The sequence below is a fragment of the Homo sapiens genome, chromosome 11, assembly GCF_000001405.40.
Source record: "Homo sapiens chromosome 11, GRCh38.p14 Primary Assembly".
Taxonomy (NCBI): Eukaryota; Metazoa; Chordata; class Mammalia; order Primates; family Hominidae; genus Homo; species Homo sapiens.
In genome coordinates this window covers 112891535-113387545 of record NC_000011.10, presented here as the reverse complement: position 1 = coordinate 113387545, position 496011 = coordinate 112891535, and the positions used below count along the sequence as shown (strand labels likewise).

The 496011-nt window shown below is 42.0% G+C and overlaps 2 protein-coding genes, 3 long non-coding RNA genes and 1 pseudogene across 47 annotated transcripts, besides 8 other annotated features; 3 read left to right on the top strand and 3 right to left on the bottom strand.

Annotated features, from left to right (window-relative positions):
* Window positions 13185–13479: an enhancer, noted in NCBI's record as "tiled region #12815; HepG2 Activating non-DNase unmatched - State 23:Low". NCBI's record gives its function as "activates a minimal TATA promoter and a strong SV40 promoter by Sharpr-MPRA in HepG2 cells {active_cell/tissue: HepG2}" and the evidence as "EXISTENCE:reporter gene assay evidence [ECO:0000049][PMID:27701403]".
* TTC12 (tetratricopeptide repeat domain 12) lies at window positions 14249–72963 on the bottom strand. 9 transcript variants are annotated; one of them, NR_165392.1, is made up of 24 exons: window positions 72619–72963; window positions 72346–72553; window positions 71231–71303; window positions 64095–64258; window positions 63531–63552; window positions 62864–62941; window positions 61901–62022; window positions 57738–57904; window positions 57567–57626; window positions 52509–52580; window positions 48712–48772; window positions 48072–48260; window positions 46813–46882; window positions 45621–45709; window positions 43106–43274; window positions 37381–37473; window positions 36247–36307; window positions 35339–35476; window positions 28085–28183; window positions 27538–27606; window positions 25044–25145; window positions 23619–23718; window positions 22486–22711; window positions 21159–21321 (listed from the first exon to the last, which is right to left on the bottom strand). NR_165392.1 is itself a non-coding variant. In NM_001378064.1 (22 exons), exons 2-22 carry the CDS (start codon window positions 71286–71288, stop codon window positions 21246–21248), a joined length of 2118 nt encoding a protein of 705 aa, NP_001364993.1. In that variant the 5' UTR covers window positions 71289–71303; window positions 71848–72963; the 3' UTR covers window positions 21159–21245. The 9 variants fall into 9 exon arrangements, 6 of the variants coding, with proteins under 6 accessions (NP_001364993.1, NP_001364994.1, NP_001305462.1 ...); NR_147891.2 differs by lacking the exons at window positions 21159–21321; window positions 57738–57904; window positions 72346–72553 and adding exons at window positions 14249–14422; window positions 19083–19359 and having other exon boundaries at window positions 72928–72963; NM_001378064.1 differs by lacking the exon at window positions 57738–57904 and having other exon boundaries at window positions 71848–72963.
* Window positions 42376–43575: an enhancer, noted in NCBI's record as "MED14-independent group 3 enhancer chr11:113214693-113215892 (GRCh37/hg19 assembly coordinates)". NCBI's record gives its function as "activates an origin of replication core promoter dependent on BRD2, BRD4, P300/CBP and CDK7 cofactors, and independent of MED14, by STARR-seq in HCT116 cells {active_cell/tissue: HCT116}" and the evidence as "EXISTENCE:reporter gene assay evidence [ECO:0000049][PMID:35650434]".
* Window positions 54765–55964: an enhancer, noted in NCBI's record as "BRD4-independent group 4 enhancer chr11:113202304-113203503 (GRCh37/hg19 assembly coordinates)". NCBI's record gives its function as "activates an origin of replication core promoter dependent on BRD2, P300/CBP, MED14 and CDK7 cofactors, and independent of BRD4, by STARR-seq in HCT116 cells {active_cell/tissue: HCT116}" and the evidence as "EXISTENCE:reporter gene assay evidence [ECO:0000049][PMID:35650434]".
* Window positions 72585–72879: a silencer, noted in NCBI's record as "tiled region #9915; HepG2 Repressive DNase matched - State 1:Tss, and K562 Repressive non-DNase unmatched - State 1:Tss". NCBI's record gives its function as "represses a minimal TATA promoter and a strong SV40 promoter by Sharpr-MPRA in HepG2 and K562 cells {active_cell/tissue: HepG2 | K562}" and the evidence as "EXISTENCE:reporter gene assay evidence [ECO:0000049][PMID:27701403]".
* Window positions 72593–72692: a silencer, noted in NCBI's record as "silent region_3909". NCBI's record gives its function as "represses an Ori minimal core promoter by ATAC-STARR-seq in GM12878 lymphoblastoid cells {active_cell/tissue: GM12878}" and the evidence as "EXISTENCE:reporter gene assay evidence [ECO:0000049][PMID:35858748]".
* Window positions 72903–73152: a silencer, noted in NCBI's record as "silent region_3908". NCBI's record gives its function as "represses an Ori minimal core promoter by ATAC-STARR-seq in GM12878 lymphoblastoid cells {active_cell/tissue: GM12878}" and the evidence as "EXISTENCE:reporter gene assay evidence [ECO:0000049][PMID:35858748]".
* Window positions 73090–109109, top strand: TTC12-DT (TTC12 divergent transcript). Of its 5 annotated transcripts, none has more exons than NR_186361.1 (5): window positions 73090–73216; window positions 102956–103689; window positions 106914–107055; window positions 107897–108056; window positions 108803–109109. It is a non-coding gene; the product is annotated as a TTC12 divergent transcript (long non-coding RNA). The 5 variants fall into 5 exon arrangements; NR_199709.1 differs by having other exon boundaries at window positions 102956–105509; NR_186360.1 differs by lacking the exon at window positions 102956–103689.
* On the bottom strand, window positions 109110–426126 carry NCAM1 (neural cell adhesion molecule 1). Of its 31 annotated transcripts, NM_001400621.1 has the most exons (22): window positions 425882–426126; window positions 185093–185167; window positions 183042–183260; window positions 181880–182023; window positions 181366–181503; window positions 180168–180285; window positions 179544–179713; window positions 173035–173177; window positions 166221–166250; window positions 155751–155901; window positions 155192–155376; window positions 154732–154828; window positions 154229–154399; window positions 152382–152513; window positions 151231–151245; window positions 146713–146760; window positions 144700–144741; window positions 131545–131669; window positions 127223–127400; window positions 117151–117358; window positions 115670–115786; window positions 109110–112279 (listed from the first exon to the last, which is right to left on the bottom strand). In NM_001400621.1, exons 1-22 carry the CDS (start codon window positions 425931–425933, stop codon window positions 112159–112161), a joined length of 2679 nt encoding a protein of 892 aa, NP_001387550.1. In that variant the 5' UTR covers window positions 425934–426126; the 3' UTR covers window positions 109110–112158. The 31 variants fall into 31 exon arrangements, with proteins under 31 accessions (NP_001387550.1, NP_001229536.1, NP_001387552.1 ...); NM_001242607.2 differs by lacking the exons at window positions 144700–144741; window positions 146713–146760; window positions 151231–151245 and adding exons at window positions 141176–141178; window positions 156273–156350; NM_001400623.1 differs by lacking the exon at window positions 166221–166250.
* Window positions 113645–118014, top strand: NCAM1-AS1 (NCAM1 antisense RNA 1). The gene is made up of 3 exons (NR_034101.1): window positions 113645–113922; window positions 117025–117342; window positions 117898–118014. It is a non-coding gene; the product is annotated as an NCAM1 antisense RNA 1 (long non-coding RNA).
* Window positions 239771–240289: an enhancer, noted in NCBI's record as "OCT4-NANOG hESC enhancer chr11:113017979-113018497 (GRCh37/hg19 assembly coordinates)". NCBI's record gives its function as "activates a minimal SCP1, AML or CMV promoter by ChIP-STARR-seq in primed H9 embryonic stem cells {active_cell/tissue: H9 hESC(primed)}" and the evidence as "EXISTENCE:reporter gene assay evidence [ECO:0000049][PMID:30033119]".
* RNU7-187P (RNA, U7 small nuclear 187 pseudogene) lies at window positions 410126–410193 on the bottom strand (annotated as a pseudogene).
* Window positions 424086–428267, top strand: NCAM1-AS2 (NCAM1 antisense RNA 2). Its single transcript, NR_120563.1, has 3 exons — window positions 424086–424336; window positions 426070–426179; window positions 426695–428267. It is a non-coding gene; the product is annotated as an NCAM1 antisense RNA 2 (long non-coding RNA).
* Window positions 425406–426183: an enhancer, noted in NCBI's record as "H3K4me1 hESC enhancer chr11:112832085-112832862 (GRCh37/hg19 assembly coordinates)". NCBI's record gives its function as "activates a minimal SCP1, AML or CMV promoter by ChIP-STARR-seq in primed H9 embryonic stem cells {active_cell/tissue: H9 hESC(primed)}" and the evidence as "EXISTENCE:reporter gene assay evidence [ECO:0000049][PMID:30033119]".

The window sequence follows — 496011 nt, the reverse complement described above, 5'->3', positions numbered from 1 at the left end:
GAAGTCCAGCCTGAGAAGTTGGATCCAGTTTATTTAGGCCCAGCGCTAAGTGAAATCGGTTTATGCATTCCTTCAGTGCATTCAAGGTTTTATGGTTTATGAAGGATTCAGGCCTGGACCCCTGCCCCTATCCAGCAAGTATGGGGCTCAAACAATTTTAATGGGGATTTTCTGGTCTGAATCTGTTGGTCTGACTGGTTTCATGTTTCCTTTGTTCTTGTTGGGGTTTTGTTTGTTTGTTTGTTAGCCAGCCTTGGTGTGCTATAGGTTACCAAGGAGGGGTCAGCAGGGACAGAGTTGCGGGGGAGGCTGGGCTCCTGTCTGCAGGGGACTCCCTTCCTGGGCTGCGCTCTATCCAACCTCAGAGGGATGGACCCCAGCCTCGGGGTGGCCACGGGGGAGGTGGCCTCCTTGGCGCAGTTACTAGGGGCAGTTTGTTGCCAGGGATGAGAGGAGGCTCTAGCTGGAGCCTGACCAGTGCTGAGCTTGGAGGTTCCCCTGGGTCCTGGGTCCATGGGATTGCCCTCTCACCTTGGAGACCCTCAGAGCAGGGAAAATGACAAGTGCTTGAACAGACAGGTCTCCCCAGGGGCACTGACCAAGTGGGCCATTGCCCAGAGACAGGCATACCTGGAGGAACTGTGGCCACGGAGTGCAGAGTCAGCCACTATTTGCCTACAGCTGAGTAAGTCCACAAGGAGCCCTCAGAGTGATCACTGTTAGGTTTGAGGAGCCTACCTACCAGACAAGGAAGTGCCTTGCCTTCAGCCCAAACCTGCAGAGCCCCTCGTCCATGCCACAAGCCCACCAGACTCCCAGGGAACAGTGTAGGCATGATAGGCAAACAGAGACTCCCTGTGGAAGCTGGAGAACTTGCTCCCTCTGTAACAACTTACCTGCAACTTCCAGGATGAATTCTGGCAAGCAGATTAAGGATCAAAGATTGGGCCTGGAGACAGTTGTCATAGAAACTAGTGATAGCCACTACTAATTGAACACTCACTTTGTTCCAGGATCAGTGACTATTTCAGTTACTGCATTGCTTTACATATATTATCCTGTTTATCTTGCAACAATGTTATGAGGTCAACATCTTCTATTCACAGATGAGGAAACTGGCTTCAAGACAATAAGTAATCAATGGACACATAGCTAGTAAGTGGTAGTTGATATTCAAACTCAAGTCTCTTAGTTTCTATGGAAATGGTTGGCCAGGGGAGGATCAGGGAGTAGCCTTTTATGAATACAAAAAAGGAAGAGAGAGAGTCATGCTCCCTGGAAGAGGGTGGAGATGATGGAAACTGCATCAGGAGCAGGACGTATCCCCCAAACATATGTCAGAGGGAGGCCCCCAGCTTGCTTTGGCTGGAGCAAGACAGGGCATAACAGAACCCATTGTCTCTGGAGTAGCCCTGCCTGCCCAAGTTTAAAGCCTCTGCCAGAGAAGTTTGGAAGGTGATAAAGGACATTGTCATCAGGGAGACCAGGAGGTCAAGAGGATGTTTCATACCTTCTACTGGGAGGGTGAACATGGAGACTGGGAAGGTGACCAGCCACCCAGCTCTGCGGAAGTTTGACTGAGGCCCGATCTTTGACATTCAGCGAGACCTATCTCAGCTCCTGGAGGAAATACCAAGGGTGAATGGCCTGAGTCATTTCAGCAGTTCCCCTTGATCCACTTATACCTGAAGTGGCTCTCCAGGGAGAGGAAGTAACCAGAAGCTGCCATTGTCTGCCTGCAGAGACTGTCACAGGAATACTGAAGAAAGCATCATTCCTAGAAGAGGGGACACCCAGGGCTCAAGGCATGTTGCCAGAATCCCGAACAAAATACCTCTGAATTTCTCACAGGGGTGGAGGTGGAGGAACTGCAGGGTCAGGGCGTATTACTGCTGACCCACCTGTTGAAACTCTCTGCTGTGGGTTCAAGCACCCCTGAGGCTTCTGAGGAGTCAGTCAAAATAGATACATTCATTGACCCAGAGGGACTGGATCATTTGACTGGGCTTGTCCTGCTCCTTACAGCTGTCTAACATGGGCTAGGGCAAAGGCCTAGTAGTCTTTGGATAAGCTCTGGGAGAAGTTGTAAGTGGAGGGACCCTTTCTGAGTATAAGGTCACAGAGGCAAAGAACTCCTGGATCTCTCATTAAAAGTGGGGTGAGGTATAGGGATTTGCAAAAGAGTAAAGTCAACTCAGAGGCTGCTGGTTTCTTTCCAGTGGTCTGAGTGCAGAAGTCCCTAGGTCCTGGCTGGTTGGGAAGTCAGCAGCCAGTGTGTGGAGGGGAGAGAGCTGGGGGGTTGGGAGGGAAACTCTACCTTTACCCATATCTACCTACAAATGGGAATGGATAATGAAGTGGTTATAGTCCAATTATGACCCCCACCCACCAGAAGGGGCAAGGAACAGGTTCTAGCTATAGAAGTTTTACCCCAAAATGCTCTGAGTCCTTCCAACTAACCTCTATCAGTGCATTTTGTTTGGGCAGATTGAAGATGGAAGTGTTCTGGATTTGGAGTTATTAAATGAATTTTGTGTGTATGTGTGATTGTCTTTGGGGAACCTAAGATTTTTAGCCTGCTCCTCCCAGACAAGTGAGCTGGTACAGGAGCTCTGCAATACTTTAGAAGATGCTGAAATCTGATGTGAGCCTTTCCCCAAACCGGAATGACAAGCTATTTGCATATAGGGAAGTTTCCCAGTCTGCCCCTGTTCTCCACCCTGCAAACATGTCACGGAGAACCCTGGACAGGTTCTGGCAGGCCCCAGCCTCTGGTAGCTTGTGTACTGAGGTTGGTCAGGATAAAGGAATGTATGCAGGAAAGTGGAACATCTGTTCAGGAAGCAGGACTCCCAGAGTGAAAGGGATTGAATGAGGCAATAGGAACAGGGTTTAAATGTGGGAGTGAGTCAGTCAGTCAGACCCGCATTTAAACCCTGGCTTCTTTCTATCACTTAGCATTTGTTTAACCTTGGTCACATTATCAAATCTTTCTGGGTTTCTCCATCTGTAAAATAGATGATAATCATAATAACCATTCCAAAACATTGCTATAAGAATTATAACCTTTAAAAATATACCTAGTATATTAGTATAATATTATACTAATATAACATAAAAATACAATATAATATCATATTAGTTTAATATACCTAGGATATTTTTAAAGGTTATAATTCTTACAGCAACCTTTTGGAATGGTTATTATGATTATCATCCATAAAATATATCTAAATACTAGGTATATTTTTAAAGGTTACATTCCTTAGGTATATACTAGGAATACTCCTAGGCAAAAAATATGAACCAGCTGATACTTCACACCTGAAAAATTAACTCAAAATGAATCATGGACTTAAATATTAAATGTAAACTTATAAAAATTTTAGGAAAAAAAAAGGAGAAAATATTCTGGACCTAGGATTAGATGAAAAGTTCTTAGGCCGAATCCCACAGGCACAATCCATAAAAGGGAAAATTGATAAACTGAACCTCATCAAAATGAAAAACTCTCACTCAGTGAAAGACCTGGTGAAGGTGAAGAGAAGAGTGCAGATGGGGAGAAAATGTTTGTAAAGCACATATTTGACAAAGTGCTGGTTCATAGAGTATATAAGGAGGTCTTCAAACTCAATGCTAAAAAAGCATCAAATTAGAAAATGGGAAAATACATTTCTCTGAAGAGAATATACAGATGACAAATAAGTTCTTGAAAAAATGTTTAATATCATGAGCCACTAAGCAATGCAAGTAAGATATCACTAACTACCTATCAGAATGGCTAAAAATAAAACTGAAAAGATAGTGGCAACGCCAAATGCTGATGAGGATGTAGAGTAATGGGATCACTCATACGCTGGTGGAAATGTAAAATGGTATGGCAATTCTAGAAAAGAATTTGGCCATTTCTTATAAGACTAAACATATGATTACCATACAACCCAGCAATTGCACTCTTGGGAATCTATCCCAGAGAAATGAAAACAGTGTTCACACAAAAATCTGTATATGAATGCTCATTGCAGCTTTATTTGCAATAGCTAAAATCTGGAAACCGCTCAGATGTCCTTCAACCAATGAATGGCTAAACACACCATAGTGCTGTATTATGGAATAGGACTCAGCAACTACTGATATACACAGCCACTTGGATGAGGCCCCAGAGAATTCTATTGAGTGAACAAAGCCAATCATAAAAGGTTACATACTGTATGACTCCATTTATATTGCATTCTTAAAATGACAAAATTATAGAGATGGAGAACAGATTAGTGGTTGTCAGAGGTGAGATTGGGGGAGAGGCAGGTGGGTGTAGCTGTAAAAGGTTAGTGCAAAGGAACCTTGTGATGAAACTATTCTGTATCTTAACTGTGGTGGTGGCCACATGAATCAATGCATGTGACAAAATTCCATCAAATTAAATGCACACACAGATGCACACACACACACAAATGAGTGCATGTAAAACTGACGGCACCTGTGTAAGGACTATGGATTGTATCACTGATTTCCTGGTTGTAATGTTGTGCTATAGTGACATAAGATGTTACCTTTGGGGGAAACTGGGTGAGGGTATCTCTGCATAAGTTCTTAAAATTGTGTGCTTATCTGTAATTATCTCCAAGCAGAACATTTAAAAAATACAAATAAAGCCCCCTTCTTCTCTTCTTCCTCCTCCTCCTTTTCCTCCTCCTCCTTTTCCTCCTCCTACTTCTCCTTCCCCCTTCTATTTCTCGTTCTTGTCCTTATTACTAGGTAATGTTATATTCTTGGAAGGAAAATATTCCCATAATAGGAGAAAGGCAGTAATCTAACATTTACCACAGAATGCCTTAAGGAACACAGCTGGCCCCCTGTGGACACGTAGAAACCCCAAGGAGAAAGAGAAAGGCCACTGTGTTAAATGTCTGAGGCTGGAGACGATGGAGAGAGGGAGCGAACTAGTTCCTTCTAAGACTCAATTTCTGGAGTTGGCAGAGTATAGATTTTCCTTCCTAATAAGGAAACCAGTCTCTCTTTTGAAGGGCTTTTTGATGAAAAACTACCTTGAGTGTCAAGAAGCCAAAAATGGAAGCCCTGAGTTTCATGAACCATGGTTCTCATTGTCAAAATCATGGCCACAGGTTCTTTATGGTCTTGGGTGATTGTGATTCTGGGCTGGGTCCATATAAAAATAACAAACAGATGTCTCAAGCATCCTGCCATCTCAAGCAGTTTAGAAGAAATGCTTGGCTGTGGCCAGGGCTTCAGAGAAACATCATTCCAACATGGGGCCTTAACAGCCTCAGAGCATGCCCAAGATGTCATGGTCAATACCTTCTCTGGCAGTGTCCAAGAGACTAGGAATGCTAAACTTAACCCTTTTTAATTTAACAAAGAGTCAGTCCAGGGAGATTGAGTCCCTATTACCAGGACTCTAAAGGGAAAATGCCCTCCTTATGTCAACCTTGGTGATCTGGCCATAAATCTATCCTTCTGCTCTCCTCTGGGCCCTTCCTGGATAGGGGGGAGTGAAGGAAAGCTAGGACTAGGGAAGGACTTAAACACTAAAAGGTGGTTTTCTTGGGAACTCTGAAAGCTTGCTGGCTCTGCAGGTAAAGAAAGGGACTTCTAAAATGTGACTAGTGTCATGCTTCTTATAACTTCTTTTTTTTTTTTCTATTTTCCTTACTATTCATGTAGAGTAAGTTTCCTTCCTTCCTTCCTTCCTTCCTTCCTTCCTTCCTTCCTTCTTTCCTTCCTTTCCTTCCTCCCTCCCTCCTTCCCTCCCTCCCTTCCTTCCTCCTTTTCTCTTTTAGGGATGAAGAGTTAGCCAGACCACTTTGGGTACACTAAAAGAAACCAAGAAAAGATTTTGCATGGGAATTATTTAAGTGCCTTGTGGATTCTGGATATTAGACTTTTGCTGGATGCCTAGTTTGCAAATATTTTCTCTTATTCCAAGGTTGTCTGTTTACTCTGTTGATAGTTTCTTTTGCTATGCAAAAGCACTTCAGTTTGATTGGGTCCCACTTGTCAACTTTTGGTTTTTTTTGCAATTGTTTTTGTTTTGTTGGGGGACTTAGTCATAAAGTCTCTGCCAAGGCCAATGTCCAGAATGGTATTTTCCTAGGTTTTCTATGATATTTATAGTTTTAGGTCTTACATTTAAATCTTTAATCCATTTTAAGTTAATTTTTATATATTGAGATAGGTAGGGGTCCAGTTTCATTCTCCTACATATGGATAGCTAGTTATCCCATTTATTGAATAGGGAGTCCTTTCCCCATTGCTTGTGATTGTTGACTGTCAAAGATCAGATGGTTGTTAGGTGTGCAGCTTTATTTTGGGTTTGCTATCCTTTTCCATTGGTCTATGTGACTGTTTTTGTGCTAGTACCATGCTGTTTTGGTTACTGCAGGCTTGTAGTATAGTCGGAAGTCAGGTAGTACGATGCCTTCAAATAACTCCATTAAAAAGTGGGCAAAGGAGGCCGGCATGGTGGCTCACGCCTGTAATTCCAGTACTTTGGGAGGCTAAGGCGGGTGGATCATGAGGTCAGGAGTTCAAGACCAGCCTGGCCAACATAATGAAACCCTGTCTCTCCTAAAAATACAAAAATTAGCTGTGCATAGTGGTGCGCACCTGTAGTCCCAGCTACTTGGGAGGCTGAGGCAGGAGAATTGCTTGAACCTGGCAGATGGAGGTTGCAGTGAGCCGAGATTGTACCACTGCACTCCAGCTTGGGCAACAGAGCGAGAGTTCGTCTCAAAAAAAAAAAAAAAAAAGTGGGCAAAGGTCAACAAACATATGAAAAAATGCTCAACATCACTCAGGGAAATGCAAATCAAACCCATACCACCTTACTCCTGCAAGAATGGCCATAATCAAAAACCAAAAAACAGTAGATGTTGGTGTGGATGCAGTGATCAGGTGTGGATGCAGGAACACTTCTACACTGCTGGTGGGAATGTAAACTATATGGCCACTATGGAAAACAGTGTGGAGATTCCTTAAAGAACTAAAAGTAGAACTACCATTTGATCAAGCAATCCCACTACTAGGTATCTACCCAGAGGAAAAGAAGTCATTATATGAAAAAGATACTTGCACACACATTTACAGCAGTACAATTCTCAATTGCAAAATTGTGGAACCAACCAAAATGCCTATCAATCAACTAGTGGAAAAGGAAACTGTGAGATATACATATATATGATGGAATACTACTCAGCCATAAAAAGGAATGAATTAACAGCATTTTCATGGACCTGGATGAGATTGGAGACTACTATTCTAAGTGAAGTATCTCAGTAATGGAAAACTAAATGTTGTTTGTTATCACTGATATGTGGGAGCTAAGCTATGAGGACACAAAGGCATAAGAACCATACCATGGACTTTGGGGACTTGGGGGGAAGGGTGGGAGGAGGACAAGGGATAAGAGATTACAAATAGGGGGCAGTATATACTGCTCAGGTGATGGGTGCACCAAAATCTCACAAATCACTACCAAAGAACTTACTTATGTAACCAAATGCTACCTGTACCCCAATAACCTATGGAAACATAAAATAAAAAATAAAAAGTGGGCAAAGGACATGAACAGAACATCTCAAAAGAGGACATACCTGCGGCCAACACATATATGAAAAAGTGCTCAACATCAGTAATCATTAGAGAAATGCAAATCAAAATCACAATGAGTTACTGTTTTGCAGCAACCATTTTAATAATGGCTATTATTTAAAAAAAAAACAAAAAATAACAAATGCTGGTGAGGCTGTGGAGAAAAGGGAACACTTATACACTGTTTGTGGTAGTGCAAATTAGTTCAGTCACTGTGAAAGCAAGCTGAATATTTCCCAAAAAACTTAGAATTAACATTCAACCCAGCAATCCTATTACTAGGCATAAAATAAATCTTGCTACCAAAAAGACATGTGCATTCATATGTTCATCACAGCACTGTTCACAATGGCAAAGACATGGAATCAACCTAGGAGCCCATCAATGGTGGATTGGATAAAGAAAATGTGGTACATATACACCATGGACTACTATGCAGCCATAAAAAAGAATGAAATCATGTCCTTTGCAACAACACAGATGCAGCTGGAGGCCATTATCCTAAGTGGTGAATTAACACAGAAACAGAAAACCAAATACCACATGTTCTCACTTGTAAGTGGAAGCCAAACCTTAGGTATACATAGACAGAAAGATGGGAATAACAGACACTGGGAACTACTGGGGGTGGAGAAGGGAGGGGGCAAGGGTTGAAAAACTACCTGTCGGGTGCTATGCTTGTTTGCTTGCTCCCTGGGTGATAGGATCATTCATACCCCAAACCTCAGCATCACACAATATACCCATGCAACAAACCTGCACATGCACCCACTGAATCTAAAATACAAGTTGAAAAAGAAGAAAATATTTTGTTTGTTTGTTTCACTATGTGGTATAGGTGGTTGTGAAGAATACAATTCTTAAAAGTCAAAGAAACTTAAATAGACCAATAGAATATGGGCTCCTGGACAGGAATCTTGTTCTCTGCTCTATCCTCAGTACTTGGCCATGTAGGAGGGAGCTCATTTAACATTTGATGAATGAATGAATGAATGAATGAATGAATGAATGAATGAATGAATGGATGAATGAACAGGAAGGTGAATCTCCCGGGGTGAAGGTTGATTTCTAGCCTTTTTTCAGAGACTTCTCTAGTCTGAGTAGGTTCTGAGTCATTTTGTAGCAGACCAGGCTTTTCCTTTACAGTTTTCTCCAACCTGCCTCCCCAGGGTCAGGCCACTAAAACCCCTAGGCAGATTCTCCTGGGAGAGATCCTTAGAGATTCCCATCATTGCTACCTTCCCCCGGTCGGTTTCCTTATGATCATTTACGATGCTTCATATTTTTATAAGTATGGTTTTCCAAGCAAAGGGCTGTTCTGATGAATGAGAGAACAAATTGATGGCGAGGCTTCAGGGGCCAAAGCAATAATCAGATGGTCATTTAGCCAGCCTTTGCTTCAAACCAGACACTCCATCCCAAGTGCTCAACTTGCATTATCTCATTTAATTTTCTTGACAACCCTCTGAGTTTGGTACTATTATTATTTCCATTTTTGCAGGTTTAGAGGAGCCTTGGGTCACGCAGTTGGCAATTCAGTGGCCCAGGACTTAAACCTGGCTTGCTTCCTGCCAAGGTACATTGCTCTTAACATATGGCCAGAATAGCCTTGATCAAATCAAATACAGGACTCTGAGCCTGAGGCTTATCCATTGCTGGCGGTGGGGTGGGGTGTCACGTGCTCCCCAGGCCAGGCCTGAACAATAGGACCTCCTGGGGGGAGAAAAATCAGCTGTGGAAATTTAGAGACACTCCCTGTTCTCCTTCAACCTGAAAGGAAGAGAAAAGAGAGGGTGGGTGTGCTGGTACTGAAGAGGTGGAGCTTTGACTAATATGCTCATCAGGACTTTGCCTGCAGCAAAAAGATATCTTTGGAAGCTGTGCCTGTGGAAAGGTCAGTATTAGCTCAATCAAATTTGGCTTATGGAGAAACTTCGGGATTACTTAGTTGCAGTGGAAATGTGTCTTTGTCTCTACAGTTTTGGTTGGAAAGAAAGCAATGTGTCCCTGGGACTGTCAAAACGCTTTTTAACCAGTAACAGGAAAACTATGTATGTGCTGGTAAATTTGCATTGAATATGGAAACTTGGCACATAGAGTGTCAAGCAGATGGAGTTTCAGACTGGGAAAAGAATGCCTTTCAGATTCCATCCAGCTCTGAGCTATCCTCTCTCTCCTGGGGGAATTACTCAGGATGATCTAGAAGAGAAAGGAACCGATAGTTGGCCCCGGGAGCACGAATCAGGAGCAATTGGGAGTGGAGAAGGCAAGTGACTGAAGATGAGAGCTGAAGCAATGCCCCTTTCCAGGTATACAGTGGTGGCAGGCACCTGGTGCTAGCCACAGGTGCAAGGGCTGGCTTTTCATAGAAACAAAGACTGGTCTAGACACAAGCCTACAGGTATTTCCAGATGATGGCATCAAGTGATGTGAGAACAGATAACCAAAGAAGGCCTGCTAAGAGTCTTTTTGCCTTGAAATTCAAAGGAGCAGAGGACCTTATCTACTTGGGTAGGTGAATGAGAGTGTGTTTTGGTGGCAGAGAGTGGATAAAGGAATTTGTGGGGATGTCTTCGGTCAGCTCAGATAAGGAAAGTGAGGGTGAGAATCACAGCAAATTTTCCTGCCCCAGCCTTTGATATAGTCTCAGTTTCATTCATTTCTCCTCATCCTCTCTCCCTACCCACAACCCACACTCGTATTTGCCATGTCTTTCTTCCAATGTAGGAAAGGGACAGCTCAGACATCACCTCTTCCAGGAAGATTTCTACCCCAGTGCCTCATGCTGGGCCAGATGTCCTAGCTTTGTATCACAAACATTCACTAAGCCCAAGGGTATGTGACCCTCTAGTGTGTTGTCCTTTGGCTCCCTTTTGACTGGGAGTTCCTCGAGAGAAGAGAAGGTCCTATCCCTCTGTGTGTGCCCAGCACTTATCCCAATGCCTGGTACATAGTGGAAACTAGTAAACAGAAGCTAGTGTTTACTGTAGTATTTTAGCTTAAACCATTATCACCAGTAGGGGCTGGGGAGCTGTGGAGAGTCTAAAGTTAGAGTAACCAGGCTTCACCCCAGGCTGGCCCTAGTGAAAGTCCCCTAATGCCTTCTCCTGCTAAATTTCATCATTCAGGCAACAAATATTTATTGAGCACCTATTATGTATCAGCACTTTTCTAGGTATTTGGACACATCAGGGATCAGAACCAACAAAAATTACGAAGTTCACATTCTAGTGGGAAAAGGGAGCAGAATGCAAACAATAAATCATATATCATGAGAAGCAAGTTAAACAGTATGTCAGAATAATATGTATCTATTAAGGTATTATGTTGGGGAAAGAAAGGAGATGGGGGAAATAGGGCAGGAGCACTTAACATTTTAACTGATACCTTAAGGTGTCAGCCTAAAAAAAAAAAAGACATCAGAGAAATATATCTCCTAATTTAATGATCTTATTTGTGAGTAAGCAAAAGGATTATAATCTAGGATGCACAGCTATAGCAAGCAACAGATGCACCCGAAGAGGGGAGGGTGAGGGGAAGCTTTTATTGGCAAAAGGAGAAGTTCACATAAGCTGCTTAGAAACAGAGTTCATTGGCTCTGGAGACTCAAAGCCAGAATTGGCGTCAGTTCATTGGTGGAGATGCTGTTACTAGGCAAGTAGTCTTTTGAGAGTATCTTTTCTGAATTGCTGTAGTCCTAAAGAATGTCTAGTGATAAACCTGGTCCTAGAAATATGTGCCTATGTATAAAATATAGATCACGAAAAGCATGAGATGTGTGAAGGACGTGAAGGAATTTCTTAGGGGCTTATTTTAGAAAGTCCTTGAAACACTCTTATCTCAAGCAAGCGTGGGTCCTTCTCCTTCCTGCTTTCCCACCTCCAATTTGGTTCTGACAAAAGTGATTTTGTCCTGGTATCTGCAACTTTCACAACGGGTGAATAGAACTTAGGCAAGATAAAAGGGACGAGGGGAATCACGCAGAGGGGGTATTGATAAGGGATCTTTTGGTAATGGTGACAACTCAAAGTAGCTTAAGCAAGAAGGGAATTTACTATCTCACATAACTAAAAAGCCCAGTGACAGCCCAGGCATAGCGGGATCTGAGGGCCCCAGCAGTGATGTCAGGGCTCTCCTCAACTTCATCTCTTGGTCCTGCCTTCCTCTTGTGTTGACTCCATTCTCAGTGAATGGCCTCTCGAGGATGGTATATCATCACTGCAGCTCCAAATGCTCACCCTATCTTCTGAGCAGACTCAGTAAGAAAGAGTTCCTTTCTCCTTTAAGCCTGCAAAACTCTCAGCTGACCTCTGATTGGTACTTTTCCGGTCACATGACCATCTCTGACCCAATCAGTGTAATGAGAGAGATGTGCAATGGTGTAATTGGCTGAGTCCGAATCCCTGTGCACCCCTGGAAGCAGGGCTAGCTAGCATCGGGTCCACTTAAATCATGTGGTCTAAGCCTGGGGTGAGGTGGTTCCTAAGAAAAATCGGGAGAGTGGGCAATGGGCAAGCAAATACCCATTGTCTTATCTACAAGGAAAGAACAAGTCGAAGGCCCAGAACCAAAGAAGTGAGCTGATTGTCTGAGGTCACACCCCTGGCAAGGCCAAAGCTGGAAGCCCCACTCTTAGTTCACACTGCTTCTGAGTGCCCTCAGAAAAAAACCCACTGGGGGCCTTCTGGCCTTCCACTTGTGATTTTCTTTTTTCAATGACTTCGGTTACAGCAGCAAACAGCTTCACTATTTGGAATGTCCTCATTTCAAAAACAGCACACCTACTTTAATTCCTGACGTGAATTTTGTATGATTCCACTAGTTCTAATGAATAAACAAACAAACAAACAAAAAGCACGTATTTCTTTGTTGTTCTTTTAGTGATCCAGAGCCTCAGAGGTGTGGTTCAGCCAGAACTAGGGATCCCAAACGGATTGCGGTTTCGTGGAGAAGGGTGAGCACAGAGAACATCTAAGGGAAAGATGAGGCCAGGTCCATCTAGCCCTAGTTGTCAGAGGTTGTTCGCTGGTGCTCAGAGGGGGTCGCTCCGCCTCCTGATGGGGTAAATAGGGCAGACCAAATTTATCCTGATGTACTTCCAACCTGCCCCTGAAGAGCAAGTCGCAGCTGGGTCTAATGGAAAGAAAGACCACATAGGAGCGAATTTGCTTTAATCAGCCCAGATCCCTTCATTTATAAATGACCGAGAGCAGACCGACAGAAGTCTGAACTTTGAACCTCTGAACTTTGGAGTGATAACTCCTGTTATCCAAGGGTTAAGACGTGGAGATTCTTCCAGGCCAGCCAGGCCCTTCCCTCTATTCTCAGTGGCTATTTCTGTGATACCTGCTATGGGGTGCATGGTTCAGGTTCTAAGGCCCTGACAGCACTAAGGGGAGTTTTTGTATGTGTCTGAGTTATTTTCACCTTGACAATGCCCTGCTAGAATAATAATACATGTGGATGAGAAAAATAGGACTCATTTTTCCCAATGTCATTTTGTACTTTCTAGCACAATACTTGGCACATAGTAGGTGCCTGACAAATATATATTGAATGAATGAGTGAGTGAGGAGCTTTTCAGGAACACGCTGTCATTCAAGTAACTTCACGGAGGAGCTGCTTGATGTACAGGCAGATGCTGGGCTCCTAGCCCATCTGGGGGAGGACAGCAGATCCGGAAGTTTGAATATCTCCATTTTTGCAGAGAAAGCGCCGTGGCCTCCACACGCTCATGCCCACCCCACGCCTCCTCTAATGTGTTGTGCCTGATCAGATGGGAAGGTAATCCTTTGCAGTGGAGAGATTTAAGCTGTTATCTAACAGACTGCGGGTGGATTAACGAGGCTTTCTGATAAAACCTTAAATGGGTTAGTTTCATTTTCCCCTTCGCACTCAGGGAGCAGGTGAAAAGAACTAGCTAGTTGACTGTGTTGCAGTTTGGACCAGAAAATTAATGAAAGGAGAGACAGGGCCAGGCAGCGGGCAGAGAGGTTCAAGGTAAAGGCTGGATTTTGGCACTGGCTCAGCCTTAGGAAATTCTGGACAAGATATTGGATCTCCGGGCCTGTCTTCCCTTAGCTTCAAATGGGAAATAATAATACCTACCTCACAGGGATGTTGTGCAGATGAAATGAAATCTCTGACATGAAAGGCCTTTGAAGAAGATAAAAGCACTTCCCTGTGTGAGGCTATTATTATCATGGACAAGAGACACACTGCAGGGCTGAGGCTTGGCCTAAAACACCAGGATTCTCTGAGACCTTTGAAGGATGGTCTTTCGGCCTACATTTGCCCATGTGGAGAGGGAGAATTGTGGTGGCAGCCACATACTTCCCTGAGGAATGGGAGAGCCAAGTTGTGTCTGGCCATGAGTTTGGAAATAATGCCACGACAGAATGGGAAGTCATGTTCACTACTAGTGACTCACCCACATACTCTCGAAGACAGAGCCAAGCCCAAATTCAAGGTCCTGTCCTCCATAATGACACATGCTCAGAGAAGGGTGATTACAACCCTTCTGTCTATGCCTAATTCTCTTTTTCTTGTCTATAAGACTTCTCACAGGAGAATGAATCTTCTAAATCCTTAATGAATTTAAATTCTAGTTGGAGAGAAAAAATAAAGACACAGAAAAGAATTTCATAACAATGAAGTCATTATGTTATGAATTTAAAAGGCAGCACCACACAAGCCTTCAGGGAAAGGATGAATCGCATGGGTTGGGGACAGTTGCATGTGGAGTGGGGTGGTTGAGTACCTGGTCTAGATCTTGGACCAGTTGCTTAACTGCTTTGCACCTCAGTTTCCTCATCTGTAAAGGGAGAATAATGATAGAACCCGTTTCATTAGACAGATCTGAAACCAGTCAAGTATTTAACAGGAGATACCTATCATTTTTATTATGTTGGGGCTTTGTGGATGTGTAAGATTGGAAGAGAGGAAAGGAGAAGGTCTTTGAAACAGAGGATATAGGAGTGAGTGGAATGCCTGCAGACACCCATTGGGAAGCTGGCCTAAGAGGAGAGATGGTATGGTGGGGAGCTGCCCTTCAACAAACATTGCTCAGGCTTCCCTGAGATGCTGGAACACCATAGTGAGCAATGACACCCAGGGTTGATGCCCAACATTGGCTGGCCTAACTGGGAACAAGAACATGACCCTAAAACCAAGCCTACTTTAAGGCTTGCTCAGATTACGTTGGATGGTTTATGTGCAAAGGCCATGTAGAATTTTATCACTATTATTTATAAAGAAAAATAATTTGAGGGATAATAATAGATATGCTTATTTTAAATTATACCTAAAACTTATGAATCATAGCTCTTACTCATATGCAGTATACGGAATGCATCTATAGCCTACAATAGTTAAAGTACAATAATGTGAGTGCTTTATCAGTAAAACTTCAGAGAATTTAAAAAGCTCTGTGGTCTTACTCCCCCTACAGACACGCATGCACGTATGCACACACACTAAGCAAATGAGTTTGCCCTTTATCTTGTAGACAGTTGTGAGAAGGTGCCTGGGAAGGCGTACAGCATAATGAAAGTGATGTTTCAGAGGATTCTCCTGGCTGCAGTGTGCATGATGGCTTAGAAGGTGGAGTGAGATGGGGAGATCAGCAAGGAGGCTATGGCAATAAGTCAAGTTAACTAAATCCAGCACCTGTCTTTTTCTTATTTTCCCCTGATGTTGATGATACAGTGCAGAATTCAGCAATGCCTAATACCACAGAATGTACATTTCAATCCTTCATGCTCTTCCTGTGCCTGCCCTGTGTTCCATCTAGATTCTCTCGGCCCTCCTTGCCAGCTCAGCCTGCCATTTGGAGGCCTACTTCTTTATCCCCCACCTTTAGGGTAGAGTCACATAGAAACCCTTCCAACCCTGATAAAAATCCTCACATTTAAGAACCCCAGAAAAGAGCATATAGGGATGGCCGGGTGGGGCCATCTATGGAAGTATGCTCAACCAACATGACCACAACAGGAGTGCCCATCTCCTCAGGGCTTCCATGTGCCAAGTACGGTGATGAGAGCTTTATAGAAATCATCTCATTTAATCCCCACAACAAACCTAAGAAGTGGGTATCATATCTCCCCTATTGCCTTTTACAGACAAGGCAATCGAGGGGCTAAGCCACTCACTAAGGTTATGAAACTTAAAACTTAAAGCGAGGTTATGAAATTTAAAGCAAGGTGGAGGAGGACTTTGAGCCTGCACTCCCACCACTGAGCTTCCTGCCTCTCCGGGTCTTGTTGGAGTCCCTACCCCACTCTGGACCATTAGTTCAGAGGGTTCTTGAACAAAGGTAAGAACATTGAAGATACTTCACTTGGCCTTTCTGAGTCTCAGATTCCTTATTTATAAAATAAGGGGGCATGGACTAGCCATTTTGGAGCAATTAATTGTATTTAGACAATGAATCAGATGGACTCCAACAAAGCAGATACAGTCAGCCCTCTGTACCCTCGGGTTCCAAATTTGCAGATTCAACCAACTGCAGATCAAAAATATTTGGGGAAAAAACAATAAAAATAACACTCCAACAATAAAAAATAATACAAATTTTAAGAAATACAGTATATCCACTATTTACATAGAATTTACATTGTGTTAGGTATTATAAGCAATCTAGAGATGATTTAAAGTATATGAGAATGTATGTAGGTTATATGCAAATATGATGCATTTCATATAGGGGACCTGAGCATCCCAGGGCTTTGGTATCTGTGGTATCAATCCCTGGTGGATACAAAGGGATGACTGTAGAGGATTAGATGATCCCTGAATACTTTTCAGCTTGGACATTCTAGGAGCCTTTTCTTCAGCCTCTTGTTCCAATAATTCTCACTATCTTGCTGTGCCTTTGATCTAGTGTAAATCACCTTGCACGTTAACTCACCTATTTTAATGTGCAAATTCATCTCCCAGCAGCAGCGAGATGAATTCCGTGTGTGTGGGGGTGTGTGTATGTGTGTGCTTGTTGCCCGAGGGGAGTTGAGGGATCTAAATGAGCATCCAGAGCTGCTGAAGATAAGAAGCCCAAACATAAAGTTGGGGACAGATGTGACAATGGAGTGATGCTCAGGCTGAGCTGAATCAGCACATCTGGCAGGCAGCCACCCTCATTTAAAGCAGTTCCTTCCAACCCGCTGGTGACAGGAGCCCTGCTCCAGAACTGGGGAGATCTGAGGCTGGGGTGGCTGGCAGAGGTAATCGGCAGCCCACTGTTCCCTGCTTTGCCAGCACCCTAAGGCTCCCTCCTACCTAAGCCAGGGCTGAGCCTCAGAGCAGCCAAGAAAGCCTGATCCAGCCCCAGGGCAAAATCAGACCACAGGGCAGAATGTCTCCAGGGAGAACTCCTTCATCATTTTGCCTTTTTGAAATTGAGATCAAATTAGGAGTCTTATTAAAAGGAAATAAGTCATCCAGCAGCTTCAGGTCACAGAAGCCCAGTGCTTGGCTGGCATGTGGCCACCCACAGGGCCGGGAGCTGCTGGAGGAGGTGGTGGGCAACTGGATGTCCCGCTGGGCTAGCACTCCTCTTTCTAGGGCATCAGGGAGGGTAGGGGGATGCAGCTCTGGGGCTTTAGGAGAAAAGAACTAATGACATCCTGATGAATATATGATTGGAGCTACAGTCATTGCAATCAACAGGTTTTCCTGATTATAAACTGAGGACAAACTGCAAGTAACAGAGGAGTATCTGTTTGCAAAGAGGATTTTAGAGCATTGATCCTAGCACCTTCCACTTCACACTGGGTCCTGTTGATGCCCATGCACCCCTGGCCCCAGGCCCTGACAAGGAGCGCTGCTACCCTATCCCTGAGCCCTGAGTTGCTCTGAACCCCATCCCACCCAAGACCAGTGCTCTCAGGCCCTGCTGCCATGGGGTCATGTAAGAAGGCAGGCTTCTGGCTGGCAGCTGGCTCTTGGGGGATCTTCATGTTTGCCACCAGTCACAGGAGAGAGGGAAAGGTAAACAGAGCCAAATACATGCTTGCCTTCAGTGAGACGGAGGACCAAGGAAGATAAGCAGATCCGTGAGGGTGGGAGGGGGCAGATAATGGGCTCATGGTCATTTCTGTTCTCAAAAAGAGTCGCCATTAAGTAAATACTTTCTATCTGTCAGTCACCTATGCTAGGTACTTCATGTATATTATATCCAAACCACAGAAGGAGAGGTAGGTGTTGATGCTCCCATTTTATAGAGAGGAAACTGGGGCTCTGAGAAATGTGGTGACTTTTCTGCAGGTCACACTTAGTAAGGAGAGGAATGTTTTACATGCAGGAAGAGTTAAGAACACAGCTTGGGGTCAAATTCTGACTCCCCTGCTTCCTGGCTATGTGATCCTGGGTGGGAAAGTACTATTCTGTTTTTATCTTATTTACCTGTAAAGTGGAGATAATACCCACCTCACAGTCGTTATGAGGCTTATGTTAGGGCAGGATCTTCAAGTTTTGATAGGGTGCCTAGTGCAGAGCAAAGGCACAATGCACGGGGGGTGGGGGGGCGGGCATGGTGGCTCGCATCTGTAATCCCAGCACTTTGGGAGGCTGAGGCAGGTGGATCACTTGAGGTCAGGAGTTCGAGACCAGCCTGGTCAACATGGTGAAACACCATATTTCATAAAAATATGAAAATTTGGGATACGGACGCATGCCTGTAATCCCAGCTATGGGAAGCTGAGACATGAGAATCACTTGAACCTGGGAGGCAGAGGTTGCAGTGAGCTGAGATCACACCACTGCACTCCAGCCTGGCCGATAAAGTGAGGCTCTGTTTCAAAACAAACAAACAAACAAACAAACAATGCACAGGCAGGCTTTATTCTTTCTCTCTGCGTGTCTGCAGGATGCCAGTCTATGAGGACCAAAAGCTCATTCCCTGGGAAAGGGAGTCAGCTCTAAATGGGTTTTCTTCACCTCTGATTATTCTCTCCTGTAACGGAACCCTTGGAGAGCCTCTATTTTCAAGTTATTTAGAAAATGAGACCTCTTACTTAAAAAAAGTCATGTGGTATTAAATGTCTTCTTGTCCTCAGAATATTAGGTTAGTGCAAAAGAAATTGCAGTTTTTGTCATTACTTTTAATGGCAAAAACTGCAATTAGTTTTGCACCAACCTAATACTTCTTAGTCATACTTCCCCTCAGTTCTCCAAGCCAAGAAGCTCTTATTTGAACCTATCCTTAAAAAAGTGTTTACAATAGCAGCCCGTGACCTGTTGCAGCATCTCAGCCCCTTCCTATTGTTTCCTCTCAACTCTGAACCTCAGTCCCACCTTGCGGCGCACTGGAACCACCGTCCTCACGTCATGTATGAAGACAGTGAGCAGCTCTGGACTGTCTGTTACCTGCCACCTCTGCTGTGGCTTCAGGATGGTGATGGAGTTCCATCCCGGCCACATCCTCTTTAGGATGGAAAATCCCAGCTCCTCTGCTTGTTGAACCAGAAGACTCTGATTACCTGGAACAAGCCGTGTCTCCAAGGGTGGTGTCGGGGCTCCTGGCAAGTGGAGATGAGGCCTTCTGAAAGATGGCGCTGGTATTTTCCATGCTGCCTGGAAGGTCTGCATGGTAGCATGTGTTAGGGGTAACAAGTTTGGGGCGGTGGCGGGGGTGGATCCACACTGGAGAGGGAGAATACTAGCATGTGAAACATCTCTTCCCACCTGCGAGGAGACAGAGCTTCAGGTGCAGCAGACTCTCTTCCAAATTGGAGATGACTGCTCTCGGCAGGCACTCTGGAACAATAAACATAATAACGTAATTTGACATTCCCCACTCTTTGGGGAAGAGAATACACCTATCATAGCCATTTTCAAGAGCCAAGAAGGAGGGCAGCCATAGCAGGGGAAGGCGGGGCCTGAACTTCAAAGGAGACAGGGCTGGTGGTTATGAACACAAACAGCCTTTCCGTTTTCAAAGCTCCACGGAATTCTGTGAAAACAGCAACTTTTGCACCCTCTAATTTTCTTCTTTGTGCTCTGATTAGCATCGAGCCGTTCTCCCTTTGCAATTCAGTAGCCTCTTGAAGGGTGTTTGTTTGCATGATAGGACTGATGGGCAGGTCCTGGCTAGTGGCCTGTCACTTGCTTGCCACCCAGGGCGCCACCACAGAGTGCCCCAGTGAGCTCCCTCCAGCCATGCGCAGTACATCAATCTGAATGAGGGGCTCAGGCCATTGATTTTCTTCCACCGCCCACCCCCGTCACCAAATGCCAATTATTTATCTCCGTTTCAGAAACGAAGTTCTTAATTTAAGCCAACAGCTGCCTTACCTGTGAAGAACACTTTCTTTGGGTGTGTTGAATAACATCTCCCTGGAGGAGGAGGATTTCCTTTCCTACATGCTTCAGAGAATGGCCAGCTTGATTCCTTAAAGGACATGAGCTTCATCCTTTCCCAGACCCTTCAAACTTAACCCAAATGACGTCATAGTTGACACCCTCAATCTCAAGATAGAGTCTGGTAATCTCTTATATTTGCGTAGTACTTTATAATTCCCAAAGTGCCTTCACCTCCAAAACTTCATTTAACCTTTACAACAATGGAGGAGGTAGGTTGGGCAGGTATTAGTGTTTCCAGAAGCAGTAGCCAAAGCTCAGAGAGGTTAAGCAACTTGCCCAAAGTCACATGGCTGGCAGGGCAGGTAGCAGGGTACGACCAAAAGTCTTTGGAACTTTGGTCTGGGACTCCTGACATTCACTGTACCATGAAGACCCTGCCTCCTACTCTAAAATGATTCTGTGATTGTAAGGAGCCAGAGATAATGCCACTTATTGGACTTCTCACTTAGGGACTTGCAGTCCACAGGTGACCCTGGTTTAGAGTGACCCTGGGGCAACTGGAAGGGAGCGTTGCCTCTGGGGATGGGGTGAGAGTACAAGGTGGGTTAGGGAAATCAACACATTTGCATCAGTCAGGGTTCACTGTAGAAAGAGAAGCCTGTGCTTTGGCACCTTTAGCAGAGAACAATCTAACCCATGGAACAGGGTGCCTATAGCACCACCAGATGGGCTGGAGGAGGGTGCCAGAGGGACCCCCAGGAATGATTCCCAGAATGATTCACGCAGAGTTCTCCTAACAGGGGAGACACCACCTACCACTCACCCCACTGAATTTAACGGCACATGCAGTGGCTGCAGGCCAGGAGTCAGCTGCAGGCCACCAATGATGCCAATGCAACTCTCTCTCAGCACTCCACAGCTGGAAAAACGGAGCTGAAATGCTGCTACCAACAAATCTGATGTTTCTAGCATATTGCCAGCAGAAAATAGCAAAAGGGGTAGGAAGTGGCATTAGATTGGCCACTAGTTCCCATCTAGAATCGTTGCTACAAGGGAGTCTGGGCAATGTGGCTTTTTGTGAGATGGTTTCTAGCTTCTACAGAACAGGAAAGAACATTCAAAGGAGGGTACAATGGAAGTCGAGTAAGCCAGTGCACAGAGCCCACCACAGCAGCCAGCCTAATGCCCACTCTCTTGTTACCCGTGAAAACCTGAAATGCAAACACTCTAAAAATGAGTACTTGATTCTGAAGTGGATACATCAAAGGTCTTTATTAGCATAGGAACAACACACGGTGTGCATCTGTGTGTTCCCCAAATGCACACAAACCCTGTCTCTCTCAAGAATCACTGATGTATTTCATCGTAGAGTTGAGAATTTCTAGGCCATGAAGCTTTCTCAGTTGAGCAGCAAATCTGTCACAATCAAAACAAACAACCCAGGGCATAAGTGCCACGGTTCAGGCTTCTGGAGCCCAGAGCCAACACCCTCTCAGATGGAAGCTGGCTGAGAACGTCAGTCCTATCACTCTGGGTGGAAACAGGAAGTGGCTGTGGCATTGGGGTACCCTAAAGATCACAGGGGTAAGTAAGACCCTCAGGGAGGCCCACAAAGCACTGAAAACACTCGCTGCAGGTGGCAGGTGTGTCAGGCTGATCAGACAGGACCTTGCTCTCGAGAACTCCCCCATAGGTTGCCACTTTGAAGTCATCCTAGCTAATGTGCTTTCTTTCTATAGAAGAAAGATTTTAACTATTCCTTCCATTTGAACAACCAGACAGAACTTGAAAGGACCTTAGATATTATCAAGGCCAACCCCCTCAATCTACAGAGGAGGAATTAAAGGCATGTGGATGTAAGGGAAGGAGCCTCTCTCACTCAGCTCCCGGGGTTACCCTTGCTCTATGCCAGGGCTCCTTTGCTCAGCCACAGGTGGACACCTCCCAAAAGCACGTGCAATGAGATGCGTCTGCACATCAGAAGAGGAGCAGAGCAGAGTGGAGGTCTGAGCTAACAGAGAAGCCATGGGCACAGTTACAGCCCACATCTCTTGCCCTCGCTCACTGGGGACCTCGGCATGCTGTTCTGCGTCTCTCCTTCTCCACTGTTTTCTCCTGCATGAACATGTGACCCTTGCTGGCCGTTCCTCCATTTGTTTAGGCTGAGGCAAAGAACATGAAGTGGGGGGTCTGTTTCTGGAAAAGTGGAGAAGAGAGAAAAGAGGGAAGAGAAGGGGAGGTGGAGTGGGAGGGAGGGGAAGAAGGAGGATAAAGAGACAGGGAGAGGGATGCAAAACAGTGGAGAATGGAATGGAGAGAAGGCAACGGCAGCAAGTGGGAGCAGCACGTCCCTGTCAGACAAGCCGATTCCCTCTCTGGTTGGAGACCGAGAGCTCCCCAGTTTCCTCTAGAAAGGCTTTCTTCAGAGAAGCAGCTACTGGGCTTAACCTAGGTCTGCACAGAAAGCATGAGGGCTTCCCACACTGTTCTGTGTGGCATGCAGTCCCAGCCAAAACTCAGCACCTCAGCTCAGCTGCTCTTTCTGCAATAGGTCAGCCTGGCTCCGTGTCCACAGCATACCTGGGCTCAGCTGTGCACAGCTTCCCCAGAGCAATGCCTGCGTTCACCTGCACGGCCGTCTTCTGTGTGTCACTGCCTGCAAGCTTTAACAAGACCTGCAAAAGGTCCGTCTTTAGCAGGGAAGACGCAACGTTGGGCACCTCCATGCAGTTACCAAGGCAGAGGGCAGCGTTGCCCACCAGAACCTCATCCTCCGAGCTGAGCAGCTTCATCATAACGCTCAACTCTGCAGGGAAAGAAGAGAACAAGCAACAGCTCCTTTTAATCCCAAAATAGGAGGCTGGCAACAGGACATGAGGGGTGCAGGGAGATGTCAGCGGACACCGAGCTTCCCCAGTAACTCTGCAGCAGAACTTGTTCACTTACTCATCAGCAAACATTCACTGAATGCATATGAACCTCCTCAACTCCTTGCTGAACCTCTGAAGTATCTCCGCTTCCTAGAACAGTGCCCAGCACAACACAGTTGTTAGATGAATGAATGCTGTGTGTCAGACAGGTCTGTCTTCTTGAAAGCCTATTCTTAACCTCTCACTGCGCCAGGGTGAGAGGTCTTATCTGACAGCCCCCAGGTGGAGGCAATGTGCCAGCAACCTACACCTGCAGGGTATGCAACAGGATCCAGGAGAAAGGCTTGCCGCTTCCATGGTGGAGCCTCCTTCAGTTCACCTTCTGTGCATTCCAGGGAGTTGGTAAGAAGAACATTAGCAGGCTGCCTCTCCTGGGAAGCCTGCTGTGAATAACTACAGCCGGTTTAAGTTACTGGACTAAACCTAGGCTCAGACTCTGATATTTCCCTTGTTCACTAAACGTTGACGGTGTTTCCCCCTCTCCTTCTGTGAAGGCAGAGAACTGAACTTGGTGAGAGGAGGGAGTTTCCTAGCTTTGACCCTGTTATCTTTGAGCCATCTGTCAGCTGGGTCTCCAGCCTGGGCATTCTACCTGTGTGCATCCAAAAGGTTAATTAAATGCTTTCAGATCTGGATGTGAAACATCTTCTGTAAACATTGCTGAAGTCTGGGAGAGGTTAACAGCATTGCTGCTAAGTTCCTCCTCGACCACAGTTCCCTTTGCAGCTTCAAGGGTGGATGAACCTCTGGGACAAGGGCTCCCTTAAGGAAATCATCACTTACTTTTATCCAGTCTTATTACTTCTTCCCGAGCTTCATGATAACTATTCGTGCAGATAGCTAGTATCTTTATAGCATAACGTGATGCAGTCTCACCTCCTGTCTAGATTTCAGAATGAAATTAGAAAAATAAAATCAGTGCTATGATTGCTCTTGACCACAAACCACAGCAAGCAGTTATTATAGCGCTAGTGGCTTCCTAAACTCTGAAAAGAGAATTCTACTGAGAACGGCATGTGCTTCCTGGTGGGCAGGCATGGTCCCTGCTGGAACAGAGTGTCACCCGCATCCTCTCTAACCCAGCCCACACCCCTGACAGGAATGTAGGCCTGTCATGTACACCTGAGTAATTGCCTCCGGAAGGCTTTATGAGCAAGTGGCTGAGAAGAGAATGATGCTGATGAATGGCAGATCTACCAAAAAGGGAGGAAAAGGCCCTCCCATGTCATTTTCCCATTTGAGAACGAGGACTGACTTGCTAAGGCTGTCAGGCTGACAGTCCTGCATGAGGAACTTCAGGAACCTACATCATTTTAAGAGATGACAACTGTCAAACACAGCCCTTGCAATCACCCATGTGGGGTCTTTAAAAGGCATGTGTGCACGTATGCACGTGTGATGCATGGGTATGCATGCCATCAGGAGCTTTTGGTGGGTTTGCAAAAGTTATAATGAATGACAGTCATTGTTCAAGTGGCAATCTAAACTCAGACCCCCTGTGCTGCCCCCTCAGTGTCACCCCTGCCCTAGCAGCAGCCCGCAGAGCATGCTTCCCTGCGCCACTCAGCCTGATGCTTTATGAATAAAAGCCATGTGTCACCACACTAACATGGGTGTATGGACCTCATGGGCACACACATCATAGGTGGGATTCTGAGATGGCAGCCTAGTGTATTAATCCCCTTCGCCCTTGCAGGTGAATCCAGATAACTGCTCTACTGGCTTGCTTAGATTCACCACACTCATCTCACAGGGAAATCCCAACATCCTTTGGTCACATGGTAATTCTGCAGGCTACATGTCTCATAGATGGAGTTCCATCCAACACTCTCCAGATAACTGTATAAAGCATCATGAGTAGCAAAACCTGAGCAGAACAATGTGCCTGAGAAACGTTACAGAAAGCCACTCAGATCATTTTTATCAAGAACAGTGGCCATATATTTTTAAGTCAGGCTTGAGGGGTAAGCAGGTTTTATAGATGTATCTAATGAACAATTTTCTTATTTATTCAACAATCTGTTGTTGATGTTCAGAGTATGGTCTGGGTAGACAGGCAGAAGCAAATCCCTATCCAAGAAGTTTAAAATCTAGCAAGGAAGAAATGGCAGCACATTAACCAAACAAAGCCCACCTTAATTCTGTTCCCCGAATAAAATAGGAGACTTCTGTACATTTCAGGGGTTGTAACCAATAAAGTGATCTTACCTTCAGGAATTTCATCATTTTCTTTACCACTCCTGCTCGCAAGGCCTCCTCAACAATTTTCAGAGAGGAAGAAAGGGTCCGGCTCAGAACACCAGCAGCTCTCTGAGTACAGCAGAAAGAGGATAATTAAATGTCCTTTTCAGAAATGCTGACAACCTTTAAAAGCTAACGGGGAGTTTGGTGAGGCAAAAGCAATCATTATATTGGAAGCAAAATATAAAAAATATGATGGCCAAATAATAGAAAGCACTGTTCTTTTTAATAAAGCTGTCAAGGAGCTGTAATCATAGCCCCTTGCCACCCAGAGGCCCATATTATTTCAGCTTCACACAGGATCAACCAGTTCCACTCTGAGAAAGGAAGTTCTCCCTTGTGATTCCTCCCAGAGCTCTGATATCAGCAGGCCCTTTATAAGGAGATGTTTGATTTCCTGGATTGGTCTTCTGTGTCATTTATCTTTATCTTTTCGAATCTTTGTCTTTTGTTCTAGTTTCTGGGATAGTTCATTTACTTTATTTCCCGGCTCTTCTTTCTTTTTTTTTTTTTTTAAATAAATGCCAAGCTGTTACTCTTTTATGGATATAACTATCTTAAATCTTTCTCAGGATACAAATGATAGTTACTATTTTTTTCTTCTGTTTCCTATATCATCTCTATTTCTTTTGGATCAATTTTTATGTTTATCTTGGTTTTCCTATTTATGTGTGTAGCTTTCCTGCAATGTCTGGTTGACCCTTTACCTGCCCAATCACATGTATGAAAAAAGCAAGAAAATATGTTTGGGCATGCTATGTTTATGGGAAGTTTATCAGAAGTATGGAAAGATATAGAGGTGGCACCCCCGTATACTAGAAAGAAAAATGTTTTCTCCAGTTTTTCAGTTCTTTAGAGATAAAAGTGTTCTGATTTTATGCCTGGAGGATAGATGCCTGCCAGCAAACGCAGCTCCACTGCCTTGTACTTCTGCTCTCTGTTGTATCGGGAGTTTTGAAATCTTCATCCTCTCCAGGGTATTATAAGGCAAACCTGCTACTGCCCAGCTACGTGTTCCTCCATTTGTACTCCATACAAAGGTTTCCTCAGCCCTGCCTCATTAATTACCACCCTTGCAGCTGTTCTCCATCTTCAGGAAACTTGTTAAAATTACTTACCTATTGGTAACCATTGCCTGTTCACTGTCAACGTAGGTCTCTACTTTTTTTGTTCCCCCCCAATGGCTTTAATCTCATTTTAATGAGGTCTCCAGAGGGAGAAAAGATAAACTTGTGTATTATCAATCTTGTTTCCCTAATCTGCTTCCTAAAGATCCTAGAATTTTGCTATAGTTGACACCACGGATCCCCTTTCAGGCCCAAGACAGTGGAGACTGTGCTAGACAAGGACCAGATGCCCATGGTGAAGCTGCTGCTCTGCTCAGCAAGCTGGGAAGCACCCAACGTGGCACACAAGGAATGCTGGGGAAATCTGGCCCAAGAGCTCTCCTAAAGGTTTACTCAGGCACTAGTGTAGGCTCACCTTTAGGTCTGGACCATCCGGAAACGGTGGTGCTTACCACTTTGGGGGTCATAGACCTCTTTTGAGGATCTGATGAAAGCTACGATGCCCCGTCTGTGAAAATGCACACGCACAAAACCTTTGCCCTATCCTGTCTGAATTGACTTTGGGGACGTTTAAAGAGTGCTACCCCCAAACAGGGTATGTTGGATCTACTCAGAACATTTTTTAAACTGTGGAGGCAGTCCTCAGTCTGCAACCCTTGAAAGGCTGGTTTCCCAGACCCACCCTAGATGTGGCCCTAATTGCTTCCCTAGCCATTAGGGTCCTGCCCTGACAGGGAGAAAAACGGGTGATCACTTAATGTGAGTGAAGAATACGTTCTAGGGTGATGGCAAATAGCCTCTTGAATCATACTAATATTCTTCTCCTGATGCACTGTGCTAACATATAGGCCTTTCTCAGTTTTCTTATTCAAATGTCAGACACAGAATTGAGAAAGCCATTTCAGCATATATTTTAAAAAGAGGGTAAAACTATTATGCACAAACAACCTCTAGGATCACTGGCTTAAAATATGGGCTTGGCTTTTTTTTTTTCTTATGGAAAAAAGGGATTCTAAATAAGTTGGACACTTGATCTGTCCAATTTGCACAGGATATTTTGAAATAGGACAGATCGGATCGATTATATCATCTAAGCTGGTTAAATTTCAGACCATACGGAAGGGGGATTCTTAAGTTGGGTTCCTGGACTCTAGGGGATCCACAGATGACGGACACAGCAAGGAGGTCACCAAATCTCTGAAACTGTAGACAAAACCTGGTATTTATGTGCTTGTGTACATTATTCTGAATAGTATATCCACACCATATCTCAGAGTCAGCAGATTCTCAAAGGTGGCAACTTCAAAAAGATTACACTGATAATAAAACAAAACAAAACAAAACAAAACAAGAACAATGGAAGCTGCTTCTGGATTTCCCTGGGAGAAACTTACTGTCAGGATTCCTCCATCCTGGCTGTTTAGTAAAGACAGGCACCTTCTGCTCACCTCCACAGCCCAAACCTACAACAATGGGGAGAGGCCAGCAGGAGATTTTAATTTTCTGACAATCTGAATTCTCAGCGGAGCTTCTTCTGAGCACCGTCTCCTTTTTAGCACCACCACACTATGCCCAGGTTCCCTCACAACACCATCTTTTACTGCTTTTATTCCTCCCCATGTCTGTCTCCCCTAACTCCAGGGCATTACCCTGATAGCAGGAACCGCCTTTTATTTGACTTTGTAAATGCAGCACCTCATACTCTGCTCAGCACACCTTGGATACCCAGTCTGTTTTCTGAGTGAATACATGACTGAGTGGTGATCCATCCATCCCTCAGCAGAGCAAAGGGAGAGCGCATCCCTCCAGCCTTTTCCCATTCCACGGCCAGTGTGTGAGTGTACATGCTTCTGTCTCTTCGTGAACATGAGAATGGTTTTATGCCACAGAATGTGTACAGGTTGTCCCAGGGCTCCAGGCAGGGAGACAAGAATGCCATACCTCAGAGACAAAGGGAGCCTGAAGACACAGGTTCATCATGAGTCCCAGGAGTGTGTAGATAACCTCTCTGAACAGGTCCACATCCTCCTCACACCTGGCCTTGGGAAACAAAACAAGGTAACCAATGACCTTTTTGCCTTACAGCTTTTTATGGTCATCTTTTCCCTTGGACAAGGGTCTCAGAGTTCCCCACACTCCCTAAATTGCCAATGTCATGAACCTAAATGATGGTGGAGGATCAGAGACCAGTTCTATGAGTTAGTGTTGGTCCAGGAGACTTGGAAGGAGTCTCTGGTGCCTCTGCCATGGGACTATGGCTGAGGTTGGTCCTGGGTTTAAAGTGAAGAGTCAGCTGCTGAGACGGGTGATCATTCAACTCCACCAGAAAAATCCTTCAAATCAGGATCAGGCAAGATGGCTAACTAGATACAGCCAGGTGGAACAGCTCCCACTGAGGGACAGAGATGACTGACATGCTCCTAATAGATCTTCAAAGGGAAGGCACTGAGAGTAGATGAAGGGAAGATGCAGAAGCAGGGCAGAAAGGGAGTAACTGGGAATGCTGCATGCAAGCCTATGTACCAAGGCTTGTTCTTGGTCCCCAAAGGCTCTTGGGGAATGGGTGAGTTGAACTGGCAAAGAGCAACCTGATCTCATCATAGGCCTCTGGAACCCTGGCAGGAGAAATCCCCTTGACCAGCACAGACACTCATCGAGTTGTCAGGGAGAGCTGCTTAGAGAAGTGGTAGGGGTGGCAAGCCAGTTGATGTGGAGCCCAGAGGGTTGGGCGTAGAAGTGTCTGTAGTGGAGAATGGCCAGGGACAGCCATCCCCACTAGGCTCAACTTGCTCCCACAGGAGACTTTAGCCCTCGGGGAATCATCAGACCTGAACTCTGCAGGGTGGTCTTGCCCATCAAACAGGGCCAGTCCAACTTGAGGACCCCTTGCTCTGCTGGCCTCTCCTGGGGCCCCAGCCAGGCCACACCTGCTTGCTGAGCAGTCTTGGGGGCTCTGGGGGCCCACACCATAGCTTCTGCACTGGCAGACCATGCCTGACCAGTGGAGAGCACCAGCAGAGTACCCCATCACCATGCACCAGCCCACATGCTCCCTCCCCACACTGCAGCTTCCCCTGGGCCCAGGGCAACTCCCCACATCACTTTGCTGGTGAGTGTCTGATCAGGCAGGTTTTGCTTTCCTTGCCCTGCCAGAGCACGGGAGTGCAGTCCTGCCCCTCCTCTTCCCACTGATCACCATTGCAGATGGAGTCTTGATGGGCACAGCTAGCCCCACCCCTACCAGCACCTTCCCCTTGCCCTTGTGCTAGCATGGCATAGAGTATAGCAGATCCTTCTCCCCCTAGGAGCAACCTCCTCTGCTTGTGAGGCACAGAGAAGGCACAATCTTCAGCATGACCACACACACAGTCATCAGCAGGGACCCTCTCCCCCAGCTGCGTTGCCTCTGCCATTGTGGCAAACACCCGCAGGGAGGCAGGCACCCTGACACCTGCTAGCACTCTGCCACAGGTCTTCTGCTGCTGTTGGCATGAGTGAACAAGTTAAGGTCCCATTGTCACCACATTATGAAATTCTTGGGCTAACAACACCCATTGGAGTGTAGTGACCAGAGGTTCGGGATCACCTTGGCTCCCCCAGTAAAGTGTATTCTTAACCTAGAGAAGCCAGAAAACAAAGTTGAGGCCCAATACAAGTCCCTCAGAGTTAGAGCATCCAGTCCAGAAGTTGGGAGCTGAATATTGACCTCCTAAAATCTTCTAGAAATAAAGCCAGTCAGCTGAAGCCACCTTATACCACAATAAAACCCTCAAGGTCGTCAAATAAGATAAAAGAAAAAAAATTTATCCAAAGGTCAGCAATCTCAAAGATTGACAGTAGAGAAATCAACAAAGATAAGAAAGAATCCACATGATAAACCTGATAATTCAAAAAGCCAGAATGCCTTCTTTCCTCCAAACAACCATAACACCCCTCCAGAAAGGGGTCTAAACCAGGCTGACATGGCTGAAATGACACAAATAGAATTCAGAATATGAATAGGAATGAAGTTCATTGAGCTACAGGAGTACGTTGAAACCCACACCAAGAAAGCCAAAAATCATAATGAAACAATGAAGGAGCTGACAGAGAAAATGGTCAGTACAGAAAAGAACATAACCAACCTGATAGAGCTGAAAAACCACACTACAAGAATTTCATAATGTAATCACAAGTGTTAATACCAGAATAGACCCATCAGAGGAAATAATCTCAGAGCTTGAACACAGGCTTTCTGAAATAAGACAGTCAGACAAGAATAGATAAAAAAAGAATAAAAAGGAATGAGAAAAACCTCTGAGGAATATAGAATTATGTAAAGAGCCCCAATCTACATCTAATCGGTGTCCCTGAAAGAGATGAGGAGAATGGAACCAATTTGGAAAACATATTTCAGGATATCATCCATGAGAACTTCCCCAACCTAGCTAGAGAGGCCAACATTCAAATTCAGGAAATGCAGAGAACCCCAGTAAGATACTTCATAAGATCACCCCCAAGACACATAATCATCAAATTCTCCAAGGTCAAAATGAAAGAAAAAATATTAAAGGCAACTAGAGAGAAAGGTCAGGTCACTTACAAAGGAAAGCCCATCAGACTAACAGCAGACCTCTCAGCAGAAACTCTACAACCCAGAAGAGACTGGAGGCCAATATTCAACATCATTATAGAAAATAAATTCCAACCCAGAATTTCATTTCTGGCCAAATTAAACTTCATAAGTAAAGGAGAAATAAGCAAATGGTGAGGAAATTCATTATCACCAGACCTGTCATACCAGAGCTCCTGAAGAAAGCACTAAATATGGAAAGGAAAGACCATTACCAGCTTCTACAAACACACACTGAAGTACACAGACCAGCATTACTATAAAGCAACCACATAAATAAGTCAGCAAAATAACCATCTAATATCACGATGATGGGATCAAATCCACACATAGCAATACTAACCTTGAATGTAAATGAGCCAAATTGAGCCAAATGTCCCAAGACACAGAGTGGCAAGCTGGACAAAGAACCACGATCCACTGGTATGCTGTCTTCAAGAGACCCATCCAACAAGCAATGACACACATAGGCAAAATAACAGGATGGAGAAAAATCTACTAAGCAAATGGAAAACAGAAAAAAAGCAGGCGTTGCAATCCTAGTTTTAGATGAAACAGGCTTTAAACCAACAAAGACCAAAAAAGACAAAGAAGGGATTACACATATTGGTAAAGGGTTCAGTTCAACAAGAAGATCTAACTATCCTAAATATTTATGCACCAAACACAGAAACATCCAGATTCATAAAGCAAGTTCTTAGAGACCTTCAAAGAGACTTAGTCTGACACACAATAATAGCAGGAGACTTTATCACCCCACTGACAATATCAGATCACTGAGATAGAAAATCAACAAAGATACTCAGGACCTGAACTTAGCACTGGATCAAATGGGCCTGATGTACATACACAGATTTCTCCAAATGAAAACAACAGAACATACATTTTTCTCATCGCCACATAGTGCATACTCTAAAATCAATCATATTTGGAAGTAAAATAGTCCTTAGCAAATGCAAAATAACTGAAATCTTAACACTCAATTTGGAAATTAAGACTAAGAAATGAACTCAAAACTATATAATTAAATGGAAATTGAATAACTTGATCCAGAATCACTTTAGGGCAAATAAACCAATTAAGGCAGAAATCAAGAAGTTCTTTAAAACTAATGTGAACAAAGATACAACATACCAGAATCTCTGGGACATAGGTAAGGTAGTGTTAAGAGGGAAATCTATAGCACTAAATGCCCTAACAGATATTTCTAACTAAAAAGTTAGAAATATCTCATGTTAACAACCTACCACCACAACTAAAGCAACTAGAGAACTAAGAGCAAACAAATCCCAAAGCTAGCAGAAGACAAGAAATAACCAAAATCAGAGCTGAACTGAAGGAGACTGAGACATAAAAACCTATTCAAAAGATCAATAAATCCTAAAGCTGGTTTCTTGAAAAATTAATAAAATAGACCATTAGTTAGACTAAAAAAGAAGGAAAGAGAGAATATGCAAATAGACACAATCAGAAACAACAGGGGGGATATCACCACTGACCCCACAGAAATACAAACAACCATCAGAGAATATTATGAACACCTCTATGCACATAAACTAGAAAATCTAGAAGAAATGAATAAATTTCTGGACACATACACCATCCAAAGGCTGAACCAGGAAAAAAATTGAATCCCTGAACAAACCAATAATGAGCTCTGAAATTAAGTCAGTAATAAAGAGCCTACCAATCAAAAAAAGCCCAGGACCAGCTAGATTCACAGCTGATTTCTACCAGATGTACAAAGAAGAAGTGGTACTATTCCTGCTAAAACTATTCCAAAATATCAAGGAAGAGGGACTCCTTCCTAACTCATTCTGTGAGACCAGCATCATCCTGATTCCCAAACCTGGCAGAGACACACACAAAACAGAAAACTTCAGGCCAGTATCCTTGATTAAGATTCATGCAAATATCCTCAACAAAATACTGGCAAACTGAATCTAGCAGCACATCAAAAAGCTCATCCATCACAATGATGTAGACTATCTCTGGGATGCAAGGTTGGTTCAACATACACAAATAGATAAATGTGATTCATCACAAATAGAACTAAGAACAAAAACCATGTGATTATCTCAATAGATACAGAAAAGGCTTTTGATAAAATTCAACACCTCTTCATGTTAAAAACTCTCAATAAACTACATACTAAAGGAATATACCTCAAAGTAATAAGAGCCATCTATGACAGACCCATGGCCAACATCATACTAAATGGGCAAAAGCTGGAAGCACTCCCCTTGAAAACCAGCACAAGATAAGGATGCCCTCTCCCACCACTCCTATTCAACATAGCATTAGAAGTCCTGGCCATGGCAATCAGGCAAGAGAGAAAATAAAGGGCATCTATATAGGAAGAGAAAAAGTCAAACTACCTCTGTTTGTAGACGACATGATCCTGTATCTAGAAAAAATCACAGTCTTGGCCCAAAAGCTCCTGAAGCTAATTAACAACTTCAGCAATGTCTCAGGATACAAAATCAACATATAAAAGTCACTAGCATTCTTATACACCAACATCAGTCAAACCAAGAGCCAAATGAGAAACGCAATCTCATTTATAATTGCCACCAAAAGAAAATACTTAGGAATAGAGCTAACCAGGAAAGTGAAAGAGATCTCCACAAGAAGAACTACAAAACACAGTTCAAAGAAATCAGAGATAACACAAACAAATGGAAAAACATTCTGTGCTCATGGACAGGAAGAATCAATATTGTTAAAATGGCCATACTGCCTAAAGTAATATATAGATTCAATGCAATTCCTACTAAACTACCATTGACATTCTTCACAGAACTAGAAAAAACTATTTTAAAATTCGTATGGAACCAAAAAGAAGCCTGAATAGCCAAGGCAATCCTAAGCAAAAAGAACAAAGCTGGAGGCATCACGTTACCTGACTTCAAACTATACTACAGGGCTACAGTAACCAAAACACATGGTACTGGTATAAAAACAGACACATGGACCAATGGAACAGAATAAAGAACGCAGAAATAAGACCGCATACCTAAAACTATCTGATCTTCAATAAACCTGATAAAAACAAGCAATGGGGAAAGGATTCCCTATTCAATAAATGATGCTGGGGAAACTGGCTAGTCATATGCAGAAGATTGAAACTGGACCCCTTCCTTTCACAATATACAAATATTAACTCAAGATGGAATAAAGACTTAAATGTAAAATCCAAAACTATAAAAACCCTGGAAGATAACCTAGGCAATACCATTCTACACACAGGAACGAGCAAAGATTTCATGACAAAGACACCAAAAGCAATCGCAACCAAAGCAAAAACTGACAAATGAGATCTAATTAAAGAGCTTCTGCACAGCAAAGGAAATTATCAACAGAGTGAACAGACAACCTATAGAATGGGAGAAAGTTTTTGCAAACTATGCATCTGACAAGGGTCTAATATCCAGCATCTATAAAGAACTTAAAAAAATTTACAAGAGAAAAATAAACTACCCCATTAAAAAGTGGGCAAAGGACATGAAGAGACACTTTTCAAAAGACATACATATGGCCAATAAGCACATGAAAAAAAGCTCAATATCACTGATATCATTAGTGAAATGCAAATCAAAACCACAAGATACCATCTCACACAAGTCAGAATGGCAATTATTAAAAAGTCAAAAAATAACAGATGCTGGCAAGGCTGTAGAGAAAAAGGTACACTTATACACTGTTGGTCGGAGTGTGAAGTAGTTCAACCATTGTGGAAGACAGTGTGGCTATTCCTCAAAGACCTAAAACAGAGATACCATTTGACACAGAGATACCATTTGACCCAGCAATCCCATTAATGGGTATATACCCAAAGGAATAGAAATCTTTTTATTATAAGGACACATGCACATATATGTTCACTGCAGCACTATTCACAATAGCAAAGACATGGAATCAACCTAAATGCCCATCAATGATAGACTGGATAAAGAAAATGTGGTACATATACACCACGGAATACCACAGAGCCATAAAAAAGAAAGAGATTATGTCCTTTGCAGAAACATGGGTGGAGCTAGAGGCTATTATCCTTTGCAGATTAATGCAGGAACAGAACACTAAGTGCCACATGTTCTTCCTTGTAAGTGGGAGCTAAAAGATGAGAACACGTGGTCATATAGAGGGGAACAACACACACTGGGGCCTGCCAGAAGGGAGGAAGGGGGAGAGGATGAGGAAAAATAAATAATAGGTACTAGGCTTAATACCTGGGTAACGAAATAATCTGTACAACAAACCCCCATGACACAAGTTTACTTATATAAGAAACCTAGACATGTACCCCTGAATTTAAAAGTTAAATAATAAATAAATAAATAAATAAATAATTTTTAAAAATTAAAAAAAATCCTTCAAATCTCCCCAGGGCAAATGAGACTTGATCTGCAGGGCTCTTTAAGGCCAGCAGTGCATAAAATCCGTGGTTACAGAAGGGATAAGCCAACTGGCGCCATCCAACACCCACAGAAACAGAATTTTTGGAAAAGTCAGATAACTAAGAAGACGCTAATGCCCCCAAAGAGGATAAAGACCAATTTTGAATAGAAAAGCTAACATACCAGGAGGCTCAAGCAGCCATCCCCAAATTCCTCACAGGCCGCCATGTGTCTTCGGGTAGTGGGCTCAGCACTGAGGTTTCCCATGATGGCAATGCACTGGCACAGAGCCGAGGAGCTGCTTACCTTGGGATCTGTCTTCTAAATGAGAATTGAGAGAAGGCAGAGCCTCAGAGAGCAGGCAAAGGATGCCGCATGATCTCTAGGTGCATCCCTCACTCACCAAAAGGCCCACGAACCAACCAGATAGCTTCATGTCACACAGGGGCATCCCTGGGGTCTCACTGGCAACGGATGGAGGCACATAGAGGGGTAAACCCAAAAGGGTCTTGGCCTAGGGCTTAATCCCAGCTCCTCCACCAACCAGCTGGAGGGACCTGGGCAAATCCCTTCCCTTCTCAGAGGCTCCATTTCCATAGCTGTGACATACTGAGGTGTGGTTATGCTCTCTAAGGGCCCCTGAAACTTCTAAGGTTCATAAGGGATAGGCTCCAGTTGCAACACACTCTCCAAGGAGAAGCCCTGCCCCCCACACTATTCACTGCCTTATCAGCTCAAATTGCTACACTGGTCTTCCTGACAGGATGACTTCCATCTGGGAATAGGGTTGCACGTCGTACTTAGTGTCAGCAGGGGACTGATGGAGACTGACGAACTCTATCCACCTTCACTTAAGATGCCACCCATATCCAGCTTTTCCTCCCCTGTAACCAGCGCCATCCATATGCCACCTCCACCTGTCCCTCCTGTAGCTGTTTCAATAACTGAGAATTGTGTAAATTCCAGCTGTGAATAAATGACTAATCAACCGAGAGACAATAGTTGTTCTGGATTGTAAATTGTGTTTAAACAGCCCCATTCACGCTCCTGAGAGTGTCTGTTACAGAGGATGAAAATGACAGTTTGCTCACCAGAACGCCTGTGAGTGCAGGGAGAACACCTGGAAGGTTGGCCTGGAACCAGACTTGGAATCTGTTGAGAAACCATCAGCCAGGATTTATTTTTACATTGCATAAACTATAACATAAATACAGTGTCTCAGATAGTTAATGTTGCAAACTCTAGGTCCATATGATTTAGAGTGTGCATGGACAATTCAGAACCAAAAAAAGAAAAAAGCATGTCACTGTGTATGTAATGTGGCTCTAATTTTTCTGAGTCTGGAGAATTGCCTTTGATGTTAAACAACAGATCTCAGATGGTGGCTCCCTTAAGCAGGAGCTACTGGAATCTCTAGGCTTCTGCCAAGCTGACTTACCCCCAACCCCTGCTCTGAGTCTACAGCGTGTGTGTGCGGTGCGGAAGGCAAATACCATGCAAGCATGTTTACCCATCGGAGCCACTGGGAGGGCCTGGATGCATGCGCATCTCCACACTCTATGGCCACTGTTCCATACCCCGGCCCGTGCCAGCTGGCTGGCCTGCCTGTGAGCTCTCTCATCCTATTATCATCTCTAAGCAAGGTGTCCTAAAATTTGTGAGGAAATTTAAAACACAAGATGCACTTTAAAAAAAAGCAACTGAAAAATTATGAAAACTAAGACCCTTACTATCATCCCCAGCAGCTAGACAAAACAAAACAAAACAACACAAAGCCATGGGGCAGAAGGAGGTCATTACTCATAATGTCACTGGCAACCCCAGAGGAGGCTGCAGTTGACTGTTCATTCTTGCTTGCTGGCTCGCTGGCTCGCTCAGGTTCATTCAACGCAAATTTGCTGGGCAGCTCCTATGTACCAGGCACTGATTAGGAGGGAGGAAGGTTCCTGACACTTGGGAGGCTTGCCTACTGTGAGAGGCACTGCTTTAAGTATGCTGCTGCTTCCAAACCCATGGAGGCCCGGGTCAGCCTCTATGCAGAGTGACTAGAATGGGAGTGGGTGGCTGCAGCCCCCTGGGAGGCATCAGCCCTCCTACTCAGTGAATCTTGCAATACTCACTTGGAGACTTGGCCTAGCCTCTCTGAATACAGCACATTTTTAAAGATCAGACAGTTCAACAAAGACTGAAGAAGAAATGTCAATTTCTATAAATAAAAAAATTACCTTTCTTCCAGAGCCAAGTCTGTGAACAGTCCCATAGCAGTGTTGGCCTCCTTATCCGAGAAATCAAGAAATGACACCAGCGCTTCCAATAATCTGCAAAAAACCATAATAACCTCAGAGGTAGCTGTCCTCCAACTAACAACATCCCAACAGGGTAACCTTGCAAGGAAACCAAAAAAGGAGTCAGCATCCGGGTGAAATAAGCAGAAAGGGTGCCTTGTCATGCCCTCCTAGGAAGCCTAGCTCCTTGCCCACCCAGAGACAGATACTCTTAAGTGGTTGGCTCCACCACTTAATGTGAATCCCCAGAATGCTGAATACTTTTAACCAAAGTTTATTGATTATCGGACGCCAGCTCAGAAGGAGTTTCTGTGACTCTGCCATGTGACTCTGGCTCAGTCAGGTTCATTAACTTAGATGACATCTAAATGGCATGCTTACTAATCTGCTGATGACTAAAGTGGGAGGGCCCCCTAATAAGGTGGGTGACGGAATAAAGATTTAACAAGATTGTGACAGGCTGCTGAATATATTAGATTAAATTTAATAGGGTTAAGCTCAAAGTCCTCCACTTAGAGCTGGAAATTCTGCTTAAGTAACAGAATTGTGAGACCTGGTTTATAACTGGTTCCTATGAGAAAGATTTAAGGATTTTTAGCCACTTACAAACACAAAATGAGCAAACAGTCTAACACAGATGCCAAAAAACACCTGATGAAATCTCAGGCTGCCCAAACGGACTTACTGGCACCATGACAATGGAAGTAAGAGTAATTTGTTCATCCAGCAAACTTGCATTAAGCATCTATAAGGTGCTAAGTATACTGTGCTCAGTACTGAGCTCCTGGTCTCCTACAGTGATACACATGTAAATAAATAAGATAAACTGTCTTAGGTGATATGTCAGAGACAGACACATGTTGAGGGGACCAGAGTCTCACTGGTGGAAGGTGTGGGCATGGAAGTGAAGAAGCCTTCAATAGATGACACTTCAGTGTCTCTTGAAGTGTAGTGTTAGCTATTCATTCGTTTATCCATTTGACCAATCACAATGAACAAGCACTGACTGTGTACCAGGCAATGTGGTCAGTTCTGAGGTCATAATGATGAAACAAGACAATGTCCTGGCTCCAGGCAGCTTGCAGGCCAGTGTCGGGCCCACAGGGATGGGTACAGAGGCATGTCAGGCAAAGCAGCCTGTAGTCACAGACTATGTGGGCATAGAATTGCAGGAGCACATTTGGGGACTGCTGGCATGCAGTTAATGCTTAGGATGTGAGGGGAGAACAGGGGATGGTAGAGAGCTGGACAGAGCCCAGATCCTGGGGGCCTTCTAGGGCCTGCTGGAAAGTCTGTACTTTGCCCTGTTGGCCCCTGTTCTCCAATGTGTGGTTGGTGGTGGGGGTCTCTGGGACAGATTCCTCAGTTACTCTGAGTGGGAGGAAGCTCCAGGAGGCTGCTTTTTTATAAAGTCCTCATGTGATTCCTAGCCATTATATTTCTCAGTAATTGGAGAACCAGCCTTACAAGGAATAGTCATTTCAGTGTGTTAAGTAGGAAAATAGCAGAACAGATGTGCATTTTAGAAAAATCCCTTCAGTGTATGGTGGAGGCTGGATTGGAGCAGGTAGTACAAGAGGCAGGAATTCAACCAGGGGAGAACTGTGATTGTCCAGATAATAAAGGCTAAGGGACCAGACTGAGGCAGCAGCAGAGTAAGAGGTACAGTAAAAACACAAAGAGACACTCATGAAGACCTGGAAGAAATGATTGGAGACAGTAGAGGAGAACTAGAAGAAAATGAATTCAGGAGATGCTAAGGAGAAAGAGCTGGCAGCATACTATCTTATGGATGTGGTGAGGGAGAGCCAGGTCACTTCCAGGACATTGGCTTAGGCGACTGGATAGGTGGAGATACCCTCTGTGAAGACAGGAAATTCAGGTAGATGAACTGGTGTGAAGACCCAATTTTGATTTATTAAGTCGATGATACTTGTGGATGTTGTGATAGAGATGTCCAGTGGCAGAAGGGCGTTTTCATCTCACACTCAACAGAGTGAGACTTACACCCTTTGCCTCTTGACGAAAGCCATGGATGGGAAGAGGGCCAAGGGTAGGATCCTGGGGTCCCTGACTTGGAAGGGTGATAGCATAGGGGGGCTTGCAAAGGAAACCACAAAGGAATAGCCAGGAGGTAGGAGAGGGGCCAGGAAGGATGGTGTCCTGACAATCACTGTGATGGAGTTTCCAGAAGAGTAGTGATCAATAGGACCAAATGCCACAGGGCAGAGAAGGGCAGGGACTTTGACCTTGACATCTTTAAGAAAGACAGATGACAGGCCATCAGATTGGGCTTTTGGGAATATGAATTCCAGTCACCCACATCTATGGTGCTGGATCTATTTAGCCACTTATTCTAGGAGTGGTCTGGAGGCCAAATCATCAAAGGAATGATGGAGGTAACAAGGATGCTTAACCTGGAATATATCAGTATTTTCAGATATCTAAAGTACTGGAAAGCTGGGAGGAGTCTGGGCCTGGGCCTCAGTGTATGGAGGCAGAATCAGCCCCAGAATAGTACGGGGCAGGCAACTTGTGCACAGTGTAAGGAGATAATTTATCTCAATCAGAACTGTCTTGAAATGGACAGTTGGCTACCTTGGGAGGTGAGATCCACAGCCTCTCGCTAATTGGGGAAAGACTTCCTCCACTCAGTCTATTAGCTGCGTTAGTGCCCATCCCGAATCAAATGGAGATTAAAAATAATGAAAACTGCTGGCATCTCCCCTGGAGGGCACCATGCACAGGCTGTATGGGGGTACGCAGAGGACATCTATGCTGAGTGGGGCTTGACTGGATGGTTTCTAAGGGCCCAGGTGACGCCAAGCTTCTGCAAATCCCTAACATCTTCAGGAATGGATTCCAGTGCTCCTGCTGTCAAAAATAATTTATTTGTTTTACAGTTAGTTCAGATTCATCCTTCACCAATTTAAACCTATTTTCTTCGGTCTTGAAGATGACTGCTAATGAACCTGAATAGCACAGATGAGACAACAGTCTAAGACCATCTTGGCTTTGTCCTGGCAGACATAAGCAGCTAGGCCCCCTCACTATGTGACAATGCACACATCCTAACTGGACTCAGCACCTAGAGAGGACGGTGTGTCCCTTTCTATTTCCTCACATACCCTCTTTTTTGGTGGCAGATTTTCTGCTCTGCTGATAAGCAGCTGTCTCTGTGAGTGAACCACAGGTGAGAAAATGCTTTCATGTAACTAATAAATGCAAGGTTACTTCAGTTTAGGACCCTAAACAATATACCCTAAGAGAAAATGATTATAAAAATATTATTGAGCCCTTATCATACCATGTGTCAGGCTTAATTGATGTTAGTTGCTTTTTTTTTTTTTTTTTCTGTAGCAGATGCTGTTTGCTGGCTAACCTCACAGATATTCTCCATTCCCTTCTATTCTTCCTAACTCTACTACAGAAGAAGTTGGGACCATTTTTTTTCCACTAGGGGTAGCATGTGACACAATTCTGTCCAAAGAGAAATAGGCAGTAGGTTTTCTTGATAAAAGGGACCGATCCAGCTGGTATTGACCTGTCTTAAAGAAGGATGTGAAGCTTGGAGTTGCAGCAAGAGGGAAGGTATGACCATGTGAGGAAGGTCAAGAGAAGGGCAGAGACTTGGACCTCGACGTCTTTAAGCCACCGCACCAATAGCTGCTATCTTTAGTCTCATTTTATTAGGTGACAAAACAAGCCAGGCTTTATTTTGCTTAAGCTCCTTTTGCTCAAGTATTCTGCACAATGCAGCAGAAAAAATTCAACTGCATCACCCCCCGTGTCATCATAAGTGAGTGATGCAGATGAGATGCCGGGGCCTGTCCATGCTAAATAACTTTCCTGGGTCACACAAGCAGAGACATGCAGGGAATTGAAACTCAGTACGCTTAAGACTAAAACCCAGCACTTTTTACAAAATGACACTGGCCCTTGGCCAGCACACATTCATGCCTTCAACCTCTTCTCTGAGGATAAACATTGTGGGAGGAATGTGATACGTGTGCTGCCGTGACGGTCAAGGGGCTATGTGCAGCAGCCCTGTCTTGCTTCAAACTGCCTCGTTTCATCACAGAGAACCCATTCTGTCTGGTTCAACTGGAGATGAACGTTAAGGAGGCTAGTGGGCATAAAAGTAAAAAGCTGAGGTTTCTCTGACTATCTTAGAGAGAGTAGGCAGGACCACCCGAGGTGATCATGAACGCCACTCTCCGAGACACTGGAAAAATGCACATTGAAGCTCAAGCAATTCAAAGATAGCTTGAGGGGAAAAGCTCATGATAGCTATAGCTACATTTACTCAAAGAGACAAAAACAATATTAAAAAAATACGATGAAGGTATCGAGGAAATGACTGCAGAGTCATTTGAAATGTGAAATGTGCTTTTGGGGAATTGAACTCCACTAACAATCTGCATCTGCCGTGCAGGCTGAGCTTCAGTGGGTTGCCAAAGCCTTTCCTGGGAGCCACTGAGGCTGCGACTGGGCCTGGAAGGGGAGCCGTAGGCAAGGCTTAATAACCATCCTGTCACGGCACACATGGACCTACATACCAAATTGGACAGTGTGGGAGGGCTCAGCAGGGTCCCAAAAAGATCTGGAAGGAACAGGAGCCAGTTGTAGCAGGTTTGGCTCCTTTTCCCACTGGGAACACAGAGCGGAGCTGGGTCCTCAGAACAGTACCTGGGGGCCAGCCTAGTTGGGTGAGATTCCCTTGGTTCCTTGCTGCAGTTCTTCCTGCCCCATGAGTGACATGAGGTAATAAAGCTTACCTTGCCTACCCCGCAGGATGAGGGGAGATAAAACAAAATAGCAGTGAATGAAAAAACTCAGAAGGGTCATCTCCTGTTTTTAGATTGTGTGAGAAACATTTATAAAGCAAGCTACAATAATTGCCACTATTTCTGTTAGATTGAACCACATAAAATGGCTGGCATGCAACCTTTTAGATCTAATAAGTGGCAATTTCATATGTTCAAACTAATCATGTAAAGATAAATAAACTGAAAACTTAGTAAGATAAAAGTAAATAAATACGTAAAACAAGTGAGCAAAATAACAAATAAATAAATGATTTAAAAAATAAACTAATAAATTATAAAGGACGGGGCAGAATCACTGTGGTTCAGTAATCTTTCTAGAAAGTCTACTTAGGGTACACACATTCTATGCCCATAGTCTTACACTTTGGAAAGACCTCCATGCAACAGTATTTGAAATGTTTTATTTATTCATACTCCATCTTGTTCCACAAAGGGTTTAAGGACACGTAGAATAAGACAGGATTACCTCAAATAAGAATGAAAGAAGAAAACGAATGGCAGGAACAGGGTAGAGATAGGACCGAGGCCAAAGACGGAGAAGCAAGTGACCTATTTTAAGGTGGGGCTCCTGATCTGGCTACGGAAGCACTGCCATTTGCACCATTTGTGGGATGGGGACGAGCCAGTTGCTCAGGAGAAGTGAAACCATCCATGGTACCAAGTTCGGACAGGAGTCTGTCCCAGAGGTCCTCATGACAGAGCACTCTTGTCAAAGGCTCTTTCTGTTATTGATCCTTCAAGTCACACAACAGAGATAGGAGGGGAGACAGGCATGCCTGAACTTGTCAAGTGATGACATGAGATGTCCCAGGAAGATCCTGCCAGCAGAGGCTTACCTGGTCAGGTCAAGGTGGTTGATGATCAGGCTCCGTCCGCTCTCAGTCTGGGCGAGATGCAGCAGCAGGGCAAAGCTCTGCTGCCGGATGGCCAGGACCTTGGAGGACAAGAGGGCGGCCAACAGCCTGGCCCTGTCATGGTGTATCACTAGCACACGCTGGTTTTCCTCTGCAAAACACAGAGGTTGTGTGTCTTGTGCATGCCATCATGGCAATTAAACTAGCTCTGTCACCCTCTATCCTAATGGGAAACTCAACTGGTGCCCACTCATTTGAAGGCAGAATAATGAAGTGTAAGAGTGTGGATTCTAGAACCAGACTGCTGGGTCCGAATGCCCAGGGGAGCGACCTTACCAATGAACTCTTGTGCTCCTCGGTCTCCTCATCAGTAAAATGAGGATTACGTTCCTACCTACAGGGACATCATGAGGATTAAATAAGTTAGTACATGACTGTGCCAGACAGGGACTGGCACCCATAAATCAACTGTGTCATTATTGTCAAACTTCCTTGGTGTGTGGTATCTGGAAACACTAGCAAAGGGAAATAAATCAGTTTAATTGTGGAACGTCTTTAGGCCATCAATATTCATACAACGGCTAGAGTAGTCATCTGAGGAAATGTTATCCAGAAAACTAGAATATCACATGAGAGCACTAACGAATAAAGTGTGCCCTCCTTCCTAGAACATAAGCTCTTCCAGGGTGGTGGCAGTCTGGTTCATTTTCTGACCAGGTACATGAATTTGTTTGAAACTGCAGGGTACAGACTGCAGTATGAGGCTAAGCTAGGAAACAGAGCAAACTGGATCTCAAAGGGGTGGGCCCCATCACTTGGACCTCATCACCCTTGGCTTTCTTCCCTCCTGTACTGATTACCCATTTACACACAGCACACGGCATCCAGTAGAAGACACACACCAGGTCTCTTCTAGCCCTGAAAGAGCCAGAGTAACAGGACTACAGGATCCTATGTGTAGCCCACATATCAAACCATGTTTTCGTTGCAAACATTACATCTCAATCCTATACTTCACCTATAATTACTCTTGTCCACGTAAGATAGGATCTACTGATTTCTGAAATGGAAAGGTCCTTGTTGATTATATATTTTGTTCTTATACTAGAAAAGTACCTTGATATAAATAATTCAAACAACACAGAGTTAGTTGATACCCCCTCCGGGTAAGCCCATTCCCCAAAGGAGCTATTATTCACCCCTCATATAAATAATGTGTAAAATATTATACATCCTACCCTGTAATTGGCTTCTCTTCTCAACTCCACAATAGATGACTGACATATTTTCATGTCCTTACTTTTAAGCATTCCCTTGCCCTTCTGAAAAACTGCTTTGCATTTATTGAGTTAGATATATCAAGATTTTATTGACCTGTGATACAGCATTTACATCACAGGTATCTGAAAATATTTTTCAGATGATAAAAAAATGTAACTTTAAGGTTCACAGAAACGATAAATAGGTTCACAGAAAGAGTAAACAGATTGTTATGTCAGATTCACACTGAGTAGACATACCATTGCCAAGTCCTGCCTTCCTCGCCCTCCTGTAGGGGAGTTTGCAAAAACACTGCCCTAAGCTGGTGCAGGGTCTTACACAGAGTAGAAAGGCACCTTGATGATGACAGTAGTCTGGGCATAACTCCCCTTAATTCTTGTCAGGAAATAGGCCCCCTGATTTTGTATTGTCTAGATTTTCAAGAGCTTAATTTCTTAAGTTCTTGATTCCTCTACTCTACTAAAGAAGAAAAAAAAAGGTATTATCTCCTACTTAACATCTCAGAGTATGCAAACTGCATTCACAAGCTCTATTGCTGGCTCCCCACAGTAGCCCTGTGAAAAGGAGACATAGCTATCATTATCCCCATTTTCAGTGTTTCTGTCCAGGGTCAAACTTTTTCCTATGAAACACACTTTTTAAAAATGACAGAAGTAAGTAAAATTTGTATTTATGTTGAAGTTACAAAAGTGATTAAGAAAGATTATACAAAAACGTAATGAACTCTGGAAGATGCAAATATTTGAAAAGCCTAAGAGTTAGCACAGTAAATAAAATGCCCATGGCATTCTACTGTCTCAATACTAGATGCTAATCAGTGTCTGAAGATATTGGCAGGGATGACTGTAAATCTCAGGATGCTGGAAAGGTACTGTGGTTAGCAAAAAGGAACAATATTTTAGGCTGACAAGAAAAGAAAAACTCCATCTACCTCATTGCCAGTGCATGAACAGAAGTCATGAGTCTGCAAAGAGCAGGAGGAGAGGAGAGAGGAGACCACTCATTATGCTGACAACCTCCTCCCTTCACCCCAACCTTGCTCCTCATCTGTCTACCTTGCTTTTGATCCATAAGCTTTCCTGGAGGGAGTGGGTGTGTGCGGAAGTCTAGACATCAGCTTTCCAGGGCCTGGCCTTTGGGGAGGACAGTCCACCCAACAGCGTAGTTCCTGCACGCAGCGCATTAATGGTGATCAACGGTGATTACCCAGGCTTACCGTTCCTGCTGCACACTGCTTGCCAGAGCTTGAGAACAGACACACAGACCATTTCTTCAACTGCATCATTTCCTGCTGTGGAAAAACACCTAGAATGGACAAAGGAGAGCTATCTTAAAAGTCTGAAAATCAGTCTTGATTTTCTTTTCCATTTGGTTTTATTTCACCCCTAGATTCACCAAATACAGGTTTGAGAAAGTATAGTTTTATAATCCAGAGCCATGGGTCACCAGGATCAATCACGGAACCATGAGTCCCAGGCCACGGATGCAGACTGAGGAAGCCAGGGCTGCACAGAGGCTGGGCAGTGAGCCAGGGCCATGGGCGATGGCTGCACTGGGACCAATGAACTGTGGCTGAGCACACAGACATGTACTGGTGACTCCAACCCACACGGGTATCCTAAGCCTCAGGAAGCACACCAGAACAACTGAAATGAAAATACAGTCACTTTAGCAAACTGCATCCTACCATACAGGTCTTTCTTCAGATGAAATTATAAATGGGATTGGCCCATTTATATTTATATCACTTCTTGATATGATCAGCAAATTCCAAAAGAAGAAATGAACAAATGACAACCTGGCAAAAACTGGTGGGAAAGCAGCAAGAATGATCATTTCTCTGACTTTGAAGAGCTTAGAGGAGCCCTGGGAAGTGCTGCTGTTCCTCTCTCTTCAATTGTTTCCTTTTTTTGAGACTGAATCTGGTTGTATCGCCTAGGCTGGAGTACAGTGGCGTGATCTCGGCTCACTGCAACCTCCGCCTCTCAGATTCAAGCGATTCTCGTGCCTCAGCCTCCTGAGCAGCTGGGATTACAGGTGCCTGCCACCATGCCCAGCTAATTTTTGTATTTTTAGTGGAGTCGGGGTTTCACCATGTTGGCCAGGCTGGTCTCAAACTCCTGACCTCAAGTGATCCGCCCGCCTTGACCTCCCAAAATGCTGGGATTACTGGCATGAGCCACCGCGCCCAGCCTCAATTGTTAGCTGCAGTGTAACTCCAATGTCTTGAGGGAAAGCACTCAAAGATGTTCGTGGAGTAGCTTTGCACTCCTGGAGAGCCCCCCACTACTGACTGAAGGGGGGTAATGTTCAGAAACGTGACTGTCTATGTGCCTCGTGTCTGATTTCATAAGCAGTGGTTATCTTCCCTTGCTTTGCTGCTGGGCTGTCTCTATGAACATCCCTACCTTCTTATGACCTCGTTGTCACTGATGATACTAAATCCATTGTGCATTCTGAATAAAGTTTGTTCTGTGCCTGAAACAGATACAAAGAAAACCACTTCAGACTCCCAAACTGGCTGGCTGGTGTCTCGCTGCAACACAGCCACCTGCTAATGAGAAACCTAATATGGAATGCCACGGTACCCACGTGAATGGTTTGGCAGGAACAAATGAACTTTACATTTTGAAACATACAATGGTCAGCAGCCTCTCAGCGTCAGAGGCCTCAGTGCCTCTCAGGCGGAGGGACTGTTTAGAGAAGGAGAGCAGAGCTGGGGTGGCCCCGAGGGCTATCTGCACAGCTCATCATTCTGTAATCTTCAGAGAGCCTCCCAGAGCTGCTTAACCTATGGGAAGTACCAGCATATCCATCTGTTCTTAAATATTTATTTCAAAGCTATTTCCAAGCTCCAGAGAGGAATTTATAATCTCCAAGAAACTGCTGAAGGGGATATTTGTGTGCCCTCCATTGTACACTAAAGAGAAGTCAGACACTCCATCTATTTGTACAAACAACATGCTGTCACTGAGTATAGAGATTATTTAAGCCTTGGTAACAATGTTTACAAGAGCTAGTAAAAGAGAACAGTATGGCCCTCATTAGTAGGAGAGCTGATGTTTGCTCTGAAACCATTTTCACATCCTATGCAGCCATTAACTGTAACTGGGTGAACCTTACAGTTTAACCTACAAAATTCTGTCTTCCATTCCTCCACAGTGGAGGGAAGGTGTACGAGGTGGTATGGGATGCTTGAGGTGTCTGTGGGGGTATGTGTGGAGTACACGCAGGATGTGCATGGGGTGTGTGGTGAAAATGTGAGGGTGGAGTGTGCGCAGGATATGTGGACTGACATGAGTACTTATGGTGTGAGTGTGCTGTGTGTGGTATGTGGTGTGTGTGTAATACAAGGATATATTCAAGTGAGTGAAAGCTGAGTGCATGTGTGGTGTATGTAAGTATATATCGAGTGTGTGCCACGTGTACGTGTTGTGTTGTGTATGTTTATTGCATGTGTGCTGAGTGTACGCATGCTCTGTAGAGAGGATGGAGCAGAAGTCGGAGGACATTTCTTGTGCACCCCTTTTAGCAGCTACATTAGCGTATATCTTTAATCAATATTTGTGGAAGGAAGGGAGGGATTCTTGGCCTGGTAAAGGCAGACCTCTGAATGTGTCCCTTCACACTGACAGCACTCATGAGATCACACACATCTCTGGCTTACACTCATTTATCATTTCAGTCAGGATCTCAATCCCCCCAGCATAGAACAAGGGGATCTGGTCAGGCTTGGAAAGGGTCTCCAGGAGGTTCTTGGTGGTCACGGCTGTGTTCTTTCCTGAATCCAGCAGTTCGTGGGCTTCCTTTTCTTGAAGGTCTGCTTTTTCCTGAAGATCTACTTGATTCAGGTAACCTAGAAAAACAAGAAAGGAAAGCAAAACAAAACCCTAACAATCAACAATACCACACAAGAAGCAACCTTTTTTTTTCCTTTCTTTTGAGGATGGGAGTTTGAGAAGCATAAAGCATTAAAATAATTAAAACTCTTCGTTAGCAAGGAAAATTTTAGAAACAGTCTAAATCTACAACCAGAATCTTAAACCTTGTTGGGGATTCAAGGGAGTCTAAAAGTGTCTAAGGGAGGATGGTGTAGAAAATGAAGAAGGAAAATATTACTATTTGCAAGGGAGCACAGCAAACAGAGGAGCAGAGTGGGCTGGTTAACACAGAGGACCCAACTGTGCAGGAAAGAGGATCCGCCGCTGCCTAGTGGCCAAGGGCAGTGAAAGCACGGAAGGCATTCTAAGGCAGGGGGCAGAGGGAGGTGGAGTTCAGATGAAGGACCTCAGCAGGAACGTGCTCACCTTTCACCTGGGTTTGCAGCTTGGGGTTTATTTCTAAGATCTTCTTATAACACTCTCTAGACTGGAAAAAAGAAACAAGACCTTGAAGAGTGGTTGGGGTAAAGGTGATTATGAGAAAGACACTGGGTGTCATTGGGCTTGGCTGCTTCATTATTTTCTCCTCACCTCCTCCTGCTCCCAGTGCAGGAGACAGGCATAGGAACACAATGTGCATTTGACATTTTTGTTCAGGCGTCTCCAGTTCTAGGGGGCAACAGGAATTATTTCAAAATTAGTTTTAAAGAATTTTAGATGCTCATGATGAAAAATATCCAGTCCTAAATTCTTGTGGATCATGTCTGTCTGGGATAGAAATAATCATAAAGTAAACGCAAAACTTAGATATGATATTTGCACTGAGAAAGGAGGCTGTCAAATATGTCCATATGGAGTTAGGAAATAAATGAAGCTAGAGGCAATGTTGACAGAGACTTGGGAACAGGAAAAGAGAACTGCCTAGTTAAATGTACAAGCTGCGAAGAGAACCGGTAAGGGATCCATTTATTGGCCACATAAGAGTCAGCTGGAAAACTCAAGAGTGAGGGCTTCTCATTGAGGAAACTGCTAGATAGAAAGTTACCAGAAAAAGGAAGATTCTAGTTCATAGGATTCCTGGGCTTAGGGCAGTATTTCTCACAAGAATATAAGAACTGCCCAGAGTATAATCTAACTAGTCACCTAGAGAAAACGCTCAGAAAACAACAACAACAACAACAACAACAACAAAACAGTTCTGAGATAATCTTGAAGGTTCAAGGTTCATCTAGAAGACTAGAGTTAAGAAACAAACTGAAGGAAAACAATAACACATTAAAGTAGAGAACAGTGTCGCAGGAACAGAAGTCTATATATCAGAGTGACCCTGTATCCAACTTCTCTTCAACCCTAGATCTAATCTAGCAACAATTTTTGTTGGCTTCACTGTCAGTAAATATCCCAAATCCCACCACTTCTTACCACCTCCATCACCACCAACCTGGTCCCCATCACCACCTCTTGCTTGGATATTTATTGCAATAGCCTTATCACTCATTCTCTGTTCTTATCTTACCATGCCAAAACACATGCTCGGCATGGCAGTCAGAGTAATCCTTTAAAATATGTCAGATCATTTAATTCCTTTACTCAAAATCCTTCAATAAAGCTTGAAGATCACTCAAAGTAAAAGCCAAAGTCCTTTGAAAAGCCTGTAGGGCCCTATAGGATCAGCCCCTTCTCTACCCTTATCACCTGTTTGACCTCATCTCCTGTTGCTCTCCTCTTGCTGGCTGCATTCTAGCTATCCCTCCACCAGGAACTTATTCCCTTATATATCCACATGGTTTGCTCACGTCACTCCCTCCATTCCTTTAGAAAGCCTTTTCTTACCCCTCTATATAAAACCAGTCTCATCTTTACTGCTTCCTGATTTTTCTCAATGCTACTTACCACTACCTAACATAGTACATGTAACACACTACACATCTATTTGATTGTTTTTTGTCTCCTGGTCACCCTTACCCCAAGAACATGAGTTCCATGAAGCCAAGGACTTTGTCTAGTTTCACTGATGTATTCTTTATTGCCTGTATTAACAGTGTCTGACACATAGAAAGCATGCAATAAATATCTGCTGAATGAATGAATTGAATGAGTAAATAAAAATTGGTGGACAGGGAAAGATTAACATTTTCTTTATTCACATTTCTTTTATTTGGCTTTATTACAATAAGCCTGTATTACATTTACAATTAAAGTCCAACAAACTTTTAAAAAATGTACAATATGAAGCAATTTATTTTAAAGACATATCTTATAAATGGGAAGACATCCTATGTTCATGGATAGGAGGACTTAATATTGTTTAGATAGCAGTACTTGCCAAATTGATTTATGAATTCATGTAATACCCATCAAAATTCCACCTGGTTTCTTTGCAAAAATCGACACGATAATCTTGAAGTTCATATAGAAATTTGAGAGCACCAGAATAGTTAAAACAATCTTGAAAAAGTAGAGGAACAAAGTTGAAGGCTCTCACTTCTCAACTTAATACAAAGCTACAAAAATGAAGACACTGTGGTACTGGCACAAGGACAGACATGTAGATCAATGGAATAAAACTGTAAGTCCAAAAATAAACCCATATATTTATGGTCAATTGATTTTTGACAAGGGTGCCAAAATCACTCAATGGTAATGGGACAAGTAGACATCTACAGGCAAAAGAATGAAGTTGAACCCTTACCTCACATCATACAAAAAATGAACTCAAAATGGATTGGAGATAGCTAAATTTAAGAGCTAAAGCCATAAAACTTTTAGAAGAAAATATAGGTATACATCTTCCTGACCTTGGATTAGATGATCTTTTCTTAGATATAACACCAAAATCACAAGCAACCAAAGAAAAATAGGTAATTGAGGCTTTATCAAACTTAAACATTTTTGTGCCGCAAAGAACATCATCAAGAAAATGAAAAGGCAATACAAGGAGTGGAAGAAAATATTTGGAAATCATGTATCTGATAAGAAACTTGTATTCAGAATATATAAATAACATTTACACCTCATTATAAAAGAAGATATTTCTCCAGAGAAAATATATAAATGGCCAACAAGTACATGAAAAGATCCTCAACATCATTAGTCACCAAAAAAATGCAGATCAAATACCACAATGACATATCACTTCACACCCACTAGAATAGCTATAATAAAAAAATAAGTAACAAGTATTGAAGAGGATGTGGAAAAACTGGAACCCTCATACACTACTGGTAGGAATGTAAAATTCTGCAGCCATTTTCAAAAACAGTTTGGTAGTTCCTCAAAAGGTTAAACATAGAGTTACCATACGGCCCTGCTATTCCACTTCTAGATATATACCCAAGAGGACTGTAAACATAAAAAAGAAAACCCTGCACATGAATGTTCATAGCAGTGTTATTCATAGCAGGCAAAAAGTGGAAACAACCCAAATGTCCATTAACTGATGAATAAATAAATAAAATATGGTATCAAACAATGGAATATTATTCAGCAATAAAAAGGAATGAAGAACTGATACACACTACAACAAAAATGTACCAGGCAAACATTATACTAAGTGAACAACCTCAGTTACAAAAGACCACAGATCGTATGACTCTATATGGAATCTACAGAACGGGCAAATGTATAGAGACAGAAAGACTGATGGTTGCCTAACGTTGAGATGGGGTTGGGGGAAGGGGACTGACTACTAATGGGTATGGGGTTTTCCTAGGAAGGGATGAAAATTTTTTAAAATTGATTGTGGTGATGGCTGCCTGACTCTGTGAATATACTAAAAACTATTGAATCATATAGTTTTTAGTATATTCTACAGATGAATTGTGTGGTATGTGAATTATATCTCAATAAAGCTACTTTTAACGATATATAATATCTTAGCATGGATAAATAGGTAGATAGACAGGTTGACTGATCTGCATGGTTACTTTTGGGTGATGAGGTTACAGCAAATTTTGTTTTCTCTTTTTGCTCAGGTCTTTTCTCTCCACAGACTGAACAAACACTGGTAGAGGATGTTGCAGAAGAGAGTCCTACAGCTGGTGGAGTTGAACTAACTGACACCCAAAATTCTTCCCAACTTTAAGATCTTGAGCTTTACCTTGGAAAATACTAAAGGATGGATTAATACCTAATCAGCTTGGAGAATCATGGTTCTCCTCTAGCACAACTGGGAGCATCAGTCTGTGATCAAACATGTCAATTACATTCCTCTAAGAACTTACCACACTGTAGTTCTTCAGGGCCAGGTTGGCTTTTCCCATGTGAAAATATGCTTTTGTGCATTTTTCATCACACTGCATAAAAGAGAATGACTGATCAGAAGTTTTAGAAGATGTGAAGTCATTAGCCACTCCCCTCACTATACAGCTAAAAGAGTTAAGGCGAAACTTTGATTCTCAGGGCAACTACCAGAGTTGACAAAACTTTTTTATGCATTTGTGACCAAACTAATTGATGCCTGCAAGGAGCCTGGATGCAGCAGCAAGCTCTTCACCAAATTAATTAATGATACCTGCCAGTTTTCATTTCCATTTAATGAGATGCAATCAGGAAGCAAACCCTCAGTTTAGAAGAGCTCTTAACACTGGCAGAACATTAGAATCATCTAGGATGCTTGTAAAAATCCTGCCGGCCCTGCACCCCATGTCAATTACATTATACTCTGGGATAAGACCCAGGCATCAATAATTTTTTAAGCTCTCTAGGTGAGGTAAATGTGCAGGCAAGTTTGAGAGTCACTGGTTTACTAGAAGAGAAGAGAACTTACTCTAAGAAAACAGCTGAGGTTACCATTATATCTTAGTGGACCTGGGAAGTCCCTCCTCCCAAATAAACCACAACATGTGTACTGGGACCTTCTGTTCATATTACTTAAGATCAGTAGGGATGCCCCCTTCAAAAGGCAGGATTGAAACTTATGGCTGAAACTAGACCATTTACACAGGAGGCCCTGCACCTGCCTGCCCCTAGTTGTTCTAACTCCACAGGGAATGATTTGACAGAGACATACGCTAAATCTAAGACATCCAGTTGATGAACATTTATTGAACTTCTTTTATATGCAAGACATTGTGCCAAATCAGATGCCCTTCAAAGGTTTAGATATGAAGAGGTTAAGAGTTCAAGCTCGGGAGTCTAAAATGTCCCGGGGTGGATCCTTGTTCTGCTACTCAGCAGAAGTGGCGTGTTGTTGGCCAGGCCGCCTAACTTTTCTGACACTCATTTTCCTGACCTAGAAAATGAAGACAATAATAGTATCTCTCTCAGGTTGTTGTGAGAAAGAAATTATGTAAAACACTTGGTGTGGCTCTGGGTAACAGAGTATTAGCTGCTATTGCTGCAGTTATATCAGCAGCAATTCATTTCGGAGCAAAAGAGAAAATCTAAATTTAATAAAAGAGCAATAATAATAAAAGAGAGAAGAATAACAACAATAATAAAAGAGAGAACAATAATTGTTGGAGAAGCTTTTAGAGATACACTTTTGTGTATATCATTTCTCAATTCACTGCTAAGTGAATGGAAGTCATAATAAAAATAAATGTGCATGATTGTTCAGCCCAAACCATGTGCCAGGCACTGAGCTTTATGGTTCATATGGATGATCTCACAGAAGCTTTATAACAACTCTATGAAGCAGATACAGTTATTATCCCTATCTTATAGATGTGAAAACTAGGGGTTGGAGAGGCCCAAGGTCACACAGATAACAAGCGGAAGAGCTGGAATTTGAAATCTGGCCATTAAACTCTCAAGGGTTTAAAAATGACACCAAATCTCCTTCAGAAAGGTGCTACAGAAAAAAGCATATAAATGCTACAGAAAATGCTACTGAAAAAAATCAATGGAAGAAAATATTCTCTAAAATGCAGTCTTTAAAAGGGCATGCAAAGGAGGGATCTGGGCTGAGTCTTAGTGACACAGAGAGGTGAAGAGAGGAGGATGGAGGGAGAGTGGGCTGGGCAAGAACCTGAGTGAGGAGAGTATAGGGGGCTCCGGGGACGGTCCAGCTGGGATCGAGGGGCAGGTGCAGGGTGGAGAGCAGACCCCATCTTGAGCTAAATGGCAACACCATATGGTAGCCTTGCATGCCACACTGGAGGAGGGTGAGTCACCAATGGCAGTGTGGAGGTAAGCTGGTAGGAAGGTGGCACGCAGACATGATCAGAGGAGGGAATGGCTGAACAAGAGGTATGGTGGGCTGAACAATGAGAGATGAGTAAGGAGACCAGAACAATCACTTAGAACAAGGGCTAATATCTGAAGTCCTGGTGAGAGTGGGAGGGAAAGGATGCCAGAGCTATGTCAAAGAAAGATCTGACCAGCATCAACTAACTATCAATGATAAGGGATATGGAGGATGTGAAGTCAAAACCACGGGCCTAGATACCTGAAAGACATGGTGTGTCATTAACGGAAAGAGGTCAGCTAGGGCAGGGAGTGGGAAAGTCTGAGTGAGAAGATGAAGAGTTGGCTTCTAGACATACTGAGTTTCAGATGACATCAAGACTATCAAAAGGCACCTGCAGGAGGCAGCTGACATGCAGCCCTGGAGCTGGGGAAGGGGAGACTGGGGAAGTAGGTCTGAGAGCCTTTTGCAGAGATGAGAGTTGAGCCCATGAGAGGAGAAGAGAGCTGTAAGGGAGTAACTGTAGAGAGACGAAAGACGGGGAGCAGAGGGGTGACCCCTCATGAATTCACAAAGGATAAAATTGAGGAAGCAGGAAAGGAATGGTCAAAGGGAAAAGAGGAAACTCTAGCACTTCAGCTCATGAAAGCCAAATATTCACAGTGCATTCACTGGCAGAGCACCGGGGTTACAGCAGGCGGGGGAAACCGAGCCCCAAGCATTAAAGCCTTGTCCCCCAGCCTATCGTGTGTCACCGTGAAGTGCAGATAGTTGTGACTTTGCCTTCCTCAGACAATGACGCAAAAGGCTACTAATGGATTTTTCTCACGAATAGGCCCACTCTCCTTTGATCATGTGTCGACCCTCACGAGAATTTTCTTGGGTGAACCCCAGCTTCCCTTTAAAGGAATCCTGCCTTCAGAGGAAGATGTATTTCATTGTGCAAGAAGTGTTCTGCTGAGAAAGAAATGATTCTGGTCCTAATTGAAACCAGCTTTGCTGCCTTATCTTCCTTGACAAGAAACATCAGTCTTGAAATATCATCACATAAGCTTGTCTCTACCAATTTAAAAGTGTCCAAAAAGATTAAATTGGCATGAAAGTACTAATACTATTAGTAATGGAGTGCCAGTGACATTCACTATTGATACATTAATTTTAAAGAGAGCAAAAGCTTTTCTTTTAATTCACAGCTGCAACATAAAACAAATCATTATTAGTTTTTAGAACTCTTTGTACATTTTTTTTTCTCATTTCTCCAAGTGTTTACCCAATCTCTTCAACTGGGAGCCTCGCTGGGCATTTAACAAGATTGGCTGCTGAGTGTCAGTGTTTTTTAATGTCAGCTCCATTGGGCCTGCTTGGCCTCGGTTTCACCGTTAATTACATTGTACTTCAATTAACATTTGGGAACAGGCCAGCCTGTTATCCTGAATCAGCATGATGGTATGTCTGCCCCTTTGGCCTTTTTCAGATCAGAAAAGATACTCTTGGTGAACCTGTGAGGAGATCGTGTTTCTTCCATAGAAGGGAATGACATCCACACCCAGGGATTACGGGGTTTAAAGTTGCAGTGGAGAGGCCCTTTATAGAGGTTTAAGAGCAAGGGCTTAGAGTTAGACAGACACTAGCTTCATGATCCTGCACAAGTTACTTAATCAATCACTGAGGCTTGATTTCCTTGTCAGAAAAATAGAGAAAATAGTGACACTGAACAGAACAGAATAGAATTTCGTGAGCATGCAGCAAATGATGTTGTTTGCTGTTATTACTGGAAAAACCAAGGAAAACATCCTTGCCTCTCTCTTCTCCTGCAGAATAATGGTAGAAAAATAAACCATTATCAAGCAAGGCGACAAAGCAGGTTAGTGGATCTATGATGGAGCTGTGAGGAGCTTGACGTCATCAGCTTTGGGCAACTCTTATAACTTAAAGACTATACCTGTGCAATGGGACAAAATTTGCCACACATTTTATCTTCTAAGGGATAAAGAAATTGGATACTCCAGATGTCAGTGTTAGAGGATCCCTAGTGTTTTATGAATGATTATAAGCAGAGGTGACTTTCTCATTCATCTCTGTTTCCTTTGCTTACCCTCTCAATAAGAAATAAAGCAGATATGGCCAGTATGCTGCTAGGGAAGTGTCCTCTTGTTTTGGGACATACTCATTAGGCTAGGGTAGGTGTGCTGTACCCAAGAATTGAAGCCACAGGATAAACCTGGCACATTCTCCTGGTACCTCAATTTTACTTGATTCTAAGTTATTGAAAATCATGCTGTTATATCAAAACAAAGATAAGTTTTATGAAGTGCTGTGCAAAATTAACAAGGTTTTTCAGGTAAAACACACATCTTAAAAGAAATTTCATGCTTTCTGCTTCTAGTCCCTCTCGAGGGGCTCATGTTCATTCTCCTCTGCTGTTAGCAGCATAGTGCAGAAGTCTGAGAAGCACTAGTTTTGGTTACTTAGTTAAAACCCCCGTGACAGAGTACTTTAGGGGAATGTGGATTAAGGGTTACTTAAATATTTGGTCATGTCCCTAAAAAGTGATCGTATTATTTCTCTTTTAGTAACTCTTAACATTTCCACCAATAGTCTTTATGTCTATGCATCCTTGACCATCTATTTTGGCAGATTTCAGAGGAAATGCCATGTGTAGAATTATTTTATCTGCTCAAGGCCTGACTAAAGTTGAAAAATAGGAATTCTTTCTTCTGATTATTCCTCTACAAATAGAGGATGTTATATTTCCAAATTACTAGGGCTGGAGGGAAAAAACACAAACTGACAAGGAAGAACAGCATTGCAGAAATAAGCTCCAATGGCTGGCTCTAGAAGACAGAAGGAGGCATTTCCACTACCACATAGAACCAAGTGTCTGATAACACAATAGTAAAGAAGGAGCTGAAGTAAAATAAGACATTGAAACTTCAATAGCAGCAGCTCCCTGGATTGCTTTCTAGGAACTAGGCACTTTCTGTGCATTGTCGTGACCCTCCTAACAATTCTATTCTATCCCATTCTACAGATGAGGAAACTGAAGCTCTGGCTACAGAGGCTATACCCTTTCCTATCTTGATACACTGGCAGCTGCCTTCTATCTACTTCAGCCCAACACTATCATGTGGGAAAAGAAATACCCTCTTACCTTGAGAGCCCACTCACAATCCACCAGTGCCTTCTCATAGTCCTCAAGTTTCATATAAGCCTGTAATGAAACCAACAGCTGATATTCACACACAATTCTGCATCAGGCAGTTTTCAGTTCACACAGAAAGAACATTCGAACAGTAGAATGTCAGCGAGAACTATCCCCTACCTGGATCAGTCATGGTCCTGCCAGGAAACAGATGGCACACTTGCACTGGGCAACTGAGGAGAGTTGAATACAGGGACCTCTTCCACGGTGAAGGCAGGGCTTAGGGAACCTGACAAGGGATGCTACAGAATCGCAGGGCTAGCAACAGTGGACAGCCATTACCACTGCTGTAATGGAAGGGGCAGAAGGAGGGAGCAATGAACAAAATGTGGGAGGACAGCTCTGCGAAAAGAACTGCCTGACATGAGCTGAGGCCTTCACCAGAGCCGAAGGCCAGGAGAATAAATACCCCAATCTCACTTTTCCTCCTTCCTTCTCATTTTATTGGCTGAATGCAAATGGAAGCTAGAGGGCTAGGAAGCCAAGGAGCCAGTCCACACAGGTCAGCCCTCCAGGGCACAAAGCAGGGAAGGATCTAGAGGGACAGAGAAAATACCCAGCTCACTAGCCACATCCAAGAAGGAAGAGCTGGATTCTGGAGTCTACCCTGCTGTGAATGTTCCAGAAAAACACCAAATGATAAAGGGGATAAAAAAGACAGATAATTAGAGCTCTCATACACTGCTGGTGGGCATTAAAATGGCACAGCCCATCTGGAAGATAGCCTGGAAGTTCTTCAGAAGGTTAAATATGTTACCATATGACCCAGTAATTTTACTCCTAGGTATATACCAAAGAAGAATATAAATATACATCCATACAAATGCTTACACATGAATGTTCATAGCAGAATTATTCATGATAGTCAAAAGGCAACAATCCAAATGTCCATCAGTGATGAAGGGATACATAAAATATGGTATATCCACACAATGGAAAATTATTCAGCAATAAAAAGAAATGAAGAGGAGTTGATACATACTATAACATGGATGAATCTTAAAAGCATTACGATAAATGAAAGAAGCCAGTCATAAAAGGACAAATGTATGATTTCATTTATATAAAATGTCCAGAACAGACAAAGGTATAGAGACAAAAAGTAGATTGGTGATTATCTTGGGCTGGGAGTAGTAATGGGAGGATTGGGGGAGTTGACAGTTGAAGATGGAGCTTTTTTGGGGGATGATGATGAAATGTTCAAAAATTGATTGTGATGGTTGCACAACTCTGTGATTATACTAAAATTCCATTAAATTGTGTACTATAAAAGGGTGAACTGTATGGTATGTGAATTATATCTCAATAACGCTGTTATCAAAAGATAATAAAGCTCTGCTTCTGTCCTCCCGAGCACAGCAGAAAAAAAAAATGAAAGAAGTAGAGTGACATATGAGAGTCAGAGCATCACCATGAAGCCTTAGTATCAAATGCCTGGGGCACTCTTTTAGAATCCCCTAGAATTGGGGAAAATCTTGAAAATCAAGAATTGACTCAGAATTCCGTGATCCATTCAAACTGAACTGATTGAGAACTTAGTTCAATGTTTCTAAGGACTAGAGGAATATAAACAAATGAAAGACTATAAACAAGCACAATGGCTACTATAACCTCTCTATTAATTACTGGACACAGTAAGTGGTCAATAAAGTCTTATCAAATTGCACTAAGTAACTCTGAAGCACTCTTCTTCTGGAAAGCTCCCTGAGAGGCAGCATCGATCATCCCATTTGTACGAAAGGATAGCCAAGCACCAGGAGTGGTGGCTTTTCCAGGGTTCCATCAGCAACCAATAATAAAGCCAGTACTACACATAGGATTGTCCATGATCAAAACTGTACCAGGGCACTGCAACACAATCTTAACAACGAACCTCATGAGATACTTACATGGACAAGCCAATTGTGGGGTCAATGTTGCAACTCACAGGGAATCCAAGTATCCAACCCAAGTGAGGAGGGAGTAGGCAACAGCCAGCAAATGAATTGAAATCATGCCGCTCTTGGCTCCCATAGCAAGGAAGCTGCGAGTGGTGCTTTCATTAACTCATGTTCTGTACTAATTAGAGAAGACGACTCTTTGAGCTATCTGTTCTGTAAAGCATCATCCTTTTCTCCAGGGTCTCAGGTTTCATTTGAAAATTAGAGGATGTGAAGAGGAAGCTGGCATCATTCTAGACAGCTGTGGCCATGATTTCATGGCACTATTATTTAGGATACATGCAGACTCTGAAGAAGTCTTTATGGGTTCCAACAATTTCTCTACACAGCCTTTTACTTTTTTTTTTCTTTCTCTCTTAAGGCTTGGATTAAACACCCTATAACTTCCTCAATCTCTTTTGCTTTTGCACATTTTAAAAAGGAACTACTTTTTCCAAACAGCAATTAAACTCCAGATTTATCTAAATTATACCGGCAATCTATTGATCATAACATTAACTCCAGGGGAAAAACAAAGCAATGAAAGGTTAGGTTTTCTCTCTAGCAAGCAACACTCAATTTACAGGGTCCTTATTAAGTGTTTTCTGACACTGCATGCATACAGGGGAAGCATTTTAAAAATAGTCAATGGTTCAAACGGTTTGTAACACCAGGGAGCACATTGTCCATTATTTTGTCTCTGCATAAGCTTTCTCCTTGGGAAAGCTGAGAGGAATCACTCCCTCAAACCTTTTCATTACATTTCCTTATATTTATCCACATTCATTCTTAATGTGATTCTTCAGAACTAATCAAAGTGCTGCTTAAAAATGAGTGCAGTGAAAATATAATTTAGATGAATCAGAGTATAGACAGTCTGAATTAGATATGTCTGAAATTATATAACTTTTTTAAAGCAATTCAATTTTGTTGCTTTCAAATAATTTCAGAGTAACACAACTGAATAAGCATCAGTAGGCAGATGTTTTTAGAGACCAAATTTGGTAATAAATAAGAAGGAACTATAATTATTCTATTAATTGCTTGCATTTAAGTGATGCCTCTGAATTGTCAACAGAAACTTAACTCCCTTAATTGGACTTATTGTGCTTTTAACGTTATGTAACTAAAAAAGGATTTATTGAACATCTGCTATAAATAAAGCATTAGGGGAAAAAGTATATGGCAGTTTTTGCCCTCAAAAAGTTTATAATCTTGTTCGGGTAATGCAATGTACTGCTAAATCAACCTCTGGCCATCTTTTTTACCGATTCACTTCCTTATAACAAGTTTTCTCCAAAATTGGGATAGTTTAAATGACACTTCAACTCTAGTCTAACATATCCAAATTGCTAAACTAGTGAGATTATACTGCTTGGATTTATTTATCATTAAGTCACTGTCACTCCCCATATGTTTCGGCTTCCGAATGTCCTGTTTCTTGCTTCCAGTCCTCTTCCTCAACATCCCAGAGCCAGACATTCTTAAACTCGAGTTAGGGAAATTAGAGCTGATGAGGACTCTGCTGAGCCTCTCCCTCTTGCAAATGACAGGGCATCAAGTCCACCTCACACAGGTCCTGCTGACATATTCTGACCATGGGGTAATCATGTCCATGAATCTGCCAATTTTTCAGGCCTGTCCAGCAGAGAACTCTACCACACAAAAACTAAACTACTTTTCAAAGATAAGGTCACAGGTGATGGTTTTGTTTCAGTTGAGAGCTATCAGCCTATCCCTTCATTAAGTAGTAAATAAACATCTGGGTGGTTTTTACCTGGTGTTCCAGGAAATTGAGCTCATTTGTGACATATACTAATGCATAAAAACCTTCAGAAACCCAAAATTTCCAAGAAATTGGCTCCAGGACCATTGGCTATCCACTTTATCCCTGTCGCAGAATCTTAAAGAGAGACTGATACAATGAATGAGAAACTAACAGGTGGGCATCCGCTAGGAGTTAAGACTAGTACCAAAAAAGGAGGCTGAAGAAATATGTTGGTAGCAGAATTCTAAGGTCCCATAGGTCATTTCATTCCACTAGTTTTCTCCTTTATCCACAGGGACAAGTGCATGGTCACCATCAGTGATATGATGGAGCTGACTTATACTATGGAGAGAGCTGATAATGGACAGCTCTTCCCAAGTCCTCCTGCAGTGATTCCAAATTAGATCATGGTGAGAATATTTGCATCATGGAAACTGGTAAATGCTGTGTATAAGTCAGCTCCTCCCACACTTAAAACAAGAGCCAGTTCTTATAAACATTTCCCAGCCCAACATCTAGCCTCATCTTTGTTTTCCCAAGTTTAGTGGCAACTATTCCCTGAGAAAGCCCCATGGATACATCCCTGCCTCACTGACCTGGGCTCGGTTGGTGTACAGCACTTTCATGTCCTTCAGCTTCTCCAAACCCTCACTGTAGCGCAGGATAGCTGTTTCATAATTGCCTTCAGCAAATGCTTCATTCCCTTTTTCTTTTAGGGCTATGGGAATATAAGTTACACAGGTGAGCTCTCACCACACATCAGAAAATCTCTCAGACTTTATTCCCCCGATTTTCCAATTCTATTTCGAAGGTCTTCACTTCTATCGATCCTAAAGGGACTTGACACTTGTTTTTTTCTGCAGATACTTCAGGACCAGCTTCTTCAAGTATTTTTTTTCCTCCAAATCCACCCATGTCTTCTAAGTAGATTCTCAGAAAAAGTAAATGTTTCTGCATTGAGGCTGAGAACCATACTAAGCTTGCCACAGAGACCAAATCTGTGCATTCGGTGTCTCATAAAGAGGGTCAAATAATTAATTTTCCCAACAAATATGGAATCATTCAGACCTGCAGCACACACAGCCCTGGGTGGTATAAAATAAAAGTGAAAACATTCTTCTATCATATGTATCTCCCTGCAACATACACAATCCCATCCCTTCCTTTTCCTTGATGTCTCCTCTCCTATCTCACAGCTGTTTTATTTTTCTTTTCCACTTCTTCATCTATGCCTTAGGCTAGCCAGTGGCAGCTCACTCTCACCCCCCACTACTTCCTGAGCATTGTTTAGTACAATTCACTTTGCTCTGCTAAGTGCACAGGGAAGCTTCAGAAAGAGGTTTCACTGGAGGTAGGTGTATCCTACCCTCTGCTTGTTGCAGCAGGAACAGAGAACAGACCATCAATGATTTCCTTCTGGCCAGGTCCCACTGCCTCAAGCCCATCACAAACCTCACCACTGGGAATCTAGATGTCCTCAAATGTCAGCATACAGGCCTTCGTGTGCTCTTTCTAGCACAAATCATCCCAGCCATTGAAAAGTAAGGACTGACAATTACCATCCGCCAAGACTTTGTTTTCCCTTCTTCTCTTGGCTCGTTCCTTTGCATCCTTCTCCACAGATGCCAAGAAGGCCTCTGACAGCAGGGTAATTTCAGATATTAAAAAGAAAAATCCAAATACTATAATCAGTTCTTTAGCTCAAATTCGAAGTGTTACTTTAGAGCCACACGTATGCATATGCACACAGGCACACACACGCACACACACCATTCTGAGGCAACTAAAATGACATTTTCTTCATTTGACATTAAATGGTAATCTGTGTGATGCATTATTACACATGATGGCTATGACTGTGCTTCAAATTTGAATTATGTCTTTTAAAAGAGTTTTTCTTTGAAGAGAGATTTTTTTGTTCCGTTTAGCATAATGAGCTTCTGAGCTGAGCAACAGAGAAACTATCTGGATCCCTTGAACAGGGTAAATTGGATGATACAGAATAACTGAATTGAGTTTACAAAAGGTTGACCAAGAGAAAATAAAGAAAAACCTCTCAGGGACATTCCCGCTGATCACTAGTAACAGAATGGGATGATCAGTAGGTTTTTGTTCACAGGTTGTTTGTAAGCTCAAAGGCAATAATTTAAGGGTCTGGGAGCTACAATCAATCAAAACTGGTCCTATATAAAGAATGAAAATTGGGAAGAGAGATGCTGTCCTTACCTGAGTTTATTTCTTCTGCACTCTGTAGACGTAGGTTACCATAAAAACAAAGAAACAAATTTCAAAAACCACTCTAATTTATATGTATATAAACCAAGAAGGCAAATCAATTACAAACAAGAGGTCATTTCTTTTAACCATCAAAACTGAAGGGCTCAGAATTCATGGGGCTTGCTTTAAATCAGGAGATCTGAGTATGGGCACAATTGCTATGGGACCGAGTCTGCAAAACAAGGCTGCCCAGGTCAAGGGACCTCAGCTGTGGCTTATGAGTTGGAAATGAGTTAGAATACATTACCTTAAAGGTACAGCTTAAATATATCACACAAGCTCAGGGGGTGGAGAGGGGAAATTTCCATTAAAATAGATCCAAAGGGTTGTTTAAAGATAACCCAGAAAGATCAAAGGAAAAAAAAAATCAAATTTTATACTTTCTTATAAAAAATAAATCTAAGAAACAAAAGACCATTTCAGCCTTGCTGGACAGTTTGAGATTAAACTACTGCCTAGGTGTAGGTCTTCTCACTGTAAGTACTTATATAACTTCTCAATAGAAAAAGAAACCTTCATAGCAGTTTGTGGAGGACTGATCATAGTCTTGTTCAAGGTGGTCCTGCATTCATCCTCCTCCTGGTCTTCCTCCATAAGCAGTAGTCTCTTTTCTGTCTCCAGGACAGCTTTCTGTTGCACAACTGGGTCATCAGAATTCATCTCCTGAATTAAATTGGCTAGAGAAGAAATCAGGTGTGACTTAATCAAACAAGATATTCAAAAGACTCTATTCACTAGAAAGGATGGTGCATAAAATGCATGGGAAAGATCTTAAAGAAAAAAATAGAGCAATAGAAAGCAAAATAGAGCAAGCAGAACCAATGAGAAAAAATTAACAACAGGTTTTTTTTTTTTTTTTTTTGCCTAGAAAAAGTTGCAGGTGAGTATAGCTATTAGCTTTAAGGAACAGAGTTTTAAGCCATTATTCAATTCAACAATAATTTATGGAGAGCTCATTATGAGTTAGATATTATGCTGATGCTATAGATAACAATGATGAATAAAAAAAGATCCTTTTTTGAAGAGTTTATGAACTTGTGTGGGAGACAAACATGTAAGTACAGGCAGCTCAAAATCGCAAAACAGCAGCCCTTAACCCTATCCTCACCTGTCTTCACTTTACTGCTTATCCAGCTTAGATTCCATGGTCAATCACTCAGCAGCCATCCTGCCCATATACTCAACTCCCTTGCCCTGCTATCTCACCTAACAGACAAAATTCCAGCTCTACATAATTCCAATTACCCAATTCTACCAGTCTGCATTAGGAATGCTATGTACTGAGGGAGACAGATAGATGCCTGGGGGACTGGTCCAAACTCAAACTCAACTGGACCTTCAGTGATGCCCAGCAATCCTTGTTATCCTGGGCAAGATATCCTGTCACTCCCCCAATGACTTTTAACAGTTTGCAATCTAAACCTGACCATCTCAAAAAGATGCCCTTATTTATCAATTCAGAGAGGAAAGAGATGCCATCGACTTCCTGCTATTAAAACTACAAAACTGCCTATACCTACATCCATCCTTCCTTACTACCAGGAAAAGGTGCCCATTCTTCTGTAAGGTTAGTCCCTCATCCTGGGCCCAGGATTCCATTGTCATATTTTGCATAATCAGGAACGCTGCATCACCAATTAATAATCCTATTGCGCAATATTTTCAACCTATTCCATTCGACCAGCTTCCTTCTAAATTATGTACTTTAAATCTCTCCTAATGCTCTGTCTCCTCCCCTTCACAATTAAACTTCTTAATTCATTTTCCTGTTCTAATTTCTTCATTTCCCACTGAGTCTTCAAGGAAATTATAAATTTTTAATTGTACAATATTTCAAGCATACCGAAAGTAATATAATATTTTTGTTTCTATGCCATTTATAAGTTGATGGTATCTTTTCTCCAGCATGCTTTAATACTTAGTATTTGTATCATTTAGATTTTGCTGCATCACACACCACATCAAAACTTAGTGGTTTGAAACAAACCACCATTTTTGTGGCTTAGTTTACAATTATCTATGTCAACAATTTGAGCTGAATTCAGCTGGCCAGTTCTGGTTTCAGCTGGACTCACACATATATCCATGGTCAACTGTCAGTCATCTAAGTGGCTCTGCTTTAGAAAGTCTGCTGGCTGTTGGCTTGAGAAATGCAAGCAACCCGGGTAAGTGTGTCTTACTTTCTCATGAGTGGTATGAGTGCAAGCCCTAATTCAAATGCACTTTTCAAGCCTCTGCTTGTGTCATGTTTGCAAACATCCTTTTGGCCAAAGCAACACACATGGCCAACCCAGATTCAAGTGGCAGAGAAATAGGCTCCACTCTTGATGGGAAGAAAGGAATTTGTAACCATTCTTGCAATCTACCAGAATATTTGTGTATGTAATATTTAAACAATTTTTTAAAATAGTTGTATAAAATGTGCATTCATTTGCAACCTACTTTTTTCTCTTAAGATGCTTTAGAGATGTGTTCTTGATACACATGGTTCCAGTTGATTCATTTAAACCATTATATATACCATAGTTAATCCATTCTCTTATTGATAGCCAGGTGGTTTTTCAGTTTTTTCTAAAGTAAATAAATGCTGAATTGAATACCTGTATGTACATATTTCCTTGTGCACATGTTACATATCCTTCAGGATATGGCTGTACCAATTTTTACTCCTACAAAAGAGTACAAGAGGAAGTTCCCATTCTTCTACATTCTTATCATCACTTGCTGGGTTAAACTTTTTAATTGTTGTCAATGTAATGGATGGGAATGGTATCTCATTGTTTTAATTTGCATTTCGCTGAATTTGATTGGAATTGAGCATCTTCTTATTGATTTGCACCCATTTGGATTTCTACGAAGAGCCTACTCCTATCCTTGGCCAATTTTCTATTGGGTCATTGTCTCTTTCTTATTAGTTAATATAATTTCTTTTTTAAAAAATTCTTTTTTTTTTAAGAGATGGTCTTGCTATGTTGTCCAGGCTCGATTTGAACCCCTGGGCTCAAGCGATCCTCCTGCTTCAGCCTCCTGAGTAGCAAAGACTACAGGCACACACCACCATGCCTGGTTGATTTGATTGTGAAACAGGGGAGTTCTCTGATCCCCCTCGCAGGACATGCGACAGGGGTGTGGCTTGCCTGTTTAGTCACCACCACTGCTCAAACCCCTGAGGGGAGGGGGAGAACGCAGACGGACAAGTGCAGGAGCCCAGTTGGGCACGTGTTACAGCGTGTCCTTTTAGCCCTGCCATCTGCGGACGACTTGATTGTTAACCAGCTTGACGGACATCTGCCTTTTCACAAGGGCAGAGGGAAGTGACAGCTTTTTGTATCCCGAGCTCTTGCCCAGCATCCCCGGAAGAATCAGGTCACACACAGGACTAAAGGATGAATGTGGGGTTTTACTGAGTGGTGGAGGTGGCTTTCAGTGGGATGGATGGGGAGCTGGAAGGGGGAATGGAGGGGAAAGATGATCTTCCCCTGGAGCCTGGCCATCCAGTGGCCCAACTCCCCTCTGGCTGCTCCCAGCCAAACTCCTCTCGGCGTTCAGACATTCCTCCTCTTTTCTCTACTGTGTCGTTCTGCCATTTGTCTGCTTGTGTCCTCATCTCACCTGCTCGTCTGCTTCTGGAGCCTGGGGTTCAGAGTTTACATGGGCACAGGATAGGGGAGCATGGCAGGCCAAAAGGCAACTTTTTGGGCACGAAAACAGAAATGCCTGTTTCCACTTAGCGCTGCAGATCTCCCGGCTTGAGGGTGGGGTCTTTGCCAGGGAACCACCCTCTTCTATCCACTATTCCCATCTCCTACCCGTATCAGTTGTATATATTCTGGACTGGTTACATGTATTTCCAAACATCTTCCCCTTGGGTATTCTTTGTCTTTTCATTTGTTTTTATGGAATATGTTGTTGAAGAGATTTTCTTTTTAATTTTAGTGTGTTAAATATACCATCTTTTCCTTTACAATTTAGGTCTTTTGTGTCAGTAAGGTTATAAATATACTCTCTTATGGTGTCTTATAAAAGTTTTAAAGTTTTTTTCTTACTAAGGTATGTAATTCACCTAGAGTTGACTTTCACGTAGGGCAGGAGCATTATTTGTTGAGAAGTCCCTGCCAGCAATGTGTCTCATCATCCCTGTTATGTGTGCAAATCTTCTCCAGGCTCTTCATTCCTTTCCCCTGATTGTCCTTTCCAGCACGAAAACCTCCATGCATTGATTACTATGGCTTTATAATAAATCTTGAATGTCAGGTAGGGAAAGTTGTCCTGCTTTTTTTTTTTTTCCTGCAGAGTTTTCTTGGCTCTTCTTGGTCCTTTGCTCTTCCACGTAAACTTTGGAATCAGCTTGCTGAATTTTAGTACATACTACTTTGCGGGTTTTGATCTAAATTGTATTTACTGCATAGAATATTTTAAAAATTGACATTTTTACCAAATAAGTCTTCCTAGGATTAAATACGTCTCCATTTATTTAGCTCTTCTTTCATGTCTTTTAATTAACTTTTTTTTAAATTAACTCAACTGCACACTTTATTCTAATTTCATTGTTTTTTCTCCCTAATGCCCTTTTCCTATTCCAGGATCCCATCCAGAACACTACACGACATTTAGTCATGTCTCCTTAGGCTTCTCTAGGCTGCGACAATTTCTCACCCTTTCCTTATTTTGATGACCTTGACAGTTTTGATGACCTTGACATTCTATGAGTTTGCATAGAATACCTTGCAATTTGGGTTTATCTGGTATTTTTCTCACGGTTAGACTGGAGTTACAGGATTTGGGGAAAAAGACCATGGCACATTATGGCGTATCAGGGATGCATGCCATCAGTGTGATTTATCAGGAGGTTAACCTTGATCATCTATCTGAAATTGTGTTTGCCAACCTTTTCCACTGTAAAGTTACTTTCTTCCCTCCCTTTCCATACTGTACTCTTTGGAAGCAAGTCACTAAATGTATCTCACATTTAAGGGGTAGAGATGCTCCACCTCCTTGGGGGAAGAGTCATTACATAAATTAGATGGAATTGATTTACTGCTCTCGGTAAACACAAATTCCTTACCATGGTTTCCAAGGTCTTTCCTAATCTGGCCCCTCCATATTCAGATGGGACTCTTCTCTCCTTGATCTCTTCTTTCCAGACATTTGGGGCTTTTTATTCTTTTAGTTCCTCAAAAGCACCACACTCTTTCTTCACTCTTAGCTTTCCTACCTCCTTACTTCCCACCCAGGACACTCCCCTGTCATTTTCCCAGTGACCAACTCCGACTCACTCTTCACATTTTGCCTAAATCTCACTTCTTCTGGAAAACTTTATTTAATTTCTGTTATGGACTAAATTGCATCCCCCCCAAAAATTCACATGTTGAAGCTATAACTCCTGGTATGACTGTATTTGTAGATAGGGCCTTTAAAGAAGTAACTAATCATTGCCCTAATCCAATATGACTAGTGTCCTTGTAAGAAGAGAAACACCAAATATATGCACGTACAGAGAGATGACCATGTGAGGGCACAGCGGGAAGGTGCCCATCTGCAAGCCAAGGAGAGAGGCCTCAGAAGAAACCAAACCTGCTCACACCCTGGTCTTAGATTTCTAAACTCCAGAACTCTAAGAAAATAAAGTTTTGTCATTTAAGCCAGCCAGTCTATTTTGTTACAGCAGCCCTAGCCGACTAATACAACCTCCCAAAGCTGGGTTAGATCCCTACACTTTGTAATTCTCTGTGTCTCATATTGCATACTTGAAATTACTGTTTAATATCTGTTTTCTCCACTGGACTATTAATACCATGAAAAGAATAATTCTTTGACTGTATTCTCTAGGCCTTACCAACACTCAACACATAGCAAGAGCCCAAGAAGTAAATGTACAGAATCTATACACATGTGGCTACATAAATTTAAATTAATTGAAACAAGCCGCATTTCAAACCTGGGCTGCAGCCACAAACACACAGAACCCTAAGCACTAGACCACAGGGTGGAGTTATAAGCCATATTTCAAATGCTCAATAATCATGTGGCTAGTTGCTACCATAGTGGACAGTGAGGATTATGGAACATTTTCATCATCACAGAAAGCTCTATTGGACAGCACTGGTATACATGATACCTGAATGAACTTTGAGTATGCATAAGTTAGCCAGGTTAAAAAAAAAGATGAAGAGGCAGTGGGAATGGCAAAGATCCAGTGCAGAGTGTGAAACACAGAGTATGTGTGGCGAAGTATCAGCAGTTTATTGCTGCTCAAGCGTGAGGTAGGGAGATATGAGAGAGGTAAGGACAAGGTCATGGGAGGACTTAAGTCCTGATGAGAGCTTGGGATTTATTATGACTGCAAAAGGAATCCAAGCAGAGAAGTGTCTGGGTCAGATTTGCATTTTAGATACATTACTCTGTGGGAAGTATAAGCCTGGAGACAGGAAAAACAATCAGGGGGTTGTTGACATAGTCTGGGTGAGAAGAACCAGAACAAAGGGAGGGCTGGAGAGGATGGCTCTCCAACCAAACTAGATGGCTAATTGGATGCAGGGTTATGAGTTGGGAGGAGTCCCAGATGACCTGTAAATTTCTGGATGGTGGTGTCACCAACTGAGACCAGGATGAAGGTGAGGGTAGGAGAAGCAGGTTTTATTTGGGAGGGGGAGGGCAAAGGGGAGGGAAAGAGATGATGCCTCAATTTTGGACACATTTAAGTTTATTTGTGGGATACAGTAGGTATGACAGTACCATAGAGGCAGAGGCTCAGAAAAGAAGGCTAAGTGTCCATGTAGATGTGGGGGTCATGAACAAACAGGTGGCAGGTAAAGCTACATGTTTAGACCAGCTGAAGAGAAAGGTGGCAGTGGGCCAAGGCCAGAGCTCCATGGAACAGCATTCAGGGATAAGCATTATTCATGTATCATTTACGATGTCACCCAAGCTAGCTTTAAAACCACTTTATTCCTTGAACCCATACAATCTGCTACAAGCAGCAATTTCAGCATATTGCCTGTATTTACTATGTAAGGTCTGTTTGCTTGTTGGTTTGTTTGTTTCTATACTCAAGCAAGCTCCCTGAACAGGGACTGACAGGTTTGGAAATTCCTGAATGTGATCTGTGGGATCAGAGTACATTTCTTTGAGATCCAACCTGCCTGAACTTGGGAAAGGACTTTCTTGTCTAGAGAGAGAGAAGGGAATGATGATCATAAACCATCCATGTAATTTGATGGATCCTAAAGGAAAGCCATTTGATTTTGCCTCTGCAGCTCTAAAACAGAAATGGCTCTACTCTAAAACGGGAGGAATCTCACACTGATCAATGAGGTTCTTGACCCTTGAAGGGAACAGCTGGGTTCATTGTCAATGGGGAAACAGCAGCTGGTTTTGACTGGATTCCACATAGAAGGATACAAAATATGGAAGAAAACCGTCAGCCTGAATTCCTATCAGAATGTTAACAGTTTCTCTGATACCAATTAACAGCCAGAAAATACAGCCCTGAGGCTATAACTTGTTTCTCAATACCCTTCTCTTTAATTTCAATTACATTTTTTTCCTAAGAGTTATAAACCTGTCAAGCCACCCAGGAACTTAGAGCAATCATTTATCTACTCCACTTCTCTAAAGCAGAAATTAATTTATGATTTACTAGTACTTACAGATTTCATCCACATTTTTAAGAAATTTCTGCAAATCTTTCTCTTTATCAGCATCCATTGTGAACCGGAATCCCTAAGGGATGCAGCATAATGGTGAAATTAATAATAATAAAGCACTAAACAGAACGGTCAGGCTTATTAGCCTTCTAAAACTAAGAGCCAAGTGATTATTTTTATGACAGTTTTGTTTATGTCAATGAATAACAGCAGGGTGATCCCTTTCATTCCAACTGCTGTTTTAGGCCAAGAGGCACTCATTTACGTGCGGCAATGCTTCCAGAAAGCTTCCAGCCCTCCTTCCAGTGCAGAAAACGCTCTGCAAATAGTTCTTCCAAAGCCAACATCAACCCCGGCGATTTAGGGACCTGGCATGGAGATGAGAAGAGAGCAGATGACAGGTTGCCAAGGATAGAGAAATACACTAACACCTGACTTTGATCATGACAGGCTGGTCTAGTCAGAAGCTTAAATGTGGATGTGTGACAGGTAACAAACTTGGGGCAATTTGCATCTAAATGTCCATACTTGTTTAAAATCTGCCTTTGGCTTGTTTCTGAAGAGTGAAGAAAGGGTACAAATTGACTGAAGGGATTAGAACATAATGTTACCATGCTCACCAGCGTCTCTTCTGCTCTAGGTACCTCAGATATTATTTTACAGTTGTTTTTGTGCGAGAAGGCCCCGTGGTGTACCCAGCAGTACTCAGTGGTTCATCCACAGATCATAAAAATCATCGGGAAGATTGTTAAATATACAGCTTCCTCAGCCGTAGCCCGAGATTTCAAGTCAGTAAACCCGGGACATTGCCCAGACACGAATATAGATTTTAAACACTTTCCAGGTGATTCTCATTTATGGCCAGGTTTCATAGTAGTGTAACACGCTTCTAACACGTAATCTGCCACGAACAAACTACGAGTGATTTAATCGAGTCTCAGTGTCCTCATCTCCACCAGTTACAAGCTGTGTGATTCTGGCTAAATTCACAACCTCTCCGAGCCTCAGAGTCCTCACCCATACTATGGGAACAGTAAGAGAGAAACTACGAGGACTATTCTGGGGACTGATGTAAAGCACCAGGCACGCGACGAGTCCTCACCGTGAAGCACCCTTACCTATATAAAACAGGGGGTGGGGTTGCGGCTTAACTGAATAATCGCTAGGGTTTCTTCCAGGTCAAATCTTTTCAACTCCCACGGAACAGAGGCCTAGTCCAGTGAATTAATCTGCCCAACGGTATGAAGGTTAGAAGGCAGGCGCGCGGGTGCATGGACAGGAGACAACCTCTGTCTCCCAGGGCATGGATCTCAGGGTCCTCACTGCCTGGCCAGTGCCCCCCTACGCTAGGGTGAGAGGGCCAGAGCCAGGTGATGGCGAAGCGGCGCCGCGCTCAGTGCTTCACTCGGTAGGGCTGCGGCAGCGGGGACCTGTGCCCGAGCCCCGCGCGGAGCCTGCCCCAGACGCGCGCTGCCCGCCGGGCGCAAAGAGGCCAGGCCGCACGCACTGTTGCCCAGCAACCGCTCCCAGGCGTCCGCAAGTCCCGGGCCCTCCATGCAGGTCCCAGACCGCAGCCGTCCCAGACCGCAGCCAAGACCTTCCCATGCTCTGGGGCCCAAAGCAGCGTCCTCTGCTCGGCTCTGAAGGCCAGTGCAGGACCAGCTCCCAGGGGGGATTCCGGGGTACCCCGCGGCACCGACCTGATTCGCCCAGCTTTGGACAGGAAATGGCGCAGTGACCTGCCTGGGCTGGGGCGGGGCCAGGAGCCAGGGGCCCGGGGCGGGACCAAGGGCGGGGCCAGGAGCCAGGGCCCGGGGCGGGACCAAGGACGGGGTCAAAAGCCAGGAGGCGGGACAGGGGGCGGGCATGGACACGCGATCAGATTCGCTACCGCAGAGCTCTAGCTCCGGAGCGCGCCAAGTTGAAGGCCAAAGTCGAGGTTGGGATGCCCGATGCCTGGCGCGGGGAGACGGAGGAAGCAAAGTGCTGGTAACTAAAGCAGCGCCTGCTGCTCGCCTTTTTTCTACTGAAGAAGGGTTGTCTCACTCCCGTTAGCTTAATATCCTTGCCCAAAATGTAAAGTCTCCAGTGTACTTGTGAATCCGGTTTTGTTCATTGATAAATGTGTGAGTTAGAAGACTCACACATTTATCCTTAGGAAAGTTATTTGAGTAACCTTTTTAATCCTCAGTTTTCTCACCTGTGAAATGGAGAAATGGCACTTTCTCATAAGGTTTATGGTTAAAGTGCTGTAACCGCCCAATAGGTTCACCTTGCTCACTGCCTAAACAGAGTCGATTTATCAAGACAGGGGAATTGCAATAGAGAAAGAGTAATTCACACAAAGCTGGCTGTGAGGGAGACCGGAGTTTTATTATTACTCAAATCAGTCTCCCTAGCTTTCAGGGATCAGAGTTTTTAAGGATAATTTGGTGGGTAGGGGTCAGTGAGTCGGGAGTGCTGATTGGTAGGCTAGGAGATGAACTCACAGGGAGTCAAAGCTGTCCTCTTGTGCTGAGTCAGTTGCCAGGTGGGGGTCATAAGACCAGATGAGCCAGTTTATTCATCTGGGTGGTGCCAGCTGATCCATCGAGTGCAGTGTCTGTGAAATATCTTAAGCACTGATCTTAGGTTTTACAATAGTTGATGTTATCCCCAGGAGCAATTTGAGGTTTAGAATCTTGCAGCCTCTAGCTGCATGACTCCTAAACCATAATTTCTAATTTTGTGGCTAATTTGTTAGTCCTGAAAAGGCAGTCTAGTTCCTGGGCAAGAAGGGGGTTTGTTTGGGAAAGGGCTGGTATTGTCTTTGTTTCAAAGCTACACTATAAACTAAGTTCCCCCCAAAGTTAGTTTGGCCTATGCCTAGGAATGAACAAAGACAGCTTGGAGATGAGAAGCAAGATGGAGTCGGTTAGGTCAGATCCCTTTCACCATCTCAGTTATAATTTTGCAATGGTGGTTTCAGTGCCTGGTACCTAGTCAGTAGGAACAGGTGGCACGTGACATCCGGGGAATCATAGGGTTTAGAACAGAATGAGCTAATAGGCACATTCATTCATGCCCCAAATACATGCACACAGCCCTAAAGAAATTTCAGTCTGTTTTTCTAAACAAAATCTCAGAGTATTATGTGCAGGGTTACCAATGGAAAAAAAGCAGGTTTAGGGGAAACTTGAGCTTAAGTTCACGGTCAGAAACACCCGGAACTTCTTGGCAAATGAGTGCTTTATGGAAACCTGTTTGGCAGGGAACAAGGAGCCCCTAGAGATGGAATTCGCCAGAGGGGAGAGGGATCCAGGCATGGCCAGCTAGCTCTAGTGTTGATTCCAAGTACAGCCTGTTGACTCTCTTGTGGCCTAGGCCCCATAGGATGCATGCCTGTGTCCTGTAGAGAACAGAAGAGCTGTTTGGCTGAAGTCTCTATGATGCATTGGTACACATACCATCCTGCTTGGGTACCCCTCTAATGCAGTATAACACAAAGGGGCCACGGATGTTCTGCTCCTCTTGGCAGCTGAATGGGTACAGCATCAGCAGAGTGAGTCTTTTGGCTCATCAACTGCAGCAGGAGACCTGGGGATCCCAGCAGGACATGGTCACAGTGGCTGTCCCAAGGGAATGAGGTGCCTCAGGAGAAGTAGCAGACAGTGTAGGTGCCTGGCAGGAGCAAGGACGTTGATGAGCACAGGCTAGGCACACCATAGGGATCCTCAGAAAGATATAGGGTACTTCACAGTGACCTTCCAGCCTGTGGGAATTGATGGAGACAAGAACCAGTGATGTTTTGGTTATCACCATTAGTATCACCCCATTTTCCTCTTAGGCCTGTGAGGCCTTGAATACATGAAGGCTATATGCCTATGGTCCCCAACCTCAGGGTGTTTCTTATCACATTGAGGCCAATAGTTCCAAATCACTTACTTCCTATCCTACTACTCTTTTCACTAAACTCCTTTCCTAGGTTCCAGAGGTATCTGCCCACAACTGACTGTACCACCTAACCATTCACTCACACATTTGTTCAGCTAGTGTGAGTGGCCTGTAGTGTGCTAGATGCAGCGGAAGGCCCCTGGGGTGCACTTGACAAATAGTCATCACATGCTAAGTGGTTAAGAGCTGGGGCTCTGGAGCCATTTTGCTGGGTTCAAATCTCACATCTCCACCTATTAGCATTCATTAAAATGTCTTGAAGCACCTACTATGCACCTTCTATTGTGCTATGTACTGGGGATCATATTCCTCCTTTTTTATTACTAACACTACTGAAACCTTCCTTACAAACTTTATAAAATTAATCAGGGAAGCAGGGAAGGGGAGAAATAAAATAAGCCCAGCTTGCAGCACATTCAGCATGAACCATGAGGTCAGCTTGTTCTCTGGCCTGCTTCTTCATAATTATTTAGTGTCTGTTATCTCAGAATCACGTAGACCCAGTTACAATATTATAGTTCCCCTTAACTGCTCTATAGTTAACAACTTGAACATAAAACATTGTGTTTTCCACTTGGAGTATTCTTTCAGGTCCTGCATACCAGTGAAATTACTAATGTCAGCTGTTCTGAAGGACCCATTGACACCAGCTGGTCTGAGGGCCCCACTATGACCCTGTCCTGCTGCCCCCCCAGGTCTCCTACTGTAGCTGACCAGAAGTTGACTCACCAAAGAATGCAGTTCCCAAATCCTGATACTTTCATCCCCCTTATCCCACCAATGGACAACCCCAGTTATCTAGCCCCTCACCTCCATGATCTCCTTAAAAACCCCAGCCCAGCACTCCACTGGGAGATAGATTTGAGGGACTCCTCCTCACTGCAGCTCTCCTCCCCCTCACTTGGTGCCCTGTGATCTGATTCTTTCTGTGCTGCACATCCTTGTATCTCAATGTAACTAGTCTCTTATACACAGTAGGCATACAGTCTGTTGGTTCTATGCATCTGCTACTGCTACTGCTAGATGTGTGACCTTAAGCAAGTTACTTAATCCCTGTGGGCCTTAGTTTCATCATCTGTAAAACTGGGTTGTTAAATGATTCTCTATCCCATAGGGTTTCTGTGAGAGGTACATGAGTTAATACAGGCCATGTGCTTAGAACAATGCCTGGAGCATTATCAATACCTAGTAAGTATTATTAACTATTACTACTACTATGATTCGTATGTGTTAGACCAGGTCCTCTAAACCTTGATTGTGTGTAGAAATTGCCTGGTGATCTTGTTTAAACAGGATAGGGGCTGAGATCTGCAGTGACATCCCTTTATGGACTGTGGCCACACTGAGTAGAAAAGTGCAGACACTTCATTAAATGCTGGGATGCAGCAGAGCACCAGTGGTACCTAGTCACCAGACTCAAGGAGCTTATCACCCAAGGGGAATAAGGGTCAATAAACAAAATCATCATGTAAATTCTCATTGTGATAAGTGCCATAAGAAGTAAAGGGTGAAAAGCAAAGGTAGCACAGGGTGCCATGGAAGTCTAGTCTCAAACACTGGAAGTCTTCCCTGATGATGTGGTGTTTAAGAAGAGACTTGGGGGGTGAGTGGGCATTGGACAGTTAAAGAGGGAGGTGGAGAAAGAGCGAATGGCATGGGCAGTCAGGAAGGAGCCTGGTATGGAGGAGGAACCAGCAGAACACCAAGTTTGTCTGCTGCATGGAGAACAAAAGGTAAGCAGTGCAAGATGAAGCAAGGGCCAGATCACATTAGGCCTTTGAAAGCCATGTAAAGGTTTTTGGTCTTTATCCTAAGCATCATAGGCAGCCTTCCAGGGGTTTTAGCAGAAAAGTGACATGCTCAGATTTTTATTTTTTCTTAGAAAGTTATTCTGGCTGCAATGCAGAGAATGATCTGGAAAGAGGTGAGAGGGACACTGGTTAGGAGTTTGTTGTGGGTACTGGCAGTAGGAATAGAGATGAATTTGAGATGTATTTTCGAGGGAGGATTGACAGCAGGAAAGTATCAATAATGACATTAGGTTTCCAGCTTGACCAGATTAAGGTTCTCCATTGGCTGAGCTAGAGAATATTAGAGAATAATGTTTGGAGAAAAGATGAGGTCAGATTTGTGATATCCAGTCCAAAATGCCCATGAGTTATCCAAGTATAGATGTGGAGTAAATTGATAATTGTCCCTTAATATTTGTTCTCCTCTTCTTCAGATCTACCAATTTTTAGCAAGGCCCAAGACACCTAGAGTAGACTGTGTTTCCCAGCTTTCCTTGTGTAATACACGATCAAGTTCTGACCAATTAGATATAAGCAGAGGTGGTGGTGCTACTTCTGGGAAGTGTCCCCAAAAGGATGCCCTTTTCCTTGCTGATTGGAATGGGGACCCAATGGCTGGAGCTGGGCCAGCCATTTTGGACCATGATATAGAAGCATTGTGTTGAGGATCTAGAAGGAGGTCGGGTCCTGAGATCATGGAGCTGCCTCAAGGGCTTTGGACTGCCCGACTTCATATTTCTATATGAGCAAGATATTGAACGCCAACAGGAGATACTTCAGTTGCTGGAAATATAATGACTTTTATTGAAGATTCTGCTATCTTGGGTTTTCTGTCACTCCCAGTCAAACCTAATGTTAACTGATAAGGAAAGCACTCTTCGTTTATTCATTCATTCAACTAACACTCTCTTAATGTTTATATCTAATTTTTCATCATAAGTCCCTACAGTAATATTATACTAGCACAATAGAAATGTTAATACTTTAAAATGAAGCACAATAATGTTATACTAGCATAATAGAAATGTTGATATTTTAAAATGAAACACATGTTAATTTTTAAATGCATCTCATCCAATAAACTTTACACATTGGAGCAATTTGATACTGAGATCGTGAAATTAAGAAGGTTATGTTATTCTTTTTTCTCCTTGAAGTCATTTTTCCATTTTATATCTCCCCATACACACTTGGAATACTATCCTATTATGGAATTTTTTTTCTGTTTTTTGAGATGGAGTCTTGCTCTGTCACCCAGGCTGAAGTGCAGTGGCATGATCTTGGCTCACTGCAACCTCCACCTCCTGGGTTCAAGCAATTCTCCTGCCTTAGCCTCCTGACTAGCTGGGATTACAGGTGTCTGCCACTGTGCCCAGCTAATTTTTGCATTTTTAGTAGAGACGGGGTTTCACCACATTGGTCATGGTTGGCCAGGCTGGTCTTGGACCTCTGACCTCAGGTGATCCATCTGCCTCAGCCTCCCAGGGTGCTGGGATTACAGACGTGAGCCACTGCACCCAACCTTATGGGATATATTTTCATGCTTGCATCTCTTTTATTGATAATCTCATCATACTTCACTGCCACAGAAATATCAACAAAAGTTGTTGGAGTGTTTGCTGTGACCAATTATCATACTATGAGCCAGGGGCACAGCCTCTGTCCTCAAGGATCCCACAGTCTAATGAGTAAGACAGATGCATAAACAGATTATTACATTAATAGAACAGTATGATAAGGGCAGTGAAGGTCTAGTGCCTAAGGAAGAGGGAGGGAGAAGGAAATGCTGTCAGGCAAGTCCCCACAAGAATAGGGATTTCCCTGGTTAATGTGCAGGCTGGGAGTGTGTAGACGGCTCCAGGCAGAGGGGACAGGACTGGCAAAAGTTTAGAGGCAAGAAACATTGTGAAAGGCAAGAGTGGTGCAAGATGAGCCCAGAGATGTGGGTAGGGGCAGCTATATCCCGGATGGAAGCCATAGGAAGGGTGTGGAACAGGGACACAACAAGGCAAGAGCCCAGGGATGGAATGATAAGAGTTTATTGGGCAGGAGGGATGCAAAAGACGGGGGCAGCATGTTTGCTCCTGGTTGAGCTGGAAGTCACAGACATTCGTGGCTTCTTCAGAAGTCACTTCCATCTTGATGACTCCCACATACATCTCTGCGAACCCAAACTTTACTCCAAGTCCCAACTCTCTAAATCCAACAGGGTAACTAGACAATGCCTTTCCTGGGAGTAGGGATTTTGCTTTATTTTATCTTTGTATCCCCAGCCCCTGGTGCTTAGTTGGAGCTAAATAAAGATTTGTTGAATAAGTGAGTTTTTCTCTTGCTCTGCTTAGAGGAAGGTTCAAATATGTTATTCTAGATGGAAAAGGAATAAGGGTGTTTATAGTTTCTCTGCCTCAACCTTCCCAGAGTGGTCCATCCTGGAGGATAAGCACTGTTACAGTCACAAAATACTTTTCAGGATAAATCTTGCACTTGACAGATTGACCACTTTAACATGTCAAAAGTCCTGGTAAACCCCGGATAGCCACTGGGCTGTCCAGGAAGATTCCAATTTCCCCACTTCCAGGTGCATCGTAGGATCTCACTTCTCTATGGCCTGGTGATTTGCTTTGGCCAATGCAGTGTTGGGAGAAGTGAAATGGGCAGAAGCCTTTAAGCGCCAGTTTGACTCCCCATACATGTCCTTTCCCCCGACCCAGCAACCAGATGGTGTCCCTGAGTGAGTTCATGGAGGACAGGTATCTGTCTACCTTTGATGGATATGTAGAATGAGTGAGCAACAGACCTTTCTTGTTATAATCCATAAAACCTTGGGGCTTGTTTGTTAACGCAGCATAATGTAGCCCATCATGTCTAATACGGCCACTCGGAACACTTCTTCTTCACTTGTTACAATGGCAAAGTCTAGGGACCTCGCATATGAGTATATGTAAATAACAATGGTTATGATTTACATTTTAAGTGTCAATGTCTATGTATTTTCATATATATTCAAATGCACAGAGGGAAACAGACTTTTAAATTGTTGCTGACTTGCGTTTCAAATATATTTCTCCTAGAGAACCTTTATGAATCATATTTTCACAACGACTACTTCCACCTGATCCAAATCCCTTGTGTGATACTTCAGTTTTACTTTTGTTTTATGTTCTCAATAAAAATGGGAGAACATTTGTTCACGGTAAGTCTGAGACTTGGAGATTGTACAGTAAATCTGAGACTTGGAGATTGTATAAGTGGTCTCCCCTCTCTTTTACTCTGCTCTCTCTTTAGTGTAAACAATTGTCTTTGTTGTCTTTGTCTCTCTTTGTCTTTTCTCATCAACCATACTTTAAAAACTTAGGTGCAGCCAGGTGCGGAGGTTCACTCCTGTAATCCCAGCACTTTGGGAGGCTGACACGGATGGATTGCCTGAGCCCAGGAGTTCGAGACCAGCCTGGGCAACATGGTGAAACCCCGTTTCTACTAAAATACAAAACAATTAGCCAGGCACACCTGTAGTCCCAGCTACTTAGGAGGCTGAGCTTGAACCCAAGAGGTGGAGGTTGCAGTGAGCCGAGATTGCGCCACGGCACTCCAGCGTGGGCGACAGAGCAAGACTCCATCACTAAAAAACAAAAATAAATAAAAGTTTAGGAGAGATATTTTTTTTTCTCCTGAGGACATGAGGAATAAAGAGATCTCACCTTTGCCTGCTAAGAGTGATTGGTGTTGACAAAGTCAACCTGAATCCAGGAACCAAACTACAAACATGGCCCATTAGACAAAGACCCCTCACCATGGATGCTGGAGCTGCAATTGATTTGATAACTTTGGCTTCAAAATTTAGAGAAGGAGGAAGCTGAAGGAATGTAACACTGTCTTTTTCCTCCCTAAAGAGAATTCAAAAGTCACATTTGATTTTTTTTCCAAACCTATGTCCTTTTGAAAGAAAAAAACTAAAAACAAACAAACAAAAAACAGCATTCTACCATAGACGTAGAAATAATTTCAGGATCCAGTTAGACTTAGTCTGTGTGACCACAGGGGCCAAGAGTCTTCCTTGAGATTTCTATACTTAATGAAATGACACTACGGTTATTAACAACAACAACAGTAATGATAGTAACTAGCCCTTAATGAGCTGCTATGTTCCAGGCATTGTGCTCAGTCCTTTACATGCATTATTTAATTTAAAGCTCTTGATAGCCTTACAAGGTCTTATTCCTATTTCAAAGACAAGAAAATGCAGTGAGAGAGGTAAAGTGATTTGTCAGAGGCTGAGCCAAGATGTGAGCCCTGGTCTGTGTCCCACCAGAGCTCAGGCTACCCCACCGCACCACACTGCCTCAGATGTACTTTCTTGAGAGAGCCCTGTTTTAAACTCCTGCCATCAGTGACCACTCCAGGAGCCTCTGGGCCTCGCTGGGCCTCGCTGCGCCTCGTGAACGTAGAAGCCTCCTTACAGACTGCTCCCTCCACTTCACAGGCTGGCCCACCCCTGCAAAGGTGAAAGATACATCTTAACTATAGCCAGAGGGGCATGCCCCCCACTCCATTAAGAAAGGCAGCGTGTCTCCATCAATGTCATCTTTGGATCCTTTCTGGGGATCGTAGGACTTCTCTGCCTGAAAAAGAAAAGCACTGGGCATTCAGTGCCAGGTGGAACCGGTGCCACCAAGCCTGCCTAGTGTGGAACAGCACTGCCACCGTGTGGCAGACTGGCTGCACCTGGACAACCACTGTGGCAGAGAAAGGCTGGGACCCACGAGCAGTCAGCCATTCATGCATTTATTTAATGTTTGCTGAGCACCTACTATGTGTCTCGTACCTGGCTAGCTGCCTCTGACTGCTACTGCTGCTGTGATCACTTCTCTGGATAGTGAATTAAATGATGTCAACAATTTAGGCTCCAGAGAATGTTTAACACTTATTCATCATTTATTTAGGGTACTTGGTCATTCATTTAGGGGTGATTCATACCACTCAGAAATTATAAAGACAGAGCCAGGCACAGTGGGTCATGCTTGTAATCCCAGAACTTTGGGAGGCTGAGGCAGGAGGATCACTTGAAGCTAGGAGGTCTAGACCAGCCTGGGCAACAAAGCAAGATTCCATCTCTGAAAAGAGTGAAAAAAAAAAATTAGTCAGGCATGGTGACATGTGCCTGTAGTTTCAGCTAATCAAGAGGATCACTTGTGCCCAGGAGTTTGAGGCTGCAGTGAGCCAAGATCATGCTACTGCACTCCTGCCTGGACGACAGATTGAGACCCCATCTCGGAAGGAAGGAAGGAAGGAAGGGAGGGAGGAAGGAAGGAAGGAAGGGAGGGAGGGAGGGAGGAAGGGAGGGAGGGAGGGAGGGAGGAAAACAGAAGAGAAGAAGAGGGAAAGGAAAGGAAGGGAAGGGAAAGGAAGGGAAGGGGAAGGAAGGGGAAGGAAGGGAAAGGAAAGGATAGGAAAGGAAAGGAAAGGAAAGGAAACAATTGTGTGATGCACAGCTTTGTGCAGTGAGGTTTTTTTTGCCTCCAAGGTTTTGGGGACAAGAAGGCACACAGAGAATTAAAGGAGTCCAGAGTTACTTGCTGTCCTGATATAGATCCCATCTCAATTGCTATAAAAGGTTGAGATATGTATTTCTAGAACACATCTTTGCTTCTTTTATATCAACAGTTTAAGAGCATATTTAAAGTATATAATTAAAACTTAGAATATAGAGAAAGACAGAAAATTTTCATGACCTCTTACCCCAACAGTACTATTAACATTTTGATGTATTTCCTTTCAGTCTTTCTTCTACATATTTTTGCAATGATGTAACCAGGATTACATACGATTTTGTTTTACTTTATTGGCATAGCATAATGTCATCATAATCATAATAGCTGACACATTCTGAGCACCCTTGATGTCTCAGGCTCTTTATAGGAGCTTTAAACATTATCCCATGAAACCAAGTTACAACCTTAGGAGATAGTGTTATTATCTTCCTTTTAGTAGACAAGGCAATCAAGGCTCAGAGAGGATACATATTTGTCTTGTCTCTAGTTAAAGTCTATACCAGGTAATTGCATTGTTTTCATTACTGATATTTAATATTCACATTGCATTCCATTTATTCATTTCTCTACTTCACTTGACTACTTGCTATCATTTTAGAGCTTTAGTTGTTTCTAATATGTTTTGCTCATGTAAATATTGCTGCAACAAACATCTCTAAGTAAAACTTCTTATGTATCTCAGATTATTTTCTCTGGGTAGCTTCTCATAAATGGGTTTCTCAATCAAGATTTCAAACTTTTATGGTTGTTAATATTCCCAAATAGATTCTCAATGGATTTGTACAAATTTGTACCATTTGCCAACTATGACCAGCAATGCTTGAGAGTGCTAGTTTCACAGTATCCTCATCAGCACGCTTAATTTTTTTCTGATCTAAAAGATGAGAAATAATCTGACAAATGAATCAGTGATAAATGGACTGTTTTTGTGTATTTTATTATTGGAGAGCCTGGAACCCCTTTCACTTTTCATCACTTACACTGGTGCTTTCCAGCTTCCAGAACCACAGTGAAGAACAGTCTATGTTATCTCACCTGGCTTTTCCTTCCTCAAATTGCATATCCTTTTGGACAGCCCTAGAATGTCTCTGCCATCTTGTATCCTTTAAACTAAGAGTTCTTAACTTAGGGTCCAGGGACCCCCTCCCAAGGGTCCATGGATAGAATTCAGGGTGTCTCTGAACTTGATTGGGAACAAAATTGTATTTTTATTGTTACCAATCTGTCACTGGAATTTAGCATTGGTTTCATTGTTTTTTTTTTCCAGCTTTTTATTTTATTAAAAAACCTTTTTTAAATTTCAATAATTTTTGGAGAACAGGTAGTGTTTGGTTGCATGGAAAAGTTCTTTAGTGGTGATTTCTGAGATTTTGGTGCATATGTCACCTGAGCAGCATACACTGTACCCAATGTGTAGTTTTTATCCCTCACGCCCCTCCCAACCTTCCCTCACAAGTCACCAAAGCCCATTATATCATTCTCTTTTTTTTTGAGACGGAGTCTCGTTCTGTCACCCAGTCTGGATGCAGTGGCACAATCTTGGCTCACTGCAACCTCTGCATCCCAAGTTCAAGCAATTCTCCTGCCTCAGCCTCCTGAGTAGCTGCAACTTCAGGCACCTGCCACCATGCCTGGCTAATTTTTGTTATTTTTTAGTAGAAACAGGGTTTCACCATATTGGCCAGGGTGGTCTCAAACTCCTGACCTCAAGTGATTCTCCCTCCTCGGCCTTCCAAAGTGCTGGGACTACAGGCGTGAGCCGCCATGTCTGGCCCATTATATCATTCTTATGCCTTTGCGTCCTCATAGCTTAGCTGGCACTTATAAGTGAGAACATACAATATTTGGTTTTCCATTCCTGAGTTACTTCACTTAGAATAATGGTCTCTAACCCCATTCGGGTTGCTGCAAATGCCATTAGTTTATTCCTTTTTTGTGGCTGAATAGTATTCTATGGCATATATATATATATATATATAGCTTTTATTCACTCATTGGTTAATGTGCATTTAGGCTGATTCCATATTTTTGCAATTGCGAATTATGGTGCTGTAAACATGCATCTGCAAGTATCTTTTTCATATAATTACTTCTTTTCCTCTAGGTAGATACCCAGTAGTGGAGTTACTGGATCAAATGTTAGTTATGCTTTTAGTTTTTAAAGGAATCTCCATACTTTTTTCCATAATGGTTGTACTAGTTTAGATTCCCACCAGCAGTGTAAATGTGTTCACTTTTTACCACATCCATGCCAACATCTATTTTTTTTTTTATTGTTTAATTATGGTCATTCTTGCAGGAGTAAGGTGGTATCTCATTGTGGTTTTTTTTTTTTTTTTTTTTGCACTTCCCTGATAAAGGTAGTGATGCTGAGTATATTTTCTTATGTTTGTTGGCCATTTGTATATCTTCTTTTGAGAATTGTGTATTCATGTTCTTTGCCCACTTTTCAATGAGATTATTTGTGTTTTTTTGCTGATTTATTTGAGTTCCTTGTAGGTTCTGGATCTTAGTTCTTTGTCAGATGCATAGTTTGTGAATATTTTTTCCCACTGTGTGGGTTATTTATTTTGCTGTGCAGAAGCTTTTTAGTTTATTAAGTCCCATCTATCTATCTTTGTTTTTGTTGCATTTGCTTTGGGTTCTTGCTCATGAACTCTTTGCCTAAGCCAATGTGTAGAATAGTTTTTTCAGTGATATCTTCTATAATTTTTATGGTTTCAGATCTTAGATTTAAGTCTTTGATCCATCTTGAGTTGATTTTTTTTTTTTTTTTTTTTTTTAGATGGAGTCTTGCTCTGTCACCAGGTTGGAGTGCAGTGGCGCAATCTCGGCTCACTGCAACCTCCGCCTCCTTGGTTCAAGTGAGTCTCCTGCCTCAGCCTCCCAAGTAGCTGGGACTACAGGTGCATGCCACCACACCCAGTTAATTTTTGTATTTTTAGTAGAGACAGGTTTTCACCATGTTGGCCAGGATGGTCTCAATTTCCTGACCTTGTGATCCATTCACCTCGGCCTCCCAAAGTCCTGGGATTACAGGCATGAGCCACCCTGCCCGGCCGAGTTGATTTTTGTATAAGGGGAGAGAGGAGGATCCAGCTTCATTCTTTCACATGTGGCTAGCCAATTATCGAAGCACCATTTCTTGCATAGGGTGTCCTTTTCCCACTTCATGTTTTTGTTTGCTTTGTCAAAGATCGGTTGGCTACAACTATTTGGCTTTATTTCTGAGTTCTATATTCTGTTCCATTGGTCTGCATGCCTATTTTTATACCAGTACCATGCTGTTTTGGTGACTATGACCTTATAGGTTGAAATCGGGTAATACGATGCCTCCAGATTTGTTCTTGTTAATTAGTCTTGCTTTGGGTATGTGTGCTCTTTTTGGATTTCATATGAATTGTAGGATTGTTTTTTCTAGTTATGTGAAGAATGTTGATGGTATTTCGACGGAGATTGCATTGAATCTACAGATTGCTTTTGGCAGTATGGTCATTTTCACAATATGGATTCTATCCACCCACGGGCATAGGATGTGATTCCATTTGTGCCATCTATGACTTCTTTCAGTGTTTTATAGTTTTCTTTGTAGAGATCTTTCACCTCCTTGGTTAAATATATTCCTAATTATTTTAAGTTTTTTGTTGTTGTTGTTTTGCAGCTATTATAAAAGGGGTTGAGTTCTTGATTTGATTATCATCTTGGTCATTGTTGGTGTATAGCAGTGCTACTAATTTGTATACATTCATTTTGTATTCTAAAACTTTACTGAATTCATTGATCAGATCTAGGAGCTTTTGGAATGAGTCTTTAGGGTTTTCTAGGTATATGATCATATAATTGGTGAACAGCAAGTTTGACTTCCTCTTTATCGATTTGGTTGCCCTTTATTTCTTTCTCTTGTCTGACTGCTTCGGCTAGGACTTCCAGTACAATGTTGAATAGAAGTGGTGAAAGTGGGTGTCATTGTTTTGTTCCAGTTCTCAGGCAGAATGTGTTCAACTTTTTCCTGTTTGGTATATAGGCTGTGTGTTTGTCATAGATGGCTTTTATTACCTTGAGGTAAGTCCCTTCTGTGCCAATTTTGCTGAGAGTTTTAATCATAAAGGGATGCTGGATTTTGTCAGTGCTTTTTCTGCATCTATTGACATGATCATATGATTTTTGTTTTTAATTCTATTTCTATGATGCATCACATTTATTGACTTGTATATGTTAAACCATCCCTGCATCCCTGGTATGAAATCCCCCCCACTTGATCATGGTGGATTATCTTTCTGATATGTTGTTTGAGTCAGTTAGCTATTAATAGTATTTTGTTGAGGATTTTTGCATCTACGTTTATCAGGGATACTGATCTGTAGTTTTCTTTTTTTGTTATGTCCTTTCCTGGCTTTGGTATTAGGGTGATGCTGCCTTCCTAGAATGATTTAGGGAGGATTCCCTCTTTATCTTTTGGAATAGTTTCAGTAAGATTTGTATCAATTCTTCTTTGAATGCCTTATAGAATCAGCTGTGAATCCATCTGATCCTGGACTTTTTTTGTTGGCAATCTTTAAGTTACTGTTTAAATCTTGCTACTTGTTATTGGTCTCTTCAGAGTTTCTACTTCTTTCTGATTTAATCTAGGAGGGTCGTATATTTCCAGGAATTTATCCATCTCCTCTAGATTTTCTAGTTTCTGTGTGTAAAGGTGTTCATAGTAGCCTTGAATGATCTTTGTGTTTCTCTGGTATTGGTTTTAAGATCTCCCATTTCATTTCTAATTGAGCTTATTTAGATTTTCTCTCTTATTTTCTTGCTTAATCTCACTAATGGTCTATCAATTTCGTTTATCTTTTCGAAGAATCAGCTTTTTATTTCATTTATCTTTTGGATTTTTGGTTTCAATTTCATTTAATCCTGCTTTGATCTTGGTTATTTCTTTTCTTCTGCTAAGTTTGGGTTTGGTTTGTTCTTGTTTCTCTAATTCCTTGAGGCATGAGCTTAGATTGTCTATTTGTGCTCTTTCAGACTTTTGGATGTAGGAATTTAATGCTATGAACTTTCATCTTAGCACTGCTTTTGCTGTATTCCAGAAGTTCTTATATATTGTGTTACTATTATCTTTCAGTTCAAAACATTTTTTAATTTCTATCTTGATTTCATTGTTGACCCAAGGATCGTTCAGGAGCAGATTTTTAAATTTCCCTGTATTTGTATAGTTTTGAGGGTTTCTTTTGGAGTTAATGTCTAGTTTTATTCCTCTGTGGTCTGAGAGATAGTTGATATATTTTTGATTTTCTTAAGTTTATTGAGACTTTTTTTTGTGGCCTATCATATGGTCTGTCTTGGAGAATGTTCCATATGCTGTTGCAAATAATGTATATTCTGCAGTTGTTGAGTAGAATGTTCTGTAAATATCTGTTAAGTCCATTTGTTCTAGGGTATAGCTTAAGTCCCTTGTTTCTTTGTTGAGTTTCTGTCTCAATGACTTGTCTAGTGCTGTCAGTGGAGTATTGAAGTCCCTTTCTAGTATTGTGTTGTCATCTATCTCATTTCTTAGGTCTAGTAATAATTGTCTTATAAATTTGGGAGCTCCAGTGTTAGGTGCATGCATATTTAGGACTGTGATATTTTGTTTGTTGGACTCATCCTTTAATCATTATTTAATATCCCTCTTTGTTGTTTTTTTTTTAACTGTTGTTGCTTTGAAGTCTCTTTGGTATGATACAAGAATAGCTACTCCTGCTTGCGTTTGGTTTCCATTTGCATGTAATATCTTTTCCACCCCTTTACCTAAAGTTTATGGGAGTCCAGCATTAGGTGAGTCTTTTGAAGACAGCAGATATGTGGTTGGTAGGTTTTTATGCATTCTGCCATTCCTTAGCTTTTAAGTGGAGCATTTAAACCACTCACATTCAATGTTAGTATTGAGATGTGAGGTACTGTTTTATTCATCATGTTAGTTGTTCCCTGAATACCGTTTTTTTCCCTGTTGCATTATTGTTTTTTAGATCCTGTGAGATTTATGCTTAAAGGAAGTCCTATTTTGGCATAATTTGAAGTTTTGTTTCAAGATTTAGAACTCCTTTTAGCATTTCTTGTAGCTCTCACCTGGTAGTGGCTAATTCTCTTAGCATTGTTTCTCTGAAAAAGACTTTATCTCTCCTTCATTTATGAAACTTAGTTTTGCTGGAAACAAAATTCTTGGCTGGCAATTATTTTGTTTCAGGTGGCTAAAGATAGGACCCGAATCTCTTCTGGCTTGTAGGGTTTCTGCTGAGAAGTCTGCTGTTAATCTGATAGGTTATCCTTTATAGGTTACCTAATGTTTTTGACTCACAGCTCTTGAGATTCTTTCCTTAGTCTTGACTTTAGATAACCTGGTGACTAAGTGCTTAGGTGATTATCTTTTTGCAATGAATTTCCCAGGTGTTCTTTGAGCTTCTTATGTTTGGATGTCTAGATCTCTAGCAAGACCGGGGAAGTTTTCCTCGATTATTCCCTCAAATAAGTTTTCCAAACTTTTAGATTTCTCTTCTTCCTTAGGAACACCAATTATTCTTAGGTTTGGCCATTTAACATAATCCCAAATTTCTTGGAGGCTTTGTTCATTTTTTAATTTTTTTTTTTTTTTTTGAGACAGAGTCTTGCTCTGTCACCCAGGCTGGAGGTCAGTGGTGTGATCTTAGCTCACTGCAATCTCCACCTCCGGAGTTCAAGCAATTCTCCTGCCTCAGCCTCCTAAATAGCTGGGATTACAGGCTTGCACCATCATGCCCAGGTAATTTTTGTATTTTTAGTGTAGATGGGGTTTCACCATGTTGTCCAGGCTGGTCTTGAACTCCTGACCTCAGATGATCCACCCGTCTTGGCCTCCCAAAGTGCTGGGATTACAGGCATGAGCCACCATGCCCTGACTAAATATTTTTTCTTTGTCTTTGTCTGATTGAGTTAATTCAAAAGCCTTGTCTTCAAGCTCTGAAGTTCTTTATTCTACTTGTTCTAGTCTATTGTTGACACTTTCCAGTGCCTTTTGTATTTCTCTAAGTGTGTCTTTTATTTCCAGAAGTTGTGATTGTGTTTTCTTTATGATATCTATTTCTCTGGAGAATTTCTCATCCATATCCTGCATTACAAAAAAAATTTCTTTAAGTTGTTTTTCACCTTTCTCTGGCATCTCCTGGAGTAGCTTAACAATCAACCTTCTGAATTCTTTTTCTGGCAATTCAGAGAATTCTTCTTGATTTGGATCCATTGCTGGAAAGCTATTGTGGTCTTTTTGGGGTGTTATAGAACCTTGTTTTGTCATATTTCCAGAATGACTTTTCTGATTCCTTCTCATTCGGATAGACTATTTCAGTGGAAAAATCTGGAACTCAAGGGCTGTTGTTCAGATTGTTTTGTCCCATGGGGTGATGCCTTGATGTGGCGTGCTCCCCCTTTCGCTAGGGGTGGGGCTTCCTGGGAGATGGACTGCAGCAATTGTTATTACTCTTCTTGGTCCAGCCACCCAGCAGGGCTACCAGGCTCTGGGCTGGTGCTGGGGAATGTCTGCAAAGAGCCCTGCAATGTGATCCATCTTCAGGTCTCCCAGCTGGGGATACCAGGACCTGCTCTGGTGGAGGTGGTAGGGGAGTGAAATAGACTCTGTGAGAGTCCGTGGTTGTAGATGTGTTTAGTGTGTTGGCTTTCTCAAATGCTGCTGACGCTAGCAGTGAAGTTGCCACAGGGACAAACTCAGGACCACTGGTTAGTCAGCATGTTGCAGGCAGTGGAATTAGCTGTTGTTTTCTCTTTCCTTGGAGCTGGGTTATTCTGTCATGAGTTGCTGTGATGTCCTGAGTTGGTTGACCTCCAGCCAGGAGGTGGTGCTTTTAAGAGAGCACCAGCTGAGATAGTAGAAGGGGGATATAAGCTTGCCCTACCTTAGCCAGGGTAAGTATTTGGGTTTCTCAGGTGATGGGCAGGGCCATAAAGCTTCCAAGAGTTTATGTCTTTTGTGATTGGCTACCGGGGTGGTAGAGAAATACCAACAGGTGGGGGCAGGGTTAGGCCTATCTGAGCTCAGACTCTCCTTGTGCAGGGCTTGCCCAGGCTACTGTGAGAAATGGTGGTGGAGTGGTTCTTAGGTCAATGGGGTTATGTTCCAGAAGGGATTATGGCTGCCTCTGTCACTAGGGAAGTGGGGGAAAGCCAGTAGGGATAGGGCTCACCCAGCTCCCAGGCAGTTGCCTGGTGAGGCCGGTCTCTCTCCTGCTGTACTCCACTAGTAGCACTGAGTTTATCTTCAGGCAGCCTGCAGGCAGAACCCAGATCTTGCCCCAGGCTATAAGCTTCCCTGCTGAGAAAACCAGCAAGACTTTGAAGCCACACCCCTCCCCATCTGCCCACACTGTCATTCACCCCTGGATTCTGCTCAAGAGAGTTTGTGCACAGTTGAAATTATTACAAAGTTCAGTTGGAAACTTCTTTCACCCTGTGACCCCTCCCAAATTCTGCTGGCTGCCTTCCCCAAGGGCTCCTATGAGATATAGTCAGGGATGGCCTCCCTGGGATTGAGCTGGAGAGGAAGAGTGCCTGCAAGCCTCTTCCTGTTGCTGCTTCTACTTTTATATTTCGCACTAAGTCCATTTCAGCTCTAGGTAAGGTTAAATCCTTCTGTAATCTGGATTTTCAGGTTCCCCAGTGAGGATGTGTGTTCGGAGGCCAGTTTTCCCCCTCTCACACTTTGGGAACTCACCGTTTTTTGCCTGTCTCACAGAATTTGCAGTGGCAATGCCGCTTCTTTCAAAAGATCTGTGAATATTTTTGCTTCACTTTCTAGTTTCACTGTTAATATAGGCAACAACCCACTGTGGTATTAGCATCAGCTGTGATGTCACTTATGCTGAGCAACACTTTGAAATCACAGTCGAAGCTTCCAACTGAAGCATCTTACACATGCTACCAGACCTTGTGTTTTGAAGAACTGATAAATAAGCACATGTATTACTGATGCGGTGTCATTGTCTGGGGTAAATACTCGGGGTTCGTCATCTCATGCCAAGAAAAGTTAGGACACAGGCACACACAAGGAGTTTAGGAGCAGAGGTTTCATAGGCAAAAGGAAGAGAAAGGAGAACAGCTCTCTCTCTCTCTAGTGAGAGAGAGGGGCTTCCAAAAGGAAGGACGAGCTGGCGGTGGAGTTTTCTGGATTTTATAGGCAGACTTGAGGAAGTGGTGTCTGATTTATGTAGAGCCCACAGATTGGTTCGATCAGGTGTGACGTTTACATAGTATGTGGGGAAGGCTGGCCACCCCACTCTAATCTTATTATGCAAATGGGCTTTTCACTTGACCAGAAAGCCCTTACTGTACACTTGGCTGTTAAAGAGAAGGGAAGATGGAGCCGCCATTTTGAACATGTCTAGTCTCAGGTAGCTTTTTCCTGCTGGCATTCACTGGTGCAAGCCTCTAGCTTGTTTGTCTATGTCTGCATCTGGATTTTACAGGCTGCTCTTTGTTAGAAAATGATTTGGGGGCTGCTTTTCATTAAAAAGGAAAATCTTACTGAGAACTCCTGTACCTTCACTATCTGCCTTAGTAATTTCTTCTTAATTCCTATGCCACAAATTTTTTTAAAAAATAGTTTAATAATCGTATATCAATGCAACTGTTTTCCTTTATAATCCCATGTATTTCATTTCAAAAAATCAATACATTAAAATTTAAAATATTCTGAGACTAGGTCCATAGGCTTCACTTGACTACCTGGATTATAGCAAAAATAAATATCCCCAACAGAAGAATTCCAGGTAATAATTGTAGGTACTCCCATTTCTAAGGGGTGGAGCTCAGTTCCTTTCCCCTTGAGTGTTCATTGGATTTAGTGATTCACTTCTAAAGAACAGAGTATGGAAGGGGAAAGTAGTAACCTTTTACGTTGATGTCATAATCCCTGAAGTCATGCAATGAGAAAAGGACCTCACCTCTGACATTCTTCCCCCAGAATCTATAACCCTATTCTAATCGTGAGGGAAATCATTACAAACCCAAATGGAGGGACATTCTGTGAAATACCTGACCAGTACTCTTCAAAAGTGTCAAGGTCATGACAGACAAGGAAAGTACTGCAGTCTGGAGAATATTAAGGAGAAGACTAAGCAGAAACCTAGGCTCCTGAGAACTAGGTACAACGTGGTTCCCTGGATGAGATCCTGGCACAGAAAAAGGACATTGGCAGAGAACTGGTGAAATCTAAATAAAATTTTTAGTTTAGGTAGTATCACTCTACTAATGCTAATTCTTTAGTTGGTAAGACTTCTCTGGCTATATCAGATATAACCAAAGGGGAGTAACATTAGAAGAACCTGGGTTAAGTGTATGCAGGAACTCCTCATACTATCTTTGCAACTCTTCTGTAAATCTAATATTTTTCCACATTAAAAGTTTAAAGAAAATCCCCTACAACTTCTTGTCCTAAACCACTCTCTCCTCCCAACTTCTAGTTCATGAATTCATTTGTTTATCCATTCAACAAATGTACTGAGCAACAACTTAGTGGCATGGGGATGGAGCAGGGGCATGAAGACAATGACAAGACAATGTGAAGACAGTGGCCTCAAGGAGCTTATGGTCTTTCCTGCAAATCTGCAAGACCTGCAGACAGTTATGATGCGATGGCATGAATGCTTCAGTGGAGAATTGTGCAGTGTGTGACACAAGCATAGGAGAAGGAAGAGAAGTAGGACTTTGCCAGGTGAGCAAGGCACTGTGGGCACAGTGACGAGCAGGTGTGCAGGCACACAGGTGAGAGAACACAGTGTCATCAGGAAACTATCAGTAATTCCATCTTATAGGAGTGAGTAATACAAGGGGAAGTTGCACTCAGTGAGGCACAGAGGGAGACAGGGGGGATATTCCAAGGATTGAGATTTTGTCCTGCAGGTGAAGGTAAACAACTGATGTGTTCTAAGCAAGTGAGTCACAGATTTGCACTACAGAAAGATAAGAAACCGGACAAGGTGGAGGCTCTCCGGCTACGGACAGAGGAATGACCCCAGGCTCTGTGCCTTGCCTTCTGCTTTGAGTCCTTCCTCTATTACGTCTCCCTGGACTGGTCCTCACTGCCTGAACACCCCCATCCTTTTTCTCTGCCTCCCTGCCTTAGAGCATCGATGTAGCCTTGGATTGTGCCATTCCTTGTTGAGACAGCTCCACAGACTATACATGTATGTCCTTTACTCACCTCTCACTTGCTGACTTCTTAGTGTTGTGGCTGGTGCTCAGCCACCAGGACTTTGCCTATGGGCAAGGAAGTGCATACAATTGCAAAGCACAGATGGGAGGCGTTGAGAGACCAAGTCAGCAGTTGCCGGGTTGGAGAGGAGGAGATGAATACAAGAGATGTTCAGTAGAGAAAATCAATAGAAAACATTGACAAATTGGAAATGGGGAGAGAGAAAGGAAGGATTCTGATGACAATGCCAGCTATTCAGCTTACAGAAGCGAATGGATGGCTCTGCCCTTCTCTGTGATAGGCAACAGAGGAAGGCGGGGGAGGGGAGGAGTTGGAGGAGGAGGGATGAAGAAAGGGATAATGAGAAGCTTTGGTGGGTTGAATTCATTGTGCTGGGGAAACAGTTGTCCATCCAGACTTTGGAAGAACCATTTAGGAAGAGGATAAAGATGTGAGGTTATCCACATATTTCTAGTATCCTGTGACAATAGGGTACATGTATGTATCCATACACATATGTGTCTCTTCCTCTTAAGCCAGTTTTCACTGAGAAAAATAAAGAGCTCTGAGCATAGAGTAAAATAAGTCTTGATTCAGGTTCTAGTTCTGCCATGTCCCATTTGTATCAAGGCTCTCCAGAGAAAACCAATGTGTCCACTGAGAAGTCCTGGGAGCAATGAGTACACTACACCAGCATCTCTTGAAACTTAGGTTTCCTGAAGAAATGGCTGCTTCCAGGACTGAAGAAGAGAAAGGACGAGATGAGAATGTAACATCCTGTTGTGTCAGGAAGTAATGAAGTGCTCAAAGAATGATTAGGTCATGTAAAAACCAGAAACCAGATGGAATGGGCTCCCACTGAGTGACCGGATCAGGGACAATCTGCACATCAAAATAAATAATGAAGCTAACAGAATTCACTGAAAACTAGACAATCACTAGTCTAGTCTAGTGGTTTTCTGATAGTGTTTATCTGATAGATAAACAATCAATTGAAAGTTTGATGGGGCACGGGATATTTACAAAGTTTTAAAGTCCCTCTACACATAGCATGCCCTCAATTAATGTTAATACTACCACAATGAACAAATGCTTTTTAACTACAAAGAGGGGAAAAGAGTGACTTCACAGCAAAAAAGCCTGGCAGACACCACCTTAATCAAGTGATCCAAGTGGGCATCGTCAGACACAGGAGGATGGAGATCACGTGCCACTTGGTAAGATGAAGCCAGAGTGAGAGGACCAGCTCCATGGCATTCCTGTGAAAGAGCAGCACCTGAATTTCGTTGTGAGAAAATGTTGGACAAGCTAAAATTGAGGGTCATTCTACAAAACCAATGGCCTGAACTCTTCGAAAATGTCAAGATCGTGACAAACAAAACAGAACTCATCTTCCAGATTGATGGAGACTAGAGAGGCATGAAACTAAAAAAAATGGTGTGTTCCTGGAGTGAATGTTGAACACACAAAGATTATTTTTCTTTTGTTTAAGGATCATCAGAGGAACAACTGGAGAAATTTGAATAAGGACTGCAGGTTAAAAAATAGTATTGTATCCATGTTAATTTTTTTTGAGACGGAGTCTGTCTGTGGCCCAGGCTGGAGTGCAGTGGTGGTGCGATCTTGCCTCACTGCAAGCTCCGCCTCCCGGGTTCACGCCATTCTCCTGCCTCAGCCTCCCGAGTAGCTGGGACTACAGGCGCCTGCCACCATGCCTGGCTAATTTTTTTTGTATTTTTAGTAGAGACGGGGTTTCACCATGTTAGCCAGGATGGTCTCGATCTCCTGACCTCGTGATCTGACTGCCTCGGCCTCCCAAAGTGCTGGGATTACAGAGGTGAGCCACTGCACCTGGCCCCATGCTAATTTCTTGACATTGATTTTGATCTTGATTATGTAGGGGAGAGAAGGTCCTTGCTTATAAGAAATAGTACAATATTCACAGGTGCTGGAGCATCTGGCCAGAAATTTACTTTCAAGTGTTCAAGAAAAAGAAACATCTTTGCATTGCATTTGCATTTTTAATGTAAGTTTATGATTATGATTGGGAGTTGCTGAAGACATTTGTGTATGTGTGTGTGTGACCAGTTTTTCCCTAATCTACCACAATATTGTCCTTTTTTTCAACCTACCACAATGGCCAAAGAAGAACTCTTATTTCCAATCCTAGATAGGCTCCTTATCTCAATAAATGGCCTGAAACATTTGCTTTCTTGCTTAAGACAAAGCCTAGGAGACATCCTGACCCCCTTTTAAGCCACATCTTCCATCCAACCTACCAGCAAGTCCTGCCAAGCCTACTTCCAACACAGATCTTGAACTTGTTCTCTTTCCATGGCTGCTGCTTCCTCCCTCACATGAGCCACCCCATGTGCGTGTGAAGGGGAATTTCATAAACAGGTCCATAGGAGGCTATGATCTCTCTGTGTCCCGTGGCCACATGTCTGGCAGTAGACCTGAGGTTGAGCTTGGTCAGAAGGATGCTGACGGTCAGCTGAACTTGCGTGGAGGAGAGCAAAGGTGTGCAGGACTCATGAGCACCTCCACATTTCTCTGTCACTGCAGGAGACTATAAGTCCTTAAGAGCATGATGGACACCACGTCCTTCTGCCTTCAAATCACACATGAGTTCTTCCTTTGTCTAATTCTAACTGGAACCATACAAACAAGGGGGTCTAGGAAATGTGACTGCTAGCAAACATGTCGATGAGCGCATTCCCATTGCATCGGCCCCTGCCCATGCAACCTCAAGAAGCCATGTGACCTCACTCTATCCCATCATTCTGCTCAGGCCTCTGCAGAGCTGCTGCATTCTCAGTGGTTTACGGTGGCATTCTCCGCCAGGAAGTTAACTCGGGAGCATGGATCACATCCATTTTGGTGCCTACTGAATCTCTAGCACTAGAGCAGTGCCTTAGTCCATTCAGGCTAAAATCCACAGACTGGGTGGCTTATTAACAACGGAAATGTATTTCTTACAGTTGGGAAGGCTGGAAGTCCAAGATCAAGGCACTAGTAAATGGTGTCTGGTGAGGTCCCACTTCCTGGGTCATAGACCTTCTTCTCACTGTGTCCTCACATGGTGGAATGGGTGAGGGAGCTCTCTGGGGTCTCTTTCATCAGGGCATTAAACAAGGGATCCACCCTCATGATCTAGTCACCTCCCAAAATCCCTTAGGGGTTAGGATTGGGGGTTAGGAGTTCGACAAATGAACTGTAAATAACAACATTCAGTTTATAGCAAACAGGGAGTGGCACATGGTAATGAATAAATGCCCCCCCCCCCACTCACCTTGACATATGATTCTCTATTTTTGGATCTGCTACTTACAACAGCTTACTTCCACATGCTAATTTTTTAAATTACATAGCAATTATTAGTACTTTTTTATTTTAAGTTAAAAAAAAATCCCACACAAATTGACTTCAGTAAAGGGAATATATTGGTTCAGGGAATTGAAAAACCCAGGCATTTTTCAGGCACGTCTGGTCCATGGGACTCCAATGCCTCTGAGATCTGTTCTGCTTCCTGTGTGTTGGTTTCAATCTCAGGCAGGCTTTCCCTTGGGGTGGCACCTGGAAGCTCAAGACTTCTCTTCCTATGAGTTCCAACAGAGCTTCTTTCTTGCTAGTCATTTCCACAAAGTCCTAGGAGTGGAAGGAACATTCCCAGAGAAAAATCGAAGTACTGTTAAGAGAAGGAAGGAAAATGGATGTCCGCTGGATAAATGCATTTGTTTGCTACAGATTTGTTGTAAGGATTAAGAGATGATATTTTAAAGTTTCTGGCATGTAGCAAGCCCTCAATTAATGCAAGTTGCTGCAACAATACTTAATATTATCATGTAATTATTCTTACTGTATGAATCATTTTATAAGCTGTAGGATAGCAAATCAATGCTAGATTTCATTATCTCCTTTGGAGTTCAGCAGATGTGGACAGCTCAATTCAGGAGCAGAGGGGAGGAGAAGCCTCCATTTTCAGGCCCAAGGGGCAGGCAGCAGCTTTCCATTTGGGTGGCCAGGTTGGGGGAAAAGCCTGGTTTCCTGTGGTTCTTGGCACGGCCACTTGGTGGCAGTCTTAGCCCACTGTGCCCTTCCCAGCCAGGCCCAGCTGCTCATCTGGGTTTCCCCTGAGAGCCTCAGGGACTCTACCCCTCTGCATACCACAGCTCTGTCCCTTACGCTAGGTATGGGGGCACTCACACGTGGGTAGATGCATATAAAGGATTTCAGTGCTGTGCCAGGGTCACAAGGAGGGGGAAGAGAGGCTTTTGGCCAGTCTGGGCATCTCCACCAAGCGTTTGCAGGACTGGTGAGCAGGTGGGGCCAGGGACTCCAGTGAACATTTGTCATGTTGCGTAGCGCTTGTCCAGTATCGTTGCTGTACTGGAGGATGTTCTGGCTTTCGGAGTCCCACCTCCCCATAGTTGATGCTGAGACCTCCATTCCCCAGGCTTCTTTACATCACCGGCATCGGTGAGACCCAGGCAACGCAACAGACTCACTGATGTGAGTCTTCAGTCCAGAGGTGAGACTGAAGGAGGAGAGAGGTTCTTTCCTGTACCCATTTTGCTGGCAAAGATGGTTGCGGAGGCATCTGGCTTTCTCTAGTGGGGTAGGGGTGGGGAGGGGAAGTTGGTTGTAGCAGTTGAAAGGTCAAGCTCTCAATCCAGAGGTGATATTGAAGGGGGACATGGATGGCAGTGGTGTTCCAATAAGACTGATTGCTCAGCATTGTAACGGACATGACTTTTGAAAGCTTGGTCTTAACGCTTGTTCTCCCGGCCTCCCACAATGGTGTGAATCACTCAATATCCTTTCAATGTACTCCTTGTTTTGTTTAATCAGCCAGAATTGCTTGGGGTGCTTGCAGCTAAGAACCCTGGCTAATATGAATACTAATGCTGATGTTTCACATGCCAAGGATAGGGCCTCTTTAAAATTCAAACACTTCTGTGAGGTCTCATTTTAGAGATGAAGCAAGTATACTCAGAGACTTTAAGTACTTTGCCTATGGTCACACAACTTGGAAGCACCAGAGCTTAGATTCCAAAGCAAGATATGTTGCTTTTTGGAGCCTATGATCTTTCCAATGTGCTGGACCTTGAGTTCCATCAGGACAGGGATGTTGTCTATCGTATTCATCACTGCACCTCCATTACTCAGCGCATATGTGCCGACATAGTAGGTGCTCAGTAAACATTTCACCTCAGTAAATACTGAACTAATGAGTAACTAAAAATGCCACAATCTCTTATCTTGGAGTGTGTTTGGACTTGGGTCTTCCCTGGGGGCAAGATGGGGGTAAAGGGCAGGTAGGCTTTGCCACTTGAAAGTCTCCCCTCCCTCTTGAGGCCCCCCTGCTCCTTGGTACACCATGTCCTGCACGCTCCAGCACTTCTGTGCATTCTGACCTTTGCCAGCTCAGCTCACTGCCCGTACTTGGAAGGTGACCTGGAACAATGGCTGTGATTGTGTTGGCTGTTTGCTTCCTCTGCCTTCAGTGGTCCAGGTCTCGGTGGGAGATCAGGGCTGTTGCTATCAAAGCCATCTAGAATCTGAACAGGGTCGTCTGTGCATTGATGCCTCAGTCTCCTCTCCCCAGGCCTGAAGAGCGGCTGCCTGGCCTCTGCTTAAGGGCACTGACTGTCCACTTTTAGAGCCACTCCAAGAAACAGAATGGTCTGTTTTTCGTGTGTATAAAACAGACTTCCCTACAATGTTTGTTCTACTTGAGCCCTCAGGAGTATTAAATATTAAGTCCACCCTCTTTTCTAAACAACAGTCTTTGTATACATGAAGACAGCTGTTCAAAGTGTATGTTTTTCCTCCCACCCTCCCATCTGCTTTCACGGTTTCTTCCCCAAGCTCAACATACTCAACTCCTCTACATGCTCCTCATCAGACATGGCTATGAGTTCCTTCAGCCTCCAGTGCTTCTGCCCTGGACGGGCCCCCTGGCCATCACTTCTCCTTGGGTATAGCATGGGACCTGGAGGCTACACCACAGCAGGGCAGAGCACCACAGCAGGGCTACACCACACCAATGCTGGCTTATACATTGCTCCCTATGGAGACTTCATGACTGGGTTCTAATCCTGTCTCTGCCTCTTCCTAGCTGTGTGACTCTCAGCAAATGATCGAACCTCTCTTGCCACGGTTTCTTCATCTGTAAGATGGGGTTAATAATAGTATCTACTCAGAATTGTTCTAAGTGCTAAATGAATAAATATTTGTGGAGTGCTTAAAGCATGGCCAGACGTAGTGTTATAGAAGTGTTACACATAAATAAATCAAACTGTCAGTTTCAGTATCACAAGTATTTTTGACCATCTGCAATGCATCATCTCTCATATTGAGTTTATAGTCCATTTAGACCCCAGTCTTTTATTTTTCTATTTCAAATATTCTCTGTTGCTGAGCCCCATTGTCTTCAGCGTGCACTTTTCGTGGTTGGATTTTTTGAGAGTGTGCAGGAGTTTCCATCTGTCCCTGTGGCATTACATCATCTCAGCTGCTGTTTCCCCACACAGCTGAGCTGAGCTCCTTTGGGGTGCTAACTGCCGTCCAGCATGTGTGGTGAAGTGTGCTGGGTTTTGGGAATTGTCTTGCCAACATCCAGACACATGGCTGTGTCTACAGCATTTCCTGTCTGTCTACATGGAACCGCAGAAACTCCTGAAAGAGTTTCCCCAGCCTCAGTTGGATGGTGCTAGGACCTCAGGCCAGGCGTTTCATGGTGGAGATGTTCCCCAGCCGCACACCTGCCAGTTTCTCTATGTGCGGTCTAAGGACCACATGCAATGGAATCTTCCTGCCCCAGACCCAAGTCATCACACTTGTGGTATGGCTTCCAGGTCCCATGCCATAGCCAAGGTATGGATCTCTGGGGCTGGAGTCCATGAATGTGCAGTTTAAACAGTGCCTCGGGAGACTCAGAAGGGTGATGTAGGGGATGATGGAGGAGCTTGGCCAAGTGTGGTGGGGAGGAGAGTTGCTGCTGCATCCCAGCCTGGGTCTGCCCATGACAGACCCTCTCCATGTCTCAGAGGACGGGCTTTCTTTCCTCCTTCAGCATCAGGACATGGACTACAGCAGGGCTTGTGGGCTAGATTCCTGCGCTCCAAACTGAGGCTCCCTAGGGAAGATCCAACACCTGTTGGTGTGAGCGATCTTCCAAGCCTACTTCCTCATGCTCACAGCCACCTTTCCAACAGCCTGTGTATGACCATCCCCATGGGAAGCACTCTAAACAGACCCCTGTGGGTTATCATGTTTTGAGCTGGGGTTGGAAGCTCAGTTTCAGGAAGGAGAAACAGCACAATGCTCTCCCTGGTCACTGACACCTAGACCTGGGGACCAGTAGACCCTTCCCAGATCACACTTGGCCTCCTCTTTGCTCTTTCTCAGTCTCTCAACCCAGAGGTTTTCCCCCTTAGGGAGGAGACTCCAAGCAAGGAGGCTCCAAGGCTTTGCATGGTCAGCCTTGGGCCTCAGATAACCACAGCTTTGGGACACGCAGGTAGACCCAATAACAATAATCCTGCCTTTCAAGGTCCTCTAACTCAAGTCTTCCCAGCTCTTCCCCATCGTGAAGGTGCTGCTCACTGACTGGACATTGCCACCAGCCTGGAGGAAGGAGGAGGTGGTGACCCATGACCAGGGGCTGGGCAGGCAGAGCAGAGAACCTCTCTAGGCACATGTGAGCCTTGTGGGTAGAGGTGTGGACTTCCTCCAGGGTACTGGACAGTGGGCACTGCTGTGTGGCTGTCAAAGGCATCTTCTTGGCCAGCTGTAGGCCCTGTTTGCGCACACACAGATGAACATGGGCAGGTAACCATGGCTGGTATGCACGTGTAATCATTTCACTCATGCACTCATTCACTCTGTCATTCATGAGACTGACAAATATCAAGTTCTGGCTTTGTAGCAGGTGCTGTATGTGGTGCCGGGATAAAGTAGTAATGAAGACAGACACAGAACTTGCCCTGGAGGAGTTCAGAGATCAGTGAGAAAGAGAAACAAATCAGAGACTAAACAAAGCATGAGGTCTTAGGATATGTTAAAAATATTTACAGACTCTATTCTGTGAACACCAGCCATAGTGTTGGAGCAAAGCCCTGGAGATCCTCTCTGGGCCAGGTAGAGCCACCTACAAATTCCTTTGTGAGGGGCTGGGGTGACAGCAGCTACTTTTAACAGCAAAGAAGCATTGCAATATTTTAATAACCTGATATGACCAAACCAGCACGGGCCAGCTGTATAATTGGCCCTCAACAGAACATAAAACAGCAGAATGCAAGCTGGATCAGGTGTCAGGAAAGGCATACCTGAGCCTTTGAACTCAGATATCTGAACTAAGACCTAACGATGGAGTAAAAGTCAAGGATTCGTTGCAGGCATTGGCGGGTGCTAGAGAGACTTCCAGAGAAAACAAGAAGTGTTTGCACCTGTGGAAACACAGAGATGAGAAAGCACATGGCATAGCCAAGAAAATACCATCATTTCACTATATATGGCATGTAGCATGTGAAGAGAGAATAGTGTGAGATGGGCTTGGAGAGGTCATTAAGGCATCTCATCGGCAACATTAAGAGGGTTGAGGATGAGATAGACCCTAATTTGATGGAGATTAAATTTCTACCACTGCATAGAATGACAGATTGAAGGAGAAGTTAAGTTCAATAGTAGAAAAAGCATGCACTTCATATTTATTGAGAGTCTTACCTACCACACGTTTGAAGAGAAGTAGCCAGCAGAGAAGGTCTTTAAGTACTTGGAACACAAGCTCCCTCATGATCTTAGGTCTTGGCTTAAATGCCACCTCCTCAGAGAAGTCTTCCCTAATTGTCCCATGTAAAATGGCAGCTCCTCCTCATGAGTTACCTCTTTGCCTCATATGTGCCTGTCTCTTTGCAGCACTTGTCATCATTGGCTTATTGTATATAGTTATTTAGAACGTAGGATCTATGAGGGTGATCTTTCTTTCCTCAGCACCTAGAACAGCTTTGGCCTTGGCAGGTGCTCAATAAACATTGGAAGGGATATTGAATGGATGAGAAAGACCCCATTGAAGTAGAACACAAAGGCCAGGGCCCAGGGAAAGGGATTGCTGTAGAAAGGGAGAGATACTGCTTCTGTTATAACAGGGGCAGAGGAGGAAGGGGCGACCTGAACGCAGGTAGGTGTGTAGATTTGGTGTTGGGAATGGAGGTCGTTCCTTTCTGATGGCTCCTCTTTTCTTTTACAGGAAGGAAGCAAGACTGGTAGCTGAGATGAAAGAGGTGGTGGAGGAATGAATTGGTTTGGAAAAGTGAAGACATTTTTGTAGAGGAGAACTGAATGAGTTGCTGACAAATGTCAGTAGGACTGCCAGGCAGTGCTGAGGACCTTGTTGAGAGTGACCTTCAATATTGCTAATAATGAGCCTGGTCATGTGGTTTTTCTCAAATAGCATCCAGCTGACCAGGTGTAACTAAAGAGGTGGCAGCCAGGAGATTTTCCAGGGCTAGAGTTCTACAAGACAGAGGCAATGTGAGAGCATCAAGGCAAGGAAGTTTCTGATATCATTGACTGTGTGGCTGCCATGCTAGACCTGGGAATTGAGGCTGGATATGGACGGAGGTGAAGGGAGGATGTGGCAAATAGAGGAAAATCTAGGAGTCAATAACTAGGCAATGACAAAGAACTGATGTATGAAACTAGTTGGGTGAGTGAGCTAGATGGATCCAAGGGAGTGTTGGAGAGTGGGGAATCTGGACTCTGGACTCTGACTTAGGTGAATGGCATGATCAGCCCAGAGTTTGACCAAGAGCAAAAGTGGCTTACGTGGAGTGAAGAGGAAGGTCATTGGAGATGAGGAGGTCAAACTGAGGGGCCTTTGTGTTGGAGGAATTGCCCATATAATGTACTGAAGTCACTGAGGATGATGGTGGACCTTCAGGAGAGAGGAGGATCATGGGCTAAAGATTAAAGTCTTCACGAGTAAGTGCATATTCAGGATTCTGCACTTGGCATTGGCAGCCTAGGGGACTCAATGGCATGATCCTTGGTGGAACATCGGCCTGACAACAAAGTGAGGGAATGATAGTCTGGAGGTGACAATAAGGGGCAAGTAAGACACAGCCCCTGTGCCCAGATCCTAGGGCACTCAGGGTGCAGAATAAGTAGCAGTGTCCAGGAATCAGTGTCTGGAGAAGAGGAGAACCAAGTAAGGAAAGGTGATGCAAACACATTGACAGGGAAGGTGAAAGCATAGAGAAGTTTGTTGATCGTCTTATGGGAATCCCAGAACCTGGCAGAATAATTTAGGAGGGAGGAGAGGAATGGAACTGAGCTTTCTCTGCCTGGATGTACCTCTACCAGTTTTCCATCCCTCAGAATCTTTTATTACATGACCACATCTAATAGGGAAAGCAGCCATGTTCTCACCCTACCTTTCTTTCCTTAGCATTATTTGAGAACAAGTCATATTGGTAGGGAGATGGCAAAAATAAATAAACCCTAATGCTTAGTTCTGCATAGAAGCTACTCCATGGTGATTGCCTAGCACAGAGGTGCATGCTGCCACACTCCACGGAGCTTCTACAAGCTTCCAGGAATATTCAGTGAATCAACAGCATCATGCAAAGTACTGGACATGTGTTGCCCTGCCTGGGAGAACATTTTCCTGAATAGCATGCCAAGCTCTAGCCTTGTCTCCCTAAGAATCTCTGCTGCCACCACTACTGGTCCCACATCCCACGACCATCATCCTGCTCCTCTCAAGACCATGTGACCCCATTCCCAAGAGTTCCAGTGCTCAGCCAGCAACCCCTGACTTACCCTCTGAGATGACAGCACATATAGCTCCACGAAAATGTGTCAGGAACATGAGAGGCCCCATCCCTCCCTGGGTCTCTGGTCAGAGGAAATGCCTGTGCTTCATTTACCATGATCTAGCCTGGACCCAGGCAACTGAGCTCTGCTTAGAGAATGCCATTAAAGCTACTGTAAATGGTGTTCATCTTTAAAATATAGCCAAACATGTTTAACAATTCCAGGCATGGAAGCAAAATGAAACATAATTCGCGTGAGCTCAGGGAGGTGGGAGAGAATGTGGATCATTTTAGTACCCACAAGTAGTTCAGCAGGGCTGGAGCATATGTAGAAGTTTTAGGAGTGCTAGAACTGGGGCTGGAGGAGTAAGCAAGACCTGACCAAGATGGGTTGTGTTAGTCTTGATAAAAAGCTTGCATTCTCTCCTGAGGGTCTTTAGAAGCCATTGAAGATCTTAATGGGGGCAGCCAGAGATGGGATGAGATGCCCATTCTGCACAGGTCATTCTGTCCAGAGTGAGGGCAGTGGATTGGAGGCCATCAGGTACAATCTAATGCAGCCTCCCTTCATCTAGCTTCTACCATCCAAGCTCAGCTTATATGAGACCTTCACCTGGAGGGATGCGTAGGTGTCTTGCTTTCACTGGTAATGTTAGCGTGACTCTCCACCCCAACACTCAGAGGCACCCTACTCTGTCTGCCCCAGTAGCACCAGGGTTAAATCAGATGAAGGGGGTATGAGGGTCTGGAAAGCAATGGGGGACACTCGACAGAGTCGCGGTGATCATGGAAACACCCAGGGCAACAAGGATCCCAGGAAATCTTTTTCTAGCTACAAGACAAATTTATTTTCTAGACTCCAGAGTATACCCATGCCTTCCAGGCAACAGGACAGGTAGACACAAGTTCTCTTAAGGGATTGGGAAGAGGAGGCCACCCTGGAAAGGAGATACCAAGTCACTGCCTCTCCTGACCTTGTCCTCCAAGGTGAGGCTGCAAATGGTGTAGTAGGAATTTCTGACAATTCTCCTTGAGACGGAGCTGCCTGTGCATTTTCCTTCCCAGGTCCCCTGCTTAGTTCTTTTCTCTCTTTAATATATATACTTGGAGATATCACATGGTGATCACCAAGTCCCAGAGTTTGAAGTACAAGCACTATGTGGACAGCTCCTACGTGAATCTCCAGTCTGGACCTCTCAAACTTTAGCCTACGCAAAATCTCTGCTCAGGTGTTCACAGGCATCCCAGACTTCAAGTATCCTGAGACTAATGTTCCATCGTCCAAATAATCTGCTTCTCCTGCACTCCTTTTCCAAAGTAAATGGCAACTCCATCCTTTCAAATGTGTAGATTCAAAATCTGAAAGTCATCAGTGATTCCTCTCTCAAACCACACATCCAATCTATTATCCAATCTTGCTGGCTTTACCTTTAGTACATGTCCAGAGCTGGCCACTGCTCAGCCTTCCACCAGCCGCAGCTTGCTGCAAGCACATCATCCTGTCCCCTCTGGATCATCGCCTCCTCACTGGTATCCTTACATTTGCTCTTGCCCTCCTGTGATCTGTTATCCACCCAGCAGCCAGAGTGCTCATTTTAATACTCAAGTCATGTCAGGCTTCTGGCAAAAACATCCCTTGGCTTTCCATCCCACTTGAAGAAAAGGCAAAATTCTAACAACAGTCTACAGATCCTGTGCAATCTAGCTCATAGATACTTCTGAGTCATTTCCTATCTCTTTACTCTCTGCCCCACCCCATCATTTGCTTTCTGTTCCAGCCACACTGGCCTCTTGCTCTTCTTCAAAGATGCTAGCCAAGTCCCTACCTCAGGACCTTTGCACATGTTGTTCTCTCTGCCTGAAATATCTTCCTTCAGATATTTGCACAGTTCAGTTCCTTACTTCTTTCAGGTCACTGCTCAAATGTCACCTTTTCAGAGAGTACTACTCTGACTGCCCTGTATAAAATAATACTCCATAACCCCTTTACCTAGATGCATTGTTCCGCTCTGCACTTACCATTCCCTGAGTTAGCCATGATAGGCTACATAATGGTAAGGTTACAAATCCCAAATTTAAATGGTTTGTAATATAAAGGGTTTTCCAGTGATATGCTAGAACCAGCTTGTACTGGCTCCAGAGAGCCAATTGCTAACTTTTCAGGAAATTTGTGAGCCAGGTGTTATGCAAACATATATAATTTATAAAAAGTTAAATTACATAAAGTTATAATTAACTAAATTATATTAAAACCAAAGGCAATAAATACTCAAAATGCATCCCTTCTTAATTATATTACTACTTATTTTACTACTGTTATTAATATGTTAAAAATTTTATTATTACTACATACTACTATTACCTATGCACTTGATGTTATTTCTCTTGTAGCTGCCTGGTGGAAATACAGTATTATATAATGACATGCTACTATGCATCTCTACCTAACTCCTCGTCTGGTGATGCCATATTGAAATCAGCCATACTGAGAGTATTTACACACTGCTGAAGTCAGTAAATGCTACAAATCAAGGTTTGATTTATTTTTTTTAGTGCTTGTCTAGATTTATGAAAGTAATGGGGAAATATTTTATGATGCAGATTAAACTTACAAGTGTGCCATGTCTGCAGCTGTTACACTGTGAACGAATGGCACAAAAAATTGAGGCAGTATTTCTCTAGTATTCAAAAACTTATCCCCAATTCAACAAAGAAGTCACTCACACCATAGATGGATGAGTGAAGTTCTAACATATGTCTTTATTGTTTTATCTTATTTGTTAACATAAATGAACATATCAGCCAACATGCAGGTTGGAATTACAGTCCTTTGTAAATGGGAACCATAAACTGATTATGGATACAATACTTCAGCAAAAAATGAACCAAAGCATTCTGTGGGTATCAGTTGGATAGATGCAATTTCAATGTAGAATACTGTGTATTTTATTATTTGTCAATGGCATCCTTTATAAGTGAAACACATACATGTGTGCACACACACATGTTGCCCTTCTCCTTTGGAGAGTTGGCCATTAAACATTTACTAACAACTATTGGCTCATCCCTCTCACACACTCCATGTCCATCATGGAGCACCTGTTCACATCCCTTACTCTGAGCCCAGGTGATGGCACTTCCACCACCTGAAGCATTGCTGATTGCTGCAGGGGGTGTGGGGGAAAGGGGCATGACAAAGGCTCTGCCTGGAGGTGACACATGCTACTTCTGTTCATATTCCATTTACTGAAGCAAGTCATCTGGCCACGCTACCTTTAAATGAGGGGAATCCCACAATGTGTCTGGAAGGAAGGAAGGGAGAACCGCCACAGCACACTGGATGTTTACATGTCTATTGTCTGCCCCACTCCCAGGCTTGAATGTAACCTACATGAGAAAGAGTTGCCTTGCTCACTGCCGTATCCCAGTATCCCAAGAACCTTGGAGATGCTCTATGAATACTGAATGAATCTGAGAGGAAACTAGCCCGAAGGGGGAAGGCTCTGGAAGCAAGCCCTCATGGACCAACGGAGAGTGAGTGTCATCATTTTATGTTTTCTCCAAATCTTGTAAACAATGTGTTTTAGTCTTAGCCTGTCATATGCAGCTGAAATCTGGGGCAAATAAAATCACATAGATGCATGTGGCTCTGTGTTATTATTACAGGCAAGCGAGGTAAAATTGAAGGATGCAAACTTGAAGGGCGTATCACTCTCAGATTCATGTAAGTGCAGGGTCAGCCCCGAGAGTGGGCACCTCCTTACATTTTGTGCCCTGGGATTCTCCCTTGCTTTACCTTAGCCTTGATTCTACAGCAGGTCTCTTCCAGGAACTCCCAATTCCACAGCCTAATGGACATCTCCAACTCTAGCAGCTGCTTCTTTCAGACACAGCCAGAGAGCAGCATATACAAGAGAATGCTTAGCTGAGGCAAAGTTTTATTCACTCTGTCTAGCTTAGAGACATAATAAACTCCAGGGGCTGAATGACGGCTCTAAATGCTGAGAGATAGGCCAAAGCAGTAAGAAGGAGGCATTACTTATTTTAGAATAAGCGCCATGTCATTACCTTATTGCTGAAATCTTGAAGCTCAGGTGTTGACTATTACTACGATTAGGTCTGATGGTATCGCACACCCAGGATGCCAACAGCGCCAACTCCCGCTGATTGAGTTCCCACTGTGTGCCAAGAAAGAAGACACTAGGCCTTCATGTACATTGTTTCATTCATCAACCAGCACCCTAACTAACTCTCTTTTCTTGGTATTTCCTGTATGTCAGAAAAGGAAACTGAATCTTGGGGAGATTAAGCAACTCTTTCAAGGTCAACCGGGGAGCGGCAGAACCAGAGTTCGAAGGAAACCTTTCTGAATCTGACGTCTGCCCCTTCTAAATTAGGACTCTCATCTATCAGCCTGTGAGAAAAAATACAGAAAGCATCATTCAGGCAACACATGAACTCAAGACACTGAGACTTCGCTAACCTTCCTCGCACACAAGGTCCTAAAGGAACTACCACACGCATGTCCACATTTGATGCACATAACAGACTCTCACCGCATTGAAATAAACCCCAGTATGATCATAATAGCTTTTTTCTTTCAATTTTTATTGAACACAAGTATTCCGACAGAATGCAAAGTCAAAATTCTCAGTTAGTACTCAGTATTTACACCAGTGAGAATGGAAACAAAGGTGGTATCGATGTTTCACTTGGTAAAAAGTTTTATAACAAGAGAGAAGGCCCCCGAAGTACAGAATGCTGGGTAGGGATGTTAATGGAGGTCTGAAAACCGCCATCCAGACAGACAGCCTCAAGTGAAAACCTGGGACTCGGAAGGCTCCATAGAAAAGTGTGAAAATAGAGTTCCACCTCCAAAGCTGCACTATATACACCACAGCCCTGCAGGGTCCAGTGGCCCTGCTCGTCACACTTGAGTGCTCCTCCAGCAGAACTTGGCCATGCCGGTCTTCATGTGAATACATATGTATGGCACATACACACATAGACACATAGACATTGGAAACTGGAGTTGATCCCTCCTTCAAAAATTAAAAAAGAAAATTATAAGCTTTGATCTCTTAACATAAAAGATAAAACATCTTGGAATAAAATGACTCCCTCTTTGATTTTAGAGAAAGCATTGCTTTTTTTTTTTTTTTTTTTTTTTTTTTAAAGGAAAAACTCTTGCATGCTGAGACAAACCTATGTGTAATGGGAGAGAACAGACCAAAATGTGGGCAGAGTCTTAGGTCCTAGCTAATGGCAGAGCCAGGGTTCTAGGGGGTCAGCTGTCCCGGGCCAGGTGATCTGAGGGCTGACCTGTTTCTTCCTAACCATCAGAACCAAAACCAGTTTGACCTAACCACAACCACTTTGACAGTCTTGACAAGGTATGGCATGGGCTTGGCCTGGTGTGGCAAAGCCATCGACATTACAAGATGAAGAACTGAGTCCACTGAACAGCCTGGTGACCAGAAGAGCCTGCCCCTCACTGCTGGGCCCTCCCGGTCTCAGACACCCAGGCTCTCACATTCTACTGTGTGCTCTAAGATCTCTCTTCATGTTCCTCTATTCTGAGGGCCTGTGCATTTGAACCAGAGATCTGTGCAGGCCCTAGAATCAAAGGGGCCAGGGCTGTGTGTTCTGGGATCCTCCATTTCCATCCCCAGGAGCTGAGAAAATGCAACATAACCCCACATTGAGCAAATGACAAGACCATTATTCTTCACAGTTTGAAATTATAATCTAGCATCGCCACTGATCAGACTGCAGAAGTGTCAGAACGTTGGGGAGAGTGGCCCACAGAATGGACCCAGAGGCAGCCTTGCCACCCTAACCTCTTGCTGCTTTGTACCTTAGGAGAGGAGCGCATGCGGAGTACTGATTTCTGTTTACTTAGCATCATCTTCATCATCATCATCATCATCTGTATTTCATTTTCTTTGTTAAAAGGCTTCGATTCCGTTTGAGTGATTTTTGTTTCCTGAATATTTTTTCTGAACTATCTGCTATACCTTCCACAACCAAACTATGTTGAAGTTTTATTTCAATACTATGACAAAAACACGTTTCACACTAAAATATTCACGCATCCACAGTGCACAAGCTTGCAGTTCTAAAGTAGAATGAGGGAAAAAAAAGCAAAATTTCTATACAAAGGGCTGGCTTTTCCCTTCTCCCCCCCCTCCCATCCCCCTTAAAGTTTCTGTATTTTTTCCCCCACTTGGTTTCCAATCCAGGAAAGTTGTGTTATGACTCCAGACAGTAGGTTGTTTCTTTCTTCTTTTGTTTCTATAAATGCTGCCTAAGTGAACAGAAGGCCGATGTTACTTTACTTCAACAGATTTCCAAAAAAAGACACTAATTCCCTGAAGCACACATGCTCTTCCGCTCAAATCTAGATTCTGGGCTCAAAAGGAAATGGTATGTATAGATTTTATTTGGCTTTCTACACAAAGGGGATGTGTGGGGTAATAATGTGTGTTCACCAAGACCAGCCCCAACTATACAATCTTCTCTGCTTCATTCAACAAAGCCTAAGGAGTCCTTCAAAAGAAGGGTGAGAACGCCTGGGAGCAGATCCCTTTTCACAGATGCAGGCAGGTGGCGGCTAATCAGAAAGTGGTCTAACCCCCAAAGAAACACAAAAATAACCAAAAATTCAAAAGCAAAACCATTCCAGAATGAGATGGATTTTCACCTGAGTGGGACCCAGGCAAAAACTGCAGATCAGAAAAGAGGGGAAGAGCAGCTGTAAACAATCATGTTTTGTAAAGTTGTCCTGTGCTAAAGCAAGCGTGGGATGATCCTACCTACCTCTAGGTGGTATTTGTTACCTTAAAAAATAAAAGGCAGCTATTTTACACGGACATTTAAACACAACCAAAGTCAAACATTTGTCACCTTGTAAACACTGGAAAACAAAGTTGGCAGAAAGAAAGAAAGAAAAAAGAATGTAAAAGAAAGAAAAAGAAGTCTGAATACTGCAAATTGAGATCTACCCCCAGAAGCTGCAATTTGGCATTCGTCCTATAAAATAAGAGTCTACGTGGGAATTGAATTCAGCTAGAAAGGGTGACACACTTTGCATACTGAACAAATACAAAGTGAACAGAAATTATAACTTATTTATGAGGTTTTACAGAGTTCAAACTTGACTGAAAGTATAAAAATAAACTGTGGACTTTGTTCATTCGATTAGTCTTAGTGCCTGAAAGTATTTCTCTGAAACTGGTCTGTGCCAATCGGGTAACACCAAGTGTGGTCTTCCTGAACCTAGATTTCGTTTCTGAGCTTCCTAGATTCTTAATTTGGGGTCCTTTTGTTTGATTTTTTAACGGTTTCAGGGAACGGAGTGTCCTAGTTTGGCTGTGGGTTTAACCTTTTTGTCTCATTTTCTTACAAGTGAGTGTGCAACAAAGGGACCCTTTCTATAAACCTACAAAAAGGAGATTCCCATGTTTTATCTGTTTAGTTTTTTTTAAAGGCAAAAGACACTAGAGAAATGAGATGTGTGTGTGTGCATGTGTGTTTGTGTGTGTGCGTGCGTGTGTGTGTCTGTGGTGTTGGAAATGCTCTGGTGAAGCTGCTGTGTCACTTTTTATTTTGATCTTTGCTCGGTTCTCTTCACCCATCATGCTTTGCTCTCGTTCTCCTTTGTCTGTGTGGCGTCATTGGGGACCGTCTTGACTTCGGCTGGCGCTGGCTTCGTTTCTGTCTCCTGGCACTCTGGCTTTGCTTCTACGGGGCCCTTCCTGCAGAGAATCAGGAAAACAGAACCACTGAGACCACGGTCTGCAGACATCTCGCCCCTGCATCCAGGCCTTGGGGACAGCAGGGAGGAGGAGGGGTTCTCCAGTGACAGCACCCGGCTCCAACCTCTGCCCGTCAAATCACCTGGGAGCACTAAAAATCACCCAAGCCCGAGCTGTGTTCGCGGAAATCCTGATTTAATTGGTCCGGACACAGTGACTTTTAAAAGCACCCAAGTGACTCTAATGTGCAGCCATAGTTGAGAAGCACTGAGTCAGAAGAACGAGTCCTTTCCTCTTCCAGCCCTAAGTTGATGCCAGAGGCTGTGTTTTTACCTGGGGTGGTGGAAGGGGGCAGCAGAGGCAGCTCCTCCTCACCCTGACCAGCTGCAGTGGCAACAGCTCAGCTGGATGTAAATGCAGCCTGCTGGGCTGGGCTGGGCTCCCAGCACTGATTTCAGGGGCCCCTTTGCAACCCACTCTTGCCTGTCCCTTCCCCACCCCACCCTGTGCTGTTGCAGGATGATGCCTCTAGGGCCTGCCTGGGTAGGGTGAGAAAACACTGATGGAGGCAGCTTTTCATGGCAGCCTGGTGGGGTACTAGAGTGGGCCTGGTGGCTATGCGAGAGTTGAGGGCAGCTGAGTGGGCAGGGCTATCAGAGTCCTTTTCCCTCCCGATGCTGAGATTCAGGGCTCCTGGCGAGAGCCCCTTGCAGCCCATGGTGGCAGCATGGCAGCTTATCTGGGGAGCAGCCATAGGAGCCTCTATAAAAATCTAGGTCTGACTCTGCCTCCATCAGTTCCAGGAAAGGGAGTCGGGTCTGAGGATGCATGGGGACAGGCACAGACCCCAGCCTCAGCTGGTGCCACTGAATTTTGGCAAGACACTTACAAACCTGAAAGGTTAAGGCCTTTCTCTTGAACTTTGAGACCCAGCAGCCATTTGATGCTGGGGAGCCCCGAGTCTTCCCAGCCACTCTAAGAGCAGGAGAAGCAAGAGTGGGCTGGGGGCCGGGGTTGGGAGGGGAGGGTGAGCATCTGAGCCACAGTGTGAGGGGACCTCTGAACTGCACCCTCCCCTGCCACGGGCCTGGGGCCTACCTCTTTTCTTCCTGCACATCAGTGCCTTTCTGGTAGGGACTCAGCCTGGCACTGAATAACACACCGACTGGGGGCCCCAGGGTGGCTGATAAGGGCACCTTGGCCTTCTTAGCCTGCTTCCCAAGCTATTCTCATCAGTGGCCTGACTGCAAGGGCTCCCCCAGGGAAAACAGAAGCCGCTGCTAGGATGATAAGGATAAAACATAATTAACATGGCCTAATTAGCCAGCAGGCGGCTGCTCCTGGGGCCCAGCTGCCTGTCCTGCTCTCTCTGCCTTATCCCAGCCCCTTGGTTGACGGTCGCCTCAGAGAAGCCCTGGATGAGGCTGAAGACACATCTAACAAGGAGGACACAGCACAGCACAAATGCACACCACCACAGGACACAACCCGATGACAGCAGACAAAGAGAGGCCGTACTCGGTCTTTGCTGGCGCAGGCGAAACAGAGCTGTCTGCAGTGGAAGGAGCAAGCTCAGGGGCTTGTCCACTGGCCCCAGCGGCGGGAGCAGGAGAGCCCAGGGCTGCAAAAACATCCTTTGCAAGGTCAATATCTGGGGTCTTGAAGTTCCCTTCGTCCATTTTAAAGTCCTCGCCCTGGGAAGGGTTTGTGGTGCTGACGGAGGCAGCCTCGCTCTTCGGGCTAGCAAGGGCTGTGGCTGCCTCGGCCGGGCTCTTCGCGGCTCCGGGCTGGGTGGGCTCCGGGTCCGGGCCTTTGGTGCTGGGAGCCTCCTGCTTGGCCTGAGGGGCTTCTGTGGCAGGGGCAGCCGCTGCTGCTAGAGGACTGGCTGCCCCAGTCGGGGTGGGGACTGGTGCAGGGGTGGGCTTGCTGGCCGGAGGAGCCTTAGAGGCCTCCCCGACACCAGCAGGGGCGCTTGGGCTGAGGACAGCCCCTTGGTTAGCCAGGACACTAGAAGACAAATTGCTAGCGGCAGGGGTTGAGGTCGGGGTGTCGCTCAGGTCAACGAGGGGGGCGACCTTGGGGGCTGAAGCTGGGGCCGGGGAGGGGGCAGAGGCGCTGGGCCCCTTGGAAGGGGTGGCCTGGCCAGCCGGTACAGAGTTTGAGTCAGGCGTGGCCGTGGCCGGCGGGGCAATACTGGAGGTCAGGGTGGTGGTCTCACTGGTGGGGCTGTTCTGAGCAGTGGCAAAGGTTTCGGTGATAGTGTCAGAGTTAGTGGTGACGGTGGTGACAGAAGGCAGCATGTCCTCGACAGTGGCCGTAGTGTCGGCAGGCAGCCTGTGGGAGGACAGGAAGTAGAAGAGAATAGACAATGAAGCTGAGACGTGACAGAGAAGCGAGGAGGAGGGCTGAAGCCCAGGACAGGGACCATGGGGGTGGGGGCATGCAGTTAGGCACAGGCACGGACACAGGCCCACAGAGAGAGAAGGATGCTGAGAGGAAGCACACGCCCAGGTGGGCAGAAGAGGACACAGGAGACGACAGAGAACGTGGCGGTCTCAAAAGGGACCTGCTAGCCCTTCCCTGCTGATGTCTCTCCAGCTCTCTGCATAGAGCTCCCTTTCCCTGAAGTCCTTGCAGACCTGCCTAGGGCTTCCTGATCCCTGCCCTGGATCTCCATTCAAGGAGGGGCAGGCTTCTGTTCAGCATCCACCTGCTCTAGGCTTCCCAGGTCCCAGAGGAACTGGGCCCAGCTGTCCTGCAGGGCTCCCCAGGGCACCGATGGGAAAAGTCACGAATAAGGCAGATCACGAGTACTCAGAATGGCTCATAGGAGCTGTGGGTTCTTCCAGTCACAGATTTTGTGGTTCCCTGAAACTCCATTCCCTTTAAGCCCATAAGATCCTTGACAGCTAGGCAGGCATTACAACCACAACTGGTCTGGGGCTCCGTGGGTCCCCGAGGTTTCTGAACAGAGGAGGGGCAGAGAACTTTACCAGGTCCCCAGCTTCCCTTATCCTTTCAGGGGGAAAACACAAAACCCTAGAATTTCAAGAAATCCTAAGCAGACTCTGCTAAGCCTTTCAGTGAGATTTTGCCACCTTAAGCCATTTCCAGAATATGTGTATAACTTGAGAACAGGGGCTAGGGATCCAGGGATCCCTACTTATACAGGAGCCTTCTAAGGGTACCCACAGCCACCGAAATAGAACCAGAAATGCCTGAGGTCAGGCATTTCTCAGCCAAGCAGGTCTTGTGGCCAAGGGTTTGGAATCCTGGCCTGAACTGTTTGGCCGGGAGCTGTGGGTAGGGGCACGGGAGGTGGGGGTAGGGTGGGGAGGTGGGTGTGGGGGTCTCTACGGAGCAGGTGCCAGCCCCTCCCAGCCCACGTACTCGGGCTCCGTCAGTGGCGTGGTCTCGTTGGGCTCTGTGTGTTTCCCTCCATCATGGTTTGGGGTCCTCTCCTCCTCCGTTCGAACCTCCACGATGGGCTCCTTGGACTCATCTTTCCTGTGGAGACAGTACTGCTGGTTAGACCCTAGGGCAGCTGCAGGGAGGGGCTCCCACGGAAGAGCAGCTATGACTCAACCCAAGGCTGGCACGGTGGGCATCCAGAGCCAACAGATTCAAATGTATAAGTCTCAGCCCAACCCTTGCTAGCTGTGTGACCTTGAGCTTCAGATTTAATCACCCTGCCTCAGTCCCTTCATCTGTAAAATGAGGCAAAAACACTGTTACTTTGCCTAGTTATGAGAATTCAATGAAAGGATGCATGGGAAGTGCTAAACACAGTGCCTGACACAGATCATTGCTCAAATACATACATCTGTCTCTGTACACAGGTATACATACATTTCTTTTCCTTTCCTTTTCTTTTTTTTTTTTTTTTTTTTTTTTTTTGAGACAGAGTCTCTCTATGTCGCCCAGGCTGGAGTGCAGTGGCGTGATCTTGGTTCGTTGCAACCTCCGCCTCCTGGGTTCAAGCGATTCTCCAGCCTCAGCCTCCTGAATAGCTGGGATTACAGGAGCATGCCACCACGCCTGGCTAATTTTTGTATTTTTAGTAGAGGCGGGGCTTCGCCATGTTAGCCAGGCTGGTCTCCAACTCCTGACCTCAAATGATCCATCCATCTCGGCCTCCCAAAGTGCTGGGATTACAGGCGTGAGTCACCCCTATACATACATTTCTAAGTACATGCACATACATGTATATGCATATACAGTGCCTGGCATGTGGTGGTGCTAAACAACTTATTTCCTTGCTCAGTCCCTTTCTGGCTTGCTCCAGCTCTGCTCCACCCAGTGACAGTCTTCGAAGGCTCTTGCTAACTGGCTTAGGATCTGTTTCTCCAAGATGCTGTTGGAGGGACAGTATCTGGATCATCAGCTCCATAAGGACAAGAATTTCTATCTGTTTGTTCCCTGTTGTACCTATGTGCCTGGGAACAGTGCCTTGCCTGCAGCAGCTGCTTGATAAATATTTGTTGAGTGATGGATGAATGAATGAATAAACAATGTACGAAAGCAAGGTAAGTGTGTCCCTCTAATGCTGCCCTACCCCATGGCAGCTCCTCCCCAGGTTTAGTTCTGACAATTTCCCTCATTTTGACCTACACAGGGATTTTCACACTCTGGGGAGATTCTAATACAAGAGATCTGGGATTGGGCTCAAGAGTCTACATTTCAAACAGGTAACCCCCAAAGACCATGCTTTGAGAAACTTTTCTCTAATGTTTTTCCCCCATCAGGGTTCCAAATGGAGAACGTGCAATGAAAGGAAAGGCACCAGCTGATGGCGCAGGGTGGTGCAGCTGCTGGGTCCCTGGGCTGGAGCAGAGCCCAAACCTCAGCAAGGTGGACAGGTCTGCACTCACGAGAAGGCGGCCTTGCCCTCCTCCATGTCCTTGCCCTTGGCCCCGGGCCCGGCTTTTCCACACAGGTTGACCGCAATGCACATGAACAGGCCACACTTGTTCAGGAAGTAGCAGGTGATGTCCACAACCACCAGGAGCAGGACGAAGATGACGATGAGGATGCCCACGATGGCCCCGGTGCTCAGGCCTGAGGTGGGGCTGCCGTTGGCTTGAGTGGGAGAGAGATGGCTGGTGGTTAACAGACTGAGATGCGAGACCTCCAGACCCTGCCAGCAAAAGCCCCTGCGGGTGGGGAGGGCCCAGAGGACAGAGTCATGGCATTCATGCCCAGAGTGACACCTTCCTGGGGACCTTCTATGCCCCAGAATTGAGAAAACAGGGTCTTTCTATACCTTCCAGAGGGAGGGATGACAACATCATCTCACAGATTGGGGAACAGGGGTGAGCCTGGTCAGCTGGCCTCCCGTGAGTCCTGGGAGCAGACTGAGCCCCGCCTGTCTGAGAACACCGGATAATGAGGCAGTTGGAGGGCGCTGCTGTGTTTCCCCTGGACCAGGGCAAAAGGCTTTGCAGCACAGGCAGGCAGTGATCACTGATTTCAGGCGGGGCTGTGGCTCCTCAAGTGCTCAGGGATAGGGGCCCAAAATGGGGTGGTGGAGGGTTCCTGGGGCTTTCTTGGGGCTTGTTGGGTTGTCCATCACAATAGCATCCCCATTATACTTCTCCACTTCCTCTTTCCCTCTTTAGGAATGACCCCAAAGGAGCCCTGCATTAGAGCACACTGGGTTCATAGTTTACCCTCCTCACTGCACCCCAGGAAGACAAGTGAAGCCTGGGTGACTCCAGAGACATGGAGGCCTCCCCAGGCCATGGGCAAGGTGAAAGGTCTGGGAATACTCACCATCTAGGAGCTCAGGCCTGCTTGGACCAGACTTCAGGAAAACCTGAAGTGAGTGCAGACTCACTCAGAGGTGCACACACACACAGGCACACTCACACGCAGGATAAATGCCCATGCAGACAGGCATGCACTCTCACATTCTAGCACCTGGCACCCTGGTTCTGGCTGGACTCACTGTGAAAGACTCAGCCTGTGTCTTACTTCCCTGGTGCCCATCTGCAATCCCCCCAGGGTCTTTGGCTATTGATGGTTTCACAGAGAGACCTGGACTCAGCTCTCTGGGGCCCCTGGGAGATCAACCCATGGTTACGATTGACACTAGTTGCCTGGGATGGACCAATTGACCTCTTGGTGGTTCCCATCAGTGTCTGGGAGACAGTGGTCATGATGCAGGAAGCAAGGACCCATGTGGAGCTCTGCCATTAAGTCGATGTGGGAACAATCACCCTCGACTGAAATATGGGCACTTCTAATTCATCTTTCCTCCAGAACAACCTGCTTCCATAACTGGCAGCCCTGCCCCACCAGTAGACTATGTCTAAAGCTTCCTGTGCTCTCAGGGCCAACTGAAGCCACCCAGGACTGCAGACTGAAGATGGGAACTGTAGCCAGCACTACCTGGGGCTCACCCCACCAGCCACCCCACTCCCAACCCAGCTCGCTAGGCTTTGCCAAGCACCAGGCCAGGCTCAGCAGCTTGCGAGCCATGTAACATGCCAGATAGATAGTGGAGGGAACATGTAACTGAGTAACCAGCACCAGAGCTGGGCCACACATTTTTTGTTTTTCATGCAGCCTGTATTTGCGGGAGGGTGGTGGTATTGATGGCTCTGTGTGCCCCAGGGGTCTCTGTCCAGGCACTCTAGTGCTTCTCTGGTGGCTGTCCCTCTCCACTGGTCCATATTTCAAACTTCAGTTTGGGGAATGGGCCATCAGCCTAGCATGCCAGAGAGGATCCCTCACAAATGACTCCTGAGACCCCTGGGTGCAGCTCGTACATGTTTTTAGTCCCTTTGGGACCTTGGCTTGCCTCCCAGCCCTTCCTCCTCAGGCTCTCTGGCTGGTCCCTGCTGACCTCGCACTGAAGATCCTAGCGCATTCCCCCAGGAAGGCTTGAGATGGCGAAGAACTCTGCTTGGAGAACCCAGCTCTGGACACCTGTCTCTGGGCTTTGGCAGCAGGAAGCTGGCCACTGGCCTTAGCCGTCAGCTAGAATGGGTCATTTTCTTAGCAGCCATGAATGCAGAGGTATTTCTGGTTAGTCTCATAAGAACAAAACCATCCACTTCCCCAGAGTCCTCACACATTCCACCCAAAAAGCAAAGGAGACACAGGCCTTCTTGGTCTTCAGGATCCCATAGCTGTTTCCCTGAACAGGGAAGAAACTTTAGCCTTGGGTTTTCTCTCCATTCCATGACACAGGGCTCCAGGCCACTGCAGCTTCCGGACATCAGTACCCGATAGGTGTAAAGTGCCTACTCCCTGAAGAAAGATCTGAAAGTATTTTTTTGATGACAGTGGGGAATATGTCTGGATTTTTGGACTCAATGGCACTAATTATATCTTCTGAGGTTTATGTGTAAATATGATTTTGTGAAACTAATCATATCTCTAAAGAGGAAAAATAAACTCCTGCAAAGCTGCTCTATGTGCTTGAGAGGACAGCAGCTGGGACAACTGCTCTGTGCTCATCAGACCCAGCTGGAGGGCGGCACTGGCACTGCGCACATCCAGGGGAGGGCCAGGCAGGGAAAAGGCTTCTGAACTGTGGCATAAACAAGTAGGGCAGCGGCCTCCCCTTTCATTTGAATATAAAATTCAAAGTCTTTCTCCCGGCCTAAAAGGCCCACCATCTGCTGCAGACTCTGCCCACTCCTCTGTTGGGCCTCATGGCGTGAACCGGCAGCCTCCCTTCTGCCTGCTGAACACATCCAGCTCAACCCGCTTTAGGGCCTTGATGATTCTGTGCCTGGAACACTCCCTCCAGGGTGGCTCTCTGTTGTCCTGCAGGCCTCAGTCCCAGTGTCACCTTCTCAGAGAAGCCTTATCTGATCTCTTATCTAGTGTGGCACCTCCAGCCAATACCTACCATGCTGCTAGCCTGTTTTATTCTCTTCTAACTACTATCTGCCACTTTCTGTTCATTTACATGCTTATGATCTAGCCATCCCCCCTAGGACATCCCAGCAGGTACCCTGCCTGTCTCTCTTGTATCTCCCCAGCATCTAGGACAATCCTGATTCACAGAAAATGTTCAAAGAATACTTGTTGCACAAATGGATGAGTGTTTAGTCTGGAGACGAGAATACTATTTCCAAATATTTAAAGGTGTTATAACCAGAAGGAAGAAGTAGTCTTACTGTATATGGCACCAATGTGTGGAAATTATGGTGGTGGCAGATTTTAGCTCCATCTGAGAAAGGACTAATAAACAGGGCGAATCCAACATAGTGTGGGCTGCTCTGAGAGGTGAGTTCCTTGATGCTGAAGGCACTCGAGCAGAGGCCAGAAGACCCCTTGGCAGGGACGCTGTAAGGCTGTGGATGAGGCTCCCACACTGGGCAGGAGCATGGGTGGAGAGTGTCTCTTCAACCACAAGAGCCTGTCATTCCAAGTCATACATTCTACACTGCCTGGCACACGGTACAGGTTCCCTAATGCCAGTCTCCAGAGTGTGGACTGAGAAAGACTTTTTCCTGGAAGACCAAAATGCTCGGTAGGTCCCATATTTAATCACTGATCCTTGTGATTTTATTTTTGCATGACAAATACCTTTAAACTCAATATATCTCCACCTGTAGCAAATTCCTAGGGTGTTTGTTAACAATTCAGAATCTGGGGCTCCCCACTTTTATGGGATCTGAATCACTGGGTATGAGGCTCAGGAAACAGGAGTTGAACAAGCAGCCCAGGTGATTCTTATGAGGACCACGCTCCTAGGTCTTCCCTCCCCTGCATTACAAAGAGGAGCACGTGATCCCATGATTTGCCACCCCAGGGTGCACTGTGCTGTCTCACCCAGTGACCCTGAAAACAAACTTGACCTAAGGTATTGAGTGGATCAAGAGAAAACAAAGAGTATGCCCCAAAGGAAAAGCGACCATACTGTATGCCAACACTGAGTCTAAACTCCTCAAGCAGGTGAGATGCTCTTTAAGCTAGGAAGAGAATGTTTGTGGCTTTTACAAAAAAGAGGCTGTGAAGAAGGGACAGGCTGTGAAATGGGCAGCAGGGTATTGAAGGCGAAAGCCAACACCCATTCCCTCTCAGTGGCTATCACAGAATTGTTTAGTCCAAGATAACTAGAAGAACAAAGGCCATCTCCTGCCTCTTGTGTAATATTTCATAAAAGGAAAAATATAAACCTCCATGGGTCTGTCTTTGCTATGGTCTTCCCTCAGCCCTCCCTTGACTAACTCACCTGTGCACCTTGGATGCAAAGAAGGCTTCTGGGGAAGAGTTTCCCCATAACCTCGAGGTCAGAGCTGCCCAGGACAGGGAGATTATGAAGGTGGAGCTGTCCATCTTCTGTGATTCCTGGCTTGGGAGGGGTTGGCACTAAAGAGGGAACTGGCTTGCTCCAAGAATGAGACCCACAGATGCCTATTTTTGTATGCCTTAATATAGGAACATGGGTCTCACATTTTATAAATATCCAGATGGGCCTGAGTCCTTGTGCCATGAGACCCTGGTGCAGCAGAAATGCCCTTTTCACCCCCAAGACTCCCAGAAGATGGTCAGACTCTTGGAACTGTTGAGCTGGGGTTCTGGTTCACTCATAAGCCCTTTACATGTCTGCTTGCTCCTTCGAATCAGCTAAACAGATGGCTGGTCTCAGGGGCTTGCAGGATGCGTCTGAGTTAAGTGTGATTATGAATAGAATACAGTTTGCAAAGAGAATCTTCTCTCAGATTCCCTCTCCACAAGCTCACTCTGTGCAGCCTCTGTTAGGGATAGTATAAAGGCTGCTGTGTCATCAGGTGACCTTGCCACAGAGTTGTGCATCTGTTGGCTCAGAGTGTGGCCCCATCCCCATAGTGACCACCTCCCCAGTTCTGCAAAGGCATTTTCCCCTCCCACTGCCTGCTGGGGACTCCAAGGCAGCAATGCCTCTTAACAGCTCTTAGGATGCCTGGGAAAAAGAGATTGCTCCCCGTTAGGAAGAAAAAGTATTTCATTCACCAGGCTACTATTTCTCTAGGTAATAGTCTATCCAGGTACATGAGAGGCGGAGGGAAAGGGTCTTTGCTGCTTTGTCAGACACAACTATTGAATAAAATCAAGCCACGCTGGTGAGTTCACATGAACTGTTATTTCCTTTAATAATGCAAAGGTGTAAACTTCATAAAGCCCTCACTGATTATCTACACAACAATGTTAGCATTCTTATTAGTAGAAAAACATGATCCAAACCTGCTGTATAAATAGTCCAAAAATGAGCAAAGGGGCCCCATGGTGTGTGGAGCATGGGCAGCACAACTACAGGGCACAGGGGAGTGGGGTGTGGCTGAGCAAGGTGGGGTGCACTCACTCCTGCAGGGTCTCTGAGGGCTGCTGTCTCCAGGACTCCTGGCGGGGCTGGGGCTGCAGCTGTCACCAGGAACTCAGTGTCCGTGGGGAGTGGGTATGCGCTAGTGCTGCCTCCTGAGGAGCGCACTGTTACAAGCCGTGGGTCTGTCTAAATGGGACCCTTGAGGACCCTGACATTGTTTCAGCTGAGGCCTGCCTGACCCTGGGATGTGTTGAGATGACAGGGCCACGTCAGTCCTCTCCACACTTAGGACGAGATCTCCAAAGGGTCCCTTCAGAAAGATGGACACTGCCCCTCTCCTGTGGGTGGTCCTGGGATCAGGGGGAGGCAGACTCCCAAGCTGGGCCCTCCTAGGATGAAGCCGTGTGACTTCTGCCCAAGGTGATCCTAAGAGCCAGTAGCTCTCCCACACTGACCTGGGATCCTTATGCTCTGCCCTGTGCCCAAAAACCATGCCTGCCTCCACTGCCCTGGTGTGAAGCGCCATCTGGGACTCCAGCGGGGAGAGTTTTGTGGCTGGGTTGAGAGGCACTACCCTGCCTGAGCTACTGTGCAGCATGGAGCCTCTGATGTCTGCACGTGAGCCTCTAAACTGAGCGCTGGGGATTAATGGCGAGCGCCAACATAGGTGGCTTTGCCCCTCAGACCACAGCATGGGATCATTTGGAATCCCAAAGGGAAAGGCTAGTCTTTGAACATTAAAAAATAATAACAACAGAAAAAAATACATAAAGAAACCAAAAAGAACAAAAATCAAGCTTCCATGGAGATGCTCAGAGATGAGATATGTAGAATGATATGTGACCACAATGGGGGGAGGGAGGGAGTTTTTATTCAGTAGAAGGTCCATCCCCAAGCACACACACTGATATTACCAAGCAGGATTCAGCCCTGAGTCTCCACAAGGGACCTTAACAAAACACACCCATTTCCTCTCCTGGGTGAACTCCCAAGCAGCAGGGAGGAGCAGCTGGATTTTCAGGAGAGTTTAGAAAATGTCACTGAACCAACGCACCAATACAGAGGCTGGGGCATTCAGGAAGCACTGACAGGTTGGCTCGGCCCCAATTTATTAACCCTCCTGGGCTGGGCAGTCTGGGAGTGGCCTGTCCCTCTCCTTCTCTACTGAGCACACACAGGCCAGGTAGGGGACTAATGCCTGGTTCACAGTGGATGCTTCCAACCTGTCCTGTAGACTGATGCTCAAAGCCATTCTGTGGGTCACTGCTGAACCACGGCCCCACTCTGTGCTGATCTGCGACATGCTGCCAGGCAGCAGGGGAGTCACCCCGATTGGGAGACAAACACCTTTCAAAGCTGACACTTGTTGGCACATCATGGCTTGGCCCCGTTCACAGAGACAGTGTAAGGTGCTGGCCGTAATACGAGGACTGAAAGCACATCCCAGAACGTTCATCAGCCCCAGAAAATATCCAACAAATTCAACTTTTTTTCCAGTGCATGGGCAACAGGGGTGACTTCAGTTGCCCATCATGTCAGCAAAACGCTCATGTGAATCAGTGCGGTCTGGCTCTTTTAACATGGGCACTTAAATGCTTAATTGCAAGCAAAGCCAATTATTATTGAAGGGAGGACAAGGAGCACAGAGTTAGAATGAGGGGAATGTGTGGTGATTTTAACAATCTGACACAAGCTTTAGAAGGTACTTAGAATTCTTCCTCTGCTACATCATATTTAGGTTTGAACCCAAAATGCAACAAGTAGCAGATATGCAGAAACTTCTCTGTAAATCTAGCATGATGGTTTTTAAAAATAGCATTTAAAGAAAGAGCTCTCAAATTCTTTTTACTGCCATTAAAAAGGGGGCAAACTCCTTATGAAGTGGCACAAAAGTATCTGTGAGTGGTGACATGTCTGGAGGTAAAGCTTTTTCCAATCACAAAACCTTCTCTTCCACACAGAATGGTTGCTCAGCAGCTGTGGCCATGGTGGTCCTGCCAGGTTCTTCCAAAGGGGGCACTGATCTTTTTCATAGGAACTGGGCTTTTAAGCAAATTTAATTTTTGTGTTCAAGTTCCTAACAGAGCAAAAGAAGAGTCACTGCAGAGAAAAGCAATGAGACAAAGGTGTAGGATGCAGAATTGCCTCCCAAGGTTGCTGCAGGTGTCAAGCAATGGGTCCCCAGAGATAATGTGGTTGTTTAAAAACAAATGTGGCAGTGGGGATGTCCCAGTGACGTCCAAGGTGACAAGTGTGACGACAGACACAGGAAGGGGAGGGGGACAGAAGGAAAGGGAAGGTAGAGACAGAAACAGAGAAAAAAATAGATAAAAAGAAAAAAAATTAGGTCAACTATAGAAAACACAGAATCAAAGGTTAATTCAACTTAGTAAATTAAATTGACAAAGGTTAGAGAGGGTTCAGTGCAGTATCAATACCATAAGGCCAGTTCAGAAGCTCAGCAATGCCAGAAGCAGCACAGCAGGGTTAATTTGGGGGCTAGGGATCAGCGAGCAAATGAAATTAAAGTGAGAGAACAGAAGCCTCCACGCTAAAATACAAGAGTTTGATTAGGAGAGTGTTACCTTTCACTAAGGTGAAGCCTCTTAGATACAGCCAGCAAGTGTATTGTCTTCTAGTGTCTAGCGTGTTTTACCCATAGTGGTGGAGATGCATTGGATCGCTGCACTATGAGTCAGCACACTGTGCTTAGGGATTGGGGATGGCCTTGTCAGAGATGAAGCAGGCTTTTCTTCCTATGGCACAAGTCCCACACCACAGTGCTGTTAAAGGAAGTCTCATTCTGTACCCCGCTTCACCTTCTACCCTGCTTGCTGACCACAGAATTCAACCACAAATGTCCAACTTGTAATTCAGAGAGGTTTTATTCTCGGATCCCAATTCAATGGCCAGGAAAGTCTAACCGAGAACACAGCCACCACCTTCTCAGATCTGTGCAGGAGAGCCACAGAGCCGTCACCGGTGAGGTGAGCAATCCCCCAGCCCTCTCTGGCTTAAGTGGGCACCTGGGCGATTCACAAGAAGGATTCTGATATCTCCAGCAGGCACAACTCTGGAGGACAAGGTCTACCCAGAATTTCGGTCTCTGACACAAAAACCACAGAAGCCAGTGCTGCTAGGAGTACCCAGCATGTGAACACAGCAGGTCCAAACAGCCTACCCAGTGAGTCTCACCCCAGGGAGCAATTGCCATAAGGAATCTGTCTTGCTGCAAAGGGCTTACTCAAGCCTCACCTGATCTCACCTCCTAAGTGTCCCATGAAGGCCAGACAGATCTGGACATTCACTCCAAGCTGTCGATTGTAAAGGAATGGACCAAAGAATGGAGAGAAAGAAGGGGCAGAGGAAAAGCAAGGAGAACCTCCATTTGAACATCCTGTTAAGGTATAATGAGGACATTTCCTGCAGCCTTGCCCACGTGCCTTGCCTTCTGCACCGACCATCTGACCAGCGACTGTGGAGAAACACCCACCCCAGCAAGCACTGGGGAGCCTTCCTGTCAATGCAGGGTGGACCAATTGATGCTTCTGACCTACAGTGTAAAACTCACCTGCCAACTCACTGGAGGTCCAGCACACGTCTCCCAGACACACACATCCATGTACAAACAACCACTGGGAACCACACACTGATCCCGTTTTGTTGCTGCTCTCCTAGCCCATTTTTGCACATACATCCCTGCATCATAGGCAGGCCACAGCCCTCTGGCCTGTCTCCTCCTGGGAGGAGGAATCATGACCACCGAGCCAAGAGCCGGGCAAGCACTGAAGACAGGGCAGGCATGAGGGGGGCTGCCCAAGGCCGTCTTCCCACCACACTTGAACATGGCAGGGTCTATGGGGCCCCCCAACAGGCTGCAGCTGTATGTTCTATGCCCACCTCTCCTGCCTGGGGTTGGCATTTGGCTGGTCTGGAAAAGCAGAGTGATCAGTTGAAGAGCTCCTTCTTCTCTGAGGGATTTGGCCAAAAAGGAGACCAGCAAGGTTAGGTCTTGGATCCCTGGAGACAGATCTGTATCTCCTAGGAGAACTGCTGCCATCACAGTCTCTAGCAGACCGGATTGCTTTCATTGATGGTGCTTTCCAGCATCTATTTTCTCCACTTGTTCTATTACAAGTGGTTCAATTTAATCTGTTTCCATTGAGAGGCCTTTGGTAGATAGGGTTTGTAAGTAAATGGGCATCATCTCTTCCTTCTCTTAGGGTCACCACAGAGAAGAGATTTGGACCATGGCTGTGCTCATAAAGCAAGCATCAGATAGGAAGTGCTTAGAAACAGTTATGTGGTCCAAGTATGATGTGGCAGATGGCAGATAAGGTCTCAAAAAAGGATCCTTACTCAACCAACTTCCAAGGCTAGGCTGGAGCTGGGGCATTTCCCATCTGAGGGGTCCAATGGACTGATTGGCATCAGTCCTTCAAGGCCAAATGGGACAGGACCTTTTCTCCAGGATGCTTGGCCAAGCCTTCCTGGGGGTCCAGTACATCTCACCCCACTGCACAGATAGGTACAAGGCAAAACTAAGCTTTGCATGGGCAACCAATCATGAGGATGGCTGTAAGCAAGCAAGTTGTCAGGGTTGTTCAGGCGCATTAGGAGGTGCAGCACTTGTGCATTAATTCAAAGCGGAAACAAACAGAAAGCAGAGGCAGCCATACCTGGGATGGCTGTGGGCTGGGCCGAGGTCCTGAACACAAAATGAGCCGCCTTGGATTTTCCTTGCTGGTTCTCAGCCACCACGTAGACCTCATACTCAGCATTCCAGTCCAGGGACTTCAGCATGACGTGGTCACTGCCAGACGGGAGCCTGATCTCTGGTTTCCACTCGGAGGAGAGCTTCTGGGAGAAACCGGCAAGAAGGATACAAGAGACCAAAAAAGCTTTAGATAAAAGTACTGGTAAGACCAGACAATAGGCAAAACTTACGGGACTCAATAACTTTTGGCATGAAATCATGAAAATAAGAAGCAATGATGGGGGTGGGCGCGGTGGCTCATGCCTATAATCCTAGCCACCTTGGGAGGCCGAGGCGGGTGGATCACTTGAGGTCAGGAGTTCAAGACCAGCCTGGCCACCATAGTGAAAACCCGTCTGTACTAAAAATACAAAAATTAGCTGGGCGTGGTGCCACACACCTGTAGTCCCAGCTACTCTGGAGGCTGAGGCAAGAGAATGGCTTGAACCCAGGAGGTGGAGGTTGCAGTGAGCCGAGATAATGCCACTGCACTCCAGCCTGGGTGACAGAGCAAGACTCTGTCTCCAAAAAAAAAAAAAAAAAAAAGCAATGATGGGACATGGTCTTTATTCTTTACCAGCCTGAAAAATTGCACAGGTCAGGAGGTCAACTTTGCATGCTGGCAAACACAAGCAACAGCAGATGCCAGTGTGGCATTGGGCCAACACCGTCAAGGTCCCATCACCTTCAGGGCATGCAGAGACTCAAGCACCACTCCTGTCTCCCAGGCTACACTCTGGTGCTGGGGACATATGCATAAGGATGTCCTAGAAGAGTAATAAAACAAGTACATTTCTTGTCATATTTCAGGATGCTGCTTAAGTTAAAGTGGCTGACTCACCTTCCTGATGTGTGAATACTGTGTAGATTCCAGTTTCGTTAAAAATGAAAACTATGGCCGGGCGCGGTGGCTCACGCCTGTAATCCCAGCACTTTGGGAGGCCGAGGCGGGCGGATCACGAGGTCAGGAGATCGAGACCATCCCGGCTAAAACGGTGAAACCCCGTCTCTACTAAAAATACAAAAAATTAGCCGGGCGTAGTGGCGGGCGCCTGTAGTCCCAGCTACTTGGGAGGCTGAGGCAGGAGAATGGCGTGAACCCGGGAGGCAGAGCTTGCAGCGAGCCGAGATCCCGCCACTGCACTCCAGCCTGGGCGACAGAGCGAGACTCCGTCTCAAAAAAAAAAAAAAAAAAATGAAAACTATTTTTGTTGAGCCCTTACTAAGAGCTAGGCACTACAAAAGCTTTACACACATTTTCTTGTTGTATTCCTACAACATGCCTGTGGGGTTTTGTCAGGCTCTTACTAAACCCAGTGATGGGGAAGTGAGAGAGAAGTAAGGTGACTAACGTAAAATCACACCTGCAGTCAAGGCTGGAGCTAAGTTCGTTTGGGCCCAAAACTATGATCTTTCCTTTTTTTTGTTTTTCTTAATTGTGTTCTTGAAAATAACAGTTTTAATTGATACAAAATAGCTATACAGATTTTCAGGGTACATGTGATAATTTAATACATTCACTTAATTTGTAAAGATCAAGTCAGTATAATTGAAATATCCATCACCTTAAATATTTTTCTCTGGGCTAGAAACATTTGAGTTATTTTCTTCTAGCTAGTTTGAAATATACAATAGGTAATTGTGAACTACAGTCACCCTACTGATCTATCAAACACTTGGCCGTATTTCTCCTATCAAACTGTATTTGTTTCCATCAATCAATCTCTCTTTGTCTTCTCCTCCTCTCATGATCTTTCCCTTCTATAGTAGGGAGCTCAGCAAACATCTGTTGGACTGAATAAGGTTTTTCTATTCCATGCAGTGTGACCTGGTCTCTACAACGGCAGCAAATAGATGGAGGTACCTCGGGACTAAGTTCTGCTGTCAAGTCCAACAGTGGGCTGCTCAAAGGGCCCACAAAGAACAATAATTAGGTAACCACCTCCCTCACCAAACAGTTTGTGGAAGAAGGCCTGAGAAGTCTTCAGATGGTTTCACCATTGCACAGCCCATCTCTTTGCAATCTTTGGCCTTTTCACAAGGCAGGTGCCCTGGGATATCTGCTGGGCACACAAGAAGTCTTGATAGATGTTTATTGCATGACAGGCTGCTCCTTGGAAGGGCAGAACACAATAGCACTGTCACCTGGACAGTGGTCTAGTAACTGTTGTAGGCCCATGGCTAAGGCTGGATGAGGAGTTATCTTACAGCAAAGCAGTCCTCCCAGGCAAAAGGGTTTGCACTAGCCAAAGAGATGCCTTTAGGAATGTGACAGTGCTCATGCTGCATGGGCAAATGCCAGTGGTGCTGGAAGGGGAATTCTAGTTTCCTTAGAGTCTAACCAGTCTGGCTATGCTGTAAGCTAGGATGTGTATATATCACTATGTGGCCCCACTTTCATTTAAAAGAAAGCAATTCCGGTATCTTTCCTCTTCATTTCTCTGTCTTCCTTGGCAAACATCATTATACAAGAGACAACCAGAATCTAGAGAAAATGTTATATTATACTTATTCATAATATAAAATTATAATATTTAGCAAACATGAATGAGGTTTTGAAGTGAGAGAGGGTGGTTACGGTTGTTGAAATCTAACATATTTCAGCGTTGTGCCCAGCTGTGTCTTTCTAATGCAGAGCTGCCTGCTGCAGCCACAGTGGCTCCTCAGACAAACTGACATCCGACATGGTTGGAGATGTCATACGGGAGATGGTTCCAGCCTGAGCCTGCCTCTTAGCAGTAACCATAGTGACCATTTATAAAGGTTTCCAAGTGTCAGGTGCATTTCAGGTTCTTTGCATATATTATAATGCATCTTTATAACAACTCAATAAGCTATTTTATCCCCATTTTACAGATGGAGAAATTGAAGTTCTGAAAGATTAGGTGACCTATTCTTCCAGAATAAGTAGTAAAGCTAGAATTGGATGCCATGTCTGTCTGGCTCTAAAACCTATGTTCTGTCCATGGGGCCACATCAGGATAACCATTGGAAAGGCATCCCAGCCTACCACATCTCTGCTTCCAGGGGTATATTGGGGGCCACCTGCCCAATCCTTGCACCCTACTTGGCAGTGAGGAAGCCATGGGGACCTCTCATTCACTGGGATCTCTGGACTGGGCCTCAGGGCAGTGACAGGCCTTTCCTACTATTTCAGCTCACATCTGCTTACAAATTAAGTGGGAACAAGGCCTCTGCAGCTGAGAAGTATGCCTGCGGGGCTCTGTGCTGAACTGACTTGCCAGAAGACTAGCTAGTTAAAGACCTATCACTTCCACAGGAGCTGATCACAAGGCAGAGAGGAAGTAACTCAGCTTCCCAGAAAAAGTCTTCCTTGGGGCTATGTGAAGAAAGGAAACTGCTCCCTGGTTCATTCTTTTCTCTACTACGAAACCCCAGCAAGAGGTTATTCTCAGTGCTCAGATGTGGCCTCTAAATCTCTCAGCCATTGGTTATAGTTGAAGATGACCAAGTGTCATTCTAAAACCAAAATGGAAAGGGTGATTTTCAGTGTGGGGGTTGTGATAAAAGGTGGAATGAGGGGAATCTTAAGTGGGTGGTGAGCAAACCAGGAGAAGGTGGCTTAGAGCCAACTTGCTGTTAGCAGGATTAGGACAGCTCAGGTGGCCAAGTGAAGGGCTGGTGAGGGAACTGGCATTGTTTGAGGACCTTAGGCAGCCTTGGGCAGTGGGGAGAGCCCAGCCTCTCAGTCAGGCTTGGATTCAAACTGCCTCACCCAGCTGCGTGAGATCCAGCAGTTATTGACTGCTGTACACCCACTTACTTCATCTGTAAAGAGGGGATAATGGTAAGACCTACTGTACAGGGTTCTTGTGCAGAGAAAATGCATGTGATCACAGTGAGGTGCAGGTGCCTGGCCTACAATACACATGTTATCCAAGGTAGGGATTCTTATATATTAGTATGGCATTTACAAGAAGTACTAGATAATGGCAAAATAACTTTGTAGAAAAGTTCAAGACACAGAAAAATCAACCATGGTATGGGTTTGTCACCACCACAGTCATCTATGAGGTTTCCAAATGGACCCAGTGTGAACATGACCTAATAGCTGTAGGGCTGTCTTGGGATTTTAAGCCATGGCCAGGGCCCATGGGCCACCTGCCAGACACAGAATAAGACCCCATCCCACCCCTGCCCCGTGGGCTGCCCCTGTTGTTTCCCTAGCAAGCTGGGTGCCAGGGTTGCAGGGTTCTGGTGAAGTCTGAGAAGGAGGCCACTCACCGCTCGGTACCTGACCAGATAGTGTCTGATGGGGGAGCCGCCGTCATCCTGCTTGATCAGGTTCACTTTAATAGAGTTTCCATCCTCTCCCATCTGCCCTTCGAGCTTAGGTGCACTGGGTTCCCCTGAAACAGCCAGTTAATTCACATGAAATTCTCATCCACAGAATGAAAATCCAACCCATCTGAATGGGATGGAGTGACAGGGTGGGGCTGGACACTTTTCTTGCTTTCTCAGAAATTCAAATGGTTAAAAAGCAATAAATATAAAACTGAATTCCAGGTAGATGCCTCAGACTGAGCCCAAACTGAGAGTGCCTCTTGGGAATGTTCTGGTAAATAGCCTTCCTGTGAGCAGGGTCCTTTCACCATTTTAGGAATAGGCTTTTTTTTTTTTTTTTTTTTCCCCTGTCTCACTGGTACTTATGTTTCCTTTTAGCTGGTCTTACAACTGAAGATTTAATTTTTATAAGCCTGACACATCTTGAGGAACAGCCTGAAATAGGAGAAAATAGAAGTGTTTGAGTAGGAAACTCCCACCTATAAAATTATTTTGTAAAACAGCCCAGTTTCTTGCCGGGACACATCACTCACCCCTGGGACTGGGAGGCCTGATCTCTAGTGGGAGTAAATAATGCTGCATTCTTGGGACTGGCTTTTCATGAACGACATTTTATTACTTAGATTCGTTTAAAAAATAAGAAGTTTCCGGTTGTGATTAAATAAATCACAACTTGCCCCAGGCAAGTTTTTTGTAAGTATCCTTATGGCTCTTATGCAAGTTTCCTGTAAGTATCCACTAATGGTTCAAATGAGTGAGTGCTAATTCTCAAGACTTTAATGTGTTAAAGTAACAATCAGTGCAGTCTTTTTCTTTGTGAGAGGAGAGAGAGAAAAATGTCTTTAGCATTTCTCAACAGAAAAACAGTTGTTTCTTGATTTGCAGTATACACTCAGCTTGTAGCACTGTGAATCCAAGGTCGAGAAGGAAGATGAACTTGCATGTGACAAACTGCTAGGGCTAGGATGGTTCTCCAGTGAGTAAGGCACTCATTTACTTTAAAAGAAACAATTGCATTAATATATGCTGAAAGTAATAAGGTGAGAGGACGTCTCATATACAAAGTTAAAATTAAGATTTAACACACTGGGGAATCCTGCACTTCTGTGAGGAGCTATCTCTGCATCTATTTCATAACCTCAGAGAGAAAACTTGGAGAGGCTACAAAACAGTTACCTTCTGGGTGGGTCACTCTGGCTTGCTCTCTGGAAAACAGAATCACAGACGTGTGACAGAAGAGCCACAAAATGGCTTGTCACCAGGGATTGGATCTAAGCACCTAAAACTACACCATTGGCCATTTATGAGACGGCTGCAGGCACAGCGAGAGTCACGCCTCACTTCTCATTCAGCTACTCTGGGAACCACCTTCCTTTGATACGAGGAGGAACCAGAGAGAAGGCTAAGGAAGAGCCCACTACTTATCATCATAGGGCCAGCAGCATGCTGATCACCTGGGCGCTTTTTAGACCTGTAACAAGATCCTTCCAGTGATCTCTGTGCACATTTAGGTTAGAGAAGTAGCAGTAACAGGCATAGATTAAAAGCTGCAACAAGGAGGATGCACAATGTCTGGAGGATATTTAGGAAAAGTTGTGCTTATTATTTGTTTTCTTAGATCAATAATTAAGGACAAATAAAAACAGGAATAAAAAGATGAATGGACTTCAGGCAAAGACCTGTCCTGTTTTAAAGCCACTATCTAGCCCCAGGCCACAACTATTCAGTGGAAAATAGGTAGAAATTTGGTTTAGACACGTCAAGGTATTTAGGCTTTCCAAATTCCTTCGGACTGTCCCAAGTCCTAGATAATACATCAGTTATGGCTATGTCATTATAGATATCCAGTGCTAAAAAGTGACTCAAAGTGGCATAGATTTTAGATCAAGGCAGGAGCTCTGTGTAGATTCAGAAATGCTGAACAAATAGAAGGAGACACAGGAGAACTTTACAAATTGTATTCTCTGATTAAATTGGGGTGACCAACTCATCCCGGTTAGTCTGGAAGATTCCAGGTTTTAGCACTGCAAGTTCAACATCCTGGGAAACCCTTCAGTCCCAGGCAAACTGGAATGGTTGATGACCCTAGACCTACTGCAAATGAACAAATTATTTTAACTTTGTTCACTTAGAATCATGACACTGACTCTGTGCTGAATGGTCTACCTGCCCTAGCCTGGAGGGGATTTTTATAGGCAGCATCAGTGGCCCTTCCAACATGCCCACTAGTCGAGGACTGTGTCCTTCTCCCAAGGCCCCCTTTTAGGGATCAGTCCACTGGGGCCTCCCTGGCTGCACGTTCCTAATTAGTTCCTCTTGAAATTGAGCTGTGTGAGTTTTCAAGGCTGAATCAATCCTGCAAAACACTGTCTCTGAACTCCGCATCATGGGGGGTCTGTTGCCTCGATCAAGTTTCATTCCACATTTACAAAATATGGGCCCTGAATTGGATGCTATTTAGGGCTCCTTCCAGCTCTGTTGTCATGTGAAACAGTGACAGCCACTGCACTAGCACGGACTACCAACTACACCTGGGCTGTTTCTCATGACATTGTGGGAAACAGAACACAAAATTCACGACTTTCAGCCAATTTTAGGGAGATGCACTCCAAGGTCAACAATTTCACATCTCTAAGGCAGAAAGTTGTCAACTTTTTGCTTTAAAATGTTGAAAAAGTTATCTCAAAAGTTTTGTCTTTGAAAAGAGACCCCCAAGTCTCTTCAAAGACCTAAGAATAAAAATCTCTCTAGGGAATCCTGCAGAAACCAACTTCCCTGATGAAAGTACTCTCTTATCTTTAGATTTGTTTCAGAAAAAATGTAATTTGAATCGGAGAAAAGCCATCAAAATCTATACCATAGTTAGAACACATTTGACATAGTTAGAACACTATAATTTGTATCATTTTATCTGAGTCTATCACAGTACTCTGATATGTGTGTATTATTTTCTCTTAGAATTTAGAGCATTTTATATTAAATAATAATATTGGCTGGTCACAGTGGCTCACACCTGTAACCCTAGGACTTCGGGAGGCTGAGGCAGGTGGATCACTTGTGGTTAGGATTTTGTGACCAGCCTGGCCAACATAGTGAAACTCTGTCTCTACCAAAAAAAAAAAAAAAAAAAAAAAAAAAAAAAGCTGGGCATAGTGGCATGTGCCTGTAATCCCAGCTACTGAAGAGGCTGAGGCACGAGAACCACTTGAACCCCGGAGGCAGAGGTTGCAGTGAGCCAAGATCATGCCACTGCACTCCAGCCTGGGTGACAGAGTGAGACCTTGTCTCAAAAATAAAATGAAATAATATTTAGGTTTATTATTTAGAGTGCTTTACCTACGATTTATTCAACAGATGTGTACTGAGTATCTACTAGGTCCCAGGTAGTCTATTAGGCACTGAAGTCTCAAAGGTAAATAAGACACCATTTTGTTTGCCAAATGAAAAAACTAAGTTATGATTAATTCTTTTAAAAGATGATGAGGTTCTTGGACGGATACATAATGCTTCCTATGACTTTTTTTTTTTTTTTTTTTGAGACAGGGTCTTGCTCTGTCACCCAAGCTGAAGTGCAGTGGCACAATCATAGCTCACTGCAGTCTTAATCTCCATGACTCAAGCGATTCACTCACCACAGCCTCCGGAGTAGCTAGGACCACAGGCACATGCCACCACACTCGGCTAATTTTTTGTAGAGATGGGGTCTCACTGTGTTACTGAGGCTGGTCTTGAACTTCTAGGCTCAAGCTATCCTCTCACCTTGGCCTCCCAAAGTACTGGGATTACAGGTGTGAGCCCCTGCACCCAGCCTATGACAGTATTTCTACAGGAAGCTCATATTCAACTAATATCACAGAGATTTTGACCGACTTGGTGGCTCTGTAACTTGCTGTGAGTACATGAAAATATGGAAAGAGCAATTGTTTCATCAAGTGTCTTATCTTCCAGTGTTCACTGTCAGCAAATTCTCTTAAAGATTAGAAATGGGGTTAGAGAAACTTTCTTAGGCTTTCTACACAAAGCCTGATGAGGGAGGGGCTGTGGTGGGAGAAAAGGGACCTTGCCATTCAGGAGGCTGACTGCTTTATCGAGCACATTAGCAGAAGAAATGCCTGAGAGAGTCCTGATGTGCACTGTGTTCTGAGATGGCTGCCCTGATTGAAATCATTATGAGTAAGTTCAGTAAAACCATTATTGTAATTATTTGTAAATGTTGGTTTGCGATTCAGCAGCAATCGGCAGGTTGCTCCCAGAAGACCCCTGGGGTTAATTATACCCTTGGAGTTTCGCTTTAGCCATGAGTCAAATGTTCCCCCCAAAATGTATTATGTAAAGACTACACCAACGGAACATTAAAAAGAAACTTTGCCAATAACAAATATAAAGTATTGTGCAGTTCTGGTATTTTCTAGCAGGATGTGAATCATGAACCCAAGAAAGAAAGAACGTACCATAGAGGCCACATATAGTCAGATATATCATAGGCAGGTCCTATGAAATTCTCCCTTAGAAACCATAATTGAAATGTATATTTCTGGCCATGCCGATTGCAGGTTCTCTGTTTGTAATTACTCTGCTACTGTACCCTTAAATCTGAATCAGCTTCATGCCCTTCCTCTCATCAGCAGAAGCCCCAGGAGTTAGAAAACTCCACTGGATATCTGAATTCCACAACAAAAATTATAGCAAATCCAGGGTACTTGGACAGCATTGGTGAATTTTAGCAGGAAAACAATATTCTATTTCTCACTCAAAGGAGCCCGAGCACCAAGAGTTAGCTGTGTCTTCTGAATGAAAGGCTGGGGTGCCAAACAGGCATCCTCAAGAAAGCCTCTATCTGGGGCTGGGCACAATGGCTCACGCCTGTAATCCCAGCACTTTGGGAGGCTGAGGTGGGTGGATCACCTGAGGTCAGGAGTTCAAGACCAGCCTGGCCTACATGGTGAAACCCCATCTCTACTAAAAAAATAAAAAAAATTATCTGGGCATGGTGGCATGCGTCTGTAATCCCAGCTACGCAGGAGGCTGAGGCAGGAGAATTGCTTGAGCATGGGAGGTGGAGGTTGCAGTGAGCAGAGATCGCACCACTGCACTCCAGCCTGGGTGACAGCGAGACTCAGCCTCAAAAGAAACAAAACAAAACAAAAAGCCCTCCATCTGTGTTCTCTATTCATCTACTTTGTTTTCTCCCTCATAGAGATCTGCACAAAGTTTCAGGTGTCTGAGCGTAAACCTGTGATAAATGTGGGGCTTGCATTACAATCTTTTACTTTTCCTATCAAATAAGACTGTCTAGTTTTAAAAATACTGTTCATTTTGTTTATCATAACTCCTGTCTCCTTTGGTTGATTATTTCTTCCAAGCAATTTGAAACTTGTGTTATATATACCTTTTTACACTTAGTTTTTGAAAAGTCCAAAATGTATGATTTAGCTATTCAAATATGAAGCCTATTTACTTTTTCCAAGTCAGAAACATTACAATTACATCCAGAGGTTAGAAATGTGGCTGGTCCTTAGGGGATCAGCAAATTATCTGAGGGAATCAGGATTTAGCGTTATTAGACCACTGATTCTCTTTCCTGAAACAAAGCGCTTAGCCCTCGACGACAAACAAAAGAATCGGATGTGATCTATGTTGCATACATTCTTGGATCCTCATGTCTCTCCCTGGCGCCTCTTTTGGTAACCTACCTGGCTATTCTAGGGATGCCGAGTGACTTTCGGACAGTCCCGAAGAACAGCCGGGCAGTGTAAGAGTGGGTATTAATTTGTCTTAGGCATTGTTCCTGCTGGATCAAGCTTTTGGGGTAAAGTTTTGTTTGTTTTTCCCTGAACCCTTTTCTCTTCAGCTTTAAGGCCTTGCTTGTGCCTGAGTGACCAGAATCTTTGCCATCCTAGTTCCTAGCTCCAGGGAGCCTCGGGATACACAATGAGTGAGTGTGGGCACGGCCGGTTCCCAGCTTGCAGAGCAAGGATGCTGAGCTCCCCGCAGCCACACTCACTAAGGCATCTGGTCTGTAAATCCTTTCCAGCACCAGTTTCCTGAGGAATTTATGAATGTGAGAGTATGTGTTGGGGTACGGTGGCAAATGGCAGCACAAGGTACAAATTAAACAGCAACCAACGAGCTCTGACAGACTGAACCACAAAAATACCAGTTCCCTTCTCGCAGGTGTCATGAAAACACCAACAGATTAATTGATCAATTATCTTTGTTTCATCATCCTAAAAAGAAAATATGACCAGGAAGGTATGGCTTGTGGTTATGGGGCTGATCCAGGCTGAGGAAGTTATGACAGAAATAACTGCTATCATCAACAGTTAACTCGGCTCCTGCCTCCAAGGCCACAAGGGGGCTCGTGCCCATCTTCAACTCTATTTCATGGACATTAGATTGGTTATGAAGAAGAATGTGGCTCCTGGGGAGTTTCAGCCCCCATACTGGTGACCCTAAGGGAACTGGCAGTTTCCAAGGCCAGCAGCAGCCCACAGTCCCTGCCCACAGTCCCTGCCCACAGGATTCGGGCTGACACACCTCACTGCCTTTTTCTTCAGCCCCTTCCCACTGACTCTCTACCCTAGGAACCTCCAGTGCAGGGAATCCTTAGAGATAAAGGCAATTAGAGCAGAAACCCTGGTGAAAAGTCTGTGTCGACCTGCCAGAGATCGTGGCAATCCAGACACACAGCTGTGAAAAAATAAAGGAGGGAGTGGAAGGGGTGGTTAGTGATGTTTTCAATCTAAGAAGGAAGAGTGGGTGTTAAAGAGCTTAGCTCATCAGAATCAGCGTTTCCTAGTACGAGTCAGTGTCAGTAGCTAAAGAAAAAAAATATCATTATGAATGGCTGGGGAGGGCGCCATGCTCAGACATGCAGCACATGGACAGAGGGGTGCAGGGGGCTTCTCATCTCACACATGCTGCTGGTGGGGAGTCCCATTTACACAGAGTCCTCAGTAGCTGGTGGACAAAGCCACGGCTCCGTGGAGTCATTGGAGGAAGCCCTGCAGTGACATGATGCCATGACCTTAGAATCAAAGTTTGCATCCTCACTTCTTCTTTTCTGGGACAGGTGTCTAAGCTTATCTGTCACAATCCTCTACAGGCCAAGCCCTGTAGGCTCAGGAGCCAAGTAACCATAAAGGATAGGGCTCAATCCCTGTTATAACCTCCCTTCTCCTTCTGAGTCGCCACACTTCACGCAGTGCTGCTGGATTCTGTAAACGCTGTCCCACTGAACTCAGGGTAGATGGAGCATCCAGCTTAGGTTATGCATATCCCAGGCAGTTTTCTTTTTTTGAGGGGGTACAAGGTGGACAGGGAACATCAGATGTCACCAGTTGTTGGGTGTACAACCCACTGACAGCAGAAAGCTCCCCCCTCACCCCCCAGCTTACTCTCACTTTTCTCATTGAGGCCCAATTCAGCTTAAATCTTTGCTAATACCCAGGGAGAGGAGGTGATAACTGTCCTTAACTAAGCTTTGTTGCTCTCCTCCATGGATTTTATTGGCCCTGACCTCTTCATTCTCTTAAATTTTATTGTTAAAGGACAATTCCTGCTGCGTGCGGGGCTCACCTGAATAAGTCTTCAGCTTGCCCCCTTGCAGATGGCAGGAGAGGGTCTGTCATGGATGAGGACATGGTTCCAGGAGGGCGTAATCATAGCTTTGTAATTCTCTAAGGCTGTCAGCGATTTTTTTTTTTTTTTTTTGGTACCGGCCACATTTTTTACCAACAGCCAAGATGACTGCTAAGGAGTGTTTCTACGGCAACTGCAGAAAACATCTTTAAACATTTCTTGCCCTGGCTTAAAATGTCTGGAAGAGATCTCTCTTCAGAGGAATGAATTAGTGTCTACCTTATTAACATTGTGCTTTGTTTCGTTCCGAATTATAGCATTGCACAGAAATGACCAAGCTTGTTTTAAAAAAAGAAATGAATAGGTTTCAAATTCAACATCCAGTAACTGCTCACATTTAAGATTTCATGGTGAAGGCCCAGATCTTTTTCCAGAACATCAGCTACTGAACAGTCATCTTAAGTCTGAAAAATATCCAGTCTTGCTGATGGTCAACCTTTGGGAAATCATGAAAATACCGTATTTTGGGTGGGACTTGTAGTTTAGAAAATCTTAAGCTGTCTATATTCTCTGCCCTAAGACCTGCATATTCAGATGATTTTTAAAGGTAAGCCCAATTTATTGGCGTGGACTGCATCAGATGTCCTTCTGCTTCTGGGACATTCCCACTTTATTTCATGCAATGTACATACCCAATATCGCCTTTTTGGAAATGAAGATGGCTCATAGGCAAGTCCAGGAGTCTGGCTGTAAATGGGACTACATTGGGGCCAAGCTGACATCCCTATAAAGCTGAGGGGCTCAGAGATGGGAAATGTGGAGGGTGAACGAGAGGGAAGGTACACAGGGCTAACACACAGGAGGAGAACGAAACACAAGAGCAGACCGGGAACAAAGGACATGCGAGACCAGCTGTTGACGGTTTGTCTGTGTGGATGTCGCCCAATCAGTTCTCAGAGAAGTGAGGTCAAACAGGGACCCCTTGCATGCACGGGCACACCAGGGGGTTATTGGAGTTAGTTTTGCTTTCGTGATCCATGTAGCCAATGTCTCAGGCTGTGATTGGAAGCAAAACATTCCAGTTAGGAGAAAACTGAATGCATATGACTCAAAGGGCAGGTTCTGAATAGGTGTTTGATTTGAGTGAGGGAAGCTGTGAGCAGAGGCTTCCTTCTCTCCTTCTGGTAAGCGAGAAATGTTTTAACAAGGTTGTGACAGTCACAATATTAACTAATTATTTTGTCACCGCTATGCACTTAATTAGGCTATAATTTTATTTCCTTTGCTGCAAGGGTCAATCATGTGTTTCTTGATTACACGGAGATCTCCATTCATGGTAATTGCCAAGTGACTTTTGCTTTGATTTTCTCCCCCTCCCTGGGGGAGGGCCACTCTTAAAAAGTGACACCTCAGTAATCACAGCCAAACTGCTCTAATCCAAATTCTTAAATCTCTTATTTCAGAAAGTCCTCAATGTGCATGAATTTTATGAAGCACTCTCACTGGGTTTTGAACAAATACAACCTTTGCAATTGATATATTTCACTCTGTAGCATTTCAAGGTTGTAAACATTTTCACAGGAATGTGACTCATTTTAGAACAACTATGGTGTTTAGAACTACTGGATGAAGTTAAATAACAATGCTATCAAGCTAATTTGCCAAACACCTTTCTAGGAAATAATTTTTATGAACCATCTGGTAAAAATTCAAGTTTGCAAACTGTGCTGTGGCTAATGTGGGTTGACTGTAGAGAACAGTTTGTGTGACCAAATTTCTTGAAGCAAAATACCAAACCAAAGGTTGTCATGATACCAAATCGTCATGTCAAGTTTGCAAGGAATGATGAATTCTGGATGTGAATTGAGAACAAGAGGAAATCTCTCAAATGGCTTTGCTTAGGAAATCTGAGACAGGAAGAAATGAGTGTGCCCTATGTGCCAGGCTGTGGTCCCAGATTTATTTCACTAATCAGAACAAAGAGTTTTACCTTCTGTTCACCAGCGTGGACGACATCATCAGCACCATGCAAGCCACATGACAAAGTCACATGATACGCACGCACATGATATTGGTTGAAAGGAAAGTGGAGGAGGTCACATGGAAAATACAAAAAAATTAAAAACTGATGTAAACAATGGGCAGGGAGAAAAATCAACAACAAAATCACAGACTAAATAAAAGGAGAAATCAAATTAAATTAGCAGCATATATAGGAAACATTGGGAGGGCAGTGAAACTGCCCAGAAATAGAAGAATAATAAATCATAAAGAGCATTTGGTTAACAACACCAATAAGCATTAGCTACGGCTGCAACACTACATATTAATACCACATCAGGAGCATGTAAACTTGTTTTGAAATGGGGAGGTGTTGCTGTCAGGACCCAGATGTCAAAGTCAATCCAGGAGACTGTTAAAGGAAAAGAAAAAAGCAAGTTATTATCCACAGATTCCAGAAATGTCTCAGCATCCTTGGGAAACAAGGGCAATGAAACAGAATATGGGTCATCAAGGAAAAGTCCCGAGAGTCTTAAGGTGAAGACTGTGTGCCCTAGAAGAACAAAAGATTGTATTAAATTAAGAAGAGTCATTTCATGTTTCCTATGGCATAAGGAGGAGGGGAGTATGGGCTGAATGAGGCTGGGTGGATGCATGCCAGAGATGGTGGCTTTGAGGATCTTATCTCACTTCTTTCTCCACAAACCCATGTTATTCCTGAGACCTCGGTGAGCCTCCCTGAAGTCAAGACCCATATAAAGGAAGAGGCCAGTGCAGACTAGGGAATGGGTTTCCTTCTGATGGTTGAGACAATGGCTGTGTTGACACTAAACAGCAGAAACTGTACCTTTGGCCCAACGTGCTGAGAGTTTGACATTAAGCAAATGTTTGGGCCATTTGTGGTTAAAGTTTTTTGTTTTGAAACGGTCTCGTTTCATCACCCAGGCTGCAGTGCAGTGGCATGAAGATAGCTCACTCCAGCCTTGACCTCCCGGGCTCAAGCAATCTTTCTGCCTCAGCCTCCTGAATGGCTGGGACTGCAGGCGTCTGCTACTATACCCAGCTAATTTTTCTATTTTTTGTAGAGATGGGGGTTTCGCCCTGTTGGCCCCGCTGGGCTCAAGTGATCCTTCCACCTCAGCCTCCCAAAGTGCTGGGATTATAGGCTTGAGCCACGGCACCCAACCTGTTGTGGTTAAAGTTATATCTTTAGAATCGTGGTTGCACTGATAAGTCATAAATTTGAGATTTACAATGAAAAAAAAAAAACACTTTTCTTAAGCATTCCTTTTGGTCCTATGTTGTGACTGAGTGATCTCGACTTGTTAAAAGGTATTTTGGGTTTCTGACCTTAAATTTAAGAGGCCAGGGAAAGTTTTGGCCATTGCCAATTGAGGCTGAGGGAGAAGGGCAAAGAAGGGAGATGAAGACACCTTTCTGTGTAAAGAACACCGCTGGTTAAAAATAACCTGAGAGAAATGCTTTAACCAGGCTACCTCTTCCCTTGCCACCGTGAGCTGACAGAATGTGTGCTTCTTTCTTATTGTCTGGCATTACACAGATTCAGGCACCTTCCTACCAAAGGGGCCTTGCAGGGATTATATACAACTAAGCAATTGCTCCTTTGGTTTTATTTAGAATACCTTTATTCCCTCATAATTATAAATGGGTCCACACACACACACACACACACACACACACACACGCACACACACAGAAGCAAAACTGGGAGATATGTATTTTCAACCCCACTGATGGATTGATGATCGATGGATATTCACATGCTGATAGCTACTCTGCTATTAGTTCCACTGCAATTCACATGTGCCACATTTCATCTTACTAGTGAGAAATATGTTCATGCTAAACTCAGGCTGCTGCCCAATTGTGAGCATCTTTCCTTTATCTCAGTATCCACTGGGACCTACAATTTGGGTCAGTAGTCAAGTGGTTCAAAATAAAATGACTCAAACTTTCTTCCCTTTGGATGTCACAACTAAGCATTTTGTCTGTGGGCAGAAATGTCTGATGTTTAAAAATTAAAGACATGTCAGGGGAGAGACACCTAATTCCTTCTTCAGGCAAAATCTGGAACCAAGATTGTGTTTCACTAACAGAGAAGACCAACCTACAGTGAGCCACCTGAAATATGACACAGTTGTACAAATACATTATGTAGCTTTCTCCTACTGTGCCTGGACACACATTGCACCAGGTTGAAAAAGGACAGGAGTGACACTGTAGAATAAGAAAAGGGGCTGTCAGCTGCATTCCTTTTCCAAATGTAAAAAAAAACCCCTCATAATCTGAATTAAACCCATGCGAGCACAGCCTGTTGTCACCGGCTCTGCTCTGCTGACAAAATGAAACCTCAAAAGCATCAGGAATTAAAATTCATCGCAGCACACACACGGAGGGAACACCAAGAAAGCAGACCCTTAGCTGTGTTCTGCAGTAGAAAAAAAAGAACCATTTCATGCAACACACAGAACCAGGAAACTCTTTTCTTCTCTGTTCAATTATGTATTGGAAAGCTTGGCCCGGGGAGCTGGAGTTATACTTTGCATACCTGCTTTCTGCCTTCTTGTTCTGCTTGATGGGATGTATGCCATTTTTTTTCTGTGCAAGCAGAAATATTATAAAATCTAAAACTCCCACACAGCTTTGATGCTTGAACACTATGAACATGCACGCATACTCATATGGATTCTTCAGGAGATTCAGGTCCTCCACACACATCTTACTTCATTAGAGCATTATGAAGACCAGCTTGGAACATGTTACAGCAGTGATTCTGTGCAATGTTTTCTACGATGAAAAAAGAGGATACAATCTGGCTCTTGACTCTATTGTCAAGAGATAAATTCCAGCACTTTCATCTGGACTCTCAACCCAAGGGGAGCCTGGATTAGGCTTTTTCTGCCCATCATTTTTCTAGCACTGAGGCGGGAGCCTGAAAGGAGACAGCAGGAAGGAGCTCTCTCCTTCCCCTGTGCTCTGCGTACGCGGAGACAAAGCCGGGCATGCTGTCAGGAAGCAGCGGCTCCTTCCTTCTCGGCATCACCCTCTCCCTTTCCTCAAGCAGCCATTTTCTCCTATTCCTTCCCTCGCTCTCAGTCTTTTTGCTACTGCTAAATTAACACGCGCATGAGCGTGTGTATTTCAGAAGGAGGGACAGCAAAGCGAAAGCCGGGAAGGAGATGCTGTTCTTTTGTGTCCTCAGGGTTTGCCTAATCCTTGGCTATTTTTAACTAGAGAGTCGATTTGGAAAAGCCTCCTCATGCACGGAGTATTCTTCCAATAATCAACCCCGTTCTTTTGCTGATGCTTGGTTTGCTCTCTTGGCCAAGCAGACGGCATGCTTAGGAAACCACACCAGGCTAGGAGCCTTCATGCATTCACAACTGTTGCTTTTAATAAAAGGGAAAACAACAGGCAGCGCTGTAATCTAGAAGTCGGCTCTACAACAAGCGATCAGAGGTCTGGCCGAGAGCAACTCAGCCCTGTACTCACTAGCTGGTTCTGTGGTTGCAAGGGCAGGAAGAGGCCAAGTTGCTATGGAAACACGACAGACAGAAAAGGCAAAGAAAGGTGAAGGAGAGAATGGAGATAAATTAAACTCATAGCTATATATGTATACATACATGGGTGAGTATATATTATACATATGTAGGCATCATTATAAAGATGGTGAAGGAGGTATTCTCTCTCTTCTCTATCAATATTAATATACATATTATTTATTATTTTGAGATGGAGTCTTGCTCTGTCACTCAGGCTAGAGTGCAATGGTGCGATCTTGTCTCATTACAACCTCCATCTCCTGGGTTCAAACAATTCTCCTGCCTCAGCCTCCCAAGTAACTGGGATTACAGGCACATGCCACCACGCCTGGCTAATTTTTGTATTTTTAGTAGAGACAAGGTTGCCCAGACCGGTCTTGAACTCCTGGCCTCAAGCAATCCACCCGCCTGGCCCTCTCAAAGTGCTGGGATTACAGGCCTGAGCCACCATGCTGGGCCTTAATATACATATTTAAAAGACTCTTAATATACATATTTAAAAGAGATGATCAGAGATTTTGCTGACAAATGACTTTCATGCAGCAAGAGATAACATAACTCTCATTTATTCTTACTATTAATTCCAGCTGCTAAATGCTGAGCAGTATGTTTTGTGTTCTTCACATTTAATCTTTAATTTTCACAAACACTGAAAAGGTAAGTGGAATCCATCCTTCACCTTAGAGGTAAGAAATCTGAGACTTGGGGAGGCTTAGCGACTTATCCTAGGTTATGGAGCTTCAGGCGGAAGAAGCGGAGCTGTGATTTGAACCCAGGTCTGTCTACTTCCAAAGCCTGAACTCCGTCTGCTACAGGACAGTGCCTGGAAAAGCACTGCATGGGATGGTGGGCATGCTTCTGAGTCAACAGATGGTGACAGAGGGCTTCTGAGCTTGAGGCTTGAGTCACCTCCTGAGTCTGAGTCCAAACCACAGGGGCTTCTGATATATCAAGGAGAATAAAGCCAGCCAGGCGGCACCACCCTGCCTGCCCATTTGCTGCTGTCTGCCACTCTGGGCAGATGCTGGCATTACATCCTGTGTCTTACTGAGCTGTGGTCTTACTTTGCTATTCCTCCCTGGAAAGCTAGGTTCAAAACTCCAAACAGTGGCAGGCCTGGAGCCCCTTCTACTCCTGCACATTCAGGCACACAAAAGGACAGGATAGCAACATTAATTAGATCAGAAATGAGCAAGGCTTAGCCAGGATGATGAAATCTGAGAGCGACCAGCTGACATTACTGCTGGCTTGGTGGTAATGATCCCATGTGGGTAAAGCAGAGCATGATAAACATGAAAATGTTTGTGATTTTCTTTAGGGTGGCGGGACGTGGGTGACTACTCATCCTATTTTACAGAGGAGATAAACAAGGCTCACTTGTGAAGGGTTAAACGATTTGCCTAAGCGCCTACTGCCAGGCACATCTGCCAGACACTGCCAGACACTGTTTATTTTCCCACAAATATTTACAAGAAAAGTATGCATTTATGGATAAAGCGAAAGCTACAGGCCTCCCTATCTAATTTCAATGTCTGTATCCAACTGTGCCAATTAAAATGAAGGGTAAAAACAAAACACTCCAACACATTTTCTATGACCCTGCAGAGGAGACATTTTTCTTGGTCAATTCCTTTGGCTTCTCCAAATACGAGCTTTGATCCAGCCCACTCAGAATCCTGAGGACAGGGCTGGCCCCAGGGCGGCAGCCTTGGGGATCCTGCCTGCAGGGTTTTCTATCCAGAACAATGCTTTTCCCTCGCCTCTCCTTCAGGGAAGGCTGCCCCTCATGGATCTGAGAAGCCCTATGCCTGTTTCTCTTCTCAACTGCTCCTCTAAAACCCGACGCTGCTTTCCACCAACTGAGTTGAATTATCACCTGGTGAAGGAGATAACATTAGGCAAAACAAACTGTGGCTGGTGGAAAGTGACCTGCAGAGAGATGGATGAAGAAAATGATACTCACTATCTGGTGGAGACAATGGAACAGGGGTAGACGAGCTAGCAGATGCCGCTGAAGAAAGAAAAATGAAGGTGGGGAAAAAAGATCATTGAGGCACACAGATACTGAATGAAAAAAAAATGGAAGCAACAACCCTGGGGCATCAGTATGAGGAGCTGAAGTGAGTTAAAGTGGGAAGAACAACACCGTGTGTGAACAGCTGGCCAGGGCACTAGCGAGGAGCAGGGCTCTCTCTAACGTCAAACCTTGAGACTGTGCACCTGCCAAACCCTGCAGTTCAGGTAAAGTCTGGGCCAGGAACAGCTGCACAAGCCTCAAACCTTGACTGAAAACAAATATCCAGTTCAGCAGGACCAGCTGTCTCCATAGGACGAGAGGTATAGGAGGAAAAGGAATCTGGACCTCAGTTTAAGGTGAACCAGTGAAGGAGAAAATAGACATTGGCTTTTCATGTTACACATCTATATATGTGTTTCTATATAGGTATATATTTCCACATATGACTTTATTTATAGCAAAACCTATATGCCTCACTCATTTCAACATCTGAATGAATGAGACAGAAATGGCTCTCCTACCTAATGTGTACTAGTGTATGAAGTTCATGATCCTGTATCATACAGATGATGCTGCAACCACTGCTGCCTTCCAAAACTCCCCTACAGAATGTGGTTATTTGGAGGCTGCTACGTAAGAGCCATGCAAATAATGTTCAGGATTATTCTCACTCCTCCAGGGAATAGAAATGATGAAGAGACTGGGACTGAAATTCTAGCCATTCTTCTGTGTAGAGGATGGTTAGTTGTGCATCTGAGATACTGGGACACTGAATGGATCTTTGGTTTTTCATTGGCAAATATTTGGAAGTAGTCCCATCAGCAGTCACAAAACAAAGTCTCCTTCGAGAGCTAGATGAAAATTTGGAAAAACCTCAGTGTATCTCCGCCACTGCCTTAATATCTAATACTCATGGTTTTGTCTTCCTTTACCTTCCACATGAGGGCATCTCATTAAACCATGAGTACAGTGTCACTGGAATCAAAGCAACAAAGAATCATAACTCATCATTATTGGATGGTCTGGTTAATTCAGGTCTCCTTCCCTCTCTTTTCTTTGTTTAGCTTGAATTGTTTGCATAGTTATACTTGCAATGTGCCACCTGGGGGACAACATATGAAAACAAAAATCTCAAGATGCCTCTTTTAAAAAGTAGAGACTCAGGAGTATGGCGTGAACCCGGGAGGCGGAGCTTGCAGTGAGCCGAGATCCCGCCACTGCACTCCAGCCTGGGCGACAGAGCGAGACTCCGTCTCAAAAAAAAAAAAAAAAAAAAAAAAGTAGAGACTCATTCATAATCTCTATATTCAAAAAGAAATAATCTATTTTGCTTCATGGTACAGAAGCAAATTAAGAGGTAATGTTTGGGCAATGAAATTATGAAGGTGGGTAGCTCAGTCATGGAGGGGAAGATTCCTAGCTAGTTGTAAGGAGTCTGACACAAGCAGCCCGTCTCAAGGCAAACAGAGGTTTTGAGCTTTCCTCCTGAGTGTCTTGATGGCATGCAGACATTTGGCTTAAAAAATACATGAAATAGGCACATTCTCACAGGTTAGAGTTTTATTTGTTGGTCTGGGGTCACAGCTTCCTCATTACCTTCATGCACATTCATGAACTACACACAAAGGAACCTCCAAACAGGTAAGCCATGCTTACTAACTGGCAGCTTGAAAACAAGAGTCCATTAAGTGTTTGTGGCTTTTACTAGCTCCCCCTGCTCATCCCTGCTCTGATATATCCATGTCCCTAAACATGGAAAGGTCTATTAAAGAACCAAGAAAGCAACCCCATTATTGAGACATCTCAACGAACTTCAAGCGATGAGTCAGTGCCAAATGCGCTGGTCTCACCTGACACCTGGCAGCCCAGGAGTCCGGCAGCAACACCTGCCTGTGCAGCACACTGGCCTCTGCTGACTCTGTGCCTTCTCTTCCTTGGGGCTTGGGGTATAACCAGAGCACAACTCCAGTGGTAGGAGATCCTGCTGTGCATCTGCATCCCAACAGTATTACAGGACAGGGGTGCAGTGTCAGTGGTGCCGTAAGCTGGCATCAGAAACCAATGCCACTGGTTCTTGGGCTCAGTGCAAGCACACAGCTAAACTGGTGGTTGGTTCTGTCTACCTAAGTTCAGACAATCTTTGTGTCTTCCAAGAAATGAGAGTAAGAATTCAGAGAAGGTCCTTCCTAAGGCTCGTCCTCAGTTCCTAGCAGCAAAAGGGTGGGTTTGTCATAGCAGTTGTAACTGCTGGCAGCATCCTCCCAATGATATCTGTTTTCAGGATGGGTCTAGGGGCAGCAGGATACTCCGTGGGCTAAGTCCTCACTTCAGCAACTCTGGGAAGGTTATCAGGGCACAAAGAAAGACCATAATAAGTTATCTTTGGTGATAATATGATGTTCCCATATGTTCACCGCCTCATCCTGCTAAAATTCTTGCAAAAGGCGTGCTCAACTCTAAGAATATGCCATGGTTCTACTTATCTAAAAGAAGTTTGCCTTTTGATTCTTCAGACCTTAACTTTATTAAATGATTGAGAAAAACTGACTTTCTGTACCACTAACAATGCCTGTTGTTGTACCATTCATGACCTACTTGGAATGCAGAGATGACACCATCCTTTTCCAAAGGGCTTCTTGGAGTCGTGGTTACTTATCCATTTTGATACTATCAGACAATAAACAACAAGGTCTGGAGACCTCTTTTTTGTAGTTAAAAATCTAAATTTTAATTTAAAATTAAAATTTCATTAAAAATTTCATTTTTAACATTGACTTTAAAAATATAGCTTCTGAGATATATATCTATATCTATCTATCTATCTATATATCTATATATATATCTATATATCTATATCTATATATCTATATATATCTATATATCTATATCTATATATCTATATATATCTATATATCTATATATATGGTCTCACCTTTGCAAGAACTGAGCTGGCAATGAATGAAAACCACTGCGGCCTTTGAAGTCCAAGACCCAGTTACTCTGATTCAGTACTCAAACTCCAGTTACTGGTTAGAAACTCAGAGGGGGGCCTCATCCCAGCCTTCCTCTCTTTAATGTAACTAAGCCAGCATTCATTTACTGATCAAATCCAGACCAGAGGAAACCTGGAGACTCAGTTGAACCACAAGTTAAAGATCAGGGGAAGATCCAGAAGGAAGGTTCCCTCATGCCCAGAGTGGCTCCTCTCGAACTTGCTTAGGGCATAGCTGCAGGCCCAGAGCAGGTACCTGTCAGTCCGGCCTGAAGGCTCCATCCCCCAACTCTGATGCCTTCGAGAGCTGGTTCATCCCGGCACCAACTCTGCTGAGGTAGGACATTTGGCACTTGCTCAAAATCTCAGAATACCTACATGTAGCTACTTAGTTTTTGCTGTTGCTGCAATATTTCTGAATAATGTTAAAAAGATAAGCTTCCTTGGGTACCTTTCAGGAGCTGGGAGCCTTTTTATGAAAAGACTGTACAGCTTCCTGAATACCTTTTTTTCTGTGTCTGCCTGGGTAACACCTCCCTCCGCTATTCTGGTTCAGCCTAGGAAGAACCAAATCTCAGGAGAAGGGAAGTTTAGGGGCATTTCTGCAGGCTAATGGGGTCAAACCACAGTTCATCTCTCTGTTACCCTTGTTCCCTGTGTCCTCTATGTACAGCTTACATGATGAAGGGTGTCCTTCCAGTGGGGAATCTCCCCTTCCCTAGCATGCATGGCAGAAGAGTTCCTACATTAGCTGGTTAGTCTTCCCCAAACGAGGAGATGCACACTGCAAGTAACTACATGCTAAAGAACAGAGCTGACCGGAACTAGAGATTTAACTCTGCAACAGCTACCTGTGGGACATGCCCATGGCTCGGAACCAAAGTTCATGCTACGTTTTGACTATGGCAGCTGCTGCAGGAGCCTCCCTGGCCAGTCCTCCTATTCCCCTCCAGCTACCAAGCTGACAGACAAGAAGCAAGGAAGCAACTGAGCTCAATTCCTTTATCTCCTAAAAGCAAATATGAAAATCCTTTCAGGTTCTTTTTCCTTTCAAGGTGTTTTGAATAGTGGCCTGGTGGGGCTGTGGTCACTTTCCCGGCATCCTGGCTGAAGGTGAGGCGGGGCTATAGCGTGTTATTCAGGGCCCATCTGCAGACTTCCACCATGCTTGGCTCAGCAAACACCATCTTTGCCGTGGGGTAATCATCACACACAAAAATTAATAAATAAGCACAATTTCCAAAGACACAGAAGTTGCATGCTCTAAAACAGGAAGAGTGTTAGCCTCTTGGAGTAACCTACAGACGTTAACAACAGCACAACTAGACTAAGGTCAGTGTGGTTAGGGCCCAGACAATATCATCTACTTCAGCCTCTAGGGGACAAAAAAGGGACCAGAACTAAATTACGAACTAGAACTAGCAGATGTTAACGCTATGGAAACAGGTAATGAGGTATGAAGAGGCACTTACGTGGAGGAGGGCTATCTGCATTTCCCATGGATGGAACACAGACGAAAAGAAAAAACAAGAGACAGACCCAAGAAAAAAAAAATAAGATGTAAAAGAAATGAATAGAATCCGCAGAGCACATGGAGCTGGAAACTCAAATTATCAAATTACTTCAAATCCAGAGAAAGAAGCCACTCCTGTAGAAGGAAGATGAGACAGGCTTTCCTATTTCTGGGAAGAGGTAAGGGCAGTGGGTCCCTTTGCAGGCCCCTGGCTTCAAAAAGAAGGAAGCAAAGGATTCTCCCAGGTGCATTTTAAATCCAGGGGTCAGAGAGCCCAGGGAACTCTGTGAACACTCAGAAATTTAGTTCTACGGTATCTTCTTTAGCTGGGTGGACTCAGGAGCTTCCCAGGGTAGTATCTCTGTCTGCAAAGGGGTATGACAGGAGCAGGGCTTGCCCACAGCCTGGCTGCTGGTGGGAAGGGAGGGCAAAGTGGGATAGGCGTAGTTAAAAGAAAGAGGGAATGGCCGAGGAAAACCTAGAGATACATCCCTGAGTGGAATCAGGGGGAAGCAATTCTCTTGAAAGAGGCCGTGAGGAATGCTCTTGCTATGGGAGGGAGAGGAGCAGAAAAGGCCAAGGCCAGGGCTACCTCTTCCCCTTGGCTTTGCTGGGTTTCTGCTGCTGCTCACATATTCTATAGCAGTTTCCATTTGTCTCTGACTTAATATCTCTGCTGCATCAAAGATCCCGCAATGCATTATGTGAACTGTCACCATCTTTACCCTCTTCCTGCAAGTCACAGGGTGCTTAGGGCTTCTGTGGCCTGTCGAAAAGCAACTTTCCCAGATCCTTTGACAACTCACTCCTGGTTTTCTCCCCACTTCCTTTAATAATGTGTTGGTGCCTTCCCCTTCACTGTTATTCTAACAAGCTGGACCGGCTACTAGGACAGTGTCCCCAACCCCTTGGAGAAAGAGAGAATGAAGGGACTGTGTGTTAGCTGTCACTGAGAACCAGAGAACTAGGAGGTGGGGCCTCCAGGAGCAGAGGGATCTGAAAGACAAAAAGCTGTGGTCTGAACAATGACATGGGCCAGCTCAGGGTTCCCCACTGCCCCCAGGGAGAAGAAGGTGGGCTGGGAAAAGGGGGGCAGCTGGCTTTACTTACGGACTGGCTGCGTCTTGAACTCGGAGGCCGCGCTGATCTCACCCAGCCCTTTGCCATTGAGCGCCGCCAGCCTTACGGCGTACGTTGTTTCGGGCTTCAGGCCCACGATGGTGACGATGCCCTCCATGCTGGCTGTTATAATATGGGAAGGATGACAAAAGAGTCTATTGTTAAAATGGTGCAGCCGCTCTGAAAAACAGTAGGGAGGGTCCTGAAAAAATTAACTGTAGATTTATCATTTGGTCCAGCAATTCTATTTCTGGGCATATGCATAGAATTGAAAGTCGGGACCAAACAGATACAGATACCTGGCTGTCCATGTTCACAGCAGTATCATTCACAATAGCCGAAAGGCAGACCCAAATGACAGATACAGATGGCAGACCAAACAGATACAGATACCTGGGCTACCCATGTTCACAGCAGCATCATTCACAATAGCCGAAAGGCAACCCAAATGACCACTGACTGATGAATGGATACATGAAATGTGGCATAGACATACAATGGAATGTTATTCCACCTTAAACAGGAAGGAAATTCTGACACATGCTACAACATGGATGAACCTTGAAGATATTATGCTAAGTGAAATAAAATAAGCTAGCCACAAAAGGACAAATGCCATATGAGTCCACTTATGTGAGGTACTTAGAATAGCCAACTACATAGAGACAGAAAGCATGGTGGTTGCCAGGGGCTGGGAGGAGGTAGTGAATGAAGAGCTAGTGTTTAATGGGTACAGAGTTTCAGTTTGGGATGATAAAAAGTTCTGGAGATGGATGGTGGTGATGGTTACAACTTAATGCCACTGAATTTTACACTTAAAAATGATGGAACGTAAAATGTATGTTATGTATATTTTATAATAAAAATAACTAGAATTGATCTTTAAAAAAAAAAAAAAGTCGGGTGGACAGATAGTGACATGAGATCAACCTGCCACAAAATTGGTATGAGATTTCAGAGGGAAGTTAGGAAGGCAAAGTGATTGCTTTCTTCTGGCTCCAATCCTGATTACCCAGCAGCTCCTCTCGGCCCCCTGGCTCCCCCGAGAAGCTGAAGAAGTGATGGAAACTTTCTGGCAGAACTAATTCTGAGTGAAACTGCACTGGACTATGTCTCTGAATGGCTGTGATACTGATATCCCAGCCTACTTCCAATTCCACTCGAATTACCACATACGAGACCAGGATTAAAAATTTGTACAGAAACAAAACATACTTCACTGAGTTATTCCAATTAAACCCAAAAAGGGGAGTCCAACATAAGCACACATTATCCTCAGATGATCTGGGCTCAGAATCTTCACACTGCAGTAATCCAAGGGTCAGTCTTTTAATCTTTAGCTTGGAAAGCTAGCACAGGACTGATTTAAGGGCAGACTTGTCCTGCTGGCTGTGCTTATTTGGTTACTATCACAATTACAAGACAGCCAGTCCCTGAGTACAGATATCCAAGCAGGACTGGCCGGGTGTCGGCAGAGAACCTGCAGCACAGGTAACTCAAACGTGCAGAGTAGGATGGATTAGACTCATCTGGCCATGCTCAGAACCTATGGGCTGGACTCATCTGGCTGCGCTCAGAACCTACACAAGGTTCCTGCCTGGAATGTGGTACAGATGCCTTCATCCATACTGGAAGGGTCATGAGAACCAGGCTCTGAAGCACAGAGCATGGGTTGGGGTGGCAATAGGGGCAACAACTCTACAGGCAGATATGACTTTGACCTAATTCTGGAGGTGCAGTTCCTGATTCTGTAGGAACATGCCCAGGATGGCAGGTGGGGACATCTGAGTACTGAGGCACTCATGATCCCAATGGAAACACCAACTCGCCCAACTCACCTTCCTTGGCATCATACCACTTGGAATGCCATACTTCTTCACCAACTGCTCTCCACTCAGCTTTGTATTTGAGGATGGGCACCCCACCTGTGGCCTCTGGTTCATCAAACTGCACCTGGGCTGTGCTGGAGTATGGCTCCACCTGGTCGATGGATGGTGAAGAGGGGGTGTCTGTGGGGAAGACACATATGGAGACTCAGGTGAGCCCAGTTTGGCCCAAGACCATTAACTCTCAGTCACAAGGCACATCTCTGTCATTTCTGCTCACTCTTGGGAATCCTGTCACTGTATCCTGTCCTCCTGGCCCATCTCACCAGATGCTTCTCCCCCAACATGCCCCATGCGCTGATCCAATGGCTCCCAGCTTCCCAACTCTCTGGCTTTGCTGACCCTGGCCCTTTCTTCTTCCCAATATCCTGGAATCACTCAAGTACACAAATTGGGCTGGCAGGGTTAGGTGGGGGGTTGTGGCAGCTGCTCTCAGGTGAGTAAGGGACACTCACCTGCTTGAACAAGGATGAATTCCAAGGACTCCTGCCCAATGCGGTTCACTGCAGTACAGTTGTAGTTCCCAAAATCATTCTCAGAGTCTGGGGTCACCTTTAGAAGGAAGAAGCTATTGGGTTACAAGTGTCCTATGGGATGGTCACAGACTCAGATCTTTATTTACTGAATTAAGTTAGTAAAAAACAGAACTAGTAAAGTATAAATCATTAGCTCCAGCCCAGCCTTAAACAAGAGAAAAGAATAGCAGAGGGGCTCATGGGAGAGGCACATTCAGGGAGGGGACTGGTAGAGTGGGCGAAGGGGAGCTGAAAAGAGGCTCAGTGTCTTCTCTAGCCCATGCCTTCCCTGCTCAGGATGTGCCAGAGAAGCAGGAGAGAGGACTTGAGCTGCATTTTGGAGCCCACCTAGAGTCAAACTGTGCTTTCTCTGCTCTGTCCCACCCCCATCCTGACTCACCTCCAGATAGCTGGCAGAGGGGGTGTTGTAGATCTTGATATTGCTGTAATTGGAGCTTGGCAGCAGCTGGCCATCCCGAAACCATGAGATCGTGGCACTGGGATAGGCAAATACCTCGCAGGTGATGTTCACCTGGTTCCCCTCCCAAGTGTACACAGCCACAGGGCCCTGTAGCTTTGGGGCATCTGCAATAAATAACAATGACTGTCAGGATGACTGCCATGATTATGAAGCCCCCATATCCTGTCTCCTGGCACTGGGAAGGCAGGTGTGCTCCAAAGCAGAGCCAGCGCCTGGTATAGTAGAGGTCAGGGCCATTCTAGAATTCCTGTGCACAGCATGGGAAGAAGACTCAAGGGCACAGCAGGCTTGTAAGAAGCCTGGAGATGGTGTGTAGGGGGTGGCTTGGGAACAGAGCTCTGAAATAGCCCAGGGTCAGCTGCAGGGAACGTAAGCAGAACACACAGGGTGCACATAGGTCCTTGCTGATGTTTTCCTCTCTCATCCTGACCCTGCCTTGCCCCTCCCTCCCCCAGGTCCTTCCCCATTTATTCCTTACATTGCACTTCAAGGTACATGGACTGGGAGTCCTGGCCGATGGTGTTGCTGGCGGTGCAGATGTACTCTCCGGCATCAGTGTACTGGATGCTCTTCAGGGTCAGCGACGACACACGGGCATGGCTACGCACCACCATGTGCCCATCCAGAGTCTGCCGGGGGTGGGGGGGAAGGGAGCATGTCAGAGCCCAAGGCAGGGTGAAGGGCAACAGTGCTATGGCAGGATGGGGGCTGGGAGACTAGGCCATCACTTGTCTGTGACCCGTCTCACTTCCTCTCTCCTCTCTGTGTCAATGGCTTTCTTACTTTAGGTACCATCTAATGGGGGAGGCACTGGGAAGCAGCATGAGAACCTGGGAGTATCCGAAACAGAAAATGAGACTCAGTTATGTCAGGCAGCCTGATCTAAGTACCAAGATTGGTTTGGGGCTAGGTCCCCCAAGATGACTTTGTTTGGGATGTCTAAAATGGAAGCAAAGCCTCCGGCCAGCAGATATTGCAGCAGCAGCAGCAGCAGCCCTACCTCATGAGATCCTGGGAAACCTGCACTGCCAGCCTGTCCTTTCTGTCTGCCCACTTGCCAGTTCCATGGTGCATGTACCTGTGGCAGGACATTCCAAGTGCCCAACATAAGAAATTATTAAAGAAATCCTTATTTCTGCAGATGCCTCTTTCCTGGATGTTTAAAAGTGAAATAATCACATGTAAAAACAAGCCAAACAACTCAAAGATCAGGAGCCACTGCACTGGAAGTGAGAGTAACTGGGTTCTCTCTCCAGGGACAATGGCACAGAGAGTCCTAGGCAGGTCTGGGATCCTTGACACCTTGGCCACCACCATTTTATAGTCCTTGATACAGCAATGGGCTTCCTAAATCTCTGGAATTATAATGATTGGTCAAAAAGAGAATAAGCACATAGTCCTTAGGCAATGGGTACTGGAGTATTTCCAAGGGGATTTCCCCTTGACATTCTAAGTAAAATGGTTGCTGGCCCAGGAAGAGTCTAGGCATGTGGCTTAACTTCAGATCCTCAAGAAAGTTAGTGATCTGGAGAAAGGGTCTTGTTCTGGGTAGGCTGGGCCCTCTTGTCTCCAGTATATGATGTTCTGTAGGGATGGACAGGAGGTTATATTCTGCACCTGGCATCTGCCATCCCATGCGTTGGGTCTTTAAAGAATGACAGAACAATTGGCTTCAGGTTCTTTGGATATGCTGGTTTGGGGCCCTGAAGCCCAGAATTGCAATGTCATACAGCAGCCAGATTAGGAAGCTCACAAGCAAGGCATCACTAGCCTTGTTCAGCAGTCTCAGCAGATTTACCAATGAAAAGTCCCTTGGACCATCACTGACAGATCTAGCCTATTCCGGTCATCTGAGCCCCAATGCATTTCATGTCTGGAAGCTAAAAAACAACTCTAGCAAGAAGACAGAAGAGTCAAGCAAAGTCATGGCTGCCCATTTCTGCAAGTGCCATTCCTCCCTGGGATGAGTTCTCTGATCCTCTGCTTTGACCTATAAATCTGGGATGCTGGTTGGTTGAAAGATGCATCCCAGGAGATGCCACACATTAATGAGAGATGACAACAAACAGGTGTGGAACACTTCACTAGAAAGCCTTGTGACACCCAGTTTGTTGGAGATACTGGATTTTTGAGGGCTGACAGTGCTGATACATTCCAGGGCTATTTTCTTTTCTTTTTCTTTTTTTTTTTAATTATACTTTAAGTTTTAGGGTACATGTGCACAACGTGCAGGTTTGTTACATACGTATACATGTGCCATGTTGGTGTGCTGCACCCATTAACTCGTCATTTACATTAGGTATATCTGCTAATGCTATCCCTCCCCGCTCCCCCCACCCCACAACAGGCCCCAGTGTGTGATGTTCCCGTTTCTGTGTCCAAGTGTTCTCATTGTTCAATTCCCACCTATGAGTGAGAACATGCAGTGTTTGGTTTTTTGTCCTTGGGATACTTTGCTGAGAACGATGGTTTCCAGCTTCATCCATGTCCCTACAAAGGACATAAACTCATCCTTTTATATGGCTGCATAGTATTCCATGGTGTATATGTGCCACATTTTCTTAATCCAGTCTGTCATTGATGGACATTTGGGTTGGTTCCAAGTCTTTGCTATTGTGAGCACTGCTGTAATAAACATACGTGTGCATGTGTCTTTATAGCAGAATGATTTGTAATCCTTTGGGTATATACCCAGTAATGGGATGGCTGGGTCAAATGGTATTTCTAGTTCTAGATCCCTGAGGAATCGCCACACTGACTTCCACAATGGTTGAACTAGTTTACAGTCCCACCAACAGTGTAAAAGTGTTCCTATTTCTCCACATCCTCTCCAGCACCTGTTGTTTCCTGACTTTTTAATGATCGCCATTCTAACTGGTATGAGATAGTATGGCATTGTGGTTTTGATTTGCATTTCTCTGATGGCCAGTGATGATGAGCCTTTTTTCATGTGTCTTTTGGCTGCATAAATATCTTCTTTTGAGAAGTGTCGTTCATATCCTTTGCCCACTTTTTGATGGGGTTGTTTGATTTTTTCTTGTAAATTTGTTTGAGTTCATTGTAGATTCTGGATATTAGCCCTTTGTCAGATGAGTAGATTGCAAAAATTTTCTCCCATTCTGTAGGTTGCCTGTTCACTCTGATGGTAGTTTCTTTGGCTGTGCAGAAGCTCTTTAGTTTAATTATATCCCATTTGTCAATTTTGGCTTTTGTTGCCATTGCTTTTGGTGTTTTAGACGTGAAGTCCTTGTCCATGCCTATGTCCTGAATGGTATTGCCTAGGTTTTCTTCTAGGGTTTTTATGGTTTTAGGTCTAACATTTAAGTCTTTAATCCATCTTGAATTAATTTTTGTATAAGGTGTAAGGAAGGGGTCCAGTTTCAGCTTTCTACATATGGCTAGCCAGTTTTCCCAGCACCATTTATTAAATAGGGAATCCTTTCCCCATTGCTTGTTTTTGTCAGGTTTGTCAAAGATCAGATAGTTGTAGATGTGTGGCATTATTTCTGAGGGCTCTGTTCTGTTCCATTGGTCTGTATCTCTGTTTTGGTACCAGTACCATGCTGCTTTGGTTACTGTAGTCTTGTAGTATAGTTTGAAGTCAGGTAGCATGATGCCTCCAGCTTTGTTCTTTTGGCTTAGGATTGACTTGGTGATGCGGGCTCTTTTTTGGTTCCATATGAACTTTAAAGTAGCTTTTTTCCAATTCTGTGAAGAAAGTCATTGGTAGCTTGATGGGGATGGCATTGAATCTATAAATTACCTTGGGCAGTATGGCCATTTTCACTATATTGATTCTTCCTACCCATGAGCATGGAATGTTCTTCCATTTGTTTGTATCCTCTTATTTCCTTGAGCAGTGGTTTGTAGTTTTCCTTGAAGAGGTCCTTCACATCCCTTGTAAGTTGGATTCCCAGGTATTTTATTCTCTTTGAAGCAATTGTGAATGGGAGTTCACTCATGATTTGGCTCTCTGTTTGTCTGTTATTGGTGTATAAGAATGCTTGTGATTTTTGCACATTGATTTTGTATCCTGAGACTTTGCTGAAGTTGCTTATCAGCTTAAGGAGATTTGGGGCTGAGATGATGGGGTCTTCTAGATACACAATCATGTCATCTGCAAACAGGGACAATTTGACTTCCTCTTTTCCTACTTGAATAACCTTTATTTCCTTCTCTTGCCTGATTGCCCTGGCCAGAACTTCCAACACTATGTTGAATAGGAGTAGTGAGAGAGGGCATCCCTGTCTTATGCCAGTTTTCAAAGGGAATGCTTCCAGTTTTTGCCCATTCAGTATGATATTGGCTGTGGGTTTGTCATAAATAGCTCCCATTATTTTGAGATATGTCCCATCAGTACCAATTTATTGAGAGTTTTTAGCATGAAGGGTTGTTGGATTTTATCAAAGGCCTTTTCTGCATCTGTTGAGATAATCATGTGGTTTTTGTCTTTGGTTCTGTTTATATGCTGGATTATGTTTATTGATTTGCATATGTTGAACCAGCCTTGCATCCCAGGGATGAAGCCCACTTGATCATGGTGGATAAGCTTTTTGATGTGTTTGCTGGATTCGGTTTGCCAGTATTTTATTGATGATTTTTGCATCGATGTTCATCAGGGATATTGGTCTAAAATTCTCTTTTTCTGTTGTGTCTCTGCCAGGCTTTGGTATCAGGATGATGCTGGCCTCATAAAATGAGTTAGAGAAGATTCCCTCTTTTTCTATTGATTGGAATAGTTTCAGAAGGAATGGTACCAGCTCCTCCTTGTACCTCTGGTAGAATTTGGCTGTGAATCTGTCTGGTCCTGGACTTTTTTTGGTTGGTAAGCTATTAATTATTGCCTCAATTTCAGAGCCTGTTATTGGTCTATTCAGAGATTCAACTTCTTCCTGGTTTAGTCTTGGGAGGGTGTATGTGTCCAGGAATTTATCCATTTCTTCTAGATTTTCTAGTTTATTTGCATAGAGGTGTTTATAGTATTCTCTGATGGTAGTTTGTATTTCTGTGGGATCAGTGGTGATATCCCCTTTATCATTTTTTATTGCATCTATTTGATTCTTCTCTCTTTTCTTCTTTATTAGTCTTGCTAGTGGTCTGTCAATGTTGTTGATCTTTTAAAAAAAACCAGCTCCTGGATTCATTGATTTTTTGAAGGGTTTTTTGTGTCTCTGTCTCCTTCAGTTCTGCTCTGATCTTAGTTATTTCTTGCCTTCTGCTAGCTTTTGAATGTGTTTGCTCTTGCTTCTCTAGTTCTTTTAATTGTGGTGTTAGGGTGTCAATTTTAGATCTTTCCTGCTTTCTCTTGTGGGCATTTAGTGCTATAAATTTCCCTCTACACACTGCTTTAAATGTCTCCCAGAGATTCTGGTATGTTGTATCTTTGTTCTCATTGGTTTCAAAGAACTTCTTTATTTCTGCCTTCATTTCGTTATGTACCCAGTAGTCATTCAGGAGCAGGTTGTTCAGTTTCCATGTAGTTGAGCGGTTTTGAGTGAGTTTCTTAATCTTGAGTTCTAGTTTGATCGCACTGTGGTCTGAGAGACAGTTTGTTATCATTTCTGTTCTTTTACATTTGCTGAGGAGTGCTTTACTTCCAACTATGTGGTCAATTTTGGAACAAGTGCGGTGTGGTGCTGAGAAGAATGTATATTTTGTTGAATTGGGGTGGAGAGTTCTGTAGATGTCTATTAGCTCCACTTGGTGCAGGGCTGAGTTCAATTCCTAGATATCTTTGTTAACTTTCTGTCTTGTGGATCTGTCTAATGTTGACAGTGGGTGTTAAAGTCTCCCATTATTATTGTGTGGGAGTCTAAGCCTCTTCGTAGGCCTCTAAGGACTTCCTTTATGAATCCGGGTGCTCCTGTACTGGGTGCATATATATTTAGGTTAGTTAGCTCTTCTTGTTGAATTGATCCCTTTACCATTATGTAATGGCCTTCTTTGTCTCTTTTGATCTTTGTTGGTTTAAAGTCTGTTTTATCAGAGACTAGGGTTGCAACCCCTGCCTTGTTTTGTTTTCCATTTGCTTGGTAGATCTTCCTCCATCCCTTTATTTTGAGCCTGTGTGTCTCTGCACGTGAGAAGGGTTTCCTGAATACAGCACACTGATGGGTCTTGACTCTTTATCCAACTTGCCAGTCTGTGTCTTTTAATTGGAGTATTTAGCCCATTTACATTTAAGGTTTATATTGTTATGTGTGAATTTGATCCTGTCATTGAGATGTTAGCTGGTTATTTTGCTCGTTAGTTGATGCAGTTTCTTCCTAACCTTGATGGTCTTTACGATTTGGCATGTTTTTGCAGTGGCTGGTACCAGTTGTTCCTTTCCATGTTTAGTGCTTCCTTCAGGAGCTCTTGTAGGGCAGGCCTGGTGGTGACAAAATCTCTCAGCATTTGCTTGTCTGTAAAGGATTTTATTTCTCCTTCACTTATGAGGCTTAGTTTGGCTGGATATGAAATTCTGTGTTGAAAATTCTTTTCTTTAAGAATGTTGAATATTGGCCCCCACTCTCTTCTGGCTTGTAGAATTTCTGCCGAGCGATCAGCTATTAGTCTGATGGGCTTCCCTTTGTGGGTAACCCGACCTTTGTCTCTGGCTGCCCTTAACATTTTTTCCTTCATTTCCACTTTGGTGAATCTGACAATTAAGTGTCTTGGAGTTGTCCTTCTCAAGGAGTATCTTTGTGGACTTCTCTGTATTTCCTGAATTTGAATGTTAGCCTGCCTTGCTGGATTGGGGAAGTTCTCCTGCATAATTTCCTGCAGAGTGTTTTCCAACTTGGTTCCATTCTCCCCGTCACTTTCAGGTACACCAATCAGATGTAGATTTGGTCTTTTCACATAGTCCCATATTTCTTGGAGGGTTTGTTTGTTTCTTTTTATTCTTTTTTCTCTAAACTTCTCTTCTCACTTCATTTCATTCATTTGATCTTCCATCAAGATACCCTTTCTTCCAGTTGATCGAATTGGTTAGTGAGGCTTGTGCATTCATCATGTAGTTCTCGTGCCGTGGTTTTCAGCTCCATCAGGTCCTTTAAGGACTTCTGTGTATTAGTTATTCTAGTTAGCCATTTGTCTAATCTTTTTTCAAGGTTTTTGACTTCTTTGCCATGGGTTCGAACTTCCTCCTTTAGCTCGGAGAAGTTTGATCGTCTGAAGCCTTCTTCTCTCAACTCATCAAAGTCATTCTCCATCCAGCTTTGTTCCGCTGCTGGTGAGGAGCTGCGTTCCTTTGGAGAAGAAGAGGTTCTCTGATTTTTAGAATTTTCAGTTTTTCTGTTCTGTTTTTTCCCCATCTTTGTGGTTTTATCTACCTTTGGTCTTTGATGATGGTGACATGCAGATGGGGTTTTGGTGTGGATGTTCTTTCTGTTTGTTAGTTTTCCTTCTAACAGTCAGGACCCTCAGCTGCAGGTCTGTCGGAGTTTGCCAGAGCTCAACTCCAGACCCTGTTTGCCTGGGTATCAGCAGCGGAGGCTGCAGAACAGCGAATATTGGTGAACAGCAAATGCTGCTGTCTGATCGTTCCTCTGGAAATTTTGTCTCAGAGGGGTACCTGGCCGTGTGAGGTGTCAGTCTGCCCCTACTGGGGGGTGCCTCCCAGTTAGGCTACTCGGGGGTCAGGGACCCACTTGAGGAGGCAGTCTGTCCGTTCTCGGATCTCAAGCTGCATGCTGGGAGAACCACTGCTGTCTTCCAATCTGTCAGACAGGGACATTTAAGTCTGCAGAGGTTTCTGCTGCCTTTTGTTTGGCTATGCCCTGCTGCCAGAGGTGGAGTCTACAAGAGGCAGGCAGGCCTCCTTGAGCTGTGGTGGGCTCCACCCAGTTCGAGCTTCCTGGCTGCTTTGTTTACCTACTGAAGTCTCAGCAATGGCGGGCGCCCCTCCCCCAGCCTTGCTGCCGCCTTGCAGTTTGATCTCAGACTGCTGTGCTAGCAATGAGCGAGGCTCCGTGGGCGTAGGACCCTCTGAGCCATGCGCGGGATATAATCTCCTGGTGTGCCGTTTGCTAAGACCATCGGAAAAGTGTAGTATTAGGGTGGGAATGACCCAATTTTTCAGATGCTGTCTGTCACCCCTTTCCTTGGCTAGAAAAGGGAATTCCCTGACCCCTTGTGCTTCCCAGGTGAGGTGATGCCTCGCCCTGCTTCGGCTCACGCTCGGTGCGCTGCACCCACTGTCCTGAACCCACTGTCCGACAGTCCCCAGTGAGATGAACCCGGTACCTCAGTTGGAAATGCAGAAATCATCCGTCTTCTGCGTCGCTCATGCTGGGAGCTGTGGACTGGAGCTGTTCTTATTCGGCCATCTTGGAACCGCCCCTACCTCCAGGGCTATTTTCATACATCATACACAAGTCTTTACCCGTGAGTCTAGACTAGTGGCCTCAAGAGCATGGGGCCATCCCTGCAGGTATCTCTAAAGGGCTGTGCTGACCTGCTTGTCACTCCTACTTGTCCAAAACAAAGCAGGACTGCAGGCAGAGGGAACTTAAGGACAACCCCTGGCCTTTCTGGTGATCTCTGTGATATCAACCAGCAACTGAACTAAAATTCTTTGTGACACAGACCAGACTTGTCCTGGGGCCACCACACACAAACTTGGAAATTGAACAATACTCTTCTGGAAGTCAAGAGAACATTTCCATAAGGAAGAGATGTTGTAACAAAAGAGGCAGAGAAATGAATGTACGCAAGAACAGGACCTTAACGACAACAAAGCAGGGGATATTCCAAGTCTTTACTCAGAATAGTCTAGAAATGGTTGAAGGGAAGCTTAGAAAACAGTTGCGTGAACAGCCATACTTTTTTTTTTTAATTCCTATCTAGTTTCTTTCAGGAAATTTCTCCATGTGGAAATTTCTCCTGTTTAATGATGTCCACAGACCAGCCTTCTAAAGAGAATTCTTATTTTGCAGTAGGCTCACTACAGATTTGATGATGGAATTATCTGCCAGATGCCCAGTTCTCCCTTTGAGGATACACAGATAGACTCCAGTGTCATTAGACTATCTTCCCCTGAAATGCTTTTACTATGGCTCCTGCACAACTTCAGGGTGTGCCACCTACCAGCCATCCAGACAAAAAGTCATGCTGACCACCCAGGCTGCAGCAGAAGGAGGAGATGAGCTCTGGGCAAGTATGAAAAGATATTGATGGCAAGAAAACTCCTTTTTTCCCCAAAAATATGAAGGTTAATGATAATTATTCTTCTCATCAAAATGTTTTTGTCTCCCTCCTTCCAGGTAAAAGTGCTAATGCTTTTAGAACTTACAAAATGAAACTGGCCATAACCTGAGCCTTCTTTTGCACTCATCTGGACTTATGGTCTTCATCTCCAAATGAGACAAACAGGAGAGAATGGAACTTCTGAGCCCTAGGGGCAGCATTCACTTGAAAGTCAATTACGTCCAAAGTAAGACACTCATGATAAGGACACTTCTGAAAAACAGAGTGAGGTGTCTGCTTTCATGGGAGTAAACCTATTACTTCCACTTACAATAATAATTCTCTTAACATCTCCTTAATGCTCCCTGATAAATCTCAGCTCCTCCTCAACCAGCTCTAAATGAGAATGACAAGGAAAGTTGTATGAGGCCAAGCAGAATGAGATCTGTAGCTGCTTAAGAGTGGCTGATAATTAACCCTTCTCTCTCTTCCCCAATCCCAGTGGGTCCATGACTTTTGGACAATAAAGCACCCAACCTGTGACAGCACTAAGTGATTCCTGTGCCACAGGCGGGAAGCCTCTCAGTGAGGCTGTGCACTTAACAGTCATCCCAATGACAGGGAGGACAGTCTTATACACAGGAAGTTTATAATGAACTGAATTTGACAATGGCAGCCTGTTCATGTGCAGAAACTAAGATCAGTGCCTGGGGACAGGCAGTCAACTTTTAAATATTAAACAGCATATAAATATGTATAGCCTTGACCTGAACACTTGAGTTATACGTTCTGAATAATTATCATTTCTGAAAGACTAAGGGATAGATTTACCAAATTAAAATACAGAATCTATAGGATCATGATGTTCTGCATTTATAGCATTACACGATCAAAGCCCCATCTGGATAAAAGGCAAAGGCAACTTTAAAAAAGTCCTTAGAGATTAGATCCTTGAATCTCATCTGAAGTCCACTGGTTTCATTTTCACTATATGTTACTTCATATAAATCGGGTAAAAAATTATAGTCATGATCATAAGTAGGGTCTTGAGATGTGGCAATCAAAGCCTAAAGATTAATACTTAACTTCAGTTTTCAAACTAAGTCCCACATTATCCAAACTGAAGCAATGAGTCAGAGAAATTTCAAAGGTTAAATGCTACTGACTTTAAAAAACATAAAACCATTTGTACCACATCATTCTAATCTCATAAATTTAATGCTCTATAAAAGTAACAGAGATACGTTTAGCAATTTGGGAAAACCAACGAGAGATGTCATTTGCATTGCTTTTGAGATGAAACGTGATGTGATAATTTACCAAGACTGATCATTATAAAATAAGTGAGCAACAAGATGAGTTGAGCTGGAAAGGAAAGGGAGGAGTGGGTTTTTAGATCACTAACTCTGTGACTTTATGGTCCAGAGCCACATCAACCATGTGAGTCAAAAAACTTTCACCATTTCAAAATGCCTGGCCTGGGAATTGGGGGCAATTTATTTCTATTGGTGTAATTACCTGGATGTGATTTTACCAGCACCAGCAAGAGAATAAGATCCAGTTTTAGGAAATAATATGGATTTGTTCATCCACTCCCAACACAGCTTGCTTGCTCATCCTAAAATGATACTATTGCTAAGTAATGTCTACCACTATCGACCTATTCTTTAGCTAAATTACTAATTAGTTTAGCATGTCTGGTTATTAAACTGCAATGGTGAGTTAAACTGTAATGCTTTCAAAACTAAAGACTGGCTAGTGGTCAGGTAAGCTATACCTCTTGCTTCTCTGGTCGAGTCCACGAAGCCTGGAGAAAACAAGATATAAAACACAACAAGAAAGCAGTAAAATTTTACAACATGTTGCTTTAGAGAATGTATCACACTGCATTCCGTGCACATGCAGCTTTTCTTTAATTCAGAACTTTTTCCAAGGCCCACTTTCAATGGTGTGTTTATTACACAATTTAATTTAGGATTTAGCTTATGTCCAGCTTTTTTTCCCCCTTAGGCACATTAAAATGTATAATTCAAAAGGTTCAGGTTTTCCTAATCTTTGGTATACCTAGATATGAATACCAGTAGGACCAGACTGCTCTTGTTCCAAAATACCTTAAATATTGCTCATAGTATTTGGTGACATGACTAGTTCTAACCACATTATCTAGAGACACTTAAGAGAGTAGGTCTCCTCTGGCCGGGTGCGGTTGCTCATGCCTGTAATCCCAGCACTTTGGGAGGCCGAGGCAGGCAGATCACGAGGTCAGGAGATTGAGACCATGCTGGCCAACACGGTGAAACCCCATCTCTACTAAAAAAAATACACAAAATTAGCTGGGCGTGGTGGCAGGCGCCTGTAGTCCCAGCTATTCGGGAGGCTGGGGCAGGAGAATGGCGTGAACCCGGAAGGCAGAGCTTGCAGTGAGCGAGATCGCACCACTGCACTCCAGCCTGGGCAACAGAGTGAGACTCTGTCTCAAAAAAAAAAAAAAAAAAAAAAAGAGAGAGAGAGAGAGAGAATAGGTCTCCTTCTTTGGATTTTATAAGGCAGCTTATCATAGATATACTAATGCCATTTAATGCTCATGCATTTTACAACTCTTTGCATGCATTCTGTTAAAATCAAATTTTTATTGCCAAAAAGGAACAAAGCAAGGAGCAGAGAGGTACACTAGGAATGAGAAGTATGAAGTCCTTGAGACCAGGAGTCAGGAAGCTTTGAGGATACCAAATGGAAGTGGTTGAGGGAGGGCTCCAGTCCTTAACAGCAGAGAATGCACAGATGGTATGTGGACTCCAGCATGTACCATCTCCATCAAACATGGCATTCCATTCACAAGTTGGCATTTGCAAGCCAACCCAGGGACACAGAGGTTAGAGGGATTTTCCACCCACATCTAGATTTTTTTATTTCTCCAGCACTTGGGAATCTATTCTCCTTACAGTTTATCTGTTTTTCATACTAGGATTCAAAGACATGATAGCTGCATTGTTCTTTTTATTACCTGGCAAGACTGCCCGATTGTCTCTGATGTTCAGATGGAAAAAGGATAGAAAAGATGCCAGAATCATAGCAACGCAACCCAGGGAATGCAAATAAGTTAGCAAACATTTAGTAAGAGTCCACTAAATGCAAGGAACTTTTGTGAGAAATGAGATGGAAATATCGAGTTATGTCACATGATGTGGGAATGAAGAAGAAGGTGAGAACAGAGGAACATGCAGAGACCAAAGTAACGGTGGGCCAACACGTCAAATGTGCTTGCCAATTCCACATCACTTAGAAGCTTGTCGGTTACATGCCAGGGCTGCAGGAATCAAGATCTTTCTTTTGAGAGACTCTATCACATTGAGTTGTATGTTTTTTCAAATCTGATTATCCTTGTGTCTCTCCCAAATCACTATGGTTCTGTGGCTTTTAGAATAAGTAGTTGCTAGTAACACAAAGCTTCCAGTAACATAACCTTCTACTTTTGTGCCTGGTGGAAAGATAGGAAATATCTCGGCCCTAACAATTTGGTGAATGTGTGACCCACATTAGGACAACCTGATATGCAAATGTACACACTTATGAAATAAATCAGAGTGTGATTAGTAATCCTCCAAAAATTGTTCTAGGTTGTTTTGATATTCATATTTTATTGTCTTACACACAAGTCTGCAGGAACACATATATAAAATAAAGTGAAGCATTTCTATAGTTTTCTTAGGTATTCCATTATTCATGTGCCCACACGCTGGATAAACCAGACTGATTGCTTAATGCAGTCATCTTTTCCAGTGTTTAAAAGCGGGCCCTGGGTTTGTACTGAATGAGGAATTTTTTTCTCGTGAAAAGGAAACTCCAGCTTCCAAAGAATCCAGAACTTCAAAAGTTCTCTCTTACTTGTGGGATATTCTGTCAGCCTAAGATTCAAGGTTCACAGAATGCTTTTCATTTTTCCTATCTCTTCTGATCTCAATTCTTCACTGCTCTCCTTTCCTTAATAAGGCTTCATAGGCCTTTGTCAGTCATTTCAAAGGCATAGAGATGTTCAAAGAGGCATATGATGGATTTTTTCTGCCAGGGATAGAGTACGTAAATCATCATCCACGGGTCTCAGTCAGTAAGTAAATGAAACCTGGAATTTAGCACCACTCACTCAAACACCTGGCAATATTTAAAAGGAATCTGGGCAGGATGAGTAGTGAAATAACATGGAAGCAGAAGCTTTCTGAGGTATCACAATGACTTTCATACAGATGATCAAATTGACCCATTATGATGGTCAATTTTTTTGGTCAATGTAATAGTAACTACTAGGAAATGCATCAACTTTTGGACAGCTGATCTACCTTAATGATCTCGATGATCCAAACAATTAGGTACCCTAGCTATTATCAGTTGTCGAGCTAAACCAACTCAACTAGCTGAAGCTTAACAGATTGGTAATGGTCATTCTCAAATGAGTAACTAGACTCAATACAGAGACATGATCAAAGGTAGAGTGTGACATTCACGCTCATTGTACTTGTTTTTGCTTATCTCCCCCCTTCTTTTATAATGAACAAGAACATTGGTATTCCATTAGAAAGTTAGTAACTATATGTCTATGGTTGAATGCCTTTTTTCCACCTCTTCCCTTAAGAAGACTAATACTAGACTAAACTCAGCAGTGAAGCAAAACACAAAACTGCTTTAACTTGCTAATATTGTAACTAACTTTGTTAAAGGAATCATTGAACCTTCCACTAAAGTCATACAAACCATGAGAGAGCACTGTGGCACCGTGGCATCAAGTGGCCTACCTTCTGAGCCACCGAGCCAGAAGGAAGCCATTGTGGCAGTCTAAGGGCTTTGTACTTGACCTTGTTCTAGTCAACATTTCTATCAGTGACTTGGACAAAGATATTGCAAATAAGTGTTCATACAAGGTTGGAAGCAACAGCTAATACAAATGTTAGATGACGACTGCATTGGGAAGGCTACTGGACTGCCTGCTCTTGGGCTCTATGCTTAGGCTGGGATCTCCACTGACTACTCTACTACTTTACTTTTAATATACACATGGGTTGAAGTGCCCTGGACACATAGACTTCTAAGGTGAATTTCTAATGAAAGTCAGTCCTGACTGGTTAGAAAGATGGACTCAAACAGTCATTCTCAAGCCACAGGGTGTTTGTATGTGTCATATTTTTAGTAACAATTAGAGGTGGCTACTGGCATTTAACAGGAAGGGGACTAGAGATGATAAGTTTCTTGCAATGCATAGTACAGTCCCAGTGAAGGAAGCCTCTTCCCAAATTGCCACCATGACCCTGTTGAGAAGCACTGAGCTGCAACAAACAAAATGCAATTTTTAACATAAATAAATATAAAATTCTGCAATATCGGTTAACCAATCAATTGCATAAGAACAGGATAGGGGATATGTGGCTTAAATGGGGATCATGTAAAAAAGACCTGAGCATTTTAGTTGACCACAAGCTCAATATGAGGCAACAGAATAAGGAGACTGCTAAGAGCTAATGTGCCTTTTTCTGCATGATGGCATCCAGATCAAAGAGGCAGTAGCCCTCCTGAAGTCTGCATTAATTACACTGAGCACAGCAAAATTTTAGGGGAGCACTAGTGAACTGAAACTATCTCGTATAAGACAACCAGAAAGATAAAAGGTATGGAAACTATGCCATATGAGAAATAGTGAAAATAACTGGTATGTTCAAGGTAAGAGGAGTGGACTGGAGGAAAGTCGGAGAGTTTTTAATGTCTCTCATGCAAAGGACTGAGTGGCAGAGGCTAGGAGGACTGAGTAGAGGAAGGGGCAAGGAAGTAGCTCTTTCTGCTCTTCAGCATTGGCCAACTCCCCTGCAGAGGACTGACACCATCATGCTTCAGACAGGGACGGACTGGCTTCCTGGCAAGGATGCTAGGCCAGGGTGCCAGGTGAGACTGGATGACCTCAAAAGGTGCCTTCCGAACATCTATGATTTTAGCATTTTATGTGATCTAAATCTCAGGAGGATTCTTTACCTGACCAATTAGATACAATCATCTATTCTTGTTTGCTTAGCATATCACCCTGATTTTAAAAAGAAAATGGTTGTTTTCCACTCCTACAATTACAGTGATGCTAGTAATCTTGATTCCTAATTATATAGAAGCAACTTCGGATGGAGGAGAACATGAGGAGAGGCTGCCAAAGTAAAAGTGAAATTTATTTTCTGTACTCCAACCAGTTCATGAACAGCCTATATTTGTTTTCTTAATTATTAGCTATCCACAGTGTAAGATGGACAATACGCCTCTTTGACGTCAATATATAATTAACAGAAATGGCAAATTTTCTTATATAGGGTTTCACTTAGGCAAATATGTCAGTCTGGTGTCACATCACCAGCTGATTTGGAGGACTTGTTTTAATACCGATTCACTCATGTTCCAATAAAGTGAACTTGAAGGCAAGTAAAAGAAATACAATACAACCAATGTAGCTGGGCTGAAATAATGATCTAAGATTAAGACAAATGATCTATAGTGATAGCAGAATTATATAAAAAGTAGTCACTACTAGGCTTGAGACAGTCTCTGCTGGACACCTGTCTCCATATTTAGCAAGTATGAATGTGTTTTAGTTCCTGGCTATTATTCTCATTCTATAAAAATGAAATCGGCCGGGCGCGGTGGCTCACGCCTGTAATCCCAGCACTTTGGGAGGCCGAGGCGGGCGGATCACGAGGTCAGGAGATCGAGACCATCCTGGCTAACACGGTGAAACCCCGTCTCTACTAAAAATACAAAAAAAAATTAGCCGGGCGAGGTGGCGGGCGCCTGTAGTCCCAGCTACTCGGGAGGCTGAGGCAGGAGAATGGCGGGAACCCCAGGGGGCGGAGCCTGCAGTGAGCCGAGATCGCGCCACTGCACTCCAGCCTGGGCGACAGCGAGACTCCGTCTCAAAAAAAAAAAAAAAAAAAAAATGAAATCATAGCTACAAGCCAGAAGTGCCAACCTATTAAAGAACCTCAGTAGGCACAAATCTTAATAACCTTTCTGGTCTAGCTTGGCTGTTGAGCTATTCCTAGAAAAGATATAGAATTCAAAAGCATCATTCATCTGAGATAGATATTATTTCTGTCCTTCACTGTAGGTCAAAGATATACACTGGGTCACTCTGGACAAAAATCTACTTTTAAGCTGATGTAGAAAGATCTGCCAAGCAGCAGCCTTGTGGTTTAAGCCCTGAAATGTACATTAAATCCACATAACACACATGAGTGGGGCTGAAATCTTAGCTAAGGGTTTAATTCTAATGTTGATAAAGAAAGTATCCAAGTAAACACCACATCTCTTAATCTAGCTGGTTTTCACAGTTTCAAACAGCATATGTGGGTTTCAAAAATATTTAGCAGTTCCTCAGTTGACTTTTTGTTAAGGTGAATTTAACTCTGCAGGTAAAAGTTGCAAAAAATAATAGGTTATTTGGAAGAGCAATTTCTGTTCCATTTGATGCAGTTTTGTTTTCTATTAGTGGGACAGAAATCAGCTCCTCAAATGCAAATCCCAAATTTAACTCTGGAATTTCACACTATCCTTTCGGGCTTTATTTGAGTTTACTCTCTCTAGAGATTTCCTTTAGGCAGGCAGAAGAGTGAAAATCTATCATTTTTGACATTCTGATCAATAAGCAATCCATTACAAATGTTCCATAAGGCTAAGGCCATTATTCCTGACTAGGTGACAAAACTTGGGCTAACTAAAACAAAGCCCATTACTACAGGATATACGAGATGAGATTGGAGAAGTACCATAAGACGGTTTAAGTTGCATTAAAATGAAGCTTTTTCCTCCTACTTTTGGCCCACTCAATAATCAAGGGCTGTATGATGTGGGGTCACCTCAGTTTTTATATATTGTCAACAATAAAGATAGCTTTCTGGTGGCCTACAAATCCACGGACTTTAAAGCTCAATCTTTCCCGCCATTTTAATTTGCCAGGAAGGTTGCTACAATGTTCTTAAACCCTCCATGAATATATTGAAAAACCAGGATGTAATCCTCATTTAGAAACTGCTAAATATTTTTGCCTTTAGAACAAAATGGTATCCAAATGTGACCAAGAATACAGGCAGACACAATGGCAACCAGGCATTTGTGCATAAGTGCATATATAGCATGAGTATACAAACACAAGAAAAAGAATTAATAGGTTCATTTTGAGCCTGGTTATTTCTGGGAGATCTTTCCTAGGGTGCCCTTGATATGATGACAATGTCACCTGGTGGACCAGGATATTGCCTTCTCTTTGTTCCCTCACAGCTCCATAACTCTGGGATTGACAATCACCATTGCCTCCTCCCCAGAACATCTAACTTGAGCATGCCCATACATCACGCCCCCACCAACCTATCCAAGGAATTGTGCCTATTCCATTACAAGGGGATGATGAGCAGGCCATGTCCTGCAGGGTTGGGGAGGGAGGCCCCGGGATCTGGCTGTGGCCTCTGGTGACCATAACCCATCTCCCAGCTCCCCAAAGAGAACTGGGCATGAGCAGACTCAATCTGCTTTGAGTCTGCATTCCAAGGCCCTGAAACTCCTGGGGAGCATGATACCTTTTCTTCGCTGCTGATGTTCCGGGTAGAAGTCCTCCAGGTGATGGAGGGAATGGGGTCTCCGGAGGCTTCACAGGTAAGAGTGACCTGCTCCTCTAATTCCATGGCAGTCTGGTTCTCTACATATGTGATTTTGGGTTTTGCTGAAAAGACAAAACATTTCTCTGAGTTTATCTAATTATTGAGCTTTCTGGGTTTAAATGATGGCATGCACCTATCCAACAAAGGTTAGCTGTCTGCTAAGTACAAGACCCTAGTCTAGGTGTTTTAGGAGATGCAGACCTGACTCTCCAAGGCTTACAATGATGTAGGCATGTGACAACACGGAAACCATAATAATCAGAAATATCCTATAGAGTAAAAGTGATAAGGGCAAGGAATGCAGGAGGCAGGACATGGCGGAAGATCGCTCCCTGGATGGAGCCTTCGAGAGGAAACGGCTTTGGGGCTGGACCATGAGATTTTCAGGAGGTGGAACTCTAGGGTGGAGATGGAGTCATTTGAAGTGTAGGAAACTGACTGAATAAAAGCAAAGAAGCAAAAACATATGAAGAGATGGCTGGGAAGAGAACAGTGTGGCATGAGGCACAGGAAGGTGAGGCTGGATGGCTGGAATTTTACCTGGTGCCTGGTGGAGGCCCACAGACAGCATTTAGTCAGGGGCACAAAAGCATTTGTATTTCAAGAAGGTTAATCTAGGGACATTTCAGGAAGCATTGGACTAGAGAACACTTTGAAGTGGGAAAACCAGTTTGGAAGCCCTGGCAATGACCCAGATGTGCGGTAATGTTGGATTCTGAACAAGGTTGTTTGAGGGGAAACAGCAAAGAGAAGCTTTGAGACAGATGCTGGAGGAAGGTTCAATAAGTGGCAACTGAACAGAGGGCAAGGAGGGGTGAGAAGAACCAAAAGAAGCAATAAGAAGGAGTCCAGGTGACTTGGAGTCTCAACGACTGGGAGAAGGGTGTTAGCATTAACTCAAATGAAGAAATCAGGCAAGGAACTGGATGGGGGCTCTGGGGTGGGCTCAGGATGGGAAGGAGATGAGTTGAGATGAGTTCATTTTCCAAATGTTTTGGGTAATGCAAGAAAACACAAGCATTCCAAAGCTAAGTTAAATGTTAAAACATTAGAGAAAATTGAATTTTCCCAATTTAAAACAATTATGCTCTGAAATTGCTGAACTTTGTGTGGAAGAGAAAAGATAACACTGCACAAATGTGACTTATTTCATGAATATAGGAAAAGGTCAGGCTAGGGAAACAAACAAATGAACCAAAAAACCCCAAGAGAATGATAGCTAGTTTTTGAAAGACTACATGTGCTTTATATTCAAATTCATACAGTAACCCTAAGTAGGCAAATAAACAACTGCCTATATATCTTCTCCATGTTGAGGTCTTTGATGCTGTTTTAATAAACAGAAAACAATAATAGAACTATATACTTTTGTTACAAATGCCTGCTTCTACATAAAATCATCCATATAGTTCAAATATTTGCCTAAAGGTAATGCATACTGACAGCCTGTTTAGCAAATCCTTTTTTGATGGATAGCACATAGGCACATCTCAATCCAATCTGGCCAAATGTTCATAGATTTCAGTTGATGGAGTCCACATGAATGAGGTTAAACCTCATAGGTTTCCCTATTGTGTTTTCCTTAATAAGTACGATTTTTGAGAATATTACAACTCGTATTGGAAGGAATATGTGCCAAGTGCCATTGAAAGGGAAGTTTTAGAGGGCAAAGTAAAATAAAGGTAAAATAAACATGAAAAACAAAAAGGTTAATAAAATAAAAGAAAGGTAAAGTAAGAGCTGAATCTCTATATTGTAAAAGTCACAGAATAAAAAATTTAAAAAAAATGTGGCCATACAACTGAATTCGCTAAACTCAACAGTTGTTTTGAGGTCTGGAGACAATCCCAGGAAGGCTGAATTTGGGGCCCCTTAAAATCTTGTCAGACTCTGAGATCTGGACAGCGTTTTGCTGACCTTCTCCTGACCTGCGGTACTTTGTCATGGCAGCCGAAGGTTAACAGAAGACAGGCAAGGGTCAGTTGCCATCTATTAATATTTGGCCTTGGAGGCTCCATTTCCCAGATGGCTACAGAAGGTGCATTGTGTGACTCCTTAGAAAAAAGGCAAACCATATTCTTATTAAAACATGATTATGGCTAATTTTGTATAGTCTACAGAGTGCTGTGGGAAGGAAGGGAAGCTTCCCACTGATAATTTAATTCTCTATTACTCTAGAAGCAGTACGGTCAGAACTAACTCAGAAAGCTCAGATGCCACCTTAGAACAAGACAGTGATATGCATAATTTATTGTCTAAATTGGGACTCTCTTGAGAGTGACATGAGAGGCTCTAAATAATTACACCAGGACAAAGGGCATTAGTAGGCAAACAGGGACAGATGCTGGGTCACCCTACTGAAAAGATTCCCTCCCTCTGCCTTCCAGCATCTAGAGGGATCTCTCTGGGTTTCATCTTCCTACACCCCCTGCCCTCTATTAATTAACCTCTCTTATGAGTTCTTGGCTTTTGGATCCCTGTTCTATTCTCCACCTGCCTCCATGGGCCTTAGTGCCTCAGACTGTTCCACTGCACCTTTCCCCATATTTCCTCCTGTGAGTTTTCCAAGAATGCTTGCCACTAAGAGGCAGCCTTGTCTACTCCAACTCCAGTCCATGCTCCTACAACCCTAGCCAAAGAAGAGCCCCGAGGCCCCTGCATCCCTGAACAAAGAGGTTGGACACTATGCTATGGGGCATGACCAGATGCACCTTCTTTCAGGCCACTGCTTGTCCTTAGCTGTAACCCTCAGGGGCTGCTTGAGACACAGGGCTCCTGGCCACTGGAGAACTTTCCTCAGCCACAGCAGCATGAGACCTCAAGAGCATGTACATGAGCATCACAAGAATCAATAGAGACAAAACTTCTTCAGGGGCACGTGTAGGGACAACAGTAATGAGAATTCACTGCCAAATTTAAAGGATGATAGGATGCATCTACTTAGTAAAAGGAGCATCTAGCTAATAACTAAGGCAACATGTGCTAGAACATGTCTTTTTCTGAGGAAAGAATGATGCCACTTAGATACAAATGATGTCATAAAGTCTCTAATTGAGATATGTCCCATACATACTGATGGACATTCCTTCTTGAGGCCACAGGACTTCTGGGCTTTTCTTTACTATCTAAGCTACAGGTTTCCTCCCTTTTCTACCTCACTGCTGTAGACTCTACTCCCACTTGCAGAACCTGTCCCATTTCTCCCCCAGTGATGGGCCACAATGGCAAGTTGGAAGGGGCTGGAAAGGAAATAAAAGAGTGGAAGGAGAAGGAGCCCTAATCAGCTGGTCCCTCCCCAGGTGGCTCCCTAACCCTATATCAGTTTCCTCAACCAATGGGAAGGCCAGTGGAGGAGGAGAGAAAGGAGGATGAGAAGGGAAGATGGATGGGAAAAGGTGGTGGAGAAGAGGCACCAGGTTCCTTCAGGGAGGCTGCATGAACGCTCCGCAGACTATGACAGGGGAGGATTCCCATTCTGTGTGGACTCAGTCTCTACAAATCTATGATTCCTGCCCTGTCTCTTCAGGAGCCTGGCCACCTCTTCTCTGTTTGCCCCACTATGCTCCCTATTCTTCCAGCTGCAGTTTCGGGAAAGAAATTGTGAAATATGTGTGTGTGTGTGTGTGTGTGTGTGTGTGTGTGTGTGTGTGTGTGTTTGTGATGAAGAGGGGTGTATGTGTCCAAGGTGTGGGTGGGAAGACAAATCTTGTCTTGGCAGTTTCTGCCTTTTGACCTCCTCCCGTCGACCTGACCCACTCTCTTCCCTCTACCACGGTCCCACATGGCCCTGCACTCACTACTCCGGGGCAGCCATCACCACCAGAGAGGTCTGGAAGAGAAGCCGAGATCTGTTCATGCCCAGCCAAGTCAGGGCTGAGTTGCTTTTCAGAGAAACCATGAGCTACCTGGTGATGCAGGCAGAGTGCACTGATTCTAGTATTGCCAGACACTCCCACATAATTCAGATACAATTTGTGTCCTGTTGGGTTTCCTGGAATTAACAACCATCATTGTTAGATTAGAGAAGGGACTTAGGAGCCACCTGCCTCGGTTTGAATCCAGAGGCACCTCATCCCTCTGTGATCAGGTTCCTCCTTTGTAAAATGGGGATAATAATAAAATCTACATCATAGGGGCGTGATGAGGATTAAAAGAGTTAACTTACAGATAGCACTTCACAGAATGCTTGGCACATTATAGGTGTTCTGCTTGTGTTTGATATTATTATTATTACTACTTTATGGAGTTAAAGTCTAAAATAATTTCCTAGAGACAGGTGATGATCGTGTTTCCAGGCTTATCTCCCTGCCACATATGTATGTTTGCTTCATCATATAGAACTAATGACAGTTCCTTCATTTATTCAATCTAGTGCCTAATGCATGTGGGTGCTGGGGATCTATCTGTGAGTAAAACAGACACAGCCCCTGTCCACAAGAAGCTCCCATTCAGCATAGCCTGTGCTTTTCCTGCCTCTGTGCCTGTGCCCAGGCTGCCTAAAATTCTCATCCACTCCTTCAGCTGGGTAATTCCTACTTATGAAATAGTACATTTTAATGACTTCTCTAACTTACATCACACAGGACCAGAGAACTTGTTTCCTATAAAACACTGTGCATATTGCTATTTTGCAGCCATAATAATGTGTTGTCATTTCAAATTCCAGCGTTGACTATCTACATTAGCTTGTGAATCTACTGATGAGAACAGAGTCCATGTTATTCATCTTGTAAACTTGGCAATGACTGAGTCCACAGCAGTCACTCAAATGTTGCTGACTGACACTATTATAACATTTATGTTTATCCATTTATCTCCCTCTTTGTGCTTCCCAGGGTCAAGGGATCATATCCTATTCATCTCTGTAGCCCCTCTGTCCAGCAACAATGGTGATCCATACGTATTTATTAAATGAAGGGATTAATTAACAAATGCATCTATCTTTTTCTACAATATGGAAAAACTTACTAAAACCATAGTGATTGGGGAAGATCAGTCTGAATTCAAGAAAAGACTTTCAAGAATATTTTTCATGAAGTTTAGCTTTCTCTCTCAAATACGTACGGTTAACTTGAACCTAACTGATAGCCTGTTTCTAAACCCAGCTGTTTACTACTGAATAACTAGCAGGACATTTGCATATAAAGTCTTGATTTTCAAAGGTCTGTGTTTATGAACAGTTCTCCTTATCAGGCTGGATAAGCAGGTCCCAACCCTGATTCCCAGGTGCACATTTTAATGACCTGGGGGCTCCATGCACCAGAGCTGCGCCTCAGACTGGCACTTCCCCAGTGCTGTCTACAGTAGACCAGTTTATCTGTGTTTTCTAAACAGACACGCGGAGAGACTTGAGGGCCATTAGGTTAAACGTTTCTCTGCAACCAATTCTTTTTTCAAGATCAGGTCAAAATGCTTTTCAGTTCTGAAATGAATGGAAGTTTCCTGAGTTTATGAAGATGAAGTGAGCAGGGATGTGGGGGCTCTTCCATGACACTGTTTTGCACAGGTCAGGGAAGGAGGCAAACAAGGCAAAGCAGCCAGCCCATCGACCACTAAAGTTACCAAGGGCCTATGCCAAGTCTGGCACTGTTTGGAGTCACAGGGATAACGCCGTGTATGACAGCCAGGGTTATGCTATCTTGAAGTTTACACACTAGTAGAGGTAGGAGACAGACAATCCCCAAAACAAATATGCAAATGACATCTGTTCAGGTACTGTTAAGTACAGCAAAGAAGATACAGTAAGAGTCACGAGAGAGAGATGAGTGGAGGTGGGTGGGGGTGGTCGCAGTGCAGAGGGAGTTGAATTAGCCAGGGCAGTGAAGGAAGGCGCCGCTGAGAAGGTGAGTTTGAGTTAAGATCTGAATGGTGGATCAGAAGAAGGCAGCTCAGAGTGGATCAGAGGGAAAGATATTCCAAGCAGAAGAGAAACCTAGGGCAGTGATCCTGAGATGAAGAACAAGCTTGGTATGTCTGAGGGACATGAAGAAGGCCTGTGTGGTTGGAGAACTTTGCATGTGCAGCAAAGCGAAAGAAAGATGAGGCTGGAGAAGAAGGCAGGAGCTAGTTCATCTCTGGTCTTGTAGGCCATTGCAGGGAGTCTGAATTTTATTCTGGTTGCCATAGGGAGCCACTGGAGGCTTTCAAACAGATGAGTGGTACTTAGGTCATTCTGACTACTGTGAGCAGAAGTGAATGAAGTGGACCAATAGGGAGAGTCGGGGAGGCCAGCTATGAGACCGTCCCACTGCTCAGGTGAGGATGATGGTGGCTTGGACTAGGGCTTGGACTAGGTGGTGGAACTGGCAAGAAATGGTTGCATTGGGTTATGTTCTGAGGGACAGTGGCCAGGGTCTTACTGATGGACTGAATGTGCAGAGGAAGGGGAATTGTGGCAGAGCAGTGACCTGGGCCCCCACTGCCCCTACCAAAGACTTTGAGGTGGATGGTCGCATCCTGCTCGCCAGCCTTGTTCTCAGCAATGCAGATGTACTCAGCCTCGTCGTTCTTATCCACCTTTTTGATGGTCAGCTGGGAACTATCGTCGCTGAAGATGTACTTCTCATCGTCTTCCTCTTGCTCTATCTGTTCCCCATCCCTAGAGCATGTAGAAATGCAAAGTAGCATGATTTCGACCACAGAAATAAGACGTTTATTTTTAATTAGGTTCCATAGAATGCAGACTGAGTCAATGGGAAAGACTCCTCAGTCTTCACAAAAAGTTAAGGCACCAAGTTGAACGTCCACATACACCTCTTATTCCTCTATTCCATCCTCTGACTATCCAAGGGCTGCAACTGTACCCACAAATGTTTCAAAGTGGGCTCCCAAGACCACACCCTCTGGCTCTGACTCTGCCCCCACAAGGCTGAAATTGAAGGAATAATCAATGCACAAGCAAGAGAATCTTATAGAAAAGAGTCCATTCTTCTCCTGGGGTTAATATTCCTAAGAAGCCCACATCCATTCCACGCAGACACTAACATGGAGCAGACTTTGTGATGCCCCATTCTCCTCTAGTCCATGATAAAAGGTATGAGCCAGTTTCTTACTTTGTCCAGCTCATGGTGGGCTCTGGGAAGCCTTCGGCATCGCACACCAGGGTGACGGACTGGCCGAGGTTGGCGGTGGCATTCACAATATTCTGCCTGGCCTGGATGGTAGGTGGCACTGAAGGAAAAAAGGGTGTCATGGGGTGGTTGTGAAAATTTGGAAGAACCCAATGGCCTGGAGAAGAGACACCACTCCAGGTCAGGAGTTCTCAGCCTGTGGGACAAACGTCGTGTGCAGCTACAGAGTTAGTGTCAGGAATTGAAATTCATGTATGTACTAAATAACTTCTGCAAACTGAATAGACAGTTCTACAAACATGCATTTTTGTTTTTCATTAATTGAGAAGCTATAGTAATACATTTTATGCATGTTAAGATGGTATTCAATTTATAGTCACTATTCTTCATTATGTATTTTCTCAGTCAATGCATACTAAACTTAATAACTACCAGGTTCAGTGAAACTTGATGTTAAAAAGGAGCTCTTTGTACTGGAAAAAGTTGGACATTACTGCTCCCAGTGGTTAAATGGTTAACACCAATTCGAATGCATCAGCTATAACAAAGAGTGCCATTTCTCTGGGACTGTGATAAACAACCTTGTACAAAACTGTTTTTTACCAAAGGAATGAGATGGGGAGAGTTTGGCAAAAAAAATATGTGTCAATAGTCAAAACAATTCAACCCTGATTTACTTATTTTCTTAGTACTGACATTATAATTTCCTGTAAACATCTTGTAAATGTCAGATCAATTCCATGGGTGTGTTTATTTGACACTGCAAGTTAAGATTAACAAGCCTATGGACCATGATTCTGACTATTCTGAGGCCTGAGTTGACTTAATACTTTCTTTGAACATTTAAGCAGCGGAATAACTTCACAATTATGGTAACATCAAGGACAATGAGGATTAATAGGTAAGCAGGGGGAAAGTTTTTAGTGCTGCAGAACGGTGAAGGACATTCAGTTGCTGCACTAAAATCCCTCGTAGTTGAAGGAAGATCCAACAGGCAAGTATATTAAAAAAAAAAAAAAAAAGAAATCTAGATGTTACGGTGGGGAGGGGATTTAGCTCAGACGGATGATTGAGTCAGGACAGGATTTAATTTACAGACCCAAGAGGAAGTTAAAGAGAATGATTTTGGAGAACCAAGGTTGTAGCAATGCAGAGATCAGGAAGAACGGACTCTCCTCACCATTCACAATGACCTGAATGTCCTTGAAGTTGATCTCCCCCCGTGCCAGGATTCTGCCCTCACAGCGATAAGTGCCCTCATCTGTTTTCTTGATGCCCCGGATCTGCAGGTAGTTGTTGGACAGGACTATGAATCGGACTAGAAGAGATAAGAGGCAGGTTCATCCAAGAATCAGTCAGAGAGCATCTGCAGGCAGGTGGCTGAGTCTCTTTCCTTTTTCCTAACTTCAGTATCATAGGGTGGGGTTTTAAGCCCAAATAAGAAAATGCGTCCCTGGCTTTGAAATACAGCCAAGAGTAAATGTCTATTAGAAATTTGTCTTTCGTACTGGAGAGAAAATCAGGTACCTAAGTATACCAACTTCAGATATGCATCTATTCAGGACCCAGAAACCACATGAGGGTTCGGGCACACATGAATTGGAGTTTGGACTGGAATGCCTCAGTACAGGTGAAAAAGCTAGGGAACTTGGTGGCCTGGGGAAAAGGCAGATGCCAGGAAATTCAGGTCTCACCATCTTTTTTCAGGATGACATCTCGGCCTTTGTGTTTCCAGATGATGGTTGGTGGGAGGGAGCTGACCACATCACACACAATCACGGCATCTTCCCCCTCCCGGAACTCCTGTGGGGTTGGCGCATTCTTGAACATGAGCTTCTCTGGAAGATGAACAGAAGAGTGAGGGAAAACAGCTGCTTCTCTCACAAAGAACCCCTTTCACTAGAGCCATGGTACCTGGACTTGAGTCCTGGGCAAGTCTCGATCCTGATGTACAGTTGTATAAGAGGGGCACCCTCAGAGACGTCAGGCAGAGCAGCTGGCCCAAGCATAGGTTACCAATGCTTGGCAACCAATATCTGCTCATTGAGTGCTAAATTTATCACATTTTGTGCAGAAAAGGGTCTACAGAATGAAAGGAATATCTTCACCAAGGGTTCCTTGTCATGCAGGATGATGCCAGTGAAGCACAGGTTATAGGTAGAATGAACTGGTGGAACATCCATTCCACAACGAATAGTAAGAATCATCAGTCCTTTTCTTGTCTCCCACTCGAACTGCTACTCCCAGTCCCACCCCAACTTTCCTACGGCAGACAGAATGCTGATGAAAAGAACAGGAAAAAAGCACATTTAATGGCAATAAATACCGTGCAATCAATACTGTTCCATTAGCTGTCACCCACCATTACTCCAACCACTGGGATGGATGCATGATATAAATAACAAGGTAACGAGATGCCACCTACAGATGGGGTTTCAGAGGCAATAGGAACTGCCTGCTCTGAGTGGCAGAGAGTGTTCAGATAATGATCCCCCACCCCACTGAGCCCTGGGCTCCATTACCAGCAGGGGAGAGGGAAATAAGAAGGGAGAGGAGCCCAAATTGCAGAACAGTCAGCCAACATTTGGGGAAGGGATAGAGAAACCCGTAATAGCCCTCTGGGAACTATGTAATTTGAATTTTGAGAATGAACGCCTGTGGGGGAGTAGCTGTGACCAGTGTGAACCAGGGTTGTGAGTTCTGGGTTGGCCAAGGTCAGAAAAGACTTAGGGAGAGAGAATGGGACTGGTTAGGCCCTCAGCTGGTCCTTCTGTCATCATTTCCACCTTTCCACTACCCACATGTCTCCTTGGCAAGGAGAGGCCAGAGAATGCAGAAGAAGAAGGAGGCTCTTACGAAAGATCTTCACGTTGACGGTGGCCTCTGACTCACTGCCATCCTCGCCTGTAACCACACACTTGTAAATGCCGGCGTCGTCGATGTTGGCGTTATAGATGGTGAGGGTGGAGGAGGAATCATCATTCCACACCACTGAGATCCGCTGCTGGTTTGGGGTGAGCTTTTCTCCATTGGGGGAGAACCAGGAGATGTCTTTATCTTTGGCATCTCCTGCCACTAAAGAGGAAGAGATTATTTTTAAGCTACTGAAGTCGAAAAGACTAATAAGTCCCCTCCAGACTGACAGTGGCTGATCAGTAAGAGTTACTGAACAACAGATCAGTCAAGGCTTGAACATCAGGGAGGGGTGAGTATGGCTGCTGGAATGACATGCAGCCCTTCTTTGGCCTCTGCATTTAACTATTATATACTTAACACCTCTTACAATATTTGGAAAGAACTCAACAACCACTTGTACTAGTTGTTATCATGGTCCTATCCCTAATGATGGAAGAGAAGAGATACTTGTTGAGAACATACTGTGTGCTGGGCACTAAGCTAGGAACACACATGCCTCACACAACGGGTAACCAAGGGAATTAGTGTATTTAGGATTCGGGCGCCAGAGCCTAACTGGTCTGAGTCTACTGATCAGCTTGTTTTTGAAGCCTTGGATAATGGGTCTCCTGAGATGAAGGCGAGAAATACTGGCTAGTATAGGAGTGCAGATTCCAACCACTTTTTATTTCATTTTTTCCAGCCACATTTATTCTAGCATCTGCCTGCACAAACTGGCATGACTGTCATTTCGTCACTCCCTGCTCAGACAAATTCATTTCCTTGCATGCTGCAAAGAAGGTAGCCAGAACCACCCATTCTTCCTTTCCCCAGGCAGCAATGAGGAGGAACAGACTGTGGTGGCTGAGCTGCCCCCGGCACTGAGCTGGAACAGGGCTCTGACACTGAAACTGCCCAGGACACTGAGCTGGAAGGGCGCTCAGATCCGGCGGATGTGGCGGCGCCCTGCCTGTTTGCATGGGCCCCTGCCTCTTCGCGTGGCGCCCTTCTCAGCCTGCACCACCCAGCCCTGCACAGATGCTTAGTATGGAAATGAAGCAGTCTTCCTTTCAGGGCCCATCATGTTTTCAATAAATATCGCTATTTGCAAGATGTGCTGTGGGCTCCACGGCTGCGTCTCCAGATCATTGAAATTGCTGTAATGAAGGCAAAGCTGGAGTGAACACATCCGACGGCCACAAGCCACCTCGTCCACGCAAATCATGACAGCATTTAAAGGCCCCTCCCTGCCAAAAGCTGCTTGCTAAATGTCACCATTTACACCTAGCTCAGCTCTTTCCTGGTTCTTCCATGTTCTGAATCCCAGTCATGTCATATACAGAGAATCTGAGGCTTAATTTGAAACCTTTTCCTCCACAGGACATTTTCTGGCAATTATCTGGGCTGTGGAAATGGGGCATGTTTTCTAAATGTAAAACAAGGTCACCAGGTCTGGCATATCTCAGAGCTCTGGTGGGGACCATGGCACAGAATATCGATATTCACAATAGACCTGGTAAACCCAGGATATATGTCCTCACAACAAAAGCCATACCAGTATTCTATTTACCTACAGGCAAGTTTTAGACTTAGATTTTCAAGCTCTGGGGAATTCTAAGAAATAAGCCTTAAACAGATCCACCGAAGTATTGTTTCTGAGCCAGTGCTGTTCTCCATTGTCATTTACAGAACTCTGAATGTATACAGAATAGGAGATGGGGGATGATTCACTATTCTGGAAGTTGTGCTGATTTTTCTAAGAAAACTCCTAGACTTCCTCTGTAGTCAAGGTGAAGTCTAGATGACAGATTTGCTATGTTGAGGCAGATTTTTGCAAAAGGAAGGAAGAGGCCCTGGCTCTTAAATGGCCATACTATTGACCCTGTAATAGAGCAATGCCAAGAATTCTAGGTGTGGCTTGACCAGCCAGCTCACATGGCCTGAGGGCTCCTGCTCTACCCAGTGAGTTTCTGAAGCAAGTTCTAAAATGCAGCTGAGCACTAGGCACTTGCCTTGGCATAAGAAGAATTTGGACTCTCCAACGCTGATCTCCCCCTGGCTGGGAACAATATCCACCTGCAGAGAAACTGAAAAAACAAAACAAAACAAAACAAAACAAAAAACAAAAAAAAACCCACAAAGTTCAGTTCAAACGTACATTCCAATGTTCAAGAATGAAACCCAGATCTTCCATTCAAAAATAGGCTTCCCAACTGACTTTAAGAAAGAGTGAAGGGAGGAGGTTGTGTGGAGTTTGAGAACTTGTGCCACCAACAGCCAGGGCCATGTGCAGCCAGAGAGAGACACGGCCCAGACCATTCTCCTATGGAATAGCTATTTCCCCTCAGAGAGTGCAAGGTGCCCTGGGAGATTCTGGGTGATCTCTGCACTAAATGTTTCCAACCCCTTGAGAAGACTTATGATCCTGCTCCAAAACAGCAACATCCTGGGATTCACAGAAATGGTGACCCAACCAGTTCCTTCTGGATGTCATCTGAAGTGTCTCCACAGCTGTGTCAAGTGCAGTAAGGCTGCACTCCAGAATCAAGCTCAGGGGTCTCCTGCCAGTTCCCCAGGCTGTCCGGACACAATCACTAGGAGGGCTCACACTGATTTTGAAGTGGGGATGGTAAGGGTAAACCCTCACCTTCCCTCACGACTACAGGACCAACACACCTTTTTCCATAACAGGAGCCAACATCACATATCACCACCCCAATTAGTCAGACACCCTTTGGAAATTCTGTAGCCCGTGCCCTGTGGAATTCCCTGGGTCCCTTGGCTACTTTCCCTGAATATTTATTTGAACATCCATATGCTCTGTCATTCCACTGCACCGATAAGACAAAATACACTGCGCCAGATCTCACAGATCCCTGTGTTCATCTGCTCCTCGTTTATCTGCTGGGAGCAGACAACCATTCCTCATGAAAATAGAGTTTCGAGGTGGAAAAATGCTTTATTCCTTTGAATTCAACTTCTTTCTGCCTTTCCTTCTCTTAAGTAAACCCCAAATCTAAAGGCAAACAGGTATTTGGTTCAGTGCATGGGGCTTCTTCTGGCCAACAGGAGGGACAGGCTTGAACAAAACAGCCTGGGGAATGGAGATTCAGTGAGCCCTTCCTTCCAACAGCCATTTTCTTTTCACAGTAGAATGGAGGTGATGCTCGTTGCCATGGTGACCGGCTCGCAGGCAGAGCTGCTGCAGGTCTTGGTCTATGCTTATTTGATGGAGAGACTACAGTTGTCCTCAGCCGACTGCAGGGATTAGAGGGCCTGCTTGGGGCTGGGAAGGGGGTGCGGCCTTCCTAACCATGCCAGCAACAGACAAGGCAGGTCACGGAGAAAGCCAGCAGAGGCTTCAGAGAGAAAGAGGTGATGTGGTGGAGACAGGGATGGAAAAGGGAAGGAGGAGGGCATAAGGGGAGAAATGGGGCCCTGGGCAGAGGCAGGGGGAAGATGCTGACGCTGTCATCTGTGAAAATCAGAGGGGAAAACCCAGACTTCCAAAAACTGGTTTGGAAGAAATAGAGTAATCTAGGGCAGCTAGTTTCTCCCCTGCTCAGACCACCACTGCCGGCTCCCTGAGGCTCAGGACTGAATTCTTGCCTGAGAGCAATAAAAAGTCTTCCCCTGCCTCTCCTGAATGTGGTCGCAGCACACAGAGCTGTGCTGGAATACTATGCCGCGGGGTCACTGCCCGCAGTGCAAGTGTGATTATCTGTGGGTGCTTTCTCCTGTCATTCTCCTCAGGATGGAGTTCAGGTGCCACTTGATTCTACACTGTGAGAGCCCAAAGGGGTCTCAGACATCACCACATCCTGCCTCCTCATTTTCCAGATGAGGAAAAGGTGGAGTGACTTTCCTATGGTCACTTCTAGTTAGGGCTAGCGTGGCCCCAGAGCCCAGGCCTCCTGGCTCCGGGTAGGTGATCTTTCCATGATGCAATGCTGCCCCTGCACAGAGGGCAAAACGTTTCCATTCACTAGAACACACCATCTGGGAACCCCAAGTAACAACCCTTGGATTCACTATCCCTTAACAGAACACAGAGAGCCCATGAATTGATAAGGGCCCATCGTATCTTGGGGAGCATGGAGCCTTACAAAGAGAGCTGCAGGCCAGTGCTATCCATGCTAAGGCCAGCCAGGACCTTCCCTGTCACTTCCCGTGGCTCTCATTCTCTGGGAACTACAGGCTTATGAAGCCCAGAAGCTGTGTCTATGCCACGGTCACCTAAGTCCTGATCTTTTCTGGAGTTCACTGGAGCATTCCTTAAAGAATGAGAAGCTGAGTCCCCCCAAGAAAGTTTGCTGGACCATATGCTGAGTATTAGCAGCCAGCTTCAACATATGGATCCTGTTACCCTCGTTCAGCCCTTACTGCTTTGAGAAGGATATTCTTATCCCAAGTGAAAAAACAGCCTTCATTTGTTCAGCTCTTTTCAAACAGAACACAACTCTCAAGGGGCAGGAGAACACGGCAAGGCTGAGGAGTTTTCATATCCAAATGCGGCCAGGATCTATCTCTGGGCCATGGAGAGAAAAGGGAAACAAGGCTTTCAAAGGAATTCCCTGCTTAACAGGATCCCACGCACACATTTATCATCACAGAAGTTTTTTTTTTTTTTTTTTTTAAGGGTGTTTCTTTTACTTTATTTGCAAAATATTCTTTTTTTTATTATTATACTTTAAGTTTTAGGGTACATGTGCACAATGTGCAGGTTAGTTACATATGTATAAATGTGCCATGCTGGTGTGCTACACCCATTAACTCGTCATTTAGCATTAGGTATATCTCCTAATGCTATCCCTCCCCCGTCCCCCCACCCCACAACAGTCCCCAGAGCGTGATGTTCCCCTTCCCATCACAGAAGTTTTTAAAGGAAGAGTTATCCATTTAGACGCCTGGCCTTTTGCACAGATGGAAAAGCTAGTGATTCCTCCCTCAAAACACCAGAGACAAAGCTGGCCCAGAGGAACCCCAGGTTCTCTGGAAATCAATGCTTGGATGTTTTCCACTGCAGCACAATGGCTGATTATTCTTCCCCAAACACGAAGCACTGAAATACTAGGTTTAATGATAGTAAGTGGAAATCCTGCTTTGATCTCAAAACTCCTTCCCTCCATTGCTTGCTGCCTGGTCCTTTCCTACTCTGTTACTATTTTCATTGTTCCCAATACAAATTCCTACCTCAACTTTCACCTTTTTTTCAGTTGCATATGTAAGTGGAATTTCGTCACTGGGCATAACTCCCACCTTAAAAGGCACTTATGTAAACATTTCTCACAGACGAAGTATCCCATCTCTTGCTTTCCATAAACACTCCTTGCGTAAATACTGCATCATCTTAGCTGGATTCAAAGACACGTGCTTATGAACCTAGGTATTGGGCTGGGCAGGACCCAGGGGCAGGGACAAGAGGCGCTTCCAACAGTGCTTCCCACGCCTCCAAGAAGCACTCATCCCCCAAGCCCTCTTTTGTGGACAGTTCACACTTTCCAGTTTACAAAACACACTTCATTATTTCATCAAACAGTTCTGAGTGATAAAAAGGCCAATATTATTGTCTCCACTGTATGAACGTGGAAATTGGGGCTCAGAGAAATAAAATAACTTGCTCAGGGTCCCTTAGTTAATGAGCACTAAAACCAAGATTAAAAATCATCTACTTCTAAGGCTTGAACTCTTCCCCTAAACCCCTCAACTACTATAACCTTCTGTCCATCTCCAAATAGGTTTATTATAACCTATTAGTTACCATTTACACTCTTTCCAAATCATAGGCTAGAAAGAGCACAGTCTTTGTACAAAGATCTAACATCAGCCGGGCGCAGTGGCTCACGCCTGTAATCCTAGCACTTTGGGAGGCTGAAGCAGGCGGATCACAAGGTCAGGAGACCCGTCTCTACTAAAAGTACAAAAAATTAGCTGGATGTGGTGGCACACACCTGTAGTCCCAGCTACTCGGGAGACTGAGGCAGGAGAATTGCTTGAACCCGGGAGGTGGAGGTTGCAGTGAGCCGAGATCATGCCACTGCACTCCAGCCTGGGCGACAGAGCAAGACTCCATCTCAAAAAAAAAAAAAAAATTCTAATATCAAGTTGCTGCCATCATTTCTCTCCTGGTTAACTATAACTGGCCTCTTTGCTCATAGATAATCACAGCATTATAGCCTCTATTTTACATATGGGTAAGGGACGCTCAGAGCCATAAGTGATGATAATGATAGGGTCAAGATTCAAGACTGGGTTGCAGTTCCAAGTCCAGCCATTTCTCCCACACTATTCTATCCCTTGTTCACAGACAGAAAAAAAGTTCTGTCTTTTGAGAACCAAACAATCTCCCTCTCCCCACCTCAGTTGAGTAAAATAGCCCCATGGGAGACTGATAGATTTTGAAATGTGTTTTCTGTTTAAATGTCTTTTTTTTTAAACTGATGATATGTTCTGAAAGGAATGCCAACTCTTTTAGCAAATGGCTTCAGGTGTAGATAGATGTTTTGTAACTCCCAACTCCCTAGCAGAAGTAGGCTATAAAGTCTTAGCTGCTGAAGAAAAGTGAATTAAAATTTCAGTTCCTAAAAGATGCTCAGGTGCTTATCAGAAGAGGTGGGCAAAGCAACAGAGAATAATTTGTTCTGATTTCAAAAAAGAGTTCACATGAATCAGCAACTTCTTGCAGTAGTTTTATTTTATCGGTTTTCTTTTCAGATTCCAATGGGCTTGAGGAGGGAGGAGCTGACAGCAGACAGGGAACCAAAGTCTCTCCCGTGGCTAATTGAAAATACTTCCTTGTCAAGATGTTATAAAGTCACTGGAGGCTGAGGAAGACATTACAGATGTTCAGGGCCCAAGGCCAATGTAGACACACCCAAGCAAGATGCTCTGATCACCAATTTAAAGGACGGGTGAAACAAACAGGATAAATATCATCAGTGACTATGATGAGATAAGGGAGTTTTCTATAATCTATTTAATAATGACCATGGACTTTTGAAAAAGGCATTAAATTACAGCTATATGTTTGTCTTGTTGGCTATCATTCTAGAAATGAGCCTTAAGTATTGCTAAACATAACCACTGTAATGGAGAATTGTTTTTGTATTTTTCAAAGTATAACTGAATGCTAAGGTCTCTTTCATTTGGCTATACCTGTGGGAAATCCAGATACTGAGACCAGGAGCATAAGAATGGAAGCAGTGCCACTTGCCTGGGATGGTGAGATAGTTTGGCTCTGTGTCCCCACCCAAATCTCATCACGAATTGTAATTCCCATAATCCCCACATGTCAAGCACGGGACCTGGTGGGAGGTGACTGGGTCATGGGGGCAGTTTCCCCCATGCTGTTCTCATGATAGTGAGTGAGTTCTCAGAGATCTGGTGGTTTTATAAGGGGCTCCTCCTGCTTTGCTCATTCACCCTTCTCTTTCCTGCTGCCACGTGAAGAAGGTCTGTGCTGCTTTCCCTTCCACCATGATTGTAAGTTTCCCAAGGCTTCCCCAGCCATGCAGAACTGTGAGTCAATTAAACCTCTTCCCTTTATAAATTACCCAGTCTCAGGCATTTCTTTACAGCATTATAATAACAGACTAATACAGATGGCTTGCTCTCATTATCAGCAAACTACTGGAGGGAAAATAAAGGGTCTCTTCACCACCAAACCTACAAAATCAGTGAAAGTGAATAGGAAACGAATGTGGTCACATTGCAGGGTGGTTAAGACCAAGGACACCAGCCCAGACTACCTGAGTTTGAATCTCAGCTCTGCCACCTATTAGCTTTGTAATCTTGGCCAAGTTATTTAACCTCTCAGTGTCTCATCTGTAAAACAGGGAAAAACAGAACCATCCTCATGGGGCTTTGAAAAGATGAAATGAACCAACATATGTAAAGCAGATAATAAGCATTTAATACCTGTTGTGCATTATTATTCTTAATTAACCTCTAGTAACAACGCTTCCCAAAGAAATTATTTCGGTTACTATTTCTGAGGGGAGCAATGTCTTCCCTTTATGGTTTAAGATAAAGCAACTTTCCCGAATAATCTAGTTTGTGGTCAGGTGGCCCAGTTCTACTCTCTACATTAAAATAAGGCATTTGAATTGCTGGTCAGAACATCTCAGATATAAAAGACTGAATTTAACCACAGCCAAAAACATCATAACATGGGGGGCTCCAGACAAGTAATTTCACCTTGGTCTCAGTTTTCTTGTCTGTAAAAACCGAACAAATGCGATTGGATTGTCACAAGAATTAAATAGGGAGGAGACAGTTGTGATTAAGAACTCAGGATCTGGAGTCAGGGAGATCTGAGTTCAAATTCCAGCTCTGACAGTTAGTAAACTAAGTGAGTTCTCAGATGAATCTCAGAGTCTGTATTCCTCATCTGTAAGTGAATATATTGATCCTACTCATCTCAAAGGGATATCGAAATTGTTTAGAAAGGTAATGTACATAAAGTACCAAACACAAGGTCATGCTGTGTGTTTTTAAATGACAGTACATATGACAGTACTTTGAACTTACACACACACACACACACACACACACACCCTGCAAACAAACAAAATTCCCAATGACACATGTAATGAGAATGAGATAACAGGGGCCTCTTATATACTATTGAATTCAGCCTGTCTAAAAATCTACTAAGGGGTGGCCAGGCGCGGTGGCTCACACCTGTAGTTCCAGCACTTTGGGAGGCAGAGGCAGGTGGATCACAAGGTCAGGAGATCGAGACCATCCTGGCTAACACAGTGAAACCCCGTCTCTACTAAAAAAAATACAAACAAATTAGCTGGGTGTGGTGGTGGGCGCCTGTGGTCCCAGCTACTCAGGAGGCTGAGGCAGGAGAATGGCGTGAACCCAGGAGGCAGAGCTTGCAGTGAGCCGAGATCGCGCCACTGCACTCCAGTCTGGGCGACAAAGCGAGACTCTGTCTCAAAAAAAAAAAAAAAAAAAAAAAAATCTACTAAGGGGTGTGTTTGTGTGTGTGTGTGTGTGTGTGGTGTGTATTTACATTTTTGTGTATGTGTGGATACATCCATTGAGAGCCCATAAAAATATGTGTGTGTATTAATAGAATAATGGAACTTGTCAGGTTGATATTGTTGCAAGAAATAGCTGGACATAAGTAAATGTATCTCGTTTTGGCAGAGAAGAACCAATACATTATTAGGGATGACAGAGCAGTCTTGTCTATACTTGACATGTGAGTCCTACAGTTCCAGCTTAAGCTACTGTTGATAGTAACTGGGTGGAAGAAGAAAATAAGGTAGACTGTTTAACTTTCAAATATTAATCCAAAAGCTAGATGCCATTTTAAAGAGACTATAAAATATGTGTTTGTACAGATTTTGGCTTCTGTTTCAGTATAATGGCTTCATAATGGCAGGCCATACATTAATTGCCACTGGAAGTATCCTCATGGCTTAAAGCTGGCTCACAACAGCAACTGAAATCACCTAGAAGTCATACTTAGTACTGCCAGTCCTTCCATCAGCGTAGTTGGGGTCCTCTTACATAAATCCCAAGAATTCTATCTCATTCCTATTTAAACCTAAACATCTAGAAGTGATCTGCTAGGTTTCCAAATCAACTAAGTTTATAACGAAGCCCTTGGGAAATGCTGTCTAAAGTCGCCACAGGCCCCTGGGCTCCTGGGTTTCCCCTGAGGCGTAAAGCAGCCTAGAGAATGAAGGAAACCCCTCTTGAAAGCTGCAGTCTTTTCTGGCTAGGAACATTAGTGCATAGCAGAGGCGTGAAAGCAGAATTTGAGACAAAAGGCGGAGGGAAAGATGACTCTTGGTAGGTTCATTTTTTTATGCCACAGGATAAAGAAAACGGAGCTTCCTGGTATAAAGACAAGCCATACAGACAACTTTCAGATAACATATAGACATCTCTAAACCAAATGCACTTGAAGGAGACCCTTGGGCTCTTTACACTCATAGAGCAAGCAGGTTTCCAAAATCTATCATTTTTCATAAAGCTACCTGGACTGGGTATTGAGTCATACACAAAAACCATGCAGCAAGCAGTCCTGGTAAGAATTCTCCTTAACCCCTGCCCCCAAATCCTATGACTCTTCCAAACAGAGTGAAGGGGGAAAGGATGGAGAAGGTGAATATGGCTTTAGAATTCTTCAGCATTCTGTCTAATATGACATCATAATTGATTGTCTAATATTACAGTCAGGAAGAAAAGATATTGAATATCCCTTCACAACCGAGCCCTGGATGATTATCCGATATTTTATTACCATAAATACTCTATCCTACGCAACTCTAGTAACCAAACAACAGAAACCAACTAGCCAGAAGCAGGAGGCTCTATTTCTTAGCATAATAAATTATATGAGCTGCTGGGAATCCGGCATAATTGGGGACTGGCTCTGTTCCATGGGGGCTGGCTTCAAATCAGAACACAGAGCCAAGCCAGATAACAGCTTCAGTTCTCTTGGCCTCCTGAGTTCCCTGGGTCAAATTAGCATTTCATTAGGTCCGATTTAGTTTTATAGAAAGAAGTGAGTGGTTTCAAACCATGGTTGCTGCCCCTACAAACCACCTAGCTGCTAGAAAACGTGACTAATTTCATGTCACAGCATCCTGTGCTTCTGGTTATAGGGCAAGAAAGTCTACACATTGGTTGATCTCCTCAGAAGTAATAGAATTATGTGGTTCCCAGGCTCTCACTCCCACCACCAATTCCCAGTCCCCAAAAGGCACCCAGTTCTCTTTTCTCATTTCTTTTCCTTTCCCTTTCTCTTTCTCTCTTTCTCTGTTTCTCTCTTTCTTTTTTTCTTTTTCTTCCTTTCTTTTTTTGACACAGAATTTTGCTCTTCTTGCCCAGGCTGGATCTCGCTTCACTGCAACCTCTGCCTCCCAGGTTCAAGCGATTCTCCCACCTCATCCTCCCAAGTAGCTGAGATTACAGGCCCACATCACCAATTAGCATGCCCTGCTAATTTCTGTATTATTTGTAGAGATGGGGTTTCACCATGTTCACCAGGCTGGTCTCGAACTCCTGACCTCAGATGATCCAACCGCCTCGGCCTCTCGAAGTGCTGGGCTCTCCAGGCTGGCATAAGCCACTGTGCCTGGAGCCCGCTGGAGCATCTTAATGGGCAGTCAGAAGAAATGACTCAAAGGGAGCATAAGCAAGAGCAGGAGACAGACATGTCCTAGACCAAAGCCGTGGATCAAGCACATAGCCAGGAGAGACTCCCGCCTAACTTGATGATACACGCCTGCTTGTTTGTTTTCTAGTTTTAACAGAGTCTCATAGAAGACGAGAATGCTTTCCAGATGTTATTGCTTCCTACCAAAGCAGCAAAAAAAATCAGAAGTATCTCCATAGAGCTCCAAAAGGGCCAGATTCCAGGCCAGGAGTGAAATCCTTTTCAAGTGGACATCAGCCCAGTCTTATATAGAACACAACAGGTGAAGGCAGGAATGTCCTGCAGCCTCATGCACTGAGGAGCAGATAGCCAAGGGTGTGGGGGGTCTGCCAAGAAGGGGTGAAACTGGCCTAATGATAAGCACAACTTTTCCATCTTCTACTATGTTGGAGTCATGGCCAGGATTGCAGAGCCATTTACTAACAAAGGAGGTTAGAGCTGGAAAGGACCTGACGCTTATCTCCAACCCGTTCATTTTATAGGTAGGAAAACACCAGGAACAGAAATCTGGGATGCCTGCAGCAAAGTCTGAAAGCCACAGGGTTGGCCGTTGTCCTGACACTTGACCCAGGGCTTTCTATTGCTTCTGTGTCTCATTTTCTTTTTGTGTCCTCAGTAGTTATTTCTTCAACTGTTTCCTCTTTGCCTGCTCTGTCCCGGTCTCACCTGCATCCCAATAGAGCCATTCTCTCATTAAAGGGAGAGAATAGCTCTATTAAGCACAGCTAAATAAGCTGGACAAATGGTGTGTGCTCTGCTAGTCCTGTGGCAAGCTGATTAATCCATCCAGTGCCTCCCACCAACCCCAGGGGCACTTTTTAACAGAAGCTCAGGTTTCTTGCTCCCTTTTCAGGCCACCTTTCCTGTTCTTTCCCTTGTCTAAGCAGACCCTTATTGCGGGCCAGCACTTTGCATGAAACTGAATTACTAAAATGTAGAGCAAGGATGCAAATTGATGTTTGGAACTCAGCTAAGCTTCTCCAGATAAACAAAGCACAATCCATCAATCTGCCCTGATAAGATAGGCCTTCTTAGTAAATGGCTGTACACTATCTGATTGCTTCCAGGAGGCTCCAGACGATGTTTTCTTTGGTCTGCTCTCCTGAAACCTTGACAAAATGACTCGTCGATGTTCTTTTCTTCCAGCTATAAAAAGGTACTGATACAAGGCGAAGCATTTCCCTCTCTCTCAACTGCTTTTGCCAACATGGCAAGAAGTTGGAATTATATCTTTCAATATTTGTCCAGCTGTTGTTTGCAGATGTTTTATTCTTTACATTCAGAAAATAGAAATTCAGAGAATGCTAGCATGCAACTTCATCCTGAGAATTTTAGATCCTGCCCGTGCCTTTCAATAATGTCCTTATGTGTTCATTGCTTTAAGCACATCTGGGCTATTGAAGATACAAAGGCTTACAATGTCTCCAACAACCAGTGCAAAGAATTGTTAAATTTGGTTTATATCAAGTGGAAAATTCCACATTCATATACATATATATATATATATATACACACACACACACACACATATACACACATACATGTGTGTATATCTATGTATGTACATGTGTATCTATCTATCTCTATCTATCTTCTGTGCCACTGTACCAAGCACTTCACTTAATCCACACAACAATCCTATAAGATAGGTATTGCTATTATCCTATTTGACAAACAAACAAACTGAGGAATGGAGAGGTTAAATAACCAGCCCAAGGCCACAAGGCTGGTAAGCAGTAAAGCCAAGATGTGAACCCAGGGAGATCCAGCTCCACAGCCCTTGCTCTTAAGTATATATTTCTATAAAGTCAATCTCAAAATTAACTCTGATGAAAAAGAAGTTGATTTTCTACTGGGTGAACTGGCAGGCAGGCATGTAAGAAAAGAAAAACACTGTCTCCTAGGAGCTATATGATTCAGGCCCAGGGATATACTAAGTTTAAACAGGGAATGGAAACAGGTTGCTGGAATTCCTGAGCCCACCTGGCTACACTCTTCTCCCTGCCGTAGACTTTCCTTCCTCTCTGAACCGAATTCCCTCCAACCCTGCTCCTCACCACCAGTGGGTCCAGCCTCAATGTCCACCTGCAGCCCTTCCCTTCTGTCTCTATAGCTCAGTTCTCAGCATTGGTGGTGGATGCCAACAGGGATGGGGTCGGGGGCTGCTAGTTGGATTTTCATTTTCCCATCTATGGATTACTACTGATCCCCCAATTTGGGTTCTGGATAAGCCATACCTTTCCTTATTAAAACGTTGATAATAAAATTATCCTTTGATGATCCATAAATTGTGACTGGTTCTGCCCCCACTCCCTGCAGAGTGTGCATTTGAAACAGATTATTCATATAGCCACTCAACTTGTGCTGTCTCCAAGCAGCCATTCTCCTTAAGGGGTCATCTGTAGAGTGTCCATGTTAAAGGGATTCCTGTTGGAGGTCACACTCTTCTACTGGATGGAGAGTCCATTCCCCACCCCCACAACCACTGTCACACCAGATCAGATGGTGCCTGACCTGCTAGATAATACATAAACTAAGTTATACAAAATTTTGAAGGAGGTAGAGCAGAAGAAAATCCAGCCATTTGAATAATAACTTGCCAAACAGAATACCCTGGGACATCGTTGTTTCGCTTTCTTGAGTTAGGGAACAAATGAGAAGCTGTCCCTGGAACCCACAGCTTTTCACCACTCATCAGGGTAGGAAATGCCACGTCATCATGACCATGGCTTATCAGGAACTCAGAACCCAGAGTAGCCCAACCTAGGGCTGGGTGTGGAGAGGGGAGAGGAGAAGGGGCAGCAGCAGATGGTGGCCGTGGGGCGGTGCTGGCACATCCAAAATACATTCTTCTTCTGTGAGTCTGCAGTATTACATCTGGCAACATTATGATGCATCCATCCACAGAATTACCCATAGCATTACTTTCTCCTTCTCAGTTAGTTAACAGTCCTCAGGCTATGTGGATGGCCTCCTCCTGTCTTCACACGCTGTAATTTCAGAGATCCAGAAAAGTCCCAAAATCCTTCCCCAACCCCCAGGCTGGTTACTGACATTCTGTCTTCATTCTTCGTACTTCTACCTTGTGATTTATGTGTCTAAGAACAGCAAGGGCCTCTGGCTGCTCTCAAGGTTGCTATCCATTTTTTCTGACTTATAATAAATCAAAGATTTAGGTGGAGTCAGTTGGGAGGGCTGGGGAAATGGTTCACTGGTAGGAGTAGTGAGGTTGGGGGAACACGACCAAACACACAAACTTGGTCACTGGGACCTCCCCCATGTGCTAATTATGCTCCTGTCTTCCTGCCCAGAATAATGCTACATCCAAAAAGAACTGCTAATAAGTCATACAAATTGAATATGGAATGAGATCCTTTTATCCAGCATAGTTTTTTTTTTTTTCCTTGTTTGTTTGGGTTTTGTTTTTATGGTAGCATTTTTATTTTTTATTTAAGCAATCAGTACTAAGTTCTTTCACGATTTTCTTAAGACTTTCCTCCTCCCTCAATCCAAACCCAACTGTCCTTGACAAACTCGCTTTGCTTCATCCAACAGGCAAGAGAGCCTTTGAATCCCAGTCTGTGAAATCAAAGACAGAAACATTAAAGACAGCCCCTCACCCCCAAGGCACAATGTCATAATGTGCTTTGATGTTCAAGGACTAAAATCAGAATGGAGTCCCAAGGAACCAATTCAAAGGTCAGGGACAAGTAACGAGGCTCACCCATGAGAAACAAACACAAACCAAGTTAATCAGATGGCAGCTAAGTCTCCTTCTAGGAAGAATTTCACAAAGGCTATGCTTCTTTTCTTTTCTTTTTTTTTTTTTTTTTTGAGACAGAATCTCGCTCTGTCACCCAGGCCAGACTGCAGTGGCATGATCTCGGCTCACTGCAACCTCTGCCTCCTGGGTTCAAGTGATTCTCTGGCCTCAGCCTCCTAAGTAGCTGGGACTACAAGCACACGCCACCATGCCTGGCTAATTTTTGCATTTTTAGTACAGACGGGGTTTCACCATATTGGCCAGGCTGGTCTCAAATTCCTGACCTTGTGATCTGCCTGCCTCAGTCTCCCAAAGTGCTGGGATTACAGGTGTGAGCCACCGTGCCCGGCCGAGGCTATGCTTCTTAACTTCCCTACCAAGGTGACAAATTCTAGTTATTTATAACTTTAAAACCAAGTAACTAAGCTTCCTTATTCCTGGATCACTGGTATTGCTGTCTAAATGAAAGGGAAAAGCCTACGGAGAGGACAAACTCTTTTCAGGGGAGGTCTGCAGAAAACTTCCTTCCATCTTCAGGAGAACAAATGCCTTTTCTGGAGGTGGAAGTTTACAGTGACCACGGTGACTCTGCCTGGCATCCCAGCACCAACTCTAAATAAGAGATGTGAGTGGGACAATGGGAAGAAACCACATACATACACACAGGGAGACACACACACACACACTCACACTCACACACACACACACCACCTTCCTCACCCTGTCTCCCTGGACAGTGAATTCCCCCTGGGAATGTTAGTGACCAAAAGTCACTGGTTTGTGTCAAGTCACAGTGACCAGGCAAAACTGGGTTCCTTAAAAAGAACCCAGGTCACCAGTCACTGAAATTTTCTTCTTTAAAAATAGAATCAACCTCAACAGTAGCTAAATATGGGGTGCAATAACTAGTTTCTATTCCAAATTGGACTGACAGCTCTAAAACTGAGAAGCCCTCAGACTAGTATCAATCTGAACAGATTTAAATAAGGAGTTCATGCAGGATGTTTTGAAATATAATGCTGAGAGATTCAAGTTTCAGTTCTCTTCTATTCCTATAAGAAACTTCCCCAAACAAACTCCATGCTGAATGGCTCTAATGCTTCAGACAGCCAAGGCTGTAATTTCTGCTGCTGTAGAAACAGTAACACATCTGTCTGCTCTTAGATAGATGTGGAGTCCTGGGGGTGACTGAGGAGCCCCTTTGAGGTTCTCAGGGTCTCATCATAGAGGATGAGGTGTGGCTTTCAGGCTTTCATCCACAGACGATGGTGATAAAATGGGCTGCTGGTTTCACAAGGGCTGGGATCTCCCCGACATGCCCGTCTTTTGTCTAACAGCATCCCTACCTTCATTCCCCTTTGGCTCTCTCTCTCCTCACACCCTCAAATTCCCAGGGTGAGCTTTCTGAATATGTTACAGGACTGGCAAACAGACAGAAGTCCTCCACACCCAACAGCAGCAACAGTAGCAACAAACTTTGGTCAAAAAGAAAAGGCACTGATCTATATGAATACATACTCCTGCTCATGCAATGTACCTTATTTTATAACAAGGCAAGCTGCCTTTATTTCTATAAAGTCATAGCTGTCAGCAACACTATTTGGCCTTTAAAGATGCCAGTATCTTATAGAAAGCTATTAAATGGTAATAACCTGACAACCAAGTCTGCTAAAGGGCCAGAGTTGCCAGAATAAATGGCCCGAGAAAAAAGAGCACACAATTCCAGTGGCGGTCCTCAAACTCCCTCTGGTACAACGAATCTGTTGCTGAGTTTCTTTCTGCTCTCTGGAGGTATAAGTGACTACTGTCTACTCCTCTTTTCCAGTGTGGGGTCTACACATAGCTTCACATTTCATGGAGCGTTCCTCACTGAGTCCATTTAAGCAAGTTTGACACATTTGGAATAGCTTATGCAGATCTTAATGCCAAAACACACACACACACACACACACACACAGAAACACACACACACACACACAGATCCTCAGTGTACACAATATCAGACTCAAAACTCACTGGACTGTGAGTTATTTGCCTGTTTTCTAGCTGAGGAGAGGTGATGATAAACTCAAATTTTTCTCCAAAACTTCTAGGTAAGTTATAAGGCTAAAAAATCAAACAAACAAAAATAACCACCACATCAAAGACTGCTTACCCTCTGTGTCCTGTACCTTCCCTGAACCCTTGGGGAAAGGCCATCAAATGCCCAAAATGAATTCAATTCTAGGGTTGGCTCTTGTCTTGGACCAAGATCCTTTTGTAATGTCACGAGGAAGACTGACCCAGAGACCAAAGCCTGAAGTCAAGAAGGTCGGGTCTAGTTTCCTCACAGAGCAAAAATCTGCTGCAGTCAAACACGAATTTGGCTTATTTTTGCATCTTAGCAAAAAGCCTTGCTATTCAGCTCAGATATGAGGCTTCTCCTTACCTGGGGAACTCCCTTAGATACCAGTTGCAAGAGGCAAACCTGCAAAGGTGAGAATTAGTCAAGAAAGGGAGCTAAGAACTTCAGTTGAGAAGGAAAGTACCATTATGGCAACAAAAAGAGATGGAACTAACTGGAGGACACATTAGTGAGTGTCACTCATGTCCCCTAAGGAGCCTGAGCAAGAAGCCACCCTCTATGCTAATTCTGTTGCTTCTCACAGCCTTCCAGAAACACCAGCTGGGACACTGGCTTCGCACCTCTGCTGTGTGTGAATATCCTGTTGCATGCTCTGAACTCAGAGGCTATTGCTAGGACACTCCATGAGACCCTGATCAGCTGCCAGAGGGCTGGGACACACTAGACTGAACAGAATAGAGGGCGACCCTTTGTAAGCTTCAAAATGTGACACTTCTGGATTCTTTCTCCCATGAAACACCAACCCAGGCCCCCAGAGTGCCGATGCGGGGCCATCTCCTGATCTTAACTGTCAAAATCTGACCAAGTGTTCTCCAAGAATGTGGAATGAAGGTAAAGAGGTAGAAAGGTCAATTCTTCCTTTGTGATCCTATAGCAATTAGCTTGTGCCTTAATCAAACCTCTTACTGTGTTATAATGTAATGCATTATCATCTGTCTAAATCAGCAGTCCCCAAGTTTTTGGCACCAGGGACAAGTTTCATGGAAGACAATTTTTCCATGGACCGGCAGAGGGTTGGGAGGTGGTTTTGGGCTGAAACTGTTTCAGCTGTGATCATCAGGCATTAGATTTTCATAAGCAGCATACAACCTAGAACCCTCGCACGCACTTCTATGAGAATCTAATGCTGCTGCTGAACTGACAGGAGGCAGAGCTCAGGCAGTAATGCTCACTGGCCCACTGCTCACCTCCTGCCGTGCAGCCCGGTTTCTAACAGGCCATGGCCTGGTACCAATCTGCAGCCCAGGGCTGGGGACCCCTGGCCTAAATGACTGAACTTTGTAAGGACTGTTTGCATTCCCAATACCCAGCATAGTGCCTGGCCATGCCTTAAAAGATAGTTGCTGAAATAACCTGAAAATCATATTATGACCGTTGTTTTCTGAGATTCACACCAGTCTAATGGTCCCCAAATGCAGCGGGGGCAGGCTCTGGACCAGGGGCAGGTTATCTGGTTAAGAATCACCTCCAGAACTTGTTAAAAATAGATTTCCTTGCTACAGCCTGAAAATCTTGAATCAGTACCTCCGGGGTAGGGCCACTGTGGTTCTAGTTTTAAAGAGCTCCTCAAGTGATTTTTACATACAGCCAGGTGAGGGGGGTCACTGGCTTAGTCAATAACCTACCTGGGATAACTGACGAATTGCAAATACTATTAAACTCAGTTAAACTCTTCAAGCCCCTTCCTGGAATTGCTTATTTTTACAATCATTCTAATGTTGTTCTGCCTACTTGGCCATGTATTACGTTAAGCAGTGTGACATAGCGCTGCAGAAACTCCCATTTCATGCATTTGTTTTCACGTTTGTCCCTGTAACACTTTAGGAAGTACAATGCTACACTAAAACTGATTGTGATGGTTAATTTTATGCATCAATTTTCCTGAGCCATAAGGTGCCCAGATATTTGGTCAAACATTGTTCTGATTGTGTCTGTGAGGGTGTTTCTGAATGAGATTAACATTGAAATTGGGTAGACTGAGTAAAGCAGACTGACTTTCCCAATGTGGGTGTGCCTCATCCAGTCAGTTGAAGGTCTCAATAAAATAAAAGACTGATTAATAAATAGTTCTTTCTTTCGGCTTGACTATCTTTGAGCTGGGACATTGGTTTTCTTCTGCCTTCAGACTTGGACTCGGACTGGATCTTACACCATCTGCTCTCTTGGTTCTTGGACTCAGATTGAAACTAGACTATAAGCTCTCTTGGGTCTTCAGCTTTCTAACTGCACATCTTGGATATCTCAGCCTCCATAACTGTGTAAGCCAATTCCTTATAATAAATCTCTCTCTCTCTCTCTCTCTCTCTCTCTCTCTCTATATATATATAAATATAAATGCACACACATACACATATATATAATGTATATATACACACACACTTATATGCATGTGTGTGTATGTATCTCCTATTGGTTCTCTTTCTCTGGAGAACCCAGACTAGTACATCAATATACATGAAAACATCATATTTTTCTAAAAGTAGATATGACTTGCAATCAAAATGGATATAATATAAAAGACAGGACGTTACGACTGGACACCACTGCCCTTAGCACACAGTTTGACATCCTTGGTCCACCTAGCCCAGGATGACAACTCACACACCACAAGTGGAAGGTCTCCATAAGTGTCAGCTGATCAGTTGGGCAATCTTTCTATTGATTTGCTAAGCAGGTCGGCCTGACATATTCCCTGTGTGAGTCATGTCCAAAGCTCCCACAGACGAATGTGCTAGTCACTAGGAGGATATAGTGTGAGAAGCATTCTAGAGGCTCAGAGCGGATTCTTGTTAAGCATAAGAAAAAGAAAGGTGTGGGTATGTATGAGGCATCAGACACTGCCTTCCTAAAATGAGACTTTGGGGTTCTGAAATAAAAAGTCTTTAGAAATTCTGAGTTAGCTATAAATCATAAAACAAGATGAATTACTGCTATTGTATCTTCAAAATGGTAGTTAAAAGGATAGCTGGCACTAAATGGCAGACTTTGAGCATAGAAAGCTTTCTGTTCCATGGTATAAGGAACTACCTGCCTCTTATCTTTATTCTGTTATATTGATGAATTTTAAACCTCTACAGGTGCATTAACTAGGACTCTCAATCCCCTGCTGAACCCAACAAGAGAAAAATTTCAATTGTTTCCCTCAGTTCCTAGCTGAATTCATCTTGCCTTCAAAGCTATGGAGTCCCAAGGACAGATGCTCTTTTTATATGTAAAAGATTATTATTTATTCCTGGTATCTCTATGCTTGTTGATTGATTTTTTCCCCTCCTCTCTACAACATTTGCTTCACTTTAAAGAAAAAGCCATTCAGTGATTTGTTAGCTCTTCCTTGAATTTGGGAATTCATAGCCACTGCACAAGTGCAGATGCCCTTTCCATTGGAATGATAGATCTTTCTGAGCATTCAGCATGGACCTCTACAGCTTACATACTCCCTAGACATTGCCTACATGTAGAAAATATAGAAGAAAATATATAAGGACATTTTCCTATACAATCTTTTTGTTTCCCTATTTTAAACGATCAAGAGAAAGTCAAATGACACAGAAGTGTCATACCCCAGCTCACTCTCCTGAGGACACTGACCCACAAGATTCAAAGCAGCCTCCTGGTCCCAAGGTTGAGGAGGTCATTTGCTTTCCAAGTGGTTGGTATTATGAACACGAATAAGTCCCTGGACATGCGAGTTCTAGCTGGTTAAATAATTTGCTGCTGAAAGTTTCTTGGTCTTCAAATTAGAAATTGATAACAATATTTTCGAGATGCCTCAAGCAGTTAATTGGAGAAAAAGAGGGGATAAAAAAAATCACACCAAGAAGCCAGACTATAATTTACCTAGAGTGAGGTCAGGTCATTTCTGTAATTTCAAAGTGCCTTGTAGTTGGTTTTATACCCAGCAGGTTCTAATAAATGCTCTCCACTACCTGACAGCAAACCCTCTTTCATTTGCGTGTATTTCCTAAGGTGAATATTGTTTCTTAAATTACTGGGTAAAAAATGCATTTTGAAATTGTTTTCAATGGCAATGCCTGGTCAATCTGGAGGAGCGGGACAGACAGATCCCACAGAAAGAGGCCTGCTGTGCACACGTGGCAGGGCATCCGGATTCTGGTTTCTAACGTCCTCCTGGGTTCTGTGGCACTGGTGCCCCAGCTGTAGAATTAGTATAAAAGAGGCAGAGGGTGGCAAAGTGGGAAAAGCAGTTGAAAAGGAACCAGAAAACCAGGGGTTTTGTTCTGGTCTTGCCCCTACAAACACCCACAGGATTTGAGGCAAGTTACTGTATCTTGCCAGGAAGGTCTCAGCTCGCTCATTTAGAAAGGAAGGGGTTGGACTAACTGATTTTGAACACTCATTTCACCTCTATAGTCAAACAACTGGGGCCCAACTGACAATTTGTCAAGGAGTTTCCCAATTTTCTCATTTTTCTTCCAGGGCTGGCTCACCCCAGTCCTGCCAAGTGGGGCTCCAATCTGCGGCCCAGGCCCACCCAGTTCTGAGCCAATCTTCACTGATGGTGGCAGCACATCAGAGGTCCCAAGCCACCTGGGCAAAGCGAGGGCTGCCGCTGTAAGCCTGAGGTCCTGGAATATCTGGGAGGTGCTGACCTCTTGCAGCCCCGCTCCCCAGTCGGGGGCTCTGCTCGCTCGACTCTCCACTGCTGGCTGAAGTTCTAGTCCAAACCAGACAGTCCACCCAGAACACAGCACCGCCCCTAACTCTGGGGGGATTCTGCTGCCACTCTGAGCTCCTGCTGCTGCTGCTCTGGAGGAACCAGCTACTCCCAGCTTTTCTTCTTTGGTGAAACAGAGATGGCAGCACTGTCTGCATCATAGAGTGGCAATGAAGAGCAAGCAAAATGACACATGGAGTGCCTAGTACGTGGGAGGCACTCTGCAAAGGGGAATAATTATAACCATAATACAAGGCATAAAAAGGCACGTTCTAGACAGCTGTTAATTACGTCACATTCAGGGCCCAGAAGAGAAGCATCAGGGCCAGGATGACAGAGGACAGTGAAGGAAGGAACAGATCCACGCTCCACACCTCCTGCTTGACCGGCAGGAAGAACTCTACAAGCTGGCCCTGGTGTGCTTTTGTAATGCATTACCAGTCGTCCCTGGACATATTGCCATCTGGTAGGAGAGTGAGCTTGGAGAAATAGAGAACGAGACAGACTATTCTTCTATCAAGGCTTTTACTTCTCTTGGGGTACAGTCAAAAAGCTTGATGTTTCTTCAAGTGTTAAGCAATCCCTATGGACTGATGGGAAGAGATATGAATACCTCTGAGGACAGTAAGTTGTGTTTTACCAAATAACATCATTCCAACCAGGGCTATAATAAAACCAAGGAGCTAGAGAAAAAAATCACTGTATTGATTTGTGTTTTTCTTCTTTCCTTTGGGTATATGCAGCAGTAAGCTACTTAGACATGTGTATTCCGAATGTACCCCTAGGGCTAATTTCAAAAAATACTTTTTGAAGCTAAAGTGGCTAAGTGGTCTCATTCAATTTTTAAACTCTGGAGGCTTGTATGTCAAAAATAGCGTGGGGTTCCTTAATCTAATCCTGAGTGGCTATCTGTCAATCAAAGAGATGGGACCAGGACCCCTGGTTGCTTCTGAGGTCCAGTCCTCTTTCGGAAGAGGGGAGAGAAGATCATCTGGATTACAACCACATAGTAACCACCCCCTCTTTTTTTTCTTAAATATTTATTTTAAGTTCCAGGGTACACGTGCAGGACGTGCAGGTTTGTTGCATAGGTAAACATGCGCCATGGTGGTTTGCTGCACAGATCAATCCATTACTTAGGTATTAAGCCCAGCATCCATTAGCTATTCTTCCTGATGCTCTCCGTCCCCCAGTCCTCCACTCCGACAGGCCCCAGTGTGTGTTGTTCCGCATCCCATGTGTCCACGTGTTCTCACTGTTCAGCTCCCACTTATAAGTAGAACAAGCGGTGTTTGGTAAACCCCTTTCTTAAGAAAAGTCTGGCCATCATTTGTTAGCCTACTGACACTCAAAGCAGGTATTTAGACCTCAGAACCTGCACCTGTCAAGGCCAAACAGCCGGCATCCTACCAAACAAAGCTCAGGAGGCCAAGCTGACTTGGGCAGCTTGAGAGTGGGCAGCTTGGAACCACAGGGCTGGCAGGGCCCGAGAGGCTGCCCAGGGCTCTCCCACACCACAGCTGCAGACCAGATCTCAGAGCCCTCTTAAAATCAGTAGCAAATTACTCTAAGTGGATTCTCCCAGCCTAGGCTGTAGGAACTCATCTTTACAGTTTAGTGAAACTGAGAACATGATAAAGAAGCCCCAGCAGTAGAGTCAGCATTGCTATTTCAGATCAGGGATATTTTTATTCTTGCTTGATACTGTACCAAAAACTGCAATATGAATGAGGTCCTCATCCCAGACGCAAGACTCCCATCAACACCGAAGCGTTTAACTGTGGGCCACATGCTTTACAAACATCATCTCTGGGACGCAGCATGGTCTCTGCATACTCATTGACTGAGTGGTTGAACCTCACATCCACCCACCCATTATACAGACGAAGAGCTGGAGGCTTAGAGAGGTTAAGTAAATTGCTCAATATTACACAGCTAGCAGCTGGGGAGCTGGATTTATTCTGCTCCAAAGTCCATTTCCTTTCTCTTGTACTATGCCATCCCCAATAACGCAGTGAGGCCTCAGAGGAGATATTTCTTCTACTTTTTCTACTCTAAGTACAAGTCCTTGCTGTTTTTGCTTCAGAGTAGAGTGGAAGAAAAACTTAGTGCTACAGGAAGACGGCCTCCTGCACATCACACAGAGATTCGGGGTTTCCCTTATGTGGGCTCTGCCCAGGGATAGGGGCTCCTACATCAGGCTTTATGAAGGATCATTCCAGAGAATGCCTTATAATTCTTTTAGTATCAAGTGTCATGCTAAGAAAAACTTCACATTATAGTTTTTACCTCTAAAAGTTTGTTTTTATCCTGCAGCTAATGCTTCCCAAGAAGGAATCTTGGAGATACCTATAAGCCCAATCAAATGTACTTTCTCCTGCCTTTCAATACCCCTGTAGCGCTAAACTCACTCTTTATTTGGGTAGTCCATATCCAATAAGCAGGATAATACTATAAGCCTCTTCCAGACAGGGGCTATATCTCACTGTTCTCTGCAACCTCTGAGTGCTCAGTCATACCTGTGCCCAGCAGCTGTTCAATGCCTATGAGATGAAGTGAGAAGCCAGGAGAATGCTCAGCACAGAGCCTGCCAGTCAGTCGTCCACAAATCACAGGAGTGAGAAAAGAAGGAGCAGCAGCTGCAGCAGTGGTGGCAGATGTTGCTGCTGTTCCTGGGTTGCCCAGGAATCTGGGGTCTTGTTCTGTGTGCCCATCTTAGGAAAGTCATATAACCTCAGGGTCCCCAGTTTCTACATTAACAAAATCATAGAGATTGAGTGTGAATATTCTTTGACTCTAGAATATTAATGAGTTGAATCCTTCCCCATCCACTGTCTCTTATTAACCAAGATGCCTCTTAAAGATACTGTCACAAAAGCCAAGTGTCTCCATATTTTAAGACATGCATCCTAAAAGCAAAAGAAATCTTGGTATTTCATGCTAAGGAGGTTTCAGACATCCTCTTATCTCTAGCAATTTCCATGTGTTTGCTGGAAATGCTTTCCAAAATCTTTTGGTGATTGTCTATACTTTATCCTGCCTTCGGGGGATGAGAGAGAAGAAATGACCCAAGCGTTGATAGAAAAGGCACACAAAGACAGTCTGGCAGTGTTCACTTATTAAGCAGAGCAGACAGAGCAAGAGATGGCTTAATCACATACCTGCCTCTCCCTCACCACTGTGCTGCCACACAATAGGCCTCTGGAAGCAGCCAGCTTGTCAGCATAATTCCCTGCACAGTGGGTGAGCTGAGGCAAAGATAATTTTCCAGGCTGTTTGGCTATCAACAGACACCAAATTGCTTAGCTGAGCAGACATGATTTCCTTCAACTTGTTGCAAAATTCTTAAACAAACCCTGAAAATGGAAATGTGCTCTTATTTTGCTCCATAGCAAAAGGAGAGCAAATTCTTTACTTAGGAATCAACAAGTTGGGGGTACACACATAATCATACACTCTCACAGAAAACAAGGCTAGGCTTCAAAATTGTTAAAATGTATAATTAAAAAGTATATGACAGTTTCTTCATCTCTCTCTCCTGCCCAGTGGCATGCTGGTGAATATTTATCAAAAGGCTTTTGGTGGTGGGGGAGTCCTGATTTGTAGCATTCACCCATATCTGTGGTGTAAATCCTCCCACCGTGAAATTTCAAGCTACCAACATGGTATTACCAAATGCAGAGCTGGGAAGAGATGCGTATGGTTGATTCTCACAAACCAGTGGAGCAGCTCTGGCATAATACTGTCCTGCCTGACATTCAAGTCCTAGTCCTGGGCTCTGAAATAAAAGTGGGTCACCAAGAGCCTGCTTCTTCCAGCCTGGTGTTAGCAGCAGGTGAGTGAGCTGATGCAAATGAGACTAAAGCACCCGGACTCTTCGAATGTTGGCCTTCGAATGCTGTAATCTGCCATGTGTCATCACTCCCTGAACTCTAGTCCCAGGTTCTTCACTCTTCAGAAACCCAGCAAACATTTTCTGTCCTGACATCAACCAGGGAGCTTATGTGCCATTTACTCAGGGAGAAATTCATCTTCTTTCTTTTTGCAATGAGCTTTTCCTCCTAACCCCAGCAAGCAGGCTTGCTTTGGTTACCCTCCATCTGCCAGAAACCAGGCTGTTTGTCAGAAACTTGCAAAAAAGCAGAGCATTCAACAGTTTGCTAATTGGCCTCCCGGATGAAGGAGCTTCATCAGAGTCCACGGATATGAGGCGAGACCAGCCTGGATGCACTGTCACACTTCCAGACGGTTGGCATGTGCCACCACGTTTCATCAATCTGCTAATGAAATACACATCGGAACTCCAAATCATCTCTCAGGGCAGAAAGGTAGACCTTGTGCAGGGAGATGAGCCCCTGCAGCCTTTTTTAAGTCAACACATTAATGCATCAGGGATGTGGTGTAACGTGAGAGTGTCCCCATCCTTAGTTATTTTACTCTTCTCCGATGTCTTTCTCTCCCATTTGGCCCCCATTTTTCTGTCTCCCTGCCTCTCTTCTGCTCTCAGGTTCACTTTTTGTCTCTCCTTCTTCATTTTTCTCTTCTAAAATGGAAGCACCCGGAGAATGGGGCAAAGAAGAAAGTAGGAAATTTGTAATGTTGGGACCGTATTTGCATTTATTTCATCTGTATGGTCTATCTCATGTTCGTTTCTTGGATGTTAAATCCCACACAGTCTTTAAGGAAGTTTTTTTTAGAGCTTGACTATCCATTTATTTAGTTACTTTTCTAAAATAGCATTCCTCCCACCCACTCTCCTCTAGTGAATCCCTCTTTCACTGCTGCTGTAGGCATTCCTTTTGAGGGAGTGAAGGGAGAGGCCATGGGAAAATGTGACGGTAACAAGCAAGAGCGACAAAGAGGAAAGAGAGAAAGCAGAAACGGAGTGCTGGGAGAGACAGTCCCACCTCAGCGGCTCCAGGCTCTATTGAAATCTGACCCTGCCCATGACAGGGGCTACAAACTGTAGGAAAGACATGATGCTCTCTGCCAGGTGCGGTGCCTCATGCCTGTAATCCCAGCACTTTGGGAGGCTGAGCCAGGGGGGATCACCTGAGGTCGGGAGTTTGAGACCAGCCTGACCAACATGATGAAACCCCATCTCTACTAAAAATACAAAATTAGCTGGGTGTGGTGGTACACGCCTGTAGTCCCAGCTACTCAGGAGGCTGAGGCAGGAGAATCACTTGAACCCGGGAGGCAGAGGTTGCAGTGAGCTGAGGTCGTGCCACTGCACTCCAGCCTGATGACAGAGCGAGACTCCAGCAACAACAACAACAACAACAACAAGACATAATACGTAATGCTGTCTTTCCTAGGTAACTTTTAATAGTGGTTTTTTTTGGCGAAAACAAATCCCATCTTATTTTCTGGTGGAATTTCAGCCCACATAAGGTAGGATGGCAGCAGCAGCATCCTAGCATGATTGGGGAAGATAGAGGCTGGAAGAGCTGATGTTCTTCAAGCCACTCATGTGGTCAGCAGCTTACACCAGGATCTACTCTGTGCATAAGTGTGGTCAACACCAGCACTGAGAACATTCTAACCAGGGGTATGTTAAAATATGCAATGTGTGACTCATAGGCAGCCAGAAAAAACACATCCCAGGATATGCCTGAGATAACATTTTGTGATCTTGCCAATGACCCCTGCCACATTGTCAGGCAAGAAAGTCTATGGAGGAGTTTGGAGAAGATGAAGCAGGTTATAAATTGCAACCTTGCAAAGTCAAGTTTATAATTCCTGGTAAACCCAGTGTAGCATATCACTCTCATATGCCCTTCTGCATGTTAATTTTTCATAAAGGATGCAGTCCTCATAAGAAGTTGATGGGCCAGCTTTTCTCAACAGGCTGGGAAACAAGTGGTGTATTTTTTTATGGTACAGTGGAAACATTTGGAAAGCATTTCTTGTATTTGCCTTTAGGAATTTGTTAAGCTAAATTTGGCTCCATCCCATAGCCATAGAGAAAAAAAAACCACATAAATTAAACACACAGAAAAAAACAAACAATGAGAGGATTTACAGATGTCTCATATCTTAGGATGTAACTAAGAAAGAAACCTTTGCAAAAACCCATAACACCTCCTTTGAAAACCATGGAGTGTTTTGTGTTTATTCTTCCCAGGCTAGTGGGTGTTCTCTGAGGTGGGGATGTGACCTCAGAGTAGACCAGATGGTTTTTCAAAATGTCTAAAAATTGGATGATAGTCAAGTGGACCTTCACCTAATCTCTTATAGAATACAATTCAATCAACTGTGGATGACACAATGTTGATGGGCTCTAGAATACCTAGCATCCCTTCTGACCTTGGGACCCTTCCTTATATTCATGCTTCACCACAATCAAAGCAGAATCTAATTTAGAGTAACATAAGCCATCTTTACCATACACCTTTGCTTTTAAAAGGCGACAGAGAACTCCTCCTAAATCTATTAGCCTCCAAGAGGCCATGCTTGTCCTTGTTCTGTGCATCCCTAGGACCAGCCCCATTCCTGGCATAGATCAGGGGGTTCGTGCAGTTGGTGAAGGGACCTGAATGAACACACTCTAATCTCTGGATTCCCAGCTTGGTGTTCTCAACAGTAGAGTCTCTGATGATTAAACCCTGTTCCCCTAAGACACATTAAATTGTATCAAAACACCAGCATCTGGTGGTTGTTTGACCAACTACCCACATTCTTTATTTTATACTAGTTATGTATTATTGATATATAATATGTATACATATTTTGGGAGTACATGCGATGATTTCATACATTCACATAATCAAATCAGGGTAACTGCCACCCACATTCTTACCGTGATTTCTTCTTCTACCCTCTCATCAACTTCTTGCTTCCATTTAATTTTAGTAGTATTCCCATTTTCATTATTTTTGCTTTTTTCTCCTCTCTTGTATTTTTATATATGCATAATTATACATGTGCATAAATATGTTGGGATTATAAATATAGGGACACAGTATTAAATATGTTCAGATACGTGGGGAGTATGATTGATGTTTTTCCACAATGGTGAATGGTATGAAAAACAGGAAAACAAAGATGTCTTACTATTTCTCCATGTGAAGAAAAGAAGCAAAGCTCAAAGATTCATTCTTCTCAGTATCATAACAGCCTTACTAGCAATACCCTGGAAGCTTAGGCTAGGCCTTGATCTAAAACCAAATATACACATAAGGCATATTGAAATATACCACACCTCTTATTGAGGAATGAGGGCTGATGTGCAAAACTCCTAAACTAAGAGGGCTTTCTACAAAGGCAAATAAGTGGTGAATAAATCAATGACATATATGTAACCAACAGGGCAAAGTTTCCCAACTAGGGTGGATGTACCCAATTCAACTGCTTTCCAAATTGTTACAAAATGCACGATTCACATTCTACCCCTTGCCACCTTCATTCAAACAGTACACACAGCCGCCATCTCTTGGGCCAAGGGTTATTGTGGTGCTGTCATTCACAAATCAGCAAAACTGGTAAACTCTATTAAGCTTCCATCAACTCCTCGTGTTGCATTAGAGACCTCAGTCAACCTTTTGACAACAACTGTAAAATGTCTCCAGATGGTTAACATAACACATCAAAGTTAGTATTCAAAGGCTTCAGTTAATCTAAGAAATACAGATCTCCCACAAGGGCATGACATCACCCAGCAACCTCAGTTGCCAAGGCACCTCTGGAGTCTTATTTTGTAGGAGTTCCATGGAGGAAGCCTTTTGGCTCCTAGCTGGTGTACAAATTCCACACATATATACAACCTTCTCCAGCAGATATAAAGGACTATTCCCTGAGGATGGAGATACAGTTGTTGGTGGGCCTGGAGTGAGAGTGTCAGCATAATACTTGTACTCCCCAAAAGTCTCCTCTGGGATGCACACAGAGGGTTTTGGCAGGAGTCCCTCCTACCCTAAGCCATCTTCCATGTTGCTTCCTGCTCTTCACCACCACTTGCTCTTTCTTAGCCTCAGGGATAATCCTAATGAAGCCTGATTTCTTGATGCCACTTGCAAGTGGAAAAAATACTAAGCATACTATATATGAATTTTTCACATTCCTGAATTTGCAATAAGGTTAAAGTCTATACTAGCCATGGGTGGTCAGATGAGCCAGGTAGGGACATTCCATGTCTCTGGCTCAGGAGGAGCCAGGGGACCAACGTGCAAAATGACTAGTTCATGTGCACATAAGACCCCTATTCCAGGAGTCACAGCCATATCTGCTGACAATATTTACTGGAGCAAATCACTGTTGCAGATTTTTTTCTTTTTTCACTAAAACCTCGCCAATTTATTTTGCCATATACAAAGAAACTTGTGCCTGTGCACTTTTGCACCAACATTACTAAATGAAATTGAGGTTGCTTAGAAATACCTGGTGTTTGTCGGGGAAATGGAGTCTTATCTCTGAAAGAGAAATGTCAATAAGGGCTGAAACCCCAGCAATCACTCAGGAAGTGTTGAGGGGCTATGAGTCTGCAGATTCGAGGAACTAAGTCCTATGTGGGTCTTTTCTGTAGCTCTGTTAAAAAGAACAGGATTGCCAGGAAATCTTCAGGAGGGGATATATATTTATATTTGCATATATTTAGGATTTTCCACTTCTAATCTCCTAGATGAAGGCAGACTATGGTAACAAATCTATTGTCTAGTTAAAGCTTTCATTCTGCTGCACTGGACACACAGCATTTATTCTAAATACACAATGACAAAGGTAACATGCCATGGAGATTTTTTTTTTTAACATCAAGCACATTCATTAGGGCTAAGGGATGATTTGGAACAGGTGGCCTCTGGCATTGAGCTAGCTAGAAGCAACAACAATCCAAGTCCACCATCTTTACTCATAAAGCACAGTAACCTGCTGCCCGAGGCCACCAGCCCTGCCGTGCTGACTCCTGCTGCTGGTACGGTTTTACTATGAGCCTCGCACATCTTATTTTTCCCTATTCTAGAGATAAAGATATTGAAGCTCTGCAGGTTAAGCCCAAGAACACAAGCCTTGAACTAGGCAAGAATGAACCTGGACAGGGATTTTCTGACTCTCCCAATCCCCATGGTTTTTCAGACATACCCTGCACCCTCTAAAATATATATATATATATATATATATATATATATATATCAGGTAACATGCTAATATTAGTCATATGTTTTCCACTCCCATAATGAAGTGCTCACAAGCCTGAAAAACATCTCTGGATAAACTGCTGCTATTAAAACAGCAGAGACCACGCACATAGCTGCTTCCCTGTCCAGACCCCCATTCTAGCCCAGTGTGTGGGTAATCTGCCCTATCGCACAGCTCCCCCGCCACTTTCTGTACCATTAGGGCTGAGGTCCAGGGAAGTAATTCAAATTAGACCCCAGGTTTACGGAGATTCTTAACATATCTATAAATATTCAAATCAGGGCTAGATCTTGGCAGAATTTTTCTAATTAAAATTTCATTCAAATTAAATCAGCCACATTTTGACAGACATGAGAGACAAAAAGCTTTGTGGTTTTGTGAGGCCTTCTTTTTTCCCCTCAACTAATCAAAAACATGGCTAATGTAATAAGAGCAGAGAAGGGATTCTTTCTCAGCCCCACGGCAGTTGTGCAGGCATTGTGTAGGGAGGGTACAACGAGAAGCCATTGCTTTTCTGAGGGAACATCAGTATAAAATTGCCTATTACTTAAAAATCTAAAACTCAGTAGACCCTGTGTGGAGGCTGGAGCTGCCACGAGCAGTATTTTTGAAAAGTAAAACTTGACAACATCATGGGAAAAACTATTCGACATCATTTGCATCTCAGTTCGATCCCAGATTAAGCCTTCAAAACACAGCTGCCAGGCTCAAATTTGCAAATACAGATACAAATTTCCTTTTTATAACAGTCAGACTTGTAAAAGGCAAACGAAATAGACAATGCAGCACTTAGAACATTTCCAGCTAAGAAGGAAAAAAAATAAAAAAAGACCCATTCTAAGATCCAAGGCAAAATACCGACTTTTCATGGTAAAACAGCTTTATTCATTTCTACTTCCTTTACCGAACACAATTTAAACTCCACATAATTTTTGCTATCAACCCCTCTCCCACAGACTGTAACAGCTAAAATGCCAGTCTGTCTCCAACATAATTAAACAAAATGTGCAATCTTCTAAAATCTGTGAATGAACAATATAAGGCAAAATAAAAGACCCAGACAAAAGAACATACCAAGATCAATCCTCAAGCTATAATATCCTGACATCCAGCCAAGGAGTACTTACGGAATCCACTGTGGCACAGAAAATAATAATTCCAGAACACAATGAGGATCAGTTGGAGGGGAGGGGGACTGCTGGGAATACAGGTGAGGACGGCTATTTGGAATGTAGAGGGGATGAGCTTCATGCAATACACGAGACAAAATGGTTTTGATGGCAGCTCCTGGAACCTGCTAAAAGTATGTGAACAGACAGCTTGGAAGAAGTACCACCACCCAGCCTGGGCTGACGGGACAAAACTAAGGACCTAATGGGAATAAGAGATGAGATGTACTATGTTAGTTTTCTAGGGCTGGCTGAAACAAACTGGTCTAAACTGAGCAGGGTAAAGAGAAATTCCTTGTCTCAGAGCTCTGAAGGTTAGAAATCCAAGATCAAAGTGTCCCCAGGGTTATGCTCCCTCAGAAGGTACTATGGTACTGTCCAGGTAACTGTCCCAGGCTTCTCTTCTAGTTTCTGGGAGTTCCTTAACTCGTGGTAGCATAACTCTGATCTCCAAGTGTGTCTGTCTCCAAATTTTCCCTTTTCATAAGAATGCCGGTCATGCTGGATAGGGCCGATCCTATTCCAGTAGAACTTCACCTTAACTAATTATATCAGCAATGACCCTGTTACCAAGTAAGGTCACATTCTGAGGTACTAGGGATTAGGACTTCAACATAGGAATTTGGGGCGGACAGAATTCAACCCATATTTCGTAGGAAAGCAATGAATTACCCAATTGGACAGTGAGTGATCAGAAAATCTAATTCATTGTTAGCTTCAAGAGGGCAATAAGTTATCTCTTCTCTTTATTTATTTATTTATTTATTTATTTATTTATTTATTGAGACAAAGTCTCACTCTGTCGCCTAGGCTGCAGTGCAGTGGCATGATCTCGGCTCACCACAACCTCCGCCTCCCAGGTTCAAGCAATTCTGCCTGCCTCAGCCTCCTGAGTAGCTGGGATTACAGGCATGTGCCACCAAGCCTGGCTAATTTTTTGTATTTTTAGTAGAAACGGGGTTTCGCCATCTTGGCCAGACTTGTCTCGAACTCTTGATCTCTGGTGATCTACCCGCGTCGGCCTCCCAAAGTGCTGGGATTACAGGTGTGAGCCACCATGCCCAGGAAAGTTATCCCTTCTCATGAGCATTTCAAGCCACATGCCTCCCCAAACTATCCTTTGGGAAACAATATGGGGGAATAGATCAGAGAGATCTGGGTTCAAATTCTGGCTCTGCCACTTACTTAAGAGCTGTATGCTTTGGCACAAATTGTTTAATGTCTCTGAACACCTGTTTCCATCTTTGCAAAATGAAGATAATAACATCCACCTGAGAGTTTTGTAGTGGCGATTACATGAGATAACATGAATAAATAAGGTCACAGCCTCTGGCACACAGAGGAAACCAGCACTCATTAATCCACTTTCTCTGTCTGTCTCCTGCTCCCTCTTGAACCCTGCACTTCCCACAGAAAGCAAGACCCCTAAAGATCAAGTCACTGTATTTTACTTTTAATTATACTACTGAAGATTTCTAAACACAAATACAATGCAACACCAACATCGGCTCAGATTACCTGGCCCTTACTTACAGCATAAATAATTATTTTAATGCAATTAGCTTTTAGCGGTATTGGAAGACAACCTTAATGATTTTTCATTTTCCACCAAAGAGAATTCTAATTCATGACTCCCAATGTCTATTCCATGTAGTATGAAAGAGAAACACCTTTTTGCCCTTAGTTTTTTTAGGCCCACTGTTTAATAACCAACTAGGCCAGGGAGACATAAAAATGAAACCTAAACAAGCAGCCCCGAGATGAAAAGAAAAAACAAAGCAAGACACATAACAACAACAAAAATCACTCTCTTCTTCCTTCACTTCCCTCCCTTCCCTCCCAAAGACCAATTCCTCAACACAATTCTCCATAGCCTTTTGATCTTTTCAAATAGTGAGGACATAAGCCTGCATTTTTTCATATCTTCTTAACATCTAGCCAGTGCATTTCTATTTTCCCTTGTTTTTTTGCTCTTTGTCAGGTATTTGTCACTTTCACCGCACACTGCCTTTACAGAAAACCAAAGAGGACTGGCTATGACCAAAGGACAGCGATCCTATTTTAAGAGTGGGTAGAATTTTTTAATGGTGGGAAGAAATTGTTTGCTAAAAATCAAATCAAGAGCAAAGTGCTGTGACCCTTATTGGGAAGAGGTCTATTGACTTGGTATGAGGCCTGGAACCCTCTCCCTCTATTAGCCATGGAGTGCTGGGCACATTCTCTGATCTCTGCTTGCTCTTCCATGAAAGGACAATCCTAGCAATCTGCCTTCTTTGGTTTCAGGCTGCTATGAGTTCTCAATAATCTGGCAATTGTCAAACGATTTGAAAAGCACCACAGAAATATAAATATAATTTGCAAGAAAAGGTAGCTTTGATCTACAAAAGAGTTGTAGGAATCGAGACACTTGAAAATGAAGATGCCTGGAAATCATAGAAAGGTTCTGGATGTGTTATTTCATGTCTCCTGAAAAAAAGAATCAGTCAAACAAACAAATGAAACACAGCTGTAAAAAATATCTCTCCACTTTGGGAGGCTGAGGCGGGAGGATCACTTGAGGTCAGGAGTTTGAGACCAGCCTGACCAACATGGCGAAACCCCGTCTTTACTAAAAGTACAAAAATTAGGCGGACATGTGGCAGGCACCTATCATCCCAGCTACTCTGTAGGCTGAGGCAGGAGAATCGCTTGAACCCGGAAGGCCGAGGTTGCAGTGAGCCGAGATCGCAACACTGCACTCCAGCCTGGGTGACAGAGCAAGACCCTATCTCCAAAAAAAAAAAAAAACTCCCATCCAACTCTGAAAAGTCTCCCATCCCACACTGAAAAAGCAATGCAAGCTTACCAGGACCCATGTGTTCATAGAACCAACTGTCATCTTACACTCAAGAGCCTAAACAATAATCAGGGAATTGATGACAAGTGATAATATGTATTATCTCTTCCCCTATGTGAGGTACAGCTTGAACTATATTTTTGAGGAGCTGCCACAGGGTCAGGAGAAGGCAAATCACAGTTCATGTTCTAGCTTTTTCTAAGCAAACATCTTTTCTCTCTGCATTATTAATGTGGAGCCAATCTGCAGTACTGATTTTACATTGGGGAGAGTTCAACCCTAATTGTTCCACCAATAAAGGCAAGTTGAAATGATCTGCTAGCCTCATAACGTGGGCAAACACGTCTGTCTAGCTGCCCATTAAACCACATAAACAATTGTCCCAGGTTTCTGTTTTTGGGATATGGTTGCTATCAGCTAGGTCAATCTTGTCCTGGGTTTCCCAAGCTGGCTGTTACTTCTACAAAGCAATTTGGAGATGTGCAAAAAACAAAGACACACACACACAGACACACACACACACACACACACACACACACACACAGAAAGAGGAAGAGAGAGGATCTTCTCTCTCCTCTTTAATACGCACACAAGCACATTTACATCCTGCCTCCACGTTCATGCAATAAAGACCTCTTTAGTCCTGTAATAACTCCATTAGAAAGCTTATGCTTAATCACACAGTTAACGTTTTTCTATAGAATTGGTTGCCTGGCCTCCCCCACATCTGGATTCCCAGCTCCCCAACCCCACACAAGCTAAACATTTCCCATTGATTAAAAAATGCTGTTAGTGCAACTTTACTATCATCCGTGGTTAAATATAATTAGCTCAGCGTTTCAACAAAAGAAACTGGATCAAATTGCTCTGCAATTTTTGGTAAGAAACAGAATTTCTTCCTACTGTGTACAGATTAAACCAGGAGCAGCAGGACAGATCTGAGAAGTTAATAACACATCTCAAACAGAAGTGGAAGATAGTACATTAATTACTAGGTAATGGATATCAACACTGCAACGAACTACAATTACACATGCCTAAGTGATGCAGGGTGTAAACCAATCTGGGAGGACACACGCTGCCCTTCTTTTGTCATAAGGCACATTAGGTGGAAATGTGTTGAACTTCAGAACTGAGCTAGTCACGACCGTGCAAGCTAGCAGGGAGGCTGCCACGACCAGACATCGACCATCTAGCATCTCCCTTGGAATAACAGATGTGAGCTGGAATTCCAAAGCCGTGTTCACAAAAGCAGTAAAAGTGAATTGGGCAAAAAAACAAAAACAAAACAAACAAACAAAAACAAGACACCAAATACAAATAGGACCGAGACCACAAGATTTTAGTTCTCAGAATACAGACAGATAACGCATTCACTGTGTATATAGCACCTTTCCACAAGGCAACATTTTTCAAGGAACATCCTTCAAATGGATTTGAATTAACTCGATTATCCAGCCTAACCCGGAAGAGGCCTTACTTGTCCGATTCAATTCTAAATGCTATTCGGAATTCAATTCCAATTCCTTTCAGATGTGGAAAAATGTGTACTGTGAAATTCTGGCTTCAGAATCCAGTCACACCCTAACATACATACAGTTTCCAAAGAAGTTATAGAACAGGTATGTAAAGATGTGGATCAACTTTTTGGGGAGAGAAGAGAAAACCAAGCTGTCGGACAAAAACAACAACAACAGTAATACACCCTGCCCAACCGCCATCTCGCTTGCTATTATGAAGCCACAGCAAACTGGTCACACTGGATCCATTCTAGAAAAGTCCGCCTGCCAACCTGGCAGAGTGCCAGGAATTAAGTGCCGCTCACATTTTGAGCTGAGTTATGTGAACCACATGATGAGAATGCATAGAACACGGGCTCCAGGCTGGAGTGGGACCTCACTTCTCCCCACAGGGAGCCTTCTGCAGACTTCTGCACACCACTAACTCAACCCCAACAGGCCCACATGCAAAATTTGGAATTGAAGTTTTTGAGTGACTGCTGAATGCTAAGTAAGAGTTTGGTGATTTTTTTTTTTTAATTAAAAAAAAAAAAAACACGTTTCTGCCATTCAGAAACAGCGGCCAACTGCCCCTATAGCAAATGACACCCACCTTCACAGGAAGGCCTGTGGAGAAGTGGCCTGAGCCACTGTGGGTGACCCAAGTCAGCACCATATCAGGAGGCTTTGGGCAGCAGACTCTGGAAGGTGGTTCCCTCATGGCACCCCAGACTGGAAGGCTCTATAACACTGCTCGTAAACCATTTAGAAACAATGGTATTTTTTCCAAGTGTGGGAGTGATGAAGCTTAGAAAGATATATATACATACAAAGGACATTTGAGTCTTTTCCAGAAATGAGGCAAATTGAAGGCCAGTGATGAAGAGTAAAAGCTTCAGGGTTCTGGATTCTTCACACTGGCAGATCGGTGTTGCTTGACAGCTCCTCTGATTATGGAAGGACCCAGACTGCGTACTTTCTAGTCAGTGTAGTGAGAGTGGCATATCCTGTGTGTTTGTCAACACGTTTATCAATACAGCAGCCCTCTTTAAATGCAAGGGAAAATTCATTACACCAAATCCCAAAGAGCCAGAAATCAAATTTTTGCTGACTTAATGAAGGAGTGAACGAGTGAGTGATTCTATAAGAAGTTAGTTTTGAATCTGAAATTTGACTTAACCCAGCTGAATTTGTGATTACTAAAAAGTGCTTAAAATGATTATATTTGTATTTCATTTTTCTTGGCTATGTAGAGATATGCACTATGAAGTTGACATACAGTAGGTAGAATAGAGCCAGTGTTTTTTTTTGTGTGTGTGTGTCGCAGTGACAACTATACTTGCCTGACAGAGAGCTCCAGACTTCCTTCTATGACAAGTTACCTGTCGTGAACTGAGGATCTGAAAGGCTTCCCCATGATCTAACAAAGTCATTATTTGTTATCATCACTCAGCAAGGTATGGGCATAATAACATCTCCCACCAATATTTTATTATTCCTTGTACTTTGCCATGTCCTCTCATATTCATATCACATCAATCTTTAAACAATCTGTGCTTTAAGTAAAATGCACCTATTTTACAGGTGAGGAAGTTGAGGCTGAGAAAGGTTAAAATGACTTGCCCAAGGTCAAACAGCTATTCCACTGGATTTGTAATGGTAGAGGAGTGCCTCTGGCTGGCTCACTGACGTGGAGACAGGTAGCACCCATTGGTGCGTTATTACTGTGTTTTCCTACGATTTTCAGAGTCCCTCATCTGCAAATCCCTTTCACAGATCTTGACCCTAGCAACTATGCTGGAAGGCAGCTAGGACCATGGTTGAGATCCAGCCCTATGCCCCTCCACTGTCTTCCTGCTGTTGCCTTTTTGCTATTTTTCTGATCATTATCACATTTCCCAGGGAGAAGGCGGGAAATATAAACAGGCGTGGAAAGAAATCAGTCAATTTTGCCCGGGCGCGGTGGCTCACGCCTGTAATCCCAGCACTTTGGGAGGCCGAGGCAGGCAGATCACGAGGTCAGGAGATCGGGACCACCCTGGCTAACACGGTGAAACCCCGTCTCTACTAAAAATAAGTAAAAATAAAAAAAAAATTAGCCGGGCATGGTGGTAGGCGCCTGTAGTCCCAGCTACTTGGGAGGCTGAGGCAGGAGAAAGGAGAATGGCATGAACCCGGGAGGCAGAGCTTGCAGTGAGCCGAGATCACGCCACTGCACTCCAGCCTGGGTGACAGAGCGAGACTCCATTTCAAAAAAAAAAAAATCAGTCGGTTTTGCTATTTAGGAGCAAGAGAAACCGGACCAGGCGAGAAGCCAGGAGAGAGCCAGTGGTGGTCTTCTCTACACTGGGGCTGAGCTACCACAGAGGAGTACAGACAGCCAGAGCCTTCCCCAACCAGAGAAACCAGAGGTTTCTTCACTCAGGCATGGACAATAGGGTCGTAAGGGTGCAGGAAAACATTCTACTCTCATAATGGTCCCATCGGGGGTGGGGGAAGCAAAGGCTATATAGATCCCAGCTACGACCAGATGTCTCAAAGGTTTAAACTGCAAGTCTTGAACCTGCTTTTAAAATGAACTACAGGCCCTGACTTAGTCTGAGAAGTGGAGATTCTTAGTACTTCCCATTCTCTGCTTGTAAGACAAGCAGAAGGCCTGAGGCTGAATCAAAACAGACTAAGTGAGTCTACTCGGAGCCCAGAGACCACAGTGGAGATTCTGGATCTTAGCTCTAAAGAGGACTTAGAAATTATCTTTTTGAACAGGTGCATCAGAAAGCGATTGGCCTTTTCCAAATTCATCTAAGTGGATGGGGTGGTTTTACTTAAATTTCCTTTTCTTTCTAAGTGACTTTCTAAGTCACTTTCTACCTTGTGGAGGGTCCTGAATAATGGAAAGGTGGGTTCCACAATGCCACAGGCTACTTCACAGCCACCTTTTTCTAACTTCTGTTCTCCCCACAGACACGTTTCCATTGTCATGCTGGGTGCTTGCTGCCAATGAGCAGACAGTGGGTCCCTGTGATATCGTGACAAAATTAGAAACATATATTTTGTCTTTGACCCCTGTTGCCAACATACAGCTCCTACTCTCTTAGAATTTCCTGGGTGATATAGGAGAGTCTTTTGTTCAAATTAGTTGACTTTCGGTGGGCTCCTGGCTGGGGTTGGTCATCAGGAAGACCAAATCATGATTAGAAGGTTGGAGCATTCAGCCCTGCTCTACAGCCTTTGAGAAGGGTGGAAGGATTGGAGATTGAATTAATAATGGATCCTGCCTACGTGATGAAGCCTCCATAAAAATCTCTGAAGTGCAGGGTTCAGAGGGTTTCTGGGCTGCTGACCAGGCAAAGGTTCTGGGAGGATGGTGCACCCAGAGAAGGCATGGAAGCTCTGAACCTCTTTCCACACACCTTGCCCTGAGTACCTTTTCATCTGGCTGTTCAACTATATCCTCTGTAATATCCTTATCCTTTATCATGAATCAGTAAATGTAAATATGTGTTTCCCTGAGTTCTGTGAGCCATCCTAGCAATCATGGAACCTAAGGAGGGGGTTGTGGGAACCCTGATTAATGGCTGGAGGGTCAGAAGCAAAGGTCACAACCTGGGACTTGCGACTGAAATGTGATGTGAGGGCAGTCTCGTGGGACTGAGCCTTTAGCCTGTGGGATCTGACTCTAACTCCAGGTAGACAGTGTCAGAAATGATTTAAATTATAGGACACCTTGTTGGTGTTCACTGGAGAATTGCTTGGTGTGTGGGAATGCCCCTGCCCCAACATCTCATGTCAGAAGTGAAGTATTAGAAGTGAGTATGGGTATTGTAGGAGAAAACAAGTCAGTTTGTGTTTCTTACCATGGAGTCCTCTTCTCCACTCTTAGTTCAGAGTGCAGTGCTAAGTGCAGACTGCAGAGCATGTACCCCCATGGAGTCCTCTTCTCCACCCTTAGTTCAGAGTACAGCGCTAAATGCAGACTGCAGAGCATGTACCCAGAGGCATCTGGTCTACCTGCAGTGATATCTGCACAAGGGGAGGGAGGATGCTCCATCCAACCTTGCAAGATAATGTGGTGTTCGGCAATCCCATTCAGTGGCCATCTGGGAACATGCCAGTGGGTAGGGTCCTACAGTTGTCTCTTCTCATGGCACCCAGCACCTCCCTTGTGAAATTCCTCCCAATACTTGCTCACTCCCTCTCTTCTCCCCTTCACTGCATACTCTAGGGTGTTGAGACCAGCTCTCATTTGCACAGCCCGGCACCCGCAGCACTGGGCATACTGCCTGGACACTTACGTCTTCAGGGCAGTTGAACCCTGACACTTTCTTCTTTCGATCTTAGCCAGGTCTGAGCAAAACTTTTCTTTAACTCCATTCTAGATGTTCACTTCTTATCCAACAAGCAGAACGCTCCTCAACATACGGTTTTCCCTCTTGGCAGACAGCAAAGGGCACTCCCTACTGGCCTCTCTGAGACAAGGCTGGACACATCTCTTCCTTTCAGAGTATTACCATTCACCAGAGAGATGTCTCATCCCTAACAAATTGCTTTCCATAACACTCTTGACAATTCCCAGGAGAAGAACCTCAGAACCTCAGACCTAGCTCTGAACTCTCTGGCTTTGAGGACCAGGTCAATAGCGAAACCACAGAGGTCAAAACTGTGACATCCTATTCCCCTGGGTGAAGAAAAAGGTTCTTATTATAACAAAGGCATTAAATCTGCCTGGCTGACCCGGCTGCTGAGCCAATACTGATGCAAAACAGCAGCATGGGTGGTTTTTTTTCCAGACTTTTTCAGCACTTTTGCGGTATTTATTTTACAGACAGAAAAAGATATGCCACAGCCTAAGAAAATTACAACCCTGACTCCAATTCCCAAAGGTCTTCTCTGCCTTTCTTCTGGAGGGCAAGAAGACATCTTCTCTTGAGCAGAAGGAGGTCAGCAGAGTTTGAGGTTGCCAGATGAGGCTGCACTTGGATTTGCCCAAACTTGCTTTCCTCTAAGACAGTGGTTCTTCACCCTGGCTGCACGGAGAGCTTGAAAAATACTTAAGTCTGAGCCCTACCTGTGACTAGGGGAATTTGAGTGTGAAGGGATGGAGAGGGCGTTAGTAATTGTTAAGAGTCCAGGTGATTTTCCCATGCAACCCAAGCTGAGAGCCTCTTTCCCAGAGAGCCAAAGCAATGAACTGAACGTCCATTTCGAATTTCCATGCGGAATATGTGCTCGGGTGGCCACTAGGGTGGCGTGTTGAATCGTTAATGAGATCGCGTCTCCACTGCCTGTGTCTTGTGGTCTGCCCACTGAGAATATGCCCCGTGACCGTAACTAACAAAGGAAGAACAAACAGGGCAGAATCCAATAACATTCCTGGTGGAGACAAACATTTAGACAGTCCCACATTCATTTTTTTCTTTTTCCATTACATCACTGCTATCCCTCCACAGCAATTCATATTTATCTCAAAAATCCATTAAAACAATTTTTTTAAATGTTATTTGTTCTAGAAGAGTGACATCATGGGCTGGCTTTCCATGTAATTTAGAAAAGAAAAATGGATTCTTCCATTTTCACCTCCAGTAGTTATTAGGCCAGAAGCAAGCACTGCAAAAACAATCTCTAAGATAACAGCAGGCGCCTTGGTCTCCTGACTTCTATGTTAGCAGCCAGCAAGGGCAGCTTCATTATGCACAGGGCCCTGCTCCTACACTGCAGCAGGCACCTGGAGCCTGAGATGGGATTTTTTTTTCATTTTTTTAAACAAATAAATGACAAGACAAAAAACATGCTTCTAATGACTGGAAACCAAAAAGACAAAGGGGTTGCTATAATATCATGTTTTGATATTTTTAGCTTTGTTTGCAAAGGCTAAATTACAGTAGGCCCCTGGCCTTGTTCCTGTAGCAATTGCCTGGTAACACACCATAACCATCTCAGGCTGCTCCTCCCCCCAAGGAACTACAACTCAAAATTACAGATTATACAGAAATAAAACCCCATAATTGCTTGTTTGTTTGTTTTACTTAAATGATCCTGACTTCCTAGCATAACACCCTTGAATTCTGAAAATATCTCGAACAGCAGTTCACCTGGCACACATGCAAGATTTCACGTTGTTTGCAGGAAGCGATCCAAGCCAAGGTTTCAGGGGAAAAAAAATCAGTTCAGGGGATGGACAAAAATGACCAGCTGCTCCCTGGCATAGAAGGCTCTGCAGAAGCCCAGCCTACTCTATGGAGCTCAACCACAGTGCTTCTCCACCTTCTCTTCTCCCTCAGTTCTGCTGCAAGCCACTAGAAACCTACACACTCCAGGTTCTGCTGAATGATGGGCAAAGGGGGTGGGCGGGAAGCCAAATCAACAAGAGTTTCTTTTACTACATCCTCATGCTTAAGAGGAAACAAGGTGACTTTCTTTACTAGCATGACATACTGACCATACTCAACAGGCAGGGGGATTTTATGTGGTTTATCTATGATAAAAGCACTAAATGTTTTTTATAAGAGGTTTAACCTGATTACAAGATTGATCAGTCTCAGGAATAAACTGTCCAAAAATGAGAACAGAATCAGGATAAGGGAGCCCATGTATTTTTGATAACTCAGTAATTGCACATTTGACAGGAAGAATACACTCCAGCAGCCTCTTATGAACACCTGGAACTCTTTCGGGGGCACAGGGTTTGGCAATAACAAGAAAAAAAAGAAAAGAATTCCAAGTCCAAGGTATGACATGCACCAATTTTAAAATACTATGTAGATGTAAGGAGCAGAAATGAAACGTTCTGAAGAAAGAAGTAAAACGTTCTGAAATAAGATTTTTTTAATCTACAAAGAAACTCCCTGTAGTTTATAATTTTCATTTTATAAGATGAAAGTAATCATCTCTTGGGGGGCTCTTTTGATTCCCTACTCTCTTTTCTCCTAGGTGGCAGAGATTTTCAATTTTTTTCTAAAACGGATGGTCTGTGTAGATCACGATCATGTGTAATTCAGTACTGTCCCTCAACTCTCTTCTCTTGTGAGATGGCAGTGAAGACAGAACCCAACTTCCCACGTATTCTTGTGACGGAGCTTGCACAAACACATCCATAGGGAGTGGGAGTTGTGCATCTCAATGGACAAGAAGATAGTTTAATTTAAACTCTCGAAAAAGCCCTAGAGGAACTATCAGGGAACAGACAAGGCCCAGACAGAATTTATGGCTGACTTAACCTTGTAAAAATTCCCTGGGCCAGCAGAGTCCAGCGAGCTTGGGCTTCATTGTACAATCTGTGGTGAATTCCTTCCAGAAACTGCACTCTATAAGCAGAGCCCTCAGTGACCCTCTTTGTTTGGAACCGGTACAGCCATCTGCAACTGCAAAAGCAATCATTTTAAGTGCTCATGATGAACACCTAGGGCAACCACTGGCACAATAACACAGGCAGTTTCTGATGCAAAAGTGCCGAATGCCAAGTGGGTTTGAGGCTTTGTATTGGCTGCTGTTGACAAAAAGTAAAATCAGTTCAGGGGAAGAAATGCTCTGGAGTTTCTCTTTATTGAAGATCAGTAACATGGGTTGTGTCTGATTCTTTCATAATCCCTGCAAAACTCTGCAGTTCCAAGTTCACTCCCACTGCACATGATTTGGGATTTTGTACCAGTGCCAGGAAAATTGGGCAACATAAAAGGGGCCCTCGGACTTCATGTCTTGCTATTAGAACAGTCCCATGGAAACTGGGGCAGTTGGTAACCTGGAGCGAAGCAGAACTAAAGAGGAGGTACAATCTCATTCTCTGAAACACCATTTAGCTCCATGATTGCATTCATGCTGTCAACTCCAATGTGGTGAGAGATTGTCCAAAGCTGCGTTCCTAAGCTTGGTGTTCAAAGACTGCCCTAGGAAGCTCAGCAGGGCCTGCCCTATGTGTGACCTCAGGCGCTGATAGGAATAACATCAGCTGCAAACCAGCCTTCTTGCTGGCCACAGTCTCTCCAGGCATGGGGCACACATGGTTCTGTCTACATGGTATTAGCAGGTACACGTGAAACCTAGTTTCAGGCACAGTGGGAAGGAAGGAGCTACATACAGTAATGAACACTGAGTAATGAATACATATAGTAATGAACACTGAGTAATGATATGTTACAAATCACATTGCTAAAAGCTACAACTACATTCTCACTTTTGGGGTGTGTGTAATAACATCACACACCAGGGCCTGTTGTGGGGTGGGGGGAGGGGGGAGGGATAGCATTAGGAGATATACCTAATGTTAAATGACGAGTTAATAGGTGCAGCACACCAACATGGCACACGTATACATATGTAACTAACCTGCACGTTGTGCACATGTACCCTAAAACTTAAAGTATAATAAAAAAAACAAAAAAAGAATCACTGTAGATGAACCACCCCTTTTGCTTTGACTATAAAGAAAACGATAAAAGGAAAAAAAAATAAAATGCATGTAATAGAAATAATTCTCTAATACATGTTTATATATGCAGAAAAAGTCTGAAAGGATAGTTTAATTCTCAGCTGTAAGGGCTACACCACAGACTTCATTTTCTTCACAATATCTAGTAAGTTTCACCCAGCTATGCAGTGGATTCTCAGAGTGGCAGTTCTGAGGGAGACAGGTGAACTGAAAATGGAGACTTACTTGCCACTGTAAACATTTCTGCAATTCTGGATATTGCCTAATTATCTAGTATTATTTTATTTCCAACAGGTGCTTACACACAAAAAAGTGAATTATTAGAATACATAAACATCTCACTTAAGAAATATATACAATTTAAATATATGAAACACAGAATGTAACTCCTAATTATCAACTACGATATTTATGACTATCAAATTTGAGAAAACAGATGAATGTAAGTTTTTTTTAAATTATCTTGTTACCTTTTACAAATAAGCTGCAACAAGCTATCGATGATATTAGATGATTAATCTTGTGGAAATCTCACAGGCATCAGTATGTAATTTAGAAAGATTAAATCACTACTCTATAAAGGTCTACACTGTATCTAAAAACCCTCATCTTGCATCAAAGGAGATGCTGAGCTTTACGTTTTACTTGGTAGCACTGGTCTCTAGAGATAACTATTGTTAGAAATAGTGTGGTGTTATTTATTACTAAAGAAATATGTCTGAAACACAAAACTTGATGTTTTAGATAAACACAGTTATTAAGCTGTCTGCTGTTATTGGGTGATGTTGTTTGTCTTAATAATTCAATTGAGCAAAAATATACCCTCAACAACCCTACTTAACCCAATAAATAGGAGAGGCTCTCATCCACCTCATTCATCCAATGTTCACTGGACAGCTATGTACAGCATGTCTACTACACATCTCAGCAAAACATGTTAATTAATGAGAAGGAATGATATCTGAGCTGTGCCCCTGGGTGAACTCTATAATTTGGCTTGCAAAACCACAACTTAAGGAGATAGTTTTAAAAAGCAACCAGGACATTGTACAATGCACAGGGATTGGCTTATTACAGGAGCAACAAAGATGGAGGGACAAGGGGAGAGAAGAAGAGAAAGGTGGGAGCATGTCATGAGAACATACACATCTTCTTAAAATTCTGTGTGACCAAAGGGGAAGGGAGAATAGAGCACTTCTGCTGTGCACTGAAGTACAATAGTCTCCAGGGGAAAAACATTCATGCAACTGAGTAGTGAGCTCAACTAGCCACGTTTTTCATGGATTCACATTTTTTCATGAAATAACTACTGACAGAGAAACAAAGTTATCCAGACTTGGGTCTCTGGAAGACATTTTCCCAACAATGAATGAAGTAAGCCTGTCATTTTAAGGAAACAACTTGGTAGTATTTGTGGCTAACAATAAAATTCAAGCTTTCAAGTGAAGAATTGCTTTTTGGAAACTCATATCTACCAACATAAGCTTAACAATTTTCCAATACTTAAAGACTTGTCTGATGAACTTGTGGTGATACCAATGTATACAATTTTTAGATATTATATATATTATTATTGTCAACACTGTATAATTCAGTGAACCAATATTTTCTAAATGACCAATAGATGATTTCAGATTCCACATTGCAACCAAATTTTAATGAACTTCTGCTTGTCAAATGTTGGTGTAGTATTAAAGAATGCCCACAATTACCTTTGACGGCTATTAAAATATTCCTCCCTACATATCTGTGTGAGGCTGGATTTTCTTCATACATTTCTATTGAAGGGTATTCAGTAGATCGAATGCAGAAGTAGATAGGAGAATCGGTTGTCTTTTATTAAGGCAGATATTAAAATAATTTGCAAAAATAAAAAAGCGCCTCTTGATACTTTTTGTTTTGAAAAATTTATTGGTTTTTCATAAAATATATTATTTTTGATAACATATGTATTACTGCTATTTTAAGTGAGTTAATAAATAAATATTTAAGTTTTTCAGTTTTTCCATAATTATAATCATCGATTCAGAAAGCCGACAGAATAAAAGATCTTTGGGGTCCTCAGTAATGTGTAGGAGTATAGAGAAGCCTGAACCAAAAATACTTAGAGTTAATGATATAGAGGGTGATTTTAAAAAAGTTACAACTTCCAAATAACCTAATGCCACTGTCTGACTAGTATGTGTATTATGTACCAAGAAAGTAGGAAAAAAGAGGACAGAAGAATGCATTGACAATTGCTCCAAATAGAACCAATACAAAGAAAAAGTTGTTGTTTATTTGGTTTGTTTGATGTGGGAATAAACCTTGAACATTTTCAACTTGGATGTGTGCATCTGCTCAACAGTGAAGTTCTAATGAACTAAATTTCAAATGTCCTAGGTGCTCTCTCTAGACTTTTGAGCCATTCATTTCTCTGTTGGACCCAACAGTGCAAACGACATGCTGTGTGCCTCAGCTTTTTAAGCAGAACATGCCAGGGTTCTTACTCTGTGTGTGTGTGTGTGTGTGTGTGTGTGTCTCAGGGAAACACCTTTTGTCTTTAAGTCTTCATTGCTTCTCTCTAGGGTGACCTTGCAATATATATTCCAAACTGAGTGACAAGAGGTACAATTAAAATAATTATGCTGGAACAACATGTGTAAACCATGACTGTCCTGGGCAACCCAGGACATCCAATCACCCAATTTCTTCCCAGGCCATCACCTACAGGTCTAACGAGTACCTTTTCCATTCCCTAAAGCATCTACTCCAAGCCTTCCATGTGGAGATGCCTACCTTCTCCTTTAACAAGAATGTTGAAGACCACCAGCCTGCCATGTTTCTCCATCTCAACATTTCCCTCTTTGCCCATATGTTCCTCCTTCTCTACCACCTCAGAGGAATAGGGTACACAGCTGTGGTCTTCCTTGATTACAGCTTAATCCAACAAGTAGCTCTTTGCTTGTATTCTCTCCCTTATTTTCTCCTTCCCCTGAGCCATAAAAATTCTCGTCTTTCTACTAAGTCTTCCCTAGACCTCAAGATTATTGCTTTCTCTTTTCTTTTCACTATCTCTACTTGCTTCTTGCCCACGTCATGACAAATCTGTATTTCTGAGAGCCTTTCTCATGCCACCCCTTTAATATAGCTGTCTCTGGGGTTCTCTACTTGGCTCTCCTATCATCTCTTCCTACTAGTTCTCAATTGGCATTATCTTCCTCTGCTCTAGTGTGTCATTCGCACAACTAACTTAGGGTCATTAACCCCCAATATATATTTCTAGTACTCACCTTGCTGTCTTTGGGTCACCATTTCAATTTTCATCTATGTTTTGTACATCTTATCTCAATGGGCTGCTACTACCTGAAACTCAACATGCCCCACACAGAACCCAATATCTCCCTTGATCCTCACACCCAAGCCTCTGTCCTCTCATGTTCTCTCTTTCTGTTAATGTCTTCCTCTTAGTAAGTCTCAACATTTTAGTCATCTTTTGTCCTTCTGTTTCCATTTCCCCATATACATGTTTCTCCCCGTTGTCAAGTCCTGCTGACTTCCATTATCAACTCAAAATATGTTCCACATCCATCTCTATTCTCTTTCCCAGAGCCACTTTCCAATTCCAGGCTTGTGTGCCATTTGCTCAGACTCCAGAACCAGTGTTGTAACTGGTCTGCTTGCCTCCTCTTTCCCTCCACCAATCTTTTGTGCACACCTTTGTCACAGTGTGACTCTGATCATGAATGTGGAGACAGAAGAGTCTTCAGAGAACGTCTCCATCAGCAAGTTGAGGGCTGAGAGGAGGAGAGTGGAGGAATGGGGAGGAGAGTGGAGGAATGGGAAGGAGAGGAGAACCCAGAGTACATACATGTGCCAGACACTCAAGGAGCAGAGGGCATGAAGAAGGAGTTGGTCAACAGGAAAGGACTCTAAGACAAGTCAAAAATTTTGAGAATGAAGAAAAGGACATATAACTGGGCAACTAAAGACCACTGGGACCTTGCAGAAAGAAGATTCAGTTCACTAGTGTGGGTGGAGGGTGCAGGAGCAGCCTCAAAGCTCCTCAATTTCCTATGGCTATCACTTGCACTCTACCTTAGCAACTCCTTACCTAGGAGGCATTCTAAGACTATTTTTTTTGTTTTTTGTTTTTTGTTTTTTTTTTTAAGATGGAGCCTCACTCTGTCATCCAGGCTGGAGTGCAATGGCATGATCTTGGCTCACTGCAACCTCCGCCTCCTGGGTTCAAGTGATTCTCCTGTCTCAGCCTCCTGAGTAGCTGGGATTACAGGTACCCACCACCACACCCAGCTAACTTTTGTATTTTTAATACAGACGGGGTTTCACTATGTTGGTCTTGAACTCATGACCTCAAGTGATCCACCCGCCTCGGCCTCCCAAAGTGCTGGGATTACAGGTGTGAGCCACCATGCCCGGCCAAGCCATTCCCTTTTTAAAAATTGAAATTCCAATATACAACCCTCTAATGACCATTTTCAATTCTTCCAGTTCCTCTCCTTCCTCACTGCCCAGGCACTTGCTCCTGGATGTTATGGAGCCATCTAATGTCATCCTCCCTGGGATCTCCTCGGGTGCATCTTTTCGTTCTATGCACTCAAACCCTGTAGTCCACCACTTCATTTCCTGTACTGAGCATCCTTTGCTCTCTCACCTGCTTTTTGTTACACCACAGCTTCCCAGCCAACCCCAAAGGTTCTGAGGGAAATGGGGCTTGCTGCAGGAAATCCCCAGCCCTAAGTGTCTATAACATATGATATATGTTATATCTCCAATCTCCAGCAGACCCCCAGTGTCATTCAGGGGTTCTCCCCTAGGTGCACCTTCTTCTTTGTGTCATTCCTTAAGAGGCCAGCTTAAGCCATCACTCTTATCCTCATGACCTTACAATTCTGTCCCATCTCTCAGCAGATGCCTTCTTCCTTTATCAAGAAAGTAAGGTGACCAGGTATGAACTTCAGCTTTCCTCCTTCAGTCTCAACTAAAACGTTTAACTCTATGTGTTCATGTGTGGCGGGTGTGTGTAGCTATAGACACTAGTACACGGATATGAATATGGATATGTGTGTATCCATGCTCACAGCCAAAATCAACACAATTTTAAAGTACCTCAAATGCCATTCATTGCATTTTGTAATGCACTATCTCATTTAATCCCTTTCACATGCTTCTTTTACTATTTCAGAAAAAGGGGCTTTTCTTTGCATCTGCTTATTTCCCAAAAGACCTCTCTGCTTCTTTCTTCTAACTTCATCCTCTCCACTAGCTCCTGTCCCTCAGCATGTCGACATGCTCAAGACTCACATCTTGAAAAACCCCACATCTGTCCTCAACCACTAGTCTTCTCCATATAGCCCTCAAAATTCTTATTTCTCTTAACTGCCAAACTTTTGAACTAGTAATCATTATTCGTTATTGCCAATTTCTCATCTCTCATTTGTTCCTCAACCCACCAGAAACCGGAGTCTATCTGCATCATTCCATTAAGGTTATAACTTTGGCTGGAAATGTCTGAGGGCCTATTCTGTATACTACAATTGTGGCAAGTGTCCTACATTTATTCTCTTATGCAATTCTTCCTGTTATTTTCCCTTACAGTAATTGTCAAGGCTGAAAGCCAACTCAGAGCATGGACTATGTCTGTTCTGTTCAGATATGCATTGCCAGATCCAAGCACATGGTAGAAGCTCAATAAATATTTGTTCAATTAATGACTGAATAAATAAACAAACAATGCCTTAAGGTCAATCCTTCCATCCCCATTTAATAAATGAGAAACTAGGGCTCATTGTGGTTACAGAACTTTCTCAATGTGTCACACAGGAAGCACAGTTACAGAGCCAGGATTCAAATCCAGAAACAATGATCAAACCTGTGAGCTTCCCACTTTCTGTGATCCTTTTCCTTCCATTACCCTCACTGCCACCTGTACACACAAAACACACTCCCAGATTTACATATCTAACCCAGGCCTTTCTTCCTAACCTCAGATTCAGACATACAACTGCTCACTTTAAGTTTCTACCTGAAAGTTTATCTCTAACAAAACTCACTATTTTTGCACTAAAACCAGTTCTTTCATTCATATTCTTAAAAGTGTCACCATCTATCCACACAGCCAAGCCAGAATCATGACAAACATCTTATCCATCACGTTTGCCACATACACACACACACACACTCTCTCTCTCTCTCTCTCTCTCACTCTCTGTCTCTGTGCCCCCCCTCCCCACTGCCAAATCCCAGTAACAACTTTCTGTCAATTCTCTCTAAATATCTCCTCTAACTATCCTTTCCTTTAAATCACAGACATTGCTGCTGACCGTGGTGGCTCACGCCTGTAATCCCAACACTTTGGGAGGCTGAGGCGGGTGGATCACGAGGTCAGGAGTCTGAGACCAGCCTGGCCAACATAGTGAAAACTCATCTCTACTTAAAATACTAAAATTAGCTGGGCGTGGTGGCGGGTGCCTGTAGTGCCAGCTACTCAGGAGGCTGAGGCAGGAGAATCACTTGAACCCGGGAGGCGGAGGTTGCAGTGAACCAAGAATGCACCACTGCACTCCAGCCTAGGTGACAGAGCGAGATTCTGTCTCAAAAAAAAAAAAAATTATAGACATTGCTGCAGTTTAGGCTCATATAAACCTCACCTGAACTACCAGCAATTGAATCTGTCTGGCTCGACCCTCTATAATTCATTCTTCTCTTATACCAGAGTCATCTTTATAAAGCCTAAAGATGAGGATGATGTCACTGCCTTTCTTAACACTTTGCAATGGCTTGCTATCCCAGCCAATGAGATAACTGAGTAAATGCTCTTAATACAGCATGCAAAGACCTCTAGAATTTCATTCTGCCTATGGTGCCAAATATTTGTGTACTTGCTTGTTTCCTTTCATGATCCTTGAAGGAAGGACCAAATTTTTAATCTTTTTATATTCAGCACCTAGAACAATGGACAGCAATGAATGTTGAATATAGTTTTGTTGATTAAATGAATAAGTAACAGTTACAAATGCTCCATGTTCCTATATCTGAGCCAATTTCATAAAGAGCATGAATAAAAGTAAAATCAACCTGGCTAAGGATGGGCCTAGTCCATAAAGAGCAAAAGCATGTAAAGGTAGTGCTTACCTGCCAAGGCAAAGTGCTCTGAAGGAGAACATGTTGGAAATACGCATTTTTAAAGCATCACATGGATATTTTTAGAGCATATTACACTGATTTGTTTCATATATTGGCTTGGAAAAGAGAAGTTGCCAAGGGGATTGTGGCAGTTGTAGTTGCCACTTGTTAAAAGAAATGGAAACCATAATGCCCAAAGCAGAAATGCACAGATGCAGTATGGTGGAAACACAGCCCATCCACAGCAAGACTTCTGCAGCCTTTACACCTGGGTTTTGTTTGCAAAGGCAGGGCCTGTGATGCCCCACACATGGGGTACATCAAAGAAGTAAGACCAGAGCTGTGATGCTGAAGTTCCAACAGCAACTTTGCAGCACCCCAGGCTCCCATGAGAGATGCCTTCCTGAAACTCATTAGAAAGGATTCTTAAATTTTTGGATGCTTTCAACCATTTCTTATATTTTTCTGGAACCCACTGCAAATGTACACTTAAATGACCCATTCTAGGTGTGTCACAGGCAAGTTTTATGCACTTAGAGATGATCAAATGCCCAGTGTGCCTCCTCCATCCCCTTCCCCTCCCACCCCCAAGCTTGCAGCTCTGCTGGGGATCTTTCTGTTCTGTGGTTCACTCCTACATCCATTTTCCATCCTTCCCAAGTCAGCTTCTCAGCCCAGTGGATTGGTAAGCTGATGGGATTTAGAACTTGCTACACTGGGGATAAGAACAGACCACTATAACCGATGAGTAACAAAGCTCAGAAAACTGAAAGCTAAGAGCTGCTGGTATGGGCCTGGCTCTGCTAGCAAAACCTTGCCCCTGCATTAAAAGCTTTCCACGAAAACTGACGACAGAAGCGGAAGAGCAGGAAAAAAGAGACAGCTGCAGATTCCTTTTTTCCTATCATTTCAACTTCATGCAATAGTGAGTGGAATGCTGGGCTCTCAGAATGTGTGCACCAATCAGGAAGTTCTATGGCTTTTTCTACACAATGGCAAACCTGCCTTAAAAGTGAAAAATTCATTGAATTTCTCAAGTAGGGGAATGTCTCCTGACCATATCTAATTGACTAGTCATTTTCAGCCTCCCCAGGAGTGAGTATATTTTCACTTACAGGCAATGCTTTCAGGATCACGAAGATGGTCAATTCAATGTGGCCATATTTTCTCTCTTGAGCTCCGATATGTGCTGCCTGACTGGGTTGTGGCTTTTGAAAATTGACAAGGGTCCCACAGCTTCATTCTCTCTTTTGCAAGAGATTTTCTATCTGGACTTTACACTTCTTTCCATTTGGTTGCAGCTGGCATTTTTCAAGTTAGGGCCATTCCCCTTGTACATTTAGGATTCAGGTCATTAAGAGCCAGAGGACTGACAGATTCATTATTCTTAGGCTTGTCATCTCAGAATGTCAACGTGGCTCATGAGGTCCCACTGAGGAGCACAAGCACCATTACCTGGCTTTGCACAGTTTTGTGCTCAATACTGCTTTGTCTCACTGGCCATATCCTGCTCCTACTACTTATTAGACCAAGGTCACATAAATTAGCCAGGCATTCGAGGTCTTCACACTTTAACTGACCACACCTCAACTATCTGGGCTTCCTCTCCCATAATTCCTGATGTGGACAATCAGGATGAGGCTTTGATCATCCCTTCCTCCTTGCCCAGCTCATCTTTCCCCTTCTTCCTAGTCTGATGATATTCTATCCTGAATCCACTCAAACTCTTCCCAAATCCCTCTTCCTTCACAAGGTCTCCTGATACTGCTTCAGTTTCCAGAGCATGCTCTCTCTCTCTCATTCTCTCTTTCTTTCCATGTCCCTGCAATAAAAACTGCCCAACAGTTTGGGAACAGAAAGAAGATACTCCACCTTTTATGAACTCTAACTGGCTGATGTCGGTTTGTCTTGCCTCCCCAAATGAGTTACAAATTTCTTAATGGCAGGGAAAGGGTCCTATGCTGTTGACTCCTCCCAGCGCCTATATTGGTGCTAGCATATGAATGAAAGATGCTTAATAAAGCCTTGTGGAGTTGAATTAAATATAGCAACTTGGAAGTAAAAGTATACTCTCAACAGGAAATCCCAAGTGAGCAGGCTGATGTCACAGCTCAGAGAGGCATGCATACGAACCCGAGGGACTCATGCAGTTTCCATATAGACAGGGCCACCACCAGCCCTTTGCCACAAACCATTCCTTTGCCTCAGACAAATAAATTAATCATAAATCATTTTAAACTAGAATGATGGCCCAATCCATTTTTTTCAAAAAGAACATTTACATTGCTTGATATATTAATTAATATTCTTTACAACTCACAGATAAATTCACCAAAATTGGTCTTTCCTAAAAGAGAGATTTACCTTTATTTTTCGCAATTGACTTTTACCTTAGAAATGTTTATTTATTTTTTTATTTTAAATAAAGCAGACTTTGTATTCATTTTCCTTTCAGTTCTAAACTAGCTGGACAAATGGAGTACACTGCTGCCTTGATTTTCCCCGCTGCCCACTTTTTGATCATTTTCATCCTCTTAAATTCTCACTTTTATGCAAATGACTCCCACATATATGCTGCCCAATTTTACCTTTCTTCTGAGAGTCAATCCCACATCTACTATAAGAATATCTCTTTTTCAAATAAAAGTCAATAAAAGAAGTCCACAACTCCGTATTCCAAAATTCTATTTGTGAGGCTGTTTGAAATGTATAATTCATTTTCCATAGAAACTGCATTATAAATAGTAATTCAGTTTGTTCTCTGGCTAGGAAACAAAGTTTGGCTAATCCATCTGCAATGAAAAGTAGCAGAAAGCAATATGGTAACAGTATAAGTAATTAAACGAAACACTAAAAAGTGAAGGTAAAAAAATAAATTTTTCCTCACTATTTGTAATTAAAGAAAAACAGTTTTATTTAGAGACAGAGAGGGAAATAGAAATTGTGGAGATCTTGAGGACTTCTCATCACTGGCACCCAGTTCTAAATCTTGCAAGTTTTACACCTACCTCCTCAACTCAGCCACCAGCCCTTCTGATCCTTCCTTCATCTTATTTCTTCCATTTATCTACTCTCCCACTTCCTCTGCCCTGTCCTCAGCCAGATGTTATCTTCCCTTATTTGGATTATTATAATGGTTTCCCAGTGGGTTTTTTGAATCCAATCTCTTCCTTAATATCACTATGCATGTGGCGCTCCAGTGAATCCCTCAACATATGTTTGCTCTTGTCATTGTTCTCATCAGCAGGATGTCACATGCCCATCACATCAGAAAGGCACAGCCCTAGCCAGGCTTTGCTGTGGGAATGTGCACCCTTGTCTTGGAGGAAGGCCCCCCCAGCTGGCAGGCCCCACCCCGGGTCCAGCAGAGGTACTGGCTCCCACCCAAAGTAGTCCAGGCAACTTCAAACGACTTTCAGGATGCTTGGTCTGAAGGAAGTATAGGCAATTTGTTCCCTTTGGAAGTCCCCGACTAGTTGGTCTGGTCTTGGAAGACCAGAAAGTGATGTTCCACTTTGGTTACTGCAAGATCCTTTTAGAGAGTAGCTGAGATGCTGGAGCTCTCAGCCCAAGGAGGAGAGTGAGGAGGTGAGACAGTCACTCATTGGCTTCTGCCTTATCTTGCTGCCCACTGACCTCTCTGAGAAGAGTGAAGAGCCCCATTCATATGGCTGTGCAGAGAAGCAGCGCAGCAGAGGGGAGGAGCCCTTGCCTTGGAGCCAAGCAGCTTTCCTGAGACTTGGAAGAGTCTTCACTGTAAACAAAGGGGAGAATAATTCCCTCCACCCAAAACTACTGCAGGAATTGAGTGAGCAGGTTTGAAAGTACCTATGGTGATGCCTGACAAAAACATTCATACAGTTATGCATCAATTCAATCTAAGATAAGGAGACGTACTAAAGCTTTGGGTCAGAGCCTTTGAATCCTTACCTAACGTTAACAAAAATTTTCACTTGGATGAATGCCCACTTCCTCACCTTGGGGCTGGAATTCAAGCAGAATCTTGTTTGGTGTTCTGCGCTTCATTCTGCCTCACTAAGAGAATTACTAATTTACAATCAGACCCAAAAAATATACAGAAATTAAGAGGACAGAAAAATCCAAATGAGATATGGAGTTTGATCTAGTTAACTTAAAAAGAAAAAAAGAAAAAAAAGGAAAAAAAAAAAAAGCTCCGCAAACAAACAAAAAATGACCCAGCCAGAACTGGCCCAGGTGACTGATCTGGCCAGCTGGGAGTAGGGCAGCGGCCTGTTATCATGGCGACATGAGCATCCTAATCCTGGGACGGGAAAGCAGAGATGGAAGCGGCTGCTGGGAGCCACACCTGCACGTCCGAACTGCCCCAGTCCAGATGACCAGGGCTCTGTCGTCCCTAGGTCCCTAGGTCGGGCTTCTCCTCAGATTCCATTAAGGAAAGTGAAAGGAGGGGAGAGAAGATGTTTATCTGCTTCTATTCTCTGTGTGGTACTCAAAAAATATGCATTTTAGGATTAATTGTTGTAAGACATGATATTTGTAGAGCATTCACCCATTTTTAAAGTGTTTTCACACATAGTATTTTATAAAACTCTAACTGGCACAGGTATGATTGTATTATTCCCATTTTGCAGAATATGGAGCCTAGAGTAGTGGCCACGGACAGACAACTTATACCCTCTGAACCGTGCATTTTTCATGGCGTAATGTGGATGATAAGACTTGTCTGACTATATGAAACTGTAAATGGCATAGCTTTAAATGTTATAAAAATGGCGTCACATAAATTCCTGGCCAGCATCATTCTCACCATATAGCATCTGGCACTGAGGTGATGCCCCATAAATGATATGTCCTATCTGGCTGTGTTACGTATTTGTAGAGGAGCTGTCCCTGTTACAAGCTTCTGGGGTTGTTCAGAAACTACGGGAGATGGCTGGAAACAAAGACTGTAATTGCAATCTGCGTTTCTGAATCTCCCATTAGCAGAGTCGTCCCACCTACTGTGCTGAGAGGTGACCTCATTAGAGAAGAGGAACCATCAGCGGAAAACTCAAAGCCTCCAGAACCCTCTGGCAGTTGAGCCTGTGCTTGGGGAAAGCTTTCAGCAGCTGTCGCTGACAATGGGCTTCTGTCCTCCACTCCTGCAAAGGCCTTTGCTCCTCCCATGAGCTAGCCGTTTTTGTTTTGTTTTATCCTCAAGCAAGATGGCTGCTGATTGCAATGAGCTCAGAATAGCAGAAAGTAATTAAAAATTCATTTAAAAATCTATCGCGCAGTTTAACATCTACATTAAGAACACTGCTGGGGTAAATAAGCTGGCATCGTCTTTAGTAAGGAAAGGAAAAAGAATTCAGACAGTCTGTTGCACATAGTGTAGGAACAGATAAACCGAATTGCAGCTGGCCTTTATACAAGTTTTGTAGGCCTTTTCCTGAAAATGCAAGTGATCACTGCAGAAGCCAGCATATTTTCAAAAGAATTTGGTAGCAATATAATGGCACAACTAGGAAACTTATCAATTGAGATCATTCTTCAGGAAAATGGATCTCATGTTTTCAAAGAGGCACGCCCATTCCTGAACAGCTCCCTTTAGAGGCCAGTGACAAATGGTGATAAAGGGTTGACACTTTAATAAGCAGGTTTTTTTTTTTTTCCTAAGACACAGACCCCTCACTTATCCCACTGTATTAGGAACCTTTCCATATTGATTATCTGGGATTTGAACCAGCCAGTGATAGGCAAACCGACCTGCTAAGGTAGTAACAGAAGACCCTTGGCTTCCCTCTATCCCACAAAGCCTTCGCTAGGCCTTGTCCAGTCCCAGATGGCCTCTGCCTAGCAACCATTGCCATCAACTCCATCGCTGCCCTGGCCCCAGTATCTCACAATCATTCACTAGAAGCAAATTCCATTGGAATATAGACAGATAGTCTCTGCAAGCAAGTTCACATTCAAAGATATTTTCTGAAAGTTTTGTTTTAAACTCTTGTAGAAAAAATAATACTGAAAGCCCATTACTGAAAAGAAGTTAACTTCATTATGTGATCTGTATTTTCACTCCTGAGCTGTATGTTCTGGGTTCAAACAATACTTTATATCAATTTGGAAGAGTGTCTAGGTGGCAACAGGAATCCAATGAGGAATATAATCAAACAGGTTCATTTAGCAATCAGATTACCTTATTATCATTACATTACCCATTTTATCTTAAAATTTATGTTCATTTTCAGAACCAACAACCCATTCTGCTCATTGTATTCAAAGGCAACACACATATTTTATGTTTAAAGTAACTTGTACTCCAACCTAGGAAATAAATATCAAATCAATTTACTTTCTCTTTCTTCCCCCAACGCTGAAAGCAAATGTCAAGTGTTATAAAGCTCCCCAATGATGTCAATAATTTTATTAAAAATTGAGATTTAATATCTCTTCTCGTACTCTTGATAGAGGCATTGAAGTAGGTAGAGCTATAAAACTAATAACCTATTTTTCACAGCAAATATTTTCATTCACCTGGGGCAGAGCAAACCAAGGCCTTTATGGCATCGTTAAGCCAGATTATGAGCAATTTTGATTAAAACCAAAGACTCTGACATTTTCCAACCCAAAAAAGGAGTGTCACCAGAGTCAATTTCTATGGCGATGCTTGTTTCCAGAAAAATAAATCCTGATGCTGGTGCCTCAAGAAACTGCCTCCGGAGAGGGTTATTTGCTTTTAGATGTGCCTAAATTATCACAGACTCTTACCACTTCATGGCCTGTTTCTCAGGGGGTGGAGGAAAGTGGGGGTGGGGTGGGGTCCATGCTCCCAATCACACAAGGATAATGCCATTCTGACCTCAATTGACACACACATGAAGTGGAAATAGAAACCCTTCTTTACATGGACTTGGAAAATATTAAAAGCTAACCTTTTTCTAATTGTATAGCAATGAAGAAGACTACGGATAGACAGGTGTTTAAAAAGAAGAGGAGAGAGCCAATAAGACAGGATAATAGTGTCACTTGCCCACTATTCACAATGTTGGAGTTGTCTTCATTAATATGGATAAGAGTATTTTAAAGTTTCTAAGATGAAAGATTGAGTGGGAGATTCTGATTTTTCCTTTTGGCAATTGTTCCAGAAACAAATACTAAATCATTTCATATAATGTAGTGAATGGGTATCGTACTGCCAGCGTTGAGCATGATTCCTGAATTGTATCATGTTTTTGCCGTTTGTGCTTTTTATATTTAGGGAAATGTGATTTGATCTAGCTCAGATTCAAATATAAAGAATAATCATCACATTTTACCACAAAGGTCTGTTTTGTGAATTCTTTGTTCATATTATTATATGTTTACATTTGAAGATAAGGCAGCTGCTATTGGCATTTCTGGGGTCAGTAAAATGGAAAGAGTGAATGAATGAGTGTCAATCTTTTCTAAGACAAAATGTTCAAGTAGCTTGAATCAGTGTATTATGAATTCTTATTTTCCATATTAAGCTAAGTGGAGGTATCTATCTTTCTCAGGTTATGAGGTAGTCAGTGAATTGCTGTAAGGTCAATCCAATGTTGCTAGCCAATTAAGATGACTGACATAACATAATGAGTCTTGATTCCTGGTCATGCAGATTGGTTGGAGGACTCTCCACCCTGAATGAAATTGCCAAGGACTCAGTGATACCACAATGGCTATGATCATTAACATTTCTCAACACCTATTATGCCCCAGGCTCTTTACATACACGATTTGTGATTTCGTTTCATCCTTTTACTACTCTTTGACACATGTACTGTATTTTTCCCATTTTACAGTGCAGAAATCATAGCTTTAAAAGTCTAAAAAGTTTGTTAAAGGCTATACAGGACATATTCTGCTGACCCAGAAAATACAAATGCTGAACCGATCTTTATAATTAAAATCCAACATAACATTGCCTTGGGTAATGAGTAGGGTCAGCTCTTTTTCACTTAGGTTGCTGCATTACTGTAAATTAAGGGCTTTTAAGCAGTAACTTTAATGTATTAGTGGTTATTCCATTTTTTAAAATATATACATCTTTTTCTAATTACAATAAAATTTCTCTTATTCTACATGGTCACAGAATGGACTATTCTGATTCATAAAGCATTCTCGTTAATAAAGTGTTAGGGGAATACTGCTAATCTTTAAGAAGTAGAACAAAATCATATGCTTCATATAAACTAAGTGCACACCTTAATTTTTCTTTGATGACTCAGGAGACACATGGAAGACTGTAACGGCCGAGGGTCATCATGACAAAGACCAGTTATAATCACACGAGGAAATCAGGAGAGCACTATGTTACAGAGGTTTCTGGCTGTTAGAATCTTAGATCTGAAGAGCTGGAAGGCACCTCAGAGATCTCCCATCCAAGTCTATTATTTACAGATTAGAAACCAGACACCCAGACTACTGGCAGGCTAGTGACTGAGCCAAGGTCATTTGACCGTCCAGTGGCAGCTACACAGTAACACGCACACACTGGGACCAGTTTTGCTATGCTAAGTCATATTGATCCCACTTATCACAATCAAAACAAAATGAAAAAAGGAAAGATATGCTGTCACTTGCCTTCTAAATTTGTTGATTTCCAAGCAACCATGGATCTCTACTTGTTTATGTTTTCTGTGACAGCTCTTTCCTGGATCTTCATTTTCTTATCACTACTTCCACAGCGCAACGAATACACACAATGCCATGCCGCAAATAAGACACAGCAAGGGACAGGCCCTTCCTCTGAACAGTTTCTGGTTTTTCTTTTCTTCTTCAGCACAGTTTTTATCAGGACTAAAATGTGGAGAGGAGCTTCTACCAAGCATTCGATTCCAGCCCTGCAATTTAACTTGCCAGGTTTAACTGGGGGATGATTAATCAATTATTTACTTACCTGGCAGAATTTTCCTGTCACTTATATCATATTTAATTTCAATCTATTATAATCCATTACCAGTGCTGAGCCAAAACCCTTGATGCATTATTTGCTTATGAGATGGTCTCACACATACAACAGCATCAAAGTACTCAGGTCCCATGTACATTTACAGTTGATGGACTGCCTCTGTTAAGATGTGGTTCATGTACACACTTTAGAGATTTCTATATTTTACAACTTTAACATATCCGGCGCCATTTACTACCAAGTAAAAAACCACCGGAATAATCTAGATCAATAGTCTATTTAATCTGAAAAGTCATCCTTCATGTGAGATGGGATTTAAATATTTTTTTGAAAATCATCCAGATCTTTTATTCTCACCTCTGTCACAACAAAAGCCTAAATTCTAAAACTATTGGAGATATAAAAGCCAAATGCAATGTATGAAACCTAATTGAATCCTAGTTTGGGGAAAAAAATACATAATACATTTCGGAGGGATAATTGCACTGGGTATTACACGATACTAGAGAATTCGTGTTAATTTTCTTATGTATGAAAATGGCATTGCAGTTATGTAGGCGAATGACCTTATTTTAGAGATTATATCCTTATTTTTAGCAGATACAACTCTGAGACACAGTCATTATTCAGGAGTTAGGTGTCATGATGTCTGCATCCCTTTAAATTTTCAGAAAAAGAAGTATAGAAAGAGCAAATATGGAAAACATTAATTTGAATCTACCTGGTTGGTAAATAGGTATCCACTGTACTATTTTTTCGATTTTTAAAATTCGTTTGAAAATTTACAGTAAAAACTGAAAATAACTAACGTATCATTTGAAATGATACGTTAGTATCCTAACTCTAAATTGCTTGGTTTATACACACCCGCCAGAGAACAGAAAGCCACTGTTTCCGGAAGGTGGCAAGACAGCAGCAGATGGCAGAGAAAACAGCTCTGTTTCCTCAAATGATTCTCCAACCAGCACAGATAAACACAGCAAAGGGGGACTGCAGTCAAAGGTAGGTGAGGATAGAGTAAGAGGGCACCCAGCTACTTTGCACATGTTCCTGTGTCCAGGTCCTGGCAACCTCTACCTGGGTTGTTAAAGGAGCATGCATATGAACCAAAAACACACTGGTACCTGTCCCCTAGGCAGTGTGGCAAAGAGAAGAGGGAGGCTAGCATATTACAGACATGCAGATGTCCCAATTTTCAAAAGGGGGTAAAGTGTTACATACTCAGAGAACACAGTGATTTAAAACTTATGTTTCTGCATCCTTTGAAACCATCTTGTCGTTCACTCTAGGGATTTATGTGGTGGACATGCCCTAGTACATTTCCTAATGACAGACTCTAATGTCAAAAAGCCTGCTCATGTGACACTTACAGCTGCCCCCAAATTTACCCTTCCGTGTCTCAGTTTCCTAACTTTTTCCTCCCAACACAGGAATCAAATTCCCATCTCATAGGCTCCCCATGAGAAACAAATGAAATAACATTTGTAAAGAGCCTAGTACTAAGCCTGTTACTGGGGAGGCACCCAATAAGTGGTAGTCACAGTTACCACTAGAATCAACGTGTTTGACTGTATGTCTTATGATAATCTTCTAGCCCAGACGGAAAAATTAGGGGCCGTTTGTCAAAACAGTTAAGCTTATTCCCATCTAGTTAAAAAACCGTACCTCAAGAGGGTTGATAAATGGATCGATGTCAACCTAGAAAGAGGTCGCAATTGTTCCAGTAATTTGTCTTAATCCTTCTTTCAACTCCTACTTTTATATACGACTGGAATGAACACCTAAAAGTGAGCTGTCAAAATATGGATGACAAAAAAATTGCAGACAACTGATATACGAGAGGAGAGATCACTAAAGCAGGGTGAGTATAGCACCGAGAGGTATGCAAGGCGGCTCACTACGTTGTGGGAAGGCAGTACTTGAGCACTTTCTGTCTATTTTTAAACTAAAATCCCTTCAGCTTCACTAACTTTTGTTTGTTTGTTTGTTTTGAGACGGAGTCTCCCTCTGTCGCCAGGCTGGAGTGCAGTGGCACAATCTCAGCTCACTGCAACCTCCACCGCCTGGGTTCAAGCAATTCTCCTGCCTCAGCCTCCCAAGTAGCTGGGACTACAGGCACACACCACCGCGCCCAGCTATTTTTTATTTATTCATTTATTTTTGATATTTTTACTAGAGACAGGGTTTCACCGTGTTAGCCAGGATGGTCTCGATCTCCTGACCTCATGATCTGCCCACCTCGGCCTCCCAAAGTGCTGGGATTATAGGTGTGAGCCATTGCACCCGGCCAGCTTCACTAACATTTTAAATGCCCTGACTCACAGCGATACTGCCACCTGGTCTGTAACTGGGAGGATGGCATGTCATGCCAGGGATGCGAGTCTAAGGGCAGAGTAGGTCATCACAGCAGAGGACTGGAGGGCCTTCTCTCATCTGTTTTTCTCTTCCCCGTATTATCACACACAGCCTTTTAGTTGAGCTCTGTTAAGTGGATTTATGCAATACATTTTCTAGTTTTAACTAAACCAATCTTCCCTAAATGAACAGCTGGCTTACAAAAAAGATTCCCACAAAAACATAGTGTATTGAAGATAATACTAATAATGAAAGCATAAGTGAACAACAGGAAGATAGCAGAATGGATAGTTCTACTATTCCTAGTACGAGCACTATGTTCGTCCTACCAGATAAAAACAACAATGATTTAATAACATCTGATCAGAAAAAAACAAAAAAAATGAAATCCTCAGGATGATGTGAAATATGAATTTAATTCACTATTTGTATCTTGCCTTTAGTATATACTGTGCCTTGAGGTATTAGCTAATGACACATACATATAATTTATAAAACAATAAATACACATATATGGAAGGAGAACACGCAAAAGTTACTTACAAATGAAGTAATCAATCAAAACCATTTGGAGAAAATAATCAAGACTCATAAAGCTCAAAATAAGCTAGAATGTGGGCCAATTTTAACCATAATGAAACATAAACAAGATTAATGCAAAGTCCTACATTCAGGGTCAAAAAATCCAATATACAAGTACAGGATGTGGGAGGCTTGACTCCGAAGCAATGCATGTTATAAAAGGCCTAAGGTTTACAGCTGACCATCAGCTTTATGCCAGGTAACTATGTGCAGCAGCTAACAAAATCTCAGGCTGCCTTCCTTGGGGGATGTCTAGTGTCTAAAACTAGAGAGGAAATGGCTTCACTTCATAATGCTGGACCACAGGTGGAAGGCTGTGCTCAGTTTTACCAGAAACACTGACCTATTTGAGCCCATCCATGGGACAGTGTTCAACTATGGCTTCCACAGAGAGGTTTCCTACACCTGTAAAAGGCTGGCTTAGAAGACCTCCAAGATAATCTTAACTCTGAGCTCTATGAGTCCCTGAGGACACAGGAGGCAGGGTCTGGATGATATGAGGAGCAAAATTTAAACAACTCAGCTTGTTGTGTACATGGCAGATAGTCCACACAAATGTACTTCCATGACAATGGGCGCTGTTTCTTCATCTTTGTCCTGTTCAATTTTGCAACCCATACTGGAGACATTGCCTGGCATCTAATTTGTGCTCTGCAAATATTTGTGATAATGGTGACAAACTGCTTATCACTTGAGGTATGAAGAGGCTGCAAGGGTTTGATCTCCAGGGAATTTCTAACTCTAAGATGTTACAATTTTTTATCTGCATATAATCTTTTCCTTGACAAATTAAAATATCACTAGAAAACAATGTTGAGCCTCTTTACAAGTTTTTAATTGAATATTCCACATTTCTATGGGTGAGAGTCTATTTCTATCAATTTTCCAAATAATTTGGGATTTTCTTTTAAATCTTTTTTCTCCTTTCTGATGACTTTTTTTTTTGCTGAAAATGTACAGAAAGATTTTTGAAGCCAATTCTGTTGGAAAGCTGTAGATAATAATACTTGGTTTTATTTTCTCTACCCAAAAGATTACAAATAACTATATAAAAACAAATGTAGTATACCAAATACTTTAGCTAAGGTTTAAAGAATAAAAAAGTAATTAAGGGCCGTGAAAATATGTGTACATGAAGAGATGGCAGACCTTGTCACATATGAAATTGATAACAGTTTACAGTCAATATTTGATGTTTCCTGCAACTTGACAGGACGAAAAAGAATAATTCCTTAAAAGCATTTCTGCTTGTTATGAGAAATTAGATTTTGTTAAAAAAAAAAGACTTCATGTGGAAACAAATGGTAGAGAAAATCAATGCCCAAATAATAAAAATAAACGATATACATAAGCTAAATAGTTGAGTGATCACATCCTGCTGTAGCACTGAATGTAATATTTTGTGCTGTAGCTAAACTTAAGACAATGTCACCCATCTCTTTTATAATAAATATCAAAGATCTGACTTTCTTTCTGCCAGTAATAATCAGTCAATACTTTCTGTAGAATATTTCTAAATGACATTAGTAACTGTAATTTTATTTAGAAGATAAGATCTATCCAAGCAACATTGCAAGCAAGCAAGGCAGTCTGTTTGCTCTTTCAAAGAAAGCCTTGGAGAAACAGCAACCCTATTGTCTAAGAAAGGTAAGCTAAATATTACTAGGATAATTCCCCAATGGTGAAGTGCTGTCAAAGATAGGCATTGGCAATTTGCCTCCATATCAGAATCAACCTCATCGACCTATGCTAGGCAGAGACTGGAGGGCCATCTGTGATGAGTCGGGCAGAAGGATTCCTACATTGGAAGAGTAGAGAAGTTGACCTCTGAAGGTTACGCCCAACACTAAAACTGTATGATGTTAAGAAATGCTGAAATTGTGTTTCGGCTGGATGATTAAATTCCACAGAGATTTCCAAAGTGTGTGGAAAATACATTGTTCCTTCAAAACTTAATCTAAGGGGCAAGAAAGCAGGTCATTTTTTATCACCGTTGTACAATCAGCAAGATTAAAATACAAAGAAAATCACATTCAAATATGAGTGTTATTATGCAATAAATTTGGGAAAGGAAGTATTGTAAAAAGAGCCCAGATCATGCAAGTATCCAAATGCAAGGTGAAGTGGAAAGCATGTGTCCACATCAAGAATCAAGAGAAATCTCAACACATGATATAAAAAATACCCTCCTCAATTCTCTGGCAGTTCCTGCTAATAGTGACGGGGCCGTCATTCTTGCCGTTTGCTATTTGAAAGCACTGAGCTGTTGGAAGACACAGGCAACACTGTGGCTCCCCAGGCCTGAGATGACAGAAGCCCATGAGTCTTGCTCCATGACAGATGCTGGACTGAGATAACCAGAAAGAATAGGAAATGCGGGGAACAGCAGCTGGGCCAGACAAATTCAACTTCCCACCTGCTGTTGATTTACACATTCATCTCTCAAACTCGATCCCCATCCATGGAAAAACCTGCCAGCACGTCGAGAAATTAATCAATTTGGGGAAAGGGAGGGAGTTATCCATGGTCGATTTTATATTCTTTCTGTAAGCACATTTGTGTAGCACAGAGGCAGCTGAGCCTAACAACAGTGGCTTTCTCTGCTCTCTGCTGTAATCACCCATACACCTGGGACTCACGGCCCGCACTGCTGTTTTCTTAGATGAGAATTTTTTTTTTTCCCTAGGGTAAAGCTGGCTTTGGAAACTAATTAGATATGTCTGCATTTTTTGTTTGGCTCCCAAGTATGCTACGGACATCTAATTTGCATTTCTGTCTTGCCCCTCCCTTGTCGCCTTTGTTGCTTTTTCCTTTTGTCTAAACAGAGAACAAGAATGATTTCCGAACACGACTGGTCAAACATGCTACCCTTCAGAGTGTGTGTCTATATATGTATGTAAAATCCAAGTGTCTCGTTTACTGCAAAACAACCTTTATCCTGAAGAACACTTCAGCTCAAGAAAATGCTCTTTAAAATGTCTAATTCCCTACTGTGATTTCCTTTAAAGTTCTAATTAGTTGTGCACCATAATGAATTCTGTAAATTGCAGTGTGTCATTTAAAACTTTTAAAGTACAGAAGGCTCTAATAATGAGTTTTGCCAAAATCAGTCTTTGAAGAAAGTAATTTTGACATGTAGGTTTCATATTTTTGGAGATGTCTTACATTTTAGATACAATCACAATGTTGAGTCGCAAATTAATATTTGTTGCTTAATGCCATCAAAATGTCAGATTAATGAGTAATTAACAACGTTTGTACATAATGTGATTTCCTTCTTTCTGCAAAGGCCAAAAGCATAATGGAGAATTCAAGTCAAGAAACATCTTTCAACAAATACATTTTCTGAGTTCTCCTTTTAAATAACTTACTACCAGGTCTATAACTGTCTTCTTTTAATGGTCAGCAAACAGCTGGGTTTCCAGATAACATGGAGAACATAAAATATTCATGTTATTTAAGCGATTTCTATATTTTACTCATGTTCTTTTATTTGCTGGTCTTGAAGGGGAAAGAAACCATGGCCACTGCCTGCTCCCACCTCCTTTTAAAGGAAAGATTTATTCCCTTCTACAACCTCTACCTGCTATGCCCTGCTTTAGGACTACTTTAAGCTACTCTGTATCCCATACCTATTTTTCAATCTTTCCTTCCCTTCTTGGATTTAATTGAAACGTGACTCTCTCTAAGCATACTGTCCACGTTCCCACCTTCCTCAGAAGAGGCAAGAGCTGCCCTCTGTTTGGTCAGTGTCAGCCTTGGCCTTCCCCTGGACACATCCTCTCTCCATGTCCCCAGTCTGACCACGCCCACAGCGCCATTCCACTCCATTCAGCTCCTCCTCTTGCACTGGGACCATTTATCCCTCTGTTGTCTATTGCCGGCCTTCCCTTTCCATTCCAAGGCTCAGGATTAAGGAATTGGAAGCCACCCTCTCCACAGCCCAGCCTCCTGCACTGCTAGCATTTTCCTAAACCCCTCAAGCCAATTCCTGGCCTCAGACCATTCCCACCATCCACTCTATCCATTCCTCTGCCTGGGTCACAGATCACTGAGACGGAGAGAAGACAAATCTTTGTGAAGCTGCCTTATTACTGATTCAAACACCACCAACTTTGAGAAGCATGGATGGTGCTCAGACACGCTTCACGCATGCCTCCTCGTCTTCCTGACCCAGACCCCACAGGAACTATTCTGTTTCCCAGTCTGCTTAAGTTCTCCTTAGTTCCCAGCCCTGTCTCACTGGGGGGCCTTGCTCCTGCACCATGCGAAGGAGAGCCCTCTGGAGAGTGTGGACCCAGCCAGGGTCCCTTCACTGCCTCTCGCCCACCCCACAGCCCAACACACCTGTTCCTTTTCCCCTCCCATAACTCATTTATAATTCCCAATATGAATAACATCTCTAGCCAAAACCCAAGGCAGCTGTGTATTTCTTTCTACTTGCATGTTTTGCAGTGATGGACTTCCGAAGACTACCATGTCTCAAACTGTCTCCTTTCTCAGCAGTCCCATTCTTGCCACTCATGCTATGTATTACTTTTTAAAAATTACAGACAGGATCTCGTTTTGTTGCCCAGGCTGGCCTTGAACTCCTGGGCTCAGGCGAACCTGTCTCCTCAGCCTCCCAAGTAGCTGGGACTGCAGGCACATGTCACCACGCCCAGTATTACTTTTTAATTTCAATTTAAAGTGCACTAAAATAAAAATCCTGAGCAAGTTAAGTGTCCAGTGTCCACCTGTGCCTGCAAATTAATGTAAAAGTAAATGAAACCACAAGGGAGATTCCTTGCATTTTATCAATGATACTAATTTTGGGGCACATACAAAAAGAGGTACTCCCTAGACCCATATAACATGCCAGAAAACCTGTTATCCAATCTCCCCATTACTGATCTTCAAGAAATAGCTGGCCCTCGCTTTCTCAGCAAACAGTCTAATCGGTAAGTGGAACTCTGGGTGTTAAATCACCTTGCCTCCATGGCATTGCAGGTGGCTCTGGCAGTTGCATAGTCCAGCACGTCCTTGATTTCCCACGCAGAACACAGAGGAATGTACACAAAAGCACTGGTAAGCAAAATAGCTCCCAAACAGCTCTCGAAGGCTTAAACTGCCACTAACACTAAACATCCTGAATCAGGGGGCCTATCTAAGGAGCAAATTCCCTGCCTACCCAGGGAATACACCACCCAGCTGGCGTATTTTAAGAAGCTGAACAGTGGGCGCATCTTTATCTTGCTCTGGAGCCTCACAAGGGCTCAACACATCGCACTTCCCATGCTCAATCTCTGCAGACCCTGTTGCCCAAGTCTGTTTTCTGTGTCAAGTCCCCAGTCTAGGACATACTCTCAAATCTGCTAATATTACCACTTAAGAAGCACATTCTTGATGCTTTTTTACAGATGACATTTAAAAAAACATCAGAGAATGGTTGTTACTTTTTTCTTAACTTGGCTATCTGAAGGTGAACCCCAACTCTGCCTATAGAAGCTGTTCCCAGAGAAAATCTGGGACTGCAGTGAAGGCACATGGGTTGCCACAAGCTCCAGCGTTACCAAAATCTCCCTACCCACTCACCTCCTTAGCTCCCACCCTTTCCACTATTCTCACACAGTTAGCAGCACCCAAGAGAACTTTGGGAAAACAGCCCTTTTTCACCATCAGAACCTCAACTCAATGACGGGTAAGGTCTTGTTCCCATAGCCCTGTAGCTCAGGTACTGTTCTCCCTTGCCTGATCCAGTGTGCCCCAGTGATGAGTGGGAGGAAAAACAGGAACCGTCTGCTACTCAGGATCATAGGGTGCTTTCTTCTTCTTGGTATGGATTACTGCAATAAAATGAGCTTCTTCCAAGCAACAAAGCAACACGATTTGAATTCATGACTAATCTTGAGCTCACATCATTTACATGAAATGATACACATTACGAAAATACTTGCAACAACGTGTGCCACAAAGGACAATCATTCCAGTGTGAGGGTGATGGGGACTGCAGGGGGAACATGTGCTTCCACAGCCTTCTGCCCTGAATTTGTAGGAAAGAGAAGTAGGGAAGAGAAAGGATGCTGGGTTATAGGACAGGGAATAGGAACCTGACAGCCACTAAGCCTCAAGATGAGTGTTCAGCCTTAAGGAGCCACTAATGCTTGGCTTGGCTGTGTTGAAAATTTAATAATACAAGAGACAGTGAAAATTGACTTTTGGAATGGATATACACATCCATCCATTCATCCAATCAAAAGATACAGTGGGAAAGTTGTACACATGTTCACGGCGACCCAGTAGCAAAGAAGTGAAAGCAGCCCAGATGTCCATCAGTGGGTGAATGGATAAACAAAATGTGGTCTATATCTACAATGAAATATTATTCAGACTTAAAAAACGAAAAAAAATCCGGTTACATGCGAAAATATGGATGAGCCATGAGGCTATTATGCTACGTAAAATAATGCAGTCATAAAAAGACAAATACTATGTGAGTCCACCTACGCGAAGTATGTAAAGTAGTTTAATTCTTACAAACAGAAAGTAGAAGAGTGTTTGCCAGGGCCTGAGGTGGAAAGGAAAAGGAAAGTTCTTTAATGGGTATAGACTTGCAGTTTTACAAGATGAAAAACTTCTGGAGATCTATTTCACAACATTGTTAAAATACTTAACGCTACTGAAGGGTATACTTAAAAATGATTAACATGGTCAATTTTATATGTTTTTTTTTTGCCACCGAAAATAGGCAAAGAGAGAAAAAAGAATATATGGTAGGTGGATGTGATTAGCAGATACAAAATTACAAATTTTCTCATTTGGCAAAGAACCTAAATGGCCTCTCCCCTATCATGACACATATTTAATGAACTCATTATTAGTTGAATTACTTTTGCTTCAAAGTCTGGAGCCAAAGCAATATTAACATCCCTCTCACCTTTTTATTTAATATTTTTGTCTTTACACAGCTTAACTGTGAAATGTCTGTGAATGTTTCTCCAAGTTTGTGAGCTGCTGACAAAAACTCATAAACACAAAGATTCCCCCCTGACTTCCTCCCCCATCACACACATAAACCTGAGTCTTATTCAACACCAGGCCCCAGGAGATGTGAAATCCATCAGCCAAACACCAATACGAGAATTGAGGTCCTCACAATCCATCACTTTTTCTCTTAAAGTAAAAAAATTCCCAGTGATTAAAATGCATCTCCTTTTGCATGTTATATAAGTTGGTGCTGTTTCAGCATGTTAATACGGTTTGCAGTTCCTTACCTTTTTGTTGCGATGTGAAACAGATGAAGGAATTTCATTGCAACAGAACACAGCAGCACATCATCAGGTTGGAAAGCAAAGCAAAAAAGAAGAGGAAACAGAAAACAGTCAGATTACGTCCTTGGAAAGGACAGAGTGTGCTCCTAATAACATCTATCACACAAAGAACACAGCAATAACAAAACATAGAGATATTTTTATACACAGCGACACACTTCATAAGGACACTTCTCCTGCCATCATAATTAGAAACCTATAGCTTCTGGCACAAAGAACAAAGAGAAGGCTCTTTAGCATCTACCCAAGGACTTCCCTCCTGAGCTTGTCTTTTCTTAGCTGTGGATTCTGTTACTACAAACACATAGGACATAATTCCTCCCTCAACAATGCAGGACAACAGCAGGGCTGTCTGGGTATGGGTTCCTCTTCTTGTAATACCTTCTCCTGAACCTGAGAAGAGAGTTTCACTCCCTCAACATACAACCATGGCACTGGCCCCAACATTTCCATACTCCCTAACATTTCTGAGATGTGGCTTATAAAACAGACAGTATACATGGCCCTGTGGAAGAGGCCTCTGGTGTGGGAAGGTGGTGACAATTCTCCAGTCTCAATAGGGGTAGGACAGACCTCTATGGGGTGGGTCAGGCCAACTGTCCTTCCTATTCCTGTAATAGCTTTGCTGCCTCAAACACTAAACAGGGGAAATGGACAGTGTTCACTGGGGAACTGCAGTGTTCCCCAGCGGTTCCTAAACACGCTCTCTCTCTCTCTCCAGCTCCCCCACCCCCGCTCTGACACACACACACACACACACACACACACACACACACACACACACACATGCTTCCTAATATATGCCTGATCCCAAACTCATCTGAACCCCCTTAAAGCTGTGCGGCTGAGCCTAGGAGCTGGGAGTTGTGTTGACTGCTATACTGGGGAGAAGATACAGTGTAGAAACCCCGAAAGGAGAGAAGGTAAAGCCCCCTCTCCCTTGGGGGCATTAAGGAACACACATTATCTAGAGCTGAGGCAGGACTGAACAGATGTGAATTGAAGGAACCTGTCCTTTGTTTCATCTTTTCCTAGTTAAAGAGGCAAATTTGCAGAGCCTGGCTCAAAATTTAGGTCAGAGTCTCCTGGGAGAACTGTCTTTGCTCACATATTTTACAGACATTATTTCAGTGCCTGTTGTTAGCTGTCTGAGATGAGCCTGCACAGAATATGCTAACAACTCAGCTGACCTTTGACCCCTGGCCAAGAGCAAGGGGCGATGAAGGGCCTTACCGAAGCCCAGCATGGTGTTCCAGCAAGCTAAAACAGTGTCCACACAGAGGACTGCAAAGTCATGGAGGAGGGAGAGGATGTGCGTTTCTTTACTCACTAAAAACCATCTCTGTCCCTCTCCTCATCTGAACAGAAACAAGCACAGAAGACACACAGTTTTCTGGCAGGGCAAAGGAAGTGGCTCACCTAGCTCCAGACGGACTTCAAGTTCCTGGTTATGGCAGAGATGGCTAACTGTCCTCCAAACCTACTTCCCTTTACCAATGGGCATACAGCTAGACTTCATTTCCTCATCTCCCGACCAGTAAGCCATAACCACGTGGCTGGGTTCTGGCCAGGGGATTATGGGTGGAAATCATTTATGCCACTTTTGTGACTGGCCCCTAAAACCACCTGCTCGATCTTCCACTCATCTCTCCTATCAGCTGCCTGGCTGGGGACGTCTGGGGGAAGACAGCAGAGATTTGACATCCTGGACCCCTGAATGACTGTGTGGAGCACAGCCTGCCTCACCCAGCTGTGGGAGTTTCTGAGCACGAGACATCAACCCCTGCTGTCCTGAGCCACTGAGGTCTGAGGCTTCATCTGTTATGATGACTTCACTTACATACCCCTTGCAAGGGTGGCGCACTGCCAGGTTTAGCTTCCATTAGATACATCTGTGTGCTTCCAACACATCCCTCTTTCTCTTTTAAGCTCTTCTGCATGTGTGTTGTTCCTTACAATCAATGAATCCCTGAGTAAAATGGGCTTGGAGAAAATGTCCTGGAAGCCCAGTGAGGAGGCACAGCAGACTATCTTTTGGGGTGGGACAGGTGGTTTTGTGTCATCCCTCACACAGCCCAGAGGGTGGAAAGCATCAAGAGAAAGGCTCCTGACAGGCCATGACAGGGCTCACTGCTAATCACATCAACTAGTTTGCCTCTTCCACAGCCTACCTCGAAAAAAGACAAATAGACTTCAATTAAATTTAGAAAGAACATAAAAAAGAATTTCCTGACAGCAGCTGGAATATCTTGGATCAGACCACAAGGTCTGAAGCTCTTCAGAGCTAAATATGAATACGGAGGCAACTGTTCCCAGTTGGTTTAGGTCAAGCCGTTACTAACCGTCTGTCCTGTGACTTTTAGGCTAAGGAAGCAAATTTTTCCAGAGGAGGAATAGAAAAGAAAAGGTCTCTAGTAGTTTTCCTCATAGTCCAACCAGTGCTGCAAGGAGAGAGTTACTATGAACAATTCGACGAAGGACTGCAACAATACCACCATTCTACCTTAGGAAGAATATCCTAAATATCACACACACCCCCATCACACACTTGATACAGGTTTAGGAAATAGCCACGCACAAGGTCACACTTATCTTTTGCTGATGGGGAGGTATAAATGCATTTAATCCAATCCACAGGTGGGGAGCAGTTGCAATGTGTACTACTAGGGGAAGCCAGGACTTATGATTTATCATTCCTGTCTTCAAGTTGCTTACAAACTACTAACAGAAGCAGGACATAGCATGAAAGATCAAATAAAATAACAAGACAATGGTACAAATGATGTCACAAAGGTATCTACAGCCCAGTCATTGGGCAGAATTCAGCCTATTATTTGTATCCAAATTTCTTTTCAAACTCACCTAATTTGCCAACACCACTGTTCCTTGGCACTCCCAATCCTAGTTGCCCTAGTTGTTTGATTTGTTTCCCTATTAATATACATCACTTTGTGGCATACTGTTTAATTGACTCATTGAATGTATTTAATAAGCTTAATGAAGGCAGGGATTTTCTCTGTTTTGTTCAGTGTTGTGCCCCAGTGTCTTGCACAGTGCTAGGCACATAGAAGATGCACAATAAATATCTGTCAAGCAAAGGAAAACCATGACAAGCTTCTAAAACCAGAAATTAATTTTTAAAAAAGTTAATTCCAATGCTCCTAAAAATATTGTTTGCAGACACTCTGCCAACAATAGCTAGAGCCTGCTCGCCAATGTGAATACTGAACGAGGCTTCAAATTTATAAGGATCTCTACTGTCAAACACAAGACACTGACATTTGGAAGATGTAGTGGGCAAAGCCTGTCTTCTATGTGGCCATCTTCTTATTTGAATTAATGGTATCACCAAAAAGGGGGCCCTTAGACACCCACGTGTACATCCAGAGGGCCATAAGTGCTGTTAGTGCTGTTAAAAAACGTGATAATAACATTAAAAAGGGCAAGCCTGTGTGTCCTACATGAAATGAGTGTCTAACACAGCAAAACCTGAAGCTACCAGAGCATTATGCTAAATTGCTGGCCTATTTACTTAACTAGCAATGGGCTGAAAAGAACCTCAAGGGCAGGATGAATTGAGGCTGTTCACCCTTGTCACTGAACACATATCTTCTTTATTCAGGATGTTCACAATGCTGCGCAGTCTCATAAGAAATCTTGAAATCCACATTCCTGCCTCTCTCCTAGGAATCTTGGTGCCAGTGTATTCATTTGACATTTTTGGGCTCCTATGGCATGAGTAGAGAAAGATCAGTTCTAAGGAGTTTTTCCAGAATAACGCCATATTTAATCAGTGGATGAAATGAACAGGATTTAGTCTTCCTGACCAAGTTCATCCCTGTGTTCATCTCACAGCTGTGACTGAGCAGCCATTTTAGAGAGCAAATGATGGATGCTCATATGTCTTAGTCACTGTTACTGGCATAAAAAAAATACAGGTCCTTGTCTATAGAGTCCCTAGGAAACACACCCAAAAAGAATCTCATTATAGTGAAGATGTAGCCAGTGGAGACGTACAGCTCCAGCTCCGCATGCACAGAAAATTATGTAGAAACCAATCTGCCAGGACAACAGTTTAATCTTCAAAAGCAAAACTTGGCCCTAAGATACCAAGCTAATGAGAGATTTTTATTGAAAATATCTTCATTTGTCAGACCCAAAGGGTCCTCTTAGGGAAATGAGAGGCCCCATGTGAAATTCAAAGGAGACTTGGCCCTACACTTCTCCAATCCAGAAGTGAAAGGAGAAAGCTGTTATTCTGGTGGCTCTTCCCAGACTTCACCTATCAGGTTTTGTCCAATGAGAAGGCAAAAAGCCTCCCTTAAACTGTACAGCTCCCAGAAAAAATAAAGATGGGTTTAATGTTTCTGCTCTCGTTTTTTGCTCTATATAATCTCCCCCAAGGATTAATTTTTAATATATCATGTGTGCCTGCACGCATGCACACACACACACACACACACACACACACACACACACACACACCCTCACAACTTGAAGTATTTTAGTTACTCTCCAATTGCAGGTCATGAATGTCAATAATTCCAGCTGTCCCCAGTGACAAACACGGCCTGTACCCCCACGCCCATGCCCACTTGGCAGCTTCTCCTCCCTATCTCTCCACTCATTCCTTCCTCTTTGGAATCCAAGTTGACCCTGCTAAAAAGAGTCTCCAATAAAATGAGAAATACGAGGCCTATTTTTCAACTTCTAAGCCAAGCACAGAGATGTGAGTAAGTCATCCCAAGAATAAAGAGGACTAAAGGAGGGGGCATGCCTATGAAGGGGGCAGAGGGAAAGGACGCTGCTGTGGGAAGGGATAAAAGCAGAGTTCGTTGTCACCATTGTCACCATGGAGTATATACCCCTTATCGTGACTTTTCTTCTTAAACAAATGTCTCATTCATTCACTAGACTGTGAACATGGAGGGGAGGAACCATTTACCACAGACTCTTGTATCCAAAGCTCCTGGAGAAGAAGTGTATGTGCAGGACACTTTCTAATACCTGAGTGCACTGATTAATAAGTCACAGAGTACTTTTATTCCCCTTTCACATAAGAACAGAGGCCTGGAGATGTGAGGTTGCATACCCAAGCTCATGGAGCTAATAAGTGACACATCTGAGATGCAAAGCTAGGTCTGCCTGCTCCCAAACCGTTCTGTGATGCACGCAAGGCCCGAGCAGTGAAGAGCTACTGAGCAAATGGGCGATGCTGAGCGTATTAGATGCTGTTGGAAAGAAAGTGTGGTTGCCAAAAGTGATTGGGGTGAATGGTGCACGGATTAAGTAATAAAACAGACACCAGCCAAGGAAAAATATAAGACCAGGCCAAGACTATAGACAGAGGGACCACACTGTCGGCCCCAGCAGTCTGGTGAGCATGCCACAGGGAGTATTTGGTCAAAATGATTACTCAGCCACGCCCCATGTGATAAGCAGCCGCCCTCCCAAAATCTCCTGTGCCCAGTCCTTTGTGGGACAGGTACCCAGCACAGTGAGGCTACTTTGTATCTAAGGGCAAATATGTTCTGAGTTCCACATACCCAACATACAACCCACCTGCTGAAAGGCAGCCCATCTTTCAATTGAGAACCACCGGACTATTTCTGTCTCTTGTAGGAAGGGACGCTGCTGAGCAGCTGTCTGATTTTTGTTACTGGGCACTAATCACTTAAGCTTTTTATTGTTATAATTCCTTTTTCTTTTAGTGGAGATTGAATTACCAATTTTCAATGCCTTGCAACTCTTAATATCAATTTTTAAAAATTTCTATCCTCTCACCACTACTTAACCATCACCAATTTTGCTAAAAGCAATGGGGGTTTAAAAATACTATCCCTAAAAGATAGTTCCTGCCTTAAAAGGTGTTGCATTTATACTTCCATTATAATCTTCATTCCTTTCTTTTTACAGGAGCAATTAGACCAGTAATAGTACGATGCAAGCTTTATTTTAAATGGCTTCCGGAAGAAAAGAGACAAAAGCACTGGTAACTCCTGAAACAGTTTTCTGTACACAGTCTTCTAGCTCCCTATGGCAGGCAGGAGTGGACACGGAGGTTTTGCAGAGCTCTGATAAGCTCTTGTTTATTTTAAATTCCATTTATTATTCTACGGCAGTGTCTGTCCAAAAGAATTACCTGGAGAGCTTTTGTAAAAATGCTTTCTAAACCCCACTCCTGGAGATTCTGGGGTAGAGCCCTGGAATGTGTATTTAACAAGCTCCCAAATGAGTCTGTTACAGGATCAAGCTTGGGAATCACAATTCTAATACATAAGAGGTAGTAGAACAGGGACAATGTGTTGTTCAGACAATCAGCAAACATCACTATCTTCTCTGAGTTCCATGTTGGAATATAGGCTGCCACTGTGGTAGGCAGGAAAGAGGCACAGAAAACAAACAGGAGGGAGGATTTATCCTCTAGAGAAAGTTTAAACCTGGACATGTCCCTTGCACCAAGGTCTGTCTGGCTGGTCTGAAATTGCACACTGTTAGGAGGTGTGGTGGATATCCTGGGATAAATGGGCACTATGGCAGTTCTACCTAAGTCTGGCCTGTAAAGTGGATGAGTTTTTCTGCTGTGAATTTGCTTATTCTCTGTCTGTGTTGTGGGCAAATTTGCATTGTGTTTGCAGTGGGCGTTGGGGACTTGAGTGGATTCCTATTGAAAAGTAACAATGTTTCTTTTTATGAGAACCGTTCATGTAAAAGAATTTCAAAACTAAGTAAGAATGTCAGGGAGACAAGAGAAACTCGATAATTTGTCAATTGCATCCGCTGAGAATACAATTATGAGAAAAATGAACTGTAATGATATAATAGATCTTTTTGTGTTGCTTAAAGACTAAGCAATAAAAGAGCAGGGTGATAAGCATCGGAAACTGTGGCTATAAACACATCTGAGTCTGTTTCATGAGCACATGGGGTAGGCCCACCCTGGGATGGAGGCAACGTGGAGAACTCTGTACCTTGGGTTCAAGTCCTGACTTTACCATTGGATGAGTTGTATGACCTTGAGCAAGCTGTAAACACTCACTGAGCCCAATCCTCTCTGAGTGGCACAGAGACCAGAGCTGATACTGGAAAGCACACAGCACAGGGCCTGCCACATGGGAGGCACTGAATAAATGGCAGCTATTTACTGTTTTTATTATATTACTGTATATTATTATTATTATTTGTTGTTGTTAAGGGTAGGGGAGGGTTTTATTCTTACTATTTTTTTTTTTTTTTGAGAAAGGGTATCACTCTGTCACCCAGCTGAAGTGCAGTGGTATGATCTTGGCTCCCTGCAATCTCTGCCTCCCAGGCTCATGAGATTCTCCCACCTCAGCCTCTCAAGCAGCTGGGACTACAGGCATGCACCACCACACCTGGCTAATTTTTGTATTTTTTGGTAGAGATGGAGTTTCAGCGTGTTGGCCAGGCTGGTCTTGAACTCCTGACCTTAAGTGATCTGCCCAACTTAGTCTCCCAAAGTGCTAGGATTACAGGTGTGAGCCACCACACCCAGCCAGGTTTTATTATTATTTTTTGTTGTTATTGTTGTTAAGGGTAGGAAAGGAAAGACTCAAAGATTTAGGATCACACTTTGCAATGTGGGACAAAAGCCAGCTGCACAGATTCCACAGATGATGAACTTAATCAATATTTTAATTCCAAAGGGTGGCCTGGAGCCTTTGAAAGTCTGCCCTCACGTCCAACCTGGTGACCTGGCATCCTGCACTCTGCCCAGCGGGCTCTGAGCAGACCGCCCACCTTTGGCTGACTCAAACAGTGGTTTCTAGACTAATGTAGTATAAGCCACTGCTGCTGAACAATTTTGTCTGCTGAAAGCCAATAGCGTGTAAAGGGCCACTCTTGGATCAACCCAAGCTGCAATCTCTGCTGCAGTTTTGATATAATCAAAACGTAAGGGCGATAAATGTTAATCCAACTTAATCCTGTTCATTAATAAATATAATTGAGATTTCTATTGATTTATCTACAACCATTTTTCTTATAAATGAAATATGCTGGTATTTTTCTGGAGGAAATGGTGTTAGGGTTTAGAATTTCTAAGATACTGCTGCAATCATTACAGAGGAAACGTGGTCCATTCCTTAATAGGTGTAACAGTGGAAACCGCCTTGCCTGGAATCTTTAGAGGACTCAGAGAAAGCCAGCTTTGTCAGAATCTCAACACTGGACTACCTGCTTACTGAGCAAAGCCATCCATTCATCAAAACAATATCAAAAAGTTACTACCCAACTGTGCTTCAGAATACGAGGGTGGCATCCTATATTGCTCTAATCATATTACTTACGATTTTATAAGTTGTCTGATTAGAAGGCTGATTTAATTAGAGTACTAATAGAAATGACAAACATTACATATGCTCATATATTGCTAAACCTTTTTCAATTATATTGGAGGTACCACCAGTGTGATGGCTAATGGTATACATTCAGGCCTTTAATGACGGACGGCCTCAAGCAATCTGCACACATCTTTATGACACACGTTAAATATACATTCAATGTACTGCTGAGAAATTTAGCAGAAGTGTCGATTCAAGCTCTTTTGCCAGACCCGGAGTAATCCAGCTGTCAGTAAACGTGTCTTATACTGACTTGAATGCTGTAGTGAGAGCCCAATGAACACACACAGGAAAAATGGGAATTCTTTTTTCCTTGACGTATTATACCTTATTGCTCTGGTATCTTTTGATAAGTTATAATCCAAGGAAAGCCCTTCCAAAATAAATAGTTATCATCAGGAGCTATGCCAAAGAATGAAATACACCTCAGTTTCCCATATGTAATGAACCGCAAGACTAAAAGCAAAGAATTCAGAAATATCTTGTGACTGTAAACACACAGCAGCCACTCTACTGTACAGAGAGGGACTTAGCTATGGCGCTGTCAGCCCCTGCTTGGCTGGATTTAAAAGTGTCAGAAAAGAGAGGTGGAGATCTGTTTCTTTAGCTGTGCAGCAGAGTCCTGAGTAGGACTTGTTCTGTTGCCCTATGTTGGTGACCAAGGAAGCAAAGCTAAGGTCAAAGAGATGGGCAAGTGCACTGCAGTCTACAGAGTACTAATGATTGAGAAAAGACACCTCCGGAAAAGCTTAGGGAGATGGTAGAATAGTCCTGCGACACCACACTCCCCACTTGCCCCTCCTTCCTCCTTCTCAGTCTAGAGAAGACAAAGAAGACAGCAGGTGGAATTAGCTCCGGGTCTTCTGCCTAGTGAGAGTAGCTACAGCTTTCCCTTCTTCTTTCCCTAGCATTGTTATCCTTTCTTTCAACTAAAGCAAGAGAAAGGTGACTATCTAAGAGAATTACTTTGGAGGAGCCAGCTTGAAGGAGAACCTGGCATCCTGCTTCCCAGCTGGATGACTGCAGGGTCAGCCGCTTTGCTGATCAGCCCTGAGTCCCCCAACCACCCTGAGCAGGCAAAAAGTGAATTGGAGAGAAATGGTAGGGCAAGAGGGGTCAGGAACCATCTAGCAAAGGCTAGGATGAGCGAGCTTCCCAAGCACCAGTGGGTCTACATCCCTTTGCCAGGGTCCTACTCAAGGGGGCAGCCTGCATGTCAAGGGAGCTCAGGAAGGAAAGGCTGTGGGCTGTACCACCAGGAGCGGAGCTGAGGGGTGGCTTGATAAAGCCGGGTTGACATTGTATCTCCTACAGCCAGGAAACACAGGACAGGGAGTCCCCTGAAGGGGCTCTAAGGAGACCTCCCTTGAGTACCATGAAAAGGCCAGTATTTGGATGTCTCCCACCTGGCAGGCACCCACCACCAGTCAGGGGTACCACAGAAGCAGGCACATCTCCAGAGAGAGGATGGCAGCCATGGTCAGTGGTGTGAGAGACACTATCTCCGCCCCACCCTAAAATACAGGAAGGGAAGGAGAATGAGAAGAAGAACAGAGTAAGAGTGTCCCAGAACTAAATCAAATTCCTTTACCCTTTTCCAAGGCAAGGGAAGGGGAGGAAGATGGAAAGAGTAAGCACCCCCTCCCCAATCCAAGTCTTTTATTTTTATTTTGAAATTGATACATTAATATTTGTACATATGTATGGGGTACATGTGATATTTTGATGCATACATACAATATGTAATGATCAAACCAGGGTGTTTAGATTATCCATCGCCAGGAACGTTTATCATTTCTTTGTGTTGGGAATATTTCAAATCTTCTAACTATTTTGAAATATATATTGTTGCTAACTGTCATCACCCTACTGTGCTACCCAAAACTAACATTTATTGCTTCTACCTAACTGTATGTTTGTATCCATTAACCAACCTATTCTTCCCCTCTTCCTTCCTCCACCTACACACACCCTTCCCTGCCTCTGGTAACCATCATTCTACTCTCTACCTCCTTGAGATCAACATTTTTTAGCTCCCACATATGAGTGAGAACATACAATATTTGTCTTTCTGTCCCTGACTTACTTCACTTAACAGAATGACCTCCAGGTCCATCCAAGTCCTTTTAAAACTAAAGAAGGCAGGTGCTGGAGGGAATGGAAAAGATGAGATTTACAAAGAATATGAGAATGGTGCTTTAAACTAGACAACCCTGAGTTCCTTTTTATTATTATTATTTTTTTGAGACGGAGTTTCGCTCTTGTTGCCCAGGCTGGAGTGCAACGGTGCAATCTCGGCTCACTGTAACCACTGCCTCCTGGGTCCAAGCAATTCCCTTGCCTCAGCCTCCCGAATAGCTGGGATTACAGACATGCACTACCATGCCTGGCTAATTTTTTGTATTTTAGTAGAGATGGGGTTTCTACACGTTAGTTAGGCTGGTCTCAAACTCCCGACCTCAGGTGATCCGCCTGCCTCGGCCTCCCAAAGTGCTGGGATTACAGGCATGAGCCACCATGCCCGGCGAGTTTCTTTTTAATTAATGAAAACAAGTGAGGTTCCACCAAAAATGTTCAATTTAATACATCTTTTTTGAGGATCCACCATGTGTCAGTCACCATTTTAGGCACTTGAGTGACAATGACACTAATGAATGAAACAAAGATCCCAGCCTTCCTGTTACTTATGGAGAAGAGAGATTTAATACAGTGCAGTTAATACACTGAGTGGAGAAAAATAAAACTACTGAACTTCTACTGGGTTCAGACTAGTCGATAAACCAGTTTCAACAGCTTTCAAAGATTAAATAACTTCTTTCTGAAAGTTTTGCTCTCACAAAAACACTGAGTTCTGCAAAAGGACCTAGAGATTGAACAGGAGGGGATGGGATCTGAAGGCAAGCTGATGACACCAGGCAACTGTTATGGGCTTAGAGAGATGTGTAAGGGCACTTGGAATAGACTGAAATAGACTAGATTACCCCCTTTCTGCCTCCATGGTGTTTGCTTTCTTCACTGATTCCATCCACACCGAGCCTTATCTCCTCAGTATAATAAAATCAACCTGAGACAGGAATCAGTGCAAAGCAAGACCACAGCTGTGATGTGGACCAGATAAGAATTTAAGATCTGCTTTACATTTGCCAATGGAAGCACTGCCATGTTTTCTAAATAGTTGCTTGTAGAGAAAAAGACATTACACAGTAAATAGGTCCACATTTACAGACAACTCAAAAATCTCTGGATAGGCACCCAAAGGAATGGATTTTGTCTCCATTCCTAGTTTCTGAGTTGATTCTATTTTCCTGGAGAAGGATCTTGAAACTCATGAAGTCTGACCAAGATAAGAAGGAGCCTCTGGAGTGTTGGGGATAATAACTCCGAAATCCACAGTAAATTCTACTCCTGTCTCCTTTTTGAGGGGGATCATTGTTATTCTTCTCAAAAGCCCCTTTCTGGAGTACAGTGCCTTTTTTTTTTTTTTTTTTTTTGTAAGATTGGTGGTGTTGGCCAGGCACAGTGGCTCATGCCTGTAATCTTAACACTTTGGGAGGACGAGGCAGGGGGATCACCTGAGGTCAGGAGTTCGAGACCAGCCTAGCCAACATGGTGAAATCCCATCTTTACCAAAAATTCAAAAATTAGCGGGGTGTAGTGGCATGCACCTGCAGTCCCAGCTACTTGGGAGACTGAGGCATGAGAATCACTTGAACCTGGGGGGCAGAGGTTGCAGTAAGCCGAGCTCATATCACTGCACTCCAGCCTGGGTGACAGAACAAGACTGTCTCAAAAAAAAAAAAAAAGATTGGTGTTGTTGGAGCTCAGAAAATGATATCCCAAAATATGGCACTTTAACATGCTGAACTAAGGAGGCCACCCCCCTAATCCTCTGTCTCTCCCAAAGCACAGGATCACACAGTTCTTTGAAGTTTCCTTATCTACCCAGAAACTGGACCCCTAAAGACACAATTGCCTTCAATCGCTTCCCTGAAATTTCATTAACCAGGAAAGATGAAAACTCATATCACAGAGGAAGAGACTGAAAATTAAACATCACACCTAGAGCCTAGCTAATCATCCCAAACCATCCTCTGTTCTCAGGTCCCATTCAATTCCCAAACAGCATCATGTACAAACCATTGACTGGTCTTCAGCCTCATTCATTTACAGCCCTCGCTGCCCTCCTTCCCTCTCCCCAATGAAGAGGGCATTTAAGGGATTTAAGTATCAACCCTCTGGCATTTTCTTCGAGTTTTCGTATTTTGTATGATTCCTGTGCACATATGTGCATGCAATCCATTTGTTATTCTTTTCTCTTGTTAACCTGTCTTTTGTTACAAGGGTGTCAGCTGTGATCCCTTATGATGAGGAGAAAGGAGATCACCCCCTTTCTGTAGCCATGGTGTTTGCCTCTTTCACTGATTCCATCCAAGCCAAGCCTTATATCCTCGGATAATAAAATCAATCTGAGGCATGAATCAGTGCAAAGCGTGGCCACAGCAGCACTGTGAGGGGCCTGTGGTATTCCTAATGAGCCTGGGTCACAATTTTATTTAGTGTCAGATGATTATATCTGAATACAGCTAAAGGTCCTTCATTAAGGCTAGGCTGTTGGCTGTTTATAAGGTAGAGGGATATAGATGGTGGTTGTTACTTTTAAATGGCTGAGTGCTAAAAAAGATAAGGATACTTCTACCGGAAACCTTCCAACTTTGCAAAATGAGTTCACTTTTAACACTACCCTTGGATAATGTCAGCCCACAGGGTGCTAATGGCCCAGGGAAGTTCCTCAGAGCAAACATTAACACTACCAATTCTTAAACAAAACAAAAGTGCCAGCATAGCTTAAAACCCTTTGGCGTGGTTTCTGTAAAATGCCTTTTCTTCATAAACCAGTAAATTTTCCAACCTGGCACAGTCAAGGCTGGCTAATTCTTCTTAGACAACTGAGAGAACACTCTATATTCAATTCTTTTAGAAAACTGTGGAGCCTAATTAAGTCTAACAGCTAGAGTACTCAATGCAAATCTTCATCCTCCAGCAATTTAGTTTAAGTAGCAAAGCCACTTTCATTTTTCTGTGTTCCAAATAAGTATTTTGTCATCATGAATTGAGAATAATAATAAACTAGCCCTGGTAAATGTAACCCCAGACAGGGTGCTGGGTTGTGTGTAGATCTATGGGGCTGACATTAATAAAATTCTGTTTATCTCTAATACATTAAAATAGTATTTTATAGGAAAATTTCAACGTGTAGGCACAGAGAGGAGACATGCTGAACCCATTGACATTTAGCTAACAGAATTTTTAATAGAATTGAGCTGGCCTGGGAAGGAAGAAAAATAGGAAAGAAATGCCAACCAGACAACTCCCTAGAGAATAATTTATTTTGGTTTTATGTGATATTAAATATCACTTCCTCCACCAAGGTTGGAACCTGTATTAGTCTCAGCAAGCAAATTTTGCACGTCCCAAAATTCCATCACGATGGCCCCTAGGTCAGTCCCAGGGTCTAGGGGCACTGCTACCAGCCATTCCAACAAAAACAAGACAATTCACTGTGAATGGTGCCATTTTCCACGCCACTGTGCAGATGACATGAGGGCTTCCAGATCATAGAACCAGTGGCTGATAAAACAGTGTGTGAAACCTCTATCCCTTTGGCCAAGTCTGACTTCTGGCTTTATTTCATCTGCTCCATGGATATCATCGGCTATTGTTCCAGACAGTAGTTCTGCAGCTCTGAAAGCAGTTTTCCCTCCCATGTGGCAGGTCTAGGGCTCTAAACTGTGATGACTCAACTAATAGCATTTCACAGGGCAGGGAGAACTCCCCAACCCTCTAAGTGGCCTGAGTTTTCAGAGCGTCTTTCTCTCCCTTCCTGTCTAATGTCACCTCTACTTCCTTTTATATCCTTTTTTATCCTTCCTCCCCATTCCCCTCTTTTGCTTTGTCTTCCAATTCTTCCCCTTCCTCCCATTTGCCTTCTTTTAAAACTAGCCATAAAGAGAAATCTTTTAATGTTCTTCTATTAATTTGAAGGTAATTTAAATATTTCTTATTTCTTTCCAAAAACATTTTTAAAGGAATTAAACACAATTGATTTTTGTTTGTCTGTGCCCTGTAATCATTTGATTTTGGTATTTGAAACACTATCCTTGACTTGTTTTGAATATAAAGGTCTTTTCTTTCCTTGTGTTTCTGTCTTTTAATGGCTCATTTTCATTCTCTATGCCTCAAATGAATACTAAAATTCAGTAGTCCAGCTTCTGAATTTTTTTCTGTATAGATTCGTTTGTCTTCCATAGACTCACAGGTTTCAATTCTGAACCCATTCGTCAATTCTATTCACCGAAACTTTTTTTCTGGACACCTCTAGAGGCCACGAATCGGGCCAGGCACTGGGGAATTCATTGTTTCATGACACAAGCATACCAGAAGGGGAGACAGACAATAAATAAGTGAACAATAAATACACAAAATAATCAGAGATGAAGAAGGCCCTGCAATGGTCCAGGCTCCCCTTTTCATTCTCAAAAGCACCGAGGGCTGTGAATGAGGCAGGTGCTTTTAGGCCACAGAAACTGGCCCAGCTAAAACTTCTTAAGTCCAAGAAAATCTTCCCCAATAAAGGCAGGGCCCTTTTCTGAGATATCATTAGTAGGTATCATTGTCAATTACATGCATCTCATTTGGGCTTATCTCCCTGTCAGGCTAAAAGAACAGCTGAACAGAAGCAGGACTCCTCTCCAAGACAGACACAGCTGAAGAACAAATGCTTATGAATGTCCTCTGAGAGCACAAAAGAGTAAAAAGATTTAACATCTTATTTTTAGATTCTAAGTACCTAGATACTATGATTAAAAAAAGAAACCTCAGAGAAAAAAAATGATTCAAGTGGAAAAATATGACAAATCCTTATTTATAGTGGGTTATTTAAATAATAAAACTAAGTATCATGGTAACCTCCTGATCCCTAAACCTCATGAAAATAAAAGGTGATAATGCACTTTTTAAAATAACTTCTTTCAATCCGTGCTATTAATCACTTCACTCTCAGGTCTAAATGGCCCAGGATGGTCTTACAAATGGAGACCAAATGACTGCCTGAGATGCCAGTTTGTAATAATTTGTGTATTTAAAAATCTGTCTTCCTTTTTCCTCCTCCCCTCAAAATTTCAGACAATGTCAAGCAGTTTGCTGTGATGATAAAAAGATGCATGTTTACTTGACTTTCATAGGTCAGTGTCTTCATATTCTGTTCTGGCTTTAAACTAAAAGGCTAAGAAGGCTAAGAAGTCTCACAGATTTATAAGTGGTATGAAATTTATAAGGATTTAGGTTGTTTTGCCAATTTAAATTCTCATACACAATTTCGTTTTCCCTCAACACAGCTGTACAAAGTTGCTGAGTAAATCAATAATTTTCATTATCCCTGAAGTCTACAATCCAAAGACATTTCTGGATGGTCACCAAAATTTTTGTAGTCATTTTGGTTAGGTTTAAAGCAAAAACGCCAATAAGACCTTTCACAACACAAATAGTTGGTCTGAGCTGCGGGGATTAGTGGGGGACGGGAAGGTAGGAGTTTGAAGATTCAGGTTCTGTGTACCCCAGGCTGAATGCTGAGAAGAGGGGAAGGCGTTGTTCACTAACAACAGTGTAACTTACCTGAAGGCAGGACATGACATTATTAAACCATGTTTCCTAGAACACTGTCTGAAGACCCCTGCAGTGGAAAGGACACTAAATTGTGAATAACTTAGATCTGAGCACTAAATATATCTTGGGTTTTGCTTCTGATGTATTAGTTTGCTCCCTCATAACAGTTTTTGCTGGCCACTAAATGGCTTATGCAGATGAGATGAAATACCAAAAAAAGTCTGTTTAGAGAGCATTAGGAAAAAGATATTAATGCTGCCCCAATTTTGTAACATATTCTTGGCACATGAAATATTGAAGGCCAATTTGCAAAGAGAAACATGTAATTTATGTCTACTCCAGTCTTATTCAAAAGGATTTGAGGTGGAAAATATAGAATTCATTTGACTGGGAGTGCCCACTTGAGCTCACCAACTACAGAACATTTAATCTTCGATATTCATAAAGAGGCATATTTTAATAAACATTTTTCTATGAAATCTCACCTTGTTAAAAAGGTTACAGTCATAATACTAGATCTTATTCTACTCTTTGGACCCTTTCCCAAAACACAGTGGCACCTTTTCAAAAGGCCAGAAAGGACATAGAAAGAGCCTCTTGAAGAATGTCAATGTGCAATGCCAATGGGTTCCACGCAGAAACCACAAGAGGTACCACTCTCTTTGCCAGCCTTGTCTGGAGGCAGCTTTTTGGGCACCTTATTGATCAGTCTTGCTCTTTGAAATGAGCAGACTAATGTTTGACAGGACAAACCCATAGAAAAAGCCAGAAGCTCTTCTCCCTGTCGATAAATTTAAATAACTCCAAAGCTAAAATGATTCCAGTTGTTTGATGCAAATACGCATTTTATTTTGGAGTCACTTGAAAATATGTGCCAGCTGAACTAGCTTAGCTCTTGTTTAAAGTCCACCAGGTCTGTTGGGCTGTCATTTCTCTAGCGGCTTTGCAGTGTTGTGATGGTCCCTTGGAGAAAGCACTGCAGCCTCAGAGCCCTGGCACTACCAGTCCACCACCCTTCTCTTTCCCTTCTATAATGAAGGCATAACACAGCAAAATTTCAGGGCAGTTGCCTGAATGGACAAAAGATTATTTACTGAAAAATAGATAGTACTCAAGCAACAAATAGTTTTAGAGTACTTTTGAGTAACGCATTGTGCTAAGTGCTACAAATATATGAATTAGTATGAGACAGCCCTTACTGTCAAAAGCTCACCACTTAGGCGAAGGAGGTGATCAGATATCAACTACATACAAGAATACCTTTATTATTCCCATGAATTTTTGCATAATCTATTTCTGCTTTGTCACCTTAAGCCTAGATTTTTGTATTTGCCGTAAACCTGTGTCTATTTGGGAATTAGAGAAGTCAGTTTAAACTTATGAGAGAAAGAATTAAACTTTTTATTCTGTTAGTAGCCTAATTCCTCCTTAAAGGAGATCCATATTCTAAACTCTACAGTTAAAAATGGTTAAGATGGCAAGTTTTATGTCATGTGTATTTTCCCACAATTAAAAACTAAGAAAGAGACATCCCACCATTTAGCTGGGCAGAATCTGTGAGTCTAAGCTTGGCCAGATTCTCGTAACTGTTATCTGTTTTCAACAAAAACTGTTTCTCGACTAGTGCATGTAAATAAAGCCTCCTTCAGAGCATCCACAGAGTGGAAGAAGGAGATCCAAGAATACATGTGTAACAGGTATCTCATTGTTGTGGCTTCTCTGATCTTTTGTTCTCATGTCTAGAACAATCTGAAAATTCATTTTGTTGGTTGGCTAATGGTAGAATCCATTTGTCCTGACTTTCTGGTCACCGTGTCCCTTACAGAATCTAAAAGACACTGCTGGCACCCTTGCCAGTGAGGTGGAGGGTAGGGTATTTTCTTTCTTGCTATTTCATGTGGATGCTCAGAAATTATAAAAACTAAAACTGATGGCAATTTCACTTCCTTAGCACAGAATTGGGGAAAAGACAGCTCACACATTAGTAACTCTGTGCTTATGTTTTGAACCTTTACCAGGAATGTGGAGGCAATATATCTTGGTTCAACTTTTGTCTTTCCATTAGTAATATTATCATAATAAAGCTTCCTTGACACAGTACCTATTTCCAAGCTGTTTTGTACGTTTTATGATGGACATCTGGGTTAAAGTAACTTTTTTTGCACTCCTTCTGCACTTCAGCTGGTTGGTGGGGCAATGTGTAAAGTGCTAAAGTAACAGCAACTCAGGAACTCAAAAGGCACAGCCACCTTGCTCCCAGGATGCTACCAGCTGGGGGGTGCTGACTGTCCAGGGGCCTCCCCAGGTACTATTTATTAGTTATGTCTCTTGAAAAATAACCTAAGATTTATAACGGTCTTTTCTGAATTTTTGAATTTCCTACTACAAAACATTGGTGAGTTGGGTGCAATTCCCCCCAAGAATTGAGTAAGACTTCCTTTATTTTCAGTGGGGGAGAGGAGAGCTCGTCTTAATTTATATATTTCTGGTATTTGCACTTCAGATACAAAATTTTGATGCATGTCTACAATACAAGCTCCATGAGATAGGAACTGTTGATTCTCCAGCCTTGGGCAGTCACAGAATACCTGTTGTTGACTAGCTGAGTAAAAGGTTATGACTGCAAAATAGAAAGCTGCGCCACACAGGCTAGGCAGGATTTTTTGCTTCACTGCAGTGAGTGAGGTGCTCTCAGAGCACTGTGGCTCAGGCCTTCCACCAGAGGGAGCAGGGATGCCACCCCACTGCAGAGGACACTTGTGCAGAACCCTGGGAAGTGCCTGAAGAGGAAAAACAAAAATCCCCAAGCACAGCAAAAAAGAATTGGCATCAAAATGAATGTGAAGAAGAAGAAATCGTGGGGTCATTATACTCAGTGACATGGCTAGATAAAGCCAAAACAGACCTTTCTTTTCCTGCTGCTTAAATGTCCTAAGGCTTCTTAGGCAGAGAAGCCCCATGCCCTAGGAGCAACATCTTCTAGAGCTGCTTGTCTCCTGGTTACCAATGTGGAGTCAGTCCAAGCACAATGCACCTCATCTTAAAAGCAGAAAGGAGAGTGGCCACGGCCAAACCTCTCTAGAGTTCCCCTCTGCAATGCTCTGAAACAGTTCTATTTGTGTCTCTGACTCCGGGGAAAAGATCAGCTATATGGGTTGTTTGGGGCCTGGCACAAGTGGCTATGATGACTTCATTCCAAACTGGGCTGAGAGTCCACCTAAGGACAAATAATTCTCCACAAAACCACCATCAAATCACACAAGGCAAAAAGAGTTTAATATTCAAGGTCTCCACTTTCCTCTCCAGGCAAACTTAAGCCTAAAAAGGGAAACAGCTTGAAGCACTGGGCATCAGAATACATCGCTAGTTTAAAAGCAGATTGTTAGCCCTTTCCAAGTCCCTCAGCATGTCAACTGGAAGAGAAGGCTCTGCAGAGGACAGCAATGTGAAGTGAAATCCTAAAGCACCAGTCCTCTTCCTGGATCTCCATCCATTGATCGTGTCAAACACAAGGTTGATTTTAAAGCCCTGTATCATGTAAAAGGGAAGATAATCCAAGAGAATATCTATCTAAGACACATCAAGATTTTTTTTTTTTTAAAAGAACCTGTCTTAAACTAAAGAGGCAAGACTTGAGTTTCATTTAGCTAATGAAGCTTTGGAAAGTAAATTATCCTTCCAGGGATGCTGAAACAAGCAACGACAACAAAAGACACTCTCCATTTGTCTAGTGGTTCCACCCTATCAGGCTCTAGATGGAACCCACCAGTCCACAGATTGCCAATTTAGGACATTCCTGAGAGCCTATTGATGGGACAGAACTGCTGAATAGTCATAAATCAGAACATTCCAAGGAGTGAATGGGATAATACTGCAGGTTTATTTTAAGGTAAGGATCATAGCAAACAGGAAATTATATATAATTCCAGAGAGAAACAAAGTCAACAAATTCAAATGAACAATGGCAAGTTCCTATAGGGCAGGACATTGCTTATTTCTTTACATTGCCCAGTGCATCTGGCCCAGTCTATGGCGCTAGGGACTTACTGATCATCTAATTTGCAAAAAAACCTCACAACCACCCCCCAAAATAATCTATGGGTTTATCTAAAAAGAAAGCAGAGGTTTAGACCCTTTCTACTAGGTCAGAGGATAACAATTTTAGATACAGAAAAGATATGAAACACGGTAGCTAATTGGACTCATGCAGACTTTATTTTATTTAATTTTTTTGAGACGGAGTCTTGGTCTGTCCCCCAGGCTGGAATGCAGTGTGGTGCGATATCGGCTCACTGCAACCTCTGTCTCCTGGGTTCAAGCAATTCTCCTGCCTCAGTCTCCTGAGTAGCTGGGATTACAGGTGCACACCCCCATGCCTGTCTAATTTTTGTATTTTTAGTAGAGACGGGGTTTCACCATGTTGGCCAGGCTGGTCTGGAACTCCTGACCTCAAATGATCCACTTGTCTCGGCCTCCCAAAGTGCTGGGATTACGGGTGTGAGACACCACACCTGGCTGGACTCATGGAGACTTTAAAAGGCTTTCCAAAAGTTGGGGGATTCCACTTCTCCAGGCAGAAAGACCTTCATGAAACTAATATGTACTTAAAAAAAATCCACATAGAAGAGGCAGAGAATGTGTTAACAGGGTGGGGAACAGAGAAGGCTGGCCACGTTCAGCAAGACCAATGAAGACACTCTCATAATGTTTGCTGTGGAGAGATCTTTCTCTACATAATGGTGAACAATGAGCCCTGTCCAGTTTTTTCTTATTTTTCATTATAGGAAACCTTAAGTATCACAATTCTTCAAGCATGCAATGGGAATGGGAAACACGGTGGCACGGTGACTTCATGACAATGGTAAATCAAGTGTTCTGTCTGGCAGGAAAACTGTCATTAGCCTGGGAAGTCATCTAGCTGATGTCATTTTTGAAACAGAGGTAATATGTCTATTCAAATTTATGAGGAAAACAATCAATTTTATTTTCTGCCATCTACTTTTAGAGGTCAGAAGGAAAATATTTATTGTGCCTTTTAAAGGAAATAACATTCATTAGACTCCCAAAGAGTAAGTTTCGAATGGTAAATATTTCCACTGGCAAAACATAAGAAAGAGAAGTTTGTTTTTAAAAGTGAGATTACAAAAGACTAACATCAGGTAAAAAGAACTTCTTGTGACTGCTCACTTACACAGGTTGGTCCTGCCTTAGCCCTACATCTAATTCAAGGTCAAAGAAAATGTACTGAAAAGGAGTCTTCAGCTACCTAATCACTAGCAGGCTAACAACAGACAGAATGTTCACAAAGACATTACCTTAGGCAACCGACCACCTTCATTATTTTTCAGTTAAAGCAACCATGTTCTGGGAGAAAGATTTTCTTTTTCGCATAGTAAACATGTGCCAATAAAGCTTAAAAATAAGATCTGCGATGAGAAAATCCAGACAACAGCTAATTTGAATAATGAATACGTTTATTCAAATAATCATGCTCATTTTTAATGATAGAGATGAATGATTACTGATCAGAAATGCTTTTGATACATTTTTGAGTGAAAAAATAGGTTACAAGACAGAGTCTCTCTTTTAAAGACATATATATATGTGATACATATTTGTAATGGATATTCATAGAAAAATGTGTGGAGGGATACACAACAAGGTGTTAACATCGGCTTATATTTTCAGTCACGTTTACTGAGGAATAATTTACATACAGTAAAATTCCCTATTTTGTATACAATCCTGAGTTTCAACAAATGTATACAGTCATATAACCACACGACAATCAAGATACAGAACGCTTCCATTACTCTAAAACAGTTCCTGTGTGTCCTCCTGTGGTCCAGACCTCCCACCCCAGGTCCTGACGCTGCTGATCTGTTTTCTTTCCTTGTAGTATTGCTTATTCTCAAACATCATACATACGGAATCAGACAGTAAATATTCTTTTGATTAGCACTTTTTTTTTCCTAGAATAGGGATTATAGATCATGATGATTTCTTTATTCTTGTTATCTTGCTCATCTATATTTTCTAATTTTTTACTACAAACATAATTACTTTTGCAATTTAGAAAAACAAAGGTAAAAATTTAATTAATTGTGACAGGCCATTATGGAAGTAGATAAAGCCATGAAAGCACAGATGAAAACAAATGCTTTGTTTAAATATCACACACAAATGCTGTGTATGATATTTAAATTGTGGAATATTACTTCACCCAAACCTTGAAAGGTAATGGACAATCAGCTACAGCAAGGCAAACCTCCCAGCTGTGCTATGAGTTGTGTGACACTGGGCAGGTTATTTATCATCTTTTAGATTCGATGTCCTCATATTTAAACTAGGGGTTAAAATAGTGCCCATCTCGCAAAGTCATTATAGGGATTAGATGAGGATGTGCATTAGGTCACTGGGACCTGGTAAAATTTAGCACTAGAATTGTGTATATTATTTATTTGGCTATTCTTAGTACTACCATTACTGAGGCTTTGGGAGGTATCCCAATAGGAAAGGACCTATCCCAATAGGAAAGGACTCTCTGCCTCTATAGGCAGAGGGAAGTGATGTCAGGGGCATGGAACCAGGCCACAAGCTTACTTTTAAATCTCAAAACTAAATTCAAGACATTTCGTTTTAGAAAATTTAAAACTTCTGCTTCTTCACAATAAAGTTCTTAGTGTTTTGTTATGATTTCTCAGTGAAATCATTACCTTGGGAATATTAATAGTAAACACCAGCCACCCTTATAACTTTAATCAATATTTTCTTACTATTTAGAACCCAGCGATCCTTTAGTGAAAATATACATTTGTATTTGTCTAACTCTCCTCTCCCCCTATATGAATGACCCAAACCCTATAACCTTTATTCATACCACAATAGGGCATGAATTTAGGGGAGATGAGGATAATCAATTATAAAGCTAGCCAAATTTAAACCAGAGCATAACATTTAAGATCAGTGCATAAAGAGGCCAAGCAATCATAGATGTTCATCTCTGCCAGGTTTTCAGTTGTCAGAGATTCTGGGGTGAAATGAGTTTATGAAAAAACAAATATGATCCACCTTTATCTTCCCAAGGCCATAATACATGCCAGGAAGTGAGTAAGTCTATCTGTCTCTGCTGGGAAGCTCCCAAATGTTTTGATTAAAATAGAACATCTAATCCTCATCCTTGAGACAAGTTCATAATTCACTGAACTGATCCAGGATTTTTATAATAAATGGCAACTGAATTAAAAATATGCCTGCCATCTTTGGCCAAATATATACATATATTAAAAACACGACTATTAGCTCCATGCACTTTGGCCAAAAAACAAATTACAACCACATATGAATTACAGTTAATTCATATATACACACATTCATGTATATCTCCCTGTATATGTATGCATGTATATATGTATGTATATATGTATGTATGTAAAATGTTCACGGATCATACATTACTGAGAAATCTCAGGGGCCAAGGAATGATCTCCCAAACATCAGGTCCACACTATCTGATGCCTCCGGAACAGCATGAGATGGTCCCTTTGACTAAAAAGCTCATCATCTCCACATTCAAGATCCACATTCAAGATCACACCTCCCCATTCAAGATGCAGCACAAAAGTCACTTTTTCATCAAGTTCTTCCCAGTTTCCCTGCACTAGAAACAGTAATTTTCTCTTTTCTACCTTGGATTCATTATTTATATACATCTTCTCTGAACAACAAAACAAACAGTTCCTTGAAAGCACAGCCCATGGACAATTCTTATGTGTAATCTCCCTGTCCCCAGTGCCTAGCTTAGATAGCACTTTGTCCAAAATTGGGGATTAATATACATTTTCAGAATGAAATAAATGAATATTTGATTCCATTTTAATACAATCATCAATTTTTGCTCTCATCACATAGCACTAGCTGCACAGGCCAGAATACATGACTCAGGAATATGTCTTTGGCAATATTCTAATCTCCAATTCCTGACAATTCCTCCCTCCTCTGTTTTTTTTTCTTTTTTTTGAGACAGAGTCTCGCTCTGTCACCCAGGCTGGAGTACAGTGGCACTGTCTTGGCTCACTGCAACCTCCGCCTCCCGGGTTTAAGCAATTCTCATGCCTCAGCCTCCTGAGTAGCTGGGACTACAGGTGCATGCCACCACGCCCGGTTAATTTTTGTATTTTTAGTAGAGACAGGGTTTCACTATGTTGGCCAGGCTGGTCTCGAACTCCTGACCTCAGGTGATCCACCAGCCTTGGCCTCCCAAAGTGCTGGGATTACAGGCATGAGCCACCGCACCCGGCCTCCTCACTCCTCTTAAAACCTTGTTAAAATACTTCAAGGAGCCAGGCCCGGTGGCCCAAGCCTGTAATCCCAGCACTTTGGGAGGCCAAGGCAGGTGGTCAGGAGTTCGAAACCAGGCTGGCCAACATGGTGAAACCCCACCTCTACTAAAAATACCAGCTACTTGGGAGGCTGAGGCAGGAGAATTGCTTGAATCTGGGAGGCGGAGGTTGCAGTGAGCCAAGATCGCGCCACTGCACTCTAGCCTGGGCGACAGGGTGAGACTCTGTCTCAAAAAAAAAAAACAAAAAAAAACCTTCAAGGGATGTATCATATACTTCATAGCATCTCTGGACCCTACCCCATTAAAAAAATAAAAAGCAATTGAGTATCAAGTTAAAGAAGAAACTTATTTCAGATAGTACAAAGTGCTTAGATTGGGATTTATGAGCATATGAAGAAAGGATATGTCTGCCATATGCTTTCAGGTTAACAAAGAACTTTTTGTCCAGACACCAATACCCTAGTCTTCTCAGGAATCACAGCTAACTTACACATTTTAATCAATTAAACAATCTGCATAAGAGATTAGTCAAGAAAGAATATGCAAATCAAGTATGGAGAGGTATCTTCCTCTCTAAATCTGGGAAAGCAATTACCCGAAAGTCAGAGAGCTTTGAACAATATTCATTCTAATTTGGCATCTCTTGTCTTTTTCAAAGTTTCAAAAATTTAAAAGTTAGGAGAACAAAGATACAGCACACTCCAGCACCCTGCTCAGAGATAATTAACATTCACTGATTTCCTGATGTGTGGCTTTGCATGCCTTTGCTTACCTCGCCCTCACACAAGGTAAATTAAGCCCATTTTACAGATGAAAATATTAAGGCTTGTATTATTAAAAGTTATGCATACACTAGGGTCCATAAAAAAAATTCCTCAAGCCAGAGCCAAATTCCTATAAGTTAATCTTTAAAGTCCAATATTAAAATTTGGGGACTTATGGGCAACGTTGGTTTAATTCATCTTCAATTGACTCAAGGAATACAACCCATTTTCTAACTGCTAAGGAGCTTGGGGGAACTTATCTCCAAATGACCATAAAATTTCCAGGAAATTCTAACTTGACCTAGGAGTTAACAATAATAATCTCTGACAAAAGGATAATGCAGGTTTAATAACACAGAAGTTGCAGTTTGCTTGTGGACTTCTGCTGGGTTATGTCCTAGAATTACTGCAGAGGACTACACTCCCTTAATTTATGCCATTTGGTCAACACTAGGGGTAATATGGTTTGGCTGTGTCCCCACCCAAATCTCATCTTTAATTGTAGCTCCCATAATTCCCACATATTGTGGGAGGGACCCAGTGGGAGATAATTGAATTGTGGGGGCCGTTTCCTCCATACTGTCCTCGTGGTAATGAAAGTCTCACGAGATCTGATGGTTTTATAAGGGGAAACCCCTTTCTCTTGGTTCTCATTCTCTCTCTTGCCTGTCAGCACATAAGAAATGCCTTTCCCCTTCCACCATGATTGTGAGGTCTCCCCAGACACTTAGAACTGTGACTCCGTTAAATCTTTTTCTTTATAAAGTACCCAGTCTCAGGTATGTCTTTATCACCAGCATGAAAAGGGATAATACGAGGGGCATAACATTTCCAGTAGTAGTCTTTTCTTTCTTCATGTTAAATCTCAAAAGCATTTATGGAATACTTACTCGAAAAGCCTGGCGCTTTGCACATATTATTTCATTTAATTCTCATCACCTAATAAAATTAGTATTTCAACCCCTTGAGAACCTTCAGAGACTATACAGAGATGTTAAGTGTCTTGCCTACAAGCACACAGCTAGGAAGAGGTAGAGCAGGAACAAGAACCCCAGTATTTCTAACTTTAAAACCCAAACTTTCTCAACTACACCATATAACCACACTCTCCCAAGTATTTCTGTCTTCTACTGGTCTGAGCTTAAATGGTTGAAGCCATCCAGTCTCTTTTCAAGATGTAATCCTATTCTTAATCCTCATCTTCATCATTAAATATTCACTAAACTGAATTGAAAGTTGCAAATATTGTAACAGAAATCATTGTGTGAAACAAATAGATAAAATTCCGATTCCAATTCCATCACTTAGAAAATCGAGGAGGAGAGACCACAAGCAACTGTTGACTGTGTGTCTTAGTCCACACCACATAACTGCCTCTGTTCTGACTGCCATTTTTACATTTCTCTCTGGGCTTTTTTAGAAACAGATGGGCTACTGACTTGGTATTATCAGTTCCAACCTATGCAGCTGGAGCATCCCAGAATTGCAGAAATAGCAATCTTCTGAATAATTTCTCCTGCCACAAACAACTGCTGCTGCTCCTATAATAACCCCCTTAGTGGGCCTAGAGAGCATTCTTCCCATTCCAAGAGCCACGGTTCAGTTTATCTGAAACCACAATGTCCGTTTGTGTTTTGGCTGAAGAAATCTTATAGGCCACCTGATCTTTGTTTTGTCTTAGTGGAAGCAGATATACCAGATGATAATATTTGGTATATAATGGACTTTTTATCTTCAGCTGTCACAATAAAGGAAAATCAAGATGGGAGACAACTCAACTGTTTTTTATCTTCTTCTTCAGCAAATACAAGAGCCACCCTATGTAGGATGTCTCACGAAACTGCCCATTTTATGTCATCAACTGTTAGACTCCCCAGAAAGGAAAATGTATACAAACCACAAACTGTGTTGGCTATATTTTGAACCATAATGCCACGAACTCAGAAGTTTACTGAGTTAAGATGTTTGTTGTTATAGAAAAAAAGAATTCGGATCTCTAACCAAATATTTTCTTTCACATTTGAGTACTTTGCCACCACAACGTACTCATCACATAAATGAGACCTGGTAATATTTAGAAATTACTGAAATCACAATATGCTGAATAATAAACTTAATATTTCATCCATAAGACAGGACTTGTTTTTTTTCAGATAATATTTGTTTGGTAGTTGACTACTATACCAATTAGTCAAATAAAAAGTAAATAAATGAATTATTTTAAAATATATGTCACAAATTGTGTAACTGGTTATACAAAAAACTAATTAGTTTTTGGTGATGACAAAACGATATTAACATAATTTTTCTATTTTTCAAACTCATCATTTTATAACAGCTTTACTGAAATAGAATACACATCTCTCAAATGATTCAGCCTTTTAAAGATTAGTGGCTTTTAATATATTCACAGAGTTGGGCAACCAGCGCCACTAATTTTAGAACATTTTCATCATCCCATAACACACCTCTTAGCAGCCACTCCCTATTCTCCCTGCCTAGCTTCTGGCAACAATTAATATATTACTTCTTGTCTGTAGAGTAGCCTATTATGGACATCTCATATAAATGGAATCATACACTATGTGGTCATTTTTATCTGGCTTCTTTCACTTAGCATAATGTTTTCAACATTTATCCATGTAGCAAGATATCTGTACTTCATTCCTTTTTATGCCTGAATAATGATATTCAATGTACGAATATATATATCTTTGATTTGTCCATTCATTAGTTGATGAACATTTGTTTGATTTCCATTTCTCAGCTACTGTGAGTAACGCTGCTATGAAATTTGTGTACACGTTTTTGCTTGGCTGTATGTCAAGCATCTCATTTTTTATGAAAATCACAATCTTTCTTTGACAAAGAAAGAAATATGTTATGTTATGCCAATGAAAGGAAAGGTCTTAATGGTAAGAATTGTGATAGAGCAGGATACAGAAATGAACAAGCCAGATAAGGGAGTGCAAGGTGAGGTCCATGCCCTTCCTGGGCCAGTCTTGCTGCACAGCAGAACTCTCTGGGCTTCCTCCATCTGCTACTGGGGTCCCACAGACCTGCCAACCTCAACTGCACATAGCCAAGGATGAGCAAAACTTGTACATCCCACCCACAAGCCTCCAAAATCCAGCACTGTTTCCTCCAACATGAAGTGCAAAGAGATGTTTGAGCCAAACTTTGACGTGTTTCTCAAATGACCTCAACATGTACTCTCTAATGCCTGAAGCAGATCAATAGGCAAATCAGGTTTTTATTAATGTTCCCTTCGACTGTGACACCACCTCATTCAAATGAAAAGAGAGGATTCAAATAAACAGAGAAGTTAATAAAAGAGTCACAGCCTATTTGATTAAAATATTCCTAGGAAAGGACATACAGTTAAAATTTACTTTGTTTTTATGTTGATTAAATATCAAAGGCATTTTCGAAGTATCTGAAGTGCTAGCCAAAGAGGTTATACATTAACTTCTTCACCCTCAAGTAAAATAATATTACAGGACTCAGCTGCATAAGACCCAATTTATTCCAAAGCGACAGGTTCAAAAGATCAGTAATTATAAGGCTATGTAGGACAAAAAAATGTTTTGCATCGTTCAAATTACCAGAGGTGGTTTGCTAACTAGTGCCTGAGGACAGCGAGTGATTACCCCCGATTCAGCTTTGCTCTCATTAGAAAGGACTTCAAGCTGAAAGGCAGCCAGAGCCCAATAACACTGCAGTCAATCCTGGTTGTCTTTTCACAATTGGATCTGCGTGTTTTTTTAAGGAATACAAAAGCAATAACAAATAGATAAGTTTCAAATGCATTATACTCATTCACACATATTTCATCATGATCTTTTTCATGAACTAAATTATTGCATCTAAATTTCTTGTAATAGAAAAAAAAAAGCCTCAGAAGCAGCCTCAGATGCTATATGTCTAAACTCTTCACCCTTGTAGTAGGGCAGTATAAATCACTGTTACTCTTCTCTTCACTCCTGTAAACAAAAAAAGCTTTGCCTGTTCCCTTCCCCTGCACCGCCACCACCACCCCGCCCCCCCCCCCACCCCACCTCCTCTTCACCTGTTCTCCAACAGGAGAAACAGAACAAAACGAAAACTAGTCAGGGCTTCCATGCAAAGCCACAAAACCCAAAGATCCTGGAGGCAGTACTGGGATAAGTTTAGAAAGCTAAAAAGAGAAGAGATCAGAAGGGGACTTGGACACTCACAGCAGAAACGACGCATCCAACCCAGGGTTTCCCAGCTGAATCTGCCCACTGCCTGTTTTTGTAAGGCCCTGTAGCTACAAGAAAATTAAATTATTGGAAAAAATATTTAAATTATTGGAAGAAAGTCAAAAGAAGAACAATAATTCATGATTTATGAAAATCACATAAAAATCTAATTTTAGTGCCTCTAAATGAAAGTTTATTGGAACACACCCCTGCCCCTTCATTTGCATATCGCCCACGGTTACTTCAGGGCTATAAAGGCACAGTTGAGCAGCTGTGGCAGAGACCATATGGCCTGCAAAGACAAAATGAATTGTTATCAAGCCCTTCACAGATAAACTTTGGGGACCCCTTGTCTAGCCTATCCTAAGTGGACATTTCATCCCAAATCTTTAAAATGGATCTCAAAGAAAGAGAGCCAGTGATAACCCACCCATTATCACTGGGGAGGTGAGTGGGGAGTTCTGCACGTGTGGAGGCAGGTAACGTAGATGGGATACCTGTTCACAGAAGCACAAAAAGTATCACACATACAGAGTTGACTGGGTTGAGAGTTTTTGCTGACAAACAACTTGTCCCCTTTTATAAATTTGTTTCAAGCCACACAGCTTATCAGTGAACACAAGGACACATTAGCTGCCCACAAATTAGCATTTAGTACAATTATCTACAAAAAGGAAAAGGAATCCATTTACATTTCAAATCACTCCATTTAGCTTGAAACTTTTTTCAAGTCACAAACTCATCCAGAAACACTGGATAACTACTTCTTATCAATTTGGACTCCATTTTAATCCATGCTTTAATAATGTTGCCTGTGTGAGGGTGGAGGAATGATTCAACTAGGGAAATAGAATAAATAATGAACAGAAACCAGAGGCCAGCAAGCTCACTGACAACAGCCAAAGTGCTATGATGTCAAAGTTTCATTAATTGCATGTGTTTATCAACCAGTCCCTATCTACTCATGTTTCCTTAACACTATCCTGTACTTAACCAGAGAATGCAATGCTCTGCACCTTCTACCTAATCACAAACACGCAGAAACATGTCTGTAACCAAATTTCATAATCTAAATGTCACCCAGTTTATTTTGTGTCTAATAATCAAGCAAGTATGTTTTTGTTCTTATGAGGGAACAAAGGAAGTAACTCAGATTCTAACTGTTTCCAAAGTCTGGAATGAGAATTAAAAGATTTACAAGCTCACCTTGTCTTAAAGATGTTTCTCCAAAAAATCCTAGGTGTCCCTTTCACATTCCCATGGAACTGCTAATCTATGGTCAGCTTTCCATGGCTCCTTTTAGTGCAATAGTAGAATAATGGTCTACGTTGCTCACGTTTAAACTCTTCAGTTCCTTTTTAATCTTTTTAATCATTCAAAGAAAGTAAGTAAGTAAATATTAAATACCAAGTTGCAAACAGGTACAGATATCTATGAGAAGTCCACCTGGCATATCAATATGCCCAAGAGCCAGTAATCCCAGTAGTGGCTTCCAATCTGACAATGGCTGGGATAAATGTCACCTCCATAGCCTCCATGCCAGCTAAAGGAATTGCAAGACTAGTGCTTAGGCCAGAAAAAAATACTGATTAAAGACACTCAACCCTCACCTCACTGTCTGCAGCAAATTTGATTTCAAGTTTCCTATGGAGTGAAATGGTCAACTGCCTTTGTAGCTGTAATAGTTCAACCATGCTTCTAGTACATGTGCATAGTGTGTGAAAGCATTTGTGCACAGGTGTGTCCTCCTGTGGATTATAACCTCCATTTTTTTCTGTAAGACAATCCTTAACACATTTACAACTTATATTTCATTAAAAAATCCTCCTGAAAACTTAAATATGGATGAAATAATAATCCTAAAGAACTTTTTCAGATGACTAAAAAATGTAATGATTATTCTCGACATTATACAAGGGTAGAGTTTATTACAATCTTCTGAACAAATAATGAGTTTGCAGAATTAGTAAACAATCACATTTTCTTTCATTTTGTTAATCAGGTATTAACCCATACTTAGGGGAAAATAAAAACAAACATAACAGTATTCTTAATCAATTTGTAGAAAAAACTAACAGAACATCATGTAAATAGCCTAATGTATGCAAACAAAGAAGAAATACCATGTTTGAAAATCAACTTATTTATGTCATAAAATAATACACATCATTGGGGAAGCACATCTTGGGAAATAGCAAGGCCAAATTTGTTAAGTTATATAACTTTCTGGGCCTCAGTTTCCCAATGGAGAAGATGATTGCAAAGCCTGACTGTTTGGATTAAATGAGTTATTAAAGAGTCTAGCACCATGTAAACACTGCAGGTGTTAACTATTCTTACTTAATAAAATTATTCCTAAAGTTTTGATCACATTTTCTGAAGAATCTTACTTCTTTGATACATAAAGAGATAGTAGAAAATAAATGGTTCATTCAATGAGCATAAATCCAGTCAAAGAGGAGAAATTAGATAATCAGAAAGCAAATGGGGGAAAAACAGGAGAAAGTGTGACACCAGGATTTATAATTAAGGAGCAATACACAATACACAATGCAACCATAATTTAGAACAGATCATAGAAGAGCAAAGTTAAATATGGAAAGAAATAGAGTATGAAAGTAACAAAGGAAAATAACCATGCTATTAAAAACAAGGTCACACGCTCAGCGGTGCTAACAACTAACAGGGGAATTGAAGCTGTGACAGAAGAATTTGCAGCCTCTTTCACATTTCACTTTAAAGGTTTTAATAATTATTAAAATTTCCTGGCACTGCCACAATAGTGGAGGCCATAGGAACTCTAGGTGGTCACCAAAGAATACACTGAAAGTAAGTGAGTACACCAAGGCAGAGTGACAGCAATCACAATGAGGGATTTCCAGGTCAAAGGCAAACCAGGGAAACTTCCTTAACTCTCCCAAGAAAGGGCAGTGCTACTCCTCCAGGCATAACATAAACTGGAATCTCCTAATTTGAATACAACCAGGCTCCTTCTGGGGACAAGGAGAACTGAGCAGAACAGGAGGAAGTCCTTCTTTTGACACTTTCTCCTTTGCAAACTCAGAGTTGTGTAAAGGACCAGAAAGGGTCATCTAGAGACATTCTACAGAAGCCATCACAGAGTGGCCACAGTGATACTGACAGGAGGCAGAGAAATATTGGGCAGAAGAGGGCAGTTCCTTCGCAAAAGCCCCACTCACAAGCCTGGGCCCGCGGCCATAAATGAGAACTTCACATCCCTGTTTTCCTGCCTGAATGTTGCTTTTTCCAAAACCACCCTGGCCTGCCACGTGCCACCCACCCCCCCACATCTTCTACCCATAAAAACCCCAAACTCCACTGGCAGAGGAGCAGAGTGGTGTGGCAGAGAAGGAGAGAAGACAGAAACAATTGAATGTCAAAGAGGCAGCTGAACGGAAAGGAGTTCAGCTATCCCAAACTCCAGGGGAAGATTATCTTCCCACTCCATCCCCTTTCCAGCTCTCCATCCCACTGAGAGCCACCTCCATCACTCAGTAAAATCTCTGCATTCACCATCCTTCAAGTGCACGTGACCTGCTTCTTCCTGGATGCCAGACAAGGACCCAGGGACCAACAGGGCAAGGTGTAAAAGGCTGTCATCCTGACCCTCTACTGAGCTGGTTAACACTTAGCCATCCACAGACAGCAACTGCTAAAAGAGCATTAATTGTAATAACAAAACCCTAGATGCTACTGTGGGGCCAGAGCCCAAAAGTGCTCACCCCAGCCCTGGCACCCACTTGCTTGTGTGCTCCCCTTCCACAAGGGGTTTGAACCACACCCCTTGTAAGCAAGCCACACCCCTGTCCTAAGTTCTGTGAAGGGGACCAAGTAACTCTTCTGTCTCAACAACAAACCCCAGGATGAGTTAAGAGATGAAAATAACAGGAGAGGGCAGTACTGGTGTCTTCTACCAAGTACAATAGGCAAAATTTAGGGTGCTAGGCTCTGGTTGAAAAGAAGGTGGGATTTTTCCATGACCAGGACTTCAAACAGCCTTTGTGTCCTCTTAAAAATAAAAAGCCCTGGGGCTGGGAGCGGTGGTTCACACCTATAATCCCAGCAACTGGGAGGCCGAGGCGGGCAGATCACGAGGTCAGGAGTTTGAGAACAGCCTGGCCAATATGGTGAAACCCCGTCTCTGCTAAAAATACAAAAATTAGCTGGGCATGGTGGCATGTGCCTGTAGTCCCAGCTACTTGGGAGGCTGAGGCAGGAGAATTGCTTGAACCCAGGAGGCGGAGGTCGCAGTGAGCTGAGATCACACCACTACACTCCAGCCTAGGTGACAGAGAGAGACTCCATCTCAAAAATGATAATAAATAAAAATAAATACATAAAAAGCCCTTGAAGCAAGCTTCGCAAAAGCAGCCTGGGGAACCAGTGCTCTTCCTCTTTGCTAAAGATGGCTTTGGGTGGTCATTTGATTTTGCTGTTGCTCATTTTTGTCAGCTCCTTTCATGCTTCTGGTTTGTTTGTTGTTAACGCACATTCCTCTGTTAGCTAGTTGAAGAGGTTATTATAAACAATGAGTTTATTCTAGCTACTGGTCCAGGAAAGCATATGGCGAATGTGAGAGAACAACAGTTATGCAACCGTGGAGTGATAAACTCACGAGAACCAAATTCAAACATGGGTACCCTATCTACTTCCCAGCAGACAATGAATATATCACTGTACTAAACTCCCCTCCCATCTCCTCATGATGTTTTCTTTATTCTTTATCTCTGATTTCTCTAAGGTCTTATCTATCCCATCTTGATGGATAATGCATGAGGCTGCAGGACATAACAATTAAAATCATGGACTCCTCAACCAAACTACTTAGGTTTGCCTCTAATCTCCACCACTAAATAAACGTGATCTTGGGAAAATGAACATCTCTGTGCCTCAGCTTCCTTACCTGAAAAATGGAAGGAAAGTAATAGCGCCTACCTTCTAGGGTTGTTTTGAGGTTTAAATGAGTTAATATTTGTAATATGTTTACAATAATTCCCCACAGGACTTACTACTGTCACTGAGAGATACGTCAGAGAAGGGAAGCAACTTCCATAATAGTTCTTGTAAACAATGATCCTGTTCAATGGTTTTAATTATCTCCAGGAACCTGAGGACTGTCCAGTCCTAACTCCTATGCCATCATTCTCCCATGCTTCTGATTCCCATGGTCATAGACCTGCCCAACCTATATTCTTGAAAGTTTCATGAGCATTTCAGGCCCAACAAACTAGCTCAAACTGGAACGCACTGTGCTCCCCTCATCTCAGGACCTTTGCTCTACTCCAGTTCTTCACATGATGGTCATTCTTCTAGTTTCAGATTTAATGTCCCTCCTCAAGGAGTCCTTATCTGACCACTCTACTTAAAGGGGCCTCTTCCCCTGCCCCTGGTACAAAGCAAATAATTCCCTGTCCTAATATCCTGTTGTAGTTTCTTCCTAGCTGTGATCACTATATCTGAGGTTACCTTTCTCACTTACAGCCTGCCTGCCATATCCATGGGTTCTACATTCACAGATTCAACCAACCGTGGATCAAATATATTTGAAAAAATAATAATAATACAAATAAAAAGCAATATAGTATAACAACTACTTACAAAGCACCTACCTTGCCTTAGGTATTATAAGTAATCTAGAGATGATTCAATCATACAGGAGGATGTATGTAGGTTTTATGCAAATACTATTGCCATTTTACATCAGGGACTTGAGCATCCATGTATTCTGGTATCCTGATAAGGGGCGTAATCCTAGAATCAATCTCCTCTATACCGAGGGACAACTGTGTTTGCTTATTTGTTGATTCCATGCTCCTCCTGTTAGAATGAAGTTCCATGAGACCAAGTACCTGTGTCATTTATTGCCTTATCCTTGGAATTTAGATCACCACCTGGCACTTAGATCACTTAGTATCCTAAGTGGGCTCAGTTTGTTGAACACATTCCACGTCATGAATTTTATGACAATGCATGAATATTAGAAAATTTTTCTCTCATACATTTTGCCTAAGAAATATGTTTATAAATTATGTTTAAAATAAAAGGCCTTGGCGCTTGGTAGCATAAGCTTCAGCTATCTCAAATATTTAGGTATGAAGAAAGCTTCATTGCCCCTGCAACAGGAGATAAATAAAGTCTCTCTATAGTTTTCTTTCTCATACACTTAACACAAAAGCTTGTACAAATTCAACTTAAATACATCTTGATGATGATAGTAGTAATCCCACCATGATTTTAGGAATTTATGTCAAAATACATGTCCATTAATGATAAGTCAATTTATTTTGACATAAATTCATCTTGTCCTTTAAGGAACCATTTAATTGCTTTCACTAACAATTATCTAAAGTATGTTCTAAAAAACAGCTACTAACCTTAAGAACAAAGAGTTAAAAAAAAAAAAAAAAAAGCCCAAGTCACCTCTTATAAATTTCAACTGATCTATTTAACAGAGTTCCCAATGAAGCTGGCAGTCATCCTACAGGTAACCAGATCATTCAGCTAACGGGAGGGTATGTTTGTTGACTCCTAATTTGATGATAGCTCTCTATGTTAGATGAGCGACTCTACTCATTTCAGTTGAACTCAACAAACTTACTCAATTTCTACCTTGGTACCATCTTTCTGTTAAGTCTTGGAAAAATATAAGAAGTAAGACATAAAACCTACCCTTAAATGAGTTATCATTTGTGCAGGTGTCTGGCATACAGAAGATGCTCAATAAAACTATGCTGAATCCACTAAAGCAGAAGTCAACATTAGATAAAAGCCATAAGAAAGATTTACCAAGTGGCCCAAGGCCTGCAGCTTGAAGAAGTAGAAAGGGCTTGGAATTTGGAATCAGAGTGAGCCAAGATGGAATCTCAACTCTGAGGCTTCAGCAAGCTTTTTAACATGTCAGACTCAGTTTGGTCCCACATAAAATGGAGATAAGAAGTCTGCCGTCTTGCAAGACTTTCCATTAGGGCATTAGATAGGATACTTGTAAAGCATGGGATTGGCACAGGGCAGGGGGGGTTCAACAAATGGTAATCAGGGTCTGGCATGGAAGGGAGCTTGCAGGGAGTAGTGCCTGCTGTGTAACAAACTTGTCAGGGGAGAGACAGCTGGAAGACACTCCAGGTAGAGGCAGCATTGTGAGCAGAACCTGGAAAAAAAGCATGAGGGTGTATCTGGGGGATGGTGAGTCACTCTGTTAGCTACATTAGGATGGCTGAGGCAACAAGATAGGAGAATGAAAAGTAAGATGTAGTCGTGGGATGAGGGCTCTGAACCCCAGGCTCAGGGGTTTGTCATCAGTGATGCCAGTTAAAAAGGGATCCACTGCATTGAAATAATTAACAAAAGGTTAAAAAATCCAGAAAAAGCATAGAGTTAGAAGGGACCTGATCTTGTCCAATAGCCACATTTTTACAGAGAAGGAAAGTGATGAACAGAGTGCTTAGAAAACATACTCAGGGTTCAATTTCCATCGAGAAGCATTCCCTGACCTCGGAGCTGGGCTGCAGTTGGCATTTCAAACCCACTGTCCGCATTAACCTGAACGTAACACACAACCCTGTGTATACCTTTACCATACAAAACACATTAACAACACATTAACATCTCTCACGTTCACCCTGACAATTCTCTCTCCTTTATTCTGCTTCTTAAAGGTAGCTCCTCCCTTCCTCAGGCTCCCTTGTCATTAATTTTTCTCTGTCTCTCATTCCCTATTTTTAACTGATAACACATTTTGTCAATTCTATTTCAGAAAGGTATCTCAAGTTCAACTCCACCACCCCCACTTGGTATCCCACTGCTGGAGACCCAGCTCAGCCTGGAGTTGTTAGGTAAGTGCCCACTTCTCTCACAGTCAATAGCTATCCCAAGCCAGGCCATCCTTTGCTCTGTGACCCCAGTGCACTTCCTGAAGTCAGACCTGACCTTGCCAAGTCTTGCTTACAGACCTCCTTCAGAGCCTGACAGGTCTGTGTCTGAATTCCTGTGGGCCTAATAGCAATAATTAATTATAATAAAAACACTAAATGTTTACCCTGTCTCAGACATTATACTAGATATTCCATTTACGTCATTTTATTTAATCCTTGCAGCAGATTTTTAAAAACAGCTATTATTATTCATTCTACAGAAACAGAAACTGAGGCACTGGCAGATGACAGGAATTTGCTCAAGGTCACACAGTCGGTAGGAGGTGAGGCACAGGCTGTGAACCCAGAATGTCTGGGGCTAAAGCACAAGGCTAATCCAACTGGCTCCCAACTTAAATTTAGCCTCCTTAAGACCCAGTTTCTTCATCTGTAAAATGGGATTAATAAAATCTGCCTTGTAAGATTGTTGTAAGGATAAAATGAAATGAGAACTCAGAAAACGTCAGCTATTGCTATTAATTGAATGGTTTCCAGTTTCTGGAGAAGGGATTTGGCGAGTCTTAGCTCGGTGTGGTCCCCCCATGGCTTCCCTAGTATGTTTCAGGACCCCTGGGAGGAGCCAGTGCCTTTTCACAGAGTTGGCCTGAATATGGGCTGCCTGCGTTAAAAGAACCACATCCAAGCAATTGCTGGACTGTGTAGCTATTCATTTGCTCAGCACTGATTAACCACTGATTATCGACCACTGTGCTGAAAGCTGGGTAAACTCATCTTAGATGCTCAGTCTATGAGTTAGATAAGCACATACATATACACACACACACACACGCATTCTATTACAGCAAGGTCAGTGCTATATCAGAGGACAATGCAAAGCTGAGAATGTCGTCATTTGTTTTGGAAGGAATTAAAGACACAGCACAAATCCCTCATGAGTACTTAGTTAATGTTAATTTATGATGGATCAGCTATACTGCCGCTCTTCAATCATATTCTCTTTACAAAATTATTGAGTTTTGATAAAAACTCCATGAAATATCAAGATTTAGTTTCTTTCAGTGCTCAAGGTTATGAGGAAATCTTAACTGCAAGAACTCGAAGGTCTCATTTTCTGTAAGCGGTCTAGAAGCTTGAATAAGAGAAATATAAAATAATTAATCATTCAAAACCCGATACTATTTTCCCTATTTATAAAAGCCCTCATATAAAAATACACCTATGGCTGTTTGCATATGAAATAAATATGATTTAATATTAAAGATTTTCCTTTCGACATTTTTCGTTCTTGTCAATGTGACTTAGAAAAGACTTAGGCCACAGCTAACAGAGTTGTTTGACAGTCAACAACAACAACAAATCTGTTCTCCCTTAATTCCAATTCAGATAGCCCAGATGCCCTTGCTGACCTATCTGCCGCTGGCTCATTAGCATGGACTGGTAGAGCCTTGGCCTGAAAAATAGACCCCAGACAGGGGGCAGTTAACAAGAGTGTGGGGCCACAGCAGCGAATTACAAGCCCTAAGTGCTTGTGAAACATGGAATGACACCCAGACATGGGCCTCAATAAGCCTTTTGCCAGAGGAGGAGTGAGAAATGCAGGATTGAGGGTGGAAGAGCAATGGAAAAGCCTTAAGGTTTCACAAGCACAGCAAATGAAAAACTTCTCTGTTCTATGACAATGAGGAAGACTAAGGGAACAATGTAGTTCAATCTCTGAAGGTGAAATGGCCAGCTATGTGAAGGTGTACAAAGCACCCCAAAGCTGCCTATTCAAAAACACAAAACCCATCATCTCTACAGTGATTCTGACAAATCAGCCTGATGTCTATCGTCTAACTCTGATCAAAATGGTGCCAAACGATAGAATGTTTTCCCCTATTCTGATATCCAAATCAATTCAACCTTTTTTTCTTGGATTCTGAACTTGTTTAAGTTACCTCTTTGGTTCACCACTACCTACTGGCCAAATGGTCAACAGATGTCAGATTGGTCCCTCCCCCAAGTCATTGCTGTTCATTTTTGCAGCTGCCGTCTTAACTGTCTAAAGGGGACCCTATGTTTCCCTCTGTATTTGAAGCAGCATGATACCACTTATCTGCTATTGATTGTTTTATCTATCCTTAAAGCCACAGATGGAACAGCCACTAAAGCAGCTTGCAGGTGTGTTTGTTCAGGGGTGGGAGTTGAAGGGGAGCTCCTGCAGAGAAGCACAGCACACTGCAGCTTCCAACTGGTCTGGAAGACCACAGAGCGAAGGCAGAACATCAGGAGAATGTAATGACTTCATGGCCCACAGGGATGGGAGGCCATTCCTGAGTGCTTCCACCAGTCTGCAGAGGACCTTGACTATTGTTATTTGCTCCAATCCATCTGCTTACTTGCTTTTAAGTAAAAGAATGGGAAACAATCCCTGCAGTCAGAAATGGAATGACTTCCATGTACCTGATTGTGTTGGTAGATACTGAGCATGCCTCACTTCCACTAAATCTGCTCCTAATGTTCCTACCTAGAGAAAAGAGATGGGGCGTTCGTAAACTTTCAAAGGGAAGCCTTCCAAAGGCTTAAGAATAAAGAACCTCTATCCAGCTGTGCTTCATAAGACCATAAACCTTAAAGGGGTTGTGGAACCTTCACAACACAGCTGAATGAGAGTTGTGGGGCCGGAGGAAGGAGGAAGACCAGGATGTGAACTACGTTTGAGAATAAAATGAAAAAAAAAGTCTCCCATTCCAATTGGTGCAATGCAACAGCAAAGCTTCTCTGAACGCCTACTTGAGCGTTTTTCTTTGAAACAAGCTTTCCTTGAGTGGGCCTTGTCTATACTAAACCAGATGCCAGAAAGAAAAGCCATGTAGATTGTGTGACCCATTTTCCATCAAATGTCCTGCTCCATGCTGGCTGCTTGACCTTACGGCCTCCATCTGGGAGCTAGGGTGCTCCTAGAGGAACCCCCAAAGATGATGATCCATGTTATGAATGTAATAGGAAACTGCACTCTTGGATACTCCCAAAATATAGCTGGAGCAGAGCAGGCAATTTCTAATGCTCGGTGTTTGTTCTTCATTTATATTGTCACTCGCTGACAAGCCAGGCTCCAAAGATTCAAGAATTCATGAGAAAGAAATACTCAATGAAGAAAATTCTATCTGCATAATTGTTTTCTGCAAGTTAGGCCTACCATTATTTTCTTTTAGCATTTAGTATTTTCATATTCAGCATTTAATGCTAGTATTTTGTGGGTGCCTACTTTGGGAACCACTGCTGTGAAGGAGCAATTGTGGGACAGTGCTGGTTCCTGATGCTAAACACAGAGGTATTCTTTAGTGACAGTTACAAGAGATGCCATATAATCTCACTCCTTTCTTCCACAAGTGAGTGTAATTACTTATTTGCCTGAGATAAAAAAGCAGTTCTACACCTAGTCCATACAATCTTGATTCTGTAGCCCTCAATTAATAAGCAAGCAGGATGGAAAAAAGATGATCAGATTCCCTTCACCTTCCAAGTTCACTAACATCTTAAGAATTTAAAGACCAATAATAGACTTTCATATAATTGCAATTTTATCAAGAACTGGCTCAGTTCTGCTGGGATTTGAATCCCAATTCCACTACTTGGTAGCTGTGTAACTAGGGGCAAATAATTTAACCTCCCTGTGACTCAGTTTCCCCACCTGTAAAATAAAATCATCATAATAAAAGGACCTGCCTCCAGAGTTGTTGCAATGATTCAATTACCGGCAAAGCACTGGCAACTATTAGTTTATGGTAGCTACTCATCTTTCAGTTGAGAGGGAGCATAGCATTGTGGTTAAAACACAGGTCCTCCTTTTACTTGTGAAATCTCAGGAAAGATCCTTTCTCTATACCTCAATTTGCTCATATGTAAAATGTAGAAAATACCAGACCCTAATTCATAGGCACATTATGAAGTTTAATTGAATTAAATTTAGAACACTGTCTGGCAGAGAGTAAGTGCTTAATAAAAGCTAGCTATTCTTGTCCACAGCAAGCTAAAAGCTGCAGCTCTAGAAGTTGCTGTAAAGACAATATGAGAATTGTGAGTTAGTTTCCACCGAGAGGAAGGCTGTCCCAGAAAACTGGTGGATGGGGTGGAAATAAATCTTGCTGCCTCTCTATCAATATTTCTTAAATCAGAACTCGAGTAGAACTCAATCTTTACTTAAGAAAGAATTGGTGGAGGACACCAAAGGGCAGACATTGATGTATTTGTTCCTTTTGCCTCTGTTTCTTTCTCTTCTAATCTTACTCTCTGGTGTAGTAGAAAGAAAGAGGCTTTGCAACCAGAGAACTTACATTTGAATTCTCATCCGCCTTCACGACTATTAGGCAAGCCACCTAATTTTTTCCATTCTTAAGTTTAGCTATCCATGAAGTGGGGCTATAAGCCCTACTTTCCAGGCCCCAAGGACTGAATGAGATACTGCATGTGAGTTTTAAGAACCAGCAGCACTAACTCTTCATGTGATTTTGCTTCCTTTATGAGTCATGCCTTATTTACTGTCCTCAGCATCAACCCTGGACACAATTTTCTTGTTAAGTAATTATCTCCCTTCACCTATTATACAGCTCTGGCCTCTAACCTACTTTCTACATCTTAACATTTCGATCCTAGCCTTCTTACCCTCTCATGCATGTCTAATTTCCAGTTATTATAAGCTGCTATTTCCAAGGATATAACAATAGCAGTGAACTACGTCTGGCACTAGAACCCTGAGTGGCCTAGAAAAAGCAAGTGTCCGATAAAACATCTGCAGCATACCATCCTGAGATAACCCTTTGAGCCAAAGATATCCCTGGCAGAAAGCAGCAGAAACAGGGGAGCAGGGAGCCACTGAGCTGGGAGGCAGCAGGGTATGATAAAAATATTTTAGGGTAAACAGATTTCTCTCTTACCAGATGCTTGATCTAGGGCAAGTTACTTAACCTTTTTGAGAAGCAGTTGGCTTATATCTTAAAATAGATTTATTCTACAAAGTGTGTGTGGCGGGGGAGAGATGCCATGATATGGATTGGATCTTCTAGGAAATCAAACTTGTGACAACTGCCCACACACTAGCTCATCCCACACATACTCCAAGTCACTATTATTCTGTTCTATACTTTCTTTTCCCTATTACCACTTTCTAACATACTATAGCATTTGCTCATTTATTATGTTTACTGTCTATTGTTCAAAACTTCTACTAGGATGTGAGCTCAAGAGAATGACTCTTTCCCATACCTTTTACTGCCATATCCCAAGTGCCTAACACAATAGCTGACTCACAGTAGGTGCTAGTAAGCATTTGCTGAACAAACAAATGACAGTCATGATGAAATAGATATCAAACTATGCCTAGAAGTGCTACTTTTTGGTAGACATGTTTTTGGGATAATTTAAGTTTCTACAAACGTTCTCATTTTTTCCCAATTTTAATTCAAAGCAATTTTAAGTCTCCCTTTTATCCTTTCCCTCTAGCATACTTGGGCTATTAGGTTTAGGCTTAGTTAATGTAATTCACAAGTCAGACATGCAGACCTGACTTTCCCCAAATGTTTTTTCAGCTGATGTGGTGATGCGGTGGCATTGTGACATTAGGCATTGCATCTATGGAGGAAAATATCATTACTTCTTTGGCCTTAATGTTGCATATATCCCCTACAAGTTCAAGAGTTCATTCATTGCATTTCACTACAAATTATGTCGCAGAAAGTGAAATAATGCGCTATGTAGTTCTAAATCTTCTTTTCCATAAACTATGCTGTCCTGCTTTATTGTTCAGTGATGCAAAACTTCTCCCTTACAGAAGATGTATTTGTCTTGATCCCATTAATATGGGTCAGTAATACTCTAAGTAATAATTCATGCAAGACAAAGTCATCATGAATGTTACCTGAAACAAACAACCAACAGTTTTTTCCTGTCAGAGACTTCAAACTTATCACCTAGTAGTCCACAGCACAATGTAATACTAATTAGGTCAGAGAGGACAGTTAAAAATTATTTTCTCATAATTACTAGTTGAGATTATGAAACAAAAAGAATTGGAAATACCACAATCTACGAATAGCTGGAAAACCTCCAATTATTGAATGCACACAAAATCCTACAAATTTTGAGGATACTCTTTTCGTCAATCTATGTATTTCACTCTGCATAATATTAAGTTGAATATACTGAAAAATTTCTTTCTCCTGTAATAGAATAGAATCTTATAGACAAGAACCTTTCCAATTACTTTTGGGAGGAAAAGTGGATCTGAATCCTTGGTTGTACTTCTTTGGTTTGTTTCATCAAAACAACAAGCATTATAATCTTTCTTGGGAAAAATATACTTTCTTCATGTTATGATTAGCATTATTATGTATCTTCATCTTCTCCCTTTCCAAAATGCCTCCCCGGTTGCTTTTTTTGTAAAACATTCTGTTCTTTTTCTCCAACACACAGCTATCTTAACTTTTCCAAACTCTTGCAATACATTTATTCTGCATCCTGCTGAATTATATTCCACCCTAAAGTCAGGAAAGAGAGAAAATTCTAAGCATAGCCAGGCACGGTGCTGTGTGCTTGTAGTTTCAGCTACTTGGGAGGTGGAGGTGGGTGGATCCCTTGAGCCCAGGAGTTTGAATCCAGCTTGGGCAACATAACAAGACCTCGATAAAGAAAAGAAAATTCTAAGCCTAACACTGTCTTAACCACAGTTGTTCAATTTAGTAAACGTAAACTTAATTAATAGCTTTTATGCTCTGATTAAAAAAAAAAACTAAACCCACTCTATTTTTTAGTTTCAAGGGAAAGATCCAAAGACTTATTATTATTGTTATTATTATTATTTGAGATGGAGTCTTGCTCTGTCACCCAGGCTGGAGTGCAGTGGCGCGATCTCGGCAACCTCCGTCTCCTGGGTTCAAGCAATTCTCCTGCCTCAGCCTCCCGAGTAGCTGGGACTACAGGAGCTAGCCACCACACCCAGCTAATTTTTGTATTTTTAGTAGAGACAGGGTTTCACCATGTTGGCCGGGCTGGTCTCAAACTTTTGACCTTGTGATCTGCCCACCTCGGCCTCCTAAAGTGTTGGGATTACAGGCGTGAGCCACCGCGCCCGGCTGCCTTATAATTTTTGAGCCAGATGTAGAGTTTAATGAAATGCATAGATCTGGTACATTTAGATTTCTCAACTGCTTTGCTAATTTTACATTTTTAACGCATACTGTTGCCAATTATAGCTATCTTAGCCCAAATCAAAAAATAAATAATATCCTTCAACACTGCCATTAAACTCCAGCAAAACAAGTCACTAAAGATATAATCTACTTATGAAAAATGGTGTTATTAGGAACTGGATTTCAAAAAGTAACTCATTAATATATAGAGATGCTAATGATACATTTAAAAGCAACCTAGAAAAAAAGGAGTGAGAGAAATATGACAAATTTCCTACATACACCTGTAGCCTATAAAAGTCCATCTTTTGTTACTCGCATCATATCACTGCCCAAATAAGAACATCAGAAGACAGGCCCATAAAGTTTAGCTTTGCAAGCTGCACATGAATTTGTTAGCTAGGTACTAGTGTTTTACCCAATGATCAGTGAGATCGCTATGCCATATCAAATGGTTGAGTGGGGCAGGGGCAGCGGGGATACATGGTCAGTCAGTTTGGACTGATCAAGCTAATCCCACCATGTGGTTTCAGCTTCTACTCAGAATAAAGCCTACTGGGTAAATGATTGTTTCTTATAATGACTACAACAGAATGGCCATTGGAGTGTCTTCTAAGGATAGTAAAATTCTATTGATTAGCTTGCATTAGCCCGAATTACCATCTTCTAATCCACCTACCAATGGCTGAGGAATATATATAATTCCTTTGTGAATTGCTGATTTTACTGTGATTTGAAGTTAGAGACAAGATGTCAATCTACTTAGTGTTTATGTTTAAAGCTTGTGGTATTTCTCTCTTTAAGTCTATTTATTCATTTCTGATGAAGCAACTTCAAAATCAAATAAACTCAAGACTAACGTTAAACTTTGATTCTTCAGCATATAGTATCACTCCAGAACCATTTGTTTTGTTGAAATAACGATCTCAACATTAGAATGACGCTACCACTTGTTATGGTGGTTAATGTTAACTTTTCTTTTCAAATGCTTTGGAAGGCAATCACTATGACACCTGAAAAGAACACTGCACTGGCCTGAAATGCTACCCTGCCAGCTACAGTCATGCAGAATGCCTTGCGATCTTAGCCGCTAAGGATAGACCATGTCCTCTGACCTCTATAATGCCTCAAGTCAAATGAAAGTAGAGACTGAGCTCCTTAAAGCAGGAGTAAATCTGCTTTCTCTGAAAAGGCCAAAAGAGCAATGCACAGACATTTTCATGCAAATTTATTTTATGATGCTAATAGAGAGAACTATGCTATGAAGCCCCCTAAGTGATCAAGAAGAACAAATTGAGTTATTCATGCCTCATACTCACCCTCTATCGAGGCTGTCAAGTTCAACAGCTCCTATCAATAGGAAGTTTGACACCCTTAAGTTAGCTGCATGCCATCAGGAAGGGTTTTTCTGGGGTCACTAAGGTGTGGACAACTTCAGAAAGGAACAGACAAAATGAGACTGAATGGCAAACTGCTGAAGATCTGTAGCAACTATGAGTTGAGAAGCTAGAGAATTATGAACGTAAAAGTTCACTTTGAACAAAAAAGCAAAACAACAAACAAAAAACAAAGTCAGCTGAGGTCATCTGTGGATCGTACTTTAGGCTCTTTTGCTTTTTATTCCTTCCATTTTTAGCCCATAACATGAATGCTGTAAGCATAGTGAGGTAAGATGGGAAGACAGGGAAATAGGAGATACATTCATGACCTGCCCCCAGCTGTCATTGCAAAGGAATACAAAGAAAAGTCCTCCGGCCTGTGAAAAATGATTCTCTGTGATTCTCATATGCATTACCAACTATACATTTAGTTTATCTGTTTGCAAAGAAAGACCACCTCACGAAAGAATAACTAGAATATAACTATGTGCTTTCTCTCTGGTTAAAATTTGCATTTGTCTAAGCCTTAGAAAAATTGATTCTAAAGCCTCAGTCGAAAAATATATCTGTAGGCTTGAACTAATCTGCACAGTTGCCATGTTTTAATTATTTACTTACCTTGCATTGTTACAAAGGGGATTTAAGTACAATCAACTTATAAGTACTCATGAAAACTGAAGAGAAGTTATTCAGATAATCAAAAATAAAACCTGTTATTTTTCTTATCTTGTATTGAGATTATGATTTATATCCTGATAATTTTTAACACTGCAAGTATTATTTTTTTTTAAGTTGCCAAATAAAGACTCTGCCAGAAGCTGGAAATTTGTCTAAGTTTCCTAATCCAATCCTCTGTTCACGCTTCTTCCCAACTCTCTGAGTTAGGAATAGCCTTTTTCACCTTAAACTGGTGCAAAGTAACATGGCAAACCAAAATGTGTGGCTGACACTTTTAGAGGTGAAAGACATAAATAAGAGACAGTGAAATGCCTCAGTAATGAATGAACTTTTAACACCTACCTTCCTTAAGAATGTTTACAAGAACTTCGAAGCAAGACACATCCCTGAGCATCTGAACTGTAGAGTCCTTTCAAATAGATATAGCTGTTTAATCTTCAATATCAGATTGCTCTGCCCTTCCCAATATATGTCCACCGATCAATGAAAAGTGTATTTAAGAAGACAGATTCGTTGCAAACTTAGTAAATGTTACCTGAAGATTGGCAGGGAGTCTGAGGGGTCTTTTAGAGCATTCACCAAAAAATGTTCACCAAAAGCATTCCCTACTTTGTCAGTTCTGGAAGACCAAAATCCCATTCATGAGATCTGCTAGACTCCCTGGGGCCAGGAGCCCTGCATAGCCTGCACCTTCTTGTTCACAGCTACATCACAGAAAGTAAGTGCCTCCTTCAACTTGCCTTCCAAGGCTCAGCCCCTTGAAACTCTCACCACCAACAGAACAGATTTTCTCCCTGACAACTGAGCATCAGTACAACGTGAGGTTCATTGTATGGAATCTGGGTGTTAGAAGCAAATTGGTCTGAAGTCATCTATTATCATCTACCAAGGTATAGCATTACTGCTATTATTAATGTGTAATGCGGCTTATGGAAGTTGGATAAAATTTGCTATGTTGTGGGAGAATAACTTGCCCTGCTTTTATAAGGCAGATAATTAGGGAGGTTGGCATAACCCCAGATGAGCTATTATCTATTTATAGAATATATATGAACTGGGTGAAATAAATCTATCCCAGATCTACTCAGAAACCCAAAAGGTATCCATTCAGTGAATGTCTACTAAGAACCGTAAAGTACTATGTCAGCTGCTGCAGGATGATAAAGAGTGAGCCAAGATCCCTTCTTTAAGGGTCCTCATAACCAAGCAGCAGAGCAGCAGACAAAACAAGTAAACACATAAACCGAAGCCTGTGGTAAATGGTAGAAGACAGCTGCAGAGTCCCCTGGGGGTTCAGGAGGAGAAACTGTATCCTGCCTGGTGAAGGGAAGAGATTTAGGAGAGGCTTAACCCAGATTCCCCAATCACCTAGTTAAACACAGCGATCACAAGAGGAGAAAGAAAAAATAAGGAGAAAAGTTTGAGAATAAGTGTGAAGAACAATCATGTTGTCTATATCCATCACTTTTCAAGACAACTGTATTAGGCAATCACACAAGGGGGCTAATACGAATGATAACTGCAGAGCTGGAGGCAGGGTAAAGGAAGGCACAGTGGCCAACCATGTCTCATCTGAGCAAGGCTCATAATAACTGCAATCTAGTCAGAACTCCCTGGCCATTGTGGAATTAGTACTAAAACAATAACGGGTCTCACTTAACAGAAGATTACAGAACTGTCATGGATTTCACCTGGTACAGCTGTTTGCAGACAGGCCAACATCTGTATCAGTCAAGACAAATCTTTGTCAATTTATGCTTTTAACACCCTTTATGGGTGGAAATGCTATGGTTTCCCTTGGTAGTAAGCATAAGAAGTGAAATATGCTGATACTCAGAAATCTTGTCCAGGGTTTAACAGGACTCTCAATACAGTTACATTCATATAGCATGCATAGAGGAATACCTATTTGGTTCAAGTTATTGTACAGACACCATCGGGGGTCCAGGGTGACTTGGTCAGTGAGACTGTCATCAACAACAACAGTATGTTTATTGAGTGCTTACTATGTGTCAGCAACTGTTCCAACTGATTTGTGTGGATTAATTCATTTCATTCTCACAAGGACACTACTGGGTAGTTAACACTTTTGCCACCTTTGATTACAGAGAAGTAAGCTGCTTGGGCAGAAGTTAGATGGCTGGTATGTGGGAGGGAAGTCTGGTTCTACATCCCATGCTCTCAGCCACAATGCTAAGCTGTCTCTAAAATCACCAAAGTAACCATGCAGACATCAGGATAACCTTGTCACCAAGTGTGCAGCAGAGGAGCACCGAATCAGGAGGCAGAGGACCTGACTCTCTAATACTGTGTTTCATGGTACATAAGAACCCATCCACGGTAAGATGCACCATCATTATTTTTATACCACGAAGAAAGGTGAAACACTGCCAATCAAACTATGACACTAAAGTCAAAAGCCATCAATGATAAGACAATCCTGATGTCAGTTCAACTGTCAGTGAGAAATGTGCATCTTGGAATCCATTAAATATGATTTCACTCTTACTTACATTGAACAAGTCATTTAACCTGGAGCCCAGTTTCTGTATCTATAAAATAGAGGGCTGAATACGGTGATTACTAAGATCACTTCCAGTTTGACAATGTTAGATAGATAGAACAGGGGTGAGGAGAATAAAGTCTCTAGGGCTCAAAATTTAATGAAGCACTAACTCTCAGGGTGGTGCAAACAGAGGATGGGCCCTGAGAGTGGGCGCCTCCTTAAAGTCTGTATCCTAGCAACCTTAATTGCCTCATTAGTAGGGGCCTTGATGATGAAAGCAATGTGGGATTGAGACAGTTTGTCTTTGGAGGTTTCCTACCAAGATCTTTCCATGATAACCTGTTCACACTTCAGAGCAACTTTTTCCAACTACTTTCGTGTTTCCTAGGAAGATGTATTTCCTTGACTTGGAGCATTCCTTTCATTTCTATTCCCTCCCCAGCTTCTTCTCATTTCTATTAAAATGCCTAATTCCTAGTTAGTTCAACTGGCTCTTCACTTTTTTACTGAGACCAGGGACAAACGTCTGCTCTGGGCTGGTGATTTTGCTGTATCTCAGTTAAAAACTACACACCATCTCATGGGAAATTCATTGCTGCACTCAAAGACAAAGCCCTTGCTACTCAAAAAGTGATCCTGGGGCCACCAGCACTACATTGGCTCAGAACAGTTTAGAACTACAGACTCTCAGGCTCTGCTCTGGACTTGCAGAATCTGCATTTTAACAAGATTCTTGGGGGACCGAAAAGCACAGTAACTTTGAGAAACACAGGACTAGGCAAAATCATGCCAAACATACTGAAAAGCAATTCCAATGACAAAAACGACTACTTACTAGCACCTAATACCTGTCAAGTGCTTTCCATAGGGCATCTCCATTACACGCAACCATATAGACAAATAAATGTTAATTCATTTAAATTCAATGGCCCAAGTAGAAGTGGTACACCAATCACTTCAGCCCAATGAAACAGCACTTTTACACCTTTTTCCTGTAAATAGTGTCATACTCACCTCCCATCTAATGATCAAGCCCTGGTGGGAGGCAGTACAGTTAAAATGACTAAAGACCAGGACGTACAGCCTGATATTAACTGTGTATATTTGGGCCAGTTATTAAATTTTCTGAAATTGAGTCTCTTCATAACAAAAGTAGGAGATGATAGTGTATGTTATAAGGATGAAATTATAGAAGGGATGTAAAGAGTTTAGTAGTGTATGGCACGTAGGAAAAGCTCAACAAATATAGCACACCCCACCACATGGCCAGGAGCAGAGACTTGTTAAACTAAACAAGCACAAATAACTGGTCTAACAATTTGCCCTATGGAATTTGTCTTCCCTCAAGAAAAAGAAAAAAAAAAACAACATTCACTGTGTTTTGGGAGCTCCTAGGTGATAACAGGCAAAGATATGGCTGCCTCTTTGAAAAAACTCTCTTCCCAGTAAAGGTATCTGATATTACTTTAATTGTGATTGAAAAATCAAGCAGCAAACTGCCCTCCTCACAGTACTATAGACGTGCATAATTTGATGACGCAAGAGGCACCTTGCTCATTTATTCAACTCCAGGGACATAGAGGGTTGCTTTTGACAGAGTTGTTAAGCAAATAAGGATACTCACGGTTGCTGAATAAATTAAGCTCTTCTTATTTAACCTTGCCGAGCCAGGTCTGAGGGACCGACATGATCCGGCATTGTCCTGCGTTCAGTCATAGATGTGTCAAGCACGCTCAGAGCGTCCAGACCCTTCTTGCCTTTGTTGTTTTTATAAAAGGTTTCATTGAATTGCTTATTAAAACTGCTGTATATAAAACTACTCCTTTGAAAGATTTCCCTGGCTTGCCTCCAGCTCAATTAGCAGACTACTTCCAGCCGATGAAAAGTAACAGTCAATATCAGATTATAGTTAGCAACTATTCACAAGAGTAATCAAATTAGATTTTGGTATCTATGGTGATACGACAAAAATTTCCACTAAGCCCTGTGGTTTTACAATAAGACTACCACAGCGCTGTATTAAATTATTGCTCAAAACATTTTCTCAAAATTTAATCTGCATCTCAGGAGATACACGTACAAGTCTATGGGCATATCAAAAAATGTATAATCACAGCTTTTCCTATTTAAATACCAAGTAGCCTTAAGAGTATGCGGGAACAATCTGTGTGGTTCTTGGTCTGTTTTCGCTTCCAACAACTTTTTCTCAGTTATCAATTATAACTGGCCATTGTCGAGCTGAAGTACCAACTGGTCTTACAACAAAATGTACCAAGCCTATAATCAATATCAGACCAAGAAGAATGATAATAGAAAAAAAGAGGCAATTGCAGCTTTTGATATGCTTATAATCGAAACAGCACATTAAACATACACATTAAAAGACAATATTAGTACAGCAGATTTCCATTCATGTGCATATAGTGTAAAGAGAATGTGTGTATATTTGTATATGGCATACAAATTTTGTGCAAGTTGAGTATAACTGCAAATAGGCAGATAGTAAAGGCGTTATTGGAGTTGGGTTTAGTTCTTTAACAGAAAGAATCCAGATGAGATTTTCTTTAAAAGAAAAAAAGAAAAGACGGCGCGATGGCTCACGCCTGTAGTCCCAACACTCTGGGAGGCTGAGGTGGGTGGATCACTTGAGGTCAGGAGTTCCAGACCAGCCTGGCCAACGTGGTGAAATGCTGTCTCTACTACAAATATAAATATTAGCTGGGTGTGGTGGTGGACACCTGTAATCTCAGCTACTTGAGAGGCTGAGGTAGGAGAATCACTTATACCCAGAGGCAGAGGTTGCAGTGAGCCGAGATCGTGCCACTGCACTCCAGCCTGGGTGACAAGAGCGAAACAAAAAAAAAGAAAAAAAGAAAAGATAAAAAGTATTTGGTCGCTTGTGGCATGCGGCAGATCTGCAGGCAGACCACTGTCTGTGGCCTTGTACGTAGCATCCTTTGGCGAGTGCCTTTCTGCCCAGCATGTTGTAGAGGATTCAGCAAGACTGTGTCTCCTGACTTCCTCTATTGTTCATGCCCAACTCCAGGACCGGCAAGCACCGGGGAACCGTCCGCCATACTTCTCGGAAACTGGGATCTGGCTAACTGGAGGATGGAAGGCTGTCTTAGACTCCTTTACCTCACGGGACCCCCGTCCTGCCATCTCACTGCAAGTCTCCTTCCCCCTGCTCTGGTAGCACAAAGGTAAGCGCAGCGGGTAGGCAGTCATCCAGTGAGAAACAGTGTGCCAGCCACCCCTCTTACGGGCATCCCCAATGTTTATCAGGAATCATCTCTCCCTCCACTTAGCTTCTGGAAGAGAAATCACACTACCTTCTGATGTTGAGAGAACTAAATGAAACAGCATATGTGAAAGTGATTTATAAAATGTAAAGGCTAAATAAATGTCAGAAAGTATGATTGTCAGACGGCAACTTAATTAAAAAGAAAATAAGCAACACAAGTATGGTGCTTATCTTCCCTCAAATGCCAATCATATCGCTCTGGATCCTAGCAATATGCAAAACAAAGTGAGAAATAGCACAGTGGAAGCCACTGCACTCTGTTCCCTTAATTACTTACATTTACCTTGGTAACTACATATACAATGACTTGGCACTCAGGAGCCCTTCAAGCACCTAGGAAAACAAAACCACCACTAATGTGACTCTATGTATGGCTCCATGTGTACGATCCAATGTTTTGGCAATGTAGTCACAGCCATGTCCCTTTTCTTCCTATCACTATAAAAATACTGTTCTATAATCCAGAGCTTTAGAAATTATATCAGTTATAGTCTCCATTCAAATAATTAACTTAATACTCCTTGATCACCAATTAGATGCCCAACTGGGCAGATGCTTGCTCTTATACACAAAAGCAAGGCTGCATGTGAATACCACCCGCATCAAACTTGACTGACAGGCAGGCCTTTAAGAAAAAAAAAAAAAGAAAAAAAACCCCTCTATTCAGAGCATTTAATTTTCAGGTATTTATGTGTTTGATTTGACAATCGGTATGTGATTTAGATGGAATACTTTCAGATTTTTACTTTGCGAACCTAAATTTTCATCAGGAAACAGTGTTTCTTTAGGGACATTTCAGACTTTGGGGAAAGATATATGCTTACCTGAGGACCTGTTTCAAATTATCAAGTAAATCACATTTCTGTAGCGGGCACTTGAAAATCACACCCTATATTACTAACTCAATAGGGTGTATTATCTTCTGCCAGCCTCTCTTTTCATTATTATATAAGTGGATGATAGAAAAAAAACGATAACCTATAATTTCACACGCCTTATTCAAACCCAAATCTATTCCCTTTTCCAGAAACACAATCAGATATCTCAGACGGTTCTCTGTAGAATTTCAGAATCTGAATCTCTGGTATTATCCTGGAAGACTTTGTAGCTAAATTATAATGTATTGTAATATTTTTAGGACTTTAAACCCTTACAGATACCTTTGTGCACAAAGCCTTCCAAAGAACGAAGACCATTCGTTTTGAAGAAAAAGTAAGCTGAGGCAAGAGCACATTTCTCTAATATGCCAATCTCGAAATAGTTTTATTATATTACAGTGGCCATGTCTGCCCAGTACAGGAAAATGGCCAGGAAAACAGTCAGGGCAGTGTTTTCAGCCACTGTGAAACAGACCGACTAGACTGGCTGATTGAGTTGAAGGTGCTAGGGTATCATGGCATGACATCCATCAAACACAAGGTTGCTTTAATTTTTTAAAAACTATAATGGATTTATTATGAAGAATATAAATACATTCCAAAAAATGTATATCACAAAAACTCTACATCTCCATGGCTTATCATAGATTACCTTCATGTTCACATTAACCCAATGAAGAGTACACCAAAAAACTTGGCGAACTTTTTAGTCTGTTACTAATTTGGCTAATCAATTCAGGATCTGTCTCTGGGATATAAGTATTGGGACATACCCAGTTCCTTTGGGAGAAAACCAGGGAGGCTTATAAAAGCTGGGACAGAAACACGGGTATAGAGGAGGTGCTGGGGTCACTGCGGGCACAGCTCTGGAGCTGGATCCCCGGTTTGAGGCTTACTCTACAACTTACCAGTGGACTGACTCTAGACAAGTCCCTTACTCTCTGTTGCCTCCATCTCAGCATCTATTCAATGAGGAATAAATCGGATAATGCACATAAAAAGCTTAATATAGAGCGCATGCTTAACACATCAACACTATGTAGGTGTATCTTTATATTTCGTGGAACTTCAAGAATAGGAAACACAAAATCACAGCCTCATGTAAACTCGAAGGTGGCTGAGGTCCAAGGCTGGTCTTTTTCAGAGGCCACGGGTGCCCCTCCATCATGGTGCCTCTGCAGCTCTCTCCACGTTGTTGAGTCAGCTCTCCCTACTGACCGGCTTCCTTGACACTCCTGCTGACCCTCGGCCCAGTAGCCAGCCCGGCTCGGAGGAACTCCCTGGGACCCTTCAGTTGCAGAGTTCACTACCAACTAACTCAGTCTCTTGAGTTTCAAAACTCAAGTTGCCATGCAAAAATATAAGTGGATCATCTCAATTTCCTAATAAGACCATCAGCCACGAGCCACTGGACAGCCTAGAAGATTGGATGATCTTGAGACAGGTCACCAACCGGGCTCAAGTCAGCTGTGATTAGAAGTGAGCTACTGTGGACTACCGCATAGCCTTTGGGGTCAAAGGAGCTATAGAACAGCCACATGGGATGGCCTAGATGACTCACTAAAATGCGCTTCCAGAAGACCCTTCCTCAAAATGAGGCAGATAAGACAGAGGGAAATATGAGACACCTTTAAAAATCTTCTTTCATCACTACCCTCCACTCCCCATCCAAACATGGCAATCGAAACAGCTATTTGACCAAAGCTTTCTATAGTTACTATACCCTACTCAGCCTTAGGCCTTGGCAAGCATCCTGTAGCTGGTGGAATGGTGATACCCTTCCCGAAACACATGTGCATGTTCTAACCCCCAGTGCCGGTGAATAAGATCTTATTTGAAAAAAAAAACAAAAGGGTCTTTGCAGGTATAACTAAGGATCTAGCAATAAGATCATCCAGAATTTAGGAAAGGCCCCAAATCCAATGACTCGTGTCCTTAAAGAAAAGGGGAAGGGAGATTTGAGACACAGAGGCCATGTGAAGACAGAGGCAGAGACTGGAGTTGTGCAGCCCTAAACCAAGGAACTCTCGGAGCCATCAGACGCTGGAAGAAAGAAGAAAGGATTCTCCCCTAGAGCCTTCAGAGGGACCACAGTCCTGCCGACACTTGATTTTAGACTTCTAGGTTCTAAAACTGGGAGAGAATAAATTTCTGTTGTTTTAAGCCACCAAGATCGTACTAATTGTTATGACAGTTCTAGGACACAAATGTAGACTCTGAAATAAGCAACTATGTTTACCCATTCAAGCCAGGTGCGGTGGCTCACGCCTGTAATTCCAGCACTTTGGGAGGCTGAGGTGGGTGAATCACCTGAGGTCAGGAGTTTGAGACCAGCCTGACTAACATGATGAAACCCTGTCTCTACTAAAAATACAAAAATTAGTCATGCATGGTGGCCTGAGCCTGTAATCCCAGCTACTCAGGAGGCTGAGACAGGAGAATCACTTGAACCCAGGAAGAGGAGGTTACAGCGAGCCGAGATCGCGCCACTGCACTCCAGCCTAGGAGACAGAGCCAAGACTCCGTCTCAAAAAAAAAAAAAAAGTACTTCCTTAACACCCACTACATGCCAAGCTCTGAGCTATGCAGGACATGAGGAACATGTTGGATGAGATAAGGAAAAGGTGAATTCAACAAACACATTTTGGCATATGGGCTGGGCTGGCATCCAACCTCATGATAGAGTATGGTCAGTACACAAGAATAAACTGGCCTAAATAAAAGATGAACATGACAAAGCAGGCTGATACTCTGTAGCTGGATCCCTGGGGACAGGCATATCACATTCAGAGAAGAAGCGTATACAGTTAAGTTAAACACTTGCAGTGTGCCTAGGATAAGTCAAGCACTCACCCAAGCCCTATAGAAAGAACTTCTTGGCTTGCTCTTCTTCCCTTCTTTGCCCAGTAAATGTCTTTATATCAAGATCAAAATACAATCTCCTCCATGAAAACTTTGCTGACGGACTCCCTTGGAAAACTAGTAATTTCTCCCTCTATATATCTCCATCAGTCTCTTCATACCTTTATAATAGCACTAATCATGCAGTTTTGTCATTGTTTGCTGACAATTCTGCCTCCTCCACCTAATTACAGGTTCCTAGAAAGAAGGGGCTGTGTCTGATACATCCTAGCATCCCTAGTACCTGGCACAAGAGATGCTCAAAGTATTTTTTGAATGAGTGACTTGGGATTATTTATTCATGAGTCAAGATCCCATGTTGACACATGTATAATAATCAGGTATTAAAATATTTTTAGGTCAGATACTTGAGTAGTCATATTCACAATCAAATTGAATCATATTCTTGTATCAAAATAGAAATTTTTTCTCCTCTTTTCTGCTCAGTTGTAATTCAGTGCCAATGTTACATTCTCCCTAGGTACATAATCAAGAGTATTAAATGCAAATATATAATAAAGTGGGCTGAACATGATGCAGCAAAAGGTAATAATTTATCAATTTCTATTCAGCTGAGCACAATCCTTTGAAACCCTAGAAACAAATCTGTTATATTTTTTTCCAGAAGGGAGAGGTACATATAAATATCTTACTTTATTTTGCATTTAGAGGGAGGGAATATTTTGGATTCTACCACTGTCTAAGCAGTCTAGCATTAGAAGAAATGGTTTGATGCTGAGAAATAGAATACAAGAAAAAAGTCACTCAACTATTTAGTTGGGGCAGATTCTAACCATGTTTTTTAGTGTCTAGGTTTAGGAAATGCTCATAATCTGTGCAGAAATGAGGATATCATTTCCTCTACTTCTTCATATATTATTTTCCCCTCTGAAGGCAGCTAATGTTGTGTTGCCATTGGCCTAGAGGGGCCATGGCTATGCATTTGGGTGGAAAAATGAGCAAGCAGTTTTCACAACCTGCAGAGTGAAAACTGGAACCCAGAAAGGGATGGACAAATGCGAGTGTGTTTGGCAAGGAGCAGAACTAATCTGCAAACTGCTGCTGCTTCCTGGATCACAGAAAGTAGAAAAGGGTCCCTCTTTCTCCTGAAGCAAGAACTTTCCCCTCAAGGCCAAGATTCCCTCTGTGTGTGGGGCCTTCTGACCAGGGACACTGAGTTTGGTGACGCTGCCCGAGTCCTAGCCATGCCAGAACCCCAGCCTCTCTAGACACTTGTCAGTTCAAAAGAGGATTGGGAACCTTTGCCCAACAGACATCAGGCCTTTTTCTTTGAACCAATGGTGAAGACATTGATGGTTTTAGGCATTTCTTTTAGTATCTGAAATTCTTTTTTTTTCCATTTTAGCTTTATTTCTACTTAACAGGGAAAGGAGTCAGTGAATGGATACAAAAAACAGCTGTAAGCACAGGCCATTGGCCAAGGATGATGACAAGCATTTAAACAGCACTTTGCAGTTGACATTGTTTCATTAGTGATTCCTAACAACCACACACGTAGGCAGAACAGCTATTATTCCTCCCCTTTTATGTGTGAGAAACTGAATTTCTAGGAGGGTATGTGAATGACTCCAGGTCATCTGGCTAGTAAGGGTACTTGATGCTGGTAATTTCTTATGAATCACCCATCATGTTTCCTTCAATCCTGGCTTCCTTGGCCTATCTAGGGCCTCAAAAATTCTCCCAATGTAGCCCTATTCAAACTCATATTTGTAGAGGTAACCCAGGAAAGCTGAGAGCCTTCCTCTAAAGACCCCAGCTAGTGATTCAAAAAGGAAATCAATAGCTGAGTTCCAAAGATAGCTAAGGAATGTGAGAATGATAGGGTGGCCAGTGACCAGGCATCCGATACAGAAACACCATTTCCAGATGCCATATGCAGCTTTCCTTATGCTAAACGTTATCCCCTCTAAAATGTGTGGGAAGCAGAGGGTTTATAATCAGGACCAGGTGCAGTAGTTCACACCTGTAATCTCAGCACTTTAGGAGGCCAAGGTGGGAGGATCTCTTGAGCCCAGGAGCCCGAGACCAGCCTGAGCAACATAGTGAGACGCCCATCTCTACAAAAATTTATAAAAAATTTGCCGAGTGTGGTTGTGTGCACCTGTACTCCCAGCTACTGGGGAGGCTGAGGCAGGAGGATTGCTTGAGCCAGAGAGGTCCAGCATGCAGTGAGCCATGATTGTGCCACTGCACTCCAGCCTGGGTGACAGAGTGAGATCCTGCCTCCTGCTCAAAAACAAACAACAACAACAACACAGAGCGGGGCAGAAACTCAGGAAGGGGCTCTTTTTACACAGGTGCTATCAATTAGCCATGTAGCCATGAGCCACATGAAGCTGTTTTCATTCCAATTTGAACTAATTAAAATTGAATAAAATCAGCTGGGCACAGTTGCTGACGCCTATAATCCCAGCACTTTGGGAGGCCGAGGCGGGCAGATCACCTGAGGTCAGGAGTTCGAGACCAGCCTGGCCAACATGGTGAACGCTCCTCTCTACTAAAAATGCAAAAATTAGCCAGGCATGGTGGCATGGGCCTGTAATCCCAGCTATTTGGGGGGCTGAGGCAGCAGAATCGCTTGAACCTGGGAGGCGGAGGTTGCAGTAAGCAGAGATCATGCCTCTGCACTCCAACCTCGGTGATAGAGTGAGACTCCATCTCAAAAAAATAAAATAAAATTGAATAAAATTAAAAATTCAGCTCCTCAATAATACTAGCACATTTCAAGTGTTCAAAAGCCACATGTGACAAGGGTTACCATATTGGCAGCATAAATACAGAATACTTCCCTCATCAAAGAAAGTGCTATTTGGACAGGGCTGTCTTAGACTGTTTTCTTTTTTCACCATGAGACCCAAGATTTTAATTTTAGGCATAACTCATAAAGAACTCAAGTTGCTTCAAAGTAAGCCCAAAACACACCACTGAATAAATGATTATTTCCTCAGGTGCACCCTTCTGCCACAGCCAGGGCCACCAGGCTATACAAATCCAGGGGTACCATTTACATCACAATGCATGTTAAAATATCTTGTCCTGGATCATAGCTCCCTACAGCAACCCTGATGACTCCAAATTTATTATTTCTTCTTCAATTGCTCCACGACATGCCCTCATATTTAGGAGTTATGGAGACTTTATACTGCGAAGCTCAAAGGGAATCTGGAGAGAAGGACACAGCAGCAGCACCAAAAAGTAATTTTAAAATAACGTACCTTATTTTCAAGGTGCTCCCCTGTAAATACTATTATTACTTCCACACCGACGTGTTTCTCCTTCTAAATTTCATTACAAATGCTTCTCTGACACCTACTATTTACTCAACAGCAGAAATCAACTCCCACTCAGAAAACAGCTAGGCACTGCCACTTACAGAGGCATAAATATCAGATGTGGATGCTTTACAAGAACATTTTCAAGACTAGAATTACAGGTGAGTGCTTCAGATTTCCTTCTGCAACTTTCTTTGCACAGAGGTTGCAAATGAATTGATCAGAAGAAATAAGAGCAGCAGGTGTGTTCCTCACTTCTGACACATCCACATCCCCACCACCACCTCCACACCACCAGCTGACTCGGGTGTTCTAAAATGTGTGATGCGGATTTAAAGGTTTTGTAAAAGGTTTTTTTCATTAGCTTTAATTGGAGCAAGATGCTTCCATATGGCCTCAGGATATTAAAAAAGTTAGCAAAACTCTTTAAAATAACAAAATTAACATAAAATAACCTTATAAGTAAAAAATTGAGAAACATCATCCAGTAAGTCGAATGCCATGCTAAAAATACTCTTGGGAACACCAGAAGGTGGGGCAGCTGCCAGAGAGGTATGAAGGCAGACACATTCCCATAGAGGCACTCCTGTGGCTTGTGAGATATGGAAATGTTTCCTAAACTAAATTTCAAAGATAACTTTTCTACACATAGCTCTCTCTTTCTTACCCTCTTTAGTTTGGTTAACACATCTTGGACTCAGTGGAAGACAGATGTGTTTTTGAGAAAGAGGGCCTTTTTATTTTTTTCTCCATAGAGATGCAGTTATATTCAGCAGGAGAAAAAAAGAATAGTATAAAATAAAGGCAAGAAAAAAAATGTGGCCTATACATTTAATGGAATATTATTCAGTCTTAAAAAAGTAAAGAAGTTCATATAGATGACCCCTGAAGACATGATGCTAAGTGAAATAAATCAGTCACAAAAGGACAAATACTGTGTGATTCCACTTCTTTGAGATATTTAGAGTAATTGAGTTCCTAGAGACAGAAAGTAGAACGGCGGTTGCCAGGGTCTGGGAGGAGGGGGACATTGTTTAATGGGTATAGAGTTTTGGTTTTACAAAATGAAAAGAATTCCGGAGATGGATGGTAGTGATGGGAGTTGTACAACACTATGGATGTATTTAAAACTACTTAACTGTACACTTAAAAATGGTTAAGATGATAAATTTTGTTATGTGTAGTTTACCATAGTCAAAAAAATGAAAAAAAAAATAAAAAACAATGTAAAATACTTAGAAATCATGATTATTGGTCTAAAATCTATGTAAGAAAGTTTACTATAGCAAAGTTAAAAAAAAAAAAGATGACTCTAGCAACATAGCAACCAACTTGGGAAGTGTCTCAAGTATGCATACTGAGTCAATAAACATGTAAATCAAGTCACAGATTATATTTAAAGTAACACAATAAATGTGCACCAGATGAGGTTGGTCCCAAAACGTTAACCCTCTATGGTTAGGTAATGTATGAGAAATCTACATGACTATGAAACGACATAATTCAACAAAACGGGTCCAGTCTAGATTTATTTGGCTTTTTTTTTCTCTCTCTAGTTATCCCAAGCACCACTACAAAGTCTCCTTTAAAATGCTCTGTCTTCACTGTTCAGGATGTTGACCTGAATCCCTAGGCAACTGAAAATAAACATTTGTTGCATTCATTATACCACATTTATCTGAAACTACCATTTCATTGATGACATCGTTTATTTGAAATACGACAGTGCCCTTTGGCTTCCTCCAAATGATTATTCCAAATTCATTCTTCAATTTTTGTCTTTATTAATAAGCTTATTCAAAATTAGTGTAACCATTGGCCAAATCAAAATCCAACAGAGCTAACACAACTATAGGAACAAGTTATTAATGACCAATTATCAATAATTTTTTTTGAGATGTATTCTTGCTCTGTCACCCAGGCTGGAGTGCAGTGGTGCAATCTCAGCTCACTGCAACCTCCATCTTTCAGGTTCAAGTGATTTTCTTGCCTCAGCCTCCTGAGTAGCTGGGATTACAGGCATGCACCACCATACCTGGCTAATTTTTGTATTTTTAGTAGAGACGGGGTTTTGCCATATTGCCCAGACTGGTCTCGAACTCCTGACCTCAAATCGTCCACCTGCTTCGGCCTCCTAAAGTGCTGGAATTACAGGTGTGAGCCACGGTGTCTAACTGGCAAACTTCAGGTTCTTTTTAAGTTCCCAAGAGTTACCAATGAAAACAGTCCTGCAGTTTGCCTACCGCCAACAAAGCATTCTGTCTAGGCCAGTCATAGAAAGATTCAGGTTCTCAGTACAATTCCAACCAACAGGCTGGGGGCATGGTGGCCCACGCCTGTAATCCCAGCACTTTGGGAGGCTGAGGCGGGCGGATCACGAGGTCAGGAGATTGAGACCATCCTGGCTAACACGGTGAAACCCCGTCTCTACTAAAAATACAAAAAATTAGCCGGGTGCCATGGCAGGCGCCTGTAGTCCCAGCTACTCAGGAGGCTGAGGCAGGAGAATGGTGTGAACCCAGGAGGCGGAGTTTGCAGTGAGCCTAGATAGAGCCACTGCACTCCAGCCTGGGCGATAAAGCGAGACTCCGTATCAAAAAAAAAAAAAAAAAAAAAATCCAACCAACAATGGCAAATTCCAAACTAATAAATTGGAAAGGTTGCTCAAGTGAAAAGCTTCAAGGAATATCATGTTATTCACTTGACAAACAGTTTTTACTTCACTTAAGCAATAATTTGCTATGTCTACATCCTGGATTTTGTTGCCACTGGGAATTGTTCCATCTCTGTAATCTTAAATTTGGATACTCCTATATCCAACAGCAACCCATTAACATTCCTGCTCTTTTTCATTCATCTATTCCAGTCATACCAACACCTGTCATCTATTGGGATTCCTCTTCCTGTCCTTTTTCTTCCAATTGGCCTCATTGACTTTACTTTTCACCGTAGGGCTTGCTCACCTTCAGCCTTAGTTCTTCAGCCCTCATCTCTCTACCACACACAGCCTATTCCCAGAATAGGATCAACCCAACCATCTATGGATGTCTCACCAGCACAGGGCTTGCCACATGCTGCAGAAGAAAAATAAATGATGCAGACTGCGTTAGCGATAAATTTGTGATTTCCAGTTTCAGCACACCCCAAAAATATTTCTGTGAGGGAGGCATCCAGTCAGCTCCCTTTCCCATTTATCCAAATTTTTACCACCTTCTCAAGCACCTAGCTCCTGCCTTTTCTCCCCTGTCTATCAGCAAATGACCTTATCTTTTCCTTTATAGTGAGTATAGAGGCCACTGAGGAATCTATTTTCTCAGCTTCCAGGCCTGCTTCCCAGCTACTTCCAAATTTATTCGTATTCCTATCAATCCTTTTTATGATTCCTCCAATTAGAAAAAGCAAAAGCCATACTTTCTCTTTAAGGTATACTTCTCCCACTTGTACCCTTCATCTCCTCCTGTCTTCCTCTGCGATCCCGTCCATCATTTCTCTCTCCTCTATCTCTCATCTTTCCCTTTACACTGCCTGATGCCCTTCAGTCCACTAAAACATTCTGTAGAATCCACTTTAAAATAAATAGCAGCTCTCCTTCAACCCCGTGCCTCTCTCCAGCTACCTGTGCATTTTTTTCCTTCTAGGCAAACTTCTTGGAGGAATGATGTTTCTGCATCTTTCCTTTAATCCCAAAGGCACTGTCATCCACCTTTTGTCTACACTCCCCACCTTGCTATCACATCACTCTTCTTGCTATTTTCTTTCACCTCCCTGGCTATTAGTTTCCATCTCTCTTTCTCCCTGTAAATGTTGATGTGTCCTAGGGTTCCATCAAGCATAATCACGTCATTCAGCACCCAAGCCAGGATGCTCTTAAGACTGAGAAGGAATCAACGTGCAATGACACTAGGCTTATCCTAGCTATGACCTTCTCATTGGCTCACTCCAATTCAGCCTGAACCACTCCCCTCCCCCCATGACTTCCCCTCTCTTCAAATAGGCTGATGAATCCTGTATTCACATCTCCAACCCAGAGCTTGTGGGAGTGCCAGGGCCGTATTTGCATTTTTTGCTGGACAAATCCTCCTGACTACCTCACAGGTACTTCCAACTCACTGGATCCCATCCTTCAGGAACAAACTGCTTCTTTCTCTCTGGCCACTGCATTCCAGGTCTCAGTCAGTGGTCTCACTGTATCTCCAATCATCAAAGCCAGAAACCTGAGTCATCCTCGATGTCCTTTCTCCCTCCCGTCTACCAAAATAATGCCAGCAATAGACTGTCTCCATATTCTGTCAATCCTGCATATTAAGAATCTCTTAAACCTCTCCTCACCTCTCCATCTCCATAGCCATTGCCTCATAAGTCCCTCTTCACGTGCTTAGAACAATGTTGCTTGAGTTTTTAAAAACTTGCACCTGCCTCTTTTTCCTAAACACAAATGCACCTCGTCCTGCACCCAGACAAATGCACCAGCCCAGACCTGAATGGTTCATCTCTCTGAACTGCTCTCCCTGCATCCACTTTGGTTCCTTCCGGGTCCTTCTCCATACTGCTTCCAGGTATCTGCCTTAAAAGCAACCTAATCAGTATGTCACAGTCCAAACTCCTACAACACCCCTTGCCCTGTCACTGAGGCTTCGTCATGGTCTGCTCTTGCCTCCACTTCCATCTTATATCCTGGCATTCCTAGCCCCTTCCCTACTGCCCACTGCTGCTGGCATTATACCAGACCACTTGAAAGACCCCAAAGCTCTTTTCTTTTATAAGCTGTGTGGCATATTCCTACTCTACCTTGGAGACTTTTCTGCCTGAGTTTGAGTGCCTCGTTTTCTCTAGACATCTCTCTGTCCTTCCTTGGGACACTTCCCTCCACTGTACTCTGATCATTCACACTCAGGATCAGCTCCACAAGGTGACTCTACAGCCTTGGAGACAGGGCCCACTTCCTACTCATCTTTGCAGTCCCCATACCCAGCACATAGGAGGCAATCATTAAATATCTGTAAATCAATAAATGAATTAATAAATACAAACAAAGTACCATGTGCTGGGACATCTGTTAAGATAGCACAAACGTTACTCACATCTAAATTAAGCACAAGCATCAAGTTTAGCCAGATACCCCTTCTCTCCATTGGTGAGCCACATATTACACCTTGATGCAATATGACTACATACTATTATGCTCATTTAAGGGGTACTAGATAATATTTGATGGCCATAACAATACAACTGAATAGACTAAACCGCACCTCTAGGACCAAATCATCAAAACCCCACATATTCCAGTGGTAAGGTTGCTAAAGTCACAAGCAGGGCCTGGTTTCGAAATGAGATCCTTTTGGTAGAATGTTTACATCACAATATGTTCTGTAAGACTGAAGATCTGGCATTTGCACTAGAGATAGAGCAAGGATTAGACCGTGGAATTAATCACAGGAATTTATATTGGCCTTATCTGTAAAACTGGATGAAATGAACAACCTATATGATTACAGATCAGCGTTTCCAAAACTGTATTTTGCAGAACTCTAATATTCTCCAAGACATTAATATCACCATTAGCTACCATTTACTAAGGACATCCCAGGTGCCATGCACTGTGCCAAGTGTTTTATACAAAATTATTTCATTTAATTTTCATAAGAACCTTATGGTCATCTGTTATTAGTATACCCACCCAAAAGCCGAGGAAACCGATGCTTAATCACAGGGCTTCCCTAAGGCTCTACAATCCAGATGAACATGACTCTACAGCTAGAGTTCTTAACCTCTTGTTGTACTTATCAACAAGCCCATGTTCAGGCAAGTCTTAAAAACTTGGTATATGAGGCCCGGCACAGTGGCTCATGCTTGTAATCCCAGCACTTTGGGAGGCCAAGGCGGGTGGATCACGAGGTCAGGAGATCGGGACCATCCTGGCTAACACGGTGAAACCCCGTCTCTACTGAAAATATGAAAAAATTAGCCAGGCATGGTGGCGGGTGCCCGTAGTCCCAGCTACTCGGGAGGCTGAGGCAGGAGAATGGCGTGAACCCAGGAGGCAGAGCTTGCAGTGAGCCGAGATTGCGCCACTGCACTTCAGCCTGGGTGACAGAGCGAGACTCCGTCTCAAAAAAAAAAAAAAAAAAAAAACTTGTTATATGAATGCCATACTTGGAGGGTTCTGCATGCATTAACAGGGTCAGGACTCTCAGAAGTCTCCCAATAGAGACAGCCCTTTAACTTTGTTAACACGACATTTCTCAAACTTATTTGACTACAGGAGCCTTTGTAATGGAATCATTTGTAATTTATCAGGGAGTACATGTTTTGCAAAATGCAATTTGGCTTTAGATGATAACTAAAGGGATTATGAACCCACTGAGGCTAGGAAAGAGAAAGCAGCTAATTGCAGTATTCGTTACAGGTGGTAGAACTAGTGAGCTAGTTGCATCACAATCTCAAATGCCAGGTGACATAACGATGGTGACAATATTCGTGAGTCAAATGAAAAGTATTTTCCATTCATTGAATTAAACACTAATGTTTCAAATTTGAGCCCATGAATCACAAAGCCAATTCAAAAAGACAATTTGTCAAAGAGGCAAAGGTATACAGACTCTTTAATTGGTGCCATGGTTTTCTAATTGTGAGGTCATATCCGTGTCTGCTTATGTGGTTTTCCAGTCTTGCCACACTTTCTTCCCTTCTAGGACACTCACATTCCCCCAGTGAAACCTTGGGCTTCCAGTAAAGCACATGAGTCTGGAAAACCGGATAGTAAAAGGCTGAAGGAAAAAGTGTCTTTGTTACAAATAACTTACAGTATTTGGCAATTCTGCTGAATCACTCTTTGCTATTTATTGAAATTCCCTTTATTGACCACCTACTATATGCCAAACTCTTACGCTAAGGAGGAAACACAGCCTCTCCTGTAGTGTGGTGGAAAGAAACCAGCAATCAGATGTAACAACAAACTATGTTAAGCACTATCACAAGAAATGTGAAGATGCCATTGTGTTCTGGCAATCTAATTTTTTTTTTTTTTTTTTTTTTGAGAGGGGTTCTCGCTCTGTCACCCAGGCCGGAGTGCAGTGGCGGGATCTCGGCTCACTGCAAGCTTCGCCTCCTGGGTTCACACCATTCTCCTGCCTCAGCCTCCGGAGCAACTGGGACTACAGGCGCCCGCCACCATGCCTGGCTAATTTCTTTTTCGTATTTTTAGTAGAGATGGGGTTTCACCGTGTTAGCCAGGATGGTCTCGATCTCCTGACCTCGTGATCCACCCGCCTCGGCCTCCCAAAGTGCTGGGATTACAGGCATGAGCCACTGCACCTGGCCAATCTAATTCTTTTTAGAGGGAAAGAGACGGGAAAAGGGCTTCACATTTCTCACTTCAAAGTACATTCATAATAAAATCTGCCTTGTAAAATCACAAGGGAAAATGAAAATTAGAGTCATAAGAGAAAAGATGATTAAAGGAGTATGCGATTTGAAGGTCAACCAATATCTTTATGGTAGGCAAAGCACAGAAACCAGGAATTGAGAGGCCTGAAGCCTGGTTTTGATCCTGAGTGATCCTAGGAAAACACTTGGCCTTTTTACCTTTTCTACCCAATCCTGGATGGATGCAATAGAGATAAATTAACCTAATTTAATAGTCAAAGCCTTACGTAATTAGTGAAGCAAAATAGAAAAGACCAAATGCTAATTTAAAATCTATTAATACAACTATTACAAAAATAAATATATTTCTGTACATAAACAATCTTAATACCTTTATGTGGACATTTACGAGATTAAAATTAGAGAATCATTTCTTGCCTACAGATTTTTTTTTTCTCACTGAACTGTCCATATTCTAAAGTTGGATGGGTTCAAGGGATCTTTATACGACTTCCTTTTACAAAAATTACTTATCTCTCAATCTCCACTTTAATAAATTCATATGTTCATCCTACACTCACAGGATAAATTAGACAGATGAATTATGAAAATGAATGGGCAAGAACCAAGCCAGTGACCCTGTCTCATGAATCACAGTAAAATGTTCACACGCACACTTCTTTCATTAATAAACTTCAGTTTTTAAAACAGTTTTAGATTGTTTTAAAAAATTGTAGGGAAAATTGTGTTCACATACACTTCATCAACTCGCAACGTTTCTCCATTATTAGCATCTTATATTAGCATGGTATATTTGTTGTAATTAATGAACCAATATTGATGCAGATTATTCAAATTTCCTTTTATTCACTACCACCCTTCTTCTGTTCCAGGACCCTATCCAGGGTATCATATTATAATTTGTTGTTACATCTCCTTAAGTTCCTCACATGTCAATTTCTGTGTCAATTTCTCAGACTTTGCTTGCTTCTGATAACCTTGACAGATTTGAGGAGTACTGGCAAGGCATATTACAGAACTTCCTGCTATTGGCTATGTCTGGTGTCTTTCTCACAATTAGACTGGGATTATGGCATGGGTAGGAAGAGCACACATGTAAAGTGCCATTTTCATTGCATCATCTCAAGTCTACATACTATCAACGGTTTGCAACTACTGAAATTGCCCTTGGTCACATGGCTTGGGTACTATTTACCAGGTTTCTCCCCTGTGAAGTTACTCTTTTTTCTCCCCTTTCTATGCTGCAGGAAGGAAATCACTATGCAAAGCCCCACTTAAGGAGGGGGCTATGTTCTCCCCCTTCTAGGATGGAGTATCTACATAATTTATTTAAAATTCTTTTGCATGTGAAATTTGTCTCTTCTCCTGAATAAATTAATTTATTCAGTCATTTATTTGTATTGGTATGGATTCATGGATATTTATTTTGCACTTTAGGTTATAATCCAATACTTTTATTTCTTTTGGTGCTAAATTGTTTTAGCTTTGGACATTGGGGATTGTTTCATTTGGCTTCTGTGTCCCTTTAACAGACTCCACCCATTGTGGATTTTTGTTTTTCTTTTGTAGCACTTCCTTATTTCAGGCACTACAAGATGCTCCAGGCTCATCTTATATACTTCCTGCCCCCCACCAGTCCTAGCATCAGAAACCAAGATATGGGTGCTAGATGTGCTTGTTGCTACTAGAGTATCATTTCTTGTAAGCCCTCTCAGCTGGAAAGAAATATATGTATGTATACTAACCTGTGTATATACACATACCTATAAATATTCTATATGAAACCATCTTGATCTATATTAAACGTTATATTTTGTTGATTCTCCAGAAAAAAAAATTAACACCTTTAAGTTTTTAAAAGTGCCTCAGAAGAAAATTATGTCATTTACATTTTAAATTTGCCATGGCACCTAGCACTGGGTGATCCATGAGAATTTGCTGACTTGAAATTCGGAGTTTAAGAGTGGGTTAAAATATATCTGGCATTAGTGTGTAAGCCACAGTCTGCTGACCTAAAAAATGGGGACAGTAATGATACGAACTGCAAAGGACTACTGGAGAATTAAATGAGATGATGTATTTAAATTTTTAAAACAGAATCTAACATGCAATAAACATTTAATAAATAATAAAAAAAATATAGTTTAAGGAAAAATAATTTCAAGAAGAAAAGGTATATTGGTATAATTTTAAGTCTAGAACTCCTTTATGTTTGACTGTAGTATTCATTTTTGCCATCTAACTTAAAACTTAACATTGGTTTAGATGTATTCTTTTACCCCAAGTATGTCCTCTTGAAAGATTAAGCAGTCATAATTTTACTAGTCATGTTACTCCTGCCTGGAGGCACTGAGAAACTGGTTTTCCTAACACACAGTCTCATGACCCATTTCAAGGGATATTAACGGGTTAAAAACACTCGTCACAGTGAGGAAGAAAAGAGAGCAATGAGAAGTGGGACTGCAATTTCCACATCTCCCCACTCCATCAGAATGTCAATCATTCAATATCAGGCAGGCCACTGAATGGAAGGAAGTCAGACTTCCCATAGAAAATAATTTCAATTCCTACAGTTGATTAGAACTGTTTCAATAGTTGTAAAACCTGTCCATATAGATATGGAATGACATAATCAGAGAGTCTTCCATATTTTAAAGCAAGAAATATGACTACATTTGGCAAAGAAACTGCATTATCTCTTTACAAAGGGACAAATGAGATACTAGTCACACAGAATACAGATTCTCCTTTCTGTGGACTGATTTCAAGCTAATGCTGATGATGGGCATATTCTGGTGCTCTAAAAGATTATTTAAACATTCACTTAAACTAAGTCAAATTTTGTATTGTTTCTACAAGGGCTATGGTCTAACAGGGTTATAATGGACCAAAGTATCATATGTTCTTATGGACCAAAGTATCATATGTTCTTAGCATAGACAAGGTTTGAGTGTGTTGGAAGGGCTTATGGGTCCATCAGAAGTGAGTGGTTCCAGGAACTGAGCAGAATGTCTGAACCCCATCCAAGTAATGTCAATTATATGGGCCCACGGTGTGCCTCCTCAGTGCCATGAGAACTGGGCATCTTGAAATGAAGCAGTTCATCTGAAGAACTCAGCAGAACCCCTCTAGATGAGTAACACTGGATGCTAAGTGGTCTGCAGAGGAGGCAGAATGAGGCTCAGAGACAGCCTGTGCTAGTGGGTGGAATGTCAGTGGAGACTTCTGGTCATGGAGACTTCTGAGCATAAGGCTTGTCAATGACTGCCAGGCCAGGCTAGGCAGTGGCAGAGAGCAGAGTCTAAATCAGAAAGGGAGGAAGGCTATCTCGGCATTAACGGCAGGCCACACCCAGCTGTGTACCCCATATGGCTATGAATCTCAGGAAAGTGCTATCTGCCCTCTGCAAACCACTGGAACAGCCATTGAGTGTTCCACACAGCACCAGGTGAGTTTACTCATAATCCTCCTCTGCTTAAAATCTTTCACTGATATTCCTTTACCTTCAGAGTAAAACCCAGAGCCTTCCCTGCCACTCTGGTCCCTCCGGCTGCTTCAGAAACCTGGCCTTCTTTCGGAGGCTGCAAGATTCTTTATGACATTGGGGCCTTTGCAAATGTTATTCCTTCTATTGGAACATTCCTTCCTCCCATTCTTCACAGACCTGGTTTCCTTCCTTTTTTGTGAGATGGAATCTCACTCTGTTGCCCAGGCTGGAGTGCAGTGGTATGATCATGGCTCACTGCAGCCTCAAACTCCTGGGCTCAAGTGGACCTCCCACTTCAGCCTCCCAAGTAGTTAGGAATAAAGGCACACACCACCACATCCAGCTAATTTTTAATTTTTTTTGGTAAAGTCTCAATATGTTGCCCAGACTGGTCTCGAACTCTTAGGCTCAAGCAATCCTCCTGCCTCGGCTTCCCAAAGTGCTGAGATTACAGGCATGAGCCACCGCACCTGGCCTAAACTTTAAATTTTTTACATAGATGTCATCTCCTTGGAGAGGTCGTCCCTGACCCCTCTGTGAAGTAGCAAACCCCTTCTTCACTCTCATATTTTACTGCTTGGCACACTCTTTGATGTCTGTTGGCACTTAGCATGGTTTAAAGTCATCTTATTAGTTCCTTTACTTGGTTTTTGGCCTGATTCTACCACTATGACATGAGATTCATGAGGGCAGATAACACGTTGGTTTTGTTTTTCTCTGTAGATCCAGCGCCCAGAACATCACGGGCATTCAGTAAAAATTAGTCGTGCTGAAAACATTATGCTCGCTGAAAAAAGCCAGACAACAAAAGGTCACAGATTGCCTGATTCCATTTGTATGAAATGTCCAGAATAGGCAAATCCATGGAGACAGAACACCACTCAGTGGTGCCAGATACTGGGAGAAAGGAAGAATGGACAGTGACCACTTAATGGGTACAAGGTTTCCTTCTGTAGTGATGAAAATGTTCTGGAACTACATAGAAGTGATGGTTGCATGAGGTTGTCAATTTACTAAACATCGCTAGTGGTAAATTTTATGTTACATGTATTTTACCACAATAGAAAACCAATCAGTTTCTACGTGCATGCATTGTGCTCACATGGTCCCCCACCTTCCAGGCAGATGACAGCTGCAAGGTAGGGTACTTCTCCTAAGACTCATGCCAGGTTGCACATTTTCTGGATGTGACAGCAACAGACTAGGTCCTCAGAAAATGAACCATCGAGATGGACTATCTACTTTTGTCAAGTTAATTAATCCAAGGAAAATCAGGGGGTTGTAAATACACACAGTCAAATATGGAACCCCAGGTTCCAGTCTCCTAATATTATGGTCAAATCAGACTACAGCACACCAATCATTTCTTTTCTGTTACTGTCATGATCAATACTAATTGTCATGGGCCAATTCAAGCTCAGGACAAGCTGCACGATTAGAAGCAGAAAGTGAATAAATGATCTTTGTTGCATTTCATTTGTTTTACACATACGGGGGACAGGATGTGAGTTCCACGTATTTGTCCCATGTGCGAGCCAACCAAGCTGGCCCAATGGGGAACAGGACATGGGAGATTTCAAAGCAGAAGGAGATGGCTTCTGTTCCAGTATTCCTTTCCCTCTTCTGTGACTGTCATTCCCATTGCAAGTGGCAATAAACCACAAAGAAGCTCCTCTTAACTATTTAAGAGCTTCGTTTTTATTTGGTATACCACTTCCATAATTCACCTACTTTTGAGATTACTTATAAAACACAGGTCTGGGAGGCAGGTATTGCAAGAAATTGTTCAATTAAAATATTACTTAGACTCTAAAGTTATAAGGAACCTCCAGTTAAGTACATATGTTCCTACAAAGGAGGCTGGTCAGTAAATTAACCATTTTTTTTTTAAACATAGAATGGAATATTATTCAGGCTTAAAAATGAGGAAACCTTCCCATTGCAACAATATAGAGGATATTATGCTAAGTGAAATAAGCCAGAGACAGAAAGACAATTCTGTATATGATCTCATTTAAATGTGGAACCTGTTAATAAAATAGGCAAACTCATAGAAGCTGAGAGTAGAATGGTAGTGGCTAGGGGTTGTAGGGAGGAGGAAATGGAGAGGTGTTGATTAAAGGGTCCAAGTTATGCCAGATACATAAGTTCTGGAGATTCGTTACAGAGCATAGGGCCTCTAGCTAACAAAATGGTATTATATACTTAAACTCTGCTAAGAGAGCAGATCTTACGTCAAGTGTTCTTAACCACCATTCTTTATGTATTCTTCCATTTACTTTCAACATCTTGATCGCTATCTTGTAAACCCTTCCATGGTTCTAGAAAAAATTCAGAGTGACTAGTGACAAGAACTAAAACTGCATATCCAGGGAAAACATTGGGGCACACCAAGGAAATGAAATGCAAAAGATATAAATGCATTCTCTTTCCAAATATAAAAGTTTAAATATAAAAATTTTAAAAATAAAATCTGCAACCAAAAAATTGAGATTCAGTTTTGGACAGGAAGCAATGGGAAACCTTCCGAATCTCCCATAATTTGTGTCCCACATAAAATAACACAGCCTTTCTAGAACTATAAATAATTTAAACTATTTTTATGCATTCATAGAAGGGGCAATCTTTCTAAACCAACTTCAAAGCTAGAATTCTTCATAAGCTGAACCTCGCACATCACCAAAGACATAAAATATTTAAAAGAAATGTACACGTACCTTCTAAATGAGGTAGGAAATGGAGAGGTGTTGATTAAAGGGTCCAAGTTATGTCCTGAATTAGGACTTTTAAGTGAAGATGGCTACACTGTATCCTAATGAATGTAAATACCCAAATTTAGTTCATAAAATGGGCAAAAAATCACTGCCAAAAAACAGGCAGCAGCAATCTCAATTATGCCCTGGAATCACCCACTATGGTATCATAAACCATGATGTCGCAAAAGCAGAAAGGACAAGCATCACATATTAAAAATCTTGTCTGAAAATGTTTCTGAATTGTCTTTTTAAGTGAAGCAACCAAGATCTACAAAACCTAGAGACAAATATTATAAAGTCAGGAATAATTTAATCTTAAAAACATTCAACTCTTTTATTTCAGCCAGTCTATTTTGAGAATCTCACACCCAGTATTCAATCTTCTGTATTATGTTCTTATTCATCCATTCTGTCTCTTAAGCAAAACACCCTCTTCCCTGTATAAGGGAGATATGTCCTGGCTCTCATTCCTGTTTGTCTTTTGTTTCCACTGGACTAGTAAGAGGTATTATTTATTAAACACTTGCTGTTGTGCCAAGTGCTTTACATACATGACCCCTAAAATCAAGCTTTTTCTCCATTCATTGGGAGGGAATCACTGGCTATGACAAGTCATACTTTCCAAAGGTGGCCACAATGTCCCAATCTCACATGCTCTTGTGCAATGTGGTGTTGCCATCAAGAGGCGGGCCCTGTGACTGCCTGGACCGATGGAATATGGCTGAAGTGATGCGGTGCTGGTTATATGTGAAGCCCTTAAGAGACCTGTGGCTTCTTCCTGACTCTTGGAAACCAGCTGCCATGTAAGAAGTGTCCACCTGCGACCCCCAGGCTGTGAGAATCTTGAGCTACATAGAAAGGCCTGGGAGGATGAGCCAGCACAAGGAAGGAGATGCCAAAGAGCATGGAGGTATCAGATGTGCAAGTGAAGAAACCGTCTTGGAAGTGGATCCTCCAGCCCCAATCATCAACATGACTGCCAAGAGGATCAGGCACAAAATTTCCAATTAAATCCTTCCTGAACTCCTGATTCACAACAACAGGAGGAAAAGAAGGCAGCTGTTTTAAGCCACTAAATCTCACGGTTGTTTGTTACACAGCAGTAGATAATAGTAACACTGTCCCATGGGCTTGGCTTTGGAAGGGTGTTAGATCCTTAAAAGATTTAAAGAGATTTTGGTTGAGCTCACTATCTTAAGCTTGGTAAAGTTTAATTTATACTATTTTACTAAGAAAGCAACCGAGGCCCATAAAGGTTAAATGGCTTGCCCAGGATAGCAGAATGTATCAATCACCTTGTCATAGGCAAGTGGGGGAGAAGCCTAGAACTCTGTTCTCTCACTTCTTTAGTGCCGTCCAGCCATTCTCCTAGTTACTTTTTCAAGCTGTTTGTCCAGAGCACAAATGTATTAATGAAATACATGGAGAACCAAGGCTTCAGACTAGAAAAAAATAGCCAATAACAGATATAAAAGATTTCAGTTCATCATAGTTATGTTTCCAATTTAGGTGACCCTGTAGGAATGAATAATGGCTTCCCCCAGATGAAAGTGTGTCTGTCAGGAGAATATAACGTGCTCCCAGTGGCTTCAGGAAAAAGGCCATGGTGCATGCCCAGGCTGAGCCGGCTATGAAAGCAGTTGCAGTTAAGCTGGTGGAATCATTATGAGAGGCATGAAGAAGCAGAAATGGACAAGCGACTGACTCTACTCTTAATAGTTTTTTTAAAGGTCAAGAAGAAGCAGTTCTGCACCATCTGTTCAAAACAATGACATAATGAAAGAAAGTCGAACTCTAAATTGAAGAAAGTAGCAAATTTCAAATTATCCTACTCAATAAGCTGGGCCTGTATGCCTTAATATAAAGAGTCTATAAATACAGGCATGCAGGGAGAAGTCAGTGCTTCATGGCATAGCTTCTGTGCAAAGGAAGAACATTCATCTCAATCAAAACCCCTGCATTTCCTAATGCTTACCTGTGCCTTCCACTATCAATCTTCCTCTCATAACCTTTTCTATCGGGCTCCCTGACATTCCTTCTCATTGAAAACATACCACCCTTCTCCTTTATATTTTATAGAACAATCTCTCCACATCCATGTCTTTTCTTTTTTCTTTTCTTTTTTTGAGATGGAGTCTTGCACTGTTGCCAGGGCTGGAGTGCAATGGTGAGATCTCGGCTCACTGCAACCTCCACCTCCCAGATTCAAGTGATTCTCCTGCGTCAGTCTCCTGAGTAGCTGGGATTACAGGCACCCATCACCACACCCTGCTAATTTTTTGTATTTTTAGTAGAGATGGGGTTTTGCCATGTTGGCCAGGCTGGTCTCGAACTCGTGGCCTCATAATACGCCCACCTCGGCCTCCCAAAGTGCTGGAATTACAGGTGTGAGCCACCAAACCCACCCCACATCCATGTCTTAATGACAACCAGGCTCTTCTCTGAGGACAACTCTTCCCCCATAGCTCCAATCAAGGAAATCTACATATCCTTCCATAGCTTCTGTACTGCCAGGCCATAAAGTGGGGCAAAAGATAAGAAGTCTTGCGGTCTGCTGAACAGCAATCTTCACCTTGGATGAGCTACATGCACTCAAATCCAACATGTTCATAACTGAGTTGATTCATCTTCCTCCATGGTAAACCTGTTATTTTGTATTTTCTATTTAATTTGTAAGATCTGCCCAGTTACTCATGCTAGGAAACTAGGGGTTATCTATGACTTCTTTCTGCCTCTCACTCCAAAAAGCATAATCACTAACAAATTACTAGATTTCCTCTCATATGTATTTTTTAAACTTGTCCTTCTCCTCCATTCTAGTGTAGTCCTAATTTAGACATCTGTTAGCTCATTAGTGGGCTATGGCAAAATAGCAGAACTAGCTGGATTCCAAATTCAGAGTTCCAAGAAGCCATAGTTGTCCCTCTAAAGTACAAATATGTCCTCATCCTTTTCTTTAAATTCTTCCATGGTCCCCTTTGCCTATAGGATAAGCCCAAGTTCCTTAACAGTGTATACTAGATCCTTCATTATCTCACCCTTCCCATCTCTTATGTACAGTATGTCATCCCTCACTATCTCACTTCATTGCTGGCAGTTCCCAGAACCTCAATGCCTTTGCCAATGTTGTCCCCTCTCTGTCTGGGCGCTCCTCACTTCTGCATCCTCTCACACCTCACCTGGTTATCTCCTCGTCACTGTTGGCATAGCTCAAGTGTCTCTGCTGCTAGGAAGTCATTCCTGACATTACTCTTCATCTTTCACCACCTGAAGGGTTAGGTCCCCTGCCTCTTTGCTCCTGTAAGATACTTGGACTACTCCTGCCACTACATCTCCAGCATCTTAAACAACAATCATTACTAATGTAGTTTCAAGAGGCTATGACATACGTATTCTTTGTTTCTCTGGCACCTAACACCAAGCCTGGCATTGTAGTGGATGCTCAAGGAATTTTTAATAATTGGATGATTAAACGATTCTATGAATGTAAGTCTCAGGGGATACATCTGTACCAAAATATATTAGTTATCTATCGCTGTGCAACAATATTACAATCAACTTAGTGGCTTAAAAAAAAACAAAACAAATGTATTATAGTTACTGTGGGTCAGTAATCCAAACACAGCTTAGCTGGGTCTTCAGTTTCAGGGTCTCGCAAACTGCCATTAAGGTGTTGGCCAGGGCTGTAGTCTCATCTGAGGCTCATCTAGGGAAGGGTTGGCTTTCAAGCTCATGTGCTTGTTAGCAGCATTCATTTCCTTGTGGGCTGCTGGAACGAGGGCTGTCAGCTGGATGCCTCCCCCAGTTCCTTACCACATGGGCTTTCCCAACATGACCAGAAAGGAAGAGAGTTTGTCAGCAAGATAAACATGACAGTCTTTTAAAATTGATATATAATAGTTGTACCTATGTTAGGGGTACATGTGATGGCTGAATACAATGTGTAATGATCAAATCAAGGTAACTGGTAGATACATCATTCAAACATTTATCTTTTCTTTGTGTTGGGAACATTACAATTCATCTCTTATAGCTATTTTGAAATACATATTGTTAACCATAATTTCCTTACCGTATTATCGAATACAAGAATTCATCCTTACTATTTAACTATAGTTTTGCAACCATTAATCAATTTCTCTTCATTTCCCTTTCTCCCTTCCCAGTCTCTACCATTCTACTGGTAACCAGCATTCTACTCTCTACCTCCATGAGATCCACTTTTTAGTGAGAACATGTGATATTTGTCTTTCTGTGCCTGGCTTATTTCACTTAACATAAAGACCTCCGGTTCCATCCATGTTGCTGCAAATGACAGGATTTCCTTCTTTTTTCTAGATGAATAGTATTTCATTGGGTGTGTGTATATATAATATATATATTTTATATATATATATATATATATATATATATATATATATATATATATATCACATTTTCTTTATCCATTCATCCACTGATGGACATTTAGTTTCATTCCATATCTTGACTATTGTGAATAGTGCTATATTAAACATAGAAGTGCAAGTACCTCTTTCATATACTGATGTCCTTTCTTTTGTGTATATAGCCAGCAGTGGGATTGCTGAGTCACGTGGTAGTTCTATTTTTAGTTTTTTTGAGGAACCTCCATATCAAACATTACAGTCTTATGTAATATAATCACAGAAGTGATATCTCATCACCTTTGCTGCGTTACATTGATTAGAAACAAATCACAGGTCTCACTTCAAGGGAAGAAGATTAGACAAGGGCATGAAGACCAGGAGGTGGGGATCACAGGGGCCATCTTGGAGTAGGTCCACACCAGAAAGGCTACCTAGCTAAAATAGCAAGGAGTGGGTTGAGAACAGCAGGAATATGTTAAGGGAAAAAGGAATATGTTTCTGTGCAAATATTACCATACAATCTTAATCTTTTTATCTTCCTGGATATGACTTTTAGGTTACTAGAGAATTCTACGACTAAAAATTTCTGTAAAGCATAACTCAGGGTTTGGGTGCAAATACCAAGTTTAAAACGTTGACCATTTTCTACTTTTGCATTCCTCTGAGCTTCATTATTTTTGTAACGGGCTCTGTAGATCAGCTAGAATCTTCTTAAATCATTTATTTTCCATCCATTTTATAGGGTGTTTGGGGCCTAGGAGGCAGAGCCTTATTAAATATATCTTAATAATTTATAGCCAACAATACACTAAGGAAAATGTCAACCTCATAAAAACTGAAATTTGAAAAGTGAAAGGTGTTCAAATTTTCCTCAGAGAAAGCAAAATTTATGGAAATAAGGCAAGTCAAGGAAGTATAGTAAAACATTTCAAAACATAAAGAATGTGCTTCATGCGCCAGCAATCTTTAAACGTGTTCCTGTGGGCTGTATCATGTCTTCAGCAAACAGCAGCCTGTGACAAAGTTGTGAGGGGCCTGCCATTCTCCAGCCAGGTCGCCCTAAGATGGCCAATGACACAGGGGTCACTTTAAGGTATAACTTTGTCTCAAAACCTTCCCATATCCTGCCTTTAAAGGGCTTCAATCCTCTCTATAAATGCTATGCTTCCCCTTTGAGTGGCTCTCTTGCTCCCTCAGACTCTGAATTAATCATCGCAGTCACGGAGAGGGCCCCAAATGCCTTTCAAGCAACATTGTAGATAAGGGAAAAAGAAAAAAAAATGACTTCTGACTTTCCATCAAAAACATGCAGCTATTAGCAATTGTCTAAAAAGACTTGGAGACTGGATCAATTTGGCCCCCAAAAAGCCGAGGAGGTTAAAGTCTTCACAGTGAAAACAGCCTCTCTCAGGCCTCTCTTTAGTTCTGTATCGGGGAATAAGGAGAGAATTCTCCAGTAAACTTTTAAGGCTATAAGTAATTTCTGAGGTGTAGCCATTATCTGCAATTAGAATTTCAGGGACTACCCAATGAAATTCAATTGCACCCAGAGGATTCCATTGGAAAAATATCCTTCCTCGAGGGGAGGACCAGGTTCTAAAGAGGGTGGCTAATGCCTCAGGTAAGGCTTTAAAATGCTGAGGGTGGGACTTTTATTATAAGTTGGTAAACACACCAGCCCTGGCACTATACTGGCTGACACCGGACTCCAATTAAGTACAGGAATTTTAAAAAGAACATGGAACATTAGGATCAGAGCAATCTTCACTTACTAGTTGGTTGGGTCATTTCAATTCTCTGGGCCTCAGTCTCTCACCAAAAACGTGCCTATTTCCTCAGTTAACTCACTCGGCTGGTAGCCTGAATCTGGATTCCAACATCTATGAGCATATTTGGTGGACTTGGGGTTGGGGGATCTGTCAAATATCTTTGGACATGAGATACTTGGGGTCCTTCCAGCAACTGAATCTATCCTAAGGTGACAGAGAGCTGGGCCACCAACCTGACCCAGAGTTGGAGACAAACAGTGATTCTGAACACAGCATGGCAGAGACGGCCCAAGTCCACCCCTGCCTAGACCTATGGCTTAGGCCTGGGACCTGAGAAGAGAAGGCGGACATGGGAAAACCAAAGAGGTCTTTTTTGATAAGGGGCTCTCAGTAACATAGGGACATTCACAAGCCCCCAGGGACTTCCAGGGACTGAGGGGAATTTTTCTGCAGCTAAGATCGTGGTATGCGGATGGGCAAGAGTAAGTAATATCATTACTGTCAGTGTGACCCTCACTTAAGTTATAAGCAGGGACAGACCAGAGGCATCTGGATCATTAGCATTATTATTCGTACTGGGAAAAGTTTAGAAAATTTTTTTCTATAACCCCAAACTTCACAAAATTTTCTTTACCATCCTCATACCAGTCAGAATGGAGATTACTAAAAAGTCAAGAAACAACAGATGCTGGCAAGCTTGCAGAGAAATAGGAATGCTTTTAAACTGTTGGTGGAAATGTAAATTACTTCATCCATTGTGGAAGACAGTGTGGTGATTCTTCAAAGATCTAGAAGCCGAAATATCACTTGGCCCAGCAATCCCATTACTGGTTATATACCCAAAGGAATATAAATCATTCCATGACAAATATGCATACACGTGTATGTTCATTGCAGCACTATTCACAATAGCAAAGACATGGAATCAACCCAAATGCCCATCAGTGATAAACTGGATAAAGAAAATGTGGTACATATACACCATGGAATACTATGCAGCCATAAAAAAGGAATGAGATCATGTCCTTTGCAGGAACATGAATGGAGCTGGAAGCCATTATCCTCAGCAAACTAATGCAGGAACAGAAAACCAAACACCGCATGTTCTCACTCATAAGTGAGAGCTGAACAAGTGGGAGCAGTGTAGAGAAAAGAGGACATAGGCACAAGTTGGGGGGAGCCTTCTGTTAGAGCCTCTGCAATTTTTCTGTTCTGCCTTTAGAAGAGTTTTAACGCAAAGACCTACACTCTTTGTGGCAGGGGAGCCCTAGGAAATGCAACTGAAGCTAAGTTCACCTTCAGCACTTTCAGCTCTTCTGTTGCCTTCCCTGGGAGCCCTCCAAAGAGTATGGACACAGGGAGGGGAGCAATACACACCGGGCCCTGTCGGGGGGTGGGTGGTAAGGGGAGGGAGAGCATCAGGACAAATAGCTAGTGCATGCTGGGCTTAATACCTAGGCGATGAGTTGATAGGTGCAGCAAACCACCATGGCACACGTTTACCTATGTAATAAACCTGCACATCCTGCACATGTACCCTGGAACTTAAAAATAAAAATACTAATAAACAACAGAAAATCTAAACTTCACAAAATTTTTTTTACACTTGGAGAAAGGTAAAATGTTGCTTCAGTTATTGTGAGGTAAGAAACTACTTCCATCATCAAGCCAAGCCAAATCATGCTAACTAAATTTCCTTTTAGTGACATACTATGGCATTTCCCAGCTTATGTACTCATGGTTTCCCCATTTACCTTGAGTCCCATGTGAAACCCACTTCTCTAGAGGGGTGGAGGTGCGGGGGTGGGGAGGGACTGCTGCTAGGCTTCTGTTCAGATTAGGCAGAAAATAGAAATTCAAGTCACATTTCATAAAAGATGATTTCTGAGAAATACCAAATCTGCTTCTCACAGCTCAAGGGTTCTTCAAACTCCATTGTAATTAACAATGTTTCAAAAGAAAAGTCCTTTGTCTATTTATTATTAAAAAGGAAGTTCAAGTTTTCTCCCATTTGAAATTGCTTTATTGACTCGACTTGCAGCAATTCCCTTAGGTAGGTATCACCAGCACATCCAATTCAGCTAAGGATTGGATTCGATTACTGTCAGGTAAACAACTTACTACCCACACAGATTCAGTTCCAAATGAAATCCTCATGTTATTGAACACTTCCCTATGAAGGGAAACTTAAAAGACTCTCTTGCCTAAAGTTGCACCTGGATGCTACACAGTACTCAGAGTTCATGCGGCCACAGGAGCATTGCATCTGGAAGACCAGTGCGGTACCTAGAACTTACGCTAAGCACACCTTTTAGGTGGGCAAACTGTAACAGGTATCAAAGTCTCAAAAACATTTACAACTTTAGGCCCAGCTATTCCATTTATATGAATTAATTTAGACTATGAAAATCAAATTAATGTAAAAAGCTGAAAGGATGGTCATTGTAATGTTGCTTATGAGAGAAAAACTGAAGCAAACTACTGCTCAGTGTTAGCTATTGGTTAAATTATACAATTAAATATTTTATAGGTATCTTCAGGCATTAAAAATAATACAGTAGAAAATATATGATGACACAGAGAAATGATGCTATAGTGAGCAAAATGTTACAAAATAGTTTATACTACAATATGAAAAATATAGTTTATAAAGTATATATGTTTGTACATAAACAAAAGACGTGAAGGATAGACACCAAAATGTTAATCTTATTTTTTTTAGGTGGTAGTTTAATGGGCAATTTTTATTTTCCTATTTTGTTTATCTGTGTTTGTAAATTTTCTACAATAAATATGTATTACTTTTTGATACTAATAAAGTATTTGGGTAAAGTTAGAATTAAGAGAGACTTAAGAATAATCTAACCCAACACCTCATTTCACATAGAGTGATGGTGTTGCTTAAAAAGTCATGTTGGGGGAAAAAAGAAACTCTCCCACCAAAAGGGGAAAGAATTTAAGTCACTATTTGCATTAATATCATCTTAAATTGGAACTTAAGTGCATTACAAACTTATCAAAATAACCTGTAACTTATCAAAAGACCCTCTATAGTAGCAGTTCTTCAGCTTTTCTGGGTCACTGAAGCTACCTTTGAAATATTTGACAAGTACCACAAATGCTCTTCCTGGAAAAATGCACATGACCTAGTAGAAATTTAGCACATTGGTTCAGGGGTTCAAAAGGACCCCAAAGCTAGTCCATGGGTTCCCTATAGCAGTGTGTTGTATGCTGTACATTGTGACATGAAATTGGAGGACAAGATAGAAAATGATAGAATAAAGAAGAACCAAATTGAACAATATAAACTACAGCATGCGTATAAGATGGGTTAGTAATATTTTGTGAAAATTTTGTCTCAGAAATTATTTTTAATATCTGAATATATCACAAGAATATTTAACTGTATGATTTGCTTGTGTATTCTAGATAATGATATAAAATATATTTATTACCATTGATTGGAGTTAAAGAATATGAAAGTGACTGCCCTGGATGCTCATTAACCCAAGTTTAAAAAATCCTGCACTAGGAGGCAAAACAGCATCTGGGTGATTTAAGTGAATATCGAACTACATTTTTTTACATTAAATTTTGTACTGGGTTTTGAATTTTGTGTATTTTTTTTTCTGTAGGCATCATACTACCTAACTCCAAACTACACTACAAGGCTATAGTAACCAAAACAGCATGGTACTGGTATAAAAATAGACACACAGATAAATGTAACAGAACAGAGAACCCAGAAATAAAGCCACATATCTACAACCAACTGATATTCCACAAAGTTCATTATACTTTTTGAAGAAAATAAGGGGAAAGAGTGGAATTTCTCAAACCTCCTATAATAAATTATCTGGTGCTATTGAGACAAAAAACTAGAAGTTAAATATTTGAGTCAGCGCCTGAGCCAGTAGTTTTTCAGTCTTTCTGGTCTACATTGCATAAGCACTTAAATGCCTTATTTCTAACTGATTTATTTACTACCATTAAGTATGGACAACATTCTCCTATGTACTGTTTTGATTCTATTAGCATAAATCATATCCAGCCGAATATAAACTCTTTTTTTCCTCAGTCATTAATTCTCTTTCTGTCACTCATTCCCCCCCACCCTCTGTTTCTGCCCCCCACCCCACACCATGCGTTCTCACCACAGAGCAAAAAATGGAATAGAAAAGCCCCACAGAATTGACTGAATCTGAGACAGCCATACCAGCCACGAGGAGACAAATGTCTGTTTCAGACTTTCTCCAAGGCATTCTTTTTCAGGCATTCAGACTCATGCCAAATGCCTGAATCAAATGGATTTCCCATTAGAATGGTGGACTTGTGTCCCTTTAAGACAACTAACTCAATCAAGCTTTCTCTCACACCTGCTTCAGCCATGCCACCTGAATGGCCCTCAAGCACGCTTTGTCAATAGGACAGACACACAGCTGTTTAGTTTTATGGGAAATGATTGTAACTGTTCTAGCTCAGGGGAGTGTAGAGAAAGGAGAACATTGGCACAAGGTTGGGGGGCCTTCTGTTAGAGCCCCTGCTATTTTTCTGTTCTGCCTTTAGCAGAGTTTTAACGCAAAGACCTACACTTTTTGTGGCAGGGCAGCCCTAGGAAACTCAAGCTGAAACTAAGTTCACCTTCAGCACTTTCAGCTCTTCTGTTCCCTTCCCTGGGAGCCCTCCAAAGAGTATCTGGGAAAAGAATCATCACCCTGGCTCAAATAATGGAAGCAGAAGTAGAAAGCAGGCATTCCTGGGAGATATAGTTAATTATTATTAACTCATTACATGTGCAAAACACTCTGCAAGATAGCTGATGACACATTACATAGGCTAATTTCTGGCCTTGATCCATGAGTTTCAAAGGCATTTCTAAATAAAGGGAAATAAAATTTCAGAGAAGAAATTACCTAAGATCAGGATGAATCAGGCCCGGGATGAATCACAGCTTGGAGTGAAGGCCAGGGAGTTGATCATAGAATCATTTTTTTTTCATTGAAGTGAAATTCACATAACATAAAACTAGCCATTTTAAAGTGTACAGTTCAGTGCCATTTAGTGCATTCAGTGCCATTTAGTAGTGCCATCACCACCTCTATCAAGTTCCAAGACATTTGCATCACTCCAAAAGAAAACCCTGTACCCATGAAGCTGTCACACCCAGATCACAGAATCTTGAGCTCAAAAGCAGGTCTGACAGTGAGATCTGTTCACAAAAGGTCTAAGCTGACTCTAATCCCAGGGCAGGAACTGTAGGGGTCTGGTTCATCACTGCACCCTTAGCCCGTAGAACAATACTCAGCTCACAAGAGCACCCCAAGAAACACCCCTTCAAGGAATACTGAAGGATTGTAAACCAAGCAGAGTACCAAGCAGCTGGAGTTGGTACTAAGCTAGTAAACTACTATCCCTTTCCCTCAGACATACCTAAGTGATAGAAGCTTTACATTATCTCATTTGATTCTCCATGGGGACACCTGAAGCTTAGAGAAGCACCTTGTCTGAGATCACTGAGCTGGTATGTGTCAAAGCCAGGGCTGGGGGCAGGCAGGATAACCCAAAGTCCATACTCCTTAACACTAGACCATGGATGCCTTACAGATGAGAAAAATTAAAGTCCAAAGCACAGTCCTTTACTCATTTTGCAAAAGCAGGGAGAACCAAGGGAATCAGAGAAACTGTAGGCCTCGCAAGATGGATGGATCATCAGGATGGGTAGTAAAGCTACCAACAAAATGTGAGCTGACATCCGTGTCCACAAGGGAAGTCCTTGCTCTTCAGTAATTCAACCACAGGTAGCAGTTTATCTTCTGGTGATCTCTGCAAGTGTGCACGAATTCTACGGTGGACTAGAGGTGTTACTAGAAGGCAAACCTAATATAGCAAGTGATGCACAAAACCATTTCTGGAATATTGTAAAGAGTTAAAAATAACTTGCTAACCACCTAAATACCCATTGTTTTAACATTGTTTTAAAAGTTTTCAACGTTTCTGTCAAAAACAACATTCTTGGAACAGATAGCAATGCCAATCCAAATAGTCTATTTCCCTCCTCAATATTTTAAAGCTCTAAGTTTTGTCTCCTTTTCTCAGGAAAAAACAGGACAGCAATGTCAGAGTGTCTGATTATTTAAGTCTCAGCAGCAGTCACCATCACTGTTCTGATGCCCATTTCCAGACATGGAACCTGAAGCCCAGAGAGATTCATTGCAAGCAGAGGTGTTACTGCAGCAAGCTGGAGCCTTGGAAGACAGCAGCCATCAGGACCAGAATATGTGAGGATGATATGGTTTCACTATGTCCCCACTCAAATCTCATCTTCAATTGTAGCTACCATAATTCCCCAAGTGTTGTGGGAGGGACTCAGTGGGGGGTAATTTAATCATGGGGGCAGGTCTTTCCTGTGCTGTTTTCATGATAGTGAATACGTCTCACAAGATCTGATGGTTTTGTAAAGGGGAGTTCCCCTGCACTTCTCCTTGCTGCCACCATGTGAAGAAGGACCTGTTTGCTTCCCTTCCACCATGATAGTAAGCTTCCTGAGGCCTCCCCAGCCCTGGGGAACTGTGAGCCAATTAAACCTCTTTCCTTTCTAAATTACCCAGTCTTGGCTATGTCCTTATAGCAGCGTGAGAATAGACCAAAACAGAGGATTAAGATCAAGAAGACATGATGTTGACTTCAGGGACACCAGGAACAGTGCAGAACCCTGTTACCCCAGAGCAGGTGGGACAGGGAAATTGTTCTGAGACTATACGTACAACTTAATTTTTGCCTCCAACCCGGTATGGCCTGGGAAGTAGAGGCTTTATTTTCTGTTATTTGTTGGGTTGAGCCTAAGACTTTATTAATATTTCAAATATTTTTACAGTATTGCTTATAATCAAGTTATTTTTAAAATATTTTAAGTGTGATTTTATTTTATTTTTATTTTAAGTGTGATATTACTTTTCATCATGATTTTATTACATGGAGGATGAGAATTTCCTCAAGTCAATAAATACTTAGTTAAATAAATATTGGAATCTAATGGGAAAATAGGATTTACTTTGCTCATCTGTTATTATTCAGAAAAAAATGTGGCACAATAAAAAAGTTAGCTCCTGTATTACCAGCCTTACGGGTACACATGCATTCCAGTAAAAATACCAGTAGTATCAAGCCACAAATCTCCTGAGTGCCTACGTTGCTGTTCCCATCAGCAAATGTTGTTTACATGAAAGCCTAACACATACAAAGCTTAAAGCATGAACTTTAACAGCCAGTGTATTTCCACATCTATGAACTGCCATTTATTTAGCTGTTTATCCATTGATCTAACCATCTATCTATCTATCATCTTTCTTCCTTTCTTCCTTTCTTCCTTTCCCTTCCTTCCTTCCTTTCTTTCTTCTGTCTGTCCATCTATGTCCTTTCTTTCTTTCTTTTTCTTTCTCTCTCTCTCTCTTTTCTTTCTTCTTTCTCTTTCATCTATTATTCTATCATCTTTCTTTCATCCATTTATCTTTCTGTCCATCTTTCTATCTTCCTTTCTTTCTTCCTGTTCATCTGTCTTTCTGTCTGTTCATCCATCTCGCTATCCATCTAGCTATCGTTGTGTTTATTCATCCATTCATTCATCTATCTTTCACCTGTCTATCATCTGCAATGTTGCTAACATCAAAACATTTATGGTTGTGGACAGGATATCTTCCATGCCAGGTACCTTTGGCCCTCCTGTTGAAAAGAGTCAACTCCTATTTATCTATGGCTGTAAAAGTAATGTTTCAATTTAAGGTAACTGAGAGTTGTCTGTAAACATAAAGGGGAAGTTATGGATTCTGTGTGCCTTAGGCCAGTGCTGTTTTGGGATGGGGAGGCGGTAATTATAGAATTATAGTTAAGAGTTCAAGCTCTGACATTGGACTGCCTGTGTTCAAAGCCCACCCTCCTCTCTTACGAGCTCTGTGCTTTTAAGTCAGTTGCCTGACCTCTCTGCTTTTCCGTTTGTTTCACTGTGAAACAAGGTGATATTAATGCCAACTTCTGAGACTGGATCCAGGGAATTAAATAAGTAAGAAACCTACTGGACACTCAATAATGTTATGACTCTGCCTTCTACAGAGTATTTTAATCTGTTTTTTTCACAGCAATCAAATTAGTGTAGGCTAATGGGCACTCCTGTGACAAATAATTATCAAACTGTGCTGTCTCTCCCATGTTATTTTCCCCAAATGCTGTTAAAGGGAACAGAGTAAGTCTTTAGAAACATACCACAATTCATCTTTTTCTCATCATTTACCTATAGCTTTGTGGCTCTATTCATCTCACCTCAGAGCTTTAAATGACAAAATTTCTAACATTTCCAAAGCTGATCAGCAGATAATGTAACACAGTTAGAAAGCCAATTTAAGAAAAAAAAAAAACTCTTTTATCCAAAGAAAAATTTCCTTGAGTTGAGCCACTTCACTCACCTCAAAGAGAAAAGCCTATTTCTATAACATGCTGGCCTATTTTAGAAGACAGGTTGAAATAAAATAAAGGAATTTATCCATTCTGAATCCATCATCAGGGGAAAAGCAGAAATATTATCTCTCTCATGTAAATTCATTTGCGATATATTATCGTATCAGGAAGTATAAATAATGCATAATGGCATTTAAGAACCTCAGATTAATGCTCCAGTGTGTTCTGTGTGTTCTATTGCTTTACATTTTGTAGTCACGGCGTGCGTGATCCCACGGCAAGCTCGCGAATGTGGTTCCCAGAGGGCTGTTTTAGGGAGTAAAGTGGGAAGGGAATTGCCTCTCCCAGGGCGCCAAGATGTCTGAGTGCATTTCCTTCCTTTACCACGATTACTCTCTTAGTGGGTGCTCCCTCACCTGCCGAGCTGCCGAAGCCTGACTGTGACCCGCTGAGAAGTTCTCACCGCCCAGCCGTGACTCATCCATCCCCTGAAAACGGCCATCCTCTCTCTCTTCTCAGGAAGGCCATGACGGTGGAGGGAGTCCACCAGTGCTGGTTTTCTTACTGACAGGGGAAACAAACCCAGCAAGTTTGTCCTGGGAGAATGTTTATAGCATAAACCAATTGTCATCTTCCTCGCTTGTAAACACTTGTATCTTTATTTCGTATGTGTTTAACGAATACACTAAAACTGGGGATGTTTTCGCTCAAATATCTGCCATCCTTCCATGCCTTAGAAATAAAAGCGAAGGGCCGGGCGCAGTGGCTCACGCCTGTAATCCCAGCACTTTGGGAGGCCGAGGCGGGCGGATCACGAGGTCAGAAGATCAAGACCATCCTTGCTAACACGGTGAAACCCCGTCTCTACTCAAATATACAAAAAATTAGCCAGGCGTCGTGGCGGGTGCCTGTAGTCCCAGCTACTCGGGAGGCTGAGGCAGGAGAATGGCGTGAACCTGCGAGGCAGAGCTTTCAGCGAGCCGAGATCGCGCCACTGCACTCCAGCTTGGGCGACAGAGCGAGACTCCGTCTCAAAAAACAGAAATAAAAGTAAAAAAAGCTCACAAGCTGGCATTTCATTGCTAGGGTCTACAAATCATGGTTTTGTTTGTGTTTTTTGAGACAGAGGTCTCACTCTGTCGCCCAGGCTGGAGTGCAGTGACGCGATCGTGGCTCATTGCAACCTCCGCCTCCCAGATTCAAGTGATTCTCCTACGTCAGCCTCCCAAGTACCTGGGATTACAGGCCTGCACCACCATGCCCAGAAAATTTTTGTATTTTTAGTAGAGATGGGTTTTTGCCATGTTGGCCAGGCTGGTCTCGAACTCTTGACCTCAAGTGATCGGCCCGCCTCAGCCTCCCAAAGTGCTGGGATTGCAGGCATGAGCCACCACACCCAGCCTACAAATCATGTTTTACAGCATGTATGTGTGTATGTGTGTGTGTGTGTCACACACAGAAGGAATTAGCAAAGTGCAGCAAAATGAAACAAATAACTAAAACTAATTACTTTCTTATCCTCCCTCAAAAGTCAAATGAAGGTTACTAGATCCATCCTGGTATGCTGCCATGCCCAGAAGAAGTTATGGGTCCAAAGTTGTTCAGACAATAGCCTGATATGGAAAGGCATGAGAAAGAACAGGTGAACAGGAAGGAACCAGGCAGAGTATCCTCCTTGCCTGGGGAGAAACGATTCAAACTTGGTAGACCTCTCATTGACCCAGCAAAGTTTTATTTCCTTTAGTTAAACAGATGTTATTGACATTGATCAAATATTACCGAGGCTAAATATTATAATGAAAACATCACTAAAAATAGTGAGCCTGAATAAATCTGCTGTGTAATCGAAAAAAAAAAAAAGGAAACTACTCAAAAACATCTAGGCACATTTACATTCCAACAAACACTTGCAGAGCACCTGCAGAGCACATGACACAATGCTAGGTGGAGCATGGCCCTGGAGGCTGTGTCAGGCGGGGGCCCTGCAGGTTGGGGAGGGAGATATGACTGGGGCGTAAGGAGATGTACTACAAGCTGGAAAGCTGGACATGCTCACGGCAATGAGGAGACTCTGAGGAGGGAATGCTTGTTACCAGCTGGAGAGAGAACAGAAGACTTCTTAAAAGTGATGGCATTCCAAATCCACCTTTGATTAAAAGTAGGATTTCAGGCCAGGCACTGTGGCTCATGCCTGTAATCCCAGCAGTTTGAGAGGCCGAGACGGGCAGATCACCTAGGTCAGGAGTTCGAGACCAGCCTGGCCAACATGGTGAAACCCTGTCTCTACTAAAAATACAAAAATTAGCTGGGCGTGGTGGCACATGCCTGTAAATCCAGCTACTCAGGAGGCTGGGGCAGGAGAATCGCTTGAATGGGCAGGTGGAGTTTACAGTGACCCAGGATCATGCCATTGCACTCCAGCCTGGGCAACAAGAGTGAAACTCTGTCTCAAAAAATAAATAAATAAATAAATAAAAAGGTAGGATTTCAATAGGGACACAGGAGAGGGGACAGACAATGTGTCAGCAGGATGAGTGGTCTGTATTGATGACCACACAGGCATATCACACCTCTATTTGAAATCCTTCATGGCACCCACAGGATGAAGTTCTAAAACCTGATACAGCCCCCCTCCCTGATCTGTCCCCAGTGCCCCCTCGCCAGCCTCATCTCCTATGGCCCCCATTTACCACCCTGGGGAGGAACTACCTGCAGTTCTGTCTTTCCCACTCTATTTCCACTGGTGGGAAATAAAGTCAAAAAGAAGGTTGGTCTAGATCACAGAAAGTTTTAAATGGCAAAATAAGAATTTGAGAATACAAATGATGAGGAAGAAGAGAAGGAGGAAAATTAGTATTGACTGAGTACTTACTATGTGTCAGGCACTAATCTAAGTAGTGATGAAAAGTCAAGGACACTTTCTGGAGCAGGAGAGGGATGGGATGAGAGCTTTATGAAGATGAATCTAACAGCAACGGGTGAAGGGGCGAGCGGGGAATCTGGCAGTGACCCTGCAAAGGCCACACTGGTTATGGAGAAGGGAATGGAAAAGTCAGGGCTGAGGCAGATCTAAGCCTTCGCAAATGACAGCTGGGACAGGTGAGGAAAAGACCAAGGGAATGACCATGGCCCTAACAGGAGGAAGGAAGGTGATGGATGTGTCTGGGGTATATTCCATGCAAAGCACTCCCAGGCAGGCACTGGAAGTGTGGGCTGCAGTGCAGATGAGAGAGAAGAGTTAGGGGTGGCTCAGGAGTCAATGAGGACAGGAGGAAAGATCACAAGGAGGGCTTTCAAGAACACCTGCATTCGGGGACTGGGAACAAGTGAAGAAGCCCAAGAAGAACAAAAGTAAGGTGAAGTCAGAAAGGGAGAAGGCAAACCAGAGGAGAACAGGGAAGGAGGCCAAAGGGCAGAGGGAGGAAGATGCTGCAGAGGCCTGAGGCCGAGGTTGAGAAGGCGCCACTGAATTCGGTGTCTGGGAGGACATGGCTAGTGGAAAGGCTGCGGCAGGGGCAGGGAGTCAGGAGTGGAAGGAAAAGGAGGTGATAACATCTCTTCAGACAAGTGGTGAGGAAAGGAAGGACAAAGGAGCAAGGGGAGGGGATATTCTCTGTCCCTCTCAGGCACAAGGAAGCCCTGTGATGTCTGCAGGCTGGACTCTGGGCTCAGGGATCTGCTGGAGAAGAAAAAACATCAAATGCCACAGGGCGAGACTTAACTGATGAAATAGGTACCAGAGGAAGTCAGAGGAGGGAGGCGGGAGTGACAAGGGCAAAGTTCAGCTTCTGAAAGATGGATTATTTTTTTCCATGAAATTAGAAAGAAAGAGAAAGCGAATTAAGAGAAAGAAGGTCTTTTAGAGAGAGAAGAGAAAAGCTGAGGGGACTCTTTTCAGAGCACTGTTTCTTCCTCGTAATGTGTAACAGCCACAGAGGGACAGAGGGACAGGTAAAGGGGTAAAGTGTTTCTGGGGAAGAGTGGGGAGGATTCTATCAGTGGTCACTGTGTCACCCATGGGAGGAGCAGTGGAACCAGTCAGACCTCACCCTGGAGGGGTTCAGGGTGATGTTGCTGTTGTTGTTTTAAATGGTGGAGAACAAATCTTAAAATAATTTTTTTTTCAGACACAATAAAATTACATGACAAGAAGAGACCTAAAGATCTTCATTATATCTTCTTTCATTAAATGTTCCTATTACACCCTGATGAGCGGGTCTACCATTGGTTCGCATCAAGTTGTCAAAATAAATCTGAAGATAGTCATCCCCATTACATAACCAAATGGTCAATTCATTATATAGTTACTCTCCTGGCTTCACAGACTATATACCAGCATGCTACCCAAGGCTATAAAGATAGTCATCCCCATTACATAACCTAATGGTCAATTCATTATATAGTTACTCTCCTGGCTTCACAGACTATATACCAGCATGCTACCCAAGGCTATAACACAAAGAAACATCTCTTGCCAGCGCTTCTAATGTGAGAAAAAGCTCAAAAAAATGTTTAAACATAACCACATTAACAAACATAAAGGCGTGTATGGGTTTATGTCTGTCTTATATCCGATTTGAGAATGAAAAAAATAAGACAGTAAAATCCTGCACATATCTATTTTTTTATTGTGTATTGAGTGTAAACCATGTTTTATAAAATATTTTAAGAGGATATTCCACAGTTGACTGGAATCTATCTCCACTTATACTCTGTACCAATGACATTTCCTTGTAGCTGAAAATAATTTAATTTAGAATAAATTTATGGAAACTATGCCATGCTATTTCCTTGAACACTTATTAAAAGCAAAACCATACATATTAATATTATAACATTAGGCAGAATAATAATTCAAAAGGAAAGAAAAGGGTCTTACCTATTGTAACAGAATAATATGAGTAGGAATACAGTAGCCAAACCATCCAGACATGTTATTCCAGCCAGAAGGGATGAAGAGTAGAAGGGGAAAAAAAGAGAAAAGTGGTAATCAATAGTGATGTAAAAACACTTTCATTTTCTAAACCAACCAACAAACAACACTTAAAACATAGTAAGAATCACCCATCACTTTATAAGAGAGGAAATAAATGACAGAGGCTATCATTTACTGTATTGATGGTTTCTAAATACACAATTATTAAAAATACAAACAATTCCAAACCAAAGTTATTTTGATTTCTATGAGAGAGCAATGTATTTTAAAGTTAAGAACAGGGTAGACAAACTACAGCATGCAAGTCAAATTCACCCGCCTTCTGTTTTTGTACATAAAGTTTTGGAACACAGCCATTGTCTATGGCTACTTTTGTGCTATGACAGCAGAGCAACAGAGACCACACAGCCCATAAAACCTAAATATTTACAATTTGCCCATTACTGAAAATGTTTGCTGTCCCCTTTTTAAGGGTAATGATACAATTGTTCCTTTACCTGTTTTCCTTCTCAGACAATCACATCCCAACCAGTCTAAACCTGTGCTGTCCAATATGGCAGCCACCATGCATTTGCGACCAGGGTACACTTGGAATGTATTGTAGCTAACCCAAATTGAGGGGTGTAAAATACACTCCAGATTCCAAAGAGTCAGTAAAACAACAGCAAAAAGGTAAGATATCGCATCAATTAATTTTATTTATTTATTTTAAAATTATTATTTTTTTAGAGATGGAGTCTCACCTGTAGCCCAGGCTGGAGTGCAGTGACGCGATCTCGGCTCACTGCAACCTCCACCTCCTGGGTTTAACCAATTCTCCCTGCCTCAGCCTCCCGAGTAGCTGGGACTACAGGCGCATGCCACCACGCCCGGATAAGTTTTGTATTTTTAGTAGAGATGGGGTTTCGCCATGTTGGCCAGGCTGGTCTCGAACTCCTGACCTCAGATGATCTGCCTGCCTTGGCCTCCCAAAGTGCTGGGATTCCAGGTGTGAGCCACCGTGCCTGGCCAATTATTTTTAAAATAGTGCGTACATGTTGAAATGATAATACTTTTGATATATTGAGTTGAACAGAATATATTATTAAAATTAGTTTCAGCTATTTCTATTTTTAACACAGCTACCAGAAAATTTTTAAATACATATGAAGCTCTAATTTTATTTCTCCTGGAGGGAAGTAGCCTAGAGTCTAGGCCCCAGACAAATAATATTCTGAAAATTATATTTCTCCAGGGTCTGACGCTGAAATAACATAATTCAACTTACATCCTGTGTCTAGGCTATATTCCCAGAACTTAGACAGCAAATGATTGGTAATTGGTCTGCTTTTTGGTTTGCTTCATAACTAAATTGTACAACTTGTCTGGTTAATTTGGTTCTTGAGATGACTGAAGAAAATGAGTGAAAATGTTGAATTATTGGCAACATACCGACACAGTGTAAGTTGCTGGTATCAAACTGCCTGGGAGCAATAAATTTTGGTGAAGACCAATTACATCCTTTCATCTTCCCGCATTACAGAGGTAAGAACAATGCAAACTCTCACGTCCAGTAAGTTTCCTGCAGCACATTAATAAGTAAAGGAGTAGAAGAGAAGAGCACAAAAACCTCGCCAGGAAAAGCCAAGTTCAAGTGAGCCTCTGTTTGCCAATTGCAAAAAACAAATCTGGACAATACAACCTATCATACATAATGCATTAATTATTATTGCAGATTCACACATATTCTGCTTAACATTGACCTCACTTAACACCAAAGCTAACAGATTTAGAGTGCATATGTATTTTTAAATCAGTGAGTTTTCCCTTTGGTTAGGCATATTTTTTTCCATGTAAATCTATGTCGTATAAGTAGACAAATGGATGACATTTACATACGTGAAGAGAAGTCTGCAGCCCTGGCGATGTCTATTCATTTCATCATATCCGCAGTATTTGTGAACTATAATACACCTTCCTGGAACACCAACACTCGTTTCTCCCAAGAAAGCACAGAACCAGCCATAAGGGTGTGACTGCAATAAAAGCTGATGGATTCTCACCACTGAGCAACCACTGTGGGTGGGGCAAGAAATGGCAGAAGCAAAGCATTTCTCCCCCTCAACATCTCTATGATGTTTTCAAAACTTTAACCTAATTTTAACTCAGTGGAGCCCAAATCCTAGAGTTCTTTTGGAGATGAACTAAATCCAACGCTCCCAAAATGTGGGCCCAAGCCCTCCACAGCACCGTCTCTCTGTCATGTCTTCAACTACCCATCACCAAATTGGTACCAGCCCCAAGCCAAGCAGATCTACTATGCTGGATGCTAAGGGATACCAATGGTGAACAAATGAAATTCTTGCTTGATCTAAAGATGGTTAGAATCAGTAGGGAGATAAGACGAGAATAAAAATAAATACAATGCAAGTCAGACCAAGTCAAGTCCGGACTAAAGAAGCAAAGTGCTATGGGGCTCTCAGAGATGGGAGAGTCCCTTTCTTTTCAACTACAAATAATCAGGAAATTTTCCTTGGAAAGGATGGCATGAGAGGAAGATGATGAAGGGATTCTGCACAGAGAGGATTATCTACAAAAGGCAAGGAGGCCAGAGAGCAGTGGGCTTGCTGGAGAACAGTGAGTGGGGCACTTTGGCTGGGACATCGATTTAGGGATTAGTGAGCGATAATTCGAACAACATGTTAGAACTGGGTCATGGAGAGGGCCTCAATGCTGGACAAAGAAACCTGGACTTCATTTTTGGCTGGGGAGAATTGGTGCAGACTTCAGATGGAGGGACTGACAAGATGCACAATGACACAGAGGCAGGAGCCCGGGACTGGGTGTCAGGAAGCCCCTGGTTGGTAGTGGTGCTCCCCACCCGCAGGGGTGAGCCTGGCCCTCTGGGACTGTGTTTTGACATTTTTCTTTCCTTGGAGGCTGGGCCAGACAATCTCTAAAATTCCCACACACTCGAAGAAAAAGTCTGAGTCCAGGAAGAGAGCTGTATTTTCAGGAGATGTATCTGGCACTCATGGAGCCAGAGGCCAGAAGCCTAAGGACTACGGAGGAGGCTACAGGCACAGTACAAGAGACATGTCAACATGAGGACCAGAGTATGGTATCTGAAGCAGAAAGTGGGAGCAACATAGAAATGCCCGCAGCATTGAAAAAGGAAAAATATATCGGACTTATGCATTTAGTGAAGAACAGTAAGGAGGGACTCCAACGTGACTGACCGTAAGGCTGTAAGTCTGGGTGCATTAGACAAGAACTCAACACTAAACAATTCAATCCAAACCAGCAGATGCTTCTTAAATGAACTCCTATATAACAGACCCTGTGTTCAGGGGTCCAGTGATGATGGAGACGGGGTCTCTGCAGCTAAGACGTTCCCATACCAGCACCAGTCTGAGGCTGCTAATGGCTTGCACCTTGTTTCTGTTATTTTATTACTGTTATCAAGGAGACGAGAGGAGGGACAATGGCAATTTCAGCCTTGAACTAGCCTGGGAACAGACCCCAGGCTGCCTGGGCAGGAAAAGAGCAAAGGGATTACAGCTCACAAACCCAACCCTCTTGTTTTTCTCCATGTGTCATTCTGAGCAATCCTGTAACTTTTCCGAGCTTCAATTGCTTCATCTTAAAAAGGTGGCTGATAATAACGTCCTCTCTAAATTATAATGAGGACTAAATAAGCTAAAAAATGTGGGAGCACTTTGTGAATCTCAAAATGCTTTATGAATGTGATTTGATGTGGGTGTTAATTCTAAGGCATTGGTGTGGTATCAGGTACCTGATAAAAACTCAGATATAAAGACTGGAGGAGGAGGATCTAGCTAAAGATAAGTTTGGAAGTCGTATTAATAAGGATGGTAGTTAAAGTCATGGGTACAGAAGAAAGGGTAAATGGAAAAAGCACAGTGAAAAAAGCTGAGAAATGAACTGAGATGAATGCCCACCTGTTCCTGGCAAGCAATGTGGGCATTAGAAAAAAGACTGGGCCAGGGATCAAGAAGCCCAGGCACCAGAATTCAGATGTGGGTGCCCCCGGGACCTACAGAGACAAGCAAAATGGTAATGAAATCTTAGCCTATCTGTAGGGCATCAATTTCCTTGAAATATTTGAGGTGGGGCGGGGTAGAAGCTTACCTTGCAAGGTAGAATGGTTTGCAAGGATAGTGAGAATTATGATAATAGCAAAGGGCTCCAAGGAAAGAGGGTTCCAGAAGGAAAAGGTGGTCAGAAGCACCAAATAAAGACGGCAGGCAAGAAGGATGAACTCCAAAACAGCAGAAGGATGGGGGACCTGGGAGTAGACAATGACCCGGAGGGAAGGCATCTATAAAGTAGAGGCGGCAGGGGCAACGGCAACACAGAAAGGGCAGAGTGGGAGGTGAGTGCAGGGGCAAGGCAGGGGGAAGCAGTGGCTTGGCAGGTGGTTCAGGCAATGGAATGGGGGAGAGGCACCCTAGAGGAGAGCAGAGGAGCGAGCCAGGCAGGCCAGAGAGAAGGGAAAGCTGATGGTTCAGGGTGGTGGAGTGCTGGAGAGGGCTGCTGCGTCCAGCCTGGAAAAGGAAAAGGGTGGCTCTTCTGTTGAGCTGGGAAGAGAGGGTAATAAGGACTCCAGAAATTTGGAGTGGGAGAATAAAAAGCAGGAAGCAGCTCATGTCAGGTAGATTAGAACTTCCAAACCAGAGGTGATGTTATTTACTAAGAGTGGCAGGATCAGGCTCAGGGCTGGGGGCTTGGGGAGTGTGGAAATGGCTTGGAAGAGCCCGGGTGGGGACTAAGATAGGGAGTCAAGTAGACAAGGCTACAAGGGCTCCCTGAGATTGGAGACTTCTCCCAGGCACCCAGGACAGGAGCAGAGAAGTGACTGGGCCATGCTGACGTGAGGCTGACAAGGCAGGCTCTGAAACAGACTTGGACTTCTCGGGGACTGGAGTCACATCCTTAAACTGGCTGGTAAGTGCTAAATGTTTTATTCAGGACCTCCCAGCCAAAGGCATATTCCAGGAGGCGTGGAGATGGTCTACATTCCTTCCTGACATGCCTCTGTCTTGGAAAGACAGATGTTAAGAGGAAAATAAAACTAAAGAGGAGATCACAGTAATAATAAAATAACAGTGACATAGTAATTATTTGGACCAAACATACTTAATAAATGCAAATATGGAAAGCAGGGGTAGTGTTACATTTCATCTAGAAAATATTCCAATGCTTCTTATATCCAGCTCTGTTAGATGATATGGGCTTCACACATGTGAATTACCCAATAATGAAGCTTTCTTCCTAGAACACCAAGGCCTTTAAAAAATATTTCAGTGGCGGGCTCTTAAAAAAGAACAATACATTTCCCCAGTAGGCTGAGCATAATTTAATATCTCCTTCGTGTCTTGGGGTCATCTTTATAAAAATCTGTCACTATCCTGGACAATATAGTACGAGAATGCCTTCAGGGGTGGTGAGATGTGCAGAGTTACTCACCCATTCAATAAGGGATCCAAGATCTCGATGTCATTATTGTTAGTGATTCTGCTGTCTGCTGCTCAATTGTCTCATCTCAAGGTGAGATGTGTCATATAATATGTTGTCCATATAAACTTGAATTAAGAGTTTCAAGGGAAAAATTGAGAATCAAACTTATCAAACCAGAATTGCTGTTTTCATAGAAGAATTATAACAAAATGGGCCCTAGTTATAAGGTCTAAGGGTGTTTCTGTAAGACTTCTACTAACTAGGAATGTATGGGTTTTGTAACAACTGTTTTACTCAGTGCTTAGTTATTTTTACTGTGTTTCATTTTCTTGTCTCTACAAATTCAAAGAATAAGGTGTTAAAAGTCTAACCGCCCCAGGTAAATGTTGTATTATTATATTGCCTTCTTCACCATAAAATGCTCGAGAGTGTTGATTCAAGGTTATTAACAGAGTCTTCTTAACGTAGATTCCAGACTACTTTATGATAATAACAGAATATTTCCCATGTGTTTTTAAATGTCTAAGGAGAATAGAAACTATTTTTCAGCCCTGAATTTCTCATCACAAATGGCATCGTGATAGCTAGATCCCTGGGGTTTGGGGTTTGGTTAGTCACACTGACGCCTCCCCATAATGAATCCTTGATTTAATATTTATAAACCACAAGCTATTTGTGAATCACTAAAGCTGCTGACAGCTAAGGAAAGGGCATATTAAAACAATATTTAATCTTCATCTTCTGTACGATCCTACACCATGAGATGTTAACAGATTGGAGCTGTCACCCAATCACACATCGTCCAGGTCTACAGAAACCAGGGCCATTCAAGAGAAGCAGTGAAAGAAGAAGAAAAAGAAGAAAAGAAATAACCACAAGACCTCATAAGCAATTCATATGTACAGATGAATTCTCTTCCTTCTGGAATATGGCTGGATATTGAGTTTTTCTACCATTTAAAAATGGTTTCCTTTCTTAATAAAGGGAAAGAGTCATGGTAACACCAAGACTCCAGTCAAATATTAGTGTGTTTATATCTTGAATACTCTACAGCAAAGCATTTAGGGTTTTCTTTTAAATCTCCGTACCAAGTTCACAGCCCCTAAAGGGTAGGTGAAAGTGAAAAAAAAAAAGTCTATTGTCCTCAAGGACAAATCCCCAGGGGAAGAGTTTCTTTGCCCAGGTACTAATGTGCCACCTGCCTGCGCATGACTGGACAACAGACAGAGAAAGAAACTGACCCCCAGGACATGTGAGTGAGTTAAGCTGTGGCCTCATTATCACGACTAGATTTGAGGTTAATTTTCCTTTTCTGTCAACAGCACAAAATGAAAGACAGCTCATCAATCATATAAATTAGCATGGACCTCAGGCCCAAGCCTCAAAGAAACTAGGCCAAATCTAAAAGAAATCAGAATAAATTGCAAGTCAGAACTTGAAAAAAAGCAGATTATAACTCTCAGCAGTTTTCTCTCTCTTACGGATATCAAACACAGTATGTCTAAAACAATGGTAACAGGATTGCAGCATGAAGATGTTACTGGCCAACCAACTTTATAAATCCCTACAAGATATGTAGGATTGATCTAAATGTCTTAGTCATGTCTTCAGTATCCACCAGAAGTGCTTGTTACAATGCTGTGAACACAGCGGAAGTTCAACAAATGCATATTAACTAATTAAAAACAAGCAGGAGAATGAAAGTGCTTTTTATAAGAGTAAGGAAGCTGGAAAACATATCCCTTTAAAAGACAGCTCCAGAAGGAAGCGTAGATCCACAGCCATATGGCTTGTTAACCTTTAATTCACATGATTTTTTTAAATCCTCTGAAGAATAGCCACTATTCTCTTTGCATAGTAGAGGAAAAATGTGTTTCCACTTCTACTGAAGAAAAAATTAACCCAGTATCTAATTTAGGATTAAAAGTAAAAGTAAGAAACTTGTATATTTTCATCTTAATCTTTCATCAGTCTTCATTCTGTCTCCACGCTTGTTTTAATACATCCTGAAGCTGGGCACCCCCAACTCCACCCCCATCTGCACATTTCCTGCTGTATTTTCATAAGAACAACAACAACAACTGCTGCTGCTCTTGCTATTACTACTATTATTACCACTACTACTTTAGGATATGGAGAAGAATAGGAATCTGCTCACCTCTGCCTCCCTAAGCAAGTCTGATAACATTACTATCACACATGAAACACAGCCTATTTCAGATGCGCAGCTCACCCCACAGCTGCAATTACTGGTCCTAATTCTAAAACCAGAAGCAGTGATGTGTCTGAATTCCAGGGAGTTGACTGAATGGAAATGTTCACATCTGATCACCTCTCACATACAAATTACTGTGGATGCCAATCTGGCAATTACCTCAAAAGTAAGAGTAAAAGCCATGCAATCAAATTCGTTATTATGGTTGCCTTCAATTATGGGAGGCAAGAACCTGACTCAGAAAATTTATTGAGGGGGAAAAATACATCTCTGCATCTATTTTAATTTTAAATCAAGTCATTTCATTTAGAAAACTCTTTCAATTTTGGAAAAGACTCTGTTGAAATATCCAGCTAAGTATAAGAAAATAATCAGCTCATTTCCCCTGGAATTCAGGAAACTTACTGCATAGAAAACAAAACCTCCACTTCCACTCTTTTCTTAAATTGAATCCCAACAGGTAGAAGCTGTAAGTCTCGAACACTTCTCAAAGGGACACAGAAAAATGGCGTAAGGAATATAAGAATGGGATTAAAACATCATTATGTGCTCCTGGAAGGAAGAAAACGCCACGATGCTCACCAAACCCCACTCCTTTTTCTGCCTGGGCACATAGGAAAAGAAATTCTGCAGGCTCCCTTGCAGGTAAGTGGGGGCAATGCAGTATGGATAGACGTACAGCAATGTCCCCAAACTACATCCAGGCCTTGCCACTCCCTCTTTCCTGTGAGTCAGCCGACGGGATGCAGGGGATTCTGGGAAGGGCTGGGGGATAGAGGTGCCTGAATCCCTGAATGACTGTATGGAGCAGGGCTTGCTGCAGTCCCACATCCCTGCTGACCTGTGGTAAGCCCCTGAGATCTGGGTGGAAGGGAGTGTTTCAGTAGATGGCATACCCTGAACAAAGAAAGTCCAAAAGTATAGGCATCAGTTTCCCCATCTATTACCTGCGTGGAAGTTAGGCAAGTCACTCAAATTAAGTTTTTTATTTGAAATTGAAAATTCTGGCAGGATCACTTCAGCCCAGGAGTTCAAGACCAGCCTGGGTTACATAGAGAGACCTCATCTCTAAAAATAAACAAAAAAATTAGATGGATGTGGTGGCACATCTGTGGTCCCAGCTACTCACGAGGCTAAGGCAGGAGGATCACTTGAGCCCAGGTGGTCAGGCTGCAGGGAGCTGTGATCACACTGCTGAACTCCAGCCTGGGCAACAGAGTGAGACCCCTCCAAAGAAGACCATCTCAAAAACAAACAAACAAAACGATGATAATACAGTAATAAAGTCATTCCTCATTATTTGCAGATTCTGCATTTACAAATTCACCTACTCTCTGAAATTTATTTGTAACCCCCAAATCAATACTTGCAGTACTTCCTTGGTCATGTGCAGAGTGTTGTCCTTCCCAGCTGCTGTTGAACAGGCGATGCTCTGCCTTCCTGCCTCAGCTCTCATACTATAAACAAGTGTCCTTTTTTCTTTTTCTTTTTCTTTTCTTTTTTTTTTGAGACAGTCTCACTTTGCCCAGGCTGAAGTGCAGTGGCACAATCTCAGCTCACTGCAACCTCCACCTCCTGGGTTCAAGCAATTCTCCTGCCTCAGCCTCCCGAGTAGCTGGGATTACAGGAGCCTGCCACCACGCCCGGCTAAATTTTATATTTTTAGTGGAGCAGGGGTTTCACCATGTTGGTCAGGCTGGTCTTGAACTCCTGACCTCAGGCGATCTGCCCGCCTCGGCCTCCCAAACTTCTGAGATTACAGGTATGAGCCATCGTGCCTGGCCTTCTACGGTCTATTTAGTGTCAGGTCTTTCACATTTTTGTGCTTTTGACGGTGATGTCGCTGTTTAAAATGCCTCCCAAGGTAGTGGTGAAGTGCTGTCTAGTGTTCCTAAGTACAAGAAATCTGTGATGTGCCTTACAAGGAAAATATAAGTGTTAGCTAAGCTTCATACAGTCACAGAATATTAATAGTCATGCTGACGGCCATGAGTTCAATTTTAACTAATCAAAAATAAATATTAAGTAAGGTGTCTTTAAACAGAAACACACATAAAACAAGTTAACATGTTGATCCATTGACAAAAATATTGTGGCCAGAGGCTCCCAGGAAACTAATCCTGCATTTCACTAGAAGCAACAATTCAGTGTTCCCTTATTCAGTGTTTGTGGTGACTGTGTAGAATGTAATTACCAAAAATAACACGCATTGACTATGATAGTATCCTTAAGAGTTGTTGTGAGGATTGTAGGAGATGATGTATGTTAAAAGGTTTCATACATAAGGGGATAAAAAAATTAGCTATTACTTCCTTGAAATATCTAGGTGAGGTTTTTTACAAACTTCAGCTGCATAAGTGAGTCAATGAAACTGCTTTATTTATTCTCATATCCTACTACAAATCCCTAGTAGAAAAAAATTAGTTAAATCTTCCCTTTTGCAACAGGAAGTACAAAATATATTGCAAGAATTCAAGTACTACTTTGTATACCAAAGGATAAAGGGATTTCCTGATACCTTAACAAGATCTGGAAAGCAAGTAATATGTCTAATGTACAACTGATGTTAATGTTTTCCTTACCAGACATCTGCAGACCCTTCTTGTTTTCCAGTGAGATTGATAATCTCACCAAAAAACTAAACAGGAGAATAAAATGCATCATATTTACATGTCAATTGCTCCATCTTAACCATCAATGAGAGATAACATCTTAATTCTGGAAGAAACCATGTTTGAGATGGTATCTGTAGATGATGTTGTCTCATCTTTTTTCTTAGACTGCTAGATCCTCTTATCACAGAGTTGAGAGAACTTCCAATATATACTCCTAAAGTACACCCCAATACAAGTCTGGAATTACTGTTTTCATCTTTTAGAGAAGAGAGGAACTAAGTCAAATACCTAGCCAGGAGGATGGCTGAAACCATACACTTTAGTAACAATAACAAGCACTTGTTTAGTGTTTATAATCCAGGCATTGGGTTAGCTGCTGCCCATAGAGTACATCTCTGACCATCACAGCAACGGTATTAGACAGGCACTACTCATATCTGTGTCAGAAACGAAGATGCAGAAAGTTTTAAATAACTTGCCTGGGGTCACAGAGCTTCTGGTGCTCCCTTTTTTTTATCAAATAAAGATAACACCAACCCCCAAGGTACATAGCAGGTGTGTAGGAAATACAACATTGCCATCATCTACAGCCACACAACTAGTAGGGCAGGGAGAGGACTGACAATCAGTCTCTTTGGGTCCCCAGCCTACACTTTTTCCACCATACCTGAGGCATCCCTAGAAAATGCCAAGGCCCAGGCCAAAGTCAAGCATCCTTAATAAGAATGGCAAAGTTTTTCCTCCACCAGTCTTACCAGCTCAGTTTAAATTTTTTTAATCACAGTATTATTTTTAATGAAACATTCCATTAAATTAATACATGTAATGTGGTTAAAAAGTCAAATAGTTCAGCAGAAGGCCTTATGTTTAAAAAAAGCATGCTTTAAGTCTTTAAAATACTTTCTTCTAAAGTGACATCCACATCTCTAAACACTTTATTTAAATGGATATTTCTTGAGTTTTCCAGAGTCCACCCTCCAGGAGCCCTGACTCCTCCTGCTGTCATCTGAACTGGCTCTCCCTTTAACCCTGTTGCTATTGGTTCTCCTTTAACCCCACTGCGTTCTAAAATCACCTTCATATTGCACAAAAGTATCAATACTGAATTGCTTAAAATGTGCATATACACTTGTTTGATTCATTAGATAACTTTGTAATACTACATGCAAATCAACTGAGAAGGGGTGGGACATGGCACCACTGTTTTTTAACATAGAGCCTTCTGTTAAACTATTTGACTTCTTAACCCCATTGCGTGTATTCATTCAATGGAATATTTCACCACTATCTGTAGATAGATTTTTCCTGAATTCCTCACCTCCTTTCTTAATTTTCTCCCTTATTTTGCTGAAGCACATCCCAGATAACTTCCAAGAAACACATACAGTTATTGATTGCCAACCAATCCTGTGATTACGGTCACCTAGGATATTACCACTGACTGACAATATCGTCAATTCAGTCATTACTGCCCAAGTTTTATTCTGTATACCTGAAAAACACTAACTTTTGGGATTTACATTAGTCACAGAAAAGATGCTTTTGTTCTATGCTAAAGGAGCAACGTCAGCTGGGTAATTCTCAGTTCTGCTCATGTCATAACCTGTTAGCATTAAGAGATGACCTCTTAACTCTGAAGAAATATTTTTGCTAGTTCTACTTAAGAGGTATTATTTTCTGAACTATAGTGATATTTTTAGACTTTGGCTAAAAAAACTAGACATGCTGCTGAGAATAAAAGGAAAAATAAAAGTGGATGTAAAGTAAATACTCTCTGAGCAACTGTTATGCTATTTTACTTAAGCCGATATTTATAAAGTAAAAACCAAATGACCAGTTGATGTAATTACCCAGATAACTTAGGAAGAAAGAAACCACCTTCATACTGCACAAAAGTATCAATACTGAATGCTTAAAATGTGCATATACACTGTTTGATTCACTAGATAACTTTATAATGCTATAGTGCAAAGCAACTCAGAAAGGTAGGCATGATTTGACAAAGAAACTAAGGTATTATATAGACACCTTTTTTCCATCTCGAGACAACTTTCTAGGAAACATTAATTCATAGATTTGGTTTAGTATGAGTCAAATCCACACCTCCTGGTAATTTAGGAATAAACAGTGCATCCCTCCATCATAAAAGAATGTCTTTTATACAGGTGTGATTCATGTCCTCTGATACCAATAATACACAAAGCGGCTTCCCATTCTATTCTTTTTTTTTTGACAAGTTCAAAAAACGTGTTTATAATTGACACATAATAATTGTTCATGCTTATGGGGTACAGTGTGATGTTCCGGTACATGTATACGTTGTATAATGACCAAATCAGGGTGATTAGCATGTTCATCACCTCAAACCTTTATTTTTTTGTGGTCATAACTTTCAAGATCTTCTTCGTTAGCTATCTTGAAATATACAATACATTGATATCAGCTATAGTCACCCTACTATGAAATAGAAAACCCAAAACTATTCTTCCTATATAAGCGGACCAACCTTTTCCCAGCTTGCCCACCCCTTTCCCCTCTCCAGCCTCTGGTAACCGCTATTCTATTCTCTGCTTCTATGAGATCAGCTTTTTTAGATTCTACATATGAGTGAAATCATGAAGTAGCTGTCTTTCTGTGCCTGGCTGGTTTCATATAACATTATGTCCTTCCTTTCTATTCTATATGAATCAAAACGCTGACACGTAGTCAATTTCTGGTAAGTTACATTAGCATCAAGACCAGGAATGTAAAAAGTTTGATTTAAATTACCTTAAATTGAAATAAAATCTTATTAAAGAAACTCCTTCTTAGAAAAGTTAGCTCATGGGAGTCATATGAATCAGGTCTTTCGTTATTTGGAAGTGTCTCATCTTATAATTTCCTAGATTTGACAGTTCAGGGTGAGACAGTTCTTACACATTCAGGTGAAAATTCACTGCAGTAATTATTAAATGCCGAAAGAAGCTGTTTGAGATCAACTTTCATGCCAATGACTTATCTACACCAACAATTTATCATTACCAAGTCCTTGCTGAAGGCAGAACAGTGATTATAAGAACTAAAATCCAGGAAATCATCTTTAAAGGTCTTGATGAAGACCAAAATTAACCTAATATTGAGTAGCAGCTTCCATACCTGTACTGAGACTCATCATACTATAATGGGACTTCACATGCAAAGCACCATTGTTGTGTGTTATCTATGTCATTAAACAAGACACTAATATTTTAAATTCCTACAACATTGGTTATGTTCTGTTACCTTTTAGCCATTTCCACTTACATGCTACATCAACATATTTTATATACTCTTTAGGATCCCAAATTTCTTTTCTTCATTTGGAAAACACATAAACATAATTCCTAGGCTTTTGTTTTATTTATTTATTTTTTGGTGAAGCAACAGTGAAAGAGGCTGTCAATTTTAAAATGTAATTGTACAGAGAATTATATTGAGTCATATTGATTTCTTTGTTCACAGACAATCTCAAGGTGATCCCAGGTCCTGGGATGTAGGAGGAAAAAGCAGTGAGGGAACATGCCTCATCGTTGTCCTTCTCTGTGAGCCTGCTTAGCAGCACTTAGCATTCAAGGTTGCTAATCTGAACAAGCCTGCAAGGGACACTGCAGTGTGGGTGGGAAGACCCTGGAAGAGAGGGAACTGGGTCTGAGTCCAGGTCTGCCACATACTAAATATCTGGCATGAGGTAAGTTGCCTACTCACTCTGAGCCTGTTTTCCAGCTATAAAATAGAGATTAAAACGTCCAGCTCAGCATGGCTATAATGTACGTTAAATGCCTAGCAGGTGCTTAATAAATGACAGCTATCATCGTTACTACTACGATCTTAAAGATGAGTAGACACAGACTCCAAGATGATAAGTCATCCATCTAACCATGTGTCTGGCTGTTTTCAGAGCTTGTGCTTTCTCCCATACAAAATATTTATCCACACAAGAACATTTTAAAGTGTCCAGCACCTTCTGTCGCCACTGTTTAAACTTTATACAATGTTTGCTTCTGATTTTTCCAAAATAATATATTGATATTCCCCGCCTGCATCCTTAAGGGTGCCACTAGCTCAAGAAGAAGGCTGATGGCACATGTCCCCTCTGTGACCACTCCTCCTGTGTCTACACGGCATGCAGGGAAGTCAGCACCTCTCTGTGTATGACAGAGACATTCCGTTTCCTCAAAAAATATAAAATCCTGGGGAAGCAAAGTAGCCGGTGAAAATCTTAACTGCGACGTTAACTTCATTCTAGGTCCACTGTGACTTCAGGTGGGCTCTAGACATGAGTCCCTGCCCATCTTCACAGTCCCCATTAGTTGGGTAATGAGAAAGAAAATGATTGCCCATCTGGTTTAATCTTTTGGCTTTAGATGCTATGTCTGGAATGTACAGTGCTTCTCTAAGAAGGCCCTGGAGTTTTTTCAAATTAATTTGTAATTCCTTTGAAATATTTCCCTTAAACCCTAGAATTCTACCTTCTGAAAATCCTTGTAACTCATAATTCAGGGCTCTGCACTTAATAAGGGTTCTTGAGCACAGGAGGCTCTCCATAAATATTTGCTGACAGTTCAATAAGCATTAGCTGATGATGCTAACCCACTTTAAAAATATATGCAAACTACATCAAGATGTATAGTGTGGTGGGCACAACCACAAAATAACTCAAAAAAAGTTTCCATAAAGCAGCCAACCCACGCTGATTTTTCTTACTTTATGCTTACATGTTTACAGTTCTCTCTCTCCCTCTCTCTCTCTCTCTCTCTCTCTCTCTCTCTCTCTCTCTCTCTCGGCTCCCTGTGTCGTTCCAATCTCATTTCCAATATCAGAGAGAGCTTTTTTTTTTTTTTGTGAGATGTGGTCTCACTCTATCACCCAGGCTGGAGTGCAGTGGTGCGATCTTGGCTCACTGCAGCCTCTGCCTCCTGGGCTGAATCAGAGGGCACTTTCTTTGTTCACCCACCCCCTTCTCTGCTCACTTACTCTCTGGAGCATACAGCATTTTATTTTCTTCATAGGAATTCTTACTATTTGAAACATCTTATTCATTCATTCATTCATTCATTCACTCTTTTACGTTTACACCATGTGTCTCCTCCAATCAGAATAACAGATCTATGAGAACAGCATCTTAATTTATAGGTTACCACTGTAACCCAGCATTCATGATGCAGAAGTAGGTGCTCGGCAAATAATATGTGAATAAAGGAAGAAAGGAATGAATAAATATGGCTGTTTTTGTAGTTGTTCTACAGTTATGTCTCATAACTAACTTAAATATGCTATAACCCAACACATGAGCAAGACCTTGTTTCCATTTTCTATTTCATAAAATGTCCAGTATAATTCTATGTATACTTTAAGTGTTTAGCAAATCCTGATGAAAAAAAATGACTTGAGAAATATCTAAATTATTGTTAGTTAAGCAAATTATTTAATTCTGGTGATTTGCATACTAAATGGTCAAATATTTTAACAACAAAGCCATTTTCAAATGACTACAGCATTTCCTGGAATCAATGATGAGACCGTTTGGAAGCTGTTAGCCATTTACTTCCAATGAGATTTTAAATTATTTCAACATTGGTTCAAACGGCTTTCCCTAATTGTCCATACCTGGCAAATGAACAGATGGTTCAGAAGACTACAGAATTTGAAGCAATTGCTTAAGGTTTTTGAAACCACCTACCACTTTGCAGCAGTTCACTTACATTTTTTTAAGCAGTGAGTGAAAATATCCTAAACAATCTTCCTAATGTGGTGCATTTTTAGACAAAAAAATAGAGGGGGTTAATTTCAGATTCTTTTGAATAGGCATGAAACACAACACCAGTGGCAAATTACCCCTGGCTTCAGTTTTTTTTCTTTTTTTTCACCATACCATAAGTCTGAAGTTTCATAATCCCCACTTTACTGCTAAAAATATAAACTCCATAATGATGGAAAAGTATATATATATTCTTATGTTACTTTTGCAAACAACTTGTCAGCATAAGTTAAAGCCTAGAAAACCTTCTACAAGACTATACTCTAAAAGCTTGCCACACATTAGCTGGTACTAACCTCCTTTTCTAAATTACACTAAACTTCTAAAATACTAGAGATAAGCAAATAAACTACTCCAACAAACACAGAATGAAGTGAACAATGAATTGAGAGGAGACTACAAAAATGGGTGAATAGTAAATGAGAGAGTAAAAAATACCTAAAATATAAAACTTACTACATGTATGACTGGATATGGAATGGAAGTTTGCCTGTTGCCTCCAAATTTTCGCTAAAGTTCAAAACCGAGGGCAGTAGATCACAAATTACCCTAACTTTGAACACATCACCGCAGACCTTCCTGAGATACTGAAACTGCTCCTTGGCCCAGCCACACTTCTGTAAGAGACTAGAGGTTGTTGCTAGTAGATTCTCTGAGGCACAAGCAATGCACAAGCATAAGCAGTGCTCTGACCTTGCCCACTCACCTACCTCAAGCTGAGTAAGTGTTACCCCAAGGGAACCCTCCAAAGTGATCAAGGTACCTGCCATGAAGAAAACCGGACCCAACTTTTTAAATCCCTGAAAGCAACTGGAGAGCTATGGGATCTATCCAAGAAGTCGTTGCAAACCTGTGTCTGTGATTTACCATTTTTTTTTCCTTTTTTTTTTGCAGATCAGACCAAAATCTTGCCCCATGCATTAAACATTCATTGACCCCCAATGAGGGAGAAATGTACTGTTTATTGAATGCTAGAGTCCTTTTCAGGTTTTCGGCAAGGCTATTTTAAAAGAATGTCCTCCTATTTTCTGTTTTCACTCAACATCATTAAAACAAGAAAACCGACAAAGTTCCTAATTCTATGAAATTCATAACTTGATCTTGAATACATATGTATATATTTGTAGTGACTTAGATACACAAACACAAACACACAGAGGAAAACGGGACCCTAAAATTCCTAATCAAACATAGGTGGTTTAAAGCTACTTCTTTTTAAAATTTTCTTTTAAAGGAAAACTGTGTTCATACTTCCCAAGTCCTTCAATAGGTTTTCTTCTTTCAGAATGTTTTTTATTCCTGGAGATGGTCATTGAAATGAATGAAAAATGGACAAGCCCAGCCAAGTGAATTCTTGGCTGTAACTTCCTTGGGAAGTGCTTTGTGGGTAGGCAGCTGAATGAACTGCTATAAAAGTCACGGAGCTGGCATTTAATCATTTCCGTTTCTCTGTTCCTGGGCTACATCTTTCCTTTTGGCTTGCATAAGACTGTCAGACTACTAAGAGGGAATCAATGTTTCAATGGGCAATTTCAATCAACTACCCAATATTTGTATTCTAATAAGAGCTTCAACATATATGTTGTTTTTCTCCATGGTGAGAAAGATAACCCACACTTATGATGCCATCTTTTAAAGTTCGTGCCGCTCTGATATTTGCATAAACAGTATAGTATCTAGCAGTTGTGCCAGGGTCTGCAACTCTTCTCTTGATATTCACTTGTTTCTTATTACATAGTAGTAAGAACTGGACTTTAAGTGAGGTATACTGCTACTCAGCTAAAAGCCTACATTCTCTGTCCTTTCCTGCAGTGGGTGTGGTAAGGTGACCAAGTTTCTGCTAAAGAGATATGTAACTTCCTAGAAGCTTCCTCATAGGGAAGAAAAGATTATCCTTTTTGTCACTTCCTCCTTATAGTTTGCTAGAATGCAGATGTAGTGTGATGACTGGAGTGTAGCAGCCATGTTGAGCCACAAGGTAAGATCCTAGTAATAAAGATTGAGAGTGGAAAACTAGGATCCTGGTTCCCCGATCACATGGTGAAACCACCATAACAATCCTGGACTACCTACCTACCTACCTACGTACCTGCCTGCCTTTGGATTTCTTTTATGAAAAATAAATAAATAAACTAACTTGTTGAAGCCATCATTATATTAAGTATTTGCTTACATGTGGCCAAACCCAATCCTAACTAACACCAGCATTCTACTTCTGCTTCCTTGGCCATCTCTCTACCAGATTCTATTCTCAAACCCATCTGTACTCAGTTCTGAAAAGTAGGATCTGTAATACTATTGCGCAAGTTTATATGAAGCCGCTGGCTACATTCCTTCATCCCACAAGTCTAAGGGGCAAGCACAGCATTATCTTAGGATGATATCTTAGGATGATCCATCATCTATGCAATTTCAGAAGAATTTACCCTGTCCAGAATAGAAACAACAAAAGTGTAGAGACTTCATCAGCTCTGATGGTGCTGTTCAGAAATGTATTATCCTCTTCCCTAGAGTCATAAACAAGCAAAACATTTATCTCTGAGAACTACAAAAGTATGGCTCTCTAAACCATGAACCACAGAATTAGACTGAGTGCCCCAAACGAGGTGTTTGTATTGAGTGCATTATCTTAAGCGAAGTAAGTCAGAGGCCTGTTGGCTTAAATCAACTCCTTCCAACATATGCTTAGTCCCAAAGCATCTTTTAAACTCAAATTTAGGGTGGGTGGACTAACACCAGACCAACTGTTAGGAGTTTCTGTTAGTTTCATTGGCTTTGACTATATAATTCCTATTTTAAAATATTTTTCCAGCTCATTCTTAGCATTTCAATGATGAGCTGGTTCTGCTCAAAACATTACCAAGCTTCCCGTCTTCTCCCTATTGCACAGAAACAACCATTGCAGTAGCTGTGGCTTAGTTTAATTATCTACCTTTGCTATTTTAGGGGTTTAGCAAAGTCTAGTAAATGGCATTATTATCCTAAAGGCTAGCCAAGCAAAGCAAAATGGTCTACAGCAGGTTTTTAAAGCCACAAAAATTTCTTGTAATACTATAATCATGCAAAATGACAATTTGTGTAAGCCTGCATAAGCCAACTTATTTAGTGACATGACAATGGGAAAATCGCTGTGGCATTATTAGTTGCATTTTGTGTAACAGAGACATTTTGAGGGCTTTAATTGATATAATGTATAAATAGGAAATATTTTCCTCACATTCTTAAGCATGGAAAAAATCCACAGGAATTACCAAAGCTGATTGTCTCTGAGATTTAGGAAGGATGAAAACAAACATACTCCAGTTTGTCTCTTAAGACCATTTTCCTATACCAACTACTATATGACTTAAACCCAAATGAATAGCCAAAGGATGTCATAATAGCTTTATTCTTCCAAACATGTCTCTAGACACATTTATATAATGTCTTCTCCATTCATGTTAACTTCCTGGACTCCTGCAGTCCTAACAACTGATTCCATTCACTGAATGCCCCATAAAAGTGGTCTGAGAACTTAGATGGACAGAGAATGGGCTATAGCATGCTAACTCATGATCCTTTGCAGTGATGATCTGATTCATTCAGTCAATTTGTACACTCAAATGTGACGAAAGCACTTAGCATACTGCCTGGCATGTGGTAAACACTCAATTGTCTTACTGTTATTCCTATTATTACTGTTAATTTCTTACCCTACAAGTTAGCAGTTGCTGACTAGTAGGAGCCACCAATGAAGAAAATAATAAGCTTGGGTGCGGTGGCTCATGCCTGTAATCCCAGCACTTTGGGAGGCCGATGGGGGCAGATCACCTGAGATCAGGAGTTGGAGACCAGCCTGGCCAACATGGCGAAATCCCATCCCTACTAAAAATACAAAAATTTGTCGGGCATGGTGGCACATGCCTGCAATCCCAGCTACTCAAGAGGCTGAGGCAGGAGAATCACTTGGAACCTGGGAGACGGAGGTTGCAGTGAGCCGAAATCACGCCACTGCACTCCAGCCTGGGCGACAAGGTGAGACCCCTTCCAATTATAATAATAATAATAATAAACAGCAGAACATCACCAGCTACCCAAAATGAAGTAACAAATCCAATAAAATGGTAGGCATAAAATTGCTTTTCAAATTCTAAGAACGGTTTCATCAACAGAGATATGTCCCTATATCTCCTTCTGGAAGCAAACTATGTTGTGCTCTGAGATAGCAAACTAAGTTGTCCACTCTCTCCCTAAGTTTTCACATCCTTTGCTATTGAAAAATCTTTATAGCCTCTAAAGTAAAAATATAACAAAATATATAAGGGACAGTTCAAAGGTAATATGCAAGAGATCGTTGTCTGTGAATATCCAAGACCTACGGTTAAGAGAGTGGGTGGGGAAGCGAATGGTGCCTTAAGAATGCAACACTCAGGGGTGAGCTAAGTACTGAGGAAATGACTTCCAACTGAAACAGCCCTGCCTCATGCAAGGGCCTCTTCCACCCATCAACCCAGCACCCTCACCCAGCCTCTTCCTGATGGTCAAATGAGGTAGGTATTCAAGGATAGAAAGCAAATGCAATGAAAATATTCACAAATCTTACAAAGATATAAGATTTCATAAAGGCAATGTAAGGAGTGCTGAAAAACTGCTCAAATCACAAAAACATTGTTGACAAGGGAGGGACCAGCGAACAAGTAAGGGGTTAAAGTGAACTGGGATGAGGACTGCATGGCTGTCTCCCAAAGGACTTGGAGGATCCTTGAGAAGCTGATGACGGCCTTGAACATCCTTGCAAAAATGACCTCTTTATAATCACAGAATGGGAAGTGAAATGTGAAGCAACAGATGCCATGCTATGTTATTATACAATTTCAGAAATAACAGGAACATCATTAACAAAGACTACCACACAGATGCAGAAAAACGGCAATGAAAGAGCCAAAGGTGGCGTCTAGACTTCTGCTTTCACAGAGATCAGGAACACAGACAAGAGAACTCATGTGGTATATTTGGTTCAGGGAGGGAAGCGAAGGGAAAGTTAATGAGTTCTATATTGGACATATGAAATCTTATGTGTCTATGGTGACTAGAAATTGTAATATATCTAAGAAGCAATGGAATACGTGGGACCTAGAACTCAGGTGATGTTATCTGTTCCAAGTATACACACATACATATGTTATTAGTGGTATCTGACACCACAGAAGTGGCAGAGATGGCCCAAGAACAGTGTAAAAGAAAAGAAGATGGCCAAGATGCAGCAGCATTTAAGGATGGATAGAGGAAAGGAGCCAGGAAAGGAAACTAAGAAAAATATGAATTATTCAGGAGACAGTATCTGTAGGAAACAAAGATAAATGTGGAAATCGGCAGGTCTTCAAAAAAGAGACCTCATCTGCTCAGAGTTTATCATCAGCTATTGAAATCAGGCAAATGTTAGCACTACGAGCTCCTCGGAAGGCTATTGAAGGTAAAGCGACGTCCCTAAATGCCTGCAGAGAGTTTATCATCAGCTATTGAAATCACGCAAATGTTAGAACTAAGAACTCCTTGGAAGACTGTTGAAGGTAAAGCCAAGTCCCTAAATATCTGTGTGATTAACAACACAACTGGATTAAGGTTTGCTCTTGGTGGGCTGGCCAGAGGGATCACAGCCTATCGAATGGCGCAGAGGTGTCCTGACACACAGCTGTCAGTATAGTGACACAGGAAGCATCACCTCTCCCTAACCATGACCGAGTATCACTATCACACTTCATTTGGGGCATTTCACGTGGAAGGGATCCTCTCATCTATGACCAGAGCAAAGATAGGGGATAAACCATCTTTTACTGTTCCAGAAAATTAGAAACTTAACTCTCTCACCTTTGTTCATTATATAAATCTGTATAAGCACTTTCCTCTTCTCATAAAAAGTCCAACATTGGAAAAAAAAATAGGTAATTTTTGTAATGAAAATTCTCCACCAAATATAAAAGTCCAATAAAACTAAACCACCTAGCAATTTTATAATGACTCTATTAAATCAGATTTTCAAGAGAAAGCATTTAAGACTATGTCTGTTTTAAATGACTTAAAAAAATTAAAAACCAAGCACAACCACAGCAGTATTTCGGATGGCTGATTGAATCTGGGGCCATTATCTATATGATCAATCAATAATAGAGCCAAATATTTCAAGTTTATTATGCAGTGGCTGACTTGGGCATACTGAATGAACAAGGCCTAGGTCTTCATGACTAAGATGAGGTGAACTATGGGGTAATTTTGTTTGTGTAGCCTCATCCACAGCCCCAAGGTAAGAATCATCAAAAGCAGAATAGATGTTGCTCTATGGGGAACGCACACATGAACAATATTATCTCAAGGGAAGGGTTGCCCAAACAGATTCATCTACATGGCCCAACAGGTTATACTGCTGAGAAATAAGTTCCCTTGGAGACGCAGGCACCTTTTAGAAAAATCCCTTTTCATTCCCCACTTCTTTCAGGCAAAAAAAAAAAGGTTTTAAAAAATGTAAAAGTAAGAGAAATGGCATGGCTGTTACACAATAAAGTGAACATACCCAACAGTACAGGACTGTATACTTGAAAATGATTAAGATGGTAAATTTTGTGTAATGTGTGTGTTTTTTTTTTACCACAATTAAAACTTCTTTTAATTAAAGACAGAGAATATGCCATGGCATTCCACAAGCCTGGCTAAGTCATAGGCCAACAGGACAGCATAAGAGAAGTAAGATCTAAACCTCAGAAGTATTTCGATTTCTATGCCTCGCCCAGTGGAAACTTACTCCAACTACAGTTGGAACTAACAGTAGCACATGGTCAATAGAATTTTTGGTTTGTTTCATTTCTCCTTTTCAAATTCTGTATTTTATAATTGTTTGTTGGAAGGAATCAAAGGAATCCTGTTTAACTTAAATTCTGCCCTATCACTTGCATTAGATAGGCCAAGATCACTTTCTATTCAAATATTGTAATATTGGGAACTTTTCAATATACTGATATGATATAACATATGTAGTATATCATTGCTACCAATCAAAAGAAAAAAGCCTCATGCATTTTGTGTATACAGTATTCCTTCCTTTAAATCCAAAGCTTCTGGTTAGGATTTAACAACAAATCAAGTAATCCTCAAGGCCTGGGGACATACATACACACACACACACACACACACACAAAACAGTACTGATGGCTGACTTTATTATCAACATAAAAGTATAATAATCGTTTTATTTTTTGGACAGAAGTGAAGGATGTTTTCGTTTGTGCATCAGATGCATTGATGAAGTCACCACAGCCCTGGGAATTACTTGCTTGCTAAATAAGCTGGCTGTGATATCAGGGGAATACTAACCATTGTTTTCTCAAAAAGTTGCACTATTTCTACTGGTTCTTATTTAAAGGTTGAAGAGAAGGAGAATCTTCAAAAATACATTCTAAAGATTTGAAAAGCATAATAACTTTGTATCTGCCTTTTAAAAAAGTTTGTTCATGTCTAAACACAATTAAATTTCCATCCAAGTGTATTGTATAATAACTGTTTTATTTTTCCAGTCTGCCTCATTCACCTCTTCCAGCTCCAAGGGACCAAACAACAAACCTCTCGAGCTGTAGTAAACGAAGAGTGTCTCTCAGGTCCTCTGAGAGAAGGTGGAGCAGTTTCTTCTACCTCATGGAAACTGCTGAAGAGTCAAGGATTCAAACTGTCATCCTCTGATTCATAGGTTGTTGCAACACGTTGACAAAACTCTGAATTAAAGAAGGCTTAATGCTCCAAACCTTGAGAACACTGTATTTGGTATGTTCTTAGACCTAACAAATTCCTTTAATGCAAACATCGGTTGGAAGCACCCTCTCCTCACAAACACTCATCAGTGAAGAAGTAGCAATAAAAAGCAGAGACTTTTATGGGTGCTAATGTTTTGCCGGTGCATGCAGAAATAATTTCTACTTTAGACATGACTGCTTTCACACATGTCCCCTGTCTCACCTAAGCTCTTCATAAAATTTGAGGGTTCACCTGCCCTGACTGTGAGAGCACACCTCTACACACCCTCCAGAAGTGTTAAAAGGAACAGAATGACCTCCTCACCGTCTCCCTCCTTCTAGCTGAGCACTGTGTGTGACCTGGTAGTGTGTAGGGCCACCAGCTTGCACCAGTAAAGTCTCTTAGGAGACTGTCATACAACAGGCAACTGGCACACCCTACAAGGCTCTGGTGTCTGCCCCCAAGTGTCTCTTTCCCTCCTGGATGCTCTTCCCAGCAAGTTCTGCACCGCATGACAAGTATTCCTGTCTTAAGCCACTATACAGAACCCTAAAGGCTGGATGGTGAATTGTCACTGCTAAGCAAAAGCTGCTTGGGTGGAAGGAGGTGGCATGAGAGCAGCACCAGAAAAAATGAGACCCAGTGTCCTATTTTTATGTCTGTCTATTAGGCAGAGACCAAAATTCAAAATTTCAGCCAGGTCATCACCTTGCAACCCTGAGAAAGTTGCTTGGCCTCCCTAAAACTTAATTTCTGCAGTTGTCAAATAGAGATAACAAGCCTAAGTGTCCTAAAAGGCTGCCATGAGGATGAAACGGGGTGGCCAGTGAAAGATCTTGGCTCAGTGCTTGACTTACTATAGTAGAGACCCAAGAATTACTGTTATTGTTTGCATGAACTCAACCTCCTAAATAGATCCATGAATGGGCTTCATAAATTGAACCATTTATGGGCATGTCCTTAGGTTCTTCCAATTAAAGCTGTTATCGTATTCCAATCAACTTAGTCAAATATTTAATACTCGGCACACCACCATCATCCTGATCCCGCTTTTCTCCTACAAAGCCCACTCGACACCTGATAACATCAGGCTGCTGAAGCTAAGTTCTCTCATCTCACCACCTCTGTCTCAAAGGAAAACATTCTTCTCTATGCCCTCCTTTTATGACAAACATCCTAAGACAGAGGCACTGACTCTGGCATGAAGAGTTTAAGTGTAATGCTTACTCCTGGTTATATATCTAGATCTTAGATCCTGAATTAGGACTGACGCTATCTTTTTTTCTTTTTTTTGTTTTTGTTTTTGTTTTTTTTTAGATGGAGTCTCTGTCACCCAGGCTGGGTGCAGTGACATGATCTCGGCTCACTGCAACCTCTGCCTCCCAGGTTCAAGCAATTCATCTGCCTCAGCCTCCCAAGTAGCTGAAATTACAGGTACCCATGACCATGCCTGGCTAATTTTTGTATTTTTAGTAGAGATGGGGTTTCACCATGTTGGCCAGGCTGGTCTCTAACTCCTGATTTCAGATGACACACCCACCTAGGCCTCCCAAAGTGCTGGGATTACAGGCATAAGCCACCACACCTGACCTAAACCATCTATCTTAAAGTGTCTATCATAAAATGGCATCAGAGGGTTACACCCAAACTATTTTGTAATATTTGGTTGAACCAGATGTGTCAATCAGGTCTATGTCCAAAGCTCTTGCTGAAGGAAGCTGCCTTGGCTGACTACTCTCTGTCCCACTGAACCCCTATGGCTTGCCAGCTACTGCCACCTGGACCAGGGAGGGTCAGGGACAGTGACATGGCCCAGAGCACAAAGACAATCTGGGCCATAAGCCTGTCTGTCTCCTTAGGGGGCTGAACTAGAAAATACTGAGGGAATGAGAGGGTGAGGTGCAAGAAGAGAAGCTGTAAGGATAAGAGGGAGTAAATGGTTTAGAGGGACTGCAATGAGCCAGAGATGCATGGAGAGCATTAAGAGAAACTAGAAATGGTGAGGGGGTGGAGACTGCAAGGTGATGAAACAGAGCAGAAGGCTGGAAGCCAGCTGGCGGCAGCACACCCAAGCAGACGGTGGCTGGGCCACATCCACTCACAGCCTTTGAGTGCAAGATCCAGAAGCACCTGCTGCTCTGGGCCCCAGATAGCAGCTCTGGATCCAGAATAAAGCCTCAAGCTCCCAGCACTGCTAGGCCCTGTCCCCTGGTTCCCACTCTCAGATTTGCGTGAGCTTATGTTTCACTTAACGTCTCAGCTGTGTGCTAGCCTGAATGTATTTCTGTCCTTACAACCAAGACGACCTCAGAAAAATCCAGCAGGTATTTCCAATACTATGGAGACAGCCTTTTACTACTATAACTTATCCGTCAAAACATCTTATAGTAAGGTAGACATCAGAAAATGCACCCCAAACTACTTCTCTTATGTTGACGTTTATAACATATAGTTTTGTGTTTCACTACAGCATTCTTTCTGCATCATGTCACACAGTTCAATAAAAGTCCTTCTTTACGGCAGCATTCATTCATCTTAAAGAAATGAAGGAGGCCCGTGGCTGTTTTGTTTGTGTCAGGGGTGATGCTGGGCAGACGGGAATGAGCCCTATGGGAATAACTTTACAAGCTGGCTCTCCTGGCATTAGACCAAGGCTCTGCACACAAACAAGTCCCCCTGGCCCTCTGCAGGACTAAGTGGAGCCAGCCCCATCTGCTTGGAGAAAATGCTATTTCCATCAAACGGCTTGCCCTGAGCTAGGATATCTCTTTTTCCAAAGGGCTGCACTGTATATTTTGTACAGCTCTGTTTTATTTATTTCAGGAAATGCAAAATACATTGCATTTTATATTCTAAAAGTATTCTCAGCTAAAACCCAAAATGCCTTTTAAATGTGTTCCCCAAGCCTGTGTAGTATACCATTTATCTGAGTAGTATTAATACATAAAGTTACAAAAATTAGAAATGTACCTTCCCCACTAAAGCCCAATATTCTTGCTGAGAGCTATTTCTTAACAAAGAATAAAAAGTCACAAGGAAAAAAAAATCTAGACCTTTTAACTTGTCTCTAAGAAATGTAGTTTTATCTGGGACATTCAAAGGGACAATTAGGACAGGTATCATGTATCAAAATCTTGGGCAATATGCCAAACATTTCACTTAAGAAAACTGCCTTGGAATTCTGATTTTTAAAAGTTCACCTATTTTTATAAATATAGATAAAGCATGAAAGTATCAAAGTGGATTTCTTGTTTGTTTCAAATAAAGGAAATATATTGACGTTAACTTGGCTAATATTGACTTTAACTTGGCTAATATAACACACAGTCTTGCAATAGTCTATTGTTTGAGGTAAGATGTTTTCAGCTGCAAGAAACTAAAATCCTGAGTCAAACCTGTTTAAGCCATTTAAAAAAAATCTCCCATAGAGGAAGAACAGAGACAGTATAAATTTCAAGACTAGTTGATACTGCTACCTCCTTAGACTTGAAGCAGTATAGAGTTAGCAGTTTTGGCACCATTCCAGACATAACAATGTTCAGAGGAAAAATGTTATATGATCAACATTTTTGTGGATTTTTCTTTTTTCTTTCGCTTCTTTTTTTTTTTTTTTTTTTTGAGACAGAGTCTTGCTGTGTCGCCCAGGCAGGAGTGCAATGGCACAATCTCAGCTCACTGCAACCCTCCGCCTCCTGGGTTCAAGGGATTCTCCCAGCTCAGCCTCCCGGGTAGCTGGGATTATAGGCACGCGCCATCATGCCTGGATAATTTTGATATTTTCGTAGATATGGGGTCTCACCATGTTGGCCAGGCTGGTCTTGAACTCCTAACCTCAGGTGATCCACCCGCCTCAGCCTCCCAAAGTGCTGGTATTACAGGTGTGAGCCTCTGCACCCCGCCTTCTTTTGCTTCTTAAAAAATGTTTTTATTATGAAAAATTTCAAACCTCTAGATAATTTCCAAAAATTATACAACCCACATACACTTCACTGAAATTCATCAATTGTTAACATTATTCCATATTGTATTTTGTCTCCCTCTCCATAAATATGACCATAATTTTATTATTATTGAGGAACCATTTGAAAGTATGTTGTAGACATCATTATCCTTTTCCCCTAAATACTTCAGCATCTATCTCCTAAAAACTAGGAGAGTCTCATATATAATCTGGATGGGGTTGAATAATGTTCTCCCAAAAATTCATGTTCACCTGGAACCTCAGAATGTTACCTTATTTGGAAATAGGATCGTTGCAGATGTAATTAGTTAAGATGCTGTCACATGTGCTTGGGGACTAAACTCAATGACTGGCGTCCTTATAAGGCCATGTGAAGACACAGGCACACAAGAAGAACACCAGGAAACAACACAGGCAAAGACTGGAGTGAGGCAGTTGCCAGCCAAGGAATGCCAAGGATTGCCAACAACTACTGGAAGTGGGGAAGAGGCGAAGAAATACTTCCCTAGAGCTGTCAAGGGAAGCATGGTCCCACCAACACCTTCATTTCAGACTGCTGGCCCCAGATGCTATAAGAGAATGTATTTCTGTTTTTTGAAGGTCCCTGGTTTGTGGTGCATTACTACAGAACACCTAGGGATACACAATCACAATACCTTTATGAAGTTCAGGAAATTTAACACTGATATACTGGCATCTAGTGTACAACCTATATTCAAATTTCAGAAATTTTTCCCAATAATGTCTTAAATAGACATGTTTTTCCCAGCCGGGCACAGTGGAAAAGCCTATAATCCCAAACTTTGGGAGGCCAAGGCAGGCAGATCACTTGAGGCCAGGAGTTCAAGACCAGCCTGGCCAATATGGCAAAAACCCATCTCTACTAAAAATACAAAAATTAGCCAGGCATGAAGGTGCGCGCTTATAGTCCCAGCTCCTCAGGAGGCTGAGGCATGAGAGCCACTTGAACCCAGGAGATGGAGGTTGCAGTGAGCCAAGATCGCGCCACTGCACTCCAGCCTGGGAGACGGAGAATCTGTCACACACCAAAAAAAAGAAAGAGGAAAGAAAGGAAGGAAGGAAGGAAGGAAGGAAGGAAGGAAGGAAGGAAGGAAGGAAAGGAGAGAAGGAGAGGAGAGAAGGAGAGAAGGAAAGAAGGAAAGAAAAGAAATTTTTTTTTCCAAACCAGTCTCCAATCCAGAATCACACTTTGCATTTAGTTGTCATGCTGCCTTAGTCTCCTTCCATCTGAATCAATTCTTCAGCCTTTCCTTGTCCTTCAAGACATTGACAGTGTTGATGAGCATAAGCCCCTTGTTTGGCAGAGCAAAGCAGACTGCTTAACGATCCCCTCCAAACACAGTCATTTCCTTTTATGGTTGCTTATGCTACACAAGGTACCACTGCTACCATCTCTCTATTTTTCTACCCTTCTCCTCACCTGCTTAAAAATCCTACCCCAATGCTGGAGAGGATGTGGAGAAATAGGAACGCTTTTACACTGTTGGTGGGACTGTAAACTAGTTCAACCATTGTGGAAGTCAGTGTGGCGATTCCTCAGGGATCTAGAACTAGAAATACCATTTGACCCAGCCACCCCATTACTGGGTATATACCCAAAGGACTATAAATCATGCTGCTATAAAGACACATGCACACGTATGTTTATTGCGGCATTATTCACAATAGTGAAGACTTGGAACCAACCCAAATGTCCAACAATGATAGACTGGATTAAGAAAATGTGGCACATATACACCATGGAATACTATGCAGCCATAAAAAATGATGAGTTCATGTCCTTTGTAGGGACATGGATGAAATTGGAAATCATCATTCTCAGTAAACTATCGCAAGAACAAAAAACCAAACACCGCATATTCTCACTCATTGGTGGGAATTGAACAATGAGATCACATGGACACAGGAAGGGGAATATCACACTCTGGGGACTGTGGTGGGGTGGGGGGAGGGGGGAGGGATAGCACTGGGAGATATACCTAATGCTAGATGACGAGTTAGTGGGTGCAGCGCACCAGCATGGCACATGTATACATATGTAACTAACCTGCACAATGTGCACATGTACCCTAAAACTTAAAGTATAGTTAAAAAAAAAATCCTACCCCAAGTAAAGGCCCTCAAAAAGGCCTCCCCCAATGATGAATCCTTCAGTGACTCCTGATCTTATGACTCCTCCGCTTCTTGAATTCTACAATAGCTACTGTCTTAAGTGTTCATTTGACACATAATGATAACCTGACTTTATTGTCATGTAACTTTTCATGTGTGTGGGTCATATCTTACCAAAGTCCCCCTGACAGGCAGTACTATACACTCAATATGTATTACTTGAAATTAATTAAATTAATATTTTGAGTAATTAAATACTTGGTACTCTCGCCAACTGACTTTTCCTGTTGAGTATAGCATAAAAGAAAAATAGAGAGCAGGTCTTTCAATCTCAAAAAAGTCAGTAATTATCAATCAGTAATTATTTCTATAAGAACAATTATTCTTTCAGGGATACAGCTGATGTTTGCTCATTAGCTGAAGGCACTCTGGAGAATAGAATATGACTCATAAATAACAGGTGAGGTGGTTTTATTATCAGCTATTGTATTGAAAAGCTATAGGATCCTGTTATTCATCAGAATAAGGAAAATGAAGCAATTAAAATCAAGCCTCACTAATTCACATTCATATTATTAAAAGCCCATCTGACTAAAATAGAGAAGTCTGATTTATAGAATATTTCTGAGGAAATACATTTTAATTCTTTCAAGTATAGAGTTATTTTTTAAAACCAAATCATAATGAATTGCTAAAGGTGAGATCCTACTTTAATAAATATATAAAAAGGGTCTGCAATTAGCATATCATAGCCAAAGACATGAATCAACTAGAAAGCTAATTTAGTTCAGGATCGAATGTGAGAATGCCTGACATCCTAGTTTTACTGCAGTTTCCTACTTTCAGAAAATATGAAATTGGTTCATTAGGTGGTTTTGCTTTTCCTTTTTAAACTGAATTAACTGTTCTTTTTTTTTTTTCAAGATGCAGCTCAATTTCCTAAGTCAAAGAAAGTTTCAGTACTTCTTAGCCTGTACACTGGTCTCTGCTTACACTGGGAATTGTAGACAGTGGATAAATACAAGCTTCCATGTGCCTGAAGATCTTGGTCTCTTATGCATCTGTTGACTTTATTCCCTTCCAGTAGGCCCCCTTTTCACAGACACAAAAACATAAGCATTGCTCTAGTCCCTTCTGCATTGTCATGAATAACAGGGTCTTCCAAACCCATATTACTCCCTTTATCTTCTACAATCCCAAAACATCTGTAAGACCCTGATCTCATTTTTTCAAACTCAAAATGTGGAGACATGGTCTTGGAAAAGTTTTCTGACCTGTGAGTGGAGTTTAGAGATGAGTCCTAGAGAGGAACAACATTAAATCACATTCGGTTGCATGGAGACTCCTATCCTCACTGGATGGCTAGATGTGCTCACTCTCACATACAGAGACTGTTTAAAACCTTCCAATTACCAACCTGGGCAACAGGGTGAGAACCCAGCTCTACAAAAAATACAAAAAATTCCCCAGGCGTGGTGGGCACCTGTAGTCCCAGCTACTCGGGTGACTGAGGTGGGAGGATCACCTGAGGCCAGGACGTTGAGGCTGCAGTGAGCCATGATCACACCATCACACTCCAGCCTAGGTGACAGAGTGAGACCATCTCAATAAAAAAAAAAAAAAAAAAAAAAAAAAAAACCCGAAAAAACCCTTCCAATTAAATCAGCCCAATGGAGACTTCCTGCCACCACAGATTTCAAGGTCTAGTCTGACTAAGCAGGTAAATTGTTTGCCAATTTTTTGATAATTCTACCGACGTGGTCCTACATGAGTCTGTCCTATTTGAAAAAGAAAAAAACGAATTGAGATGACTGTGTGCCAAACATAATGTCTATGAGTTTCCGTCAGAAACTGAGTTCAAGGCTCAGTTTCTCAGGCTAACTAACATTCTCCATGAATAGCAAAATACTTAGACCAGGTTATTGCACTCTCCCGCTGTGACACCCCTGAGGCCCCCATGGGAGATCGGTCAGAAAAACACAGGACAGTTTGCAGCTTGTGTTGACCTTTCCTTGGTCTTCCATTCTGTGCACTTGACTCAGCTCTATTCAGGCTCAGTGGGCCATACTGAGCCCAGATACTGCTGATGTTGTGTCTATCACCAAATGCCAGAGTTTAAGGAAGAGCAGTAAGAATGATCTCCAGGGGATCAGAAAACATTTCAGTGTGTAAAACAAAGAGATGTTTGGTTCCCTTTCTTTCTGACTTTTAACTTACTGATTTAAAATCACTACAGAAATCGAGAGATGAGTAACCTCCAGATGATATGATTTTAGTTTCACTAGTTTGACAGACAATTGGTGACTCGATGGAACTATTTAGTATCAAGAAGAATGGCTTCAGTTTGAAATCAAAACCATAATTTTGAGAAGCAGTCCTCCAATATTAACTGGCTTAAAACCAACAATTCATTTAGGGGGATAATTTGCAACTAATATATGGGGAGAGTTTTGCAGGAAATAAAATTAGACATGTGGACCACTAAAATATTTCCACGGCTGAAATGAGTCATTGTTAATCCTGCTCTGAAACTGTCTTGGCTACATTCATTATAGCCATGTATTACCACTTTGCTTTTCTTGAGGTGTGCTCTGGAGAGATCTCCTCAGCTTGCAAGGAAGAAAGCCATAGAAATGGCCATGTGACCCCTGCCCCCCTATCTGTGATTATTCTGAAAGCCAGTATTGGAGTATCATAATGTAAACAGTCCAACTTTGAGGCTAAATTCTCTGATCCTCTATCAAAAAGTGTCATAACTTATATTCATAATCCATGAGATGAGGCCATACTGGAATAAGACTATGAAGAAGAGGGACTTTCAGCAACTCTTAGTTACCATAATTAATGAACTCTAAGTCTCCATGTGTTGTAAGATGCACCATTATTTTATGGACTAAGAAAGAAATAAAAGCTGTCAATTAAATTGACACGGTGCCTTATTACTTCAAATTTTTTTATTTTCCACCTATTATGGAAGTTATTTTATACACAGACACATATTTTTACCATATATCACTTTTAAGCTTAGGTACAAAAGAAAATATCAGAACAATGAGTTCATTCAGTATCTCTAACCCTTCTTCACATTCAGAATCCAACTTTGAATTATATTTTGACTCCAAACCATTCAAGCCCATGCTTTTCCATGTCATACCATCTCTAAGCCTTGAAGAACACTGGCAATGCAGCATCTGGTAAGAGTGTTTCACTGTTGTCTCTGAGATTTCTTCCATTTTGCAAATTGCACTGCTGGTACTTGGGATATTCATGCATGCACAGGCAATCACAACTATATCACAACCACTGTGTGGCTCTGAGTAACTGTAAGATGCCATCAGCTAAAAGAAGCCATCTCGTTTTCAAAATTGTTCAAATGGAAATGTAGGCATCTTAGAATCAGTAAAATATGGCAGTTTTGGGACCTTGTGCACGTCCCTTAGCTTGGATTTCATCTGCTAATTGATAAGCAGAAAGGGCTCTTAGGGGTTTAAATTCTGTGGTTTTATTTGCATTGTTTTGTTTGGGCAGATCTATTCCTAGTTATCACATGATGCTTTTAGACTATTTGATAACAATTTGAGAATATAGACAGACCAGACATGGTGGCTTAGACCTGTAATCCCAGCACTTTGGGAGGCTGAGGCAGGAAGATCTCTTGAGCCCAGAAGGTTGAGGCTACAATGAGCCATGAGCACACACCCACTGCACTCCAGCCTGGGTAACAGAGTGAAACCCTGTCTCAAACAAAAAAGAAAGAGAGGATACAGACAGATCTTACATTCCCCTGCTCCCTTCATGTGGAAGTAGACAATAGGTCCTAACCTGAAGTGTAATTATTTGGAAAGTTGCCCCGATTAATGCAACACTTCCTATCTGTGACTGAAGGGAGAAGGAAGGGGAGCAGGTTTCGAATTTCTGTACTCTTAAAAATGTGTGTCATGCTCACCAAGATTAGCAGAATGCCTTCTTTCATAGTGGCTAATTTGTTTTGGGTCTTTTTGTTTCTTCATGAAAGCCAGAAGAGACTGAAAAATGTATCATCCTTTAAATATCACAGCTATGGTCTTAAAGTGGAAATGGTGCACTACTTCAATAAGATTATATTATGCAAGAAATTGCCACAGCCAGTGCTGTTCCACCACCTGTCCCACGGCTGGAATCTGTGACAGCTCGGAACTCCCAGGATCCCCTCAGGGCTATTATTTTGAAAATTATGTTTGTCTTATCACCTTAGGAAGCATTTTGTCTGATTTTGTGTGTTTCAATTTTGACTATACAAAAACCTACTGGTTCAACTTTCTGCCATAATTGACACTGATCAAAAGTTCTCTTTACCAACATACAACTACTCTCAAATCCAATTCACCACGGCACAAAAGTAGCAAACCTCATGATGCCTGCACTTGTGTGATATTATTTATTTACTTGTTTAAAGTGCAACAGTTTAAAATTATATTTACAACTGTGAATACCAATTGTAGGTTTCAAGCAGGAAATGAGAAATAGAGGTTTCTGAACCATGCAAATGTCCAAGACAGTGATTAAAATTAAAAACAACCTGAAAGTATTGAGGACTGAGACATGGAATTCATTGTCCCTGAGAGTCCCCAGAATGAGTTGATAGTGTAGGATTCCCCTTACCACAATGAATGAATCCCTAGTGAATAGCAGCAGTCAATCAAAAAGGCAAAGGCTGTCTTTAAAATATGAGTTTAATTATGTGCAGATGCCAATAAGGATCACATGGATGACTCTTGTGCGTGAAAATATGTCCAAGAAGTACACACAGCCATTCATTTTAGAATGACATTTTATAAAACCAATCATGCAAAATCAAAAGAGAAACTGCCAGAATTTTTTGAAACCAAAAAAGGACATGTATTAGCCAGGAGCAATATGATACAAAACTCCACCAAGCAAATAAGAAGAGTGCTCAAAGCTGCCTTTGAGACTGCTTACAGAATCTCTTTAGAAGAAAAGTTCATATGTTTAGAGAAAATTGGTTGAAGTTCTACACTGGAGACGTAGTGAAAACAGTTTCAAGGGGAAAAAAAATCAGAATAACCAAATTGAAATAAGCCATCATTGTTGAATGACACTCTTAAAGGATATGTTTTAATGTGCTTGAAAGACATTCTTAACTTCTATTTTCAAAATGCAGAGTAAATACACTTAAAAGTCTCAAAAACTAGAAAATCAGGCTGGAGACAGAAGCTGAAAATAGATGCATTGTCTGAAAGTCTGTAAAATGAGCAGATAGGTTGCCAGGTCTCCATCTCAATACTACAGTTAAACTACTCCTCCTGAACAGAAGATACACAGCTAGTGTCAACAGAAACTGAATGGGAGACACCAGGCCCAGAAAAAGGTATGAACAGAAATGGAGATGCATACAGGGAGATCAAGTGAATGTCTGCAAGCTGAATGATGAGACCTCTCCCCACTAATCTCCTTCCTTGTACTCAGTCCCAGAACACCAGAGCAAAGCTTCCATTTCCCAGGCAGAAGACTGGAAGATCTTTTCCAGGAGGAACCAAACCACCGCCCAAAAAAGACCTATGGATGTGAGAAGTCTAGCTGGTCACCCATAACCCTATAACGAAGCTCATCATTCAGTAAGTCTCAGCCATCCACATAGGGTCTCTGTGGCTTTTTGGTATGTTCTATGATTATGAATGGATAGCCAATGATCACCAGAAATTTGGGGAAAGCCTCTCACATGAAAGAGAAGCCAAACTACTAATTAGGCTAACTGACCAGTAGTTTTCTTCTACTAAGAGAAGAAAGGATATCGGAGAATGAAGACTATCTAGGGAGAAGAAAAAAGTGAAAAAGAAACATCAACTAGAACCACTAGAAAAAAAGGAATATACTACATCTATAAAACAAGAGCTTGGGGGAGGACAGAACATCAAGAAAGAGCTCTTGGAAACTAAAAAATATGATAGCAAAAATTAAAGTAAATCAATACTGGAGTTGAAAGACATCCCTTCAAATTAAGAACAGAAGGGCCAAAAGATAAACAATAAATAAGAAAATCAGAAGCTCAATCCAGAAGGCCCCAAATCTGAAGGACAAGAATAAATTTTTAAAAATTAGAGAAGAGGCAGAGACAGAAAAAAAAAAATCAAAGAATCAGTACAAGAACATTTCACAGAATTGAGGGTTTGGGGTTTCAGACTGCAAAAATCCCATTGAGTGTCTAACAAAATAAAGGCAAAGAGACCACAGCAAGCCACAGAACTGTGAAATTTCAGAATAGTAAGGATAGAAAAAAGATACTGAAATATCACCCTGAGTGGAAAATAGGGTACACTCCAAAGAGCAAGAATCAGAAAGCCACGTGACTTCCTGACATCAACGTTGGAAGCCTGAGAACAAGGAAATGACAACTTCAAAATTGTGAGTGAAAATTCTTGTATGATCCTCATCCTGGCAAAAAAAAAAAATTTTTTTTTTGAGATGAAATCTTGCTCTGTCACCCAGTCTGGAATGCAGTGGCACGATCTCGGCTCACTGCAACCTCCGCCTCCCGGGTTCAAGCAATTCTCTGCCTCAGCCTCCCGAGTAGCTGGGATTACAGGCACGTGCCACCATGCCCAGCTGATTTTTGTATTTTTAGTAGAAACAGGGTTTCACCATCTTGGCCAGGCTGGTCTTGAACTCCTGACCTTGTGATCCACCCTCCTTGGCCTCCCAAAGTGCTGCGATTACAGGCGTGAGCCACCGCGCCCGGCCACAAGAAAACATTTTTAAGTGTATATATGTGTGTGTAAGTACACACAGCAGAAGAAAAATAAGAACATAAACAAAAACATTTTAGAAAGAGAAAAATAGTTTTCAAATAGCTGCTTCTATATTAAAACGCATCTAATTGTTTTTCCACGGTTGGAAGAAAGCATGCGCAACAATGATTTGTCATCTTCTCCTCTCCCTGACGTATTCACAACGAAGATGTGTTCTGAAGACAACCGTCCTTAAAATTCGTAAGTGAAACCACCTGGTGAAGAAATCTTATATACAATTAGGAGTTTTTAGCAAGACTGATACTGACACATATAAATACATGTGTAAAAGTGGACAAATTTACGAACAGAGAAACTGCAGAAGCAAGAGCCCGTGCCAAAACCACTGCCCCTTCCCCGATCATTGCAAAGATCTCAAAGAGTCTGATGCCCAATTGGTTCAGCATGATCAAACAGACAGTTAAAATTACTTTCAATATGTGTGTGTTGTAAATGGAACACTTCTCTTCTATAGCAAATCTGTAATGCACAAGTAAGTGACTTTTATGTTGGCTTAGCAGAAAGCACTAATCCAAATATTTGAATGAAGGGTTTAATACATATTTTTCCACATAGGGGGGAAATCCCATAATCATAAGATAAATCTGAACAAGCTGAAAAAAATCCACTCTTCACCCTAATGATATAGTGGTTCACAAAGTCAGGGTACCTTAACAGCTTAAACTCAAGCAACATCTGAAAAGGTAAAAAAAGAAAAACCAAGCTGAGTGTTTCTGCCACACAACACAAGACAACTGCAATAAAAATGAAGTTTGAGAGTTGGATGAAGAGTGCTGATCATGAGCACTATGAATTATTTGGGACATTTCATTCATCCACATACAAAACAAATAAAAGCATTAGCGGTAAAATGACACATATGACCATCAGTACTCTTCTGATATGGAGAGACCTTTGAACATGTTTCCCTAACACACAGAGTGAGAGAGAGACACATAAAGAGAGATCGCTGGACAAGAGACTCTGAGTAATGACTTATTCCTTTAACAGGGAGTGTGATGCCCTCATGGCAATATTTTAAGCTTCTCTTCTAAATGATGATGAAGTTTGTATTTATGTGGATCTGGGTATCTGAAATACCAAGAAACTAAGACTGAAGGAAATGCCTGAACTATGAAACTGATTTATGGTATTGGCTCTCCTCAATTCAACCCAATTTTCTGAAATTGATAAGATTCTATCAAACAGCATCTTTCTGTCTCACTAAGACCAGTGGGAACTATTTTTGCTTTTCTCTCAATGGTAATTAACTTTAAACATTAACTTATTAAAAGCAGTATGTAAATATCATAAAGCAGAATCCAAAATTTGCATAAACTTTTAAGATAAAACATGAGACTTCCAGGAAATTTCACTTGACTTTCCCTTTGCAGGAGTCCTCAAGGTGTCTACAATTCCTCTCTGCCACAGGAGACTTAGCTGGAGGGCCCACTTGAAAAATATAATTCTCTCATTGCTGGACTTCCTTTCCCTCCATTATCCCAATACTGATCCCAATATCTGAGGGGTGCAGAGGAACATAGGCAGAAAGGACTTGATGGAAGCCCCTTCAAATATGCATTACTCTGAGAAGGAGCATTTATTTGATCTTCTTCTTCTGTAGAACACAGATTCTAATCTTCCCTCTCAAAGTTGTTCATTTCTTCCCACATTCATTTTGTAAAAAGGTACTACAAGCTTAATAAATAGCCTAATTTTTAATATTTTAGACATTTATGATATTGGCTGTTCTCAATTCAACCTAATTTTCTAACATTGATAAGATTCAATTAAACAGGATGTTTTTGTTTCACTAAGGCCAGCAGGAAATAGTTTTAGATTTGTGTACTCTCTGAAGTTTCCCTAGAACAGAGCAGAAATTCGTTGCTTCCTTCACTCCTTTACTTGACAAATATTTATGCAACAGCTTTTGCAATGAACACAGGTTTCTCCTTTGCCAGTATCTCTGAGGAAACAACTGCTCCCCCATTTTCAGCCCATGAGATTAAGGTGAGGTTGACTCTTCCACCCTCCAACTTCAGGGGTTAGGGGCATCATCTCCCCAGCTTACTAATTGTTTCAGAAATGGGAATCTGGCCTAAACCGAACTAACCAGAGTCACCCCTAGGGCTTTTGTTAGAACAGTTAGAAGGAGATAACCTCTTATTTCTGGGCTGAGTAGTCTAGAATTGCGGGTTGCTCTAATTGCCTCTCCACGGAGAGAAGCTGCCTGGGAATGAAGCCAACGTGGAGGGAAGCACAGCCAAAAGATGGAAAGAAAGACTGTCCTGATGACATCATCTATCCACCTGTATCCCGCCATGTCTAAAATACTGCACCTCACCACTGGAGTTTTTTTTTTATCTAAATGAGCCAATAAAGTCTGAGTTATGTTTATGCCAGTCTGAGTTCTATTTCTGTCACCTGCAAACTCAGGGCACTAAGACACCTAACACAAGGTTAGGCACCACACCAGCCTTCGGCCTACAATGGCAAATGAGACAAGTCAGTAGGTATCAGTGCAGCTTTCACACTAAGAGAACAAACAGGGACAACAGAGTGTCCAGTTGAAAGAGCCAGCTTCACAACCAGACACACCCAAGTTCCAGACTTTGCTGTGCTATTTACTAGATAACCTTCTATTGTCTCCATCTAGAAAATGAGCACTGTTGTACCTACTTCACAGCCTTGTCTCAAGAATTACATGAGATTCTAGATGAAAATCACTTAGCTAAATGCCCAATAAACCATGACCATTATTAGTAAGAGAAACTTGATTGAGTTCTACACCCACAATTCCACATCATTTGAGTGGAGAACTCAGTTCTCTTACATCCAGTAATTCCTTGAACTAGGGCAAGCATTTCAATAATAACTTCTATGCTCCAGGAAACCTGGCTATTCAAAAGCCCACAGTCTACATGCTTGCTGTTCACAGTATCTGTGTGGGGGACATACTATCACAAAGTGGTGATCGCTCCAGACCTAGGAGAACACCTGGGACACTGCTTCCCCTCATCACCCTGCTATACCAAAAAGTGCAGGTCACACATAGAAAATGGCTGTTCTGAAAACTGACTAGAGGGCTCACGGATTCTCTCACCTCTAGGTGAACTCTTCAGAGAATTTCTATTTTGGGATTTGGGGCAGCACGCATTTCAAATTTACATTGAAGACATGGAAACATTCCTTCTTTCATATAATTATAACCAAAGTGCCTATATCCTGTAGAGAAAGACATGGCTATATACATACACATATACATATACACGTACACATACATACGTGTATGTGTATATATATATATATTTTTTGTGTATATATATATATATATATATATATATATATGTATATATAATTCTATAGGTTGCCTCCAAATGCCAAAGAGCTTAAAAGCATTTTTTAAAAAGTAACCACTAGAATGCAACCTTCCTACAGCAATCCTGACCCATCAGCCTTCCAGGAACAGGGCATTAACCACAGAACACCCAAAGATCCATCAATATAACAGCCATTCTGACCCCCAGAAGATGCCATCTGTACCTTAGGAGGCTATATTTTAATTCACGTAGTCATGTATTATATCTCTTCAACCTGAATTCACCATATTTAATTATCTCATTATACAGCCTGCATCTCGTTATCCGTACTTCCTGTCCTCACCTGATCATGTTTTGGTTTAGGATGACATAATAATAATACTAATAATACTTCCAACAATCACTACTACTATTCACTGTGCTTTTTATGTGTCAGAATCTTGAAAAAGAGGCAATCTTACCCCAATTTTACTAGATAGCTCTGTATTCTTTCTGTTCACAGCACTTATCACAACTGTCATTGTATCATTTGTGTGATTCTCTGTTCCACACCTGGCTCTCTCGCTAAACCATAAGCTCTATGAGATCAAGGACTACTTCCTTTTTACTCATCATGTTATCTCCAGCACCTAGTTAATGGCTGGTTATAAGACAGACTCAAAGAATACTTGCCGAATGAATAAGTAAACCAACATTCGGATAGTGATATTAAGTTTAAAAAGTAAAGTAAAATATATGAGGTCATAGCTAATTAATCAGTGGCAGAATATCAGGCCAGGTCTACCTCCAGGATGCACACTCTTTCGTCTGTGTAACAATGCCTGTTATTTATCTGAGTCTTCACTAATTTGAATTTATTTTATAATAGAAAGTGTACCAGGACAATCAACTGCCATGGTGACTAATGGTGTTTTAATTTAAACAAACTTTGTTTATTCATAAGCTGATGTTTTAATGTAAGTAAACTTTACTTCTCACAGTGAGCAATGACAAAGGTAAGAAGTATACAATCAACATACACTTCATTCTACAATTATGAATTGCCCAAACCTCTCCTGCAGCCCTAGGGATGACACAGCTGTTGTAACAGGCACACTGTCTCAGGGGAAACATGGCTCGAATGTGATTACCTGGAAATGACATCATGATTTATTACACAATTTTCTAAATTCTAAAGCTGTAATTTATAATGAATCAGACAATATCCATGTGGGACCTGGTTTCCTCTTAATTAGGGTTATTGGCATCATCCACTTTTCTCTATTTTTTTATTTAAAAAAAATCTCTGCAAAACATGAAATGCAGACAGACTCGAAGGCCCCATAATTTGAAAATGAGGACCCAGAGAGCTAAAAAACAAAAAAAGAAATAAAATATTTTAAATAGTTTTTTTCAAGATTCTCTAGAAATTCATAATGTAGGGATATTATAAATATTCCAGAAAACATGAACCATCTTTTAACTTTACTGATATGTTTCAGTGGCACTTTTATTCCCTTTGAACAATATGGAATATAAATTACCAAGATGAGCCATTGACACAGCTACAAAATGAAGAGACCTTAAGTTTTATTTTTAGCAATACATTTTCCACTTAGAGGAGTGAAGGTCTTTTGAGAAATCTTTTCTGAAAAAATTACTACCACAACATACATAATCAGTATTACATACAATATCAGAGGGAGGCCTATAAAATTCATCACACTATTTTAAATTCCTTCCCCCATTTTGAATGGAATGGTAGTTCATACCAAATGATGGTTTACTGTAAATATACCCTCTGAAGGAGGTAGGTGTGTGGGACCTAATCTGTAGTTTAATTAGCATCTGAAATAAAGAGGGGGAGGGGTCTTGTTTTTGTTTTTATTTTTGGCTCAGTCCATCAAGAATGAAACTATGATGGTCATGTGTCTTTGAAGTATAGAGGAAACTCTTTAGCTTTGTTTTTAAAACACGTTACTTTATTTGGCAGAATCCAAAAGTTCAAAAAACCATTTTAACTGATGGAGAAATTCCCCTGAAAGTAATGTTCTGGATGAGAAAGTAAAAAAGAGATCTGGGCACACACGATTAAATCGTGTGTGTATGAAAGACATTCGGAATTTATGGTAAGAATAGGGTAGATAATCGTTTTGAGTTTTTGACTAAAAAGTGGTAACTGAAACTGGGAGAAAAGGAAAGCATCTTAGTGTCGAGAGTTGTTTGGAAAGTAGTAAATGTTTGTATTTTAAATGGCAGTGAACACAAGCAGGATAGATGGGACCATAACCTGGGGCTAGGTGAGGGTGGGGCAATTATTTGGAGAATTAGAGATCAGGGACTACGCTTACACCTAGGATTTTTTTTTCCTTTTTTCCTAACTAGGATACACCATAATTTATTAGTAGAACATAAAGTTTAAATATTTATTCTATCAAATCAATAATAAGAGAATATAAAAGTCAGATTAACTAAGCAGGAATCCCCATCTCTCTGCCATCCATCCTTAAAGAAGTCTAACTGCCTCCAGGACTCTCAATCAGACACTACCTCATGTGAGTCTCCAGTCCTACAGGCATGTGCCTTGGTGAACTGACCACAGTTCAGTAGAAATTACTCTGCAATTTCAACCTCTTTTATGATGAAAACACCACATGGCACCAAAAAAGTGCCTGAATGTAGAATCAAATGGCAAAAGTTCTTGTTGGCCACTAAAAATTATGTGCATATGTATGAGCACTTTCCCTTTCTGGGCCTCAAGTTCCTCACTGAGTCCTTTTCAACCCTAGCATTTAGTAACTCCAGGACCTGAGGATGAAATCTAACCCCAGCTCTGCCCTCTGCTGAGCTCCTGAACTGGTACTTCCTTCCCTCGGACATGCAGGCTAAGGTTAGGCAGGCCAACCCACCTCCTGGCAAACCACTGGAAAGGATCGAAGCAAAAGTGTCTTCGTGGGAAAAGAATCACTTTTTAGGCTTTCATAAGAAGAGAACAAAATATTCACAAAACTATACTCTTTGAAACAGAATCATCAATTAGCTGCCACCAGAATATACTGCTTTGGACTTGAAAATAATCTTTCATGGGGATAACTTATTACTTTATTTAATTACAGTTCTTATGAGAGATATTCCAGGAAGCAGCAGCCCTAAATAATTTCTTTAGGTCTTAAGTCCCTCTGATGCATTCATTTACCTTCCAGCCACACAGAGAGAAAGCAAGAAAGAGAGGAGGGGGCTACATATGGTAACGTGTATCTTATTATCTAATAAATTAAATCATACTATTCAGGAAAAAAATCAACTTGTTCCTGGCCTTGAACTCATGACCCTATCATTTGGATCTTTATAAAAGGAAAATTGAAAATAATGAACACTGTCCCCAGAGCAGTTTTACCAAAGAAGGCAAAAACATTTTTCATACGACCATTTTATGTGGTCTCATTAACCTCTCTTTTGAAAATTCACCCCCTAAAAACAAAAGACATGACAACACCTATAAATCTATTCTTGCGGTGAATTAATATACTATGTAATAAATTTATGCTCCTTCATTTTAATTATCACTAGTTTTTATGTTTGACTTTGGTGGAAATAAAGTAGCCTTTTAATTCTGAGTCGTTATTTTCTCAAAATAATCATGTCTCTGACCCAGACAGTGTTCAGTAACACCCACTCCCTCATGCAGTAAGTATCCTTCTTTCCTGATTAACTTTCTCATAAACAGGAGGAAGCCCAGGAAAGGGAGTGAACCCTGCCTAGTGCATCCTTGTGCCCACTCCCTCATTATTCTATCCTACCCAAGCTTCCCATGCCCACTGCCCTACCAGTCCTGTGTCCTGTTGTTGGGAGGCACTGCTCTTAGCCAGCTGTTCGCATTGGAAATTGAGCTGATAAAGTAATCCTTACCACAAGGTTTGCTGCTCAAAACTTGACTTCTGTTACCCTTACCAGTAATGTCTGCATTTTAGCTGGAGAAATCTCCCTAGAAAACCACTGTATGATGAGCAGGCCAGAAAAGGGACGGGGTCCCTTGGATGACATTGTTATCCTGCATTCCAACTTTTTCCATGCAATTATCAGATTCAGCTAAAAGTAGCAAACTAGGGGCTCTCCCATTCCATCAGTAAAGACAAATGATAAATCATTACAGGAGAAAATGCCTAGCCTCCTTAATGATGAAATGCAGAATAAAACAACTGCACTGCCCTGTCATTCTGAAGTCCAAAATGACTGCATAAACAAGAGGTATGCAACATTAGACCTGATAATGTCACTTTGGGTTTAATTCCAGGAAAATAATCCCAAAGCAAAATAATCGTTTGTATCAAGATGCCTATATCATGCTGTTTATGATAATAAACAATTAGAAACAAGCCAATTTATAACAGTGAAAGGTTAAGTACGTTATGTCATATCAGTGAATGCCTTACCAATGTTAAAAGAAAGTACACATGAAGTTTATTTTGCAAGATGATTAAGATCCAGAGATCTGCTATACAAAGTCATACCTACACTTAATAGTACTGTGATTGTATACTGAAAGAAGTTGTTGAGGGTAGAGCTCATGTTAAATGTCCTTACCACAAAATAGAAGACAGTGCCTATGTTAAGCACATAGTTTTATAAACCATATATAAAATAATGCTAAGTAGGAAAAGTTAGACATCATATTACACAGTTTACAACAATGCAAAGTGTACAAACACACAGATGAAAACCAGAAGCAAACATAATGTTTTGAACAGAGATTTAAATGAATTATATTCCCTTTTCTCTGCTAAATTGATTCAGTGTTTAATGACTTTTAAAAAAAATCAAAACAGTGGACAAAGGGGAGGAGGACAGGTCCTCAGGTACAAATGCCACCAGGAGTTTTGACTTGCACAAAGAGCTTGATTCTTATGTTCAATGATAACTCAATGCCTCAGCCCTGCCGGTGGTCAGGCTCCACCACACTCCCATCCAGTCAGGCAGAGTTGATTGATTACTTCAATAGAACTAGCCAAACAGAAACAGACATGGGTCAGTAGATTTTTACCACTGAGGCTATATTACATTTATATATGAGATACGGCCAAAGATCTTCACAGCAGGCTCACTCCTCTATAATTCCCTAAAGCTAGCCAATTGCATCTGAAAATAATCAAAAAACTATGCAGAGTTGCTCTATCTTTGCTATTGCTAGCTACAGTTCACAACTACACATTATAAAATCACTCCTTCTCCATTTAAAGTACAAGAATAGATAATAATAGCATGCTAATTAGTGCCTTAATCTCTGCTCAAAATAGCACAGCTTACAAAACAATTCTGGCTATTCCTACATAATATCAACAAAAACTCAAATGTCCATAGCACTTTATAGTGTAAAAAGTACTGTTGTAAACATTAGTTTATGCCACCACAAGACTCTTAAGTTAGTTAACATTCAGTTTAGCTTACATTAAAATGGAGTGTCAAGTTCTAGCAGCTTTCTAATTGCAAAAAATAACTAGGTAATTAACAGAAATGTATTTAGAAGAACTACTTCTCAGACAGCTATGATATAAAAAATGAAATTACTAAACCCGACAATTCTGTTAATACAAAGTAAGGTGGATGTGTATCAAATCCACCATAAATCTCATTATTTTTCATATGTCCTTTTAATGCTTATGTATTCCAGTGGCGGGGGGTAGGATGCAGTTTAGCATTCATTCCTAAATACAGCAATTCAACTTTCATAACTACTGTAATTCAGCAGTAGGTACGAAAGCATTTATTCAGTGTTGACTATGTGCCAAGCTCCAGGATATATAAAAAGATAAGTAAGACAAGGTCCCTACCTCCAGTTACTGAGACAAGGCTATAGGACAGCCCTATTGAGCTTGTGATCAACTGAGTCCCTCAAACTTTGGGGTGACAGAGCACATGAGTTTATTTCTTTTCTCACCAAGTCTCCAATACCTTTATCATAAAAGGATAAAGATAACATACAAGCACACAAGCAGAGAATGGAAGAAGAACCATTGACAAACAAAGATTACAAGATTTCTACAAAAGCAGGTACAAAATAGTGCCTAAAGAAGCAGGGTAAAGAAACTCTGTAGAAAATACATCTTTGGGGGACCTACAGCTTAGGAAGGAGCTGACCTGCCCTGCAGAAACCAAGATAGCCTCCAGGTGCAGAACTCCCGGGTACTCTAAGCATGAAGTAGGGGCTGACAACAATGGGTACTAATTAGTGGGGACTAAGAAATAAGTTACAGAGCAGACTGCTGACTCCTCTTCCCCATTGTCCCATCACTGTGGGCTAAATTACCAGGTTTCTGGATCTCAGGCTAATACAAGAAGATGTATCAAAATGAAGGGCATAAGTCTTCTCATTGAAAAGAGCCACCACATAAACAAGAAAATGAATTTTCAAAGGTCCACACTTAGATTGCATTAAAACGTTTAGAACACCAAGGATAATGAGAAGATCCTATGAGTTTCCAGAGAGAAAAATAGTCATCTACAAAAAATGAAAAATCAGATTGGCATCAGACTTCTCATCAGAATCATAGAGGCTAAAAGATCATGAGTAATGCCTTCCAGTTACAATGTGGAAATTCTTCTCAGTCTAGAAGTCACACCTTGTTAACCCTGTAATCAGCAGGACAGAATAAAGATACTATCAGATATCTATGGGAAGAATAGACATTATTATAAATGTATTGACTAATAATGCATAAAGTTTACCTTTCATTCACTCTTCCTTTGGGAATAACTTGAAATTTTGCTCAAAGCTAGATGGCAAAGCAGAAAGAAAAAGGCATTATATTGCCAAAACTGGATTCAGGCAAGAAGATCAATGAAAGGTCATCCCAGGGTGACAGCTGTGCAGCTGATCCAGGGTCAATCAACCCAGAAGAGAGTAGCAGACAGGCAGAAGAATCATGGATTCCTCTTTAATAAGGGATTTCAAGATTTGATACTCTCTTTGGGTATCAGAGAGTGCAGACACTAAAAAAACTTCAGAAGGTCACATAGGCAGACAATGAAAGGGCAAAAAAGACTAGTAGAAACTGTAATAATTCTTCATAGGAAAGGAAATACAATAATCGTATACCACTTGGCTCCTCAGTGAACAATATTTACTTGTTCATCATAATGTAAAAAGTACAGTTTTCAACTTTTTAAACTATAATCACTGATAACTTAATTATGGATAAAGAACAAAATGTAGATGTTATTGACATCAATAATATAAAAATTTTAAAAACAAATGTTAACAATTGGAAGAAGAATGACAAAAAGGAGAGCTGAAGGGAGTACAGGGATGCTATTAATCCTCATCTCACAAAATGAGGAATCAAGAGACATCATCTACAGTTGACAACTGATATACTTTGGATATTTGTCCCTGCCCAAATCTTATGTTGAATTATATTCCCCAATGCTGGAGGTGGGGTCTAGTGGAAGATGCTTGGATCATGGAGCAGATCCCTCATGGCTTGGTGCCATCTTCATGATAGTGAGTTCTCACAAGATCTGGTCATTTAAGTGTATGGCACCTCCCCACCCCCAACTCTCTGTCACTTGCTCCTACTTTCCCCATGTGATATGCCTGTACCCTTTTTGCCTTCTGCCATGATTGTAAGCTTCCTGAGGCCTCCCTAGAAGCCAAGCAGATGCCAGTACTGTGCTTCCTGTAAAGCCTGCAGAACCATGAGCCAATTAAACCTCTTTTCCTTATACATTACCCAGTGCCAGATAGTTATAGCAATGCAAGAATGGTCTAAAACAATACAAAAAGCAAAGTATCAGTTGACTGCTTAAAGTTAAGAATTTAACCAACAGAGGAATCATAAATACTGACAGACCTGTTTTGGGAAATGAAAATTTAGTGAAGTAGGGTGACATAGGGATATACACTTCTTTTATCATAGCATGAAGTCAACAAATAAGGACAAAAATTGATAAATCAGGTAATAGTATAAATTTACATAAAATGGAGTAGAGAAAATATTTTTGTATTTGCTTATACATTAATATGAAATATTTTCTAGAAGAGATAAGAGTTCAGTGATTTTTCAGGCCGGGTGCGGTGGCTCACGCCTGTAATCCCAGCACTTAGGAAGGCCGAGGCTGGCGGATCACGAGGTCAGGAGATCGAGATCATTCCAGCTAATGCAGTGAAACCCCGTCTCTACTAAAAATACAAAAATAAAAAAATTAGCCGGGCATGGTGGCGGGCGCCTGTAGTCCCAACTACTTGGGAGGCTGAGGCAGGAGAATGGTGCGAACCCAGAGGCAGAGCTTGCAATGAGCCGAGATCACGCCACTGCACTCCAGCCTGGGCAACAGAGTGAGACTCCGTCTCAAAAAAAAAAAAAAAAGAAAAAAAAAGAGTTCATGATTTTTCTGTGTTTAGAGGAGATATCTCAGTATATATATTTTTATGCTTTTCATTTTTGAACCATGTAAATGAGTCACATTTTACAACAATTAGACATATTAAGTTTAAAACATAAAAATATATTATTTAGCAATATGCAAGCAACCACCCAATGAAACAACTACAAGATGTAAAAGTGGTTTCTTCTTCAGATGGGAAATAGTAATCAGTGAACTAGTGTTTTTCATCATAAACTCACTTGCATTTTTAACAATTTATGATTATGAATTTTCATTGAAAAAAATGCATAAAAATAAAGAAAAATCTCATATTGAATAACAGGCTTCTTTAAGAAAGGAAACCTTGGGAGGAAGCAGTTGTCCCACAAGAATACAAATAATGAACCATCCTCTACAGTCTCCTCTCTCCCGTTTTCTCCATGGCTTCCTCTTCCCTGTTCCTCTCAAGAGATATTCATAATTACAATAGAATTTCCAATAAAAGATACTTCAACAATAAAAATAATATAAAAATATATTTAATGCCTTAAAGACTTAATAAAGTTAATAAAACTGACTATTTCTCCTTTAAAACTTTTATAAATGAGGCAGGAAACAGATGTAAACTGTTACATTACCCATCATTAAAACAAATGGAAACCTAAATTACTGTATCAACTTTTACAGACCATATTGCCAATCATAAAATGTTTCATTATGCACAAATAGTAACTGATGATAGTACAAAATATGTCTAAAATTATTACCAAAAACACTTCCTTCAATAAATAAAAAATACAAAATCACTAATGTTGAGAGTAAAATTTAAAATTCGGGAGTCCCAGAGGCTGTCCCAGAACAATGAGTAGCTATTTGTGCGAACCTGGTCAAGTAAGCTCTGCTCTCTTTCTTCTTCACTTCACTTCTTCATGTAAAGTGAGTTGGGTAAACTCAATAATCTCTAAAATACCTGCCAGCTCCAATCACTTTTTTTTTTCTTTTCAGGCCATGCACTAGAGAAAATTTAACAGCAAAAAATCACTTAGTGGATGTAATCAGTTCATAGCCATTAACACGTACTTATTGTGAAAGTCAGATGAACTATAATAGCCTATAAACCACATCACATTGTTGAACCTGAGTGAAGTTACTGAGGCTTTTTCAAAGTGCTGCCTCTAAATTCTAGTTTGTTTATTTAATTGATCATTTGATGTGCCCTGGGGTAGCAGACTGAGGACCTAAGTGTGAATTTTGCTTTTATTCCTATTAAATTTAATCATGTTTAGCTCATTAATCGAACTTACTGAGATACTGAATCCTGATACTATTACCCATCATATTAATTCTCAGTTCCAATCCATGCCACCTATAATGGCATTCTACCTAAAATACTAATGTAAAAATTGAATAAGAAAACACAAGAGAACACCAGTAAGATGGCAAAACACGTGCAGAAAACACAAGAGAACACCGGTAAGATGGTGGAACAGATGCACGTAGCTCCCAACAGTAACAATAATTTGAGAGCCCTCTACAGCAAAAGTGCCTTTATGGAAGCTTAAACAGCCAAGTAAGAGATTGTGATAAATTGATAAATCAGGTAATGGTATAAATTTACATAAAATGGAGTGGAGAAAATATTGGAGCACAAGGCCTAGGAGAACCTTTTGATAGGACAGCACTACACCGAGGTGACAGACTCTCCTACCATGGCCCTAGCTCCAGACCCAAAAATGGCTTCCATACTCCTGTGGACTCAGCTACAGCTCTGTTTGATCATTGTCCTTCTATCAAAACCATTCACCCTGGGACCCAGAAAAAATCACACCCACTTGCGCCATGGATGATAAACCTACAGACCTCAGCTCTACCTGTGGATCAGAAATGGCCAAGAGACTTGGCTTCAGTCCCTCTCAGCAGTGGTCTGAGATCAGTCCAGCTGATCTACTAGGGTCCCAGAGAGAAATATATCTCTCTAAGTCCCCGGAGCAGGGTTGCTGACCTCAGTCCCACAAAAAACCCTGAAATGGCTCTGAGACTGGCTACAGTCCCTCTCAACGGTGGTCAGAGGTAAGTCATGCCAGCAGCACTGAGACAAGATGGAGACGTGCCTTCCTGAGTCTTCCAGGTAGCACTGCTGAGCTTAGTCCCAGCTGTGGGCCCTAAAGCAACCCTGCAACTCAGTTTCAGCCTTCTTCAACCATAGACCAGGGCAGTAATGTTTGCCCAAGGACCCAACCAGTGACCCAGTGGGAAGATGTCCCAGGGACCCAGAGAAAAACACAACTGTCTATGAACCTAGTAATCAAGCCTGCTCTCTACAGACTGTAAAGCTGACCTTCATCCCAGAACTAGCCTTGTAGACCAAAGTCCTGGAGACAGTCCAGTCCATCCAGAGACCAAACAGCAGGATCCATGCCCACTAAACCACCTGGTAACAGGCTGGCCACCCACAGGCCCCACTGCAAAAGGAGTAGCAGCCACATGACCCAGCTCCAACCCCATTAAAACTAGAAGAAAAGAAGGCAAAATAAAATAATTGTGACAGGGCTGACAGGACAATTGTGGATTAAGTCTCAGTTCTTTTTAAAAGGGTTACATTGAAGATAAATCTTGACTGCATCTTTAGAGGAATTAAGGTAACCTTGATGAACAGTAGAAGGAATCACATGTGAAATTCCTTGAATAAAAATTTACTGGCTTTAAATAATTTTGTCTAATATATAACATACAATTTAAAAAACTCTTTCCAAAAAAAGACTAGAAGATATGTTTGCTCCTTCAAATGCAGACACCAACACAAGACGACAGGGATAAAAAAGAATCAGGCAATTATGACGCCACCAAAGGAAACTAATAAAGCTCCAACAATCAACTCCTAAGAAATGGAGATCTAATAACTGCTTGAAAGAGAATTCAAAATAATCATATTAATGAAGTTCAATGAGATGCAAAACAATACAATTAGACAACTAAATGAGTTTAGGAAGACAATGCATGAACAAAATAAGAAATGTAATAAATAAACAGAAACATAAAATAAAAAAGAACCAAGCAGATATCCTGGAGCTGAAGAATACAACAGACCTGAAAAATTCAAGAGTGCTTCAACAACAGACTCAATCATGCAGAAGAAAGAATGTGCAAACTCAAATATAGATAGGTCATCTGAAATTAGCCAATTATAGGGAAAAAAGGAAAAATAATGAAAAAGAGCGAAGAAAGGATAAGGGGCCTATGGGACACCACCAAGCATACAAATATACAAGTTATGGGAATTCCAGAAGGCAAACAGAGCTAGAAGGGACCAGAAAGCTCACTTAAAGAAATCATCTCAAAACTCCACAAATCTCATAAGAGGTACACACATCTAGATTAATGAAGCTCAAAGGATCCCAGTCAAGATCAATCCAAAGAAGAACATTCCGAGGCACATTATAATCAAATTGTCAAAAGTCAGCCAGGTGTAGTGGTTCATGTCTGTAATCCCAAAACTTTGGGAAGCCAAGGTGGGCATATCACTTGAGGCCAGGAATTCGAGACCACCCTGGCCAACATGAGAAAATCCTGTCTCTACTAAAAATATAAAAATTGGCCAGGTGTGGTGGTGCACACCTGTAATCCCAGCTACGTGGGTGGCTGAGGGATGAGAATCACTTGAACCTAAGAGACAGAGTTGCAGTGAGCTGAGATTGGGCCACTGCACTTCGGCCTGGGCAACAGAGTGAGAATCCATCTCAAAAAAAAAAAAAAATACTGTTGAAAGTCAAAGACAAAGAGAGAATGTTGAAAGCAGCAAAAGAAAAGAAACTCATCGCATACAAGAAAACCCCCATAAAGGTATCAGTGGACTTCTCACCATAAACATTAAAACCAGAAGGGAATGGGTTAATATATTCAAAGTGCTGGATTTAAAACAAAACAAAACAAAAGTGCCAATCAAGAACACTATCCTCAGCAAAGCTGTATTACAGAAATGAATGACAAATAAAGACATTCCCAGACAAATAAAAACTGAGAGTGCTCATCACCACTAGACTTGCCCTACAAAAAAAATGCTAAAGGGTGTTCTTTAAGTTGAAACAAAGAAAGCAAATTAACAAAATAAATATATATAAAAGTAAAAACTCAATGGTAATGGTAAATAGTCAAATTCAGAATATTCTAATATTGTAATGGTGGTGTGTAAATCACTGGTATCTATAATATAAAGGTTAAATGCCAAAACTATTAAAAATAATCATAGCTGTAATAATTTGTTAAAGGATACACAATATAAAGGGAAGTAAATTGTGACACAAAAACGTAAAATAAGGCTGGGAGGTGGGGCATAAAAGTGTAGAGGTTTTGTGTGCAATCAAAGTTAAGTTTGTTTTATCAGCTTAAAATGAACTATCATAATTATAACATGCTCTATGTACGCCTCATGGTAACTACAAAGCAAAAACCTATAGTAAATATGCAAAAGATAAAGAGAAAAAAATCAAGACGTATGCCACTAGAAAAAATATCAAATCACAAAGGAAGAAAGCAAGAGAAGTAGAAAGGAACAAAGCCTTCACAAAACAAATAAAATGGCATAGTAATTCCTTACCTATTAATAATTACCTTGAATGCAAATACATTAGAGTCTCCAAAAGGTCAAAAGATATAAAGTGGTTGAATTAATTTAAAAAAGAAGACTTGACTATATGCTACCTATAAGAGACTCACTTCAGAAGCTTTAAGGACAAACATAGAATAAAACTGAAGGGGTAGAAAAAGATCTCATGCAAATGAAAACCAAAAGAGAGCAGGGGTAGCTATATTAACATCAGACAAAATAGGTTTTAAGTCAAAAACTGTAAAAAGAGACAAAAAAGGCCATTACATAATAATAAAGAAGTCAATTAATTCAGAGAATATAACAACTGTAAATATATATGCACCCACCATCAGAGCACCTAAATATATAAAGCAAATATTAATAGATCTGAAGGGAAATATAGAAGGCAATACAATAATAATAAGAGACCTCAATATCCCACTTTCAACAATGGCTAGATCGTCCAGACAGAAAATCATTATGGAAAAAGTGGAGTTGAGCTACACATGAGACCAACTCACACACATACATAGAACATTCCATTCAACGGCAGCAGAATACACAATCTTCTCGAGCACACATGGAACAATCTCCAGGACAGACCATATGTTAGGCCATGAACCAAATTTTGACAAATTTATGGAGACTGAAATCATATCAAGTATCTTTTCTAACCATGATGGCATGAAACCAGAAATCAAAAACAGGAGGAATTTTGAAAAATTCACAAAAATATGGAAATTAACCAACATGCTTTTGAACAACCAGTGGGTCAAAGGAGAATCAAAAGAGAAATCAAAAAATATCTTGAGAGAAACAAAAACGAAAACACAACTTACCAAATCTTATAGGATGCAGCAAAAGCAGTTCCATAAGGAAAACTTATAACAATAAATGCCTACATTGGAAAAGAATAATGGTTTGAAGTAAACAACCTAATGTTATACCTCAAAGAACTTAAAAATTAAGAAAAAAACTAAGCACAAAGTTAATTTAAAAAAGACATAACAAAGATCAGAGCAGAAATAAATAAAATGTAAGCTAGAAAAACATTTAAAAATCAACAAACTAGTTAGTTTTTTTCTGAAAGATAAAAATTGACAAAAGTTTTGCTAGGCTAACTAAAAAAAGAGAGAGAAGAATGAAATAAATAAAATCAGAAATAAAAGAGGAGACATAACTGATACCATGAAAGTACAAAGGATCATAAGAGACTACTGTGAAGATTATATGCCAACAAATTGGATGACCTAGAAGTAAATTCCTAGAAACATATAACCTATGAATAATAAATTATGAAGAAATAGAAAATGTGAGCAGACAGGTAACAAGTAAAGATATTAAATCAGTAATTAAAGATCTCCTATCAAAGAAAAGCCCAGGGCCTGATGGCTTCAATGGTGAATTCTACCAAACATTTAAATAAGCATTAATACCAATTCTTCTCAAACTCTTCCAAAAAGTTAAAGAGGAAGGAACACTTCCAAACTCATTTTACTAAGTCAGCATTACCCTGATATCAAAGCCAGACAAGGACACTACAAGAAAAGAAAATTACAGGCCAATATCCCTAAGTAATATAGATGCAAAAATCCTCAAAAAAATACTAGCAAACCTAATTCAACAGCACATTAAAAGGATAACTCACCATAATCAAGGGGATATATTCCTCGAAAACAAGCATGGTTCAACAGATGCAAATCAATAAATGTGATATACTATATTAAAAGAATGAAGGACAAAAACCATATGATCATCTCAATAAGTGCAGAAAAAGCATTTGACAAAATTCAACATTCTTTTGTGATTAAAAACTCTCAACAAATTAGGTATAGAAGGACTGTATCTCAACATAATAAAGGTCATATATGTTAGCCTACAACTAACACCATACTTAACCTTAAAAAGTTGAAAGATATTCCTCTAAGATCAGGAACAAGATATGGATGCCTATTCTTACCACTTCTGTTTAAAATAGTACTGAAAGTCCTAGCCAGAGCAATTAGACAAGAAAAAGTAAAATAAAATAAAAGACATCCAAATCTGAAAGGAAGAAGTTAAACTGTTACTATTTGCAGGTAACATAATCTTTTATATTAAAAAACACTAAAGATTCCACCAAAAGGCTGTTAGAATAAACAAATTCAGTGAAACTGCAGGATACAAAGTCAACATACAAAAATCAGTAATATTTCTATACACTAAAAACAAACTACCTGAAAAAGAAATCTAAAAACAATCTCATTAAAATAGCATCAAAAATTATAAAATACTTAGGACTAAACTTAACTAAAGAGGTAAAAATCTGTATACAGAAAACTACACAACATTGATGAAAGAAATTGAAGAAGGCACAAATAAATGGAAAGATGTCCCATGTTCATGGACTGAAAGAATTAATACTGTTAAAATGTCCATACTACCAAAAGGGAGCTACCGATTCAATGCAGCTACAGATTCAATGCAATCACTATCAAAACTACAATGACATTTTCTACAAAAATAAGAAAAAAATCTTAAAATTCATCTGGAAGACAAAAGACTCTGAATAGCCAATGTAATCCTAAGCAATAAGAACAAAGTTGAAGGCATCACCCTATCTGATTTCAAAATCTACTACAAAGTGATAATAATCAAAACAGTATGGTACTGGCAAAAAAAAAAAAAGATACATAGACCAATGGAATAGGACAGAGAATCCAGAAATAAACCCAAGGATATGTGGCATTACATGCATTATGTGGCATTATATGCCCTAATTTTCAACAAGGGCACCAAGAAATCATAATAGGGAAAAGACAGTCTCTTCAATAAATATCCACAGGCAAAAGAATGAAATTGGATACTTATCTTACACCATACACAAAAATCAACTCAAAATGAATTAAAGACCTGGAGCTATAAAACTCTTAGAAGGAAATACAGGGGAAAAGCTCCTTGACACTGGTCTTGGCAATGATTAAAAAAAAAATAGGATAGTGCAGGCAACAAAAGCAAAAATAAACAAGTGGGACTACATCAAACTAAAACGTTCCTGCACAGCAAAGGAAACAATCAAAAATAGAAAAGGAAGTCTATGGGTTGGGAGAAAATATCTGTAAACCATATATCAGAAAAGGGGTTAATATTCAAAATATATAAGGAACACACAAACTGAACAGCAAAAAAAAATGAATAAACCAATTTAAAAATGGGCAAAGGATCTGAACATTTTTCCTAAAAACACATAAAAATAACCAACAGATACTGTATACAAAAAGGTGCTCAACAGTGCTAATTATTAGAAAAATACAAATCAAAATCACAATGAGAAAGCATCTCACACCTGTTAGGATGGCTTTTGTCAAAAAGACAAGAGATAACAAGTGTGGGTAGCCATGTAGAGAAATGGGAACCCTTGTACACTGTTGGTGGGCATGTAAGACTGCTGCAGCCACAGTAGAAAACAGAATGGGGGTTCCTAGAGAAATTAAAAATAGAACTACTATATGACCCAGAAAAAATCCCTCTTCTGGATATGTACCCAAAGGAAATGAAATCACCACCTCATGAAGATATGTGCACTCCTATGTTCACTGAAGCATTATTCACAATAGCCAAGTTACAGAAAAAACTTTATCCATCGACAGATGAATTTTAAAACTCATATATATATATGAATATTATTCAGCCTTTAAAAAGAGGGACATCCTGCCATTAAGGCAATACAGATAAACCAAGAGGACATTATACTAAGTGAAATAAGCCAGACACACGAGGAAAATACTGCATGATCTCATTTATATGTGGATTCTAAAACAAACAAAACTAAATACATAGAAACAGAGTAGAATGGTGGTTACCAGGGCAGGAGTCAGGAGAGGAGCTAATGGGAAGATGTAGGTCAAAGGGTACAAAGTTGCAATTATGGAGGATGAATAAGTCTAGAGACCTAAAGCACCACATGATCACCAGGTAATAATGTTGTATTGTATGATGGAAATATGCTAAGACAGTAGACTTTAAGAACTCTATTCACAATAAATAAATACATACATACATACATAAAGGTGACCATGTGAGATGATGAATATGTTAATTTGCTTGACTATAGTAATCACTTTGTTATGTACATGTATATCAAAACATCATAGTTAACACCTTAAATATTAAAAAAGTAAATAAATAAGGAAATCCTGCAAAATGCAGAGCCAACACATTCCAAGTTGATGAGGAGCATGGTCATTTGACCAATTACTTGCACTGAGCTTGTATTTCTCCATTTGGCTATTATGATAAAGCAATATAAACTCCATTTTCAGTCTGGAAATCTTGCCAAAGACAGAATTGAGTTCTGATACAACCTGTCCTTACTGAGCCCACATTAGATGCCAGCCTTCTTCTCTGGGTTCCCATATAATCTGCTTAATTGTCAGTTCTTAAAACTTTTCTAGGATGGGCATTAAGTTCCCCCATCTTCCTGGGAGAAGAATTCACCCTCTTCCCACTTGAAAAAAAAAATCCAAATTTTTGTTCATTTTCATGATTTCTCAAAATCATTTTCTGTAGCTGTTTATGGATTTATTTACAATTCTCCTGGTATCCTGGAATATAATTTCATTAATGCCTAAAGATTTGAAATCCATGAGAGCTACACAATCTTTCATGTATCAGCTATGTTATTACCAAAAGCACTAGAAGATAAAAACCCCAACAAGAAATTGGTATGGACTGCAAACAAACTTCATTAAAACTGAGACAGAGTGAATTAAAAAGAGAATAAGAATTGAAAGCAGTACCACCATATAAAAAGGGCAGCTCTGTGGTTTTAATTCTTTTTGAAAATATACAAAACAGTAACTTGCTTAAATGACTTGGTACCACTTTTTAATAACTATTACATATGAAAACTGCCCATCTTCAGAGTATAAGTGCTTGGCTAAGTTCCGTTCCTGGTCCTCTCTGCTTCTCTCTCTAAATGGACTTATCCTTCGAGAACCATCTACTACTTAAATAACTACAGATTTATGTCTCTAACGTGATCTCTCCTAAAAACTGCAGACTTCTATTTCCAGCGGTATACCTGGCTTTTCTTCCTAGACAGTCCACTTTAATCTCAGGGTCACCTTTCCCAAGCCAAACTATTACCTTTTTTAAAAAATTAAAAGTCCCTATTTTCCCCTTCCTCAATTCTGTTGCTAGTGACATTTACTCTTACCATGCGCCTCACCTGAAATCTAAATAATCTCCATTCTTTCCTCTCTTGCATATCCAAATCAGTCACTAAGTTCATCAATCTTCCCTCTGTAGTATTTCTTGCATAATGCCTTCCTTTACATCTCACAATCAGAACTCCAATTCCACCTCCCATCACCTCACACAGCCTCTACAGTAGCTCCTCCTACCCCCTGACTACTGGTTTTCCAGACTGTAATCTCTCCCAGCTTCCAAAAGAAGAGCAACAAATCCAACTTCCCAAAACATGCTCCCATCAAGTCATTCCCAGAATCTGCTGCTTCCAATGACCTCCTTACTTCCCCATCTGATGAGCAAGGCCATCCCCAGTTCTTGTTTACTCACTGCCACCAAACCTTTGCATACATTGCCAGCTAGCACCCTTTTTACAAATGAATTCAGATATATCTATTCCTTTTTTAGATCTTACCTCTCAGTCAAAGGCATAAATACATGTAGAATGCAGGAATGAATAAAGGCTATCTACAAGGGGCTCAGAGTGAAACTGAGCCAACTCTGACAACTTGCACCTATGTGCAAGACCCTTTGCTAGGCACTATAGAGGATATGAAGATTTGCATTTTGGTTAATCCGGACAAAACCACCACATAAAACATCTTATAGGGAAGTGCATCCCAATTGCCAAAGGAAGTTACAAACTTCTTGCGGAGGAAAAGTCACATAATGGGCTTGATGCCACCTGTATCATAAAATAAGCTGTCTGTCTGAACAGGCACATCAAAACTTGATTGTTTACTTGAATAAATACTGAACTCATTCTAAAAAAAAGAGAGCCACCTAGTGAAAGACAACAACTAATTTTATTTGAATGCAAAAAACCTTTGAACTTTAACCTCCATCTCTATGTCTAAGATGTCTTATTTTTAAAGACAGATTCTTATCTGAGATGTTCACAAATTTTGTTTTAAAGAAGTTAAATGAGATGAACTTTCAAAGATTCTTCAAATTCCTTAATTTCCTATGGGTTAGCTCCCTCTGCATGCCTACTCTAAGTGATTGTGGGAATAGCTGCACCAAATACACCAAAGCATCCTAGTGGAAAATTTGCAAGTGATCTACAGCAGTTCCAGTTAGCTCAAGACCACTAGTAAAGATTTGTGCTTTTAGTGAAAGGGCAGTCCCATAAGATATTCAGTATTCTATGGGGTATCTATGGTATCCCATAGATACCAGTATTCTAGAAAAGCAATGTGGTGTTAGCCCAACACAATACATACCATCTAAGAATTATGTAACCATTTTCATATTAATCACTGCAGAATTATCTAATTAATATTTTATTTAAGACCACTGAGGAGGACGTTTCACATGACAAGAAATACATCTTAAATCCATCTTAGCCTTGCTTTAAAATGCAACCGTATCTATTGTGTACCGCTTTATGATGAATGGGACAAAACCCAAACACTTTTCTTCTGCAATTCATGAAGGAAAGATTACAAAATACTGGAAAACATCATTTCGGTTTTTTTTTCTATGCACAGAGAATGAATGATAAGCCTTAAGCTATCAAAATGGTGGAGATGAGGAGAAGAGATTGACAATCAATGCATACAACATAAGATACTACTGTAGTAATGTGGTAAAGCTATTAGATATGTGAAAGGGGTGATTCTCCTCTACATTCTCTTATGCTGAGTAACAGCTCCCCAGAATAAAAGGGAAAATTTTCCCCAGTCAAAATACATAAATGGAAGACATAAATATTTCCTCTCTCCTAGAAGACCGGCAGAAACAGATGCTTCCAGGTGCTAGGCATTTTCCATTTTGCCAGGGGTAATCTTAGCATGCTCACATTCAATAGTTCTTTGAGGAATATCCAAATAAAATTATTTTAGCTATTCTCATGAAGATATAATACCCACAATCTAAAAGTTAGTAAGAATTAAGGATAAATATTAACAAGTGCTAGGATTAAAATAAACCTTCATAGGGATAAAAGACTACATATTGGGTATAATGTACACTGCTCCAGTGACAGGTGCACCAAAATCTCAGAAATCACCACTAAAGAACTTATCCATGTAACAAAAAACCACCTGTACCCTCAAAACTATTGAAAAATAAATAAATAAACTTTCATGGTTACAAAAAAACAAACAAACAGCTAACACAATTAAGGAGCTCACATTACTAAAATGCTGAATCAAGGCTCAGCCATGTTGTAGTATGTATCAGTACTGCATTCCTTTTTATTTCCCAACAATATTTTATTGTATAAATATACCACATTTTTTGGTCCATTCATCAATTGATGGAAATTTAGGTTTTTTCCATTTTTTGACTGTTATTAATAATGTTCCATGAACATTAGTGTACATGTTTTTATACTGACATATGTTTTTACTTCTCTTGGAAGGGCAGAGCTGCTGGTTCACATGGTAACTCTGTTTAAGAACTGCCAGACTTGTTTTCCAAAGAGGCTGCACCATTTCCATTCCCATCAGCAGTGTTTGAGGGTTCCAATTTTTCCACAACATTATTAATACTTGCTGTTACCTGTCTTTTTGATTCTAGCCATCCTAGCGGGTGTGAAGTGGTATCTCACTGTGGCTTTGATTTACATTTCCCCTGATGGCTAATGATGTTGACATCTTTTGGCCATTTGTCCTTATGGCCCATTTGTGTATGTTAGCTCTGGATTTTTCATAGATGCCCTTTATCAGGTCAAGGAAGTACTTTCTATTCCTTATTTAATGAGTGTTTTCATCCTGAAGGGGTGTCGCATTTTGTCAAGTGTGTTTTCTGAATTTAAAGGTGATCAAGTGGTGCTTGATACCAGCTGTTTTTGTTTTGCATACTTATGAAGTCTACACAATTCTAAAAATGTGTTATGCATTTCAGATTTTTATAAAAAGGTTCAAATTTAAATGAAGTATACATTCTAAAAATTATGTCCGTTAAACAAAAATTATGGGAGCCCATTGTTTTAGACTGAGCTTCTGCACCCAACCCCAAGAGACCAGACCAAACCAAAATGGAGTCACTCAAGCTAAATGCCATATAATCAAACTGAAACGTTAAAGAAGCAGATAGATCCCAAAACAGATTGGGTTTTCCTGAAAACAGGAGATTCCAGTCGACCTGAGTCAGTGCAATAAAGAAGTCTCCTCTGCTTTAACTTGCAAAAGAGTCACCGGAAGTAACCTGATGTTAACCAGTTTCTTTTTTTCTATAGTTGTTTCCTTGTTCCCACTTTCCAAACCCACTGTTCTGCCATTGCTCAGTGGGAGCTCTCATTCTATTTTGTTGAATGGAGGCTGCCCCAATTTATGAATCACAAATAAAAGACAATTTGATTTATAACTAAATTTGTCATAATTTTGTCTTTTGACATGTCTATAATAAACATTTGGAGAAGTACATCAGTAATATTTTGGAAAAAAATTTATTATGAAACCTATATAAGGACTTTTGAATGGTAAAAATTACAGGTTTTTTTTGTTTGTTTTTTTTTCTTTTTTGTTCTACCAGTCTAATTTTTTATGGTCCTACTTTTTCAGACTACTTCTTGGCTACTTCTGTTCTTCAGAACAGCAACCCAAACACACACTCAAAGTCTATGGACCACTCTACATAAGCCCAAATTAAACACAATTTCCATGTAGTTGAATATTACAGAAAGCAATTCAAATAAAATCGAAATAAAATCAGAGGATCTGTGTTCAACAGACAAAATCCAACCAAACCCATACAATAGTAAAGAGGATAATAACAAGTAGTTTCACAGATAGTTAAATATATCTAAGCCAAATGGTTTTTAGGAAACCTGTATGAAACCTTTTAACTCAGTGAACTACTTTCTAGTATTTAACAAAATCATTTAAAACAATAAGCTTTGTCTCCATGATTATACACAATCATTTTGTCAAAATATGTGAACACAGACAATGGCGTATTTTCCCCCTTGTGAAATTCAAATCTACTTGGAAATGCCATAATCTGTGCAGAATTTTTCAAAAGATGCTAAAAATATGTAAAGTATATTAAACCAGTCCAAAGTAACAGACCTCCAAAATAATTAATGTACATTTTGAGGTTTTGGAAACTGTACTGGCTAATGTGGCTGTTGCCAGCTAGAACTAGGAGATCAGGAAAAGCTTTCATGAAGAGTGTTTTACCATAGAAGAGAAACATTATAAGTAGCTCATCTTACACAGTCTTATTAAAAGAAAGCCTCACTAATATTAAGAACATTTCTTCTCTTTATTCTCAATGTTTACATTCAACCACTGAGTCTTAAAATACAATGAAGAAAAAAACATGCCATTATTACTAAAATAATGTCAAAAATATCATTTAAAATCAATTTGGTGGACAAATATCTTCCAGGCATTAACCGAATCACGTATTTTCTAAAAACAATAACACTTAAATACAATTTGCTTAATTTTATGTTGTGTGTCCTCATCTCACCCCACTCCCAAAACCTAAACACCAATTTAGATTTTTTGGTTCATGTTTAACTCTCCTGAGATTTCCAATATGGCATATATTCTCAGAATTTCATTCTACCTCTTTTCGGATACATAACAAGGAGAAAATGCTTACAAAATTATAGAGATGTACAAGAACATAGACTATTGCATCATAGAAAGATGAGTCACTTTCCTCTTCACCCCAACGTTCAGGATCCTTACACACTGGGATTGCACCACATGCAATGCAGTGGCCAAAAGGGACTCTTCTTCCACAAAACACTGCACTAATTCTCCAGTATTCAGCTTTTCCACTTGAATGGAATAAAAACCCTTTTGAGAACAACAATTACAATCCCCCCATTTTTTTCTCAGGCACACTATTGGACTTCTTAGTGCATGCACAATGCAAATAAGGCAAGCTTCCTTTCACAGAGTGATTAATATGCAAAGACAGCCTGCTTTTTTAGTAGGATGTGAAGAACCACCAACAAGCCTTTCTAAGCCCAGAGGTTTCTACAATTATTTCCACTGTTTATTTTTAAACAGAAGATTACACAATAACACCAAGCGCTGTAGCTCTAATTTGCCAGTATTTTGTAAACAATGACAATTTAGATTTTTAAACCTTTTGTATCATATTTAAATCTGTGGTCAACTATTGATTCCAATGTATTAATTTTTTTCCAAATCTAGGAAACTCATTTATATGGGACAAGACTCAATCTATACTTTTCTATTAAGAAATTGCACTTCATTTTTAAATAGTGAATGATTTTCTGGCATAAACTTTTGGAAAATGTGGTGATTTTTAAAATTTTTTATAAATTCCAAATGAAGACTAAGAAATGACATTTCTTTCGTGGTGAAAACCAGAAAATCTGCTAGACAAATTATAAAAGAGCTATAATACTAGAAATTGCATTTTAATAGTAATCCATCTCACTTACACATATGCTTATAAAGATTGCGACTTTTCCAAATTGTTATTAAATCACTATAAGACTATTTTAATAGAAAATTTAACAAAATTTGTTCAATAAAACAATGCTACAAAGAAAATAATATCTTTGTAGAACAGACTAAACACATATGCACATTTAAGAAGCATCTCTAATCACATTATTTCCCAGGTGATTTTTTTTTTTTACCAAAGTTTCCAAGAAAAAGCAAACTTATCTGATACAGCTGTTAGGCCTTCCTTAATAAAGATTTCACTTGTCTCATCATTTTTGGTTTTGGACTGTCTTCACCCACAAAGTATCACGACACAATTCTAATCATAGAATTACCTGACGTTTGCACCTAATGCTTTAAGGAAAAAATCATTGAAAACTCAAACATTTTGCTCTGAATATAATTTTTTAAAATCAATGCATTAAACACCAAAATGCAACTCGATTTTTCTGTTCTTTTTAAAAAACAACTTCTACAGATATAGTTTTAAGATAAAATGTTAGATATGGATAAGACTTACCACATCAAATTGCATTTTAGCCAAAATATTTCAAAAATATATATAGATCAATACCTATCATGGTCTAAATCAAACCGATCTTCTCTCCAACAGTCCCAAATCCCAAGATACATGACTCGAAACAGACAATAATATCTACATACCTTCAGGTTTTATAGAATAGATATTAGCATCATTTCAAGAACATCAACAAGTCATTCCAGACATTTTTGTTTCCCTGTGAAGTTTCAGTGTCCAGCTAGTCCAAGGCACTTAAGCACCTGGATTCTCCAGACAGCCGCAGACATACAACCAATCCCACCAAATCAATCTGTAGGTTTAAATTGTTTTCCTCCTTTGTACTTCTAAATTCTAAAAGTTCTCCTCCTTTGTACATTTAATAATTTTCAATTACTAAAAATTTATAATTAAAAAATTGATTTATTTGTTCCAGTCTATAAATAAATAAAAAGATGAAAGTGAAGATTAAACTCACAGTGGAACTCATCATTTTAAATCTCTCATGTTGAGCAAGTTAAGAGTATATAATTGTATATATATTTTTATACTCACTTATCACAAACAAAAAGTTTAGTATTTAGAAATACATTCATAAATTGTTAAAATAACTGCACATATTTATAATTTATGTTTTCTTAAAATATGTCCAATTGTACTTTTATTATTGTGACTAAATAACTTTAACTGGGGTTTGTTTGTGAAAGCTATTCTCTTAATATTGCACAGGGCAGCAAAAATATAACTCAGTAATATATTGATTTACCTCCCAGTGACTTCAAAAGTATCTACTGTGAATATCACTAGAACACAAAATAGTGAATGATTTTTCTGGTTTCCTATTTAGATACAAAACTACCCTTAAATGCCTAAATCAATTATTGTGTGAAATGTTTATATTCTCAAAAATAATGCATATGTCTAACTTGGCTATAAAGGAATACAAATAATAAAAATATTCTTTTTATAAGAAGGAAGGCAGGCGAATGAACTGCCTTCATGACCAGTTATCTTAATTGAGTCTGACTGGTAATTTAAATTCTGATTCCAAAGCCAATTTAGTTCAAAATGACCTCAAATGGTAACCTAGGGCAGTTAACTGACTCACTTTCAATCCCTTATCTTCAAAGAAAATCACATAATGTCCCTTTTTTACTTCATTATGACAGATGGTTTTCTTTGATGAAAATTTTAAATTTTAAACGTGATGAGTAACTTTCACTTACACACACAAAAGGAAAAAAATGCTGAGAAAATAACAAATAACTCTTATTTATCATTTTCTGACATTTCAAGATTGTCTTTTGTGTCATTCCACAGGCATAAATATTACAAGTATAAACAAAAAACTTTTTGAACGTGGTCTAGAATTTTTCACAAAGCTGAATGGTATTCATCTTTCACCTCCAATTCCTAGACCAACTACATAGAATACGGGAGTTATTTCATAAATACTGGATTAAGTCAATGTTTCTAGTGGACATTTAACTACCCAACAAGTCTGAGACATGGCCACTTGCCAATGTGTTCATAAAATTGTTCTTGTTCTGATTTGCAAAATCACTGCCAAGTCCACGTCTTTCTATCAAAGAAATGTGGAATCTCAGGCCACCTTGGAATCTCTTGAGAATGCTTCAGTTCAGAAAAGTTTCCTCAAAACTCTTTAAATTGTCAATCCCTTGAAGTTGTCTGAACATTCCTCTGTTCGGGTTTTTGCCTTTGATGCACCCCTAGAGCATGTCCCTTTTCCTTTAAGAACTGCAAGCTTCTTTCAGTCTCAACGATCCTACCCTAAAACGTGCAAGATAAAAGACTTCAAAAAAGATTTTAAAAGCCCGCTTTGGACTTTAGCAATTAGAAACCCTGAAGGAGATAGGTCATCAGTGGGTTCTGAGTCTGCTCCAAAATTAAAGTCAATAGAGCCTCTGATACCACTAATTCAAACACACACACACATACATACACACACACACACACACACAAACTGTAAGCTACAGGAGGGTGGCAGCCATATGTCTCTTCTCCCATACTCCCCTCACCTCAGCAGAAGGCTCAATTTTTATAAATAGAGAGATTGAACCAGATGCACTTTGTCCTTGCATATACCAGACTTTGTTGAGGGCAGAAGCACCCTACTGAAAATAGGAGAATTAAATGAAGTCTAGACTACAGAAGAAAAAATTACCCCCAATCCATTTCTTATTCAGCTTAGAGAAAAATAGTAGTTGGACTTATACCGTGCCTGCTGCAAAATTTTGGATTCTCTTAAGTCAATCAGTCCAAAAGAAAATGTAAGTACTCATGAATATACATGGATGTCCCCCACCCAATAAACCAAGTTTCTGCACAGTCTTTCAGTGTGTGACATCCCACACTGAGCCCCACAGCTCTTCAGGGTCTCACTCTTTACTAATAGGCAGCCAGGGATCATTAGAATTTGAGGAGTTAAATGAAACAACATGAAACACAAAAGGAGATACAACAGCAAACATAATAAAGAGGAATTCAGACAAAAAGAGACAAGAAGCAAGAGAAATGTTATGAACTCCTCAGCGATATGAAAGATATTGCATCAAGAAAGAAAAAGATGCTATGCTAGCTCTTCAGAGGCCTCTTTCCGTTACTTCTTCATTCTTCATGTTTCAAAGAATCAGGGTTGCCAGGTAAGTGACTTCCAGATTAAGTGACTTCCAGATTAATGAAGTGTCACCAATATGATCTTTAGCAGCAACCATTATTTAAATACACTAAATTTTATGGCTCAACCATTATAGTGAATTGACAGATTTGATATTAACCCTATGCAAATGGAAAGGAGAATCTAGATAAACCACTTTTAATTTTTTAACTATTACTTTTGTCAAAATCAAGATCTACTAGGCTTTGCTTTCATAGGAGGTAAAACAGCTCCACAATGAAGCATGGCATTTCCAACTCAGTTGCAATTCACAGTGATCCTGAACTCTCAGAACATGAAAAATAAATGGAAAATGTGATTCTCATTAGAATCAATACTTAAATCCAACGCGAATTGTATATCCCTTCACTGTGAACTTTAGCAGAAAGAAAGGATATGGGAAAAAATTGCTGAGCTCACTATGTGCCAGACAGTTGTATAAACTACCTCATTTCATCCTCACAATAACCCTATTAGTTAGGTATTATCCCTGATTCACAGATAAATAAACTGACCGTTGGAGATTAAATAACTGGCTCAAGGTCATGAAAAGCAGGAGAGTCACAGTTCGAAATGTGGGTTTGATACCAAAGGTCCATGGGGCACCCTGTGCAGTATGCACTGCCTCCAACACCAAAAGGAGATACTAAATTCAGAAAGAAAGAAAGATAATTTATAATTATGTACCCAAACCAAAGAGCTTTCATTGGATTTCCATCTTCTTATGCCCTTGATAACAGGCCTTTAAGGCTGCTTAAAGTACACCTTTATGGAGTACTGTAAGTCCAATTCTCATATAGCAATTGCAGCTTAACTGGTGACTGGCAGCCTCTCATGTGAACAGAATGGACACTCAAATTGAAAATGACTAAACGAACATTAGAAAAGTAATCAATCACTCCTGTGCTGATCTGATAAAAACAGCACATCCAATTTGTGACATGCAGAACAAGCTTCAAAAGATTTTGCTATAGAAACATTTTTTAAAGGTCTAGAAATAAATGTATGAACACCACAGGCAATGAGGTAAGAAGACAAAACTGAATCTAAAAATAATCAACTCATATGATAAATGAAGTCACTGGGGAAAACCCTTAACTTTATTCATTTCCTCTGGCATAAAATTGTCCTGTTGTCCTTTGCAAAGGTTGCTCATCACCTCTCCCCTCCCTCTGGCTCTTTTCCGTGGTGATGCATAGTTCAATGCGCCCAGGAAGCTTCATGATGAGGCCGTCACCCAAACTAGCAGCCCTCCTTTCCTTCTTTCTTTGCCAAGTGTCCTGGACATCAGCTCTTCCTCAGTCTTTGACTCTAAATAAAGAACTTGAATTTCACCATTCAACTGAAATCCCTCTGACATCACTACTCTCCTCTGACACAAATCCCAAGTTTCTACTTAATTCTCACCTACTTTATACTTTTAACCACCCTTAGTACTGCTGCCCTTGTTTTTACTGCACTATTTGTTTTGCAAAGCAATATGTGCTCATTATCAAAAACTCAGACAACATAAATAGTGATTTACCGTCTTCCAGTCTTGATTACAGGGTGAGTGAAAGACGTTTTTTAACAAGATTGGGATTATACCTATATATATTATTTGTTTCCAACTTTCTTTCACTTCACTTTATTATACTTTTCTAACCTAGGCTTTTGTGCCACTAAGCTCTGGTTCTCTTCATTTGTTCACTATTACCTTCTGAATTATAGGCAAGATATCATTCTGTGTGCTACATAAACACTGCCACATAAATACTTGTGGGCGTGATAAAAACCCCGCAAAGTACTGACCATAACTCATGGTGTTTTTCTCTCCACTGAACATATAAAAATATAGATTACTACCATCTTTGAGTCTTCCTAGTCTCTTTAACTGGGATTCCTCCATTCACCTCCCAAACAGGGAACACACATACTTACCTCATCAACCCTTCCTCTCAGCGGAGATAAATTCTTCCTTCAAAGTCTCCTTCAACTCTCACCTAAAGTTGTGTGAATTCTCCAGTGTCTGCATATTTATTTCATTCCCTCAAGCTTATAACTTTAAAGAGCTTTCTCTCTCTCCGTCGTCTACCATTTGGGATCCATCATCCACCCTTGCTGGTTGCTTTGTTATTTCTAACATCTCAGCTATGCCCCTTTTATCCTTATCCAAAGTCATTACAAGTGTGTCTTTCCAAAATTATCTGCTTTAAAAAATATACCACAGTTGGGTTTCTTTAATCTAACAAGGACCTCTGGCAGTACACAAAATTTGATTTTTATATAATTTTCAGCTACATGTCTACTAATAGAATGTACAGCTGTAACCACCCTCTGGTTCCCAGGCAATATTTATCCTGACTCTGAAACATTAAGTGCCTCATATTTTGGCTGTAGATGCTACCTGGTATTCCCAGTTATCTTTTCATTCCCAAACAGACAGTAAGATCTGTAAGGTCAAGGTACCATATTTAGGGCACAATGATGTGCACCTTCAGTCCCAGCAACTCAGGAGGCTGAGGCAGGAGCCCAGGAGTTTGAGGCCAGTCTGGGCAACACAGTGAGATACCATTTCAAAAAAAGGTATAACATTTAGAGTTTGATTTGTTTTGTTTTTTTCACACCCTGTCGTTAACTGACTGCTTAGATGCTCAATACGTAACTTTGCTGTCATTTCTTCCTCCCCACCCTCACAACCCATTCAGTTTCTATTCTATACCTTCTGACGTACTCTTACTCCACTACAGACTGCTTCACCCTCTCTTTGATCCCACATTCTTCCTTCGATGACAGTAGCTTCCAAACTCTTTTGACCTGAGCCAAAAGAATGTATTTTCCATTACAACCAAGTTACATATTACACAGAGAGAGAGAGAGAGAGACAGAGACAGAGAGAGAGAGAGAGAGAAATTGAAGTACTCAAAGCAGTACTTACCCTTATATAAAACACACTCTCTTTTTCCACTTCTTCCCTCCTTCTCTCCCTCCTTCCTCCCCTTTTTCCTTCCTCTCTTACTTCTTTCTTAATATATATGGAAGCCCGTTAAACAGATTTCATCATCCATAGTTTGAAAAATACTGACCTACAAGTTAAGGTATTAGGAGGCCCAAACTTTTTCTAAAACCTAACCTGTCTCTTAATTTCTCCATCATATTTACAGTACCATGATTATTTAATTTCCTCGAGTTTGTAACTTCAAAGATCTTTCTCCCTCTCAGTCATCTACCATTTGGGATCTATCATCTACCCTTGGTTGCTTTGTTATTTCTAACATCTCAGCTATGCCCCCTTTATCCTTATCCAAAATCATTACAAGTGTATCTTTCCAAAATTTCCTGCTTTAGAAAATATATCATAGTTGGGTTTCTTTAATCAAACAAGCACCTCTAGCAGTACATAAAATTTGATTTTTATTTTTCAGCAACATGTCTACTAATAAAATGTATAGCTGTGAAATATTTCATTTACAATGCATTTCCCATATATTATCTTATTTTGTTCTTATATTCGATTGCGGAAGTTACAGTTCAAAGAGGTTACATAACTGATATAAATTCACTTGGCTAGTTAGTAGCAGAGCAACTTCTTGAACCCAGATCTTTCGAATCTAAGCCCAATGGTGTCCTTTCCCCGCATACAGGTGTTCCTACTGATTAAGCAAGATACTTTCATTGGACTTCACTAGCCTCCCTTCTCCTAGTATCATCTAGTTGATGTTTCATACAGCAATAAAAATCCCTTCGTTAGCCCTTCATTTTGTCCGACCACCATAGTGGATGCTATATAAAACCAGAATTCCCTTTTAGTGCTGCAATGAACTATATGAATTTGTTCCTACTTAACTCTCTGCTAATTCCCAGCTAGTCCCAAACATAGAGCCTGAGGCAGCACACGCTCAGTTGCTATTGTTAACTATCCTCTTAAACATATATATATATTTTTAATTTCTCTGTCATCTCCAGCAGGACTCCTCTCCTTTGTCTGACATTTAAGATTTAAATATGGCTTGCCCCAAGTTCCAGCCTTTAACTGCTCTTCAATAGCAATTCTTTGGCCAGATCCACCTCATCCTATAGGAAAACAGGCCCTCTCTCCCTATTTACCTTCATATCTGTGGAGGTCCAGGTCAGTTCTAGCTTTTCTATACCTCTTTTTTCCCCCAGACATTAAAACTAATAGACATGATTTTTGCCTCTCAATTTTCCCAGTTTTTACCTGCCTGCTTCATTCGGGCACTTACTGATATAATATCTTTCATGATTTCTTCGCAGCTTGAACTAAGCAAAAGTGCTTCCTCTCCAACCACCTGAAAGGGTCAGTATAGTAACCTTAAATTTATTTTGTTTTTCCTCTAAGCCTCTAGCACAGAACTTTGCACATCATATTCAGAGTACTGTACACCTTTTTAAACAAACATTTCAAATAAAATATCTGACCACAGGGAACTTTTTTAAAGCACATAATGAGTACATACTTTATATCTGCTTTACATATGTGGTTTTATTTCAGCTCACCAAGACCCACAAGGGAAGTGTCATTAACCCCATTTTACAGATGGGGAAACAGGCTCAGAACGACAGCAACTTGCAGAATGGCAGGACGGTTCCTTCAGACCACAGCTCTGAATAGTGCCCTTCCTCCCCATCACTCCTCCCACACTTTGGTCAGACTCAGTCCAGAAGCCACAGGAATTCCTGTTTGCTTGGCATGTATTCAGATGCTATATATATTCAAATTATCCTTGCCTTAGAAAAGGATAAAATTCAGACAACGAACGTAAGTTGCAGTCCCAGCTCCACCTGCCTAAGTCATTTAACCTTTCTCAGTCTCAGTTTCCATTTAAAGACTTACAATCTGGACTTGCAGAATTTTTTTTTCTCCTTATCTCTGGCTACTCCTCCCCACTACTCTCACACTGTTCCCCATGTACAACCAGATTCAGATCTCAACCACTGCTCAGGGTGTCTGCTCTGCCCAGATCACCCCTTCTTCCTGCTCCATCTAATGAAAGCAATTCTTCCCCAAGCCCAGCTCGAGGGAGTCCCAGGCAGAATTAATTGCTTCCTTTCTTGTGGCCCAACAGCATTTACTTCATGCCTCTGTTTATAAGTATAGTATGTCTGTCTCCCCTCCTTCCAGGTGGTAAGCTCTAAAGGCAGATGTATTATTTTCCTGGACTTCATAACGTGAAACTCCACACGATTCCTGAAGCTATCTGACCTTCTCCAGACTTCACAAAGGTTTGTTGAGTTAAGGAATTCAGGAATGTTTGTTGTAATTCAATGTTTGTTGAATTAAGTAGTCAATCAACCATGCCCTAAAATGAGAATACCATCTGTTCTTCCTATTTCACAGTTGTTTAAATGTTACATCTTCACCTCCCCAACCACCCAATCCCCCTTGATAATCTCTCATCCTGGGTTTTTCTTAGACTTGAATCTGAATATGTAATTATAAATGTATGTGTTACTTTTTAATGTCTATATTTCTCTGTACTACTAGACTGGAAACTCCATGAAAACAGGGACGATGTACGTTTAGTTCACCGCTGTATTCCCAGCACCCAGCACAGAGCACGTACTCAGTCAATATTTACTAAATAATTAGTGTGAAGATTAAGCACATATCAAAGTGTTTTGTAAACCATAACGTGATGATTAAGATATAATTATTGGTATTATATATCCAGTTTATCTCCTTTTAGATAGCTAAAACAAAATCTTCAGTCTCCTCTCCAATATCATATGCCTTTAGCTGGCAAAACTACTTCTTGCCCTGCCAATCGGGCACTTACATCTCACTCATTTGAATAATAATAGCAATTGCTTTATTTTCTTCTAGTTAGTAATTTACAAGAATATCGGCAGTGACAAATATCAAATCAGCTCAGATCTCATTTAAGATCTTCTGTCAAATAAAAGTGAAATACTTCTTTCTAAAAATGACTTTGACTTCAATATATGATTCTAATCTTCAAAGCACTACACATACAACCTCTATGAGGTCCACGTTTAATAAACTGGAACGATTAGTTTATATTCCCAAGCAAGTGGGTCCAAGTGGACCAAAGGATAGTTGCTAAAGAAGGACCAGAAGTTTTCAGGGTTCCTCAACTGCATGGACTCCTTCCAAGGCTCTGGGGGACTGGGACTTGGCAATGTGTTCTCATGGTCATGTATTCAACTAACCTTCGCAAAAGCAAGAAGAGTTTTGTATTTTCCTTAAAGAAGGCCCTCAAAATTATATACCCTTCAGGCCCAACAAGACCTAGATCCACCCTTGTGCTGATGGTTTTCAACCTTATAATCAGGCCATTTTTTTCTCTGAAGTATTCACAACCAACATGGAATTGCAGGCATATTTAGTGACCAATTTTTTAAGCCTAGTTCTAATCTCTGAAGGAGTCCTGTGTATCATAATACCCTTTTTAAAATCCTTCTAAAAAGAGGGCACTATGTCTAAATAATTATTTTTTCCAGATCCATATATATCCTTCTTGCTCACTAATGAACACTGCCTACATGCACTGAAGTCCTAAGATCTCTAAAATATTTATAACTCTAACAAGTAGGCATTACTAATTTTCCGATCTCACGGAAGAGGAAACTGAAACTTGAAGGAGTTAAATCATTTGTCTGAGATCAGACAGCTAGTAAGGGATATGTCTGGGGTTTCAACCCAGGGTTATCTACCTCTCTTAATCTCTAGTCTCTACTACTCCCAAGGTTCCCTGACAGCAGAAATTATGTCATCTCACTCCTTTTAATTCCCCACAGAGCAGATGATAAAAAGCTGGCACTCAATAAACATATTTGATCAACTATTTAAGAGAATACCTAATGTAACACAATCTCAAACAGTGTGACATTACTATGAATATTCTTAAATGATGAGGTAATCAGATACCAAAGGAGGTGATTAATGTACAACAAAAGGCATTTTACACCTTATCTCAGGAATGACGCCAAATAGAAAACGGAAGATCAGCTGTTACCCATGTTTGCAGCTACAAATCAAAAAGTCCTCAGAGTACGAAGTGGAATATAGGTTACATAGAAGCCTTTTAAATCATATCAGCCATGCAATCTTTGAATTCAAGAAAGTGTTACGTATATATGGAAGAAAATAGAATGCATAATGGGTTTATTACAATCTGTTTTTCAAAAGCACACATACACAAGATACACCAAATAGCTTATCCTTTTAGTGCAGTCCTCTTGGAGTCTCCAATTGCTTAGAAGCTAAATTAATACTGCAGGAAAGGAAAAGTGTGTCTACCCAACTGAAAATCCGTTAACTCAGTGGCTGCATGTAGACATGGCCTGAGCATGTTTTAAATGTAACGTATTGAAACTGCCTGAAAGGCCGCCATTTGGCACCCAGGCCAACATCAAAAAGCAATGCTCCTAATGAGCATCTGCAGCTGAGAGACAGTATTTCAACAACATGAAATGAAAAGGCATAATGGCACCACTGCCAACGCCAAATAATTTACATCCCTTTACATCAGCAAATGGTTTTAAGGTTTGGCCCCAAGAGTTAATAACAAAAGAGGCTAGAGGTAACAGGACTATGACCTTCAGATTGACTTCTGTATTCTATTACCCTACAGTAAGTAGTAAGCATATCTACCTGTATTGTTAAAAATAGTTTCACTACAATGTTTTCGAATAGTGAAAACTCTGGAGCTCATAGAAACCTAATCATTAGGATTCAGAGGTCCTTGGACATTTCCTCCTTCCTAAAAGACCATCTCTTACAGCATTGCTCAGAGTCACTGAGTATATTATGAAAAGTAAAAAATTTTCTTCTTCGAATTTTACTTAGAATTCTTTCTTTTTAACCAAAGGAATTTTCACCTTAGTGACTTTTATTAAAAGCTCAAATGACTTCATTTTATACAGCCACGTGATTAATGTTTTCAATTTTGTGTAATTTGTAACCCAGTTTTAAGATCAGTAAAATGCTCCCTGTAATGTGCTGCCATTTCTTTTAAAGTTCCAGACATTCCTTAGTCTATATGTTATAACTGCTAAACTGAAAAATGATCAATTATGGAATTTACATTAAAATATTTATCTTGACACCAGAAAACATGTGTGTGCTCAAAAAAGCAATGCTGAACTGGTGCAGGAGAGCCTTTATAAGATGTCTTTGTCTCCTCCTAGTCTATGATTCTTCCCGCAGACTGACGGGGGCAGGTGCGATCCCTTCTCTCCCTGGCCTGCCAATTGGTTCTGCTCTCCATCACAAGCTCAAGATCCTAAAAGTGCAACCCGTTCTTTAGCAACAGGTACTCAATCACTTATTTTACACTAAGTCAGAAAGGACTGTCTGTAAAATGTCTTTGGAAGCCTGCCAGTAGTATTGAAGCCACTTTCAGTCTGGAGAGCAGCCACAGTTCTTTAATACTAAAGACAAAATTATGAGAAATTTATCAAACTCATACTTAACAGAGGCTTCATCACCTTGAAAAATTAAGTGGTTGCATCAGAAATTCCAGAGTCCATTATTTAAGCAGTGTAAATTTTACAAAATGCTCTCTATAATTTGAGAAACTGGGTTCTGTAGTGAACAAAAACATGTCTAAAGATTAGCTTTTGAGTGACAAAATGGTGCTGTTTACTTTGAAAGGCAATTAAGACATTGTTCCTTGTGACAGAAAAATACAGATATAGGTTACTTCCATTAAATTACATATTACCTATCTGAGGAATTCAATTAATGATAAATGGATTCCAAACAGAAGCACTGTTCAAAACTTGGAATTTGGGGGTGCTACAGACTAATTTCTCCTTCTTATTGCTGCCTTCAGTAAACACCCACATCCCTTACAAATAGCACACCCACATCATTTTTTTTTCAGTTTTGATGTGGGATTTTTTTTTCTTTGCAATTACTATCTTAATTCTTGAACTATCAAACTCAAGAAACCAGTCACCAGTTAAATCAACATATTCTTAGTTTAATCAATTATCATTGTAAGACTTAGAGGAAACTCCTTTACTAAACAAGAATATGTCCTGCTATTTTCTGGTATTCCATTTTTAAAAAAAAAATCCTAGATAAAGGTATCTGGAAGGAAGTTATCAGGTTCAACAATTTAGGGAAAGAAAGAGGGCGTTCATAAAGCATTAACTTAAGAAAACAGTTAAAGACTAATGGAAGCTTAGCTAGGTTAGCAGATCTTTAAGACCTTTATAGAGGGAATAGTAACTCAAAAACTTACATAAATCATAGCCCACACGTCTACAATGTCTGGATTATATTCCCTGTTTTTAATAACTCTGTTGGATTTAAAACAAATTATCAGTTATTAATATTTCTAAATATGCTAGTATTTATTGAAAGAAAATAATCTTTCTAGGGTTTGGTTAGAGTTGTGAAAGGTTTTCCACATTCTTATATAGCCTTTATTACATTCAGTGAAATTCTGTTTAAAAACACACATTCTCAGTCTTCAAATGAAAATCAACAAAAATATATGGCTCACTATAACTGTGCTCACAGTCAACTTTGTGGAAGCGCACCTTAATTTGCTTAGTGAGAGATATTATATATACTACTTGATTTCAATGTTAGCTTTTGTAAAGTAGCTCTTTGTTCTTAACCGATGGTATCTTGTTAGAAACCCAGTCCTATCCATTCCTTGACTCTTGCAAGTTTAACTGGCAGAAGACTGCAAAATTATCAAGTAAACATGTGACTTAACCATTCCAGATCGTTCAAGCGAACAATTCTTCAAAACATCCAAAATTTATACTAGAATAAACTCAAATTTACTATGCAATTGCACAACCTTTCATTGTATTTCTAAAGAGCAGAGGACACAGAAAGAGGAGAGGGGCAGCCCATCGGACTCACTTGACGTATTAAGGTTAGCTTGCCTTATATGTAAATTTTCATATGCACCCAGCCGAGCACACAAACTCAGTTACCACTGCCCTGGACATGCTACATTTGAGTCCAAAAAAAAAACAAAAAAAAAAAAAACAAAAAAAAAACCTCAGATATATATACATATGTATATATACTTGTTGTTATGTTTTCATTTTCATTCTAACCCTTTGACTTGAATTCTTTGATTTTTTTAAAAAAAAACTATGGTACAAAAGACATTTTAATGGGAAATTATTTCTCTTTGGAAAACCATTCAACTTCTTTCTTTTGTTAAGCAACCTTGTATGTGTTTCACGTTCTGCCTTCTTCCCATCCTCAAGGTACCGGGCCAGGAAAGAGGTCGCTTTCATTCCAGGGAACACTGGTTAGAATGCCTCCCCTGCCTGGGCATCCAGGAACATCCCAGTGGGAATTCCTGGGCCTGCAACTTCCACGGGATCCAAATACTGATGACTGTACCCATCACGATGATGGAAAGGACCGCCAGGCGATCCCCCAAAAGGCCCACCAAATATCCGGGCTCCATTGTCACGCTCCCACCCGGGGGCGAGGATGTCTCAAAAACACCCCCCTTCCCCCGCCCCATGTGGACAGGTCGCGTCGCGGCACCCACGGGCACCGCGGAAAGGGGCATAACCGGGGTGGCCCCCGCCCAGGTGGCAGCGGAGACCCAGGGCCAGGCGGACTAGGCTTGGTCCCCACCCCTCCTCTCCGGGCCCTGCCACGGCCCCGCCCCGCCGTCAGTAGAGCCCCCGGCCCGCGGTCGGCCGGTCAGCGCACGCGCGTAGGTGTGCCTGCCAGGATGCCCTCCCCGGCGACGCGCTCAGGCCCGGATTCCGCGGCGCGAGAGTGAGCGCTGGCGGGGGCGGTGGGATGCTCCAAGTCGGCGTGAAAGAGGCGAGAGTGGGCGAGCACGGGCGGCCGGACCAGGAGCACTCCCGGTGACCACCTAGTCTCCATTTTATTTCCTCGGAAACTGCCGGGCAGGCGGGGGACCGGCCGCAGGGCGGGGTTTCTCTTGGCGGTGAGTGAGCGAGACCGTTAGGCTGAAGCACCGGGAGACTGTCCTGGCAGCTCCTGGCCGCCACCCGCGCCGCAATAAAAGCCTCTCGCGGCTTCCCGCCCAGCCAGCTTCGCACTGATTGGTCGCCGTGGGAGGGACCCGAGTTGGCTGGAGGCGGCGGCCGAGCGCTGCTCTTGTGCCGCCCGCGGAGGGGGCGCACTGGGTGCTCCCTGGCCCGCCCCGTGCGCTCCCCAACCGGGGGTCGGCCGTCCAGGGCAGGTACAACGGTACCTGGAGCTGCGACCGCGACACACAGCCCCTCCGCCCGGCTTTCCTCGATCGCTTCCCAGCACACGCCCCCCGCCCAGAATGTCCGCCCAACCCACCCAGCTCTCTGCGGCCCCTGCTTTTCTTCCTTCCCTCCCGTCCATCAGAGCCAAAGCGCAAATCCTTGGGTGGAGGTGGGGGGATGACAGCTGGAGGGGAGGGTGGGCACGCACAGAAGAATTTTCCAGGGAGGCCGGGATGGAAATAGCCAAAATGAAATGCACCTCCCTGCACACTGCCGAGGTTCTCTGGGCGGCGGCGCAACCCCCGCCACCCGCGGCAGCATCACTACTGTCTTCCTCCCAGCTCCCTATTGTTCACACTTTGCCAGGATCGGGAACCTCGCCCAAAGAAAGGAGACAGGGCGAGGTGTTTCGGGCGGCTACCTGCCATTCTTCTCCCGCCCCGTGCAACACTGGGCACGCGGCGCGTGTAAAGACACACGCGCGCACACGCGCGCGCACACACCAGGCAGCCCCAATCACGCCCTCCTCGCCCTCCGCCCCTCCGCACTTCCTCCTGTCAAAACGCGGCGCTCGACCCTCCCATCCTTCAGTGCTCGCGGCCGAGGGTAGGCTTTGCAACTAACCAGCAATTTGGCAAATGAAAAACTAACGTCATGTCGACTGGGGTGCAACAACGGTCACACCAACAACAACGGCCGTGCGATTCTGCCCATTTTGCCCCATTTTGCAAACCGTTATTCTTCTGGGGCGGGGGAAGCAAAGCAGCGATCCTGACTTTATTAGACCCAGGAATATAACGATCTGGGGCGGCTGCCCTAGCCTTATTGTTCACTCTTCCCGGAGCCGGGGCTGACAAGCCACTTCCCCCTCGGAATCCGAGCCCGTGCGGCGGCACCACCCGAGCCGCGACCTCCCCCGCCCCGCCGCCCGCCTTTGGGGAAGGAGCGCTGCCCATCACCAGCGCGGCCGCTGAGTCCCCAGGAGCCGGCCGGCTCTGCTCCCACCGCCGCGGGCGCACAAAGTGGGAAGGGCGGACGCGCCGGAGGGGCGCCGGGCGCTGGCGGCTCGGGGAGGCAGCCCCGTGCAGCGCAGCCCTGGAGGGAGCGGGGTTCGGCTGGGCAGCAAGGGCGACGCGCTCCTTTCACAGCTAAACGAAAATGACCAGCCTTAGCAGTCCACGTAAAACCACCCAAAATAATAGCGTTCCTCCTAGGAGTAGGAGGAAGGGGTAATTAGCAAACCAGATTGAGAATTAAAAAAAAAAAAAATGTACCTGCAGTTCCCAGGAAAAACAAAGTCCAGATGAGATCCTTAGTTTGCAGCATTGTAATCTGCTGGCTGGGAGGGATGTTCTTGCCGCGGTAAATTCTGTGCCCCCCCCCCTGCAGCGAGTGTGGACGGCGGCTGAGCGACAGACCTAGGGGCAGACAATTGCCAGGCTGAGTATGATTATTTTTGCAGAATTGTTTCCTGCCAGCGGCAGCCGAGCTGCGTTCACGCGCTGATCGGAGAATGAGTGACAGTCCCAGCCTCAGCACACTCGCAACTCGGAGATCCTTGCGCTGGCCCGGGTTCGTTTTGATGGAACTGGGATGGGAGCGAGGAGCGGGGGGCGGGGGTGAGAACCTCACTGTGTCCTTCCACCACGCCGGCCACAAATAGTGCCGAACATCAAGGAGGTAAGAGAGACAGGGGAGGCAGATGCGGAAGCCTGCAAAACGCGGCCTGGAGCTTTTGGGGGAGCCGGGCTCTTTCACACGCAGTCTCCCTGGGAGAGCTGGGATTTCTTTTCACACTTCTACCCTACGCCTTCGCAGGCGCTCCTGCTACCCAGCCTTCCTTAATCAGCAGTTTGCATATTTTGATAACTAGTAAATAATAAAAGCAAAATTTTAGATTTGGTTAGGTAAAGTTGTCAAATCCCTCCATTTCGATTCTAAGATCCTTGCAACACAAGGATAGCCCAGGACTTTAAGTGCGGGAAATTAGAACTTTGGAGAGGGATGGGGGTTGCCGTTGCTGGGTGTTGTTTGGATATTGTTTGTTTGTTTGTTTTATCCTAACTGTGAAGTTTGCTCTCCCACAGAGAGACATACAACACCCTTCAGCAGATCCCCTGGGAAGGAGGTGGGAAGAGACTTAAGTTAGAAGAAAACTCCGATGTTTGGAAGAGATTTCCAGAAATAACCCGAAGAAAATGTTTTCCTGTTTATAAATTCTGAAATCTGTGGTCTCTTTATTAAAATAGCCAGGCTTTTATATAGGTATTATGATATAGAAGCGTCATTAAATAATATTTTCTTACATGGGGACGTGACCTTAATTCTTAAAGATATTAATGTATAATATTACTGAGGTACCAACACAATAGGCTTTAATTAAAATTCCACCCGTGTTTTCAAAAGTAGGGGGTGGAGAAAGCGGGGTGAAAAGAATCATGTCTCAGCACCTGAAGGCTTGGGTATGTAAGGAACTAATGTGAGAAAGGTGTTCTAGATGTCAGGTTAACCCATTAGCCTAGAACACTGAAACCCTCTAACAGAGGAAGTCTGCATAAGTTCAAAGGCATTAAAGCACTAATGTTACCGGGTACTCCGTTTTTCTTCAAAGGTCGGCCTCCCCACTCCTGTAGCAGGTTTTTTGTTTTGTTTTGTTTTGTTTTGTTTCTGTTTTGTTTTTTTGAGATGGAGCCTCGCTCTGTCGCCCAGGCTGCAGTGCAGTGGCGCCATCTCTGCTCACTGCAACCTCTGCTCCCGGTTCAAGCGATTCTGCTGCCTCAGCCTCCTGAGTAGCTGGGATTACAGGCGCGCGCCACCACGCCCAGCTAATTTTTGTATTTTTAGTAGAGACGGTGTTTCACCATGTTGGTCAGGCCGGTCTCGAACTCCTGACCTCGTGATCTGCCCACCTCAGCCTCCCAAAGTGCTAGGATTACAGCCGTGAGCTACCGCACCCAGCCGCTGTAGCAGTTTTTAAAAGTCCATCCTCTACTGTCAGGACATCCATCCTTATTGGACAGGCCCCATCTCTTCCCCACTTTCCTCCTCTATAATAGACCAAGTGGGCCACACCAGTACAGTGTAATTAGCTTGGACCCCTGAAAAGTATTTCTTCCCCCAAGTAAATCTTCCACAACGTTTACTTTGGGCTATTTCTCTCATTCCAAGTATAAACAATTCAAAAGTACAGAAAAGTAGAAAGAACTAAAAATAACCCCAAATCCCACAGATTCCAGAGATACTCATAGATTTTGTCTTCTGTATGTGCATATGATTTTTATAATTGACATATTATAGTAGCAATTTGAATCCTGCTGATTTTGCCTAACATCAGTATAAGCATTTATTCCTCTGGATCATTAAAAAGCTTTTCTAGATATTTTTATAGCTATGTAATATTTCTTCATATGGATGATTTTGCAATGGTTTCCCCATTTTTGCATATTTATATTGTTTGTGGAGTTTGATAATATAAATAAGGCTTTTTTGAACATCTTTCAACAAATATTTGCGGAGCAACCACTGGGTTTAGCCCTGTGCTAGATGCAGTGAATTATATACGTCTTTTTTTAATGGTTGCTGTATTTAAGTGTCTTTGATTTCAGACTTCTGCTTCTAACATCTAAAATCACCACATTAAATATTACAGATTTATGTAAATGAATGTTATCAGACTCTTTCCTTAAAAAAGAGGTTTTGATGGTGAGGAAAGATAGAGAGAACAGGCAGGGGGTAGAGTGGGGAGAGTGAAGGTTGGGGCCCCCAAAATAAAAATTTTTCCAATTTTGCCCCTAAGAGTGAGAGACACATTCTTCCCTGCAAACCTCCCTCCTTATAGTCCTGTCAGTAGAATTAAAAGACTCCTCACTATTTTTCTCCCCAAATGTCCCTATTTTTAGCTTTTCAATGTAGGCAAGTGTGGAAATCCAATCTCACTTGAGTATGACTGAATTTCTTTTTTTTCCCTCTCTCTCTCCAGCCCCTCCCTACCCCGTGTGGTTGTTGATCTCTGTTGTAATGATTCATTCTAGAATGCTGCCCCAGTCATTCCAGTCCACACTCCCAGTATCACTCCCAAATTCTTTTAACAGGATATGTCACTTGTCTCCAATTCTGTATATCTCCGCTAGTCGGTGCCTACATCTGTGAGCTCTGTTGCGTTTCAATCCCTTCCTGATCCTCATTTTAAAATGGACAAAACTGTGGCCCTCACTGGACCTCTCTCCCCAGAGAGAGGCCCAGGCTGTCAGGCACACATTAATGAGCATCTACAAAGTGAACATCCATGGGATTGAGGCAGAGGAAGGAGACTCCAGACTGTGCTTTAGAGAGAAAGTTCTTTAGAGAGGAAGCAGAGAATGGTCCAAGAAGACAGCCATGGCAAGGAGACAAGCTAGGAGGCCATGATAGCTCTGGATAGGGTGACAGGGACTAATTAAGAAAGCGACAGTGGGAAAGGAGGCAAAAAGGAGCCCAGATTTGCAATTCCAAGATAAGATAAGAACAGGTGGACCTGGGTATGTTGTGAAGATGGAAGTATGAGGCAGAGGAAGAAATCCAAGTTCCTTTCATTCATTCAACAAATATTTATGGATTCTCAACTAAGTGCCTGGCACTGCTCTGGACACTGGGGATGTAGCCGTGGACAAAGTAGAGCCTTTGCCCTCATGGGATTTCCTTCTTATGGGGGAAGACAGAGAATAAATCCTTAAACATTTAGTAGTGTACAGATGGTGATAAGTGCTAAGGAAAGCAATAAGGAGAGATAAGGGGACAGAGAGTCTGGGGCGGAGAGGGATTACCATTTTGTTTAGTGGAGCTATACGGGTGTATGTGATACAGATCTTGAGAAAGTGACAACCGCTAAGGGTCCAGTGTGGGCAATTGAATAGTTGCTGGTAACATTGACAGGGAGCAGAAGAAGAGGGGCAGATTCAGACCAGGTGATAAGCAAAGAAGCAATGATGTCAGCTCTGCACATGCTAAGTCTGAGATGTTTCAGAGACATCCAAGTGGAAATGTGTGGAAGACAGACAGAGAGGGCCCAGAGAACATCAATGTTTAAGGTACAGGCAGAAGGACTTATCAATGAAATACTGAAAAACAGACAGCTAGAAAGAAAATTGAAACATGACAATGTCACAAAACCTAAAGAAGAAAGCTTTGAGGTGGTCAAAAAAGAGGAAGATTTAAAAGAATTTCCTGAATTTGACCATTGGAAAGTCCTTAGTGGCCCCTGGGGGAACAGTATTCATGGAATGGAGGGAAAAGGAGACATCATGGTCCCAGAAATGAAAGGGAGGGGAGGAGAGAGAAGCCAGGGGTGTGGACTACTCTCTCCAGCAGTGTGATGTTGAAGGAGTAGTGGGATAATGGCAGGGAGGCAAGCTTGTGGGAGAAGGAGGCTTAAAAGACAGTTTTCTTTTCTTCTCTTTTAATGTGAGGACTTTATTATCAGGTTATAAAGTAAGTTAAATTGGTGTTAACTCTTGCTCAGCACCACCAAGACCTTATGCACTAGCTTGACTTACACAACTTGAAAAATGAACTTGGAATAGTGCCCTAATTTAGAGCTTCTTTCCTATTGTTATTGACAATGGAGACCCCAGGTTTGATCTTAGGACTCACAGATACCCTAAGAACTTTATTTCACTATTGATACAGGCAAAATGGAGTCTGAGAAGCACAGCATCTTAAGACCAACACAAGAGACAGGTCTTAAGACAACTTAAGACCTGAGGCTAAGAGAGGCTGAAAATCTTCTTCCCGTTTTTGTTTGTTTGTTTGTTTGTTTGTTTTACTGGGTTGTTTGTTCTGTTATTGTTAAGTCATAGGAATTCTTTATATGTGGTAGATACCAATCTCTCATCAGATATATGATTTGAAAATATTTTCCTATTCCATGGGTTGCCTTTTCACTCTGTTTATAGTGTTTTTTCCATATAGTAACATTTTTAATTTTGAGAAAGTCCAACTTAATCTATTTATTCTCTGGCTTATCCAAAGAACTGAGCATGAGCCAGGAAAGTGTAAGGACCAGGAGGTAAACTTGAGCCCACAAAGCTAAAGAGTGAAAGTCTCTCGGGACCCTCCCAGCTCACTCTTAGCTTCTCATGTTCCAAATCTGATTGACGTGAGAAATTACTTACAAACTCTAACCCATGGCGGGGCTGGGGCAACTGATGTGCTTCCTCCCTGTTCAAGGCTGGCTCAGGCACTGGTTAAAGACTAGCGGGCACTCATCAGTCAATCCAGCTCAATGGTGCTGGGGACTCCCAAACGCGGGAGAAATGAGACAGAGGTTGACATAGAACCAGTGCTCCTTTGTGTGGGTTGTGCACTGCACAGCTTCAAGGGGTGTTTTGCAAATCCCACCCATCATATATTTATGCAGTTGTTATGATGATTTTTTTCTGGCATCAGTGGAAGTAAAGCATCAAGGAAGAGGTGCTGTTTTCATTTCCCTTTTTTTTTTTAATTGTGCAGAAAGTTTATTAGGAATTACTTTCAGGATCAACATCTGTGTGGGAAGGGAAATAAACAGGTTACTAATAAAGAAGAGGAAATTGGGCCTCAGGGCAGGCACCACAAAACCTCAGCCCCACCTTGAGAGGTCTGAAAATAGTTGTAATATCCTCATATTGACTGATCACCCGATTCAAGCCACCCCAAGAATGCAACCTGGCCTTGTGAGAGGTCATTCTTTTCAGCTGAAGGAGGGCATCCCCAGCATCTGGAGTAAGCCCTCCAGCCCTGAAGGGGGGCTTTGAACAGCTTAGCATAGTCCCCACTACATGATTTTAGCTATACTTCAAAATAGTAAATTTGGTTTAGCCTTGCTTTGACTATGCGGGCTCCTTTTGGGTTCCATATGAATTTTAGGATTGTTTTTTCCTAGTTCTGTGAAGAATGATGGTGGTATTTTGATGGGAATTGCATTGAATTTGTAGATTTTTTTTGGCAGTACGGCCATTTTCACAATATTGATTCTACCCATCCATGAGCATGGGATGTGTTTCCATTTGTTTGTGTCAGCTATGATTTCTTTCAGCAGTGTTTTGTAGTTTTCCTTGTAGAGGTCTTTCACCTCCTTGGTTAGGTATACTCCTAAGTATTATTACTTTTTTTGCAGCTATTGTAAAAGGAGTTGAGATCTTGATTTGATTCTCAGCTTGGTTGCTGGTGGTGTATAGGAGAGCTACTGATTTGTGTACATTAATTTTGTATCAGGAAACTTTGCTGAATTCTTTTATCAGTTCTATGAGATTTTGTAGTAGTCTTTAGGGTTTTCTAGGTAGACAATTATATCGTCAGGTTTTTTTCTTTTCTTTTGTTTTATTGTGGGAAAATATAAAACACGCATGACATAAAATTTACCATTTAATATGTACAGTTCTGTGACATCAAGCATATTTACATTGTTGTGCAACCATCACTATCATTCATCTCCAGAGCTTTTTCATCTTCCCCAGCTGAGACTCCGTACACATGAAACAGTAATTCTCTATTCCCTTCTCCTGCCCAGCCCCTAGCAGCCACCATTCCACTTCCTGTCTCTATAAACTTGACTACTCTAGGTACGTGGAATAAGGAGAATCATACAGTATTTATCCTTTTGTGAACAGTTACTTTCACTTACCATAATGTTTTCATGGCTCATCCATGTTGTAACATGTAATAATTTATTCCCTTTTTGGGGCTAAATAATATTTCATTGTATGTGTGTACCACATTTTCTTTATCCGTTCATCTATTGATGGTGACTTGGTTGCATCCACCTTTTGGCTATTGTGACTAATGTTGCTATGAACATGAGTATACAAATATCTGTGCGAGTCTCTGTTTTCACTTCTTTTTGGTATATATATCCAGAAGTAGAATTTCTGAATCATATGGTAACTACACTTAATTTTTCGAGGAATTTCCATGCCATTTTCCACAGGGACTGCACTCCATCTTACATTCCCACTTGCAATATATTCTTGCTAATGCTTGTATTTTCTTTGTCTTCTTCCTTTTTTTTTTTCTGATAGTAGTCAACCTAGTGTAAAGTGGTGATTTATTATAATGTTGTAAAGTGGTAATTTAGTGTAAAGTGGTAGTGTAAAGTGGTAATTTATTATAGTGTTGACTTGCATTTTCCTAATGTCTGATGATATTAAACATGTTTCCATGTGCTTATTGACCATTTCTATATCTTCCTTAAAGAAATGTCTTTTCAAGCCTATTGCCCATTTTTTAATTGGGTTGTTTGTTCTGTTGTTGTTAAGTTGTAGGAATTATTTATATATGGTATATACCAATCTCTCATCAGATATATGATTTGAAAATATTTTCCCATTCCATGGGTTACCTTTTCACTCTGTGTAATAGAGTTTTTCCCATATAGAAACATTTTAATTTTAAGAAAGTCCAACTTATCTATGTTTTCTTTTGTTGCCTATTCTTTTATTGCCATATCCAAGAAATCATTGTGAAATATATGTCTTGCAGCTTTTCCCCTATGTTTTCTTCCAAGGGCTTTATAGTTTTAGTTATTACATTTTGATCTATTTTGAGTTAATGTTTGTATGTAGTATAAGATAAGGATTCATATTTATTTATTTATTTATGTGCATGTGGATATCCAGTTTTCCCAACACCATTTGTAGAAAAGGCTACTCTTTTCTCATTTAATAGTTTTGGCACCCTTGTCAAAAATTGTTTGACCATATATGCAAGCGTTTATTCCTAAAGTCTCTATTCTATTCTACTGGTCTGCATATTGTCTTTATACCAGTACCACACTGTTTTGACTACTGTGTCTTTGTAGTAAGCTTTGAAATCAGGAAGTGTGAGCCTTCCAACTTCATTCTTCTTTTTCAAGACTGTTTTGGCTATATGGGGTCTCTTAAGCCTCTATATGAATGTTAGCATGTACTTTCCTATTTCTACATGAACTATCATTGAGATTTTGATAGGAATTTAGGGGTCCTGTTTTCTAATCTACCAGAGTTGTTACTTGGACTAAGTGTTAGAATCATGCTGACATCTCAGAGATGAGTATATTTAGACAAGTTACTCCAGAGTTATGGAAACTGAGTCACAGAGAACTGTCACAGATAACCATTTGAGCAATCTATTCATTTCAATGTAAATACTGAGGGATGAGGGAGAATCAAATCACAAGAATCAGGCCATGGAGTGTGCACAGCTTTAGGAAGTTAAAGTGAACTAGCAAGGGAGAGATAGTTATAAATGGTTCCTGGGCTCTGAGCTGAATTCAAACTCCAGGCTGCCTAACTCCCTGTTTTGTCCCTGAAGAAACAAACAAACAAAACCCTCTGAAACCGGTCACTTAATAGACAAGGAAAGAGCTAGAGTCTCCATGTCAAGATCTTAAAAATCAGAAAGCATGACTGAACTTATGTTAAAGACACAATAACTTCCTGGCTCCCTTCTATGTATCCTCCCACTCCCCGGTGGCAATGAAGTGACGTGGATGAGTGTTCAGCTCCAGGAGTTTGACAATCCAAGTTTAAATCCTAGCTTCTCCACCTGTAGGCTCTCTGGATTTGGGTATATTACCTTGACGCCTGTAAACCTAAATTTTCTTGTCCATAAGATGGGATTAGTGCGACATCTAACTCTCAGACTCCTTGTGAACATTAATTAGAATAAGATATGTAGAACTTAGTGCAAGCCTGACACTCTTATTCAACAAGTATATAATGAACGTCTATCACATGCAAATCACTGTTAGTAGTCGGGAATACAAAAAGTGAACAAAACACACATGTTTACAGACTTGTCAAGAAGATGAATAACTAAACAAAGAGATGAAAAAATTTTAAGTTGTAACTAGATCCATGAAAGAAATAACAGGATTCCTTGACAAAGTATGACAGCAGAGATCAGGGAAGGCTTCCTGGAGGAGATGACATGTAAGTTACAACCTACATAATGAAAAATACCCAGCCATGGAAATAGCAAGTGGAGTTGCATTCCAGGAGTGTGCAAAGATCCTGAGGGCAGAAAAGCATGGATGGTTCCAGAAACTAATAGAATGCCAGGGTGGCCACGATAGAAAAAGCAAGGGGAGGAGGGACACAAAATAAGGCATGAGCTAAGCACAATAGCTACCATGAAGGCTAAAGTAAGGAGTTTATATTTTATTCAAAGTTCAAAGAAAGCCCCTAGAGGATTTTCAGCAGCAGAGTGACATCTGTGTGTGTGTGTGTGTGTGTGTGTGTGTGTGTGTGTGTGTGTAAAGGCTTTTCATTTAATAAGTAAAAATCGTGGCCGGGTGCGGTGGCTCACGCCTGTAATCCCAGCATTTTGGGAGGCCAAGGTGGGTGGATCACCTGAGGTCAGGAGTTCGAGACCAGCCTGGCCAACATGGTGAAACTTTGTCTCTACTAAAAATACAAAAATGAGCCAGGCGTGGTGGCAGGTGCCTGTAGTCCCAGCTACTTGGGAGGCTGAGGCAGGAGAATCGCCTGAACCCAGGAGGCAGGGGTTTCAGTGAGCCGAGATCGCACCACTGCATACCAGCCTGGGCAATGGAGCAAGACTCTATCTCAAAAAATAAATAAATAAATAAATATCGCTAAGCTTCCAGAAGTTCTTAAATAGGATTTCAGTTGGAGACATGAATTATTTTACATGTTTTAATATGCACTCCAACTGCTGAGTGGAGAACATCTTGTAGGGAGGCAGGAGTGGGTGTGGAGAGGCCAATCAGAAACCACTGCAGAAATCCAGGAAAGAGATGATGGAGGCTGGGGAGGCGGTGGAAGGGATGCAGACAAGTGGAGACAGAATTGACCAAACTTGCAGATGGATGTGAAGAACAGTGAGGAGAAATCAACATGTAGAAGATGCAGGATATGTTTGCTTGAAGGGGAGGGGAAATCAAGAGTTCAGTTTGGGACAAGTTAGGTCTACCTTTGAGACATCCAAATGGAGACATAAAGATGATGGTCAGATATGAGAGCCTCAAAGTCAGAGGAAAAGTCTTAGCAGGAGATATGACTTTCAGAGTCATCAGCATCCACAGTACCTAAACCATGGGAAAAAATGAGACCACTTAGGCAAAAATATGGAAAGAGAAGAGCAGAAGACCCAGGCTTTGACTCTGAGAAACATCCATATCATGAGTTCAGATAGAGAAAGAACAACAAGCAAAAAGACTGAGATGAGATGAAATTGAAGTAGGAGGCCAACCAGAGGAGAGCAGTGTCTCAGCACCAAGAAAAGTGAGAGTTTTGTAAAGGAAGGAGGTGTCACTCTGGTGAATGCTGCTAAGAGGCCAAGTAAAAGGAGGACAGAGAAGAAAATCCACTGGGTGTGGGAACATGAGAGTCGTTAGGAACCTTCACAAGAATGAATTCACACTCTCTGGGATCAAAGTGAGTGCCTAACAGATGTTAACTATAACAGTAATAATAATAAGGTCCCTGCTTTTTCCTTATTTGACCTTGTGTGATGATAGAAAGACATGTGGGGCCTCATCAAGGGACGGGAGTGCAGCACTGGACAATTAGCTATTCACAAGTAGAGGTTGGTTTTATTTTAAGGAGTAGCTAGGACTCCATTGCTTTTTATGAATAATTATCATAGCAGTTGTGGGCAACTGATGTTTTAGAAGATTTGATTACATCAGTACTTGCAGGAAAAGGAAAAAATATTTTTGTTTCTCCCCTGCTATCTTTATTTCTCCAATTTAATCCTGCCCATCATCTTCACCACTCTTCCTCTGTGCTTTCTGTGGTTGTACTGCTTCCCTTTGTCACACATCAGAATACCATTCGGCATCAGCCCCAGCACCAAAGAGAGGGGCCTTGTAGGCAGAGCCAAGGCTAAATGTAGGTCTCTCTAGGTTCATATATATCTTTGGGTCCAGAGAGATGCCTATCCAGGGATCCCACGCCACCTTTTCTCCTAAGCACAAGCACCCTAGAGAGTGAGGAAAGAGATAGGAAGAGGAGGAAGCAAGAAGGCTGCTATTCACTATGGTTGACAAAGTCATTCATCTCATCTTCCCCCCTCTTCTTTGCTAAAAGAACTGAACTGTTTCCCCAACCTTGACACAGCCATGGCACAACATCTCAATACTCTGGCACCATCCTGAAGAAACAGAGTGCCTAGATGATGTTGTTAGCTCTACAATAGTTACAGAATCCTAAAGAGCTCAGAATTGGAAGTCAACATGGATATAAATGAATCCCCACCTATGCCTTCCAAAGGCTGGCAGACATTTTTATCCTTGCTCCTTTGCTCCTTGGGTGCCAAGATTTCCATAGCTTCCAGGGGCTCCAAGGAGACACAGCATTCATTCCAGTCATACACTCTGCAAAAGAAATTCCTTGATACCTCTGCAAGAACTGTGGAGTGTGGAGTGAGCCAGGCATGTTCCAGCATGGGAGGCTCCCACGCCAACCACCATCTATCCTTGCACAAACAAAGAAGAAATCAAGAAGAAAGATTCTACTCAGTGAGTCTGAGCAGGAGAGAACTGTGACAAACACCAGACCTCTCCTCCCATTGCCTGTCACTGCCCCACCCAGTGTTCCACCATAAATATCACTCAGAATGTTTGTTGAAAGAATGGAATCAACAAGCAAACCCACAAATAGCTCAAGGTTCGTTTGCTCTGGGGCTTCGGCCCAGGATTCCTTCCCCAGCTCCCATGGCTGCTGTTCAGGCACTTGTCATATCTCACAGAGTTGGCTGCCAAGCCTCCTGACTAATCTCCCCACCTCCACTCTCCCCTTTTCAAATCCATCTCCCCCAACCCCCAGAGCCATCTCCTTCAAAGAATAATTATGAGAAGCTGAACGTGTCACGTACCTACCTAAAACCCTGTCATGGCTCCCCATTTCCCCCTGGAATGAAGTCCAAGCCCCATGAAGGCCTTCTGAGGGACCAGGCCCCTGCTCTCTCAGTCTCACCTCTTACCTCTTCTTATGTCACATGGTGGACCTGAGTAATAGCACACACCAGCACCATCCTGTGTAGGCAGACTCCAGCTCATCCTCCAAGCTTTTATGGAATAATCTCTTCCCTGACCCTTCCCTTCCCACCTCTTGCTCCTTACCCTCGTCCCTTGGGTTGGGTGCTCTTCCCAGAAGCTTCCAGGATCTCTTGTACTCACCCCTATCACAGCACCCAGATCCCACATTGCAATCTAATTGCCTGTTTCTGGCTCTTTTTCCTCCACTAGCCAGTGAAATTCTATAGGACAAAGACTTTAATTTTATGTATCACTAGTACCTAGCATGTTGGCTGGCACATAGTAGGTGTTCAGTGCTTATGATGGAATGAATAAATAACGTCATCAATAAATTCTTCCTAGACCACTTGCCTTGGATGTGGTAAAAGCTACCTTTATACTATTGATATAGTTTGGCTCTCTGTCCCCACCCAAATCTCACTTTGAATTATAATAGTCCCCACATGTCAAGGGCAGGACCAGGTGGAGATAACTGAACTCATAAGGGTGGTTTCCCCCATGCTGTTCTCACGATAGTGAGTGAGGTCTTGTGAGATCTGATGGTTTTATAAGGGGCTTCCCCCTTTGCTCAGCACTCATTCTCTCTCCTGCCACCCTGTGAAGAGATGCCTTCTGCATGCTTGTAATTTTCCTGAGATCTCCTCAGCAATGCAGAACTGAGTCAATTAAACCTCATTCCTGTATAAATTACCCAGTCCCAGGTATGTCCTTATTAGCAGTGTGAGAACAAACTAATACAGTAAATTGGTACCAAGGGTGTGGGGCACTGCTATAAGGATACCCCAAAATATGGAAGCAACTTTGGAACTGGGTAACAGGCAGAGATTGGAACAGTTTGGAGGGCTCAGAAGACAGAAAAATGTGGGAAAGTTTGGAACTTTACATAGAAACTTGGAGGACTTAGAAGACAGGAAGATGTGGGAAAGTTTGCAACTTCCTAGAGACTTATTGAATGGCTTTGGCCAAAATGCTGATAGTGATATGGAAAATGAAGTCCAGGCTGAGGTGGTCTCAGGTACAATGAGGAACTTTTTGGGAAATGGAGTAAAAGACACTCTTGTTATGCTTAGCAAAGAGACTGGTGGCTTTTTGCCCCTGCCCTAGAGATCTGTGGAACTTTGAACTTGAGAGAGATGATTTAGGGTATCTGGTGGAATAAATTTCTAAGCAGCAATCATTCAAGAGGTGCCCGAGCATAAACGTTTAGAAAATTTGCAGCCTGAACATGCAGTAGAAAAGAAAAGCCCATTTTCTGGGGAAAAATTCAAGCTCTGCATCCCAGCTGCTGTAGCCATGGCTAAAAGGGGCCAAAGTACAGCTCAGGCCATTGCTTCAGAAGGTGTAAGTCCCCAGCCTTGGCAGCTTCCATGTGGTGTTGGTCCTGTCAGTACACAGAAGACAAGAATTGAGGTTTGGAAACCTCCACTTAGATTTCAGAAGATGTATGGAAATGCCTGGATTTCCAGGCAGAAGTTTGCTGCAGAGGTAGAGCCCTCATGGAGAACCTCTGTTAGGACAGTGCAGAAGGGAAATGTGGGGTCAGAGCCCCCACACAGAGTCCCCACTGGGGCACTGACTAATGGAGCTATGACATCCTCCTTCCCCCAGAATGATAGATCCACCTACAGCTTGCGCTGTGCCCTTGGAAAAGCTGCAAGCACTCAATGCCAGCCATGAAAGCAGTGGAGAGGGGGAAGCAAAGCCACAGGGATGGAGCTGCCTAAGACCATGGGAACCCACCTCTTGATCATCATGACCTGGATGTGAGCCACAGAGTCAAAGGAGATCATTTTGGAACTTTAAGGTTTAATGACTGCCCTGTTGGATTTAAGACTTGCATGGAACCTGTAGCCAATGTAGTTTTTGGCCAATTTATCCCATTTGGAATGAGTGTATTTACCCAATGCCTGTACACCCTTGTATCTAGGAAGTAACTAACCTGTTTTTGATTTTATAGGCTCATAGGTGGAAGGGATTTGCCTTGTCTCAGATGAGACTGTGGACTGTGGAGTTTTGAGTTAACACTGAAATGAGTTAAGACTTTGGGTGACTGTTGGAAGGGCATGATTGTGTTTTGAAATGTGAGGACATGAGATTTGAGAGGGTCCAGGGGTGGAATTATATGGTTTGGCTCTGTGTCCGCACCCAAATCTCACCTTGAATTGTAATAATCCCGACATGTCAATGGCAGGAGAAGGTGGAGATAATTGAATCATGGGGGTGGTTTCCCCCATGCTGTTCTCATGATAGTGAGTGAGTTCCCATGAGATCTGTTGGTTTTATAAAGTGCTTCCCCCTTTGCCCAGCACTCATTCTCTTTCCTGCTGCCCTGTGAAAAGGTGCCTTCTGCCATGATTGTACATTTCCTGAGGCCTCCCTAGCAATGCAGTACTGTGAGTCAATTAAACCTCTTTTCTTTATAAATTATCCCGGTCTCAGGTATGTCTTCATTAGCAGCAGGAGAATGAACTAATAAAACTAGGTAGGAGTTGCTAAGGGAAAAATGCATACAATGGTGACAACAATTATAGGTTTAGCACGTAAAGTCAAATTTCACCTTAAGATGTCTTAGAAAATCTTAGAGAATCTCAGGCCAGTCTCTGAAACTAATCTCTTATGGTTCTGATTCTCCTATCCCAGATTAATCAAGAAGATTCTATTTTCTCACTAATGTCATCCTTTTTCTCCTGATGAAGCTCAGGTGCCCTGGCACCATGCCTATCTCGACAGTAGTTTCCTCTGGTATCTTAGTGCCTCCTTGAAACCCTGGATTAGCAGCCCCCAGATCTCTGCAAAAAGATCCCTGCAAAGAGATCTGTCCTGGTTGATGGCTCACAGCTCGTATTTCCTCCTCTCTTCTTCGCATTGTCCTCTTTTCCTCCTGTCTAATGCTGGGCCCCTTTTTGCTTTGCAAATGCAGTTCATGATGAAATAGGGCAGCAAAACTCTGTGTTAATGATTTTCCATCTTTCTGTTTGCTGGATAATTTTAGGTTTCTTTTCTTCCTCTATGATTTCTAAACAAGTGGATGGGGACATTATTTCTCTTCTTAAAAACTCTGTGTCCCTGGGTCACAGTACAGACTAATTTATCCACTGGCAACATTTTTACTCACTTTGTCTGCTAAAGTAGTGAGAATACAAATAGTTTCTGTGTTCAATTAACCTCCCAGCAGCATGAGGGAGTTTGGAGCAATAAACAATACCTTTCCAACTTCTCAGCATCTTGCTCTGCCTACAATGTCTGCCCCCTTACCTGCTACTTGTGTGTTTTCTAATTTGTTAAGATCATTCTCAATGTGTTGCTCAGAGCAGAGCTTATTTCTCCAAAAGAGGTCCGGTCAATGTGGAGGCCAGTGGAGCCATTGCCACTTCAGCTCAGAATGCTACGAATTGTCCCATTCAGTCCAGAGTCACTCTGATTTGCAACTAGTTATGCAGGAATTAAAATCCCAGTACAGACCTCTCTTCCTATCCAACCTGTCTCATTGTCCGAATGTGCCTTGGAAAACCTGATATGAGAAAATTGATAGAAAGAAAAGAATATTTATGTTGCACAATGATTGCTAAAGGATCAGTAAAAAAGTTACTATCTAAGTTCATTCAGATAGTTCTATGCTCTTACTTATTTGTTTAAGCACCTCTATATTTCAGGGCTTATGCTAGGCACAATCTAGTGATAAACAAGACACCCTTTCTCTCCTCATGGATAAAGAGGAAGAAGGAGGACAGAGGAAATCAACATTGGTATGTACATTTTTGGGGGCAAACCATTCTACTTACATACATTTATTTACTCTTCATATGACTCCCTGAGGGAGTCAAAGAAATTCCATACTTTGTTCAAGGATCTGAGTCTAGGACTGTCTTTGGCACTGTAGAAGCTGGGTTCTGCAGGGATAACAGCCAACCTCTAAGTCTTAGTGACTTAAAAACAACTAACGTTATTTGTTGAGGGTTCTGTTCTATGTTGTCCTTGGTCGGAGACTCAATCTGAGGAAGGCTCCATCTCCATGATTCCATGATTATGGAAGCAGAAGTTAAAAAGGAGAGTGGTGAGTTGAATCACACATAGGCCCTTAAACTTTCCATCTGGAAGTGGCCACATCCTTTACACTTCCAGTTTCTTGACCAATACAAGCCATATGAATATTCCTACCTTTAAGGAGGCAGGGAGGTAAAAATCTGTTATGCCCAGAGGGAGAATCAGAAATATTTAATAAACAGCCTAATAACTACTACAGGCTCCAAAGCCTACATTCTTTTCCAGTACATTATATTCACAACTACTGGGGAAGATTAACTACTTTCAAAAGGGACAGGGGCAGAGATACATAAATCCAGAGAGCTAGGAGCCAATACCAAAGAAAGATCAAAATCAGGAATGAAGATAAGTTATCTTTGAAATATACATGAACATCAGTGAGGAATGGGATCCTTTTTGACACGATTCAGATTTACCCTCCAAATTTACAAGCACCAATAATAATACACACAAGAAGTGAGACCTTGCTATCATGAGATCTTTTAGGATTTTAATAACTAGGACGTGGTTCAAAGACCTGTTATACAATAGCCAATTTCTGGCTAAAATTTATGTTATGACGAGGTTTCCAAGTATAAGGAAAGAGCCTGCCACCTTTCCTCAGTTCTTTCTGTTGCCCTTTTGCTATAGATGAAACTACTGGAGACTGGGGTTGTTCTCATTTATTTCTGACATAATATCCTAGTAATTAGCTGTAAATTTAAAAGTGATAAATATGCATGAGAGCCAAGCTTGGAAGAGCTGCATAGCTCCACACAGATAGAGATAAGCCATCCATAGAGAAGCAAAATTATGGAAATCCTTATCATAATCTAGGAATAAAGATAAAGCCTCACCCTTTCCTAGGCATAAATGTTGATTCATAGGTGGTCCAAATGAGATCATTATGCACTACATCAGGCAACGTCACATATTGTTCATCTAATAGCACCGTGCTTAGTCACTGAGAAGCTCAATTACTCAAAATCAGACACCAAATATCACAGAGGAGTCCCCTTAGGCCCTCCCTACTTTAAAACACACACACACACACACACACACACACACACACACACACACACACGCCCCTTTCTGCTCTTCAAGTTAGGAAGAAAGTTGTACATTCTGAAACCACTTATGAGTTTAAATCCCAAGACAGCAAAATGATACAACTGCATGGTAATGTGGATTACCACCTGGGGGAAGATGGCTAAAGCACCTCTGTCAATGCACTTGAACTGAGAGGACTCTTTTCCAGGGCCAGCTTCTTCAAGACACCAGAGGATAAAGGGGTCTGTTTGGATTTTAGAGAAATTTGATCCACTTGGTTGCTTACACTGGGGTGGGTGTCTTGCTGTGATGGAATGCATTTTTCAGCTACGATCTGCTGTAGTCATTTGACATGTGCCCTAACAATGAACATATTTTAATATTACTTTACATTTTAGAGAATTAAAAGGCAAGCATTGATATGAATAAAAAGATTTGTTCGTATTCTAAACACAAAGGCTAAAGTCTTTCCATCTTTAATTAATGAATTATTTTATTATTTATTTGTCTGTTGAGACAGGGTCTTGCTCTGTCACCCAGGCTGGAGTGCAGTGGTGTATTCATGACTCACCGCAGCATCAACCTCTTGGGCTCATGTGATTCTCCCACCTCAGCCAAGTAGCTGGGACTATAGACATGTGCCACCACGCCTGGCTAATTTTTGTATTTTTTGTAGAGATGGGGTTTCACCATGTTGCCCAAGCTGGTCTTGAACCCCTAAGCTCAAGAGATCTGCTCACCTCAGCCTCCCAAAGTGCTTGGATTATAGGCATGAGCCACCGCGACTAGCCTAATTTATTTTTTTAATCTTTTAATCTTCTAAAATAATCACTGTGATTTAGATCTGGGGACTGCTGTTTTTCTCTATCTGTGTGAGTAACCAGAGTGAAGGTAACCACAATGCAATATCAACTTGACATCCCACAAATACTCATTGAACACTTAATATGTGTAAGGCACCGAGCTAGGTGCTACATACGTGATAAACACAGTTTAGACTTATTCACATTTGGTTCATCCTAGTTCAGATGTTTGTTTACTGTGTTAGTAATTCATTAAAGATTCATTTACTTAAAATAAAAAAAGAAAAACACCTTCAAACCAGACTAGTCTGTGTTTTCTATGTATGCAAGTGTTAGATACAGTAAATGAGATGTGGATTTATTAACAATATGTAAAGGAAGAAAGCAAGTTCATAACCTTTACTCATTTTTTTTAAAAAATGAGAAACCATATTTACACTAATCTTCCCAATAAGATTTTCTTTTTGTCATCACTTCTCCCCTAAGAACGGTACAGTGGCTTTGTAATGCCTGGGGCACCAAGCCCAAGTTCCCTTTTCTGGACTTCAAGCCTCACCCTATCCTACTAAGTTGATTTCTCCCTGTTTCCTGGCATGAATCCTCTATTAAGGTCAAATTGTTCCCCTCCAGTTCCCAAACATATGCCCTGCTGATTCATATGGGCACTCAAAAAACACTTACTGAAGCCTTGCTTTATGTGCCAGGCTCTGTGATGGGCCTGGAGAGAAATACGATGCAGTTTTGTCTTTAAGGAACTCACGGTCTAGGGTATGAGAGTACAGAGACAGGCACGTGAAGTAAGCACTAATCGTGCACAGTGTACTTGGGGCCCCTCAAAAGGAGATAATTGTGTGTGTGTGGTAGGGGGAGATGTGTATTGAGGGAGAGGTCAAGGACAGCTTCAGAGGAGAGGCCAGCTGAGCTGGTCATTGGACATTTGCCAAATGAACAAGTGGAGAAAGGGTATTTTGGGCAGAGGGACATTCTGTTCGAAGGAATGTTCTATTAGGTCATATTGCTCCTCTAGAAATGCTCTTCACTCTTGTCTGTGGCTGTTAAACTCCACTTCATCCTCATTTTTAGACTAGCAGCAGACACGCTTAAGACGGGGGGAAAACGTCAATGATTCAGCCCAATTCTCTCATTTCACGGAGGTGAAATTTGAGGCATAAAGTGTTAAGTTGTGGCTCATGCTTTGTCCCAAGGTCCACATTCACCAAATGTGTTTATTTATTCAATGTATATTTATTGAGCATTGACTATGAAAGGCACTATGAGAAATACAAAAACTAATTGAACCCAGATTTTTCCCTGCAATAATTTATTTCTCTTTAGAAATATATGGCCTAGAGATTAAGAGCGCTTTGGTGCCAAGACACATCTGAGTTTGAAGCCTCAATCCTTGACATTCTTGTTACTGACCTTGGATTAGTTCCTCATCCTGGCTGAACTTAAGTTTCCTTTTATGAGAATGAGGATAATAACAGAATCATCATCAGAGGTTTTTATGAGAATTCAGTATGATAACATTTGCAGAGCAATAGCACTCAATAAATCTTAAGGTTTAGTAATAAAGCCTTAATTCAATATAGGAAAATTAAGTGATGGCACAGAGTAGGTGCTCAATTAAGAAAGAGTTGGATGATTAATTAATTAAGATTTCATTTCCAAGATCTTTACCAATCAAAAATTTACATATAACTCCTTGATCATCTCAGTTCCCTAAAGCTTTATGTCAGGCAAAATTAAAATGGAGATTTCCCCACTAAGGTCCAGTAATTTCTTATACTGTAATGAATCCTGATTACCCTATTAGTATCATGCAATCTTTAAAATTGGTAGGTCTGAAAACTGTCCTAAAAATCAGCTGTTCTGTAAAAGAAGAGAGCGCCTTCCTGGTTTTATGGGTTACACCATTTAGCCATTTATACTCTATGCCATTTGGGCTCTACAGGGATTGTGGGGCCTATCCCCTGCTATTTGAAGCATTGTTAGGAGAAAGAAGGTGTCCTTCTAGAGGGAAAAATAAGAATTAAAGAAGAAATTGAGAGAGATAGATTGTGATCTCATGTAAGATGAAGCTTTTGAACAGTGGAAGACCTCCACAAATGGAATGGATTACTTTCTAGGTAGTGAAGGGTCTTGTGGCTGTAGGGGTTCCAGAAGATATAGGTCAGCAGTCATCATTCTGTAGAAGAGACACTTAAAGTGACTGGGAAATAGAATCAGCAGGGCTCAGGTCCCTTTCAATAATAAGCTTCCTTGATTACATTCAACCATTTAAGCAAATATTAATTGATTGCCTATTCTGGATTAAGTTCCAGTTCAAACTGCTAGCTAGACGGCAGTAAATAAAACAATGTCCCGATCCTTGTGGAGACTGCACACCAGTGAATTTCCTATGGAACCTCTCAGCAGGGTAACAAACATCCAATGTTTGATATCAGAGCAACTGAGCTGAATTTTTCCTTTAGATGTAAAGATATCTGTTGCCAGGCCATGAGAGGAAGAGCCTTTGTCAATCTGCACCACTTTGCCTTAGGAAAATCAGGCAAGAGAAGTAACTCAGAGTGCCATACATGGAATAAAAAAGAATAACTGTAAATGCTGGGGCTAAAACAGTCCCAAACCACAGCAGTAATGCTCGAATCATCAAAATCCTTCAAGATAAAGTTACAGGCCATGACTTAAACATTTGACTTGTTTTTATTTTATGTGCTACACAGCTCAAAACCCAATCTTTCACTCTGTAACCATCCCTGGTTTGAGTTTGGGTTTGAACAGCTGCCCAGCCCATCAGTGCATCAGTGCGTTTGAGCAGTAACTCATGCAAAGACATTTAAGAGCTCACAAGTCCTCAATAGACTAAAAGCAAAGAGAAATAAGATTCCATAGCAACAACATGTCACTCTAAATCATTGTTGCTGTTTCATGAACAAAATGAGGATCAAAATAGAAAATATGGCAGAGAGTAGCACCAGTTCAGCAGATATGATCAACTATTTTCAGGGAATTAGATCACTTTGGTTAGCGAGACAACAATATGCTCATTTTTGTTAGCTGAGCTGTTAAATTCAAAAGCTAGGAAAACTTATCATTATTTGTAACTTCCCTTTTCAGTGAAAAAAGGGTTTTATCCCATCCCTTGTTCTTTGCATCCGGTTATCAGTGCTAATGGAGACAGTCAGCATGAATTCAGAATGAGGGAACTTGAATACTGCAATTGAAAAACCTTTGCTGATTTGATTAAAGTTTTGCTTATTATGGTAAATATTCCAGCAGCCAAAAAGTAGTAGTAAACATTTGGAGGGCTGAGCTAGGGACTTACCTCGCTGTGGGATTTGCTAATCAGGTATTTTTGTTTAAAAAATATAGATGTACCCAAAATGAGCTCTCATATACGTGAAAGCTTGGAGTAAGCTGCATTGGATCAGCATGGACTCTCACCACATACACTGCTTAGAATCAATATAATATCAGGCAGAAACAACTTTCTAACATAAACAGCAAAGGGAAGCCTCTTGGAAATTATTTGATAAACTTTTCAAATAGTAACTGCTTATCTTAGAGTTGGCTCAAGACAGTGCATGTTGGAAATGAAAGAGCCTAAGAACAAAACAAGAATTTTCTTCAGTGTAGCTGGACATGAAGATGGTTTTGTTGTAGCCATTTGTTTAGAAGGAACAGGGGAGTGAGAATCAATTCTCATGTGCAATAAAGAAGAGGTTTCTTGTGTGCTCAAATACTCAGGAACTATAAATATTAAGACTCTAATTTTAAAATTCAGACAATTTCTATCTTTTCCCTCTGTTTTGACAATAAACAGCTATGTCTTTAAATGTGTTCCTCTTGAGGAAGTTTTCTTTTAGAGGCATTGTGTACTCTGAAATAATAAGCTTGCATTATTTCTGCTAACGTGTTCATCGCAGGTGTTCCAAGGTGGCATTATTGTCCTACAGATTTCTTTCAAGTCTACAAGCGAACTGTTTGTAAAAGATCTCTGTCAGTTTTATCTCTTGAGTCCCTTCACAATTATCTGGGGCTCCTCCATCCATGGTGGGACCCTCCTGTAAGAACTTACCAGGGTAATAGGTATACGTATGCTGTTATTGTGTTTTGTTTTTGTTTTGAGACAGAGTCTCACTCTGTCGCCCAGGCTGAAATGCAGTGGGGCAATCTCGGCTCATTGCAATCTTCTCCTCCTGGGTTCTAGTGATTCTCGTGCCTCAGCCTCCTGAGTAGCTAGGATTACAGGTGAGCGCCACCATGCCTGGCTAATTTTTGTATTTTTAGTAGAGACAGCATTTCACCATGTTGGCCAGGCTGGTCTCAAACTCCTGACTTCAAGTATTCCACCTGCCTTGGCCCCCCAAAGTGCTGGGATTACAGGCATGAGCCACCGTGCCTGGCCATGCTGCTATTGTTTTTTTTAACCATTTTTATTTACCTTGACATCTTGATGTCACTGTTGGCTAGATTATTTTGCCATCTTACAAGGGAATTGAATTTCCAACAACAAACATATATTAAGTGTTTTTACCTGGGGATATGAAATGAATATTCTTTAAATTATTTATCATCTTTATACCATGAAGAAAAGAGTGGAGCTGATCTTCTTTGTATACTGTATGTATTATCTCACTTAATTTTCATAATAACAATATGGGGTAGGCTTTACCTATATTGGCTATATTTTACTGATTTTTTTTTAAACCTGATGTCCAGCAAAACTTACTTGCCTTCCCATTTATTATCCACAGAGCAAAGTCATCTTTACAAACATACATTGAAATGTTTTCAGCCAAGACGTAATCACTTGACTGAATTTAACTTCCCACCTGAAGCAATTAAAAACTGGACAAAATAGAGACAATGATTTTTAAGACATTAGATACCAGGCAATTAAGGACAGTGATCTCTTAGAAATAGGAAACAACAGAGATGAGCTCTACAATCATTTCGTCTTATTACCCTACTAATTTCTATGTCATGGCACAAGGACTCCTCTGAGTTGAAGAGACAGAGCCAGGAATTTAGAGAAACCAAGGTGGCTAGAGTTCTTAGAACAAATTACGGGAGAAGAGTAAACTCTACTGCAGGAAGCTCTGGTGATCTACAAAGGGTCTCATTAAGTCTTCAACCAAGAACTGATCAGATTATACATGTGAAGAAATTGCCCGAGGCTGGGAAAAGCACTGCGGAAGATGTACAGGGAGCAATCACTGGAGATCATACAGGATCAGGAATAGTTACCTTTCCCATCAGCCAGATTGGAAAAACCTCATAATTAATGGGGCATTGAGTAATATACTCAAAAACATTATGCCTCAGAAGTAGAGTAAAATTCATCCGAGACAAACTGCTATTCTGCCCTCACCTAAAAAAAATAAAAGCAAGAAATAAAAGGTTCAAGCTGTTTCCAAGTAACTCTACTGTGTCTCAGAACAAAACTTAAGAATAGGTATGGGATACAAAAATATCCGGCAGCCAAAAAAGTAAAATTCATGCCTATTATCCAATCAAAAATTAATAAGCCAGCAAAAAAAGGAAGACAATATGAACTCATAAGGAGAAAAGGCGATTAATTAAACTGGCCCAGAAATAACACACATGATAGAATTCATAAATAAGGACATTAAAATGTATTATACCATGTTCCATATACTCAAGAAGCTACAGGAAATATTGAATAGTTAAGTAGACAGAAAATATTTTAAAACCCAAATTTAATTTCTAAAGGTAAAATCTATAATGTCTCAGAGTAAGTAAAATACACTGGTGTGGGGCAGATTAACAGCAGATTAGATATTGCAGGAGAAAGATTCATAAAACAACAAAAACTATCCAAAGTTAAACAAACAGAAAAAGACTAAAAATAATTAGCAGTAGTGAACAGTAGGACATCTTCAAATGGCCTAATACACATGTAATTAGAGTCTTCAAAATGGGAGGAGCAGAAAAATATTTGAGAAAATAATGGTCAAATATAATATTTTTCAAAGTTGATGAAAACTATAAACCCACAGATCAAAGATTTTCAATGAACTCCAATCACAAAAGCATGAAGAAAACATCACCAAGGCACAGCATAATCAAATTGCTTAAAATCAGTGATATAGAGAATACAGTGTAATCACCACTTATCTGTGGTTTCCCTTTCCATGGTTTCAGTTACCCGTGGTCAAACATAATTTGAAAATAGGTGAGTACAGTGCACTAAGATATTTTGAGAGAGAGAGGAGAAAAAAAAGAAGAGAGAGCACATTCAAATAACTTTTTTATACTATATTGTTATACTATTATATTATTCTATAATTATTCTATTTCATTATTAATTATTGCTGTTAAATTCTTACTGTGCCTAATTTATAAATTAAACTTTATCATAGGTATGTATGTATAGAAATAAACATAGTATATATAGGTTCAGTACTATCAACAGTTTCAGACATCCATTGGGGGTCGTGGAAAATATCCCCTGCAGATAAAGGAGAACTACTGTATGTTAAAGTACATGGAGAATAAAAGACACATTACTTAGAGAGGGTCAAGATAAGAATAAAAGCAAACTTCCAGTCAGAACAATGCAAGGCAAAATACAGTAAAACAATAGCTTTAAAGTTCTGAAAGAAAAAAGTCAACCCCAAATTCTATATATCCAGTAAGAATGCTTTTCAGGAAGGAAGACAAAATAAAGCATTTTTTAAAAAAGAATTTATCACCAGTAGATCTATACTACAAAAAATGTTAAAGGATGTCCTTCAGGAAGAAGTGAGACTAAAGGAAATCTGAATCAATGCAAAGGAATGTTGATGACCAGAAATGACAACTCAGGTAAACAAAAAATACTTTTTCTTGTTGCTTAAATCTCTTAAAAATAATTGGTCATTTAAAACAAAAATAATAAAAATACATCATGCAGATTATAACACATAACATGAAATGTGTGACAAAAATAGCACATAAAAAAGAGGAGAGAATGACAAGTATACAAATGTAAAGATCTTATACTATACATGAAGTGGTCTAATATCACTTGTGGGTAGATATTGATAAGGTAAACATGTACTATAAACTCTAAAGCAACCGTTACAGTAATACAACAAGAGTTATAGCTAATAAACTAACAAAGGAGATAAAATATAATCATAAAAACACTCAATTTCTTAAAAGGAAGGAGAAGAGAAAAAAGTGAGAAAAACAGATAAGACAAATTAGACATCACATATCAAGATGGTAGTTTAAACTCAAACACCTTTTTAAAAACACATTAAGTGTAAATAGCCTAAGTATTCCAATTAGAAGGCAGAGATTAGCAGATTACATACAAAAGCAAGAACTGTACTTAGCCAACAAGAAACACACTTTAAATATAAAAACACAAATCGGTTAAAAGTTAAATAACAGAGGATTTACACTACCTGATTTTAAGTCTTACTATAAAGCTATGCTAACTAAGACAGTGCAGCACTGGTGCAAAGCTAGACAAACAGATCAAGGAAACAGAATAGAGAGTTATGGAGAATAGAGGTCTATTCAGAAATAGGGCTACACATATGGGATCTACTGATTTTTTTTTCTTTTTTTTTTGAGACTGAGTTTCGCTCTTGTTGCTGCCCAGGCTGGAGTGCGATGGCATGATCTTGGCTCACTGCAACCTCTGCCTCCCGGGTTCAATCGAACCTCCTGCCTCAGCCTCCCGAGTAGCTGGGATTATAGACATGCACCACAATGCCCAGCTAATTTTGTATTTTTAGTAGAGACAAGTTTCTCTATGTTGGTCAGGCTGGTCTCGAACTCCCTACCTCAGGTGATCAACCCACCTCAGCCTCCCAAAGTGCTAGGATTAAAGGCATGAGCCACCACTCCCGGCCAATCTACCAATTTTTTAATGCAAAGGCAATTCAGTAGAGAAAGATTAGTCTTTTTAAAAATGCTACTGGAATAATTGCTCGTAAGCAATAGAAAAGGTGACACCTTATAAAAAAATTAACTCTAAATAGATTATAAACCTAAAGCTAAAACTTAAATCTATAAAATTTCAAGAATAAAGCATAGAAGTAAGTCTATGCGACTTAGTGTTATGCAGACTTCTTTGACACCAAAAGTATGACCCATGAAAGAACAAATTGAACTTCATCAAATTAAGAACACTTACTCTTCCAAAATAGCATTAAGAGAATAAAAACAAACTAAAAAGAATTGCAATTCACATACCTGATAAACAGCTTGGATCCAGAATATATAAAGAACTCTCATAATGCAATAACAAGACAACCAAATAACAAAGATTTGAACAGATACTTTGCCAAGGAATATACAGATAACAAACATATGAAAAGATGATCGACCTCATAAAACCACAATAAGATACGACTATGTACTTATTACAATGTCTGAAATTACAAAGAATTAGTATATGAAGTTTTACTAAGAATGTGGAGCAATTGTTATTCCTGTTCCCCCTCCAGCAACAGACAATGCTACCAACCACCTTCAGGAGAGGGCACATGCAGCCTGGAATAACAACAAAAATCAATAGATTTTCTGAATACTTTATTTTAAAAATCAAAGCAAGGAACAACTGCTTCAAAAGCCAAAGTTTTGATTTGCAAGAGTTGAAATTTTGAGAGAAAAAAAATATGTCCCCTATTCTTTTTAAGTTGCGCAGGACTTACATGCAGCAAGATGTACAAATTTTAAGTTCTGAAAAACATTTACACCTGAGTAACCCCCAACATGTTGAAGATAGAGAACATTTCTTCATTCTGTTAAGTACCCTTGTGTCATTATAGTCAAAGCTCATTTTAGACTCTACAACCAGAGGCAACCACTACTCTCATTTCATTCTACCATAATAGCCTGGTTTATCTGTTCTAGGACTTGATATATATGGAATTGTAATTTTGTGTCTGGCTAATTTCATTCAATATATTGTCTTTGAGCTTTGCCCATGTTGTTGCATGTATGAGTGGTTTGTTCTTTTTTATTGCTAAGCAGTATTCCACTGTATGGATACACCACAATTTACCCATTCTTCTGAGGATGGATACTTGAAATTTTCAGGTTTGAGTTATTGTGTCTGACGCTGCCATGAACATTCTTATACAAAGATTTTTGTGGACATATGTTTTCATTTCTCTTAGGATGATGTCATAGGATTGGTGTATGTTTAATTTTGTAAGAAAATGGCAAACTTTTCCAAAGTAGTTGTATCATTCCACAGTCTCACCAGCAGTATAAGTGAGTTCTTGTGCTCCATATCTTTGCTTGACTTAGTCATCAGTCTTTTAAATGTTAGCCGTTGTAATGGACAAGTGATATCTAACGACGACTTTAGTTTACATTTCCATGTTGAGTGGTGATGTTCAGTATCTTTTCATATGCTCTTTGGCCATTTATATAACTTCTTTTATGAAGTGCTATGCAAGTCTTCTGGGCTATTTTAAAAATTAGATTGTTTGTCTTTGCATTGTTGAGTTGTAGAAGTTTTAAATACATTCTGGAGATAAGTCCTTAGGTAGATATACGTATTGTGAATATCTTCTCCGCCTCTGTGATTCGTGTTTTCATTTTCTTAACTGTCTTTTGAGAAGAAGAGGCTTTTAATTTCAACAAAGTTCAGTTTAACAATTTACAAAAAGAGTTTTGAGAATCAAAAAGTTAAGTCCCAAAGAAACTAACAATACAGTTTATTCCACAAACAATACCTTTGAAAGAATTCATGATGATTTAAGAGCCAGTTTTCTTTACTACTCAAGATTAAAACCTCTTTCTGGCCTGGAGAAAAGGAGTTTGGGAATTGGGAGAGGAAAATCAAGGGAAAAAAATGGAATCCTGCCCCTTGCCTTGGGGCAAGTGACCAACGCCTTGGTCAGTGTATGCAGATCCCAGAGCAGAGAAGACTTATGCCTGGCTTCCCCAGGAAAAACCCAGAGACACTGAGAGGCTTATAGAAGAACCTCACGGAGGGGAGCAATGGTGGATAAGGGATACAGGGGTATGGGCTTGGGGGAAGCCTTGGGAAGTACTGTTACTCTTAGGGAAAATAGAGAAAGCAAACAAGTTCTCAGACCCACCACGGGTAGAAGAATGCTGAGAGAATATGGGCTGACTCAAAGTGGTCTGGATTTGGGACAAGGATGACTCTGAGCAGTTATGCCTGGAGTCCAAAGACCAGCGTGAAAGACTGGCCCTCAGGAGGGAAGCCCAGGACCTAAAGATAAGGGGAAAATAAGGTGAGATTCAACCCAGTGAAGGCCAGTGTGGACAACAGACTACTTCAAATGCAGCCCCATTTTTTCCCTAGAATGCCCAAAACTTAAATTACTCCCATGGAAAGGTGAAAAGGAAAAGAGAAAAACATGAGCTGGCTTTTTTGCCCCAAAGAGACTGTATTTTAATCCAGAAGATGAGTTTTACCTTGAATAGGCAAGATTGTTTTCTGCCACCAAAAGATATAAGGTTTGAAATCAATTGTTATAAAAGAATAAAGTTTCAGATTTGCACCCCTGTGTTTCATGATGGTGAAATTAAACCAGGCGTGATCCTAAACTTTTTAAAGTTGCAGCAATTTCTGTGTTGTTTGCCAGCTAATACTCGGCACAGAGTAGATGGTCAATCAATATTTCGAATGAATGAAAGAAAATGTCTCAACTCTGGTGAAGTTTGCTGACCCAAAATCCCCCTATTTTCTGGCTGTCTATGCTTCTGTCTTCCTCACATAGTGAAAGTGAAGACAAATTAGCCATGTTCGTGGAACATAGTAACTGCGGAACTAGACATTTTTACAATTTTCCATTTGCTTACCAATTTGTAAATAATTATTTCTTTAAATCTGCCTTTATACATGGGAGGTTATTTTCCCTACTAAATTCATCCCTGGGTACCATACCATATAAAAATGATTACTTCTGCATGATTCAATATTCCAGCTCTTTACGCATTTTATTATGGCCACTGCAGTGTCCTCTAGGAGCTTAAAGATTTTTAAAATGCACTTAAAGCAAAGAACAACGGTCATCTGGTTATGTATTTATTTGCTGGGTTTTTTTTGTTTGTTTGTTTTTCATAAGCTGTGCCCAACATTCCCAATTCCCAAGAACAACAACGAGTTGTTTCTTAGAAGCTTAAGAACAATGGCAGATAGGAAGAAAGCTTGTCTTAATTAGCAAGGGCTTGTCAAGGATGCTGAGGGCCTTCCAGAGGTACTTCAGGGAAGAGAGCTGTGTAGTGCTTAAGAGAACTGGCTTTGGAATCAGGCCTCATTCCACAGTCAGCTACCAGTACTTACCAGCTGTGGGAACTTGGGTGTGTTATGTAAGGTCTCCAAGCTTCGGCTGAGCCACGCCAGGGATGTTTAGACTATGAAATGAGATAATACGAACTCAATACAGAACCTGGCACATAGTAAGTTCACTTTAGCTCTTTAATCATCATTATCTTTGTTTTCATTCACTGACATTCTGGAAATGGAACAAAGCAGTGACTTCTACTTCTTTTCTTGAAGACAGCAATATCTGAGTGCAGCTGTGATGAGTTCGCCAAGGTAGGTCCTTGGGCCAGGTGTTAGGTTTTCAGGAATCTAAGTCCCAGACCCAGGCACCTCTTTAAAAACATATGAAAGAGATCAGAAGTGAAATCATTTCCAGGCAGCACCATTTTTTTTTTATGGCAACCTAATTGACACCTTAGGGTTTGGTAAAGAAGTTTAGGCTTCCCGTGGGGAATAAAACGATGAACAGGAACAGAAAAACTCGGGCTACACATGTGTGGTGAAGAACAAATGGGCCTTTCCTGCATCATCCAGTGAGGGGCTGTGGGTTTGCAAAATATTTTCAAAAGGAGACCCAAATCTGGGCCAGAACTTCTTGGCTGACTGATGAGCCACCCAATAAATCTTTAAGCAAACAGTTTTGAGAGCAGGAATTCAAGGAAGTTGATTTTGAACCCATTCAGAAAACATTCTTCATTTGATCCTCCTAAAACCTAAGTTATTTAAATATAATTCAATCAAAGTGAGGCAGCTGTCTCAGAAATCAGAAAAAGCCTCCTTGTTTCATGTCAGCTTAGTTGTTCTGCTGAAGAAATCAAGTGGAGGGTGTGGACACGGCATCCCAGACCCACATGGTGACTTTGCACAGGGCAGCTGCAGCAGCAGAGGTTCCCAGATGGCACTTTGGAGCTGAGACGAAGACTTTGAACTAACTAATAAAACAAAGCATTGGAAGCAGGGGGAGGGGACGGTGCTGACTTCTTTCCAGGATACAACACAGAGGGATATGACCCCAGTAGTGTCATGCCATTAAAACAAGGCTGTAGTACTCCTGATAATGGGACTTTCCATGCGCATTTTAACCATTATTTACCCACCATACCGCACTTTTTGTTTATTCATTCATTTGACGTATTTTTATCGAGTCCGTATTATGTGACAGCTGCTATGCTAGATTCTGACATTATGGTAGAGAATAAAACAAGCAAAGTCCCTGACATTAAGAAGCTTACATTGTAGAGGAAGAGACCATCAAAATACAAGCAAACAGGCAAATAGAGCAGATACAAAGTGCGACACATTTTATAAAGGCAGGAAGGAACTGAAATATAGAATAAGGGAAGATAGAATTATGTTTGAAGTCTAGGAAAAGATTCTCTGAGGCCCAGGGAAGGACTATAAAATGGTGTTGCCATTCTGGAAAGCAAACTTGCAGTATTTACCAAAATTGAATATATGTGTCCCTGGAATCCCACGGTATCACTCGTAGATACATGTGCCAGAGATGGTCTTGCTTAGATCTATAAGAATGTTTCTTAGGACAATGTTGTGATAGGAGGGAGGTAGAGGGGTCTTTCACAAGGGCGAATGATTGCTGTGGATTACCACAGAACATGAAGATGCAGTGCACAGGAGGTGCAGGAACATGGGTAGCAGCTCCAAAAATCATAACGTGAAGTGAAAACAGGCAGGGCACAGAATAAGACTCAACGAGCAATGCCTTTATGTGCACTGAAAGTACACACTAGAAACATCACAACGCACGTAACAAAGATGAGTCAGAGCCAGTCTCAATGCCCTCTGTGGGGATGGGGGCATGAGAACAAGGATTAGGGAAAAAGGGGAAAGCAACTTTTAATGAAAGGAACCAAGCAAGGGTCTTGAAAATCCAGTCCCGATGGTGTGATATGAACTTAAGAGTATGATGGACTCAGATCTGCCCCTGAGATGAAAACAAAACTGAAGAGGAAAGAGAAGCTGGCCAGGTCAAGAGCAATGGGAGAAATGCAGCCTCTGGAGGGCCTCACAGTAGGCCACAGCCCTGACTGAAGGACAGCCAGTGTGATTGTCCTTTCAACAGCAAGGCACAAGACATGAAGTTGGAGAGGCGGGTAGGAGCTTGACTATGCAAGGCCTTTGTAGGCCATGGCAAAGACGTTTAGATGTTATTCAAAGTGCGGTGAGAGCCGGGTGTGGTGGCTCATGACTGTAATCCCAACACTTTGGGAGGCTGAGGCAGGTGGATCATCTGCAGTCAGAAGTTCGAGACCAGCGTGGCAAACATGGCGAAACCCCATCTCTACTAAAAATACAAAAAGTTAGTTGGTGTTATGGTGGGCGCCTGTAATCCCAGCTACTTGGGAGGCTGAGACAGGAGAATTGCTTGAACCTGGGAGGCAGAGGTTGCAGTGAGCTGAGATGGTGCCACTGCACTCCAGCCTGGGCAACAGAGCAAGACTCTGTCTCAAAAAAAAAAAAAAAAAAAATGCAATGGGAGGCTGCTAAAATATTTTAAGCAAAGGGGTGACATGACTTACTTGACATTTTTAATAGATCATCTCGTTTGTGATACAAACCATAAACAGGAGGGTGCAGGAATAAAACCAGAGACACTATTGATGAGGTGTTGGTGGTAACTTGGGCCAAGGTAGCCACATGCATGGAGGTGAGCATTTGGACATATCTATAGGCACACACCCCCGTGCTTCTGTGCAGGGAGCCAAAGGTCCATGGGATGTGACCAACTCAACATTCCACTGGAGGCTATATGATCAAACAACAAACTGTTTATCATGAATGCAGGATGTGAGCAAACTCACAACTGCTCCTGCTGACAGAAGGTTTGGTGGAGGCAATCACCCCCTGGCACTGAAGTTATCTACTGAGACATCTAGAGAAGGCAGTCCTGCAAGCCTACTCTGGACTGAGCAGCTGACCCCTTCTTCTGCCCCCTTCTCACCATCTCTTTTCCCTAATAAATATGAAGGGCTGTGTAAAGCTCAGGGCTCTTGTCCACTAGAGGCAAGGTGCCCCTGACCCCTTCTTCCAAATATACTCTTTTGTCTCTTGTCTTTTATTCCCGCGTTCACCCAGTTTGTTCAGTCCAGTAGGTCTGTGTGAGTTACATACTGGCATCTGAACAGGGACAGTCCAAATACGGGACTTCAAGGACATGAACAAAGAAGGTCTGCTGGAGCAGAAGAACTGAAATTGACAAGGTGAACTGTAACCCCAGGACGAGTCTGCCAGCAGTGGATATAAGGTGAATGCCCTGAAGAGGTACTGATCAGTGCCCTAAAGAGGTCCTGGGAGCAGTGCTTTAAGGAGGTACTGGGAACAGGAAGCTTTCTGAGTCAGGGTAACAAGGGGAAGAATTTGTCTATTGAAGACAAACATTATGTGCAGTTGCTTAAAGTTCTGTTGAGACAGTCTGGAGCTCAGGTTAATTCGCAGACACTAACTAACCTCCTGCAGAAGCCACAGAAAGTTATTACACATAACCCATGTTTTCTGCAGGCAGGCACTCTTGATGTGGAAAATTGGGATAGAGCAGGAGAAGTATTAAAACAGGCTCATCAAAAGGTTTTAAAGTTGATTCTTCAGTTTTTTCCACTTAGAGTTTAGTTTGTACTGTACTTCTGCCATTATCTCCTTATTATTCTGTGGGACAGCAGGCTGAATCTAAAAATCTGAAAGAATCTGTTGTCCCACCCACAGCTCCAACTGAAAATAAAAAACAGGAGAGGGAGGATAAAAATTGGTCTATACCGCCTCCTCCAGTTGCAGAAACATCTGTACCACCTCCTTCAGTAGCAGAAATTGAGACCCCAATACAAAGAATTTTATACTCTGCTGCCATAGCTGGAGAGCCCTTAGGACCTTGCACTTTTCCTATTTCCCTAAGGCCTGATCCAAATAATCCACAGCAGCTTGTTCAAGAACACACTCCACTAGAGTTCAAGTTGTTGAAGGAATTAAAAGCGAGTGTGGTAAATAATGGCATACAGAGCCCATTCACATTAGGATTGCTAGAATCTGTATTTGGTGCTATGCGGCTTTTACCCTTTGATGTGAAACACTTGGAGTGAACTTGCTTGTCCACTAGTGCATATCTGACATGGAATTAAATTGGCAAGAAATGTGTGCAGACCAGGCTAAACAGAATCATGTTGCTGGACATGCAGACATTACAGAGTATATGCTGATAGGTAATGGCCCTTATTCAGACCTGGGACATCAAATGGCACTCCCAGACACTGCTTATCAGCAGTGTGCACAGGCTGCTAAATGCACCTGGGCCACAATTGCTGAAGAGGAATTCCCAGTACAATCCTTTTTACATATCATGCAAGGGTTGCAGGAAGCCTATACACAATTTCTTGCAAGATTACAAGAGGCAGTGAAGCATCAGATTCCTCATACCGCGGCTGCAGAAATGCTGACCTTAACTCTAGCTTTTGAGAATGCAAACATGGATTGTTAATGTGCACTGGCTCCAGTGAGGTGTACAAAGAATTTGGGAAATTTTCTCAGAGCTTGTCAGGATGTAGGACCTGACATCATCACTCTTCAATGTTAGCTGAAGCAATGGCTAATTTAGCTGTTGACAAATCTAAAAGGAGCCAAGGGTCAAACCCTACAATGGGAAAACGTTATACTTGTGGAAAAACTGAACATTTTAAAAAGGAATGCCTCCAGATCTCAGGACAGAAAGGACCTTACAAGGCAGAGGCCCACCCAGTGGAAAAAACACCAGGACTTTGTCCTTGCTATAACAAGGAAAATCACTGGGCTAATCAGTGCTGCTCAAAATTTCATCAGAATGGCACCTCCCCACCCCACACTGGGAAACGAGATGCGGGCCTGGACCCAGGCCCCAGAAACAGTGAGGGCATTCCCAGTCCAGATCTCAATCCCATTTCAGGCATGGTTTCCTGGAGGCACATTGATTCCCTCACCCCAGGAACACCAGGAAGTGCAGGATTAGATCTCCCAGCCAGAGAAAGGGTTATATTAGTTGGGGGAGACAAACCCACCAAGATTCCCACTGGCATTTGGAGACCTTTACCAGCAGGATATATGGGACTAATTTTAGGCAAAAGCCGTCTTAACCTGCAAGGCATCACTGTAGTTCCAAGAGTGATTGACTCCGATTATGAAGGAGAAATTGAAGTAGTTTTAATGTCACAAGATCTTTGGGTTTTTGAACTGGGAGAATATATTGCTCAATTACTGCTTATTCCCTGCAAATTACACCCTTCTCCACGAAAGGAGAAATGAGGAAATAAAGGATTTGGGAAATCTATCTATCCCAACCCATAGCCTCTAAGAGACCCACCTGTGTAGTACAAATTAAAGGAAAGAAATTTTATGGGCTTATGGATACGGGAGCTGATGCATCAGTAATATCTAAAGACAATTGGCCCCCATCCTGGCCCTTGCAATTAACTTCTACATCCTTAGTGGGAGTAGGAACATCTCAAAGTGTTCAACAGAGTGCTGAGATTTTACCTTGTCTTGGTCCAGATGGACAATCATGTACTTTTCAGCCTTATGTTGCAAATATAGCTATCAATTTATGGGGTTGAGACTTACTTACAGCATGGGATATGAGACTTACAAATGAAAACTTTGATAACCCAGGATTTAAAGTATTGAAGAACATGGGATATCAGAGTGAAAAAGGTTTAGGGAAAATTCGGATAAGGAGACACTAACCTGATATCAATAACTGGAAAGACAGGTTAAACCCTGCAAGGAGATTCTTCTTTAAATTCCCCGCAGCAATTAACCAAAGAGGCAGGGGCAGAGTTGCAACTTGTAAAACAGAAGCTGAGTTCAACAATGGCAGGCCTCCTGGCTACAGCCTAAAAAACCTTTGCTTTCACTATCCCTCAGACAAATTTTTTTTTTTTTTTGAGACGGAGGCTCCTCTGTTGCCCAGGCTGGAGTGCAGTGGCGTGATCTTGGCTCACTGTAAGCTCCACCTCCTGGGTTCAGGCCATTCAGGCCATTCTCCTGCCTCAGCCTCCCGAGTAGCTGGGACTACAGGCACCTGCAACCACGCCCGCCTAATTTTTTGTATTTTTAGTAGAGACGGGGTTTCACCATGTTAGCCAGGACAATCTCGATCTCCTGACCTCGTGATCTGCCCGCCTCGGCCTCCCAAAGTGCTGGGATTACAGGCGTGAGCCACCGCACCTGGCCCAGACAAAATTTTACAGTTTTCTTATACTAGTCATTCTTTTAAAAGTTTCTTACAGCTTTGATCTATAACCCATAAAACAGGAATTCCTTATAATCCTAGAGGACAAGGCATTATAGAGTGGGCACATCAAACATTACAACACATGCTGAAAAGACAAAAAGGGTATAGGAGGCCAACTACCACCTCAGTCAAAACTACACTTAGCCTTATTTACTTTAAATTTTTTGACTCCTGGTACAGATGGTAAGACTCCAGCAGAAAGAAATTGGCAAGTGTTAGAGGAAAAGGGGAAAGTTTATCTGAAAGTGTTATGGAAATCCCTGGAAGAAAGACAATGGAAAGGTCCAGTGGATTTACTGACATGGGGACAAGAGTATGTTTGTGTTTTTATAGGAGATGGACAAGCCGTGTGGGTGCCCTCAAGGTGCATGCGACCATGAAATGGGGGACTGGAGGAACCCAGGGTGGCCAACCATGGGCCTGGTCTCTCTGGTACGAGCCATGAGTCACCTGAGCCTGAGTGCTAAGACAGAGAGAAGGCCGACTGGAGTCGCGACACAGTTCTAATGTTACATTTGTAAAGAATATCACCACTCAATTTACTGTTTGTGTTTTTAATCCTTATGTCTTTTGGGCAGCTAAGAAGCACCAGCTTCAGGTAAACAATACCCATTTGACCTGTAAAGCTTGCCAGTTATATCACTGCATTAATCATAGCACATTGCAAACACATAATATCTCTACTTTGATTATTTTAGGACTCATCCCTGGGCTATGGATTCCTGTTAACCTGTCCAAGCCTTGGGCTGCCACACCTGCTTTGCACTGTGTGAAACTTCTTCTAACTCAGCTTACTCATCGTGTCCGTAAAGCTTTAGGCATGATAATTTTTGCTATTGTGTCCTTGGCCACACTAATAACTTCTGTTGTGAAATCTTCTGTAGCTTTGCATAGTTCTGTTTAAACAGCTCAGTACGAAGAGAACTGGACACATACAGCTAACCAAGCATGGCTACTTCAGAATAAAATTAACACTGAGTTACAAACTGAAGTGGCAACGTTATGATCCATGATTCTATGGTTAAAGGAACAAGTACAAAGCTTGCACTTGCAGCAGCAATTGCGTTGTCATTTTAATCACACCCATATTTGTGTAGCCAACTTAGAATATAACCAAAGTGAGTATCCATGGGACCTCGTGAAAGCCCATTTGCGGGGAGCTTTCACATCCAACATCACCTTTGATATTGGTGAATTATAAAACAAAACAAAATTCTTGATTTAAATAGGCAAACTCCAGAGTTTCAGCCTTCTTTAGAAGACCGGACCAAATTCCAGCAAGGCCTGGGGAGCCTCAACCCTTGGACCTATCTAAGGCACCACATTAACAGCTTATATGTAGTTCTTGGAATAATGTTGTTTTGTCTCTGTCTTCTGTTTATAGTCTGTAAAATCGGATGGACTGCCAATCGGAGAAAGAGCTGCCCAGCCTGGCCTTACATTCTTTCAATTAATTCATAAACAGAAAGGGGGATATGCAGGGAGCCGAGGGCCCATGGAACATGACCAACTCAGCATTCCACTGGAGGCTATATGATCAAACAGCAGACTGTTTATTATGAATGCAGGATGTGAGCAAACTCATGATTGCTCCTGCCGACAGAAGGTTTGGTGGAGGCAATTACTCTCTGGCTTTGCAGAGGTTATCTACTGCGACATGTAGAGAAGGCGGTCCTGCAAGCCTACTCTGGACCGAGCAGCTGACCCCTTCTTCCACCCTCTTCTCACTATCTCTTTTGCCTAATAAATATGGAGGGCTGTGTAAATCTCAGGGCCCTTGTCCACTAGAGGCAAGGTGCCCCCTGACCCCTTCTTCCAAATATACTCTTTTATCTCTTGTCTTTTATTCCCGCGTTCACCTGCTTTGGGTTCAGTCCAGTGGGTCCACGCGGGTTACACTTCTGCACTAGGGAGATAGGAGGAGACAGGTTTTTACATGTCCTCCAGTTCTTACTTTTACACAGTTATTTGAACCCAGCATTCTTCTCTGATCGGCTTCCCTTGGGGGAACATGAATGCCAGGATGCTGAGGGCTTTGCCCCAGCCTCAGCCCCTGTCCCAGGTACCCTGTGGCTCAATGGGTTTCCAGGGGGTTACCTTCTAGTCCCTGACTTTTCTCAGCCATGAAGGCTTCACACAGGTCTCCCTGAGTCTCCATGGTCAGAATGCCTAAGTGCGGGACTCTGGAGCCTTGTGGCCTGGGTTTGAATTACAGCTCTACCATTACTTACTGTGTGACTTTGGACAAATTCCTTGATGTCTCCTTGCCTCAGTTTCCTAACCTATAAAATATAGATAATGATAGTACCTAGTTCATAATTACAGCAGTTCCCTCTTACCTGTGATTTTGCTTGGGACAGTTTCAGTTTTCTGAGGTCAGAAAGTATGAAATGGAAAATTCCAGAAAGAAACGATTCAGAGGTTTGAAATTGCCCGCCATTTTGAGTAGTGTGATGAAATCTCATGCCACCCTCCTCTGTCTCACCCAGGACATGAATCCTCCTTTGCCCCAGCGTATCCACACTGTCTACACTTCCTGCCTGTTTGTCTCTTAGTAGCTGTTTCTGTTGTCTGATCATCACGGTATCACAGTACTTGTGTCCAAATCACCCGTATTTTACTGAATAATGTCCCCAAAATGCAAGAGTAGTGATGCTAGCATATTGTCAGAATTGTTCTATTTTATTACTAGTTATTGTTAATCTCTTACTGTGCCTAATTTAGAAATTAACCTTAGGTATAAGTATGTATGTATGTATGAAAAAAAAACAGAACATATAGGGTTTCATACTATCCATGGTTTCAGGCATCCACTGAGGGGCTTGGACTGTCTCCTGTGGATGAATGAGGCCACTGTAATTTATATATATAAGTGCTTAGAACAGTACCTGGCACCGATTCCATATACTATTAGAGTTTGCTATGATTGTTATTATAACAATTATTATGAGTGGGAGGAGCCAGTTGTTTTCCCACTAATATGTCCAGTGATTACAGCTCTTCCAGCAGAATCCTTTCAGATAAACATCACCCAGTTGTCCCCTCCTCCCGCAAGTCCTGTTGCCGCCTCCTCCCGCACTCCACGACACATTGAACAACCAAGTTGCTAAAACAAGAGGTAATGTTTTTGATAAACTTCAAATTACCTGCGTAGCCCAATGATTCCCAGGGAAATAGAAAGTCCTCATTATAAGCACGGTTGAGAATTCTGAAACTTCTCTAAAGTTGTAAAAAATGTGTCATCTGCCATTTCTTTGGTGGGTGTATTTTTACACGTCTCACAAGAGAGGTAAACAAACAAACAACAACAAAAAACAGGCTTAATGCTAACATGGAGTTGCCACTTCAGCAATGCAGCTTCATGTTACACTGATACATTACACATGCCTTACATGGTGTGACCAGTGTTTTGGGCACAAAGCACGCTGCTTCACATTTTTCAGATACGGGCAGTCATTCATTACCTTTCTTTATCCCTCTCCCATCATTTTCCATCCAAACCCCTGCTCTTAGTATGCCTCCTAGGGTTTTAAAGAGGCAATCCCATTAAAGCTTTCACAGCAGATTTGAATGACCAGTTGAATTAACCTTGGCCTCTCTCTTATTTGCATTTTAAAAGGAGAGTTTTTAATCTGAAGAGGCTTCTAATTTGTTGATTGGAGAGTGAGGAAATGCACTTTTCAAATGGCCTGTGGAATAGAGCTAGGCTGGACCTCAGGTGCCCTCCCACATTTTCACCAGTCCCTCTCCTCTCCCTCCAGCCCCCAGCACCACGGTGGCCTAGGTGGGTCTGTATGGGACACTTCCTGTGACCAGCCTCACATCCTCTCACCCCTCCGCTTTTTCTAGTGAGTACTGTAGCAACCTGCTTCCCACTGGTGCAACCTGAAAGCCCCTGACCTTAGTTGCATTCATACCTCTCACTTTTCTGCCCAGGGCTTCTCTGATACCTATAGAATCCATTTGGCATTCATGCTGTGTAGCCTGGAAGTGAGGGTGCTTTAATGCCCCAGGGAGACTGGAGCCCATGAGTAAATCTCTCCTCTTCTTTCACATGGGCAATTCTGAGGCACATTCTACCTGGTTCTCCAGTGTCCTTGTGGGATCGTGCCCCTGTGGCATGGCCCACAGGTTGACCAACTCCAGAACTCATGTATGAATCAGGTTTTCCTCCTCTGGGGCCCTCTCTCCCCAGTTCCCCACTCCTGTTCCCTGAGATCACTTATCAAAATAGACTCCCTGCTTTCTGGAGGGAACCAGGTTAAAACAGTGCCAAAGACCAGTAAACCTCCACCTGGCCATTCACCTTTATGCTGTTCAAGGGAGGATTAACATGTTTACAGACTACAATTTATAAAACAGAAATTTGGCAGAGTATTTGTGAACAATTAAGATAAACTCAATTGTTTGAAATTTAATGCAACTAATATTTGTTGGAGTTTAGCTAAAGCCAGGTGCAGAGCTAGGCTTTGGGCAGACAATAGCAAACGATCCCTCCCTGAGATTGTAACCTAATGTGTGTGGCTCCATCCCTCTGCCAATAGTTCCCCCGAGAGAGAACACAGGGTCCACCCTGCACATGAAAGGTAGGCACATTTCAGGGTGGGAGCTGCGCTAGGTGCAGGTCAGACTGCCTGAATTCACTCCCTGCTCTGTTACTTCTAGCTGGGTAAACTACCAAATCTAACCAAGACTCAGTTTCTTCCTCTTTGAAATGTGGAAATCTTCCTAGAGTCATTATGAAGACTAAATGAAAAAAAAAATGTATGTAATGGTCTTATTACGCCACCTGACATGTAGCAGGTATGCAGCCAATTCTAGCTCTGCAGTAAGTTATTGATTTCTTTGTGATGGGTTAGAGCAGTGAGGCTGTTGGTTTTAAATGAGAGGAGATGAAGAGGAATAAGCATGAAGGGGCTGCTATGCCTCTGCCCAACCTGGGTCTAGCTTGAATATTAGGGACATAAAAAGGAGAATTCTGCTAAGAAAGAAGTAATAACAACTAATTATTTTAACAGATGTTAAACTTTTGGTCACTTTTTTTTTTTTACTAAGCAATTTATACCATGTCTGTGTTTTTAAAGTATTACATTATGTTTACACATTTAGACTACTTCTGTAGGATGACAAATGTGTTCTTAAATGCTGGATATAATTTTAACTAAAAAATTGACATCCCTATACATTTTGTACCACGCTTTGGTTAGTTTTGTTTTAACCAATGCCTCCTTCTCTCTAATTATCCTAGTCAGTCAAAAGTTCCTTGTACCTTTCATTTACAATGCACAGCTGATTCTGGGGTGTCTCTGGAAAATTGCCTAACAGCCATTTAGTCAGAGATCATGAAGGAAAAACAAAGAGCTCCTAAGTTGGAGGATAAGGAGAAATGGATGAGTAGTGGGAGAAAGGAGATTGTGAAGGGATTCAAGCAAGAGGCTGATAAAGGCTAGTATATTCTTTCACTGAGAAAGGAGATGCCTACGTGTGGGCTGGAGAGGGCCAGCAAGACAGGGGACACGATATTTTTTTAATAATCTTGAAGCCATCTTGAACGTGCCCATCCCCTCCTTCCGCTGCCTGTATATCTGCACCTGTTGTTAAGGGCTTGGATGTCTCCCTCTCATGCCAAGCCTGCTGGTCTTCTCTGAAAGAAGGTTTTGCATTGTACCAGCAAAACTGAGGGCAGATAATTTTCCTTTGCTTTCATCTCTCACATTTCTGTACCCCTATCAATCACCTGTTTTTCCCAGGTAACTGTGAAGATACTTTTGGCCAAAGAGGGCATTCCCAACACTCTGCCAGAGGAACAGATGAAGGGTGAGTGAGAGGAATGGGTGGATAGGTGGGCTGGCTTAAAGGATGTCTTGCTATGTGCTTCTGGATTAGAGGGTACTGGCAGGCTTATAGAGATGTCTTTCTTCCCCAAGTCTCTCATTGGCTTTTTAGAGATGTTAGTATATCCTGAAATGAGTCAGTCAGTGCAACCAGATGATTTTCCTTCAGATGAATGGTTTGTTATACCTTCGCAGGTGTAAAAAGATTTATTAACTCATAATTTTATCAAGTAGTAATGTGCCAGTAAATATTTTAATAAGGTCACTAGTTCCACTACAATATGTTGTGTTTAATAGCCTTTAAAAGTGAAATGAAATGATCAGCTCTTAGTTACTCTCCTCCAACTTCCGTTAGGCTCAATGAAATTATCAGCTCTTAGTTACTGTCCTCCAACTTTCTTTAGGCTCAATGAAATTATCAGCTCTTACTTACTGTCCTCCAACTTTCTTTAGTCTCAATGAGGGACTTTCTATAAGTCAATGCCTTTCTTGCCCCCCATCTCCAACATGATTCCCCACTCCCACAACACTCTGCTGCATTCAAGACAAACTACAGTGTAGTGGTTCAGAACTAGCATTCTAGGACGAGAAAGATTAAAATTAGAATCCTAGCTTAGCCACCTATATGAGCTTGGAAGGGTTCCTTAACTAGGCTTAAGCCTCAGGATGCTTATCTATAAAATGACATCATTATCCTACCTCATACAGTTTCCCCCAAAGATTGGATGAGATTGTTAATGCACACATGGTGCCTAACAAGGTGTCTGGCAGGGAGTATGAACTAAATAATATTAGCTATTGTATTAATTATATATTATTGTGGAACGAATTTTCCCAAATCTTAGTGGCTTAAAACAACCAACATTTATGATCTCATATTGTCTGTGGCACAGGATCTGGGTACAACTAAGTTATGTGTCTCTACCTCAGGGTCTCTGACAAGGCTAATAATCAAGGTGTTGGTGGGGCTGCAGTCTCATCTGAAGGCTTGACTGAGGTTGGATCTGCTTCCAAGTTCACTCTTGTGATTGTTGGAAAGAGTCAGTTCCCTGTGGGCTGCTGGACTAAGGGACTCAGTTTCCCCCAGCTGTTGACTGGAGGGCTTCCTCAATTTCTTGAAATGTGAACCTCTGTATTGTGCAGCTCAAACATGGCAACTGGCTTCTATCAGTGTGAGAAAGCAAGAGGGCAAGGGAGGGCCAGCAAGACGGGAGACATGGTCTTTTTGTAATAATCTCAGAAGTGGCATTCAACTCCTTTTGTTATAATCTATTTATCAGAAGAAAGTCACTAGGTATAGACCACATTCAAGGGGAAAAGGATCATACAAAGGTGGACCACAAGGGAGTGAGTTTCACTGGGGGTCCATCTTAGAAGCTGCCCACGACAGCTATAGTTACTAATATTATGAAAAAGTAACTTTCCATTTCACAGCACCACATTTGGTCAAACCTCTACTTGAAAACCTTCCTTGCTTCCCCTTTGTTTATCACATAAAGTCCACATGCCTTGCATAACACATAAGACTTTGCAGCCCTGATCCCTTTTGCTCCTCTAGTTTCTTCTTGACATGTTGTCCAGACATTCCAGGATTCACAATGATGCTCCAGGAGATATATGTCATTGGAAGAGGTGATGGTTTCTATTTTAATTCCTAATTTCTAAACAAATCAATACACAAAATTATTTACCTATTTTTCTCTTTCAAAACAGAACAGGAGAGCCTTTGAGTGTGTAACAGGTGAAAATGTAAGATTTAAGAGTCAAAAATGTTGGAAGATGTTGCCATGCATATTCATGCTTCTGTGTTTTCTTGGGCTGTTGCTTCTCTTTTCTGTTTGGGGGACTCATAGTCATCCTTCAAACTCACACTTAGATCTCATCTTTTTTTTCAGTGAACACATCTTCAAGCTCCTCTGGCCTTATTCCCCTCCCCCTCACCTTCATCTCTTCTCTGTTTCCCTATAACATTTTAAATATACCCCTCTTGGGACACTTATCTTTTGTTATAGATGGTGTGCATAAAAAGTGTTCCATGAGATCCTGGGATTCCACACAAGAATGGGGATGGGGATGGGGATGGGGATGGGGATGGGGATAGGGTAAGCTTACTTTCTTAAATAGGTGGTCTGTTTGTGTTTTATTTCCTGCCCTGCCCATAGCCCCTTTCTGTGGAGACTTTCTTTGGCTGTAGACCTTGTTACCCAAGACATCCCTGCCTCTCCCCAGGAGGGGCCCTTGTCCCAGCAGCAGCTCCCCAGTGCAGAAATGCTGGATGTATTAGTCAGTGTGTCCAAGTTCATCAGCAGGCAAGTGGTGGAGCTGGGATTCAAACCCTGACAGTCTCCTGCATACCCTTGCATTTACTCTCTATACAGCTATAAACATTGCAAGGGGAATGACTCTTTAAGTACCTTTCATAGTCAACTTTTTGGGTTCTGACAGACAGGTGTTTCAATGATGTGAGGAAACCGTGGAATTTTTCCCCATGCTTTGAAACTATTTGAAAACCAATACTGAGTCAGAAATGTTTCCCTAAGGAGCATTTACTAGCAATTCTTACTGTCTCTGTGAATCACTCACAACAACTCTCTCCCTCTCTCTCTTTTCTCTTTCTCTCTCTCTCTCTGCCTGCATCTTTCTTGCAATAAACTATTTGGTTATGACAGGTTACTATTTTTTTGTCTTCATAAATGCCCTAGTACCTTGGGTTTACTATGGTTTATTACATATTTGTTTCTCAGTTGCAGATTTTGACCTTCTATATATTGAAGTCTTTCTCTAATTGGATTATACAATACAGGGTGGAAATGGACCCTGTTGTTTTTTTCCTGCCTGACACCCTGCTTCTTTTGAGAATGGTACCCATCCCATGCCAAATGATCCTGGTGGGACTACCCAGCTAGGTATCTTAATCCAACCCCCACCATAGGCACAGACCCGTGGTCCAGTCTAGGCCTGTCCTGATAGCAACAGTTACAGGTTTAGAGATGGGTGCAGAAACCACACTAGGCCAATCAGAGTTGCCCTGAAGTGCTACAGAGAAGTTGAGAGATGGAAATTCCCTCGTCGTTAAGTTGGGAATAAATAAATCTGCCATCGGGGGAGGCTTCCTCTTTGTCAGGTGGAAAGAGCTAGACTGTAGAAGAAGCCAACAGGGAAGTGGGACTGAGGGCTGAAAAGAGGGCTAGAGACCTCACCTATTGTTTAAGCTCTTGAATCCATCAGTGCCTGATGTAATTCCAAGCTACATAATCTAATAGCTACCCCTAAAACTAATTAGAACCGAGTTTTAATCATTCTACTGCCTGAAGTGATGATTAATGTAGAGGTCAGAGATAGCAAGTCAACTCCAACTCAGGTGCAGACTATAATAAGGGTTGCCAAATAGAATACAGGATTCCCAGTTATGTTTGCATTTCAAATGAACAATGAATAATGTTAGTAAAATAATCTTTAATGTATTTTTAGTGTAAGTATATCCCAAATATTACATGGGACAGACCTATACTAAATTCACTGGTTAACATTCAACTGTAACTGGGCCTTCTGTATTTTATTTACAAAATAAATAGAAGTAGTTAGTGACTGCTTGTGACACTGTGTTGAGGATTCCGAGGCCACATTTCACCTCAGCAGGAAAGAGTATGGTTATTAATTAATAATGTTTGCTGTGAGTGTGGAAGTAGAGACAGACATGTAAGTGCCATCCATGTACGTTCTTGGTTTGCCCTAAGTGTTTAGAAATGTTTTTCTTCTGTAGCCTTAGGCAATATGATTTAGTAATAACATAAATAATGGTAGCCACCATTTATAGAGTCCCTTTACTCTAGGAGCCTTACGTATGTCTTCTAATTTAATCCTCATGACAATATTTTATTGGCTGTAGTTCACGTCTGAGTCTCAGAAGGGTTAAATTCTCACAGACAGTAACTGGCGGAGCTGAGATTCAAACCTATGTCTATCTGACACCAAAGCTCATGCTTGTTCCAATTCATTGCTCTGCAGAAGGCAAATATTGTCCTGACAGCTAACTGCTGAAGTCATCTTAAAATGCTATTCTACAAATTGCTATATAAACACTTATAAACCCAGTTCTTTGCCCAAAATGGTAAACTGTCCTTTCACAACAAAGAGCAGCAATTCAGCAACAAATTGGAGCCTTGCATGAGGCAGTGTTTTGGCAAACAGATTTCAACAGTTGATACCAGAGGAGTGCCAATTGTGAAAACTGGTTTTAGACTATAAATGATTATAGAAAACCAGCCTTCTGACAAGGTGGGGGGATCTTGTAGCAGGGAAGCCTAGATCAGCCCTGCATGGAATTTAGAGTTGACTGTGGAGCTGAGAGGCTTTTTGATCTCAATTATCTACATTACTTGATACGCTTTTTTTTTTTGGTAGAAGATCAAGTGCTATCATTTGAATGTGTCTTCCCAAAGTTTATGTGTTGGAAACTTGATCCCCAATGTGTTGAGAGTTGGGGCCTAATAAGAGGTGTTTGGGTCAGGGGCATCACACTCACAAATAGAATAAGGCTGTTATCATAGGAGTAATTTTGCCCTCTCTTGCCCACACTATCCCTCTCCATCTCTTGCCTTTTCACTTGATAATGCAGCAAGAACTCCCTCCCAAGACACTGGCACCTCAGTCTTAGACTTCCCAGCTTCTAGAACTCCAGAATTATAAATTACTCAGTCTCAGGTATTCTGATATAGAAACAAACTAAGACATGGAGGAAGGAAGAAGATGGCATGTGTGTATGAGTGTATATGTCTTTTTAAAAAATTTTCATGAACTTGATGTTTAATGTTTTTAACCTAGGATACAGGATAGGGAGATTATAGACATGAAGACAATACAGAGGATGGGATAGGATGGTATCCTGTCTTATCCCCCACCCTACTCCTTGGGAACAAGGGATAAGAGAGAAGCTGAAGAAAAGTTGTGTTATTTGGGCATAAGAATTGTTATTACAGGCAGAGCAGGAAAAAGGGGGCATGGAGCCATGGAAGGCCATGTTTCCCACTTTGATGTGCTACTGTATGAGTTCATTCTCACACTGCTATAAACAATACTACCTGAGACTGGGTAATTATAAAAGAAAGAGGTTTAATTGACTTACAGTTCCACATGGCTGAGGAGGCCTCAGGAAACTTAGAATCATGGCAGAAGGGAAAACGGGCATATCTTCCATGGCAGCAGGCAAGAGGAAATGTTAAATACTTATAAAACCATCAGATGTTGTGAGAACTCACTATCATGAGAACAACATGGGGGAAACCACCCCCATGATCCAATCGCCTCTCTCCCTTGACATGTGATTACAGGTTCCTCATCGACATGTGGAGATGACAATTCGAGATGAGATTTGGGTGGGGACAGAGAACCAAACCATATCAGCTACCTAGCACCTATCTGGCACCTTGAGGCATGGAGATTTGGGGATCATTTAACAGCAGCACCCTTGGCTTCAACTTTTTTTTTTTTTGGAAAGTCTAATTGGCACTTGCAAGGGTATGACTTCAAGCTACCTCACATGCAGAGAACACTGGTGTGAGTATCTGGTGGTAGGTGATGGAGGCTGACAGGGAAGTTTATGAGCACATGTTCATGGTGATTCTGAAACATGCTTGGAGCACTTCTCAGGAGGGCTGGAGGACCATATGAGCAGGGAGTCTTATACTGTTAGGATTAATAAGACATCTTTTCTATGTGCAGTCCAGTAAGGCCTGGGGCATCCAGTTTACAAACATGACACCTAACTACAGAGAAAGAATAGAATAAATGGAAGAAATTTTGAACAGATAAAGGTTTAAATGATCTTATCAGAGACAAGGAATCTAAATCCTGGATGAAGGTAATTTTCATCCAATAAATAAAAAGAGAACTTTAAGGAGGAAAATGTAATCCTTTTTCTCAACTGATCTTGGAGGAATAGCTGTCCTCATCTTCCTCACTTCCCATTTTTGAGATCCATGGCCTGACCCTGGTGGTTGCCTCTTAGCCCAGTGACAGCTGGAGCTTTGTTGTCAGGTATTAGGAATCCCTGCCCCATGTCCTTTTCCTTTTGCCTTTTCCTATAAGATCACTGTCACCTTCAGGGTGTTCTATTTTAAGACCGATGTGTGCATTCTGAGATCAGAAGACAACATTAACATTTCTCCAATATCGCAGGTTGTCCCTGGGGGACTTTTATTATATTTTTCTGAACCTTATGAATGAGATGAATATTTCATTGTGCTTGTTACACAACAGTTCTTCATATATATTATTGAGCTCTAATTTCCACAAACGCTCTACATCCCCAAATATGGCTTGCTCTTGGCACCTGCTGAGCATATGTCCTTTTAGACTTATCAGCTAGGCACAAAAGGCATTCCTGTGAAAGAAAAGAGGAGATACTTAAGTCAGTCAATAGCTCACCATATTCAAAGCAGAACTGGGTTTTTGCAAGCTTAAAAGGAGTACTGGCATTTATAGCCAGGCAACTGTTGTATTGGCATTTATAGCCAGAGCAGGGGAAAATTAAGGAGTGGGACATTTCTCATGGTTTAGGGCTAAGTCATGAGCAAAAAACCAGCTTTCTCTGGGTATCTCCTGAAAATATCATTCTTTGCTCAAAATGACCCACTGGCTTTTTTTGCAGCTGGCAGAATCAAGTCCAGACATGCAGTCTGACTGTTCGTGTCCTTTGGGCCCACCGTTCAGCCTGTTCCCCTCAACTTTCTTTTGTCCCCTTCATAGTAAATAAGCCCATCTACTCAATGATCCTTTCCCGAGCCTTCCTATTTCTGATGTTTTCTAGACATTTTCTTCCACCAGGATGGTTAGTTCTTCCTGTTCATCAAGGGCCAGTTCAATGGCCATTTCTTCCCTGGACCTCTGGGATGTCCACAACAGAAAATTTAGCTCCCTAAATTTCCACAGGTTCCTCCTTAGAATGTCTGTAACTTATGTCTCACTCTCTAGCAGATCTGAACATTGTTTCATAGTCATTCCTGTGCCTACCTTGTTTCCCCCACCAGACTGTAATATCTGCAGTTGACCTTAAGGGTAAGTTTCACATCCAAATCTTCTTTGTGGCATCGCATACCCTGTAATGCCTGATGGCATAGTGCTGGGCACATTGTAAGCCACAGTAAATGTTTAGAGAATGACAACACAAGTGAATGATCCTTGTAGATTTTGGGGTAACAGTGGTCAAGTCCCTATTGTCTCTGAAAAAGTCAGGTCTGGGCTAGCTGCTGGTACCATCATGTGATCTTTTTTTGCCAGGACATCCTTGGTGAGGAGTCAGGGTGTATGAGGCCTAACCTGTGTGCTGCAGTCAGAGGAGGGCATTGAGCAGGTGCCATGCACTGGAGCTGATTTTCAGGGTTCTCTCCCAGAGCAGCAGGAGATAGAAGTGACAGACCATCTGCAGCCTGAATCTGCAGCTCCAGCCTTTTTCTCCTGCCTCTGGCCTCCCTCGCTTTCTACTCCCAGACTTGCTGACCTCACCACTTCCCACACCACCAGCTCCTCTTGGTTCCAGACCAACTCAAACTCATGGCAGCAGTGGGCAAAGAGTGCTGGCTGAGGTGGAGGAAGGCCTCCTGTCTGGGCACTAGGTCCTCTGTATTGCTGGTTTGACCTGGGCCTTGGCTATTATAGTCCCTGGAATCCCAGTTCTGATCTCTCAGTAACTTGCTACAAAGGGAGTGCCCATGGCCTTTGCCTGTCACAGGTGCCTTTCCTCCCCTCCTAGACTACTGGAGACCCCAATCCTCTTAAATGATTCATGATTCTCTGTTTCATCCCAACCTCACAGTCATAGTTTGGGCCCTCCTTATCCCCTATCCAGACGACTGTATGTGCCTTCCTGGTCACTCTCCCTGCCTCCTGGCTTGTTACTCCAGGTTCATCCAGCACATCCTGAAACTGCACTTGTTCCTTCATTCCCCTATGTAACCCAGTCAGTACTTCCTGTTACTTGTTAAATAAGGCACAGCCTCCTTACCACTGCATACAAGGCCTTGCACAAATTCACCCCTTCTCCTCCTCTGGGCTCCATGTTTGCTATTTCCTACCTGAATTTTACACTCGAGGCCACCAGCCCCGCCATGCTGTTTCTCACGCCATGCTTCTCTGATACCATCATATTTGCCTCTAATACCTTCCCAACCTTCATACTTCTTATTTGGCCAACTATCATATTTTTCCTGGGAACATTTCCTAATCACGATCCCTCAGGACAGGTTAGATTTGATGCCCCTCTTTTGTGCTCCTTGGTATATTATGACACCTGGCTCTGGCAGGTCAACTCTTAAGTTTCATCTAGACTTGGGTTCCCCTGATATCTTTCCTCCAGCATTACCACTCAGATCCACACACTTCCCTCTCAACATCCCTCATTAACATGTTATGCATCACAGTCATGTTGCAATCAAATGTAAAGAAGGTAAAAACTGCGACTCTGACTTTTTTTCTGCACCCAATCACAAAGGACCTTATAAAATATTCTGAGATAAAAGAGTCAGCAGGATGTCAGTGGGTGGCAAGTACCACACATAGAGCCATTCAGGATGTTAGAAATCAGCAGTAGGCATCATGAAAGGCTCTATTCAAGGGAACTGAAGGAAAAGGAGCCAGTGAAGTGGGTGGGCTTGAGATATTCTCCGCAGAGCTATGTCCCCCAAGTCCAAACCAGATCACTCCAATTCCATAGTCTAAGCCAACCCCCAATAAGTGTACATTCTTGTTAGAAGAAAAGCTGAATGAAGGGATGTGACCTTCCTAGTACAAAAGTGTTATTATTGTTGGAACATAGATACAAGGGAAATGATCTACAGAGCACCTCAGAGACATCATGCCTGTATATGAAGAAGAATGGGTAAAGCCCATACTAAATTCAGAATTGAGAACTTGGCTCAACCCTTGATTTTCTTTGCAACCCAAGCCAACCGAGTGCCCCATCCTTCTAGGTCTTTTGCAATACTTGTGTAGCATGAGGGATGTGTATAACGTGCTCCTCTTATACTCATTACTACAGAAAATAACACGGTCTCTTTGGTCCAGCCCAAGACAGCCTCTTTTTTAAGAAGGTTGGGAAGCCCCTCCACCACCTTCCTCAAGATGCCTGTCTCCTGCCATTACTTCCCATTCCAATTGACTTATTCATCATCAGTTTGGTACTGGATATTAAGTTAAATTAGTACTTAATGGGTTCTAAACTGCTCTGCTGTGGATTAGACCATGGTGCTCCTTCTTCATTTAAATGGGAACTTGGATAGCCATTTGCTGGGGTGGTGATTTGTGCTTTGGCAGCCTTCGCAGATCCATAAGTAAACTAGTAGATTTCCCTGACATGGTAATTGGCCTTACTGTCTAGAGTCATCACACATTTTTCTTATACATTGAATTAATGTAGAGAAGCAGGATGGTTGATGGTTTCATTTGTTGTACCATTAATGAAACATAAAACAGATGTGTGAAACACTGGCTTAGTAATAGAAACTGCATTGCAAATTATTTATCTGCAGAAATCACATCCTGAATGTAAGGTGGGAACAAATGTAGTTTTTCTCTTGACAGTACTAGGTCAAACTGTATTAAAAAACCTATTAAGCATAAAGTCTCTTGCTGGAGTTAAATATAAAACACAATTTGTTCTCTCAGTTCAGTACAGCATTAAAATCTTATAAAATCAACAGTATTTTGGACCCACTTGTGTATGAATTTCACTTTCTTTTTTTCTGGTCACCTCCCAGGTAGCTCACCAGGTGAAAAAAGTGAGAGAGACATATGTACTCTCCTAGGTTCTCCCTGTGAAGATCATACTGGCAATGAAGTGTTGTAGGAGGAGATAAAGTCAACCAGCGAAACTTGACAGCTGACTCTGGTACTAAGGGAACATGTCCATCACCTTGATTTTCATCTTTTAATATACGAAGGGAAACATGGCATACTAAACTCAAGAGGGAATATAAAACAGCCTTCTTAAGAAAGATTTGGCAGTACCACAAGGTAGGGGTTGTAAATTGCAAAGCGTTTCTTGACTTGGATCCTTCAGAAAGCTGGAGAGATCGAGAACTCAGGTTAAATTATGTTCTTGGACCCCAATGCTTATCACCAGCACCTTTCTATGGAAGGGAAGGTAAAGGGGAAGTGGGAGGGAGGCCAAAATAACTCCAGAGGCTCAAGATGTTCTATAAAACATACCCTCCTGGCAGCCTTCTCTCAGTAGTCCTTAGTGACCATGCTAGGCATTATTGGACATTCTGAATGAAAGGGGTACAGGGACATTTCCCAGGCAGTATGCCCAACTCAGCTGTGCTATCTTTCCCTGGGAGTCCAGGGAACTTTCCCTGAAATTGTGTCTCTCTCTACAGTCTGGCCTCACGCATGGTGCTTCCTAACAAATTTGACCTGTTCATTTTATAAACAGATAATGCACGGATTCCAGCCTCAGCTTCCCAAGTCCAGCCTGGCAACCCTACAATCCATTTCACAGCTCTGCTTGCTTAGTATACAGTTAATCAAGATCTTTCTCCTTCTCTGTGCTCTCCCAGTACCTTATACCTTACTAGGTATCAAAGTTAGGCTGCTATACCATCATTTACAAATATTTTAATAAGATGTTCCCCTTAGTAGACTGAGGCATTGAAAAGAAAGACTTCAAAGTGTGTGTTCATCATCACCTCTCACAGTACCTGGCACATAATAGGCACTCAAGAAATAAGTACTGAATGAATGGATGAGTGAATGATGATATTTTGGGGAGGAGCTCCTTTCTCTACATATCCATCCCCTTATAACACAAATAAAGGGAAAACAGGTATGTGAGGGAGCCCACTTACAACAGCCTCAGAACTACTCTGGTACTTGGATCTGTAAATCTTGTCCATTTGTTTACAATGAAGGAGCCTAAATACCAATGGGAATTGTACCCAGGGGCTCTAGTTGATAAGGAGCCAAGGACAGGGGTCTTTCCCTCTAGAAAAACTTATTAAATTTCCCATCAACACTGATGATCAACTTCAACATTTTATGTTGATGAATAATTTGGGTTTTAAATGGTTTGATTCAGAGAGGGAAATTCATGTATATCTTCCTTAAAAAAATTAGTAAATGTGTGTTACATGTCAGGTACCATGTGGGCACTGGAAAGACAAACATCTCTTTGCTTCAGGATTTCATGATTCAGTGAGTAAGCAGACAGGTAAGTGGGATGTACAAAAGACCTGGCTGTGACATGAAAACAAAATATTATGATATAACATGACATATGCCCAAATAGAGACAAACATGCTCACATATTGCTAGGGTAGCCTACAAGAGGGAATCCAGGGACTTCTAGAAAGGTTCACTCAAGAGGAGGTTTGAGCAAACAAATGGATGGTTAGTGTACTTCAGCTATGTAAGAGAAGGAGGAGGAGGAGGAGAAGGAGAAGGAAGAAGAGAAGGAAAGAAGGGAGAGAGATAATCAAGGAACAAAGGAAGGAAGGAAGGAAGGAAGGAAGGAAGGAAGGAAGGAAGGAAGGAAGGAAGGAAGGAAGGAAGGGAAGAAAGAAAGAAAGAAAGAAAGAAAGAAAGAAAGAAAGAAAGAAAGAAAGAAAGAAAGAAAGAAAGAAAGAGCAGTGTCCACTGTTAGAAGGATGAAATCTTTTTTCTGGTGTTGTCCGCCATTCACTTTTCTGCTATCATTACCTTTACTTTACAGTCACTTCCATTGTTAAGTAACTACATGTGAGAACCTATAACAGATGGTAAATAATTACTTTTTACCAATTGTCCAATTCCATGTTTTCACTAGCAGTGATAATTAATGATCCAGGCAATGGCACTGGCAGTACACTGCAGCAAAAATCCTCCTGCTGCCTGGAATTTTCTACACATTCACCAGAGCACACGGAAAGGCAGCGGAAGAAATAACAATGAAGGAATAGCATCAAGGAGCAGAACAGGACTTAGATTAGGTGTGAAGGCAAACGTCTGTGTGTCCAATTCCACTGTTTCCTCTCACTGACCTTAAAATTGCTAGCTACCCACAGTGCAGTAGAGGCTATCATCAAACTCCTGATACATATTTGTTCTGGAAATTTACAGACATTTAAAAATGTTTATTAGTTCTTGTAAGAAAAAAATCTGGGGAAATGAATTCTAAAATCCTTGCTTATGCAAAGAAATAAGCCTTACTGAATGTCCCACACAGCTGAGGACAGCAGTGTCTGGGGGCAGTAAGTCCCATCTGTCCATAAAGGGACAAAACTGAGCCTGAGAGTGAAGGTGAAACAGATGTTTTTACTCAGACCGATTTCTCCTGAGGCTAGATTTGTGGGCATGTGGTGCCTCGAGTCAAGGCTGGGTCAAAGACACTATGAAAAAGGAACACCTTGGAGGGGAAGGGCCAGCATAGGTGCCGGAGTCATGGCCAAGCTAACAGCTTTCATCCCAGGGGCACCACTCTCATTGCTAAAAGTCGTTTAATGTTGAACAAATGGGAATGGCAAAGGCTCTTTGGAATCATTACACCAAGAGAGAAAGATGTGCAGTGTACTGAACCATGAAAGATGGCCTGAAATCACCCTTTCTCTCATAGTGCTGGTAACTCAACCTCCAGGTAAACAGGCAAATCCTCCCTGCATGCAAAATAAAGGTAGAAACATTCCACAGGTGGCTGGAAGATTTCTTTTTCCTCAACTGTGTGTCTCTGCTCAGCTAGAACAAGCCTCTTGTCGGGGCTCATCCTTTCTGTAAATGCTTCTCTAAAAATTTTTCTTTTTGTTCCTTTGACCTGTAATCTTTGAGGAGGATGCTGCTCCCCTCAGCATTGATTTGACAAGCTAAACGTCAGCAGTGAATGCCAGGAGCCTCACAGAGAGTGAATCCTCTTCTGAAGAGATGTCTGATGAGTCTAAACCTCAGCTCCAGATCGTGAGCCTTTGCTCCCCAGCCGAGAAAAATCGATCCCGTTCCTTTTTCAGGAGCAGTGAAGTGAATGCTAGGCAGTTTATGTTTAATGGGGTCCCAGGAGTTTATGGGAAGAGGAGTTCGTTTTTATGTCCTTGGTGCCTTGAGTTCACCAGGTATAGCTAATGGGAGAAAAGAATGGGAGAGGAGGCTTCACTCCTGATGGTGTTCTTCTTTCCTCTGCAAATTTTGGAAACGTGGAAGGTGCAGGGCATGTTGGTGACGGGGCTTGACTGTAATAACCTGTTTGCCAGTCTGAGTTTTATAGCCTTGCTGAGGATTCCTGGGCTGAAACTGAAATTCTATTTCTGCAACTGAGGATAAGCATTTCTAATTCTGCTCATGTTGAAAGGGTCCAATTTCCAAAGGCACAGACTTAGCACTCCTTATTTGCACTGAATCATCAAACCCCTCGCCTGGGCCTGGGCTCGGCTCTGACTTCTTGCGGAGGAGCTCAGGGGAAGCAGGCAGTGATAGATGAGGCTGAAGAGGTTGGCAGGGGCCAGCTTTAGAGAACCATCCATGGCAAGGTAACACATCAAATTTTTATCCTATAGAGGATGGACAATCATTGAAGAATATTTAACTGGGGAATAACAGTCAGATTGGTGTTTCAGATTGAACATCATGGCAGCTGAGTGAGGATGGGTTGATATAAGGGGGGCAAGACAGGGGACAGGGAGGCCAGTTAGGAGTTTCTACTAATAGCTGGGTTGACAGCATCAGGACTCAGGGATATCTAGCCACCTGTTGGACTCGTCCACTTCGGTTTTCTGCAAAGAAATAAAACCTTATCCTCTTACCTCAAAATCATGCTTCTTCCGAATTCCCTGCCTTGATGAAAATTGCCCAACCACCCTAGTCAGAAACGTGGTAACCACTCTTGACACACTTCAATTTCCTCCTTCCCCATATTCTATCACCATGACCTGTCCATTTTACCTGTAAAATAGTATAGTCCTGAAATCTTCCCCTCTGCTCCATTCCTAAAATTATTGCTCCAATTCAGGTCTTCATATTCTCTCCCCTGACTTTTGCAATAGTCTTCCAAACTGAAAAGTAGTGGTCCTCAGAGGGTCTGCTCTTTCAGAGAGGGCAAAGAAATGAGAAACATCCCCCCCTCCCCACACTCAATTGCAAGACCAGCTCCTCAACAGGAAGGCTTACCTGAAACCCCCAGGCAGGTTAGGTACCTTTCTTAGTCCATTTGTGCTGTTAAAACAAAATACCTTAGACTGGGTAATTTATAAACAACAAATTTATTGCTCACAGTTCTGGAGGCTGGGAAGTCTAAGATCAAAGGCCTGCAGATTCAGTATTTGGTGAAGCCCTCTTCTTTGCTTCCTAGATGGCACCTTCTTGCTGAGTATTCATATGATGCAAGGGGCAAATTTTTTGTCTTCACGTGGTAGAAGGTTGGAAGGGCCAAACAGGTTCCTCAGGCCTATTTTATAAGGTCACTAATCTCATTCATGAGGACAGAACCCTCATAACCTAATCACCCCACAAAGGCCCCACTTCTTAATACTGCTGCCATGGTAATAAAGTTTAAACATATGAATTTGGAGGAGGAGCAAAAACATTCAGACCATAGCAGTACCCATTCCCTGCTTATCCCTATCATAGCATTTTTCACATTTTGTTGTCCTTATCTGGTAACATATTTGTCTTCCTCTCTTGATCAAGGGTCAGTAAACTAAAGCCTGCTGGCCAAATCTGGCCTGCCACCTGTTTTTGTAAAGAAAGTTTAATTGGATGACAGCCATGCACAATCACTTACACAGTATATAGGGCTGGCATTTTTCCCTACACAAGAATGGAGTTGAGGAAGTCCAACAACGATGGGGTAGCTCATAAATCCTAAAGTATTTATTACCTGGCCCTTTACAGAAAAAGGTTGTAGACCCTGTTCTAGCCCATAAATATATCAAGGGTGTGAAAGAGAGTTTATGTGATTGCCGTATCCCTGGGATCTAGAACAGTGCTTGGAACATAAATACAAAGTGTGCTGTGTGTGTGTTGGAACGACCTACCTCTTGTGACTGGCTCAATGGTACTAAGGAAGATGAGTCACAGCCTGATTTCTATACACCTATGAACAGATGTAGTTCACCTCTTTCCCTCTTAGATGATGACCTCCACTATTATTACTCAGCAATGCTTAGCTCCTTTTACTGGTGGAGTCCCAAACACCTTGATTCATCATGCCTAGGGGTGGCATTGCCTGCAACCCATACACCCCAATAACGCAACCCATCTTTCAGCAAGATGGGCTATGGTTTCTGCCTACTATTCATCCCAAAGGAGCAGAAAAGTTTAGAGACTCCTATAAGGCACCGCAATCTTGGTTTAGTCCTGTAGTTATATTGCTTTCAATAAGTTTTGATGGCTGAGTCTAATGATTTCAGAGATAGATCATGGATTTAGACCAGACTTTCTAGAAGCAAAGCATTAGTCTGACATGAGGGCTCAGACCTGTATGTTGGTCATTTCAGTGATCAGGCACTGTGCTAAGCAGTTTGCATGCATTAGTTTTCTTTCTTTCTTTTTTTTTTTTTTTGGCCTTGAGATAGGGTCTGGCTCTGTTGCCTAGGCTGTAGTGCAGTGGCACAATCTCAGCTCACTGCAACCTACATCTCCCAGGCTCAAGTGATCCTCCTACCTCAGCCTCCTGAGTAGCTGGGACTACAGGCGCACACCACCAAACCCAGCTAATTTTTTGTTTTTTGATTTTTGTAGCAATGAAGTCTTGCTATGTTGCCCAAGCTGGTCTCAAATCCCTGGGGTAAAGCAATCCTCTTGCCTCAGTCTCCCAAAGTGCTGGAATTACAGGCATGAACCACTGCACCTGGCCACAATCAGTTTTGCTCACTGTTGCTCTATCCTATGTATCTAGAACAGTGCCTGGTGCCTGATGCATGGTAAGCACTCAAGAAAGATTTGTTAATGAAAATTCATTTGAATTGTTTTCTATCATTCTTTTCACCACTTGTGAGCTATGCCCTATTTTCCCCCATCTTATAGATGAGTAAGCAGGGCCAGGAAAGCTCTGCAGTACAGCTGGCCAGTGTCATGGGCAAGAGTTAAGCCAGAACTTTTTGGTTTGGAAGGCTGTGCTCTGTCCATGACATCAAGATTATCAAGATTTGGGCAGAGAGGAACTCCATTTGGGGTGTAACATCCTCACCTTTGTTATTTCAGTTCTAGAAATGTATCAGAAGACAAACTTCTTGGGTCACTATTTCCCAGGGTGTACAGATACTCCCTGACTTATGATGGAGTTATGTCCTGGTAAACCAATTGACAAGTTGAAAATATCATTGCTTCAAAAATGCATTTAATACACCTAACCTGCCAAACATCATAGCTTAGCCTAGCCTACCTTAAACATGCTCAGAACACTTACAGTAGCCTACAGTCGGGCAAAATCATCTAACCTAAAGCCTATTTTATAATAAAGAGTTGAATATCTCATGATTTAAACAATTTTTTTTTGAGACAGAGTTTCGCTCTTGTTGCCCATGCTGGAGTGCAGTGGCACAATATCGGCTCACTGCAACCTCTGCCTCCCAGGTTTAAGCAATTCCCCTGCCTCAGCCTCCGGAATAGCTGGGATTATAGGCGCCTGCCACCATGTGTGCCTAATTTTTGTATTTTTAGTAGAGAGGAGATTTCACTATGTTGGCCAGGCTGCTCTCGAACTCCTGACCTCAGGTGATCCACCTGCCTCGGCCTCCCAAAGTGCTGGGATTATAGGCGTGAGCCACTGTGCCTGGCTGAATATCTTATGTTATTAAGTACTCTACTAAAAGTGAAAAACAAAATGGTTGTACGGGTACTCAAAGTATGGTTTGTACTGGAAGCATAGCGCTTTTGCACCATGGTAAAGTAAAAAAAAATGTAAATTGAACCATTGTAAGTCAGGGTGCCTGTAATCATTTACATGATTTCAAAAGCAGCATTTTCAAGAGCTGAGATTCATCCTTTGCATAAAAAACAGGACAGAGGCCCTTGAGAATTCCGTGTTGCCTGTACAGGTTTTGGCATATTCTCTGAAAATTCTGAAGACAGCAGCCCCTCTCCCATGCCACTGTAGAGAATCCTGGGCTTCCCTAAGGCTACATCGTGTTCCATTCAAGCACAATGGTAATGGGGCAGTTGAGCTGTACACCGGCTTTTCAAAAGGCTCCAGTATAATGTAGCGATTGTGTCATAGACAACAATAATAAAGAAAAAACCTCCCAGCCAACTTTTTTCACATGACTGGACAGAGAAAACAAGCAAACACGAAAATGACTGAGCCTCCCCCAAGCCTCCTCTTCAGAAGGCAGGCTCCAGAACCATTGCTTGATTCTCTATGTCACAAATTGAATGAAGATTGGAAACTTCCCTATCTAGCACAACAAATGAATCTAATTTGTGATTTTCATTCCCTTCACTCTGAGCTCTATTTATGGATGACCTTTGATGTCACATCCATTTCCAAAATATATCATTAAGTAGCAAAAAACCACCTCAGCAGGTGAGATTAAAACTGATCATGTGGAAGTTTTTACTTGTATTTCTAGCACTCCGTTACCCAGGCTGAAAACCAGACTTGTGCTTTTCTTCCTCCAGAGATAATCTTCACTTTAATGAGCTACAGAAAGCAGCCTGCCAGCAAAAAAAAACAAACATTTATCAAAGCCTCAATAAATAGTAATTCACTGAAGTTAAGATTCTTCCTCCTGAAAGTCTAAACGCCTTCTAAAAATTATTTCAGAGCTATGTTGCTAAAGGATTAAAATAGATTGAGTGCTTAAGTCTTCTGTTGTTCATGTTCAACTGGGTATTCTCTTGGGAATGTTAAACCAAACAGGAGGGGAAAAGCTGCAGAGATAACTAATGTAAGATCTGCTGGAAACTCCTAAGAGAGAGGGAAATGAATTTTGCAAGAGCTTTCTTCTCTTTTTCCTTCTCCCACCCATACTCCCTTGCTTCTTGCTTTCCATTTGACTCTGGTCATGGTTTCACTTGCTTTCAGGACCTTGGATGAATACCAGGCAGTTCTCTGGGTGACTCTTTGAGGTCAGAGAAGCTTTTGTCTGCCAATACTGGATGAGAAGGTGGATGTGATAGGAATCTATGGTGTAAATTTTGACAGGCTGAAATGCCTTTGGGCCCTGGTGAGCCTCCCTAAAGTACTGATTGTGCTCAGAGCTCATGAGAATGGCCTGGTGTGGGGAAGGAGAGAGGGTCAGGCAGGCAGAAACACTAGTAACCATGTCGAGTAACTTGGCATTTTCCAGCTCATATTTCTTCTTGTATTGGAATTCCTCCAGTAACAGGAGATGGTTCCCCTCTGTTCTTAGAAGCAAAGTACAAGAGAGTTGGAAGGAATCTTGGCCATCACTGTGTCCAGTCTTCTCACTGTAAATATGCTTAAAATCTCTTCCACTTTAAATAAAAAAAAATCTGCTATACTTTGTGTTGTTCTCCAGCCACCTCTTTAATTATCTTCTTCCCTTCAGTGCAAATACATTGAAAGGTAGCCGATACTCACTGACTCGAATACCACACAGCCTGCCTGTAACCCTGCCTTGCCTTTCTGCAATCCATCTTTTAGGTATCATTCCTAGAAACCGCTTATTGCAAAGTCATCAATAACTCACCAGTTGTCAAAACCAATGAACGCTTTCCCAGTTAGTGCTTGAATTTTTTGCCACTTGGATGCTGCTCATTGCTTCCTTAGGAAACTCTCCTTCAGGCTTCAGAGACCCCCTTCTTCTGGAACTCCCACTTCCTTGACAGCCCTTACTCAGTGTCTTGCTGGTTCCTCTTTCGCCAAGTCTTTAAATACTGCCCCTTCCATATAAGCCTGTCCTTGATCTTGTTCTTTTTTCACTCTGCATTCTGTTTGACTGGTCTCATCAACTCATGACATCAACCATCACCTCCATAGATGCCCCTCAAATGTGCCATTAACTCAAAATCCCCAGCTCCACAGTGGGATATCTTACAGCCCACAGGTATCTTCACCTGGCTTCCTCTTAGGCACTTTAAACACAAATGGTCCCAAATAGAAATCACTTTTCATCTTCTCCCATTCAGTCTTTTCCGCAGAGATCTTGCATCTCTATCAATGAATCCAAACCAGAACCTTTGTGGGTAATCTGACATCTGCTTCTCCCACACACCCTGCATCTAATTAAGCACCAAGTTCTCCCAGTTCTTCATTCTATGAATCTCTGAGCTCTGCCTCCTGCACCACCACTGCTTTCTGTCTCTTAACTGCCCTATCATAGTACTCTTCTCATTGACCTCCCTGCTTCCACAGCCTACCTCTCCAACCCATGTGCCATACGTAGGTCGGAGTGCTCCTGTAAGCACTGGTCTTGTCTGACAATCCTACTGTTCAAAAACCCTTGATGAGTCTTTGCTGTCTATAGGTTAAATGCAACCTCCTTAGCCTGACAGAAGAGGCCCATCCTTTCTTAGATGTTGTCTACTTTTGAACCTAACTGCTGGCCACTTGTAACTTGTGTAGTTGTTCAAGGTCATGCTTAGTTTCTGGCATCTGTCATGCAGTCCTGCTCATCCTACACCTTGGCATGATTTATTTTATCTGCCTTGAAAGTTCTTGACTTCCTGGTTAGCAGCCACTCACCCTTGAGTATTGCTCAAACATCTTCTCCTCTATACATTCTTCTTTGGTCTCTCCCAGCCACAGTTAATTCCTCTGTTCTCAATATTTTCACAACATTTTGACTAAGGCTTTATTAATATGTGTCCCATAACTTAATAATTATTTATTTTCAAGACTCTTTCCTCAGCTACAATGCTCCTTGTGGGCAAGGAGCTTGCTGTTTTTAATCTTTCAAATTACCAATACCTAGTAGACCATGGAGGTTCAGAGAGGTGAAGTGGATTTCTCTAACAGCACGGCTAGCCAGTGGCAGTTTCTGGGCCGCAGCTGGGATCTTCTGACTTTGTTCCTGTACCTCATTTACTGCATAATGGCTGGGGCCTGAAATTCAACTGTCCTGTGGGGTGGGGCAGGGTGAGTTTGGTTTGTAAACTCATAAGCCAGAAGTATACCCAGTAGAGAAGAACTTGGGCACAGGTGATATGATTGGAAGCCAGTTACACAGAACAAGGCTACGAAATGGAGAAAAATGGGAGAGGGACGTTGTGAATAGGGACGGCTTGAGTAACATCCTTGCTTCTCAGCTATGTTGTGTTCTGAAAAGTAAGAGATTTCAAAATAGACAATATTAAACATCCCCTTATTATTCTATCTCCATATTCCCCCCCACCCCCTGCAAGCTCCATTTTCCTTTATTCCCAGCTGTATTTTCCATGCTCATTAAAAACAAACATAGGTAGTGGCTGATTGGCCAATGCCTCTAATTTTAGACAGAGAAGGGCATCTGCTGATACATTCAAGGTCTGCTCAGGACTCGGAAGGTCAGAAGCTCCTCCCTAGAGCATCTCTCACAGGTAGTTGGAAGCCTATGTTGGGCTGGGCTGTGGGTTTACACATCTGTTCACTTTTGACCTGGCCTCAAAAGAGGTATTAAAATGTGCTTCAACCGTTTATTTTTCCCATCCTAATTAACCAAAGTGTTTCATAAGTAACAAGGATGTTTCCAGTAATTTAGCACTTCATTAGTAATTTGTTCCATTATAATATGTATCACCAAAATCAACTCAATTCAGACAACCATTTGCTGCCTTCACAAAAGATAATGACATCTAATTCCCATTACTAGAGCATATTATAAGCCTTATAAGTGGTTTGCTACTCTTCATTAAGGTGTATCTCAGAGAGAATTTGGACTTTGCAAAAAAAGTAAATAAAACCTCATGAAAATTCAACCAGAGATATGCACATAAAATTGAATAAAAACACATAGAATATTCCCTTGGGACACTACACCATGACTGTGCAGGGACAGGCTTTGTGTTTTTGCATAAAACAGAGTCCATTTCTTAAATCAGTGAATTTTAATTTTGCCTTCTCAGAAACCTAAGGGAGCTAGAAACAGCATCCCTATTTCATGAAGATGTGGGCTTATGAAATCAGAGACTGTAGTGAGAGGGCATCTAAATGTTCCATAATGTTGTTGAAAAGGATTTTGAAGTTAACAGACTGTGTTTGGGATAGAAATGGGTTCACATGATCCCTTGAGCCCAACTAATAGTGAATGTGGCAGAGATCTCACTTTGGTTCCCGGCTTCACACTGACTTGCCTGTTTGCATTACTTCTTGTATCTTCCCCACAGCACCTGGTACAACGCCAAGCACATAGAAGGTCAGTCAGTACTCAGTTGCTCCATTCCAGATCACTGTTATGTACTGTGAATTGGAAGAATACCACGTGCTAGTTGCTTTACAGAGAGGTTCAATGTTGCCTCACGGGCCCAATGATTGGAACTCACTCTTTTAAGTAGTAAAACTTTTACTATGTTAGCCAATGTCAATGAAAATTTTTCTAGAATATAGCACATATTTCTTTGTCTTTCTATATTGAGAAGGTAGAATATTATTTAGGTCTCTATACTTAAAGGTCTAGATGGAAAGAAGGAATCAAGGTATGAAGTGAGCAAGACTTAGGAAAAAGAGAACAGAGTAAGAGGCACAATGGAAGGCAAAATGGGAAGTGGCCTGCAGCCAGTGAGACATGGCTTTACTTCATTCCCATGAGGGCAGTTGTGGTGTCTAACTGGATCGATGTGGTGTAGAAGCTGACACTGCTTCCCTTTTAAGGTGTGATATACTATAATTTAAGGAAGGTTCAGCAAATTCCTTCACAGAGCCACTTATCTGACTTCAACATTTAAAAAAATAGTGTCTCAGTTAGCTGTTGCTGCATAACAGCCACCCACCCCAAAGATGAATTGCTTGAACTAGTAAGTATTATGGCTTCTGAGCATGGATCAGCTGGATGGATCTTCTGGTCTCAGCTGGGCTCACTTATTCACCAGGAGTCATCTGTGGGTCAGGTGGACAGCTCTGGGGGTCTTGGCTGGTCTCTCTCACATTTTTAGGGGGGTGGTGGTTGTTGGCTATTGGTTGATCTGGGATGGCTTTGACTGGGATGAGTGGGCTTTCCTCCACATGGTCCCTCATCCTCCAGCAGGCTAGCCTGGCTTTGTTCACATGGTGTTGAGGTTCCAAGATTGTAAGTAAAGGCACAAAGTGCCTCTTGAGCCCTAGGCTCAGAACTGATATACCATCACTGTGTCATAATCAATGGGCAAAAGTAAGTCAGTCGGCCCAGATTCAAGGGTGGGGAAATAGATTCCACTTCTTCACAGGAAGAGCTACAAACTCACATTGCCAAGGTCACAAACTCTGGGAAAAGAATAAGTGAGGCCATTTTTTCAGTCAATCTACCAAAAATACCAACTGGAAAACCCAGTATTTCTCTAGTACGCTTTGTCAAGACTCGTGTCTCTGGTGTCCCCTGGGCCAAGTCGGGAATGTGCATTCCCACTGCTATGAAAAGGACTCAGATGTCAGGCCCCTAAGATTTTACTCAGCCTCCTTTGAAAGTTGTAGGTTGTCCAGCCTTCCCACTTGCATGGGGTGGATGTCAGCCAAACCAAGGGTCATAAGGACAAATGCCCATTAAACAATGCTAGTCTGCTTTACTGACCATAATCATCACATTGATCACTGATATTGATAGATCTGCCCTGGTTGACAGATTCTTTGGAACAGAGTGGTTGGCAGACTTCCATGTCCAGTGAGACTGCCATGCATTCTGATATCGTGTTGGTAAACATTTAATACAGTGCTGGGTGCTGGGACATGCTTAGGGTCACAAGTCATTGAAATACTTTGTGAGTTTCATTCTTCGCACCAGAAATAAAACTGGCTTTTCTTAGGTCAAGATATATTTTCTCTGTATCTTGGGATACAATCTTTTGTATTTTCAAACTCTGCCCCCTTTGGAAGTGATGCCTACATCACTAAACTTATTTTCTTGACTTTGCACCAGAAGAAAGATCATCTTCTCTTCCTCAGTTTTCAGTCAGAGAAACCCCAAAAAAACTACTGTGAATAATGCAACAGTGAATGTGAAAGTGTAGATATTTCTTTGGGATACTGCTCTCCATTTTTTTTTTTTTTCAAACGGAGTTTCACTCTTGTTGCCCAGGCTGGAGTGCAATGGTGGGATCTCGGCTCACTGCAACCTCTGCCTCCCGAGTTCAAGCGATTCTCCTGCCTCCCGAGTAGGTGGGATTACAGGCATGATCCATCACGCCCAACTAATTTTGTATTTTTAGTAGAGATGGGGTTTCTCCGTGTTGGTCAGGCTGGTCTCGAGCTCTCGACCTCAGGTGATTCACCCACCTCGGCCTCCCAAAGTGTTGGGATTACAGGTGTGAGCCACCGCGCCAGGCTACTGGTCTCAATTCTTTTGGATACCCAGAAGCAGAAATGCTGGATCACATGGTAGTCTCTTTTTTTTTTTTTTTTTTTTTTTTGACGCATTCTCCACTGTTTTCCATGGTGGGTGCACCATTTCACATTCTCAGCAACAGTGCGCAAAGGTTCGAAATTCTTCATTTAAGAATGTGTAGAGCTCCATGGAATACTATGCAGCCATAAAAAATGATGAGTTCATGTCCTTCGTAGGGACATGGATGAAGCTGGAAACCATCATTCTCAGCAAACTATCACAAGGACAAAAAACCAAACATCGCATATTCTTACTCATAGGTGGGAATTGAACAATGAGAACACATGGACACAGGAAGGGGAACATCACACACTGGGGCCTGTTGTGGGGTGGGGGGGAGGAGGGAGGGATAGCATTAGGAGATATACCTAATGTTAAATGACGAGTTAATGGGTGCAGCACACCAACATGGCACATGTATACATATGTAACAAACCTGCATGTTGTGCACATGTACCCTAAAACTTAAAGTATAATTTTTAAAAAAAAAGAATGTGTAGAGCTAACAATACAGTATTGTTTACTTAAAAAAATTGTTGAGGCTAGATCTCATATTGTGGTCTTACCATATACACACACAACAAAATCAAAACCAAATCCAAACACAAAGCAACAAAGAGGTACGATGAAATTTTTGGAGGTGATAGATATGTTTATTACCATGATGATCGTGGTGAGATATCATGGGTGTATGCATATGTTTAAACCCATCAAATCGTATACACTAAATATGTGCAGCTTTTTGTATATCAATTATATTTCATCAAAGCTGTTTAAAAAAACAACCCAAGAAGGGCTCTGGCAGGATGAGTTTGGGCCTGGGTGCCTGCCACAGTCCAATCAAGCAACTGTCTCCATGGTGTGGATACTACTGCCCTACCTAAGCAGTTTCTATGGCAATCTTTGTATGAAGGAAGGACCACTTCTTAGAAAGATGCAAGGGGACAGGCCAGGAGCAGGAGTGGGAGGTGGGGGCAGTAGCAGTGGGGCAGAGAACACATAGATAACACAATGTTTCTCTATTTGATGTATTCTGATTTATTTGGACTAGCTTGCAGGTACCATTTGGCTATATAGACAACAAGTTTTCAAATAATTCAAATACAATAAAACACTAACAAGCTGCATATAATATTTACACTGTCTTTGATTATAAATATTTAGATGTTCTGAGATTCTACAAGAAAGTAAAGATGAATAATAGTAGATGATTATATACTGAAGTGTGCTTTTCTGAATAATCCCTGATATTAGCTTTCTAACTTGCTGTTTTATAGCTTTTTAAATAAACTCTATGTTAAAATGGTTATTTGAGATCTCTGGTTTGTGGACATCTGGGCTGATGGGGGTTTATTTCATTAAGAGAGCTGGCCTACTGGTAGAAACTTTGATATACCAAGTTGCAGCAGCAGCCTTTGCTATAATACTGTTTAACTCACCCCGGCCCTCCCTACACGAATCCCCACTTTTTTCAGCTCCAATCAATCTTGTGAGCTCTCAGTCCTCAATGGCCCATCTGCTTGTTGTATGGGTGTACTCTAAGGAAAACAGTAAGAACATTATGACCAAGCTTTATAGAGGAAAACAAGCTAATAATTGCCCCAGTGCATAACCACTACATTACCCACTCCATGAATGTGGTCCAAAGGAAGTGCTTGTAACAAATGAAAAGAAGAAAAGAACTGTTTCTAGACTGTCACTGCTAGATGAAAATATCTCTAGTGCATGACTCCAAAGCAACTCTAGAAAACACATGAGAACGTCCCCTGTGCCACATTCTGAATTTAACCCTTTACAGCTACCATGTTCTTAAATGAGACCACCAAATTCCCTAAAAATTCTCAGCACTGATCTCCTCCTCCATCCCCTCCACATTATCACTCACTCCCTAGATGCTACTGGTACCAGGACCAGACTCATCTATTTGGTATTGATATTCCTTGGTGTGAGATGGAAGTAAAGTTACTGTATGTGGTTGCAAGTAGAATTTTCCTGAGTAAAGCTAGTACGTACCTTCTTGGTAGCTTTAGCCAAGGTCAAAAAGCAGACAAACAAGAAAGCCAGCACTTGGTTTTCTCCTCCTCCTCCTCCTCCTCTTCTTCATTCTTCTTCTTTACCTAGCTTTCTTGGGTAGGAGTTGGGTCTCCCATCACCAGATTGCCCTGTAAGAATTCAGTCCCCTTATTGTGAATGAAATAACCATTTGCAAGCCAGTACTTTTGAGCAGCAGCAAAGCACAGGATTGTCCTGATAGAAGCTACTTTTCTTGGTTTACCCTGGGTGACATCTTCTTTGGTTGGCACAAAACTGCTTCTGTTATCTTCATAACTCTGCTGCCTGTCCTTAAAAAAGTATAAATATTGACATGTAAGAGTGTAGTTCCAGGTTTTTGTGTAGCATTATTTCACCTTTCCCTGGGTACCAGGAAGGCCCCCTACTCTCCCCCCACCCCCCCGCAATTAGCATCAATGGGCTGCTTGCTGGTGCTGTTAAATAGGAAACAGGGGAACTGCATTGGTTTCTACTGTTGTGTTTGCTTATTTTCCCCAGTTTGCACACAGAACATAAGAGGACATGCTCTGACTACTGCTGTCAAACCCTGATTGCTGCCTACACGTTATTAAGAATGACAAAGTGAGAGCCCTTTTGTTGTTTGCTCCCTCAGAGGGAACAGTCAACTCAGCCCTCCCCGAGTGAAGTCAGATGCTCTCCCTCCCTCACATATACCTTCATTCCAAAACTGTGCATGTAAGTTGAACAAAATAGTCTGGGAAATATTTGTAGAATATTTTGATACACTGATTTGGTTAATCTCATTTTATTTCAACAAGCATTTGTTCAGGACCTATTCTTCACCTGCCCCTGGGTTGCACAGAAACAAAATTATTGTTTCTGTCCTCAAGGAGCTAACAGTCTATGGTAGAAAAAGAAATTAAATAAGCTAAATTAAGACAAGTTTAAAGCAATCTGCAAGAAGAAACTTAGAAGTTACTATGGATTCAAGGAAGAGGGATGTTAATTCTGTTTGGGTAAGAGAGGGAGGTCTTTCTAGAGATAATGATGATAGAGCCAAATGTAAAGGAAAAGTATGAATTTTTTTAAGTTTTCATTCATTCAAAAATATCACAATTTCCATGTGTTAGGTAGATAAGATAAGGACTGCAGTGAGTGTGTGGAGGAGACATGAAAATTATGTTTGGTGGATAAAGAAATGCCAGAAAGAGGGATGATTATGAACAGAGACATAGATAGGCAATAGAAGGTATTGTATCCAGGAAACTGCTACAGTATAAATGCACAAGGGGAGTGAAAAGGCCAGAAATGGGATATAGCAGTGCGATGATTCAATGATAAAGGAGTTGAACTTTCTTCTGAGTAGGAGGGGAACTATTGAAGGTTCTTAATAGTGACATAATCAGGTCTGCATTTTAGAAAGATAGGCCTGTCCTGTTTAAGAATGGTCTGGGTGGAGACTTGATTTGAAGAAAGAAAAGCAGTTAGGAAACTATTGCTATAATTAATGGAGGAGAGTGCTGGCTTGGATTTGGATGAAGGCAATGACATTGGATTGAAGAAGACAGTGTAAGTGTGAACACGTTTAGAGTTTAGGGGTTATGCCTAATTTACTATAGTAGGTGAAGGAGACAGTAAATGAAAAAGCTCCAGAATGATTCTAAGTTTTCAGGCTTTAATGGCCAGCTGGAATAGAAGCCTTTAACTGGGTTAGAGGAGACTGCAACAGGAGAAAATTTAGGGAAGGAGGGCAATGAGTTATGTTTTGAACAACTTACATTTGAAATGTCTGTGAGGTTGTTTTGGGGGCAGCCAGAAATGTAGGTCTTGAGTTTGGGGAAAAGGCTGGATTTGGTGGTATTATATAAGGAATTATCTTCACAGGTGGTAATAAAAATCAAGGGGGTGGCGGGAAGTAATGGCTCACACCCGTAATCTCAGCACTTTGGGAGGCTGAGGTGGGCAGATCGCTTGAGCTCAGGAATTTGAGACAAGCATGGGCAACATGGCAAAACCTCATCCCCACAAAAAATGCAAAAAATTAGCTGGGTGTGGTGGCACGCACCTGTGGTCCTAGCTACTTGGGAGGCTGAGGTGGGAGGATCACATGACCCCAGGGAGGTTGAGGCTGTAGTAAGCCATCATTGTGCTACTGCATTCCAGCCTGGGTGACAGAGTGAGACCCTGTCTCCAAAAAAAAAAAATCAAGTGGGTAGATGAGAACATGGAAGAGCTTGTGTGAGAAGAAAATCAGGTAAAAGAGGACGCACAAGGACAGTAATACTTAAGGGACTAAGGATATTAAAAAGAAGCCAGGAAGAGCACCAAGAAGAAAAGGAAACCAAAGAGATAGGGGGCCAGAAAAGTATTTTTTTCAGAAACCAATGGTAGAGAAAGTTTCAAGAAAGTGGGAATGCAGAAAGAAATGCCTTACAAAAATAAAAAGAAATAAAAATAAAAAGAAATGGAAGGAAGGAAGGAAAGAAGGAAGGAAGGAAGGAAGGAAGGAAGGAAGGAAGGAAAGTGCTTCATAGAGGCAAGCAGATGAGGACTCAAAAGAACTAAAGAAGCTCTTGGATTTGGCAATTAAGGGATCACTGTTGAACTTAGGGCAATTCAATTGAGTTTTAGAAGACACATGGTTACTTCCTAGTTCAATCTGATTAATGGGGACCTTCCTTGGAAGAGGCAAAAACAAACAAACAACAACCGAAAGACCAAAAACCCATTAACAAACACTTTTGATTGAGTTTTTTTAAAAATAAAACAAGGCACACTGACATAGGTCCAGTTTGGTCCAAGCTTTCACATATTAGTGTGGTTCAATCTGCTCTTTTGGTTGGTTGTTCAGTACAGTTAATATCTGCCCCCAACACTTCACTGTCTACGGCATCCCTGCATGTTAATGGCTGGTTCCTGGGAAAGACCTTCTCTGGAAGACTATTTTCCCAGCTGGTGAGTTTGGGACTTCAGTGGCTGGTCTTGTCACTTCAGAGGCAGCCTTCTGTCCAGAGGTCTGAGTACAGAATTTTTCAGCTCACAGGGAGCTTGCTTCTAAGGATAATGCCCTGTTTCTTTCTCTTTTTTGTTGCAGTTGTTTCCTTCCATGCCCAGGAGTAAGTTTTAGGGCTCTTGACTTGAGGTATTTTATAAAACAAGTTGGGAAGCTACAACATAGAGTACATAGGGAAATTCATCAAGTGGAGAAGAAAGAAACTGAGAGAGGAAACGATACTGCACAAAAGAGCCGTAAATTAACTAACCAGCTAGGGAGAAAGTAGCAAATGAACAAGGAGGGGAAAAGGATGGTACAGAAAGATACAGAAGTGAAATATTCTTAGAGGTACCTACCGGTGTTCCTAAAATTGTTGTTGACTAAATGAATAAAAGAAAAACAAGAGAAAACAAGCAGCTGCTGTAAATCCAGCCTTCTTTGAGGACCCTCTGCTGAAGGGTACCCTTTGCCTTCTTCCATCTGTGATCCAGAGAAGGCTTCAAGTTGTGGACTCAATCCTGGCCTATTCCAGCCAGTGAGGTGAGATGTCTTCTAGGTGGCGTGGCTGCCACCTGAGCCTCCTGTATTGTAGTGATGTGCTCTTCTTCCCATGCTTGCTGGGATATCTCTGATTCCAATGAGCTGAACCCCAAAGGGCATCTTGGTAGTAAATGACGCCCCTGAGCTTTTGCTTTGCAAGGATGTGACCAACTTGGCTGTCTTTGGAAACTGATGGATGAGATG

Coding starts and splice junctions, on each gene's coding strand:
- TTC12 (NM_001318533.2), bottom strand. CDS start 71,288: ATGGATGCTGATAAAGAGAAAGATTTGCAGAAATTTCTTAAAAATGTG. Junction 36,308..37,380: donor GACTTGGCTCTGGAAGAAAG/GTAATTTTTTTA, acceptor GTTTCTCAACAG/ATTCCAAGTCTGGTTCCAGG. Junction 23,719..25,043: donor AAATGATGAAATTCCTGAAG/GTAAGATCACTT, acceptor TCTGAAATCTAG/ACAGGAGGTGAGACTGCATC.
- NCAM1 (NM_001400624.1), bottom strand. CDS start 425,933: ATGCTGCAAACTAAGGATCTCATCTGGACTTTGTTTTTCCTGGGAACT. Junction 166,251..173,034: donor ACATCAGCAGCGAAGAAAAG/GTATCATGCTCC, acceptor TGTTTTCTCCAG/GCTTCGTGGACTCGACCAGA. Junction 154,400..154,731: donor ATTCATCCTTGTTCAAGCAG/GTGAGTGTCCCT, acceptor TCTTCCCCACAG/ACACCCCCTCTTCACCATCC.